Source organism: Sordaria macrospora, chromosome 3, assembly GCF_033870435.1.
Source record: "Sordaria macrospora chromosome 3, complete sequence".
NCBI classification, from domain to species: domain Eukaryota; kingdom Fungi; phylum Ascomycota; class Sordariomycetes; order Sordariales; family Sordariaceae; genus Sordaria; species Sordaria macrospora.
The window spans coordinates 3,606,525-4,131,511 of NC_089373.1; the positions used below are offsets into that span (position 1 = coordinate 3,606,525).

The 524,987-nt window shown below is 51.8% G+C and overlaps 135 protein-coding genes and 5 non-coding genes across 140 annotated transcripts; 71 read left to right on the plus strand and 69 right to left on the minus strand.

Annotated features, from left to right (window-relative positions):
- Window positions 1-475: 475 nt before the first annotated feature.
- SMAC4_00909 (uncharacterized protein) lies at window positions 476-1,407 on the plus strand (the record flags this gene model as incomplete). Its single annotated transcript, XM_003349971.1, has 2 exons — window positions 476-786; window positions 1,203-1,407. The coding sequence occupies 2 exons, from the start codon at window positions 476-478 to the stop codon at window positions 1,405-1,407; spliced, it is 516 nt and encodes a 171-aa protein (XP_003350019.1).
- A 459-nt stretch (window positions 1,408-1,866) lies between these two features.
- Window positions 1,867-5,193, minus strand: SMAC4_00910 (uncharacterized protein). Its single transcript, XM_003349972.2, has 2 exons — window positions 4,706-5,193; window positions 1,867-4,642 (listed from the first exon to the last, which is right to left on the minus strand). The coding sequence occupies exons 1-2, from the start codon at window positions 4,814-4,816 to the stop codon at window positions 2,492-2,494; spliced, it is 2,262 nt and encodes a 753-aa protein (XP_003350020.2). The 5' UTR covers window positions 4,817-5,193; the 3' UTR covers window positions 1,867-2,491.
- A 7,097-nt stretch (window positions 5,194-12,290) lies between these two features.
- SMAC4_12857 (uncharacterized protein) lies at window positions 12,291-13,784 on the plus strand. The gene is made up of 2 exons (XM_066091112.1): window positions 12,291-12,734; window positions 12,791-13,784. Exons 1-2 carry the CDS (start codon window positions 12,628-12,630, stop codon window positions 13,383-13,385), a joined length of 702 nt encoding a protein of 233 aa, XP_065946553.1. The 5' UTR covers window positions 12,291-12,627; the 3' UTR covers window positions 13,386-13,784.
- Window positions 13,785-13,821: 37 nt separating this feature from the next.
- Window positions 13,822-15,186, plus strand: SMAC4_00911 (uncharacterized protein; the record flags this gene model as incomplete). Its single annotated transcript, XM_003349973.1, has 1 exon — window positions 13,822-15,186. The coding sequence occupies one exon, from the start codon at window positions 13,822-13,824 to the stop codon at window positions 15,184-15,186; it is 1,365 nt and encodes a 454-aa protein (XP_003350021.1).
- Window positions 15,187-17,869: 2,683 nt separating this feature from the next.
- On the minus strand, window positions 17,870-20,150 carry SMAC4_12093 (uncharacterized protein; the record flags this gene model as incomplete). Its single annotated transcript, XM_066091052.1, has 3 exons — window positions 17,870-19,077; window positions 19,475-19,482; window positions 19,549-20,150. 3 exons carry the CDS (start codon window positions 20,148-20,150, stop codon window positions 17,870-17,872), a joined length of 1,818 nt encoding a protein of 605 aa, XP_065946554.1.
- Window positions 20,151-32,282: 12,132 nt separating this feature from the next.
- SMAC4_00912 (uncharacterized protein) lies at window positions 32,283-36,646 on the minus strand. Its single transcript, XM_066089514.1, has 3 exons — window positions 33,442-36,646; window positions 33,043-33,212; window positions 32,283-32,935 (listed from the first exon to the last, which is right to left on the minus strand). The coding sequence occupies exons 1-3, from the start codon at window positions 35,995-35,997 to the stop codon at window positions 32,848-32,850; spliced, it is 2,814 nt and encodes a 937-aa protein (XP_065946555.1). The 5' UTR covers window positions 35,998-36,646; the 3' UTR covers window positions 32,283-32,847.
- Window positions 36,647-37,371: 725 nt separating this feature from the next.
- SMAC4_00913 (uncharacterized protein) lies at window positions 37,372-37,940 on the minus strand (the record flags this gene model as incomplete). The annotated part of the gene is made up of 2 exons (XM_003349976.1): window positions 37,372-37,400; window positions 37,481-37,940. The coding sequence occupies 2 exons, from the start codon at window positions 37,938-37,940 to the stop codon at window positions 37,372-37,374; spliced, it is 489 nt and encodes a 162-aa protein (XP_003350024.1).
- Window positions 37,941-39,911: 1,971 nt separating this feature from the next.
- On the minus strand, window positions 39,912-40,283 carry SMAC4_00914 (uncharacterized protein; the record flags this gene model as incomplete). Its single annotated transcript, XM_003349977.2, has 1 exon — window positions 39,912-40,283. The coding sequence occupies one exon, from the start codon at window positions 40,281-40,283 to the stop codon at window positions 39,912-39,914; it is 372 nt and encodes a 123-aa protein (XP_003350025.2).
- A 6,759-nt stretch (window positions 40,284-47,042) lies between these two features.
- SMAC4_00915 (uncharacterized protein) lies at window positions 47,043-48,887 on the plus strand (the record flags this gene model as incomplete). The annotated part of the gene is made up of 4 exons (XM_066089515.1): window positions 47,043-47,419; window positions 47,503-47,626; window positions 47,689-47,779; window positions 47,857-48,887. The coding sequence occupies exons 1-4, from the start codon at window positions 47,403-47,405 to the stop codon at window positions 48,885-48,887; spliced, it is 1,263 nt and encodes a 420-aa protein (XP_065946556.1). The 5' UTR covers window positions 47,043-47,402.
- Window positions 48,888-49,572: 685 nt separating this feature from the next.
- Window positions 49,573-50,831, minus strand: SMAC4_00916 (uncharacterized protein). The gene is made up of 4 exons (XM_003349979.2): window positions 50,763-50,831; window positions 50,443-50,462; window positions 50,148-50,330; window positions 49,573-50,032 (listed from the first exon to the last, which is right to left on the minus strand). The coding sequence occupies exons 1-4, from the start codon at window positions 50,777-50,779 to the stop codon at window positions 49,842-49,844; spliced, it is 411 nt and encodes a 136-aa protein (XP_003350027.2). The 5' UTR covers window positions 50,780-50,831; the 3' UTR covers window positions 49,573-49,841.
- Window positions 50,832-51,059: 228 nt separating this feature from the next.
- Window positions 51,060-52,613, plus strand: SMAC4_00917 (mitochondrial 54S ribosomal protein mL44; the record flags this gene model as incomplete). Its single annotated transcript, XM_003349980.2, has 1 exon — window positions 51,060-52,613. The coding sequence occupies exon 1, from the start codon at window positions 51,288-51,290 to the stop codon at window positions 52,611-52,613; it is 1,326 nt and encodes a 441-aa protein (XP_003350028.1). The 5' UTR covers window positions 51,060-51,287.
- Window positions 52,614-54,701: 2,088 nt separating this feature from the next.
- Window positions 54,702-57,239, minus strand: SMAC4_00918 (uncharacterized protein; the record flags this gene model as incomplete). The annotated part of the gene is made up of 1 exon (XM_003349981.1): window positions 54,702-57,239. The coding sequence occupies one exon, from the start codon at window positions 57,237-57,239 to the stop codon at window positions 54,702-54,704; it is 2,538 nt and encodes an 845-aa protein (XP_003350029.1).
- A 2,674-nt stretch (window positions 57,240-59,913) lies between these two features.
- Window positions 59,914-64,098, plus strand: SMAC4_00919 (uncharacterized protein). The gene is made up of 5 exons (XM_024655154.2): window positions 59,914-60,253; window positions 60,663-60,770; window positions 61,511-61,774; window positions 61,830-62,296; window positions 62,358-64,098. Exons 2-5 carry the CDS (start codon window positions 60,767-60,769, stop codon window positions 62,994-62,996), a joined length of 1,374 nt encoding a protein of 457 aa, XP_024511073.1. The 5' UTR covers window positions 59,914-60,253; window positions 60,663-60,766; the 3' UTR covers window positions 62,997-64,098.
- A 111-nt stretch (window positions 64,099-64,209) lies between these two features.
- Window positions 64,210-66,590, minus strand: SMAC4_00920 (mitochondrial 37S ribosomal protein uS4m). Its single transcript, XM_003349983.2, has 3 exons — window positions 66,386-66,590; window positions 65,699-66,205; window positions 64,210-65,612 (listed from the first exon to the last, which is right to left on the minus strand). Exons 1-3 carry the CDS (start codon window positions 66,428-66,430, stop codon window positions 64,782-64,784), a joined length of 1,383 nt encoding a protein of 460 aa, XP_003350031.1. The 5' UTR covers window positions 66,431-66,590; the 3' UTR covers window positions 64,210-64,781.
- A 473-nt stretch (window positions 66,591-67,063) lies between these two features.
- On the plus strand, window positions 67,064-69,064 carry SMAC4_00921 (uncharacterized protein). Its single transcript, XM_003349984.2, has 3 exons — window positions 67,064-67,775; window positions 67,837-68,591; window positions 68,648-69,064. Exons 1-3 carry the CDS (start codon window positions 67,500-67,502, stop codon window positions 68,748-68,750), a joined length of 1,134 nt encoding a protein of 377 aa, XP_003350032.1. The 5' UTR covers window positions 67,064-67,499; the 3' UTR covers window positions 68,751-69,064.
- A 1,608-nt stretch (window positions 69,065-70,672) lies between these two features.
- On the plus strand, window positions 70,673-73,912 carry SMAC4_00922 (uncharacterized protein; the record flags this gene model as incomplete). The annotated part of the gene is made up of 2 exons (XM_003349985.2): window positions 70,673-72,252; window positions 72,313-73,912. The coding sequence occupies 2 exons, from the start codon at window positions 70,673-70,675 to the stop codon at window positions 73,910-73,912; spliced, it is 3,180 nt and encodes a 1,059-aa protein (XP_003350033.2).
- Window positions 73,913-74,674: 762 nt separating this feature from the next.
- On the minus strand, window positions 74,675-75,574 carry SMAC4_00924 (uncharacterized protein; the record flags this gene model as incomplete). The annotated part of the gene is made up of 1 exon (XM_003349987.1): window positions 74,675-75,574. The coding sequence occupies one exon, from the start codon at window positions 75,572-75,574 to the stop codon at window positions 74,675-74,677; it is 900 nt and encodes a 299-aa protein (XP_003350035.1).
- A 1,066-nt stretch (window positions 75,575-76,640) lies between these two features.
- Window positions 76,641-79,601, minus strand: SMAC4_00925 (uncharacterized protein; the record flags this gene model as incomplete). The annotated part of the gene is made up of 4 exons (XM_003349988.2): window positions 78,462-79,601; window positions 78,330-78,403; window positions 76,825-78,239; window positions 76,641-76,753 (listed from the first exon to the last, which is right to left on the minus strand). Exons 1-4 carry the CDS (start codon window positions 78,705-78,707, stop codon window positions 76,641-76,643), a joined length of 1,848 nt encoding a protein of 615 aa, XP_003350036.1. The 5' UTR covers window positions 78,708-79,601.
- A 589-nt stretch (window positions 79,602-80,190) lies between these two features.
- On the minus strand, window positions 80,191-82,119 carry SMAC4_00926 (uncharacterized protein). The gene is made up of 3 exons (XM_003349989.2): window positions 81,695-82,119; window positions 81,008-81,590; window positions 80,191-80,948 (listed from the first exon to the last, which is right to left on the minus strand). Exons 1-3 carry the CDS (start codon window positions 81,917-81,919, stop codon window positions 80,491-80,493), a joined length of 1,266 nt encoding a protein of 421 aa, XP_003350037.1. The 5' UTR covers window positions 81,920-82,119; the 3' UTR covers window positions 80,191-80,490.
- Window positions 82,120-82,287: 168 nt separating this feature from the next.
- SMAC4_00927 (uncharacterized protein) lies at window positions 82,288-84,819 on the plus strand. The gene is made up of 3 exons (XM_003349990.2): window positions 82,288-82,600; window positions 82,658-83,260; window positions 83,312-84,819. Exons 1-3 carry the CDS (start codon window positions 82,532-82,534, stop codon window positions 84,578-84,580), a joined length of 1,941 nt encoding a protein of 646 aa, XP_003350038.1. The 5' UTR covers window positions 82,288-82,531; the 3' UTR covers window positions 84,581-84,819.
- A 285-nt stretch (window positions 84,820-85,104) lies between these two features.
- SMAC4_00928 (uncharacterized protein) lies at window positions 85,105-89,698 on the plus strand. The gene is made up of 3 exons (XM_003349991.2): window positions 85,105-85,983; window positions 86,053-87,029; window positions 87,083-89,698. The coding sequence occupies exons 1-3, from the start codon at window positions 85,404-85,406 to the stop codon at window positions 89,147-89,149; spliced, it is 3,624 nt and encodes a 1,207-aa protein (XP_003350039.1). The 5' UTR covers window positions 85,105-85,403; the 3' UTR covers window positions 89,150-89,698.
- Window positions 89,699-94,456: 4,758 nt separating this feature from the next.
- On the plus strand, window positions 94,457-96,564 carry SMAC4_00929 (uncharacterized protein). The gene is made up of 2 exons (XM_003349992.2): window positions 94,457-95,189; window positions 95,260-96,564. Exons 1-2 carry the CDS (start codon window positions 94,961-94,963, stop codon window positions 95,970-95,972), a joined length of 942 nt encoding a protein of 313 aa, XP_003350040.1. The 5' UTR covers window positions 94,457-94,960; the 3' UTR covers window positions 95,973-96,564.
- A 1,600-nt stretch (window positions 96,565-98,164) lies between these two features.
- SMAC4_00930 (uncharacterized protein) lies at window positions 98,165-104,540 on the minus strand. Its single transcript, XM_024655155.2, has 3 exons — window positions 103,643-104,540; window positions 98,744-103,578; window positions 98,165-98,675 (listed from the first exon to the last, which is right to left on the minus strand). Exons 1-3 carry the CDS (start codon window positions 104,247-104,249, stop codon window positions 98,619-98,621), a joined length of 5,499 nt encoding a protein of 1,832 aa, XP_024511074.1. The 5' UTR covers window positions 104,250-104,540; the 3' UTR covers window positions 98,165-98,618.
- Window positions 104,541-108,545: 4,005 nt separating this feature from the next.
- SMAC4_00931 (uncharacterized protein) lies at window positions 108,546-113,557 on the plus strand. Its single transcript, XM_003349994.2, has 4 exons — window positions 108,546-109,692; window positions 109,764-111,120; window positions 111,178-111,246; window positions 111,303-113,557. Exons 1-4 carry the CDS (start codon window positions 109,410-109,412, stop codon window positions 113,365-113,367), a joined length of 3,774 nt encoding a protein of 1,257 aa, XP_003350042.1. The 5' UTR covers window positions 108,546-109,409; the 3' UTR covers window positions 113,368-113,557.
- Window positions 113,558-113,851: 294 nt separating this feature from the next.
- On the minus strand, window positions 113,852-114,851 carry SMAC4_00932 (uncharacterized protein). The gene is made up of 2 exons (XM_003349995.2): window positions 114,453-114,851; window positions 113,852-114,251 (listed from the first exon to the last, which is right to left on the minus strand). Exons 1-2 carry the CDS (start codon window positions 114,524-114,526, stop codon window positions 114,092-114,094), a joined length of 234 nt encoding a protein of 77 aa, XP_003350043.1. The 5' UTR covers window positions 114,527-114,851; the 3' UTR covers window positions 113,852-114,091.
- A 1,124-nt stretch (window positions 114,852-115,975) lies between these two features.
- On the plus strand, window positions 115,976-119,707 carry SMAC4_00933 (uncharacterized protein). The gene is made up of 4 exons (XM_066089516.1): window positions 115,976-116,183; window positions 116,312-117,450; window positions 117,510-117,763; window positions 117,835-119,707. The coding sequence occupies exons 2-4, from the start codon at window positions 116,868-116,870 to the stop codon at window positions 119,575-119,577; spliced, it is 2,580 nt and encodes an 859-aa protein (XP_065946557.1). The 5' UTR covers window positions 115,976-116,183; window positions 116,312-116,867; the 3' UTR covers window positions 119,578-119,707.
- Window positions 119,708-119,841: 134 nt separating this feature from the next.
- On the minus strand, window positions 119,842-121,769 carry SMAC4_00934 (uncharacterized protein). Its single transcript, XM_003349997.2, has one exon. It carries the CDS (start codon window positions 121,697-121,699, stop codon window positions 120,125-120,127), a length of 1,575 nt encoding a protein of 524 aa, XP_003350045.2. The 5' UTR covers window positions 121,700-121,769; the 3' UTR covers window positions 119,842-120,124.
- A 1,026-nt stretch (window positions 121,770-122,795) lies between these two features.
- SMAC4_00935 (uncharacterized protein) lies at window positions 122,796-125,950 on the minus strand (the record flags this gene model as incomplete). The annotated part of the gene is made up of 1 exon (XM_003349998.2): window positions 122,796-125,950. Exon 1 carries the CDS (start codon window positions 125,919-125,921, stop codon window positions 122,796-122,798), a length of 3,126 nt encoding a protein of 1,041 aa, XP_003350046.1. The 5' UTR covers window positions 125,922-125,950.
- A 440-nt stretch (window positions 125,951-126,390) lies between these two features.
- On the minus strand, window positions 126,391-128,307 carry SMAC4_00936 (uncharacterized protein). The gene is made up of 3 exons (XM_003349999.2): window positions 127,929-128,307; window positions 127,553-127,850; window positions 126,391-127,488 (listed from the first exon to the last, which is right to left on the minus strand). Exons 1-3 carry the CDS (start codon window positions 128,136-128,138, stop codon window positions 126,722-126,724), a joined length of 1,275 nt encoding a protein of 424 aa, XP_003350047.1. The 5' UTR covers window positions 128,139-128,307; the 3' UTR covers window positions 126,391-126,721.
- Window positions 128,308-128,356: 49 nt separating this feature from the next.
- Window positions 128,357-129,518, minus strand: SMAC4_00937 (uncharacterized protein). Its single transcript, XM_003350000.2, has 2 exons — window positions 129,112-129,518; window positions 128,357-129,023 (listed from the first exon to the last, which is right to left on the minus strand). The coding sequence occupies exons 1-2, from the start codon at window positions 129,366-129,368 to the stop codon at window positions 128,726-128,728; spliced, it is 555 nt and encodes a 184-aa protein (XP_003350048.1). The 5' UTR covers window positions 129,369-129,518; the 3' UTR covers window positions 128,357-128,725.
- A 184-nt stretch (window positions 129,519-129,702) lies between these two features.
- SMAC4_00938 (uncharacterized protein) lies at window positions 129,703-131,316 on the minus strand. Its single transcript, XM_003350001.2, has 4 exons — window positions 130,977-131,316; window positions 130,537-130,907; window positions 130,221-130,457; window positions 129,703-130,154 (listed from the first exon to the last, which is right to left on the minus strand). Exons 1-4 carry the CDS (start codon window positions 131,052-131,054, stop codon window positions 129,908-129,910), a joined length of 933 nt encoding a protein of 310 aa, XP_003350049.1. The 5' UTR covers window positions 131,055-131,316; the 3' UTR covers window positions 129,703-129,907.
- A 480-nt stretch (window positions 131,317-131,796) lies between these two features.
- Window positions 131,797-136,911, plus strand: SMAC4_00939 (uncharacterized protein; the record flags this gene model as incomplete). Its single annotated transcript, XM_066089517.1, has 3 exons — window positions 131,797-132,542; window positions 132,611-135,483; window positions 135,548-136,911. Exons 1-3 carry the CDS (start codon window positions 132,223-132,225, stop codon window positions 136,909-136,911), a joined length of 4,557 nt encoding a protein of 1,518 aa, XP_065946558.1. The 5' UTR covers window positions 131,797-132,222.
- Window positions 136,912-137,156: 245 nt separating this feature from the next.
- Window positions 137,157-139,057, minus strand: SMAC4_00940 (uncharacterized protein). Its single transcript, XM_003350003.2, has 3 exons — window positions 138,840-139,057; window positions 138,600-138,762; window positions 137,157-138,538 (listed from the first exon to the last, which is right to left on the minus strand). Exons 1-3 carry the CDS (start codon window positions 138,886-138,888, stop codon window positions 137,224-137,226), a joined length of 1,527 nt encoding a protein of 508 aa, XP_003350051.1. The 5' UTR covers window positions 138,889-139,057; the 3' UTR covers window positions 137,157-137,223.
- Window positions 139,058-139,206: 149 nt separating this feature from the next.
- SMAC4_12730 (uncharacterized protein) lies at window positions 139,207-139,933 on the minus strand. The gene is made up of 3 exons (XM_024655156.2): window positions 139,667-139,933; window positions 139,506-139,600; window positions 139,207-139,388 (listed from the first exon to the last, which is right to left on the minus strand). The coding sequence occupies exons 1-3, from the start codon at window positions 139,869-139,871 to the stop codon at window positions 139,302-139,304; spliced, it is 387 nt and encodes a 128-aa protein (XP_024511075.1). The 5' UTR covers window positions 139,872-139,933; the 3' UTR covers window positions 139,207-139,301.
- A 340-nt stretch (window positions 139,934-140,273) lies between these two features.
- SMAC4_00941 (uncharacterized protein) lies at window positions 140,274-141,981 on the minus strand (the record flags this gene model as incomplete). Its single annotated transcript, XM_003350004.1, has 2 exons — window positions 140,274-141,624; window positions 141,698-141,981. The coding sequence occupies 2 exons, from the start codon at window positions 141,979-141,981 to the stop codon at window positions 140,274-140,276; spliced, it is 1,635 nt and encodes a 544-aa protein (XP_003350052.1).
- A 2,006-nt stretch (window positions 141,982-143,987) lies between these two features.
- On the plus strand, window positions 143,988-146,248 carry SMAC4_00942 (uncharacterized protein; the record flags this gene model as incomplete). Its single annotated transcript, XM_003350005.2, has 3 exons — window positions 143,988-144,167; window positions 144,228-145,128; window positions 145,263-146,248. The coding sequence occupies 3 exons, from the start codon at window positions 143,988-143,990 to the stop codon at window positions 146,186-146,188; spliced, it is 2,007 nt and encodes a 668-aa protein (XP_003350053.1). The 3' UTR covers window positions 146,189-146,248.
- A 242-nt stretch (window positions 146,249-146,490) lies between these two features.
- SMAC4_13509 lies at window positions 146,491-146,561 on the plus strand. The gene has a single exon. It is a non-coding gene; the product is annotated as a tRNA-Gly (tRNA).
- A 438-nt stretch (window positions 146,562-146,999) lies between these two features.
- Window positions 147,000-150,170, plus strand: SMAC4_00943 (uncharacterized protein). The gene is made up of 4 exons (XM_003350006.2): window positions 147,000-147,386; window positions 147,458-147,498; window positions 147,558-149,635; window positions 149,721-150,170. The coding sequence occupies exons 1-4, from the start codon at window positions 147,319-147,321 to the stop codon at window positions 149,748-149,750; spliced, it is 2,217 nt and encodes a 738-aa protein (XP_003350054.1). The 5' UTR covers window positions 147,000-147,318; the 3' UTR covers window positions 149,751-150,170.
- Window positions 150,171-150,377: 207 nt separating this feature from the next.
- Window positions 150,378-152,662, plus strand: SMAC4_00944 (uncharacterized protein). Its single transcript, XM_003350007.2, has 2 exons — window positions 150,378-151,399; window positions 151,477-152,662. The coding sequence occupies exons 1-2, from the start codon at window positions 150,974-150,976 to the stop codon at window positions 152,554-152,556; spliced, it is 1,506 nt and encodes a 501-aa protein (XP_003350055.1). The 5' UTR covers window positions 150,378-150,973; the 3' UTR covers window positions 152,557-152,662.
- Window positions 152,663-155,046: 2,384 nt separating this feature from the next.
- On the plus strand, window positions 155,047-156,619 carry SMAC4_00945 (uncharacterized protein; the record flags this gene model as incomplete). Its single annotated transcript, XM_003350008.2, has 2 exons — window positions 155,047-155,242; window positions 155,424-156,619. 2 exons carry the CDS (start codon window positions 155,047-155,049, stop codon window positions 156,617-156,619), a joined length of 1,392 nt encoding a protein of 463 aa, XP_003350056.2.
- Window positions 156,620-157,637: 1,018 nt separating this feature from the next.
- Window positions 157,638-163,264, minus strand: SMAC4_00946 (uncharacterized protein). Its single transcript, XM_003350009.2, has 3 exons — window positions 162,330-163,264; window positions 159,617-162,267; window positions 157,638-159,563 (listed from the first exon to the last, which is right to left on the minus strand). The coding sequence occupies exons 1-3, from the start codon at window positions 162,760-162,762 to the stop codon at window positions 157,887-157,889; spliced, it is 4,761 nt and encodes a 1,586-aa protein (XP_003350057.1). The 5' UTR covers window positions 162,763-163,264; the 3' UTR covers window positions 157,638-157,886.
- Window positions 163,265-163,424: 160 nt separating this feature from the next.
- Window positions 163,425-164,524, minus strand: SMAC4_00947 (uncharacterized protein). The gene is made up of 2 exons (XM_003350010.3): window positions 164,323-164,524; window positions 163,425-164,255 (listed from the first exon to the last, which is right to left on the minus strand). Exons 1-2 carry the CDS (start codon window positions 164,456-164,458, stop codon window positions 163,498-163,500), a joined length of 894 nt encoding a protein of 297 aa, XP_003350058.2. The 5' UTR covers window positions 164,459-164,524; the 3' UTR covers window positions 163,425-163,497.
- A 359-nt stretch (window positions 164,525-164,883) lies between these two features.
- On the plus strand, window positions 164,884-166,404 carry SMAC4_00948 (uncharacterized protein; the record flags this gene model as incomplete). The annotated part of the gene is made up of 1 exon (XM_003350011.2): window positions 164,884-166,404. The coding sequence occupies one exon, from the start codon at window positions 164,884-164,886 to the stop codon at window positions 166,327-166,329; it is 1,446 nt and encodes a 481-aa protein (XP_003350059.2). The 3' UTR covers window positions 166,330-166,404.
- An 80-nt stretch (window positions 166,405-166,484) lies between these two features.
- On the minus strand, window positions 166,485-172,766 carry SMAC4_00949 (uncharacterized protein; the record flags this gene model as incomplete). The annotated part of the gene is made up of 2 exons (XM_066089518.1): window positions 166,485-171,662; window positions 171,735-172,766. The coding sequence occupies 2 exons, from the start codon at window positions 172,764-172,766 to the stop codon at window positions 166,485-166,487; spliced, it is 6,210 nt and encodes a 2,069-aa protein (XP_065946559.1).
- Window positions 172,767-173,218: 452 nt separating this feature from the next.
- SMAC4_00950 (uncharacterized protein) lies at window positions 173,219-175,646 on the minus strand. The gene is made up of 3 exons (XM_003350013.2): window positions 175,059-175,646; window positions 174,672-174,939; window positions 173,219-174,436 (listed from the first exon to the last, which is right to left on the minus strand). The coding sequence occupies exons 1-3, from the start codon at window positions 175,086-175,088 to the stop codon at window positions 174,117-174,119; spliced, it is 618 nt and encodes a 205-aa protein (XP_003350061.1). The 5' UTR covers window positions 175,089-175,646; the 3' UTR covers window positions 173,219-174,116.
- An 872-nt stretch (window positions 175,647-176,518) lies between these two features.
- Window positions 176,519-179,841, minus strand: SMAC4_00951 (uncharacterized protein). Its single transcript, XM_003350014.2, has 3 exons — window positions 179,180-179,841; window positions 177,424-179,084; window positions 176,519-177,352 (listed from the first exon to the last, which is right to left on the minus strand). Exons 1-3 carry the CDS (start codon window positions 179,194-179,196, stop codon window positions 177,006-177,008), a joined length of 2,025 nt encoding a protein of 674 aa, XP_003350062.1. The 5' UTR covers window positions 179,197-179,841; the 3' UTR covers window positions 176,519-177,005.
- A 1,208-nt stretch (window positions 179,842-181,049) lies between these two features.
- Window positions 181,050-182,719, plus strand: SMAC4_00952 (uncharacterized protein). The gene is made up of 4 exons (XM_003350015.2): window positions 181,050-181,283; window positions 181,361-181,466; window positions 181,543-181,686; window positions 181,752-182,719. The coding sequence occupies exons 1-4, from the start codon at window positions 181,267-181,269 to the stop codon at window positions 182,403-182,405; spliced, it is 921 nt and encodes a 306-aa protein (XP_003350063.1). The 5' UTR covers window positions 181,050-181,266; the 3' UTR covers window positions 182,406-182,719.
- Window positions 182,720-182,856: 137 nt separating this feature from the next.
- On the minus strand, window positions 182,857-184,588 carry SMAC4_00953 (uncharacterized protein). Its single transcript, XM_003350016.2, has 3 exons — window positions 183,822-184,588; window positions 183,270-183,332; window positions 182,857-183,201 (listed from the first exon to the last, which is right to left on the minus strand). The coding sequence occupies exons 1-3, from the start codon at window positions 184,218-184,220 to the stop codon at window positions 182,995-182,997; spliced, it is 669 nt and encodes a 222-aa protein (XP_003350064.1). The 5' UTR covers window positions 184,221-184,588; the 3' UTR covers window positions 182,857-182,994.
- A 28-nt stretch (window positions 184,589-184,616) lies between these two features.
- SMAC4_00954 (uncharacterized protein) lies at window positions 184,617-186,121 on the plus strand (the record flags this gene model as incomplete). Its single annotated transcript, XM_003350017.2, has 4 exons — window positions 184,617-185,220; window positions 185,303-185,506; window positions 185,572-185,929; window positions 185,995-186,121. The coding sequence occupies exons 1-4, from the start codon at window positions 185,022-185,024 to the stop codon at window positions 186,119-186,121; spliced, it is 888 nt and encodes a 295-aa protein (XP_003350065.1). The 5' UTR covers window positions 184,617-185,021.
- A 2,492-nt stretch (window positions 186,122-188,613) lies between these two features.
- SMAC4_00955 (uncharacterized protein) lies at window positions 188,614-190,464 on the plus strand. Its single transcript, XM_003350018.2, has 3 exons — window positions 188,614-188,750; window positions 188,991-189,445; window positions 189,651-190,464. Exons 1-3 carry the CDS (start codon window positions 188,726-188,728, stop codon window positions 190,227-190,229), a joined length of 1,059 nt encoding a protein of 352 aa, XP_003350066.2. The 5' UTR covers window positions 188,614-188,725; the 3' UTR covers window positions 190,230-190,464.
- Window positions 190,465-192,031: 1,567 nt separating this feature from the next.
- On the minus strand, window positions 192,032-192,562 carry SMAC4_00956 (uncharacterized protein; the record flags this gene model as incomplete). The annotated part of the gene is made up of 1 exon (XM_003350019.1): window positions 192,032-192,562. One exon carries the CDS (start codon window positions 192,560-192,562, stop codon window positions 192,032-192,034), a length of 531 nt encoding a protein of 176 aa, XP_003350067.1.
- A 1,993-nt stretch (window positions 192,563-194,555) lies between these two features.
- SMAC4_00957 (uncharacterized protein) lies at window positions 194,556-197,474 on the minus strand (the record flags this gene model as incomplete). The annotated part of the gene is made up of 1 exon (XM_003350020.1): window positions 194,556-197,474. One exon carries the CDS (start codon window positions 197,472-197,474, stop codon window positions 194,556-194,558), a length of 2,919 nt encoding a protein of 972 aa, XP_003350068.1.
- Window positions 197,475-200,311: 2,837 nt separating this feature from the next.
- On the plus strand, window positions 200,312-202,065 carry SMAC4_00958 (uncharacterized protein). Its single transcript, XM_003350021.2, has 6 exons — window positions 200,312-200,333; window positions 200,529-200,644; window positions 200,774-200,789; window positions 200,989-201,073; window positions 201,368-201,520; window positions 201,613-202,065. The coding sequence occupies exons 2-6, from the start codon at window positions 200,632-200,634 to the stop codon at window positions 201,745-201,747; spliced, it is 402 nt and encodes a 133-aa protein (XP_003350069.1). The 5' UTR covers window positions 200,312-200,333; window positions 200,529-200,631; the 3' UTR covers window positions 201,748-202,065.
- A 388-nt stretch (window positions 202,066-202,453) lies between these two features.
- SMAC4_00959 (uncharacterized protein) lies at window positions 202,454-203,831 on the minus strand. The gene is made up of 4 exons (XM_066089519.1): window positions 203,530-203,831; window positions 203,415-203,441; window positions 203,061-203,125; window positions 202,454-202,955 (listed from the first exon to the last, which is right to left on the minus strand). The coding sequence occupies exons 1-4, from the start codon at window positions 203,558-203,560 to the stop codon at window positions 202,656-202,658; spliced, it is 423 nt and encodes a 140-aa protein (XP_065946560.1). The 5' UTR covers window positions 203,561-203,831; the 3' UTR covers window positions 202,454-202,655.
- An 896-nt stretch (window positions 203,832-204,727) lies between these two features.
- SMAC4_00960 (uncharacterized protein) lies at window positions 204,728-205,474 on the minus strand (the record flags this gene model as incomplete). The annotated part of the gene is made up of 1 exon (XM_003350023.2): window positions 204,728-205,474. Exon 1 carries the CDS (start codon window positions 205,361-205,363, stop codon window positions 204,728-204,730), a length of 636 nt encoding a protein of 211 aa, XP_003350071.1. The 5' UTR covers window positions 205,364-205,474.
- Window positions 205,475-205,629: 155 nt separating this feature from the next.
- On the plus strand, window positions 205,630-206,465 carry SMAC4_12731 (uncharacterized protein). Its single transcript, XM_024655157.2, has 5 exons — window positions 205,630-205,769; window positions 205,828-205,884; window positions 205,983-206,027; window positions 206,082-206,166; window positions 206,237-206,465. Exons 1-5 carry the CDS (start codon window positions 205,767-205,769, stop codon window positions 206,263-206,265), a joined length of 219 nt encoding a protein of 72 aa, XP_024511076.1. The 5' UTR covers window positions 205,630-205,766; the 3' UTR covers window positions 206,266-206,465.
- Window positions 206,466-206,650: 185 nt separating this feature from the next.
- Window positions 206,651-209,609, plus strand: SMAC4_00961 (uncharacterized protein). Its single transcript, XM_003350024.3, has 3 exons — window positions 206,651-207,168; window positions 207,271-207,591; window positions 207,650-209,609. The coding sequence occupies exons 1-3, from the start codon at window positions 206,988-206,990 to the stop codon at window positions 209,476-209,478; spliced, it is 2,331 nt and encodes a 776-aa protein (XP_003350072.2). The 5' UTR covers window positions 206,651-206,987; the 3' UTR covers window positions 209,479-209,609.
- Window positions 209,610-209,848: 239 nt separating this feature from the next.
- On the minus strand, window positions 209,849-212,311 carry SMAC4_00962 (uncharacterized protein; the record flags this gene model as incomplete). Its single annotated transcript, XM_003350025.1, has 1 exon — window positions 209,849-212,311. The coding sequence occupies one exon, from the start codon at window positions 212,309-212,311 to the stop codon at window positions 209,849-209,851; it is 2,463 nt and encodes an 820-aa protein (XP_003350073.1).
- Window positions 212,312-212,899: 588 nt separating this feature from the next.
- SMAC4_00963 (uncharacterized protein) lies at window positions 212,900-215,565 on the plus strand (the record flags this gene model as incomplete). The annotated part of the gene is made up of 2 exons (XM_066089520.1): window positions 212,900-214,385; window positions 214,481-215,565. The coding sequence occupies 2 exons, from the start codon at window positions 212,900-212,902 to the stop codon at window positions 215,449-215,451; spliced, it is 2,457 nt and encodes an 818-aa protein (XP_065946561.1). The 3' UTR covers window positions 215,452-215,565.
- Window positions 215,566-217,233: 1,668 nt separating this feature from the next.
- SMAC4_00965 (uncharacterized protein) lies at window positions 217,234-221,567 on the plus strand. The gene is made up of 3 exons (XM_003350027.2): window positions 217,234-218,977; window positions 219,120-219,416; window positions 219,474-221,567. Exons 1-3 carry the CDS (start codon window positions 218,944-218,946, stop codon window positions 221,162-221,164), a joined length of 2,022 nt encoding a protein of 673 aa, XP_003350075.1. The 5' UTR covers window positions 217,234-218,943; the 3' UTR covers window positions 221,165-221,567.
- A 1,123-nt stretch (window positions 221,568-222,690) lies between these two features.
- Window positions 222,691-226,167, minus strand: SMAC4_00966 (uncharacterized protein; the record flags this gene model as incomplete). Its single annotated transcript, XM_066089521.1, has 4 exons — window positions 222,691-224,294; window positions 224,374-225,737; window positions 225,794-225,872; window positions 225,933-226,167. The coding sequence occupies 4 exons, from the start codon at window positions 226,165-226,167 to the stop codon at window positions 223,072-223,074; spliced, it is 2,901 nt and encodes a 966-aa protein (XP_065946562.1). The 3' UTR covers window positions 222,691-223,071.
- Window positions 226,168-233,368: 7,201 nt separating this feature from the next.
- SMAC4_00967 (uncharacterized protein) lies at window positions 233,369-235,119 on the plus strand (the record flags this gene model as incomplete). The annotated part of the gene is made up of 1 exon (XM_003350029.2): window positions 233,369-235,119. The coding sequence occupies exon 1, from the start codon at window positions 233,632-233,634 to the stop codon at window positions 235,117-235,119; it is 1,488 nt and encodes a 495-aa protein (XP_003350077.1). The 5' UTR covers window positions 233,369-233,631.
- Window positions 235,120-238,534: 3,415 nt separating this feature from the next.
- SMAC4_00968 (uncharacterized protein) lies at window positions 238,535-240,361 on the plus strand. The gene is made up of 2 exons (XM_003350030.2): window positions 238,535-238,964; window positions 239,056-240,361. The coding sequence occupies exons 1-2, from the start codon at window positions 238,824-238,826 to the stop codon at window positions 240,235-240,237; spliced, it is 1,323 nt and encodes a 440-aa protein (XP_003350078.1). The 5' UTR covers window positions 238,535-238,823; the 3' UTR covers window positions 240,238-240,361.
- A 3,574-nt stretch (window positions 240,362-243,935) lies between these two features.
- On the minus strand, window positions 243,936-245,392 carry SMAC4_00969 (uncharacterized protein). Its single transcript, XM_003350031.2, has 2 exons — window positions 244,521-245,392; window positions 243,936-244,459 (listed from the first exon to the last, which is right to left on the minus strand). The coding sequence occupies exons 1-2, from the start codon at window positions 244,899-244,901 to the stop codon at window positions 243,974-243,976; spliced, it is 867 nt and encodes a 288-aa protein (XP_003350079.1). The 5' UTR covers window positions 244,902-245,392; the 3' UTR covers window positions 243,936-243,973.
- A 635-nt stretch (window positions 245,393-246,027) lies between these two features.
- Window positions 246,028-251,007, minus strand: SMAC4_00970 (uncharacterized protein; the record flags this gene model as incomplete). The annotated part of the gene is made up of 6 exons (XM_003350032.1): window positions 246,028-246,813; window positions 246,888-247,154; window positions 247,224-247,758; window positions 247,860-248,220; window positions 248,297-250,857; window positions 250,910-251,007. The coding sequence occupies 6 exons, from the start codon at window positions 251,005-251,007 to the stop codon at window positions 246,028-246,030; spliced, it is 4,608 nt and encodes a 1,535-aa protein (XP_003350080.1).
- Window positions 251,008-252,406: 1,399 nt separating this feature from the next.
- SMAC4_00971 (uncharacterized protein) lies at window positions 252,407-254,839 on the plus strand. Its single transcript, XM_003350033.2, has 3 exons — window positions 252,407-253,137; window positions 253,218-253,975; window positions 254,033-254,839. The coding sequence occupies exons 1-3, from the start codon at window positions 252,934-252,936 to the stop codon at window positions 254,292-254,294; spliced, it is 1,224 nt and encodes a 407-aa protein (XP_003350081.1). The 5' UTR covers window positions 252,407-252,933; the 3' UTR covers window positions 254,295-254,839.
- A 209-nt stretch (window positions 254,840-255,048) lies between these two features.
- On the plus strand, window positions 255,049-257,126 carry SMAC4_00972 (uncharacterized protein). Its single transcript, XM_003350034.2, has 3 exons — window positions 255,049-255,601; window positions 255,698-256,314; window positions 256,386-257,126. The coding sequence occupies exons 1-3, from the start codon at window positions 255,437-255,439 to the stop codon at window positions 256,876-256,878; spliced, it is 1,275 nt and encodes a 424-aa protein (XP_003350082.1). The 5' UTR covers window positions 255,049-255,436; the 3' UTR covers window positions 256,879-257,126.
- Window positions 257,127-260,532: 3,406 nt separating this feature from the next.
- SMAC4_00973 (uncharacterized protein) lies at window positions 260,533-263,059 on the plus strand. Its single transcript, XM_003350035.2, has one exon. It carries the CDS (start codon window positions 260,884-260,886, stop codon window positions 262,753-262,755), a length of 1,872 nt encoding a protein of 623 aa, XP_003350083.1. The 5' UTR covers window positions 260,533-260,883; the 3' UTR covers window positions 262,756-263,059.
- Window positions 263,060-263,148: 89 nt separating this feature from the next.
- On the minus strand, window positions 263,149-264,641 carry SMAC4_00974 (uncharacterized protein; the record flags this gene model as incomplete). The annotated part of the gene is made up of 3 exons (XM_066089522.1): window positions 263,149-263,857; window positions 263,938-264,005; window positions 264,036-264,641. 3 exons carry the CDS (start codon window positions 264,639-264,641, stop codon window positions 263,230-263,232), a joined length of 1,302 nt encoding a protein of 433 aa, XP_065946563.1. The 3' UTR covers window positions 263,149-263,229.
- A 644-nt stretch (window positions 264,642-265,285) lies between these two features.
- On the minus strand, window positions 265,286-268,639 carry SMAC4_00975 (uncharacterized protein). The gene is made up of 2 exons (XM_003350037.2): window positions 265,739-268,639; window positions 265,286-265,667 (listed from the first exon to the last, which is right to left on the minus strand). Exons 1-2 carry the CDS (start codon window positions 267,850-267,852, stop codon window positions 265,649-265,651), a joined length of 2,133 nt encoding a protein of 710 aa, XP_003350085.1. The 5' UTR covers window positions 267,853-268,639; the 3' UTR covers window positions 265,286-265,648.
- Window positions 268,640-268,908: 269 nt separating this feature from the next.
- On the minus strand, window positions 268,909-272,444 carry SMAC4_00976 (uncharacterized protein). The gene is made up of 3 exons (XM_066089523.1): window positions 272,042-272,444; window positions 270,924-271,979; window positions 268,909-270,840 (listed from the first exon to the last, which is right to left on the minus strand). Exons 1-3 carry the CDS (start codon window positions 272,151-272,153, stop codon window positions 269,564-269,566), a joined length of 2,445 nt encoding a protein of 814 aa, XP_065946564.1. The 5' UTR covers window positions 272,154-272,444; the 3' UTR covers window positions 268,909-269,563.
- A 2,572-nt stretch (window positions 272,445-275,016) lies between these two features.
- SMAC4_00977 (uncharacterized protein) lies at window positions 275,017-275,778 on the minus strand (the record flags this gene model as incomplete). The annotated part of the gene is made up of 1 exon (XM_003350039.1): window positions 275,017-275,778. One exon carries the CDS (start codon window positions 275,776-275,778, stop codon window positions 275,017-275,019), a length of 762 nt encoding a protein of 253 aa, XP_003350087.1.
- A 612-nt stretch (window positions 275,779-276,390) lies between these two features.
- SMAC4_00978 (uncharacterized protein) lies at window positions 276,391-279,149 on the minus strand. The gene is made up of 2 exons (XM_003350040.2): window positions 278,960-279,149; window positions 276,391-278,886 (listed from the first exon to the last, which is right to left on the minus strand). The coding sequence occupies exons 1-2, from the start codon at window positions 279,095-279,097 to the stop codon at window positions 276,646-276,648; spliced, it is 2,379 nt and encodes a 792-aa protein (XP_003350088.1). The 5' UTR covers window positions 279,098-279,149; the 3' UTR covers window positions 276,391-276,645.
- A 280-nt stretch (window positions 279,150-279,429) lies between these two features.
- SMAC4_00979 (uncharacterized protein) lies at window positions 279,430-280,819 on the plus strand. Its single transcript, XM_003350041.2, has 2 exons — window positions 279,430-279,735; window positions 279,827-280,819. The coding sequence occupies exons 1-2, from the start codon at window positions 279,698-279,700 to the stop codon at window positions 280,515-280,517; spliced, it is 729 nt and encodes a 242-aa protein (XP_003350089.1). The 5' UTR covers window positions 279,430-279,697; the 3' UTR covers window positions 280,518-280,819.
- Window positions 280,820-281,139: 320 nt separating this feature from the next.
- Window positions 281,140-281,243, minus strand: SMAC4_13510. The gene is made up of 2 exons: window positions 281,208-281,243; window positions 281,140-281,175 (listed from the first exon to the last, which is right to left on the minus strand). It is a non-coding gene; the product is annotated as a tRNA-Ala (tRNA).
- A 1,877-nt stretch (window positions 281,244-283,120) lies between these two features.
- On the minus strand, window positions 283,121-284,597 carry SMAC4_00980 (uncharacterized protein). Its single transcript, XM_003350042.2, has one exon. It carries the CDS (start codon window positions 284,395-284,397, stop codon window positions 283,135-283,137), a length of 1,263 nt encoding a protein of 420 aa, XP_003350090.1. The 5' UTR covers window positions 284,398-284,597; the 3' UTR covers window positions 283,121-283,134.
- Window positions 284,598-284,956: 359 nt separating this feature from the next.
- SMAC4_00981 (uncharacterized protein) lies at window positions 284,957-285,799 on the plus strand (the record flags this gene model as incomplete). The annotated part of the gene is made up of 1 exon (XM_003350043.1): window positions 284,957-285,799. One exon carries the CDS (start codon window positions 284,957-284,959, stop codon window positions 285,797-285,799), a length of 843 nt encoding a protein of 280 aa, XP_003350091.1.
- A 190-nt stretch (window positions 285,800-285,989) lies between these two features.
- Window positions 285,990-287,661, minus strand: SMAC4_00982 (uncharacterized protein). Its single transcript, XM_003350044.2, has 3 exons — window positions 287,317-287,661; window positions 286,542-287,133; window positions 285,990-286,475 (listed from the first exon to the last, which is right to left on the minus strand). Exons 1-3 carry the CDS (start codon window positions 287,393-287,395, stop codon window positions 286,226-286,228), a joined length of 921 nt encoding a protein of 306 aa, XP_003350092.1. The 5' UTR covers window positions 287,396-287,661; the 3' UTR covers window positions 285,990-286,225.
- A 197-nt stretch (window positions 287,662-287,858) lies between these two features.
- SMAC4_00983 (uncharacterized protein) lies at window positions 287,859-290,548 on the minus strand. The gene is made up of 3 exons (XM_003350045.2): window positions 289,348-290,548; window positions 289,051-289,278; window positions 287,859-288,977 (listed from the first exon to the last, which is right to left on the minus strand). The coding sequence occupies exons 1-3, from the start codon at window positions 289,785-289,787 to the stop codon at window positions 288,206-288,208; spliced, it is 1,440 nt and encodes a 479-aa protein (XP_003350093.1). The 5' UTR covers window positions 289,788-290,548; the 3' UTR covers window positions 287,859-288,205.
- An 867-nt stretch (window positions 290,549-291,415) lies between these two features.
- SMAC4_00984 (uncharacterized protein) lies at window positions 291,416-295,699 on the minus strand. Its single transcript, XM_003350046.2, has 2 exons — window positions 293,729-295,699; window positions 291,416-293,648 (listed from the first exon to the last, which is right to left on the minus strand). Exons 1-2 carry the CDS (start codon window positions 295,290-295,292, stop codon window positions 291,676-291,678), a joined length of 3,537 nt encoding a protein of 1,178 aa, XP_003350094.1. The 5' UTR covers window positions 295,293-295,699; the 3' UTR covers window positions 291,416-291,675.
- A 1,404-nt stretch (window positions 295,700-297,103) lies between these two features.
- Window positions 297,104-298,329, plus strand: SMAC4_00985 (uncharacterized protein; the record flags this gene model as incomplete). The annotated part of the gene is made up of 2 exons (XM_003350047.2): window positions 297,104-298,085; window positions 298,201-298,329. The coding sequence occupies 2 exons, from the start codon at window positions 297,104-297,106 to the stop codon at window positions 298,272-298,274; spliced, it is 1,056 nt and encodes a 351-aa protein (XP_003350095.1). The 3' UTR covers window positions 298,275-298,329.
- A 2,147-nt stretch (window positions 298,330-300,476) lies between these two features.
- SMAC4_00986 (uncharacterized protein) lies at window positions 300,477-303,404 on the plus strand (the record flags this gene model as incomplete). The annotated part of the gene is made up of 3 exons (XM_066089524.1): window positions 300,477-300,963; window positions 301,407-302,052; window positions 302,117-303,404. The coding sequence occupies 3 exons, from the start codon at window positions 300,477-300,479 to the stop codon at window positions 302,931-302,933; spliced, it is 1,950 nt and encodes a 649-aa protein (XP_065946565.1). The 3' UTR covers window positions 302,934-303,404.
- An 8,928-nt stretch (window positions 303,405-312,332) lies between these two features.
- SMAC4_00989 (uncharacterized protein) lies at window positions 312,333-314,867 on the plus strand. Its single transcript, XM_003350050.2, has 5 exons — window positions 312,333-312,636; window positions 312,801-313,029; window positions 313,215-313,247; window positions 313,332-313,493; window positions 313,556-314,867. The coding sequence occupies exons 2-5, from the start codon at window positions 312,921-312,923 to the stop codon at window positions 314,335-314,337; spliced, it is 1,086 nt and encodes a 361-aa protein (XP_003350098.1). The 5' UTR covers window positions 312,333-312,636; window positions 312,801-312,920; the 3' UTR covers window positions 314,338-314,867.
- A 92-nt stretch (window positions 314,868-314,959) lies between these two features.
- Window positions 314,960-315,044, plus strand: SMAC4_13511. Its single transcript is given in 2 exon segments — window positions 314,960-314,996; window positions 315,010-315,044. It is a non-coding gene; the product is annotated as a tRNA-Gln (tRNA).
- Window positions 315,045-318,137: 3,093 nt separating this feature from the next.
- SMAC4_00990 (uncharacterized protein) lies at window positions 318,138-320,040 on the minus strand. The gene is made up of 3 exons (XM_003350051.2): window positions 319,675-320,040; window positions 319,514-319,601; window positions 318,138-319,448 (listed from the first exon to the last, which is right to left on the minus strand). Exons 2-3 carry the CDS (start codon window positions 319,585-319,587, stop codon window positions 318,311-318,313), a joined length of 1,212 nt encoding a protein of 403 aa, XP_003350099.1. The 5' UTR covers window positions 319,588-319,601; window positions 319,675-320,040; the 3' UTR covers window positions 318,138-318,310.
- Window positions 320,041-320,470: 430 nt separating this feature from the next.
- Window positions 320,471-321,418, plus strand: SMAC4_00991 (uncharacterized protein). The gene has a single exon (XM_003350052.3). The coding sequence runs from the start codon at window positions 320,637-320,639 to the stop codon at window positions 321,249-321,251; it is 615 nt and encodes a 204-aa protein (XP_003350100.2). The 5' UTR covers window positions 320,471-320,636; the 3' UTR covers window positions 321,252-321,418.
- Window positions 321,419-321,543: 125 nt separating this feature from the next.
- On the minus strand, window positions 321,544-324,592 carry SMAC4_00992 (uncharacterized protein). Its single transcript, XM_003350053.2, has 4 exons — window positions 323,811-324,592; window positions 323,183-323,752; window positions 322,828-323,100; window positions 321,544-322,724 (listed from the first exon to the last, which is right to left on the minus strand). Exons 1-4 carry the CDS (start codon window positions 323,920-323,922, stop codon window positions 321,862-321,864), a joined length of 1,818 nt encoding a protein of 605 aa, XP_003350101.1. The 5' UTR covers window positions 323,923-324,592; the 3' UTR covers window positions 321,544-321,861.
- An 11,027-nt stretch (window positions 324,593-335,619) lies between these two features.
- SMAC4_00993 (uncharacterized protein) lies at window positions 335,620-339,994 on the minus strand. Its single transcript, XM_003350054.2, has 6 exons — window positions 339,598-339,994; window positions 339,427-339,516; window positions 339,069-339,350; window positions 338,878-338,968; window positions 337,538-338,824; window positions 335,620-337,481 (listed from the first exon to the last, which is right to left on the minus strand). The coding sequence occupies exons 1-6, from the start codon at window positions 339,724-339,726 to the stop codon at window positions 336,442-336,444; spliced, it is 2,919 nt and encodes a 972-aa protein (XP_003350102.1). The 5' UTR covers window positions 339,727-339,994; the 3' UTR covers window positions 335,620-336,441.
- A 93-nt stretch (window positions 339,995-340,087) lies between these two features.
- On the plus strand, window positions 340,088-341,219 carry SMAC4_00994 (uncharacterized protein). The gene is made up of 4 exons (XM_003350055.2): window positions 340,088-340,744; window positions 340,809-340,835; window positions 340,893-340,961; window positions 341,027-341,219. Exons 1-4 carry the CDS (start codon window positions 340,604-340,606, stop codon window positions 341,078-341,080), a joined length of 291 nt encoding a protein of 96 aa, XP_003350103.1. The 5' UTR covers window positions 340,088-340,603; the 3' UTR covers window positions 341,081-341,219.
- A 132-nt stretch (window positions 341,220-341,351) lies between these two features.
- On the minus strand, window positions 341,352-342,229 carry SMAC4_00995 (uncharacterized protein; the record flags this gene model as incomplete). Its single annotated transcript, XM_066089525.1, has 2 exons — window positions 342,053-342,229; window positions 341,352-341,992 (listed from the first exon to the last, which is right to left on the minus strand). Exons 1-2 carry the CDS (start codon window positions 342,171-342,173, stop codon window positions 341,352-341,354), a joined length of 762 nt encoding a protein of 253 aa, XP_065946566.1. The 5' UTR covers window positions 342,174-342,229.
- An 839-nt stretch (window positions 342,230-343,068) lies between these two features.
- Window positions 343,069-346,556, plus strand: SMAC4_00996 (uncharacterized protein; the record flags this gene model as incomplete). Its single annotated transcript, XM_066089526.1, has 2 exons — window positions 343,069-345,374; window positions 345,429-346,556. The coding sequence occupies 2 exons, from the start codon at window positions 343,069-343,071 to the stop codon at window positions 346,330-346,332; spliced, it is 3,210 nt and encodes a 1,069-aa protein (XP_065946567.1). The 3' UTR covers window positions 346,333-346,556.
- Window positions 346,557-347,234: 678 nt separating this feature from the next.
- Window positions 347,235-349,770, plus strand: SMAC4_00997 (uncharacterized protein). The gene is made up of 2 exons (XM_003350058.2): window positions 347,235-348,060; window positions 348,119-349,770. Exons 1-2 carry the CDS (start codon window positions 347,717-347,719, stop codon window positions 349,572-349,574), a joined length of 1,800 nt encoding a protein of 599 aa, XP_003350106.1. The 5' UTR covers window positions 347,235-347,716; the 3' UTR covers window positions 349,575-349,770.
- A 2,155-nt stretch (window positions 349,771-351,925) lies between these two features.
- SMAC4_00998 (uncharacterized protein) lies at window positions 351,926-353,491 on the plus strand (the record flags this gene model as incomplete). The annotated part of the gene is made up of 2 exons (XM_003350059.2): window positions 351,926-352,716; window positions 352,835-353,491. Exons 1-2 carry the CDS (start codon window positions 352,615-352,617, stop codon window positions 353,489-353,491), a joined length of 759 nt encoding a protein of 252 aa, XP_003350107.1. The 5' UTR covers window positions 351,926-352,614.
- Window positions 353,492-354,486: 995 nt separating this feature from the next.
- On the plus strand, window positions 354,487-355,768 carry SMAC4_00999 (uncharacterized protein; the record flags this gene model as incomplete). Its single annotated transcript, XM_003350060.2, has 2 exons — window positions 354,487-354,604; window positions 354,715-355,768. The coding sequence occupies 2 exons, from the start codon at window positions 354,487-354,489 to the stop codon at window positions 355,512-355,514; spliced, it is 918 nt and encodes a 305-aa protein (XP_003350108.1). The 3' UTR covers window positions 355,515-355,768.
- Window positions 355,769-355,820: 52 nt separating this feature from the next.
- Window positions 355,821-355,894, minus strand: SMAC4_13512. Its single transcript has one exon. It is a non-coding gene; the product is annotated as a tRNA-Val (tRNA).
- Window positions 355,895-356,277: 383 nt separating this feature from the next.
- SMAC4_01000 (uncharacterized protein) lies at window positions 356,278-358,239 on the plus strand. The gene is made up of 3 exons (XM_003350061.2): window positions 356,278-356,981; window positions 357,085-357,319; window positions 357,389-358,239. Exons 1-3 carry the CDS (start codon window positions 356,745-356,747, stop codon window positions 358,105-358,107), a joined length of 1,191 nt encoding a protein of 396 aa, XP_003350109.1. The 5' UTR covers window positions 356,278-356,744; the 3' UTR covers window positions 358,108-358,239.
- A 669-nt stretch (window positions 358,240-358,908) lies between these two features.
- Window positions 358,909-360,030, plus strand: SMAC4_01001 (uncharacterized protein). The gene is made up of 4 exons (XM_003350062.2): window positions 358,909-359,057; window positions 359,152-359,277; window positions 359,475-359,542; window positions 359,811-360,030. The coding sequence occupies exons 2-4, from the start codon at window positions 359,193-359,195 to the stop codon at window positions 359,961-359,963; spliced, it is 306 nt and encodes a 101-aa protein (XP_003350110.1). The 5' UTR covers window positions 358,909-359,057; window positions 359,152-359,192; the 3' UTR covers window positions 359,964-360,030.
- Window positions 360,031-360,341: 311 nt separating this feature from the next.
- Window positions 360,342-362,721, minus strand: SMAC4_01002 (uncharacterized protein). Its single transcript, XM_003350063.3, has 2 exons — window positions 362,050-362,721; window positions 360,342-361,991 (listed from the first exon to the last, which is right to left on the minus strand). The coding sequence occupies exons 1-2, from the start codon at window positions 362,677-362,679 to the stop codon at window positions 360,621-360,623; spliced, it is 2,001 nt and encodes a 666-aa protein (XP_003350111.2). The 5' UTR covers window positions 362,680-362,721; the 3' UTR covers window positions 360,342-360,620.
- A 1,070-nt stretch (window positions 362,722-363,791) lies between these two features.
- SMAC4_01003 (uncharacterized protein) lies at window positions 363,792-366,746 on the plus strand (the record flags this gene model as incomplete). The annotated part of the gene is made up of 3 exons (XM_003350064.2): window positions 363,792-363,991; window positions 364,078-365,875; window positions 365,962-366,746. The coding sequence occupies 3 exons, from the start codon at window positions 363,792-363,794 to the stop codon at window positions 366,343-366,345; spliced, it is 2,382 nt and encodes a 793-aa protein (XP_003350112.1). The 3' UTR covers window positions 366,346-366,746.
- Window positions 366,747-367,713: 967 nt separating this feature from the next.
- Window positions 367,714-368,431, minus strand: SMAC4_01004 (uncharacterized protein; the record flags this gene model as incomplete). The annotated part of the gene is made up of 2 exons (XM_003350065.1): window positions 367,714-367,914; window positions 368,000-368,431. The coding sequence occupies 2 exons, from the start codon at window positions 368,429-368,431 to the stop codon at window positions 367,714-367,716; spliced, it is 633 nt and encodes a 210-aa protein (XP_003350113.1).
- Window positions 368,432-371,325: 2,894 nt separating this feature from the next.
- SMAC4_01005 (uncharacterized protein) lies at window positions 371,326-374,874 on the plus strand (the record flags this gene model as incomplete). The annotated part of the gene is made up of 7 exons (XM_066089527.1): window positions 371,326-371,590; window positions 371,647-371,686; window positions 371,741-371,874; window positions 372,016-372,261; window positions 372,314-372,851; window positions 372,905-373,007; window positions 373,061-374,874. The coding sequence occupies 7 exons, from the start codon at window positions 371,326-371,328 to the stop codon at window positions 374,702-374,704; spliced, it is 2,970 nt and encodes a 989-aa protein (XP_065946568.1). The 3' UTR covers window positions 374,705-374,874.
- Window positions 374,875-375,247: 373 nt separating this feature from the next.
- Window positions 375,248-377,035, minus strand: SMAC4_01006 (uncharacterized protein). Its single transcript, XM_003350067.3, has one exon. It carries the CDS (start codon window positions 376,862-376,864, stop codon window positions 375,425-375,427), a length of 1,440 nt encoding a protein of 479 aa, XP_003350115.3. The 5' UTR covers window positions 376,865-377,035; the 3' UTR covers window positions 375,248-375,424.
- A 451-nt stretch (window positions 377,036-377,486) lies between these two features.
- SMAC4_13513 lies at window positions 377,487-377,560 on the minus strand. Its single transcript has one exon. It is a non-coding gene; the product is annotated as a tRNA-Val (tRNA).
- A 5,238-nt stretch (window positions 377,561-382,798) lies between these two features.
- On the plus strand, window positions 382,799-385,132 carry SMAC4_01007 (uncharacterized protein). The gene is made up of 3 exons (XM_003350068.2): window positions 382,799-383,079; window positions 383,148-383,513; window positions 383,657-385,132. The coding sequence occupies exons 1-3, from the start codon at window positions 383,010-383,012 to the stop codon at window positions 384,784-384,786; spliced, it is 1,566 nt and encodes a 521-aa protein (XP_003350116.1). The 5' UTR covers window positions 382,799-383,009; the 3' UTR covers window positions 384,787-385,132.
- A 1,670-nt stretch (window positions 385,133-386,802) lies between these two features.
- SMAC4_01009 (uncharacterized protein) lies at window positions 386,803-390,112 on the minus strand. Its single transcript, XM_066089528.1, has 2 exons — window positions 389,533-390,112; window positions 386,803-389,460 (listed from the first exon to the last, which is right to left on the minus strand). The coding sequence occupies exon 2, from the start codon at window positions 389,139-389,141 to the stop codon at window positions 387,255-387,257; it is 1,887 nt and encodes a 628-aa protein (XP_065946569.1). The 5' UTR covers window positions 389,142-389,460; window positions 389,533-390,112; the 3' UTR covers window positions 386,803-387,254.
- Window positions 390,113-394,719: 4,607 nt separating this feature from the next.
- Window positions 394,720-401,262, plus strand: SMAC4_01010 (uncharacterized protein). Its single transcript, XM_003350071.2, has 3 exons — window positions 394,720-395,072; window positions 395,256-398,891; window positions 398,948-401,262. The coding sequence occupies exons 1-3, from the start codon at window positions 395,016-395,018 to the stop codon at window positions 401,000-401,002; spliced, it is 5,748 nt and encodes a 1,915-aa protein (XP_003350119.1). The 5' UTR covers window positions 394,720-395,015; the 3' UTR covers window positions 401,003-401,262.
- Window positions 401,263-401,353: 91 nt separating this feature from the next.
- On the minus strand, window positions 401,354-403,570 carry SMAC4_01011 (uncharacterized protein; the record flags this gene model as incomplete). Its single annotated transcript, XM_003350072.1, has 1 exon — window positions 401,354-403,570. The coding sequence occupies one exon, from the start codon at window positions 403,568-403,570 to the stop codon at window positions 401,354-401,356; it is 2,217 nt and encodes a 738-aa protein (XP_003350120.1).
- A 537-nt stretch (window positions 403,571-404,107) lies between these two features.
- SMAC4_01012 (uncharacterized protein) lies at window positions 404,108-406,499 on the minus strand. Its single transcript, XM_003350073.3, has one exon. The coding sequence runs from the start codon at window positions 406,397-406,399 to the stop codon at window positions 404,258-404,260; it is 2,142 nt and encodes a 713-aa protein (XP_003350121.3). The 5' UTR covers window positions 406,400-406,499; the 3' UTR covers window positions 404,108-404,257.
- A 174-nt stretch (window positions 406,500-406,673) lies between these two features.
- SMAC4_01013 (uncharacterized protein) lies at window positions 406,674-408,996 on the plus strand. The gene is made up of 2 exons (XM_066089529.1): window positions 406,674-407,917; window positions 408,001-408,996. Exons 1-2 carry the CDS (start codon window positions 407,150-407,152, stop codon window positions 408,223-408,225), a joined length of 993 nt encoding a protein of 330 aa, XP_065946570.1. The 5' UTR covers window positions 406,674-407,149; the 3' UTR covers window positions 408,226-408,996.
- Window positions 408,997-409,210: 214 nt separating this feature from the next.
- Window positions 409,211-412,508, minus strand: SMAC4_01014 (uncharacterized protein). The gene is made up of 2 exons (XM_066089530.1): window positions 412,004-412,508; window positions 409,211-411,951 (listed from the first exon to the last, which is right to left on the minus strand). Exons 1-2 carry the CDS (start codon window positions 412,095-412,097, stop codon window positions 409,982-409,984), a joined length of 2,064 nt encoding a protein of 687 aa, XP_065946571.1. The 5' UTR covers window positions 412,098-412,508; the 3' UTR covers window positions 409,211-409,981.
- Window positions 412,509-414,820: 2,312 nt separating this feature from the next.
- Window positions 414,821-416,666, plus strand: SMAC4_01015 (uncharacterized protein). Its single transcript, XM_003350076.2, has 3 exons — window positions 414,821-415,400; window positions 415,470-416,041; window positions 416,103-416,666. The coding sequence occupies exons 1-3, from the start codon at window positions 414,938-414,940 to the stop codon at window positions 416,316-416,318; spliced, it is 1,251 nt and encodes a 416-aa protein (XP_003350124.1). The 5' UTR covers window positions 414,821-414,937; the 3' UTR covers window positions 416,319-416,666.
- Window positions 416,667-416,685: 19 nt separating this feature from the next.
- SMAC4_01016 (uncharacterized protein) lies at window positions 416,686-419,029 on the minus strand. Its single transcript, XM_024655160.2, has 2 exons — window positions 418,662-419,029; window positions 416,686-418,580 (listed from the first exon to the last, which is right to left on the minus strand). The coding sequence occupies exons 1-2, from the start codon at window positions 418,989-418,991 to the stop codon at window positions 417,096-417,098; spliced, it is 1,815 nt and encodes a 604-aa protein (XP_024511078.1). The 5' UTR covers window positions 418,992-419,029; the 3' UTR covers window positions 416,686-417,095.
- Window positions 419,030-420,618: 1,589 nt separating this feature from the next.
- Window positions 420,619-422,401, plus strand: SMAC4_01017 (uncharacterized protein). Its single transcript, XM_003350078.2, has one exon. It carries the CDS (start codon window positions 420,923-420,925, stop codon window positions 422,273-422,275), a length of 1,353 nt encoding a protein of 450 aa, XP_003350126.1. The 5' UTR covers window positions 420,619-420,922; the 3' UTR covers window positions 422,276-422,401.
- Window positions 422,402-423,161: 760 nt separating this feature from the next.
- SMAC4_01018 (uncharacterized protein) lies at window positions 423,162-425,117 on the plus strand. The gene has a single exon (XM_003350079.2). It carries the CDS (start codon window positions 423,502-423,504, stop codon window positions 424,717-424,719), a length of 1,218 nt encoding a protein of 405 aa, XP_003350127.1. The 5' UTR covers window positions 423,162-423,501; the 3' UTR covers window positions 424,720-425,117.
- Window positions 425,118-426,254: 1,137 nt separating this feature from the next.
- Window positions 426,255-427,481, plus strand: SMAC4_01019 (uncharacterized protein; the record flags this gene model as incomplete). Its single annotated transcript, XM_003350080.2, has 1 exon — window positions 426,255-427,481. The coding sequence occupies one exon, from the start codon at window positions 426,255-426,257 to the stop codon at window positions 427,479-427,481; it is 1,227 nt and encodes a 408-aa protein (XP_003350128.2).
- A 185-nt stretch (window positions 427,482-427,666) lies between these two features.
- Window positions 427,667-430,154, plus strand: SMAC4_01020 (uncharacterized protein; the record flags this gene model as incomplete). Its single annotated transcript, XM_003350081.2, has 1 exon — window positions 427,667-430,154. One exon carries the CDS (start codon window positions 427,667-427,669, stop codon window positions 429,992-429,994), a length of 2,328 nt encoding a protein of 775 aa, XP_003350129.1. The 3' UTR covers window positions 429,995-430,154.
- A 91-nt stretch (window positions 430,155-430,245) lies between these two features.
- SMAC4_01021 (uncharacterized protein) lies at window positions 430,246-432,211 on the minus strand. The gene is made up of 2 exons (XM_066089531.1): window positions 431,318-432,211; window positions 430,246-431,156 (listed from the first exon to the last, which is right to left on the minus strand). The coding sequence occupies exons 1-2, from the start codon at window positions 431,733-431,735 to the stop codon at window positions 430,615-430,617; spliced, it is 960 nt and encodes a 319-aa protein (XP_065946572.1). The 5' UTR covers window positions 431,736-432,211; the 3' UTR covers window positions 430,246-430,614.
- A 937-nt stretch (window positions 432,212-433,148) lies between these two features.
- Window positions 433,149-435,658, minus strand: SMAC4_01022 (uncharacterized protein). The gene is made up of 4 exons (XM_003350083.2): window positions 434,908-435,658; window positions 434,460-434,826; window positions 434,226-434,343; window positions 433,149-434,084 (listed from the first exon to the last, which is right to left on the minus strand). Exons 1-4 carry the CDS (start codon window positions 435,055-435,057, stop codon window positions 433,367-433,369), a joined length of 1,353 nt encoding a protein of 450 aa, XP_003350131.2. The 5' UTR covers window positions 435,058-435,658; the 3' UTR covers window positions 433,149-433,366.
- A 3,316-nt stretch (window positions 435,659-438,974) lies between these two features.
- On the plus strand, window positions 438,975-440,777 carry SMAC4_13514 (uncharacterized protein; the record flags this gene model as incomplete). The annotated part of the gene is made up of 4 exons (XM_003350084.2): window positions 438,975-439,155; window positions 439,237-439,409; window positions 439,469-439,721; window positions 439,795-440,777. 4 exons carry the CDS (start codon window positions 438,975-438,977, stop codon window positions 440,775-440,777), a joined length of 1,590 nt encoding a protein of 529 aa, XP_003350132.2.
- Window positions 440,778-441,618: 841 nt separating this feature from the next.
- Window positions 441,619-442,838, plus strand: SMAC4_01023 (uncharacterized protein; the record flags this gene model as incomplete). Its single annotated transcript, XM_066089532.1, has 4 exons — window positions 441,619-441,767; window positions 441,829-442,230; window positions 442,296-442,472; window positions 442,571-442,838. The coding sequence occupies 4 exons, from the start codon at window positions 441,619-441,621 to the stop codon at window positions 442,836-442,838; spliced, it is 996 nt and encodes a 331-aa protein (XP_065946573.1).
- Window positions 442,839-443,991: 1,153 nt separating this feature from the next.
- On the plus strand, window positions 443,992-445,132 carry SMAC4_01024 (uncharacterized protein; the record flags this gene model as incomplete). The annotated part of the gene is made up of 3 exons (XM_003350085.1): window positions 443,992-444,393; window positions 444,465-445,032; window positions 445,101-445,132. The coding sequence occupies 3 exons, from the start codon at window positions 443,992-443,994 to the stop codon at window positions 445,130-445,132; spliced, it is 1,002 nt and encodes a 333-aa protein (XP_003350133.1).
- An 872-nt stretch (window positions 445,133-446,004) lies between these two features.
- On the plus strand, window positions 446,005-451,354 carry SMAC4_01025 (uncharacterized protein). Its single transcript, XM_066089533.1, has 5 exons — window positions 446,005-447,330; window positions 447,415-447,642; window positions 447,738-448,024; window positions 448,082-450,655; window positions 450,727-451,354. Exons 1-4 carry the CDS (start codon window positions 446,462-446,464, stop codon window positions 448,747-448,749), a joined length of 2,052 nt encoding a protein of 683 aa, XP_065946574.1. The 5' UTR covers window positions 446,005-446,461; the 3' UTR covers window positions 448,750-450,655; window positions 450,727-451,354.
- Window positions 451,355-453,953: 2,599 nt separating this feature from the next.
- Window positions 453,954-455,463, plus strand: SMAC4_12733 (uncharacterized protein). The gene is made up of 2 exons (XM_024655162.2): window positions 453,954-454,896; window positions 454,969-455,463. Exons 1-2 carry the CDS (start codon window positions 454,211-454,213, stop codon window positions 455,216-455,218), a joined length of 936 nt encoding a protein of 311 aa, XP_024511079.1. The 5' UTR covers window positions 453,954-454,210; the 3' UTR covers window positions 455,219-455,463.
- A 267-nt stretch (window positions 455,464-455,730) lies between these two features.
- On the plus strand, window positions 455,731-457,487 carry SMAC4_01027 (uncharacterized protein). The gene is made up of 2 exons (XM_003350088.2): window positions 455,731-456,384; window positions 456,460-457,487. Exons 1-2 carry the CDS (start codon window positions 456,271-456,273, stop codon window positions 457,204-457,206), a joined length of 861 nt encoding a protein of 286 aa, XP_003350136.1. The 5' UTR covers window positions 455,731-456,270; the 3' UTR covers window positions 457,207-457,487.
- A 485-nt stretch (window positions 457,488-457,972) lies between these two features.
- Window positions 457,973-461,788, minus strand: SMAC4_01028 (uncharacterized protein; the record flags this gene model as incomplete). Its single annotated transcript, XM_003350089.1, has 1 exon — window positions 457,973-461,788. The coding sequence occupies one exon, from the start codon at window positions 461,786-461,788 to the stop codon at window positions 457,973-457,975; it is 3,816 nt and encodes a 1,271-aa protein (XP_003350137.1).
- A 2,198-nt stretch (window positions 461,789-463,986) lies between these two features.
- SMAC4_01029 (uncharacterized protein) lies at window positions 463,987-464,835 on the plus strand (the record flags this gene model as incomplete). Its single annotated transcript, XM_003350090.1, has 1 exon — window positions 463,987-464,835. The coding sequence occupies one exon, from the start codon at window positions 463,987-463,989 to the stop codon at window positions 464,833-464,835; it is 849 nt and encodes a 282-aa protein (XP_003350138.1).
- Window positions 464,836-466,398: 1,563 nt separating this feature from the next.
- SMAC4_01030 (uncharacterized protein) lies at window positions 466,399-468,740 on the minus strand (the record flags this gene model as incomplete). The annotated part of the gene is made up of 4 exons (XM_003350091.1): window positions 466,399-467,235; window positions 467,383-468,321; window positions 468,454-468,575; window positions 468,635-468,740. The coding sequence occupies 4 exons, from the start codon at window positions 468,738-468,740 to the stop codon at window positions 466,399-466,401; spliced, it is 2,004 nt and encodes a 667-aa protein (XP_003350139.1).
- A 3,599-nt stretch (window positions 468,741-472,339) lies between these two features.
- On the minus strand, window positions 472,340-474,490 carry SMAC4_01031 (uncharacterized protein). Its single transcript, XM_003350092.2, has 4 exons — window positions 474,147-474,490; window positions 473,562-474,056; window positions 473,251-473,480; window positions 472,340-473,137 (listed from the first exon to the last, which is right to left on the minus strand). Exons 1-4 carry the CDS (start codon window positions 474,223-474,225, stop codon window positions 472,391-472,393), a joined length of 1,551 nt encoding a protein of 516 aa, XP_003350140.1. The 5' UTR covers window positions 474,226-474,490; the 3' UTR covers window positions 472,340-472,390.
- A 916-nt stretch (window positions 474,491-475,406) lies between these two features.
- SMAC4_01032 (uncharacterized protein) lies at window positions 475,407-479,086 on the minus strand (the record flags this gene model as incomplete). Its single annotated transcript, XM_003350093.2, has 1 exon — window positions 475,407-479,086. One exon carries the CDS (start codon window positions 479,084-479,086, stop codon window positions 475,538-475,540), a length of 3,549 nt encoding a protein of 1,182 aa, XP_003350141.1. The 3' UTR covers window positions 475,407-475,537.
- A 784-nt stretch (window positions 479,087-479,870) lies between these two features.
- Window positions 479,871-481,217, plus strand: SMAC4_01033 (uncharacterized protein). Its single transcript, XM_003350094.2, has 2 exons — window positions 479,871-480,093; window positions 480,178-481,217. The coding sequence occupies exons 1-2, from the start codon at window positions 480,036-480,038 to the stop codon at window positions 480,627-480,629; spliced, it is 510 nt and encodes a 169-aa protein (XP_003350142.1). The 5' UTR covers window positions 479,871-480,035; the 3' UTR covers window positions 480,630-481,217.
- A 169-nt stretch (window positions 481,218-481,386) lies between these two features.
- SMAC4_01034 (uncharacterized protein) lies at window positions 481,387-485,057 on the minus strand (the record flags this gene model as incomplete). The annotated part of the gene is made up of 3 exons (XM_003350095.2): window positions 482,904-485,057; window positions 482,440-482,821; window positions 481,387-482,389 (listed from the first exon to the last, which is right to left on the minus strand). The coding sequence occupies exons 1-3, from the start codon at window positions 483,277-483,279 to the stop codon at window positions 481,387-481,389; spliced, it is 1,761 nt and encodes a 586-aa protein (XP_003350143.1). The 5' UTR covers window positions 483,280-485,057.
- Window positions 485,058-485,492: 435 nt separating this feature from the next.
- Window positions 485,493-488,028, plus strand: SMAC4_01035 (uncharacterized protein). Its single transcript, XM_003350096.2, has 2 exons — window positions 485,493-486,230; window positions 486,302-488,028. The coding sequence occupies exons 1-2, from the start codon at window positions 486,160-486,162 to the stop codon at window positions 487,479-487,481; spliced, it is 1,251 nt and encodes a 416-aa protein (XP_003350144.1). The 5' UTR covers window positions 485,493-486,159; the 3' UTR covers window positions 487,482-488,028.
- Window positions 488,029-488,145: 117 nt separating this feature from the next.
- On the plus strand, window positions 488,146-490,490 carry SMAC4_01036 (uncharacterized protein). The gene is made up of 4 exons (XM_003350097.2): window positions 488,146-488,352; window positions 488,523-489,420; window positions 489,493-489,759; window positions 489,845-490,490. Exons 1-4 carry the CDS (start codon window positions 488,317-488,319, stop codon window positions 490,105-490,107), a joined length of 1,464 nt encoding a protein of 487 aa, XP_003350145.1. The 5' UTR covers window positions 488,146-488,316; the 3' UTR covers window positions 490,108-490,490.
- Window positions 490,491-496,409: 5,919 nt separating this feature from the next.
- Window positions 496,410-499,743, plus strand: SMAC4_01037 (uncharacterized protein). Its single transcript, XM_003350098.2, has 2 exons — window positions 496,410-497,821; window positions 497,879-499,743. Exons 1-2 carry the CDS (start codon window positions 497,592-497,594, stop codon window positions 499,614-499,616), a joined length of 1,968 nt encoding a protein of 655 aa, XP_003350146.1. The 5' UTR covers window positions 496,410-497,591; the 3' UTR covers window positions 499,617-499,743.
- A 361-nt stretch (window positions 499,744-500,104) lies between these two features.
- Window positions 500,105-501,647, minus strand: SMAC4_01038 (uncharacterized protein). The gene is made up of 2 exons (XM_003350099.2): window positions 500,616-501,647; window positions 500,105-500,528 (listed from the first exon to the last, which is right to left on the minus strand). The coding sequence occupies exons 1-2, from the start codon at window positions 501,144-501,146 to the stop codon at window positions 500,241-500,243; spliced, it is 819 nt and encodes a 272-aa protein (XP_003350147.1). The 5' UTR covers window positions 501,147-501,647; the 3' UTR covers window positions 500,105-500,240.
- Window positions 501,648-501,847: 200 nt separating this feature from the next.
- On the plus strand, window positions 501,848-503,608 carry SMAC4_01039 (uncharacterized protein). The gene is made up of 2 exons (XM_003350100.2): window positions 501,848-502,187; window positions 502,279-503,608. Exons 1-2 carry the CDS (start codon window positions 502,064-502,066, stop codon window positions 503,499-503,501), a joined length of 1,347 nt encoding a protein of 448 aa, XP_003350148.1. The 5' UTR covers window positions 501,848-502,063; the 3' UTR covers window positions 503,502-503,608.
- A 42-nt stretch (window positions 503,609-503,650) lies between these two features.
- On the minus strand, window positions 503,651-505,972 carry SMAC4_01040 (uncharacterized protein). Its single transcript, XM_003350101.2, has one exon. The coding sequence runs from the start codon at window positions 505,824-505,826 to the stop codon at window positions 503,709-503,711; it is 2,118 nt and encodes a 705-aa protein (XP_003350149.1). The 5' UTR covers window positions 505,827-505,972; the 3' UTR covers window positions 503,651-503,708.
- Window positions 505,973-507,060: 1,088 nt separating this feature from the next.
- SMAC4_01041 (uncharacterized protein) lies at window positions 507,061-511,284 on the plus strand (the record flags this gene model as incomplete). The annotated part of the gene is made up of 1 exon (XM_003350102.1): window positions 507,061-511,284. The coding sequence occupies one exon, from the start codon at window positions 507,061-507,063 to the stop codon at window positions 511,282-511,284; it is 4,224 nt and encodes a 1,407-aa protein (XP_003350150.1).
- A 1,645-nt stretch (window positions 511,285-512,929) lies between these two features.
- On the minus strand, window positions 512,930-514,336 carry SMAC4_01042 (uncharacterized protein; the record flags this gene model as incomplete). Its single annotated transcript, XM_003350103.2, has 1 exon — window positions 512,930-514,336. Exon 1 carries the CDS (start codon window positions 514,178-514,180, stop codon window positions 512,930-512,932), a length of 1,251 nt encoding a protein of 416 aa, XP_003350151.1. The 5' UTR covers window positions 514,181-514,336.
- Window positions 514,337-515,166: 830 nt separating this feature from the next.
- SMAC4_01043 (uncharacterized protein) lies at window positions 515,167-518,118 on the plus strand. The gene is made up of 2 exons (XM_003350104.2): window positions 515,167-515,790; window positions 515,862-518,118. The coding sequence occupies exons 1-2, from the start codon at window positions 515,250-515,252 to the stop codon at window positions 518,048-518,050; spliced, it is 2,730 nt and encodes a 909-aa protein (XP_003350152.2). The 5' UTR covers window positions 515,167-515,249; the 3' UTR covers window positions 518,051-518,118.
- Window positions 518,119-524,987: the final 6,869 nt, after the last annotated feature.

A 524,987-nucleotide genomic window follows, 5' to 3' on the forward strand; every position in this document is an offset into this window, starting at 1 on the left:
TGATCCCGTTAGTCCAGCATCACGGGAATTGGCGAAGATGGTCACCCAGGCGTATCACTCCCACATCAACCGGTCTGCAATAGCCCCGTGTGGACAGTATGTTCAATACGTGGTATAAGAGACGCCCTCTACTGAATACACAACTGGACAGTCAAGTTGCCTCTGGCTATCTACCTCGATTTGACTCTTGAGGATTACCGGGGCAACGGTTCCCGCGAACCTTCGAAGTGACTAAGGATTTTTACCTGCTATCAGGTTGTGAAATACTCGGCAGAATGGATGAAACCCATATTCACCCAGAACTCCATTCACTCAAGAATCTGAACAGTCCTTGGGTCATATTTAAAGTTGCAGTCAACTTCCTTGCCCTTTCCTCCTCTTCAACCAACCCGAGAGGTCGAACCGACAACTTCGTCACCTCTCTATACTCCGATACATCCCTGATCCAACCCTCGTCTCGATCTTTGACTACAAGATGTCCACCAACCTTTCGACTGGCGCCGTTCTGCACGATGTCGAGCGCACAGCTGGCAAAAAGGAACATGGACAGCACGCCGACCACCGAGCACAGACAACAACAACAACAACAACAACGACAACCACAGGGACTCGAGTATTCAGTTCCTCGTCCTGGCGGAGGTTCCTACAACAGAGCCAAGAGGCCAAAGTCAACAACATGAACATCTCTCTCAAGGAGAATCCAAAGTGGTACCAGAAGCTCCTCGACGCCGGAGTCGAGGAAAACGGGATCCAGCCGGTTCCGATTGAGGGGAGGACTTCGACGCAGTACAACCAGTTGTTTACTGTTTTCTTTACTTGTTTGTTGTGTTTACTTCCGTGAGTCATTCATCATCCTATCCTTCAGTCGGTGCCAGGCGAAACCTACGTAGCATACCTGATTGACTGATTGCTAACTCGACATGTTTCGGTTTTTTAAAGGGTCCCAACCGGCATGGTAGCCACTCTCGAGTTTGGCCTGAGTCTCAAGAGACGCATCGCTAGTCATCATCTTCTTTGCGCTGCTTACCTGCCTCCCACCTGCCTTCATGGGGATTGGAGGAATGGAGACGGGCATGAGGCAGTTTGTTCAAGCTCGGTATTCGTTCGGGTGAGTTTAGTTTCCGCATTCGCATCTACCAGACATCCGCCTCTCTTTTATGTGCAAGGGCCACCTCCTAATTGAAACCCCCTCTGTGTCACAGTCTCTACCTAGTAATCATCCCCCTCCTCCTCAACGCCGCCACCGTGACCGGCTTCTCCCTCATGTCCGCCATCGCCGGCGGGCAGACCCTCGCAGCCCTCAACCCCTCCCACGTGAGCGTCAACGTAGGCATCATCATCACCTGCCTCGTCGCCTTCGGCGTCTCCCTCCTCGGCTTCAACTTCGTCCACTTCTGGCAACGATAGACCTGGATTCCCAACCTCGTAGCTCTTGTCGTCACCGTCGGTTGTGGCGGCCGCTACCTCCATCTACAGACCCAGCCTGCATCACCGGCCACTCCCACGCAGATCCTCAACCTCAGCAGTCTCGTAGCGGGCTATTTTCTCACTTTCGGCGGGACGGTGAGTGATTACTCTGTTTACCATAACCCGAACCAAACCCGTTTCGAACTGGCCCGTTCAGCGCCCGAGCTCGCATCTTCACCTATATCTACCTCGGCCTGCTCCTCTCCTCGGTCCCACTTTTGATCCTGGGAGCTGCCATCGGCGGCGCCGTACCCCAGGTCCCTGAGTGGCAAGCCGCTTACGCCTCGACGGGCATCGGGGGCGTGATGATGGAGATGTTGCAGCCGGCGGGAGGGTTTGGAAAAGTGGTGTTGGTGGTGCTTGTGCTCAGCGTGATTGGGAACATCGCCATCTCCATGTACAGTATCTCACTGAATTTGGAGATGTTGGTTCCGGGGTGTTTTATGCGCGCTCGGCGCGTGCGCGGACTTCGGTTTGTCTTCATCCTGGTGACCATGGCGGTCATGATCCCGTTGGCGGTGCAGGCCGCGAAGCAGTGGGGACGAAGTTGCCACCTGGATTGGCGGCCATAGGTGCCTCGATGCTGAGTTGGGCGCTGGTGGTCCCGGGAATGGCGCAGTCGTGGTATGTTGGCCCGATTGCGAAGATAACAGGAGATATCGGGTTTGAGATGGCTTTTGTGCTGACCGGATTGTTGTACCTGCCTTTAAGATGGGTGGAGATCAAGGCCCGGGGGGGGGGCTTTGACGGATGAGATGTGTGTGACTTGAGTCCCGCCGAACATGGACAGGAGACACAGGTTACTCAAAAAGAGCAGTAAAGGTGTATCCACCATAGCCATTAGACATATCAGGGGAAAAAAGGGAAAAAAGAGAAGAAAAAAAAAGACATATCGGGGACTCGTATAGTTGTCATCCGAAAGTCCGCTATTGTTCGAGCTTGCTAATACAGAGGAGTTCCGTCCTTCAGACCCAAATCACTCGAGCGACTTGGAGACTGACAATTGTCCTGGTATCGAATGGTATCAACATCTTTCAAATACCCTGTACAGGCCCTTCAGGTTTGCCACTTCAAGAATGCCGGTCTGCATCAGCGACTTAGTAGCCACAAGCCTTGACTTGAAAGCCGGAAAAAGGACATGTTCCAACGCCCAACGAACATGATCTCTTCGAGCAACCGTTTCGGCATCGACATGCTTGTCGCCACCTTGGACAGCTGCCGGATCATCATTACCGATAGTAGCTGGCAATCGCTCAGGGACATAGAACATGGCCAATTCTTTGAGGAAGCCCTCGAAACAGGCCTTCTCTTCTGACCAGTCTACACGTGGCCCAAGTTCTAGGAGAAAACGCGGCAACTTGGCCATAGACGGCGTGTAGCCTTTGATGAGCAGTGGGATGCTTAGCAGCTCGCCGGCCGGAGAAATTTCGAAAGAGAAGTACTCGAGAAGCATCTCTCGCCGCTCGATCAACTGATCTGCCACCAACTCGACGATTTCAGACACGTCCATTTCATCATCTCTGCCTCCTCCGGATGCATCAGCCGTGGATGATCTCTCAAACTCGGCGGCCATGTTGAGCAGCTCTCGAAGATCAAGGGGCGGGTCAAAACGTATGGTACCAAAGTTTCCGAAATCCGTCAAGCCCAGTTGGTAAAAGTATTCATAGCATACCCGCCCATAGTCGACAAGATACAGCTTGACACCACCCTGGATGGCGGCGAGACGACGGCGCTCATCTACAATACCGACAAACGTATGATTGGCCAAGATCTCGGTCAGTTCGTGGTGCATCTCTTCGCGGACTTCGGCGCGCAGTTCGCGTACACTGATCAACCGACAGGCAGTAGCCTCACGCTCCACTGTCTCGTAATTGATCACCTCGGCTTCCTTGTTTGTTCCAATCATGGTTGCTTTGACGCCAGAGGTGGACGAGATTCCATCACCTCCTGCCACTGGTCCCATATTTGACGCTGGCGGTAACATACTGGTTATCTTACGCATGTTGGTGTCAGTCCGTACAAGACTCGATTCATTGCGTGCTGGGGTCTTGCGGGCTCCTGAAGCTGCACCGCTGGTCTTGGATGGGGTGCTTGAAGAAGCTTGTTGATCTGAGGCCGACCATGTACCGCCAGGGAGAAGGGTCTGGGTAAGAAAGGTTCGGCTAGTGTCGACAGCAGCCAACTTTGATCGGATATGCTCGCAGATGGCCTGGATGATCTCATGTTCGTTTAGGAAGTTCACTTCGCGTTTCGTAGGGTGAACATTAACGTCAACCCGCTCAGGGGCAATTTCTAGGCTGAGGTAAACAAAAGGGTGGCCGTTTTTGGGAAGAAAGGATGCATATGTTTGTTCAACCGCCTTTCGAATGTTGGAAGACTCGACGCATCTGTGATTGATGAAGAGCAGCAGAGTTGTCTTTTTGAGATTGTAGTTCGCATTAGTAGCCAGGCCCATTGCCTTGAAACCCCACCGGTCATCGGATGTCGAGTACTCGATGAGTTCATTGGCAACGCTCCCTCCGTATATCTGCCGGATTCTGTCGGTGCTCGAAGCAGTGGCTTGAATGGTAATGCTTGTTGATGACTCGCCATGCTTTTTACACGAGAAAGCGACGTGCGAACAATGTACGGCATAGCGACCAACCATGTCGATGATTTTGTTGTACTCGTCGGAGGTAGATCGAAAGGCGCGCCGTCGGGTTGGAATGTTATAGAACAGGTCCTCAACGGTAATTTGCGTACCTTGTCGACCAGCGACAGGCTTTGGATCAGGGGACTGGCCGGGTTTCGCTGGGACCAGTTTTCCACTCCCATAGTGAGCACGCCAGGCACAGTTGGATTCCTGAGTCTTGGTGGTAACAGTCAGGTGTGCAACGTGGCTTATGCTGGCGAGAGCCTCACCGCGGAAGCCATAGGTCGAGATGGACTGAAGATCTTCAAACTTTTGCAACTTCGACGTGGTAAAGCGCTCGCATAGAATGGGCAAGTCTTGCTTGTCAATACCGTAGCCATTGTCTGTGATCTGGAGGAGTTTGAGGCCACCATCCTTGACCACGATTTCCAACGAAGTAGACCCGGCATCCACGGCATTCTCCATCAATTCCTTGAGAGCATGCACCGGAGCAATGATGATCTCGCCAGCGGCAATCTTGTTGACAACATCTGGGTCGAGAGCCTACGAGAGCCTGTCAGCCATGTCATTATCTTGATATAGGTATGGGGAACGGGTTTCCTTTACCCTGATTCGACGTGGAGCATGGCCGCTGTCATCGCCGAGAACGCTGGCCTTGCGTTTTTCACCTCTCGGGCCGTCAATGGCCATCGCATCAGCCATTGAATCGGCCATCATGCAGAAATTTGCCCTCGCGAGATGACCAGATTATCGACAGTAGGCACAATGGAGACCTAGCAAGCTCGTCTAGGTATAGCAGTTGGCTGTCTCACGAGAGGTATCTAACGACGGCGTGAAGAAAGTCGCCAAGTTTCCTCTGCTAGACGCGCTGGGCGGTTTGGTTTGCGACTAACAAATATGGTCCATCTGTTCCAAGGAGCAAACGCGATAACGTCAGGTTGCCGTTCCACTGCAAGAATCAATGGTCTTTGGTCAAGCTTTGACAGGTTGGAGGAAAAAAGCCAGTCCTACTTTCCGTGACGGACGAACCTGGTCACTCCTACTTTCGTGGTTGAAGTTGAGGTTGTTAGTTACCCGTGCAGGGTAAAGGTGTGAACAAGATGTCTACAGCGGAGGGCAACAGCGGCCTCCGGTCCCTGAGTGACCAACGCAGCGGCCCAGTCATGACTGCGTTACAGCTATAGTGGGTCTTAGGCACGTGCAATACGGTCGATACAGGTCCCGTCATGGGGGTCGTTATCCAGGTCCCAGCTTTTTCTCCCAATTACCTATTTTGGCAGGTGCAGCGCCTGACACGAGCCACCGCACGGACGCAAAACTAATATTACATGTAACTTCCGTAGCCCGTATATAATATACTTAAGTAAAAACTGCAGCGGTATATAAATGCTTATATAGCAGTTGTGTACGCTTCCGGTCCTGTATATTAGCTAGTATTTTAATAATAATACTAGTATTATTGTACAAATAGTAAATTTGATATTAAATATTTGAAATTTTATTACCTAATAGAGATAATAAAATACACTTTACTTTCAAGTATTGAATATTCAAATTAAGAATTGAAAGACTTTATTTTAAGTATTACAAAATAGAATATTGAAGTTTAAGTTTATATGTAAAGAACGGTATTTAACGATTGGAATAACTATAAAAAAGATTTGTTTGTAAAAAATTTATTGCTAAATACCGTTTCTTTTTTCTCATTTTTTAGTACCGCTTTTAAGACTTCTAAAGAGGTATTAGTAATGTTCTAATGTAATTTAAATAATGATGTTAAAATAAAAAAAGTAGAAAAAGTAAGTTAAATGAATAATATCTTAATAATTACTAATTAATATTTAAAAAGAGTAAAATTACTTGAGTTTTGTAAACAGTTATTTAAATGTTAGAAAAAATATTAGTATTACTCTTTTGAATAATCTCTTCCTTAATTTACTTCTTATTAATTTTTTTATCCTTACTGTTACCCTTATCTTTACTTTTATTTTTAGCTTTATTTTCATCATTATTTTTATCTTTACCTGTGACGAACGGCAGTCTGACTTGCCTAAATGAGATAGTTGAAGGTAAAGACTATCAGTGCTGTTCGGTGAAGCCAAAAAGTTCACAACAAGTATGCTCGTATACTGGTCTCGGCGATAATGATCTATTGACTACTGTTGAACTATCTGGCAATGTGAGTTCTCCCGTAGTCCCTTTATACCTGCTCGCGCTCTGCGAGATATCTGTTTCCGGATGTCCACGTAGACGTGAACCCCATAGCGTGTGGTTTACAAGCTGGCTCGATTCGTGAGTCTGGCTCGACTGGTGAGCCTGGCTTGACTCCCCAGACCCCTTGCCTGTCCAAAGCTCTTTTCCTGTCTCTGGTTATACTGCCTAGCTTACGTGTGGCTGTTGTGTACTAGTGGCTTGGTTAGCCCGTGCTCGTCATTATCAGCTCGTAACATTACTCTTATCTTTACTAATATATTTATTAATATTCTTCTTACTAATTTACTTGCTATTTTATTTATTTTTTAAAATCATCGACGTTACTAACATTGTACTATTTTGATACAAATTAATGAAAAATTTTATTTAGCGACTTTAAACTTAAAATTTTACAATATTATTATTTGTAGTGTTAAGGCTAATTTAAATGATTATGGTAGTTTTAGCAAAGGTAAGTAAATAAATACTAAGGTTATAACAGGCTAGGGTGCATATGCCCAGACTGCCAAAACTTACAAAAGATAGGACAATGTTCTGCTTGTAACGCAGAACTCGGAATTCACACTATATAGCCAATGTCAACCTGTGACAGGTAATTAGTAATTTTTCTCACGATTTTAATTTGGCAAATATATAAAGCAAGCCCATTTTTTTTAAATTTCTTCTTTTTTTTCATAATTTCGACTTTAGTATTTTTTTAATTATGAATTGCATTTAAAGAATAGAGAAATGGTTATTACTAAGTATTGGAAATATAAAAGAGTTTATATTCAAGTAGTTAGGGGCGGTAGTAGCAGTTTTTTCCGTTTTTCTAGCGGCTGATATAATTTTCGTAATATTCAAGTACTCCTTTATAAATACGACAGAGTATTTGGCATTCTGTCACAAGATAACCTGTGACTACCAATAATACTGCTATTGTAGTAGAGCGCACCCGCCGTCGCGGTCATGCGCTCCTGCTGGTACAGTTATATTGTTACGAACTGATAATGACAGGCACGAGCCAACCAAGCCACCGGTACACAACAGCCACGCGTAAGCTAGGCAGTGTAACCAGAGGCAGAGAAAGAGCTCTGGGCAGGCAAGGGCTCTGGGGAGTCAAGCCAGGCTCACGAATCGAGCCAGCTTGTAAACCACACGCTATGGGGTTCACGTCTACGTGGACATCCGGAAACAGATATCTCGCAGAGCGCGAGCAGGTATAAAGGGACTACGGGAGAACTCACATTGCCAGATAGTTCAACAGTAGTTAATAGATCACTATCACTGAGACCAGTATTACGTGTCACGGCGCTGGCGGACCACTACATCACTAGGCTATGTTCCAAAAGGATACAAGTAACCGAAGCTGGCAATTCGGTCGCTCAAGTGGTCTTATATAGTTGTGATGGCAGTCGAGAGGCACAAATGCAAGGCTGCCATCACAAATAGTTTAATCAGCTTTCTATACTATAGGATAGTACAAGACAGTTACAAGCCACAGTACTAGCCACACGTTAATAATACTGAAAAGTAATAATATTACAAACTAGATTAGTAACTTTTATTTTAAAATAGTAAATTTTTATAATAGTATCTAATTCACACTTACTATTAAAAGTAATAAATTCATTGTTAAAATTAAATTACTTTATATTCGGAGTTATTCTATAGTTTCTAATGTTCCAATATACGTTTATAGTAAAATTGGTAAGCGAATTAATAATAACCTACTATTTTTACTTCGTAGTATTTTTCTTATAGATAATGAGTGTTATTTGAAGAAATAAGGCCCGAAAATATAACTTCTTAAATAGTCGAAGATTTAAGTAAATTTAAAAAGTTCGTTTTAATTAAAATACTAAGTATTGTAGAACTAGTATATTTTGATTTTATTGTGCTGAATTTAGAAACCTTCAGTATATGTAATAGTTCAATACATTCTTACTAATATAGACGGCGGGGTCCTTACTAGTACGGACCTTAAGAGTAAATATATTTTCATCATTAGAATTGAAAAAGGGATATTTAAAAGGAAAAAGAATTAATTACGGATAGCCTGTTTAAAGTTGCATATTTAACCAATAGTGTTCTTATAAATCTTATCAAAATTATCATTAATAATAGCTAAAATATCATTAGCTTCAATAAAAGTATTGTTAATTCTACTAGTAATAGTATTCTTATCAATAATCAAATTGAAAAGATTTGTAATTTATTAGAAAGTAGCGTTTAAATTTTTTTTATTACAATTACGAAACGGTTAATGATAATTATCTTTTTATAAATTAGTCGCGTGATAGTATAGATAATATAAATAAAATCTACGTATTAAGTTAATTAGGACGTAATATTCAAAATGGACTCGTCTAGCGGGATAGCTAATATTTAATTACTTACTATAGCTTCTATAAAATTCTCGTAAAATTACTTGCTTATAAAGTCAATAATGAAACTAATAGCAAAAATTGCAATATAGTTATCATTAATAATAACTATTAATTAATCTACCTAAATGATAGTGAGTTTTACTTTATAGATATTTGTTAATAATAGGGATTGTGATGTAATAAAAGTTTCTTTTCGTAGTACAATTAAAGCTTATGTGAAAGTTCGTTAGAAATATTTATAATAGCTTTAAGAGTTTTACGAGGTATACACGCAGGTAGGCCTTGGTAAAAGTGATAATATTCGACAAAGAGGAAAAGAGAAGTCTGTGCCAGTATAGCATAGAGCTTACAGCTAAATACACAAGAGAGGTGCGGATATCGAAGGTGCTAGAACGCCAAGGTCGAATATGTGGTTCGTGCGGCGCACCTCAGGAGTGCACCCAGTCGGAGGGCAGGCCTAGCTTACATAGAGTTCAAGCTAGGCAAACACCCCTAGGCGCCAGCCCCATGACAATAGCGGCAAATAAAGTTATAAATATACGTTCGCAGCTGTGACAGGCTAGGGTGCATATGCCCAGACGGCCAAACCTACAAAAGATAGGACGATGTTCTGCTTGTAAGGCAGAACTCGGAATGCACACTATATAGCCAATGTCAACCTGTGACAGCAGCTTAGTAGTTAGGTAATATTAACTATTGCAGAGCAAACGAACTTTAGAAGAGTATGTTAGATAAATATATTTATATAAAGAAATAAACAAAGTTAGGAAAGTTAGTAGACTAGCGTTATATAAATTAGGACAAAGCTATACCTTAAGACAGACCTACTAAACTTACTAATACAGCTGTGTACGAGACTATATAATGTAGTTAGCTAATAACTAGTAGCTAATATATATGTGACGAACGGCAGTCTAATCTGCTTAAATGGGATATTTGAAGGTAAAGACTATCAGTGCTGTTCGGTGAAGCTAAAGAGTTCACAACAAGTATGCTCGTAATGTGATAGCAGCCTTGCAGTTGTGCCTCTCGACTGCTATCACAACTATATACGACCACTTGAGCGACCGAATTGTGTTACGAACTTATGAGGACACACGGGCCAACCACAGCACTGGTAGCACAACAGACCCAAACGGGCAAGGCCGTGTTACCCTATAGGACCAACGGATCAGGAAGGCGCACGCACGGGCTCACCAGTACGAAGGGCTCACCCGTGAGCCAGGAGGGCATCGTGAGCCACCTCACACTAGATAGACCTATGGGGCTCGACAAGAGCATCCGGAGACAGATATCTTGCAGAGGGCGAGCAGGTATAAAGGGACTACGGGAGAACTCAGATTGTCAGATAGTTCGACAGTAGTCAACAGATCACAGTTACCACAATTGTTCATTGAGACCAGTACCACGCACATACTTGTTGTGAACCTTTTGGCTTCACCGAACGACTCTGATAGTTATTACCTTCAGCTATCTCATTTAGGCAGATCAGACTGCCGTTCGTCACAAATTGCCAGCTTCGGTTACTTATATCCTTTTGGAACATAACTTAGTGATGTAGTGGTCCGCCAGCGCTGTGAACTATTCCTTTTACGGAATTAGTCCACTCAGCCTCCACAGAACGTGCTAGAATACAAAGGTTTTGCTACTGTATTCTGGGATTTTCTAACTTGTTTAGCATTCCTTCTAGACTAATTTGTCATCATGGAATGCACTAGAAGCTCATAGATTCAGTTCATTCCTTTTATGATATAGTGCTTCTACAAGCACTCCTATTAACTTACAGAAGCTCATACGCCCTGGAAGCTTCTAGATACTTAACGTTCGTGTATATAAAGACTTCTTCTTTCCTTTAGTTAGTCACTCCTTAAGCAAGCTGTCATGCGGCTGGCGCCTAGGGGTGTTTGCCTAGCTTGAACTCTATGTAAGCCAGGCCTGCCCTCCGACTGGGTGCACTCCTGGGGTGCGCCGCACGAACCACATATTCGACCTTGGCGTTCTAGCACCTTCGATATCCGCACCTCTCTTGTGTATTTAGCTGTAAGCTCCATGCCATACTGGCACAGACCTCCCTTTTCCTCTTTGTCAAATATTATCACTTTCACCAAGGCCTACCTACGTGTATACCTCGTAGAACCCTTACACAAGCAAGCAAGCACAATCCAAACAATACAATACAGTCTACTCTTATAGTGCAGAGTTCACTATAATAGTTGTTTCTCACAGTGCAGAGTCCACTGTAATTATGTCAGACTAGGGTGCATATGCCTAGACGGCTAAACCTATAAGAGATAGAATGATATCCTGCTTGCAAAGCAGAACTCAGAATGCATACTATATAGCCAATGCCAACCTGTGACAGTACTCTTCTGTCTTGAGAGTAGAATTCTTTCTAAGACCTCTTTTGCAACATTCTTCTATTGTCTTTGCTATTACGCTACTTCCTTCAGCACTGCTGTCACTCTTTCTACCGCTTCCGCTCCGCTCCACTATAAGTGCATAGTTTACTGTAGCATCTTTATACTGGTACTATTATTATAAGCCAGTTAGAGCATTGCAGCGAACTAATTTATAATCTTCTAACTTATTGAAGAGTAATTAATAAAGGTCTTAATTCTTTTTAAAAAAATAGTAAGTATATTTATTACATTTAGATATTTTAAACAAATAACTTAATAATTATAAATAAACATCGATTTTATGATCGTAATTAGGATTTATGTAATAATATGAATATAGATTGCGGAATATTATATAAACGATACGCAAGAAATAATAGGATAAATGCAATATTGATATAATGAGTACAAGTTGTATAAGAATTGAAGATGATACGCAGCGAAAGAGATATAAAGTTATTAAAATTGTTAGTATACGCTTGCGAGCGACTTCTAGCGCTTAAAAAATAGGTATTTTTATACTTGATACTCTGTTACGTATGTTTCCCAAATAGGTAATTGGGAGTTTAGGCTGGGACTTGGATACCGCTCCTCCCTGTTATTTCGGCCGTCATAGTATTTTGACCAACGGAATTGTCACTACCAACAATTTTCTCGTCATCCTTAACTAACTAGACGGACGAGGCAACCTACTGTCGCCCTCACTTAGACTACTGCTGATGACTAGGGCATTACAGATTTGACGACCGCCTCAGCGATCGAGAGCAATTCCGTTCCTTCCACCTCGCGCAACCATGTCTGTATCTATGGGTCCACGATTGATACCTTTGGCTTCTGCGATACAGTTCACGACCACGGATACTCGCCTGGATTTGCAAAGCGCGACACCACGCGAATCAACGGACCATACCATCTTCTTCTACTCTCTGTTGCCTGTCTGACCTCAGTTCAGCTCGACTGAGCCACATGATCTTTGGAAGGCCATCACCTTCTCCTGTCACGGAACCTCTCATTCTCTGCCGGATCTGCCTCTGCGGCCGGGGTTCGGAGGTCTCCAAAGCCAGGCTTCCACTGAGACTGATGTCACTGATTTGTCGAGTGACAAACATATCCTTACATTGCGCCTCAGCATCACAGCAAGATATTGTGGCTAGTAGATGATTGTGTCTGTCCTCGTCTTTCTCGTTACAGACTTCCTCATATTCCTTTGCCTGGGGTGAATAAAATCCCGTCACTAATTCCAGATTCCTGGATGGTATCAACTACGGTAGGTACAGTGTGTTGCATGCCACCCTTCTCCCGCTCTTGCTTTAATTGTACCCCTGCTCAAAGGGCTGGAAGCCACGCTACCGCCCCATCCTTTTCGAGGCTTCCCGGAGGGCTCTCTTCAACCTAGAGGTAGAAGTAATGCCAAATTCGGTAAAGAGAAATATAAGGGCTTCATTCTTCCTTTATTGTGTCTAAGCCATCCGCTTCCGCGTTACCATTCGTCTCATCTTTGACGGATCAAATCACAATCGAACAAAACTCAACTCCATACCTGGACATGGTTGAAACACAACCACCAGAATCTTCTCGATCACTGTCTCCGGGTCCCACTCCGAGTGATGCAGGCTCTTCTGTTCAAGTTCATGCGGAAATTGGAAGCAGCAGGTGCGTCTGCTTACCACATTATCCTCTAACCAGTTTCCTCACTGACATTTTGGCAGAACCCAGAGTGTCACAGGAACAGAACGATCGTTGACCCCATCTGTACGAGATCCAACGCGGATAACTGTCGATCATGTCAGAGAGAGGCTATTCCGGACGAGACTATCATCGCCATTTGTTTCATCGCATGGCACCGAGGCTCCTTTCCGTGACGACTTACTGATAGATCTTATTCATCCTCACGATAGCCCCCTCTTCAGCACTGCTTCAGCACCCATCAGTCAGAGCCTTAAACGTCCACATGATGGGGAGCCAACAGATACCGAGCCCCTCGCAAAACGAGACAGACTTATCGAAGAACTAGACCAGATGGTCTCTGCTGGGAGAAAAGCTGCAATAAAGTCCTTACAGGCAAGACAAAGGGAGACCGATGAGAACGGCGATCCGGTCACTTCTACTGGCACTGAGAACACAATACCAAAGCTAGAAGGACATGCCAGAGTCGTTTTACCGATAAGGTCCTCCACGAAAAGACAGGCCAATTGGCAACAAAGCGGATATATAACCGCACTGCCTGAACAAAATAAGGATGGGGAGATAAACTCGGAGCAAGGCACATCCGGAACTCCGCGGCTTGACGACTCTCTGTTGTGACCAGATGATCGGTATGACTGTTGGTTAAGGGTGCTGTTTCGCTTTTTTCTTTGCCCATGAAGTTCAACTAGACATACAGCTTGCGAACCAACCAGAACTGCTAAACAAGCCCCCCTGGCAAGTCACTTCTCATTGTATGCACCTGAGATCATGCTCGGATGGTTCTGATGCATCGTCAGTCTTTGACGGTTTACGTTGATGTTTTTGTAACATATTACTACGCAAATCGCCAAGCTCTTTCTTCCGTTGATTGATCTTTGTGCGTACAGAAAGGGAACCGGCATGCAACTCCCTTCAAATTGGAATCTGCTAGGTCCATAGGAGACTTTTCGGCTTGCGGTCTCAGACCAAAAGTCGGGATACATAAAACAGGTACTTCCCCACGGACACTCGCCTGCTCATGTCACACATCAGTTCAAGCACTTTTTCTAGCACCATGGACGACCAAGTTTACTCTTCCATCCAGAATCTAGTGCCCATGGAGAGAGGCATCCCCCCTCGCCAGCCCCCATGCTTCCAATGCACATACGACACTGCCAGACAAATCCACAGCGCCAGTGCGCTAACACATTACAAAGACACCATCGAGCTTGTCAGGAAGACCCTTTGCTTTGTAGGCCAGTCTGCGCTTAAACGCTGTAGCAAGTGTGATCTAGCCAACGAGCAAAGATGCTACGATTGCCCCCGAGAGCTGGCCTCACTCCGCGACAAGCTTTGGGAGCGGCTGTCGAGAGTGGACACGAACTCTACTTCTAATGGCGCCGACCGGACAGATGTGAATTACTATACCATGTCCCTCCTACGCATAACCGCCGCAGATTTTCTTGAGCGTACTTGCGTGTTTCTAAAGAAGAACAATCTTGAAGATTTCGATCAACTTCAAAGTAACCTCATGGCACCGGTGCCCAGGTTAGTCGACTGGGGGTGCATCGATGTCTCGGTCACGCAGCAGGCGGAGCAACAGCATCAACAATGGCAGCAGGAGGTTGAGTGGGATCTCTCGCCACTCGTCACTTTGGCCACGCAGCAGAAGGAGCAACAACAACAACAACAACAACAACAACAACAACAACAACAACAACAACAACAACAACAACAACAACAACAACAGGTTCCATTGCAGAACCCATCGGCCTCGCGCTCGCCCTCTCCCGAGCCATGCTACTCCCCCTTGACTTCCGACAGAAGATCTAACCCAAGTTCGGGTCCCAACCCCAAGCCAGCAAGTTCATCAAAACAACCACCACAATCGCAGTCGCAGCCCCAACAAGACGAGATTAAGAAGATCCACTCTGTCCTCGAGGACATTCAGGCTCAACTTCACACGATACTCGTTACGCTCAGTAGTATGTCTCGATATCACCAACAAGAAGCTATTGCACGCCATGGGGAGATCAAGAAGCTGTTAATCCGCAACAGCAACGGCAATCGCAATAACAATGGGGACGACAACGACGACGATAACGTCAACGGCAACGACGACAATGATGACTACGACAACGACAAAGGCAAGGGCATTAGCAAGGGTATCAACAAGGGCAAAGAGATTGAGACCGGAAATGACAGCCGCCGCGACAGAGAAGATTCCAGCAGCAGTTTGTCGTCCTCAGCCCGGCTCGGTCCAAGCTTTCTGCACCCAAGTTCTCCCATCTCCAACAACGGGGAGGGTAGCAGCAATAGACAGGGTTCTTTCGACCCAGCACCCGGCGGTCCGACTTCCTTACACCCGGGTCTGAGTCCCCCGGTCCCCAATAGAGCTCACGCAAGGAACATCTGTATGTGGCCGGAGATCTCACCATAGTAGTTATGGAGCTACATATCTGGGCGATATCTTTCGCTGGTCTGTAACATCCGGAAAGGCGCGAGTGGGAGTAAAGGCAGACATTGAAAGACATAATATGGCGCTTGTAAGTAAGGTAGAGAAGAGCTTAAGCCGGAATCTTAGAGGGGTGATGGGATAATGTAGAAATCTGGAAGAGAAGGGAAGCATGACGAAGGAGAAGGAAGAAGAACGAGAAAAAAAAACCAACAAAAACCCCCCCTAAACAAAATAAAAACCCCCCAAAAAAAAACCTGAAATGCATATCAAACCGTACCTTCCCACCACTATATTCTCACCTAATTAAACCATGACTTTGAACGTGGACAGGCAGAAAAGCGGCCTGTAGAAGTATTTGCCATACTGTTTGTTCCGTTAAGGTGTGGAGGGTGCAACTGCGTAGAATTTCCCTCTGCAGACCACCCAGATGTAATCAAGCAGCTGAGTTCGACACGCCTTTCTTTTCCTCTTCATCAAACAAACGAAACTGATGGAAAGTAAGCAACTATGAGCCGTTTTCCCTGCCAGAAAAGTCATCTTGCTTACAATATCCAATACATAGGTAGCTCTTTGGCGAGCTGTTGCTATAGGTAGAGCAGCACTAGATTCAAGCAGATCAACTCTCATACATCTCGACCTACCAGATCGGTACTTGAGACCAGTGGAATTACAGACTCCATCCGGCCCACAGTCAGACAAGCAATCACTGCCTGGACTTTCATTTTCATGTCAATGTTCTTTTCAGTTGTTGACGGTGACGATGATTGAAGGGAATAGGTAAGCCTGATGTTGGTAATCTAAGTTTGGTACAGTAATGTACGCCAGCCACCCCGCCTTACCCGCCCTTTCTTATTTTCCGAATTTACCTTACCCTACCTACCCTATGAAAGTGTGGAAGAAAGAGAGAAATCCCCGAAAGGTGGGATTTTCTCCGAAGTTTATTAACTTGCCGTGCTTGCGTTGGACAAACCAACGAATGAGTGATGCTCGCGTGCAGCAGTACCCGTGCAGCAGGTGTGCAGACTGCCTCACTGCGGCATGGTACGTACGACGGCGAATGGAAGTAATGTTAGGTGTAAGAAAATACAGGCCAAAGTTACTATTGTTGGAAAGGATGATTTGTTAACAGTTCATGGTTGGAGCTACGATGATATGGGATAAAGCACTAACTTTAACACTACCTAGTCGATTTGTTTGTAACAGCCGAGGAATTCCGCGCCGTCAGGGTGCGTGTGTCTTCCTGACCAGGGGCACCGATCCTTCCAGCGTTTTAGGGGCTCTGAATATGGAACTACCGCCACCTATTGAATTCCTGGCATGTGTAACATTCACTTGTCGGCGGCTATTTTTTGTAGGTCGCTTTGGACTTTACCGATGAACAAGTGTACCAAATGATGACCTCCTTTCTTGTGGTTTGGAAGGATATCAAGTACGTCAAATTCCAACCAAGACCAAAGATCCATGTCCGTCTCCTTACATTTATTGGTATACCTGCAAATGTTCAGAGCTTGGTGGCTTTTGTTTCGGAAGAAGGGACGGGGTGTGCCATGGTCAATGTCCGTGAAACTGAAACTCGATGTCTTCGGGCGGTAATGTAGGAGCCGCCGCCTAGGTAACATGACCGCATGCGTGGCATGCGTCTGTGTACTTTTTTGTGTTGCTGCGGCTCCCGAAGCTCGCTTCGTGGCTCGAACATAGGAAGGACATTTGGTGGTGTTTCTTTGTTGGGCTGTTCCTGTTGTTTGCTCTCTGGCCAGTTTGCCCGAATCACGTTTGCCGCGGCCCTTGTTCCTTCGACCCCGAAACTTTATTCTAACGTCGTTCGACTATCACCTACCTGTTTCAGTTCCTTCTTTTTCCTCCCATCATGATACCATTACGCGGATATCACGCAATGGTCAGTCCAGGCTGAACAATGATATGTCCACGTTGATTCAACGCACCGCTGACCTCAAACCGTCGATCGACGCAACCAGGCCTCTAGTTTGATCATCGGCCCCCACTGCCTTTGCCCTTCTAACATTCTCGAATGGCGGAACAAGGCGAGCGGGTTCCCGTTTCCTCCAACCCACGCGCATGGTATACTAATGGAACTGCTCCCCACGAATCGACATAAGATTAAACTGGCTCGACTGGTTCGAAGGGATCAATTCGGGACTCGCCGTTATCGATGGAAATCTCCGTACGGGGCCAACAACGTCCGCCAAGCCACCACTTGAAATACAAGAACCACATCAGTTTCGAAACATAACGCACAAAAGCTTTGGGTATAACCGAAGTCAAAAACGAACGCCAGGAACTCGCCGAGCCCGAAACCAAAAAAAAAACAATGCAAAGAAAACAGAGACGAAATGCGTATCAAGAATAACGTCAACGGGCAGGAGACAACATGCTTGGACGGCCCAACAAAAAGCAGCCTACACTTTCAGGGGACGTTCCAAACAGCCCGTCCAAGGAGACATGTGCAAGCTTTACATTGGTACCGTCTTGATGCATCCTGCACAATTTGACGCGGAAAACAAACGAAAATATTCCGAAAATAAAAACACAACTGAATCGCGACCGATCCAGGGCCTTCCCCATTTAGAAGGTCGGAATCGTCAAACCCTTCAACTGTTGCGGCCTAACTCTGTTCTCTTTGATGAGGGCATGGCTGACAAACCGTCTATTGGCGGGCGTGCTCAGTTGGATTGGGATGATCAAGCAAACCACCAATATCGACTCGCGAACGATCCTCCCGGCTCCGGTATTGCGCCTCCTGCTGTTGATTATCACTCGGTTGGTGGTTGCGAATCGGCGGTAGTTGAAACGCTGGCAACGGGTCTGGACGACTTGGCGATATCAGCTCGCTCCTGGGGATTTGAAACGGCGGCATCACACTGGAGTATTCTGTTCTGCTCGGCGACGATATGTATGCCGACGGCATGTTCGCGCCAAATCCCTCCATACTTCGTGGCGGTGGTGGTGCGGCTGGTACATGTGCTTCTTCTCCATATCCGCTGTCGGCAGGTCGCAAATGCCGGGGGCCAAAATCTGTTGTGACGGGCGGCCCTTGCGTGTATGGCTGGTATGACTGAGTCGTCTCTCTGACAATGGATGAGGGCCCGGAATAATGAGATGGTCGTGCCGGGTTCATCACCACGAGCACGACGTAATATATCGAGTCTCGCTTGGACAATGCAGTTCGAAGTGATAGCTGCCGTGGTAGTCCATCTTGTCCTAGGAAGGCGAGGACATCGTGTCTATCCGATGGGTATTTTGAGACTTCCTCGAAGGAGAAGCTCAACGTCTCCATGACCCTTTCTTCCTCTGCCTTTCCAAAAATAGGTGGCAGATAATTTGGCTCATTGCTTCTTTGTTGGTCCACCATCTGCCGCTGGATAGACGCTACTTTCTCTCGATCATTACCCACGACCAAATCAGCGAGTCTCACACCTCGAACAGACACCCTTCCGATCGCATCCAGGAATGTCCTCGATGCCTTCCCGACATGAAGATCGACTGTTAAATAGGCCACTGGCTCTGGAGGTCTTGTTGACATGGTCAAAGGCGCGAGGAAAACATTCGAGTCATGAGTCGAGCCTCTTTCGCCAAATCTGGACATTGCGGAATCGGGCGGCTGTGATTTGAGAACGCGGTATGACTGTGTTCGGCGAAGGGTGTCGTCGAACGTGAGAATTGACGAAGAACCAGAATGATACTGAGACGACAACGGCCTTCTCATCCCATCCAGTGGAACGCCAAACCGTGTACCGTCATATTTTATATCCGCCCTATCATCCCGCAACCGTGGGCGGCCACGTTTCTTGTGTTGAACGTCGATGCATGCGTCGTCTTTGCCGCTACTGGAACACCTCGAGCATGGACGTCGTGCTGCAACCGGTTAGTAACGTCCTGATCCGTGTAAATCACAAGCCGACAATCATGTTGATCCTCCAAAGCGCACGACAGCCCTGGCCAAATATCGGACCCAGAAAACGCAAGACACGCTCGCATGAGTCTATCTCCGGCTCCTTAGAAATAGGGATACGCCAGTTCCCCGCTGCTGGATCTCGCTCGAAAGGTCCCATATGCCGACACTGGCAAATCTTTGATCCGTCACACACTCATGGATTGTCGCGCCGGTGAGCCATGCAACTTTTCGCAGCTAGCCGTCTCACTCATTATAACATCGGGGTTTGAATGCTCACGCAGCTCCATCGGGATTACCGACTTGGAAAGTTGGGGTATCTGGTTGGGGTATATCGGGAAGAAGAGAAATTTCACGTACCATCGCATCTATCAAATCATTAGCACTGAACCTCCGAACCCTTAACGTCTCCGGCAGCACCGGGGCAAACTAACCTTAAGTGGGCTCTTTTACAAGGCACGCACGCAGATGCCACATGGCCTTTGGTCTTTCTTTGGGGCTTGGGCGATGTCTGCGGATGAGGATCATGACCCGAATGATACAAAACTGTGGAATGGGGCGGTGGACCAGGCAAGGGACCTCCTACACTGCCTGACCCAGCAATCGGCGAGAAAGAAGGCTGAAGAGTTGTTTGACCATGCGGAGCATCGTAGGTATGCGGCCTCGTCATCGGCTCCGGGCGCTGATACTCGTACGACATGCGTTCTGACGGATTTGGGAGATATGGGCGTGTATGAGCCAAGGTTCCCGACTGAAGCCCTTCACCTCCGTGGGTGACCGCAACTCCTCGATAGCCATCTCGAGTAGTCGCCTGGTATACGCCCTGACGTCTTTCGGCGGCCTCTTGGCTTGCTTTCAGGGGGAGCGGCGGGGACCCTGACATGGGCGGAGAAGGATAGCTCTCCGAGCGAGCAGTGCTCTTGGAGTCTGCTCTGACCCAGTTGAGATCGAGAGCAAATTGGGCCAGGTCGGTAATGCCCCGGCGTTTGCCGAGAGTGTTCTGGAGGACGTCGGACCTCTGACTCAAGGGCTGCATGGAGAATCTGTTCAAAGATGACAGAAGGGATCAGGTATCCCAACCGTCTCTATGTCAAAGACGGCACCAGGATTCGATCAGCGAAGACCCTCACGAACGAGACAAGCAAGCGAAAAGATCCGAGTTCCAGGTTGACACGGACATTCCCAGATGTGGCATGCGCAGTTTTGTGTTGAGCGCAACAGGTCGTTTCTGGAATTCCGATTGCTTCCTTTCCGCGCCGGGTCCCTTTCGAAGTTGCACGCCAAGCTTTGGTGACTGGCCTAAACGAACCGGAAAAAAAGATATCTGGTTGTGGGATAAGGTTGCTGATGGAGTGATAACGAAGGTCCTGGGTCCGTGGAGCTTGCACGCCAAGGCTATTGTCTTTTTTGAAGTCAACAAGGACAAGCCAGGGCTATCAGCGTTAACGGGGCCAGCTATACGGCCAGTGAAGACGACAACACAGACGGTCAGGCCGTTGGGTTGGACAAAGATGATGCAGATGATTCTGGTTCAGTGAATCTTCGGGGCGCCAGTGGCACTGTATGCAGTGTTTCGTGCGAGTTGGGTTGTTGGATGGGAGGAGGTCGTTGACTCGTCGTTGTCGGGGGGCTGCAGACCGAAACAGGGCGTTCTAGAGGCCTCAGGCGTGGACGACAAGAGGAATAGAGGTCGGATCAGTTGGGACTAACAGCAGGTGAAAGGCGTGCTTTTGTCTCCTGGGTCTTGTTTAAGGTCGGCCTTTTTGTTGCCGGGATATCGCGCCCGTAAGTAGTCGGCGGCCAGGGCAGTTGATAAAGATTTGGTGTCAGTGGCACCAGGTGGTTTTTGTGCGACTTATTAGCAACGGCGCAATTGAGATGGGGCCAAGATGGAGCATGGATAGGCGTAGGTCAAGGTACCCTGGCCAGTAACCGTGAATGGGTCGTTGCAAATCGAAGGGTAGGCAGGGTAGGCTGCAATGCCAGCAAGCCCCCCTTGACTCTCCCCATGCCATACCCAACTTCGTTTTTGGAGTTGCAGGGCAGCCGAACGGCGGCCAAGGTGCACGCGAATTTGCTGGACGGATGATGGATTGGGCCCAGGATGTCAAGAACAGTGGCCGCCAGTCCCAGGTCTAGTCCCGGCAGCAGGGAAGAGGGAAAGGGTTGTGGTACTTGTTTTGATCCGACCCATCTGGGTGGTGCTCCCTGATGGTGCTCCGTGGTGGTGCTGTTTGGGTACTGGCTCGCGGGCTCCTACCTCTACACTAAAGGCTTGTTGCCATGCGCTTAGTACTTGGTGGACGGCTCCAGTCAGGTTTTGTCCTCTCGCTCGCACGGCTAATATCGACGTCCGCCCACCCCACCCACTCAACCTGAGGCTGTCATGGCCGGGAGCCGCTGTGAGCAGTGAAATCCCCCTAGCGCAAGACGACAGCACCAGGCGTTTCGTCACCCCTCGGGAGAAGGAGGAAGAGCAGGACGGCGAGGAGGAGGAGGAGCAAACCCTTGGGAGAACAAGAGGCGAGACAAGTTCCAAGACCAGAACACGGAATGATGTGCGAAGCAGCATGTCTCGCGTCGCCGCTTTTTCAGGTATCAACGTGTCTGTCGGCGGCCGATCCCATCAGGACCAGCACCGGGAAGTCAGTATGGCAGTCAGTACCCGGGAAGTATATCCGCCCCCATGCAAGATGGCGGTTGTCCAGTGCATGCGGCCCTGGCTGTGTACGGTTGCAATGGCCTAGCAAGCACCCACGAGCCACCCCGGTTGGCTCCTAGGGATACCTCCCCGTCGTGAATGTACCTGGGCGCTATTTGGTGGAGGTATATACCGCAGCCATGTTGGGTCCCCATGTTGCAGTAGTCGACCGACTCGACCCAGTTACGCAATTTGCGCACGCACTGCACTTACTGCATAGCGGATCGCTGAGAACGGCGAGCAAGGATTCGACGAGGGTTGTGAAATGATGTCGAGGATGGCCGATCCCTCCGCTGTCGACGGCGAGATATGTGAGATGGGTGTTTGATCTTGATCTTCAACACATTCCGTGTCCGGTAAGGTAAGGCTCGAGATGTCGAGGGTCTGCAAACGGGCCGAGAAGAGCATCGGACCCTGAGCTTGCAATGTGGAATCTCATGGCTGATTATGAGAAGACGAAGAACTGAGGCGTCCAGGCTTGGGAATAAAATTCGTCAGACATTGTGGCCAGCCCAGTGTGCTTCTTTCCACTTCCACAACCACTACCGCGCGTCTCCTTCCGTAACCTCCGTCGTTTTGTTTGCTCTTTCCGGCTCCAGGCTAAACCATATTCTCTGTGCCTTCCCAGTTTGTGCGTCACAACCCGCGTCAAGGTGCTGTCATTAATCAAGCCTGTCCCAGAACGGAAGGAACCCGGCTGTCAGGAACAGGCGTGCCGGAGAAGGTGCAGCAGCAGCAGCAGCAAGCCACAACTTTCGACAATCCAACCTCAGCTCACGACTTCCACCTGGGGGGAGGTGCAGTTGAGATTGTCTGCCTGCCTCCATCGTCCGACAATTCCCAACGTTGGATCTGGAGCTGTGTAGTACTTTTACTTTATCCTCCGAACCCAACAAGTTCAGTTGCTTCCACTTCAGCTGAAATTTGCCAATGGTCTCGAACAGGCAGAAGATTCGCAAATTAAAAGTGCTGATACCGGTATCAAGAACTACATGGCTCCAGTCTGTGCCCCATGGTTGCTTCCATAGCGGGACGGAACACTAACCAGGGGCAGGGGAGCAGGAACCTGTGTGGGAGCCCAGGATTGCCAAGAAGGCAAGGAACTCGCACATCCATCATCTCTTTCCCTCCAACACTCCATTGTTCCCAGTGGCCGTTGTCGAGTAAGATCCGAGTTTTCTCTTGCCCTTCCAAATTACAGCCAGTCATCTGCCCCAAGATGGCATGCGAGCTTCCAGCCAGGTGTAATTCTCCATATCCTCCACAGCAATGAACCTTGTGCTGCTCATTTAAAATGGCGGATCGCAGATGGCTGGCAGCCGCTCAGCAGTGTACCACTTACCGGAATCTTGGTCTATCATCGATCCCTGTCTAAAGGTGAGATAGCTTCCGAGTCACAGAAATTTTCCCCGTCTCTCCATCACAGTTCCCTACATGAAAGGTTATTTACCCATTCTGACGCAACCTTCCAGCCTTCGATAGCGGCAAGGCGTCGGGAGGATGGGAGGCCGATGAAGACGGGGGCTTGGCCCTTCCGCCGCCCTTCTGGGATCCGTGAGGAAAGTAAAACGGTCTGTTCAAGACAAGGTACGGACCTTATCCTCACGACCAGGTTACAGCTACCAGTCAGGTCAAGCATCGTTTTGTTTGTGGTGCCAAAATCTCCCTTGTCCCACCCGCTGGCACAACTCGGGGCTACCTCTGCGACCTGAAGCTGTGAGATACCTACCCCGGGAGTGGAACCCTTGGTTAAGTGTGACCATACTTCATAGGCCCTTGTTGCATCTTTCACTTGGGTTTTTCTATCCGTGTTTCCTACGGAACCCCATCAGCCTGCATACAGCCATCGTTGGCCGTTTCTCTTGGTATCCCGACACTCAGCGACTTCTCGATATTTCACACATACCTATGCTTTGCTGGTTTACCACTAACAGAAACGAATCAGATCCTCCCAGGGCTGTCCTCTCTGCCTTTTACTGTACCCAGGAGGAGGCCTGGTCGCGCACCAAGATGTGATACTGTGGATTGATTGGGCAAACCGTGCTAATGAATGCAATTCCTGCCTAGTGGGATTACATCACCTACGGCCTGTCCACGGTTGGTAGTCACAACGACAGGCGAGCCAAGGACCCAAGAGGCAGCGCATCAATAGCACAACGCTCGGCCGTTGCAGATCCACCTCGTCTTGTCTTACAATGTTGTACAGGTAACAGCATGTACGGTAGCGACTGCTTCATGGTGGTACTGGAACGGTGGAATGAAAAGATAAAGGGCCCAGGCAAGTTCCTCACTATCTTCATGATGCTAACACCCAGGCACAGTTCTGTTAACAACTCCTTTCTCATCATCAATGGATTAATGCTGCTGTGTTCAAAGGCATGGTATCTGCCATAGAAAGACAATGATTGGCTCGGCTATGCCTTATACATACTAATCAAGACAACCCATCAACCAGGAGTGAACTACCAGCAAGCCTTCCTTCTTCCGGTCACATATAGAGATGCACCAAGGTCTACGCTTATTGCACACTTGCTGCGGCCCGCTACAGGCGAAACGAACGGTTACAAAATGGCCGCAGGCATGGGCCGCAGACCAAGTGATGCTCTTCATCTAACTCGATCGGCTCTTTTGATTGCACCCGCCAGTGTCATCCATGGACCATCATTCTGTCCCGGTCCCGCCTTGAAGGTTCCCATGTAATCTCTTCGGTCTTGTCAACGGCGCCTATTTGTTTGTCTCCTGTATTCTTTTCCAACACCACGGCTGTCTTCTTTATCACCCATAAACTAACCCGACGATCCCACACTGATCACTTCCCATGCTGACTTGGGGAAATTGCTTGGACGTATTCACCGTCACGGTATGTCACGCTGCCCTACTTGAACCATTCACCCATGTCCAATACCGCCACTCTTCTTTTCGATAACATGCCTCGTGTGGAGAAAGTGAGCGTGGATGGATTACAATTATCCGTTCAACTTCCAACAATCCGAACTCAACGCCATTACGTAGCCATAGCAGTAAGCATACGTCTTTGCTGAAATCAGGGGTGACATTGAGCAAAAGATCGGCGGCTGGGCTGCCCTACTGATCTACTTCCAGACCACAACTCGAGACGAACACCTTGCTTATGTTACGTATAAGTGTGATGCCGGGAGGATCAAGTAGTCCGCACGCCTTGCTCTCTGAGTCTCGTGATGAATTTGGTTGCTTGATCACCGCCCTACGCAAGCAGGTACGTGAAAAGGGTTTTGAGCGCTTGGGTCTCTGGAAAGGTAACATCGCGTAGCAACTCATGGCGATCTGATAATTTGCATTCCGGACGGGGGTCGTAATTGGATCATCGTCGGAAGGTATTCAAAACGAAACATTTCGACTCTACACTATAGCATGGCTAAACCACTATCAACATGGATAATCAGTTATTGACACGCCATTAGGTTGGAATGCCAGGACTCCCCAAGGAACAGTGATGAGGAAGTGTGGTTATCAAGATTGTCATCCAGGTATGAGAAGCAACTAGTGTTCGGGGTGGCCCTACGGGCCTCGGCCCTTCCGTGGTGGATGAAAGGCTGGACGTTGGGAAGGAAAAACGGGACGAAAATGCTGCACTAACAGAAATGAACAGTTAGCTATGTTAGGCCTAACAATTTTTCCAGGGCAAAACACAGTTCGTGCGGTAACAAATACATAAGACCTGCAGAGTTTTGTATGGGTTCCGCCCGCAAAATGCACTAACATACTATCCGCAACTTTTAGCGCCTGTTAAGCTGTAGATATATAGAGATGACCGTTGTAGCATGTCGTGCTTGTCAGATATGTAATACAATGCCTTTGTAAGATACGGTAAGAAAGGCCCCAAGCAATACAGCCCCCTGACCCAGCTCCACTATCAAGTCCAGACCACGAGAAGCATGGTAATATCCCATTGGTTGGTGTGTACATGGCAGCATCGTGGGGATCGTGCTGGGATGATTTACCATCACAATTGATTTGAACCTTGGCGCAAGATCTCTTCCAACCCGTTTCTCCCCTTCCCGGCTTGGTTCCATGAGATGAAGCCATTTCGACTTGCACCCTACTAAGACATTTGGCCGTTGTTTGACCCACCAACGTCTCGACATATGGTAGATAATACCGGAGCTGACGAGGTGCAGGGTCCGGTACTGGCATGTTAGTGTGGTGGGCGGTGGGCAAGAGAATCAACAATGTGAAATTTCTCACTTGTCAATATATGCGTAATGATTTGGCTTGGCACCCGCTGTCAGTCATGTCATGTCTTGAGTTGCCGCTCTGACAAAAAGCAAAACCTAACAGAGAGCTGTGAACTTAGCCACAACGCCATAACCCAGCCCAGTGTCTCTGGGCTAGTGTAGGTGACCTGATGACGCCCAGGATGTGAACGCCAGGGCACCGACGAGAAATGATATGCACTGGTCTCTGTCAGTTTACGCGAAGAGGAAGAAAAAGAAGCAAAGAGTCAAGCAGACAGACCAAAAGACATCTTCGCGATGACAACCTAACTGAGAAAGACAAGCCTGTCTCATGCTTGTCGTCGCCCGAACCGCTTGTCATGGTGGAGTTCATCCACTTCATTCCAGAGATTGTCGTGGCGTTCCACAAAAAAGAACCAAACCACAAGGTCTGTGCTTTCCTACCAGCACGCCGCCGCGGCGCCATCACTACACTAACACTACCTCCGGCTCAAGGCCGGGCCACTCCCGCAACTGCACAGAACATCTCCACTTGCCCGGAAGAGAATGGGAAATTGCTTTTTGGTGGACTTTTGAGCCACTCAGAAGGCCTTCTAGTTCTTACCAAGCTCTATGTAAGCTCTCCAAGTCACCGAAAAGACAAACACAACATCATCAGAGACATCCGCCAACTACACCTCAAATGGTAGACAGAGGCGAGAGAGGGTAGGGGTGGAGGAGAAAGGCGACATTACAATGTCACATATACTAGAGGTAAGGACAAGGTCGAACTCGCCTCGGGCTCATTCTTGAGAAATGGCGGGACCTTTTTTGGAGGATCCAATCTCATTATTCCCCCACAAAATGGACCACATGTTGGATGGAGGCTATGCTGTCCCTGGTCGTCGAGCCTGGCTCACATGAGATGTCGAGGCTTTTCTTGGTTCAAAGATCGGCAAGATTGGGCTTGGACCTACCACCCCCAGTTACGACTTCAGGCTGGCTCGCGCGCGCTGCCCTGCAACATGCAGTGGACTGCACTGCGCATCGGTAGTTGGAGGTTGATCTCGTAGATTACAGATTGCGGTAATGAACCCCAACCATGGATATGCAGCCTAGAGACCCAGGTACCTCGAAGATCATCTTCTTAATGAGGCGCTGGGCACAGACCTCAATTCTCAACCTGGCAAGCCTGCACTAACGCCTGCCCCCCCCCCCCCCCCCCCCCCCCCCCCCCGGCCGACCAACCTACACCATGCAGACATTGGATTCGGAAAAAGAGGAAGATAGTCTGAGATTGAGCCAGGTACACCATTCACACCGCAGGACCACACCCTACGGAGACATTCGGAGATTTTGCACATCATGTTTTCATGACGGATCTTTATTACATGATGGCCCCACCATGAAGCCCCCCTCCCGCTCTGGTCATCACGAGAAACTCCGAGTCCTCCCATGTCTTTTTCCCTATCAACTTACCACTGATGTCAATATACATGGGAACTAGTGGTTAAGTTGGAGTTGCGGCGGCGCTTCCCAACCCTAAAGCCTCACGGTGAGGAAACCACAACGACGATCACGATGCTACCTACCTCTCTGAGGCGTTCGTCGAAGTGTAATTACCTTTCTGGTTGCCACCCTTAATAGGCGAGCACGAGATGCACTAGAATGATTCAATCACAGTGGAGTGACCCGCATCTGGCATTGGCAGTAAATTACACGGAAACGCCAAGTAACGTTCGATATCATCCCATGGAGGCCATTAACAGATGTGTACTTTAAACTTGGCCAAACGCGTGGTAAAAAGAGAAAATGGCTTGTGTTAACATTATGAGGTGATTCGGAACTAGAACGGTGTAAGTGAGAGAATGCTGCTTTTTCTCGGACGATGTGTTGGGGTCCAAATCACACAGCCAGTGGTATTGACGCCCAGGACACCCTCTTCTTCCGAATGACCCAGAACCATTGATGGACCTTTAGACTTTAGGGCATGCACTCCTTCATGCACAGTTGATCATACAAAGTAGAAGTGAGACACACGACGACGACGACGACGAACCATAAAAACGGCGCAACGCAGAGAGAAAGACGACATGCCGCCTATCCCTCACATACGCATTCTCTTCATGACAGGAAACCTCAAGGGCAATTCTACTTGGACGGGTGGAAGAACCGGGTTATTCTCGACATCGATCGATGTCTAAAGGCCCCATAAGCACCGAGTACATAAGCCGTTCTCCGGCCTGTAAGGTAATGTAACATATACTACTGGTATGCATCGCCGTCTGTACACAAGCAGTCCACCCGACCATCATCAACCAGACAACGGGCAGCAGGGCGAATAATTCCCGTGCAAAACCTCCACGAACTTGATGACGCCCTGGTGTTGCCGCCCTTGGACTCTTTCTTCCACTTTCTTTCGTCCCTTCGGGGAACAACTAGAATGAACCTCCAGGGATCTAGGGCCAACAGCTGCCCTGTCTGTATCCACCACCACCTCATGGCTTATGGAGACTTTGATGAGATCCGCTCGCTCTCTCTTCCTTCCCCAACTGGGGAACCCTTTCGGATTCGGGCAGCTATTTCCCAAATTGCCATACGACTTTGCGAGTGATGTTTCGTAAGAAACATACCTAGTACAGAGTGAATGGTAAATACAACTTACATAACGCAATGTATAAATTACGACCCAGGTTAGGTTCGGTCGGAGCTCCCGTTGACCCAACTTCCACTAGACTAGACTCGTGTCGTGAGAGATCAGATCAATCAGTCTGTTGTTCGACAGATTGTTCTTTCTTGATTTCAAGACATTAAGCTTTGCTAGCCCCCATGAGACTGAGACAATTTGCGTCATTCTCTAGGGCTACCTATCCATGAGGATCGTGTTCTTTGCGGTGTGAGTCCAGTCGGGATATGTTATCACATACCCTTCACTCAGATCTCGTAAGCAGCGAGCGACAGAGAAGAAGAAGAAGCAAAAATGGGAGTTCAGGTGAACCGCACCTTTGCCCATTCTTCGTTTTCTTCCAGTCTTCTTACACTATAGACACCACTTGTCGGTAGAGGCTGGGCTCACCCAAAATCCGATGTTTTTGGTCAAAAGACTAATGTCACCTCGTGAGTTCCAATTATGAACAGATCCTTACAAATGTGGCTAGATTCGTATTTCAGACTTTTTTTCTACAGACTATACTACTGCTCCATATGTCGTCTCCTGAACATAAATACTACCTACATTTGAAGTTGAACGTACAGTGAAGACTGAAGCTTATGAATCTGAAAGAGTTGTGAAATCTTTGGATTGCCGAGCCCCGTAGACGGATGGACGACGGGGGCTTGAGAACCTTAACCCCTTGGTGTCTTTCACATACACGTCACTCCGAACACAAAGTGATCTCCTGTAGGGTTACAGAGGTCCAGTTCATGATAATGGCATTTGTGAGCGATGTTCGGAACTTCTTTCACGTGAATCAGCCCGGCCTTTGGGTTTAAGTAGTCCAGAAAGCAAGTAATGGCATGTCACATCTCTTCGGTTGGCATGGCACCCACGCCCATGGTTATGGCAGCTACCACCAAGTTAAGGCATCTTCCGTCGTCGGGAGGACTCTTGATGCAAGTGAATTTTCCACTATCATACCTATCGCCACTTCCATCATGAGTGATTGCGGGTGCTTAAAGCTCGAGGGAGACTCATGGATTAAAGTTGTCCATGAGCTTTGGGCATTATCAGTTGCGAGAATTCACTACAATAATGCCTGGAAGTCATTCGACTGGGAAGCAGTGGTGAATTGAGTAATGGTGAAGCGAGAAATCACTGCGTTGAAATACATATAGGTGGCAATTCCAAATGATGAAATGATATGATATTCACCTAATTACGAGGAAAAGGCATGTATACTGAAAGTCAACAGTGTGCAAGCCTGCGTGGTTTCTTTGATATACGAAGACAACTCGTTCTTTATGGTATGCCCCTGGAAACTATCTTCTTGCAAATTTCTTAACAGCATGCAGCTTCTGGACACTTTCAGATCATGAAGCATACTGGGCACTTGATGATGATATGATCAGCTTTGAGCGTCTACACTCCATGCATTCAACATTTCATCCCAATTCAAGTCTTTTACCGTGACTGTAACACCCCCTGTTGAGAAGTAAGCGCTTGATTTGTTCCTTCCTAAAAGTAGCACCAGCTTCCACTTGTTGACCATCATCAACAAGGGCAAGAGCGTTCTTAACTTTATCTAGGTAGAGCTCGCAGAAGCACTTTGTATCCAAGAGGGAAAGAGCAGACGAGTTTCCCAAATGCGGTAGCGAGATCTTACCGCACCTTTCTGTACCAAACGCCTCTCTACGCCATAACAGACGCACACCTCTCGCTGGATCATTGCCGAAACAGCAACCTGTACCCGACCTCTGTGAAGCTTCCATCCAGGAATACAATCAGCATCAGCTTAGGTCTGAGCAATAGGACTCTGTTTATTCACGCGTTGTTATCTCAACCGTAATGCCATCTATACGCATGTGATGCTGCCCATCACTGAACAGAACTGAGCAATTGACTGCCTTGGGGGCAACAAAGGGGCCCAAAGGAAAAGAACGACATTCAACACATGCAATGATTTCCTCAACCCAAGCAATGAAGAAAATAATCTCTCGCTTGTGATTTGAGAACACCCATCAGACATTCCCTGCATAGTTCTTACGTACGATGGGGGGGGGGTAGCACAGTAGACCCAAGCGAGGATCCAAACTTGTTCCCGTTTTCTCCCTCAACTAAGGCTCCGTGAAGATATTTACCTACGACCCAAGCTACACCTGAGAACCTAAGGTTAGGCGAGTCAGGCCTACAACAGTATCTTGTCGGTAGGAAGTAAATCCTGGGGAGTTAGCCTTTCTCTTCGAACCCAGCCTGCTCTCGTGAAAATGCATCGAAAGCAGTAAACAACAATTTTGAGCGAGGTATGTATCACACATGCCACCAAACACCAGACTGACCACCGACCGAGTTTCACGCAACACCAAATTCAGGGTCAAGTGTGATTTGACGATCCCAATGGAAAGGACACAAAAAGCGTTTCCATGCATGTAACTATCCGCGGACGTAACAGTTGTGAGCAGGCAGACGCCAGCTGAAGTGGAATACAGAAGTAAGGCCCCTCAGTCAGTCACTACTGGCTGGGCTTCGTGCCTTCACGGTAGTTATAGGTACATCCTTCTTCTTTCGGGAATCCAAATGGCCATTCGCTACCATGCCATACCATAATTACCTCGCGTGACTGCTGGAGACCCTCCTATTCTTAATTCTTTTATGCCCTCTCCCAAACTCTCTGAGCCGGGAAGTGGTAAGGCAATTTCCAGAGACAGTTGCCAAGAAACATCATGTGGTCGGAATAGTAAGCTATGCAGTAGTATCAGTTCATACTCATGCAATGTCTAGACTTATATCACAGGTCAAGTAAGTATGTTGGAGGAAGTCTGTACCTACGTCGGAAGAACGTTGATACCTTAGGTAACTTACGAACCCCAACCCATCATCATGACGATTTGATCAAGAACAGGGTGAGAACAAGCTCATCTGATGCAACATGAAGCCATTCCTCTATTATCCTCACAGTTCAGATGAACAGGGGAACAAAGGCTCCCTTGCCTTCACTCACTGCTACTCCTCCTCTTCTTCTTCCTCCAAATAAGTGTAGCCAGTCGAGTCTGCAAGATATGATGTTTCCACGCAATTCCGCGCAGGATACTCCACTAACTCTGAACCTCAATGTTGTGGAACAGTCGTACAATTCTGTCATGTGGCATTACACAGCATTCGTTCCATCTCCTTAGTACGGTACCTAACCTGGTCTGGTTCGTCTGGCTACCTACCTTACCTACCTACCTACCTGCGCCTCTTCCCCTCCCTCCCCTTGACCCTCACTCAACCAAGCATCGCTTCTACCGCTGTCGCTGTCGTAACCTCCGCAAAGCTGTGCCTACCCGCCCCTGCCCCTGCTGCTACATTTCATGCAACATGCATAACATATTTGCATTGCATAAGCAAGGTAAGTATCCTCCTACGTAGTGGACAAAATACTTCCCGTCTACCTTACTTACCTACGGTACCTTACCTGGTATTTACCCATCTGCCGGTTCGGAACCGGTCAATAGGATATATACCTACACATTCCAAACGGACATCTACCTACACACATCTTTCTTTATTGGTCCCGATCGAAGGAACCACCGCAGCCAGCTTGTCTCGGATAGTTACCGAGAAACGGTTGTAAATAATAGGACGTCGCGCTTCAGGAGCAGCACTGCAGGCAGCACTATACCTGCGACGAAAGTGATACCGGAGAATTGGGCGAGGTGAGGACGGGGACAGGATTGAAGATGCACACATATATAATCATTTAACGGATAGTAGCAACAACTCCCTGATATTTTGACTGCGGTGACAAGATGACGAGGAGAGGAAGATCAAGTTGCTATTTAGCCTTGATAAATATCAAATGCATTGATATAACTAAAACTCGCTACATAATGCTTTGCTGTTGTCCACAAGAAGTATGTGGACATAGGAATACCGGCCGGCTGAACCAATGACAGTATGAGAAACCCAACCAAAGTGCATAACACCATTATTCGTTTCAGAGTGGAAAGGGAGGGAATAACAGAAGGAGTGGAGTGGTAATACTGATTATCGTCGGTGACATTCGTGCACCAACACGCATCAATGGCAAGCCGCTGATACCAACCACAGCACCTGCTATGCAACGAAACTAAACACTCATAACTCCGTGAATACAACGCATGCAGATGGTGAGGTAGTAGACTACCTTGAGGTAGCCAATTCAGAGACGACTTTCGACGCTCGGGTAATCGTGTTCGCTGGGCCACTGGCCGTCTGGCCAAACGTAACGAATGGCTTCCCAGATATGACTAATAATAGTAGGAGGCCTCGTTAGTAAATCAGGGTCCCGACGCCAGCATTTGAGAATGGTCATGTGGAGGGAGAGGTCTCAGATATCAGACACCAAAGAACTTACCTGACATGGATGATTTCCAGTCCATCCTTGACTTCCTGGGGCAAGTCCTTTACGTCCTTGCGGTTCTGGGCCGGGAGTAGGACCGTCTTGACACCTGCCCGGAGCGCTCCGATGAGTTTCTCCTTGATGCCTCCGACGGCCGTGATCCGTCCTCGGAGGGAAATCTCACCCTGTGACACAGAAACAAACGTCGTGTTAGCCTTGCACAGATAACATGGAAGCACAGTATTTCGTCCTTCTATCCATATCGGGAAACCCAAACGGACGTAAGATCCGCTTTGCCTTGCCCTTCCTCGTCGTGTTGTGCTTCGAGTCCCAGGGAAGAGGAACCCAAAACAAAGGGGATTGGACTACAAAGGGGGTGAGGGAGCCGAAGAGATGGGCTTGGGAAATGCTTACCGTCATCGCCATGGTTGATGGGACAGCCTTGCCAGAAAACAAGGAAATGAGCGCAATTGCCTGCGAGATGCCGCTACTGGGCCCATCTTTGGGAACGGCACCGGAGGGACAATGCACATGAATGCTCCTGTCCTTCATGATATTCTCGTTCGGGCTTTGAGTGAGTCCAAGCTCATATGCGTGTGCCTTGACCCAAGTCAGGGCCACCTCCACGGATTCTTTCAGCACATCACCCAGTTTGCCCGTCAGCTGGACGCTGCCGTTGCCCGGCATGTCGGCCACCTCGATGAAGAGGATACTACCATTTCCACCCGAGCTGTACGCAACCAGACCAGTCACTATTCCTGGCCGGCTAGTCTTCTCCGCGATCTCCTCTTCGAATTTCTCAATGCCCAAAAACTTCTCCAGGTCGTCTACGGTCAGTTGGGGGTTGTAGTTTTCTGGATGTCCTGAGTCCTTGGCGTCGGCGAACTCAACGGCTTTGCCACGCGCAACGGACGAGATCTCCCGTTCCAGGTTGCGCACACCGGCCTCCCGAGTGTACGACTCGATGATCTTGGATACGACTTCTGGGGTGAAGGAAACTTGTGATTCGTCAAGGCCGTTGACCCGGAGTTGTTTGGGGACCAAGTGCTGCATCGCAATGTGGCGCTTTTCGAGAGTCGTGTAGCCTGGAATGTAAATTGTCTCCATACGATCCAATAACGGTGCCGGGATGGTGTCGAGACTGTTCGCCGTGGCAATGAACAACACCTTGCTGAGATCAATAGGAATGTTAACGTAGTGATCGGTGAAGTTATGGTTCTGCTCAGGGTCGAGGACTTCGAGCATAGCCGCTGAAGGGTCGCCGTGGATACTGGAGCCGCCGACCTTGTCAATCTCATCAAGGAGGAAGACAGGATTTGCTACGCCTACTTTCTTCAAGCCCTGGACAACGAGGCCAGGCATGGCGGCGACATAGGTACGTCTATGTCCGCGAATTTCTGCTTCGTCTCTCACACCACCGAGAGAAATTCTGTGGAATTTCCTTCCTAGGGCAGTGGCGACAGATCGAGCAAGACTCGTCTTTCCAACACCTGGAGGTCCGACCAAGAGGAGAATGGGAGACTTGTCCACCATGCGCCTGTTCTTCAAAGCCTCGAGCTTCGCACCACCGGCCTTGACCTTTTCATCCACAGTGAGGTCGACAGCAGCAGGTTGAGCGGCGTCTTCTTTACCGTTTTCGGATCCCACGCCGAGCTCCTGTTCAATCTGTTTGATCTGGATATCCACGTCATCATTGATGGCTTGCTTGAGGCGAAGGACTGCTAGATACTCAAGCAGGCGCTTCTTGACCTTGTCTAATCCATAGTGATCATCGTCAAGTTGCTTCCTTGCCCGGTTAAGGGTATCGGGACCTAAGCGATCATCCGTAGTAGCCGTCCAAGGGATCTCTGCCAAAGTTTCAAGATATGTCCGAGTCACGGCATACTCGGCCTGTGCTGGATGAATCTTCTTCAGTCTCTTGATCTCCCGATCAGCAATCTTGGCCGCTTCAGGGCTTAGTCGTGCGGCATCGAGGCGTTTCTGCAGCTCTTCGATCTCGTTAGGCTCCTGCTCGTCGTCCGGATTTCCACCTCGTCCCATGAAACCGCCCTGCGGTGGAAACGGCATGCCTACGCCTTGTCCTGGGGCCTTTACAGGCGGCTTGACTTTTCCCGGCTTTGTCGAATCAGGGTCCATGGGGAATGGCAGACTCGTGGCTGTGATGGTGGTGATCTTCATGCTGTTCTTAATGTTTGTTACCTGGCGGTCAAGGAGCTCAATCACCTTGGCCACACGTTCCTTAACGTCGATCAAAGTCAGAATCTGGAGCTTTTCCTCATACGTGGATTCGACAATGTTGGCCATGAAGTCTGCGAGAGCACCGGGATACTTCTGCTTCGCAATGTAGAAGTCGAGACGCCGGGCAAGCAGAGGGGACAGGCCAGGAGTGCCGGAAGACTGTGGTAGAAGTGATGACAGCCGGAGGATTGTGACAAACTGCCTGGACAGGAGCTTGAGGGACATGAAGAGCTCCTCAAGAGCGGAGTCTGTGATCAGAGCGGGATCGGCGTAACTGGAGACCTTGCCTTCCAGGTAAGCCTTGTCCGCGATAACCTTTTCGACATGAATTCGTGTCACGCCCTCGACCAGCAAAGTGAATTCGCCGGTACCACGCCCTTCCACGCCAGTGATCTTGGCAGCAACGCCATATGGGAAGAGGTCGGCCTTGGTAGCCTTTGCCGGATCAACATCGCCCGAGGTTTCGTTCTTGTTGTCGCCATTCTCAATCAGAAGATTGCCCTCCGGTCCGAGCAAGGGGGATGCCAGGGGTACGCAGGCAATGGGAATTGTATCGATGCGCCCATTGGGGGTTTTGGAAGCCGCCTTCGCGTAAACGGCGGCGAGCAACGAGGCGATGTCGGGCCTGGTGGACGAAACTGCAATGCGCTGGACAACGCCTGGTAGGAGGATGGTCCCTTTGGGCAGGGGCAGAAGCGGTATCGTGACCGTCGGAGCTCGCACGGGAGCCATGGGGACGTCGGTCTATAGTGGAGTTTGGTCTTGATGTCGAGAAATCCGGGGAATCTGGGGAAACCAGGATCGGTCTTGTGTAACGGAGGTAGAGTCGGTATGTATGATTATTGATTTGCTTGTTCGAGATACGGGATCCCGATACTCTTAGAAGTTTATGTTATCGTTGTCGTGGATTTGTGAGAGAAAAAACCGAAGAACTCCAACGTATGTATGTGTTGCAAGACAAAATGCGACAAACGGGTTGATGGGTAGTACAAGTGGAATGGAGGGAGTTGTTGGTTAACAAAGGTGCCGTTCTCGGCTCAGCGGAAGGGGATATTACATAAAGGTAGAAAGGTAGGTAATGTGATGCGCGTTGGTTGACGTAGACTTCAACTGCAATCTGCGTGTATGATTTGATACGATGTTGGAAAGTTCGATTCACGATTGCGCCACGGGATGAAATCGATGATGCCTGGGATGAAACGGCGGAGGGGGTTGACGGGTTGTTTAAAGTGCAAGCAGCTGAATGGAAGTCACCTCCGCATTATATGGGGCGAATTGTGCAGATGCGGGCGGCTGGCGGTCAATAGTGGAGCTGCTGGTCAAGGTCACCCGTGGAACGGTATCGGCGAACCTTGCTCAACCGAGGCAGAAGACGCGCTGGAAGGCTTGCCTCTGTCAAGTCACTCTTTCTCGCGTTGAAAATCCAAGTTCCAGGCTTCTAGTTCCAGCGCATCTCGGGCTGAGAATCCACTGGAAACTGTTCGGCCCCGCCAGTCCAGCGAAGTCAGGTACAACCCGACGTCACGCAATGCCGATGACACCGCCGTGGTCCCGTCCAAATATCTTGCTTGACCTAGCATTCACATGAATATCGGTTACATGGCTTCTCTGGTACAACGTTCTAGAATCTCACTGGCTCTCTTTATCGGTTCGAAGCCATCAAAGTCCGAGTGCGATGTGCTCACACAACACACGACGCCTACTACATAGCCCACTGAAACTCAGTCTTTATGGGATATCCTTACTCATGCAGTGCTTTAAGATCATAATGAGGCTAATGATGACTGAGAATGCTTAAAAGTGGGAGGGTGCGTCAGTGTTTTCTGTTTTTCTTGCATATTTTACACCAAATCGTTTTGACGCATTTATACCTCTTTTATGTGGTATCGGGTTAGGGTTATACGAGTAGTGACATTTATTAACAACTCTTTCGAGTAAAAGAGACTACCAAGACCACTCAGTTCAACATGGTCGAAGTTCAGAAATGTCTTGATCTATTCCTCTACCAGTCACTCGGGAAACTCAACATCTAGACCCGCTAGCTTGATTGTTCCCGCCATCTCGACCCTCCACGCCCCCAAATCATCGTGAGGTATGATAATGTGCTCATTCCTTGGGCACCTTGATAACAACAACTATTTCAACAAGGTTAGCACATACCCAAACCCACCCACTTCAAGAAAATCCAATAAAGCTACTTGTAATCAGTACTCACCTCTCTCAGCCACGGGCTCCACCTGTCCCACAACACTTCTCGGTATAAACTGCGCAAGATCCAGCACGCCAACCCTGTTAATCAAACCAAGCTGGAGCAGATCCAGCTTGAGCCCGGCCAGGTCAAAGCCGTTGAACAGACCGAGCCGCTGAAATTGGAGAAGGGTCTGCAACTGCTGCAACTGGAGCAGGCGCTGGACATCGAACGATGGGGCTTGAAAGAGATCTCTGAACCCGAGGATGTTGAAGTTGTGGATGGAGCCGAGAACAGAGAGGAGTTGGAGATCCAGGGCGTTGATGTTGAGGAGGTAGTTGAGGTTGACTTGGTTGAAGTTGGTGAGGTTGTTTAGAGGGGCGAGGTCGAAGATGGCACGCTCCGTGATGGTGGACTGCGTATCTCGGACAGGAACGGCGGCGACGAAGGGGATGAACAAGGTAATGAATAAGTTGATGGGCTTCATTTTGGCCGATGCAGATCGCTTATAATACGAGGATGCGATATCTCATCAATGAAGGATGGTGGAGGAAGCAAAGCTGGATGGAGATGTGTCAGTGTCCTTCGGTTCCCATGCTCTTTATACGATCATGGGTCCTTTGAACATACTCGAACCTCTCGAGGCTAAAAAGGATTGAAATATCAGACTGAGCACAGCTATACACGCTGTTAGTATGGGGATCGAAAAACATCAACTTGACAACTGGAAATACTACCTCTGAAATGAATGACTGAAGATGTGAACCTGAGTGTACACCACAGGAACTTAGAGAACAATGAACAGAAATATATACCACTGAGACATCATCACCGCTACTTTCTATCACCAGGCAAACTGCGGAACAAATAGATGTTCGAGAACTAGCATGATCAGCAGCTAGTTCCGTGCTTTGGCTTTCGAGAACTAATGCCGATTTCGGAAAACGGAACAGACTGTGATCCGGAGCCTGATACGTAGGAAACAGAAGGCACTTTCGCGATTCCTGAGCTAACGCCCGGAGACAGGGAAAACATGGGACGGAAAGACACATCAGATCTGTCGAAGTGTCCAATGCCTTATGCACTGGACTCATACCAGCTGCAAAGTGCCGTACCTTGAAGAACCAACGACCGAAGAGCCCAGCTTGTCAGGGGTTTCGTTGAAGGTCAGACGTAGCTTGAGTTCGTGAAAAACGCACACCTTCATTGGATACAACGTGAATCGTTCATTTCAGACACTGGGCTTGAATTGTAGGATGGAGATGTGGGTCATCACGATACCTTAACTCCAAACACTAATATTTGGAACAGTTGAGGTGTTTTGCAAGTCCATTGAGCAATGGGCTGTGAAGGCCAACCCGTGGATTTTCCATTTCTTGTGGATTGGATTATGCTAGAGAAAGGATGAAGTCAATGTCTGGGGAGGATCGTGACGGGAGCCGCATATCCACCGTCTGAGATCCACCCCCGCGTTAACGTGGGATCTGGGGCGCATGAACGGGCCCCATCCGCTCCGAACCCCTGATCGTGCCGCCAAACTGTTACAGGGCCCGGGTCGAGTTGTTCCTTGATGGGGACATACTCTGTGGCCCAAAGTGTCTCTTTGTAATCCCATTCCACACTATGGCTCTCTTGGCCAATCTAGTAGTGCCCTGAGCCTACAAGAATATGCACGGGGGTGTGCGGCTCGGGAGCCCTCTCGCATCTGAGCTGCTATGATGCGTATCCCCAGACGAGAGGAAGCCATTCCACGGCTGCGTGTCACCATCTGGACTTTTGGCCGGTGCGAACTTCCAGTTTTAATCCGTTGAGGGGAGCCTGGGCGAAGTAACTGCAACCACCAAGGCGCAGAGGACTAAGGCACCGTTTCCTGGGCAAAGCTGACAGAAGCCAATGGTGGAACAGACGTCGTTGACAGCATCTCAAGAAGCAGGTATGTAGCCAAGCAAGGGCAGGTTACCTTTGCAGTTCTATAAGTCCTTTTTGTCAACACCCGGTCAGGACGCCATGGCTGAACACCAATACCTGCCGCTCATATTCTTCGGAGCTCGGGCATGCTGTAAACGGCAATGATAGCAAGCATGTTAACGAGTCCCGTATGGGTAGAGGATTATTCGAACCAAACAGGGTGCCGATCGGTCGGACTATGCTTTCCTCGCAAAGGCGTACCCGAGCCGTTGGTCGCTGAAGATGAAGGTTTGCGTGTGATCGACCAACAAGACATCCGCCTCTTTGATCACTCACTGTGAGCAATGTGGTCAGGGATATTTGATAGCCCATAGATCGAGGAAAGGCAAACACCACCATGACCCAGTTCGAGATGTGGCCCACATCCGTGGATTGAGCAGCTCGTATGTACAATAATGATGACGTACGTCGTCTAGTTACAGAGCGTATAGTATGGGGTCATTGCGATGCCCATTTCCTCGGAGATCCAATAGAGTGTTCGGAGCTATCATCACCTGTCGGACGGGGACGAAGGGTTGTTGTTATTATCGTCTTTGTGGAAGCCGAGCATGCTGCCGAGCACACCCCCGGGCTTGGGCACTGGGCACTCTCTCTTCAGAGCTTGTGCCCGGTCTGCATTGACAGATCCAGGCTCTGTCTCAAACTGCAGGATTTCGTCTTTGCCTTCGGTGTTTTCCACGCGTCTGCGTCTGCGTCTCTTGGGCTGTCCGTCGGCAGACATATCTCCATCGGCGAAGGCAACCCGGGGGGCTGGACACGGCAGGATGTGAGGAACGCCGACGACAAGGAAGCTGGCCACGACAGTTGCTGCGAAGAGGGAGGAAGTCATACGCGACCTCGGGTGGAGGTGAGGCGGCGGCATAATGGGTGGTTTTCGGATTGGTAGGGCGAGCGGGAGAGCTAACGAGAGAGGTCCAAAGGTAGGGGGGTACAAGTTTAGGGCAGCTTGCGCCAATTTTTATCAGCCATTGAGGTTCGCATCTTGGGCTCTGGGCCAACGGGACTCACTCGTAGCTTTTGCAGCACTTATAGGACCATCATGCGTTGGGAACGAACGAACTGGGCCCTTTGATATTACGAGATTGGGTGTTGAGGTCAACCTCAACGCGTAATGCAGATGTCAGGGTAAGGTACCACGCAGGTGGGCGGGTTCCTTGTCAAGGTCGTTGTTGGGCGGGCTGGACCGTGGACCGTGGACCGTGGACCGTGAACAGGACCTGTCGTCGAGCTTCGGGAAGATGGAGCTTCGATTGCAGTTCGGCCTCGAAATTATTTCGTCAGTGGACCCCTCGCCAGCTCCAGCTCTCAGCCTTCAGTATGGCAGCTTCCCGAGCTGTTCCGCGCTGGAATTGAAAGTGCATCTTGTCAGAGTTGTGGGTGAATTTATGGCTAAGTCATTTCTAGGTTAGCCTCCAACCACCTGATTTCTGGCACTGGTGACCCCCTTCTGGGCATCTCCAGCACTCCCCAACCTTCTGGTACGGCAATACATATATCACTCAATCAATCAATTCTGCACAGTTAATCTAACCATTAACAGTCTGATTTACGTATTTACAATAGCGCAATAATGTAAATTCAATTAATAGTTAAATAACTACCACTAGTACTCTTTTACAATATTATTTTTGAAAGAAAGTATTGATAAGACAATCTCCGTTGTTTTAAAGTCCTCCAAAGATTGGCTCAACTAGTTGTTACGAGCTGATAATGACAGGCACGGGCCAACTAAGCCACCGGTATACAACAGCCACGCGTAAGCTAGGCAGTGTAATCAGAGGTAGAAAAAGAGCTCTGGGCAGGCAAGGGCTTTGGGAAGTCGAGCCAGACTCACAAATCGAGCCAGCTTGTAAACTACACGCTATGGGGTTCACGTCTATGTGGACATCCGGAAACAGATATCTCGCAGAGGGCGAGCAGGTATAAAAGGACTACGGGAGAACTCAGATTGTCAGATAGTTCGACAGTAGTTAATAGATCATTATCACTGAGACCAGTATTACGAGCATACTTGTTGTGAACCTTTTGGCTTCACCGAACAGCACTGATAGTTACTATCTTTAGCTATCTCATTTAGGCAGATTAGACTGCCGTTCGTCACACTAGTGTAGAACCTTTAAATATTAAATTAATAACAATACTTAATTGGGTAATTGGCTTTGAAGAGAGGCTTTATAATTTACTAAGTCTTACCGCCTAAGTAAAAGAATTATTTTATAATGAAGTAGATAAAAGATTATATATTTGTCATTGAAAAGAACTTCATTTGCTTTAATTAGGATATTGAAATTTTTAAACTATTTAATGATAATTTTATAAACTTAATTAATTTAATAAATACAAATAATATTAACAGCACTAATATTAGCAATTAATTTAAAAACGTTGTAATTAATAACGAGGAGAAAGAACCTTTTGAAAAAGAGTTGGAGGGGGATAATACTTACCTGATTAAATAAAATATTAAAAGAGAAATAGTCGCTAAAATCGATACCAATTTTATTATTGCTGGAAAAGTAGCGTTTAATTAAATTAACACAACTTACCTAATGCGCTACAAATATAGAAAAAATTTCCATAATATTAATATAGTACTAAGTAAATAAATAAGTATTTATGCTATCATTTACTATATTAGTATTAATTTCAAATAGCATGAAATTGTCATGAGGCTGGCGCCTAGGGGTGTTTGCCTAGCTTGAACTCTATATAAGCCAGGCCTGCCCTCCGACTGGGTGCACTCCTGGGGTACGCCGCACGAACCACATATTCGACCTTGGCGTTCTAGCACCTTCAATATCCGCACCTCTTTTGTGTATTTAGCTGTAAGCTCCATGCCATACTGGCACAGACTTCCTTTTTCCTCTTTGTCGAATATTATCACTTTCACCAAGGCCTACCTGCGTGTATACCTCGTAGAGCCTTTACAGAAATTATAAGAAACTAAATACAAGAGTTGAAAAATCAGATTAATTACAACCTTATTAATTATATAATAAAGATTTAGCGGAACTACTAGACTTTCATTGTTGAAATTTATAAAAAGGCCTTTAAGGATTTCAAAAAGTAGTTGTCCGATGTCACATGGACATTAACATCCTGGTCCAGTTTCAGGGTAAGCGAGCCAACTCCAGAACTGCTGACGGCGCTAAACATCATCACAAAGCCATCACAGTTACCACAGGAGTAATCACGCCTAACCAAGCAGAAGCAGGGCGCCCGGGCAAATGCCAGCGCCAGGAGGAAGAAGGAGAATGGATGAAGGCATTCAGAAAAGACCCACATGTATACAAATCGCTAGATAGAGGCCTTGAAGCCTCAAGCGACAAGGACCGGTACGTACCCAGTACGTACTATTTCCCTTTGGCATAAGAAGGCCTTGAAGTCCAGCCTTCTCCTGGAGGTTGAGAGAATCAACAAGGCCTTCGAGACCAAAGTAGTTTATCAGCGGAATTGAACTACTGTTCCAAGCTTAGAACACTGCTCTTATCACATCCGATTAAGAAATTATTATAGCAATTGGAATATACTTCGGCATTAAGAATTACGTAATTCCCATATTGTAACTTACCTGTTTCGTTAATATAGCTCACTTATATAAGCTTATTTAAGTAGTAAATTCTATTAAATTCAATTATGAATTTGAAGATGGGTTTTTGGGATATAAAAATTCATCCGCGGACTTCAAAAAAGTTAGTATATTTAAATATATTATTATACAAGCTTTTAAAAACGTAGTTGTATAAGGTACTTAGGCTGTTAATACTTCTGGTTTGAAAGAATTTATATTTAATTACGAGAATACTTTTAACTTTAATTATAAAAGAAAGAGAAAAGTGTGACGGCTGGCACCATCTGAGCTGTCACATGCCTGCCATCAAAGCTCTCATTTATATAGGTGCTGTTTAATTGGGTCATTCCTATTCACGGGTTTAGCTGTCACCAGTTGTCGCTTGTAGTCTAGGTATAAAATCCAGCTCTGGCATTGAGCCTTCTCTTTTGAGATATCTTCCCTCTTCAGCTTGTAAGGGTTCTACGAGGTATACACACAGGTAGGCCTTGGTGAAAGTGATAATATTCGACAAAGAGGAAAAGGGAAGTCTGTGCCAGTATGGCATGGAGCTTACAGCTAAATACACAAGAGAGGTGCGTATATCGAAGGTGCTAGAAACGCCAAGGTCGAAAATGTGGTTCGTGCGGCATACCCCAGGAGTGCACCCAGTCAGAGGGCAGGCCTGGCTTTCATAGAGTTCAAGCCAGGCAAACACCCCTAGGCGCCAGCCCCATGACAAGCTTCTTATTCTTAGTTCAAGTTAATCAAATTGTACACAACGTGCTCTCTGGCTACGCCGTAACATGCGGGATTAATATTAAAAAGACTTTATAGTTATAAAAGAAATTCGAGTTTTCTTTATATAAAGTATATAAATAAAGCTTATACTTAATAACGCGCTATCAATATTTAATGTCCGAAATACGAAACGACCTTAAATACCATTTATCAATTACAACTTAAAAATTAGTAGAAGAGAATTTTGAAAAACGTTAGAAACTAGTAAAGAAGTTGAAGAGATTAGGAATAAAATAAGGAACTGGTTTATTACTCTTATATACGAAAGTAAAAAAAAAATTTTTAAAAAAATAAAGGCGATAAGAAATTGGTAGTTGCAATATAATTTTTTTTTGTTAATTATAATACCATAAACACGGAAGAAAAAAAGAACACTTATCCTTTAAAGAATTTGACACTTTTCAATTTTGGCGCGTTCTTTTATATTTCAATAGAATTATTCCTTTTTCATTATTGTAAACGGCTCTATTAAAAGACAATATTTAGATAAGCAATATTTAAATAATTATTGAGGATTTTGGAATCATTGATATTTAGGTATAATGAGTATATAGTATTATAGAACTACGGTTAAAGAAAGTAGCGTTCTGCTTTAATTTCATTATAAATTTGGTATTATTTCGACTACTTTGAAAATAAGGCTCTTTTTTAGGATTATGAGCTATTCAATAATTCCTTTTAACAATTATATAGGTTAGCGTTTTTATTTAATTTAAAATATCTACTATTAAATGGTCTTTAAGTGTTTACTGCTTTTCTTCAACCGCGCTACTTCTTCCAGTTAACAAGACTATTTTTAGTTCCGCTTGCTACAGTCGTGGGTGTAATTATAATTACTACTATAGTTACTATAGGGATTAATTAATAAGAGCCTAAGTATTATAAATTTATCTTATACTTTGATTCTAGAATTAGGCTTATATTAGGCTATCTTTTTAAATTATATTTATACTCTCTATCTTATTTATTAGTATAATTACGTACAATTATATTTACTATTTTTCCTTTACTTAAAATAGTTAATGATGGTTCTTAATTATCCTATTTATAATATAAACTTTCCTTTTTATTAAATAATTAATTTTATGAATTGCGTACGTGTATAAAGATTGCCCTATTCAACGAATAGTTAAACTTAATACTTGAATATTGATAGTTAATATTAGAATTGTTTAAAATTGCTTTCTTTTATTTAATAAGTAAAATTATGCCCCTTTTATTTAATGAATAAAGTTTATTTTATGTAATATCTTTTTTTATTTTTTTCATTCTTTGCTGCAATACCTTAATATGACAAGCTAGGATGCATATGCTCAGACGGCCAAACCTACAAAAGATAGAACGATGTTTTGCTTGCAAGGCAGAACTCGGAATGCACACTATATAGTCAATGCCAACCTGTGACACCTAACTTAGCTATAATAATAGCACCAGTATAAAAATGCTACAGTGAACTATGCACTTGTAGTAGAGCGGAGCGGAAGCGGTAGGAAGTACAACAGCAGTGCTAAAGAAAGCAGTGTAGTTGCAAATACAATAGAGGAATGTTGTAAAAGAGGTCTTGGAGAGAACTCTGCTCTCAAGACAGAAGAGTACAGTGACTCTGCACTATGAGAAACAACTATTATAGTGAACTCTGCATTATAAGGGTAGACTGTATTGTATTGCTTGGATTGTATTGCTTGGATTGTATTGCTTGGATTGTATTGCTTGGATTGTATTGCTTGGATTGTATTGCTTGGATTGTATTGCTTGGATTGTATTGCTTGGATTGTATTGCTTGGATTGTATTGCTTGGATTGTATTGCTTGGATTGTATTGCTTGGATTGTATTGCTTAGATTGTATTGCTTAGATTGTATTGCTTGGATTGTGCTTGCTTGGTTGCTTAAGGAGTGACTAACTAAAGGAGAGCAGAGGTCTTTATATACACAAACGTTAAATATCTAGAAGCTTCCAGAGCGTAGAAGCTTCTGTAAGTTGATAAGAGTGCTTGTAGAAGCACTATATCATGAAAGGAATGAACTGAATCTATAAGCTTCTGGTGCATTCCATGACGACGAATTAGTCTAGAAGAAATGCTAAACAAGTTAGAGAATCCCAGAATACAGTAGCAAAATCTTTGTATTCTAGCACGTTCTGTGGAAGCTGAGTAGACTGATTCTGTAAAAAGAATAGTTTAATCAGTCTTCTATACTACAAGATAGTACAAGGTGTGAAGATACGTAACGGGCAAGACAGGGCTGCAGCGTTGTTGACGTTCAACATAGAATTTACAACTAAAGAATAAAACAAAAGGTAAGAGTTACGTGCGCGGCTGACAATAGGAAATATGCTCCTAAGGTCAGCCGCGCCACGGACTCACTCTTCCTTATCTAAACTACAACTAATTATTTCTCTCGTATCTATGCAACTTATCTGGTAAAGCATAACCCGTCTGGCTGGGCCATGACACAAGGCAGTTACAAGACACAGTACTAGCCACACGTTAACATACTTAAACAATTATGGTAGTTACTATTGAAGTGGTTAAATTTATAATTACATTGAAATATTTAAATATTTATAATTACTAGTCAGAGTAAGAGATTTAGGAAGAAAGGATTAACGTTGCGTATTTTGAGACAAAGAAAATGTCCATTAACGGATTGATGAAAGTATTGGGTTAGTAAGAATATGAGACTTTTTAAAAATTAATAGAAATAGCAAATGCGCTACTTAAAAGTGGTGATAGAATTATAGAAATTGGAAATAATTTGTTAGAGAGCGTTTATAATTTTGTTAGGAGAATTAAACCTCTGAAGAAAATGGCAATAAACTAATAAATTTATAAATAACTTTATTTTTATTCCATTTAAAAAGCTTATAAGTGAGAGAGTGTATTAAAATTGTGAGTGGATTTATAGCGAAGCTATCTCCAAGTTAGCCTCCCAACTACCTGATTTCTGGCATTGGAGACCCCCTTCTGGGTATTTCCAGCACTCCCCAACCTTCTGGCACGGCAATACACACACATCACTCAATCATCAATTCTGCACGGTCAATCTGACACATCTTCGCTTCCTGCCCCAAGCTTCCCCACGGCAGGTACGTACCTCTTCATCTAGCGCCAGAATCCAGCCAATGGCGGCTAACATGTCGATAAGAACGCATGACCCATTTGACATTCGCTCTCCCCACCAGACAGGGATTTCTGCGGTTCACTTGGCAGTTCCAGGTCCCTGGGCCTGTCGCTAAAACTCCTTGCTTCCCTGCTTCTTGCCGGATTGGCAACCGCTGCCATACCATTCCCGCCATTCTCGAAGTTGTGGTTTCGCACCATCCCCAGGCTTCCGTCGCAGAAAAGACAGTCGCCAGCCTAGCGCACCTCGGCCCAGACAAGATCAACCGCCCCATCCCCACGACATCATCGCGACCGATCCCAAGAGCGTTGCGATCTATGCTTATTGCATCTGCGTAACGGAAAGCAAACATCTCGGCAGAGCATGACGCGAAGCTGACGCGACCCTACGAGACATCGCATCGATTTCCATTTACATAGACAAGCTCCGGCCCAGCTTGGTCTTCCGTTCTGCGCGGCATCCACTCGCATCAAAGCAGCATTACCTATTACCGATAAACTTCAACAGTCATGAGTGATCTGGACAGGTTAGTGCCCCTGCGCTCTGACGACCGGGCATACGAACTCCCGCTGGCGACCTTCCTTCGTGATGCCTGACCTCTTTGGATAGGGCGATCGCTCAGCTGCGAGCATGCCGGCCAATACCAGAATCAGACGTCCGCGAACTCTGTCATAAGGCACGAGAAATCTTGATTGAAGAAGGGAATGTCGTCACAGTTAATGCGCCGGTAACGGTACGTCTCAAGCTTATATAACCGAAATGAAGACGCCCCGAATCTGACCAGGCGGCAACAAGATATGCGGAGATATTCATGGCCAGTTTCACGATTTGATGGAACTATTCCGCGTCGGCGGCGATCCTCCCGATACCAATTATCTGTTTATGGGTAGGGTTGTCCTTGGCTTGTCCTTCCTACCACTCAGATGTCATCGAGCTGACTCTTTCGTTTTCGGATACCAACAGGCGATTTCGTTGACCGCGGCTTCTACTCGCTCGAAACTTTTTTACTTCTTCTCTGCCTCAAAGTTCGATACCCCGACCGCATGACGCTCATTAGAGGCAACCACGAATCACGACAGATTACGACGGTGTACGGGTTCTACGACGAGTGCTATAGGAAATACGGCAGTGCAAACGTGTGGCGCTACTGCTGCGATGTCTTCGACTATCTTGCCTTGGGCGCTATCGTTCTCGGGGCCTCCAACACCATCTCACCAAGTGCCGGGGAATCCAGTATACCAACAACACCTGAAGGGGACGAGGTGGAAATCGAGGTGTGCAACGCACAAGGCGAAGTGATGAGCAGGTTTCCTCGACCCAACAACGGAACAAACAACGATTTACAGAGCAGGACCAACGGAATACCACCACCGAGTAATACGGGCCCCCCTGGTTCAGGGGCATCGGGATCAAGCAGAGGAACAGTGGGCAACCCAGCCGGCGCCGTCCTATGTGTGCACGGCGGTCTCAGTCCACTGATAGACAAGGTTGATAAGATCAGGCTTCTCGATCGAAAGCAAGAGGTTCCTCATGAGGGTGCTATGTGCGACCTTTTGTGGTCTGATCCGGACGAGATTGACGGTTGGGGGTTGTCGCCTCGTGGTGCCGGCTTCCTGTTTGGAGCCGATATCGTCAAGGTGTTCAACCATCGCAATGACCTCAGTCTGATTGCCCGTGCCCATCAGCTGGTCATGGAAGGGTTTAAGGAGATGTTCGATGCCAGCATCGTTACCGTTTGGTCGGCGCCAAATTACTGCTACCGATGCGGAAACGTTGCTGCACTTCTTGAGTTATCGGAAGACGACTCGGGTTTGGGCGTGCTCGCCCGCAGTAACGGGGATGTCAATCGCAGTGATGGCGGTGGAGGAGGGCTCGGGGACAGTGAGCCGCAACCGATGAAGGGTCCAGCAAGGCGCTACCGCGTCTTCCAGGCGGCCCCTCAGGACTCAAGGGGCATGCCGGCTAAGAAGCCGGTTGCCGACTACTTTCTGTAAACTGGCTTCTGAGGATTATTGGAATACGTTGTGGACTCTATGCTCGGTCCCTCAAAGGACGAATGGGACGGCGTGGGATAAGACGTGTCAAATTTGCGTATCATTTTGGGATATTATACCCCAGCGTCCTGGGTTTTGCGCTTAAAGATTTTGGTTGTTCGGAAAACGCAGGAAATAGATGTGGAATGTCATGGTCCGGTGAACACTGGCATAAAGTGCGCGGGTCAAAAATGACTGGGTTTAAACCAAGAATAATTGCCCAATAGATATGGCACCTCAATATGCCCTGTCCATGAAAGGCGTGATTCAAAGATGAGTTCTTACCTGTACCTGTTTTGTTGTCGGCAACCATATGTAGTCCGATACTGATATGTCACCATTGCATGTTGGGGAACTTTTATGGGGAGATTCGGAGCATGAAGAGAAGAGGTTGGACTCATCGACGGCAGCTCCGAGCCTCCGACCCGGTATGATCGGGTTCGGATAGGGCTCCCCGTCCGGTGCGGGTCCTGATTTTAGGTGGCTCCCGGACGAGGTCACCGTACCCGCCGTCCCGGAAGCTTGAGCCCGAGTCATAAACTGACCGAAAAGCTCCGCAGAACCAGGAACTGAGGTCCGTGGAGGCCCACCTCGACTAAATAGACAGTCGAGGTTTCCACTCAGCTTACAAGCTGTTGTTGTTTACACCAAAACATTGCGAAAGGCATGATTGAGGAATGTTCACGATTCAAAAGTCACAAAAAGGGGCTGCCCTTCGCGACTTCACACGCCGCCCGAAAAGTTGAAACGGTGAGAATGATATATCACCCCTCTATGATCCTGAACCAAACTGAACCGCATCAAAGTCAGCTTAATCCACGATGTAGCCAGGCTTTAGTTCTAGAGCACCAGCGCAAAACAGACAACGGACGGATGGTAACCGACGTTCGGTGTGTTCCAAATATTGTTGTATTACTACCGCCACCGGCCGGCCTCGCCCAAGCCAAGATGTCCCGTTATTCCATCAAAGCCTTTTGGAAGCCATATGTACTGTTTCACCGACGGCCGGCGCGGCAAGAACGTATGCTTGCCAAATCTACTTCTTCTCCTGCGCCGTCCCATTTTCCTTTTGCGCCCGCTCGTGCTCGATAATCTGTCTGCTCCAGCTGGTGTAGGGGTGAAAATCGGCGCGTCAGCTCATGATGATCTCCGCGGTTTTGGGCGCACGCGACAACATGACGTTGCGCATGTATAAACCTGCAAGGGGATTCTGAAACATACTATCTGCTGGGATAGAAGCGACCAGGCTCGGGCATCTTGTGACGGTACTCCTTCTCAGCGCTAAGCTTCCAGACTGCGGCAGTGATGAGGAAGACGACGCCACCGAGGGCAGCCGTGTTCTTCTTCCAGTTGGCGGGCTGAGCATACCAACCACCCGAAGGCGACCAGACGTGCTTGGGGTAGCTGGAGGTGAAGGCGAAAGGCAATGATTAGGACGGATCAATGACACGACACGGCGCTCGGTTGGACGGGATGCGCGGAGGGTTTGCGCATGTCGAGGGACGATGAAACTCACGGAACTCTAGGACCGCCGCCCTATAGATGGGAAAGACAGTTAGCAAGCGCAAAACATGGTAGTGGTATGATGACTATTTCCAGCAACTGGATGGGTACGCACCATTGTGATGGAATTTTGGGGGGATTTGGTGAGGTGAGTTGACTTGGACGTTGGACAAGGATTCCTCCTCGCAGTCAAACAAGGCCGGTTTGTATCGTCGATGAACAGCGGCAGCAATGATGGTGATGATACAGCAGGGACCTATTTACATAGAAAGGACGAATGGTTAATCCGCCTAGGCTAACGAGGGGGCCTGAAAGTCACTTTGTCGTCCTAACCAGGGCCGAGGGCGCATACGGCAGGCGAGCGGCGGGCAGCTCCCGCTTGTCCACAACGGTGCACCGCATGCTAAACAGACAGTGCAGATTTGTGGATCGAAGTTGAAGATGGAGCTTGTGGAGACCCCTCACTCGGGCAACAACGAATTATGTCAGCCGGTTTTTATGGCTCGGTTTTGGGGGAGTGACCCCTGCGCTTGAGCACTGATTCACGGCTGTGGGTGGTGGGCTTGGGTGGGCTCTACCGTGTGGTGAGCGTTCAGATTGGAGAACTTTTTTTTACCCGTGTTGACGGCCGGCCGAGTCTGAACGAGAACCCATCCGATCAACGCGCGACTCCGACCGGGACCCCGAGCAGCTTCCCACCCCGCGACCACCGGCTCACCACCTGCCCGTCCGATTTCCCTCACTCCATCCTATCCTTGGCAGGGCCTCCAGACGGCGCACACATACGGAACCTGGGCCCCCAGCACTTGTCAACAAGCCGGTTGTCGAGCCGACCATCACCCATAAAATATATCGCCCATGAAGAGGATAGCAACGCCCAGCTTGACGAGCCGGCTGCTCGTCGCCGCTCGCTCCGGAGTGTCGCCCGCCACTGCCGCCCTCCGATCCCGATCCGCAATCTCGGTACGGTCGCAATCGACTGCCGCCCTCGCCCAGCACGATGCATCCCACAACCTCAACAATGACCGGTTCCCCCCTCTTGAGCCCCTCCCCCCCGCGGCCGAGTCCCTACCGTCGCCCCTCCCCGAACGGGCCTTGACCTCGGCCAAACTGGCCGCCCTCCACGCCCGTTTGAACCTCTCTCCCAAGATCCCCCTACAGACATTGGCAAGGACACTGGTCGACGCCTCGGCCGACGAGAACCCGCAGTTCAACAACGCCAACCTCGCCTTCGTTGGCCAGACCCTCATCAACTACCACATTGCCGAATGGCTTCTCTGCAAATACCCCCGCCTACCCCAGGGAATTCTGTTCAGTGCCATGAAGGCTTATGCCGGACCCAAGCCCTTGCTCCAGATTGCGCGGTCATGGGGTGTTGATACCGCCGCGGTGCCCGGCGGCGAGGTGGATCCCGGTCTTCTGCAGTTCGATGCCCTCAAGCCGGGCGTCTCCATCACAAATTTCGGCTACAAGCGTACGGAGCTCGCCTACCTTGAGAAGTTCAAGTGGCGCCGTGGTATGGCCTCGCGTGTCGTTCTCGATGACGACTTTGGTGATGTCGTGCGCAACGATCCCAAGGTTGCCGCCGACCTGGAGAAGGCGATGGAAGAGCAGGACCAGGACAAGGACAAGACTCCCGACGAGGAGGAGGCCGAGATCATGGCCAACGAGCAGGACCAGGACGTGAGCTACGACCGCTATGGCAACCCCGACACCCGGGCCTCTGCCGAGCGCGCCCACGCTCACTTTGTGCGCGCCGTCGTCGGCGCTATCTACGCCCACTGCGGCCGCGAGGCCGCCAAGGCCTTCGTCAAGGGGCACATCATGTCGCGCACCCTCGACATCGCCAAGCTCTTCGAATTCAAGTATCCCACCCGCGAGCTCGCCGCGCTCTGCGCCCGTGAGGACTTCGAGCCCCCTGTGGCTCGCCTCGTTTCTGAGACGGGTCGCCAGTCGCGTACCCCCGTCTTCGTTGTCGGTATCTACAGCGGCAGCGACAAGCTCGGCGAGGGCGCCGGCGCCTCTCTCGACCACGCCCGTTTCAAGGCCGCCATGAACGCCCTGAAGGCCTGGTATCTCTACAGCCCCGGCGAGAACCCTCGGGTACCCAGCGACATGCTGGAGGAGGGTGCTAAGCCCTGGACACCAGCATACATCGATATGGGTGAGGTTATCTCCCGCTAAGCGAGGACCGATGCGGCGCAGCGCAAGGCGGGCGCGGACGGGGAGAATTAGGAGAGACTATGGGAAGTGTCTGAACTCAACGGGGATAAGAGACAAGCAGCGCGCACTTGAACTCATCATGTTGTGCAGCTCATCAATTCGGTTAGATTATACCCGATATGAGAACAGCGCAAAAAGAGGGTTTATTGGGAAAAGTCAACGAGTGGATGCTGGTGGTGTGGTCTAGAAAAGCCCGCCTACTTGTCCTGTTTTGTCTTGACCTGACATTGGGCAATTGTCGTACGGAGGAGGTGGTGTGAAACGGATGAAATCAATTTCATCCTGTTTTTCCCCCCCCCTCCTCCGTCTAACCGTTTCCTACTCTTCTTCACCGGGACGAGATGTTGTATACAGATTTGCGCGCCCAACGGACATACATGCATTTTAAACACACACAGACGCGCATACACGCACGCCCCCGTCACATATACCAATACAAGGGGGTTGTTGGGAGGGGAACGGGATTGGAGAGGAAGATTCCAAAGAATCATTTGGCTGGTTTTTGGTTGGCTGCCTGGCTTTGCTTTCGAGTTGGAGACAGAACCATGCGATGAAGTGTGGCTCTGTTTTGTTGCTCAGTGTATAATATCAAAAAAGTAGCCGGGGCCAGGGAGATAGAGGGAAGAAAGGGAGGAGAATCATTTGTATGTGTAGCATTAAGAAGTCAAATTTTTACGAGGCATCAACGAAGTACATGACATGACTAATCTATCCGTCCTCTACGTACTCAGGCATGATAAGACTTCGTACACACACCAGCTCCGTAAGTAGAAGAGAAAACTCAAACACACCAAGGTTCATAATTTATACTTTTCCTACCTACCAACCCGTCGAAAAGTAAGGCAAAGGAACGCAAAATCGGCAAGAGCAAGATAGGAGACCACTTCCATTCACCTGATCCAGGCCAGAGCTGGTAGAGGTAGCCACTACTTAGAGGTAGGAACCTCCTTCCTTTCTGCCATCTTTCCTTCCACCTTTCCTTCCATTTTTCCTTCCATCTTTCCTTCCATCTTTCCTTCCATCTTTCCTTCCATCTTTCCTTCCATCTTTCCTTCCATCTTTCCTTCCATCTTTCCTTCCCACCTGCCCCGCTTCTACCAGCGAGCTGCCGCCCCTTCCAAGTCCCCGTCACTTGCCTCGGGGTAGGTATCTCTATGGTACATCAACCTACAGATAAGGAACTCTTGAGCTCTTTGCAACACTGCGCTCGAATGAAGAAAATGAAACCAGCACACAAAAGAGATAATGAAAACAGAGAAAAAGCGCGGTTGCTGCAGTACAGTGTCCCAAGCACATCGCATCGCACGGTCTGCAGTGGTTCAAGGGTTGAAATCCCCGACGAGTCGGGCACCTTTGTCAAAGACCGACGGGAGTCTATGGTCAATGTTTAGAAAGAAGATGAGTATCTACCTACTGGGTGAAGAAGACCTGGGCTCGGTTCGAATCATGGACCACGTTAGATGTCACGGTATCTCTTCAGTTGTTTTTTTTGTTTTCATTTTCCGCCTGCTTCTTGCACCTTTTCATTATTTCGTGTTTGCGTAAGGGAGGATAGGATAATGAGCTTGATCAGAGTGAAGACAAGAAGAGCAAAATGTTACCCTTACCATATACAATAGCATGCTTACTGTTTCATCCCTTAGTACGCTTTTTGGAGGCTTAACCTAAAGACATCCACAGATTTGTTTACAAATCCACAACTTATCAATCACGAGCTCGGTGTGTCTTGCAAAACCAGAAGTGACATGGTTTCAGAGTTGCATGAACAGGAAAGTGAAAGCATAAACGATCAAGGTAATCAGTCGCTTAGGCTTAGTGTCCATGTAGGAAAACTTAAAAGTGCGGGTTAGGTTTTGTGTACAAAGGGAAGCTTGAGTTGAAAACTGTGCTCTACTCATTTCAGCACAACGAACATTAGGTATCTCTTAAGGCCTCACTCATCCTCCATGGCATAACTTCTCTGCCATGGCAATCCTACTTTTGGGGTATAAACCATCCGTCTCAATCACATTCGTCGTCGTCATCCATCCCGTGTTTTGTTTAGCTCGCTCAACTGAAGTGATCCCCCTCTGCCAGCGCACGCTGAATCCCCAATTTAGCCCTTCTCTTCTCCCTCTCCTCTTGCATCCTCTTCTCCATCTCCTCTCTCCTCCTCTTCTTGCGCTCATACACAGCCCTCACCGTCGCCCGAATCTTCTCCTTGCCCTCATCATAGTTCGCCCTCGCGAGCGCCACAACTTGGTCGACCTGCTCCGGCGTGTACACAAAGTTCCAGGTGCTCATGTAATCGCTAGAGGCCGGGTCAACGGAACCGGGAACCTTCTCGTTGGCGAGGAACGGCATGTACACAACCGCAATGCCGGCGTCCGGCTCCATGAGCTTCCACGACGAGCTATCGTCCAGCGGAGGCGGTGGAGGGTCGTTGGTACGTCGCTCCTGGGTCGTGCCGACCCAGACGGTGCAGTAGCCGAGTTCGTTGGCGGTGTGGTCGTATTTCTCCTGCTGGCTCATCAGGCTCGTGTCGGTGCCTCCTCCAGGCTTGACGTTGGGGTCATCAGCATGCTGGCGGGCTTGTTTGGCTTTGGCTTCGGCAATCTTGCTATCGGCTTCGGCCTCTGTGGATTCTTCGGCTTCCTTTAACTCCTTGGCCGTAGTAGAGGGCGATGCAGATGGCTTGGGCCAACCGGCACCTATTGGCCACCCCTTGATACCCCGTTGCTTGGCATAACCCTCGACAACGGAGAGCCAGTTGTCCGTCTTAATATCGGCTGAAGCATCGAATGCGACAATGATATCAACGTTGCGACCAGGTCGCAGTAGGGGATAGATGGGGAGGTTATTGGACATGCCGGAGTCCATGAGTTGGATATAATCGGAGTCGTAAGCGAGACGAGGAACGGTTCTGGGAAGTTTGCCGTTCATCCCGTGGATGAAGTTAGGGATAGTTGCCGGGTCGATTGGATGAACCTTGCTGAGATCATCATTGTGACCCCAGATCAAGTTGTCTACAGCCTGGAAACCACCAAGACTCTGGACCAAAGGACGAATTTCCCGGTAGTAATGGCTCAATGTTGCGCAGAAAGCACTGCCCCATATCCCCAAGAGTACGGGCAACCGAATTTCGGGAAGATAGAAGCCCTCTGTCGTAGGCAGGTTGACGCCATTTTGGAATCTCCTGCCCATAGCCCACGTAGGAATACCAGCCGCAAACTCTTCGCAGAAAAGCTCAAACGGGGTCATCTCAAACCATTGGAACCATGCTTCTTTCTTTGCCTGAGCCTTCGCCTCCTCCGAAGCATGAGACTGTTCGTTGCCGCCGGCATCGTCAAGTTCCGGAATCTCGTGGCGCACGGCTGTATAGATGGGCATGGGATTTTGTCCGTAGCGAATGTACTCTTGCTGGTTGGAAAGCTTAAAGTCTTTTGCGTTAACGCCAAGTTCACCCTTGGGAATGAACAGCCGAGCTGCTAGCAGCATCCCGTAAGCGTCCACAAGCCCAAAGTCGGCTTCTGGATCGCCCTTCAGCTTTTCCACCATGGCAGTCAGTAGTAGCTTGTTCGTAGGGGCAGACAGGATAGATGAGAAGGCAGTGGGTGGGTAGGCAATATGGACGCCGAGACGTTCTTTTAGGTGGTTTATAGTCCGCTGAAAGTCACCACCCGAAAGCGAGGAAAAATACAGAGACTGAAGCCAACAGGAACCACTGACGCCAGATGTATACGTGACAATGTCAAAGAGTCCGTCCTCGGAGGCCGCCATGTATGATCCGGTTCCAGCGACGAGCGCCCTGAGACCACCACCAGAGCCACATATGGCGATATTGGGAACGTCTTCCGGATTGATATCTTCTTCTTTGATGTCAAGGTAGTGGGCCAAGGCAACGGCTGTGATCTTTTTCCTGCGTGCCAGGAAGGCTTTCTCTTCGTCGCAGAGGTCTTCCGAAACGCGGACCTTGGCAGAGTACTGGACTTCGGGATTGACGGCGGGATCGCGTGCCTCCTCCCAGATCTCAGCGGCGAGAGAACCTGGGGCCATGTTGAGCTCACGCTGGAGCTTTCTGATATAACCAGGAATGAGTTTGGACCACTCGGGTAGGACCAGATCGACCAGCTTGTTGGACAATTTTCCTGCCTCAGCCGTGGTCACGGCCGAGATGCCCTCAAAGCCATCGACGAGTTTGGACCAGGTACCATGGTCATCGATCTTGTGAGACTCGAGCTCCCGAGGGGGGGGCTCTGTATTGCTCGGTCGGTCTGTATTGCTCGGTCGGTCTGTCTTCGCAGTCTTGTCGGATGAGTCGAAAGTCTGAAGAACATCAGCCGTCGGGTTGAGCGAGAAAAAAAGCAGGGAGCCGAGGAGTACCGCCGAGAGGGATCTAGGGACCCGGGTCTTTGACTTGGGCTTGTTGTCGCCTGAAGCGAAGAAGCTAGTTCGGGTCTGTTGGATGGGTAACAGGGAGGGTTTGGTTCTCGTGGACGCTCTCGAGGTGGCGCTATGTCGTGCGCTATGTCGTGTAAGAGATCTTGCCAGGAGAGATCGGCGACCCGTTGAAGAGATGGCGAAGGTCAATTGGCCCAGCCGCGCCATCTTCGCGGTTGCTGGGTAGGTTGCAGACCCTCCGCTGACGAGGCTAAGGGAAATGTCGAATATGCGATGCGGCGCAATGCAGGTTGAAATTGGAGTCGCCCAAGTTGAGTTGGTGTTGCGCGCAGCCTGGAATTGTGAATGGACGGGAGGGAGATAGGTAAGAACCCGAAGTCCTTATCAAAGGCAGGCCACGACACGATACTTGCTTGGTTATTGCTCCCGATCGACGAGCATCATGTTGGCCGAAAAGCGCCGGGTCCGCTTGACGACACAGGTTGGTTCTCTAACGACCTTCCTAGTCTTTCCGTCCAAGTTCCATTGTGGGCAGTTTGTATGCTGTATCGACCGGTTACGGCAGCTGATTCTACGAGCTGGAGTTTGGAGTTGATTTGTGTTGCGATTCTGACATCATAACTATGGGGCTTGGAAAGTTGGAGGGGCCGGCCGTCTGTTAGAAGGGACGGGAACAGAAGGATACAGGGAACCCAGCGATTCTACCTTCCGTCCAAGTCCGATAAACGACCGGCGGAATAGTCTAGGCACAGACGGGACGGGAGCCTTGAAGTATCAATGTTCACTTCCGTTATTTCATCGTTCTTTCGGCAAGAATGAAAGAGCTGGCAATTCACATGTCTACACCCCTTTGCCTCTATCACCCCCCCCCCTATTAGCTCAGTTGTGTCGGGAAACACTCCGGACGTTCCAACTTGCCAGGTTTTGTGTTCGATCCAACGTTCGAATTTGGAGCCGGCTGATGTGAATGTCTCAAATTTATAGCTAAACGGACGTTCTCGTCAGGGCTGTCGTCGATTCTAAAAACTTTGTATTCATCCCCTACGGTAGTCAGCAATTCCATACCTACTCTACATACCCAGCCGTCCTGATTTCAATGATCAGACGGCAGCTTATTGCCAGCAGCGCACTGCTCCACCAATAGCCGTGCGATGTGACTTCTCGGGAGCACCCGCAGTACTTATCATCCGAACCTTTGAGGATGGCTTCTTTCATCCTTTGCATACGAACCAAACTGACACCAGTGAGGAGGCTGGTGGTATATATAAGCGAACGGTGCTTGTCTCCGTCGTAGGAACTTGAAACCGAAGAAACGACAAAAGAACGAAGCGTCCAGTCCAGCCCTTCTGGATGTGGGGAAGTTGGCTCGGGCGGCTCCATCCCCGTTCGGTTGTTTTGGAGAACGGGAACTGGAGGAGCTTCCATGATGGAACTGGGGTTTCTACGCCCACGCAGGGTGTCAGACCATCAGGGGCATCTCGCGACCACCTCCACATGGGAGCCATGAGCTGGAACAGGTATGAATGAAGCTTTGAAACTTGGGAAACAGTTCAGGGCGGTAAATCCCAAGAAGCAACAAGAATTTGACAGATAGGTATGCGTCCAACTGTCCAAGCCACGCCATCCCCAGGTTTTTCAATCATGGGGTATCAAGAAGGTCCCGTCTTGTGCTTCTCTGATCCCGTCCAGGGTGTACGATGATCGACCACCGTGACGGCCTTGAAGAAGAAAAGTGGTCAATGTCGACCGCACCGATCAAAATGTCCAGCCCAACTCAAGGGACGCACACCAAAGCACGACGACAATATTTGAATGCAAGCGCCCGAGGACCAACCATACCGTAGATAGTAGCTTGACTGTAGCCACCATGTCTGTTTCATAATTAAGCGGAAGCAGACGTACAAAATAAACACACGCAGCCCATGGTAGCTGGCCTAAGTCGAGTGTAGATTCTGTAGACGCGCTCAAACATGGCCCTCCGCCCAGCCAGGCTCAGTAGGTTATGTCCGAATATCACAAGCAGCCAGCCAGACAAGCCAAGCATCAAATAGAGTTGCAGAAGCGCGAGACAAAATTCAAAATGTGAAAGTGCACCGGGATTTGGTCTCCAACAAATGCACGTAATTTAATTTTAAGGAGCTCCCTGGCTCGAAGCTCATTGTCACATCCGTGTTAGTACAGTGCGGACATGGTAAATTGAGCCGAGGCGGGCATTTAACTTGTAAGTGTTTGAGGAAAGATGGCACCTTTGTGGTTACTCCTTTCTGTTTGCTTGTCAAATGTTTGCTCTTGTTGGTATTGCGCTTTTTCATGAGCGCTTAGCGCATATCCCAAGCGCAACACGATAGTGCAGATGGCTCACAGACAAAAGGTAAAGTCCCCTTTGAGACCAGGCAGTGTTGAGTGTTGTGTTGAGGAGAACTTTTTGAGATTGGATTTCTCGAGTCCCAGAATTCGCACTCTCGTCTTTTCTCCAAATGCTGGGCTATAACCATGTCCTGGCCAATTATGTGGCTGATTGGGGTGCGACCCCTGTTTATTAGTTCCCCCTTAGCGTGTCCTTGCCAACCCGTCAGGCCAGTGGGCACTTCCCAATCCAAAGTCCAATGTGCCAGCCGGGCCACCAGCATGGGAGCGCATTACGTTGAGCCCACCCGTATTGCTTGCGTGTTTCTGGCACGCTGTGTCGGGCCTGCCGTAGGTGGCCAGCCCGGCGCCCATCCGGGTTCCAGCACCACCACCTGGCACGTCGAACTTGAACCCCTTTTGAGCTGCTCCAAACGGGACGTCGATGCAGCCAGACACGGGCAATCTAACACCTACCTACCTACCCAATCTCCATACCCACCCTGCCACCCCCATCCCGTCCATCCATCCAACCCATCCATCCATCTTCTTCGACTGAAGCCGCTCTGCCTGCTGCTGCTGCTGCTGCTTGCTGTGCTGCTGCCACACTGACTGCCGTCGCACCTCACCCAAAATTTCCCATTCTTTTCTACCGGCAACAACTCAGCATTCTCCCCATCATCACATTCTTCATTTCGTACCTTACCTTTGGCACTCTTTTCGTATTCATACGCGATCCAGCGTTACCTTTCAGATTCACCGGCCAATTGCCTTAGGATTCCGTACCAGGCGCCGCCCCATTGACAACTACCCAACCTTTGACAATACTTACGCGAACCATAGAGGTATCTACCTACCGGCTCGCCTTCCTTCCGGTAAGTTGATGCTGCTTGGTCGTGATCGATGCTCTCCAGACAGACCCTCGCTCCTGGTCCGACCCACGTATCTACACTGCTCGACAGATACCGACTGCCTCTGGCTCTGTTGCTACTGCCCAGCCTGGCGGTATCTCGTGCCCTTCGTCGTCACGAGTTCCCCTCATGGTTGCCGCTGGGCTGCGCCGATACGAGACAGTCTAGCCAGCCCGTTTGTTTGCCTCCACCGCGATCCACGTTGGAGTGTTGGTGTTGGCCGCTGGCAACATCGGGCTCGCAGGGCAAGCTTAATGGGTGGGCAGTAGCCGTTCGTCTGTCCGCACGGAGAAGGAGGAAGATTCATCATGCGCTCGACATGCAACTACTAAGCTTCCGGCTCAATGACTAACTCTATCTGTTTACCCTCCAGACTTCGCGCCTTCCTTACGATCCCGAACTTTTATTTACCATTTCCATCAACCGTTCACCTCTTGACTTGACCGAAACATCAAGATCACGGTGCCTTCTGCTGCAATGGGTAAGCGCTTGCTTTCTGTCCTATACTTAACGTGCCCGTTGGAGCAAGCCGCAGGAAGCATCACCGGATCACCGACCTCTTCGTACCTTACTCCGTGTCCCATGGTCTCAACAAAACCCGACTCAGCGCCGCCCTTCGCCCACTTTCTTCTCCCTTCTCCCACCAACATCACAGCTCGTTCTTCTGATACGATCATCACATTCGTTGTCCGCTTGCCATCTACCGTTTCTTGGGAACCGCCTTTTTTGGAAGAGAACCATCTTACCACCCAAATACTTTTGTCCAAACGACTCCGCTACAATGCATTTCTCCACCATGATGCACAATGCCACTCGGGGCCGCGCCAAGAGTGTTCAGTTTGAGAAGAGCTTCGCCAGCCTCGCTGAAACCATCGATGGAAGCTCCTCGCGGGATGGTGCCGTGTCGCCCGTTCCCGTTCCCGGAACACGGACCAGCAGTTTGCCCCTTGGGGAGAACAACGAGATGATCAACAAGGCTCTACGCCGATACAAGAGCTTGTTGGAAATCGAGGACCCGGCCCCAAAGTTGCCAATGACCCAACGACTCTCGTACGACGAGCTGTATCCCAAGGCCACGGATCCGACTGTGTCTCGAGCGCTACCATCAAGGCGGCCTTGGTCCTCTAATAGTTGAGAGCTCCGCGCGCTTGACTAGATATACATTGCATACTTTTGGGCACAAGATGATGGATTATCAGGCTAACATTTGCTTCATGACAGCTTCGAACGGTATTCCCACCTCTCCTCCTGTTAGGGCGGCTCCCGTACCTCAGTCACCGACTGCCCAGCCATTGCCATCTCAGACGAAACATCAAGATGCTTCTGGTTCTGACACCGTGGGCGCAGCTCTCCCTTCTACCCTAAGCGACAACCGAAACATTGTCCGAAGGAAGCTTACGGGATACGTTGGTTTCGCCAACCTTCCCAACCAATGGCACCGCAAGAGTGTCCGCAAGGGCTTCAACTTCAATGTCATGGTTGTTGGTATGTAACTGCCTTTCTGTGCGTCGAAGGCGATTTACTAATTATAGAATTGCAGGTGAATCGGGACTTGGAAAGTCGACCCTCGTTAACACTCTTTTTAACACTTCGCTGTACCCTCCCAAGGAGCGCAAGGGACCTAGCCTCGACATTGTTCCCAAGACTGTCACCATTCAGTCTATCAGCGCCGATATTGAAGAGGCTGGTGTTCGCCTCCGTTTGACCGTGGTTGATACTCCCGGCTTCGGCGACTTTGTCAACAACGACGAGTCTTGGCGCCCTATTGTGGACAACATCGAGCAGCGCTTCGATGCTTACCTGGATGCCGAAAACAAGGTGAACCGCATGAACATTGTGGACAACAGGATCCATGCCTGCGTCTTTTTCATCCAGCCCACCGGCCACTCTCTCAAGCCCCTTGATATCGAGGTCATGAAGCGTCTTCATACCAAGGTCAACTTGATTCCCGTCATTGCCAAGTCGGATACTCTTACCGACGACGAGATTGCTGCCTTCAAGGCTAGAGTAAGTCTTCCTAGCCAGACTTGTTCTGTGACCAATGCTGACTGTTTTCTCTCTCGCATAGATTCTTGCGGATATCAAGTACCACAAAGTGCAGATCTTTGAGGGCCCTCGCTACGAGCTTGACGACGAGGAGACCATTGCGGAGAACAACGAGATCATGTCCAAGGTCCCCTTTGCTGTTGTCGGTGCGACCAACGAGATCACAAACGCCGATGGCCGTAAGGTTCGCGGTCGCCGTTACCCTTGGGGTGTGATCGAGGTGGACAACGAGGAGCACTGCGACTTCGTGAAGCTCCGCCAGATGCTCATCCGTACTCACATGGAAGAGCTCAAGGAGCATACCAACAACGTCCTTTACGAGAACTATCGCACGGACAAGTTGATCGCTATGGGCGTCTCTCAAGATCCAAGCGTCTTCAAGGAGGTGAACCCAGCTGTCAAGCAGGAGGAAGAGCGCGCCCTCCACGAACAGAAGCTTGCGAAGATGGAAGCCGAAATGAAGATGGTCTTCCAGCAAAAGGTTGCTGAAAAGGAATCCAAGCTGAAGCAGAGCGAAGAGGAGCTGTATGCTCGTCATAGGGAGATGAAGGAGCAGCTGGAGCGCCAACGACAGGAGCTCGAGGAGAAGAAGTCCCGAATCGAAAGTGGGCGGCCGATTGAGAAAGAGCCGACGAAGAGAAAGGGATTCTCTCTCCGATAATTTTGCGGCCACGACTTCGCCCGCCTCACGACTGTTTCACTGTCATGATATCCCGCATACACTTCGGCCTGCCACTTCATTCCTTCTTCTCTGTTTCCATTTGTTCATCTTCTAATCATAACCTCCTAATCCTGCGGGAGGATCCCCTCGCAAGCCAACAGACTCTTTACAGGCCCATTCATAGACGGACGGGTTCTGCTAGAAATTGTGGGCAGCCTAAAACGGCCGTGTTCCCGAAAAGCCGGTGTGTTCCGTGATTGACACGGGATTCGGTCGACTTTGTTCTTGAAAAGCTAATGCAGATGTAATTGGACCGGAGGAGTTTTTTCGAGAATCTCTTAATCTTCTTCACAATGGCAGCATGGTTCGAACAGATATATCATCTCATCTGCTTTGGAGAGTGGAGTTCCGAAAATATGAGGGAGAAAAACAAAGATAATTCGTTAGCTGTCCCCCATCCAGGTGTTCGCGGCGCAAAAACAGTCTGGCCCTCGACTCCCCTTTACGGCTGCGATTGCCCTCGCCTTCTCGACCGAGAGTCAGCGATGTTATGTCTCCGGTACCATCGCATCAAGTCGGTTAGGATGCTATGGCTGACGGGCACAAGGCGCAATTCACAGCTGAGAAACTCATAGAGGGATTGGATGGAGTCGGGTTTGAACTGTGCTCGCGACGCTAGGCGACGGGCAGGATATGCACGTTGCGAAGGGGCGTAAGGGAACAGGCGGGAAATCTCACTTGGACGAAAATCAACGAACGACCAGATATCCCACACAACACATGTATTTTATTAACTGCTTTCGTCGGCGATCAGATGTCTTGACTTCATGGGGAATTCTTGTAGGAGGTTTTTCTTTTCACGGTTTACGGTCATACCCAACCCAACATTCCCGGCCGACATTCTCACTACTGGGCTCGCTTTCCAGCCACGGGGGTTCTTTCTCACCACATAAAACATACACACACACTCAACGTGCACTTAGCCTCTCCTAGATAGTTATTTCTTAGCCTGTTTCTCTCTACCGCTTTGCAATGTGACTTGACCGTCTTGCTCGGTGTTGTGTCTGTCACTGCTAAGCCGTTTTTGAACGTGACTTGGTCGCATTTATCAAGTGCATCCTTTCTCTCTGTAGCCACGACATTCCGCTTCCGCGATGGCATTCCGTTCGGGGTCTCTGAGCACGGGGTGTGATTCATCTTCACGCCTTCGAATAGAGAAAGAAATATGTCTATGCCCCTTTTTTATATCCATCAGTTAATAGTAGTAATGATACATGTAGCGTACATCGATGCCGAAAAGGGGCAAGCAAAAAAACACAGATTGGTTCGGGTATTGGGGAACGAACAACTGTGAGTGCCCAAAATATGTACGCAGATCAACTCAGCTCGTACATGTTCCAACTTCTCGTTCTAGCACGGAGGTCGCAAGAACAACCAACCGCCCGTCCACCCCCACCCGCCACGTTCTTATCGAATCCAGGCCGGACTCTCAACCACAAGACCCAAGTCGCAGCCAGTGTGCACAAAGCACGCCATTATCCGTAGCCCAGCTTGATGAGACACCGAGTCAGCAAATTCTATGGAACGTGCCCGTGGTTCCTTTCGGAAATTTTACACATCCCTATGCGCACGCAGACACCAGAACGCGCGGGTTCCATTTGTCTTTCCCCGGATTCTGCGGCCCTGAAAACGATATAGAACGGCTTCCATTCCTCCCATGCTCTCCTCCTCCTCCTCCTCCGCCACCTCCCAAACACCTTCTTCGATCCTAGCCGGACCTACCCTTTAACCTCTGCGCAAGTACCAGTTGAAGGCGAGCTGGTTGACAGTGGGGGAGAAAGGCGACGGTACTTCGGACTCGCCGGGGCGCGCGACGGGGTGGCGGAGGTAGACGGCCGCGCAAATGTTCTGGTTGACCTCGAGGTAGCGGGGGATGAAGGCGAAGGCGGACATGTAGTTGCGCGGCCTCCAGGGGGTCATGTACGGCTTGCTCGGGTCGATCTCGGTGTCCTCGTGCTCGTCGTTGTACTCGATCACCTTCTTGAGCACCTGGCGCGACTGCTTGCTGAGCTTCTCGCTCAGCTCCTTGGCCGCCTCCTTCTGCCGGATCGCCTCGGAAGGGGAGATGGCGAGGCGGTCGAGAAGCATCGTCAAGTCGTCCACCACGTTACCGGTCGGCGCAACGGACCCGTCGCGTCGCTGCGCTTGCTTGATGGCCGACTTGATGTCGCGCTTCAGAGCGCGCAAGGCTTGCTTGCGCGTCGCGGAGAGCTGGTGGGATGGCGAGTCGGCGATGTGCTTGGCGTACTGCAGGAGACGCTGGAGCTGCAGGAGTTCGTACTTGCGGTTCCAGGCCTCGTCGAACTTGGAGGTGTCGGCTTGCTTTTCCTTCTTGCCGCCGGACTTGGAGGTTGCTTCTTGTGCGTCTCCTTCCTCGGCCTCCTCGGCCTCCGCACCCTCCTCTTCGGCGGCTTCCTCCGCAACCTCCTTCTTGGCGTCCTTCATGGCCTGGGCGAGGAGCTTCTTATCCTTGGGCGCACCGGTCGCATAGAGAACGCGCTCGACATCGACCTGGAAGAGATCGCCGGGGTTGAGAAGGTAACCGGGGTGTTTCATCTGCAAAGGGATCGCGTGGGGTTAGCGCCGGATAAGCAACCTTGGTTGTGTAGGCAACGATGATTGTATAAACTGGTGGCAGAAACGTCATGATGGTAGTGTGTATGTGTACATGCCTTCTTGCCGTTGACGGTGACAGCACCGTGCACGACCATCTGGCGGGCCTGTCTCGCACTGCTAGCAAAGAGGGCTCGGAAGATGGCAATATCGAGGCGCCTCTCGAGAGGTGCAAAGGTCATTTGCTCGTACGGTGTGGCGACCTTCCTGCCCGGGTTGGCGATGACTCGCTTGGGACGTTTTCCATCGTCTGTCTTCTCGTAGGCTGGGGGCTCTGAGAGGCCGGAACCGCGGCCGGCGGCTTGTTCGCTGCCATCGTATTTGGCCATGTACGCCGGGTCCATGTTGACGACGGCCTGTAGGCGACGGCTAAACATGCGCGCCCATTTGCGTTCCTTGATGTGCTCTCCGTGGTATGCTCGTGTCAACGACTTGGCCTGCCATTTCTGCTGGAAAAATGTCCTGCGGGTATTGATAGCTGTTCGGGCCGTGGCCAAGTTGTACAGGTTATATTTGTTCCATGTTGGCCTGATGGGCTATTTAGATGCAGAAGCAGAAGCAAGATATGTCAGCAAAATCAGGAGCAGTGGGTGTTGAGTGTCGTGGCAGTGGGACTGTTAGGTAGGCAATGGGGCGGATGGGTGATGGGGCGGCGACAGCGACGACGGCGACGGCAAACCCGGCGATGGCGGCATATAACATGGCATAGGACATACCTGTTTCTTCAAACTGTGGTACTTGAACAACCTCCGGATCTTCATGTTGGGTGTGTGTCGGGGGGTGGCTTCGGGGATTCGGATCGGACTGCAGGCCCCGTGATTTTGGCGAAGTGGACGGACCGGTTCGGCGCAGGTTGTTTGGAGATTGTCGAGTCCGGGAGCGGTCCGGGGCACCTAGCAGCACTGCCAACGAGGGGAGCTTCCCGGGACCCTTCCACCTCTTATCGGGCGCCGTCCTCCGAAAATTATTTCAGAGCCGAATTGGCACGCGCTCGTCCATTGGTCGCGTTCACGTGAGGAGCTCGGGCCACTGTGCGCGTGAACGCCAGGCCGGATGGTGGGGAACTGGCAGGCACAAGACACGGGAGCTAGAGCGCATACGGTATAGCTCCGTTTTTGGGGATGCAAGTGGAGTGGGGCTAGAAGCAAGAATGAGCGGTAAATGCTGGCAAAAAATGTCCAAAACCAGAGGCGGTTGGAGGTTGTGGTTGCTTGTTCGGGATTTTGGCACTGGGAGACGGATTGGAAGGTTAACGAACAGCAGCCTCGTTGGTATAGGTATGACTCCAATGCCGACGGAACCCTGAAGAGTCAGATAAGGTAGGTTACACTGCTGTACATTGATACCTAACCGAACTCTCTTTTATTAAAGGTTGACAAGACTCACTGAGATTCATATCCCCCATGTGTGACAGTTTGAGAGTTCATTACCTTTCCATTCACACATTGTATAAAGTGGAAGGTCGATATCGTCTGACTTACACGTCCTAGAGCTTATTGGTGAATGGCTGTCTTTCCTGTCGCGTCGATCAACAATCAACCCCCGCCTGCACCAGGAACTCCCCCACCCTGTAATTCACTTTTTGCGCCTACCGCCCCAAAAACTGGAGTTGCACCTGAAGGACCCACTAAATAATTTCGTCGTTTTGCCTGCTTGGTCCCAGTCTCCAGTGCCCTTTCTACATTTTAACCATCCATCCACCATCATATTTTCTCCATTTACATCCATCCTTTTCTTCAGTGCACGCGTGTCACGTTAGACGGTCAATTGCCTTTCTAGCCGCTTGTACTCGACCTTTTCAAATACCGACAGCCCAAACCGACCTTCATCATGAGCGACACCACCGCCAACACTGAGGCTGCGCCTGCCGTTGCGCCTGCCGTCGAGAATGTTCAGACCGATGTCCAAACCGAGGCCGTAGAGGCCCCCGTCGCTGAGACTGCCCCCGCCGCCGAGGAGGCGCCCAAGACCGAGGATGTCAGCAAGGAGGAGGAGAAGAAGCCCGAAGCTACCAAGTCTATCGACCGCGCCGATTTCAAGAACAACCGCAAATACGATCCCTCGACCCAGCCCGTCACTGACGATCCCAACAAGATCCGCAACCAGGTACGCCCAGAGAATAAAGTTGTCATGTCGCATGTTACCCATGTCTAACAGATAGTCGTAGGTCGAGTTCTACTTTAGCGATAGCAATCTCCCCACCGACAAGTTTATGTGGGAGACGACCGGAGGCGTCGAGAACAAGCCCGTTTCGCTCAAGACCATTTGCAGCTTCAAGCGCATGCAGATGTTCCAGCCCTACTCGGCCGTCGTCGCCGCGTTGAAGGAGAGCGACCTCTTGGAGGTGTCTGGCGAGGAGGGCCAGGAGATGGTCAAGCGCAAGAAGGCGTACACTTCGTCCACTGAGGCGCAAAAGGCCCGTCTGGCTGCCAGTGTTTACGTCAAGGGTTTTGGCGAAGAGACCCCGTCCACTCAGTTCGATATCGAGGCTTTCTTCACCAAGTTCGGTCAGGTCAACCTCGTGAAGCTGAGGCGCAATGAGGAGAATATGTTCAAGGGCTCCGTCTTCGTTGAGTTCAAGACCGAGGAGCAAGCCAACAACTTTGTTGCCCTGAGCCCCGCCCCCAAGTGGCAGGATCAAGAGCTCGTCATCAAGAAGAAGAAGGACTACCTGGACGAGAAGACCCAGCTCATCAAGGAGGGCAAGATGGAGCCCGGTACCAGCAAGAAGAAGATCTTCTTCGAGGGCAACATTAAGGGCGCTGACCGTGGTCGTGGACGTGGCGGCCGCGGCGGCGGCGACTGGAAGTCGCGTCGTGACAACGACCAGAAGAACGGTTTCAAGGGTGGTCGTGGCCGTGGAAGGGGTGGCCGCGGTGGCCGTGGCGGCCGTGGTGGTCGTGACAACCGTGATCGCAACGAGTAAGTAACAACCATCCGATAACTGGATTTCGACCATTGACTAACGTGTGGTACAGCAACAACAACAACAAGCGTGCCCGTGAAGATGACGGAGACAAGACTGCCGAGCCCGCGGCGAAGAAGGTCGACACTAAGACTGAGGCTGCTGCGCAGCAATAGGGGGTCGGCGTTGGTGTGCTCCAAGGTTCTGGGCCGGACAGACTTATGACTTGTTCCTGATGAATAATTACTGAGGCTGTAAAATACTCGGACGGCGTTATATGGGTGGTGTTTGCTTTTAGAGTCAAAAGGGCAGGGATTTCGTACTACAACCTCCAATCTTGACCTCGATAGCGTGGTGTGGTTATTGCATGCAAATATATACGAAGACAAAGGCTGCGGTGTTGGAAGGTGCATTGTATTAGCTATGCTAGACGAGTTGTGTAAGGTATATCATGAAATACTAGATACCTCATCATGTTAGAGCCTCCTATTTTATTGAACCCTGAACGAATCGGTAGTTGTGGTCTCTGATAGCTCAAAGATCCCCCATTGGATTCTGTGCAGATACCAAGACGCGGTCATAGTTGATGGTCTGGGTAGACAATTGGGAGAGTCTCGGGCTGTTTGGGGAACCAGCCATCATTTATTGAATAGAAGTTGGTCGTTTGCTTTCGTTCTAGACATTTCACGATAAGTACGCCTATATTGTCTGTCCTTATCACTAGTCGCCATTAATTAACGTCAGTTCAATGGTGTAAGGTCAGACTGTGTACGTCTCAGTTGGGAATCGGAACGGGATGACCACATGATCTGAAAGATGGAGTCCTCCTGGCAAGTGTATAGTGTACACTGTAGTTTGAGGGGTGGGCGGAACCATGGAATGAGTTGCAGTTTGTCTGAACTCTGGCGAGTCACAAAACCGACAGTGCTCGAGACCCTCTTCTGATACTTGAAAGCACTACTGTTCGACCAATGATGTTGCTGTGAAAACCTCAGTGCGGGTAATGATCTGGATTGCTAAGTTACTAACACCCTCATTACAACGTAAAGACAACCGAAAACATTTACAACTTGCAACTACATACATGGGTTGTAGACGTATCAAACTGCCCACGCACCACAAATTGCGATTTATTGTCGCCCATTACGATAGGGGTTCAAGTCATCTGGTCCCTCATACCCGAACGGCCAATTCCACAGAGTCCTAGCAGCCCTGTCTCTCTTTTTCGAATACCGCAACGAAGCGTAAGCCGATTACTACACTTGCCTGCGTACACACAAGGATATCAACTGGGTAGGGTTTCTACGGAAACAGCACGTACCAGCCGACGTCCAAAGTCTAGACTTCTTGGGGTTTGGGGGTTCACAGTTCAAACTTCGCTTCCTTTATATTGATCAGCAACCACTTCACCTGAGGTCCAACCCGGAAACAGGAGAACGGGAGATCCGGAACATCTCAGGGGCTTATCCGTCAGCCTTTTACCTTTTCAGAACCGCTCGTCTGCTTGTCTGACTTTCCCGCTTTGCACAGGCATTCACTGATCGCTTGTCTCGGTCTCTTATCCTCTTCTCACCCAGCTTTAGTCACTAGACCAAGAGCCATCTTCACCAACTCGGCCGCCCTCATCGCCATCACTGTTGTTGCTTTGCCCTTCCCCAAATTCCTACCCCGGACCACCCCGGATCTCCCTTGCCTCTGTTGGGCTATCTTGACCCACGTCCACGCTGCAGATCTCGGGTGAAGACCGCGGAGCTCTGTTGCCGACCCCGACGGAGCTTCGCAGAGGTTGTCACCGTTGGAATACAAAGTCCGTGGCTTGCGACCCGATAACCGTTCAAGAGATTACCCATTACTTCAGTCGTACACGGTCTTCAGTCTAACACCGGACCCTGAGGCCTGAGACCCCGGGGACTCCCCGCCAAATTCCCCGCAATCCCACACTGGACCCTGGTACAGCCCAGCAGAACTCATCAGTCAGACGGTATCACTCAGGTGTCACGAGTTCGTGCCGAGTCTTGCTTGTTATCACAGTTGCAGCCCTTGCGAGAGCCACTATTACGGCTCGTACTTGGTGGTTTACTAAAGTACTCACCGGCAAATGAACAGCCCGGATGTTCGAATGATGTCCGCTCAGGATGCGCCAGGCTCAGCCGGACTCGCCCCCGACAACATCGCCGCTTCGTTGCCGTCCAAGAAGAAGTCCAGGCGAGGCGCTGACCCTGCCAACCAAAAGCGAAGATGTGTGAGCACGGCCTGCATCGCCTGTCGGAGGAGGAAGTCCAAGTGTGACGGCGCCATTCCGAGCTGCGCGGCCTGTGCCAGCGTCTACGGTACCGAGTGCATCTATGACCCTAACTCGGATCACCGCCGCAAAGGCGTCTACCGGGAGAAGAACGATAGCATGAAAGCCCAAAGCGCCACGCTGCAGATTCTAATAGAGGCCATTTTGAACGCTTCCGAGGAAGATGTCCCCGACATTGTGAGGAGGATTCGTACCTGTGACGACCTTGACGCAGTAGCCGAGTCCATTCGCAGGGACAAGAACATGACAGCAACCAGCGACAACGATTACAGCGACGAGCCTGCTCAACTTGGAGACGACGCTGCCAACCAAGCCGTTGAAGGTGAGAGGGACTTGGCCCGCAAGATGGGAGAGCTGCGTATCGAAAATGGTTCTATCCGGTTTATCGGCGGCACCTCGCACCTCATATATCTCGATGAACCGACAGATGCCCCTGAAGAACCAGAGCTAGAAACTCACCTGTCGACCTGCGATGAAGATCCAGTCACCACCTGGACAGAGGTTACCAAGGATCCTCAGCTAATAACTCATCTCATCAACATGTACTTCAACTGGCACTACCCCTACTTCACCACTCTGTCTAAGAGCCTTTTTTATCGGGATTTCATCAAGGGAAAGCCGGTTGGTCAACCACGCTCCACAGTTTACTGTTCGTCGCTGTTGGTTAACGCCATGCTCGCGCTCGGCTGCCACTTGACGAGCGTCGATGGTGCCTTTGCGATACCTGGGGACAGCAGGACAAAGGGTGATCACTTCTTCGCCGAGGCTAAGAGACTGATCGTTCAAAACGACGAGTATGAAAAACCAAGGCTTACTACCGTGCAAGCTTTGGCACTTATGTCAGTACGAGAAGCAGGCTGCGGGCGGGAAGCAAAAGGGTGGGTATACAGCGGCATGAGCTTCAGAATGGCCCAAGACATTGGCCTAAACCTAGACATCGGGTCGCTGGATGAAAAGGAGGTGGATGCGCGGAGGATCACATTTTGGGGTTGCTTTCTGTTTGACAAGTGCTGGTCAAACTATCTGGGACGGCTACCACAGCTTCCCAAAAACACCTACAACGTTCCGAAGTATGATGTGTTTCCGGACGAAGATGCTGAGCTGTGGTCCCCATATACCGACGCAGGCTTCGACCAGTCATGCAAGCAGCCATCGCGGACACGGGCTATAGGCTTACAGTTGTCCAAACTCTGCGAGATCAGTAGTGATCTCTTACTATTCTTCTACCATCCAAGTCACATAGGAAGGTCGAGCGGCAAGTCAGCTGAGCTCAAAAAGCTTAGCGAACTTCATCGGCGTCTGGAAGATTGGAGGACGGAGCTGCCAAAGGAGTTCGAACCCAAAGATGGGCAGTTACCCAATGTCATTCTGATGCAGTAGGTTTCTCTCTCTCTCTACTTGCCTAAAACTTGGCGGACTTGCTAACCCTTTCACAGCATGTTTTATCATCTCCAGTATATCCATCTATTCCGACCTTTTCTGAAGTACACAAAGGATGCTTCGCCTTTGGACAAGGTCCAGCCCCGAAGAATATGCACAACTAACGCCAATAGCATATCCAAACTTATGCGGCTTTACAAAAAGCTATATAACCTCCGACAGATATGTAACATTGCCGTCTACATGCTACACTCCGCCTGTACGATACACATGCTTAACCTGCCAGAAAAGGCTGCAAAGCGGGATATAACCCACGGAGTTAAGCAATTAGAAGAAATGGCTGAAGACTGGCCATGTGCGCGGAGAACACTGGGTATCATCAGCGTCCTAGGTCGAAAGTGGAATGTCGAACTACCCGAGGAAGCCGCAATCGTTCTGAAAAGGACAGACGAAAAGTACGGAATGTTCAGCACTTCCGAGGTCCCCTCGCCCAACCGGACGGCCCCTTCTCTCGCTCCATCCTCACCGGCACCTCCTTACTCCCCACAAGCGTCTCTCCTTCTTTCTACATCCGCCGCCGCAGTAATGGAACAACAACCGTACAGTCCAATGACTCTATATAGCCACCCAACACCTCCACATCTTGCCCCCGAGAGTATATCCGACCCCGGAATGTCGCCCGATCTCGTCGCCTTCTCTGACCTGCCTGGGACATCAGCTACGCTTATCCCACAACAACAGCAGAGCATGCAGGCCATGCCTGGGTTGAGCCCAAACCACATGCTTCATCAACACCAAGATCAGCAACACCATCAACACCACCACCTACAAAGCCACCATCAATCCCAGCAGCCACATCACAACCACATGAACTACCAGCAGCAGCAGCAGCAGCAGCAGCACAACCTGCTCACCCACCCGGTAAGCGCCTCATCCATGTCCATGAGCGACACCCTCGCCACCATCACAGCATGGGGTATGCCGACCTCTTCACCCGGCAGCAGTAACGGCGGCATGTCCCATCCTCATCAGAGTCAGCAACAACACTATCCAACCATAAATACTGTGAAGCCGACAGCGGCAACAGCACAAACTTTTAGCCCAGTCCAGTTACACGCCAACAATTTGACCAATACAACAACAAGGTCCGCAATGGCCAACCATAACAGCAACAAGAGCATTGGCAGACACGTAAGCCCCAGCTCTATATACGCCATCGACGGACAGGACTGGTACCTGAAAGACGGCGTAACCTGGCAACAAGGCTTTCAAGGGTGGGATTTGGAGGGCGGCGGTGGAGCGGGAACGGCTACAAACACTGGTAGTGGGCCGCCTTCGATTGCTGTTAGTGGTGGTGGTGGTGGTGGTAGTGGTAGTAGTGACATGGCGAGGCTAGCTGCTCAGGGGAATGTTGGTGGAGCTGGACAACAACAACAGCAGCAGCAGCAGCAGCAGCAGGCAAATATGTTCACTTTCCATCATGGGACAGAAAGAGGAGGGGATGGTGTTGAGTCAACGGGAATGGGAATGACTACGGTAGGAGGTGGAGGAGGAGGGTTCGATCCGATGGCGGGGTCAGGGCTGATGGATGACCTGGTCGGTCTGGGGGATTTGGGCAGTTTGGAAGGGTTGGGACATTTGCCTGGATTGGATTGAGTTTGTTTGATCTCACAGTTTTGGAATCAAGGGAATCAAGAAAAATGGGTGAACGGGTGGAGAATGAATGGATATATACATATTTATACCCATTGGAAAGAGTAAATGCGACAGATGTAATCTGTTAAGGTCTCTTCGGTACAACACAATGAGTTGTTTATGTCGCTTTAGTGATTCCACATCGTATAAATCCATTCAAAAATCGCAAAACTTTGGAAACAGAGCTCAGTTGCTAATTTAACTAAGGACGTCCAACTTCCTACACACTCATTCACCCGTCAGAATGGCTCCAATTGGTTCAAGGACGACGACGCACAGTATAAACAGCGAGCAGAAGAAAAAAAGTAGAAGAAAAAAAAAGAACGTGGACTTACAGCTGGGTCGAACGCACAGCGTGCACGAGAGTCGGGGGCAGGAGGGAAGGGAAGGGGAAGGGACCGACAACCAGCCATTCAACCTAACCAGCTTGCCACGGAAGGAACGACGCGGGAAGTAATACATATACCCTACAAGGACTGGATTGCGTCCTGCCTGTAGGTATGTACAGTCTTCTCAGTTGGGACAGAATACTAGGGATGGCATGACAACCAAACCAAACATGATTTACACAGTACGTTGGGTCCTTCTAGTTGAGGTAAGTATCTCGTATTGGAATCAACATCCATTTCAACCTGGAAATTACTTTACTGTACTGTACTCTCAACTCTGCCAGCTCAACAACCCTCACTCGCCCCACGCCATCTTTCTCGCCTCACACACTCCCTATACACTCAATATCCCCATCTCCTCCAAAACCCTCCTATACTCGGCCGCCTCCCTCTCCATCTCCTCCATCCCCCTCGCCGTCCTCGCCGCATCCTCAATGCTAGGGAAACTTCCTCCCGGCTTTGGTCTTGCCTGGAGTCCCGCCATGCCCTTCTCCTCCTTTTCCAAAAGTGCCTCCACCTCTTTCTTTTGGACATCGCTCCCGTTTGTTTGTTGTTGCTGTCCAGGCGCGGCAACATCCTCAGATTGCTGCTGCTGCCCGAAAGTACTGCTGTGCTGAAGATGACCATGCCCACCATCACCATCACCGTTACCATGCCCATTATCCCTATCCCACAACGCCCCTCCCACGTTCCCCTTCTCCTCCGCCATCCACTCGTACAGCTCGTCCGACGGCGTCTCCGCATCCTTGGCGCTCACGTTGCGAATCCGCGGGATGACGTGCACGTGCACATGCCCGACCGTCTGGCCGGCTTCCGGGCCGTCTTGCACGGCGATGTTGAAGGAGCCGCCTGTTTGCAACAACTTCCTATCGTCGTTCCAGTTACCCCTCTCTAAACTCTGCCTCCTCTGGGTCCTCTCGTTGCCGTCGTCAAAGTAATACCGCCCCAACATCCGCTGCACCACCTGCACCGTGGAGAACAGGTCGGTAATCTCGCTGGACGAGAGGTCCGTCAACCGCTTGTGAGGCACCAGGGGGCAGACGAGGACGTGCCCTGGCAGCAAAGGTTTGAGGTTCACCAGGGCGAAAGAGTGAGGGGTTCGCAGAAAGACTTGGTTGGTTACTTTGAAGGGGCCGAAGTGGATGTCTGTGTCGTCGTGGGCGCTGCTGCCCTTGCTGCCCTTGCTGCCGCTTCCGCCGCCGGTGCCCGCATCGGTTGAGGTGCTCATGGTCATCTTTCCGGCTGCTGCTGCGATGTTGCGGGTCGGTGGTGGTGGTGGAGAAAAGCTTAAGCAAAGCGATGAGATGGAAGAAGGTCTTGGTGAGTAGCCGGTGAGTGCAATCCGTGGAGACTGTAATAGAGTCGCAGCGGGGATGGTTATAAGCTGTTTACGTTCTCTGCTGAGGACGCTGGTCGTCTTTCCACTTCTTCTTCTGGTCAAACTGAGGAGCAAACCCTCCGTGTTTCTTGGAACGTGCCTCATGCGCAACCCGCCTCGGTCGGCGTGGATATAGAAAAATGAGGAGGGAAGGTGGGGGAGAAGTGACGCTCTAAGACGATGTATTACTGCGACTTTAAAAGGGGATTTTCGTTTATTATGTTGGTGTAGGACGTTCCGGTAGGTGGGGATGTTGTCTGTCAAGTCCTTGGTTTCACGACAGTCGGGTGTTGGACGATGAGGTACAGGAAGAGTTGGTGTTGCGGTGAGGTAAGAGACAAGAATACAGCTACGGCCCGCTATAAAGTTGTCGCTGACAGCGGTGCCTTGACAGTCCGTGATCGGTGGAGACTGCGGCGCATGGATGATATGCAGCAGTGACGTTACGACGTCAGGGCAGTTCGAGCGACCACAATTCAAAGCAATAGCAGGGGCCGGTCGCGGCTTCCACCAACAACGTTCTCTCACCATTTTCGAGCTACATCTACCTACTGTTGATTTTTTTCATAATACATTCAGATATTACCCCGTCCGGTATTCTCACCAGCTAAGGGTTAAGTTATCAGACAGAAAATATGATCTTTGAGAGGAGGTTATCCATATTGTCCCGGTCCACCCAAATTCCCGACGGCTTCGACTATTACCACCAACTTATACACACATGTACCAAATCAATAACAACGAGAACGGTTCACAACCCATCAGATTGCGTCGAAACAAAAACGAAAAAAAAAAACCACCCCGATATGCACAGCATCTGAGCACTGTAAACAGAAATGAGAGATATCTATCCATGCGTAAATACAACAAAAATAACAAAGGGAAATAGCCCGGAAGAGGCTAAGCATAATATACTTCCTTCTTACTGACCGGGTATAATCTCCTCATCCTCCAACAAATCCTGTCTCTCCCTATTTCGTGTCGAACCCGAGCCAGATGACGAAGGTCTCGGCTCATCATCCTCAGCCATAAATACTATTAAGATTGTCAGCAGGTGCTTATAAAGGTACAAGTCAAGTAGGCGCCAGTTAAGCCGTTGAACATACCATGAGGTCTAACAGTAAAAGACGCCACCAGCGCAGCCGCAAAGATAGAACACAACAACACAAAGAAGGCCTGCGGAAATGTCGACACTGTAGCCGCATACAGCCCATTGAAGATGATAGGAAAGAAGACACGAGCCAGAGCATGAAGCAGCCCAACAGCTCCCAGCAACTGTCCCACCCGCTCAGTAGGAACATGCTTGCTCATAGAAGCTTGAATGGACGCCGATCCGAGACCGCCAAAGGCCGCAACGACGGCCGACAGGATGAACAACTCCTGGGTACGAGCAAAGATGTACCCACCAATGCCAATAACATCGGAAATGAGGGCACTCCGCAAGACCCAGACGTCTAGTTCGTCGGCGCCGACGTTCTTCTCGTCAACCGGCAGGTTACCAGATTCCCTGCTTCGCCGAGCTGCAGGGCGAGTGCGGAAAACGTAGTTGATGACGGGGAAAATACCAACGAGAACGCAGATACGGACCATCGAGACCAGGGACATGAACCGCGAGGCCTCGAGGTTGCCCCAGCCGAACACAAACTCGGTGTACAAGATCAGGATCGTACCGGAGCTCATGGCAGCTCCCATAATGGACATGTCGATGAGTGCCAGCGTGAGAAGGTTGCGACGCAGCCGTTTGTGTTGAGAACCAGATGGAAACAGAATCTTCAGAGGAGCAAAAGGATTCGCCCTGCGGACGGATACGAAGTGCTTGCCGAACGGGACGAACTTGGACACCACAGCTGCCCAACGGGGAATTTCCCCGGCCTCCTCTTGCTCCCTGGCGTACTTCTCGCGCGCTAGTAGCTGGCGCCTCCGGGAAAGTGACTCGGGCGTGACGAAGTAGATGAACAGGATGAAGACGATGTGGCAACCGAGAGTGACGTAAAAGATGGACAGTAAGGATCCCGTCCACTTGACGAAGTAGCCGGCAAGGAGAGGCCCAAAGGCCAGACCGGTGAACAGGCATGCGTGGAGGTAACCGATGGCAACGCCTCGCTTGGATGGGGGCGTACAGTCGCTGGCGTACGAATGGATGAGGACACTGCCGGCAGTAAAGGAACCGGCCAGGCCATCGAAGAAGGTGCCGAGCAAAATCCAGCTGTAGTGGATAGTATCGGGGTACTTTCCGGCCAGGATGACCGTGATCTCGGAAATGACACCGCCGATGGAACAGATGGCCACCATGCGCGTGCGACCATATCGATCCGAGAGGGCTCCGAGCTTGGGTGCGCTGAAAGCACTGATGATGCCCACCAAGACGCTCATGCACAAGGTGAAGCTTGCGACTAAGCGCTGTACGTCGGGGATGTTGCATTGAGGGTTGTTGCCGCCGTGGATAACAGGCGTGAAGACGAAGCTGGGATCTGCTGCTGATCTATCGGCAAAGTACCGGTCACAGATGAGAGTGATGATTCTGGACTTTTGTCAGCTTCAGCATCAAGAATCGGCTCATGCCGATCACTTGCAAGACGGGCGACACAGCTTCGCATCGAGGGGACCCTACAGATTGATCTTGGGGACCAAGGAGCCCCCAAAAGCCAACGTGAACATGGCGTAAGGTGCCACCAGCCACCAGACCTAGGTATGCCGTTAATTAGCAACTAATTATAACTTGGGCCAAAGGGCTGGAACATACAGCTGGTTTCCTCCACCATGGAAGCCCTTCAAAATCCTTCATGACAGCCCAGCTGTCCTTGCGAGGAGCATCGTGGCCATCATCGGAATCCAGGAGGCCCGTCGCTTCGGTGACATTGTCCGTGGCTCCATTCGTCCTGAGGGTATCGCGAAGGCGCTCTGTGGCCAAGCTCGTGCCCTGGGAGTCCGCCATGGTGCCCAGAGTCGATACGGCTCCCGAATCCGGAAACCCATTGTGTGTAGCCATGTTGGGCAACTTCAGCCCAATCCTGGTGTTGATTTGTTGCCGCCTTGGGTTCCACCAGTGTTGCCTTCCGACTCCCGGTTTCCTTGCGTATTTGAGTGTTCTATTCCAAGGGTGATAGCCGTGATGAGCTTACAAGCAGAAGCTATATGTAAAAGAGTGAGGAAAGTATGTGAAGGGAGAATGATATGAACAAGGCAGAGCTGAGCGCGAAGGATCCGGCGTGTAACAAAACAAACGCTATTGCGACATGGGTGGAGCTAACTTTTAATCGTTGGCAATGCTCGCACTAACAGCAAAAAGGCATATGCGCGTTGGGTTTCTTATCTCGTCGCAAGCTACTGCCGGAGTAGGGAGGACGTGCGAGGTGATGGTTTGTTGGCGCGGCCCGGTAAATGTCCCGTAGCCGATGCTGTCGCGGCCGGTCTTTTGATTGATTGATTCCAGCTGGCAGGTGAGATGTTGAATAAGTAAACTATTGACTTTAACGTATATACAATGCCGGATCTGACAGAAAAGCTGGATGAAATGTCATGGATCTTGAATAAAGCCAGGACAACGCCTCGTCTGAGATCCGTGGTTTCGTCAGTGTGCAGCAACCGCCTCAATCGGGAAGGACGATAACGGGAGGGAGGGTGTGGTAGTGTTGGGGGAAGGGGGAGCGGGATCATATGGGAATGATGGGAAATGGAGAGAAATGCCAGGGAAGCAAAGGTAACTTACATAACCAAACTCTTTAACCCCCAATCATAGCATGAAGAAGAAACCTCGCTTCCAGGTTCCAGTCCCATGTGGCTCGAAACAAGACACATCGATACGCTAAAAACGTCCCAGAAGCACGTAAAACCTGGGGACAATAAACGCTTCCGTTCTCGATTTCCACCAGTTCTGATATGACATGTTAGACGATACGTGAAGGTACTTTGATGTGCAGAGGTATCGTGCAGATAAGCGCTGTATCATGTCCTGTGGTCCGATGTCTTGGACGCATCTGTCACAGCAGCAGGTACCTAGAGGTACCTACCTGACAGGACCACGTACCTATATTGCCCCGATCCCGTCTGACAATGGGTTCAGTCGGGACATGTGGGGTTCCGAACCCCGAACCCTCCACGCGGAGATAACGTTCCCTTCGATTGCTGCTGTCTCACCTTGGGACCTGCGTCCACTTCTCATCATGTTTGTTTCCCCATCGTTTTAATATCCGCCATGTTAAGCCACGGTTCTCAGAATCAGTCTCAAACATTTGCTGTAATTACTTACAACGCGCGGTCTTACCTCAGAAACCGAGAGAGTGCGAGCCTGACCCGGCCCAATGGGCCACGCTTCAACTTGCCTATGGAGTGATGGATTGTCTGCTAAAGTTCCGCGGGCGGCCGGTGTATAATGGAATCGATGACGCAGCCATTCAGGCGTTGCCAGGGATCCCAATTCATGTTTCGCGTTCTTCCCCCACGACGGAAAGCTTGTCTCAGATCTGATTGATAAGCCACCACACCACCATCACACAGCATCATGGCAAGGCACATAGGTATCATGGCTAGATGTATAGCACCCAGGAACGGGGTTCTCTGTCGCCTCGCCAACCTGCCTTGTTGACTACCGTTCCAACCTAAGAGTGAAAATTTTCATTTTGTGAATCTCTCCGGACCATTAAAAAGGTCAGTTCGCAGAAAACCAAACGCATGCATACAGGCAGTCTACATCCCTTTTTAAAATCCGCCCGTATTCCCCAATTTTATTTGAGATGTTGTACACGATATTATAGCTTCCATCATTCACCATTCTAGTGACCAGGAAGAATCTCTTGGCCAGCAAAGAACTTCTTCGACGCCGCACACCTTTCGCTCTTGCAGCCGGGGCATCTCAGGCTGTTCTGGTGCGAGCAAACAAGACCGCTATCAAGATGCTCCTTGGCGAGATCCGCCAGGGCCTTGATGAAGACAGGGTTGCCGTTCAGACTCTCCACGCGCTTGACCGTGTCGGGATGTCCAGACTCGCCGATAACCTCCTGGTCAAGCTCGTAAAGGGTTTCGATGTGATCAGACGTAAAGGCGATGGGGATCAAAACGAGGTCCTTCTGGCCCTTGTGGATGTACGACTCGACCGAGGTTTGCGTCTGGGGACCGAGCCACGGTTGGGGGCCGACCTGCGACTGGTAGCATAGCCTGTAAGGGTTGGAAAAGTTGAGACGCTGCATGACCGCCTGAACAGTTGCGCCAATCTCTTGGGGGTAAGGGTCACCTAGGTGGGCAAGGTTAGTATATCCCTTTGCAACTTCAGTGGAGAGGAGATTGGCATACCTCTGTTGATGACAGACATGGGCAAACTATGTGCCGAGAAAAGCAAAACAACATCCTTCCTGCGCTCCTCGGGGTACTCGGCTAGCTTCTCCTCGATGTTCCTCGCAAAGGCCTCGACGAGGCCAGGGTGAGTAGGCCATCTGTCAATCACACTCCATTGAATGGTCCCTTCCTTGCCATCCTCTGATGGCCCAGCCTTGCCCTCAAGCCTCTGCCTCCACTTCCAAAGCTCGTTCAAACTGCTGCCCGTGGTCGAGCAAGAGTACTGGGGATACTGGGTGAAGGCGACAGCGCGGCCACCCCTGCCATTTCCGAAGCCGTCGGCCAGAAGCTTCTTATACATCTCCTCGGTGAGAGGATTGGCGTAGCGGAAAGCGACATAGGGCTTGTGCGGCGCCGTCTCGGGCGAGATCTGGTCCAGAATCTTGCACATCTCCTCGCACTGGTACTCGGACCACTTGCGAATCGGAGAACCGCCGCCGATGGCAGCATACTGCTTCTGAATCTTGGGAGTCCGGCGCTTCGAGATCAACGGCCCCAAGTAGTTTTGTAGCCGACCAAGGGGAATGAGATCGGCATCGGCCTGCACGGGTTGGTCAACAAAAGCAGTCCCGATATAGAAAAGCGGCTCCGGCGAGCTGCGGGCACAAGCATCATCGTCATCACCATCATGATTCATGAACATACAAAGAGTCTGCTCAAAAAGTCTCCAACTTCATCCAAAGTGGACGGGCCGCCCATGTTGAGGAAAACCATTGCTGTGCCGACATTCTTTTGCGTGACGGGGTGAGTTGTTGGCGTGGCGAGCCACCTCATCTGCTGCTGAGCGCATCTCAATGACGGCCGGAAGCTCGAAGACCTCGTGGTCTTGCACAGCTGGGCCGTGGGCAGTCTAAGTGCCATGGAGGCCATGATGTGAGGATACTGAAGAAAGGGAGGTTGGACACAGCTCAGGTCAAGCTCGGCTTTCCAGGACAAAGATGTGAAGACTTGGTGGTCAAAAAGTGAAGATGATGTTTTATATTGGTAGGGACAGAGTGAGTGACGCTGCGTGAGCGGGACGGGACGGTGGCTCCTTTCGGACGTGTTAAACTCGGCCGAACAGCTTGCGAAAGCTGCGATCTTGTGGGGTGATGCCGGGACTGCTGCAGGGGTAGCTGTATCGAACCCCCATATCTCTGTTTGCTGACCATTTCTCAACTGCCGTCTGGCGGTTCTCAGGGGCGTGGAAGTCTAGAAGCACGGACCACACATGTGCCTGAAAGTGCAACTGGCATTGATGGCCGAGTCGAGTTTCTTGGAGCCAATCAAGTTTCACCTTTGACAGCTCTAAAGCTCCAGGTCACATGCCCTGGCGTTTAGGCAGTCGCGCCCCCATCGCGTTTGCATATGAGATCATCGCCTTGACAACCGCAAATTCCCATTCTTACTGTCTACTCGTCTCATATCTTCCCAAGGCCATTTTTCACTTTCACTTACGTGTAAACAAGATTAACTCGAACCAGAGCTCATATTTCCGTCACGATGTCTTGGCGGAAAGATGATGAAGAAAGACCAGACAGCGACGAGGGCGACGAGGAGTTGGACGAGAACGTTAGCAAACACCAACATTATCACCATCATTTACTGACTTGCTGACAATGAGGCCAGGACTACAAAACACAAAAAGACGCCGTACTATTTGCCATCGAGGTGAGCAAGTCAATGTTGAAACCACCAGCGGCTACAGGGGACAAGAAAGCCGACAAGGACTCTGCCCTGACAGCAGCCCTAAAATGCGCCTACCAAATCATGCAGCAACGAATCATCGCTCAGCCTAGAGATATGATGGGCGTTCTGCTCTTCGGAACAGAAAAGTCCAAATTCCGCGATGATTCCGGCAATGGCACAGGATATCCCCATTGTTATCTGCTGTCCGATCTCGACGTGCCCGGCGCCGAAGATGTCAAGAAGCTTAGGGCTTTGGTAGAAGATGACGAGGATGAAGACGAGATAATGGTTCCATCAAAGGAGCCGGTGATTATGTCAAACATGCTCTTCTGCGCCAACCAGGTCTTCACCACAAACGCCGCCAACTTCGGTTCCCGACGCCTGTTCATTGTCACCGATAATGATGATCCTCATGCTGGTGATAAGCAGGCAAAATCATCCGCGGCCGTTCGTGCCAAGGACCTTTACGACCTTGGCATTGTTATCGAACTTTTCCCCATCAGTCGGGAGGGCAAGAAGTTCGACTTGTCCAAGTTCTACGACGTAAGAAAGCTTGCTCGCCCAGTTACCGAACAATGTGTTAATGCGGAATAGGATATTATCTACCGTGACCCGGCGGCTGAGGTAGGAGAGTTAGGAGGTCCGAAGACTTCCAAGGCTGGTGACGGTTTGACTCTGCTCAACTCCTTGATCTCCAACATCAACTCGAAGCAGACCCCCAAGCGGTCATATTTCTCGAACCTGCCCTTTGAACTCGCCCCAGGTCTGACCATCTCTGTCAAAGGGTACATCCCTCTCAACAGACAAACACCTTCGCGCTCATGTTATGTCTATGAAGGAGAGGAGCAGGCCCAGGTCGTCCAATCTGAGACTGCACAGGTTGACTTTGCTGCTCGAACTGTCGAAAAGACCGAACTGAGAAAAGGCTACAAATTTGGCGGTGAGCACATATGCTTCAAGCCCGAAGAGCTGGCAGAACTCAAGCAAATGGGCAAGAAAACACTGCGGATCATTGGCTTCAAGAAGCGGTCCAAGATCCCGTCGTGGGCCTCGGTCAAGAAATCCTTATTCATTTTCCCCAGCGAGGAGCAATATGTTGGCTCCACTCGCGTGTTCTCTGCTTTGTGGCAGAAGCTCCTCAAAGATGACAAGGTGGGTATCGCCTGGTTCGTCGCAAGGGAAAATGCCCATCCCGTCATGGTAGCCATATTCCCTTCCGGAAACCCGGATGACGAGGAGTCAAACACTCCATACCTACCGGCAGGACTTTGGCTCTATCCCCTTCCGTTCGCAGATGATGTCCGAAGCGTGGACCACGTAACGGCGCCTGCCAGACCCGCGGACGAACTTACAGACCAGATGAGACAAGTCATCCAGAATTTGCAACTTCCAAAGGCCATGTATGACCCGCGCAAGTATCCAAACCCCTCGCTGCAATGGCACTACAGGATTGTACAGGCTATAGCACTGGACGAAGAAATGCCCGAATCTATGGAGGATCTCACGTTACCCAAGTACAGGCAGATTGACAAGAGGGTTGGCGGTTACCTTGCTGAATGGAAGGAAATGCTGGCAAAGAAGGCTAGTGATCTTCAGAACAACAGAGCGTTCAAGCGGGAGTTCGAAGATGACGATGATGAAAGGCCAGCAAAGCGCGCGAAACCAACCAAAAAGGCGACCAGCGGTGGTGGCGGACCGGCCAACAGCAACGCAGACCTGAAGAAGGCATTCGAACAGGGTATGCTCGGCAAGATGACGGTCGCTGAGCTAAAGGACATCATGGCAAGCAAAGGTATCAGCACTGCTGGTAGGAAGGCTGAGCTAGTTGAGAGGCTTGAACAATGGATTGAGGGGAACTTGTAATTGTGAGATTTTTTTTGATTTTTTGATTTGTTTTTGTTAGCAGGCGAACGGGAGTGTAGGAGTCTTGTTGTTGTATTTCGTGATGTTGATTGAGGATTTAGGCCAGACGTTGTCACGGGACAGTAACAATGTTGCTGGTCAAAAAAAGAAAGGCCATAGCGCTCGAGCTGGACATAAATAGGTCTCATCCATTCGGTTGTTAAATGAATTCTCATTCTCAGTCCTCTGCTTGGTCCCATCGTGACGCCGTTAAGGAAGATGGAAGAGTTCCCTCTACCAAAGTTGTCCTCCTGTTCCTTGAAAGGTAAGGTAGGTATAGAAGGGCCGGGAGTTAGAGGTAAACCCTGACCCTGCCCACTGATGTTTCTCGATACCTTAGGTAGGTACTGAGGAGACCACTAACATTGAAGAACAATGCGGCTGAATACAGTAAGGTAAGGCCCCAAAGCACGGTCCATAGCGGGCCACTGCTTGTGTTACATTCCCAGTCGGAATTCTTACAGCGATACCCGGCCCGCGCGTGCACCCAAAGCGAACCTCAATTGTCTCCACCATTTTCGAGCTGCCCGCGTTCCTCCAAAGCAGAACGACGCGCATGGCGGGCGGGAATCATTGCGACAACCACTTCAATTTCTCATCCCGACCACCAACATTTCCTGCGACGGCTGTTCGACTGCCGCGACGGCTGTTCGACTGCCGCGCCTTTTGTCGTCGGTCATCGCAGCGGTCACTTAGCGAAACTCGGCGTCATTTCAACCTGGTCTGACTCGACCCGTCAAAACACCAAACAAAATATCACCACCGTGGTCAGAAATCAATCACAATGGAGGCGTTGCTAGGCGCCTCCAACTCCAACCCTTCGTGCGGTTCCATCCTCGAGCTTAAGGAGCAACTGCACAGCGTGTTCAGCACAAAGGTCACGGAAAAGAGAGCCGAACATGTTTCAGTCACGCTGGAGTTGCGCTCAACCAGCGTGTTCCACATCCCAGTCACCGAGCCCGAGAACGAACAACTCGAGCAGGCCGTGTCGATCAATCCGTCGTCGGGAGGAGCGCGATCCAGCGTAGAGCCGGGTGCACCTGGGGGAGTAGACGCCAGCGGCAATGTCAACGGAAACCAACCAACGCGGCAGATCAACGCGATCGATGCGTTGATCAACCAGCCCTCGGACGACCACGTCTTGCAGAAATCGGTCGCGAAGCATATCATCACAACACTGGGTGAAATCGATGGAAGTAGCTGGACGGTGCGACAGGTCTCGCGGGGCGAACAGGGGTGGACATTTGGATACATCTGCAAGGATTCATGGCAAGCTTGGAGTCGCCAGAATTCTAAGAACCCTGCCCGAGCCGTCATCGGCGAATGGAGTCAGAAACCAGATACACAGGATGCTGTTAACCTGAGTAAGTCCTCGGCTAGTGTTTGCTACTCAGCACCAACATGGGGGAACTTTGAGCTAACTGGACATACAGGTCGTCCGGCTTTTGACTGCAGAGGATCGGTAACGATTGCGTTCCTGAAGGGCCGCAAAGTCATTGAAGTCAAATACGACCACACACCTCTTCACAAATCAGTAGGACAACTTATAACACTCCTAGTGCCTCCCCCGACTCCTCGTGAACCCAAGCATGTGCAGCAACGAAAAGAAAAGAAGTCCAAGGAGCCGAAGCCACCCAGGCCCCCTAAACAGCCAAAGGCTCCCAAAGCACCCAGACCCCCTAGGGATCCCAATGCACCGAAACCACCCCGGAGGAAGCGGCCCGCAGGCGAAGGTGGTGCCGAAGGAGATGGTACTCAGCTCAAGAAGCGCTGCAAAAAGAAGGACGCGGCTGCTGTTGGTCCCGATGGGAGTGTTCTTCCCCCAGAGATGCCAGGTGCACTACCAGTCGGACAAGGGTCTGAACGACCTCTTTACAACAGCCATGCAGGCGGCGATACTCAAAATGGCTACGGCACCTATCCGGAAGGGCTCGTCGGTCAACCCCCGGCTGCGGCCGATGAGGGCGTTCATGTTCATTCGATTCTCAATATTCCTCCTGCCGAGGCAGCTAGGCGTCGCACGGTGGCCATTGATCTACTCGAGTCGGGCGGCATTGACCCGAAGACCCTTTCCCCCGAACAGTTCAACATCTTCGCCAACCAATCCCCTGAACTCCAACAGGAGTCTTTGACTATGCTCCAGAAGTACGGTGCCGAGCGACTCCGCATCGTACACCCCGAAAAGGACCAGGGAGGTAATGCTCAAGCTGCTCCTGCTGCCCAGGCAGCCGCAGCACCTTCGACACCGCCGCTTAGCGCCCCGAAGAAGAAGTCTAAGAAGAAGAAGTCGGAAGCGGCGGACACTCAGGAGGCCGCTGCCCACTCGGGTGGTAAGAAGAAGAAGAAGAAGAAGAAGAAGGAGAAGATCACCAGAGGCAAATGCGATCCTTGCCGCGATCGTAAAATACCGGTTCGTTTCACCCACATCCCCTTATGTTTGGTTTGTCTCTGACCAGTCTACAGTGCAACAAGGAGAAGCCATCTTGCTCCCAATGTACGACATTGGGGTTGCAATGCCATTATGCTCTCGAGAGGAAAGTGAAAGACGTCCTTGCAGAGTCAGAGGCAGAGGGAGAGGCCCAGCCCGAGCCTGTAGTCGTCGAGGCCGAGGATGAGCCGGAAGGCTTAGGGTCGCCTGGTTTTCACAGTGAGCCAGTTCACCATGAACCGGCTAGCCATGAACCCTTTAACCAGGAACAAGACAATCATGACTCGATTGATAATGGGCCGCATGGACTGCCGACATCAGGGCTAGTCTCGCCTCAACCGGAATCATCCACAGCATATCATCAACCTTCCGATCTCTATTCACATTTCAACTCGACGGTCGACACTTCAGCTACTCCCGAAGTAGCTCACACCAGCGTCACACCTGCAACGATGGACTATTTGCATTCCTCGGTTAATGACAACTCTTTACACAACTTCTCATACAACCAACCTCAGCCTGAGCCCGGGCCGGCACCGGCACACGTATCCGAGCCAGAGCCGATTCCTGAGCCTGTACCAGTTGTTGAGCAACCTCCCCCCGTTCAGCGCACATCCCATTACGCTCAGCAGTCCAGCTCAAAACAGTCCGGCGGTAGAACAAGACGCAGTTTGCCTTCAGGGCCATCATTGCAGAGCGGCGCCGCGAACGGGCACACAACGCATGCTCCGACAGAAAGCTGGACTCCTGTGCCGGTACCTGTTATCCCGCCCCCCTACCAGAGCAAGCCCTCTCCTAGGGCTTCGAGGGCAAGGAAACCAGTACCAGCTGCGCCTCAGGCGTCGGTGCAAAACACGACGCAACATAGAGCCCAGAATACTGTACAACAACCGGTGTCGCAAGCGTTTGACGATATGCGGCAAACCACAAGCTGGACACCGGTCCCTCCGCCTACTATCCCTGTCCAAAAGACAACTCAACAACAGGCGCGCACCTCGCCCTATCAAGCAGCAGCCCAAACCGTTCGTACATCGTCTCGGCAGGGCAACCGAAGCCAGAACCATACACCGGTACAACAGCAGACCAGTGCGTCAGGACGGCATAGCCAGCTGCAAACTTCCCAATCCCATACGGACAACTCTGGTTACCAGTCCAACACAGGCGCAACAGCCTCAGGTTCGGTTGGTAATTACGATAGCTACTCGCAATATCCTACGTCTACTAGCAGGACCGAAGCCACGAATACTCGTATGAACTATGAACCCTATACTAATCCGCCATCTACTACGTCCAACTCTTATTCGTCCTACGACACTTACAATACGCGGTCAAGCACCAAAACGCCAGTAGCAAGCTTGTCAGCAGCGCAGCCGACAGCTTCCTCATACAACACCAACACTGCAACGGCGGCTCCAAGTACGTCACAGTGGGGTTCAACTACATCTGTTCCGCAAACGCGAAGCACTACTCGCTCGACTTACGATACGAACCCCTCTACATCACCTTCAAACTCGTATAACATGCCCTCTTCGAACACCCAACAATCCAGCTCCCTCCAGGGCTTCAACGTCAGGTCGCAATCCATGACCCAGACCAGGTCCTCCACCGCCGCCTACGCTCAGCAACAGCAACAACATCACGTGCAACAATCACAAGCCCAGCAGCAGCAGCGACAGCAGGTTCAACAGCAGCAGCCAAGCTACAACAGCTACACAAGCCAATCACACACCACGAGCACGCAGCAGCAGCCACAACAGCCACAACACCAACAGCAGCAGCAGCAGCAGCAGCAGCAGCAGCAGCAACAGCAGCAGACGCAAAACTGGGGTTACGGCGGCTTCGGCTCGACCACCAACCCTTCATCGGCCGGCTACGGCTCCACCGGAGCCAGCAGCAGCGCAAACAACGGATACTCGACGGGAGTCTCGACGAGCTCGCACGCCCACAACGCGGCGGCCGCCGCCGCGACCAATGCTGCGGCGTACGGTAGCCACCAGCAGCCTCATCATAGGTCGATGAACCTGTCGAGTAATACGTACAGCAGCCACATTGGAAACGAGGACCAGGTGCTTTATGATTTGCTCAGGCACCCTGGTGCTTAGTTGGATGACTAGGGCCGAGCGGGCGACATATAACAAGGTCGGTTGTCTGAAGTGGACGTGTACGGGATGGTTGGATCCTGGCCGGAGGTGTAAGAAGCTGGACTGAGGAAGTCATGGAGAATTGGAGAATGGAGCTATTGGCGATCCTGGTGTAATCACTTTTGCTTTCGGGAAAGTTGAGAATGGGTTGTAGTAACTGTGTACGCAATGAAGTCACGTATTTTTTAGGATGGAATATATTGGTTAGAAGGGTAGCTGGCGGCGGGGCGGATGAAGCAAAAAGTTTTTTTTTTGCTCTTCTGACAGCAACTTCGACTGGTCTGCGTGCTCGGCCCCAGATTCTTGCGCGGTGGTGGATATAAGGCTTTCTTGTAGGGATAGGGTGGGTTTGGGTGAAAACAGAGCTCACAGGTAGCGCTTTTCTTGTTTTTGCTCTTTTGGTTTTTTCTTAGCATACTCAGGTCAACGTGAGGACCGAAAGAGGACGGGAATCCTCCCCTTGCCTTGTCTTGGTGTTGAACGATGGAATCACCATTGAATAAATGTTTGTCTTTGCCCATGGAACCCACCTAGGTGCCTAGCAGTGAACACCCTCTCTCTCTCTCGTCTATCACCATCACTCCTGTCTGACTGTGAGTCTGTCCATGTCCCCCGATCAAGAGGGGTACAGGCAGGTCGACAGATGAAGAGATCTTGCAAGAAGCAAGATTTTTTTTTTTTTTCCAAGACTTGACGCCGGCAGTCAGCTCAGCTCAGCTCAGCTCAACTTGAGTCAGCTCGCTTCATCGCCGCTACAAACTCCAGGTTCCCTAGTCAGAAAACCCAATTCACTACGTGGTGCCACCAGTTAGTAAAAGCAAGTAAGCAGCAACTACGTTAGTTCATATGAACTATTAGTTTTGCTAGTAACGGACCTGGCTCGTCCGCCCGTTCACGGTCATACCTTGTCAGCCCTAGGAGGTTATGATGTGGAGGATTGTCGAGTGGATTGAGTACCTGTAGGTAGGCTATTCCAGTTCTAGAATAAGTCGGGATGGGATATTGATGGGCCTGGGTAAGGCTGGGTTGGTTTCAATGCGTTGCGATGGTTCGCAAGTTACGAAACGGGGTATGTACCCCGGAGGATGTAACGGCGGTTCGGTAAGCAGAAAATACGAATTACACATGTGTGATGAGAAAAGTCGGTAGTGAGTCAGATCGATGGGGTAGTAATATAGGATAGGTATTGTAAGCAGAGATTTTCCCGAACCGAACCTATGGTCTAGGCTTTTTCGCTGCTGATGATTGAGAGCAACCTTTTTTTCCCCGTGTGTGTCCCCATACATACTTCCGGTGGGTGTATGACTGTATTGTATGTAGTGTGCGATTCTTGCTCACAAGCTTCAGGCAAAATTCGGTTCGGTTCATATGTAACCCAGGCGTGCCAGGTTTGGTAAACCGATTCGACCGAGCACGTATGTGTATGTAACAATATGGTTGCGAGTGATACTAGGTCCCCAGACCCCAACTCCCGGTGCGCCGGCAGATGAGATCTTTCAGGTTGATGAACTTTTGATCAATCTTCTCCAGGTTTTTCAAATACTCCTGGGTTTTCGGTTTCGGGAGTTGAAAAGGGGAAGAAAAAAAAAGTCAAGGAGCAAACCTCCGTTGTCGGGACCAATATCGTGCGTTCTGCATGTAGGTAAGCAAGCTATGTGGGTAAGAGCTTTCCGAACGTTTGTGTGACCAACAAGCCAACAAGTCAGCTAGCTACTTAGGTGGTGAGATTTTGGGAGGGGAAATATTGAGAATAGGTAACAGTGGACGAACGAATCAATAATAAACGCCGAATGGTTCAAGACGGACACACGATGACATGCTGTGAAATGTCGTCTCGATGAATTGTGAGCCAACAAGTGTTCGCCCACTCGAGAAAGTGGTTCCCTTTCAAGTGGGAGTTCTCTTGTTCATTCACTCATCAACAACTCCGCCGTCAGAGTGAATCAAAACCAGTCGACGTCGGAACTGGAGAAGAAAACAAAAACGAGCAACACAAACCCATCAGAGCCAGGCCACCCAAACAAGACGGCGGTACGGGGCCCTGTATGTCGGCCTTGTCCACCAGATCGAGCCTGGTCCCGCCGGAAGAGGCTGAAATTAGCGCCGCCGCAAATCGTCGGGAATGGTTACAATGGCGCCGCCGTACCCGTGTACGAGCCGTACCGGGGCACCTCAGAGAGAAGAGAAATAAACGCCAAGGCAAGGGCAAGGGCCACCGCGAGCGACGACCACCGTGACTCGCTGTGGTGCGAACTGCGAACAGAACCTCTTCCGGGAACCGAAAGAGCCGCCGAGATGGTATCCACTGTCGTCGTAGTCCGTGGGCCTTCCTCGCTTGTTTGGTGAGGTGGCCGTCCGCTGTCCGTCCTGTCCTCATCTCGCGACAGCAAGGGACATGGGGGCAGTGAGGCTTTGCGCCGAGCGCGCTTGCTCTGTTGGGAGATCGCCAAATACGAGCGGTAGCTTCCGAATACGTGTAAGGAGAAGACTCCGCTACATACCTAGGAAAGAGGGACCCTGAATCGGGATTGCCTGAAGCTGAAGATTGAAAAGCCTCTCATTTTTTCATATTTCCATATTCCCGGGACGTTGGGTCGCTCTTTCTGTGCAACCTCTTTCTTGGCTTTTTTGTCTCACTTTTTTTTTCTTCCTTTCCTTTCACCCTTGTTCTCTTTTTAGGGCGGTCTCATGGTCTCACCATTGCTGTGGTTCGGCCGCTTGGCGCGAGTTGGCGGTAGGCTCAGCACCAACTGAAAAAAAAAAAAAAAAAAAAAAGCAAAAAAAAAAAAGCGTGAAGATATCCTCTTGGGAATACTTATGCACTGCGAGCCAATGCCTGACTAGTCCAGGGAAGAAAGGCGTGGGTATGAATGCCCTGGCTGCAGGTTGTGGCGCTCTGTTCAGCAGCTGAGGTTGTGTGTGGTTACAAGACGCTTGACTTTTGAGTACTGAAGGTGGAAAAGGGAAATCCGAGGGATGGTTTTCGGTAACAGTTGCCTGGAAAACGTTAGTTGTAACTGGTGAAGGCGGGGTTATCCGTCATGTCTTGCTCTGACCGCTCTATATTCAACTTTGGAGTTGAATAATCCCTAAAGTGCCAAACGACGTGATAGGTTTGCCTTGAGCCATCCCTTCCCGTTTGATGTTTGATCGTCGGCAGACTCGGGCGATGTAGACATGCGAACCGTCGGAAGAAAGATGTTAATGGTGGCCATGGCTGAAAGTGACGTGATGTTTTCTCGTGAAAGTTGAACAGGCAAGAGCCGATCAACCCGACCACACCTTTCTGCGCCTACCCAAAAGAGACGCACATGTGTCAAAACGTGAAATAATGTAAACAGGAAGGAACAGTGGGTGTTGTGGGGGGCTGAGGTTATTGACAAACGGCAGCCACACATCCGCACAGATCCTACCTCTAGTGGAAAGAGCAACTGAGGAGTATAGAACGGAAAGACCAATGCTCGTTGCGACGGAATGATCAATCTTGGTTGATGATGTTTTGTTAAATGAGCCATCTTGATGAACCGGCCTCAACCCTTGGTCATGGTTGTCCCGTCTTTGTGACGTATCTGTCGGTATGAGCCGCCACAGCAGCATATCTGGACATACCGCTGTATACAACTGAAGTTATGCATGCGGGCGGAAGGGTAAGCGACCGCTGTATAGGGCTTGCAGCTCTCGGTAGCTACCCCTTTCATCCAAATTGGGGAGTCGTCAGCCTCCATCCACCTTTTCACTCTAACAAGTAATGAATCACCTGGAACGGGGCAGAGAACAAGTCCATGATCTTCCCGCCCCTGGCATCCATATCGATTTCACTCTGCAATTTTCAATCTTTGCCGTCAGCCGTTGTGATCGAGCCGCCCCGAACTTTGTTTCTTTTCGGGATGCCAGTGGCGTTGAACATGGCAGGCCCCACCGAGCGACACCTGCAGGTCCACTGACTGAACATTCCGACATTCAATTTTCAAGCGATCCCAAAGAGTTCTGGCCAAGGCGGTCCGGCTCTCTGCCAATATGTGCCACGGATGTGCCAATGGCTCCGAGCTCCCTCTCTTTCCGACAGCCAGATACCGTATACCTACCAGGTGAGCCCAGGGAAGGAAGTCTTGTGAGACACAAACGGACGGGAAACCGATAATGCTGGCATGTCTGAGCCTCGGAGTTATCCCAGAAATGCCTACCTCATGCTGTGTCATCTGCCGACCAGGCCGCCTCGTGTGCCTGGTTGCCCTCTTTGGATATGAAAGGTGAAAGGGTGTGGAGGTGATCATGGTGGAATCCGCACCGTATCCAAGACTGGAGAAAGTGCGAGCAATCGTCAATTCTTGTGCTCATTGTGTACGGGATATTCGCCATACCCGCCGTTCGCTGAGCAGTTTCTAGGCGGCCAGGAACACAAACTCAGAACTCGTATCCCTGATGGACTTGGGATGCTTGGCCCTGGAGTGCCTGACAATCTGACAATCCTGACCTGAGATGGCATCTCACAGGTTCGACAGGACATCGGATGCTGCAGCGCACGGTGGGATCTGATGTCGTTAGTGGAAACAGGTTCCATCGATAGTGACCCTCAGTTCTCAAGTTAGAAACTGCCACCTGGGCAGACTGGGCCACCATTGCCCTTTCGCAGACCGAAGAAGCAAAGTGGAAAGAGCAACGGCCGCCTCTGGAGATCGATACTGGAGTCATTGGAGTCTTTCTTTCCACTCAGACGGGAGTCGGGTCTTTTGCTCGTCCGGGTCGCGCTTCCACTTTTCTCTGCTTGTCGGCTGCTCCTGCTGGGCCTGCTGGAGCCCCATGCATCTGACAGGGGCTGCAGGGCAGGGCAGGCAGGGGGCAACGGGCGAGTGAGAGCGAGCGAGATGCCGTGGTCGTGGATGCCACTGGATGCGACGGCGAGGGACCAGGACACCACCACTGGACACTGGACCACCACCACCACTACAAACAAGGGTGAGGGTTGGTTCCATTGCGGACAAAAGGCGGGCCAGGCACAAGCACCATTCTTATTACCACCCTGCAGACACGACTCTAACGACGTGCGCTAGGAAACATCTGACGAAACGACCGCCAAGCCAGCCTCCACCAATATCCCGGCCTCCATCCCGGCCTCTGGAATCCTGGCCGCTGTCTCCAGTGTTAGACTCCTCTCTGCATCCCGGAGAAGAGCTGATGTTGACCCTAAAGTTGAACCATTGCTGAAGCTGCGTCGCTTGGCCTCCATCTCGGTCGAGGTACATGTACATATATGCCCACCACATCCCCCCCCCCCCCCCTCTCACATCCTCTTCCACAACGTCTTCTATCTCAGACAAGCTTGTCATCTTTTTTATTTACAAAATTCAAACGCTCTTGCGGTCTGCCTTGTGACAGGTGTACGACCTGAGACCTCGTGTTGGAGAGAACCTTGGCCTCTGCTACTTCTTTCAGTCATTCAAAAGTGTATAATAGCACTCCCGCAACACCGCTTTCGCCGCCTTCTCCCGTGAGACGACGCATCTGATCCGCAGCCCGTCGCGTGATTCAAGTCACTGTTCCATAAAGTCCCTTTTCCGGGTGAATATGAGCAGCCCTTGGACCTGCTACCCTCAGTTGTGCCCTCCTGGAAGCACCGCACCCCGGCGACCCTGAGTGAGCCCTGGATATATCCATCATATCAAAAAAAAAACAAGACCCACCAAAAAGAGAACGATCAAGAGAAGGAAAGAAAGAAGGAAAGAAGGAAACAGGACATCTACGCTACATAACGACACTCGTTAATCAGGCAAGATGCCATCCCTAACAACCCCTGTGGAAGACCGTGTTATTCACGACGAGCACAACGACTGCATGACGGACGACGACTCTGATTTCGACTTTGACGAGGAATATTTTGCCCGTACCTATCAACCCCTGTCGAACCTCCCCACACCGCCCCCCTCCTCCCGCGATTCGTCAGTCCCACAGAGCCCCCGATCACTCGTGGAAAATGGAGGGCTTCTGGACTCAGAACTATTAGGTAAGTGATCATGGTGGCTGTCATTAACATAGTGTTGTGCGACATTGTACTAACATGTCTCACTTTATAGGCCCTGCGATTCACCTCGTGAACCTCATCCCACCTGCTGCGTCCCTGGCGCTGCCTTCTGTGTCCCTAGTCCACGAGTTGCTCACCCGCACAGGCTTGAAGCAGGACGAGATCGCTCTCGCAGTCTGTATTCTAGACTCCCTCAGCTCCAAATTCGCGCTGAACTGGCGCCTGCGCTGCCCACCCTCTCGTCACGAAGGCTCGGGTTCCACCATCGAGCACCAACAGTCAAAGCGATACACCCTTCCGGCAAACCCGACGGCGGCGGCCGCCGCCAGTCAACTCCACATCGACTGTGTCAAGCCCGAGGTCATCGTGCTCGCCGCGCTCATTATCGCTACCAAGTTCCTGGAGGACTCCCACGCGCCGACACAATACTACCGCTCTGCATGGGGTAACAACCTGTGGACCTGCGAACAGATCAACATCACGGAACGCATAATCATGGAGGACCTGAACTACCGCATCCTGCCTCTGTGGGATGAGCGGTTGATCGGGGATGCGCTGAACGATATGGAGCGTGCCGGAAGGCAGGCTCTGCTCCTTCCTCCTCCTGCGACGCCAGCACAATCCCAATCCCAATTCCAGAAAGAACAACACAAGCGATGTGTGAGCTCGGGCGCGGCTCTATATGGCCTCGGCATGCAGCTGACACCGGCGGGAACGCCCATGTCTGAATGCAACTCACCGACGTTCGACATGGACTTGCAGTGATTTGGTAGGCCAGCGACCTGGGTGGCACACTCCGCCTCTAAGCCGAAAGGCACGAGGCGGAGTTTCATACTGGCTATCTTCATCTGTTTTTTTTCCTTTTACCAGCATTATACCCTCATGGTTTTTCACGGACTCTCGGCCAAAACCATTCTTCGGCATCATACGTGTGGGTCATAGGTCGGTGCCCTCTTTTGCGATTTCGAAGGCATGATGAAAAAGGGAGGGGACATGATCAGTTTTGTTTGGGCGTTTTGGGGGTGGGAGCAGATCATCTGTTTGGTTCTGGGCCGTTATACCTGGCGGGACCGAGGAGCTTTGTTTTTTGCGCATTCTGTTTATCACACAAAGCACGGCGTTGATTAAGCAGGGATCAGCTATTGAGGTTTCATGGATCGGCCATGGTCAAAAGAAGGAGAACAAGCAACAGTGCTTGGGCTCAGGCGGGAATACGTTTGGTGTGCACGCACGAACGGCCTAAGGATGACGAGTTTCGATCGAGGTTCACCCAGCCTAAAGCAAAATTATCACCGCGCAATAGTACATATCCATATCAGATAGTCTTTGTCGTAGTAATAGTATAATCATAACTACCTCACAAAGTATCCCATGGCCTATGCATCCAAGTATTGTAGCTACAAGGGCAGTTTGCATTCCAAGGCCGCGCCGTTTGTTCATCCTGCTTGTCCCTGGACTGCTGTGACATCATCGAAATCATTGATACGAACCGATCCGTTACGAAAGCGAGGAGACGGGAAAACACGCGGTCAATGTCATCCATCCCTATGTAATTATGAAGACGAACTGGCGATCACCATTCCAAGGGTTCGTTGATACTTGATACAGAGAACACAAGCAGCACGAACGCCCGCCTCCAGGGTCCACCCATTGTCTCTCCGTAGTCCATTCCGCTGGCTGTCAACTCCGCCCGCTCCTGCGCCGCCTGTGCGTTCGGCCCCCCGAAACGAACGAACGGGGATAGCGTCACCGGCCGGGGTTGTGGGTTCGGTCGACGTCCGTTCGTTCGGTCGTTCGTCCCAAGCGGATCCTGCTGAGCCTGCTAAAGGCAAGCGAACATTAGATAACGACGAATGGGAGCTGAATGAGAAACCGCCCGCTGAATTGGACGAGCTGGACTTCCACTTTTTTGCTGGATATTGGGGAACTTTAAAGCAGCGAGATCGGGAGACATGGACATGGATTTAAAGACGGCTTCCGTCGGCTGTAAGGCGTTAGGGGTGTCTTGAGCCGACGACCGAAGTCGACTGTTCGTGGGGGTCTTAATAACTCTGAAGACACCTACATATCGAAGTGTATTAGGTTCCTGGAGGGCTGGAGGTCATTTCTGGGAATGTTCACAGATGTATATGAAGAAGTCCACATAGGGTATCCGTGGTTCTCGATTGTTGATATATGTAGATGACGGAAACGGGAACGATTGCGGAGGGCACTTTTTTGCTTTAAGCCATGCGTACGCGGACAACACAGACAGGTATTCCTATTCCAGTCCCTCTCCAAATTCCAGAACCTCATCTACCATCATTTCTCATTTAGCTAGATTATAATGGAACTGACTGTCAGTCAGTCAGTCAGCAAAGAAGCAAGAGGTCGTAAACTTAACCCATCTACTGTATGTATATATCTGTTACCACCCACGCCCTCGAATATCACATCACAATTTTTTCGAGACCCAGACTCCCCGTGGAATAAAGTATAAAAGCGGGTAAGACAACATAAGAAGAAAAAAAAAGAAGAAAAAAAAGAGAACAAAGACCCGAATAGACGGAGGATAGGTAGGCACTGTAGGCTACCCAGCCGCCATCTCGCATTGCGCGAGACTTGGCATTAAGTAACGACAAGATCTTAGCTCTTTCTTCAATTCTTGGGGCCCAAAATGCCTCCATCACCAAGACGGCGCTAAAGCTTAGATTCACTTTAGGTTCAGCCTCAAGTCCCACTTGGTGTTTTCTTGAGGTGGACAAACAGAGGACGAGATAGGCAGCTTCTAAAGAGGATGCATATAGAAGCCGTCATACGTTTCCGCCGTCTCCTGATTTTCATCCGATTGTCAAGACGTTGAGATGGAAGACATTTGATATTTGCCATGTGCTCATCAGGTACCGATCTGTTCCTTGCAGATGAAACAAGTTGCAATGATGGGACGAAACAAAGGCAAAATGAAGTGAACAGACAGTGGATGAGTCATTTAATTAGATTAGGTATTAGATGTAAGCTATATACAGAAAATACGTATCAAACGTATGTATGTAAAACAAATAACAGAAAAAAGAAACGAAATAAACGTATATACATAACGTATACAAAACGAATGAACGTAACGAACGAACGTAACGTACGCAACGTACGCACACCGATCAACAGTGTACATACATAACGAACATACGCACCATTCACACATTCATACAAATCATTACACTCATTTGAATCATTAGATGATAGCCGCTTCAAGCGGACTTTGAAGAAAAAGAAAAAGAAAAAGCGAAAACGAAAATGTCTACCGAAATCGTTTACGCGTTCTATCTCTTACTCTTTTTGCGTTAGATAGACACGACAAAGGAAATGAAACCCTTTTTGTCTATACACCGGAACACCGAGAAAACCCTAAATGAAAAGAGAAACGACCATCTTCTAACCAGACATGACCAACGCCAGGAGGGCCATACGGCAGTAGAGACCATATCTCATCTACAATCTGTCAGCAAACGAACTTGATCACCGCACCATGGCGGAAACAATGTCAAAGGGGATCTTACCTGTCTGAAGTATGCGGCCCGCTGGTCGAAGTCAACCTCCTCAGCAACCTCCTCGTTCCTGGGGAGCGGGTGCATGATAGCCATCTTGCTCTTGGTGTGCTTGAGGGTCTGGTTGTCAATGCGGTAAGATCCCTTCACCTTCTCATACTCCGCCTCACTCGTGAACCTCTCCTTCTGCACACGAGTGCAGTACAGGACATCAGTCTTGCCAAGGATCTCAGGGGTCAACGTCTCAGACTCGCAGAGCAGCTGACCGGCCTTCACAAGCTGCTGGCGAACATCAGCAGGCAGCTCAAGTCCTTTGGGAGAGACGAGCTGCACCTTGACTCCCGAGTAGTGACGAAGCAAGTAGACCAGGGAGTGCACAGGTCTGCCATAACGAAGGTCACCGACGAACGTGAAGGTCAAGCCCTGGACAGTGCCCAGCTCCTCACGGACGGTGAAGAGATCCAGGAAAGCCTGGGTGGGGTGCTCCCTGCTTCCGTTACCAGCGTTGACAACAGGCACCGGGCTGTACTTCTTGGCAACGTCAACGCAGTTCTCATCGGGATGACGAAGAACAATGGCGTCAGCATAGCAGGCAAGGGTACGGAGCGTATCCTGGAGCGTCTCGCCCTTCTGAACAGAGGAGTGCTGAGTCGCAATGGAAATAACTTCACCGCCAAGACGCTTCATCGCAGCCTCGAAAGAAGCAGAGGTACGAGTGGAAGGCTCGTAGAAGAGAGTGGCAAGCATGCGTCCCTTGAGAATGTCCATGACGTTTCCGCGCTGGACACTGAGGCGCATCTCCTCGGCGACAGTGAAGAGAAGATGCAGGTCAGCACGACTGTACTGCTCAACAGAGAGGACATGAGCCTTCTTAAAAGAGTGAGGCCTGGACAGCGAGTCTTGGAGAGTGAAGTTGAGCTGGCCAGTGAGCTGGAGGGGGGTATGGCTGGTCGTGAAGTCACGCTCGCTGATCTCCATGTCGCGATACCTGGCGATGGCCTCAACGAGGATCTTGGCATTCTTCACATTGGTAACCAAGGGAATCTGGTAGTCAACAGCCATACGACGGGTCTGGTAACCCTTGCTCATGTAGCTGGCAGGGCGTCTGTACCGGTTGTTGGAAGGCAGGTTGATGTAGAGGTCGATCATGTTGTTAGCCAAATGCTGGGTGAGGGAGTACTCGGACTTCTGGTCATTCTCGTTGGTGAGAACCTCCAAGAACTGGACGGGAATGTCATGCTCTTGGAGGAAATCAGCTGTACCAGCGGTAGCGAAGAGCTTGTAGCCCATCTGGGAAAGCTTGGCGACAGAAGGCAGCATCTCCTTCTTGTCCTTGTACGAACCGATGGAGAGCAGGATGTTCTTCTTGGGAACCTTGAAACCGGTGGACATCAAAGCCTTGAGGTAGGCCTCATACTTGTCAACGCCAAAAGAAGCAACTTCACCAGTGGAAGCCATCTCAACACCCAAGACAGGGTCAGCGCCAGACAGACGAGAGAAACTGAACTGGGGGACCTTGACACCAACACCGCCAGCAGGACGATCGATGGCAGGATACTCTTCGAAAGGCAGGCCCATGATAGCCTTGGTGGCCATCTCGATGAGATCAACTCCCATGACCTTGGAGACGAAGGGGAAAGAACGCGAGGCGCGAACGTTGCACTCAATCACCTTGATGTCGTTGTCCTTGGCAATGAACTGGATGTTGAAAGGACCGGTAACGTTGAGAGCAGCACCGATCTTGCGAGTGGCCTCCTCAATGCGCTCGATAGTGGCCTTCTCCAGATCCTGAGGCGGCAGGATGAGAGTGGCATCACCAGAGTGAACACCGGCGTTCTCAACGTGCTCAGAAATGAAATGTCCAACCATCTTTCCGTCCTTAGCCACAGCGTCCATCTCGATCTCCTTGGCATTCTCGATGTACTTGGTAATGACAACAGGATGCTCAGGAGAGACATCGGCAGCCTGCTGAAGGTAGGACTCAAGATCGGCCTCGGAGTAGACCGTGTTCATGGCGGCGCCAGAAAGCACATAGGAAGGTCTGACGAGCACCGGGTACGAGACCTTTTGGCAGAAAGCCTTGGCCTCCTCGAAGCTGGTAAGCTCCTTCCAAGTGGGCTGATCAACGCCAATACGGTCAAGCATGCGGGAGAACTTGTAGCGGTTCTCGGCAGTGTCAATCATCTCAGGGGAAGTACCCAGGACTCTGACACCGGCACGGAGAAGGGGCAAAGCAATGTTGTTAGGCGTCTGACCACCCATAGCTCCCAACACTCCGCTGGCATCCTCCAACTGGTAGACGTCCAGAACAGTTTCCAGGTTGATGTTCTCGAAGTACAACTTGTCGGCTTCGTCGTAGTCGGTACTGACGGTCTCAGGGTTATAGTTGACCATGATAGTCTTGAAGCCAGACTCGCGCAGCGTGCGAATAGCCCGAACGGAACACCAGTCGAACTCGACGGAAGAACCGATGCGGTAAACGCCCGAACCAAGAACCATGACACCACGGTCTTCAAACGAAATATCGTGCTCGCTGGCGTTGTAGGTCAGATACAGGTAGTTGGTGAAGGCAGGGAATTCAGCGGCGACGGTGTCGATCTGCTTGACGAAAGGAGTGATACCAGCCTCAAGACGCATGCGACGAACAGCCAACTCGTTGGAATCCCAGAAGTTGGCAAGCTGACGGTCGCAGAAGCCAAGCTGCTTCGCGCGAAGGATAAGATCGGGACGGCCGACAATATCGTTGGCCTTGAACTTGGTCATGTCCTTGGCGAAGTTGCTCAGGCCCTTCAGTTTGGTCAAGAACCACTTGTCGATCTTGGTCAACTCCCAGATTCTGTCCACAGTATAGCCGGCGTGCATGGCGTTGGCAATGGCAAACAAACGCTGGTCAGAGGGGGTCTGAAGCTCGTCATCGACGGACATGAGCGCACCCTTGGACTCGCTGAAGCCAAGGTTGTGGAAGTCGATGGCACGAATGGCCTTCTGAATGGCCTCTTCGAATGTCCTGCCGATGCTCATAACCTCACCGACACTCTTCATGGAAGAGCCGAGCTGGGTAGAAACACGGGTGAACTTCTTCAAATCCCAACGAGGCATCTTAACAACAACGTAATCCAGGGAGGGCTCGAAGCAAGCGCAGGTCACCTTGGTGACAGTGTTCTTGATCTCCTTCAGAGGAATACCGAGACCCAACTTGGCAGCAATGAAAGCCAAGGGGTATCCAGTAGCCTTGGAAGCCAAAGCGGAGGAACGCGACAGTCTGGCGTTGACTTCGATAATGCAGTACTCCCTGGAGAAGGGGTTCAGCGCATACTGAATGTTGCACTCGCCGACAACTCCGAGATGGCGGATGACGTTGACAGCAGTAGTGCGAAGCATGTTGTAGTCTTCATCGGAAAGAGTCTGGGAAGGCGCGACGACAATGGAATCGCCGGTATGAATGCCAAGAGGATCAAAGTTTTCCATGTTGCACACGGTGATACAGTTGTCCTGGGCGTCACGAACGACTTCGTACTCGATCTCCTTCCAGCCCTTCATACTGCGCTCAACAAGAACCTGGGGACTGGCAGCCAACGCCTTGTTGCACAGGTCAACAAGCTCAGCTTCGTTGTTAGCGAAGCCACTGCCGAGACCACCAAGAGCGTAGGCCGCACGGACGATAACCGGGTAACCGATGTCCTTAACCGCGTTGAGAGCCTCCTCAACACTGCTGGCCGAAGCGGACTTGGCGCACTTCTCGCCAATGGACTCCATGCTGCGAGCAAAGAGCTCACGGTCTTCGGTAGTGATGATGGTATCGATGGGGGTACCGAGAACCTTGACACCAAGAGCCTCAAACTCATCCTTGAGCTGGATACCGACCGAGAGGGCGGTCTGGCCACCGAAGGTGCAGTAGATGGCGTCGGGCTGCTCGTACTTGATAACTTTGCGAACAAACTCGGCATTCACGGGCAAGAAGTAGACCTTATCGGCCAAGCCCTTGGAGGTCTGAATGGTGGCGATGTTGGGGTTGATGAGAACAGTGTAGATGCCTTCTTCCTTCAAAGCCTTGATGGCCTGAGATCCCGAGTAGTCGAACTCACCAGCTTGGCCGATGCTGAGACCACCAGAGCCCAAGACGAGGACCTTCTTGACGTCGACACGGGGATGGAGCCTCTCGTTTTCCTCGGTGGTACCACCGGGGAACTCGACACCCTTCTGGAGGAGGGTGTTGTCGGCAGTGCACTTAGCAACGGTCTGAATGAAGACATCGAACAGGAACTCGGTGTCACGGGGGCCGGGGGTGCTCTCAGGATGGAACTGGACACTGAAGTGGGGACGGTCGACGTGCATGATACCCTCGTTGGAGCCGTCGTTGGCGTTGATGAAAAGCTCCTGCCATCCGGTAGGGAGAGTGGTAGCGTCAACAGCATAACCGTGGTTCTGCGAGGTGATATGGCACTTTCCGGTAACCATGCTCGTGCAGGGAATGTTGTGACCGCGGTTACCGAACTTGAGCTTGATGGTCTTGGCGCCGGCAGCACGGGCGAGTAGCTGATGACCCAAGCAAATACCGAAGATGGGTGTGTTGTTCTTGTGCAGAGCGGCAGAGATGTGTTCGACAGTCTTGTCCATGACCTGGGGGTCACCAGGACCGTTGGAGATGAACAGACCATCATATTCTTCGTTCGTGAAATCGTAGTCCCATGGGCAGACGAGGACTTCGACACCGCGCTTGATGAAGCACCTGAGCTGGTTGTACTTCATGCCAACATCGAGGCAGAGAACGCGAAGGTTGCGACCCGAGGGGTGCTTGAGGGCAACGGAGTCATCGGGCTTGTAGAGCTTGGGCTCCTTGATCGAGACTGGAAGTGGTTTGTTAGCATTGACCTGTCTCTCCAGTCCAGTCAAGAGGCGCATGTTGCTTACCTTCGGCGACGAGGTTCTTCTCGTTGGGGTTAACCCACTCGATAGCCTCGAAGTGAGGCTTCCAGTCGCCGGGAACTCCGAGAGAGACAGCGCTGACGGCCAGGTCTTCCTTCTGGCGAAGCATGCGACCAAGCATGCTACCCTTCTCGCGAATACGCTTGGTGAGGGCGCGGGTATCGACACCATACATGGCAGGGATGCCCTGCTCCTTGAGCCATGTTCCGAGGGAGGAGGTGGCGAGGAAGTGCGAGAAGTCTTCACCAGCATAAGAAGCGGTAACGAGACCAGCGATGTGAATCTGGTTGGACTCGAAGTGGGCGGGGAGATCTTTGAGGAGATCATCGACGGTCTCCCTCGAGGGGACGCCATAGTTTCCAACAAGAGGGAAGGTAATGACGAGAATCTGACCGCGGTAGGAAGGATCGGTCACGGACTCGGGGTAACCGACCATGCCGGTCTGGAAGACAAGCTCACCGGCAATGCTCTTGGGAGCACCAAAGCTGTAGCCCTGGTAGGCGGAGCCATCCTCAAGCTCAAGGCAAACGAGGCCTTCGCTGGGCGCATCGGCAATGGGGGCCGTGGCAGGGCGGTAGACGATAGCGGCCATGGTGAAATAGGTGGTAAACTTTTAGAGAATAAACAAAAAAGAAAGATGAACGACTATTTTGAGGGGGGTATATCGAAAGAGAAAAGAGTAGTGAAAAAGCGGCGCAAATCGAGAATGGAAGACGGATGTTGAGAGGACGTCAAAGATGGTGAGAGCTTCGTCAAGAAGTGCTCAGGGAAGCTGATTCGTTTTCGTTGGGGGGAGAGCGAGAAACGAAGGCAAAAGTGATGGTGTAATCTGTGTATGTTTCAGCTGGATATCCTCACTATCCAAGCTCGATATGGCCTCTGCTTGATAGCAAGAGGAAGAAAGAGAGGAGAGGAGAGGAAAGGGAGGAAGAGAAAGGATCCCAGGACTCGACGTCGGGGTAAATATTTTTTTTTTGTTTCGGCAGCCTCGAGGAGCCCCGCCAGAAACCGTCAGCCCGCCACGCTGTATCCGTAATTGGGTTGGGGACAGCCTGGGCGGGTGGGATTCAGAAAACTTTTCTGCAGATTCACGCCATTGTCCAATGCCGTGTTCGGTGACTCGTGAGAACCTGGAGGGGCAGGTCCAGCGCGGGAGTTGGCAGGACCGGCAGGGCCGCAGCGCCGCTGGACCGCGACACATCCGGCAGGCAAGCTTTTAGCGCGGGGCAACGGGGGTCCCTGGGCACTGGCCGACCGCCGTGGAGGGGTCCCCGGATGATTTAAGCTTGCACCGCCTGCCAAGTTCGTCTAGAGTCACAGTCAATAACCAATCATATTACGGATGAAAAAAGTGGGTGGGGGTCTGCTTAAGGTCCTGGACCGTGGCCTTGCATCAACACAAAAATTGGCCCCTGACCATGTCAACAAGTCTTTCACCTGTCACCAATTCAGACCCCGTCCGTCTTGTGTCGGCATTTTCAGGTGGTGCGTAAAGCGTCGACACTTTGGTACCTACTCCCTCCCCAAATAACCCTATCTCTCAAGTACCCCCTCCTCAATTAACCCTATCTTTCAAGTACCGCTTTTTTGAGAGTTTAAGTTTATCTCGAGTAATATCCACGCTATAAAAAAGGTAACGCATCCACACAATTCAGCTGGCCCAAAAGGGGGCTTTTTGCTATATTTTGCTTTATATCGGGTTGCGGAGGGTGGAATGCCAGGGTCACAAGCTTCAAAATCGACTTCGGACCTTCGTCACTTGAAAAGTGGTGATAATTGCGGGTGGCAAGGGTAGTACGTACCAAAGTGTCGACGCTTTACGCAAACCCCATTTGCACATTTTCACCGTCCCTACTTTGTCACTGCCGATCGGCCGGTCAATGAGTTCAATATGCTTGATGCTTTTGCCTCGTAAGACACCTTGCTGCCATCCTTCTTAGGGCCGATCCGATGCCGTGAGACCCGTGACGGAATGAGAGCACCGCCGGGATTTGCAGCATGTCGTCACAGTTACCATCCGATGTTCGACGTCGACGTGCTCTCTGATATGTCGGTATTGAACCATACCATCCGTCGTTGGCCGGGTTTGTTTGGTCGTCCTCGTAGGAATCGCGATTGGGCCGGAGGTGGGCTTTTGTTGATCAAAGTGAGTCTTTCCTCTTACGTATGTCAACCAGCCATCTGTGGGGTTCATGGAACAGCGGTATCGCTTGTTCCTCTCGGGCCTCGTTAGTCATCATCCACTTCGGATCCGGTGATCGGGATCTTAACACCGATCTCAGCAGTCCAAGTCCGTTCTATTCACCTGCTGCAGTTTTTTTTAGCGCTCCTCATAGCACACGCAGCATATGTTGGAGGAAAATGTTTACTGGTTGTTCAATCTATGAGCGTCACATACCTCTATATGTGGCATACAGTTAATTCACTGAGAAACAGATGGGCAACTAGGTTGATGGAGTTGGTTTTCGAGCCATGTCGATTGCGGAGTGTGCCCGTACTGCCAGAGGATGCAAGAGCGGATCGGCGTAAGAGGGTGCGGAATTTCATTGACCAAGTTCCGCTCCAATTCAGTTTATACGGGGTTTCGCCGATGCTACCATCTCGCGACATGAACTACTACCGGAGTGTCCGCCGGGGAAAGTGGGTCTTCGGCACGGAATGGGTCCTACTTCTCGCCGGGCAAAGAAGACCTGGTATGCTTACGTTGGACAATGTTAGCTCCTATGACGGCCCGGGCTAATATATCAGACGGCTGGGTTAGGGTCCTATAATTGCAGCGATACAAAACTGTAACGTCCGGCCGGTGTTTTGCCGATAAGAGCAATTGTCCACCAGGCTGTCAATTGCTGTGGTGCACTGGTGATTCCGGAACGTAACTTGAGCTGACTGTTGTACAGAACCAAACAAACACTGGTCAATGTGTTAAGTAGAACAACCGCACCGAGAAAGGTGTAATAGCCGTGACGGGAGATGACGCCGCTTCAAGGCGTTCCGCACCACCACCGTCAGCGATGTTTGCAGCCTCGAGATCGTCAGCTGGCCGCAGAGATCCGTAGAGGGTGTCACGGGTAATACACCTGTTGTGTGTTCTGTATCAAAGTACCCAGGACCGTTGATGACGGTGGTAGCCATAGCTGCCCATGTCCAACGTAAACCTTTGTCCGAATTTGCTTCGAGATGCGTAGCTGAGACGCTTGTGGACAGCTGAGGTCTGAGGAGGTGGGATACCTCTTATAAGTCTTCACAATGGCCCGATGTCCTGAAAAGCCATATCCGACTCGATAGCATGACAGGATGCCTCATTGAATGCCAACAGTGTTTTATGATTTCTGATGAGAGCAAATGGTGAAGCAAGAAGTGTTTTGGGCTTGCCGTGTCGCCTCGTCCAATGTGCATGAGTCGTTTAAAGGATGCAAGTGCCCGTCGAGGTGGATGCGGCTTGTGACCGAATCGAACGACTTGTTGCAACCCTCCATCACATCTCAACCCATCCACCATCGACGGCGGACCCACCCGGACTGGCGAGACGACCATCGACCGGTCTCCTATCGCCGTCGCATCGGGATCAATCTTTGGTCATGTGTCACCACCAGGACCCTGCGTGATGGCGACATACGTATCGACGATATACATATGTTATTGAACGTCCTCACATGCAGTCGGTCGCTAGTGTCAACCGTCAAATATCAAGAGGTCCGCGGACACGGCTTCCTGGTAATAATAGCTCAGTCTCAGTAGGCGTAGGCATGCGAACATTCCATGAGAAGAAGAGTGAGACAAAACTCGTACAGAAGGCAAGAGAGAGGGTCTGTCTGTCTCATGGCATCTGAATCATCTTGACCGCCCTCGCGGCCTTGACAGGCACTTTCTCAGCCTCCATTGAACGCAGTACGTCGGCAGGCTGTGCTTGGCAGCGACCATGTTCTGAATACGATTCGTGGAAGATGGAATGGGGGCTTGTACCAGGTGCACACGAAGGAAAGACAAAAGAGGCAAATGCAGCAATTGCTGCTGGGTGGCCTCATTCGGCCGCTTGCCCATGTGAAGTCGGCCGCGTTCCGTCGAGGTCTTTTGATGGGAAAGGGGGGCCTGGTGCCATGGTGAGGAAAGGAGAGCGAGAGCGAGAGCAAGAGGGGGACTGAAGGATGGAGATGATGGAGATGATAACCTCAAGGTTTATGAGGTATCGTTCCGCCTGGAAGGCAAAAGCAAGGCATGAGCCTCCTCTCTTTGTCGAATTTGAGGAGGGAAAGTGCAAAGTGGATGAAATGATGGGGGATTTGAAACCCAGCAACTTTGAGGTTCCATTCGTCAACCTTGGTCTGGGCGGCTTGGGGGGACCACTAAATGGTACTGTAAGATGGCCGCCAGGCGGACATGATTGGTCAGATGGGCGTGGGAAGGTGCTGATGGAGCAAGGGCCCCCGGTCCGCCCCAATGTTTCTCAGACTCTCTGTGTGCGCTCCTTGCCATCGCTGCCATGTCCGCTGTTTACCGCATTCCCAGGATTTCCTCAGTCCCAAAACTCCGCACACCTTTCTTATCATCCATTCATGGTTAGACAGAGCCCATGTTTGACACTAGGGAGTTTGGGTTCCATCATCTTCCGACACATCTCACGGTTGTTCCCCTCTTTCGAGCTCGCTGCGATGGTTACTTGTCAGTGTCAGGTGCTGTTGCGCTTCACGCGCGTCATTTGTCTTGCAGCAGCCCATGTCCCCCATGCCTCCCATGTCGAGACTCCCGTAACCCGCCGGGGCGTCGATGGTGTTGGTTTTGGGTCTCGGAGCAAAACCTAAAAGCTGGCTAAGAAAGAGGGACCACTTACATCGCGTATAATACCGTACAGTGGTCACGGCTCACGGTAATCAACCCAGCGGCACTCGAGGCGCAGCGTGGAAGTGGAAACTAAGCTCAAGACAAGACGAAAGACTGAAAGTTACAGCCGCTCCAAATACACGCTCGGTACCTGCCACTTTGCTGGATTGGGGAAACCGGACGGGCTTGGCCTCCAAGAGTTGTCTTGTCACTTGAGACGAAACGACGGGACGGCCTGAGCTAACTTGCAACTAGATTGTCAACGTGCCACTAGATGACAATTGGAAAGCCATCGAGTCGACGCCAGTGGCAGTCGCTTCAAGTTCTCCTTCTCTTTCTTCCTTCGTTTCTTTCTTCCCGTCCTCTTGTTCTTGTTCGTGGTCTTGGTGGCTTCTGGACTGTTGCCGCCGCCGTGTAACCGGCGTACAGCCATTTCTTTTCTGTGCACCACCACCTCATCTCATCTCATCATCGACCCCAAGGGCCAGCGACGTGCCTGCCCTCGAGGCCCCGACTGTCCGACTGTCTTCCCGGAGCCCCGACTTACTTATCTCGAGGTGGCCTCTACCTCCAGTCCGGCTCCCCGGATTTCCCAACTTCGCATCCTCTCCCGCTGTTATTCCACCGCGGTAGCAAGGGTGTCGACTGTCGCCTCGGCCGGCCTCAGACGTTATACCAGGAACCACGTTCGGTCCCCTGCCAGCCCTGCCTCACTGATGACCAACCCCTTGTCTCTATTCCTTGACCTTGTCTTGTTCGCCCCTCTCGCAAGTCGCAAACATTCAACCTACTGCAACCTTCTCGCCTCCGTCCCCTTACTATACCTCACCAGTGGCCCGCGGTCTTGCGAATCTGACCGCGTCCATGGCGCTTTAAAAGTCCACCAAGAACTTGAGTCGGGGGCCATAGAGACCCGTTGCGGCCAGGAGAAAGCATGCTGTCCACCTTGATGCGACCCTTCAAGGGTGCTGCGCGCAACCCAGACCACGGCGATCTACTTGAGAGAAACTCGGAACCGACACGACGTCCTGCTTCTGTCCGGAGTTATACCCAACATCGACACGCGACCGCCGACTTTACCGAGGCCGATGATGACGATGACGAGTCTGACGATGCGAGGCAACCACGCGGGAACGCTACCATCCGCGGCAATGAGGACGAAGATGGGTTGAATCAGGCAATTGGTGTCCTGCCGCTGTTCTCTGCTGGGCATCTTGGTATGATACCTTCTGTTGCTCCATATACACCAAAGACTATGTGCCAAGACTAACCTCGTGCAACCCTTTAGATTCTCTCCCCATATATAGCATGACGCATGCTATCCGCATCATTGTTCAGGCAAGAACCGATACGACCTTGACCTGGGAGCAGTTGAGGTCTCCCCAGGTATTCCAGTTCCTGGTGAAGCCAATGCAGCAACAGATTCGAACCCAGCATTTCTCAAGGGGAACTTTATATGCCCTCATGGCAAACTGTCTTCAGTTCGAAAAGGAGTCTCAGATATACCCGGCAAATACTGGCACAAGCAGCACACGAGCCAAGGTGTGCGAGTTGCTTGCCATTAAGCTACTCAAGGAATATTCGACCCGTGAACTTATCGATGCCCTCTCATACGACTTCTATCCTCTGCAAGGCGTCTCGGGAATGCATACGCCGGCCAATTCGAATAACAGAGAGAAGCCGGCCGCCATGAGAACGTCAACTCTTGAAGTGGCCATACGAGCCTCAGCAAAACATTTTCTGGCCCATCCTCTGGTCGTGCAACAACTCGAGGCCATCTGGAATGGTGCCATTAGCTTTTACTCGGCTGCAGATCAGCTCCATCGTCGCACCTCGATAGCTACCGATCTATCTTCCACCCAGTCTCGCCGCCAAAGCACGGTACGAACACCTCTATTGGGTAGTCAGCAAGGCAAGGAGGATCGTCTCAGGGGCCAATCAGGGCCGCTTGGACGGAGAACTGTCGCGCTGTACGACCCTCGTCAAGCCTCCGTTTTCAAGCTCTCGCGCTTGAGGGTCCCACGATATCGCCAGTTCCTCTCTACCTGCTCACTGGGTATTCTTCTTTGCCTGTTCTTGCTCGTTCTTAATGAGAGATCCAGCACCATCACCACCCTGGAGCTGATCTTCTGGTTTTGGAGTGCCGGGTTTATGCTCGACGAGATTGTCGGCTTCAACGAGCACGGGTTCTCCCTCTACATCATGAGCTTCTGGAATATTTTCGACTTGGGCATTTTGTTGCTTTTGATCATCTACTACTGCATGCGCATCTACGGCGTATTTCTTCTTGACCCGCACAAGTTGAACGACAATGCCTATGATGTTCTCGCTGCGATCGCCATCCTTTTGCTCCCCAGGATCTTCAGTATACTGGATCACTACCAGTATTTCTCACAGTTGCTAATAGCATTGAGACTCATGGCCGTTGACCTGGTCGCAGTTTTTGTTTTGGTCATTGTCGTCTGCTGCGGCTTCTCGGTGTTCTTCATTTCCAAGAGCACGAACGATCCGAGCGTGGTAGCATACAGCATGTTCCAGATACTCGTGGGCTATAGTCCGGCTGCTTGGGAAGTATGGCCGGATCATAACTGGGTGGGGAAGACGTTACTTGGCTTGTTTCTCATCATTTGCCACTTCGTTATTGTGTAAGTTAAGAGATGATAAAATCCTCGGAGTGCGCACCGACTGACATTTTTTCTTAGAACACTGCTTGTGACTGTGCTAACAAACTCATTCATGGCTATTGCATCAAATGCGAAGCAGGAGCATCAGTAAGCCACCTTCAGTGTTGTTGTGTTCTCACTATATCTCATGCTAATTGTTCAAGGTTCCTCTTTGCTATCAATACGATCTCGATGGTGAAAAACGATTCACTCTTTTCATACGTCGCACCAGTCAACATTCTCGCATGGGCACTGACCCCGCTGAGGTTTTTCATGCCCATGAGGCAGTTCGTCTGGCTCAATCGCACCGTCATCAAAGCGACTCACTTTCCCTTGTTGCTCATCATCTTCATTTACGAAAGGTTTATCTTGGCACCATCCATATACGAGCCAACGGACCTGGTGGAAAATCCAGGCCGAGGCCGTCACAGAGCGGTTTCCATTGTAGACCCTGCAAGCAGGACAGCACTCTTTAGCCCGAGCCTTCGTATTCGTGAAGAATCATTGGTGGGTTATCAGAAGGATCGTGCCTTGGAAGAGGTGTTCCGACGTGCTCCTGATTTTGCAACCATACGTACTCAAAGACGAAGCGAGCGGAGGAAGACCCAAAATGCCATCCGATCGTGGATGGACCAACAAGATGGGACTTTTGCGTCTCCTCACAACTACGGTACCGTTGAAAACAGACCGGCACAGGATTGGCAGAGGAGACTGAGTATGGTGAGGGAGCGACCAAAGAGGTTTTCAGGACTTTATCAGGACACGAGATCAGCAGCTAGCGATCCGGCCGATATGGTGTCTAACGCGACTTTTCCGGCGGTGCCTGACTATTTCAACAACGGCACTGTTCGACGGGATTTTGCGAACGAGGTGAAAGAGAACACCGATGCGGAAAACGGCGACGACGAGCTGGTTACAAATGATGAGTATGAGGAGGACAATGCAACTCACGACACTGAGCAGGTGCGAAACTACATGGATCGAGACCAGACGACCGAGACGGAAGAGGACTATTTCACGACTTCGGTTCCGTCACGCTTCAATTCCGGACTTACTTCGGTCCAGAGAACGCCGATCTCCCCACGTCCCGGAACCTGGCGACGGGTGCCCATGCACAACCGGACCATGTCGAACAACACAATGATCTTTGCTCCTGCGCAGGATCGGCCCCTCGAGAGTTCTTCTCCCGCAGCATCTGGGGCCATGGATCCCTCGCTGCCGTCCCGGTCTCGCCCCCATAGCACTCGGCATACCATACCCGAAGGGTCGGTAGTTAGTCCAGGCGCAGGCCTTCGCTCACCGCGTCGCTCCGTGTACTTGGCATTCTCCCGACCAACGAGCATGGTGATGTCGCCGAGAGCGTTGGCCCGAACTGCCCCGAGCCGCTCGATCCTGGCATTGGAGATCCCAGATGGCGGCAGTAGTGGAACCCGTGACAGCCCGTCGTCCCGACGACAGTTATCAGCTGAGCTGCCCACCCCCGCCGAACTTGATCCATCTGCCCTGGCAGCTAGTTCTGAAGCGGGTAGCAATGGCGTGATATCTAATTTCACCACGTTGGCCACGGTTATGCTCGAGAAGAGCTCCCAGCAAGAGCAGGACAGCAACCGGATGAACAAACTGATGCTGGCAAAGATGAAGAACCTGCAGGATAGTCTCGGCGACGTGGTGCGCGAGATGCGAATCCTGAAAAGCAACGCACCCAGCACGGCTGGGAATTCCGCAGACGAAGGGGCGAGTAGCGGTAGCTACTTAGCTAAGAAGGCGATACAACAACAGTACCAGCAGCAACAGTACGGCCTTCCAGCAAGGCGAGGCTCAGGAGAAGAAAGAAGGTCGTCCAGATTGTCTAGTTCGGCTGGCTCGGCTGGCTCAGCAAACAGGGACATGGCAAATCGGGGATTGCGAAGATCGATCAGGAGGTTGGAGACAGCCACTCGACTGCCGACTTTGAGTGGGCAAGACACAGTCAGGAGAAGAAATTCGAGAGAAGAGAACAACGAGGAGGGTACCAGCAACTTAGCAAGAAGAGAGGGGTTGAACAGTGACATGATATTCGAGCCGAGGCAGAATCAAAGTAGGTGGAGTAAAGGGAAGGGAAAAGCAGCAGCAGCTTCCATATCAGATGAGGACGAAGATCGTCGCGGTCATCAGGTTGGTGGTGGCAGTTCGCTGGATGAGCGCCACCATCGCCAAGAAGAGTTCATCAGGAGTGGAAATTTCCTCTGAAAATGCTTCGCAAAGTTCCCAAGTTGGAAGAAAGGAAGGGGGCATGACGGGTTAATGAAGAGTAGGTAGGGAGGAGCGTGATTGATATCCTTTGCATAACTTGCATATGCATGTCAGTATTGGTAGTTATTTGTTTGTGGCTCTTCACTCTCATATGGTTTTTTTTTCTATCTTTCTGTCTTCGATGGGTTGGCATTTTGAGTCATACTACCTACCTATGAGCTGGTTTAAGGTAGTCGTTGCATTGGGAAGGCGTTGAAATTGAGCTTTCTATGGCATATTTGTTCTGGTTCATGATTTGCTCGTGCTTAGCATCTTGATGAGCTTCTTGAAACCATGTCTCGTTGCTTTTATACCAGACTATACTACCTGGCTATCTTCGTGCCACGCCGTCGTGATCATTCTTGCCGTCCCATCTTTTGACAAAATCGCCGCTGATCCAAAATCAAGTCAACTTTTGTCCGTCTCATAGTACATATCATCTCTCACAAATCAGAACCCGAATTACCAGCTACGTATTGTCATCACCATCCGTCCATGCATACAAAAAGCCTACCATCACCCATATAACCAATTCATCCCTGCGATATCATTATTCATAGCTCATTAAAATATAAAACCCAACATCACACAAAATTGTCCTCGCAATCCCTTCCCCCATTTGCATTCTTCTTCACTTCCAATCAGATCGCTTTTATTCCCGACCTGGACCGGACCGGACAACTCAAATCCCTCCACCACTCCTATCGACGCTCACATAAAACTGCGAGCCAGGCGAGCTTTTCTGCGCCAGCTCGTTGTTGCGGATCGTCGTCGACACGTACTTGAAGGTGGCGCCGACGCCGGCGAGGGCGAGGGTGAAGATTGCTAGGCGGGGGTGGCGACTAGAAGAGAAAGAGTGGAATGTAAGTGGAAGTTATGTATAAATGTGTAGAGTTTATGTGGGGTTGGTGAGTGGGTATGCTGGGGTTCTTGATTTGGTAGTGTAGTCGTGATGTTTCGTGGGGTTCACGATGGGAGGAAAAGGAAAAGGGAAAGGAAACGGAGGGTTGGTTAGAAGATGGAAGATGGAAGGTTGGACTTACAAAGAAGAGGCGCCGCCGGAAGGGACGCCGCCGCCGCTGCTGAGGGCGATGCGGGAAGCGGGAGTGGGAAACATGTTTGTGTCTGGCTTTTGTGAAGGTTGTACTTGTTTCGGTGGTTTGGGGTTATAATTCAAAAAAAGGTCAAAAAGAAAAATGGTGAGAATGTATAGAACTAGAGATCCGGAGCAAAGGACGGGGACCAAAGTCTGCTTTTATAGTTCGGCTGAAAACGGTAGCTCGGTATGAAGAAACCAAGGGAGGAAAAGCAGAGAGGATTAGATCTAGGTAGCAGATAGCTAGGCCTGCTGGGTCTAGGCGGGCGGTGAGATATTCAATAGTTTGAAAATGTAAACAAATGGTTATTATCTAGACCAGAACCAGACCAGGGGTGGTCTAGTATGTCTTAGGTCTTGGGGTTTGGGGAGTAGGGTCTTGTGTCTCTGTTCGAATAGGTGGGTGTGATAGGATGGTTCGGCTAGCAAATATCAAGATTGGATATCTATCTGTCCGAGTTAAATGTTGAAACTTGTGGTTTCGTGTGTCCGCTATGGTGGTATTATACTTTACAGGTCGAACGATCATTGTTGCCTCCCCATATCAGAGTTCAGTTGCGAGAGAAACCCAAGCATCTCGGAGATATGCGATCTCATACGATGAACCGAAAATGGATTGACGTTGCGCAGCCATGTGTGCTTTGACCGGGTCGGCAGCGGGCCGGGGTCTGTGTAATGGACCACCGCACGCGCGGGGAGGAGGCGATGGGCACGCGACACATCCATCCCATCCCGTCCGATGGCAGACATCATGCATGGGTATCGGACGGACACTTGGACCGACGTGAACCATCATCGAACTTACCTAGCTCATCGTGGTGTGTGAAAGCGGCGGCCGTGAACGGTTGACGCTGTGCCACCTCAACGTTATATCAAAATGGCAAAAAACGTTGCCGCGGAAAGACTCGATGGCCTAGATTTTAGGCCATCTCTGCAAGATCGGCTGATCACCAAGGCCCCTGGTCATTGTCGGTTTAAAGGGTCTGAAACCCAAAAGCATTTGGAGCTAGGGGAAGAGCTAAGGCCGCCGCAAAAGTGCGGGGTGTTTCTCCGGGACCTGCTTGGCCCAAATATTCGGAGGTTCGTCCTGACAGTTCGTAAGGCGGGCGGGAGAATGGCATTACCGTGGGAGCTGATGCCGATGCCGATGTGCTCTCAGGTTGAAAGCTTGGGATTATGTACAGCTGCATTCGTATATGCTTGTAGGCAGGCTCAACGTTCGGAATGGAGCTCATCAATATCGATGTTAGGGGTGGTTTGTGGGTCCTTTCCTTTCTTCACACCATGGGGTGCTTGTACTTAATGATAAAATATGCGATTAAGCACTAAGCGCTACTGTTTATCGAGCAAGAGCAGCAGCGAGACGCGACTTCCTCGAAAGACAACTTCGACATGAACCTCTGGTTACTTCTGCGCTCCAATCAGCGTCTTTGGCTTTGCACTAACCACCTCATGCACTCCGACGTGTTGGCCTGGGGTACCTCTACGACTGCCAATATCGAGTCGCTGGGAAAGTGACGGAAGGAGTCATGATGATTCGGTAGGGCGGTCGGCAGGGGTTATAAAGGATGCCTATGCCTCTGACGTGGGCAGTTCGCGATGGCCATTGTTTTGGCTTGTTTCCAGACTGCAATCCAGTACAAATGGGAACCCAGAATTTGTCTATTGGGAGGTTATGGTAGGTATCCCAACCGCATCTTCCGTTGTTTGCTGGCTCGCTGTCTGCCTTTATGCAGGCAACATCAGGCAACCAGTGAGGTTCTTCCATTCTTTGACTGAATCTGACAGGAATCATTCCCGCGACAGGCAACGGGGCCTTTTTGCGGACAACTCAGGACCGCACTCATCAATGCCAGCCAGCTTCTACGCGTCAATTGGAGGGGAGAGTTTGGCTCTCCGTGGTTTCACCAACTCACTATCCCGTCCCTCTTCTTTGATACGTACGCTCTTCGCTTGAGGCTGACATCCAGTTCATCTGTTCAAGCTGCCACTCGCTGCTGTGCCGGTCAACCCCGCAGGCAGCTGCCTACATCTTACCATTCTCATTCATCGACCTCAACTCTTGTTCAACTGACTTCTGACCAAAGCCTTGAGGTCAAAACCATGCACTCCTCTTGAATCTATTTGAAGCGATCGCGTTATCAACTCGGCCACCGGCACTTTTCCATAAACAAGTTCACCCAGCGATAAGATTTGGATCATCCATCTTGCGCATACATTTACTTGCCCTCTCTCGTTCTTTCTCGGTCGTATTTTGTTTTAACAGGTCACTCCCGATTTCGCCGTCGTTAGTCTTTCGTCAGCTTGGGATATCTTGCTCAATTCATCCTACATCCAGCTTGTTCACTGTCAATTCGCCGTCATGGAGTGGCCTTCAGAGCCCGCTGCCGCTGAACGGCCTCCATCATCCTCGCCCCTCGACCTGTCCGTCGAGAATGCTGTTAACCATCACTTTAACGAGTTGAACTTTCTTATGAGCAGAACTCCAGAGGATGGAGAGGGCAATGTTCTTGCCTACGTTACATTTCCAAAGAACTCAAACGCCATTGCTTGCAATGGGAGTGCATGGCAGACATTGTGGCTCAGAATGAGCTTCTCAACACTTGTCGGTCTCAAGTCCAGTAAGATCAACGCCATGCTCGACCCCAAACGCCAGGAACGTATGCGCCGCCGACTACCAATGGAGACAATACCTCCTGGGATTGACTACGTGCTCGACTTCACACCCCCAACTGAAGGTTCAGAGCTGGCCGACCTCACTGCTGCCCTTTGGCTTCCAAAGATGGTCAAGCTATGGTTTTTAGCCGGTCATTATTGCCCAGAGGATATTTTGGAGAGTGGACACACGATGAGCGTCTGGGATAAAAGACCCCTTGCCGACAGGTCGGTAAGTGCCATGCTTGCCCTCGGCCATGATGATGCGTGCAAGAATCTCTTGCAATTCTGTAAGTCCATGCCCCCTCAATTTTATATCTAGATCAGATACTTACAGACTATTTGGCAGGCTCCATGGACCGGTCTGAATGGAAACCAAAGAATGTCCCTGGTATCGTCGACGAATGCCCGGAGATCCTCGAGGAATATCAAAACTATTTTCCCTCGTTCCGGAAGATCCCAGACTACTGCCCAATACGACATCGGGTTGCTATCATGAGGGTGCTTCATGCTATCAACGGGAACGGTCTTCTTCTCAACTCAGCTGCACGCATGTGGACAGTCGCCCAAGTGGCAATACACCTGGAGGTCACCAATATAGTTGTGAGTAATTCTCTCATACCCAATTGCTCCGTTCTCATGGCAGTAGACCATACTGACGTATCGCCGTCTAGATTGATCCAGTAACACAGTGGCTCATCGCCCCGCCTAACACGAAATTCATTGAAATATGCCCCGAAAGATCCTTCCAGCTTGCGCTCGCCCTCAAAATCCCCAGTGTTCTCGCTACCGCCTTCAGGATCCTCGTGAGCGAACTAGCCGTCGATTATGCGGTGCCAGAACCCTCGCCGAGACGTCCACCCCTTACCTGGACCCAACGAAGAAGAGATGACTATGGCGACTTGCCGTCGGACCCCGTTGAATATGCGGCTCGTGCCTTCTTTGAACGCATAACCGGCAAGATCGACATTCTTCGCTCCAACACCGTTTTCGACCGTATCCGCACCGGTCTCAATGAATGGGATCTTCTAAAAGCGCAGGCCTCGATTGTCCACGAACATGGAAGCGAAGAGCTCAAAACTGCCCATGGAAAGCTCCTCCAAGCCCTTGTTGGCGCCTTCCACAATATGGTTCAAAGCTGTCTCCGGAAAAACGCCCCACTCGGCCGTCTCGCTACTCTCATCGCAGCCCAGCGCGACCATTACGTACACAAGCATGAGCGCGACTCACTTGGGCACCTGTACGAGAATCTTGATTACTCCCAGCGCGTCCTTACCCCTTTCTTCTGGGAAAGCCTTTCCAACCTGGCCTCAGAAGGCCACTCCGGCAGCGGCACCCTCCCCCTCTCTACCTACAACGGCTATGCAATCAAAACTTATGCCGAAAAATATGCCTCTCTCTGGAAAGCCGCAGACCTTCCCCAACTTGAGTTCCAACAAAAGCCCGCCAAGGGAGAGTTCAGGTCCAACCACTTTTCCAAGCATCTGAATGAGTTCAACGTCCACCGATTTGAGGGCGAACTCTTCGTAGCCCTCACCACCTTCTGCGATGGAGTCCTGGGCAAGATGTCCAGCGAGGAATCCTTCCAGTTTTTCCTCTCGGACCACTTGCTTCTCCCCGACCCAACCTCTCCAGAAATGGATTTCCTACCTCTCTGGGCCAACGGCTGCGATGACGGGTCGGGCGGTGTGTTCCAGAACGCTGTTCCCCCGGCGGAAATGGGACCGAGTGAGCCCGGACCGGCGTATCATACTGGGTATACGATCCCGACTACGGGGACGAGGACTGCAGGGACGGGAACCCGCGTTGGTGACGGGGATGACACGACCATGATGGACGACGATGACAGGATTGGTGGTTCCATCTATGGTGTTTCAGAGCTGGGCGACAATCTCGATAGGTTCGAAATCATCAGCGCCCGCATTGCAACTACAACGCAAACGGCAACGGTGCAAAGCATGGATGCTCAACAAAGCGTAACAACAAGTACTACCGGACTTAGTGGAGTTGGACGACTGAATCTAGACTCCGGAGGACCGAATCGCCATCGGGTTGTAGCGGTACCTTCAGAGATATCATCGGAGGACTTCTCCCTTAACTCTAGGGAAGACGGTGAGTATGCGGACGCCATGTATACGCAGCCGGCGAGGCATCAGACGGCTGGGAGGGTGTTGGGTAGATACGTGAATGGTACTGATACTACTGCGACTGGGACGAGTGAGAATGGTAATGCTTCGTCGTCACGGCAAGGGCAAGACGGTGCAGCAGCAGCGGCACTAGCGAGGCAAAATGGGTACCCAGATACGGATAACTTCATGCTCGAGGATGATGATGCAGATGGAGGGTTGAAAGATCTGGACGATTCAGATGATGGGAGCTCGACGGTGGGGGCGGATTCGGATTATGATATGCTCTAGGACAGCGTGTCGGATGGCGAGGAAGTGATCGTAATTTCTCTGAGCCATCTCTTTAGGAGTTGGATGCATTTCGAGGATTACATATGAGAGATGTGGGGATATGACTGAGAGATGATTGGGAATCTGCATGACAGGGAGCAATAAATAGCTATGAAATCGATTGTAATATGAATGGTGAAGAAGTTTGAAGCTTCTTGACAGATCACTAGTAGAGGTTCGGAACCATCGATTATTTTGTTTCAGTCATTAGCATTATTGTACCTGATAATTCCTACTCTATCTTGAGAAAAGAAAGCTAAAATATATACAGCAACAGGACACCTGTGCCCGTAAAAGGGGTGTTGTCCAAACACTTCGCAGGCCATCCATCCTTCTTTTCTTCCAAGTCTTATCATATCCTTCGTTTTCCCTTATAATCTGTAACTTTCCGTCACTTCATAGCGCTTTAATAAGTGCTTCATCGGTTCATCCGCCCCCACCATCAGTTTGTTGAACGTATCCCCATTCTCCTCCTCATCCTCGTCCTCATCCCCCAAAACCCAAAAACTCAAACAGCCTCCTTCCAAATCGTCGGCAAAAACACCACACACGCCCTCCAAAGAATTAGCACCGCATCAACCAACAGCAACGGCGCCTTCCACAAGCCCCAAAAACTGCCCACCCTTTCACACCAATGCAACCAAATCGCTACAAACGCCACCGTGAAGAAGTGTCTCGCCAGCACGGTAGGTTCGTGCAAAAGCCCGCCCATCAGCGCAACCGGTTCGTCCGTCTTCGCGCCACCCATCTGGAAGTACGCGAAACAGCCCTTGCGCAGGGCATCCAGCTGCCAGTCATCCGCCGCAAAGAGGCTGTACAGCGCTTGCGCCAGCGTGTTGATGATGCTCGTCCAGGCCTTGCGGCGCCAGTGGAATTCCTTCATCGCTTGCTCTACCGCGTTTGCGTCGGCCAGGTTGGGCACGCGGTCTGGGTGTAGCAGCGAAGCCAAAAGGACGACGTCGGAGAAAGCGACCGTCATGCCGCCGCCTGTTAAGGGGTGGCGCATGTTGTAGGCGTCGCCTAGCAATAGCACCCCCGGAGTGCGGGATGTGTTGGCTTTCCCTGAGGCAGGGAGGTACGAGTTGGGCATGGAGCGGGGGATCTTGCCATCTTTGAGAGAGGCGAGGACGGAGGGCCGGACGGATTCGGGTAGGGTGGGCACGACGATGTTTTCGATGTAGCCGCGCACGCCGCCGTTGGCCGCAGACGCGGCGGTGAGGTTATGTGGGATGTCGATTAGAGCACGGGTTTCGTGCGTGCCGATTTGGTAGAGCAGGACCGGGGAGGTCTTGCCGATGACGACGTGGCCGTAGTTGGAGGGCGGGAAGGGGCAGTCGATCAGTTCGAGGGCGTAGAACTTGGAGCGCACGACGGGTGTGGTTCCGCTGGGAAGGAGCTGTTTGCGGAACTTGGAGTCGTAGCCGTCGGCGATGAGGGTGAGCTGGCCGAAGAAGAAGTCGGGCTGCTTTTCGCCGGTTTCGCGGTCCGTCGTGAGGGTTTCAACCCCCAAGACTTGTTCGGAGTGCGAGCCGCGGATAACCGAGGTCACGGTCGTTTCGAACATGGTGATGTTGGGGTGCGCCGCGCAGGCTTTGCGGAGCTGGCTGATGAAGCGGCCGTGGTGGAAAGATCGGCCTTCTGGTCGTCGTAGCTTGGGTCCATTATGTGTCTTGCCGTTCGGTGTGCTTGTTGTTGTTGTTGTTGTTGACTCTACCCGCGCCGCCGCTTCGCCAGAGTACACTTTTCCTTGATCGTCCACTACCGGGTAAGGAATGGCCACCTCTTCGCCGTGGAAGACGACGTGATATCCGTAGCAGGTAATGGCATCGATCCCCTCGACGCAGTGACCCAGACCGAGCTTCTGTAAAGCTTGTAAACCCCCGGGCTGTAGCAACTCGCCTACTATCCGGTCGGGCTCGTGCATCCATCTCTCGAGCAGGATCACGCTGCGGCCCTGGTTGGCGAGCGCATACGCGGCCGCGCAACCAAAGACGCCGGCGCCTACTATTACCACATCCGCCTCGTGGTGCTGCTCTCGCCGCTGCGCATTGCGGACCTCGGCGGAATCGGTTTCGATCGTCATCGGTAAAAACTGGGGAAGGTTGTTGTGTATTCTTCGTTTATGTGGTTGTCAAGTGTGCTTGACGTCTCGGTATAGATCGGGTCGTTAAGGTTCCCGGTGTTGTAGACGATCCGCGCTCCGTGTGGGGTCTCGAAAGTGGGAGTGTGGTGTATTCTAGTAGCTTGCGATAAGGAAGCACAGCGGGCAGCAACCAGGAAACGAAACACGTCGAGGTTGTCTTTAGAAATAAGTGTTTGTCGCGATAGGGTTCCCTGGAGCGTGGAAGGGATGAAAAGCTTGGATGGAGTGGGCAAGGGTTTCGTGTAGCTTCGTAAATTATTTGGGTAGCGAATGGGTCGAGGACGATGATCGAACGATTGTATGGGCAGATATGGGGTTGTTGGGATCGTTAACAAAGAAGCCCGAGAACCCCTATTTTTTGCTAGGTCTTGTTTGGTTGCTATGGGCACCTCGCTGGCTTCTACCCGCTACACTGGTATCTGGAACTTTTTGACCCGGCAAGTCGTGAGACCAACTGACGCGTAAGACAGATGATCTTCAGAAAAATAAACACGCGGGGCAACAAAAGTTCAGATTTTGTCATCCCCCAGAAATAAAAAAGGGGAATTCTTCGCGGTACACATCAACAAACCTCGTCAATTTCAAGAACAACAAATCGTCCCATGGCGGGAAACACCGTAAACATCTAGCCAATCAGATTAAGCCAATGCTTAGCGCACGAACCAGCATGGTGCGGATACCCCTTTCTGCCCCTGACCGCCAAATTGACATGTGAGTCGATTCATGGTTGAACGCGGCGTGATGATAACAACCTCAACAGCCAGATCCAATTGTCCAACCGGATTACGTCTTGCGAGTTGTTACACGAGAATGTAAGGACAAGAGACGTGCCTTGTCGATTGACGTTCCGCGGTGCCATCACAACTTGTCGAGAGCAGCAGTATCTGAAGGTATGCAGAGACATCCAAATGTAAACATCAACCAGGACTGTTTCATTGTCCAACTATTCCATCATGCTATATGTACGTAGGTAGTGTATGCAAAGTATGTATGTATGTGCCTCACCAAGTCTTTCCCAAGTGATCCATCCATTCCTTCACGCCGCCGGCACAGGTTGTGGCAATCCCGCGCCATTCCCAGCCATTTTACCACCCGCCGTAGAAAACGCACTATCCAAAACCAAAAGATCATCAAAGGCACCAGTCATACCCCCCTCCTCCTGCTCCTGCTGCTGCCTCCGGAACTCCTCCTCAAAATCCAGCTCCGCCCCATCATCATCTTGCCTGATCCTAGGCTTGCTTCTGTTCAGCCACGGGATCTCGGCAAAGTCCACGGGAGCAACACCAGCATCCAGCGCCGCTTGTCGCATGATCCTAACCGACTCCGCCCCCAGCTTCACGCGCTGACTCTGCAACCTTTGGCGGGACTGGACGATCTTTTCTATCCCTTCGCTCAAGATATCGTACGCGTCGTGTCTCTGCTGCGTCTTCGCATCATTGAGGCGCGCCTCCATGACCATCTCACGCGCCCGCTTGAGCGCCTTGAGGCAGCCCGTGTGCTCCTTGTAGTTGCTAGACAGGGCCCTTGCCAAAACCTGACGGATGCCGTCGATGTTGAGCAGGCCGGCAAACGAGTAGAGCATGATGCGGAAGTTGTCGAGGTTGTAGCAGGGCTCTGAGTGGTTGTTGGACTCGGCGGCCATGAGAGCGTAGTGGTGCGCGCCTTCAAAGTGGCCCGATGTCAGGCAGATCAAAGCGGCCCGGTGCAGGAAGGTGTCGGCTATTTTGAGGCCCACTTCCTTGATTCGGTCGATGGCTGTTTGGACGATGTTTCTGATTTCGCCGCCTTTTGCGGCGAGGTCGGCGAGTTGTAGGCCTAGGAGGTAGTTGAGGATGGGGTCGACGTTGTTGCCTTGGTCCTGGGCTTTCAGGACAAGATCGTAGGTCTTTTTGTAGGGCTTGTTTTCGAGCTTGAGTTGTGCATTGACTGCCAACTTGAGAGCGCACTCGGAGAAAGGCATGCCGAGGTGAAGAGCTCGCTTGTAGATGCTGAGTGCTTTGGCTGGATGCCTGTAGCTCAGTGCCTCCTTCATTGCCAGAGTGACCTCATGTTCGGTGTCAGATTTACCCTTGACAGGGCCCAAGTTGGGAGCTATGCGTAACGACAGGACTCGTCCACGGGCAAATCCTCCTTCGAGCTTGTTGTCTGATGATAACGCTGCATCCATCATGACGCGTTCCGTGTGTCTATCGACAAAGTTGGGGTTCAATGCCCTGAGCTTGCGGAACAAGGTTCGAAGGTCTCGGAATGGGACATTCCAGTTTCTTCGGCAGCTCACAAGCACAGCGTTTGTGAAGGCGGCGTCAACCTGGAATCCTGCGATACTGCAGTATTCAAGCCACTCAACGAAGGATTCAAGATCCCGAATGGAGGCATACTGCTTTGCCATGAGGGTAACAAGGAACCGGCTGAGAGGCACCTTTAGGTCAGTGATATAGGATCTCATAAAGGCATCAGTCTCGTGGACCGTATGATCTTTTGCGTAAGTTTTGACCACGGGGACGAATGCGGTGCCGCATGCGTCAAGCGCTGGCTTGGAATCCAGCTTCATCGCCGCGAATGATTCCCTGACTCCCTCCCAGTCTTGCTGCTTGGCTTTGAAACGTGCAAAGATACCAAGCAGCCGTACGTCGTGAGCTAGCTGTGGTAATTCTATTGAAGCCTGAGCGAACATCGACTCCGCCTTGAAGTCTTCTCCCGCTTCCAATGTCAACTCGATCATGACACGGTATACGCCGTCCAGATGGTAAACCACATCCTTCAAGCCTAACTCTATGAGTTGCTGGAAGAATTCCTCCAATTCTTCAAAGCTGCCATGTCGTCTCCAGTGAGCAGTCAGGAGCCTCATGATCCATTCCGTTTTGAGATGACAGTTCTTCGCGGAGGCAATGCTCAACAGGGTCTTGAGGACCTGGTTTGGTTTGTAGTTATGGGCCTTCTCAACACATTGCACTACCGGTCCTGCAATGCGAATGATGGATGGCGCGCTTGGGCTCATCTTGCAGTAGTTGGCGAGGAACAGTCGAATGGCGGCCTTGTAATCGCCAGTGTCGTGAAGCTTGGTGATAACCCATGATGTGAAGTCATACTGACTCTCCGAGACCGAGATACACCTCCAGTAGACGTCAATGGCCCTCGTGGATTTCCCCACAGCAAAGGCATGGTCGAGCAACGCCCTTCCGACCGCAAGCAATTCGGCACTTTGGACTACCGGCTTTTCGGTGAACCTTGGTAGGAAGAGACTGATGGCTGTTTCGAGTTTGGCCGGACAAATGTTTTTCCCCGTCTTGGCCTGCGTTGCCTTGGCGAGAAGTGATTCTATTAGCTGCACTGGCTGGAAGTCGAAGTATCGCGCCTCTGTGAGCGGTGCACGGGCTAACACGGTAGACAGGATCTTTGCGGCATCCTCAGCTCTTTCCATGTCCAGGTAGGTCCGGCAGAGTAATGCAGATGCCTCCATCCAGGCTTCGTCCAGGTTGTTCGGAGCTTGATTTTGATTGGTCGCTTTCACGATTAATGATGCGGCCTTTTCCATTTGTCCCAGCTCTTTGGTCCTGCAAGCTTCCTGAATCATGACGACAATATTATCGTTGCTGGGAAAGGCGAGCGAACTTCGTCCTCCTTGGCTGTCGGCCTTCCTTGAGAATTTGTGATAATGCCGAACTTGTGTGATAGGTGTTCCTTCTACCGGTGGCATAAAGTGGTGCTGCCCTGTAAGGGTTCGCTTCTTGGGTGTAAACGACCTTGGTGTTTCTCTGCTGTTATGCCCGCAAGGGTGCGGTCCCGAATCGTGCTCTTTCCGCGTTGTTTCTGACTCGCTGACACCCTCGCCCCTTCGCATTCGTTCCAATTCCGCGACCCTCGCATTGTCATATTGTCGAATGATCTCGGCGGGCAGCGCACCGTATGGCTCGGGAGCTAAGGGCAAGATGCCCGCATCCAGCAATGACTCTTCTTCCAGGGCCACAGCCAGAGCAGCGCCGCCCGTGTTGTAGTTCCTGGCTTGCCTGATGCGCTCGCCATTTTCAATTGCGGTCAGGGCGTTTCTGATTCGTCGTCGGCGGTCTTCGGCAATGAGCGCGAGGGTGCAAGAGGTTCCCACGACAAGTCCTCGGAGGGCCGTCAAGGCAGCTTTGGAGGGGACAGGAAGTGGTGATGACATGGCCGCATGTGGTTTCCGTGTTCCATCTCGCTCGTCAAATCATGGTCGGAAATAACCCTGTTCGAGTCGCGTAGGCGGTGGCCGTCGGGGAAGGGCCCTGGTGAAGAGGTAGAGAGGTAGGCGGTCGACGGCCGAAGCTTGTCGTGAGCTCCGAAGCTTGTGTGGGATGAGCTCAAAAATGTTTCCAAAAATCGATCCGCGCCGCGCCGCGGGAAACAAGCACTGAAGGTCAAGTGGAAGCGAGACCCGAACGCCTGAGCCCGGGCCGCTAGAAGTGGGCACTGTTGCACTGCAGCACCCCGCTATGTAGCCAGGTGGGTCCAGCATCTTGGTACGTCTTTTGATGCCGTAGGTGTTCCCTTGGACTTGGCGGAATTGCATCTCAATTTCAACGGTGCCCGCAGAGCCTCCATCCGAACCCCGGGAGTACGGATGAAAAGAATAAGGTACCTTAGGCATCTCATGCGACATCACTCTGTTTCAGATTGGGCAATCTGTTGATATTTCAACATGATCGGTCTTTCATATATACAGGGTAACCTTCGCAAACACCGCGCAACCTGAGTAGAGTACTTAGGTTTCCAATGTTCCCAACGTAAAAAGGCTCGGGTCTATGTCTATGTCGCTTATACTCATACAAATGCTTTGTGCTTCTCTATCCATCAATCCGTCCGTCCCATAAACGCCTCTTTGACACTTTTTCCCTTGCCGCCATCTTCATGCGCGGATAGAATACAACCAACATGTCTAGACATCGGTATACAATAACGCTTCATCTTGCACTAAAAGAGACGCAGCATTTAAGCCACCTCTGAGCGTTCCTGTTCTCCGGGCAGATGAGTCTCCAACTGACGCAGAATCGCCTGGTACAAAAACAGCATGCAGCCGCTCTGGATGCTGGTCCAGACTGCACGGGGTCCGACGCCTCTAAACCACCCGGCAATGCCTTCTGTCTGGTAAATCAACCTCAACCCCGTGAATACCGAAGACGTGTCCAAGGTAACGGCTCCCGGTCGCGGCGTGTGGGTTGATGGTGACGATGTCGATATTAATCTTTTCTGGAGCTTTTGTGTGGAGCTCTCCGTGGTGCCGGACGACTTGACGGTTCCGTCCTTCGTGGACACTTGTGTTGTCGCTGAGCCGGAGCCGATCGACGATGTTGTTGTGGGGTCCGGAACAACCTGGGTCTGAAGTCTGGTTTTGACGACATCGAGTGGGCACGTCATAGAACCAGCAAGACCTCCTGCCGCAGCACCCGTCAACAGTTCCAGCTGCCACCCAATGTCGCGGCTTCCCATATAGTTGTGCGCCCAGCTTTGAGCCTGCTCGTAGAACATGAACTGCAGGGCGGAAAAGGGCATATCGCGGTAAAGAGTCGCTTTGTATCCGTGGAAGAGGGCCGAAAATCCCTCTCTGCGAACAATGGTCCTCGCAGCGTCGGTCATGCCCTTGTAGTTGTATCCAGAGGCGAAGTAGGGGTTGTTATAGCGGCCCTGAAGTTGGAGGCGAGTCTTGAGAACTTCCGATGGTACGTAGACGATAGAGGCGGCAAAGTCGCCGAGGAACCCTAACCGCAACTCATGTCAATAGGCGTAATCCTCCCGTCTGCCAACTTTTCCCCTTCGACTTACCACTGAGCAGGTAGGCGAGATTGGACTGGACGCCATAGTCCAGCATGTGCCGCTTGCTGTATTCGTAAGTGCCGAAGAACAAGACGGTTCCGGGAAAGGATCCCAAGAGGGCCGGGAGCCAGCCGCCGTAGAGGCCCCGTCGGATGCCTTCTTGTCGGAAGATTGTGTAGTATGATGAGCCCAGCGAGGTATATCTCGGCGGAATGTGCGGATCGCCTTGTTGTCGAGTTTTTACCGTGTCGAGCGAGTGCATGAGCATGTCACCACTCGTCCCTCCTAAGCCGCCTGCAAGCATGCACTACCGTGGTGTATGGTGGTCAGCAACAGTTTAGGGTTTGGCGATCATGATGATGGCGCGCAAGAGAGTACGACATACTTGCAGAATAGGCGGGCGCCTTTCCAGATCCCCATCGTCAGGAGTCATGTTACGCGGCGAATCCTTTTCGGTGATAGTCCCAAAGCCCTGTTGATGTGTAAGTCCATGGTCGGCGACGGCCGTGGGCGACAGCGAAGACGGTGACGACGACGGCGCAATTGTGGATGTACTTGTAGGGTGCGTACTGGCTGCATCGTAGCCAAGCACCATCGCCCTTTTGGGAGGAGAAAGGGAGGGCGTGGGAGTTCCGCCGCCTTAGGTGCGGGCAGCGATGTTCAATGGCGAACCCCCAAGTCGTTTGTAGAACCGCGGCGGGCAATGGCGCGCAAGCTTCATGGGGTAGCTGAGATATGGATGCGAGAAGATCCAAGTTTCTTGATAAATTTCGAGGTCGCCTTTGCGCCTTTGGGAATGCCAAGACTGGCTTATCCGGCGAAAGCACCGCAACCTTTTTTTCGGGCGCACCGTTGCAGGGTTCTTGCAGCCGTTGATGTGGCTCGTGCGTCTCCTTAACCCGCACGTACAGTAACATTCCCGTCGGACCCCTCGCATATCTTGTACAGCAGTCAACCGGCACCCCCTGAGATAGTAAACAAACACAGGCCCTGCGATCTAGCAGTCAAACTGATCCTGTTTCCTCCGTTGCTCCTTTGCCGCCGTTGTGTTTCCCACTTTTTTTTGGTAACGACAAGCACCTTACCCCATCGTCAAATCCAGGGAAACTGCGTGTGCGGCCAAGAAAGGGGCATGTGTAAGACGGCATTCACACAAACACGGCAGACCTTCTCAAGAATGGCTCACTCTAGCACATAGCGCGCCTTCTTGATACCCGGTCGCAGGTTATGCTCCCACCACTTCACCCGTCCAAACCGATCCCACGGCGACAGGATATGTGTGACACGGCCGGTGACCAGGCACGCTGATATGGGGCCGTAGTAGTTACTGTCCTTGGTCTTGTCGCCGTCTCCCTCCACCCAGATGTGCCCTTCTGGAACCTGGACGTATTCATGCGGATAAGGTGCCTTTGTCCGGACCACGTCGCCTGCTATTCCGACTACTCTTTTTACGACCTTTCCCTTTGGGTTCAGTGGGTTTCTGGGTTACTCTAGTTAGTCTTCAGCTTCCTGCCTACTGGTGCCCGAATGCAGCGCCAGATGCTGTAGGATGAGATTTTGGGTCTCACCTAAAGGTCACAATCATGCCGCGCTTGAGGTGCCGGTCCGGGTACCATTTGGAGACCAGCACAATGTCCCGGCGTGTTGACTCATTGTAGCGAGGGTTGAAGTAAGGATACATGGACGGCCCGTTGATTTGTGTGATCTCAGCAACCCAACCGTTGAAGACCACCAATGGAGGGATCCATGTTGCGTAGCGGATGAGGTAGTGTGAGAACTGGCCAAGGAACCCATTTCGAATTCCTGCTCCCCATCGCGCCGCCATCGCTATCCGATTATGACGGTTGTCGAGCTACCGAAACTTTTCAAAATATTGCAGCTCGTCGCTGCGAATTGCAATGCTGCTGTGATATTGAGGGAGTGTGTGCGCCTCAACGGACTCAGTGAGTAGTACGGAGCCTGTGACGTTAACATGGAGACGATAATAATTGCAGCAAAAAGAGTCCCGTCCGGGCAGGCGGCGATAAGAAATGATAAGATCGCTTATCGGCCCCGGTAGCTGCATATTCTCGAGCGATTTCATCTAATACATCAAGTGCATCCAAAACATGGACAATCATTATTAAAGTCTTTGTTCATTAAACCTCATCCCTCGCTCACATTCATTAGCATGCGGTCGATGCAATCTTTCGGTTGATTCCTCTACCGCCTGAAGGACTTTTGTATCCCCTAGACGCCAGCCCTGTGTCGCAAAAACTGTATACATGCATCCCTAAACCTTTCCTCAAATAGTGTCGAGTATTCCCAATGAGCTTACAAAAATAGCTCCGTTCAGAAATGGTAACAGCAAAACAAAGAAGCGCCTTAGACGGTCTCGGGGATATTATCGTCGGACTCGCTGACGCTCTCGTCACCGCTGACCTCGGCGTTCTCACGCTCACGCTTCTCCATGAGAGCCTGGAGCTCAGCATCATCGGACTCGGTGACGGCCTTGGGCTCCATCTTGACCACAAGGTGCCCACCAGCAGCCTCGATGCTGGTCTTCATGTCTTGGATGGCCTCCTGAAGGCGGGCAATACCGGCGTTCTTGTCCAAGCAGGTGTTGGTGAGACTGTGTAGCGTTATTAGCTGCCACTCTTTCTTTAGGGTTGCAAGACCCTTTCTTGCAAAGACTTACACATAAAGAGGGGGGGACACAAGTCTGCACTTGACCTGGGTCTCCTCGGTGTTGCGAGCCTCCGCGGTGCGGAGAGCGGTCTTGATAGCATCGATACCCTCATAACCGAAGCAAGTAACCTCAACATCGGCACGGACCTTGGTGGGCTGGGGAGTCAAACGCTTGCTGATGTAGGTCTTGAGCTCCTCGGCGACAGCCTCGGTGGGGAACTGGATCTCGTTCCAGACGTCGGGGTTGCTTCACATCCAATGTCAGCATCCTGTCCAATACCACTATTTATTCCACCACTGTGTGCCTGTTCCTCGGGGCGACATACGTGATCGAAAGCTTGAAAGCATCAAGCGAGTGGCCGTATTTCTTGTTGAGGGGCCATCCTATCGTCTCGTAAAGCTGCTCGATGGGGATCAAAGTCTTCTCGGCGACGTGGCGCATAATCGAGTGGACGATCTTGCTCTTGTTGTAACGCTCCTCGCAGCGAACGATATCCTCGGGGGAGACACGGCGCTTGGACAAATCGATATAACCCTTCTCCTTGTCGACACGGAGAACGACGACGACCTCGTTGCGACCAACACGGATCAACTTCTGGATGGAACGAATACGTCTTCTGGAAAGCTCAGAGAGCAAGATCATGCCGTCGATGTTGTCGTACTCGAGAAGCTTGACGTAGGCGCCCATATCGGCGATCTAATATGGGGGTCAGCTCTGACGCATTCACATGCGCATGCGCACCACCGGGACCCCAGTGTATCGTACTTGCTTAACGTTGACCATGACGAAGGAGTCGATTTCAGGATACTTCTCCTCGTAGAAACGGCAGTTGGAGAGCGACATCTTGGCGGTTGGTGCCTTTTCCCGGGCGGGGCAAGCGGGGGAAATAAGTAGTGATATTGGTGGTGTTGAAAGGGGCAGGGTGATGTCGACGACGAGGTTCGCGACAATGGGCGAGATAGTCGAGAGGGTGGTGGTGGTCTGGAGGGGTTGATGACCAAGAAAGAAAATTGACCGAGTTCGCTGCAAGTGGCCACAGCTGGGAAAGGTCCTCTGGAAGTTCACTTCTGGTTGCGGCGGCGGGTTCTCGAAAGAGGGTCCAGAAAGGCTCAAAGGACTCAAGAAGTCAGCCAAATGCGCCGCAGTATTTTTCGGGTACCAACCAAAAATTACGTGCAGGCAGACTGCGAAAGTGGCGGGGCACCGGGGTGAACGAAAGTGGGCTGTGGCTGGTGCGTGGGATTGTGAGGGGTGACTTTCACGTTCTGACAGTGACGGCAAGACGCGGCTCCATCTTTCTTTGCCGTTCGTTCAGTTGGGAAGTTGGGATGAGGAAGCGCACAGTGGGAACAGTGGCACGGCAGGTACCTCTCAGTCACCCCACCCGCCCTTCCGAACCCCACTGTGCCGAGCGGCCAGCTCAAAAGGCAGGAGCAACGACGTCAATCGTCAACCGACAGTGGGGTCAATCACTGACAAGCCTGGAATCTTCCTTGGACATCGTCGAGCTAGGGAGCTTCGACCACTGAACCATGCTTGTTAACCAACAACGGGACTTGGAGATTTGAACTTTCACATAAGAAGTCCCGAGGGCCGATCAGCTGCCGGCATCCTACGCCCGATGTCTTTTCTGGAGAATCTCACCCATTTCCCTTTTCTCGACGGTCTCCGTCCCGGGTGACAACACTTAAAACGATATGACAAAGAACCGAGCGACGATACCGCAGACAAGGTAGTAAGAGTTGGGTATCGACAACAGGCATCGGGGACGGGACAACACACCTTGTTCAGCTTGCGAAACGTGTACCTCGGGGTTCACCTTGATCGACAACACCATCCTCCACTATTTCCACGACGACGACGCGACAACATTGCGATACCTACCACGCTTCGCGCGACGAAGACGACACAGCCGAATTCGATTCCGACCCGCCCGTTCTTCTTTCCCAAATATAACCGACACCACCGGCCCGGTAACTCTTGGCTTGCTCGATGCTTCGGGCTTCTGAAAATGGAGTCTCTTAGCAACTTGAGCATTGCCGTGAGCTCGGTGCTTTCCGACACGACCTCTATGAATGCGACCGCAATCCTCGCCGATCCTACAGAAGCCCTCTCGTCTGTTGTCGCTCTCGCCAGCGATGCGGTCATCAAGGCTAACGATGTGGTTCCCGAGCACACCTCAGCATCATGGTTCACCATCATCCTCTGGCTCTTGCACCTCATCTCGAGTGTGCTATACTTTGTCCTCAAGCTGGCCACCATCTCTACACCCACCTTCTTGTTCAACATCTTTTCGACTAGTCTGACCGTAACCATGAACGCTACTACGCTGTAAGTCATCCGCCAGCCGGATATTGTAGACACGTACTTGAGGCTGGTGGATCTAACCGAATGTTTAGTGTGTTTATAATGCTGTTCATGATGGGAGGAGTCACTTGGCTGGTCAGGTATCGCTACTTGAACATGTACTCGCGGCTTCCTCCTGAGCCCCAGCGCAAGGAGCCAGCCGTTGACCTGTTCCCCGAAACACAGGAGGAAGGGGTAAAGTCCGGGCTAGCCAGCTACTTTGACGAGTTCCTCAGCGCCATCAAGATATTCGGTTATCTGGAAAGGCCGGTTTTTCACGAACTGACCCGCAGCATGCAGACGAGGAAGCTGATCGCTGGCGAAACCCTCAACCTCGAAGAAGAGCAAGGATTCTGTCTTGTGGTCGATGGTATGGTGGAGATCTTTGTCAAATCCGCCAGAGATGGTCGATACTCAGCCAGTGGCCCTTCGTTCGAGACAAGTAGCGACGATGAGGAGGGCTTTGCTCAGAGTCGCCAGCGTTACCAGCTTCTGACCGAAGTGCGAAATGGGGCCCCCATGTCATCACTGTTCTCTATCATGTCACTCTTTACCGAAGACATCCAAATGAACGACACGGACGACGACGATGACGACGGCCCCGGCCCAACGCCTTCCGCTGCTGGAACTGCTATGCCTGGCTACCCTAGGAACGCCAACTTCCAGCAGTCGAACGATACGCTCCCGTCCATCCCAGGTACCCCATTTTCCGACAACCACGAACTGCAATTTGGTTTGGCCTCGGCTGAGTCTCTAACATCGTCTCCCCTAGCTCAGAACACTTCGAGGATACCACCACTTTCTCTCGCGAACACTCGTCCTGCTATACCCCGTCGGCCAGTACCGAAAAGACTCAATACCACCTCAGCCCACCCGGATATTATTGCGAGAGCGACAGTGGACACCACCATAGCCATCATCCCCGCCAGTGCCTTCAGACGTCTGATCAAGATATATCCCAAGGCGACTGCCCACATCGTTCATGTCATCCTTTCGAGGTTCCAGAGAGTTACACTTGCGACTGCTTACAACTATCTCGGTTTGAGCGGCGAAGTCTTGCAGATGGAGCGCAGCATGTTGAAATATACAGTTCGGCAGCTCCCCAATCATCTCCGAGGAGACGCTTTGGACAGACTCAAGGAAAAGTTCAAGCGGGAAAGAGAAAGAATTGGGGAGAAAGAGGTTGAAAAGGGCATTGCTCTTCACAATGCACATGCTACCCGCCGACGCCGTTCGGCTGCTTCGCTTAGGAAAGAAGTAGCTCTGCAGGCATATTCAAAAAGGCGGCAGAGCGTCGTCACCGGGACCCCTGCATTCGGGGCACGACGAGAACGGCTTTCACCCGACATGTCTAGCGCCGGCGATTTGCTTTTAAATACGCAACAAATGAAGTCTGGAACGGCGTCGCAGCTTGATATGGCGCGAGACGCCACATCTCCCCGGCCACAGCGAAATCTCAGTCCCTTCTCTACTCCCCGCAACGCACATGTCTCGCTTGACACAAGAGAGGCCCTTGATGAAGACGATCTGTTCAGAGAGTCGGTGCTTGAATGCATGTTCAGGGCCATTGGCCTGACCGGTAACGGCAGTGTCAATCCAGATTCCACGCAAGCTTCCCCCAGATTCGCTCCTATGGATCAGCGACATTCGAGGGCTGGCCGGGGCCATACTGCATTTGGCTTCATGGATGCTTTCGACCCATTTGACAACGACACGGAGTCAGTCACCTCAGGTGGATTTAACTCATCGTCGCCAGTTCCCAATCCCCAACTATTAGCACACGACATGAAGGACGAGGTTGAGATCGTCTTCTTTCCCAAGGGCTCTGTCTTGGTGGAGCAAGGCGAGAGGAATCCCGGTCTCTATTATGTTATTGATGGTTTCCTCGACATTTGCGTCCCGGGCGACGATTCATCACACGACCTCCTCCAATCATCAGCCAAGGTAGACCATGGCCACGGTTCAACAACTGGTGCTGACGCGTTTGGAGCCAACTCGTCGCCCTTTCCAGAGCCGAACATGAACAACAACTTTGGTGCTGAGCAGAAAAAGGGCAAACAGGGTCGAAGAAGCGTGGCTCTGATCAAGCCGGGTGGACTTGCTGGTTATGTCGGCACCATTTCCTCCTACAGATCGTTTATCGATGTTGTTGCGAGAACGGATGTCTGTGTCGGTTTTCTCCCACTCGCGTCCATAGAGAGGATTGTTGACCGCTATCCCATCGTTCTTCTTACCATGGCCAAGCGGCTTACCGAGTTGCTGCCGCGCCTGCTTCTGCACATTGACTTTGCTCTTGAGTGGGTGCAGGTAAACTCCGGTCAGGTTTTGTTCCGTGAAGGTGATGAGAGCGAAGCTATCTATCTTGTTCTGAATGGCCGATTGAGACTGGTCGAAGATCAGAAAGAGGGTGGAATGAACGTCAAAGCTGAATTCGGTCAGGGAGAGAGTATCGGAGAACTGGAAGTGCTGACCGAATCCTCACGTACCGGAACTCTACATGCGATCCGCGAAACTGAACTGGTGAAGTTCCCTCGGACACTGTTTAACAGCTTGGCCCAAGAGCATCCCAACATCACTATCAAGATCTCCAAGATTATCGCAGCTCGAATGAGGGCCTTTATCGACGATCCTTCGCGTATGGGACTCAAAGACAATGCGGTTCGAAGCTACAAGAGCTCATCAACCTTAAATTTGAGGACTGTGGCAATCTTACCTGTCACCGCGGGTGTTCCTGTGGTCGAGTTTGGCAATAGGTTAATGAGCGCCTTATCACAAGTTGGACTTCCTAATGGGGCGACTTGTTTGAACCAAGCAGCGATTCTAAACCACCTCGGAAAACACGCATTCAACAAGATGGGAAAGCTCAAGCTGTCGCAGTACCTCGCCGATCTCGAAGAGAAATATGGACTGGTTGTCTACGTAGCTGGTAAGTACAACTTGGTCGTTTCGGCTTGCCATAACCATCTCTAAACAAAGCTAACCCATAACAGACACGAACGTCAACACGCCATGGACCCAAACATGCATCACGCAAGCTGATTGCTTGTTATTTGTCGGCCTTGCGGACAGCTCCCCTGAGATCGGAGAGTATGAGCGCTTCATGCTTGGAATGAAATCGACGGCCCGCAAGATTCTTGTCCTGGTTCACCAAGAGCGTTACTCCAACCCTGGTTTGACGAGGCAATGGCTGAAGAACCGGATGTGGATTAACGGAGGCCACTTCCATGTTCAGATGGCATATACCCCCAACACGGTGCCTATCCATCAGCCCACGAAACGATTCGGGCCAAGCCTCAAGCAGCGGGTTCAGATCCTGCAGGCAGAGATCCAAAAGTACACCTCCCGAAAAGTTCGCCACGTTCCCTTCTACTCCCCCGATGCTCCGTTCAAGGGAGACTTCCATCGGTTGGCGAGGCGGTTGTGCGGCAAGTCTGTGGGTCTCGTCCTGGGTGGTGGTGGCGCCAGGGGCATTGCGCACATCGGCATCATCAGAGCGATGGAAGAGGCCGGAATCCCCATTGATATGGTCGGAGGAACATCAATCGGAGCCTTCGTCGGCGGATTATACGCCAGATATGCGGATGTGGTTCCCATTTTCGGTCTGGCCAAGAAGTTCGCTGGGCGTATGGCAAGCATGTGGAGGTTCGCCTTTGACCTAACCTATCCGTCCGCCTCCTACACAACCGGCCACGAGTTCAACCGTGGCATTTTCAAGACCTTTGGAAAGACGCAGATTGAAGATTTCTGGCTGGAATACTACTGCAACACCACGAACATCAGCAAGAGCCGAGTCGAGTTCCACACCAGTGGTTACGCATGGCGCTACATCAGAGCGTCCATGTCCCTGGCGGGCTTACTCCCACCTCTGTGCGACGAAGGCAGCATGCTTTTGGACGGTGGCTACATCGACAATCTGACGGTATCTCGCATGAAATCTCTCGGCTCAGATGTCATCTTCGCTGTTGACGTCGGCTCGCTCGATGACAACACACCGCAGGCCTTTGGCGACTCACTGTCTGGTGTATGGGCATTCTTCAACCGCTGGAATCCATTTTCGTCGGTACCCAATCCGCCCACGCTGGCAGAAATCCAAGCCCGTCTTGCGTACGTGTCGAGTGTCGGTGAGCTGGAAAGGGCAAAGACAATGCCTGGATGCATTTACATGCGCCCTCCGATTGATGACTATGGAACGCTGGACTTTGGCAAATTTGACGAGATCTATGGGGTCGGGTACAGATATGGCCAGGAGTTCCTCCAGAAGTTGAGGGAGCAGGGTGTGTTGCCACTGGCAGAGGAGACGGAGGCAAAGAAAGCGTTGAGGAGAACCATGGCGCCCAGGCGTGCGAGTATATAGTGCTGGCATCTTCTGGTTGCGTTGCGATGGCTGGCTTACAGGAGTGAAAAGCAGGTGAAGAGGAGTAGAAGATGGCAACTGCATTGAGCTTTTATCATTATGCATCATGTTTCACGAGTAACAAAGAGTTACACTGATTCTAGCGCTTTATGTAAATTTCGATTCGTTGATGCTACTAGCAAAATGGTTCGGAATAGGTCTCGCTAGGTTGATTAGAAGGAAACTTTTGTGTTGATGCTCTGCATCATTCTAGCTATCTCTTGCTTTTGTCTACCCGGCGCTATGCACCTATCATGCTTTTCTACCCACGCTCTAAGCCTTGACGACCTCCTCCGCGGCGTCGACCAGAATCTTCCATGCCCGGTCAACATGCACCTTCTCAGTCGTCCTCACACTAGTCACCATGCGAATGGCGAACCTGCCATCCAACACCGTGCTGGTCACCCACATCCTGCCAGAAGCGTTGATCTTCTCGCACACAGCCTTGGTAAGCGTGTTCAGCTCCTCCTCGCTCTTACCCTGCTCCTTGCCAGCGACCCTGAACACAGTGAGGGCAAAGCTCGGGCCGGTCAAGATCTCAAACAGATCCGGCCTCGACTTGAGCTGATCGGCAAACTCCTCGCCCAGCTTGATGGTGCGGCTGATGTACTCCTGCAGGCCCTTGACACCATACGACCGGAGCACGAACCAGACCTTGAGCGACCGGAAGCGGCGGCCGAGCGGGATCTGCCACTCGCGGTAGTCCGTTACCAGCCCGCCCTCGGACGCCTTGTTGCCGTACACGGCCTGGTTTATGGTCAAGGCCTGGATGAACCAGTTCCTGTCGCGCACGTAAAGGCACGAGGCGTCGAAGTTGGTCAGGAGCCACTTGTGCATGTTCATGTCGAACGAGTGGAAGTTCTCGATGAGCGAGATGGAGACATCTTGCTGGACCGAGGGGAGAACGAGGGCGGAGCCGGCGTACGCCGCGTCGATGTGCACCCACAGCTCGCCGGGAGTGCCGGCAGGGTACACGGGGTCGGACTTGAGCGTCGACACGATGCCGGCGAAGTCGTCGACCGCGCAGGTGTCGGTCGTTCCCAAGGTGGCGGTCATGAAGAAGGGCTCGAGGCCGCGGGCGCGCAGGTCAGCGAGCGTCTTGGCCAGCACGGGACCCGTAAGCGAGTATCCCGTATCGGCGTGGACGGCGGTGGTGTGAAACCGCACTCCCAAAATGATGGCAGCCTTCTTGGTAGAGCTATGGGTGGCCGTCGTGGCGAGCGCCACCATCTTGCTTCGCTTGTGGGCGATGGCGTCCTCGCGCGCCTCGGAGCCATCGGGGAACTGCTCAAGGGGAACCGTCTCGCGCAGGTACTTGTCGCGGGCGGCGACCATGGCCGTCAGAACGGCCTCGGAGGCGGAGCCCTGGATGACGCCGCCGCCCCGCGTGGGACCGGTGGAGAGGTAGCATTCGGGAAGGCCAAGGACCTTGGCTAGCCAGTCGAGCACGATGGTCTCGAGCTCGGTCACGGCTGGAGAGCAGATCCAGTTGAAGCAGGCGCCGGAGAGGGCGGCGCTGTAGAGCTCACCGAGGATGGAGGGGAAGGAGGTGGCGCAGGGGAAGAAGGCGTGGAAGCCGGGGTGTTGCCTAATCTGATGATCAGTTTTTTGTTTGAGAGGAAACATCATGGTGAGGTGGTCTTATTTACCAGTGAGTGATACCGGGGAGGATCTTGCCCTCGATATCTTTCTGAATATCAGTCCAGGCCTCGCCTTCTACTGGGGCCTCGGAGGGCAAGAGTTTTCGCAGGTAACCAGGCTCTACGGTGGACACGACATCCCGCTCGTCAAGGTTGTCATAGTAGCCGGCAACTGTATAAGTGTTAGTGAGATGTCCGCTGGGCGTGATAATAACCAGAAAAAGAGTTCCAGAAAGTCACGGAACTCACTCTCGTCAATGGCCGTGGCAGCGGCCTCACGGAAACCCCGAGAATCCATCTTGAAATATGATATATCTTAAAGGTAATGATCGGGCAAAGTGAAGTACGAACAAGAAGAGATTCAAGTGTTTTGAAACTCGCCTGGCGATGTCCCCGATATATACCACAAAGCTGGCGCCCGAACAAGTCCTAGAACCCCTCACATAGAGCCGGGTCCACTTATCCCGTTTCGGAGGTCCCGCAGCTGCCGGCCGAAAATCGGAATCCGGAAAGTGGAGGTCCAAAACCACGCCCTTTCGGGGACATTAATATCCACTGCTAACGGCAACATCCGATCCGGCACATGACAATGACAATGACTTCCTTCAACCGAAATCGAACCAGGACCAGAATGAGAAAACAAGCTTGACTGTATTTACACATGTTTGGCGAAAACGACATGCGCGGCCAGACTGGCTCCACACTCACACATCACAAGTCCCCAATGACCTTGTCCTTGACCTCCTCCGGCCCCTTCAGCGCATTGCAATCCTTATCGCAGGTGATCTCTCTCGGGACCTGATTTCGAGGATTCGAGTTATTATCGTCCACATCGTCAATGAACATCTCTTGCAAGTATGGCCATTCCACGGATGAGATGACCATCAAGACGAGCGGCGAGTGATCATCACTTACATGTGGCATGTCGGGTTTCGTCGGATACATGCAACAACACATCGGCCGAGATTCATACTCTAAGCATTTCTCGAGATAATCGACCTTTCCGGGCCCTGGACGTTCATTTATCATTAGTTCAAAGATCTGTGCTCGGGACTGAAGGATGAGCTCATTCCTACCAACGCATTCGACTTGGAAGCCGGAGTAATCCAGGGAATCGCAGCACATCGACAGCAACCTAGGTGGGCAGGTCGTTTTGCCATCTGCTGTGACAGCGTTGCTTTGGTGCTTCTCTGCAATTAGTACCTTTTCCTCGTGGGTCGGTGGAAGGAGCAAGCTCATGGCAGGAGCCGCCAGCGCGAGGTGAAGGAAGGAGATGCGCATTCTGATGGAGGAATTCACAAGTGAGGGTGTGATGCAGTATATCAACAAGAACGACAGCCTCGATCCTGACAGGAGGAGAACAGCACCAGATATATAGACATCTCGGACTTTGACACCAGTACAACATCAACATCACCACGACGCGCACCCCTGGCTGACTAACTGCAGCCGTTGGTGGCAAAACGCAACCTTCCCAAAAAAGAAAGGACCAACGAGGGACGCCTAGGTACCATGTACGTTATGTATACGCGCATCCTTGTTGAGCAGGAACTTGATTATTGGGATGTTGATTGCGTGTACAGAGGAAGCAGAAAACTACTACAAATTAAACAAGAAATAGCACCACCTCGTCGACATCGTCCATCGATAAACAAAAAGAAACAGCCGAGTACTGCCACAAAGTCATTTGATCCGGTCAGAAGACCAGGATCGATTGAAGTTGACGTCCACGACTCTCTCATCCACCGTGTATAGAGAAATACGGTAGCCCCCGTTGGGAAGAGCTGTGAGCGTCGCGCCCGCAGCCTTTATAATGTCGTCTGGCTTGAAGGTCTGGTAGGTTGTCCACTGCATGGCCTGCTGCGGGTTTTGATCGTCCGCCTTGGGCGCAACAGTGAGGTGGTGAACCGAGCCGTTGAGAACCGCAGATTCGCTGGGCGGGAGCGTCAGGAGCATCTTTCCTACCGCAGATGTGTGGAACACTATGGTATCGCTTGTCTCGTTCTTGACCAAGTTGAATTTGAAGGCGACGCGCGTCACAAGTCCAGTGCCATCACGCGACGGGTGGGCATACTGGAGTGCGGTGTCGGCAATGAAGTCGTCGGCAAGATATCTGGACTGGGTAAGAGACGGCACGACCGTGTCATTGCAGTACTTGATGACAGTGTCAAAGATTTCGGCGTCTCCGTTTGCTGCGCATTTGAACGTCACGGCAGATCCGGACCGTCCGCCCTCGATGCCGACGTACTTGAACGCATGGGCTTGGCCGAAGCCTGAGAGAGCAGCGCCAAAGCGATCAAGCCAGTCTTGGTCTGGTTGAGTCAGGACCTTGACCCAGATGAGAATGTCTATCCACTCGATTTTGTCATTCGAGGCGTTGTCGTCGGACTCCAACCCCATTGTTCCGATTCTCTGTGTCACAGAACTGGAATCATCGCTGCCGACGCCCTTCTTGGTGATGATTTCAAGGAGCTCCTTGCGGCCTGTCCGCTTTGGCTTAGGGAGGCCAGCCTCCGACCCAGGGGGAACCCTCGGTAGGCCGTTGACAAGGAGACCACGATTCGTCATTCGTTCCTCATACACACTTGGCTTGAAGAGAGCCTGGACGCGCTGTCTTCCTTCTGGCGAGAGCCCACCATCAATAATAGCATCATGGCCGCTGAGGGCCATGGTGCTGGCGCCAGGTCTCCCGCCGTTAGAGCTGCTCTCGGCCCATGCTGCCAAAATGACGTCGTAAATGGCCTTTTGTCGTTCGAGAGGGGAACTGCCAAACGACATGGACACAATGGAGCGAAGGTCGTTGACGGTCATCTTGCTGTTATCAATGGAAGAAACGATGGAAGTGATGGCCGTCATGTTTTTGGCTTTATTTTGGAGACCCTGGGACCGAAGTTCGAACGAGTAGATGTCAATGTCGATACGGAGAAGAGCTCCCAACTCTGTGGCAACTAGAGCATATGTGTAGTTCTGCGAGACCTGGCCTGACGAAGCCCCCAAAACGACGTTGAGTGCGCTGCCGATGATGTCTGTCACTCTTTGGCATGATTCATATCAGTATCCATGCTGCCTCATTAAGGTAGGATAATGCAGAGGGAAACGGTACTTACCCATCCAAGATCTGACCAGAAATGAGTTTACCCACGGAGGTTTTGATACCTGTGACGATTCCATCCTGTCCGGTAGTGGCGCTGGCGACGATAGATTGGCGTCGAAGAAGAACCTGGTTGATAGGAGCATATACCTTGATGGCACTGGAGGTCGCCTGGGCCCATGCGGCCTCGTTGCGGCTTTTGCCAAGCTCGAAGAGCGCATCCATGGACTCCTTGACCTGATTAGCCGCATCGTCACCCCCATCGATGCTCTTGATCATTGATGCTAGTTGTTGACCCATTTTGTTCGTCTTCACAATGAAGTCTGGCGTGCCGGCTGAAGATATTGCAGCGAAACAGGGACAAATATTGAGTGTCTTGGTGCTTTGAGAAGTGAAGAACTGATTCTTTCGACTGTAAAGGACGAGGAGAGACGACGCATTTATGTGCGTAAACTCAGACGAAGGTTGCTCGTGGCATTTCCCATCTCATCAACACTTTTCCTTCATCTTCACCTTTTGCTTCACCTTCGGCCTCACCGTGCCATGTGAAAAGCGGGGTGAGCTTTGTTTCCCTTACGTCAATAGCCACATAGCCGACACTCGATGCGAATCGGCGCAATAATTGTTCAAAAGACGGTTCCAAGTGGAATGTGACAATGAGATGCTGTGGGAGGGTTCAGCCAGCCAGGTTACAAGATATTGAGGGCTTAACGACGGTCTTCATATCAGTTTGGACTTGGTTACATCGTCGTTGTTGCTCTTGAGTAATTATAATCACACCGGTGGCTCGCTACGAAGATCATCACCCGATAGTCCAAGACTATTGCGGACTATTCTCCCTGGTAAGGCTATGGTGAGTAGATCTCTCAGCCAGCCTTCAAGAAGGTTCCAAAAAGACAATGGTACGTGATATTCGGTATGTTGATGTTTGTGCGCCACGCCGTGTCCTCAGTGTGGCATATCACGCCGGTGAACACAACGTTAGATATTGCGGCTGAGGTCTCAGCTAGCCTTATGTGGCTCTGGATCTTCAATGTCGAGCTCGGCCTGAAGAGGGGCTGCTACTTTTTCGGATATATCGAAATTTTCCTCCCCGACCGAGGGTATGAAGGTCTACATGCCCAAGTAAAGGATATTTGTATTGCCACCGAGATAATTGGATGACTTTCAGCAACGGTCTACTATCGTCGGTGACCACAACGCTGTCCGCATCGTGGCCTTTCAAGCTTAGACCTAAATCAGTATGCCATAAACAACCCCTAACAGTATAACAATCGCAATATTATTGCTTCAACTTGCTCGGCAGGTCAGCAGGTGTTCACGTGCCATGGCACCGCTGAAGGTGTGCAGGCCGTTCCAAGATTGGAGACAGTTCTTATATTCTCAGTATTTGGTACCTGGGACACACTTATTGTTTTCTGCTTATCATTGATCCAGGGAAGCATTGTACATGAACGGTGTTCGGCCCAAACATTGACCTACTGTGATTATGTCTACTTAATCCTTTGGTCCTCTGGGGTGGAATCCTTCCACCGGATGAGGACGGATCCGTGGATTGTTTTCACTATCACGCTTGTTCACCGCGCCAAAACCGGCCCCATCTGTTGTGATGAATTGTACTTGGTGTGGCATCCATCTTCGCAGATTTTCAGCAACACAAGGATGCGGAGAAGCATTGCCTTTGCCGAAGGCTTACATAGGATATCTGGAGTCAAGAATAGGTGGGAGCACTCACTATGATCGCCAACTCCGGATATGGCTTCTCTGAGCTCTTTGTGGAAGGAGTAGCCGGCGTGTGGCTGGCGTGTGTCCTCTGATCGGCCTGGCGAAGCATATCCAAAGTCGTATCTGCCAGAGAGAAGGATTGGGAGGAGGAAAGGGCGGGGAGTATTGTCCGATGGGCACATGTCGAGAGGCGCGGCATTCCCTCATGACAGGCCAAAGGGCCAAGTCAGATTGGAGTGTATCAAGCGGCTATCAGTATTCTCAGTGCGTTCCTATCCTTGTGGTTGCGATCAAATCAGCAAGATAGTTCTGTTGGGACCAACGGGCATTGGCCCAAGGCTCCGGTGTGACAGGAAGGAAGTCATCACGACCAGGGAGAGATATTCCCAAGATGGCTGATTAGAAGCCGAGCTGGTCACGGTTTCTTATACATATAAACCGCGCTTCGCCCCGCCTTTGAATGTCGTCTCTTTTCTTCAGAATCATCACACCTTTGACACAATCTATTGATCGCTTCCCTTCTTCGCTTGATCACCTTGTTTTCCTCGAGATAACCACAGGAACAGACGTCAGAGCTCAAGATGGCCGGTTTGCAGGCTTCGGTTTCAATCAACGGCAACTTATTGTCGCTGTCTAAACCTTCATCCGCTGATGCTCGCTTCACCAAGTACCTCTATATTCGTGGTACTGGTCCGCTCTCACCTACTCAGAAGCAACAGCTTGCCGATATTGGAGTGACTCTCTTTGAGTACCTGGGAAAGGTAACAGCTTTGCTCTCCTTGGATGTTTGATGTTGACTTGGCACTTACAAGTTGACCTAGGACACGTACCTATGCCGCTATGACCCTGCCGACCTCGCACCGGTCCTCAACCTCGACTTCATCGCAACCGCAAATGTATATCCTCGGCGGGTCAAATTGACTCAGTTCCTGAGCGATGCCATCCGAGCCGACCAAGCTGACACCTCTACCCCGGCGAAGAAGTTCGACGTTGCTATTATCTTGCACAAAGGTGAAGCGCAAGATGTTGACACAGTCATTTCGGAGCTGTCTGCGAAGGCTGGCCTCGGCCGGGATGCCATCACGGTCGACCATAACCATATCCACGTTTGCGCCGATGGTGAGACATTGGCTAAGATTGCCGACATGGACGCGGTCCGCTCAGTCCAGGAGATCGTTCCTCGGACTTTTTTTAACAACGTCGCCCGCCAGGATATGTTCGTGCCGGATTATTCGGCTGTCTCGTCTGAGGTCGCCGCTGACGGCTTCACTGGTGCTGGACAGGCAGTCACCGTAGCTGACACCGGCTTCGACCTTGGATCCATGACCAACGTACACCCTGCATTTGTTGGACCTAACAAGGAGAGTCGGGTGATCGACCTAATCGCAGTCGGGCGTCCGAAATTGACGAATGACCCAAGGAGCCATGGTACGCATGTATGCGGCTCTGTTCTCGGAGACGGGTATTCTGAGAAATGGGGCAAGATCCAGGGCACTGCTCCGAAGGCTGAGCTTGTGATGCAGTCTCTGTTAACCCAGCAGGGTGGTCTCAACACGGGAGCAAATCTCTGGGATACTCTCTTTGATCCGCCTTATAAGAAGCACACGAATGCTCGTGTCCACACCAACTCGTGGGGTGCAGACTGGAAGTATGCGAAGCGGCAGCTTGCTTACAACTCCTCTTCTGAGGACATTGACCGATTCGTTTGGCATCGCCCTGATCGTACGTATTTACTTTGTTCACTTTCTTCCTTCATGGATCCTTTCCAGGCCTCCATCTTCGTCTTTGGGTCGCCAGCTGTATCCATCTTTCATGGTCCCTCTTATAAGATTGCTAACCGAGGTTCCTTGTCGCAGAGATCATTTGCTTCGCCGCAGGAAACGATGGCAAGCAATATACTGCCACTGGGGCACACATTGGCGCCGAGGGAGCCGCCAAAAACTGCATCACCGTTGGAGCTACGCAGTCTTCGCGAGGCGCGGAAGGCTACAGCTTCAACCCATCTGCAGCTGCGTCCGGAGACCGCGGTGCCATCGCCGCCTTCAGTTCCCGGGGACCGAGCTTAGAGGGCCGCATAAAGCCCGATGTTGTTGCGCCGGGCTTTCCTGTGTTCAGCGCCGCAACTCGTGACCCAAGCGTCACACCAGCTGAAAAGTCCAAGTTTGGCCCGTACGATCAAACCGATCCGTTATGGATGTTCAGCTCTGGCACCAGTATGGCAACACCGCTCGTTGCCGGAACATGCGCTGTCTTGCGGGGTGCGCTGGCGTCCAAGGCGAATTTGAACAAGCCATCAGCTGCGCTCGTCAAAGCTCTCCTAATCAATGGCGCGATAGACCTGGGACGTCCCCAGGCAGAGCAAGGATTTGGCAGAGTAAACTTGGCCCAGACCCTTCTGCCTATTACGCATGAACTCGGCGCCTCAAGAATGGTGTGCGGGTTTGCGGACGTTGGCATGGCGACTGGGGAGAAGCTGGAGGAATGGGGGGAGTGGAAACAGGTCGTAAATACTTGTTCGCTTCAGCGGGTGTCGAAGGTCAAGGTCACTCTCGCATACTCGGATCGCCACGGCATGGAGATACAAAACAAGTTGTCGTTGAAGGTCAAGATAGGGAACGAGGAGAGGCGATTCGTGAGCGCCGTGGAGAACAACGTGGAACAAATCGAGTGGGACCTGGACAACAAAGTTTTCGATACGGTGACCATCATTGTACGCGCCGACAGAATCGCGCGACTTGGTGACTCGCAGGCCTTTGCCGTTGTCTGGAGGGTCGTCTATTAAATGCAAGGCCGAGGTTTCATGTCCTCGTATGTCGTGCGGAGGCACGTCTTTTGATCGAGCTGGTTGGCTATGACGACATGTGGGCTATGTAGCTGCAGAAATTATTCTCGATTCAATGGCAATGCAAGGTTCTTTGAGTGTCGTGAATGATGTGGAAGGAAGTGAAAATTGGTGGATGATGAAAGGACGAAGATTCCGTGAACTGATAGGACGCGCATATCCTATCCTATGCACTGCCACGGAAATGGGATAGTAACACTTAATGCTAGGATTGACCTTGAAATCACATGAAATCCTATTAAGCGCCAGTGGTTTAGTGGTAAAATCCATCGTTGCCATCGATGGGCCCCGCGTTCGATTCGCGGCTGGCGCATGGCGATTTATCTGTTTTTTTGTCTCTTTTCCGTTTCGTCCGTCCCCCGTGGGAAAGACCCAAAAAAACCCCTTTTGATATCGAAAATCAGGATGTCATTTTCTTTCATTCTGATCGGTTGTACACAAGACTGAAGCGAACTATCGCCAAGCTCTTGGTAAACATTGATCTTCCATAATGTTTTCGTTTCGTCGGATAACTGGAATTTTGTTATGCAATTGTTCGAAGATGATTTTCAGTTTTGTCTAGACTGAAAGAAGTTTGAGTGTCCAAGGCCCAAACATTGTGAAGCAAATCGTCCTCAAATACGACTTTCTTGACCCCCAAACTCAGAGCTCTTAGGTGTCAAATAGCTTGCAGATACCCGTCAATGCCAAAAGGACTGGACATGTTTCACTCTTTGACGTTGGCGGCGTTCGTTCAGTCTACGCACAGACCAGGTAATCTTCGTCTGTGAAAGAGCCAAGAGCCCAGGATCTTGGTGCCGCGACGTGGAACGGCAGGAGGTGGACGCCCAGTGACGTCGATCACCCTTTCTCGAATTCCAGGGTTCAAGCTTCACCAACTAAGCTCCAGACCTGCCCGGTGCTTTCCATCTCATCATCGTCCCTGATATATCGGGACGGCTCGCTTTCCTCTCAATCGCGTGCATAGACCGGCATATATCAAACCTCCAAACTCTCTACGACGACTGTTCCTGAATTGACGCCAACCCTATTCGAAGCAACGGGCCTGAGCGCCAATTACCACCGACAGCATGGCCGACCCATTGTCGTTTTACTTGCAGGACGACAAAGCCCAGCCCGGAACCGGGTCCAACTTTGAGTGAGTGAGATGGGGGCCTTACATGGTCTGTTTTGGTTTGATATGTGACTGTGACTAACATAGGCGCGCAGCGTCGACTATGTGATCCATTACAAGCTACCCACCACTTCCGGTTCGTCCGCCCCTGCCTAACCTCTCTAGCGGGATCAGACGATACTAACATCCACCCAGTGAAGGAAAAGGAGGAAGCCGAGGCTGCCTTCATTCAGCTCATCAACGCCCTCTCTGCTGTGGGATTTGCGACAGAAGTTCGACCGGGCGGTAAATCCTCCCTGTTGGTCTTCACCAAGATCGCTTCCGAGAAGCTACTCACTTCCCAGGTCTACCGCTACCGTATCCAGGACTGGCTCTTCGGCGTCCGCACCTCTGCACCCAACCAGGATCTTTCCAAATACCTTGAGGAGGAGCCCGTGAGCGAGGCCGAACGTCTCCGACTGACCTACCTTCTCATCACCAAATCCAAGAACGAGGGCGGCGCCGGCATTACCGCCAAGGTGGGCAAGTGGAAATACGTCGAATCCGTCTTCCCCCTTCACGACCATGCGTTCAACCGCCGATGGATCAAGGCTTGGTCCGGCAAGTACTTTCTCGATGAAGAGGACCTGAACCGTATCCGGGACAAGTTTGGCGAGCGCGTCGCCTTCTACTTCGCCTTCCTCCAGTCTTACTTTGCCTTCTTGCTGTTCCCGGCTGCCTTTGGCTTTGCCGCTTGGCTCATTCTCGGAAAGTTCTCGTGGTTCTATGCCGTCGTCAACTCCCTCTGGTCGGTGGTCTTCTTTGAGCACTGGAAAACCAAGGAAGTCGATCTTGCCGTCCGCTGGGGAGTTCGCGGTGTTTCGAGAATTCAGCACCCGAGGCCGCAGTTCCAATACGAAAGGGAAACTCAGGATCCGATCACCGGTGAGATCGTACGGGTGTACTCACCATTCAAGCGTCTCTCCCGCCAGTTGCTTCAGATTCCGTTCGCCCTGGCTTGTGTTGTCGTTCTCGGTGGCCTGATTGCGAGCTGCTTCTCGATCGAGGTTTTCATCACCGAGATCTATGCCGGGCCGTTCAAGCAGTATTTGACCTTTTTGCCTACGGTCCTTCTCACCATCTTCATGCCGACCTTCTCGGGATTGCTCACCAACCTCGCCGAGCAGCTTACCAAGGCCGAGAACTACGAGACACACGATGCTCACCAAGCTTCCTTCATCGAAAAGATCTTTGTGCTCAACTTCATCACTTCCTACCTCCCTATCCTCTTGACAGCCTTTGTCTACGTCCCGTTCGGAAAGCTTCTTGTCCCCTACCTGGATGTGTTCAAGGTCACCGCCCAGAGCTTCACGACCATGGAGAAGCCGGTCACCAAGAGCTGGGAGATCAACCCCGACAGGCTGACACAGCAAGTCATCTACTTCACTGTCACCGCACAGATTGTCAACTTCTTGACCGAGGTGATTGTGCCGTATGCCAAGCGCAAGGTCTTCAAGAAGGTTCAGGAGGTGCAATCCGAGTTTTCCGGCAACGGCCACGAGCTACAGATCAAGGACCACCCCGATGAGGCCGACTTCCTCAAGCGTGTCAGAAACGAAGCCGAGCTCGACGAGTACGATGTCACGGTTGACTACCGCGAGATGGTGGTTCAGTTCGGGTATCTCTCGCTCTTCTCCGTCATCTGGCCGCTTGCCGCCTGCTCCTTCCTCGCCAACAACTGGGTTGAGGCCCGCTCCGATGCCCTGAAGATTGCCATCGGCAGCCAGCGGCCCGTTCCCTGGCGCGCCGACTCTATCGGACCCTGGCTCAACTCGCTCGGCTTCCTCTCGTGGATGGGCAGCATCACCAGCGCCGCTCTGGTCTACCTGTTCAACAAGCACGACATCAACCCCGATGGCACCCCCTGGGACATTTCCGGCTGGGCGCTGCTCCTGTCCATCCTCTTCGCCGAGCACATCTACTTTGCCGTGCAGCTGGTTGTCCGCAGCCTGGTCCAGAAGCTGGACAACCCTGGTCTGCAGAAGGAGCGTGCCGAGCGGTACGCCATGCGCAAGAAGCTGCTCGAGCAGACTTTTGGTTCTCACGGACACGATGCCGACCTCACCGAGGAGGCTCAGGGTCCCGGACATGTGAGCAGCGGTGAGAGAATCACGAGGGAGGCGCTCGAGGAGGAGGCCAGAGTCAACGCAACCAAGACGCCGGAGCAGTTGTTCTGGCTGCGCCAAAGAGGCGCGGCGGAGACCATTGAAATCGGACGAGGTTTGATCGCCGAGGTTAGTACAAACATGACCCCCAACACATGAAGTTCCAGCTGAGCGCGCACAAAACTGAAACTTCGAGGCTGACAAGAAAACACAGGTGGCGGCGGCAAACCAGACCAAGTCGTAGTGTAGATGTGCCCGGCACAGCGGCTACACAAAAACACTTTCATGTGTTGAATTTCAAGGATGGCGACCGGTCACCAAGACACTACCATGTGTGGGGTGGTCTTGGTATGCGGAGTGGTGGTGGAACCAGTTCCGTTTCAACGTGGGAACATTTCCATGGTGGAGAGGAAACCTGGATAAATCGGATGACGGCGATCATGGGCGAGACTGTAATACGAGGAGTTAACTCGGGTGTGCAGCAGAGGAGGAAGGATAAAACACTACCTAGTAGTGCAGTGGAGAATGGCATTAGAACGGGAATAGTTGTTAAGTGGAACATTGAGTAGTGTATTGTTCGGATCTCAATCATCACATCTGTTGCCAGGTGAATCTTCCATGACACTTCATCGGGGGTTTGTTTTGTTCACGCGTCAAGGAGGAGATCAAACTCCAAAGGGGGGTCTGGCAGAGCCGCCCAGACGCCAAAGTTTTTATCCGGTGCTCCAAGGGCCAGGGGCAACCCCAACTTTTGTTATCGGACGGCGGATTGGATGACAGTTGCAGTGTGGGGTTGTTATCGCGGCCCCGCCTCCCACGCTTAGAAAGTTGCTGGAGGACGACTCCGCATCATGCACCTCCACGTTTGAAGCCGATGCCGAGCTTTTCTCCACACGAGTTGGGGTCATTTGGAATTGGAGGGTCGCCGATTGGTGCGCTACGGTAAATCGGAGTCGGTTGGCCCAGGTAATCGCCAGGATGTCCGAACTTCGCAGCCTTCTGGTGGTGTCTGTGTTCCGCTGGGTGCCGCTGAAGTGTTGGGCCCAAAGCGCCGCTTTCTCGCGTATTCCCATTCCGATCAGCAACGCCGGCGTCGTCTTGATTTTCTCCTTCAGGAACTTGTGTCCAGTCTAGCGTGCTTCTCTATAGCCGGCGTTGCCATCTTTTATATCGTCTTCTCCCCTTTCTTCGTTTTGCGTCCTTTCGTCTTCTCTCATTCCCATTATTACTGTCTGTCTCTCTTTGGCTTCACTGCCAAGCTTTTTCTATCGTCTGACGTAGTTGGTTGTCGCCGCCCCGGATACCGTTTAGCGGAAATAACAGTCAGACCACCACCATCACCACCACCCCCATCTTTCCGCTCTCCTCCGGTTTATACGCCGAGAACCGAGCATTATATACAGAAAACCCGGAACCACAGGACGAAAACCACCAGTCGACAGAAACTACCACACAACACAAGTCAAAATGGCCCCCCAAACACCACTGACCGGCGTCGAGGTCGCCAAGCACAACACCAAGGATGACTGCTGGGTCATTGTCCACGGCAAGGCCTACGATATCACAGAGTTCCTCCCCGAGCACCCCGGCGGCATGAAGATTATCCTCAAGTATGCCGGCAAGGACGCTACTGAGGAGTTCGATCCCATCCACCCCCCAGACACTCTTGAGAAGTACCTGGCCAAGGACAAGCACCTGGGCCCCGTCGACATGTCCACCGTCGTGACCGAGAAGGCCGAGGTCGACCCCGAGGAGCAGGAGCGCTTGAAGCGCATTGAGGAGATGCCCTTGCTCGAGCAGTGCTACAACCTGCTTGACTTTGAGGCTGTGGCCAAGAGGGTTATGAAGAAGACCGCTTGGGCCTACTACTCCAGTGCGGCGGATGATGAGATTGTAAGCCTCTCCTTCTTCTTTCATCCCTTCTTCGGATTGCCTATGTTAGATCGCTTTGCTAACCTAATGCTCCTCAGACTCTTCGCGAAAACCACGCCGCATTCCACCGTATTTGGTTCCGTCCCAAGGTCCTGGTCGATGTCGAGAACGTCGACTTCAGCACTACCATGCTCGGAACCAAGGTTGATATTCCTTTCTACGTTACTGCCACTGCCCTCGGCAAGCTTGGTCACGTCGAAGGCGAGGTCCTCCTCACTCGCGCCGCCAAGAAGCACAACGTGGTCCAAATGATCCCCACTCTTGCCTCTTGCGCCTTTGACGAGATCGTGGACGCCGCTGAGGGCGACCAGGTCCAGTGGCTGCAGCTCTACGTCAACAAGGACCGCGCAATCACCGAGCGCATCGTCAAGCACGCCGAGAAGCGCGGCTGCAAGGCTCTCTTCATCACTGTCGATGCGCCCCAGCTTGGCCGTCGCGAGAAGGACATGCGCGTCAAGTTCACCGACGACGGCAGTAACGTCCAGAAGGGCCAGGAGACCGACCGCAACCAGGGTGCGGCCCGCGCCATCAGCAGCTTCATCGATCCCGCCCTCAGCTGGAAAGACATCCCCTGGTTCCAGAGCATCACCAAGATGCCCATCATCCTCAAGGGCGTCCAGCGCGTCGAGGATGTGATCAAGGCCATCGAGGTCGGCGTGCAGGGTGTCGTGCTGTCCAACCACGGCGGCCGCCAGCTCGAGTTTGCCCGTTCGGCCATCGAGGTCCTCGCTGAGACCATGCCGGTCCTGCGCGAGCTCGGCCTCGAGAACAAGATCGAGATCTACATCGACGGCGGCATCCGTCGCGGCACCGACATCCTCAAAGCGCTCTGCCTGGGTGCCAAGGGCGTCGGCATCGGCCGTCCCTTCCTGTACGCCATGTCGGCGTACGGCTTCGACGGTGTCGACCGTGCCATGCAGCTGCTCAAGGACGAGATGGAGATGAACATGCGTCTGATTGGCGCGACCAAGATCGAGGACCTCAGCCCCGCCCTGCTCGACCTTAGGAGTCTTTCCAACCACGGCGCGCCGCCGACGGATACGCTTTCCAACCTCTCGTATGATGCTTTGATTACGCCGGCGCAGAGGATCAAGTTTGCGGAGAAGTCCAAGATTTAAAAGAGGTTCTGTTTATACATATATGATGGGTTAGATTTGATGAAGTGATGGATATATCCTGGTTTTTTTTTTCTTCCGGTTTTCTTAGAGAATAAAAGGGGGTTAGCAGCGGTACATATCTGCTAGAATTTTCTGGATATGATGATAGCGACACATTACGACGACGAAGAAGAAGAAGAAGAAGAAGAAGAAGAAGAAGAAGCCTATTTCGAACTTCGTCATTTTAAGCTATTTTCTCCATTGTTACTTGCTTTTATTCTTGTGCAAACCCACCACCTATCCAATGACTTCAGTTTGGTCATGAGTCTTCCAAGTTGAGCCTGCCAGACTCACTAGACGTGTCAGAGGCAAAACCCGAGGTTTCAAGAATATCCCGAATCGACGAGCTACCGCCTCCCCCCACCTCGGCTACGACGACCTCGTGTAGTATGGTGTGTGTGTGTGTGGTTATCCTGGTTATGTGCGTGCTGCTCACATGAACGCCTCTTTGTGTGTGTGTGTGTGTCGGAGGTCGGAGGTCGACCCGATGGAATGGTGCAATCAGGGAAAACCGGGAAAGTGATCGCCGCCCATGATCGGTCATGAATCCTGCATTTTTATTTGGCCGTACTGGGAAGGGAAGTGGATTAAGAAACCGGTTGTCTGGTCTGTACCATGGTACACGTACACTACTACAGATTACCAACTATCAAAGCCTTGGTCCTGATAGGTAAGGGGCGTAAATACCTCAAGAGAGGATTAGGATGGTTTGAGGAGGATGCTCGAAAGAAGGGGCAATGCCAATCTCGATTGTGATTTGAATCTTGCATTGCAAGCGCGTGGTTTTGCCGTTACGCTGTGTATCTTGACCTGGCTCGCCTGGCCAGTCTCGGAATAAGAACGAACATGTAAGCTGACACAAGACCAAGACCGGGGAGTTATCTCCTGATTGTAGGGGTCGTTTGTATTTGGCCATTGAGAGGTAATATCTGGCATGAATTTAGGATCAATGCAAAGGGATTGAATGATTCTTGGGACGGAGTCATTGAGATCGTCCAAGCGAACCAACCTACCTCAAACTCTCAAACTCCCTTTTTGGCGATATCCTCGTGTAAGTCAGACCCCAACACAACAAGCAGCTGAGGTCGCCAACGCCCTAGCGGCCAAGTTTCTTTCAGGCCTAGCACGCACTAACCCGCTCGGCTATACCCGCTAATAACTGGGACTCGGTGTTTCTGGTGTAAGCCGCAGGCAGAGCTCCAGTCATCCAAGACATTTGCTAACATGCCGCTGATGACGTATAGCGGCTTTGGAGGTGTCGAAAACATGACTATTTCGAGTCACCAGACTAACCAGACGACTTCCAAAGAAGCAAAAGAACATGTCACTGCATGATACACTAGATATAGTAAGTAAAACTGATGGGCGGCACTACCGTGAGGCACAATGTAAATCCCTGCCTACATCCTGTCTGTAATATCCCGTCATTACATCCTCAATCTGCACATATGCACAATCCATCCCGTGGCCTCGGGGACAGCTTGGCTGCCTGCCGCTGCGCCACTGTACCACGTACTGAGACGAAGCATGTGCATTGCCCTGCAGAGTCCCCTACTGTGGACGGGCAGCGCCGCTGGTCATGGTAGGTACTGGTACTGGTACCGATATCGTAAATGCATGATGGGAATGGTGAATGATCCCCTTGAGCCAAACTTTCATCATGTTCCCGATTGCCTCTTCCGGGTTTTGTTATTTTCTGCATTTCCGTTTTGTTCTACCGTTGTCGTTGTCGCGTTGCACGTGTTCACTGAAACAAAAACGCACCGTATCATTGAGAACCGGAAGAACAAGACAAGGCTGGCGCGAGCTGGTAAGGTGTGAGTGGTTTGGCCCTACGGCTAGAAATTAAAAGCGAAGGAGCAATGAAGACGAAGACGAAGAGAAGAAGCTGAGACTTGTTGAGGAAGGCTCTGCCCGGTTTCATCTTTCAACAAGCAACACAAAGTTGCCCGGTCGCCACAACCCGTACATCATCCAGTGTCTTACATCTACCTGTGGTCCATGTAAATTACACATGAAGGCCGAATGAAACATTCTCCACAAACCTTAACGGCCATCCTTGCCCGCCCTTGTCATTGCTCTTATCCTTCATTGCCTACCCTGTCCGTCACCCAATGCCTTTCTTGGTTTCAACTAAACAACTTTCCCCACCTTCCCCGTCATCCAGACTTTCTCCAACCGTCCTCCAACTACCCATCATTACTTACTTTGCGGCATCGAGGGGAGAAAACGAAGGGGAAGAGGAGAAGAAAAACATCTATCTATAATACCTAGCACACAGACGAGACAAGACAAGGACGAAGAAGCACACAGGCCAGCTACAGAAAAACCGACTAAACCGACAACTAGACGAGACAACAACGTTCCATATTACCTACCCACGGAGACAAACAGAAACAAAAAAAAAAAAAAAAAAAAAGAAAAACAACGACAACCTCGCCTGTGACGACAATGTCGTCCTCTCTCGAGGCAAAGATAGTCGTCCTCGGCTCCCAGGGCGTCGGCAAAACATCCCTGGTGACGCGCTTCTGCAAGGGTGCCTTCAACCCGGCCCAGATCACCTCGACTGTTGGCGCCAGTATGATGACCAAGCGCGTTATCGACACCGATACCGATACCGTGGTGCGATTACAGATATGGGATACCGGTAAGTTGTGATGTTCATATACTTCTTTATCCCCATACTTCCTTCTTTCTACATACCCATGTCCTCCTCCTCCTCCTACTTGCCCCACCCACCTACCATGTAACAATCCCCAGCACTCCCCAAATAGGAAATCAACAAAAGACAGACATATGTAGTATTCTAACGAACATCCAAATAACAGCCGGCCAAGAACGTTTCCGCTCCATCTCCCGCCTCTACTACCGCGGCGCCAACGCCTGCATCCTCTGCTACTCCATCACCGACGCCGCCTCCTTTGCGGAAATGGGCATGTGGCTGACCGAACTACGGCGCAACCTGCCTCAGGATATCGTCCTTCACGTCGTCGGCACCAAAGCCGACATCGTCGCCCGCGACCCTTCCAAGCGCGAAGTGCCCTTTGAGCGCTGCATCGCCTACGTAGCCGAGAACCTGAACCCAGGCGTGGGATCGACGCCGCCGCCTACTGCCACACCCTTGGGGATGCCGCTGGCGATACCGGGGATGCCAGGGGTGTTGAATTTGAGTAGTGGTGGCTTGGGAGGAGGTTGGCAAGGGACAGGGACTGGTGCGATGACGCGGGAGACGATGGCTGCTGTGACTACAGCTGGGACAACAACGGAAAGACCAGAAAGATCCGGGATAGCCGGCCTAGGCGGAATCCGGCTACGAGGGGCCGGTGGTGATGCATCACGACAAGAAAACCAAAACGCCGAAGGAAGCAACACCACAACAACCGGCACAGGACTCGGAGGACCAAGACCGCGACTACGCAACCACCCCCTTAACCCGCACCAAAGCACCGAACCCCGCTCTCCCTCGAGCAAACGCTCCTCGGGCTTCTGGGGCCAGGAAGTCGGCTGGGACGCGTGCCACGAGGTCAGCGCCGAATCAGGCGAAGGAGTAGAGGAAGTGTTTCGCGTGGTTACCCGCAAGCTGGTGGAACAAAACCGCAAGATGCAGCAAGCTTTGTTAGCGGCGGCTGCTACACCGGGTGTTTTTACACCTGGCATGTTCGGACCCGCCAGTGGGTATTATCCTGATGGTGTAACAGGAGGGCCAGGCGGCGCAGGCGGAGGGGCCGGTGGTAATGGTGCTGGTGGAGGAGCAGGAGGAGCAGGAGGCTCAGGTGTTGCTGGTGGTGGGAACGGAGCCCCGGGCTACTTTGATTTAAACCCCAGAGCGACTTTCCGCGTGGGCAGGGATAGGAAGAGTTGGTTGTTCTCGCCGGCCATTTTGACTCCGGGGATATTGTTGCCTGGTGGAGGGGGAGGGGATGGGGGTGGCAGTAGTAGTGGTGGTGGGGGAGTGAATGTGGGCGGGGAGCAGCAAGGCGGTGAGGTTGGGAGGAGAAATGGTGGGAAGGGGAAGTGTTGTTGACGCTTTTGATCATCTCTTCACAGGTCTGGAAGTCGGTGCTTGGCAGGTCTCTCTCCGTGCTGCGCTGACCAAAAAGAAAGAGGATGGCAAGAAGGAAAACATGATGGATGGATGGACGCATGCATGCATGTCTATCATGATGATACCCATGATTTTACGGAACGGAACGAAACAGAACTGTCTTTTCTTTCTCTCTCTTGCGTTGCTCTTGGCTTGGCTTCGCTTCGTTTTGCATGGATGGTTTTTACGGCTTGGTTGGAACCTGGATCACATGGGTTATGGGTTTGGTTTGCTTGGCTTGGGAGAGCATTGCGATAAACGGAAGGGAAAGAGAAAGGGAAAGGGGCTTTTTTTACCTTGAGTTTTCCGTCTGTTTTCCCTCTCTGCTCGTTTTCCACTGGGCTTGTTTGGACCATGGATAGTTTGGCGGCTTTTTTTTGTCTGCGTCCTGCCTGCATTGTGTTTTGTTTTCCTCACAAGGTATCCTTCATCTGCTCAAGGTTGCTTGCTGTGTGTTTGTGTTTACTTTGCTTTCCTTGTTTTGCTATTATCATTATTCATCTTATCGCTCCTGCTGGAACAGGCATGTATGTCTCTTCATTGAACTTTCCTAATTTTCTTACTTCGTTGTCTACTCTTCTGTTCCAGTTTTCTTCTTGGTTTTTATTTACTAGTACTAAGCATCGGTGGCATTGGGTTCCTCATTGGTAACGGCATGGACACAAGCATGGAAATACGCATGAATAGGTACAAAGTTTACGCATGGGCTTGGTAAAAGGGAGGTTTACAGTCTGTTAATTCTATCATTATGGACCGATAAAGGGGTTCTCGAGTCTAATAGTCGTAACCTTACTGGCTTCATTATTGCTGGGGACGCTGTTCAGTCGCTCACCTCATCCAATTGCACTTGTCTCTGTTAAGGTGTGAAGAGCTGTTATGGGGGAACTTTATGACGTTCGTAAGTAGCTTCCCCAAGAGATAAGTCCCGTGACCGAGGCCCTCAAAGTTATCGAACTAATCCTTGATTTGTCTATCGTTGCTCTCTAAAACCATCGTCTATGAGCTTGGGTATCCGTCAACGAAGATATCATGTTCCAATCTGGAAGAGAAATCTCTAAAAGAGCCATGAAATGTGAGGCCAAGCAAGCACCTCACTAGATCCCTCAGCCAGCTTCCTATCAATGCCCGCTGTATCTGGACTGCCCGTAAGAGGGTGTCCCATCGCTGAGCACCTTTTCTGTGCCGAAATATGTAATGAACTGGCGTGTTAAACAGCCGTCCCATGCACCTCCCCATCCTCATCCACCACATCCGCTTCCGCTGCCACTCCACCATCAACCTCCATCGGCACCCCCTTACAATCACACCCCAACTTCTCCCTGAACTCCTCCACAGTCATACCCTCCAGCATCTTAATAGCCTTCTTCGCCATAGCACTCTTCGCATACCTTCCACTGGCCGCCACCGCATGCGCCACCGTCTTGCCGTGGACCAGTAGCGCCGACACCACCTTGGGCGGGTTGATCTCAGTAATTTCACCCGCCACCGCACCACCCCTTCCTCCTCTTCCTTCGGATACGTCTGTGTCCAGCTCCTTGGCCAGACTCCTCCATTCTTGACAGCAGAACTTGTGCGCCATCATGTTCGCCACAAAAGTAACCGGGTGTTTGTTGGCGAAGGAGTCGTAGAGATGCATATCCTCGAAGAAGGGTAGGACGTGGGTGGTGAAGAATTGCTGGACTACCGAGTAATCGTACTCGCTATCCACAAAAATGGCGCCAATGTAGGCTTCGACCACGTCCGACAGACATTTTGGCAGGCGGGAAACGTGCGTGATGTGCACCCAGTAATCGCGGCTGTATTCTTCGGGTGCCTTGCCCTGGTTGACGGCCTCCTGCTTGGCCGCCTCGAGTGCTTCTTCTATCTCGGTGACGTACTCGGCGATGTCCTTGAGGATGGATGGGCTCATGGTGGCGACGCACTTGTAGAATCCCAGGTGGTAGGACAAACAGCATAGGAACTGGTTGGATACCATGGCCATCTTGTGCTCCGTCAACCATTGCGGGTCGGCAGCGGGGAACTTGCGGAAGAGGTAGTCGACGGCGACCATGTCGAAGAGCGCGTCGCCGAGGAACTCGAGACGCTGGTACGACGGGAGGCGTTCGTAGAGGGACGGGTAGGTTGGGTGCTGGAAAGCGGCGCGCAAGAGACGTGGATGCTTGAATTTGTAGCCCATGCGCTCCGAGAACTTATCGGCCATGTCGCGCTGGGCGCTGTTGGCCGGTGCCGTCTGCCAACTAGGCTTTTGATATACAGCGTAGTAGTCACCATAGTTCATCATGCGGTGTTTCTTGTCTCTGACCATGGCGGTTACGGCCTTGATGGCCATGTCGAAGCTGCCCTTCTCTTGTCCCGTGAGGTAGGCGGCGCCGATGAGGGCCTCGCACACGTCGGCAATGGACTTGTCGGCCAGGACATGCCGCGTACGCGCGTCCTTGTTCTTGCCTTTTTTCAGAACTAGGCCCTCCGGATACCACTGTCTCCGGTTAAATGACATGGACCGGATGTATTCTTCGAGGCCTACCTCTAGGGCGTTGTTGAGCAGGTTCTTGTTGCAAATAAGAAGCATACGCTCGACGTGATACTCGAACTCACCCTTGTCGGGGATTAGAGTGTAGATGGACATAGTGGTTGCCATCTTCAAGAAAGAGTCACCGAGGAACTCGAGCCTCTCGTAATTGTCACCCATTCCAGTCTGGAAGTTTACCTGCTCGACATCATGCTCATTCGAGTTATCACTGTCCTTGGTGAAGGCTTCAAGGGCGAGGTCTGGGCGCAAGTCTAGACCCAGAAGCTTGCATGCGTCCAACGCAACTAGGTTGGACTCTACCCGGTGTATGATTGATGGGAAGCAGAGAAGCATCGCCGCCACATCTGCTGGTATCTGTATAGTACATGTCAGGATCGCTGTCCTGGTTTGAAGGTGGGTACACTTACAGGTGAAATCCTCAACGGTTCAAGAGCTAGGAAGCACGGTTGTGGTTCCAAATCCTCATCTAGGATGGCATCGTCAAGAAAGTCTCGACGAGTGGAAATAAGCCTAGCCTCCACGACAGGCTGATCCGCCTGGAATACCATAAAACCACGCGACTTTGCCCACAAGCTATTGCTGTAGTTCAGAATGTCATGTGTGGTGCCTAAGCCTTTCCAAGCCCTGTGATTCGGCTGGACGATGCCATCTGGCACGGGATCCGTGGGTTTCATGTCATGGCGGCGGTGACGAGTAAAGAACTTCCGTGCTCCGTCGTATGGGTCCACGATAAACTTGTCTTGGAAAAATTCATCTGGCTCAAGAAAGGTGTACGGCACCTTCTCGTTTCCACTGACGTATGCTAGCGTCTTTCGGTCAATGAGATCGGCTGGGCTCTTGGCCAAGCGGAAGTCGAACCCGTGACCTCCATCCATCGGCGAGAGGAAGTACGGAAGGTCGGCTGCTGTAGCCTCGTATTCCTTGCTGAAAACATCCATAAAAGCCTTCATAGTGAAACGAGTAAGTTGCTCCACCAACGTATCTTCAGCCTCGACTGAACCTTGAATTGGCACGCAACGGACTTTGGAAAAGCGCTTGGTTCCGAAAAAGAGCGGAAAGGACGCTACCTCTGGGAGACCGCTTCTACTCAGCAGGAGAAGTGGACGAGAGCTACGCCCACGGGCGTCCGGGTTTTCCAGAAAAAACGCAGTGGCATAAAGCTGGGTGACCTCGCCTCGGACCGACCATAACTCAGGCTTCAGCCGCATAGCGTACTCCGTCTTTTTCTTTGAGCTGACAGCAAGGCGTGCATTTCGCATTTCCGGCAGCTGCTTAGTGAACACGGACTGGAGGTGGTTATCCAAGTGCCCAGCCTTGAGTAAAGCAAGACAGAGCTCAAAGGCAGCTGCACATTTGGCAGCCCCCTTGCTCACATGTATCTTGCCAACCGCACTCTTGATAGGCGATGCGTCAGGCATGACAACCTCGCACTGGAAGCCACCGGGAACAGTGGTGATGTAGTATTCGGGACTCAAGCTCGTCTCCGGTGGGTGTGGTAGGGTGGCTGTAAAATTGGCGAGACAAATGAGGCTTTGCATATAGCTGAGTTTCGCACCAGTTTCTGGGACGGTGTACTGCCTCTTGCCCTTTTCCTTCCGGAGGAGATAGTCCAGGTTCATGTGATTGTCAGTTAGCTTCCTGTCTTCTGGTAGAGCCTTGCAGAAGTTGCGCAATGTATCTTCAGCCTTTTTAGCTTGCACTATCTTGGTGTAGTGCTCGGGATTTCCTTTCTCTATCATTTGGATGTAGCGAGAATCTGGACGACGAGCTCGACCACGCGACTGGATATACTGGATCAGAGTATCATAGAGGTCAAATCTGATGACGATATTGCAATCAGGAATATCGAGGCCTTCCTCGGCAACGGAAGTTGCAAATAGGCAGTTGATCTCACCGAGCTTGAACTTTCGAATAATTCTGTTTTGTTGCTGGAAGTTGACCTTGGCGTTGACATAGCCTGAGCCAGTTGTCCCACCCCCAACCAGGACTTCTGCCACAATGCTGGGTATGTGAGACTTTATCCCGGGCTGCTGAAGCAAGTCCGCCAACAGCATGGCCGTGTTACGTTGTCGAACAAAAACAATGCACCTTTGCGTACCCACGCCCGTCTCGAACTGGTCACGCAAGATTCTAACAAGCATGATAACCTTGTCCGAGAACATCGCCGGGTCGAGAGCAGCGGGTAAAAATGTGTGCGCGTTGACCAACTCATGCGCATCACGGACTTGCTTGACGTTCTTCTCAGTGATCTCACCAAGGGCCGAGGCTTTCATGAGATCTCTCTCAGTGCGTGCTTCCAGCTTGACGATATCCTCTTGTTTGAAGTAGAGCTGCCAATACCGGTCAACACACCATGGGCCCAACGTGGATGCTGCCGATGTAGTAAAGTTGACCGGCTTCTTGAACAGCTCTTGCCCCCCAACAAGTTTGCGTAGTTGCTTATTGAGAGCTGTCTCCGAGTCAGGTCGACCACGGGCGTATTCAACGAGCAACTCGGCCTTGGGTCTGCAAATTTTAGGCTGAAGGGAGGCCGGATCGGCCGCTGTGGCTATTTGGCTGTGAAGCAATGCCTCTAGTTCTGCCGCAGCCCGTCCTGGATCGACATTGGCATCGACCGGAGAGGCCGTCAAGCCAAGGATTCTCGGCCTCCTCTCGAGCTTCTCATCGACATAAAAGTTCTTGATGATGCGAGCATAAGGATGATCCTTTTTGGTGTGATGGGCTTCGTCAAAGATCAAGAGGTTTATCTGGTCCATTCTAATCCATGAATGATGGAGCGCTGTGTTGAGAATCTCAGCTGTACAGACGACCACTTCGTTGTGCTCTAATGCTTCCTTCCAGAAGGCTTTTGACTCGACACCCTCCATCATTTCACCGCATAATTTCTCCATTGGGAAGTCGAGGTTCTTGGTAAGGAAGCTGTGTTGTTGGAACACCAAGGCAACCTTGTCGACCAGGAAGAAGGCAATCCGTCTAGGGAATCCCTTTTCTCGGTCCTCCAGCTCACCATTAATGACCCAGCGTAACAACATGGCGGCAATCAGAGTCTTTCCAGATCCTGTCCCAAGGTTTGACAAGTCAGGATAAAGGTTCCAACTGGGCGGGGGATGAGCAACTTACCTGTATCCAGAACGGCAATCGTGTTTTGTTGCTTTGCGCGTTCAAAGAGCTCCACCTGGTATTCTCGTGGTGAAGTGATGATCCTTTGGCTATCAAAGCCAATAGCGGGCACCACATCCGCGCCGGCTAATCTTGCGGCTTCTATCGCCGCCTTCCTCTGATCCCTGGCCAGAGTTTCATGGTGCTCCTCGATCCACGAGTTGAAAGCCGCACTGTCGGCCTGCTTCTTGGCTGAAATCTTCTTGGGCTTGGGTTCCGGATTTACTGTCCATCTCTTAACGCCGCCGTCGCTCTCGACATCAGAGGCATCTCCTCTGTCATCGTGTTCAGAAGCCACGTCTTCTTGGGAAAGATCTATCAAGTCTTGATTGTCAACGATGATCTGGCTAGCCGTCTCCGGTAGGTTGAAGGGTAACATGGTATCCATCTCCATAGTGACGGCCTGTTGTTCTTTTCCTTCTTGTTGCCTGATGAAAACCTGGTGACAGCTTCGTAAACGAGAGCGTGGCGCAAGCCAAAGCCGGAAGTAATAATGTGTGTGGTCTGGGTTGAGATGTCGAAGTTATTGACTGAAAACGAAAAATAAATAAATAGCTGGACGCGGTCCAAGACGTGGGGGAGATGCAGCGAGTATTGAAGTCGGGGCCTACCACTAGTACTTGTAGACACTCAACTTAGTTGGGTTCGACAAGCCTCGATCCAAGGGAGGAATGATTGAGTGGGAGAAGAAATATGATTTTGGAAGCAAAATCCGCGAGAAAACAGGAAGTTATAGGAAACGGAAGGGAATCATGCGATGACAGTTTGGAGTGTTTGTGAATGTCGTGGGGAAGAACGAAGCCCAGCTGTGAGGTTCAGGCAGGCGCAAAAGCTCGGGCCCCGCTTTTGTACAAACACTCGAAAAACCAGATGAAGAGAGGAAGGTTACACCACTGCCATGAATTCGAATGAAAAATGACTCCATTCGCACCAATTGGGCTTATTATAGCTGGCCGAGCATAACGCTGGCTGGCATCTTGCTGTTGGTGGTGGGTTTGTTCGGCCATCATTTTGTGTCAAAGTTGCCAAGCAAACATACCAAGACCAAAATGTGCCGGGTGGGCAGAGAAACAAAGGCTCCGATCCATGATCATTAATAGAAGTATGTCAACCTGGCGAAATGGAAAACTTATGGACTCAGCCTCTCCAAAGTCCACTTGTCTTCACTTCCATCTTGATGAACACGGTCGTACACAAACCGATCGTGTAGCCGGTTTTGCCTTCCTTGCCAGAACTCGACCCGTTCAGGAACAATCCTTAAGCCTCCCCAGAATCCCGGGACGGGGATCTTGTCCTCGCCTTCAAAGCGCTGCTCCGACTCCTTGACCCACTTGTCCAGCTGTGTTCGTCCGTCATCGTCGGGGTTCGCAGGGTCGGAATGAAGAACAGCACTTTGTTTGCTTGACCAGGCGCCAAGACGACTGCCGCGAACTCTCGTGTCAAAGTAGGCCTGGCTCTCCTCTGTCGTCAAGCGTTCCGCTCTTCCCTCCACCCGGACCTGCCTCTCCAGCGGCTCCCACCAGAAAACGAGAGAAGCCCATGGGTTGCCAGTGCTGGATCCATCCTCGCTTCCAAACAAATCCCGAGCCTTCCCACTGGTACCAAAGTTGCTGTAGATAACGAAGCCCTTTGGGTCCAGCTCCTTCATGTACACCATGCGCGCCGAGACGCGACCAGAGGGCAACTGAGCAGTCGAGAGCGTGCAGGTTTCAGGATGAGAAACTCCGGTTTCGGGCTGGGAAGCGTCGGTGAACCATGTGTGGAATTGGGCGATGGGACTATCGGGGTCAAGATCGGAGCGTCGCAAACCTCCACGGGTCTCGGCCTTGAGGAACTGAGCAGCTTGACCGGGGACGGACGGGTCGGCTAGCGTACCGGCGGGGGCAACTGGAGGCCACCGAGTTAGCTCTTGTGCCATTGGTGTCTTTGTGTGAATAATCCCATTGCGACTTACAGATGAGCTTTGCGCCATCTTGAGCTGGATGGAGCGCCATTGCCTTGGTTGTAAAGGTAGCGACACGAAGGTCCAAACGCTTGGGACGAAGTGTGATTGCAGAGACGGAAAAGAGGCGACGACAACTTGCTCGCATCGGCAAGACAAAAGTAAACGGATATGAGTTATAGTGGTACCGCTTCACAGTCTGGTCTGTTAGACGGGAGAGAAAGGATGGAATCGGGAACGGAATCAAGCGGCAGAAGAGATGGAGACGGGAACATGCCATCAGTCACTGGAAGTGGAAGCCGAGACTCATTGTGCCGTCCAGGTGCCGTCATTCGACTCCACATTAATGCTAGCCGTTTTGGGCAACCATGGAAGGCTCGAGACGAGGGCGAGTCCATTGGCGTCAACATAACTACAATTCGATTATTATAGGTGAGGTACAAGGTTGCACGATTGGACTTACTTCTGAGGAGCATTATACCATGCAACATGAAATGAAGGAAGCCGGAATGAAAGAATAAACATTGCTTGGCCAAGAAGATCGGAGCGAGGATCAGAGCGGGGCAATTCGACATGGTCACCTTGCAATTGACATGCCCCGCATTTCTGTCAATTTGTTCCCCAACTCCAACCAAACCTCCACTGAAGCTCAGTTGTCATCTCTATCCACTTTACAGAAGCCCCAGTTCCCGCCTCTTTCGACAAACGAAACAGCAACCAGATATCACCATCTTGAATCACTTATCTTCGCCGAAATCATCAATTATATCCGACCAAAGTGACCAAGAACCTCGCACAATGAGCGACCAAGAACCTCGGTCCCTCAAGGCCACCTTCGCCGCCGCCGAGGAGAAGCGCCTCTCGCTCGAGAACTCACCACCTAATCCCTCCGACTACGCCGACACACTCTCCGCTGCCATCAAGCTCTACCAGTCCTGTCTCAGTCAAATCAGCATTCTCTCCCTCTTTAGCTCCAATGAAGGCCTCGAAGACCTTAACACCAACGACCTCCCCTATCTCCTCGTCAACTACCACCTCGCCGAGCTCATCCAAAAGATCCCCTCGCCCACTCCCTCACCCGCCGAACGAAAACGCCTTCTCGACCAGGCCCGCGAAGCCTACGAGCGCTACCTCCACCTCCTCGACAGCTACGAAGGTCTTTTGAACCCTACCTACAAGAAGCGTCTCGAGCGGTACACCGACAGCCCAACCGAGTTCACCGTCGCCGGCGCGTCCGCCTCGGATCCGAACGCCCGTCGCAATGCCAAAATCGCCAACTTCAAAGCCGAGAAGGAACTGCGCCAGAAACTTGCCTACCTCCGACAACGACCCGAGTACGCCGCCGCCGACCTTGAGCTAGACGATGACGAGTCAACAACAGACCAGACAGGAGGAGGAGGCAACACAGGCGACGAGGAAGTCGTCCGCTCCGTCCACCTCGCCCACCTCGACCTGTGCACACACCTGACCTTCCAAGCGCTCGAGAGCCTCAACCGCGAGATGGAGGTGCTCAACATGGCTCCGCGCGAGCCTGCCTCGCTACCGTCCGCGCAACTACGAGGGAACAACCAAGCAGGAGCAGGCAACGACATGGGCGCGCAGGACGATCTACGGCGGCGACAAGGAGGCGCGGATCCGCGTGACTACAGCGACAGGCTCGATATGCCGCTCAGTCGGCTGCAGGGGATACTAGGTGGTAGTGGACCGATTCTGTCCAAGGAAGGCAGGCCATTGCGGCCATTCACGCTGACGGGGACGAGGCAGGAGATTGCCAAGGGGGTGTTCAGGCCAAGCCATAATCTGCCGACCATGTCGATTGATGAGTACTTGGAGGAGGAGAGGAGGCGGGGCGGGATCATTGAGGGGGGCGGAGAGGCCAGTTGGAAGGCGGGAGAGAAGAATCCTGATGATGAGGATGATCATGAGAAGCTGGATGCGGAGACGATGAAGGCCAGAGCGTGGGATGAGTTTGTGGAGGCGAATCCCAAGGGTGCTGGGAACACGTTGAATAGGGGGTGATCATGAACATATTGTAAACGAGGTATATGGATTATATATGATACCAACATTATGAACGAAGAATACAAACTCTAAACATCATAAATGATTATACCCCACTATGTGTATCAACCAGTGATATCCGACTATGGCCCATCAACACCCGGTCCTGTCATCTACTTAGAACTCTCCCCCCACTTCCCACCACCCTCCTGCTCTCTCTTAGCACCGCCCTTCCCGGGCTTCTTCTCCAAATCCTCATCAACCCCCTCCGGCGCCGGCGGTCCCGGCACCTCCACCCCCTCAACCCTATACTCCATCCCAATATACCCATCACTAACCACCAACACATCCAGCTTCCTGCTGCCCTTCATTTGCCCACCCCCTTCCATAGGCGGCAGTCTCATAACAGCCCTAGCACTAGGTCTCATGCCCACTTCTATCCCATTCGTCTTCTTCTTATTCCCCTCATTTTGGGCTTGATCCTGTCGATTTCTTCGTTGTTGCCCAGAAGACCATCCGACCCTCTTCACAGCCACCACCTCGTCTTTAGCCAAATCGGCAACGACGACGAACCACCCTTCTGTTTGCGGCTTGGGGAACTTGGGCGCGTAAATCCTCCCTTCGCGCTCGGTGATGGGGTTAAGTCTCTTCAAGATGACGGTTAGTTCGCCGTGCTTGACGTTTTCGACTGAGACGTGAATATCCGGCACTGCCTGCGCGGCTTTGGCGAAGCGGCTAGCCTGCGCGGGAGGCAAGTGAAGTTCGGAGCGCGCGAGGGTTTGGAGAGCTTGGTACTGGTTGTTGTTGGCGCCGCGGGAGTTGGTGGATTTGCTCAGTTGGGCGAGTGTCATCTTGCTCTTGCACTTGTCTGCTTCGGCGTTATCGAATCCAGGGAATATGGACAAGGCCGGGCCTTCGGGCCAACGGGCTTGTTTGACGCATTGCAGGAGCTTGACGAACTGGAGCATGCTTGAAAGGTGGCCTAGCTCCGTCATCACGTCCACGGAGGCTTGGATGATACGCACTGCTTGGTCGAGCACACTGGTCTGGTCGCCGACGTAATCGGTGATAGGCAGCGGTTCGACGCGGGCCATATGCGCTTGCAGCAAGAGGAATGCCTTCACGTGGGGATCCCACATCGGCAAGCCGTCGAAGGCAGAGGTGGGGAAGGGTAAGGCCTTGGCTAGTTCCGCGTTTATCAGGTCTTCGTTGTGACGGACGGGGAGCTCGTCGTACTCGGAGGCGCGAGACATCCATGATAGAGCTTCCAGGAAAGTGGCGGAGGCGCGGGCTTTGCGGACCAAGTGTCGGATGGTCTTATGGGAAAGGTAGTAGTAGGACATGATTTTGCCTAGCGGGGTCGGGTCGACGTCGCCGTTGGGGAAGACTTCGACGCAAGAAGAATCGGCGAGCTCGGAGAGCGAGTGGTCGACCATCTGGATCATGTAGTCGTTGGCGAGCTGCTGGGCCATGGTGGACGAGTGTTCTTCCGCACTAATCTCGAGACCGTAGTAGGACGGGTTCTTGTGCAGACGCCGGAAGAAGAAGGTCCAGGTCAGGTAGTCGAGCGCGTCTTGCTTGGTGACGATAGTCTCGGCCGAGACTTCGGCGCACAGATGGTTGTCGAGGACCGTGTGCAGAGAGGACTCGACGGGGAAGCCGGTGTGCAAAAAGTGCTTGTAGAAATCCTTCTTGGAATCTTGGGTGAAGATGCGGGCTACGCCAGAGTTGTCGAATTGAGGGCGTCCTGCTCTACCGAGCATTTGGAGCACGTCTGTCAAGTCCATGTCCTTGTAGGCTTCGATCTTCGCGTCGTAGAATTGCGTGCCCTTGACGACGACAAGATGGGCGGGGAGGTTGACACCCCAAGCTAGGGTACTCGTTGCAACGAGAATCTGGATCTTGTTGTTCAAAAAGAGCTCTTCGGCGATCTGCCTGTCAGACTCTACCAAACCAGCATGATGGAGACCGATGCCGAAGCTGATGGCTTCCTTCAGTGCATCGTCCTTGACGCGCGAGAGGTTAAGTTGGAGATCGTCCTCATCCATGTGGAGGAACCGTCGAGGGTTATCCTCCAGACCACAGAAGTTGATGAGATCCTTGGCTGTCAAGCGGGTCTGCCGACGAGACGGCACGAACACAATGACTGGTTTCTCAGGGCTGTGGTTCAAAATCGCCAAGAACGTAGGACGATTCATCGACTGCATCAGGGGACAGAACCCTCTGACCTCGGGGAACCCATCGATATACAACTCCAGTGGCACAGGACGCACCGAGTGGCGGAAGTTGAACAGACCCTCCTTCACACCAAGCCAGTTCGCCAGATCCGTCGCATTAGCACAAGCCGTCGACATACCAAGTAAGCGAACCGAGTTTTTGGTCGACGACGCAATGTAATTCATACGAGACACAATGATCTCGAGAATAGGACCACGGTCGCCAGCAAGCAAGTGGATCTCATCAATGATGACCAAGCTGACCTTGCGAACGTATCCTCTCGTCTGCCAACTACGTGAGATACCGTCCCACTTCTCAGGCGTGGTGATAATGATATCTGCATCCTGGATTGTGCGCGTGTCAGGCGTGTTGTCGCCCGTCAATTCGACCAGCTTCAGACCGAGTGGCTTGGCGAGACGGGCGCCCCAATCCTTGACACGCTCGCGGACGAGCGCCTTCATGGGCGCAATGTAGACCACCTTGGAACCCGGTCGCTCACGGAATGCCCACCACATGGCCAGCTCGCAAGCAACCGTCTTGCCACTGCCCGTCGGCGAGCCCAAAAGAACATTGGCGGGAGTATGGTACAGAGTGTGGAAGACCTGGGTCTGCATCGGGTTGAAGTACTGGAAGCGCTGGGCGTAGATCTCTTCCAGGGCGGGGTTCTTCAACGCCGAGACGGGCAGAGGTTGCAGGTTCAGCAGATCGGTGTAGACACTTTCCGTGTCAGGGCGGATGAGGTGCTGGAAGGACACAGCCGTTACAGTCTCAGCGCCCAGCCACCGGTCCGAGACCGCCCTCACGTAGATCTGGTTCGGCATCGGATCGGACAGGGGAATGGTGAAGTTGAGTTCATGGTCATCGTGAAGCTTCCTCCTGTTCAGAATGAAGTATTCGTGGTGGTAGATCTCTGACGTCTCCGAGTTCTCGACCCAGATGTAGTACGACTCGGAAGTTCCATGCAGATGGTCGTTCCAGCGGAAGTCGGGAGTAACGTAGAGCTTGATCCTTAACACATCTCTATTCAATGGCGCAATCTCCGCCTCGACGCTGAGAGTAGGGAAGTTGTCAAGCAGCTTAGTGATCTTCCCGCCCATACGATGGTTGTTAACCAAGCTACCAATCTCAGCCGGTTCCATTTCCCTCATTGACTCTATGTTGAGGGCCTCCAGCTCGTCGAGCTTGTTGAGCACCGGCTTGGGGAGATCGCGGTCAAACTGGTGGAAAGGATGTTGAAAAGCCCAGATGCGCTTCTCGATGGACTTTGCCATGGTCAACAGCACCAGACACTGGTGACCCCAGCGGCGGTTCAGAGCAATCATGAACAGGGCTCTGCAGATACGACCAGCTTGCTGAGCAACATAGTTGAGGTCGTTTGTCAGGGCAAAATCTTGCGGTTGCGCCCTGGAGATATAGGCCTGAAGCAAGATATTGGTCTTTGTATGCGGCTGATCAATACCCGTGCTGACTTTGTAGGGCACGAATCTCTCGTCGTGCTTCATCGCCATAAGCTCATTCGCTTCCTCGTTCCTGGACTGGATGTTGTCGAATTCGCCGCTCATGGCAATCATCTTCAGGATATCTTCCTCAGTGGAGAAAGGCCGCATCATGGAGTTGAAGATCTGGACACTGGAGTGCTGGATGTAAAACTGACTGGCGATGCGACCGATATCCTTGCTACGGAGTTCTTCGGTCGCCTCGTTGAAGATGATCATTTGGCTCTGCTGTAGTGTCCTGGCAGCCTGGATCGCCAGTTGGCGTCTTCTCTGGACCAGCGAGCGGTCATTGTCATATTCGGACCAATCGATACCGTAGGCCATTGGGTTCCGCTTCATGCGTACGAAGAGGTACGAATAACTGATCCACTTGACTGCCTCCGGAATCGAAGTGACAGTGCCCAGAGCAATCTCAGCATTCAAGTTATCGACCAGCTTGGCCGAGAACCTGGACTCAATAGGGAGCTGATCCGTGATCGCAGTGAGGTAGTGTGCAAGCTTGTCATGCGTCGTGCAAATCATGCCAATACCAGTGTCCTCAAACTGAGGACGACCGGCACGACCGAAGATCTGCAGAACGTCGAGAATACCCAAGTCCACAAACTTACCATCCTGGGCACTGTACACCTGAGTACCCTTGATAACGACGGCGGCAGCGGGCAAGTTGACACCCCAAGCCAGGGTGGCCGTACAGCAGAGGACCTTGATGACACCCTCGGCAAACAGTCGCTCCATGAGGTTCCTGTCTGAGCGAGCCATGCCAGCATGGTGAATGCCCAGGCCCTTAGGGATGAGTTCGCGAATCTCCCGAGCCTTGGTCCCTCTAGCATCCCTCATGGCAGCCTCGTACTTCTCATGGTAGCTAGGATCGAAAAGGTCGGTGCAAGCCTCGTCCGTAGCCTTTTCGAAGAGCATCTTGGCCGTGGCTTGCGTGTCCTTTCTCGAGTGAACGAAGACCATGACTTGGTGGTCGCACTCGAGCATCTCCCTGACCTTCTCGAAGGCCACCTGGTCCAGGTTCTCCCTGGATTGCTTGGAATTCGGCTTGCCCTTGACTCCAATGAAGTGCTGCTCAAGCGGAACTGGTCTGAAGGAGGCGTCAAAGTAGAAGAGGCCGGCGTACTTGTTGACGTTCAAGAAGTCCGCAACATCGACGTAGTTGGGGAGCGTGGCACTCAACCCAACGATGCGAATGAGAGACTGTGTACTTTCGACCTGACGCGCCGTTCTCGCCACCAAGGACTCCAGAACGGCACCTCTCTCGTCGTGAAGCATGTGCACCTCATCGATGATGAGCAAGCGAACCTTTTGCACGAGCTCCGTGTCTCCGGTGCCCTTTCTCGTCACGACATCCCATTTTTCAGGGGTGGTGACGATTATTTGGGTTTGAACAATTTCCGACTTTGTGAGATGCATGTCACCCGTAAACTCACGGCAGCGAATGCCCAACCAAGCCAACCGTTTACCGAGCTTCTCCGTGATTTCGGCCGCCAGGGCCTTCATGGGAGCGACGTAGACGATCTTGAAATCCTCTGCGGCAACAGCGAAGTCGGTAGTGACATGGTCCTCGAAGGGACTTGGTGTCAAGTACTGGCCAACCGTGTGGAGGATGGTCAACATGGCAGCATCAGTTTTACCCTAAACCCCAGAGGTTAGTTAGTATGCGAGCCAGCCAAAATGCTCATGAAATAACAGAAACGGAGAACGTACAGCACCAGTAGGAGCGCAGATAAGCATATTCTCACTCGTCTTATACGCCACCGGATACACCAGACTCTGCATCCTGTTGAGCGTCTTGTACCCCCTAAACGTGTTTCTGCACAAGCCATCCATATCCGCAATGTTGACCAGCTTTCTTCCAGCACCCAGGGTCCCTGTCTTTCCGGCGGGAATCGTGTACTCCTCATACTTCTCATGCTCCTTCCTCTCGCTTCCAGGGGGCAAAGCATACCGCTTGCCCGAATGGCTCAGCGTGTTGCCCGCGCTGTACGCCCGGTACACATGCGGATATTCCTCCTCCTTTGATCTCGCGGCGGCCAAGGGGGTGGATTTGTGCTCGTAGTCTCGCTGCTGTAGAGCCGCCTGTCGTTGCGCCTTGCTGAGTAGGCGCAGCCCGTCGGGCCCGTTACCTTGTTCCTGTTGTTGATGTTGCTGTTGTTGCTGTTGTTGCTGCTGTTGCTGCTGCTTCAACGCCCGTCCAACCGACGACACCAGTTCCTCCCGGTGCGAAATGAGGTCAATGACGAAGTCAAGATCATCAAACCCAATGAGATCCGTCAGCGAAGACTGCAGCTCATCCTCCGATTTCCCCGACCCCAGAATCTCCATGATCTGGTCCTGCAGCGCCCCGGCACCCAGACCAGACGCAGATCTGACGTCTGCGCATCGTGAGGCGAGCCAGCCGAAGCCGTAGCCGGAACCACTACCACTACCACCGGCAAACCCATCTTCAGCTCCGTCAGTCTCATGATCATGGTAATAATCGCCACCATCAGCGAACTCGATAGAGTCCAGCTCGTCATCCGAGATGAAATCCCAAATGTCTCTGGGACCGTCTCCGTTTCTGGTTGGGGAGTAGGTTGATGAGTCGATCTCGTCGTCGTCCCAGTCGCTGTTGGTAGAGCTGCCGCCGGCTTCACTGGCGGATGGAGGTAAGCCCGCTACGGCTGCCTTCATGGTTTCGATTTGGGCACGCCATGCTGCAATGTCTAAACCGCCGTTGATGGAGGGACCGGCGGCCATCGTGTGATTTGGTATTGCGATTCAAATTCTCTCCTTGTATCGATGAATGTTGTCGGAGGGCAGATATGTTAGTTCCCAGTGGACACCCCGTAGCCAGGTTTGCTGTTGATGTTGGTGAAAGGTTTCTTGTCTCGGGTATGGCAAAGCACCGGGAATGCTTTTTTTGAGCTTTCTCCGTAAAGCAACTCCTCTCCTATAAGTTACGCCGGATGAGCCTGTCGCCTTGAGGAAACAGAGGCAATAATGGTGAACCAAGATGATGAATAAGCACTATTGTGCTGGTCTGGTTCGTTGCAGTACAGTGGTGGTGGCTTCCTCGGCACTGTGTGAACAGTCAGACCGAAAGACCCAAGTTGAGCAGCGCACGGATCACATCTAACCGTTTGTGCTCGTTTCCTGAAAGAGTAAAAGAGCACCTCTGTGGATTCGTGGCGCTTGTCAAACAACCTTATCGCTCACGTCATACTTGTATGTCGTCTTGATACTTCTGATGCTCTAGCCATCGGTTGACAGGCCGGGTTGTCAGCTCTGTCAGTCCGTGTCTACATAGATATTATTCTGTATCTTCGTGCTTTAGAAATACAGCTGAAGCAGGCGCGCGCGAAGCTCACAAGACGAAATCTACAACGAACCGGGAAAAACGGACAATGAAGGGAAACAGTCAAGAGAGAAGAAAATGAAATATATTAGGAAGAGCCAAAGATCGCACCCAAACTCCGTGACCAGAATGTTTCGTTTCGCTCTCTGCCCCTTCTTCATGCTGCCAACCCAGCTTAACCCACCCATCTTTATCGATTAAGCCGGTCATAATACCCACATGTCTCCGTATCGTCGTTCACACGTCCTCAACTCCCTCGCCTATCCATCCTACCATCCACCGGTTCTACAGTGCAGTAATAATAGTCCCAACAGCGATAAGCGAAAAATGAGCAAGCGTCGCATCTTCCGCGCCGCTCTTCCCCTCCTGCTACCGAGAGACAAAGAGAAGGGTCGCAATGAGCCCTCCAGAATAACTAAAGCCGTCATTTCGTCTTGGACTTTAGCTTCATTACAACCATAGTAAAGTCTTATGACCGAAGAAATCCTCTTTCTCCCCTACACCGCCTCTGTGTTTCCATGCGGTAGACCCGGCCGTGCATGGTGGTGGCCCGCCTGGGAAGACAGGTGCACAAGTTCGATGGATGCAGGCTGTAAACAAGGTAGAGTTGAATGAGGCCAGACTGCTGTCAATCGTACTTCGGGGAAGGTGACCCGTAATCTCGTATCGTCATCGGAACTGTCAGAGGGATTCCCCGCGAGCTCCGGATCTTGGTTCCGCCGCCACGCAACTGCTACCCCTAAGCATAGGGTTTAGCAGCACTTGCCGCCGGATCCTGACCCGCTGTTATCGGCAACGTTGACGCCCGACGAGCCGCCGGACGCCTCTTTGCTGGATGTGTCGATGATGCGCTTCTTGATGTCGTTGGCAAGGCTGAAAAAGGCCTCTTCGATGTTGATGTTCGCCTTGGCTGAAACCTCGAGGAAAGGAATGCCGAGCTCGTCGGCCAGCGCTTGGCCCTGCTCCTTGGAAACCGCCCTCTTTTCCTCCCAGTCGCACTTGTTTCCGATGAGAATCTTGTTGACTCCTTCCGTCGCGTGTTGCTCCACGTTGGCGAACCAGGTGCGGATGTCTGCGAAAAGCATGTCATGTCAGCAAAGGAACGAGAGAGTGCATAGCATGATGCCCCGTGCGATGCTGCGGATGTCGTAAATTGGAGCAATGGAGAGGCACAGCGCCTAGCGGGCACCGATCCATCGCATTCCGAGTGTAGCATCAGGGACCATCAGGGACCATCAGGGACCACCTCTTGACCGCAACTGCCATGCTGTTTCCGTCAGGACGCAAGTATGTATGTATTGACGTACTGTTGAATGACCTTTCATCCGTCACGTCGTAAACGAGAAGGATACCCATGGCGCCTCTGTAGTATGCCGTTGTGATGGTACGGAAACGCTCCTGACCGGCGGTATCCCATATCTGTAGCTTCACCCGCTTGCCGTCGAGTTCGATTGTGCGGATCTTGAAGTCGATGCCGATAGTGGTGATAAATGACGGTGTGAATGAGTCTTCGCTAAAGCGCAACAGACAGCAGGACTTGCCAACGCCCGAGTCTCCGATCAAGAGCAGCTTGATCTATATCCAGCAGCGGTATCTTCGGTCAGCGTCTAGAACAGTGAAGCCTCGCCAAATCCACGATACGAAGATAAAAGGAATGTCGAGAATGCGAGCGGTGAGGTGGAGGAAGTACTCACCAGAAAGTCGTAATTCCTGTTACTCGACATGATGTGCTGGTTATGGGGGTTACGCCGCCGCCCGTCTTTCGATCTCGTGGAATATTTCTCTGGTACTTCGAAATCCGAAATTCGGCAAAGGGGATATCAATCGAAATCGGCGTGTTGAACACTAGTTGCGGGAGTGGGAATGAAGACTGGAGACCGGAGACTGGAGAGGGTGTTGATGATGCGCAGTTCAGGAAACCGGCGAAGGAGCAGCAGGAATGATGTTCAGTTGTAGTGTAGGTGAGTGGTGGTAGTTGAAAGCGTGTCCGCAGTGCGACGTCGACGGGCCTGTCAAAACTGCAGGGCGGTTGCACGGGTTAGTCCAGCGGAGGAGTCGCAGAACGAACGGGCGAGAGCGTGATGGGGTCGGTCTCTCCTTGGCCGGCCTACTGCTGTGCCGTACCTCTACGGGGCGATGGATGCGGAGATTTCTGGGCAACAAAAAGGCAAGCAATGACGAGGACGTGGAAGGCAGAAAGGGGTGTTGTAGCTTGTTCGTTATTTAGAATGGAAAGGATCGAGAAAGATGAGTTTTGAATGATAAGTAAACGTCAAGAGGGCAAGAGCGCCGTCATCATATCATGTGAGAGCTGACGCACTTGCCTGCTGCAGAGTCGCGGACCATGGTGGATGGATGTCGGGTGGCTGTTAAGGTATTCGTACCTTGCTGTTAGTGACTTGCACACCTGTACATACTTTCACTAACAGTGGGAGGGCTCCTATAGTAGTGCGTGGTGGTAGTGGTGTAGGGGGCGCGACGGTTCAAGTTTGTAGAACCTACAAGCGCCCGCAACATCCCCACCAGACGTTTCTTTGTGAGAAACGATGAGACTTGGATGAAATAAATCAACTTTGGCCTCGGGTAGATTCATCAATTTTCTCAGTGATTGTTCTTGGGCTTTGCGGTAGATTAAGGAAACGCCGTCGTGCATGGCGGAAACTTTTCAGGAAACCGGAGTGAGATGGAAGGGACAACTGCATCCTCAATGCAAGATTCAGGAACCAGGGGCTAATGGAACTCTGCTAGTCAATAGTATCTGGGGTCACAGAACCTGAAGGAGGTGAGCCTCAACGAAGACCGAGACAAACCATCCAGGAACCTGAACATGTGCGTTTGCTCGGTACACTCAGGCAATTTCCAAATCAAAAGAAGGGTCCATCTTGAAGTCTGAATTATCAGCTTTTCTCAACGAAATGGATGGTTTGAAAGCCAGTCAGTCGAAACCAGAACGGGCGATTGGGCGGTTTCATAATGTTTTGGTGATGATAAAGGCGGGCAGGGCGGTGAACGTCTATAGGTACGCATGAGACGCAGTGTCCGTGGATGGATCTATAACCCAATATTGGCCCAATGACCTCTTCCACCAAAGAGGACTTTCCCGCCACACGAGAGGCCCCTGATGAACCCTTGTTTTCCCCTGCGTGAAGCGTGAAAAAAGTCAACAATATGTTCCCCTGGTGTTTCTGCGTGTACGTGGACAAATGGACCAAGTTCGCCAGATGACAGAAAAACCGAGACCCGCTGGTTCACCCACATGCCCTAAAATGATCTCGGCCTTTTTTTCATAACGGTTGGTGGCCAATGCCGCGGTCCTACCGCCATCCGCCGTTGCGACAGGATCGGGTAGAGCCCGGGAGAAAGTTGAGATCTTGTGAATGGGCTTTGAAAACAAATGCCCTCCCGTCTCCACCGCGTTTAAGGGGTAAGTGGGCAACTGTTTACCTCCACCAACCCCTTGCCCACCCACACCATGGTCTCCTCCTTAAGAACCCCAAGCCCCTACCGCTATGCCTCACTCAGGAATCCCAAGCGTGATGAATACATGCAATACAATCATGAAGTCTAGTCATCGCCATTCACTAAAGTACACTGATCATATCACATAACAGCCCAACTAACAGTACAACGCTTGCCGCCATCTACTTCTTACCCAACCACTCAGCATACGCCCACCGAATTCTCTGCAGCGCCTTCTCCTGAAGAACGACATTCTTCACACTCGTCAAATCCTCCAGATCCTCCAGGAACTCGCGCTTGACGTCCCCAGGGAGCACTTCGGTAGCGAGCTCGCGAAGCACATGCGCCTCGCAAAGCAACAGACCGCGATCCTTGTAGTTGAGCTCACCCTTGGGATTGGTAGCGCCCGCAGCCAGGATCCTGTCCATCTTCCTCAGCACCCTGACGACGCGGCGGACCTTTTCTCCTCGGCGGAGACCCTTGCGGCTGCCGAAGACGGTGCGGAGGTATTGAACGATGCCGATGGAGACTGTGGTTGGGTAAGGCGAGTTAGCAGCTGCTTCAACATTTTGCAGGATAGGTATTGACTAAAGGACTTACCAACAACGCCGGGCGCGAGACCGACAAAACCAAAGAGCAATTCCTGGCTCTTAAGAAGGGAGTCGATACCACTGATAGCCACCTCCAGATCGACCTTGGTCTTTTGCACCTGGATCAGCAGCGACCGGACCAAGTCGCCACTGACAGCGCCGACAAAGGGACGGCGGAGTCCCTTTTCGTAGGCCTTCAAGATGGGGGTAACATCTCCCTCTCTGACCTTTGCGCGGATGTCCGCAATCTGGAGGTCAGTGACGTTGGGCGAACCAACGGCCACGGAAGGGTTGTCCAGCGTAAACTCGACCACCATCCGTTCCAAACTCTCCCGGTCGGCCTTGAGACTGTCGCGGCTCATGATGGCAATCTCGCTGTTGGCGTCGTGACGGATGGTGCCGATAACCTTGCGGATGGGGTCGATGACCCAGTTGAACCAGAAGTCGCGGACGGTAACGCCTAGGTTCTGGATCCAGTCGATGATGCTGTCACGCCTCTTGACGAGCACGTACAGGATGGTGGGAGAGGACACGAGCAAAGCCAGAGCGGGAAGCCAATACCGGACCACGCGGGACGGCCTTCCGTTTTCGGAAGCGTGTTTGGCAACGGCTGTGTTATGCTGTAACAAGCTATGGTCCAGAATTTGGATCAGGCGCTCGGCGACAGACGAGGCGTTTGGCTTAGAGCTATCGGTGGTGGTGAAAGCGCCCCGAACGTCTCTGGCATCCGTAAAGACACAGTCCTCGAACACGGAGAGCGGTTCGTTGGTTTCCGCCGAGTTGGTGAGAATGGCGTGCATCAGAGCAATACTATCAGCCAGCGTGCTGTCTGCCACCATGAGTCTCGAATCGAGGCCCTTGTCCTCCTCGGCGCTTTGATCAAAGGCAAGCCCTTCATCCACTAGGATTCCTAGCCCGGCCGCGATCGTTTCCCTGAGTTTTTGGAGCTCCGCTCGCTTCCGGCGAGCTTCAGCGCGGCAAAGATCGACCGGAGAGAGAATCTTGCGTCGAAGGTTGGAGACTGAAGTTTCAGCCATGCTCTGCCGCACGATACAGTAAAACTGTGACCACTTCTGTGACACTCCCTTACTGAGCGATTCGCTTGATTCCGCCGCTTCAACCCCCTCTGCCTGCTGCTGCAAGTGAATGCTCTTGATCCGTTCACCAGCCACATCGTAGACCTCTTTGGCGCGAGACCACGCCCTAGCCGGCGCGATTTGCGTCGCGTACAAACAGCTCTTGGGGTATGAGCTGAGCACATCATCCCAGTACCATATGTCATCGCTGAGAGGCATGATTTGGTCAAAGAAGGTGTTCATCAGGATGCCGTAAGTCTGAACCGTAGCCTTGGCCACCAGCAGCCACTCGATATCATTCTCATATTGGCTCTCAACGCCAACTTCTCCTTGCTGCTCGGCAAGTCCCGTCTCCGTAGTCAGGCCAGAGTCCTCCAGCATTTGCTTGATACGAGAAGGGGCCAGAAAGGTGCCGGACCGAGAGGCAGTAGACAAGGTCCTAGCTATGCGCAAGAGCTCATCGGCACGGGGTGAAGGCGGCTCGCTCACGGCCGTGAGCAATCCCGTCTCTTGTTGATCATGCTCGGCATCTGCGATCGAGCCGGGTTCCAATCCCACGATCCTGTCAATGTGTACGTCTAAGCGACGCACCTTGCTGTCAAGAGAGAAGTCATGTTAACACTACAGCCCATTCATCAAGGACAAACTGACAAGGAAGTCCTTATATTAAGACTCCGGAAGAGTACTAACTCGGCCACGATCGCCATGGTTCGACTTGTTTATTCACCCAACCCTGCAAACGAACGGGTCTGGGCTCTCGGGACAATAACAGCAGCAGTATGAAGGGTGAGTGATGGCAAGTTCCGGCTGTCTGTTCGGGATTTCGTCTCGCCGATGCTGGCTAGGTACCAAGACCCTTGGCCGGAAATACGAAGAGAAGGTACTGCGTAAGCTTCGCCCCGAATGGCCTTTCAGTCTCTCTCTCAAGGGACGCGTAAACGTGGCGATATGGAATATCGGTAACAACACCGGAATAACTGTGTTGATGATCAGTGCGATCAGGCCATATGACCGGGGTCGGATGTAGAGATTGCCGAGATGGTCGGTTCCTGTTCAAGGCTTGGGGCTGTCACTGTCGAACCCGGAAATGTGGGATGTGGTGGGGATGTTTCTTTGGGCTTGACTTGACAAGCGGGGCGGCCTCTGAAACCCACTGATGATTGATGACAGGTTGAATTGGCAAGGCAGGGGAGCTGACTTTCAATGTTGGCTCGGCTGCGATCCGGTCAAAGGAAAATTCCGTTAGTTGGTAAGATGATGATAGCTTGAGTCTCATTAAAAATGACATGATGAGTTACCAGTTGGCGGCAAGCTGTAGTTACCGAGAGCCTCGAGAGGTGGTAGATATCAGGCAGACAGGCACAGCCAAATGAGTGTCGAACCGAAGCTCACGACGTCGGGCAGCCTATGATGTTCGAGGATGGTTTGTAAATGCCAAGACCAACATTCAAAGGCGGTGACAAATTGACAAATGTCGAAATTCCCATAACGTCGCCTCATACACTAGGATCCGTCGCCTCATACACTAGGATCTGCCATAGGATGTCTCCTTAACAGCCTCAGGAACACTGCATACTTGAAGGTTGATAATGTTCTCTGACCCCTTCCAGAATATGAGATGTTTGCAAACATACCAGTTCTGGAAGGATACAGAAACACGCTGAGGCGAAACAAAACGATGGTCCAATTTAATGCAACCGCTCTGGCCGTCAGGTACGTACCGTATGGAAATTACCGATGTCAACTGTGCCATTCGGCCGTCAGTGGCTCAAAGTCCCTACCCGACCACGCCAACCCCCTGGCGACCTGGGATGGTGGATGGCAACGAACCAGCCGAAGAAGAAGTGGCATCACGGTGTGGATGCAATCGTTCCATATCACTGAAAACCCCGGGCGGATTCGAGGTTCGCGATGTGAGATTCGAGGTCAAGATATGGAGATGCGGCATGCAGCCACCACTTGTACATGAGTGTCTGTCTGTGTGTTACACATCTCTACATACCAACCGCAGTGGTGAGGCACAGTCAGCTATGTTATGCAGGTGCCGGTTTGGATGTCGAATAGCAATCTAGAATTGGAATGATGATGATGATTATGAAAAAGTCATGGACGGGATGCCGCACATCCGTTGATTTTCGTAGATCACTTCAACTTGCTTTCCTTATCTGATGGAATTTCGCCCTCTGCTTGTGACGTGGTCAGTGCCTCTTTGTCAAAGATAGGAGCCCCAAGAGGGAACAATGGCACATCTCAATGCACGGCAATGAACTGTTGTTGGGATTCCATCGCTTGGCGGGCTCCCTGTTTCATTGAGCACTGGAAAGAGTCGCCATCCGGTCGTTCGAGTTGGTTGAAACGGCCCAGGTCGACCAGGCCAAAGTGGAAAGAGTGGGTCCCGGAAGGCGGAAACACCAGCTTCGCAGTGGGCCGATTCTGGGGTCATTTCCGCCATTGGTCGACCCAACACGTCTCTCAGGGGCTCCTGCCAAAGGACACCAAAGGGACAATAAAAAATCCAGCAGCCCCTAAACTTATCGGTTGCCTTTCCCTACTCCCTAGATCGCGACTGGCATTGCCCTTGGACGCTGTCGACTGTTTCTTTTCTCTCCCGGTTTCCCCTCTTTCCTCCGGTTCATCCACTCCAAGAAGGCGGTTTCCTCCTGCACCTGTTTTCTTCCACCGACTGCAGGTCCCTTATCGCGTTCCAACACCTCCCGAGTCGCATCTCCCAACCCAACGACACCTAATCGGAGCCGCCTATTCTCTATCCGCCCACCATGGCTACGGCAGTCCTGTACGTTACTCTCCACCATCGCGCGCCTGGCAACCGTGCCTGAACCGACCGCTGACTCGTGTCTTCGTCCCATCTAGTAATGCGACCGTCGCTGGCCTGAGCTCGACGGACACATACTTCACCGTCTTGGAGGAGGTTTCCAAGTACAATGTTCAGCTGAGCTACGTCGAGAAGCTCTGGGCGGTACGCGGCCTCTGCAACCCATCCCGAAACACCGGGACGAACCATGAACAAGGATAGCTAACGTTGGACGATATAGGCGTGGTATCTGTGGATGCAAAATGACACTCTCGCGACCGGCCTCATGAGCTTCTTCATGCACGAGATCGTCTACTTCGGCAGGTCGATCCCATGGATGATCATCGATGCCCTCCCCATGTTCAACAAGTACAAGCTGCAAAAAGTCAGTACCCAACGAAGCATAACCTCGAACATCGAGAGAAAACAGAATCACTAACAACCACATAGGGAAAGCGCCCCACCTGGAAGGAACAGTTCGAGTGCGCCGGTCTCGTTCTCCTCAGCCACTGCACCGTCGAGCTCCCCCAGATCTGGCTCTTCCATCCCATCGCCACCTACTTCGGCCTCGACTATGGCGTACCCTTCCCCCCTCTCTGGAAGATGGCCTTGCACATCTGCATCTTCTTCGTCATGGAGGATGCCTGGCACTACTGGTTCCACCGCGCGCTTCACTACGGCCCTCTCTACAAGGCCATCCACAAGATTCACCACACCTACAGCGCGCCCTTTGGTCTCGCCGCCGAGTACGCCTCCCCTATTGAGGTCATGCTCCTCGGTATCGGTACCGTAGGATCCCCCATCCTCTGGGTTTCTTTCACCAAGGACCTCCATCTCGCCACCATGTATGTCTGGATCGTCCTCCGTCTCTTCCAGGCCATCGATGCCCACTCCGGCTACGATTTCCCCTTCAGCTTGCGCCACATCCTGCCCTTCTGGGCTGGTGCCGACCACCATGATATGCACCACGAGCGCTTCATTGGTAACTATGCCTCCAGCTTCCGCTGGTGGGATTACTGCCTCGACACCGAGGCCGGTGATGTCGCCGCCAAGGCTCGCCGTGAGAAGAAGCTCGCGGCCATCAAGGCTAAGAAGGCCCAGTAAACACTTTCAGTTGACGGATCTGCTGCCATGATACCGAAAATGGCATTCGCATTGTCTTCCAAGGTCTTCCATTCGACCTCACTAATTTTGGACAACGCATCACCAAACAACGGGGAAAAGAGAAGGGAAGAACTACCTAATGATGGGAAAGGGTCCATGAGACAAACCAGGGAAATAAGGAGTCAATAAAGGGTAGAAATGGGTTGGTTCATTTTGGCTGAAAGACAAGAAGGGAGGGAAGGTGTGGTCCAACGCGGACTGACCAAATCACACCTCCAAACAAAAAGGCGTTTGAAAGGGGAAGGGGGCTGCGTTGCAATTTTGCCGCACGCGCGCGTTGGTGCAGTTGGGGAGGGGAGTCTTTTCCTTCTCGCTTCTATTAATTCTTGTACATAGATGATTCCTTCTTTCGGTGTCCTCCTCGGCAAAGCACCACCGCCGTGCCCAGCCTCTCCCTCCTCCATACAAACGAACACCTTTTAATAATATAGTAATGAGACGATCATGAAAGTAACATACATACCTATATCATACATACACTTTGCTTGCTGCACATTCTTTCCCGGTGAGGCTCCAGTTCCGGTTTACTTCACTTCTTCAGGTGCTTAGGCGTGCAGCAATCCCCAGAAAAAGCCACGGCCCGGTCAGCCAGGTTGGGCATGGCGCAGCTTTCCGTCGGCTCAGTCTCGCCAAAGTCTTTGGCCAACGAGTCGCAGATGGTGGCTAGCTCAATGTCCTTGGATGAAAGACCCTTGGGGACGTGGGTCGTCCAGCGAATGAAGGTTGTGTTAAAGACCTAGAAGGTCAGAAGGAGAGGAAATGACGAGGAAATTGAGAAGGGTGAGAGAGGAGATATAATCTTACATTGGACCATTCGGGATGGTGGTTCTTGAGCTTGCATTGGAGGGAGACGGCGGTCATGAAGTCCTGGGTTTGATGATGGATTAGTATGTTGATAATAACGGTACTGGGGAGTTGTGATAGCTTTTGAATTCGTAACAGTTTGGGAAGATACGGGAGGTCCGGAAGGGAACTTTGAAGGATGATGTAATTGATGGAACGGTGTAAGAACATGGGTAAGATAAAGAAGGCCAGCAAGTGAAAAAGGGAAAGGTGCATAACACCAAGCCATATGTGAGGTCCGCTTGGTTACCCTCTGTCTCTCTGTGTCTCTCTCATTATACGTTCGGGTTTCCCTTCGTCATCAACTCTGTTGTGTGTATATGTGATGTACCCCCCACCACACCTCGCATCTATGCTGTCCATCTTGTCCCAATCTGACTCAACCCGACCAGACAAATTATACGGGATGTAAGTCTCTTACTTCCTCTTCGGCAGTTTGGTGGTCGTGGCAGTGTAGGGAGTCTACTAAGCACGAGAAGGGAGTCACTCGAATAAAAGTAAACAAAAACATACCCAAGTCTTGGCAAAAGTCTTGAACTTGAACGTCCTCTCAATGGCGACTCCCTCTTGTGTAAGCGTCCATCTACCACCAGCACCTCCCGTGGACAAAAGCTTGTCGAGCGCCGGACCGAGGACGACTGGGTCGGAGCCCTCTGAGAATTGAGGCTTTATTTCGGACGGAGGAGAGGAAGACATGTTGCGATATTGTTGTTGTTTCAGTGACCAGTGCTGGTATTTTTGGTGTTGGGTTGGCTGGCGATGATAGTGGCTGGCGGCGGAGGAGGTGGCTTTTGGTGTTGATCGGTTTGAGCTTTGGATGAAAACGGAGAAGTTTCTAGTAGGACGGTTGAGATTGTTGAATTTGGTGAGAAGAGTGTTCGGTTTCGGCGTTCGGGTGAGGGTGAAAGACATCGTGATTATTTGGCAAAAAGAAAGAGCTTTGATCAATTATGGACTTTCGTGGAGGAGGGTTGGGATGATGAGGTATGGATGCGTGTGTTGTGTGTACGTACCACGGAGGTGAGGTGTGAGGTGGTTGGAAGGTGAAGAAAAAGGTGAGAATGAGGTACCTTTGCATCGAACAAGGTGAGGTCAAGGTGAAGAGAGACGAAGCTGTTGCTCACCGTGGGGTCCGTGCACTTGTCTATACAGCTGGTGACTATGTGCCACGCAATGGCTCTCCAATGACGATGATAGTGCACGTTTCGTTGGTTCTCAACCTTTTCATGGCAGAGTATCTCTTAAAGCTTCAGACTTGAGTCCCTCTTCATGTCAATCGTGATGTCAAGATTGTACACAATACTTCAATGCGCGTTCTTCAAGTTCGATCAGCCCTTCAGAGCTTGATATACATAGTAAACTATGGGTTGTTGGCGCTCGCGTACCAACCAGGAAGTGGTCGCATCGTTACCATTACTGGCAGTGTAGCTCTACCAATACCAATGCTGCAGACTATTGTTGTAAGCAACCACCTGGATACGCGTAATGAGTTTTCCAGGGAGTTAATGAAGCCGCCATGACGACGACAGCGTCTACGACCATCTTACTTGTCAGGTCCTTCATTGTTGATTTCCAACGAGAGTCGACATGATATAAGAGAGACATTTCTCTCACGGCACTACAACAACAGAAAACCACGGAGATCAAGCCGAGTTCCGGTGACTTCTCAACAACCAATACCCCTTACAAAGGCCTTGTGATCCACGGCTCAATATGCAGATCAAAGTAGCTCTACCCAGCGACGCCGTCAACAGACACACTATCGATGATGAGGTTTCTTACCATAGTGTCCTTGCCGGCGTCCTAATTCCCGGCCGTGTTGAACCTCTGAAGGGGGCACAGGTAGTCAAAGGCTCGATTATCGAACGGGTAGGACCAAAGGACGAGATACCCTCGAAATACTCATCGATCCGTTTCTCGCGCGTGCCGGTATTGATGCCGTAAGTGGACTTCATGTACCCCTTAACCTAGCGGCCGCTAACCACAAGACAAAGGCATGTGGGATGCTCACGTCCACTTCGAAGGTGCTCATGTCGCAGTAGGCATCTACGATAGCTTGAAGTACTTCATGCCTGGGACAAGCACGCTCATCGGAGCCGTGATTGTCGACAACTTGCGCCAAACGCTCATGGCAGGGTTCACCTCGGTCCGCGAGCTCTGCGGCTATGCGGGGGACATTGCACCCGCTATCGACTCGGGTGCTGTTGTCGGTTTTCGTGTTTACCCAGAAAACCCGGCATCATGGCGGCTCTGGATGCGGGAGTGAAGAGCATCGAACATGGCGTGTACCTGGACGAGGAGGTTGCTGCCAAGATGAAGGAGAAGGATGCCATTCTCGTCCCTACGCGCCACATCGTCGAGGCCATGTATGCTGGTGATGACGACCTCGATCCCCGTCAGAGAGTTAAGCCGGAGCGGACCATTCAGCTGTCGATAGACAGCATCAAGCTGGCTGTCAAGATGGGGGTCAAGGTCGCCCTGGGAACGGATAGTTTTAGCGGCGACAGGTACCATGCGGTATCTCATGAGGATAACGCCATGGAACTTCGCTACGCCGTCGAAACTGGAATGACTCCCCTGCAGGCCATAGAGATGTCAACTGTCACTCCTCCTGAGACCTTGTAAGTTTTAGAGATGACCGAGGTGCTGTTTTGTTGTAATTTGGCTGACAATGGACGCCGTAAAGGGGTCCTCAGGCTCGAAAGTCGGGCCAGCTCAAGGTTGGTTATGACGCCGATTTGATCGCCATCTGCTCCAACCCGTTCGAGGACATTGAAGTTTTGATAGATACGGATAACATCACCCGCGTGTGAAAGAGAGACGTGCTGTTCAAGTCCCTTCGATGATGGCCCGAATTAAGCGGTCACTAGACTTTAGTTAGAATCCAGCCGGAATTGGCCCCATAATCCAAGAAGGTATCGGAGCTCGTGATCTCCTTCAGAAAGGTATGGGAGCGTAGCGCTGATGGAAAGCTGAAAAGTCGAGAGAGAGTGAATTGGAAGTTGAATTGTCAGCTGAATTGAGATGGAAGTCCACGAGGTGACATAGTGCAGGTGCGCTACCATCAATCAACGCATGTGCTTATCTGCAGTGTTTGGGTGCTTGCAGTGGAGAAATAAAGGCGGAGCCGATACTCCTCACGTGATCTTGAACTTTCACGTACCTGAATATTTCAATGTCCAAACTGTCTACAAACAAATGTTATACCGAAGAACATGCCCCCGAATGGGTTGACAGTTCTGACAGTCTAATCTCCAAATCCGACAAGAGAAGCAACGAAAACCAGCGCTGGCACGAATCGGATTGCGGGACAATAACTACCGGTTCGGATTCCGCACTCGTCCAAAATCCGAAGCCGTCACTTTGGGCTGCCGCATTTGTCACCATTGAATTGCTGACAAAGCATTCGGCCGACAACCCGCGACAAAGGGAGAGATCATTGTTCGCTGCAAGGTCCCAGTCGCCGTTCAAGTTGCCTTCCTTCTGACTGGAAGCGTCTGCCAGAGCGAAGAACTGCGAGCTTGAACAGGTGAACGTCAAGATCAGCCCTGGTTTTCTGTGAATGGGATTCTGCAGTACACTTACATTCAGGATTTGAGCAAAGCCATAAGATTTTGCTGTATCGAGAAACACACTTTATCACCCAGTCCCAGTGCCGCCATCTTTCATCTGACTGGTCTGCAACCTGCAACCCCCTTGTCGACCACCCATATCAGCCCGCTTTTCCCATTTCCTCTGGATCCGATTACATACTCCGTACTACTACATCTCTCTTGTCGACCGCTTTGCTGAGTCAACTTATACATCCCAAGTTGCTCCCCCAAAGCCACACCGCACCACACAGCAGCTCCACGCCTCCAGCTTTGAGCCTCGCTGCCCATCCACCCTCCTTCGCGACGCTATTCAGAAGACGCCGTTGAGTGTTACCGCACCATCATCCAGCACACAAGCTGGTCGAGATCTCTGGAAGCCCTCACAGCACTCAACTCGGCATCCTCTTTCCAACCAACGAGGCAGACCTAGGACGTGTTCAACCCACTGAGCCCTCTCATCACTGCCGAACCGGGCTTTGATAATTGTTTCAACAATTCGCCCAACTATATCAGACTCGGCGCCACTTGTGATCCCACCACCGGCCCTGATCCCGTCATTTTGGGGGCGTTTTCCCGCATCAATCCCCATAAGGCCATCACCACCATCTGCACAAATCGTAGAGGTAAAGAAAAACCCGCACCAAGGTTGGTTTGATAGATTGCTGACATCCAACCTTGACTTTTCAGAAAGTGTCTTTCGGTTACACCAAGAGGAAGTACTCCGGACACAAAGACACAAGATATCTGCCCACTTGTACCGCACGCAGTCTATAGTCCCCGGTCTGCGGAGCGGGCCTGCTGTACCACTTGCGGACTCGAGAGCTATTAGCCCGCTATAACTATTGGGTATCTCTACGCCGCGGTGCATACCACCTGTCCTGCGAGCTGAGTCAGGACACCCTACCGTTTACGCGGCCGCTGGCAATACCTCCAAATCCCACCATACCAGCCTTGTAGTTCTGGTGAGCGTTACAGTCACAGTAGAGAAGCATGTCAACAAATCTCGAAATGGGTGAGTTCTTTTCCCCTCATCTCTCTCTTTTTCCAGCCCCCGCCGTTTTGCCCAGACTGTTGTCCTATATCATTCTCCGTGCCGACACAGGCCATGAGCCGAGTCCTGGACACCCGACCACCTACCTGCAAGTGCTTACAACACTTCTCACTTCTGGGTGGGGTACAATGTCGTGTTCATGGACTCGAATCAGGCTGGCCTCTCTGTTTCTTGAGGTGCCATCCACTCACGGTATTTGGAAGCACCTCAGCTGCACGGCAGACAACCGTGGTTTTGGCTTAATTATGTTGAGGCCAAATCGGGGTTTGTCGTCAGCACATCGTTGTAAACAAGGGTCGCTCTGAGCACCGTCTTTGTCATCCTCGTCCAACCTCATGGCCCTGTTTGAGGGTTGGGAGTGTTCTAGGCGTTATACGCCCCTTGACATGAATCCTTCCCTCACCCTCGGCTCTCTTCCTTTCATTGCCTACGATTTCTCTTACACCGCTTTCACGGATATACCAGGAGCTTTGCTCTCAGTAGGAGCCTGAGAACACGAGGCCAGAATAGTCTTGTATCCCACCTGATCCCCGTACCTCACCTTGACGAGGTTCGTGATCTTGTGACTACCCACCCTATCACTTACATATTCCTTCCGTTCACACTCACGACCATCTACACGAGCCCTTGCCTACTCATCCCGCGTCTCAATCAAAAACATTCCTTCATCAACAAGACTGGCCAGTCGGGTTATGTTCGGCTGAAGGTTGAGGATACATCTATCATCTCTGCCTGCATGCCGTCGTGACCGCCATGCTCCTTCTCTTCCCCTTATGCTCGATTCGCAACCGCGCTGCCGTCTGTCACCGGCCAATGTCATGACTTATTCCTGCACCTACACGTCCTTCTCCTTGTCCGCACCAGGAGCCAACGAGGCACTCTCTGGCTACCTTGACTTACTCCGAAGCTTCCAGCGGAAGATCATCGTACCCCCTGCATCTCTTGCTCTTCTTTCCACTGTCTCTTATATCCTTGAAACCATCCTGAGTCAACCCTAGATCACCAGGTTGAAAATACTGACACTATCTTTCCATCCAGAGCCGAGGGCTCGCGAATCACCGGTTGAGCCTCTTCTGGCGAATAATCACGCCGACCAAGCCGCCTACCAAATCGCCGCAGCTTACCAAACTCACCCGCCTTCACCTTCTGGCGGGCAAGGGGATAGTCGGACCTCGCCCATAGCAGCAGCACCACCAGCTCTGCCCCATGGATACAACAACCATCCCGCAGCCGGCCCACACGAAGCACATTTGCACCCTGAACTACGAACTCACGAGACAGGCCCCACAAACGGATACCAACCAGTGCCCGGAATGATGCCTGTTGGCGTCCCTCCCCAACAGGAGCAGCAGGGAGCTATGCCAGGTCCTACTACGCCTGTTGGTGTTCCCCAAATGGGAATGACGAGCCCGGGCGACAGCGCTGGTGATGGTAGGAAGTCTAAACGGGAACTATCACAGTCGAAGCGCGCTGCCCAAAACCGCGCCGCACAGGTCAGTATTCCCCGACCCCTTGCATTGTCTGGAGGATTTGTAAGCTTTGCTGTATGACCGATGCCGCGACCGTCTTGTTGGTCTATATATGGACTAGTCACGATGATGTGATGGAGGTCAAACTGCAATACTGCAACAGTGCTAGCAGCCGTTCAGGTCCGACCGTTTTCCAAAGCATCCAGCTAACCATAGGCTACCACTACAGAGAGCATTCCGTCAACGGAAAGAAGGTTACATCAAGAAGTTGGAGCAGCAAGTCAGAGAGTATAGCGAGATGGAGATGGGCTTCAAGGCCCTACAGAACGAAAACTACGCGTTGAGGGACTACATTCTTCACCTGCAAAATCGACTTATCGACGTCCAAGGCGATTACCCACAACCTCCTCCAAACATCAACCTAGCGACCCCCCATACGCAGCAACTTCAGCAACAACAACCCCCACCACCGCCCCCCGTGCCTCAGGGCATTCCTCCTGATCAGGTACAAGCTGCGCAGCAGGTTCCCCCCGTTACCAGCGCTCCGCCGGATTCCCTGGAGGAGGCCGCTCAAGCCGTAGCCGGCCTAAGCCGAAGCGACCATCACATGGGCGGAACTCCCCGGGATCCCTATGGTACGGCCGCCTCGGCAGCAGCGGCGGCGGCGGCGGCGGCGGCTGCTGCTGCGGCGGCGTCCCGCACAGATGAGGATGCGAGGACGGCGGAGGTGATTCAGAGGCAATTGCAGGCAGATAGTAACAACACAGGCATGCCGGATGGTCTACCGCTTCAGCAAGCAGCTTTGTAGGAACATGCTGCCACGGACGGTTATCCGGTGTAATCTCAAGGAGGAGGGGGAATCTGAAACGAGAAACAATGGTCGCCAGCCCATACATCTATCTATATATTGTTGGTGGGCTTGCCATTGGCAGTTGCGTTGTTATACCGTTTATTTATTTCGTACTTTGATCTTTGCTTTTTCTTGCTTTGCTTTGCTCCGTCATGGCGTCGCGGATTCATCTTTGCAAATCAAAATTTGCTTTCACACCTTTAGATTTTCCGTGGCTGTTCCCCTTTGTGCAGATGATGTGCGTTTTTGCGTGCCTTATCGTTAAAATACACGACAGAGCAGGAAGACTTCAAGTATAAATAAGCTGGGGCTGGACTGACGTAGGCGTCTGTGAGTATGCTTACTTCCGAACTATGAGTGAGGGAAGAGCATGCCGAGTAACACTTCTTTTTCAGTAGTAGAAGGAGTATTTCAGGTTAACGAACGGAGCTGGGTTGGCACATGTTAAAACCTAGGTATTCGTCAATGGAAGGAGGGTTGGGATGAAGGTCTTATATGGCAGGAGTCACTGGCTGGGTAGCTGGTGGAAAGTTGGGACGAGATGGAAGGTGCGGTTACCGGGGTGTAGAGGTATATTAGCTTTCACCTTTTCCGTTCTTCGCCTCATTCCCACTCCCATCTTCTCATCCTTTTTACAGACGATCGTGGCGAGTTACTGCATTCTTTCCCAGGCATATCCGGTCTCTGCCAATCTGCAAATGTTCTTATCGTCTGCACAAAAGGAAGGAACGCGTTCAGTTGCGACTGACGGAGCAGAATGCGCGCATGACCGCCTCCACATACCTAATGGCCCTGCCGTGCAGGAAGGAAGGTCCCTCCACGACGGGAAGAAAGAACCCAGTAATAGAGAAGCTGGGGTACCATGAACTGTGCGGTGAGGGAAGGAGGTCAGTGACAATCAGAACATAACGATTTGAAGTAGGGCGGGGGACGAGATGTGTGTATATATGCAGGGGCTTCACAAATCCTTGGCTGAAGTCTTTCTCCCTCCTCACCCCCATCGCCTCTTACGAACTTATTTTCTCTTTTGTATTTTTACCTCACACAAGAAGTGTCACAGCCGGCATGCAGCCTGTCTTCTGCACTTTGGTCTGTACTGGGTATCCTGCAATACCTGCTAGTGCGCCTGCCTCTTTTGTTGCTCTTGCTCCGTAGATCGTTGATCCACTTTCACTTCGCTCGTTAACGAAATCCCACACCCCCATCGAGACACTCCGATAAACTGGGGCTTTTCACCGTGATTTACAGGTCAGTTGCTGCCCTTCATCCTTCTTCAGTGAGAATTTAATTGTCCCTTTGCAATTGGCTTTTTACACTACTCATGTGGAATGTTTGTTCAAGCATGGTTGGGAACCAGGATTTTGACTGCCACAGATATGTTGAATTCGTGTGGCTATCGCCTAGTTATGATATGAAAGAAGATGAATAAAGGGCGAACAGCAACCAAGGAGTCCATACCAGTTAGACTCGATCAAATACACTCTGCTTAAGAACGACTTGTCCTGGAAAGGTAATCTACCTCCCCGCCCCTCCTAACTCTCTGCTTGTTTCTCCTCTCTCTCTCTCTGTCTGTCTGAGTTCAGATCAGGATTCCAGAGGAGATCTAGCAGATAGTGACGTCTTGGGTGGCATATCCGTATATCTGTACTCAACATTAACTAACCCTCATCTTTCAAAAACAACAGACATGTATCGTGGGGTATAGTATGAACTCACCTTCTTCCACCCCGGAATGTGAAGATGAGCTGTGAAAAAGGACGTTATCCCGGGCCGTACTCCCACTTATTCCCATGCACTCTCCCAAGGTTCCTGTATGTTCTAGGCGACTGACCTGGTTCCATATATCCACCGTCGCGGCGGTTGCAGGAGCCCGCAATCCAGTCCACGGCGCCGGCCCATTCATCCACGGCGCACGGGTTATTTCCGTAAGAGCACATGTACGCCTTTGATGTACCACAATTAACGAACAAACTTCTGCCGTTGGAGATCGTGCCGCTCCCCTTGCATGAATTGTAGAATAAGTTGTAAGCGTGATCGTAAAACTCGTCCTGCCTGAACCAGTTGCCCCCGGGGCAGGAGGCAAATGTTCCGGAGGGCCAGCCAATAGCGCGCTTGCCAACTTCGTTGTTGGCGGGCGAGTCAGTGCTGGTAGTGTTGATGTTGCCCAGCTCGGTCATGATCTGCTTGCCGTCGGCGTCTATGCTGATGATGTAGGCACCATCCGCCAGCTCTGCCGGGATGGTGAGACTCTCGGCCAAGGCGAAGAAGGAAAGAAGGATAGTGAACTTCATTGTGCACTAGGTAGCAAGGAAGGTTTTGCTCTTGGTTTCTAGGTAGGTTGGTAATGGGAGTAGGTTGGATTGGGATCTGTGATGATTTTGTGCCCTTAATCTGGATGAACAGGGCGGACAGGTTAGGGATATATACCTCTATACATGAATTCCACATTGACAGGAACAGAACCTGGGTATGTATCAAACTTCACGTTCAAGATAATCCGCCATATCTTCATCCACGCAGCTGAAAAGCCGAAGTCATCATGACGGCGTACCTGTGGGCGCTGACGAAGACCATTGACCGTGAGCGAGTTGAGGTGAGTAAGAGCACCAATCAATTGCAATAATGATGCCCTGAGCCTCACAGGCAGTATGAATATAGTCTGTACAACCGTGCTTGGTTCTGCTGAACATAGACCTATCTCCTAGGTCTGGTTGACTTTGAAAATTGTGGCCCCCAGTCTTTGTCAGATTAATTAGCTGCCTCGCTCTGCAATGCAAGTTGCGATGAGTAAGTACATGTAACGGGAGATTGGTAAGGAAAGTACAGCAAAAACTAAAAATGTCCCAAGCTCACACATTATATGCTGGTTCATGTTGCATCACCTTTGGAAGATGCAGTTTCCAAGTCATCACGGACAGCATGCTACGGTTACCATAAAGACGGAAAGTACACAAAACGCGTATTATGTCCCCTTTATCGTTGATCACATCCATAATGCTTGAAACATAAGGTACCTATTTCTTCAAGAGGCAGCTAGGATATACTCAAAATTAAAGTGACATAACGGAAGTAATAATGCCAATTCTTCAACAAAACCTCAATACCAATACCTAGAGGTAGATGGTTTCAAGGAAATTTAGCCTCCCCAAAAGGAAACCATTAGGATACCATAGGCACTCAAGAAACATGAAAGAGTTGATTGACTGAAAAACTGTGGGGGAAGGCGCCGTGTTGTAGGAGTGTCCGTACTAGAAGTCTGAGAAGGAATGATGTCCCGAGTAGGTCTACCTATCAATGATTTACCCCCACATAGTTAAGGTACTTCTCCATATGTAGGTATAGACGGAACAGAATGAAGCAGTAAGATGATGCAATACAAACAACTCATAAATTTGAATTGGGTCATTCCGCTGTGTCATTCGTTGTAGGTCAGTAATTACGCACAATTTAGCAACAAAATCGTTGTACGTAAAGGACTGGAGATAAGTTAGATATAAGAAATCAGAGACCGAGCGAGGGGTCGGTAAGACTGTTTAGGCATAAGTGTAACGCTGTTTACAACAAGCAGGCACCCTTCTTTTTGATAAGAGAGGGGAAAAAAACACAATGGATAATGGCATTACGTAGCTGCTTCGCCGCTCGTTAGGTATCGATTCGAGTACCAGCCTGGAGGCCACCGGCTTTTATAGGGGAGCGTGTAACAAAGCTGAAGTCGTGCTTTCTTTGCTCGAAAGTAAGGTGCTCATGGTTGTATATATGCGGTTGCTTCAGTGAGAAGGTCGTGTGGTCTCTGACAGGACAATTCTGAGTTGTATGTTCTTTGGCGTTGTTGATCATGCTGTCAGAGAGGGAAATGGAAACGGTAGATTACTTCAGTAATGATACCAAGACATGCGGATGGCAAGATTCAAGACCCAAGTAATGGAAGGAAAAACATTATCAATACAGTCTATGGGATATATCATATAGCCACGTAAAAGAAGGCAAAAAGTTGTACCGGACAACTTCAGTTCCTGGCCGTCTGTAGGCACTATCTTATCTCCTCGCAAAATGCAGCGCTCCTTCCACCCTTCCCGCCGACCGCTAGTATTCCGCCCCATGCATCAATGAAGACCATACATAGTACATAAGAAAAGTTTTATGGTGTAATGCGACTGACGCCTGCAGGAAAACCGGATATCGTTTGGAAACAACATCAAAGATCATGAAACAGGAAAACAGAAGAGAAGACAGAGATAGACATACCCATTCGCGACGAGGCGCCACTGCTCTCACGCCATGGTACTAGGCTCTCACATACCGAGCTTCGGCAAAACCCGGTGGCCTCTTGAACTGATCCCGACCACGGTTCTGGTCTTCCGCTTCTCCTTTCCCCTCCCTACCGCTCTCCGACCCATCAGACCCATCCGAGCCAGAGTCACTCAACTCCGTCGTATCACCAATCACCACCCTCTCGCTCTTCCTATACCTAGCCAACACCTCCTTGGGCAGCTCACTTCCCGCGGTACCCGGTGTAGTCAACCCCGGAGTAGACAGCGCAGAGCAAGGACTGTTGATCAGAAACTCCGCTGGCGGTGGCACCACCAACGTCGGCGTAGCCTGCTTCGTCTCTGCCACCCTGCCTAGGTCGTTCGTCGTCATCAATGTGGGTTCCCCAGCCTCCGCTCCCGGCCTTCGTACTTTGAGCGTACCGGCGCGCGTGATGGTGATTTGGCTGGCTTTCACGGAGCGCGAGCGCTGCAGGGAGCCGGCGCTGACGGAGGCGCTGCGGGCGAGCGGGACTGGAGGTGGCCTTTCTGAGCGTGAGTGGGTGGGGGGTTGAGAAGGGGAGCGTTGTTGCTGTGGGGAAGCAGCTCTGGACGACGCAGAGGATTCAACCCGTTTCTGCTGGGCGCCGGCGCGGCGGGAGATGCTGATGGTGCGAGCGACGGAGATCTCGACGGCGGCTTTGATGATGGGATCTGCTTCTTCGGTTTCCTCCTCGGCGGCGGCGGCGAGGTCAACGGATGGGGAGAGGGTGTGGCCTTTGTGGGTGAGGAAGGCGGGAGAACAGGTGGAGGGCAAAGTCGGGCTCTTAGGGCTGAGAATAGGAGGTGACGTTATTTCAGGCAAAGACGGCTGAGGTGGTGACGGGGGTGAGCGTGATGGCGGGCTGGGAACTACTAATCGCGGTTCGGGCGGTTGGTAGACGGTTGGCTTGAGGAGGAACGGGCCAACGATTTCTGGGTCTTCCGCCTGCCGACTGCTCGAGACGTTTAGGAGTTGTTCTGGTGGGCTCAGAGGGGTATCAAGGACGAGAAACGACTTTTCGGGAGCGAAATGAGAGTCTTTCCGCGGGGGGAAAGCTTGTTCCGGTTTAGGCTGAGGTTGTTGCTGTTCTTCCCAGGCCTCCGGCCTTCTGGGGCTGACAGAGAGGACTTCCTCACCAGGAAGATACTCTGGTTCGTCTTCCTGCTGTGGTTGGGCCTCGTGGAAATTTTGGGTATGTTGCTGCTCCTGCTCCTCCAACATCCCCTGAATCTGATTGGCACGGTTTTGCTCTTCCATCGTCCGTAGCGAGATTATCGTCACTCGCTTTTTCTCCCTTCGAGTAGGAGGCGCTTCCAATGGTTGCATGTATTCAGAAAACATTTCCACCGTTGGTGACGGGATGACGGCCGGTGAGGAGTTCGAGCGTGATCGAGGAGTTGGGGGAACATCGAGTTGTTGACGGCTCGGGGTTGGTGGTAAAATCGAAAAGCCTGGTGACTGTGTCGGCTGGGGTGAGCTTGCTCTACGGAGCTGTTTTACCTCTTCTTCGCATTCAGCCACGACCCTATCATTGATCGACTTCAGCTTTTCGAGCGTAGCCTGACGCCTCTCCAGGAGTGTCATGTTGCTCTTTCTTCTTTGTTGCTTTTGTTGCTGCGGGTTCAGGACTCCACTAAACATAACGCTGTATCGTTCCATTTTGATGCTTGGAATCTCCACGTCGAGTAGTGAGGGGGCACTAGAGTTGGCCAACGAACTGGGCGTTACACTGCGGGAAAGATCATTCCAGGAACTTGCTGGTGGCATCAGCGGTGGTGGTGGAGGTGGCTGCTCCCACTGCCTTGGCTCGACAGGCGCAGTAGTAGTTATTGGGAGATCCGTATTTGACCTGACAAGTATTGGGACATGCCTGGGTCCTTTCCTCCCACTAATCGTGTTGCTCCTCGATGGGACGGCATTGCCAGCAGGTTCCCGGCCACCACCTGTTGTAGACAGGGAAACCGCAGAACTGTTTGCAGAGATAAGGTCGGCGGCCTTTGCCGAATCTGACTGCTTTCCCCTCCCAAACAAGGCCCCGAATATCCTTTGCCTTGTTGTCTTTCGTCTCTGAAGAGGGGGTGGTGCTGGAGGCGCTGCCTGAGGTACCATCTGCGGAGCTGCTGCTGGCGGTGGCGGCGGTGGTGAAGGAGTCCTCCAAGGTGGTGTGCCGCTTTGTGGTTGCCATGAGCTGGGTTGATTCTGAATTTCTGAGAATTGCGAAGGGCTTCCCAGAGCCATTCCAATCGGAACCTCCATCGAGGTAATGAAGGACTCGTGGCCCGTCATAGGCTGAGTGGCCGGAGCCAAAAACGAACTCATGCTGGATGCTGCTGCTTGATCGGGACTCGCCTCTGGCGTCGGCAGATTTCCACCTCTCATACCCATCATGTATGGGTGCATGCCTTGAGTTGGCCTTCCAGTACCTATCCGTCCATCCACAGGGAGCAACATGTCGTCCTTTGACTGGCGTTTATCGTGTAGTGACCTCGAACTTGCGGACCGGAAAGATCCAGGCCCAGCAGAAGTACTTGGTCGATGAGGCATGATGGCTATGGCAGCGGCGACAGCTTCGGGGGTGAGAACCTGGCGAGGCAGCGGACGGGACAGACGATGGACGAGATAGGGTTTCGGTTTCCATCTACCAGGGAAGGAGAAGTGGCAGACATGTCGGTTTTGAGTAGGACGGCCACGTCCAATTGCGTTGCGTAGGGCAGAACCTGACACAAGACCTTGTCCTGGGATGAGGGAGACCAATGGGTCACGGCCGTGCACAATGCCCTCGTTGCCGACTCCTGGATGGAGCCCACGATGTCGGCCGATACTCCCAGGACCCCGGGGGAGGTCGATTGGTCTGGAACGCTTAGCCTCTTTGATCATGGCGTCGGTTGTCGTGCCTTTGGCAGTGGGCTCCATGCCTTGTATCCGCCGCTAATATCTCTGGGTGCCCTGGCTCAACCACGGATATCCACCGATGGTACCTGAATAGGCCGGGAAGGACCCTGAAATGGTTTGTTTCGAAATATCGTCTTGGAATTGTAGCAATCACCGAAGGGGAAATAGCGGAGCGAATCGAGAATGAGGAAATACCGTTTCGGCATTTGAGCAAATGAAGGGGGCACTCGACCCAAAGGGAGAAGAATTGAGAGGAGCCATCTTGGCCAACATATCAAGGAAGGGGTCATGACAAAGGCTGAGGCGCGCTTAACAAAGCCATATGGGTTAGGATGATGAAGTTATAAGGGAGACAATGACTTACACTACAGCCTCAAATGGCTTCATTTTGTTGGCAATCCAAACACCAACCCAACAGCCATCTCAAGGAAGGATAGTGTGAAAGCTTGTTGGCAGGCTTTGATCAAGCACAAGCGTTCCAGTGTTTAGGCCGGTCATTGTCCAGCCAAGATAGTCGAGGCTCTTGACGCCTTTCATGGTGAAGTCGATCACCGCCAGGGATCTTGCTCAACATTGTTCAAAAATCATCAAGAACCCTCGAAGAAATCCGGGGTTGATGATAGAGAAGAGAAAACTGACGAGCGTGTGGAGAGATGTCGAGCTTCCCTTGTTCGCCCTTGTTCGACACTGGAAAATCTGGAACAACAGAACTGGATGACGAGGGGGCTGCAAGGGGTGCAACAGGCCCACTTCTGGGGAGATCCTAGCATGGTCTCGTTCGGCTGATTCCTTGGGCGTGTCTCATGTTGATGGCTCCTGCTGTACATATACTCCAACGACGGTTTGGATTCAGGAACAGGGAGATGGACCGAAATCGTGATTATGGTCCCCAAAAGACGAGAGGCCTTCCCAAACAGGAATTGGGGCACGCCCAAACTCATCCCAGTAGCTGCCTCGACCTGACCATGCTGGATCATATCGAAGTCGATATTGCAAAGGATATGTACGGGGTAGTTCCATTATTAGCCTGTTCTGCGTCTGGATTCAGCGGACAAAAAGGGACGGCATGTCGTCGGTTTGGCCGCATCTTGGTATATGTGTGGTGGCTTGACGCCGCCGTGGGTGTCGAGGTCGTGAACCGTATTAAATGTGACTGGTATATCGTGCAGATTGTGGAGATTGACGATGAGATCCCGTCCGTAGGTAGTAACAAACTCGCAAACCTACCAGGGGTCCATTGTGCTGAAAAGGTCGCACTTGTTCCATGGCGGCCCTGTCTTCAGTAATGACTGTTGATGATATTGTGCGCCTAATACTTTCTCCGGGAACCAAACGTGCCAGATTGCTAGGGCAACAATTCATTGTTCACGGCCGTGCCAAGACGTCGGTTTCATAGTGTCAAAAGGGGTCGGTTACGGATCCGAAAAAGTCGACGCTACGTCTCGGATATGCGCAACTTCAGTCGGCAACGGCCTGACTAGGCGCCTGGACATCAGACGCCCTTGAGTCAAGCTTCGTACGATATGAGGGCCACTGGCTTGAACAGGGCACCCTCTGTTTGGATTATACCTCTATGTAACTCGGGTATACCCCAAGGATCCTGTAGCTGTTCAAGCCCTGCCTGGTTGGGAACCATATTCGCCCTGCTGCCAGCTCGAGAATGGTTCCACAACAGAGAACATTTCTATGAAAGGATGCCCAGAACTCGCTCTCACTTTGAGTGTTTGACAGACTTGGCGCCTAATACATACTGTTTGTCTTGCCCGCAACCTCCGAGGTCCGGCAATTGGGTAATCCGAGTCAGATGGCAACACCGCCGGTTCACCACAAGCCGACCTGGTTGGATTCGACATTGGCGTTGGTAATAGTTGCGTAAGGGGATGCTCCTTACCAGGCACCAAATTTAGCAGTTTGTGCCTGTTGTTGGCACCTTGGTCCCGTCGTCTCTTTGTTATACTGTCGTTGTCAATCTGGATGCTGAATGGAGCTTTGATTTGCCATGCACTAGTACCTAACTGACAACCACGAGGCAAGCCGAACGCTAGAGCATGCGTCTGCAGCCAAAGAGCCCCGCTTGTTGTTGGGACGACAGCTGGATGGATCAATGCTTGACCGTTTTGGCACCAGATGCAAACTCTCTTGTTCTGTCCAACCCCATCGTTCTTCACTGATGCGTGCGCCATGCAGACAACGGCGTGCTTTGCGGCTGCCTTGTCGAGGGAGGTGCGTGAGATGAAGGAGGGGCACTGGGCACTGGAGCAACCACCTTGAGATGGTGTTGTAGTACGACATGAGGGAGGAATGGTGGGTAGGTATCGTCATGTTGTTTGGTGTCATCTCGGTGGTCTCGAGACTGTGACAACGGACTCTTGGTTTGTCGGTCTCGGCGGTCAATGAGGCGGGATAGAATTGATGGGTCGTGGAATCCCATGGCTTTGCAAAAGAACGGTGAAGAATCCCAAGTTTGATGAAGAAGAAGCTGCCACCTGTTGAAGAGGGGTCCACTGCTGACCACTTCGGTTGCTCCCGCCGATCCAGCTTGGGAAATGCCGCTGGACGTCGGATGCTTGGTTTACAGGTTGCCGGATAACTGTTAAAGCACACACTACATATATAAAGTGTTAGAGAGGTACCTCATCCTCACCTGCCGAGCCCCTCCGCGACTCCGTCGCAAGAGGTCATCGCCCAACTTCTGCGGGGCACCTCACTTAAAGTGACGAGGAGGGGCCTGGCTGGTGAGGGGGTTCCTCTTAAAGAGCTTCCCATCAACAACAGGAATCCACAACCACCAGGCACCGTCACCGGGGAGCGGGCCCCGTTTACCAGCTGGCCTTCGCTGGCTCGCCAGTTTTCTAGCCCACTATAATCCCAGGACCAGCAGTGAGTCGTCCCCCCTCCACTGTCATGTCACCGCTTCCCCTTTTCGCATCCAATCCATATCCAGTCGCCGCTCCGCTATCTTCCGCCGCCGCCTAGAGGTAGCCCCCCAAGACCACCGACCCCCCCCCCCCTTCCCCCCTTTGCCAACCGAACCGCGTTTGTTTAGGTTTCCCTTTTTTTAACCTTGCCCGAAAGCCAGCTTCTTCCTCGTCGTCGTCGTTCCGTCGAAACACTCCTCCCTCGAACCAACTTACGAAATCCCTACCACCACATCAACACCACCACACATCCCGACAAAATGTCCTGGCAAGGTCAGTGCCTGTTTCCGCCTCCTTGCTCCCTCTCCCCGTGCTCGTTGGGAGCTGTTTCACACCCAACCCCACCACCTTCACAGACGCTGGGAGAATAGGCAAGCTAACCTCTTTAATGTCGTTGAACAGCCTATGTTGACACGAGGTACGATATATCATTGCAAACCACCCATACTCTGGAACAGACGAATCGCGCCATCATAGAAATGCCAGCCATGCGCTTGATTGCTTGCGCCTGATAATGGCTGGTTGTTCGGCCCTGAGAATGCGGAGAACTACCTACTATCAAACTTGTACATGGAAACGGGACCGTGATGAGCTAAGACATGATTTCCTACATATAGCCTTGTTGGCACCGGCCACCTCGACAAGGGCGCCATCATCAGCGCCGCTGGTGACAGCACCTGGGCTGCGACTTCCGGCTTCACGGTACGCCTTACATTACCAACTCCCTTCCCCGATATCTCTATCCGCACCCTTTGCCTGCCTATCTCTCTGCTTCTGTCTTTGCCTTTCGCGCAACCGGTTGGACGGATGCGACCCGCGAGGAGCATCACATGCGCCGAGGGAGCAGAAAGCAAAAGCGGGCAGGGAGACAGGTGGAAACAGAGAGACAGCTAGCCAGCTAGGATGGGAAAAGCCCCGTTCCGTGGTGTATATTGGGCGCCAATGCTGTTCCAAGACAGAAGATATGCTAACGTGATATTTGTCTTTTCTCTATAGCTGAGCCCCGAGGAGATGAAGTTCATCGCCGCCGTCGTCGCCGAGAACGGCTCGGGCCCCAACGTCAACAAGGTTTTCGCCGAGGGTATCCACGTTGGCGGTCAGCGCTACGTTGCCTTCAACATTGAGGGCCGTCACATCTACGGTCGTCAGGTGCGTCTTTCACTTCATCCTCCCCCCGCGCCTCCTCAAGTCTCTGCATGCTCATGTTTTGCTAATGCTTTTCTTTTTTCCACCAAAAACAGGGCAAGACTGGTGTCATCATCGTCAAGACGACACAGGCCATCCTCGTCGCCCACTACGGCGAGAACAACACTGCCGGCAACTCGACACAGACCGTTGAGGCGCTCGCCGACTACCTCATCAAGTCCGGATACTAAGAGTCTTGTCGGAGTTGGTAGTGGGAGTGGGGGAAAGAGATTATTGGATGTTTTGAGAATAACGGACGAGAAGGGGAGGTGAACATGGGAGGGAGGGAATAAAGAGATAGGGAAAGGTACCAAAAGATGAGACTTTCCTGTGAAGGAGTATCGGGGCTGGTGTAACTGGATGGATGATATCCTTTAAATAGGTATAGGCCCTTGGGAATGGTTTTTTTTTTTTTTGATCTGACAACACATTTTGGCGTGTTTTGCTTTTTGTCTTCAAAGCCGAAGCCTTTCCGCTTGTTAGAACTTTGACGCAATGCTTCCTCATTCAGACTAGACGGACTATCTTGTGGCAGGGGTTTGTGTTAGAACTTCATGGCGAGGTTCCTCGTCCACTTCAGTGTTTGTTGGTGTTTAAAAACAATATGTAATGATTTTGTAGACCATTTAAAGCCCTCCGACCGTCTATATAGCAGTACTGACTATATCCCCATAATTATACATGAACAGAAAGCCTATTACTTCTCCCTTTCGTATCACAACTTGGGTATTCCAAAGTTCGTTCCAACGCCCCCTTTTGTGTGTCTCTGCATAACTGCCGTGTCCATTATATCCTTCGTACGCCGCCAAGCGCGTTTTTCGCCTTTAGTTTTTCCAACCGTCGTCTCTTCGTTCATGTTGTCCGTTTCGTCTTAGTTTCGCACCTTTCCATCATCCCCCCCCCCCCCCCCCTCTTTCAACCAGTGAGCGCTGAACCGGTCTGCGCCCAACCATCTCATACTGTTTCAGGTAAAATGGCGAAAGTGTTCGTCATAACCGCCAGAGCTTCACCCGGAGATGTCCTCGTTCGTTCGGCTCGTTTTTCGATGATCTCCCACAGTCTCCTCAGTCCTTAACCCTCAGCCCTTCCGCCTTAAATCTTAAACAGGCAAATCCGCATTCTGCCTCGCCACAAAACCACTCCTATCCACCGCAGCACCGATATATGGTCCTGCAACCGGAATGTTGCGCGCGAAACCCGCTATCGTTCCCAGGAAGTCCCCGAAAAGGATCATGATGCCGTAAAGCTCCACGCAGAAGCCGATCAGAGGCCAGCGCATCAGGATTAGCAGGAGTCCGAGGAAAAAGGCGGCCGTGCCTTTGGCCTTTTGCTTGCGCGCGAAGAAGGTGATGGTTTTGGCGGGACCGATTATTATGGTTAGGCCGATTAGGAAGAGGATCTGTTTGTGGATGAGGCGGGTTAGTACACCGAACGGGAATTGGGACAGGGAAGAAGAAAAGACAAATGGGAATGGGGAGGGAGAAATGGATCAAACTAAACGTACATTGCCCATGGCAAGCATCGCCCGGTCAAAGAAGAGGAGGACACCGCCGATGAGGAAGAAGCCGCCTATTTTCGAGAAGTCCCGTCAGTCACTTTGGTCTCTTTTCATCTCCTCTTGTTTTTTTCCCCCAAGAACGTGTGTATGTTCGATTTGATCCCGTGAAAGTTGCGCACGAAGCTCGCGCGCAAAGAAATTCATATCGTGTCCATGCAATACGCAGGGAGACAGCCGCTCATAGATAGTCGGTCGGTCGTAAGTAGGTGTGGCAGGGCAGCTATGTGGAGAGGTTCGGAAAGGGGAGGAGTTTGAAGAGGGAGGTTCGCGGGGAGTACGAATGGTAAAGTGAATGCATACCGCCAGAGCAAAAGGCGACTCCGATTTCTGAGAAAGAGAGAAGCAAAAGGTTAGTATCTTGTACTTCGCAGTCCGCACTAGTAGCCCACAGTCAGCTTTGGAAATCGTAACTTACTTTGGGAGTCGGACAACCACATTGTAGGCATCTTCAAGGTGGTGACTGTGTGGGAGCTACACTAGAGCTTTCGAGGCGGACGGAAGCCAAGACAGCTAGCTAACTTGGATAGCTAACTCGTGAAAGAGGCGTAGATAGAACTGAAGAAGCACGAATGTATGTGCGCTAATTGATTGATTAAAGTAACGTATGTTGTAAAGAGCGTAAAGACGCTGGCTCGTGAAAGTTGCTGACCAGATGATGTTGTAAGTGCAAAGGTGATCGAAAACGGTCTCGTTGCTTGTGCTAGGATGCGATCAAGGGGCTTGCAGCGCCGCGCCAGGGACGCGGCCGGCATTCGGGGGCCTGCCGAACGTCAGGCACGATCCACTTTTGGCCTAGCTTTCTGCAACTGTGATTGGTTCTGATGACAGAATTGGAGGGGCCAAGAGAAAGAGCAAAAGCACCTTTTCTCGGAGTCGGGAAATTTTCCCTTCGTTCTCTTTCTCAACGTTTCTCAGTTGTCGCGCAGAGATGAAGCCTGCGTTTCAGAACAGCAAACATGGTGGTTTTGGAACCAAACCACGCCTGGATCACGGATTATGTGCTTTTGAGCATGGAGAGTTTTCATTGACCAAGACGCTCAACCACATTGAATATGTTACTAGAGGTACTCTTGTTGTCTCGGTCACCCACGGTAGGTACCATCTTTTATCTCCTTCCCTTTCATATTGCCACGACGGCTCTAGCTTCTTGCTAGAGCAATCCGAGTTCGATTTCTCTCCCGTTCGTTCTCGGTGGTCTGTCGGTTAGCCTTCGCGGCTTTTGGGCAAAGAGCAACAGATCCCGATTAAGCCGGAGTGTCGATTGTATCTTGCTGTTGAAAGACAGCGAGTACGTAGTTGAGACTTGACTTTGTGGGTCGTACATGTTTTTGCGATTAGATAGATTCTTTTTCAACTCTTTGAATAGTAATAAGAAACACATAAACAATGCTGCCTCCCTTGGTCAACGCCGTGTAATTCCGTCCTTGCTGTCCCTCAACGCCTTGGAAACAAATGCTCTCCTGAGTCCTGCCCAACGCCTCCTTGTTCTATCCCATCCAACATCGTATTGTCGCCCAAGCCCAAGTAGCGCGTGCGATATCTAGACGCAATTGTACACGGGCGTCAAATGAAAAGGCAGGCAGCCCGGGTCCAAATATCCGCCTGCCCCCTCATCATTTGAGAACCGTATGAGCACCTCTGGCCTCCAAGAACTGCTCTCCCACGCCCTGTGGTAGACTCCGAATCATAGCAAACACCTCGGCGTTATGATATCGCAGCCTGGTCTTGGGATCAATATACGGTGCCGACAGCCCAGTAATGTCACAGTAGCGCTTCTGGGGCGCCATGCTCGGTGCGCTTTCGATGTTGGTATACGTCGCGACTGGTGCCGAGGACAGACTCGCGGCCAGCAGCCCGTTTGATCCCTTCCCTGGTACGTTGAGGCTTTTCTCCAGCACCAGCTTCGACAAGCTCCTAGATGCCTGGGCAAGATTGGCCGTTGTGCCATTCGCGTTCGCGCCGTTGGCCGATGGTACGGCCGGTGTTGAGGTTCCGCTGGTGGAAAGACCGTCGTCGCCAACTGGGGCGGGCGTAGCGGCGCCACTGGCATCTGCCGGAGTGGCGAGAAGAGAACTGGCTTCTTTTCGTTGCGCGTCGCCTAGGATGGTCTTGATGTTTTTGTTGCGGCGCGGGTTTGGTCGCCAATGGGGGTTACGGTATGACTTGGGAATGGAATGGATGTCGAGCTGCTCGATGAGCTTGAGATGCGCGGCCGCCGCAGCTTGGGCTTCTGGGGTTTGGTTCGACATGGTGAATGGTTTTATAAGCTGCTTGGATATCGAAAAGGTAATTTCGCTCGATCAACAGTCAAGTTGGAATAGTGAGAAAAGCGAGAACTCCAAGTTGAAGTGTCGAGGTCACAGTTCCCATCACCCTGTTGGTACCGATGAGGTATGCCTGCCGCGCGGAGGCTGCTGTGACAGGTAAATGCCGGGGTTCGGAGTTCTGCCGCGTCATACCGCCCCACTTTTCAGACGGGACGCTCCTTCCATCGCGTTTACGGCAGCACATGCCCCGCCAGTTGGTCGCGTTTAGTGGACGCATGGCACATGTCAGTGCCTGTAACACCAAGAACCCTTTTGGGCACCCTTTGGTCTCTTGACACCATCACCACATCAACCATCAATCTTGATACGAAGTGAAAACTCTGAAATGGTTCGTGAAATCTCACTCCTAGGTGCTTGGCTATGGAATCTCACACATACTAAATTAGGAGAGCCCTCATGAGCATCAGCAGAACTTGCTGCTGTCACGCATCATTACCAATGTGGTAAGCTCTCCAGTTGCCAACATTATTGTGATGTACAAGTACCACCCAACACAAGGGCCACCGGAACTGTTACTGATGCTCATGTCAAATTTGGTTAGGAGAAACTCAATGAGGCTATTGTCGTGATGAACAAGGCCTTGCAGGTAACTCGGTTGCAAATAAAGTTGGCCTTGGTGTAGTTACTGACTGCTGTTAAGGAAATCAACATTCAAAACATGAACATTGAGCTGGTTGCGCAGATGTTCAAGAACTACCAATCTAACGTGCTATTTCACCTTGAGGGTAAGGTTAACGCAACGCTTTCTTCAGATACCTGTATCGGGATTATTCTACTAACTCTTGTGGACTTTAGCTACTGACAACTTGAAAGAGCCCTCTTGATACGCCTTGCGTTGTGGTGATGGTGGAAGTATGGAAGCCCTTCCAAAAGATGTCACAGTTCAACAGATACGAAAGAGACATCGGTGTGAATGTCAAGCATCGAACCAAAGAAACATCGTTGGAATCGTTCTCTGTTGAAAGTCATACAAACACATTACTGAATACCAATAACATTATATCTCAGACCTCTTCATTTTGGCCCCACCCATCATAGTTTCTGTACTTACGATTGAACTGACAGTTTCCAGCAACCTCAATGACATGAACTTGAGGTAGGTCCACCCCTTGCATGAGTGCTCGCTGTAGCTTAAAAGGTGGGACGCGCCAAGCCGCGCCACTATAAGAACGTCAATGGGACACCAACCGCGACGGGACTTTGTGGCAGGCAAGCAACTCAGGCCGGACGGATCATTGCCAACGAACAATCTCGTCAAAGGTTCCTGCTTCCACTCTTCCTTTCCACTTTCCACTGAAAGTTGTAGACTTTGAAACCAGCAGTCTAGTGTCGAATCTTCATCGGCCTCTAACGCCGTCTTGCCGGCTATCATCGCCAGATCCTGCGAGGATCAGAATGCGCTGAACCCAAACAATTCCACTACTTCAGCGCTGAGCTCTCAGCAGCACCGCGACGGAACCTTCAACAACCGGACACACTTACAGAATATCAGAACTCGATTATACCTGCTATTTTTACGTCTCTCCAAGGCACATGCTATTTCATCATGGCGCTCTCCGCAGTTGATAATCCCGTCAGCAGGCGGGAAGCTTGGAAGACCCTCCCTGATCCCGTCCTCTACCCAGTCAAGGAAGCCAAATTCGAAAAGTTCATCGAGCCGCAGCCGGAAGGATACGAGCGCGCGAAGGCTCAGTCCGGAGGAAATCCAACTATCGTCATAGATAATGGTAAGCTTGTATCACAGGATTGGGGCCGTTCCCATGCGCCTTGTCCCCAGTCCAGAGTTTGGTCGATTTCGGTTGCTAACCTGTGTTATCCGTCGACTTTAGGCTCCTGGGCTGTCCGAGCAGGATGGTCCTTCGAAAACGCCCCCCGGCTAGCGGTTCCCCCGATCATGGCCAAATATCGCGACCGGAAGTTGGGCAAGACCTTCTCTTTTGCTGGCGAAGACTGCTACGCCGATACATCTGCGCGAGGACACATACGGAACGCTTTCGAGGCTGGAGCCGGTATTGTGAGCAATTGGGATGTCATGGAGCATGTGCTGGACTACGTCTTCTTGAAGCTTGGAATGAATGGTGTCGATGGGGCCATTGATGTGCCAGTCGTTATGACCGAAGCTGTCGCAAACTTGCCCTACTCGAGGAAATGTAGGTCAACCCCCTACTCCGTGCCGTTATTGCTGTTGACCCATTGTCTCCTCTTTAGCCATGACCGAAGTAATCTTCGAATGCTACGGCGCTCCCTCCCTCACCTACGGAATCGACTCTTTGTTCGCATACCGACACAACCAAGGCAAGACCGGTATAGTCGTGTCTTCATCACATAGCGCCACCCATCTTATACCGGTTTACAATCAGAAGCCATTGTTGGCTCAGGCTACGAGGCTGAACTGGGGTGGCTGGCATGCCGCGGAATATTTGCTGAAGCTCATTAAGCTTAAATACTACTACGGATTCCCCGGCAAACTCAGCTCGTCCCAAGCTGAGAACATGGTTCGCGATTTCTGCTATGTCTCCCAAGACTATGACAGCGAATTAGCAAGCTATCTGGAATGGACTGGACTCGAGGACAGGGAACGGATTGTCCAATATCCTTACACGGAGGAAGTGATCATCCAAAAGTCACAGGAAGAGCTGGACCGGATAGCGGAGAGAAAGAAGGAAAGCGGTCGCAGGTTACAAGAACAGGCCGCCAAGATGCGCCTGGAAAGATTGATGAAAAAGGAGCAAGAGATCGAGTATTACAAGGACGTCCAGCGCAGAATTTCGGAACAGACGACCAAGAAGGAGATCAAACGGATTCTTGATGATGCCGAGGTTAAGGACGAGGCTGCTTTGGACCGGATGGTCAAGGAACTGGAAAAGTCTATCAAGAAGGCGCGGACCAAGGATCTTGGCGGCGAACAGGAGGAAGAGCAAGAGGCCCCCGACTTCAGCCTGCTTGGTGTGCCTGATGACCAGTTGGATGAGGCTGGACTCAAGCAGAAGAGACAACAACGTCTTATGAAGTCGAACCACGATGCTCGGGCACGTGCCAAGGCTGAGAAGGAGGCAGAGAAGGCCAGGATAGCGGAGGAAGCCAGGTTGGATGAGGAGAGGCGGACCAACGATCTAGAGGGATGGCTTGAGGAGAAGCGCCAGCTTCGTAATGCCAAACTCGCTCAAATCAAAGAGCGCGATCGCCTCAAGGCTGATCTGGGTAACCGCAAGTCACTGGCTAACCAAATACGCATGAAGAACCTGGCAAATCTTGCCTCAGACACTCCCGCTGCCACCGGTCGCAAGCGGCGTCGCGGTGGTGACGACGACGACTTCGGTGCCGATGACGCCGACTGGGGCGTCTACCGCAGTGTGGCCATTGGTGCGAACAAGGGCGACAGTGATGACGAGGAGGAAGCCGAAGAGGACCTCGAGGCGTCGGTCCGCGCCCTGGAGCAAGACCTGCTGGAGTACGACGAGGAATTCACTTACGAGCACACACTCGAAGCCCAGAATGACTGGACCAAGTCTCTCCTGCATGCCTTCCGGTACGGACCAAGGCCATTTGATGCGGCAGCCCCAGCAGAAACGCATCGTCTGCATCTGAATGTCGAGCGCATCCGTGTACCCGAGGTGATCTTCCAGCCCAGTGCTATTGCTGGTGTTGACCAGGCCGGTATCATCGAGATAGCCGGTGATATCCTAAACCAGCGACTCGTGGGTATCCCAGGACTTGATCGGGATTCGTTCCTCAAGGATATCTTCTTGACTGGTGGAAACACCATGTTCCAAGGATTTGACGAGAGGATGCGCGCTAGTCTCGTGCCATTACTCCCGGCCGGTACGCCACTTACTGTCCGAAGGGCGAAGGATCCTATCCTGGACGCCTGGAAGGGCGCTGCTGGATGGGCGGGCAGCGACGATTGGCAGAGGGCCAAGGTTACGAGGGAAGAGTATCAGGAGAAAGGAGCTGAATATCTGAAGGCAAGTTCTCTTTCATTATATGGTCATTTTGTGCGTGTAACGTTCAGAAAGCTAACAAGAATTCTACAATAGGAGCATGACTTGGGTAACGCTTTTAGCTAGAGTAAAAAATAGTCTACCACAGAGTCTACCATAAAGCCACTTTGTGAATCCATACGGAAGAGATCACTACGCATGGTGTAGTGGTTAGAAAGGAACCAGGTTTTATAAGAGAATATCCAATCCAATTATTGACGATGTTTAGACCACAGAGGCTCAGCTGGTTCACTATTGTGGGTTACTTAAACGTGCTACTCTGTGACAGATGAGTCTATGAGACTCAACTGGACAACATTAAGAGCCGTATAGGCTTCAGTTTGACACCCAACTCCATCGCTTAAATTTTATTTTCTCTATCTATGTCTATATAACACCTATATCTTCTCCTCAGAACACCACAAATCTAATACCTCCTAAACTGCTTCTCCCACTGCTCAAAACCCCTAATCATCTCCGACGTAATCTGCCTCATCATTCCCTTGGCCGCCATCTCCAGATCCTCCATCGTGATGCCCACCGGTGGCGTATCCTTATCCTTATCCTCCTCCTCTCCTTCATCATCAACCCAATCATCCAGCTTAAGATAGCGATCATATGCCCTTGTACCCGCCACCGCGCAAATACCCTTAATCTCCGCGCCCGAGAACCCATCCGTGATAGTCGCCAACCGCGCAATCTCCTCCTCGCCAATCAACATCTGTCTCTTCTCCGCCTCCTTCCTGAAAATGGCCGCCCTCGCCTCCTCATCCGGCGGACTAACGTAGATCAGCTCGTCAAAGCGTCCCGGGCGCAACAAAGCCGGATCCAGCGCCTGCGGCCTGTTGGTCGCGGCAAGGACTACCACGCCGGTTAATGCCTCGAAACCGTCCATTTCGTTCAGCAGGGTCGTCAGAACATTCAGACCACTTGAACTACCGCCAGAAGTCGAAGACCCTCCACCATGTCCAAACCCAGCCCTCTGTCCCGCAATACTATCAATCTCATCAAAGAAAATCATACTAGGCGCCACCTCCCTCGCCCGCTGAAACAGTCTTCGCACCGCCCTTTCGCTCTCGCCGACATACATATTTAGCAGCTCCGCGCCCTTTACCGCAAAAAAGTTCAGGCCAGACTCGGTGGCCATCGCTTGCGCAGCCATGGTCTTGGAGCAACCCGGTGGACCGTACAGCAGGAATCCCTTGGGTGGGCGGGCGAAGAAGCGGGATAACACGTGCGAGGGTTCCGTCGACATGCGCACGGCGCGGCGCAGGGAGGTCTTGACGGAGGCTTGCCCGCCGATGTCGGACCAGTGGATTGGAGGGGGCTTGAGGTTGACGTCGTGCATTGCCGAGGGGCGGACGAGGCGGAGGGCTTCTTCGTAGTCTGCTGGAAGGAAGTATTCTGTGGTTGGGGTGGGAATGGGGGTGGTGATGGAGGTGGAGGCGTCGGAGAGTTGTAGGGAGTTCATGAGAGATGCCACATCATCTGTTGCCGCTGATTGATCATCATGGTTAACCGAGTCGTCGGTTGGTGGTGGTGTTATGGTTGTTTCCCTCTTGGTCCTGTTGATCCGTGTCCTTGCTATGAACTCGGCTTCGTCTACGAGACGACGGAGGTCCTTGCCGTTGTAGGCATGTGTGCGTTCGCTGAGACTGCGGAGAAGAGATTCTTCCTCCTCGGGCGCTACCCGCAGGTTGAAAGAGGCGAGAATCTCCTTGCGGCCGTCGACGTCGGGCAGCGGTAGGTAGATCTCACCCGTGAGTCTACCGGGATCTTTGAGATCCTCGGGCACGTCGGTTGTGTAATCCAAGCAAGTGACGATGACGGCTACCTTGGGAATTTCGCCGGTTTCCTGGGCATCGGCGCCCAAGGTATCCAGTGCCTCACAGAGAGCTTGGATCACGGATGTGCGGTTGTTCCTCTCCTTGTCGATGAGCCTCTCCAGTTGGTCGATCAAGACGATACTGGGCTGTTCAAGCCTGGCTTTCTGGAACATGTCCTGGATATCGGCCAGCTTGTCCTTGGGCTGGATGCGGTAGACTGTGCCCCAAATCGTGGCCGCAATGGTGTTTAGGAGCATGCTCTTTCCCGTGCCGTGACCACCGTGGATGACGATACCGCGGTATCTAGGCTTGCCCTTGAAAACCCAAGGCTCGGTGAACTGAGACAGCAGGTCGTTGAGTTTCTCAATCTGAGTGTCCAGTCCACGAACACTCGTCACCTCCAGCTTTCCCTGGGGCACGCCGTCCACCTGGCCAGCGGGCGAAGGCGCCCCTATCCTGACTTTCGTCTTGCCATCCAAATAGCGCGCGTTGCCGGTTGGTCGCCCGTTCACCGAAGCCACCGCAAACGACCTCTGCGGACCCCTAGCGTAGAGGTTCTTGAACGTCAAACCGGCGTGGACGTGCTCGATCATAGAAAGCCTTCCGGCAAGGAAGAACTCCCAGCCGGGTATTTCGGACAGGTCAATAGGTCCGGCACTCTCTGCTGCATCCTTTCCAGCCTTCTCGGGAGGTATCTGTTCAAGGACGACCTCTTCGGCTTCGGGAAGCTTCCCTTCCTGGACCGTGACCTTGACCTGCACTCCGGTCTGGTAGCCGCAGACTTCTCTGAAGGCATCATACAGCTGGATGCTGGCCTTGTCTATCCTCTCTGGTGATTTCCATAGCGTCGCCTCTCGTCGCAGGGCTTGGTCGTCAGAAGAAGAGTTCTGCTTGTCGATCTTCTCAATGGTGATGGCCCGTCCTCCGTCTTTGGAACCCGTCAGCTCGAGCAGAGCTTCCTCGTTGACGTAGACTCGTGATGGTTGTTTCTTGGCAAGGTCCTTTTCGGTGGTGCTGTTGGCCTGCAACTTGCGCACCTTGAACTCGAGAGATTTCGTCCCCATGGTGTGTGTGTCTATGTGGTGAGTTGTGAGTGAGAGTTCACTGTGGACCTTGATGTCCAGACTTTATTGTAGGGTTTGCCGGGTGGGGTTTTCCGGAAGGGGCCGTCGACATGGACTGCCCGGCTTGGTTCTTGACGGTTAAAACGGCCTGGGACCGGCCTTTGAATACAGTGACTGAACCCCGGGCACTTAGAGACGGACTTCATCACGGCTTCTCGTCTCCGAAATTGACGGCTTCCGACTTGAAGACCGGCATTAAGTGGGGCCGAAGGTCGCTTGAAGGTATGCCCGTTTGTACTTCTACCTATGCTACCATATTACACAGCCTCTTGCTTACCGTATCAGGTACTTCTATGCGATGTACCTGCACCCGGTCGGATAAGGATGAACGCCAAGCTTTTGTGTCAGGGTTAGGGCTCTGTATGGCTATTGCGTTGGGATAGGTACTTGTACTAGCGCTCGATTTGCCGGCGGCAGAGCTAAGGTAGGTAGTCGCGGGGACTCATTCCCCAACCGAGGGGAAGCTAGAAATTCCATCTTTACCACTTTTACATCTTCTTCGACTTGCGCTCGGCGTCCACGATCTTAATGTTCCCAAGAGGACTGCAGTTGTCGCAGCCCTTCAGCCGGTCACGCGTGAGACTGCCGACTGCCCGATCCTTGACCACCCCCTCCATTGCCTTCTCCACTTCTGCCATCAGATGCGGAGGCAGAAGGCTCAAGGATAAGACTTCTACGGCCATCACGAATAAAAACACCGACCTCGCGTATAAACATGCTCGGGACGCCATCCGTGGCCCTAGAAGCACCCACAGAAAGACCTCCGATAAGGGGAGCCAGAAGCCAGAATCCCGTCCGACAGCACGGTTTGTTGAATCCGAACGTCCACTAGTACGAAGGGTTACCTCCGGACCGAAACCGAATCATGAGGTGGTAGACCAGGAAAGAAACACGGAAGGGCAAAAAAAGAAATCCGAGGAGTATCGACTCGGGCCGGTTGTGATCTCTCCTCCCCCAGGAAGACTAGAGTTCGAGCAACAACTCGGGCCGGTTGTGATCTATCCTCCTTCAGGAAGACAAGAGTTCGAGCAAGAACTCGGGCCGGTTGTGATCTATCCTCCTTCAGGAAGACAAGAGTTCGAGCAAGAACTTGGGCCGGTTGTGATCTCTCCTCCCCCAGGAAGAGAAGAGTTCGAGCAGCAACTCGGGCCAGTTGTGCTCTCTCCTCCCTCAGGAAGAGAAGAGTTCGAGCAACAGGAACCCCGTCCAATCGACCGAACCGCTCGCTCCTCACCAGAAAATACCACCGCGTTGCCAGAAATACCTGAGCTGCAGGCCCACCCGGGAACCGTACGAATTATTCGCCATCTAGCCCAAGACCCCCTCGAAAAACCACGAGTACGACGAGTCCCTTTCGGCGTGGGAGAGAAAGAAAAGCACCAGCTACAAGCCCGTCCAGCAGCACGACCTGTTAATGGGCGAAAAGAAGACTTCCTTGGAAAGAGGGCTGTGGATTCTCGGTCAGGCTCTGCGTCAGCTATAAAGCCAGCATGGGCTACTTCTCCGTCGGAAAATCTCCAGCGGAAAAGGAGGAGCGCCGAAGCCCGCGCAGCCAACAAGGATACAGAGACCGGTTTGGAAGAGGCGTTTCCTTCGGCAGACGAGCTTCAAGCATGGTTTAAGGAATTCACGTCCGAGCGATCCAATCCCGAAGCCACCACCGCCCAGTCAGCGCCGCTAGAGCCCCCCAAAATGCGCGTCAAGAAAACCTATGAACATGACAAGGTTGATAGCGAGGAGGAGTTGAGGCGACTCGAGGAAACGGGGTTTTCGGGACCTACAAAAATGGATCCCCGCCGTGGGACTGTTTTTCGTCAGCCCAAAGAAGAGTTGGACACTCTGGTATCTTCAGTCAACGTGGCGGAGAAGAAAGCAGTTGAGCAGAGCAAGGAAGACGGTGGTCCAGCAATCGTTGTGCTCAACAGTGTCTCCCGGTCCCTTCTGGAGTCCGACTTCCGTCACATTGCCGGTCATGGCCAGCATGTGGACGGGTGGACTTATGGCCTTGTCAAAGGTACGTTCACGAGACTTTCGTTATATACTGCAGCATTTTGGGTTCCTTGGGGCCACGTGCGATTTCCCAACACTGACTTTAAATCATCTAACCAGTTGTCCAATCCAGATCCCGAACCACGCACGAACCACAAGGGTGCTACTTCCTCTTCTTCGATAACGAGTTGAACGCCCGAGCATACGTAGATGTTCTGGAACGCTTGCATAACAAGTCACGTCAGGCTTTGCCAAAGGAATGGCGACAGAAGGCCACGGGCACGCCAACACCTGCTCAACCTGCTAAGAAGCCAGAAGGCTCAGAAGGCGTGGAGGAAAGCGTCGACGAGCTTCCGGACGTGGATGAACAGCAGGAAGATGGGCCCGGCAGTCTGGGTCGGAAGTGGCGGGAGGACGACGGCCTGGACGCTGCTCGCTACACGTTACTGCCTCCTACGGCGCCCCTCCATTGCCAAATCTTTACCAGGGACAACATCGTCGAATTCGAGAACATTCGGGAGGCAAGCAAGGGCCTGCGGCCTCAGCAGCTTCTTTCGAAACCAAAATTCGCGCGTAGCGGAAAAGCCTCCTTTGTAGCCCCGCCTCCCAAGGGCCTCGTCGATTACGCCGAAGACCCAGAGATAGAGCACAGCAGAAGCAGCGTGCTAGTATATCTAGTTGGCACCAAAATGACGGTCCGTGGCTTGCGCACCGCCATCGAAATCGATGCCGAGGCGCGCAACTACCCGTGGCAGTTGCTTCAGGAGGAGGAAGTCCCAGCGGCGATGACGACAAGAGCGACGAAGACAGAGACAGAGAAGGACGAAAGGGACCCAGCAATCAAGCCCATCTTGTCCACACTCTCGACCATCAAGTTCAGCAAGTTCAACGAGCACAGGATTGAACACGAGCTCGACGAGTTCTCGGGCGGGCAGATGAAGGAAGGGGAGATGCACGGGTTTTCACGGTTCGTGGTCTCGTTCGCGGACGTGAGCGAGGCGAGGAGGTTTGTCAGGACGTGGCATAAGAGGGAGATGCTGGACCCGAGGACGGAGAGGACTGTGATTGTCAATGTCACTTCCCTGTGGTAGAATGCATTTTCTGGTGTCAGATATGTGTACGATTTGTATCAAAACTCTGATCCTAAAAGTGAGGAAGGATATTGTACTATGTGTAGAGTTTATTAGATGTACAAAGCTGCAGCTCGAGATTGGATAGACAAACAAAACAATCATGGCGCGTCTAGAACTCTGGATAGGCGGCCACCACACTCTCTCTTCACTTTGGAAACGGACACCCTCGAGGAGATAGGTATGTGTCACAACATCCACGGTACGAAAGGGGTCGTTTACAAACCCGTTGTCTGCCCCACACGCACCTCCAAGATTGGGTAGGTTGGGTATTGCCTTACCTTGGGTTCCAACTAACTTGTGAGATTGTCCGGTTCACGTCGTACAAGTGATACCATGTGAGGGCATTTCGGTTTCCTCATCCATGTCGTCGTTGCCATCGTCGTCGTTGTGTCCTGCCCTTGCCTGCCTTTGACATTTTTGTTGCCTGCCCCGAACAGGACCAGACCCCCGTCGTTTAGTGTCATGGCCGCCCGGTGAATCGTCCAGCGGATTGTACTACAGTCTCTTCAGGCTTCAGGTCACCTCACCTCATCCTCTTTTGTCTCTCTTTCTCCCTCTTTCTCTTTCTTTCTCTCTCTCTTTTCGATCTTCTGCCTCACTGCTCTATCTGCCTTGCCTGCGTTGCCTGCCATGCCAGCCCTTCCACCGTTCAACACGCTATCCTCTTGCATGCCCAGAGCGTGACCAGACCCCAGTCAGGAAGTTGTTGGTCTCAAAGTCACCTCATCCATCCTCTCTTTTTTTTTTTTTCATCCTCTGGTCGGTTCGGTCTTACCATCCGTCGCTCACGACTCACACAACTCATGTGCGTTGTTGTTGTTGTCGTTGTTATTGTTGTTGTTGTATACACTCACATCACATGTGGTGCTCCATTTCCATCCATGTCAGTTCAGTCCACTTCACTTCAGCATCGAACATTCGGTCGAGGCAGGCAACTCAACTACCGTCCTGCCTTTGGTGATCTGGGTCAGGGGCAGGCAAACTTTTTGCCAAATGCCTGCCTGCCTTTGAAGGGTTACATTTCGATGGAACTCTTTTCTAAAAGCCGGGCCGGTGCTAAAAACATGCCCAGCCTTTTAGTGAGACTCTGGAGACTCTGCTGACGAAGGACTGACAGACCCTGATGGGCTCCGTCTCGAGTTACTTAGTATGGCTCTGTGATAGGAAGAGAGAGCAACCGGAGAAGACACCGAAATGCTGGATTCTGGATTGGAGTACCCATACAGTATCGCTCGGTAGTGCAAATACCGAAACTAGAAGGGAAGGTAGTGTACTACCGCTAATTGACCTCCCTCTGCGCTCTTCGGCGAAGCCCAACGTCTCTGTCCCATTTAGTGTACATAAACCATATCTTTTTCTTTCCATCTTCGTGAACCGTTACGGAAAGCTGGTCGGTGGTGGCAGGTGGAATTCGGTATGTAACTGTTGATTGAACAGCGAGCCCGGTACCGAAGCATCCGACGGTACGCAGAAAGAGAGGTAGGTACCTCAATAGCTTCAAATCATTTCAACAGCCAAATTGAGCAACCACTTTTTCTCTCTCATTTCACATGGTGAACATCATCGAACAATTCACATCCGCAACGATAAACATAGAAACTACCGGCGCCGGGGGGTTTGACGAGCCATAGCTAGAAGGGGCTAGCCACCCATGCGGGCTCTTCACTTTCGGGCTGATCAGCCGTCTGGAGGTGGAACAAACACTTCTAACTCTTTGGAGTATATAGCTATGACAAACTCTGTTAGTGCAGGTGTAGTCAGGAGGTACCGTGGTACCTACCTACCTCTAGGGAAGGTGGAAAGTTCCACCCATGGAGTGGGTGTTAGTGCCCGCCTGCCCGCTCCGCTGCCCGCCCGTCATTGCATTTGCACCTTGACTTTTACTTCTGGCCCATCAATCATCTTTGCCTTCCATACATCTGCTCTCGTCGGAAGCAGGACATCTACCAGTGCCAGTGCCAGTGCCAGTGCCAGTGTCTTCCTCCATTCCTTGCATTTACCGCTGCCTATCATTCCCACCACCAGTTTCTTAATTCAACAACACTTGAGAAAAACACAAGCCTCCAAGGACGGCACAAACGCTGGATCCTCAGATACAACACGATACAACCAACTCCTTGCCGTGGGCAACACAGCAAACACCACCTTGGGTGCTTTGGGTTTCGACAGGTTTGACCTTGGGTAACGGTCACCGAAAAGAATCGACAAAGGGGCCCCTTGACGCGCCCTTCCCCCCTCCCCTCTACCTCCTAACCGAACCGTCGGCCGTTGTCGCCCTGGAGAGACTGAGACCGTCGTCAAGCTCCTACCCGCCAGCCTACCATTGCCCACTCACGAGAGAGCCAGCCACGGAGCCAGTTTGAACCGGGCTCTTCCCTGGACCGGAGCAGTCACCACCTCCTCACCCAGAGCTCACCACCAGTCAAGACTCGCTCTGCCTCTGCACCGAACCGACGACATTCCCGTGCAGTGGAACATTACTTCCAAAAAGCTCAGAGCGCGGCTGCTGCATTGTGCCGGTCCTGGTAACCGTTGTATACAACACAACACAATCCGTACCAAAAAGCACGGATAAGGACCACTCACCACCCTACACTACGAGACGACGTGACGGCGCCATCTGTGTCCTACTCTAGTCCCTCTCTGTCACTCTGTCACAATACGGATCCCTTCCCGGCTAACTAGCAACAACAGGCCAGACGCGTTGAGGTCCTGTCCTGCTTGTCGACTCATATCCTTTTACTTACATACTAAAGGCACTGGTCGATAGTGGTCTGTGTTCTGCGGTCTCATTGTCCTCCCGTCCAGTCAGTCGTGACTACCTTACCTACCTCTACTGCTACACACATTATCCTAAAGGAGCTGGACCACCTGCCAAATCAGACTTCAACCACCCGAACCATCCTATCGCCGTTAGCTTGACGTTACTCAAAATCAGAAAACATTTGCCGTCCTCCAGCCAGCTCGTGCGCCGTCGCTCTCGCCCTACTCTTGTCTCTCACTCACCCACCCTCTCTCTCGCTCTCTCTTCCTCGCCCACCTTCTAGGTCCCAGGTTCCCCGGTCCAGTTCGCAAAAGTCCAGAGCGTCCCAATATCTGTCATCGGGCATCCCTGGGCCTTCTCTCCTCTGCAACTACGTTGCTTTTGGTTCGTCCTTGGATTTTTCTTGTCCTTCACGCGGTACACACACCGCACTAGCAACATAGGACAAGCACCCTACTATCTTGCTGGTATCTTAGTACAGATTCTCCGTGCCCCTCTCCTATCTAGCTCGTTGGGCATAACTCTCTGAAACTAGCTACCATCCCCCACACCCAAGCGTTGGAGCTACCTATCATACCGAACTGCCCCCGTTCACGCATGGCGATATCGTTGTAGTCATCCTACTTTCCGAAGCTCAAGCAAGGCCAGCTCGTTGGAGCGGCCGGCGTCAAGCACCCGCCTACAACATGGATCTCGAACAGACGTTTATGACTATTCACAGTGGGTTGGACCTCAATTGACATTCCCCGTTGCTCTGTCTCAATGCTCTGATCGAAGCATGCGGCGGGCACACTCTTGATGACGAGCATCTCGGGACCACTCTGTACAATGGTTTGACTGACTCCCAATCCTTTCATTGCAGACCTGACAGCAGAGGCGAATATCCTTTTCGCGTCCGACTCTATCCTCGACATTCTTGGCTATCATCCAGACGAGGTCAAGGGGAAATCATGCTTTGACTACTTCCATCCGGATGACGTGGCACTAGCCCGCCGTGTCCATCAGGAGGGCGTGCTGCTCGACAAAGCAGCTGTTCTGCACTATACCAGAATCGCCTCGAGAGATGGAAAGTGGATTAACTGCGAATGTTGCTTTACCGTTGTTCATGATGTGCTGGTTGCGAGCACGAGCATTTACCGGGGTGGTCTGAAAAGCGAGAGTATGTGTTTCCCCCCCACAGCCATTGAAGCCACCCCCGTGTTAACCTTGCGTGTAGGGAGAAAGCTGGATGCGCCGCAGATTGAACGGATATTCTCATCAGCACCTCGAGACCCCAGATATCATATGCTCGAGCACATGTCACCCAAGTTCACCATGCCTCCAGCGGGCCGCGAACCCCGTGCAGCGCTCATTCTCAACCGTTTCACTCGGAACCTCAGTATCATGTTCGCCACTAACGCGGTCGAGTCTATCCTTGGCATAAGTCCAGAGGAGATCAAGGATAAGCCTTTCTACGAGTGTATTCAGGAGAACTGTCTACAGGAAGCTATTCAGGTGTTGGAGAGTGCCAAGGCCAACGAGTCGATTGCTTATCTTCGCTTCTGGTTTCGGGATCCACGTATAGGCACGGATGGCCAGGACGAGGACGAGGAAGATGACGAGGACCAAGATGAGGAAGATTCTGATGATGAGGAAAATGACGAGGACGATGATGAGCTGGAATACTTGGGAAGCAGGGCTAAAGGTTCAAAAGGCAAGGTCGTCAGAAGGGACGATGACCAGATGGATATTGATGACAAGCCGTCAGGGTCGGGGTCAAGGGAAAGAAGGGGCGAACCGGAGGAAAGAGAAAGAGACCGTCGACCCTCCAGTTTTGAGCTGGAGGCAGTTGTGTCTTGTACTTCGGACGGGCTTGTCGTAGTGCTCCGAAGAGCACGGCCACAGGTCCCCGAGCACGTACCTCAACCAGTACCAGTTTTCACTTACGAGAACGGCCTCTTCGCTGCGCCATGGGGTCTCCGTCCAATTGAGCCTTCTGTGCCGCCAGAACTCATTCATATATTCAGGCCCCCCCTATTACCCCAGCACATGCCGCTTAAAGAAAACGTGAGGGCAGCAGGTGGTCCACCGATGGACCAGCTGATGAGGTCCATTCGCGACGTCGCAGTCTTTGCCTGGGCCCTGGTGGGCATCAATGGCAACATTGCAAACTTCGCACACGGTTTCCCGCCGAGAGATGACGCGCAGCCGGCGGCGGGGGATGGTCGGTATCCAGGACGAGGGGACAGTCGAGCTTTGAATCAGCATCTCGAAAACTGCAGGCTATACTACAACCCCAACAACAACGGAGGGTCTCTTGCGGCGACAGTAAGGGGATCATCCCCGCTAGAGTATCCCCCAGGACAACAAGCGCTCCCGGGTGGAGGTGGAAGTGGAAGTGGAAGCGGGTGTACATGTCGCGGTGCAAGTGCTGGTGCTGGCCCTTCTCAGCGTCAACATACCCCGGGAGTGTACCCTTACGCACCGCAAGCACAACGACACGGCTTTGAGTCACGGCCGGAATATCGATCCCAATCAGGCGGAGTATTCTGCCGTGGCGCTCTCCAGCAGTCAAGCGAGGAACCTGGTTCGCCTGTACCATCAGCATCATCCGCTTCTTCGATCATGCAGCAACACCAACACTACCACCGCACCTCTCCCCTTCAACAACAATATCATCATCACTCTCCGTCTCCGATGCTGTCTCCCCGTCAAGTAGCTACACCTGAATCGGAATATGCTCCCGCTCTCACTCCCGCAAGACACGACCTACCGCCAGAGCCTTGGACAGCAGAGGCAGCGGCGAGAGCAGCTTCGAGAGCTTCGTCGGCGGTGGCCGGGGCGGCGACGGCTGCTAGCACGTTGACGCAGGCGGGTGAGCCGGATGGGAATGAGATGAGGAGGAATTCGAGGTTTTTGTGGCAATAATAAAATCTGGAGCACGTATTGTGCATCGTGAAGCAGAAAAGCACGGAGTCGTTTTCTATCCACTCTCCCGTTTTCTCCCTTCCTTCCTTATTCTCTTGTCGTTTCACGTTTCTTTTTTCCCCCATATCTCAAAGAAGTGTCTTTTCTTGCTTTGTTCAACGCTATCCGTTGGCACACACTCTGGGGTTCTCTGTCTCTCTACCTACGTATGTATGGTTATGGTTACACTGTCCGGCGAGGCGGCGGTTAGGGTCACGGTCAATCAATTTTGTGATCTCGATATTCAAGAATACAAAAGATAACTCAAAACTGTGACATTGTCATCTTGTCCTGGTGTTATATTATGCATGACTTTGTTTTGCTGTTCTTCAAAGGCGACTTACCATACTTAGTGGATGGTGTTGGCCATGAAAAGCGTTACCTATCTACTGTGACTGACCGCTCTTGTTGATAAGAGAATCGATGGATGGGGTAGGGATGGATTGAACGGATCAAAGTAGGGTTTGAATATTCTAATATTAATTTCAGTCTTTTTTTCTTTCCTTTTCTCATCGCTCCAGACTGGAGTTTTCTCACGAAAAATGGGGTTGGTGGGTTGGTTAGTTTGTTGGTGGGTTTGGGCCTGGCCGGGTGGCCAATGGCTAATGGCTTTATCCATATCTATATCCAGGGAATCATCTGAAGGGAAAAATAAGAAGGGGGTTCGGTTAGAATGTTATACATACATAGCATATCCATCCAAATCAGAAATGGTTCTGAAAATGATGTCGTCGTACTGGGTGGGTGGCAGTCGGCTCTAACTTTATCATATCCACCTACCTTATGTGTCGGCTGGTATTCATGTGGACAATACTTATCGTGTGTTTTCAAGAAAGTAAAATGTAAAAAGTATAACTAAAAAAGGAAAAGGACAATCCGTCCATCCATAAGTCTCCTCTCATCTCATCTGATGGAATTAAGTGTGGGAGGATTGAGACTACGCTGACTGATGGTCGTTCCTTCCTTCTTTCCTTCCTTCCTTCCTTCCTTCCTTCCTTCCTTCCTTCCTTCCTTCCTTCCTTCCTTCCTTCCTTCCTTCCTTCCTTCCTTCCTTCCTTTTTTCCACTTCTCCATTTTTCCTTCTATGTCGGTCCCACCTACATACCTATCTACTAGACCAGAGGTGCGAACGCTCACGCCTGTACACGTAGTAAATTATTTGAATCGACTTGTACTGGTGTTTTTCATGGCTCAGTTGGAAGAAGATTACCTTAGTACTAGGAACGAAGGAGGGAGGCAGGTGCTCTCGTCTCTACTTGTACACTTTGCTGCAATTTTTCCTAGAGGTAAATACAGAGAGCCAGTCATATTGCCCTTGTTTTCTCTATAATCTTGCCTGACGAATTGAATTTGGGTTGGTTCAAAAGGTAATGTGTTGAATTGCCGTGCAGAGGAGGAAAAGCGGCGGGCAGAATAGGTCAACAATGTCAGGGCCAAAGAACATGGCAGCAGATTTTTATGCTTCGTCTTTCATGTGTCACGACGGCATTTTTGGGCATTATCATTGCTCTTGACTGATCTGTTTGTTGTATGTAGGACTGCGCTAGGTATTGATTGACCTCCAAAGCCTACGGTACGAAAGGCAGGTAGATACATACATACACGTATCTTGGCTGTCGCATGTTATCCTCCTTATTCACCGTCTACCATCCGCCAACGCCAAGAAGGTAAAGATATTGAGTAGTAAATATACAAGACGATATTTATCTGCTGTGCTTGGGTGAATCAAGTAGGTACCAATGATATCGTAAAATATATTTCGCCTATTTTCCCTCCGCATTTTCCTTTCGCTTTCCACTTTCCCCTGGTCCACCACCTTTCCGTTTTCCCTTAAGCTTTGCCGTCCTTGACCCAATCCAAAGCAACCTCTAGTCTTTCATTGCGTCTGGATCGTCATCACCTTCTTCAACTACTGCTGCTGACTTTGTCGTCGTTTCCTCTCCTCGGTCTCCTATCCTTACATTTTCTTTTCCTATTGCAGTAGTAACATCTGTTGTTGTGGTTTCCTTGTCCTTCTCTGCGCTGGTTGTCGTCTCGGGCTCAGGCTCCAAAGGTTTCCCACCGCCAAGCATGCTCTTTACTTTGGCAGAGATGTTGAAGGCGATCTTCTTCGGCGTGCTTAAACTCGAGGTAGTAGCAGCAGGCGCAGCGTCGGGGGCGGCTGTTGGTGAGGTATCGTCCTCCTCGGCGGAGTTAGCGGAACCGACCACAGCAGCAGGAGTAACAACACCATCCGCAGCAGAATCACCATCTCCAGAGATTCCCATCTTCTTGCGAATGTCTGCGCTGGCGCTAGCCGCACTGGCGTTGCTACCTCGGCGCTTTGAGTGTAACAGCTTATCGAAGGCATCGTCGTCCTCGTCTTCTTCACGGCGCCGTTTCTCGGATATCCTCTCTGGAGGGGTCACGACAACCGCGGCAGCGGCAGCGGCGGCCGGCCCACCTTTTGTTGGCGTTACTGGCCGTTTACCGTTCTCCTTTGTGCTGCTGGGTTCGCCGTCCTTCTTCTCCTCAGCCGCCGCTTCATCGCCGGCCACCCCATCCTCCTCGTCCGAGCCGTATTCAACCAATGGCTTCAACAAAGGAAGAGTAGCAGTAGTTCCGTTGGTACAATGAGGGCCATTCTGAGGCCCTTCATCCTCTTCGTCCGACACGCTGTTCCAATACTCCTCTTGAGCCTGGTCAACGGTGAGCTGCTCCTCCATCAGCCCGGCGGCCGGCCTCGTCGGCCTCCTCTCGCTCTGGGCCGCGGTTGGCCCCGTTTCTTCGTCTTCATCCATGAAGTACTCTGGGTTGGTCGTATAGCCTTCCGTTTGGTCATACCTGCTAACCATTTCGCGGAAAGTATCCATGTGTGACAGCGCCATGATCTTCTCTCGGTAGTTTTCCACGAGGTGCTTGATCAGCTCCTTCACATTTTCCTTATTAATGAGGACGAAAAGATCCAGGCAGGCCGAACAGAGCAGATTGTCGCGGGTGATTGCCCGTAATAGGACGTCGAGAATAGGGCCGAGAATCTGCTTCTCGGCAATATGCTTCATGTAGAACTCGTCACTCATCAATACAAGTTGCTTGATAAATCGGATGGCCACTAGAAGAAGGGAAAAAACCATGCATGTTAGCCTCATGTCCTTATAACTTGAAGGGTATCCACAAGTTGCTATGCCTACCGAGCTGCAGATGCTTTTGCTTGCATGAAAGCAACTGAATAAAGCGTTGTGCCAGGTTATGGGTGATGAGGAAGTACTTGGCCCTGTATTGGTGTTGTCGAATGAAGGAGCAAAGAATATCGTTCAGATAGCCGAAAATGTATTCCTGCATGGGTTGGAACTTTAACTCTGTCTGTCCTTCGAGTTCGAGCAGCGGCTTGAATAGCCTAGCGGCTGAGGTCTCGTAGAAGTGCTGGATCAAAAGTTCCTGCTGCGGGTCGGTGGTCTGAAGCTGTCTCGGTCGCTGCTGGTTGGGAGGATACTCTCTTGCATCTGGGGGCATGATCGGCGGCACATCAAGCAGAATTCGAAGGGCATCCTGCATTTGTGACTTGACGCCAAGATCAACCTCAACTAGAAGAAGGTCGATAATCGCATCGGTGAGAGGCCTCTGACGTTCTTGCAGCTGTCGGTAAATCGTATGCCTGACCATCTGGGGATCGTGATCAATCATGGCAACGAGGATGTCAGTAGCATGTACTCGTACAGTGACGTCGTGGTCACACAAGCCGAAATTAATGACACGAATAAGACCATGACCCAGGAAGTTGCTATACAGGTTTTGTCTTGCTGGTGGTTGAAGGTTCTTGGCGATGGCACAGCAATCGTGGAGGAAAGTAACGGCCTGCTTTTTGCGCAGATGGTGCGCGGAAGGGTCGGCGAATATCGAGAAGAGGTCGTTTAGGAACCCGCCGTTGGTTTGGATATGGTTGATGATATCAACCTGGTTGAAGAAGATGAGGGAGTTAAGGACGGAGAAGGTCGGGTCATCTAGAATCCGGGCCAGAACCACGTCCTTGAGATACAGCAAGCGGAAGGTCTGTTGAATCTTCCGCCGGATGTTATCGTCCTCAATCTTGACCACCTCCTTGAAACGGGTCTGGTTGCTCAACCACTGCCGATGATTCGCCTTGTGCTTCGGGAAGTCGGGGTCGTATTCGAGGGCGCCCACCACACCGAGGACACACTCATCCGACACAGCCTGATCAATGATTGCGGTGTCGTTCAGGAGGAGCATCGTCTTGGTCATGTTGCAAAGGCGGAATAGGTCGTCGAGGCTCTCGAGGTCCTCCGCCATCTCGACTAGGTTGCCCAATGTCGGAAGAATTTCGTGGTCCATGATGGACTTGACCAACACCTCGCGCCCATTCGCCGTATTGGACATTTGGCGCATAGCATTTTCGAGGTCGGGTAGGTTCGCCAGATCAGCTGGGGGCAACGTGAACGTCGAAGTTGACATATCCATAGGAAGATCATCCGAGAGACTATCGTCGGCGCCGCCCAGGACGTTATGGAAGGTTTGTTGAACGCCATCAATAAATTTCCTTGACATGGTGGTTAGCGGGCGCATACGATATGAATTTTCGGAGATGAGACCAACCATATCATGGCGCAACCCTCGGCTTCCTGGAAGCTCAAGGCCATATCCACATTGTTCTCGGTCCATACAATCAGGGTATCTGCAAAGACAGTTAGCAATGCAATTATGGGGTCAACGGCCACGGTTTAGAAGGACGCGCCTTGTTGTTTCTGGAAGCCATCATCTTTGACAATCTTGGTCTCGAGTAGGAGGCGGTCGGGTTGGTCTTCGGATTCGACGATAACGCGGGGCTCCTTTGGCTGGTTCTCCTGGACGGGGACGAACTGGGCAGTGCAGAAGCCGGTGCCGCGATCGAACCAGTCATTGTTACGGAGTTCGTAGACCTTAACGCGCTTCTTGTCCGTCGTGTGATGAGGCACCGGGTGTGCCATCATCAAGGGTTCGGCGTCCCCCTCTGGGACGGTCTGATCGTGGTCGAGCAGGTCGTCGGATAGATCGAGATGTTGGTGCTCCAGAGGTAATTCGGCCCCGGCGTGACTGATAACCGCAAGTGCCGCCACTTTTTACAGGAGCGATGCGCGCCCGAGTCTGCGCGCGCGATGGGGGGAAGCGTTAAGGGTCGCACGGGAGCAATCGCGCTAGATAAGGCCGAGGTTTGATGGGATGGGGTGACAGTGTGGAGAAGTCGAAGTTCTGGGCTTTCGGGGGAGATTGGAGACGGGCGTCTGGCGCAAGCGGCGTTGAGGGTGTGACGTCGCAAGAAAGTTGGGATAAAATGGACCAATATTAATCTAGAAAATAAACGGTCCCGTCATTGGGTTCTGCTCTAACGCCAGGCTGATATGGGTACGTGGAGGCAGGACTTTCTGATAACCCGACAGGCAGCAAAGTGGTCGGGCTTTGGGGCCAGGTCGGCTGAAGAAAAGGTTCGAGATGTCTTGTATCTATGTCCGTCGGAGACCACAGGTAATACGGTAGAGGGATGTAGCAGGAGTAGTAGCAAAGTCGATTGGAGCGAGCAATGGCGCGATGCCTAGGAGACGACAGAAGAGAAAAACTCTTGATGGCGACTTGGCGATGGAATCTTGTCGGCCGACGTGGGAAGGCGTGAACGAGCGATAACGAAGAAACGCGCCTGTAAAGTCGAGGCTGAATTGAAGGTCCAGGCTACACTAAGCGCGCCGCCGCAGGGTCAGATGGAAGAAGGTGGCTTGGACGTTATCGCAGGTTGGGAAAGTGATATGATGAAATCGGGGTCAATCGCGCTGGAAATCCCGTTCCTGGTGCAGCCCAAGGTTGCGATGGCCGATGGGTTTCCAGGTTCAGGATGTCTCGTGAACCCTCTTGCGGACGGGTGGTGGGCAGGTGCAAGAACAGGGCACGGAGCAACTGGGCAAGTGGAATGGGGGGGCGGCGACGGGGTCCTCTCCAGCTCTGTTGACGAAAACCAGTGGAAGGTTGACCCGCGGGGGAAGACGGGGGCCGAACGGGTGAGAGCCGCGAGCAGATTCGCTGGTCCAAGTGGAAACTTTGAGGACCTGTCGAGTGCAGTGCTGCGAATGACTCTGCGAGACTTCCACTTTGTCCCCGACAGTGCCAGCGCCGGGTGAGTGTGACATCCGAGGCTTGGCGTGGATCTCTGCACTCCAAAAGACCAGATTAAGCTTAGCGCCTCTAACCCCCAGGCAGGACGCCAGGTGCCAACAGACAAGGACCAGATGGAAGGTCGGGAAGGTGTGGTGAAATTGGATGGAAGTTTGGAAGTCGAAGTCGGACGGAAGCCGATAAGAAACTCTTGTCTCCAATTCGTTGTAGTTTGACGATGAAGGTTTTCCGTTTGAATTGTCTCTCCATACACGTTGCGGGTGGAATTGAACATGAAACCAACGCTGGCGCCAATGCAGCTCAGGGATGAAAAGCTTAGACCGAAAGATCACAAAGGAAAAGCGCGCCTCCAAGGTCTTTTTCACGCGCCGCCGAACGTCGTCTTGATAGTGTAGGTAAGCATACCGGTACACACTTGGGTTTAACGCGCCCAGTGCACGCACCATGGCGCGCACCTCGGCTGCTCTTCCGGAAGCTTCGCGATGTTGGGGATCTGTTGGGGTTCAAGCTTCACACCTCCCCAAAGTTCAAACCCAGGCCATGTCACTTTTACAGATCCACCCAGGGTACCTACCTTACTTTCTGCCCTATCTCTGGAGCTGTCAAAAACAAGTCCCGTCTCCAGCTGCCAGAAACACCTATGGGGCGCATTTCAAGCTCCACTTCTCCCGTTCCCCATGGATGCAGTACTGCATTTAAAGCTGGGCATGCCCTGTCTTTGAATGCCTTTGTCTCGCTGGACGCCTTCTCGCCGACCACAAGAGGCGTTCCCGTCGCATATCCCCGCTCCCACGCCTGCCCGCTTTCCCCGATGGTCCCAGACCCACTTGGGAATAGCTTCATACCCATATAACCTTTCGGCACCGGCGACTTCACTCCGTCACACATCACCCAAAATTGAAAATTCCATCGTTCGGATAATCGAGATTTGAGCACTCTACTGGGGCCTGATCATCGAATGCCCTCAATTTCTAGCTGCTTGCTTCTCTATCATTGCCTGTATCGCGCTGGTTCCGATCAGCGCTAGAAGGCGCCATCTTTATCTTGGTCGGTCCGAACGACATCTCGCGGACATGATTCAATGTCACCTATTCTGAAGTAACGGTACACCTCCCAGGAGGCATGGTACACCCAGGGATGATGCTACGAGCGAAACCTCCTTGTGCGCTTCGTTCTGCGTTGTCTTTGTGGCTCGGGCTTGCCGCACGTAATGGCACCAACACCTGGAACTTTGGGCAAGAAACATAGCGAACCACCTGCAACAAGAGCTATCAGGAGACCTTCAACCCCCACGCCAGTTTTCTGCTCCTCCGAGTTAGGATCACATGTGATAAAAGCCCCATCGTCGACGATCCCGAGCGGATACAGCATCCGTCGGATGAGGGTAGCGGCTGGGCTTTTGATATTCGTGAGACAGGCCTTTGTCTGGTGTCTAAAGTTTTCGTCTGCTTTCTTTTCTTTTCTTCTTTTTCTTTTCCTCGCGTTGTGTCCTTTATGCTAACGATTTTTCACGAAGCAGGTTCGGGAGCCCGTATCCGCGCCATGGAAAACACTTTGAGACAGCATCGGGACATGTCGTGTCGTGGCGAGATTGAATATCGTGATGGACCTCAGTCTTGGTCACGCCGCATCCAATTTCCAAGCTCCGACGCCAGAATCACTCAGTGTCACAAGCCGTGCTAAAGCTGATTGGTTTCGCGATTCGAACATGATACTCCTGCCACGGTGGCCCTAGCTCCGTGCAAAGGCATTATCAGGATCATCAACACATCCACGGAGATCACAGCATCGGCACAGCACAGGCAAGCTGCCTCTCCCGGACTCGAGATTTGAGAATGGCCGCCGGCTCCAGGTGACAGCAAGTTATGCGCCGCAAGGTGATCCGAGAAACAGGCTGCAGGAGGCTGAACATGTGTGCGTGTACCGGCACTGCGGTTACGCCAGGAACCCGTCAGGCTCGTGTACGCCCTGGACGGACAAATGTGTTTCGGCCAATCGCTTCCTGTCCGAATAGGGAGCCACGGCCAACCAACCTTATCTTGCATCAGCCTGTTCGAGGCTATAAGCAGCAAGGAACAGTGTTGGATTGGGCATTGATGTATCGTCGAGATGGGTATCTCTTCCTTGCTGACTGAAGTTTTGTACACACACACATATCGCCCATTCGGCCAAGCCATCCAACAATCGGTGCGCGGTGTTGGTCTGGACTTGCTACAACTGACCCACCAGCAAGATCCGGGTAGAAGTGTAAGTCGGACTTGAGTTATCTCTTTTGCCGAGAAAGCGTGTTGCCGTGGCGGACAACTGGAAGAGTATCGTGGTTTTATGAAAAGGTCGGGCTATGCCCCTGGGTGGCGACTACCCGACCTGCAACAGACGATAAGACCTCCAACACTACGCTGCTCTGGGACACCATGAGAAGTAATCCAAACAGGCAAGCTGCCATTCACCCGGGTAAGGTAAGTAAGTCTAGTAGAGGAAGTCTTTCCCTCTTTGATCTAGAAGGATGCCTCGTGGTATCAAAGTTATGGAGAGTATCGCCATTAAAGCGCCCAAGGCATGCTTTATCTACGCCTGTGATGACTTGTTTAGGGGGTAGTCGGTAACATCCGAGAGACAGGTATTGCGGGTTCTATTTTAATTCATGTCATCGTATTGAGGTTGGGCTGCTAGGGGTGTCCGGCGGACAACGACGTCAGCTATAAGCCGCTCCGATATCATACCTACCTTAAACGAGTATGGAAACTCGTATGGTATGCCTATCAGGTCCCATAAAACGTGCAACAAAGGGAGAAATAAAGGTCAAGTTCGGTTGGGGGGGATTCCGGCACTCGATGACCCGTCAACTACGCATTGCATGCGTACCGTCTGCCTCGGAACGGACTTCCTTGCGCCTGACATCCCAACATGACGGTTCGACGGCAACATCAATGCGGCACCAGCAGAGGAGCTAACCGAAAAAATAAACCCACGTTTTTGGGGAAATACACTACCTTCGAACAGAATGGCCGGGTTTACACCATCATCGATCGGGTCCCCACGCAAGCCACGCTCATGCATGTCCATTTCCAAAAGAGCGACGATGTTGAAAGCCCGGGGATGAAGGCGGCTGCCACTATTGACTTATGCTGCCAGAATAGGAATGGGGCGCGCGAAACAAGCCACGCGAAGCCAACCACAGAGCGTGCTAAAGGCAAGGAAAGGATGCCTTCTGCAGTCATTCACTCGGCACTGACCGAGAAAGCAGCATTTACCCCATCAATAGTCGCAGTCCAACGTCCTGGTGATGGCGTATGTCTGCTGCGTTGTTGGCAGACCGGTAGTTCGCTATCGATGCTGAATACCTCGATCTGGAATCTCAACACCGTCGTCGCATCGGGGCCGCATCGCACGCGCGAAGTGGGTGGTGCTGAAGACTTGGTGATAGGTTTGATGATACATGGGCTGCTACGGTAGCACGATTACTAGTTGGGGGTTTCCTTTGAGAAGGAGGGGTCCCTGATTACATTCGTCACTGATAGGAACATTCGGTGAGGGAGGAAATTACACGCATCACGGCCAACGATAAAGGAAGCAACACTTTGGACGCCGTGGCGGCTTGATCATATGGCGAATGCTGCTTTCCTTCGGCGCGCCGCCTATGAAGTGCGGCTGGAATGGGGAAAAAGAAGAAGAAGAAGAAGAAGAAGAACACGAAAAGGCTCCCTCGTAAGCTCTCACAGGTACGCTCAGGCACACTCGCACACACTCCAGGCACAAGGCACAAACGCCGGAGCAATGAGCTTATGTTCTTCATGCCCTGCCAAGAGGGGACACTTGTGTCTCGGGAACGCTTCAAAGGGGAACCAATGTCTTCTCGGGGCTCCTCCCGTCTTTTTGTGCCTGTGTGTGTCGTTCAAGAAAATTCCTGAGGGTGTGGTCTGAGTTGTCCATCCACTGCGGTCCGTGTGGTAGAAAGGGGACCCTGTCAGTTCTCTTGTCCCACGATTCTATGCCTAACCACTACCTATACGCAGTTGAGCAGCAACACATCCTTTCTCGCTTCTCTGCGGCTGACATGGCGTCAGGGTTCGTATGAATCTCTACACGCTGACTGGCACCGTGAAACCCCAAGAACCCATGGGCCTATAGCTGGGAGATGGTTATGACCAAGGTTACTTCCTTGCTTGAATGTGCAGTACTGTGTACGTGCATCTGGTCCATCACCGCTCTCTCAACCTTACAGTCGTTCATGTTGCGCCGCGCCGTCCTAAGCGGTGGTGTATGTACACATACAGCAAAATCACGAGGCTGTAGGTATCGGTACGGCAGTGCGTTACTTGACCAACCCGTTGAATACGAGAAGGTATGAGGGACGGACAAGAAGAGATTTTCCCTCACTACCCCCCGCCGCCGCCTAGCACTTTCTCGGCATCCACTCAATTATGCGGCGCTCTGCTTCTTTGCTTTTTCTAGCTCTGCGTTGGACTCGCAGAGTGTACGTACCGCAACACTCTCGCAGCTTACCCTCTTTCTCGATGATGCCGGGGGTTGTTGATAAGCCGTTCATCACCGAACTCGTGTAACGACAAGGAAAAGAAGGAACGGGCTCTGTCGATTGCAATTTGAGGTTTAATCTGCTCGACATTGACTGCAAAGGATGTTACGAGGCTCTTGAGAACCTGGAGGTTTGATGCTCGGGTGGAAACGAACAACAGCCCCTCGGATTCGCAGCGGAAGAAAGTTGCCGACACAAACTGTGTGTTCTTGTTGCTGACGAGATCCATTCTCTTTTAGAACGCCGAAATCTTACCTCACGCCAAGAAGCCTATTTAGGCCAACAAGTTTTCAACTAACACGCCTATAAAACGCCGGCTGTTCTACACTAGACTACTTCGTGGAACAGAAGACAAATATGTAAGCCCTTATGTCAATGCAAAGGTATTCTCTCGGTGTCATGTCATGGTGGACTGAAGTGTGGTGGATAAGGTATTCAGGTTTTGGTGAGGTTTGGTAGGCCTCTCTCACCAACGCTAGAGACAAGCCAAGCCCTAAAGCCATCCCTAGGGCCCCGAAGAGTCTCAGACTTTCTCGGCAAGGTTACCTTCTGAATGGATCCAGCGAGCTGGAAATAGTGTCAGGCAAGGGGGGCACACGGTACGTACACAGCTGAGCGGACAGGGGAAGTTCACCAAGGACCGCCAGAGTACCGGTACCTCTAGCCTATCATCCTTTTCGCTGAGGTTACCTCAACTCTTGGGTACAGCTTCGCTTCTCACCAACCATCTTTGTCCGCTGCTTTGGTCCGATAGCAACCCACCCCGTCAGGCGTGCAGCGAGGGAGATGCCGCTTTCTCTTCCACTGATTCGATTCCCGGGGAACTCGTTCAATGCGTTGGCGTACCCATCTTTTCAAGGCAAATGGATGATGCTAACCCGGCCCCGCCCAGACAAGGCCAGGCAGGCTTTCTCGGCACGCAGGGCGAACCCAGCAAAGGAAAAAAAAAAAAAGGTTGTTGATGGCGCACTTTTTAGCGTCCACAGTCTCAATTCCCTTTCCGGCAGCGGGAGATGGGAACTGACTGAAAGTTGTGAGTGGTAGTGAACCCCCGCGTGGCTGATGGCGTCGTTGTTGTTGTGTTGTTGCTCTTTGCTGCAGCTTCTCGCTTGGTGCTTCTCCTTCTGCTTCTTTCGTTCGCTCCATTCCCAATGCCCAGTCATCGTAAGTCGTACCATGTAGGTACTCATCGGTGCCATGGTGCTTCCAATGGGGGAAGCCAGCCAAAATGTCTGGCTGCTCGGGTATGTGGAATATGAGCCCTTGTAAGCTGCAGCGGTGCTATCTGTTTCCGGGTTCGTGACCGGTCAGAGCTGTAGCTGATGGGGATTGGGGAGACTCGATGGTGGATGAGGCCATGGACCTTTAGATGTCAGCTAATGTACTTCGCCAGCTTGGATGTGGGTTTACCCCTGGCTTCTCTACTTCCCGATGTCACCTCACTTTTCTTCTCTACCTCCACTTCTTTGTACAGCCGAGAACCAGCAGACGGGATATATAACCTCCCACCCAACCCGCCTATTTCTATCCCTGTTTAATCAATAATCATTTCCCAGTCCCGTGTCTATATATCTCTCCGCCCGTCCTCAACCTGGCATTTAGTTATTTTCGGCCTATTCGTCTGACCAACTAGATAAGCGAAGACATCTCCTACCCATCTATTACGCTACCAGTCCTACCAGCATCTCGGGGAAACCGAACGGCAACAAGTTATATACATCATCTCAGGTGCCGCTTCGACACCTGACGGCCCACCATGTCGGTCTTCTCTCTCATCAAGCGGAGCCGGCAAGCAGCAAAGGAAGAAACCGCCAAGAAGGCCGAAAAGGACAAGGCAGAAGCCAAGGTCCCATACAAGCACGTACCCAAGCATGCCGCTGTCGATGCTCTCATGGGCGGGCCCACGGGCTGGAAGGAGGCCGATCGACTCAGAATCATGGAGGAGAACCGAAGGAGGAGTGCCATGACAGCGAACGGCATGGGCATGCCGAGCGGGCTTTCAACTCCAGTCCACGCCGGCGTCTTTACCCGCGCCAACAGCAGTCTCACACACGTCTCATACAGCACTCCCAGCGGCTACGCCACACCCGTCCCTCACCTTCCCCGAGCATACAGCTACCACGGCCCGACCCCCGGGTGGAGCCATCATGGCGGTGAGATTAGCTATCTCTCGATCGACATGGCTGGGGCTGCTAGTAGGGGTACATCGATAAAGGGCAAAGAGAAGGAAGTTCGGCGCCCCAGGCTCGACTCAGGCCGCACCAGCAGATCGTCAAGCAGATTTTCAGCTGCTGGTGGGCGATTTCCCTTTGAGGGAGGGTCCGGCTCTGCCCCTCGAACCAGAGATGGCTCAAGCTCCCCCGTCCAAAGCTCCAGCATCTCCAGCAGCTCGGAAGACGATTTGGAGATCAAGCCCGTGAAGCAATGCACCAGCGCAGTGATAACCTCAAGTCCGCTCGCGGGGGTATCGAGTCGGCCGGGAAGCGACACCGACTCAGTCCACCGTCTTCACCCCGGCCATGCCCGAAACATGTCAAACTCAACATACAAACAAGCAGCAGGACGATCCTCGTCGCCCAGACAATCACCCTCGAGGAATAACCCGACCAGGGCAGGAGGAGGTTCAAGCAGCAGCAGCGCTTCGCTGAGCGCCGCAGGCATCCCGCCCGTCCCGACAATCCCTCCTATGCAATTCGGCGGCAACCTCACTCTTCCCGCCTCCTTGTCTTCCAGCTCCAACAACAGCTCCTCCTCACACAGGAGTTCGCACCCCATCCCACCACCGGTGGTGGTAGAAGAGGACGCCTCCGAACTCTCAGAAGACTCGGCCGGCACCGGCGCCTCCACTCCTCCCATTGGCACCGCCGTCTCGGCTCCCACAGCACGCAAGACGAGCCCCAGGAGCTCAATCAAGACCACTCAGTTCGCCGAGCTAGAGCCGATCCAGTCAAATGTAGTATCCAGCAGCAGCAGCAGCAGCAGCACCGACAACCCCCGCACCAACTCACCATACAAGACGTATTCCAGCCAAAAGGAACGATCGTTTGTCGCTACCACCACTCTACCAACCTCGTTCGACGAAGCGAGCTTGGCGGTTCCCGCGCAACGATTGGTGACGACGCTGCCTCCGCAACAGGGAAAGTTGGGGAAACGGCCCAAGAATAATAAGGAGACGGAAAACAAGGTGCCGAAGAAGAGTCGATGGAGCTTTATGAGCTCGAGGAGGACGGCTGTCGCTGTATAACAGCGTCCCTCAGACTGCTGCTTCTTTTTTTCTTTTTCACACAGTCATGATCGTCGTGGCTTATACGCAAAATAGCGAAGCGCTCCTTTACATCACAGTTTTTTTCTTTCTCTCCTTTGTGTTTTATGGGACCTACTTAGCAAGAAAACAGGCGTCAGGAGTTATCTACTTTTGTTTTTTAATTCCGGTACTGCTAAGGATCTCTGGCTTATGAGATTGGAGGCATTTTGAAAATGGTTTACTACGCGCATTTGTCTGATGGATGATGGAATGATGGATCGGTTATGGTAGTGCTGGAACTTTGAAGTTGGCACCAGACGATGGACATCAATGACGACCCTCTTTTTCTTCCGTTTCTCTTTTCTTTTGGGACTATAACATCAGCATGCAATGCGACTGGACCACACTAGAACCTGATTGAACATTTAACGACTTCGAAGAAGAAGGAAATATCACACAGTTTTGGGTTACTTGCATCCATGGCTGGCAACCGATCTTCTACCAATTCATTCACATGTGAACAATTGAATATTGGTATTGGCGGTGGCTTTTCTACACCTGAACCAAAACATTGAGGTCTAGATGACAGTCTCAGCCACAACAACCCAATTGATGAACCAGCAGGTATCATCGGTACCACCTTCATCTACACAAAAACCCAACTTCCACCCCCGCCCCCACCAATCTCCCCAGAAGAGAGAGAGAGAGAGACAGAACCCGAGACAAAACCCCGTATTCCCCGAGTCTGCTTGGGTACTTTAGAGATACGGGTTGGCTTATCTTCAGCTTCAAAAATTCCGGTCGGTGCTTTGGTATAATACAGTCCTTTGTCGCTCGATTACTGATTCTTCTGACGAACCTATACCGACACACATTGAAAGGCACAAATAGCTTCCCTACCTAGGTATGATCCAAAACGATCACCTGTCGGGTTTCGCAATGAATTTTCGCACATACCTGTACTGTCAGTGTCGCGATGCCCAGCAATAATAGCATTTCATGGTCCCCTGTATGGTAACCTATAGGTTTCATCCGTTACCGTACCTGTACCATGCCATTTCCACAGGAGCCTCGCGGGCCCCCTAGCCTAGAGAGAGTGTAATTAGTACGCCCCCCTTGTGTTGATCATATCGTATCGGATTTATTCCCAATGAGTATACTGGAGTTTGAGAAAATCATCCATATCCAATTGATGGGATTGTGGGATGGACGGCAAGATTTTACAAGTATACGGGAGCGGGAGCGGGAAGACGCCAGCTTTCAAGCCAGTGTGTAGTGTACGGGTCGGCTCGCTCATTTTTGTCCTGTCTTTTTTGAGAGCTGGAGTAATGGAATGAAAGGTGGTGGCGATTTCTCTACTTCAATGGAGTGAGTGCCTGAGTGTGCGTTATGAGTGGTGTGATTTCTTTTTTTTTTGTCAGCTTTCAAATGACAAGCGGGATGATTTGACGCCAAGATCAACCAGCATGAAAAGGATGACTGGCCATGGTCGTCATTACCACTTCGCTCGATTGCATGATTTTAGTAGAGGTCCTAGGTCTTGTATCGATCTCTTAACGCAAGAATACGGGGCATGAATGAGATTGCATTTTCTCTCTGATGGCCCTGCAATGGACACCGCCAAGGATGCTGTTTGATGTTGGTGGACTAGAGTAGTATGTATAGGTACCTGTACCTACCTAGAGCTCAACTCCCCCCATCAAAGGATTTCCCCGTCTTCCTTTCTCGTCCTGAAACCTTTGTCTGTGTGTTTTTGTTTCGCCTAGTTGAAGCAAATCATCGGCAGAACCGAATACGTATCGTATGTAGGGCCAGTCCCTTCGTTCATCTTTTATCTATTCAGCTTTCTGTGAAGTTTGACTTGGGTCAATGCCAATTCGCATTGATCCAGACCCTTGGGGACCTTGTCATCGTGGAAGCTTACGTTGATCTTCAAGTTTCGAGAGCTGCCTAGGCCCTAGGCGGGTGTAGTCATGCTTTAATGCTACGCCCTTCGTTCCGAATTGCCTAAGGGTAAAAGGCGTGATCTGACAAGCTTTAGTGTTTTTTCATGCGGCGGCCGACGCCTGAAGTTCTCGATTTTAGTGTACAATGATACAATGGTGGTCTGGACTCTGCTACTTTGAGCTTGGTGGCCGTTGCTGCAGCTCAGCTGAAACCAACCCCCAGGCGGCCCTAGCTGGCTTATTTGGGCTGGGCATTGGCGATGAGGGGGGATAAATTTAATCGCATTGGTGACTGGAGGGTTTCTCTCGCTTTTTGACCTGTTAAGATTCAGTCTTTTTTTGGAAAGGGTGTCTGGAACTCTCAATCCAAGGTGTCGCGGACGAAACGTGGGGTGGTGGGATCATATGGAGTGTAAATGATCTTGTCGATTGACTGCTTTGTGGTCAAAAAGTGTATGCCGAGTGGATGCTTCAGTGGCTGTTCCATGCCACATCACTGATCACGGGAAGCTGAAGGACAGCAGCGTTGTCACCGGTGTGAATCCTGTTGCATTTCCCGTCTTGGGGAGTCTTGGGAAGCGAGGCTCATGGGTAGTGGGAATCCTACGACGGAAGACGGGGAGATCACAAACCGAAAAGCGTGGTCGAATGGTTCGACAGCGGGACAAACCAGAACATGGTCGGTCGGTCAGTCTCTTTGATGAGGTTGCATTCAGGGTCCAAGACCATGTGTAGCTTGGGATGCCTGGCCCGGTTTCGCCGGAAAATCGATAGAAGCTGTGCCTATCCGCAAAGGGAAGCGTGGAAGACGCCCAGATTAGACCACGACACCGCTGGACGAGGTACAGCAGGAGCACATGGCTCGTGGGCCAATTTATTGGCGATAACAGCTCGCTTTTCGTGCAAGCGGGCTGTGATAAATGTTCTCGGTGGTACGGGGTATATGATGCCTGGCCGCAGCGAGGGACCCAATGCACCGTCGTTATATAGGCCGAAAAAGCCCGGTGAACAGAAATTGCTTCCTGCTGGTTTCCTACGGGCATTCACACGCACCAGAACGGTGAGATAAGGCGGATTGGGTTAGACTTCACCCGATCCCAGTGTCAACCAGCCGGCGTTGTGCGTTCCTTTGAGAGACCTCACGGGCGGGCGCTTGACAATGGAATGTAATGACGTTGGTGATTCCGGGCGATCGTTTCATGTAAAGAGCAAACCGAACCGATCCCGCCGTCCCAATGCTTCCATGGGATGAAAGGTGAAAAAGAAGTTTGGAAGAATGGAAGGTCAACAGATCGACAGGGGCGTTGCGGGAGGGGAGGAGTAGCAAAAATACCATTGGACAGCCTTGTCAGCCACGGACCCACTTCCGCAATTGGGGACAAGTGGAGAATAATCTCCACCGACACCGTGGCATCTTTGGACTTAATCGTTATCGTGCCGCATCGGGAGCTTCCCCTAGCTCCATCTCCCGGAACCTTGACGGATCGCATGCCATCATCATCATCATCATCATCGCCAACCGGCGCAAATGCAATCGCTTAGTTGCTTTGCTCACCTTTCTCCCTTCCATTTCGATAGCAATTGAATCGTATTGCACTGCTTTTACTCCTATCGCCCGATGCTTTTTTGAGGCCTTTGTATTTTGCGGTCTAGCTGCCGCCTTCCTCTCCTTTCGTTTGTCCTCTCCTGGCGCATCTCCATTTCCCTATTCCCGTCGTCGCTATTACATAGGGGGTGCTCTTGTTTCGCGCCTGAGAGATGGCGCCCTCGTCCACCATCTCCAAAATCGTCGGCGCGCCATTTCAGCTGGTCTGGTTTCTCTATGACGTCGCAGCCGAGACCCCAACTCCTATTCTGTTCCTAATCTTCGTGTCGCTCATTGGACTTGCTTTCGGACTTGTATGATCCCCCCTCTTTTCTTGGTTGCCCCTTTCGCGCTGCTCATGCAAGACATTGACTGACATTCGTGTCCTGCTTCCGCCATACATAGATATACATTGTCCTGCACATAGTCGCGCCCAAGCCTCGCCTACCGTATCCATCCGAAAAGACCTACATCACCACCAACCCCGATGGCACCATCAGCAAACCCCGACTGCTGCCCTGCTGGTATGACCGCTGGCATGCCGAGAGCCGTCTGAAGGAACAATCCCCGTCCTCTTCGCCGAACACCTCCTACCCTACCATCCCCGCCGGCTTCCCCGTCCCTGACTTTGGCACCGTCGAGCTCGCCGAAGTCGAGATCAGCGTAGTCATCCCCGCCTACAACGAAGCCGACCGTCTCATCCCGACCCTCGAAGAAATGGTCGCCTACCTCGACGAAAACTTCGGCCGTCCCGTTACCTCTGGTCCCGGCTCCCGCCCCACCTCTAAGGGAACTGGCACCCCCAAGCCGCACCGGAACGTTTTCAAGGACGCCTCCGCCCATAAGCGTCAAAACCCTCCTTCGGGCTACGAGATCCTCCTAATTAACGACGGCAGCACTGACCGCACGGTTGACATCGCCCTCGAGTTTTCCCGCCAACACAACCTGCACGATATTCTCCGCATCGTTACGCTCGAAAAGAACCGGGGCAAAGGCGGCGGCGTCACGCACGGCCTCCGCCATGTACGCGGCGAGTATGCGGTGTTCGCCGACGCAGATGGCGCCTCGTGCTTCGGCGACCTGGGCAAGCTGATTGAGGGGTGCGAGGACGTGGTGGATGGATCGAACCGTGGCGTGGCCATCGGCAGCCGCGCCCACCTGGTCGGCAGCGAAGCAGTCGTGAAACGCTCGGCCGTGCGCAACTTCCTGATGCGCTCATTCCACTTTGTGCTGATGATCCTCACGCCGCCGGCGACGAGCCGGATCAGGGATACGCAGTGTGGGTTTAAGTTGTTCTCCAGGGCGGCACTGCCGCATATCGTGCCCTATATGCACACGGAAGGATGGATCTTCGATATTGAGATGCTGATGTTGGCTGAGTCGGCGCCGGCTACCCCTGTCCTGGCGAGCGATGGAAGTGTCATTGGCACGAGCTATGGGATCAAGGTGGCCGAGGTGCCGATTGGGTGGCATGAGGTGGACGGGAGCAAGATGAACCTGGTCAAGGATAGTGTCAAAATGGCGATTGGGCTGGCGGTGTTGAGGGCTAGTTGGATGTTGGGGGTTTATAGGAGACGGCTGGCTTGATTTAGCAAGTTTGAGATAGTTGTTTAGCCCATTTGAGCGGCGTTCTCTCTTTCGATCTTCTCTTGAGTTCTATATAGACAATTTACACCCTTTTTCTGTTTGTCAGGTTTCTTGGTTGTTTATTATTCACTCCGATCTGTTGCATTCCATGAGCCATTGACCTGACTGGGTATGCAGCCACTCGATAGGAATCACTGCACCAAGGCATTGGGAAGTTTGCGCGGATTCCCTTTCCTAATCCACTTGAACTTCCAATGGCTTTGTTTTGCTCCCTGGTGCACACTTCGTGTTACATTAATTGAGGGCGAGGGATGGTGGCGCCTTCCGCATCATATACCAGTGCCATCACCAAGTCGGTGGCTAAGCGGGTCGGCATTGCTCCCGCTGTATCTCTAGGGATCTGGAGGAGTGAAATAGAGAGAGGACGTTGAACAAGCTTACTTGTCTTGTGCTGGACAACAACACACCACAAGATACAAAAAGGTCTCGGAAGAGGGTTTTATCTCTGGTAACGTCCTCTTTTCTCCTAACAAACCCGACTTCGCCTCTTCTTCCAAAACGTTAGTTACTGGCTATCCACACCTATCCAGACCTGCAACCCTGCTTGTAAAGTTTTCGCTCACAATTCCCATCATGCGAAGTCGGGGCGACAAGCCCACTTTTCAACCTCGCCAGCCCCCAGCCGACTGGAGGTGACCCATACCAGCCGTGTGCCAGTAATCTTTCAGAATCTTGCCCGGCCTCCTCACCCTCCCCCCACTCTCTTCCTCCTTCTTCATCAATTTCCAAGTGACAAAGTTCAGAGGTCGCCGTTGAAACATCAAGATCCGCAACCCGATATCAAGCAAAACAGAGCAAAAAGCCTTTCTTCTAGGCCAGCTGAGTTGCGTGTTTTCTAATAGCGTAGAATGAAGGTACACTACTTGGTCTGGCGGATCTTAGTGAGAAATGCGGGCTAAGGTTGGCCAGGCAACGATAAATATTTATATATTAATTTAATTAAGGGATAGTAGAGTAAGAAAATTAAAGTAAAATTATATAAATTATTGTTATAAGAATAAAAAGTACTTAAGATATATTTAGTAAATTCGAATACATGTTAAATTATTATTTATAAAGTACTGTACCTCTTTTGGATATATAATTTTTATAGTTTAGAAAATTGTTGACAGAATAAGAAAAATGTGACGAACGGCAGTCTGATCTGCCTAAGTGGGATAGTTTGAAGGTAAAGACTATCAGTGCTGTTCGGTGAAGCCAAAGGGTTCACAACAAGTATGCTCGTAATACTGGTCTCGGGTGATAATGATCTATTGACTACTGTCGAACTATCTGACAATCTGAGTTCTCCCGTAGTCCCTTTATACCTGCTCGCCCTCTGCGAGATATCTGTCTCCGGATGCTCTTGTCGAGCCCCATAGGTCTATCTAGTGTGTGGTGGCTCACGATGCCCTCCTGGCTCACTGTGAGCAGTGGCTCACCGTGAGCCCGTTACACGAGTGAGCCCCATGCGTGTGCCTCTTTGTCCTTGTTGGCCTGGGAGGGTGACACGACCTAACCCGTTTAGGCCGGTTGTGCTACCGGCGCTGTGGTTGGTCCGTGTGTCCTCATAAGTTCGTAACAAAAAAGCAAACTTATGACAAGGGCAGGTTTCTAAGCTTGGAACAAATAGTTCAATTCCACTAATAAACTACTTTAGTCTTAAAGGCCTTGTTGATCCTTTCAACCTTTAGGGGAAGATTAGGCTTTAAGGCCTTCTTATGCTAAAGGGAAACGGTACCTATCTAGTACGTACGGGTGCTTGTCACCTGAGGCTCCAAGGCACCTAGCGATCTGCATATATGTAGGTCTTTCTCGTATGACACCAGAAGTGTGGCATATGTCCGTGTTGTGATGGCAGCCTGTTACGAGCTGATAATGACGGGCACGGGCCAACCAAGCCACCGGTACACAACAGCCACGCGTAAGCTAGGCAGTGTAACCAGAGGCAGGAAAAGAGCTCTGGGCAGGCAAGGGCTCTGGGGAGTCGAGCCAGGCTCACCAGTCGAGCCAGACTCACGAATCGAGCCAGCTTGTAAACCACACGCTATGGGGTTCACGTCTACGTGGACATCCGGAAACAGATATCTCGCAGAGGGCGAGGAGGTATAAAGGGACGACTGGAGAACTCAGATTGTCAGATAGTTCGACAGTAGTCAATAGACCATTATCACCGAGACCAGTATTACGAGCATACTTGTTGTGAACCCTTTGGCTTCACCGAACGACTCTGATAGTTACTACCTTCAGCTATCTCATTTAGGCAGATCAGACTGCCGTTCGTCACATGAAGGTAGTAACTATCAGAGTCGTTCGGTGAAGCCAAAGGGTTCACAACAAGTATGCTCGTAATACTGGTCTCGGTGATAATGGTCTATTGACTACTGTCGAACTATCTGACAATCTGAGTTCTCCAGTCGTCCCTTTATACCTCCTCGCCCTCTGCGAGATATCTGTTTCCTGATGCTCTTCTGAGCCCATAAGTCTATCTGATGGTGGTGGCTCACTGATGGTGTTGGCTCACCTTGTGGCCCTGGCTCACGCGTGAGCCTGGCTCAAGGTGTGAGCCCTCATGGGGTGTGAGCCCTTTTGGTTCTGCGCCCTACTGGCTCCTATGGTTGCACCGTTCTGCGGCTGTTGTATCTCAGTGGCTTGGTTGGCCCGTGTAACTCGCTTAAGTTCGTAACACTTCAGCTATCTCATTTAGGCAGATCAGACTGCCGTTCGTCACACAGCCTTGCAGTTGTATCTCTCGACTGCCATCACAACTATATAAGACCACTTGAGCGACCGAATTGCCAGCTTCGGTTACTTGTATCCTTTTGGAACATAGCCTAGTGATGTAGTGGTCCGCTAGTGCCATGACACGTGTGACAAAAATAGTAATTAATTTTAGGATTTTAAACCGTATAATTACTTTAAATATTTATTCGTTGCTTAATTAAAATGAAAATGTTAACATGCTTATTGGTTATATATTATTAATATATGGCTAGTACTGTGCCTTGTAACTGTCTTGTACTATGACAGGCTAGGGTGCATATGCCCAGACAGCCAAACCTACAAAAGATAGGATGATGTTCTGCTTGCAAGGCAGAACTCGGAATGCACACTATATAGCTAATGTCAACCTGTGACATGTACTACCTTGTAGTATAGAAGACTGATTGAACTATTCCTTCTACGAAATCAGTCCACTCAGCTCTTACGGAACGTGCTAGAATACAGAGGTTTTGCCATTGTATTCTGGGATTCTCTAACTTGTTCAGCATTCCTTCTAGACTGATTTGTGTGACGAACGGCAGTCTGATCTGCTGTTACGAACTTATGAGGATACACGGACCAACCATGGCTTTGGTAACACAACCGGCCTAAACGGGTTAGGCCGTGCCAGGCCGTGTCACACACCAAGCCAGGACGGACCAGAGAACGCATGCAGAACGCTCACGGTGAACGAAGTGCTCACGGCGAGCAGACGCTCACGGGGTGAGCAGGTGCTCACGAAGTGAGCAAGTGAGCAAGTGAGCGAAGCATCACCAGTGAGCAGGCACGCATTAGACAGACCTATGGGGCTCGACAAGAGCATCCGGAGACAGATATCTCGCAGAGGGCGAGCAGGTATAAAGGGACTACGGGAGAACTTAGATTGTCAAATAGTTCGACAGTAGTCAATATATCATTATCACCGAGACCAGTATTACGAACATACTTGTAGGGAGCACTTTCTTTCCGCATCATGATCAGTCTCGAGAGAAAGGGCGACCATCTTCAGGAGAGCCATGGACGCTTGGATATTGGCGGCTTGAAATCCGTAGATATCTTTAGCTGGATCGCCCGTACACGGTCGGAGTTGCTTGAAAATGCGCGGCAAGGCCATGTACAGCTCGTTAACTCGATCCTGGCTGGACATGTTGAGGGCTGGAGTCGATACAGACTCGCCTGCCATCAAGTAAAACCTCGAAGACCGAGTTCGCAACCTGCTCAAGTTATGCTCCAGTATACGATACAGATCCGTGAAGTAGTCCCACTCGACTACCCAATGGGTGCTGTCCAAGGGCGCGCTTTCAGTTTCGTTGCAGTTTCTTCCAGTAGGATACTCGACTTCCGCATGGCTCTCTTGAAAATGGATACAGTCATCCCAGACAATCGACGAGTAGACATCGAGCGTATAGAATGACCAATACTACACAGCATCAGTTAGTATGGTACAGACTAACACCGAGTGGGCGTTCAAGTGGACATACCAATCTCCGACGCTCTTCCCTCTCCGTAGAATCTAGCCCACCCAGCCAGTTAGCCTCATGCCACTGATTGACAGCAAGCATGGTGAAATAATGGCCGATGTACATCTGCGTCACACCGATCCTGGCATCCTGAAGACTTGCGAGCGCCAACAAAGCAAACCCTCTCAGGTAGTCAAAGTCCCGACATTGAAGAAGGTCTCTGGGACTAGGAAGGGCTTCTTCTACGGCGGCAAAGAACATCTGTGCTGGCGGCATCATTCCCGCGCCCACCAACACATTTTCCTGTCCATACCCATACCCATGGCCACTACCACCACCACCATCACCATTTGTTGGCGCGCCATCCCTCATCCGAGCTGAAGCAAGCGCACAAGCCGCCATGACAGAACAGAAGAATGCCCGGCTGCGACCATGTTCCAGCGTTTCAAGCCTTTGATCAAGCCTGACGGGGTCAAAGTAGGGAAAGCTAGACACCCACCCGCGTGTGTATGTCAGGATATGTATTCTCGCGTTTTGCAACACGCGCGACGTCAAATCGGGGGACCGGACTCACTCACATGGGGTAAACGGTCTTATGGTAGATAGCTAGCAGCTTCTTGATGACCGAGGTGGAAGTTCGGGCGAAAGCTTGCCATGCTTGGCTCAGAAGCTCACTCCGGCGCTCGTTCGTTGCGGAGCTGCTTCCTGCGTCGGCCAAGTCTACACGGTCATCGCCGGCGACCTGGGGTGGCTGAGAAATAGATGGAATTGCAGCAAGCTCTTCAGGATGAATTCGTCGATTCTGGCCAGCGATACCTTGGCCATCATCAGGACGATCACCTGCTCCTGCCGTCTTTGGGGAGCTTCGGCCACGCCTCAAGGGCCGAAGATAAGGTGCATTGAATGTCAAATTCGGCACAGTTTTGACAGCGACTTGGGTCTAGCCGATTCTCCTGGCACTTGATCCGGCGTTTATGGCAAAATCACCTGAGAATATGTTAGCTGGATTATGAAGGTAATTTTCGAAATCGAAGAAGTCAGCCAAGCCAGTTGCCTTACATGCCCTCGATTTTCGCAGCAGCCGGCGGGGTCTCTGAGATTCGGGCATCTAGTTAAGGTGGGAGGTTCAGAGTCCTACCAAGTAAATATAGGAGGTATTGCAATAGATGACGAGGAAGAAACTCTCACCGATGCCGGGTAGGCTGGATTGGTAAGGTACGTAAGAATAGACGAAATTGTCATGACTAGTAGGGCCATGACCGGGAGCAAAGGCTGACTCAGCCATTTAGATTAGATATGTGCGACTGCCTAGCGACTGCCTATGTTGCCCTTTCTTCCACCTCCTGTGCCTTCCTTCCTTCCTTCCTTCCCTTGTCTCATCCTTCCTTACCACTCTATTCCTTCAGTTTGTTTCACCGCGTTTTCTATTCATTGCCACAAAAAATATAAAATAAAATAAAATAAAATAAAAATCCGGAAATCGTCTTCCCTTCCCCTTTTTTCCTGTCACCTACAGACGACCACCCCTTCACACCCCCATTCGCTCCAACACCCCCTCCAAATCCTCACGCTCCCCACTAAACCTAGCCATCTCCCATAACATCCCCTTTGCCTTATACAACTCACCCGGCGAACCAACCTCCACCACCCTCCCACCTCCCATGACCACAACCAAATCATAATCAATAATAGTTCTCAACCGATGCGCAATCGTCACCAGCGTCCTTGTTTTCTCATCCCCGGCATCGAGTTCCTGTCTCAACGCCACTTGAATACCTCTGTCCGTCTCGTAATCCATGCTCGCCGTCGCCTCGTCCAAGAGCATCAGCTTGGACTTGCGGACTAGAGCCCGGCATAGGGAAAGCACTTGGCGTTGACCGTGGGAAAAGTTCTCGCCCTTGGCTTGGACGCGGGTGTCGAGGGAAAGGGAACCGGGGGTGGGGTTCGAGCCGGGGCCGTTGGCTATGGATGAGGAGGAAGAGGAGAGAAGAGGAGTTCGTTCGGTGGGTACCATGTCGTTGCCGCCGTCAATCGTCTCAGCCTCATCGTTGGTGCTGTTATCACTACTGCTGCTGCGGAAATCAAAGGATGCAATGCCGGTGCAGGACCTAAGGGCATTCTCCAGTGTCTGAACCGGCACGGTGCCAGATGGGTCAAGGTTTGTTCCAACGGTGCCATTGAAAAGCGTAGCTTCTTGGGGAATGATGGTTAGCGCCTGCCGTAGTCTCTTGCGTGAGATTGTTGTAATGTCGACGCCGTCATAGAGGATTTGCCCGGAGACGATGTGGGTAAAGCGGAGGAGGGAAAGAACGAGCTAGAGGATGAGATGAAGCAGGTTAGCCAAGTATATCAACAGAAAAGCATAGTCGGCATGACGGAGGTACTTACTGTGCTCTTGCCTGAGCCTGTACGTCCAACAACGGCAACACGTTGACCAGCGTTGAATTTGAGATTGATATTCTTGAGGATGTCCGGACCGTCAGGGTCGTATCTGACTGTTACGTTGCGGATCTCGATCGTGCCTGTCCCTGGCCAATCCTCAGGAACTTCAACCAATGAAGAGTCTTCATGTCTTTCGTTATCGGTGTCGGGTCGACGCAAGCCGTTCTTTTCGTCTTCGGTAGGAAGCTTGACGTACTCCTCGACGCGATGGAACTGTCATGGAATTAGCCCAGGTCCATCAAGACGGCTGTGACCAAGGTAAGAAGAAGCAACCAAACTTACACTCTGCAGTTCCACCTCCACGTCATTCATATACCTCACAAAATACAGAATCTGCGAACTCAAGACCGTCGCATTGCTCAGCGAAAAGCCCACCAGCCCAGCCTCCACAACACCAACCTTCCACACGGCAATCGCACCAGCAGAGACAGTGATCAGCGCAGCGACAAAGTCGATCCGAACACCGACCCACCGGTTCAGGTTGAACGATGTTTCCTGGGACCGCGAAAAAGACCTTAGACGTTCCGCCAACTGATCACGGAATGTGCCAGGCATGTTTTGTCTGGCACGGATAACCGCTAATCCAGCCATACTGCCACTGAACTGGGAGAACACGGGGCTCTGGCTGGACGAGACCAGCCTCTTCAGAACGACGGCAGTTCGGATATACATCTCGCCACAGCCGATACCTATCCCGACCATGAGAAGAGCAGGCAGCATGAAGATAGGCATGATGGAACTGACAGCGCCGACCTTGAAGAAGATGCCAATGCCCTCTTCAATGAAATATTCAACGACGGAGCTTAATTGACTATCCCTATTTTGGGAATCCGATTGGTTAGCATTTAGCTTCGTACTTTTGAAGTGCTAACAAGCATCGTGAGTTTAGAGAAATCGAGCAAAAGATCAGATACTCACAATGACCCGACATCTCGGCTGAACCGATTGACAACCCGTCCCACTGGTATGTTCTTCCACCAACCCAATGAGACATTCAGCACTCCTTCTATGAGCCCCCTGTGTAACTTGCGTGCGGCCAGCCATGCACCTCGGTTGAATATCAAAGGGCCCACCCCCCTCAGAAGGATCTGGCCAAAGTTGAAGGCGGCGTAGATGGTGATATAAAACGCAACATTAACAGCCTCTTTCTTGTTGTATGCATTGACCCAAACTGAGAGCCACCAGGTTGTTGCAAGAAGGGCAACAGCGGAAATAACCATACTGGCAAGAGCTAGAATAACGTACCCAGGCCCACCAAAGCGAAGCATGTACCTGAGGACTAGACGCATGAAAGATTGTCAGCTAAAACCACGGCGCAGAAGGAAAAACGTGTAGAAAGTGGCCATAGGTCTTACAAGTAAAGCGTCCTGATGTTCCGCTGGCACTCATCTCATTGGATATTTCGTCTTTGATCTTGGGAGAGCCCGCCCGGTTTTCGCCTGCAGCAAGTGGGACCTTTAAGGTGGCCGTACTCTCTTGGGACTCCTCGTCGTTGATAGTTCCGTATTCCAGTTCCACTGGTGTGCGCACAGCACCAATGTTCCTATCAATATTCTTGACCATTCCGGCTTCCATTGTGATTGCGAGATCGGCTTGGGAAGCTACCCAAGGCATTTGAGTTACCAGAATGACGGTCCTTCCCTTGAGCATATCACTGCAGAAGGAATGCTTCCATAGAGACGCAGACGTCTTGGCGTCGAGGGCAGAGAAGATGTCGTCCAGCAGCAGTAAAGGGGCCTTGGAATAGAGAGCTCGGGCAACTGCCACTCTTGACTTTTGGCCACCAGAAAGCGAGGTCCCGTTCTCTCCTACCTCTGTCAAGTCTCCTTTGGGAAGCTCTTCAAAGTCCAAGCCCAAGCAGCATGCCTCTATAACCCTGTCATACCTGACCTGTTCAAAAGGAGAGTGGAATAGGATGTTGTCGCGTACTGTCTCGCTCTGAAGCCACGGTGTCTGGGAGGCAAAAGCGATGTCACTGGGCCTGGTCACCGTCCCCTCTTCAAGGGTGGTCTCTCCCAGGATAGACAGGAGAAGACTGGTTTTTCCACTCCCGCTCTGACCACTGATTATGTTAAAGCCTCCCTCTACGAAGTCGATCGAAATGGCTTTGAGGAAAAAGGGTGCCCTCTTGCTCCGCCGGAAAGTGGCTTTCTGTATGCGCAGCGGACCTTCTGGATATTGGGTCAGTGGTGCTGTATTTGAATAAAACTTGTCCAGACGCTCAACGGAGACATGTGCGTTAGTAAGGTTCCGTGACATCATGGAAACATAACCCATGTTCTGCCTCAGGGTCATCACCACGGACAAAGTGGTGAAGGCAATAGGGGCAGTGAGGGGCTGCTTGATCACCCCGATGTAAAGGCTGAAGATAAGCAGTAGGGCAATAACGGGGATAAGTTCGCCCAACTGTGCGACAAGAGCGTACCAGAGGCAAATGTGCCAAAGTTCTTTTTGCTCGTTCTCTCGCGCTTCTTGAATGCGCTCAATGATAGCATATTCCCAAGCGAAGTACTTGATGGCTTTGATGGCTTCGAGGTACTCGGAAATCAGTGATATACGTGAGTCTTGCGCCAACTTAGCCTTGCGTTGCGTCTTGGTCATCAAGCGAGAGACCCAGGCTGGGAGCGGCAAGGAGAGCACCAAGAAGGCAAGACCGACCAAACTTGTCCATCCGACAATCCTGTAAAGACCGATGATGCTGATAACAATGCCTACGGGGACGCCGACAAGGCCAATAATGGCATCTCGAGCCCTGAACACGGCATCGATGTCACTTGCCATCAGATTGGCCAATCTTCCTTGCGACGTGGTTTGCGCTCTTTGCTCTTTGGCACCCCTTGTGGCGATATCATTCATAACGTCATCTTCGAGTTCCATACTCGACAAGGCCCTGTGGTAGAGCTCTTGGGTCATGGCGGACTTGAGGCGGACGACGAATCTGGTTCCCGTAAAAATGTACTGCTGCATGGCAATTGACCTTGCCATAGGACCAATGAAGAGCAGTGCAAGCCAAATAACGGGATGTAGCACAGCATCCTCGGGGGCCGATATATAGTTTAGAATCTGGTACATGGCATAAGGGGCGACAAGTTCGAGGGCGAAGGCGACACCGATCCATAAACACATGGCAACAATTTCGCTGCGCTGGAAGTAGAAGACAGTCCACATGGTCGTTTTGTATCGCTCGCGGACCTTGAGGATCCTGTCAAGTAGAAGCGAGGGCTCATCATACCAAGGAAGTCCTGGAAGGTCGTCTATATCGATTTGGGTGTGCCAGCCTTTCCAGATCAGTGGGGTCAGCCAGCCAAAGCTGAAGTAGAGGCCAAACCAACTGTTTGTTTCTTCACCAGTAGGCTCTGCCTCGGAGATGTGTTTGTATACGGCCATGTTTTCGATGGCAGGCGGAGGTCCCCATTCTCTCGGAGTGACGAGAGCAATGAGCGATGCGACTGCTAGACTTTCGACAGCACCGGCCGCCGTCCTTTCAACGGCCTCGTCCGAGTTCATCTTGAGAGAGGGGAGGAAATAGGCTGTGGCCAAGGTAACAAGGCAAGTGAAGAGGAGGAAGTTGATCTGATGCAAGATCACGCGTTGCCACTTTGGCGGAGCTAGCAAGCGAGCAAGGCCTAAAAGAAAAGCGAGGCCGACAGGAAGAGAGTCGTACCGATATTGATGGTAGTGGTAGCCGTTGACGAGGGTGAAGGCAAAGGCAGCCCCACGAGAGGCTTGGGAGAGAATCTCATGAGGCAGACTGAATCGGACAGCCTTTGTGGTTTCTGGGATGTTGACGAAGGAACTGTAGCGGCGGGTGGTTTCTAATGCTGTCCATACAAGGACAACGGCAACAAGACAAATCTGAACGACGCCCGACTTGGCGATGCGCGAACCCTCGAGAACCCAGTCAGCGCCTAGACTCCTAACCATGTCATTAGCAGATGCCTCGGAGATAGAAGATTATATGGTCTTACCTCTGGATAGATATGTCGAGTGGCGTGTGAGACTGGCCATCGTTTATACCGTGGCCTGGGATGCCGAGTGAGGCCCAGTAACGGATACCCCAATCCATGGTGTTGAGGGCAAATGTTGCTCACGGTATAGAGGTAGGCAGGCCCAAACAGTCGCCGGACATGGTGGTGTTGATATCCTCTTTATACAAGCAAGAGTCGGAACATGAAGAGAGAGAAAGGATTGTAGCCAAAGTAGCCATTTGTGGACTGTTTCCATGCTGTTGGTTGCTTGGGGCCATTCAGGTGGTGTTGGCTGTGACTTGGCTGTCTGGTGCCTGGACGGTGAGCCGCATTCAGTCTGCAATCCCACCATCCGGCAGGAGAACCCTACATGTCGCAATCAGCGCTTCTTGGATATTGGCGGATATAACATGGCCGTATGGACGGAACGGATCTTTGCGGGTGTAGTGATGACGGGAATTCGAGCGTTGAGAACAAGGTTGAGGATATGATGATGGAAAGGCCCGAGAGGGGAACCTGCCTGGAAGGTGTCGTGCTTATTGTGGGTTGTCAATTGGCCAGTCATAGCGCTTGTCACCCCCAAATGCCCTGAAAAGGCAGGTACTACTGGGTCGCGCTTACAGTCCAATACTGGGTTACTTATTTGTTAGCTCGAGACCTCTGGTCAACCATCTTAGGTGTTTTGATATCTGATTGTTCCGTTCCGTTCCATTACCGAACAGTGATCTGACCTTATATATGCCACATTGAATTAATAATGCCTTTGCAATTCGAACCTAGCCATATCATTTTGTCCTTGTGAGGCTTGAGACTGTGTAGGATGTATCTCGTCCAGTGTTAAAGGAAGTAGGCAGCGCAGTACCGAGCTAACAGCCAAACCAGCATTAGATTCTACCACACCCAACCTCAAGATGCCCGCCCTTCAGGTTGCCCCCTTCTCCCCTTCAAGGTAGCTACTTCCTCCGTGACAGTCCCGATACCGGTATATGCATACATCCTTCGAGGGTGCATCAAAACACAAAAGCTTTGGTCGGTACGGTCAATCATCAGGAAAGCGGACGCAAACTGCTACTGTCCATTTGGCTGGCATAATCCCAAAAATTCCGACGGGAATAATCTCAATGCAACTCTCCATCCAAAATGCACTACGGACGTGGGATAAGAATTATCATGAGCATAGTTGTTAAAGACCGACATAGCACTCTGAACTCAAGACATGGTCAAGCATGGGTAGTGAATTCATGGCGAGCGAGTGATGATAATCAAAAAGATTCGGACATAGAGAGGTAGCATGTCTTTGTCTTGACCGTGTCCCATCGTTGCACAACATACCAAGAAGCTGGAATCGACTTCGTTTCTTGCATAAAGGGCACTCTTAGGCACTTGCAACAATGAAACCGGCAAGTGCATGAGGTTTTCTTTTGCTCTTGCTTTCCAGTCAAAGAGGCCCGGAATGGTATACAGTTGGAAGGTGCCCACCATTGGGCGATGATCCATCATGGTGGAAACCTACAAGGTCTGGGTAGTTCTGTCAATACATATCCAGTGGAAGATCTTTGTCCCTTGCAAACATCTTTGTGTTGGGTTTGTTATCCTTACTTCTTTTCCTGCTCATCCTTGAAGTCAGCACCTATCAATATCCTAGAATTACGCTACAAGACTATACCTCTACCTCCGAGTGCCGCAGTGTACTAAACACAATACGTTGTGTTCCCTTGAGCAGCATTCCTCAACCGTCATTGATCATCGTTCCTGCCAAACATTGTCCTTCTTTCTGCTTCTTTTTCTTCGGTAACACGCCGCAATCTAGTGCATAAAGCCAGTCCATCCTCATCTCAGACCATCTTTTCTCGTCTTTTCCAACCCCTGGTCCACCACACCTCGGCTCTTTTTTGGTGATTCTTGGACTTGTCACTTTGGTCGCTCAACTTTGGTCCCACGCTTTTGTCCCTACCGACTCAGCCTCAGCATCGATACCTCTTTCTTGAAAATTGGACAGCAAAGTTACAACCATACCTGCCGCAATGTACCGCCTCTCGCAACTCGCAGCGTTGGCTGCCACTCTGTCAACAGCCATGGGCGCTTACCAGGGCTTCAACTATGGCTCTTCATTCACCAACGGCGCTGCCAAGCAGCAGTCTGACTTTGAAACCGAATTTCGAACAGCCCAGGGTCTTATCGGTGCTCCTGCTGGGGGCTTCACCAGTGCCCGACTGTACACCATGATTGTTAGTTACTCGAAAGCCCTCCTTACCCCCTTCCTTTTGTGCCTAGCCTCAGTTCTCTGACCGTGAGCCTCGTTGAATAGCAAGGGGGTACGGCAAATGCTCCCATCTCCGCCATCCCGGCTGCGATTGCTACCAAGACATCGCTTCTTCTTGGTCTGTGGGCTTCTGCTGGCGATGTTGCGTTTGCCAACGAGCTACAAGCTCTCAGCTCTGCCATCCAGCAGTACGGAACGGCCCTTGGTGGATTAGTAGCCGGTATCTCTGTGGGCAGCGAGGATCTGTATCGCATCTCACCTACCGGCCTTGAAAATAAGGAGAATCCAGGAGCTGCTCCTCTGACGATCGCCCACTATATCAAGCAGGTCCGTGATATCATCCACAACACGGCTCTTTCTGGTGCCCCGGTGGGTCACGTTGATACCTGGACGGCCTGGGTCAACAGCTCCAACCAAGTAGTCGTGGATGCTTCCGATTTTCTTGGCTTCGACGGCTACCCCTATTTCCAGAAAACGCAGCAAAACGACATCGTCCATAGTAAGTCCCTTTTCGACGACGCTCTGGGTGCCACCAAGGCTGCATCCCAAGGCAAGCCCGTTTGGATTACAGAGACCGGCTTCCCTCTTAGCGGCAAAACCATGGGCCAAGCCGTCCCTAGCATCCAGAATGCCAAATACTACTGGGACCACGTGGGCTGCCCTCTGTTCGGCAGCACCAATGTCTGGTGGTACACGATGCAGGATTCTGCCCCGACAACCCCAAACCCTAGCTTTGGTCTCATCGGCAGCACGTTGACTACAACTCCCCTCTTTGACATCTCTTGTAGCAGCAAGCAGGGCCAGTAAGTGACACGAGTGATGAAAAACTAATGTTCTGCAAGTGTACTAACACTTGGCAGAACTAGTTCTTCATTGATCAGTCCCTCTTCTGGAATCAGCTCTGCTCTGTCGCAAACGGCGCAGTCAACATTTTTCAAGCCATCGGAGACCTCGACGATAACTTTAGCCACGACATTTCTCGCTTCAAACGGCACGATGACTGTGGCTAGCTTTCCTTCGGGTACTGTGAGTACTGGAAAGGCAAGCTCCATCAAGGGGTCGATGGGAGAAGCGATTGCGGTCGTCATGATGGTGACGGTGATGGCTCTTTTCGGTCTCTGATCTGCGATGTGATTTGTTGAGTTTCTCTTCTGTTCTCAAGTCTGGTGGGCAGTATATCGGCCACCGTGTTATCGTATGACAAGGTTAGTGGTTTTTGTGTTGCTCAAACTTCTTGAAGGGTCCGTAAACACAGGGAAGGGAGCAGCAACTCTATCGAGCTGTTGTTTCGGGGTCTAATGAGGGTGTCATGTTGCCATATTGGAACAGATGGGGGATGTGTTAGTGGACACAAGATACAAGCTTTCTGGGACATTTAGGTTAGATAGCAACGCATCCTACACAGGTTATACTTACAAGCACATTATCAAGACTTTCCCCGTGGGTTACCGTACCCTCTCGATCATGGGCATCTCGGCCATGGTGTTGTGCTTCATTGCTGTGTTAGGTCTTGTGGTGGCCCACCCTTGAGAACCTTGCTGGCCGGGAGTTTCCATCCGAGTTAAAGCAACAATAAAGTCCGGATGAAGAAGTGTGTCAACTGAGGAGCAGCCCACCACGCTGTTGATAAGTTGAATGTCGGATCGATGAGCAGTTGACGATGCAAAAGTGAAACCCCCAACCCCGAATTTGGCTCCCGGATGGAGATTCCCGATTTGACCCGGGCGGCATAACGGCAGTGCGGCACGCGACAGGGCACTGAGCAGTGAGCGCTAGTAACCACAGTGGACCTAATCCTATGGGCATTGACATCAGCCCTAAAAACGGGGTTGCGTCGTATTCAAAACACAGGTGATTTTGCGGGGTCGTGTCCCTGTTTTATCGATCCCCGGGCCCTTCTTTACCGCACTGTTTTTGACTGTGCCGTCCCGTCCTCGCTGTTGGCGCCGCCGTCGGCCGGAACGAGGACACAATAAGAGATGAACAGCTCAGCTTGATCCCCACTCACGCCTCCCTGGGCCCAGCTCCAGCTAAGATACCTCTAGGTGTCCATGTCTCTCTGAATCCCGTCCAGTCTCCGCTTTCCTTTCTCATTTCCCCTTTTTCTTTTCCTCTTCCCTCTCTTCATCACCTTCCTCGTTGTCTTGTTCTCGTCTTGCCTTGCGACTATTGTCTTGTTCCTCTTTCTCCAGTTCCAATTGACGGGGTTTCTGAGCTATTCAATTCTCAATTGCAAGCTCCATCTACCTACCCATCCATTCATCATGGCGGTGGGCATATCGCGGGCCAAGTGCCTGATGACGCTCTTCGCGTTGGCGTCCATTGCCGTTCTCCAGGTTTATGCGCGTAGCACGCACGAGACGTACGGCACGGAAAGGAAGTTGAGTCCTTCGGACTTGAGTTTGGAGGAGCTGGATGGGTTGTTGCAGGTTTGTTTACTTTCCCAGCTTCCCCCCCCTCTCCGCTGCGTCAAGATGTCGTTAACGAAACCCGAACCGCTAACTCGTGACTCGCTCGAATAATAGGATTGCCCAATAGTCCAAGCCCTCTCCGCCGAAAAGGTCGCTGCCCACGCGCACCAAACCTCCTCTGCCACCGAGCGTCTCTTCGCCATCCTCTTTCCCGGCTCCCCCGCCGTCAACGCTATTCTCGCGACCCTCTACATCTCCGGCCCGCCCAACTTCCTGCTGGCCCTGTGCCCGACCAACATCGACCCGTCTTCGCTCTCCGTTATGGTCGCCTTTGCCGTGGGCGGCCTGCTGGGCGATACCCTGTTCCACCTGCTTCCCGAGATCTTCATTGGCGAGGATAGCCACGAGAGCGCAAAGTTTGTGCTGGTCGAGCCGAACAGGAACCTGCTGCTGGGTGTTGCGATTCTGGTTGGATTCATGACTTTTGTGGCTATGGATAAGGGCTTGAGGATTGCGACAGGTGGTGAAGGCGGGCATGATCATTCTCATGGACATTCGCATGGTGGTCATTCGCATGTGGCGGAGGCGACTGGTGTCGAGGCTGTGAAGAAGGGAGATGTAAAGAACAGAAAGGGTGACCTGAAGAAGAAGGATGTTGGGGACGCACAAGATGAGGATGACAAAAAGGAGATCAACCCTTCTGCTAAGCTGGGCGGCTACCTGAACTTGATGTATGTGCATTTCATCCCTCTCCTGACTACCGTACCGGGAAATCCGATGAAGCTAACGAAATATCGGACAGTGCCGACTTCACCCACAACATCACCGACGGCCTCGCCATGTCCGCCTCCTTCTACGCCTCCCCCACCATCGGTGCAACCACCACCGTGGCCGTCTTCTTCCACGAGATTCCTCACGAGGTCGGCGACTTTGCCCTGCTCGTCCAGTCCGGCTTCTCCAAGCGCCAGGCTATGGGCGCCCAGTTCATCACCGCCATCGGCGCCATGCTCGGCACCCTCATTGGTATCGCGGTGCAGGAATTCGGCGGCTCTGGTGATGCCAATGGAGCGGCGATGGGCATGAAGGAGGGCCTTTGGGGAACCAGCTTGACCTGGGGAGACATGTTGTTGCCGTTCACGGCGGGTACCTTTTTGTATGTGGGCACGGTTGCTGTCATTCCGGAGTTGTTGGAGACGGGCAAGGATAAGGCCAAGGAGTTGAAGAAGACGCTTGTGCAATTTGCGGCTATTGCGGTCGGAGCGGGGATTATGCTGTATATTTCCTGGCACGATTAAAGTGAAGGATTGAGGAATTGAGTTCCAGAAGTTTGTTTACTTCGGTCGGGTTTAGTCAGGGGCAGGTGGGTTACCGGTTTGGATGCTTTGAGAACTACCAGGGTTCATGAAGATGTAGATATGGTATGTTTGTTGAGCGGTACAGGTACCAACGGGTCTGGAAAAGTTTACTTGGTCAAGATGGAGCCTTGGACTTGAATGGCTTCATGCTTAATGGTAATGGTAATAGACATTATCACAACTTTCCATCTCGGCGCTGCCGAATTTACAAAGTGATGAGTCAGTTACTGGAAAACAGTCACAGTCACAGTCACCTAACATCCTTTCGCGTACTAGATTCATTCATCATCGTCTGGTAAAATCAACACTAGGTATCATGTCCCAAACAGACGCATAAGCACGGAATAATAACCATCGAAGACTCTCCACTAGGTGACAACACATGGTGCCTGAGCACTATGGTAAGGTATGACTCCTCCGGTCAGGTCAGGGGTTAGGTAGCTCTAGCGGCCTGTCACCTCTTTGGAGAGAGCTACACTACGTAACCCAAGTGGAAACATCCATTCATTCTCTAGGGTCTACTGTAAGGTTTCACAGCCGAGATCAACACCCGAACGGAACCCAGGAAAGCCGTCGGCCGGAATTCCGATCCTCGGAGCAAACTACCTCTAGCATTAATAATCGGCGAAGAAGACCCCTTGACAGGATTCCGTTGATGTTAACTTTAGGTAATAGCATTGTCTTACTCCCATGTTTAGCGTAGCGACCCATCTGCCTGGGTCGCAGTTGGTGGTAGTCTCTAACGGGGTCTGTGACTCGTGGCCAGTGAGTATCCTAGACTTACACTACATGCAAGGAGGGCGTAGGTAGGTAGTGGTTGATGGTGGGTGCCAGCCGCTGCCGGTGTCGAATTGGACGACTACCTATTGCCCTGCCCTGGTTGATCACGCTCGTATCGTTTTACCTAGCGCCACTCGTCAATGATTGAACAATGGTTTATGTGTCCCTGTGGTTTAAGCCAGCTGAGGGCTTGTCGCGTCGTAGGAAAGGTGTAGGGAGTCGGTCGCTTGTAGCTAGGTGCATAGGGGATGAATGACTGGACGGTTGTCTACTAGTGGTGTAGATTAGTTTTGGTTTCTTAAACTTGGAGAAACACTACATTGTTTGAGCCTCTCTTAGTGTCAAATAGGCAATGGATGACACAACTTCGAACTTCACGATGTTGAAACTTGGGATGAGTCTTTCGTCTGATGGCTAGTCTATGGTAGTCTCTTCTCAAAACGGCTCGGGAAGACGAGAGAAGGAGAAAAAAAAAACCAAAAAAAAAAACCAGTCCATAGGTAGTTTAGAAGTCTGCGAGCGAGACTAACGTCACCCATCTCCATCCAAGTGGAAATCATCGATTGTTAGTTTTTCTTAGTCTCTTTCCGAGTCACTCAGTCCTTGATTTCGAAGTTTTCTTGTTGCACACCGCTGGAATTGTTCACAGGGTAACTGGCTGATGGCTCCTCTCTAAGCTTGCATGTTTGTAAGGTATGCACCATGCAATCTGTCCTGTCCTGTCCCTCGTACCGGTACTCGTGCCTGTGTAACGGGCCGCCCCCTTGCAGCTATAAGTACATTTCAACACCGGTAGATGGAACACACTCGCACACGCAAGTTCGGACGTGTCTCCCGAGGTCTGCTACCTACGTAGCTTCTGACACGACTGTTGGTAACTTGTTGTTGACAACGGGAAGAAGAAAATGATTGCTGAGTGCATACGACACTCCTAAAGCTCCGTCCAGTTTTAGATTTCCTTTGTTAGTTCAAGAGTCTGAGCTCCGAAGTACTTGTAGAGGCATTCAATACCGTCAGGACCGAACGACAGCTTTCAACCGACGGAGCCGATGACAATCCAACAACACTTCTTGGAGAAGTCCGTGTGACACCCTGGATGAACTTGAAGCATTGCCACGGCTCACACGCGGCTATGTCAACTCTCTATCATAATGCTTCAAGGGGGGCCGGCCAGCCAACCGAAGCAAGGGTCACGACACGGTCCGGTTGCGGGAGAGAGACCTTTGCTTTGGCGGGTACGCAGGGCACAGGGCGGGGATGGAGGCAGGGGTAGGGGGTGGTTATGGTGAGTGCTGGTGCATGTGGTGAGTGGCGAATGGTGCGACGATCGAGTTAACGACAGCTCTTGTTTCCCATGGGGTACTTGGTGAATGGCTGTTAAGGGTCCCTCAAGTCTGTCTGCCGGAGATGATGACCAATTGGCAAACCACATCTATCTGCAAACGTTATCTCGAGGAACTCGACATGCCAAGTATACCAAGCTTTTGACCCCAGCCCAAAATCGCAATGAAGAAAGCAAGAACTGATTCGAACTCACAGTGGAAAGGAAAGCCTGGATGACTAAAGAGTTCCGGGACAGCCAGTCTTTGTCGTGCAATTGGTGACTGTTTTGCTACGATATAGGCAAGGACGGCCCACACCACGCCTTGTCGTCGACAAGTGGAGAAGACGACCTCCGTTAACGGCGGCTTTGGTGTCATCCGTCGATCAAACCAAGACTGCGCTAATGAGAATAAAGTTAGCGTTGCACGAGCTGCCTGTAATTCGGGAAGCGCATCGCATCATCTCGACAAGGAAGGGACGGGACTCCGCTTTCCTCGTTGACGTTCTTGCTTTTGAGGGTTCTTTCCATTTGCTGGATGACGCTTGCCCATTTTTGAGGTGCTTGGAAATTATCAACCGAGGGTACCTACCTAGAGATGGGACTGAGGTTGAAGTCGACCATGGCTTGTACCAATGACTACCGGAACCCCATTCCAGCATCAACAACCGAAAATGATGCAGAAACAGAGGGAACCACGAGGACAACGAAGTGGTCATCCACTTGAACACTTTGACAACTTGGCGCATCTTCTATCACAGCTTGGCCTCCAAGCCACCTTTTTGCCTTCTTTCTCCTTTTGTCTGACAGATGACTGTCGTCGTGGGCTAGAATACCAGAGCTGTACCAGAGGTAAAAGTACCCGACCAGGCTGTGTCCGCGGGTCCCCAACATTGTGGGAGGTTACATTTGACTGGCCGGTGAGTACCTATTCGATACAATATTCCCAGGCCAAGAAGCGTCCAAGAACACCCCCGCCTCTGCCACGACAATTGGGGTCAATGGGGTCAATGGCGGATGGATGCTCCATGTGTGACGCTGTCTCCATGGAACCACCCTCCGCTAGTTCCCCTACACCCACATAACCACCACAAGAACACACTTCCATTTCCATCACCGTTCAAGTTAATGCATAGCAAATGGCATGGCCCACACCGGACAGGCTCGTCCGGCCACGCCAGCCGATGAGGCGTCAGTCAGCCAGCTTTCGAGAAGCGAGTGCAAGAGGAGGGGAAGCTCCAAAGAGAAAGCTGCCGTAAGCGAGTTCCCATTCAAATAACGGTTAGGCTCAGAAGAAGAAAGTCCTACACAATACCATTTGGCTTTGTAAGTGACTCAGAAGTCTGTTTTCTTTGTTAGGAATAGCTCCAGCCAGCCGCACCACATCCCTTTCCACCTCCTCCGATGGAGCTATTCCCAAGATAGCTCAGCGGCTACACCTACACCCCCATGGTCCATCATGGTATTCTTGGCGGTGGGCATGCAGCCGTTTAGAATAGTGTGTACCAAACAGAGGAAAGATTCCCTACCTTTTCTGTGGGAGGTATAAGGGAACGGCATGATCCACGCCCTTTGTGCCACATTCTAGTTGGGCATTCGACTTGCTATTTGGTATTTTAACTTATTAGTCTACTCCTCAACCCCCTCCATACCTCCCAGAAGTCTCAACATACACACTACGTCTCCATCACTTCCAAGTTTCGACTGGTCATCGACCCATAGGAGATCCATTCTTCAGAACCTCTCTCCAGACTATTTTCGGTCCTGCCGGTTTTCCATTATCCAGTGTCAGACTCTTGCTCTCATCAACCATCGTACCAGCTTGTCTGGCCACGACCACCGCAATGGTTTACAGGCAGGCCTTTGTGGCCGGAATCATCTCCTCTAACGCCTCCTGTCCTAGTGAACTCGGCAGCGAGCTAGGATCCGGACCGAATGCCGGTAACAAACTAGCTCCTTACCAAAGGTCCAACATCGACATCAACGTTACAAACCATTACAGCTCCAAGGTCTATACATCTTCCTCACCTATCGTTGGCGATGTCACCATCACAACCAAGCGAGATGTTCGTTTCGACTCCATCGAAATCATCCTGATCGGAAACACAAGGACAAGGACAGAGGGTGTGAACTCACCCGCCGAGATTGCACATACCTTCCTCAAGCTGGTCATGCCCATTCCATCATCAACATATCCGGTGCCGAGGGTGTTGGAGAACGGCAGGACATTGACAATCCCCTTCAACTTCGTCATCCCAAACCAACTGACCATCGGTGCCTGCAACCACAACGTGCAAACCGACCAAGTGCGAGATCAGCATGTTCTGCTACCACCAAGCATGGGGAAGGAGTGGGAGAAGGACGACATGTCACCTACCATGGCCTCAGTTGAATACATTATCAAAGCCAGGGTATTTCGCCAGCCGAACGTGGGAGGAAAGCGGGTCAGGATCATGGAAGCTAGAAAGTCCATCCAGGTGCTGCCCGCTTCGCCCGAGGAACCGCCTCTCAACATCACCGAAAACGACAAGCTCTACTGCATGTACAAGAAGAAGTCCCTACGGAAATTACTCTCCACCAAAATCGGAACCCTGACCGCCGAAGCCATCCAGCCACGGGCCGCCATCCTCCAACCCAACGGTCGAACACTGACCTCCATCCCCATGGCCCAGATCCGACTCAAGTACGAGCCCACCTCAGCATCGCAACAACTCCTCACTCCACCCACGATCACCAACATCTCCGGCAAGGTCACCGCCCACACCTTCTATAATTCCGGCACGGTGCCTACGTTCCCTAACATGGGTGACTGGACTGCAGATTTCTCGACAGAAAAGCGCGGAGTTTATTCGACTTCCGTGCCGCTGCGCAAGATCTCCGTGGCCCAGCAGCCGACCTGGCACCAGCACCATTACTCGCTCGAGAGGCGAGATTCTGGTTACGCCAGCGATTTCAGCACCCCTCGGTATCACAACAACAGTTCCTCCGAAGGCGAAACCACCCCCGGTACCGACACCGAAAACCGCCAACTTACAACCCAACTACCACCATCACCAACCCCGAAACCAACCAAGTCCTCCTCCTCCTCCTCCTCCTCCTCAAAGAAATCCAAATCCTCCTCCGGATCACCAATCTTCTTCACCACAACCCTCCCTGTCCCCATCCCCCTCGACTTGCCGCTCGACAAACGGACCTTCATCCCGACCTTCCACTCCTGCATCGCCTCGCGCGTCTACACCCTGACGCTCTCCATCACGGCTTCCGTTTCAGCTTCAGGCAGCGCCAGCACCACGTTCTCCTTGACCATGCCGCTGCAAGTAGCGGTGGAATGGGATCCTACCCAACAGGAAGAGCAGAGGGTGGATGGTCAGGGCTTACCGCATTTTGAGTCGTTGTATGGTGGTACTTATGGTACTTATGGGACTGGTATGGGGATGGGGATGGGGATGGTGACGAGCCAGGAAGAAGAAGAGGCGGAGGGGGCGGATGCGGATGCGCATTTGCGGCCGAGGGTCATTGGGCTGCCGCCCGATGAGTGGTATCGGGAGAGGAGCGAGATGCAGATGCCAATGCAAATGCAGAGGACGGGGCAGATGGAGGGAATAAGGGGAATGGGAAGGCAAAGGGAGACAGGTAGTGGTAGTCAGGGACGGGAGGTGAGAGTGGATGAAGGAGGGGGGTTGCCAGGGTATGGGGAGGCCATTCTTACGAGGTGAATCCCTTTTTTCCGTTTTATTGTTTTATTTTCGTTTTCTTTCTTCTTCTTTTTTTTTTTCTCATCTCCGCGGGCGTGTTAATGTTGGTTATCGGCATATACGGACTGGAAAATAAGTGCGAATACCGGATGGAAGATGATACCATGGCGTGGATATGGACAGCAAATTCCCTTGACTGGACAAGGATGCAGGTTGTACTATGATTTGTTTACTTTCCCCCTTTTTTCTATCTGGGTGACGATAAGGGGTATAATGGATAATACACGATTTTGAACAGCCGATAGTTCGTTAACATGCATGAGAACACCAAACTCATCCCCATTATACATGCTTCTCTATGTTGTTTCTCAATAACCACCTCGCATGCATTCCTGTTTTCAATATGTATGGTGCCATCCTCGTTAACGGTATAACCCAAATCCACATCACCACTTTTTACCCCATTGTACAAACAACACCAACAAAACCAACCCATCACAACTCAACAACCTGAACAGGATTAACCACCCTTCCCGTATTCCCATAAGTAACACTGGAATTCACCAACAGACCCCCATTATTCGTCCCCGGCCCTTGCATAACCCACTTCCAAACAACAGCAGTGGCCCCATACCAAATCACCCTTGCGGCATCCATCAGGTCCATCCCGACTCTCTCAATAATTTCCACCAGATACAAACTCAACGCCACCCCAAAATAAACCGGCAACAGCAAGATATTCACCAAATTCGTCGGCCTCTGCTTCACCAGCATCTTGGAAGGTTCCTGATTCGGCGAGGCAGACTGAACAGAGGCTGAAGAAGCCGGCGGGAAAGAAAACAACGAGGGAAAAGCCGGCGGAAACGGAACGTCAGCGCCGCGCGCCATGAGCGACTCGTACGCCCGCTGGCACTCGTCGTAGTAGACGGCTTCGCTGCCGGCGCCCCAGTGGATGTGGCCGAAGACGTGTAGCTTAGGCTTGACGCGCCAGAGCTCAGCGAGAAGGCCGGCGCAGCCGAGGTCGAGGTCGAGGTGGTGGCGGGGAGGGGTGTGCGTGATTAGGATGTCGGTTTCGAGGGGGATGCGGTTCGTCCAGGGGTGATCGGGGCGGTCGTATTGGAATCTGCGGAGGTGGTAAGCGGTGTAAGTCAGATGGAAAGACAAGTAAGGGAAAAGAGACGGGAACGAGGACAAAAAACTCACGCATGCTCCGGCCCACCACACCTCGGCACCCCTCCCCATCCCCAAACATTCAACTTCCTCCCCTTCGCCTTCCCCTCAAAGAACGCAATCGTCATCACCCCTTCCCCTTCACCTTCACCTTCACCTCCGTTTCCACCCATCCCCATCCCCATTCCATCCAGATAATGTACCCCCTCAGGCCACCTTAACTTCCCATCACCACCATCCATGTCCCCAAAAACACTCCCAGTCAACACCCTCCTCGCGCCCTCCTCCGGGCGATCATCAAACCACCCATCATGATTCCCCCCGATCACCAACACCTTTTCAAACCCCTTCTGCCTCTTAACTTCACCTAACCAATCCAATTGCCGCTGAATCCCCTCTTTGGACCCATCATCAGTTAAATCCCCCGCGTGGATTAACAGTCCTCCTTCTCCCCCCTCTGGGATTTTTTCGAGCGATAGTTCCGTGTCGTGCGTGTCGGAGATGCAGACCACGCGGATTGGAGATAAGTTGGAAGGAGGGTGGAAGACGTGGCCTCTGAGAAAGAGAAAGAGACGGTAGAGGTGAGAGATAACAAGGCGGAGGAGGGGGAGGGGGATGGGAATTATGTAAAGGGGGAAGGATTGGAGGTTGGTGAGGAGGTGGTTTAGGGGCGTTGGGGGGTCCCATTCATCTGGGCGGAGGAGGCGGAGGCGTTGGAGGGTTTTTGTGATGCCCATGGCCTCTTTCGGATTTGTTTGGTGAGTTGGAAATTTGGTTCGGTGAGGTTGAAGATAAGGTATGATTGATTCCCCGGAGAAGAGAGCGGTAGGTGGCGTGGAGATTGCAGTGACGTGTTCGGGTAGTACAACCCTCGAGAGCTGTCTTCCTACGGGCAGTTTGTCCACTTCAGCGGATGGGTATGCTATGCTTCGTCTCTTGGGCCCTTGAGTTAATGGCGGGTGTCGATGTATTTATCAACACCGGAGTTCTGATATGGTAAAAGACGGTATAAGTTGTCCGGGTACGGTGCCCCTCAGTGATGTGGTTGGGCAGAAGTTGGCGATGAAATGATTAAAGACCGGGGCGAAGAGGATGGGAGAGATGAAAACAGCCCAAGACGACGGGAACTGCCCGGAGCCGGGCCTACCTGCCCCGCTGCGCGTAATGCATTAGGGTACCTGAAAGCCCCTGTACTTTTGCAGATCCCAACATGGTGTTAGCGCTTTCCCTCATGACGGCCGTTACAATACGATAACAGACTGTAAAGGTTGACCAGATTCACCAGAATAACCTGAACTTGGAGTAGGACACTGCCTTCTCGTTGCCTTATGTAGAACGTATTGCCTCTAGCAGCTCCTCATTGAAGGTATCACGAGAGGATGTTCCCATGACGCTGGTAAGAGGATTATGTCATTTTGCTACCTTACATCTATCGACGATATTTGATGTCTTTCAATGTCTCATACGGTGGTACGCTAACTAAACTCGCGGGTATAATGATCGCTCTTGTGTTCTGTTGTTTATTTTCCCTTCCTTTATCGGCTTGCTCATTCCAAGACACCCACCCACCAGGCATTACAACATATACATAACGACCTCCCTCCTGTTTGTGCGCCGTAATACTTCAAGAAACGAAAAAAAGAGTAATAACCAATATTCAAAACCCGCCGCGTGAAAGGACGCTCGCTGCCGTCTGTCGTGCATCCATCGGTCCCACGCTGAAATGTATAGTGCTGAAAAAGATTTAATCGACCTTGATGGCTCTGTATTTTAGCAAGTTAGCAAACCATTCTCTTTTCACACAGCACAGGACATGAAAATCATAAAGACTCACCCGTATATCCTCCTCACAAAAGCATAAGCAGTCAAGAACCCCACCGTGCCCGTCAACAGGCCATACACACAACACGCCATAAAGCTGTAACTGAAAAACAGCATCGAGCTGAGCAGTCCCGTGATGTGCAGCTTGGCAAAGTAATACCACACGCAGTACAGAAACACCCAGACGGCGCTCCCGCCACCGATGAAGAAGCTCTGCCACCACCAGTGGTAGTTCTCGGCACAGAGCTGGATGTAGATGCTCACCACCGTCACCTCGGCGACCGTCACGACCAGGATAGCCAGGACGACCGCCAGGAATCCAAACACGTAATAGTAGCCGCTCTTGTCCTGCCACATGCTCTGAAACACAAACAGCAATTCGATAAAAATGACGGCAAACGGTATCAAGCCCGCCAGCAGCACCGTTCGCAGACCGCGGAGATACCACGCCTGGACGGGTATCTGGCGCGGAATGGCACTAGTCTTGGTCGGGTGCTCCCAGGCGCCTTGCTTACGGACGAAGCCGTACCAAGATCCCACGTAAACCAGGGGCACCTGGACGCAGAGCCACAAGAAGATGATGGCAACCAGCGTGCCGAACGGGATGGCGGTGCTGGAGGCCTGGGCCCAAACGAACAGGTTGAGGATGAAGACGATGGTGAACAAAAGTCCCGGGAAGAGGACGGCGGTGACGACCATGTTCTGGCGCCAGCGTTGGCCGCCAAAGGTCTTGTATACGCGTGCCGAGAAGTAGCCGGAAAACAAACCGGCAAACACAAAGAGGCCGACGCCGAAGCTAACGAAACCGCCGCGGTAGCTGGGATTGAGAATGCCGAGCGCGCTCAGAAGGACGAGGCCGATGGCCATGAAGAGCAGCTGCATTCCGGAACCGACCAGCGGGGCGAGCAGGTGGCCGTAGGCGGGCGTGCGGAAGACGTCGGCGTGGAGGAGTTTCCAGCCCGTGATGTCCTCGAGGGCTTCGTCGTCGCCATCAACGTCGGAAAGACCGTCGGGGCCAACCTCTTGTTCCAAAAGCCCCGGTACTTTCTCGGTAGCCGAGGTGACCTTGGTCCTGCGCTTGGCTTCCACGTCGGCTGATCTGGCCTTGTATCCCCTGATTTCGGACCGGATGGTCTTGGCGACCACCATAAACACGACACCGGTCAAGACGCCGCAGATGATGACTGAGTTGACGATGGCCAGCCAGTGGATCTTGTGTCCATCCTCCTGGTTGACAAAGTAGAGATCCCACCGTCTATGCCATTCGATCGAGGTATCCTCGCGAAAGTAAACTGAGTAACTGTATGGGATGGTGAGCTTCGCATCGTCGTCATAAGTTTCATCGTCCTCGACATAGTACGCTGACCCGGGGCTCAACTCCATCGTCTTGTTGGGCGCCAGGTAGAGCTCGAAGTTCTGCTCCACGTCTTGCAGGTTCGCCGGGCATCCGTCAGCATTCTTCTTCACATCCGGACCCACGCTCTTGGTATACACCTCAAATCCAACCACGACCTTGCTTCCCCTCTCTCCGTCTTTGCCGGGGGCCTTACGATACCGGATCACGATGGTATGGTGGTTGTTGAGGTAGTAGCGGGGACGACCCGATGAAAGATCCGTGTAACCGAGCTTAAACCCAGCAGCGTAATACTTGCGTGTCTTGTCGACAGTCACGAAGCTAGTAGCGCCGGGGAGGTTGTCGACGATCCACTCGACCACATAGCCATCGCGGACGAGTTGGCGGGCCCGCTTCAGCTCCTTCCGGGTGATCTCGCGGTTGCAGAGGAGGTTGCACCCAGAATCGTGCTTCATCCTGAGCTCCATGTCGGAAACCTTGATGCGATCGCCGCGCAACACCTCGCCGAGATTGAGCGGGATGCTCTGTCCGCTCAGCAGCCCGCCGAACTTGTGCTCGCCCGTGGGTGGACAGACGAAGGGTAGATCGTAGTAGGCATACTGAAGCTGAGTGTTGTCCGAGTAGACCTTGTTGACGAGAAGGGGGATGGCCTCGTCTTCCTTGTAGCTCTTGACGGACCAGCCTGGGATGTAGAAGGCATGGACCTGGTGACAGAGAAGAAGGGCGAAGAAGGCTACCCACCGTAGCCTGAAGGCCCCAATGGTCCGCTCCATTGTTGTGTAGTTCCCGTTCGATGGTGTAGTTTCCCCCTGTTGATATTGTTGTTGCAATTCAAGTCATACAATGGGTTAGAGTTGTGTCGATAATTAGGGGTGATGCTGTTACGTGGATCCCGAGGGACGGCAAGCTTATCGTCGGGTAGAGAGAGGTAGGTACCGATCGATGTACAAAGTGTAAATAAACGGGCCGGATACCCGCGGGAAAGCTCGTATTCCCTTGTTAACGGGTGAACCCCGCTCGTCTTCAGTCAAAGGGAATCGACAAGCCGTTTGGGATAATGTCTCGCAGAATAGTGAAGTTATCAACGTGTCTGGTATGAAGTTCGGGTGTCGGGGACGAGGATGGATGGGGAGCGTGATCGTGATCGTGATCTCTCGTGGGTCTAGCGGAGTCTCGGCGGACAGCTTGTTGATTCTCTGGGGTTCCAGAAAAAAGGGGTCCTCTTGTTTAGTGCCGGTGATCCCTACAGCAACACGAACATGTGCCTGTGTAAAGTGAGGGTTGAGGGTCCAGTTCGGGGAAAAGGGGAGGCGCGTCCCTTGAGAAGGGGGAAAGGTGTCACGGTCACAGAAGAGGAAGAACGAATGGAACTGGTACAGAGTACCACAAGTCGAGCGTCGAGTTGGACAAACGAGTGCAGGCGTAGTAAGGAATTGGGTGAGAGATAGTAAGAGGTACCTAAACAACTCCACTGGGCCACGAAGCCAGGCAAAGTCTTGAGTCGCGGATTCCTTCAGAGTTGGAGTTTTGTGTTTGACGGTTAAAAGAAGGTGTTCAGGCCAAAGATCATCCAATGCATTTGACAGTGACCGTCCGTGGGGGAAGACCACCCTGGAGGGAAGTCCCGTCGGGGGAAATGAGCGGGCGAATGAGAAAGGATTGTGGGGCACGAGCTTGCGTGGTCTCTCCAGCTCGCTTATCCCCTTTAGGAATAGCGTTTGCAACAGCCGCTTTGGTGCTTGGACCAAGCAATCCATAACTTAATTAAGCTCATTAAGACGCCTTGGCATTTCTCCTCTTATTCCTCCTCCACTGCATATACACGAAACATAACATTGACGCTCGATGGCTTTGATGAAGCCGATATGCTTGACACTTTTTAGTTCTAGTTGATCTTGTTTTCCATCATGATGGAGTATCAGCTTCTTCAAGGGCGTTTCTGTCCCGGCTATGTCTTTGAAAATTCACGACCAATGTCTCGACTATTCTCGCAGAGCCCGATGCTAGTGCTAGGGGGAGGACGGTCAGGTAACGTCCAAGCAATGTGAACTGATTGTATATATCCGATAACTCTTCATGACGGATTGACAAAAGAAATCAATGAACAATGCAAATAGGCAAGAAAACATTGCCATGGTGTATTTTGTGACGACCAAGCAGATGATAAAGATTGTCTGGTTACCCTGGATGTAACTTGCTACTCAAACCTCCAGGGTAAGGTAAACAAGGCAGTGATGCCCACATCCTCCAGCTGTCTACCGATATCATGAGACCCAAGTTGATCCAACCCACCTCCTGCCAGCCCCAAGATATAGGAAAAGAAAAAAAATCAAATCGCTAACCAAACCCCAGCTTTTAACCAAAACAAACCACCCTCCTCACCACAACTCATAAACTGCAACTGAAACCATCACATCATTGACAAAGGAAAACTCCCAAAAGCTAGAACGTAGCTGACTTCCACTCAACCCTACCCTATCTACCCTATCCCTCAGTATCAGCATGATGCTCTTCATCCGAGTATTCCCCACCTCTGCTGACTGCCACTTTCTGTATCGACGTCTTATTTCTTATCCTTGGACTCTTAAGGCTTTTTGGACTCCTTGGACTAGTAACCACCCCTTGTGATGTTTGAGGTCTTCGTTTCTTGACTGCATCTGTGGCCCGCTTGCCTGCTTTGATTTGCTTCCTTCGCTTGACCGCGGATGATGTGGCTGCTGCTGCTGCTTCTGTAGCAGTGGCGCTAGTTGGTGTTGATGGAGGCAGTTGTTGTTTGTCTCTGATCTCGCTGTGATTTTCCGTTTCATCCTTTCCCTCTTGCAGCATCTTTTGCTTCCCTTTTTCTCTCTTTGTGTTCTCGGGCGTGTTGATTTCGACGTCCTTGCTCTGGCTATTAGAGACCGGGGTAAATAGACGGGTGCTACAACTAGTAGTAGGACGAGCCAACTCCGAGCTTTGTATTCCTCGACAGCTCAAAACAGCTGGTGTCCTCTTCGTCCCCCGCCCACTCTGCAACGACGAAGTCCTGTCACTCCCAAACGTCCGAGTTCGTGGGACATGGCCCACCACACCGCTGTAAATCTCTCCGCTGAGAGCGTGATGATGTTGAGGTTTGGGCGAATGTAGAAGAACAGGAGACATCAAGCCCGAGGAATGTTGTTCGTAGTCTGTCTCATCCGAGTCATCCTCGACACCTGTATCAAGGATATACGACCGCTGTTGTCCGCCGACCGCCCTCCCAAACGACCCGGCATTGATCGGCGTGGTGGCCCATGAGGAGCAACGACAATGCTGCTGGTTCTGAATTGGAATCGGGCTGGCTACCTGCTCGAAAAGTGTATTCGAGTCCAACAGCCCGGGTAGCTGAGTGCCGTGTGCACCATAGCCAAAATCATTGAACAGTAACTCTTCCTCGCTTTCGCCGGTATGGCGCTGGTGACCCTTGATGGAGGATGCATCTGTGGATATGTAGTCGTCAATGTTGAAGTTATCCGGAGCTTCTGGTATCGGGAGGAACGTCAAGCTTGGTAATTGCGGGGCACTTTTGAACGATGTTTGGCTCAGGTTGACCGAGGTATCAGCTGTGTGTTGGGATCTTGAGGGTGAAGACGGGTTTGATCTCAAGTCCGAAATTGAGAGAGTCGAGGATGAGCTCGACCACGGTCGCTCGTGATGATATTCTGGGTTCACCGCAAAGCACTTTACTGACGAGGCGTTTGATGTTGGACTATGGTCTCCAGGGGCAGATTGCTCCTCGTTTGCTGAACCAAAAGAATTTTACACGTTAGAACAAAACCATCTCCCGAGTAAACAATCAAAAGCCGGAATAAGTTAGGGTACTTACGGGATAATGATGCAGGTTTGATAATCTCTGGCGGTGCCAAAGACAGAGAGGCACCAAGAGCGGACGGTTTCAATGTAATGGGAGAAAAGGATCTGAGGGGCCATTCGATGACAGGAGGGAGGTCCGATACTTCGGTTTCCTGCTCGGTGGTGGCGGCTATTGTCTGAACGCTGGTGCCACTGTTCGATTCGACGGGCAAATAGGTATTGACAGACTTGGATCGTTGCAAGTTGCAGTTCGCTGGTAGCCGTGGACCTAGGGAGAGGGCGCCATCTGGATGTTCGTAAGCAGAAACTTGTCTGCCATGGGAGGTTGTTGCCCGTGATGGGATCGGGGAGTGGGCCGGGTTGGTCGACAAGTCAACAGAAAGTTTTGACGCCAGTGTTCGTGTCCTGGCTCTGTGAATGCTTGGTTCCGCTTCAAGTTGCTTTGTGATCTCATCCGCCTTCGACTTCTCAAAGATCATGGAGGAGCGGGCATAGAATGCCTTGACAGAGGGTGAGTCCAGGTTGTGACCGTTTTCTCCCAAATTCCTCTCTGCAACATCTTCGCCGTAATCTCTGGTGCCTGTAGCTTTTATCCGTATCTTGAAGTTGATAGGCTTAATCTCCGAGTGGGCTTCTATGATATCCCTGTAACGGCTTCCGGTATTGCTGACGATCGAGTTACTCCTTGAATGAACAGAAGGAGCTACTTGTGGCTGGGAAAGAACTTTGGCATCAATCCCATTCTGTGAAACTGATCGGGCAAGTGGCGAAGTCTCGGGCCTGGCCATACGGAATGAAAGTGGAGGTGGTCTTCTATGCGGGCTTTTGGTATCCGGTGCAGCTCGTAAACTGCCACCGGCCCCTAGCGAGCGAGAAGGTGTCCGAAACCCATTCGGTGCCGAGCTCGGTCTCTCGATATCCTCCGCTCGAAAACCAGGGATAATGGGACTTGGCATCAGGAGTCCATCGGTCACTGATCCATCGTTTCTGACAGCAATCTGGGCCTGGTTGACATCTCGTGGGAGGATCTTGATGACGAGTGGTCCATTTCCTCGTGTCGGTTTCGTTCCTATCTTGGTTAGCAAATAATTTACATGACATTGCGATGGATGAGTGCGAATGACAGCTTACCTAGAACAGGGGGTGTTCCAGCAACCATAGACTCATAATCTAATGATTTGGGGGAGACATCCTCTTTGCTCTTGTTACCCGACCTCTTGCTGAATAGTCTAAGGAAGCCCATTGTATCGACCAGAAGCTGACATTAGCAGCCAGAAAGGACTGGAGTCAGTTCAAAGGTTTGATTGAGGTAAACACTCTGACGAAGTGAAGGTGATGTTTGGTATGTGGATAAGCGCAGATACCAAACTCGACTGAGTCTGGTATCCTGCTTCCAGAAGAGTACCTTGGTTTTGAGTCTTGCTCGTGTCGCACTCGCTGTAGGATATCAGAAGTGATAACCAGGGAAACCTTTACAAAATTTATGTTGTAGAAGATGAAATGTGAGAAGCGGAAAAGCAAGGGACAAAAGTTGGTAAGAAAAAACCGACAGGGTGGCAGAAGCGGATCGAGAAAAGGAGCAGAAGAAAAGAAAATGAAGAAGAGGAGGAAAAGGAAAAGCAGCAAAAAACGGCCGTGATTTCTTTCGAGGAGGACGGGTTTGCAAGCCACCGTTCCAGATCAAAGTTGATATGCCCCCATTACCTCAGTTTACCACGCAACACAGTGGCTGTTGAGGACGGAGGAAGGATATGTTCACTCAGCATCCCGCTGGCACGGCATGCCCAGCTGAGGCGCTAGGTTACGCCGTGGGGCTTCCGGGATGTTGCCATGATCAGAGGAGGCTCAGTGTCCGTGGAGTCTGCTTGTGCATAGTAGACAGTTAGACGAATTGACACTGGCTTTGTTCAAAGTGGTGAAAAGTTGGGATTGGTTGAAATTGGTTTGTCAAGGTTCCTATCTTGGGAGTTCCCGGTGCGAGGTAACACATTCGGGAGGATGAGTACATGTTGAGCGAGCGTGTCTGTTTCTGATTACCGTTCTCTCACACCGTATCTGGCATTTCTTGCCAGTCTTCACTTGTACTGACTGGGTGACGCTCATGACTGTGAAACGTCAAGCAACAGCCATTTGACATGGTAACTTTCCAGCTTTGGATGGGCGGGGAGGATGAGGCCACACGCAAGTTTGGTGTCTCGATTATTTCGAGCAGTGAGGCTGCCGTTTAGCGTTTGTTTGAAGTTGTCTATGGCTGATGATCTTCGATATTAGACCAACGGATGTGAACGTGGGTTGTCAATGAAAGATCTGTGAGGTACCCACCTGAGTAGTTTCCTTCCTGCGTTTGCTTTGCTTCTGCCACTTTCGCCTCCTGCCTCGTCCGCCTCGATGCAGTGGTGCGTTTGTTACAGAACTCGGGAAGGCGCTGTTTGTGGTCGGTGACTAGTCCAGCGTCATCATCTCAGCTGCACTTGCTGCTTTGGGTCAGTGGTAAATTACCATGGATGATTCATGTTACCATGGCCGAAGCACAAGCAAGACAAGCATCACTGATGATCCCATTTGGCTTTGTTGATCGAAGTAAACAAAAACGCAATCGAATCAAGGTTTCGAGAGGAAACTTGATTGTAAGTATGCGGGTGAGTTGTCTGGAACTCTGAAGAGTTGGGTGGGTAGTTAGGTACCACTCATGTCATCCCGAGAAGTAAGGGAGCTAGATGACCCCCTGGTCTTGTGGTATTTTCAGCAATCTTCACGGATGTCTGGCGCAAAGGATCGCTATTCTGTTTCCATCGTTCTAGCGGTTCAGGTAAAGCCAGGGGTTTTCGGCGCCCCTGTCATCATTAGAGGTACCCATGAGCCCATTAGCCATACATAGGGCCAGAGATATCTTGGCTTTTTCTCAGAAGCACGCCAAACGTTCGTATTCTTTCGGTTTACAAACGTTTGCAAAAGTCACACGTCCGGCACAGTATGATGTATGATGAGGCTAAACTTGGAATTAGATAAGGGGGCTCTCAAGGCCTGTCAGTAGTGTAATCATGATCTATTAAATCTAAGGAGTGAGCGATCAACGACAAGGAGGTTTCACGTACTTATCAGAGCCGGCTAGACCTGACTTCATCTCTTGCTGGGGATTGTTTTGCAAAAGAAATCAGGCGTGATCGCCCCAGTATCAGATCTCTTACCAGAAAGTCCAGCAGGTGCTTCAAGGGTTCGTACTATCCGCGGAGCCACCCGACCTCCTCCTCCACAAGAGCAATCAGAGAGACTGGCAAACTAGGTGACCCAAATAGCTCGCATTCCAAAGCAAAGGGCCCCTGCTAATTTCTTCCCGTTTGGCCCATGCCAGTCCCCGTCGGCAAAAGGGTTCTGCCTTGTTTCTACCTGCTTGCTCCAGCCGTTACCCATAGGGACGACCACTCAATCCTTGACTTGTGTTTTTGATCTTCGAGTTGCCCATTAAGCCCTCTTCCCGCTGGTAAGACGTTCTTTTTTGCAAAATCCCTCCGAATTCTTGAAACAAGTTGCACGGGTGGGTGTGCTAGTAACCAGGCCTCTTCTCGTATCACGTATCCGTTGCACCTGTGTGTCGATGTCATGTTGCTCGAATCTGGTCTTCGTCCTTGTCAACTATGCATGCCTGGGCCTTCCCCAGGAACCCATCTGTGGGGGCAAGTGTCACATATATAGTGGTCAGCGGGATAACAAAATTCCACCGGGGGCCGGTCAGGATCTTCCACAGTCCCGGTCCCGAGGAACTGGGCAATTCTATAATCAGACATTCCAGATACCCTACCAAACTGACGCATTCAGAGACTTCGATGGTTAATACGGGTTCCGAGCGTTTGGCTGTGACAAGTAATTGTTCTGTAATCCCTGTAAAATCTAAGTAAAACGACTTGATCTATGTCTAGCGCCGCCATAAGAAAAGTTCAAGCATGGTATATTCGTGGGTCTCACACATACGCTTGCTGATATTCGACCGTTTGCATCCCTTGAGCTGGACCTAGAACAAAAGACAAGGCAGAACCCCGGTGTAAGGCCTTATTCCAAATCTCCCAAAACCCGAGGCCAGGAGAGGACGCATCTCATCCACCCACTCTCTAATCGAAGCTGCCGGCAAGTGCCACACAGCTAAACCTCAAGTCACCGCCTCCTCTCTCCAAGAACTTGAGCGGACCCAGCGTCAAGGCCGTTTGGCTGAGAATATCCTCATCCTTTTCCAGCTGGCCCCTCTTGAGCGGCCCCTTCCTGCCTCCGTCCAGCTCCCACAAGCCCCCGTCCTCCGTCTTGACGAAGCAGACATAGTGCAAATCGACATCGTCCGTAGCAGCCGGTGCCATGGTATCGCCCTGGGTCGCGGCGCTCTTGTGGGCATTGGCCAAATCAGCGTTCATCTCCAGCAACTTAGCTCTCCCGATAGGGTCCAGTGGCGTCGCGTCCTTGATGATCTTGTCCAGGGTCGAACCCTCCTCCACAAGCTGGCGGGCCGGCCCGTTGACGGCCGCGTGGAGCAGGCCCATCAGGCCGCAGGCGTTGCGGATCGTCTGGCGGAACCAGAGGACTGGCTCTTGGGGGCCCTTGCCTGAGTAGTCTTCGAGGAGAGAGTCCTCAGCTAGGCGAGCCGATTCATAGGCGGCGGAGACGGGGAAGACCATCAGCAAAGCCAGGGCGGGGCGCGGGATGAAGGCGAGCATATCTGGGTCGGTGAGGGAGTAGACGTCGTGGACCTGAAGGGTATTCGAGAGGCCGAGCTTGTGGAGGAGGCTGGTCATGAGTTCGGGATTGGCTTCGAGGGGGATGAAAGCCGGACGGTCGGCAGCGGCGGGGACGCCGCCATGGGGATCGGCTTCGTTCGAGGCCATGGTGATGGTATTCGTTAGGTTTTTGAGCTCGCTGGCTTGGTATTTCTGCTGAATATGGGTTCAAAGGAGACTTGGTCAGCTTTGGAAGCAAATGTTGCTTGCTGTGAGTGCTTTGAGAATGCCTAAAAAGATGTAACTTGACGAAGTGTGACCCCGCGGTCGGCGCGCACGGCAACCCCGCGCTGGTCGACCCAGGCAGGGTCTGATCATCGTAAGGAGAAGTGTAAAACTTACATTTATTTTTCAAAGCTTCTGGGCTTGATGTGAAACTCGTGATTGTGACGTTGATGGCTCGTTTGGTCAAGGACAGTTGTGATCAGAAGAATGGTCGCAAGTTGATGGTTCCTGGAGAGAGAAACGAAGGCATCCCTGTGACGATGAGATCATATGCACATTGTGGAGACCTTGACAGTTCAGTTTCTGGTGGAAGCTCAGCCCAGGGGCAGCTGAGTCCGCTGGGTCACAGGGGCTCCTCACTGTATGCGGTCCAAGAACAATACCGTACTGTGTCCCATCTCTTTCGTTTGTATCCCGTCACCACTCCGAGCTACCTACCTTAGTATTGAACCCGTGATGATTCCCCTCCTCACTTGTTACTTGGGTGTCCTAATAGGTCAGCGACACCGAGAGCAAAGACGACTCGAGGTAGAACTTGTAGCCATGGAGAGGACTATATATCTTCAGATAAACATTCCTAGATTGAACGATCATTCCCCAACGGCCAGACTAACCAACATGCCCCAGAGTACCAACGCCGGCCATCTATATAGTTCTACTGACATTTTATCCCGTTTTGGTAGACCTACAGATAACATAGTACACATCCATTTACAGCGCTTCCCATATCGTACAGACCGTCGAATACCCTTATTCTTGGGAGACAGCACCCGTGGGGCTCGCTGCTATCCTGCGAACGCGAACCGGCAGAGCAGCGTTAACCTCTTTCTTCTCCCGGTACAACGGGTCCTCGTGTCCCTCGGCCTCCCACAGACCTGGGCCACTCTCAGCGACAGGTGCATCCTCGACCACTTCGCCAAGAAGTTTCTCTTCCTTCTTGGTATGCGACTGGGCCTGGCGTCTGAGAATCTCACGACGTTTTTGTTGCCTCTCCGCGTCGAAATCGGCTGCTTCAAGACAGTTTGTAATCTTCTCCTCAACCAGGGATTTGACGTGGAACGCCAGCTGTTGGCTGATGAACACGCCACGGTACCGGTAGCTGAGCCACAGATACAAAGTGACGGCCTTGTGAAGACCTTCGAGTCGCACCAAATGGTCTTTTCGTGCTAGGGCAGTGAGCGCTGAAGGATCAACCTCGAGCACCTCCAGATCAATTTCGGGGATCTCGAGCAAGTGGCCGCCGGACAGATTGGCAATACTCCAAGCAAAGGCCCTGAGAACGTCTTTTTGAGCCTGTTCACGGAGCGAAACCGGGGCTGTCAGCAAGACGGAGCGGTCGTATATGCTGAGGTTGAACTCCTTCAGAACATTGGAGATCTCGAGGACATCGCCAAAGCTGCAGATGTTGAAGGAGCTCGAGAGTCGTGCCATCTCTCTGAGTCGGGAGAGAACGAAGGCAAGGGGAATGTCGGGAGGGAACAAGGAGGCAAACCGCTCGATGATATGCGAAGGCGGCATGATACCCGCTGCAGTAATGGGCTTGGCGTCTTTGAGAAGATGCTTCTTGATATGCTCGAGATCCTGCTCATCCATGGCTGTGACGAAGCCCGGCGCTCCCCACTTGCTTTGGGCAGACGTAACTGAAGCCTCCCCTTCGTTGCCCGAGCACACAGCATCGTTGGCTGTCCTATAACGACCAGCCCTACCGCCGATTTGCTTAACTTCCGGGATCGTCAGGGGGCGCTGGGTCGAGCCATCGAATTTGAATGCCGATTCGAAGACGACGCGCTTGATCTCGAGGTTCAGACCCATGCCAATGGCGTCACTGGCAACCAGAAAATCGTACTCGTTATTCGGATCATTGAACAAGGCAGCCTGGGCCGCTCTGGTTTCAGGCGGTAACGAGCCGTAAACGATAGCACATTTACGCCCAGTTGCACCTTCGATACCAGCTTTCAAAGCGTGCAAGTTGACTCGAGAAAATGAAATGACAGCGTCACCTTTCTGAAGATTCTTGAAGTCGGTGCCAACAGCTTCTTCCATGGGAAGCAAGGGGTTCAGCCTCTGATAACGGTGCACGATGCACTTGTCGCCCAGACGAGCACAAAGCTCCTGTATCAGATCAACCACTCTTTCCTCGCCGCATAGATGAAGCTCCTTTGCCTGACAGCCCAGGACCGCCTGGGTCCAAGCCCAACCACGGTGTTCGTCGGCGATCATTTGAATCTCATCAATGACGGCGACATCAACCTTCCAGTTCAAAGGTGTCATCTCCACCGTGCAACTTCGGAAGAACATGTCGGCATTTTCCGGTATCCTCTGTTCCTCGCCTGTGATGAGGGCACACGGCTTCCCCTTGGCGATGAACCGGGTGAAGATCTCGTGAGCCAACAAGCGAAGGGGCCCGGCGTAGATGCCCGATTTTGCGTTTTCCAGAGCTTTCAGGGCGTTGTATGTCTTTCCAGAGTTTGTTGGCCCAACGTGCAAGTGGATAGTGCGCTGCAGTTGGCGAGTGGCAGGGAACCATTCGTAAGGGAAGCGCAAATCGGCAACTGTGAGGTGCAACTCGGCGGTGGACTTGGAGAACTTCTTGCGCATTAAGAAGGTTTGGAGCGCGTACCGAAGCTCCTTGGTCAATTCTTGCATATCGCCCCTGATGAAAGCAGCGCGCAAGTTCCAGAACAAAGGGTTATCGTTACGCGCAGTCATGTTGAGTGCGCTGGCCAGGTTGAACGACTTCTTCAGAGCATCTTTGAAGAGGGAGATCTCCTGGATGTAGTCCTCTTGAGTGTGTAGCCCGAATGCTCGGTATTCCCGGTGCTCCGGGTCCCATCTCCCCATTTCCCGTAGCAGATGATTTAATCGGTGCTTGGCGAGGTCGTAGAACTCGCCGTATCTCTGTCGCAGCGCCGGTTCGGATGGTGTCGTCCTGCGTTGTACCCTTTCGCGGTCATTGAGGCGTCGTCGTAGCTGTTCGTCAGCTGGCAATTCCTACAAGTAAAACGAAAAAGGTCAGCAATCCGGGAAGTGAGAGTTCGAGAAGAAGGCTGTTGGGGAATCGAACATTGAAGGATTGAAGTGCATTCGAGCCGCCGCGCGCCGCAGCCTTCTTGGGCGGTTTAGTCGACTTCACCCGGAAGCGGCGAGTAACGAGGACTGCGCTCCGCGGACATCTCCAGGCCTGCCCTAACAACGCGTTCATAACGGTGGACGAGATGTGCCAGCGATCATCGCTCGTCCTTCGAGTCGGCACCAAAGGTGTTGGAGTTGGGAGGGGAGGCGTGGACTTGGAGCTCGGAACGACGGCGTGGGATGGAGGCGCTACAATAATTCTTATCGTCAACCTTGAGGATCCAATTCTTTTCCCTTATCGCTTGGCTCCCCTCTCTTCACACTCTTGGCACTGTGCCGTCTTTGACCCCTGGGGCTCCGCTGTTCACCCCGGCTGAACTCCAACTGGCCCACACGCCAAGCCCACAAGGCCGTCAAAAGGTGGAGGTGTCCTGCATCGTCATCATGCAGCCCGTGAGTGGACTGTGACACTCCGCTGAGTCCGCTCTGTAACCTCAGTGGTAACCTACCGTGACCGACAGCTGAGTATTTCGAGAATCTCGGGCTCAATTTGAGCATCCATCATACCATCGAGCACCACGCTACTATCTCGACCTTCAGACGCATAACCCGATCAATCATAATATCTGCCAACGATCTTCGACAAGTGGAAACTCCCATCTCCCTCCGCACTGCGACTTGACTTACACGACTTGGTGATCCCATCAAAGGATCTCTACGCGCATCCAAGATGGCCTCATCTTCGACTCCAGGAACTCCTCTCCTCTAGTACGTTGCTTCACTATCTTCCTTGTCCCACAATCTCTAGCCTAGAATAGTTATTCAAAAAGTTCAACACTAACAACCGTCTCCCACACAGCTCCTGCATCGCCCACAACACCACCATCCTAGCCGAGTGCACCACCTCGGCCTCGTCCCAGACCTCCTCCCTCGCCTCGCTCATCCTCCCCAAAATCGACCACTCGACCCCTCAAAAGCTCACCTACACCCATGGCTCCTACCACATCCACTACATGTCCGAGTCGCCCTCGGACTGGACGTCGCAGCCCTCCGCCTCCTCGGCAGGCGGCCTCACCTTCCTTGTCGTAGCCGACTCCTCCCTAGGCCGTCGCATCCCCTTCGGCTTCCTCGTCGAAGTCCGCAAGCGCTTCCTGGCGCAGTACCCTCCTGGTCCGACCAACGACTTCGCCGACATGCCCAACTACGGCGCGGCCTCGTTCAACGGAGAGCTCAAGACGCTGATGGTCGACTATGGCACCACGGGCCAGGGACAGAACGATGCGATCACCAATGCCAAACGGGAGATTGAGGATGTGAAGGGGATCATGACGAGGAACATTGAGGGTCTGCTGGAGAGAGGCGAGCGGATTGATCTGTTGGTGGACAAGACGGACAGGCTGGGCGGTAGCGCGCGCGAGTTCCGGGTTAGAAGCAGGGGTCTCAAGCGCAAGATGTGGTGGAAGAATGTGAAGCTGATGGCGCTGCTGGCGTTGGTGGTGGTGTTGATTGTGCTGTCGATTGTGATGGCGGTCAAGAACAGCTTGCCATGAATGATCGGGGTTGGTCGGAGCAAGTTTTGGGTTTCCGGTTTGCCTGGGGTTGGACTTGGGTTTCATGAGTGATGGGTTACGAAAATACGGTGTCTTATGTTGTCATGCCTTCTGCTTTTCTGTTACTGCTCTTTTGGCGCTTTTTCGACATTGTACGGTTGCGTTTCCTCTCCTGTTTCTTTGCGTCTGCTTCGTTCTGTATAATTCGTTAGAGCCTGTGTCATTGCTGTGGTTTCAATCAAACGCTCTTCTCTCCTATCTCACCTTTGGACATGACAAGAGCCCTTGGCCGAACCTAAGTGTAAGCGCTTGGTAAGTTGGTCGTCGACAAATGGGAAGACGGGAAGGAGCAGAGAGATTGTCGGAGAAAAGAAGCCAAGGGAAAAGAAAGATGGCTAGGATCCAAACGATCCTCCCAGCAACAACATCAAGGCAGACCATTCCTGCAGAGTCCGCAACGCCGAGTCCGCAACACCGAACTTTGCTTCGAATTACACGCTTAGTCCCGTCACTTATGATATGCTCTCCCCTCAGCAACTCTAGGCCTGGGGAAAAAGATGAGACAAAAAGGTCGCAAAAAGATAAAGGAAACAGCTGAAAAAAAAAAAAAAGGAACAGGTTATGGACGAACCGTGGTTTGAACACGGGACCTTCTGTAAGAGCTGCTGCACTTGGACAAACAAGGCAAATTGCGAAACAGACATTCTACCACTGAACTATCCGCCCATGGGAAGTTGTTGGAAGTTTGTGTTGGGAGACAAACTTTAAGGGGCAAGCGAGACCTAAAGAGGGGTCCACTTTGGGTTTGGGATTTGGAGTTGCTTGTGGCAGTGACTGCCTGATGGAAGGAAGGTACCTGGGAAGGAAGGGTGGAAGGCAGGTATCGTGGGCTGGTGACATAGACGAGAAAGGACGGATAAGCGCATTGAATTGGAAGAATCAGAAGAGCTGTTTATTTGTTTGTTCATGTTCGTTGTACGTCAAGGAGCACCCCTAGAAGTCACCACGCTGCCTCCTCAATAGTATTTGGCCCAAGTTACCGAAACGAAGCTTATCGTGATTGCCGTCCGGTCGAACCATCAAGAGGTGCTGTCGATTGGCAAGACGAATGGGCGTAGGTCGGGTACGCCCTGGGGCTAGAGCGGAGGGGGCTCTGGAGCAAGACAGAGTTGTTAGGTGAAAGACCAAATATATATACCTGGGGCTTGGTGTTGGTCCCCTGTACCTTGTGGTATAGGTTGCCTAGTTTGGTAGCCAGCCTAGAAATCTGGCATGTTGCGATAGCTAGTCGGAAGATACGTCTCCATCATGAGTTCGGCTCGAAGAAGAATCATGATTGCTCGAACATCGCCACGGAGGCCGTTCCATAACGTCCTATGGCCCTAAGATACTACACCGACGGTGCTACTGCCAGGATCCCATTCCGTAAGTACCGGCCTTGCATTCGTCGTGCTCTTCACATATCCCATCTTCTCTCCCATCCCTCGTTTCAGGATAACGGTGTGTCAGAGGTCCTCGAATCTGCCGCTCCTTAAATCTCCTCGGCCACGCATTACCCACATCCCCCCCCCCCCCCCCCCCCCCCCCCCCCCAATTCAGCATCCTCATAACCTCGAACTTCCTCCCGCGACCTTCACCGACCCGATCGCCATATTCCCCAGTCCCGCAACCCCTTGCCCTTGAAATCTTTGCGCGTCTTGGAACATATACCCATGGACCACAGGGCTTACCGCATGCGATGACGATGTAGCGTGAGGTCCTGGTTGGATTGTGAAAGATGGACTTCTGCGTAATTTCGATGTGAAGAAGGCCGGGTGGCAGTAGGATGGATTCGGGGTCATGATAGGCGGTGGTGGTGGTGGCATTGTCGGTTTTTGAATGGGAGTGATAGGTTTTGTTCGTGACTGTATATTTGAAAGTGAAGGTGGTGATGATGTTGGGAACGGTGCATGAGCCTCTGTGGAGTTCAATGGGAGGGTCGTCATGGATGACCTCTTGACTGTTGATGGGTTTGGTTTGTGCGTATGGTCTTGATGTCGGTATTGGGCATGTAGATGTCTCTCGGCCTATGGTTTGGTAGTGTCGGGCTTGAACTTCGAGGTGGAATATATGTTAAGCGAGGGTATAAGTCGTATGCGCGGGCAGAAGTGAGTGTCTTTGGGAATGCTGGGAATGGCAGTTGTCTGAGGCTTTCGAAGGTTGAAGATAGATAGTTTCGCTGAGACTGAAAATTCGGCCTTCCGATGAATGAGTACGCAGCAAATGTAGGTTCCAATATCAAAGCGAGTTGACGGAGATCAGATGGGCAGTGTCTTATGCACCCCACGAATTCATGGTTCCGGGACGTTGGATCGGCCAAGATGAAGTTCGTCATTGTTGATCATCTTCACGTGAAGTGCCGAAGTGGCCCCACTATAATCACCGGCCCGGCGTGCTATCCCCGCTCGACATGGTGCCGAGCGAACGAGGGCTCCGCCCATGGATCGGCCCGTCCCCGAGCACCTCATTGGGAAAGTATCCCACTACATCTGGCTTCTATCTTTAAAAATTATGGTCATTTTGTCTATAAGAGCGTGAATCTAAGGCATATGGTTTTGCCCGTCTTCTTGGCCTCCCTCTAGGCAGTCTTTTCTCCGTTCTTCGCCTTCTTCTCACTCTTGGGCTTTTCTTTCTCTTTTTGCTTCCCCTTCTTGATGGTGTTGACCAAAGCTTCAATCTCCTCAACGCGCTCCCGTTCCTTTTTCTCCTCCTCCTTCTCCATTTCCCGTTTCTTCGCCCTTGCCCTTTTTGCAGCCGCTTCCTTCTCCCTCTCTTCAATGAGCTTATCGCTTGATTCCCACAGCTTTTTCGCAACCGCTTCGTCGTCCACATCCTTCCGTGCGCAGTCTACCACCATGCACTCCTTGACCACCTTTCCACCCTTGTCGCGAACTAGACTGCCTTCCATAACGGCCCACAAGATGGACTGCGCGCCCATCCTTGCGCTCTTGAGGAAAAGCCAGGAGAACACATAAAGGAAGAGGTATACGATGAGACCCCAAATCGTGCCTCTGGTAAGCCACCTGCGCATTCCAGGTGTTCTCGAGTATCCAGGGTCTACCAGGAATACGCGCGCGTTCATCGGAAGCTGATCGGGCCTCTTGTACGCGTCCAAATGCTTCTGGTATGCCTTGCCAAACACCATTAAAGCCAGCTTGCTTCGCGCATATGCGTTACCGGGCGACCAGTCCTTCTTATCCAACGCTCTATCCAACGACGGCGAACGGATGTAGGCGGGGCATGTCGGGATGATGATGCGCACGTCGCGGTCAAACGGTTGCGCGCGGATCGCGGGACTGAGGATGCCAAGTAGATGGAAGTTGGAGAGGAAGTTAACCTGCCAGGTACTCTCCACTCCATCTAGTGTCTCTGTATAGCCCTTCCCTGGCGGTGTAAGGGTCGCACCGCAGAGGATGATGGTATCGAGGCGGCGGGGAGGGGCGTTGTCGACCCATTTTGTCGCAAACTTTCGGACGCTATGCAGGGAGCGCAGATCGACTTGTTCGGCGTAGATAAGTTGGTTGTCGGTTTTGTCGCGCATGTCATCAATGAAATCGACGAGAAAGGGATCGTTATGCTCGTGGTGGGTAAGGATGATGACTTGGGCGCCTCGTTTGGCGAGCTCGTATACCGTAGCGGCGCCGATTCCTGATGTGCCGCCGGTAACCATGACAACTCGACCGTGCATATTCCGTTCGGCCGTACATGTCGCGCCACTGGCATAGATCTTGGTGAAAACGATGGCTCCGAGAGCACTGCCGGCCTTGGTGAGAGTCCACGGTCCGGGCAGCCATGATGGCCACCCGTCGAAGACGATGCTGGTGAGGAACGGGATCGGCATTATGGGAGATGCTGTTTGGAGGGTTCGTAGGTTATTCCGGTCTCTTTACAAGATCATTCTGCGGTTTGTCTAAGTTGTTTTGGAGGCAGAAGCACGGAGAAAACGTATGGGAAAAAAGAGGCCAACAAGCTCTAGAAAGGAGAAGCTGTCGCAATTGGTCGCGACTGGCCTCCAACTAAATGTCCACAGCAGGCCCGAAACACGAGTTACGTCAGGGGCTCAGGGGCTATATTTAGCGACCCACTCTACCAAAGTCACCGAAGTCCGATGGGATGGAACGCATCCATCGATCCAAATGGGCCGGGGCCGGGAACCGAGCCGCATCGACGGCAGGCATCAAGCCCACCCACACACACATCTAGCGGGCATCAAGGTTCTCGCGCGCTTCTATCAATTACTTCACGACTTGACGATCCACCGAACCTCACGTCGCCCCGAAGCTACCTAGTTTACAACTCACGTATCTGTTCTCACAACTAGCCTATCTCACTTCCACCGTCAATCAACAGATTACAACAAAGACCCAGCCAACAAACCGTGTGCGCATGCACTTCTCACCATGAGTTCCCCAAAAAGGCGAGCCTTCAAGGCTACAGACAACGATGATGCAGAAGACACCCCCCTTCACCACCTCCGCCCCTTTGGCACCGGGTTATACAAGCAACAGATAAAATTCGTCCCCGCCTCCGATGGCGATCTAGACTCGACCAGCTCGACAGCGGCCAAGTCCAACAACAAGCCAAAACTTGACGTAGCTGATCTCTACCTGAACATGGTTCTCGCCAACAAGGACAAACAAAAACAAAAAGAAGAGCCATCGACAACAACAACAACAAGAACAACAACAACGACAGCGACAGATATCACCACTACTACCAACCCCTCAAACACAGACACAGACACAGCCCAAACCACAAGCACAGCACCAACAAAGCAGCCACCACCAATAGCACAACCACAACCACAACAGCTTGAAACCTGCCAAATCTGCTCCCTCCCCTACGACCCCACCCCCTCCGGCCTCGCCGCGCACGAATCCTCCTTCGCGCACCAATCCCGCCTTCCACACTCGCACCCACCCTCAGCCTTCAACCGTTCACGGATGGGCCTCAAACACCTAACCAGCCACGGGTGGGACCCCGATTCCCGGCAGGGTCTCGGATCCGCGGCGCAGGGGATCCAGTTCCCTATCAAGGGCAAGAAGAAAGATGATCATTTGGGTCTTGGGATAGAGGTGCCCAAGAATGGGATTCCGTTGCCGAAGAAGAAGGAGAAGTTGTTGGATGCGAAGAAGGTGCGGAAGATGCAGGAGCAGGAGAAGAAAAGGGGACAGAGGATACAGAGGGAACTGTGGGGGAGGGGACCGGATTTGGAGAGGTATTTGGGGAAGGGGCCTGGGTAGTTGGTTGGAAGTCTGTATCAAGACGAATGTGACTCTGGGTGAGGACGGTATAAGTGAGGTGGTTACCTTGAGTATGGTAGCCGGGTTAAGTTGCTAGTAGATGCAGAACCCTGTGTAAGAAGCTTGCCCTTTCGGACACTTGAGGTGAAGATGTTGAGTGGTTTCAAAAATGAACAACTATTAATAAGGTTCAGCGCCTTTTGATTCGCGGTTCCATCCTCTAATACCAAGGCAACGCCATACGAGGAACATGAGGCGAGAGCAGATTTCCCATCTTCGTCAAATTCATCTTGCCACTTTGAGCTGGCATACAGCCGAGGAACTCCCTGTATTATATCTTCTTGTTCTTCTTTGTCCCTTTTATCCTCGACACCCACTGAAACGAACACCCTTTCTTATACCCGACCAACCTCCCAAGCAAACCCATTAACTGATGAAGCACAAGCACCCCAAAGCAACATAGAAAATCAGAAGGGGAAAGACCGCCAACCCAACCCGATTCTTTAGAACGCCGCTTCCACTGAGGATGCTCACGCCCGCCGCAAAGGACCAGCCTACAAGCACCAGGTAGACCGGGATCCTGGCGATCCAGTACAGCGAGAGAGCGGAGAGCATGGCAGCCAGGACGAGAGGGAAGAGGGTATATCCGATGATACAGACGCTTTGGGCAAAAGAGCTGTGGTAAGGTCAACTGTCAGCATGACTCCTTCTCGCAAATCAACCCGTCAATGAGGGCACTCACATATTCCCGCCCAACAACTTAATCTGCGCTGTCACCACCGCCTCCCCAATCCACACCATCGCAAACACACCACTGAATACAATCTCCCTCTGCTGCTCCCTGCTCCTAAAGCTCAGAAGGGTGCTCAGCAGCAAGCAAAAGATCAACGGGCCCCAAAGATCCCAATCCCTCAGCCCAGGACTCATATTCCCCTGCTGCAGCAAAGATTCGGGGTCCATCACCCTGCTCGCCAAACCCGTCAACTCGTCTCGCGCCCCCGACAGACCGGCGTTTCGGATGTTGGCATAAGCGCCCCGCAGCCCGTCTTCGGACTCGAGCATGGTGCCGCCGAAAAGGTAGCGCGGATACAGCACCTCGCGCATCTTGGACCACACGGCCAGCAGGTCGCGGCGGAGTGTCTCCCAGACGGTCTCGTCGATGGTGTTGGTGGGCGCGCGGCGGTCTTCGCCGGGGATGCGGTTGGTCCAGGCCGATTGGGTGTTGGAGGAGGAGGAACCGCCGGCGGCGGCGGACGAGGAGGAGCCGATGGTGCCGGTTAGGGGTGCGCGGGAGGAGGAGGGTCCGAGGGGGTCGTCAAAGTCGTTGAGGTCGGCTGCGATTGAGAAGCCTGCGTGTTAGCATTTGTCTTCCATTGTGTGCGTCGGATTGAGGGTATGTGTATAGGTAGGCTGGCGCGGTGCCCCTCCTGCTTTTGGTGAAAGCCTCTCGATTGTGCGGACCATCGGGGACCGAAGAGATGTAATGGCAAGAAACTTGGGGGCCTGGTACAGCTTACCATCGTCGGGATCTATCAGATCATCGTCGTCCAACATGGGTTGTTGACGGTGATAGTCTTTACCACCTGGCGAGGCCATCTTGTGTGTGTCGTTGTGTGTGTGTGAATACGGCCGAGCGAGTCGTTCGTTTGTAGCAGTAAGCTCCCTGTTTGGGTAGGCAGGTTCTTGGACGCAACCAAGGTTGGCCCCTTTCAGTCGGTCAGAGTTTGGTCAATTAGAGTATCAGGAATCGGTTCCCAGTTGCGATGGAGGGATACTAAGATGCCAGTGGTGTTCGTGATTCGTGGTGGTGATCCGTCCGGAAGCTGTCGTGTGTGTGGAAAGCTCGCAGAAGTGGAAGCTTCCATGGTCCTTGGGGACGAATGGATTGGACGGGCCACGTCCCCATGTTCAACAACGGCGGACGGCCCCTTCCCCCACGGTCAGGGCGCTGACGTTTGATGTCCGCTGCTACAGGGCAGTACTCCGAGTGGCCCAAGCTCCAATTACTCCAGGGTTAGGGTTCACCAAGCTAAAACGAATACAATGCTTCCATCTTCAATCATATTCCCAGACAGAAGATCTCTTGTTCTTTATTCATCATTATTCATTAGCCTCTAACCTCTAAGTCTCCTGCAGAGTGGTATGTTAAGATGACTCTTATAGCTAACATCATTTCCAGCGTCGATCCGCCACGATGGACTGATCCATCTTAGGCAGTCCTCGTTCATATCCCACAGCGTCTAATGTATCTGAAACAAGACAGCAACAGCAGGAATCGTCCTGATTCTTTCCAGTAGCCCCTATTAGACTTTCAATAAGTCAACAGGGCTCAAAACATAAATCATCAAGATAGACCTCCTTCGTTTTTTACTTCCCAGACTACCTCACAGAAATGCAACCGTCCGCTTAATGGTGAGCGCCCTCCGATCCAGTCGATGTGGCAGGAGTCGTGGTCGGAAACGCCTCATGGAGAGCGTGTGGGTTCGGGTAGTGGGCTGCCGCTACACCAATGGCGACATAAACGATGACGCACAACACACCCTCCAGATAATTACTCTTCTGGTCCCTCAGGAAGTTTCCAACAGTCAAAATGGCGAGGATCAGCATAATCAGGTCGAAACTCTCAAAGTTGAAGCCCATGGGCTTGTCAAGTCCCCAGCCGACGATAACCACAAGGGGGCCGTTGAGCAGAGCGGTCTGCAACGTCGAACCCAGTACTGCTGATAGGGCGATGTTCATCTGGTTGTCGTATGCTTCGTCTACTGCCGTCAAGTGCTCTGCCGCTTTTTCGACAAGCGGGATCATGATCAAACCAACGAAGGCATCGGAGATGCCGCGCTCCTCCACCACGAAGTGAATCTTTTCAACGAGGGTGATGGCAATGATCGTGACAAGGGCGATGCCCACAGCCAATGCGATAATAGACTCGATCATAGTGAGGCGATGACTACGAAGCTCCTTATGCTTGTCGTCATCACGCTCGGCGTCGGCCTCAAAGATCGCGTCGTAGATACCGTGGTGGGTGCGCATCTGGAAGAAGACGTACACGAGATAGGCGATGATGAGCAAGACGGCGGTGCTACGCGAAATTTCGAGGGTTTTGCGCCTGAGTTCTTCCGTGTCGTAGCGGCCATAAAGGGCGTTGAAGAAGGCTGTAGGAACGGCTAGTCCGAATCCACTGTAGAAGAAGAACCGGTGAGCACTTCATCCTTTCTTCACGCGGGGATAATGGGATAGATGTGAGAACTTACGCAGTCAACAACAACCCGCTACCGGCTTCACTAACGATCTCGCTGAAGTGCGTCTCCTCGCGCTTGAAACCAGCGGCAATGAAGCAGAAGCCTAGACAGAGCAGCATCGTAGCAAGGATGGAACCTAGGATCGCAGCTCTGATGACCTGGGTATTATCCACCGAAGATTCAGGGTCGTACTGTTTTACCAGGACTATAAACATGATAATCTCGACGAGTGAACCAAAACTAGTGACCATAGTCTGTTAGAAACATGACCCATCTTTTTCCCAGCGGAAGGGCAAAGGAGATACTCACGTTGTCTCTGCCAACACACCAAGCACGTGCGGAACCTTCTTCGCCAAATTCTGTCCCGCAAATCCGACCAAGTTCGCACAAGGTACCATGGCGATGTATGCTAGAATGAAAATTGCCAGGTCCTGGTGAGGAGCGGCATACCGTACGGCAATGGCGGCGGGTACCACGGGCCATAGCACGTTAACGAGGCGAGATGCCAGCGAGGACGAGCGGAACACGATGCGCAAGAAGTGCCACGGGTGGATGCCGGACCGGCCACTCTCGCCTTCTTCGCGGATCGGGAACCATGATTTTGGGGCCGGTGGGTGGTGGTGATGGTGGTGATGGGCCTGAACTTCTGTTGCGATGGGAAGGACGTTTCCAGCGCTGGCGTTTCTCTCATCTGAATCACGTTCAGCAGCGCGCTTTTCTCGCGCCGCTGTGTGGTAGGGAGTCACCATGGTGTGTTTTTGTGGGTGTATATGCGTCGTACACAGCTGAAATGTGTCGTGGGTGCTTTATGGGCGGAAGTTTGTAGATAGGTAGGTGGCTTCCCGGCAGCGCGCCTCCTGTGTCAGAGTTATCTGTTTGCGGTTGCTCGTTCCAAAGAGCGGTATCCCACCCCGAAATACTGTGTCGTTTGCTCAAGATCGACGAGATGATGTATTCCAGCAGGAACGACTTATAAGAAAGGACCAGGTGGGGAAGAGAAAAAAGAGCTCAGTCCGCAAGCCACTAGGTGAAGGCGGTCAGGACTGGATTAGGTAGGCGTCACGACCTGACCAATGTTCAGGTGGAGCAGTATGTAAGACAGAAAAAACAACGAGTATGTACGAGGATAGAAAGGGCCTCTATAATAGGAAGATGTCCGAGGAAAATAAACACAGCAGAAGGTTTGTAATAAAAGAAGAAGGAGAAGAGGATTAGCAAAACGTGATATTTCTGAGCATCCGCATCGGTCTCACTCATCAATCGCAGGGCTCATCAAGGATGGCTGACAACCGACTGGACAAGGGTACGCTCACAACCTGACGGGATGGAGAGGAAGGGAAAGATGAGGGAGAGCTGAACTCAACCACTCATTCTTCACCAATTGCCCATGGTCGCTGTCAGAAAGAAGGATTTATCGTGGGTCTAGACTCGAGGTGTCGATGCAGGAAGGGGCCACCCTCACTTTCTCACAAACCCGGGGACCCCTAGCCAAGCGCCAAGAAGCCATTTGTGCAGAAACAACTGGCTTGGCCTTGGCGATCTTGGCTCCTCCAACGTCGAGTTTCAGGCCTGACGGGGGTTCAACTGGGGTTTTTGGTGGTGAACGGAGTTCGGACTGGAGGGTCCTGAGGGCTGGGAAATCCAGTGGTAACTGAGGATCCGAACGAGTGCATTCCCATTCGCCCAGCCTTCCATCGCTAGCTTCGATGTGGCTTCGACTTTCGAGCCGGGCGGCCGCCAACAATGGAGTCTAACGAGTGTGACATCTTTTGGTATCTGCAGATTGTTTCTTCTTGATGTCATTCGGCACATCGAGAGACAGATCCGAGTGCCGAAAAAGCTTGAAGATGCTTCTGTGTGACCGTAACCGGTAGTCTGTACAAGACATGGCAGGAGATAGGCATTATCGCAGGATCGGAGGCAAGCTGGTACGTGTTGTACTTTGTTTTGTTGCTGTTGTTGCCTACGAAGTAAGGTGGCACAGATCGAAACTCCAGAAAAGTAAATAATCTCCGCTAAATGAACATCCTGGCGGATCTCTCTCCGAAAGCGCCCCAGCCCCGGCTTTTGTTACTGTAAGACGAAGTTAACCGCTGCACAGCCCGCCGCGTGGGACCTGGGGGTAAGATGCGAGATTATGGTGTAGTTTAAAGGTCTCCAAAATAAACCCGGGCCGTGGCAGTCGCTGAGTAAACGCCATCCAGAAAAAGAAGCCACGGCAGCAAAGATGGAACAAAGATAAGATTTTGGCAAGAAACGTTGAAGCAGTCATCATGTGCCAAGGCGGATCTTATCACTTTGCCCAATGCCAATGGCGGGTGGCTTTTTCTTGCTGCACAAAACTTGTCAGCCCAAGGTTCTTTGGAAAAGCTTGTTCTCTTGTTTTGGTGGAACGTCACGTTTGGCGTAGATTTGTTCTACATATGAAGGCATGCCCTTGCTTCATGGCGATAGCCTCATTTCGGGACCGAACACCACGTGCATGAGCTTGGAGAAATGATTTGCTTGAGGAAAAATAAGCATAAGAATAGTGAGTATGGGGAAAATGAACAAAATTATGGGGTAAGCCGGGATCCGTAAACTCGAAGCAGGAAACCCTAACAAGACGACCCCTACAAATTCGCATCACATCGTCAGTCATGAACCATAATACTCCTCCTCCTCACCATCACCCTGCTCATCGTTAACCTGAATCTCAATCTCCTCGCCCGCAAGCCCAATAATTTTTACCGTCTTCCTATTTCGCGGCGGCACCGGTTTCGCCAAAACCACCGTTTCCACACCAGCCGGGCTCGCCTCCTCCGGTCCCATCGGCAAGCTCTCAACATCAATCTCCTCATCCAAGAGACTCTTAAGAATCACTTCCGCGCCTGCCTTGCTGATGACCGAATTAGCCTCCTTGCAGAGTTCCGAGCACACGCACTCAATGCAGCCATCGCGGCATTGACACGCCAACACCCGACCGAGCGCCTTCCTCAGCAACACGTCGATGAACTCAAACGCCTTGGTGTTGATGCCCGACCCACTCGCGCCCCCCTTTGCGTCGTAGAAAGTCAACCGAGCCGGCCGCTTCCGCTGCGTCTCCCGCCTGGCAAATTCCTTGAGATGGTTCTTGCACTCGGTGCGCACGTCGCCCGGTATGCTCATGACGAAGTTGGGCATGAGGCTCATGATGGCGTGCTGGGCGGCGTGGATGGCGCCGCCGACGTGGAGGCGCCGTGACACGAGGATCTCGAGCGCGAGGCGGGGCACGTCGAGCCAGGTGCCCTTGCTGTAGCGGATGACGGGCGGGTTGTCGACCTGGATGGCGTCGAGAATCCGGTTCTTCTTGTCGACTTTAAAGTAGCCGAAGACGACTTGGGTGATTTTGATGGCGCCGTGGTAGGCGAGCGATTTCGACCCGCTGATGCGCCGAATAGCTTCGGTCTCTACCGGGTCGATGTCCGTGTAGTCCCGCTGCTCGGTGGTCCAGTCCACCTTGACTTTCTCGACTCGCGCCATCTTTTTGTCGGGGTTGAAGTCCCGAACGAGGTAGGTGTTGCCCTGGTGTAGGAATATGGCTCCGTCGTAAATGGTGAAGGTCGCTCGGGATGCCTCCAATTCCTCTAACACAATGTTCCGGTTGTTTGTAGTGTCGATGATAGCAAAATGGTCTTCCTCGGTGTCGCGTATTGATACAAACTGCGAAGGCCGGGGTCGAAACCTGTCATGGCAATGGTAAAAGTCCCGGTCACCCTTGAGGAGCCGCTTCTCGCAGACCGTTGCCAGATCTTCGCCAAAGTATTTGGAGTCCTTAGCCGGGAGAATTGGCATTTCGTATGCCGCACATTGGATGTGTCCTTCCTTGACCAACATATTCTCCAAGTCCACTTGAAGCTCGCAATTTGGCTTTGTGAAGAGTTCGTCCGGATTCTGCATGTAATACTGGTCCGTTGCAAAACTGTCCCCAACCAAAATTGACAGAGAGTCTCTGTTCCGCCGGCCAGCTCTCCCACTCTGCTGTCTGAGGTTCGCTATTGTGTACGGGAACCCCCAAGTCATAACGCAGTCCAAAGTGCCGATGTCAACACCAAGCTCGAGAGCAGTGGTTGCCACGATGCCCATGAGCTTGCCCTCGAACATTTCAGTTTCGATTTGCCGTCTGTCTTGGGCAGTGTAACCGCCGCGGTAGCCCATTACACGATTGATGCATTCAGAGCGACCTCTTTGTTCCAGTTCCTGTTTGATGGCATTGACCAGTTTCTCACAGTGTTCGCGAACGCGACAGAAGGCGATGACACGGACGCCGCGGAGGATGAGTTCGCAGAACAGACGAGAACACTCAAACTTGGCATTGCCGCGGCCGCTGGACGGATCTCCTGGGTCTTTATACGGAGTGTTCCAGCAGAGGAACTCCTTGCGACCAGATGGAGAGCCGTCAAAGTCGATGAGCTTGACATCTTCAACGCCGAATATGGTAGTAAAGTGCTCCTTCGGGTTGGCTACCGTTGCTGAACACGAGATGAACTGAACATGCGTATTTCCGACTGCTGCGCATATTCTACGCAGTCGTCTCATGATGAAAGCGACATGCGATCCCATTAAGCCGTTGTAATAGTGCAGTTCGTCCACTATCAACGGGAAGAAGAGTTAATTAGAGATCGCACTCCGCAGCCGTCCGAGAAGTTAACTTGATGGAGGTCTAACTCACCGACAACAAACTTAAGGTTTTGCAAAAACGTCCTCCATCTTTCCTCTTGAGGTAAAATCGTGATGTGGAGCATATCGGGATTTGTGAATATGATGCGTGCATCATCGCGGATTACATTCCTGTCATGCATTGGCGTATCGCCATCAAAGGTTTCAACGAGCAGCTCTTCCAGTCCAGGCATGAATTTCATCACTTCCTTCAGGCTTCGCTTCTGGTCTTGCGCCAGCGCCTTGGTCGGAAAGATGTACATGGCTCGCGTATTCCGGTCCTGCTCAAGGGCATGTATAACAGGCAATTGGTAGATGAGAGACTTTCCGGAGCTGGTGGAGGTGGACACCACCACATGGTGTCCATCGTGTAAAGCGTTGATAGCATCAGCTTGATGAGCATAAAACTGCGTAATCCCCTTGGTATTGTAGAGCGCGTTAACCAAATCTTGGCTGAGGAGAAAGTTCAGATAGCCGTAAACAGGCTCCTGTTCCTCGAACACTCGATGGCCATCGGGAACTATTTGACCAGTGTACCATGGGCTATCCTTCAGCTCTTGCACGATTTGCGGTATGCTTTTCCTCTCCTTCGGGATACTCGCGGGCAAGGTGCTAGATTTCGGCTGAGGAGTGGGCTCTCTTGGTGCTGAAGGCCGCGGAACGAATGATTCGGACTCGCTTCTGAGTGCCATTTCCGGATCTAGACTTTCTGCAGCACAGCGGTTCAAGAAGATGTTGACTGCATTGGCGAACTTGGTGTTCCTCTTTTCTATTAGTGCCGTCATTTGCTTCTGACTATACACGGGCATTTTGACATCCTCATGTCGAAGCCTGCGAGTTGGCTTAGTCGGGTCTCGTGTTTTCTTGTCCTGGACCTGTCTCTTGAGATCTTCGTCGATGAACTCAAAGTAAAGAACCTCCCGTCCAGATCTCAGCTCCTCGTCATCTTCTTTAGTTCGGTTTGTGTCAGTATCACCTAGCCCTTCCAGACCAGTCATACCGCCAACGGACGCATCGGGCGCAAAGGACCGAGACGACTTCCCAGTATAGCTTCCCGTCTTGAAGGTATCGTCCTTTTCGGCACCCCTTGCATCAAGCTGTAGCATCAGCTCGTCGACGTAGGCAAAGTGAATGCCTTCCGGGCGTAAAGCCACGATTGCAGCTACATCCTCAATCGTCAACGACCGGTTTGTATGAGACTCAACCGTCGATCGTATCGTCTCGAACGTGGTCGCCAAATGCTTCCGCGTAGAGCAGAACGTGTAGACGAGGTTCAAAGCCCTTTGTGTCTTCTCGAGTTCCTTGAACCAGAAAGGCCATTCAATGTCGCTTTCGACAACGGTAGTCTCGGCGACAAGCTTGGGAGGACGACCTCTTCGCTTCTTTGGCCCTGTTGCTGCTTGACCAGTACCACAACTGCCGGAACTCTCCTGGGAATCGTTGCTGGGGTTTCCAACAAAAGAGACATCGTCCCCTGGCTCTATCGACGCTTCTGGTTCGGTGGACGCGCGTTTACGCTTGAGCCTTCTCAGTGGATCTGTAGTTGTAGCGTCGGCGCTATGGTGGCTGGATGTCATGATTTTTGTAGTTGAGTGGCAGGGGGGCTTTTAATGCGTTCCACCTCTGTTCAGACCATTCGGTGCCGTAGCCTGTTCGGGTACATCAAGCGGATGTGCCGATTATTATCGGGCCTTGGGGGTTGGAGGTATGTTCCTGTGGAAAGAGCATGCGAAGACGAGGAAAGAGCAGTCATGTTTGTGAGGGAAGTCGCGTTGTGGCAACTCTGCTTGCCATTGAAGATCATTGTTTGTCCTCGATTGACGGCGCGAAAGAAGCGGGACAGTACGTGCCCCTGCCTCTCTGGGTCACAAAACCGCCCGAAAGCTACCTTTACGTAGAAAGTTCATTCTAGGGTTAGGGTTCAGGCCTGGTATGTTGCTCCTTTCATCCCCTCGCAGGCCAAGCGTTGTGTTCCACACTCAACCCACTTCTTCAAAGCGACCAAGGGTGCGTTCGTGTGTTCCGGAAATGGCCTTCTGAAGTTTTTAGAAGATGAATTTCAGAAACCTGTTCGAATATTCAGAAAACTATTTTGCTGGGAAATCTTCAGAAGATCAATTTCAGAATCGCGTTCGAGTGTTCTGAATAGGTTCATTTCTGAAATTCAGTTTCATGAATTGGTCTACTCCACAAATACCTCAACCCTCCAATCACGAAGCACCATTCCACTCAAGAATTTCATGAACCATTTCAGCATCCAAGAGCTGCTGAAATCCGATTCTGAAATCATTTCCTAGCCCAGATTCCAGGACAGCCTGTGCAGCACTACTGAAAGTTTCATTTCAGAAAAGCCATTTCCGGAACACACGAACACATCCCAAGATGAAATCATGAAAGAGATGATTGTGAATCCGCCATGCCCTCCATAATGTTCATCAGGGCGAGCATGCCTCTTTGCACTCGTTGTTCCTCCTAAACTGGAACATCTCATTGGTCGATCCGGGCAAACCCGCAGAGCAACATCTTCCCGAACAACCGTCTCTCGCGTCTGTGCGGCCTGTGCCGACCTCGACTTTACACCGACTCCGGCTTGTCGGATCGAAAGCTAGAAACGGAAGTCGTGAGCCGGCAGCGAGCCATGCAGGAGCGGGCAAGCCGCACCTAACACCAATGGTCGATTGCAACATTGACCGGGATGGGGCCCGGAGAGAGTTCTTCTCGTCCCGCCCCGTCTTCGAGAACTTTTCTCTTTTCGGACCTCCCCCGCCACTGGACGTTACTCTGGTAGACAGCAACTTCGTGGTCAACGCTGTTTTGTGATAAACGCAGCCGAGCAGCTCCGGGGGCACAACTCCATCATGCAATGTTCGCGGCATCTTTGCTGCTGTGCCTGCTTCGCCTGCTCACCTATTAGCCTAGCGACCCTATTTGGGTATACTATGCTACACAGACCCGAGGGAAATGGAGCTCTGTCTGTAAAATGGCGTCGAACCGACCCGGATTCTCGCCTCAAGACCTCAAGAGAGAAAGGGCCCTGTGGAAATGGTCCGGTCTGTCCCTCACACCCATGTTTTTTCTTGGTCTGCTACCACCTAAACCCCCTGATCTCGCAGCTGTAGATGGAGACGGCAAATAGCCTACTGCAAGCTATCCCTTACTGGACTAACCTTTTCTTCGGGTGAATTAATCATGCGCATCATGTTGTTACACACGAGACGTACACGCCATCACAAGCCTGCTGAGTCTTGAGTGTATATAACCTCTCGGTGTCCCGCCGTCACTTGAGGTTCGACCATGCTGATAAGTGGCAAGTGAAATTTCAACTTCAGTTCTTCCATATCCAACTCGCCAAGAGCTTCAAAGTCCTCCCCAGTCTCTTCTCTTCACCATGTTGTTCTCCATGCTCCTGGCCGGCGCCTCCTTGGCTGCCTCTGCTGCTGCTGCTGCTAAGCCCACCAAGAAGCCCTTTGACTTTCTTGTGACCTTTGGCGACAGCTATACGGACAACGGCCGTTTGGGATACTATATGGGCAACGGCGGCAACCCTCCCCCGCCCGGCCAGCTTCACGGCGAGAGCGACGTGACCGCCAGCGGTGGTCTGACCTGGAACCAGTATGCCAGCCGTCAAGTCGGGGCCAAGCTTGTCGACTACGCCGTCAGCGGCGCAACCTGCTCCAACCAGGTCATCTCGCGGTACTTCAGCGCCATCAACAAGGACTTCCCAGCTGTCTTGGATGACGAGATCCCTTCCTTCGTCGCCGATACTGCGTACAGGTCCATCTTCCCCAACAGGACCGCCGACAACACCGTCTACGCCCTTTGGATCGGAACCAACGATCTCGGTGGCGATGCCTTCTTGACCGAGAACCAACACCCCGGCAAGACCCTTACTGACTTCTCCGAGTGCATCTGGACTGTTTTCGACACCATCTACAAGTCCGGTGGCCGTCGTTTCGTCCTGCTGAACTTGGCGCCTTTGCACCTGGCGCCTCTCTATGCCACCCTTGAGAACGGTGGCTTCTCGGGAGCCAGCCAGTTCTGGGCCGGCAAGTCGCAGTACAACGTCACGGAGAGGAGCGAGAAGATCAAGGAGTACAGCACCACCCTCAACACCGTCTTCAGCTATGGCGCTGCCGTCAACACCAGGCTCAAGTCGCGTTGGCCCAAGGCTACCTTTGATCTCTTTGACGTCCACAGCCTCTTGACTGACGTCCACGAGAACCCTGCCGCGTACCTGGACGCTCCTCACAACAGCACCGGATACTTCCACCACTGCTCGGCTTCCGGTGGCGACTGCGTTGACCAGACCAGCCTTGGCCCGTTGAGCGGTTTCATGTGGTATGACGAGTTGCACCCTTCCACCAAGACCGGTATGTTTGTCCCTTTTTTCATGAGTTTCTCTTCTTAGCTTGCCATCACCATGTTATGTACTGTACTGTGGTGTTGGGTCCAAACATGTGAATGTCGCTGACAAGGCTATGCCAGATTCCGTCATTGCTAAGCACTTCCTCGATGTTGTTGCTGGGCAGTCCAAGTATGGCACTCGTTACTACGACTAAGCCGGCAAAGACGAAGGCTGGAAGATGGGGGTTAAAGAGAGAGGAATAGAATATAACATAAATAATTGTGAATTTCCCTTTTTAGTCCAATGATTGAGCTTCAAACTTTGTGGTGCCTGCAAATTGCAAGGTGGTGTCGTGCAAGTGGAATGTGATTGATGATCGCTGCCTGCATCCTATCATCACCATGAAAATACTGGCAGAGCGGGCTTTTGTCCGCACATCTGTGCATCCACAGACGAGCGAATGGCATGGCTTCGCGCATGTTTGGCTTGCATTTTGCTTGACCTCCACAGAAGTTTGGATCCCGGTCGCTTCCGGTCAATCCACCCCGCTTCGAAATGGCGCTTCTCCCTATTGGGCTAGCGTCTCGGTGGTCACAGTCACGCAGAGCCAGCAGGAACCCACTCACACCCGCTTTTCGTCGTTGCAATTTGCATTCGGCCACATTGGCCCTCGTGGCATTTTTGCACGACGTCCCGTGCCTCCGCGCAGAGTCGCAGAAGTCGCTTCTCTGCCAAATCCTCGCTCGCTTTTTCGCTCTTCCCAACGCTGCCCTACCGGTGCCTGTTGAGCCTGTCTACCGCACCTGCGCACGCCAAACTCCCCTCGTTCAACTTGCCAGCAGTTACATGTAGCAACAATCGCCGTCCGTCAATACATCATTACATCCGCATTACATACGGAAACCTTGCTTCTACGCACAATTTCTGTTCCTCGGCCCGGTCCCGTCCTGTATATCCATCACGTCAGCCAGGCAGGGCATCTCGTCTCATCTCGTCTCGTCTCAATCTCTTCATTGGCATCCTGTCAGGTACCTACTTCGGTTTCTTTCTGTCTGCACCCCTCCCTTCAGCTACAGACATTCCAGGCTGTGGCCCTCACTTCGGTTCGGGGTTTCGGCTGGTCCCCCCTTCAGACCCAGCTTTCCAGGGCTGCCCTTCATCTCATCCCATCACTCTTCACGGGAACCCCCTCATCTGCTCCTAGGTAGGGCTGGGCTGGGGGGGTTGAGAGACAGACCCTGCGTCAACCTTGCCTTATCTACTTTACACTTTCGGTCCCATTATCGGCATCCCCCCTGCTGCTGTTGGGGAGGTTGTACCCATCTCCATTCGATCGTGACCAACTGACTGGACACTCACGCACAGTCTCGTCACTTGTCTGTCTGCACTCCCAGTCCCCGGTAATTTTACCCCGTACTGCATCCCGTCGTGGTGTGCCTCGTTGCCGGGTGCCACCTGGCTGGACCCCAGATCCATCAAAGACGACTGTCCAGACGCTGGATAGTCTGAATCTCTACCTACACCCCCCTTCGTCGTACCTTACAGAACCCGTACGTACAGGTACCCTACTTGTACATCCTAGCCTCGTCCCTAACCTTCTATCAAAGGACAGCGTACCTTGGGCGTCAAGTCAGGTACATCCGTATATCTGCAGCAAGACATAATATCCGAGGTGGCCCTCCCTCACTCTTACACGTCCATCATACCGTATCAAGTACGCCCCGTACATCGTTCCGTCTCGTACAGGAATAACAGGGAAAGAAGTGACGTACGGTGGTAGAGAAGAGAGTTTTGTGTGGTGTGTGGTGGTTAGTCCTGCTATAAGGCGAACCGGAAACAGGAACCACCAACATCGGCCACCATCGGGTCTCATCCCATGTTGAGATTGGCTTGAAGCAACCCGACACATCCCTGGTGGCTTCAAACATACGCCCGGTTCCATCCCATCCTCAAACGTGCCTGGGCAAGTAGGTGCCTCCCATCTAAAGCGCTGCCCCTGTGGCTAGAGATACCTACACTCCTACAGTATCTGGCTTTACAGGTTTGACGGCAAAAAAGACTAGGACAAGACGACCTGGAAACTTTCATCGGTATCAGTGTGACCCCAGTCACAGAAGAACCGACTGCCGAACGCCTGGAACAGCGCCGTCGAACAGAGTCTGTGGGCGCTAACAAACCACGAACAGGGAACAAACAGGCTCCTCGTTGGTTGGCTGCTGCGTTAGGCTGGATTCAATTTGTCAATTGATGGCCTTGCCCCTTCCCCACATCTACATTGGCAGCCGCAAGACCTCCCTGATCGAGGTGATCCACGCCCACCTCACCACGCACGACGTTTCTGTTCCGTCCATCGCGTCGTCCCCCCATCCGCTCCCTTGGCGCTCCAGTTGATCCGTCAACGATAAACCATTAAGCCATGTACCAACCCCAATACGGCTACAACCCCAATCCCGCCGCTGGTGCGGGAGCTGGTAATTCAGCCTTCAACGGCGCCCCACCTCCACAGAACCCTCAGAACTCTCAGGTCCCCCAGGTCCCTCAAGTTCCTCAGCAGGCGTCTCACTTGCAGCCGAGTCCCAGCCGTGGGCCGTCCCCGAGCCAGCAGCAGCAACGGCAGCAGCAGCAACGGCAGCAGCAGCAACAGCATCATCAGCAGATGATGTATAAGAGCCAGCAGCAGCAGCAGCAGCCCGGGCAGCAACATCATCCAGGCCAGCAGCAAACGCAGCAACAGCAACAGCAACAGCAACAGCAGCAGTTCCACATGGGCTCCCAAGCCGGCGGCAGTCACTTCCCAGCTGCTGCTGCTCCAAGCCCAGGAATGATGGGAACAGGTGCTGGTCCTGCAGGAATGATGCAGAATGCCGCCATGCCGCACACCACGGCTGCCACCAATGGTCAGAGTAAGCTTTAACCTTTCCCTCGCGCGCCTTGTTTATCTTTCCACCCACCCCCTTGGGCCCGGCTTCCTGGACCTCATGTCTATGTATCATTGTCCCACTCCCCTCCTCCTTTGGGCTTTCCGCAGCTACTGTTAGACTTTGTTTCCCCGGTCTTGTTTCTCACTGTATTTAATTGTACCTCTTCTTTGTTTCACGTCCCCGCGAGTTTTTGCGTCTTACCGCCCACCCGGTGTCTTACGGGTCCTGCCGCGCTTCATCCCGTCTGTCAAGTTCGTCCTGCGTCTTCCATGCCATTCTCCGATTCGTCCCCCTTTGGACCCCTTCCCCATCGACCTGATGATCAATCGAGTACCTGCCTCGAGTACCTACCTCTACCTACCTAGCCACATAGCTGCTTGTATACCTTGGGCGTGAAAAGGCTGACCGAGTCTCCGGATCAACAGTGTCATTCCAGGCGCCTTACACAAGCGCGCCCTATGTGGCAGCCGTGCCATCACCCGCGGCACCTCAGCCGCAACTGCCAGCTAACTATATGATGTCTGCTTCTATGCCCCATTATCCAATGAATGCTGCCATGTCCCAGCAGCAGCCAATGATGCAGCGTATACACCCTTCCCAGCAGAATGCTGCCAACATGTCCGCATCAACACCTCAGCGCTCCTTCAACCCTGCCTCTCAGGGCACCCCAAACAATGCGATGCCGTCCCAGCAACCAGGTACTTATTCTACTGCCCAGGGTCAAGGAGGCTCTGCGAATCAGACACCAACCACCACCCAGCCTCAAAGTGGCTCGGCCGTAGTCACACCCCAAACACCTACGTTCCCTTCCACTGGAGGACAAGGTCAGGCTAACGGGACGCCGATGCACTCGGCCCCCCAAAGTCCAACTACAAGGTCGCGAGAACAGGAAAGGTTCGCCGTACTATTGGAAATCAACCATGAGCTCCTGTACGAACTAGCGTGTCTCCACATTAGTCGGCAAGAGATAAAGAGAGAAAAGGAGGCGGCTGGTGAGTCGGGTGAACAACAGCAAAATGGTGGTATGAGCCTTCACGAAGAAGAGAAATTGACGGAGCAGGATTATCAACAGTGAGTGGCAATCACAACGGGAGGATCGGGTATCTCGAACTGAACGACTAATCTCGAGTTATAGATGCATGGTCAGAGTCAGAACCAACATGGGTTTCATGGCCCCGCTATCGCAGCCGGGCAAACAACCCAATATGCACCCGTATCCAGCATATCTGACACCCCCACCCCTACACCTGAACCTCAGGGTAAGAGTAGCACAGAACACGTCCGCTGAGGACAGCGCGAGCGACGCGCCACCTGACCCTAACACTGATCGCGCGGAAAGGCATAAGATCATGACGGATCTTTACAAGAAGCTCCAGTCACTTTACCCAGCCCTTGATTATAAAAATGAGCCTATCTGGAGGTCGGCCCCGAACGCTTCAGCAGGATCATCGGGTCTTCCTGGATCTGGACCAATGCCAGGAGGTACTCCTGATCAGATGTCACAGCAAGCAGGACAGCAGCAGCAAAGCCAGCAAAGCCAGCAACAGCAAGGGCAGCAGCAAAATCCACAGCAGCAACATGGTCAACAGCAACAACAGCCCGGGCAGCAACTAAGTCATCAACAGATGATGATGCTGAAGCAGCAACAATACCGCGAACAAATGCATCAAAAGCAGCTACAAATTCAGCAGCAAATCCAGCAGCAGCAGAATGGCCAGCTCGGTGGTGGTGGTGTAAGGTCAAACCACGGAAGTCCGGCTCCAAGCGGACAGATGCTACAACAGGGCATGAAGACGCCGCAGATGACGCCGCAGATGTCCAACGCAGTCCCTCCTGGCATGGTGACACAGCATCAGCAGCAACAGCAGCAGCCTCAAAGTCAGCAGCAGCCTCAACAGCAGCAAAACCAACGATATGCGCAGTCGCAGTCCAATGCATCGGGACCTCCATGAACTTCCCTAGAAGTCATGAAAAGCTGAAGGGGAAGAAGATGAGACACGTCATATCGAGCTTGTATAACAACGGGCTTCAAGGAGTTATGGGTGGTTGCAAGGCTGAAAGTTTGGGTATGTACTAGAAGAAAGAAGAGAACAAAAAGGAAAAGATGGGATGTTTGGATTTTTACGTCTCGGGATAGCCGGAATAGAATAAGGCGTGGAGTTTGACACACGTTCTTGGGGTTTGGGCATCATCTTGGTTCATACTATATACGTGCTTTGTCTCTGACGGGCGGAAAACAGGCCGCCTTTCGTTCTTCCTGAGGTGCTTCGAGGAAAAACAAGAGAGTGCGCTGTTGTCATTCTCTTTTGTTTTCTTCTTACTTTCGCTGTTCGTTTCTGTTGTTCACCACGGCGAGGATTTTTGGTTTCTCGGCACCTCATTACACCATAGCGGAATAGACGGTGGGCTTTTGCATTGTTTCATGAAAGAAAACAGTAGACCATAGGATCTACGGGTAAGACACGATTCATCAACAACTTATCCGCATAACCATGGCCACAGATCCACCCACATATTGGTTCACATCACGATCAACTTCGGTGATTCCATATCAGTATATAGCCAAGGATATACACACACGAACGAACTGGTTGCTCCCGACGCACCCGGCCTCGATACTCACCAATCTCCGCTGGGCTGATGGACATTGGTATTTCATCTCAATTCCCACCAACCATTGAAGGTGAGACCTCGACCCTCCGTTTATATTGCGGAGTGACGCACATGGCTTGACGTATCTCGATCACGTTATAGGATATCTGAACTTCACAAAGCTTCCGTGAGTTTCCGCTCGACACTCATCCACTATCTACTGACAGACCCGATGAGAGGAGTAGGTCGCTTGTGTTCTTACGGACCGTGACCCACGAGCCCGGGATGCTTCACCCCGAGGCTCTTCCCTCCGTCTGCTAAGTCGTGAAACATGCGGTCTACATAGTGTCGTGGTGTGGAATACGTATGCTTTAATCCTTCTCATCAACCAAAGGGTTACGTCGCAGCAATCTTGGTTTATGCGTTGGGGAAACGCCAAGAAAAAAAAAGGTTTTGCAGATTGCAACCATCACCACCGATTGAGGCAGGAGGTCACAACTGTCAAAACGAAGTGGAATGAAGTTCCTGCAGCAGTGCTGGCGCAGTTGCAGTTCGCAATTGCAGCGCTTGTTCTGCGGGCTGCGGGCTGGCAGGCACAGGATGCAATTTGAACCTGCAGTGGTGTTGTAGGCTGTGGGGATTTATTGGCCGAAGCTTCAATTTCTCGTCCAATCAATCAGCCCTACTTTCACGATTGCACAGACTTGCATAGTAAACTGGATTATGATTGGTTGGAAATTTGCGGGTTTTGGACCGGTGTTTTCATGCCGGTCGGTGGTAATGCGTGTGAAAAGGGGGTTGGTGACAGCTTCGACTGCCTACCATAGGAGGAGGTGACAACAGTGAAAACTATGAAGATTGACGAGAAGACAAAAGTAGCAAAGTCAAAGAAAGAGACAAGTTGGATTGTTTGATAAACTCAATGGCGACGGCACCGGCACAAAGAACACTATAGGCGATTTGGGACGATGATAGCATTGTCGTGGGATAATTAACAAAGTGATTTGTGGAGGTATGCGGTGAAGGAAGCAGCCATCCAGAGTGAAGCCAGGCACGCCAGGGGCCGGGGACGATGGCACGGGACGGTGGGTGGGTGGGACCAGGGGTGAGACCCCGCCGGCCCGTCGCCCAGGCATTGACAACCCGTGAGCCCGTCCTCCATGATCGGACAAGACCGGCCGATCTTTCTTCTCTAGTCGGCCGCTTCCAAAAATGTAAACAACACCACACGGGTCAACGGGCTACGTAGGTGGGATCAGTGACAATTAGGACAATCGGCGGTCTTCTTTCCGTGGATATCCGTGGGGTTGGTTGGTTGGTGGTGGTGGTTGTCCCGGTGCCGTGATGAGACGAATCTGCGATTAATCATTCATTCCGTCAGGTTCAGCCTGTGTCTCGGTGGATGCCCTGTAATTCTGCGAGAATTGGATGGAATCAGGGGTGGTTCCAACTTTGGCCCATTCACATTGCACACTGTCTGGTGGTTGAACCCCTGAATCTGACATTGTGTGTTTCTCCTTGGTGACTCTTGCCGCCAATTGTCCTCCTCCTTCAAGTTCTTGGGAAACTGCAAGTGCGCGTTTCTCGACAACAAAGTGGAAGTCGCCATTACCTCTTTCATTAGGTTCTGCAAGATCCGGCGCTTTGAGAAAGGAATCAGCTACGCTTGGAGGCGGGTCGAGTCGCGCGGTTTCAGCATTCATAGTTCTTGGCCGCTCGATGAAACAATAACAGCGAAGCACCAGCCAGTCGCGCGCCAAGAGCTAGCCCATTTGCACCCATTCGCCCCGGGGCGGTTCTGGCTTTCTGAGAAGGCAGGCTAACGAGACAAGGACATCCACACCAAAACAAAGTCCACTTTCCTTCCTGTCGTTGGCGAGACGCCCATCCCTGTCTGCCTCTTTCCCTTGTTGAGCCGTCGATTCGGAATCATCTGGGCAGAAGCTTCCACTTTCTCTTTTTGCCTTCTTGTCAGTTGGGAAGTGGAAAGCGGCTGCGAAAGAAAAATTTGAACACTTGTTGTTGTCCTACAGTTTGAAAGGAGAGTGAAAGAAACCTGAACAAGAAGACCAAGCAACAGCAAGTAGGTACCGTCTACATACAATACCTTGACTTGAAAGCTGGGAACCCCCCTTCACCGACTTGATAACCCGAACGGACGAACTGAACCGAACCATCACGGTACACAGCCAGGATTTTGATTTTACTCTTTTGGAGTGGCAGCGGGACTCGGAACCCGCTTGCAGAGACGAAGACAGACGAAAGAACACGCCAATTTTGTTCCACAACAATAAACGAGCAACCCGGAATTTTCACAACAGGAGTTAATCCAAACCAAAAAGACCTACCGATTTACATACCACACCTTATCTTGTTGTCGAGGCCTATTTTAGCACCTTTTTTTTTTTTTTTAACTTGCTGTGGTCGACGCTGCGCGCTTGCACGACCTGCCTGTCGACCGCGTTGTGCCACCCTCCGGCCTTCTCGAGTTTCACCGCCCCTCGATCTCGAACCCAAATTTACACCAAAAACGGCCACCACAAAACCACATCCAACCCGATTTAGGCCTCGGGATGGAGCTCGATCGCAAAGCACGGGACAGCAGGCACGACAGCAAATATGATGATCAAGAAGAAACGTCAACAAAGTCGCCGCTCCCGTCGCCAAGTCCCACAAGTCCCACCGGGACGACCAATTCCTCTCCGATCGAGCTAGAATTTGACCACAAGGGGACCATGGAACACGACTCCCTCGTGTCCGTCTGCCTCTCCGAACCTTCGAGGTCTTCACTCCAAATCGACACGACCGTTTCCCCACCACGGAAGAACGTCTGGGGTCTCGAAGACTCCCCCTGCGCTTCGCCAACCGACGATGCGGATACAGAAACAATCAAGGAAGAAAGGAACGATGAGGATCGCAGTGACGAATTAAAGACGCCGGCGTCGACGCACAGCCCAAGCTTGCTGGAAGAGCTTGAGAGTGTGCAAGACGAGGACGACGAGGAAGCGGAGGATGACAACAATGATGCACGCAGTGAGGGCTCAAGCGCTGAATCCGAGGATGTGAATTGGGACGATCTGCAAAAGAAAGAGGACGAACAGGTCAAAGAGCAAGATGCAGAGAATGTAAGTTGCATTGCATGCAGCTATGGCTGACGTCCCAATCCCGTTCCTGAAATAGTGCGACATCAGCCTATTTTTGGTGGCTTACCCGCGCTGACACTCCCACTTTCACAGACACAGTCGACTGCGATGCTGCTAGCGAAACTCGAGCAGGAAAATAATAAGATCGCGACAAATCCCAAGAGTGTCAAGGTTGCGGCCGTAGAAAAGGTAGCTTCGCCAGGCCGCAAACCGAGACCACCATCCATGGCCCAGCTACGACAGATGGTCAATGGACCGACCCCTCCTACTCTCAGATACTCGGTCCTGCCACCGCCACCTATGACCGAGCTCGAGTTCTACATGGCCCTGGTCAAAGATCCTAAGCAGACGGCAGCCAGGCTTCCCACTCTGCTCTCCAACAAGATCAGAAAGGGTATCCCCCCGCCGCTGCGCGGTGTCGTGTGGCAGAGCATGTGCGGTGCTCGTGACAAGGACCTCGAGGACGTGTTCGAACGGTTATCTGGCGAGTCAAGCCCATATGAGGGCATCATTGGCAAAGATCTCGGACGAAGCTTCCCCGGCGTGGAGATGTTTAGGGATCCCGAGGGTGACGGACAGCGCATGCTTGGTCGTGTTCTCAAGACGTTCAGTCTATACGACACGAAAATCGGGTACTGTCAGGGACTTGCGTTTCTGGTCGGACCCTTATTGATGCATATGCCGGACAAGCATGCATTTTGCGTTTTGGTCAGGTAAGTCGGAGTTACGGCGCCGTTGGGATTGTGATGGACATTGGATCGTCTTTGGCGGTAGCGAAAAGTCGATCGATTCCGGAAATCAAGTGGCCGATCAGCTAACACGTGCATTTCCACCCACAGGTTGATGGAGAACTACGATCTGCGCCACTGCTTTGTCCCCGACCTGTCAGGACTGCATGTCCGAATTTACCAGTTCACAGAACTGCTGAAGCAGCATCTGCCCGTGGTGGCGGACCATCTCGAAGACTTGGGCGTCGAACCGGCCTATGTTTCACAATGGTTCCTGTCCTTCTTCGCAGTAACCTGTCCCCTGCCCATGCTGTTTCGCATCTACGATGTGATCTTTGCGGAGGGGGCGTCGGAAACGATCATGCGAGTAGCGCTGAGTCTTATGCGCAAGAACGAAGGCCGCATCCTGGCGTGCACGGAGATGGAGGACGTCATGCAGCTGCTTTTGTCACGCGGCTTGTGGGATTGTTACCACTACAATGCGGACGAGTTCGTCCAGGACTTTGTCGCTTTGTCGGACGTGGTCACCCGGGAACGAATGGCATTGCTCGAACAGGGGTACCGTGAAGCCAAGATCCCCCCAAGCGCCAATCCCAAAAGCGAGGATGCGCCGGGGTCTGATGTTGCAACAGCAGCCTCCCGCTTTCTGGGTCGCTTGTGGGCTTCCTCATCAACCCCGAAATTGGCCTCTTTCGCGTCGGCAGTTCAGGGGTCCTCCACCGCGTCCTCGTCTTCACCCACCACCATTTCGTCTGGCAGTACCCTTAGCCCCGGTCTGTCACGTCCCCTCAGCATGCTCCGCCGCAGCACTTCGAAACAGAGCATAGCCTCTACATTGAATTCCATGGAGGCTGCATCACAATCATCAACAGCGTCGTCGTCGGCCAGTGTCTTGAGCTCTGCTTCGACCGAAGCGACGTCGCTCCAGTCGCGCGACAGCTCCACCACCGTCGACCACGATTCATCAAGGGACTCGGTCGCTCTTGGCAGCAGCGCGGCTAGCACCAAGGCCAAACAGGCGCACTTCTCGGTTACACCCAGCCTCTACCAAGACGACCGAAAGCATTTGCACACACAGATCGAGGACCTCCTCACCGCCCTTAGCGAACTACAACGGAATCACGCCTTGTTGGCCAGCCAATTGCAGAAGGAAAGGGAAGAACGCGAAGAAGATCGCCAGGCCGTACGCTCGTTGCTCGATGGTCTGCGAAAGAAGGCCAACCCAACACTATCATACGCCGCGGCAGCACGAGAGGCTGAAGAAGACGACGAAACACGAGGCAAGGATGTCGAAATCGATCTTAGCCCCGAGGAGCTGTCCGACCTGCTCGACTTCGTCGCCGACCGATTCAGCGAAGAAGATCCCAACAAGGTATCAATACCGCAAACCAAGGAGCAGCTGCACGAAGATCTTGTACGAGTAAGAGAACAACTATCGAACGAACAAGCGAAGACACAAGAATGCAACCGCAGGATACATGATATGGAGCAAGAGGTGGCCACCGTGAAAGAACAACTAAGGGAAACTCACGCCCATGTGCGCAACATGCATGCGGAAAAGCAGCGCCTTGAGCGCCAAATCCACGGCATGCGGGTTAGAGCCTCAGATGCCACGCCTTCCACGGAGGGAGGCGACTGGTTTGGGCGATCATCAACGGGCGGTAGCAGCGTATCCGGCGGCGGTCTGCGCGAGTTGAAGCTTGTGCGTAGCAAGTCCTCACCTGCGCCGCCCCCCGTATTCCCTACCAAGCGATCCTCCAGCATGATGACCACCTCTACACTGGCATCCACCTCCACCCACAGACGCGACGCTAGCAACGCTACCGCCATCTCGGTGATCAGCTCAAACTCGCCTCCGGCCCCGCCGCCTGTCTCTCTGGCAGCGGCAAGCCCCGCCAACACAGGTCAAGAGCCGACCAGCGAGAACGATGCGCTGTTGCTCGAGCTCGTCCAGGCCAAGACGGCTGAGGCTATGGCCAAGCAAGAGGCGGAAGAGGCGAAGCAGGCGCTCGAAAGAATGCGCAAGGCATTCGGGCTGGCGCCTGGCGAGACGCCGCCAGTGAACTCGCAGTCAGCGCATAATAGCATGGCTGGCATGTTCGGGCGGCTGACCGGCCCCTCGACCCCCGATGGCGGCCCCGGGCTGCAGAAGGTTGTCACCTCGCCCCCGGGGACGTCGGCTGGGAATACTGCCAGCGGCGCTAGCTTCTGGGGTTGGGGGAGGAAGTGAAGTGAAGTGGAGTTATAGAGGTTTACAAGAGCTAAACTATCTGGATAAGGGTGTACATGGGATAGTGACAGGATCATTTTTTGGTGTGGTTTGAAGAAGAGGGAATATTGTAAAGATGCATGCATTGTCCATGTGGGATGTGCTTATCACCGGCGGATTGAAGGTCACACAGGCCCAAAGTGAATTATATATATATATTCAAACAGGACTCGATGTAGAGCCTGATGGAAGGGGACGTTGAAGAGAAAGAAAGAAAGGGCGGCGTCCAGGTCTTTTTCATCATCATGGCATGTCATTCACATCATCACTTAGCATAGTGTGAGTATCGTTCGAACATAAAACGTACATAGACATAATGTCTTTTTTATGTTTGTCTGTTCTCAGCTGGCTTTCAAGAAAAGCCTTCTTATCATATATCATATCACGAACGACGGAGTCCCAAGAGCAACTCGGGTTTATCATTTTATATACTCATAGTATACCTTTTTCTCCCCTGCATCTTGACCTGAGTGTCCTTGATGTGAAAATTGACCTGACATGTAGGTGTTTTGAGCTCTGTACGACGCCCCACACACCAATAACTTGTTCCTCTCGTCCCTCCAGTCTTCCTCGGGGTCCTCTCGCTTACTCGGGAAGTGGGTGACAAGGTAGAGGTGGTGGGGATGGATGAGGGATGTGATGTGCACTGAATAAAATAATGTACATATCTCGCTTGACGTCGCTTATCGATCAGTTGTTCTTCTTCAGTTATTTGGCAAAATATATCATACCAGATAACGAAAGCTATCGATGTTGGTAAATGAGGTAACAGATAACCTTCACCGACTCGATTAGGCATTTCAGCGAGTTGAATTGAAGTGGTGAGGAGATACTGAAGAGGTCCACAAGCTGTGAGTATTGCAGATGGAAGAACGGATTGGAGTGATATGATAGATCAGGGAGAGATGTACAAACCGCTCTGGGGTAGGTATTGGGACAAACGACAACAACAACAACATATTTGTGTCTGGTTCGTGGGCAATGATTCTTGACCGGTTGTGGATGTGTGTATACATATCCGCTTTGAGTGTCTGCCTACCTTACCGGTGTTCGTTTTGTGTAACAGCGGGACGGGATAACTTCTTTGGTAAAGCGGGACAGCGGCTACCTTACTCGTCAGGTCTCGAAACGACCGTCTGCCATTAACCTGGCGGTAAGAAGGGGAACTATTCTAGTCCTGACGAGTATTGGTGGAGTGCCTCAGTCTTGGTGGTGAAAGGTCTATATCGCAGGTGAAGGACGAAGGTCTTTTACGTCTTCCTCTTCGAAGGTTGGAATACATGAGAAGAAGTGTCTGCCTAAGAGCTGGTCCAAAGTGGTTACCTGCTGAGTTGTGTAGTATCTCGGCTGTTGACAGATGAGATGAGTCGACTGGTAGTCGTAAATATTGCAAGTCGAAAGAGTGTCTACAGTATGGTGTGAGCTTGTTGATAAAGTGTGCATCTTTGAGGCCTTTTTTCTTTCAGGATTGAACAGCACATGTACCGTGGACTAGGCGCTTGTCCTTGTCCCGTCCTTTGAAGTCTCCGGATATCCCCTCAGTATCTTGGAAACCTCTCCTTCCGTTGACGTGGCCCTCGATCGCCTGCTTTTATCAAAGGGAAGAAGTCCAGAAGACAGACAGTCCGGTCTAGCCGCCCTCATAGAAGAAAACGAAACTGAATGCGTCAATGTACAGAGAGAGGTAAGAAAACCTGTCGGCCACCGGTGTCTGAAGATGTGACGTTATTGGCGTGGTCCTCTTTTTCTTGGCAGGATTTACAGGGTTCTCTCAAAACAATTTTAATTTTCCGTTAGTGTTAGTGCTAAATTTCACATGCCAAACGTTTAATGACGACTATTCTTGGAGTCGCCCATGTTCTAGGCTGTTGCTAGCTGTGCGGTATCTACACCACACCAATGAAGATAGGACTGTCGCGTGCTTCTCGGTGTGGTTGTGGACTGAAGTGTCAGTAAGGGCAAAGAGTCATAAAAGAACGTGTTGCACCCTTCATGGTTAGTCCGTTTGAAACCTTGAACAATACTGTTACCTGTCCTGTATGGACGGGTTGTCGTTATCTTGTGCCTTTTCGAATTGACATTGAACTTGAATGTTTTCCTCTTGAGTAGTTTTGCAATACTTTGAATCTCACTCGGTAGCGAAGGTCGTATTAGGGGCTCTGTCTCGAGGTTTAAAGGGGTGTAACATGTAGCAACTAGCAATTGTTGCACCATATGATGTTTGAGACGACAGCAGACGTCATCCACAAGGGGTGGTTGAGTTGTTGTTTACTAACAGAACAGAGATAGGCTTCAACACCAACGACGCACTGTTTTCCAAAGAATTCCTTGAATACTTTTTCCTTGGGATAAGGGTACTTCGGAACGATGTGCAGCTCCTCGCAGCATCCAAGAAGCACGACATTGGCGAGACAAGTGGGCAGGAAAACGGGAGAGGTCTGATAGGGTGACGACAAACAGTGACACACTTGGCCTGCTGTTTTTGTGCCATGATGAGATCATTCATGGAATCTGGTCTGGAGGAGGTGCTGCGCCCTTGGTCCGTGCACTTTCATCTTTCTCATGCTTCTCTCGCTGACGGTGGGGTTCGACTGCGCTTTCCTGCGCGTTGCCCTATCGATTTTGGTGGGGCGACCCTGCAGCTTTGGGTGGTTTGGGGGGTCAGCGGCCCCACTAACAGTGTCGCTGCTGGGTCTTGCAGGTCTGCGCTTGCAGAGTTCCCGCCCGCCGTCGTCACCAAGTTTTGGACAGCCCGTAGGTCATTGATATACGATCCGTCAGTGACTGCACCGCTCTTCTCGTTCTTGTCAATTTCATCTTCCCATTCATCTTTCCCTCCTCGATAATTCAATTCTGTTGCGATATCCTCCATCTCGCCTTCTCCAGCTAAACATCACCAATCTCGAAAGCAAACTATTGAACAGTGAGTTCCACCCCATCCATCATCCTACCGCAAACACACCCATCAACAAACACAACCAAACGAGTACGGACTTCGCGCGCTCGTTTGAATCCACCCGACCGCTTCCTGTTCTTTCAAACTTGTGTCTTTGGTTTCTGACCGTCTTCCCCATTCGTTCGTCATAGAATCTCTCGAGCTGCCAGCTTCATCGTCGAACATTCTCCCTTCTTATCAGTAGTCACGAAGAAACGATCAACAAAACTTTCTACAACAAATAATAGCGGAAACGCCCAAATACCTTCACAATGGCCGACAACTACGCTCCCGCCGACAACTACACTCTGTCCGGCCACCACTCTAACGGCTCGGCTAACCTCAACCCTGGCTCGACTAACCTCGATGCCCTCAAGAACAGTAAGGTGTGTGCGCTGCTCCAGCTTGTGCGAGCTTCTCCCCTCCCTTTGAACCAGCGATAAGGACCACCCGCTAACGATTGCGTCAGTGTTCCACAACAGCTCCCAACACCACCACACACCAACACCTAGGACTTTCATCACCATGACACTCCAAAATTGCACAAACTGACTGGATTTCCATAGATGCTGCTTCTGCCTACGATGCCGTAACAAAGGGTATGTTTGATTTCTATCCTGGCAGTCTTCTGTTATCAAACTCTTGGCTGGTGGAGATAAGCTAACGATGACGTTGTGTTTCAGGCCCTGTCGCCCAGAACGTCGCCGACCAAGGCGCCAAGACTGTTGACGAGCTCTCCAACCTTTCTGCGTCTCGCCGCACTCCCTCGACCCCCGCGGCTACTGGCCAGCCCTTGACACATTACCACTCCTTCTTCTCCGAGCTGTTGTCATGGAACAACCCTCGTACGTTCATCTCAAAGATCCCGGGAAACAGTCCGAGCCGTTTTGCTAACAAACCACCTTAGGTGCCTCCGCCATTGCTTACCTGAGCGTCGTTGCTGGCATCTTCTTTGTTAGGTACTTTGATGTGCTCCGCTTGGGTTTCAAGCTCACCTGGATGGTCCTTGGTGCCACCGTTGCCGCCGAAGTTGCCGGCAGGACCGTTCTCAACCAGGGCCTCACCACTCAGCTGCGCCCGCGCAAGTATTATACTGTTTCCAAGCAGACTCTTGACAGCGCTATTGGCGATGTTCACGAGCTCGTCAACTTCTTCGTCATCGAGGCTCAGCGCGTCCTCTTCGCTGAGAACGTCTACGTTTCCGGCCTCGTTGCCCTCTCCGCTTTCTTCGCCTATTACCTCGTCAAGATCGTTCCCTACTGGGGTCTTGCCCTGGTCAGCACCACTCTCGCCTTCCTCGGCCCTCTCGTCTACAAGACCAACAAGGAGGTTATCGATGCCCAGCTTCACCGTGCTAGCGACGTCATTGGCGCCCAGACTGCTCAGCTGAAGACCGTCGCTCAGCAGAACACCGAGAAGGCTACCCAGTTGACCAAGCAGTACGTTGGCGAGTATACTGCCAAGGCCCAGACCCTCGTTGGCAAGGCTACTCCTGCTTCTCTCTCCGGTGAGGATCACACCAACGGTCATGCCAACGGTCATGCCGACAACCTGTCCACCCTCCGTGAGGCCGACTTCCCTCCCGCCCCCCGTGCCGACATCAAGACCGAGCTTGCGGCTCCTATCGAGCCTGTTGTTGCCGTCCCCGTTACTGTCAAGAGCGGTGAGCAGCAGCCTCTGCTGATTTAAGCGAGCTACCTTGCGTATGCCTTCTGCGGCGATAATCAAGCCGTGATCGGCTGTACTCTTTCCCTGACTGAATAATCCATGGCCGGCAATGTCCGGGATTCCATGGTCATGATACCCCGTTGGTATGGAGCGGTGGCTGATCTTCAACCAGAAGTTGTTATCTAGTCACCAGCTTGTGACCAGCAAACAGCCAAGTCGAAGGTGGTGGATGAGACAAATAGTCGTTAGTAACGAATGAGTGGATGGATGAATTAAGTGGTTTCTTTCCAATCTTCAGTTTGTCATGCCCTCGTGGTAAGAAAGAAAGCATGTGAAAAAAGGAGAACAGATGGGTGAAGATGGGATCGCGTGCCACCTGATGATGGATGATGACTTTACGTTAACTTAAGGAGCACACATGAGGGTGGAGTCGCGGCATTTCATTTTCTCGGGTCTCCGGAGTATTGGGTTACCGTCTTTCTATTTACCTAGGCTAATTCCGTACTTGTCAAAATGTTTGTAACCATTATCTGTGCAACCTGCTATAAACGACAATGAGTGCTTGACAGTGCTTTGTGTGGGATGTCCGAAACTGTCGTGGGGTGGTCATAAAAGCTATGCCTATTAGCTATCAAACATCAAAGGTTGTATAGTGTAGCGGTTATCACTCCGGATTCTGATTTCTTTAGAACATTCCGGCAACCCCGGTTCGATTCCGGGTACGACCTCATCTCTTGCACTTTTTGTAACTAACTTCCGCATGCTGAAATTGATCGTCAATGCTCATATTCAGTGTGTATGCTTTTTTCACTGAAAGTTGAGGATGGTCATGTGTATGTGGTTGCATGTCAAGCTTGAAGATGAACGCAACCATAGCCCCATCGCACAGGGGCCTCCCTCGCCCTACTTTTAGACCTCCAGACTTCAACACACAGTCTGATCACACTACACAATACATCACCATCATCATTGATTTCGTTCGTTGTCGTCCAGCCTGTTCACAGTTACGCACTGTTGCTCTGTCCAGCAACCAGCTGCTCGCTCTTCTGTTCTCTGTCATTATCACTTATGAAGCACCCTCTTCGCGTAACACTTGAAACCCAAACCATACTGTTCATGTCTTGACTTGACCCTTCCTCCTCTTTGCTGCCTCCGGTCTTGTAAATGAGGTGTCTTGAGTGGCCGCCGTAGGCTGCTCTGACTGCATCAGATTCCCCAAGTGATAACTGGTCAATGGCGGAGCAGATCTTCTTGAAATGATCGGGCACCCATATATCGTAGATATTCTTATTGAATCGGTATGCTGTCCACTTCTCCTTGCCGTCTAATTCAGTAAAGACAAAATTTCGGATCGGGTGCCAGTAATATTTGGTGTCTTTCCCGGTTATTACTGGGTAGTGGCCATAAATCCGTATTAATTGGTGGTCGTGCGAGATGGAGAAAGCGAGAATTTACCGGTTAACTTCATTTTCGCGCTTTACAGTACGGAAAAGCTCGACAATAGCCCGCACTGCAAGTGTCATGCTATGGGCGTTCTGTCGGTCTGCGATAGCGAGTGCTGCAGCGCCGCACTTCACCTCACAGGTTAGGAACGGGAAGTACATTTAGTGCGTGGCCATAAAAGAGGACTGGTCTCCGGGGATAGAGTCACCAATGAATGACCATAGTTTATCAATCTGCTCCTTATTGAATGCCTCTTATCCGAAACCAACAGAGTAATTGGGTTGAGAACGAGCAATGTCAGTTAGGGGGAAAGAATGATTTCAGCCCTCATTCACACTTTCGGTAAGGTCGAGGTATTCGAGGTGTTTAGCATGAAGGGCGTATTGCTCCACTGAAGGAACGATCAGCCGAGAAATATCTTGAATAACCCTAGCTTTGTTCTTATTCAGAAGCTTCTCGCAGATCTTCTCAAAGATATTGTTGTCGAAGAGTGAATTCTTAGGAGCCGGTTGTTCAGTATTAAGGAGGGTCTTGTAAAGGTTCCTACTCTTATCCGTAATATCTAATGGTGACTTGTGCATGTATGAATCTATAGCCTGGAGTACGGACGAGTATCAAGTACCCTGATATGGGGCGCTCTTCTCTTCTCTCTGTCTCAACAAACTTTACGGTACTGTGTGACGAACGGCAGTCTGATCTGCCTAAATGAGATAGCTGAAGGTAATAACTATCAGAGTCGTTCGGTGAAGCCAAAAGGTTCACAACAAGTATGTGCGTGGTACTGGTCTCAATGAACAATTGTGGTAACTGTGATCTGTTGACTACTGTCGAACTATCTGACAATCTGAGTTCTCCCGTAGTCCCTTTATACCTGCTCGCCCTCTGCGAGATATCTGTCTCCGGATGCTCTTGTCGAGCCCCTAACCTATCTAAGGTGTGCCTGCGCGCAGTGGTTGAGGTGATCAGTTCTGATCACCTTGAACAGCTGCGCGCCCTGTCTTGACTAGTTGCTTGATCAGTGAGCCATCCTGGTAGGACTGATCAGCCTTCCCTGTCTGTGCATCCTGGGTCACGGTTACACTGCCCAGCCTTCTGTGGCTGGTTCCGCCCTGGCGGCCTGGTTGGCCCGTGTTCCTCATAAGTTCGTGACAATACTGAGTAATGGATTTTTCAGAAAGAACGAGAAGGCACCTAAGGAGAGTTTTCTTCAGCAATGGAAGGTCGGAAGTTTTAGTTAGATTGCTTTGAATAAAGAAGGCGATACGTCCGGTAGGTTTAAATATATTTTAAAGGCGTTTCCAGAGTCGTTTGACATTGTTAAACCGCTTTGTCGAAGGATTAAGAAGATCCTTTTTCCTTTAGGCGATGTTACGAACTTATGAGGATACACGGACCAACCACAGCGCCGGTAGCACAACCGGCCTAAACGGGTTAGGTCGTGTCACCCTCCCAGGCCAACAAGGACAAAGAGGCACACGCACGGGCTCACTCGTGTAACGGGCTCACAGTGAGCCAGGAGGGCATCGTGAGCCACCACACACTAGATAGACCTATGGGGCTCGACAAGAGCATCCGGAGACAGATATCTCGCAGAGGGCGAGCAGGTATAAAGGGACTACGGGAGAACTCAGATTGTCAGATAGTTCGACAGTAGTCAATAGATCATTGCATTGAGACCAGTACGCAAGCATACTTGTTGTGAACCCTTTGGCTTCACCGAACGACTCTGATAGTTACTACCTTTAGCTATCTCATTTAGGCAGATCAGACTGCCGTTCGTCACACTGAGCCAGAACGATCCTAAGCTAGAACGATCCTGAACAATCTTGAGCTAGAATGATCCTGAGCTAGAACGATTCTAAGCTAGAACGATCCTGAGCTAGAATAATCTTAGATACAATTCTATACTAAAACGACCCCAAACAATAGAACGATGGTAGGACAAAACAATCCTGAGCTAGATTGACCATTCCGATATACTTTCCTTAAGTTAATCTCTTCACCTTGGAAAGATGGTGAAATACGCTAAGGCTTGAGGATATTAACGTATATCCCCTATAATTTCAAAAGTAAGATACCCAAACTCTTTTCTTTGAGCCCAGTAGAAACGAACACTCTGGGGTACGAGTAATCAGTTGCCAAGGGTGAGATTCGCCGAAAAGCTTTTCGCCAATCAGAGTATAGGAACAAGTGGGTTTTATTAGTTAGCGTTCTCAGTCCGTTTCAAACGGAAGGGGACCTTTAGCAACTCGGGAGCTGGGGGTTCTGTTTTCTGCCTCTCACACGTGATCAAATGTGCACTTCTCTGCCCTTGCCACTCTTTCGCGTAAGAAGACATATCGCCTGACTAGTAGTTGAGTCGGTAACGACCAGCGAATCCCAGGTGCTGTATGTTTTTTGGAATTTTTAATGCTCCATTGTCGTCGTCCATTGCCTTATTCTTTTGCCATTGTACCAACACTCTGGATTGGAATAGTATAATGTTAAAGATTTAACATGTGTTGTCTAAGGTCGCTCTATTCTAGATATCCCTTCTTACCAACACCACATGTTACTTCCCCCTAACCTCCCTCAGCGCCTCCTTCAACGCCGCCAAAAACCTCGTAACCTCCTCCTCCGTCCCCACGGTAATTCTCAAGCACCCCAAGCACCCGTGCTCCTTGCCTCTAAACCGAACCACCACCCCCTTCGTCTCCGCCAACTTCCCATACACCTTCAGCGCAACCTCATTGCTCGGCTTTCCTTCCTTATCCAGCATCTCGTACAACAAGAAGTTGCTGCTCTCACCACCCGCCAGCTTACCCACCCCCTCGACCGTAGGTAGCTCCTTCACCAGCCTCTCCCTCTGGGCGATTAGCTTCACCTTGTGCTTCCTCATCGTCTTCAGCCCTTCCTCCGACAACGCATAGCTAGCAATAGCACTGGTCGGGCTCGAGATGTTGTAAGGAGCCTTGAGGTTGTTCAGCAACCGCGCAATCGGCTCGCTGGTAAACGCCACGCCCAGCCTGATGCCGGCCAAACCGAAGGCTTTAGAAAGCGTCTGCATGACGACCAAGTTGGGCCACTCGTTGACCCACTCGGCCAGGGAAGCCGAGTCGGGCGCGAAATCAATGTACGCCTCGTCGACGACCACGACGCCGTTCCAGGTCGGGTGCTCCAGCATCTTCCGGATGTCCTCCTTGGCCAGCAGGGAGCCGGTCGGGTTTCCGGGCGAGCAGAGGTAGATGATCTTGATGTTGGGTTCGTTGGTAAGCGCGTCCAGCACGCGCGGCACGTCGACGGCGAAGGAGGGCGCCGGGAGCAGCGGGATCTTGACCAGCCCCACGTCGTTCACTTGAGCAGAAACGGAGTACATGCCGTAGGTGGGCGGGCAGACGAGGATGCGGTCGCGGCCGGGCACGCAGAAGCAGCGCAAAAGCGCGTCGATGGCCTCGTCGGAGCCGACGCCCACGCAGAGGTTGTCGGGCGAGAGAAGCTTGGAGGTGTGCGCGTGCGTCGTGCGCAGGTTGCACAGAAGCTGCTTGAGGTCGCGCTGGTGAGGGTCGGGGTAGCGGTGCAGGCCGAGGAGGTCGAGCTCAGGACCACTGGAGCCGGAACCGGAACCGGAGGCCAGGCTTTGGGGAACGGGAGGCCCGTAGGCGTTCTCGTTGGCGTCTAGGAGGATGTTGGTGCCATCGTCCTTGTAGTCACTTGAGATAAAGCGTTAGTCGGTGCAAATCACTCAATGAGACAGTGATATGGGTCGAGAACTCACTCGCGAGCGCAGCGATAAGGTTCCAAGGCGAGGATGTTTGGCCTTGCGCAGGTTTGAAGATTGAAGGGCGACATCTTTTTGTAAACGACTGGGATGTGATTAATGAATGAAATGAAAACAATCGGAAAGTCTGGAACGAGTGTTCACCCTCAAATACTCACGTAGGTTACGAGAAAGCCTGAGTGAAAGTGAGGTGTGTGTGTTGGCGTAAAGAGTCACTTGAAAGAGTCATCTTGAAAATCGTCTCAAAACGGCTCGGGGTGAGTTGATGATTTGCGACCGGCCGGTCCCCACTCCGGAAGGCCTGGCCCTTGCCCTTTATTCACGGTTCCAGTCTTCAGGCGGTAGGCGAGTGAACAACTTTATGCCACCAGCAATCCTGTTTTCAATTCCAAAGCCTTCGAAAAAAAATATGTGAACCATAACGTTATCAATTTTGCCTGAAAGTTTATGCTTCTAACCTCTCTCCTTCGACTGCCTTGCCAACAATGGATGTTATCCAACCGGCATCTGTATCTCTCTAATGGCTACTACAAAGGGACCATGGACCATGGGGTTAGGGTTACAACGTGTTATAAACTTATGAGGATACACGGGCCAACCATGGCCTTGGTAACACAACTAGCCCAAAAGGGCTAGGCCGTGTCACCCACCAAGCCAGGGCTGGCCAAAGAGCGCATGCAGAGCGCTCACGGTGAGCAAGTGAGCAGAGCATCACCAGTGAGCAGGTACATACTAGATAGACCTATGGGGCTTAGCAGAGCATCCGGAAACAGGCATCCAATCAAGACTATCTTCCCAATGCATTGCCTTCTCTACCCATCCACTCAGAGCAGCTCTCCATTACAGTAAAGGCTGAGGAGAGGCCTCCCATATATGTCCCAACGCCTTTTCTTTCCGGGCTTGGCGCCCTCAGCCTCTCAATCACCTATGGCCAACAGTGTACCCAACGCGATATTGACGAGTCTTCTGCTTGCAAGACAGCTGTGCCGAAGAGGCTGTGCCCGATACCTCTACTCAATTCCCGTCGGTTGTGGTGGGAGTCAGAGTCCAGCCAGACATCTCGTCCATCGCGCGACACCGAAAAGATCACCATTTTGAACGCGAGGGTTGATACGGACGTATGGAAACCGACAAGCGTTGGTATTGTCGTTATCAGATCGGACAAGGCACCCGCTCCACGACAATGGGGGACGATCTCAAGTACGCCGCTCCTACAAGCAAGAACGTCTTTGAGATTGCGATACTCTGCGCACTACCCAAGGAACGAGCAGCTGTTTTGTTACTCCTCGACGATCTCTGGGATGTAAAGGGCAGTAACCGGTACCGGTATGCTAGGGCCGAAGGGGACTACAACACCTACACGCATGGGCGGATCGGGAGGTTCAATGTGGTTATCGTCCTTCTTGACACCATGGGTAAAGTCCCGGCTGCCGGTGCAGCTACCGCCGTCCGAATCGGTTACCCCAATATTTCCCTAGCCCTGATCGTCGGCATTTGCGCCGGGGTGCCGTTCCCCAAGAAGAGTCAGGAAGTCATCCTCGGCGACATCGTTATCAGCAACATCCTGATTCACCGCGACTTTGGAAGACAATACTCCGATCGCTTTAAGGCCAAGGTTGAAGCCGAGCATGTGTACGGCCGACCGAACAAGATTATCTATGGGAGAGCGGACGGGATCCCGAGTTTTCTACCATCTATGGTCGTATGTGATAGAGGTAAGTATAAGAGGCCTTGATATAGAAGATTTCGGGACATTGGTGTTGAGAATCCCATTTTTATGGTGCTGAACACCATGGTTACCCTTAATTTTCATGATAGGAGGCGCGTACTGGATGTCAGTTGGAACGAGAAGACCGACCCCATATTAAACCTAAAGATACGAACATGAATTGCGAATCCACCGGAAAAAAAAATCTTGCAAACCTCTGAATGGTAAATTTTATTTGAGATAGTGCCAGTTAGGTATGAATATTGAAACTTTGACCATGGACCTGTACTTCCGACCTTCCCATCCTACGTGCGCGCTGTGCGCGCAAACATCGTGAAAGAATTGACATGGCAACCTCTCCTGCATAGGTAATTATCGATAAAACGGGCGGAATCCTAATCATTGGTATCACTCAAAACCAACACATCTTCATTAAACGTAAACGCCATCAACCTCATCAAAGGACGTCATCCCCTTATGATCATCATCATCATCTTCTTCTTCCTCCCTCCTGTCCTTAAACTTGTATTGATTCCCATCAACAAAAGAGAGTGGATATCCCATAAAAACCAGCAAAATCCGCAGCTGTGAACAAAAGGAAAGCCAAGACAAAAGAAAAACAGGAAGAAAGTCCCCATCAATACCTCACAGTATTCGGACTTGCATAGGGATCCCTCCCCATACTCAGATTTCCATACCCCCCGTGACCACCGTGTTGTGTATCATACGGATCAGACATGGCTCCCAATTCGTTTGCCTCTTGATACCCGCCTCCCATACCACCTTCAAGTCCCGCGGTATTCGTTGCGGCGTTAACATCCCTCCACTGCTGTCTGCTCTTCTCCACATCCCGTCTCGCCAGCTCCGCGACAAACGTGGTCTTGGGCATCCAGTTCCTGCTCTTTCTCGGACTGACCTCCTCCATCATCTTGTCGATCTGCTCTAGCGTGAGCCCCTTCATCTCGGGGACCAAGAAATACGCAAACAGCATCGAAAAGATACACAAGGTTGCCCAAATGAAGAAGACCTTAGGGCCTAGGTTGGCGCTACCCTTGGAGTTCCCGACCATGTAAGGGGCCACGACGGCAATGATGCAGTTCCAGAACCAGTTGCAAGCTGTGGAGATGCCGACGCCGCGCGAGCGGATGGGAAGGGGAAAACACTCGCCGATGACGACCCAGCCCGTGGGGCCCCAGGTCGTGGCGAAGAAAAAGATGTTGAGGCAGATGAAGGCGATCATGGCGCGGACGGCGGCAGGATTGTCAGCCTCGACGCGGCCCGCTGTGGTGCCGATGATGGCGACGATGTATTGCATTATGATCATGCCTATGGCGCCGTAGATGAGCAGAAAGCGGCGGCCCAGATATTCGATGGCGACGAAGGAGATGGGCGTGGAGAGTACGTTGACGAGGGTGGTGATGAGGGAGATGAAGAACGGGTTGGAGATGGTGCCGAGCTGTTGAAAGAAGGTGGTGCCGAAGTAGAAGATGAAGTTGATGCCTGGAGGGGGTTAGTATTGTGCCAACATATAGAAAGCTGTGTTTCCTATGACTGCTTGAGTCCAAAGGAAGGGCTTTTGAAGGGAAACGAAAAGAAAACTTACCAGTAAGTTGCTGCCACATTTGCAATCCACAGCCCAAAATGATACGACGAATATTGCTGTTACCCTTGCGCAACGAGCCGTGGAAACAAGCGACCCACGATCCGATATACGACGTCTGAGGAACGACTTGCATCTCATACTCATGGTTCGCCACGATTTCCGCCAGTTCGTCCTTGATGTACTCCGACTCAATCGGCTGTCCACGGACATACGCCAGAGACTTGGCGGCTGAATGAAGTTGGCCCTTCATGACATGATAACGGGGCGATTCGGCTATAGAAAGAGAAAAAGGGAGTCAGCACATCAATGAATCATCATGGTGAAGAAGATTCGAAAGCACCTTGAGCGAACTTACGCAAGATAAACAAGCCAGTTCCCAAAATCAACGCCCACAAAAATTGCACACCAATCGGAATCCGATACGAGCCCGTGTCGTTCCTATCCTGCGTGGCATACACGACGCAGTTGGCGAGCATAATTCCGACGGTAATGCAGAACTGGTAGGCCGACACCAACGCACCACGGACCTTCCTTGGGGCGATCTCGGACATGTACAAGATAATGACGGTCGAGATAAAGCCCACACCCAACCCGGCAATGAGTCGACCAAACACGAACAGAACCGTCTGGTTGGTCGAAGCAATCTGAAGGACGCAGCCGACGCAGAAGATGAGGCAGCCGATGATGATGGTGAGCCGACGGCCGATGAAGTCGGCGATGTCACCGGCGATGAGGGCGCCGAAGAAAGTGCCGCAGGAGAGAATCGAGGTCATGAGCGACTTGGTTGACGAGGGCAGGCCAAAGTTGGTGGGATCGACGCCAATGGGCTGTTTCTTGTCGTAGTCGTATGAGTAGCCCGTGTAGAGGGTGATGAAGTAGGGCATGCCTAGCACCCCGTTAATCCAACCCGTATCATAGCCGAAGACTGTAACAGAAAAGTTAGCATTGGCCTTGAGCATTAAGCACACGAAGTTTAGACTTACAAAGTCCACCACATGCTGCAAAAGCGCAGATAAGGTAGGCCTTCAAGGTGACCGGGGCCTCTATCCTCGAGAGATCCGCCGGTCCCTCAAATGGGAGCAAGGCGCTGACCATCCTCCTTCGTTTCTTTCGTTTCTTTCGTTTCTTTTCCCAGGTAAGGCCGTAATCCAGTTGGTGATCCTCCTAATCGAAGATGGCTTTGCAAGACTCAAACCCAAAGAAGTCGTATATGTTGCTTTCGAGGGATCGACGTTATCGTTATCTGTTGAACTGAGAAGAGATTCTAAACACACGTAAGGTTCGGTATATCACACACGCAAGAGAGACAGCAACAAGACAGAAGGTAAAAGTTCCCAGAAGGGAACTCGAGGGTATGTGTGTGTGGTGCGCGGGATGTGTTATAGGAAATTTTGTCGAGTCCCACGGCAAGAGGGAAGCGGGAACGGATGCATGGGGGATCGACTGTACTGTGTAAGACAAAACCGAACCGGGGTCCTGGAGTCTGCCGTACACTAAACCGCAAAGGGACTACAAAAGGCGAAAGCGAATAGGCAAAGGGAAGGGTAAGAATACTAGTCGGGGCTGTGGGAGAGTGGTAGGGGGTACTAGATCATAGGATGCCGGAGCATGGGATGAAATCAAAAATCCCGTCCCTCGGTCCAAAAGAAGTAAAATGTTGACTGAGAAGTGAACAAACCACTTGGAACCTTTCCAAGAGCGTGTGTAACAAAGAAAGGAGAATGGAAGAGAAGCAGTCAGCTTACAAAAGAGTACGAAAGGCGGCGAAAAAGACAATGGAGAAGCAGCCAGAGGGCCCGGAAACTGCGGTCATGCTCAGGACCATCTGAAAAGACCAAGACATTAAGACATCCCAAAACCCCGGAAACAGACGACCAAGCGTCCCTCGAATGCCGGGAGAAGCCTGGGCTTCATTTTGTTTGACGCAGTAGTAGCGTGCTACTATTTGGCTTATTTGGGTAAGGGCGAGCTACGCCACCATAGGATCGGGGCCATCTTTTGTTTTCTTTTTCTTTTTTCGCCAAGACAAGTTGAAATAATCCTAGGCTACCCCTGACAGGTCGGCAGCACGTAGCACAACGCCATGTTCCTCGCCTGCATACATACGTACACCACACAGGCACTTAAATACGCAGCGGGTCATTTCTTGCTGCGTCGGCCTTTGCCCACTTGGGGCTCCTGGGCATGTCTCGGAGCCAGTAGTTTAAGTGGGATAAACCGTTAGCACTACCCGGAGACAGGTTCCAGCGGATGATTTGCGGGTAGCGCTTGTGCAATTCGGATATCGGTTCGGGGAGGCTGACTGCTTAAGAAGGGTCTCACTCCTGAGTGGCATGTTTCTTCTTGAAATACCACCGAGGTAAATACATTGGCTGCCCCAAGCGCAACTCGCGCAGAGAAAGAGAGGCAACAGGTAGGCCAGATACGTAGGCCGTCCCAGTCACTGCAGCTTGCATGATAAAAGAAGGGGATGAAATCCGACTTTGCTTGTGCTGGAAGGCAAAGCCGATATCTGGACGAAAGCGTGATGTCTCGACTCTTGTGGCTGGTTGCCAAAACGACCCGCATCTCTTTGAACCATGCTCGCCATGGTCACTGGAGAAGTTTGAGAATGACTGGCATTCGTGAATCAGAACGTGGATAGTGGGGCATCTGGGGTTCAGTTTTCAACTGGTCTCTCTTGGCTGCGGAGGCGAGACTGGGAGATTCCGGGAGATGATGGAGCTGAATAAGGGAAATTACAAGGCGAGAACGTGGACGATGGAGTTTTTTTTTTTTGATAAAAAGTCCAAAAGCCACAGAGCAGATCAACCGACAAAGAAGCCGGGTGCAACGGTGATCATCGGGGAGAAAGGCCATGACGGGTGATCAGTGATCTGTGAATCTCCCTGCAAGTCCCTGTTCCCGCATCTGGATGATCTGGTCGAGGTCCAAGGTCGCCAAGGTCGTATCCTCAGCCTGGTGATCGACACGACGCCATATGTACGGTATGCTTTGGGGGTGTACGTCAACAGCAGGGGATTGGGCCATCCGCGTTTTGCTTGCCGCTAAATGTTTCTTAAAAAGGGACGTTGATATGATATCGCGATAAAAACTGCATATGTGATGCTAGTTTTGGAACTCGTCATCTACTGGGCGACTATATCGAATTGTCACCCACTGACCAATATAGTTTGTGCAGGAGATCAGAATAGGTACTCATGGACAGATCCAGAAGCCAAATGTCGGAGGCGGCTAGAAACTTACAGTGCGGTGAGTTGCCTTATCCCATCCACTTGAAAGGGATTCGGCCGATGAATAAAGTGAAGTGTATACGACAACTCTACCGTACCGCCGCGGGTCGAGGACACAAAAGTGCGACCTCAGCGGCGCAAATACCGGCACCGTTCCGCAGCTAGGGCAACGGCTGAACCGGCGAAACACTGTACACTATTTCCAAAGGGGGGACTTGCCAATGGGAAAGCCAGTCCAATGGATCATGGAAGACATGATGGTGTCACCGCCCGACGGTGTGCTCCTAACACAGTCAGTGTCGCCGCACGTCACACGGCAATCAAACATGAGTTCGAAACGGAACATTTCTTGCCTCGCCGGATTGGCCGTGATGGCAGACCGGTAGAACAGACAGAGGCGGGTGGAATCACCTACTGTACTTCACCTGTTACCGGCCTTGGGCAGACATACGCCACCAGCCAACTCTTGCCCTGTTCTGCTGCCGACGAGCATACCGTAAACGGCGATCGTGGGAAAGACGAGAAGGCTGTGGTGATCCGTCGCAAACTCCAGTCAGTCCCGGCGTCCGTCATGGTCGTCTTATGAGATCCTTCGGTTCCGAGAAATAAAAGAGACGTGGCCGTCAAGAAAGAAGGGAGAAAGAAGAGGATGGACAAAGAGAGCGCCACCAAACATGAATGGGTGAACGCCCGCGTCCATGTCGTCGTTGCGCTTTGTTGTTATCGTCGCCGTTCCTGTTCTCGTCGGCCTCCGATTTCTCTGCTGGTCTCTCATTCACTGTCAAACATGCAGTCGCCTCTTTCGAGATGACGTTTTGACGACGGTAAATGGTGCTTAATTGATGGAAATCGTGAGCTTGTGATGCCGTTCCGGCAAGAAGCGAATCACACGGTAACAGCTGCGGTGCCGTTGGGCCGGTTCACTTCGCTTGCAACCAAAAATGTTGAGCCAGCCGAGAGTCGGGAATCTGGGAGACAAAGAGTCCAGAGCCGAATGTCCCTGTCCCACTTTCCCCCGCAGCGTAGCAGCGGTCCTCGCTGGGCCCGAGTCGATCCGGGGTTACCCCACTCCCCCCTACTAAACCCTAACCCGACAAAGCTTAGTGTTTCCCCGGACAAATGAACCGAGCTCCACCGCCTCTAACGACATCTCCCGCGAAGTTCGTGATGTGCCTGGCTCACCCTAGAAACAACACCAAAGGTGTTGAAGAGCCAAGACAATAATTCCCCTTCAGAACGAGTCGAAGGTCGAATTAATCGGTTCTAGGTCAACACACCTTAAACTTCGCCTTTCATATTCCATTTTGCGAAGCCTTGGCTCAATAGTTTGGTCTCGGGCCAGCCACCCAAACTCCACGGGCAAAACAGTCAGAATCAGCCGACACTTTCATGTTTGTGCTTTTGAGTCTTCTTCCACATCTTATCAAATTGCATGTTGTCTTGTGACGGGATTCTGTAGTTCGTTCTTTGCCTGGAGAGTTCCTCAACCGACTGAACCTCAGCTTCAAGTCCGTGCGAAAAGCCGATATCGACAACTCAGGCGCCGCCAGAACTTGGGAGTTAGCTGACCGGCACAAGCATGTGTGTTCATGACGCCACCCAAGAAAAATCTTCAACAAAAGATAAATTAAAAAAAAAGAAGAAAGAAAAAGACAAGTAGTTGCGGTTCTTCATGCCATGCACCTGCCATTACCACAGTGGTGGCCCTACATGTAGGCACAGGGGCAGTTACCCAGTCCTGCACCTGCTGGGTACTGTATCTGGCAGTGTGCAGTGTGCAGCGTGCAGTGTGTATTGTATGGCAGTTTTTCCTGACATGATTTATATAGAAACTACCAACATACCGGATGCACTTTACTAATGCAATCACTCAGGCATATAATAAACATCTGCATACGTACCTAGTAAAGTGTGTGAAATTCTAATGTCACTTCCAATATCTGTCCAGGTACACGAAGAAAGATGAGAAACTATTACATTGACAAAATTCTATTACCAGCTGAAAGCACGGCTCCCTCTCTCTTTATCTCTTTTATCTTTTATCTTTCCGTCAGCCAGCTCTGCGTATATATACCTAGATTGCATTTGTTCTCGTACAAATTTGTTATAGAGGCTTCTGTACGACATTTTCTATACGCTGTACGTAAAAAAAATTACGTATTTAGCGAAATCTTATATGGATTTTGAATTTGAGATCCTCTTCAAATAGCTTCATGTAGCCTTGTCCAGCTTAAAGTTTTGTATAAATAAAAAGTCATATATATATTGTCTTATCACGCTAAATTATTTACATAGTCTACCTAGTGGGTATGCGGTACTGTTTGCGTTCTTAGTTAGTGAGAGAAACCGTACTGTAGCTGGATGAAAACCCCCCACTTCTCTATTGCAATGACGCCGTGTCGGCGCTATGCTTTCGATGTTTATCTTCCTCTCGGTATGACCTCACCGTCATTCCCGAAGCCCGATCTTTGATTCCGCAAAGAATCTTATAGATTTTCTAATTTCGTATAGAAGGTTCAAAATATATATGTAGTCGAAATTTCAATATAGTTGTAAGTAAAATTTTGATATATTGAAGTTTTAGTATGATTAGTATATTTGATTAATGTTAGGCGGTATAGTACTTATTATTAGGACTTTATTGTAAAATTTTCATTTTGGAGGTTATTGCACTTCTATCTTTCCTTATATTACGAAATTTAATATTATGAAGTTTAATATTATGAAATAAGCTGATAATAATGATAATAATTTATTGATATTTAATAAGAAATTTGTTAAGAAGTTTGTTATGAAACATTCTGTTATTAATTTGGTTTTATTAGCTAATAAAGTCGACAATAACAATAATTATATACCAATTAAAAATAATTTCTAACAGGCGGCGATATTCGCAATTACTTCTTATATTATTTATCAAAAAAACTTCGTTCCGATTGTCTTTAGTAATTTAATATAGTATAGTGTGTTGTATATTAAGCTCTGTCGTTAAATTTGTGAAGTTTTGGACTATTTACCGGATTGGAAATTTAAATTCTATTCTCGTATAGGAATAACAACGTTTTAGGAGCTATATACATTTTTTATCTAGCAAGCGTGATTTTAAGGTAGTAAATGTCACAAAATGCGCTCGAGTGCCTCTTCCGAGACAAACTATGTAAGACTATTTGAGCGACCAAACTACCAGCTTTGGTTACTTATATTCTTTTAGAATATAGCTTAGTAATGTAGTGGTCCGGCAGTGCCGTGACAGTAAATGAATTTATATACCGGCTATACTATTAATAGCGCTCGAAATCTTCAATGAAGAGGACAGAATAAAGCTAGTTATATAAATTTATTATTAAAGTACATAAATTATTGAAAAATAAATATCCAATATTAATATCAATAATGGGGATAATGAATCAGAAACTGATCGTTTTTATATAATATTCTATAAGGTTATTTGTATTTGGAGGCGGTTGATAATTATTAATATAGTTCTTTTCTATTGTGAATCTTAGGATAAAATTCGAATATCGACTCAAGATTAGCTATATTTTAATAATTACCTTAGTATATTTGATAAGAGGTATTTCTTAGTAAAAGTATTTGAAAGTTAATAAGCGGCGTATATATATTATAAGACATTTATTTTGTAGAAAGTTCATAATACTATGAATATTACAATATATTGAAATATATTTTCTTCAATTCGGAAAGTTTTATTTACAACAGTTGAGCTTTTTATATCATAGTATTAAATAACTTTATAATCTTAAAGTATTACTATTACGTTAGCAATACAGCTTTTGCTTATATGAAGAGAGTATTAATATTATATTGAAGTATTTAATGCTATTTTTGTACTTATAAAATCATTTAAAAGGAAGAATTCTTTAATTAATTATATAGCGAACTTCGTATAAGCATTAAAGCTGTTTAGGAGAAATTTATTGAGAAATAAGCAATTTATCACACAGTATCCATTTATTCAATTAATAATGATATAGAGATTATTATTCATATTATAATACTTCATAATGGTCTATTATAGTAGAGTATTATTAATATAGAATTCGAATTCTGTATTGGGTTAGTAATAAATTACAAAGTAATTTAACCAAATTAGTAATGCAATTTTAACCTGAATAATTCTTAAAATAACGATATTATTATTAGGAAAACTAATTGATATGACAGGCTAGGTGTGACGAACGGCAGTCTGATCTGCCTAAGTGGGATAGTTTGAAGGTAAAGACTATCAGTGCTGTTCGGTGAAGCCAAAGGGTTCACAACAAGTATGCTCGTAATACTGGTCTCGGGTGATAATGATCTATTGACTACTGTCGAACTATCTGACAATCTGAGTTCTCCCGTAGTCCCTTTATACCTGCTCGCCCTCTGCGAGATATCTGTCTCCGGATACTCTTGTCGAGCCCCATAGGTCTATCTAGGGTGTGGTGGCTCACGATGGTGTTGCGGCTCACGTTCGTCATCGTGAGCCTGGCTCACTTCGTGAGCCTGGCTCACCCGTGATTGCCGTGAGCTTTTCTTGGCGCGTGAGCCTATCCTGGACCATAGTGGTACAGCCTAGCTTCTTTCGGTGTCTTGTGTTCCCAACCGCTTGGTTGGCCCGTGAGCTTCGCTTAAGTTCGTAACACTAGGGTGCATATGCCCAGACGGCCAAACCTATAAAAGATAGGACGATGTTCTGCTTACAAGGCAGAACTCGGAATGCACACTATATAGCCAATGTCAACCTGTGACAATTGAATAGTATAATTAAGAGGAAGTATAGTAAGTAAGGTTTAGATTAACTAGGATTGCTACTATATATGTATATATTAATAAATAAATTACATTGTCTTAGATTTTATCCGCTTTATACTCTTTAAATAGTTATTTTTATAAAAGTATAATACAAGGAAGAGTAGATTATTATTTTCTGCAATGCCTTTACTGGCCTATAATAATAGCACCAGTATAGAGATGCTACAATGAACTATGCACTTGTAGCAGAGCGGAGCGGAAGCGGTAGGAAGTACGACAGCAGTGCTGAAGGAAGCAGCGTAATTACAAAGACAATAGAGGGATGTTGTAAAAGAGATCTTAGAGAGAACTCTGTCCTTAGAACAGAAGAGTACAGTGGACTCTGCACTATAAGAGTAGACTGTATTATATTGCTTTGATTGTGCTTGCTTGCTCAAGGATTGACTAACTAAAGGAGAGAAGAGGTCTTTATATACACGAACGTTAAGTATCTAAAAGCTCCTAGAGTGTAGAAGCTTCTGTAAGTTAATAGGAGTGCTTGTAGGAGCATTATACCATGAAAGGAATAAACTGAATCTATGAGCTTCTGGTGCATTTTATAATAACAAGTTAGCCTAGAAGGAATGCTGAACAAGTTAGCGAATCCCAGAATACAGTGGCAAAACCTCTATATTTTAGCACGTTCTGTGGAAGCTGAGTCGACTGATTCTGTAGAAGGAATAGTTCAATCAGCCTTCTGTACTACAAGGTAGTACAAGGCAGTTACATGACATGGTACTAGCTACACGTTAACATACATATATTACTAAGCTCAACAAATAAATATTTTATTATTATAGATACGAGTTTTTGAAAATTATATTCTTTATATTTCTTGGAGATATTGTAACGGGTTTTGCAGCCTTTATCATTCTTTTTAACGTTAGTAATTAGAATTTTCTTTTTAGTAGTTGGAATTTTCTTTTTATTAGTTGGAATCTTCTTCTTAGTAGATAAAGTATTAACCTTCTTCGCTTATTTAATAGTAAATTAGGCATTCTCTTTGGTAGCCGCTGTAAGATGTAAGGGTTCTACGAGGTATACACGCAGGTAGGTCTTGGTGAAAGTGATAATATTCAGCAAAGAGGAAAAGGGAAGTCTGTGCCAGTATGGCATGGAGCTTACAGCTAAATACACAAGAGAGGTGCGGATATCGAAGGTGCTAGAAACGCCAAGGTCGAAAATGTGGTTCGTGCGGCGTACCCCAGGAGTGCACCCAGTCGGAGGGCAGGCCTGGCTTACATAAGTTCAAGCCAGACAAACACCTCTAGGCGCCAGCCCCATGACAGCCGCTTCTAGGTCATTTAAGATTTTTTATACTTTTCTACAAAATTCCTTTTTATTATTTTTGTTTTCATTCTCGTTTTCGTTATTATTTTCGTTATTATTTTTTTATTTTTTATTTTTTTTCAGTATTAAGTTGAAAAGCTTCAAGACCAACGTTAATATTAGTTTCATTTTTATTATCAGTAGCCTCGAGGTTAATAATATAATTATTAATTAAGTAATTAGGTAAGGCCTAAGAATATTTAGAGCGGTTATGACGAACGGCAGTCTGATCTGCCTAAGTGGGATAGTTGAAGGTAAAGACTATCAGTGCTGTTCGGTGAAGCCAAAGGGTTCATAACAAGTATGCTCGTAATACTGGTCTCGGTGATAATGATCTATTGACTACTGTCGAACTATCTGACAATCTGAGTTCTCCCGTAGTCCCTTTATACCTGCTCGCCCTCTGCGAGATATCTGTTTCCGGATATCCACGTAGACGTGAACCCCATAGCGTGTGGTTTACAAGCTGGCTCGATTCGTGAGTCTGGCTCGACTCCCTAAAGCCCTTGCCTGCCCAGAGCTCTTTTTCTGCCTCTGGTTACACTGCCTAGCTTACGCGTGGCTGTTGTGTACCGGTGGCCTGGTTGGCCCGTGCCCGTCATTATCAGCTCGTAACAGCGGTAGAGATTAATAGTAGAAGAAAAGGTTAAAACTACTTAAGTAATTTAAATATACTAAGACGTCAATATAACTTTATAGGTTATAATCGTCGCTTAAAATATAAGTATTGAATTAAACTCGTTTTAAGTAATTTTAATAATTTTTTAGGTAAATTAGAATCTCAATCTGAAAATAATAAGACCGGTACTAGCCTTCTTGCTTATTAGGTTACTAGACTGTCACAGGTTGGCATTGGCTATATAGTGTGCATTCCGAGTTCTGCCTTACAAGCAGAACATCATTCTATCTTTTGTAGATTTGGCCGTCTGGGCATATGCACCCCAGCCTGTCATATAGACGAAGTAAATAAAGCTTTCTTATACTGAATGAACTTAGAAAGTATAATGATAATAATGTAAAATATTAAGAACCAGTAAATATAATAAATAACCAGTTATAATAATTGGAAAGGAATAAAGAAAATGAATAAAAGATAGATTAGATTAGGGTGGCCGAGGCGATGAGCAAAAGGAAGAAGCTGTGTGCCGTAGAGGCGCGTGCGCGGTTCGATGGAACCACGCTGCAGTACCACACATGGCCCAGTACGGATGAGAAGTCATCTCCGCACTACCTCTCGAAGGCTATGAGCTCACTCCTGGTGCAAATCAGAACGGGCAAAATAGGCTTACGGGCGTTCCTCTTCGAGAGAAGAGTGCCGGATGTGATGGCAGCCTTGCAGTTGTGCCTCTCGACTGCCATCACAACTATATAAGACCACTTGAGCGACCGAATTGCCAGCTTCGGTTACTTGTATCCTTTTGGAACATAGCCTAGTAATGTAGTGGTCCGCCAGCGCCATGACACCGGAGGTGACAACACCGTACTGCCGGGGCGGGTTAGCGAAGGAGACGTTCGAACATTGTCTTGGAATGTAGAGAAACGGAAGACACATGGTTATGGGGAGACCCAACGTGGCCGACAAACATTGAACAACTCCACGACGAACTCGAGACAGTGGCGGGGACGGAACGAATCCTTCGCTGGGCTTTACGACTGGGACGACTGCAAGAGTACATGCTGGCAGTGAAGATCGAACAAGCGAAGGAAGCAGAAGAGCTACTAGGGAATTCAGATTGATCTTTGATTCTGGAGAGCGGGAGTACGGTCAGGGGACCACGCAGCAGAATCAAAGATCGGGCCTCGGGAATGACGGTGAAGTCATACCGAGAGGAAGATAAACATCGAAGGCACGGCGTCGACACGGCGTCGTTGCAACAGAGAAACGGAGGGTTTTCATCCGGCTACGGTACGGTTTTTCCCACCGACTAAGAATGGAAGCAGTACCGCATACCCACGGGGTAGACTATGTAAATAGTTTAGCGTGATAAGACAATATATATAATATAAATGATAGAAGGGAATTTTTTTTCATTATATTTACAAAAATACTGCTATTATTTATAAATAATAATAGAATTAATACTACTATTTAAATACTGATATTAAAAGATGAGATATGGATTAGAATACTATATATGATTTATACAACAATAATAAAAGTCATTTGATTTAAGTATATTACCGCTATAATAAATAGATTTTGTAGTATAGATGCAGTATGAGAGGGGTGCAGAAGACTGTACGATACGTATAAAGTTGTACGGCGGCCAACTCTGTAACAACTTCGTACGAGAAAAAATGCAGTCCTAGAGGTCACATATAACTCCCGTCAGGGGTTCAGGGTTTTTGAAAGGCAACAACGGTACGGTACGCACGCGAAGGAGGGAGGAAAAAGTTTTTCTGTGTTACCGGACTAGGGAAAGCGCAGACAAGTTGTGTGACTTGACTTGACTTGACTTGACTTGACTTGACTTGACTCGACTGAGGGCTCCCTTTTAACTCGAGTCTTTTTTTCGCACATTGTTTCCTCCTCTTCGGAGTAAGTAGCCAAAAATGTGCGTGGGTTAAAAGGTGGAGGTTTGTGCAAGTGGCTTTATGGCTTTGCAACGGGAATAATGATCTTGTGATGTTTTATATGGTTTGTTGACCATTTTTCGTCATTTGTTCATGGAAGAGCTGTGGCTCTCTCTCTGGTGGTGAAGTGAGGGCAGAGCAGAGTATTGACAAATATTGTGTTCGCTAGAAGAACCACAGGCCAGGAACTGCCGGACGGTCCCCCGGATGGTGGCCCGCGGTGAGCTTGGATCTGCAATCACGTACTGTACTGTGTCTTTATCTGAAGCTGGCCTGGTCGAGTAAGGCTTGCTTTCGAGAGAATAGAATATACGAGAAAACACTGTACCTAAAACCTAAAACCATCATTCCTGAGTCCTGACCTGGAAAATGTGATGAGAACGTACAAACCCCCCTCTCAAGTACCAAATAATCCAGGTTTAGGTCCAGGTCTGCGGATACGGAACAGTTCATGAAGATCACGGATAAATAAAATCACAGAACAATAACACCATCAAGTCAAGGATTCTGTACCCCCCGTACCCGTGCCCGGTAAAGGGAAAGGAAGGGAAGAGTCATGACACCACGTGGATCTTCTGAGAGAGTTTGTCTAGTCTGATCGGGCCGTTTATTACTTTCTTTGAAGACGGGATTGGTTCGAAACCCGGTGAGGTAGGTAGGTATGGGCGGTGAAGAGCTGTGGTCAGGAACAAAGAAATTGAAGAAATCGAACTTGAGGGTTGATAAGGTAATGAAGAACAGCAAAGGCCGATGGTTAGATACGGTGTAGCGGCTATGTGAAGTGCGATCTTGTGCTGTTAGTATAACTAGGTATTTATCTGGTGCTTCCGGGTTTTTGTTAGAATTGTATTTCTTTTTTCTCTACGAGAGTTGTTGAGGCTCACCTCAGGACTATAGACGAGAAGAATATCACCGAGCATTAGGACCTGGTCGATTCGTATTTTGTGTTTGGATATATACTTGCTACATGATACCTAAACATAACAGTCAATGACTCTATCTACTGCATTAGGAGCCAATGTACTGACATCTCACTCTTTTCAGATACCATCCACACCATCATTTCAAATGCCCTGCTCGTCATCCACCGTCCCTCATATGGACAAGCACATGCCTGCACTCGCAAATACCGCACCTTTCCTTGAAGTTTGACCCGCTTGCCGTGTAGCACGAACTCAAAGGTGCCTGTCAACTTTTCCCATACCATACATACCGTTTTCATCCTCACCCCAAATGTCTAAATTGTGGTATCTTCTGCCAAATATGCCACGGTTGAACTTGTTGCCTTGTGCTGGCGGCACGGTTGTAATATTTCATCCCACCCTTCAACAAAATCAATGTGGCGGAGGCGGAGTCTGTTATCATCCCATCCAACCCTCATCTCATCATAGCCGTCATCTCCTAGGTTGTGATTCATCGTCCATGGCGAAACCTCGCGTTTAATCCTCCAGACCCATTCATCGTGTCGAACCTTCCATTTTGATTATCTTTGTCGCCAAACATTCCTGGTCGTATAACCCTATAGCTCCTCCATACTCTAAACCGAGACCGAATCGTGTTATCTCAAAATCCGGATACTTTACCTGTTTCCCCTCCTCCGCTCCTCCGAGTAAGCCATTATTCGACGTCCTGCATCCAACCTCCAAGCCTGCGTAATCCCGGACAAACCCAACAGTCCAGCAGCTTAACCCTCAAAGTGGAATCTTGCCGCCGTCAACATGCCGAGACCATCTCTAGGCGCGATATACCTGCGACGGTACGTGTTCGTGAAATCTTGGAGCAGAGTCCTGACGTGTCTCAAGTTCGAACGATCGCCTCCCTGCAGCTTCTCGTTGATCTTGGCCATGAGCTTGTTGGCTTCCGCATCCGTAATGGTACCAGCCGGCAGCATCCTGATTGTGCGGTCAACCCAGGTGGACGTCTCGGCGGGGAGAATCTCGAACATGCCCAGCAGAACACCACTGCCGTCACCAAAGCAGTCGCGAGGAAATGTGATCATCATGCCCGCCAAAGTCTGCTTGATGAGCGCCTCACCCTGGTTGAGCAAGAGCTCCTTGACATGCTGGCGAAGATGAGGGCCGACTGCGCCAAATTGCTGGTTCGACGAGGCAGGGTTGTCGCCGCCGTAGGTGAGAAGATCACGGAGATAATGAAGGGCAGCCGACACTGGCTCCTGCTTCTCCAGCGACAAGGCCGAGATGGCAGCCTGGAAGATAGGGGTAAAGAGGGCCGAAGGGATCAGCCTCTGAGGGTAGTAAAGAAGGGCGTCAATGAGAAGACGGTAAAAGTCCTCAATCACGTCGGGTAGATCGATGGGAGCAATGTCACTCATCATACGGAGGACATTGGTCGCTTGAGCCTCGAAGAAGCCGTAAATGCTATCAACGATGCCATCCTCGACATGCTCCCGGTCTTCTGAGAACTCGCGCAGGATAGCGCTCGACGCCCACAAGAAGCAGCCCTGCTTAGACTTCGCGAAGCCCTCTGCCAGCTTGTTAGCCAATGGCCCGAGGAGGGGCGTAATGGCAGTCCTGTAGGAGATAACCATGAAGCGCCAGCATCTGCAAATCCGCTCGCAAATCGGGACGAAGTCGATAAAATTGTCCAGGATAGTCGCCAAGATAGGGAACACTTCTTGCCAGTACCGGACAGCCGGGTTATCCGAGTTGCTTGGCCAGTACGGCACGACGTTCTGGACATAGATGGTAAGGAGGTTGATGTGATCTGGAGAGCGTCAGTCAGTACATGCGTACGTACATACGTGGGACATTCGAACTTACCCGCGAGCTCCAACTTGGAGGTGTCATCGGTGGCGTTGTTGGCCTTGGTCATCAGGCGCTGGACTAGAGGATCGCAATAAAGCTTAAGAAGGCTATATATATCCTCCGTCTTTTGCACACTAATGACGGTCGCTACACCCTCAGTCAGATCTTCCTTGCTATGGTCGCTGAGTGTATCGAGGATGGAGTTATAGAAGCCTTGCAGCTCGATGGCCTGGGGACCCAACAGATGCTTGCAGTCTACGCAGAAGTACTTGAACGACTGGGCAGCAGCGCGCAGAATCTCCTGCGAGGATGTCTGGAAAGACGCCAAAACGTAGGAGAGCTGGGGTTGGAGGTAGTCGGGGTGGGCCGATGTCCATTCGGTATAACGACCAAACACCATGATGGCCGCGAAGCGCAACTTTTCGTTGTTGATAGGAATCTGGACCAACAACGGCATAATCTCCGGCAGGACGATATTTTCTTCCTTGTCCACCAGGCGACCCAGAGCTCGCAGGGCAAAGAGCGGCGCCTCAAGTGACTGCCAATGCGGTACTGCTGACTCTGTTGCCTGGCCGCCAAACTTCTCCCTCCAAATCTTGATCGCCTCATGCACCTTTGTAAGACATTCCGTAGTACCCATCACCTGGCAGGCATCCTTCATGGTGTCGCCCATATGATGACGGAACTCACGGAACTTTTCTTCCTGTTCGCGATCTCCATCGAATAGGTCGAACTCGTTGGGGTCGTCGGATTCGGGGTACTCAAGCTGCTTGAGAAGGATGTCGACGAGCTTAGAGTAGACGTCCAAGAGCTGTACCCTAGCGTGAATGTAATGGTCCAGGGTGACGTATTGCTTCAACTCATACCAGAAGCTAAATGTGTAGTGAATGGCGTCTCTTTCCTTGTCCCTCGCACAGCACTCCAGCAGAGCATCGACCAACGGGCGGAAGTGTTGTGGCTCACGCGCACAAAGCAAGACCCAGGAGTCACCGGCATCAGCGAAAACTCGGGTAATGGCCTTGAATCCTTCGACATCCTCCTCATCGGAAAGGGCTTGGATGCGCGGCCTTAGCTGGAGGACCTTGGGAAGGAGCGCCTGGATCGTCTCGAGGTTGTCGTCCACATCTCTGGTCTCTCTGCAAATAATACCGAAGCATTCGGCAGCGGCCTGCAAGGAGTTGTCGTTGGAAAGCCCGTTGATAACAGCGTCGAGAAGAGGTGAGTTGACCACCACGTTAACCGGGACTTCGCGAAGCCACGAGGAAATGCACTCGAATAGTTGCGGGTTTGTAGCAGCAGCAGCTGGGATATTTGTTAATCAACCATATCCTAGCCGGATTCTGAGCGCTACTTACGGGAAGACTGTGCATAGTTTATGAGAAGTCCGACAACCTCATTCGCGTTGTCGGCAAGCAGTTCTGATGTTCTTTGGATGAGCTCTTCTTCCTGTTATGATCCCAAATTAGACACTAATCCAGGCTGGTGCCACCAAAGCGGCTGGTCGGGCTGGAGGCAAAGGCGAGCCGCGACATATCGATCCACATACAGACAAGGTGATTTTGCGGCCTTCCGTGACCTCTTCGGGGAGTACTCGTAGGAAGTCCAAGATGCAGGCGTGGCTGGATACATCATCTCCGAGGGCGGCAACGACGGTTTGCAGTACATCCTTCCATGACTGCATCTGGATGGCTAGGATGGCCAGACACACGCATAGTTGAACTCGGACGGGCTTGGGGCCGCTGGCGAACTTCTTGAGGAGGACTAGGATCTGGTTGCGCAAAGCAACATGTTCGCTTTCGGGTATCTGGGTTGCGAGGTCGTAGGTAATCTGGCGATGGCGAATGTCAGCGATGCGCTACTAGCAAGCGCGGCGGTATCGTCATGTTCCAATGGGTATTTAGTACCTTGCCCTTCAGTGTCGTTGCTGCGAAGAGTTGCGCCTCGGCTTCGGGAGAGCCCTGCAAGATCGATATTGTGGTAGTCCAAGCTTCGTTCTGCAGTCGGTTGAACAATACGGGTTAGTAACATGCGAATCATAAGTAGACTGTGGTCGAAAGAGCTAGAGCACAACTCACCGACTTCTGAAACTTTTGAAGGTAGTCCATGGCGGCCTTCTTGTTGGTGGAGTCACCACTCCGCATCGTCAGCATGGCCTGCAGGATATTTGGGGTGGTGAAGCCATCGACGGCGCCATTGGAAGCCATATTGGGCAGCTCGAAAATGTGTATGATGTCTTTTATCGATTCCGAATGTGGTGGTGGAGAGTGTTGCGACGCGGCGGTGTTGCAAGTGGAAGCTATTGCTACTTAGGTGGTTCGCGGGTCGCAAAGTGGATGATCAGCCCCTCCTATTCGATGCGAGCGTTGTCCGACTTATCGGTCTTGCGACGCGATGAAAGGTTTCAAGGCGAGGAGCTGAGGTTGCGCAAGGGGTATATGAAGCTCGAGAGAGGTCGCAACAATGAGGGACTGAGCGGTAATGTAAGGTGTCGCCGTGGTGTCAGGATTTCTGAAAGCTGAATGTTGCCGGCGACGATTTGCTCTTTCTGTCCAGAAAGAAAAACATCCCGCCAACAATCGAAGAACGTCAGGCTGCCTGACACCGACTGTGGGTGGAGTAAACGGCGGCGGACAGGCGGGTCAATGAAAGCATGGAGATGCACCGCCATAAGTGGGACAAGCGGGAGGGGCTCATGCTGTTGCAGATGGAAGAATCAGAGAGAATTTCTGTGGCTTGAAAGCCGCTAGAGACAAAATGCCAAGGCATTGTGACATGAAAGTGTGGACCCAGAAGCATATAAACGCACGGACCAACTGAGCAGCTCCCGTCCCCGGTGCTTGTGAAAACATGGGCTCCACCGCCGGAGACAGGCAGGTAATTCGACTTGGGGGAAATTCATTGAAGTCACGTCCCGCCGTGAGAGAACGCGCCTGGGAACAACTAAACAAGCCAAGCCCATCCAACCAACAACGAAGAATATCCACGACTTGATTGCGATTTACTAGCCTCCGCATTTCCCATCAAACTTCTATCCCAAACAAGAACCTAACCACCAAACCACAACAAACCCCGACTTTCAACATGACCGGCAGAGGTGGTGGCGGCAACCGCCGTGTTCTTCTTCCTCCCATCAACTTCCTTTTCCGTCTTTTGCAACAACACTCGACCGTCCAGATCTGGCTTTACGAGCAGCTTCACATTCGCATCATTGGCACCATTCGTGTAATTCTTCCCAATGTGGCTTCCCCGGAATGCAAACATGATCGCTGACATCTTTGTCTTTTAGGGCTTTGACGAGTTCATGAACCTGGTTGTGAGTAGCGGCGCAGGTCCGAAGCGATAGGAATACCGATCCTAACCCGATTTACAGATCGATAATGCGATTGAGGTCAAGCTTGTCTCCAAGACCAACGAGAAGGAGGAGAGGAGGGAGCTTGGGGTACGAACATCCTTGGTGCTGGACGAAGTCGCTGTGGAACAAATAGGTGGCTAACTGGGTTGCAGCAAATCCTCCTCAAGGGCGACAATGTCTCGCTCATCCAGAGCTACTCCGGGTGAAGAGCTCAACACCTGAACGAGAACCGGTAATCGACGATGCATTTTACGCTGGGACCTACATCGAGCGACGAAAATCAGCAGATCTAGAGCTGTACATAGACGGCCCACAAAGACGTGGTGCGCGGCCTTCTTCACACACCAAACGACACCGAATCTACGGAACGAGATACCAGGGGAAAAGCGATTGGCCTAGGCGCACAGGAATGTCGACTATATGTATTTGACCAAGGGGGCTGCAGTACGGGACAAGGACGAATATCATGTCATGGAACTATTTTTCTGCAGCAGGAGGGCTCTTAATCTCGCCATTCCCGAGTATCAGGCCGTCCAGAGGTTGATCGAGAGGACCAACAGGTACCGACCCCTCGGACGGAGAGGATAGAAACTGCTCAGACAGGGCTAAGCCATAAAGCAATACAGGGGTTTCCTGCTTCCCCAGCTCGACGGACTTTTGGTTGTGCCGGTTGATGAAGTAGTCGTAGAAGCCTTTGCCGTGCCCGAGCCGTCTGATGGCACCCGTCTCCGGGTCAAAGTCGAAGGCCACACCGGGCATGAGGATCAAGTCAAGCAGAGTCTGGTCAGAGTGGTGGGCGTCGGGACCTCCAAACACCCTCTGCCGCTCATGGACGGTGGCCGGGTCGATGCTGGGAATGCCCCATCTGTCCGGCTTGAGGGACTCGTAGTCGTGGAGGTCTCTTAGGCGAACCATGTCCATGACGCGGGGTGGGAGGTTGGGTGAGGCCAAGGGGTTCTTGTGCAGATACGGGACGAAGACCTCCTTGCCGGACTCTAGGGCGTGTCTGACAATGCCGTCGGTCTGGATCTCACCCGTGGGCATCGACAGAAACACGCTGACCCGCTTGGCCTCTGCATATGGCTTGAAGTTCCTTAGGGTGTTGAAGACCACAGAGCCTGCAATCTTGAATTTAGTTTGCGCTGGTAATACCTTTGCGGTCCATGGAGCTGTCTTACTCTGTGACTCGACGGCTTCGTGGGAGAGGGCGCCGAGCTTGTTCTTCATGGCAGAGCGAATCTGCTGTTTGGCGGCGTTAAGTGAAGCCATTGCGAAGGTGTCCTCAACCATACCACTCATCGTCCAGTGATTACTGAATTAGAATAGGTAGGTAGTTGGAGGGAGCAAGCTCGGAGTTCAAGTGTGACGCTTTCGGCCAAGAGCTACCCGAATGCGAGTCTCCGCGGAGGTACCCAAGTTCATCTTATCTTATCGATCAACCTCCGACATGCGGGCGATGACGGCAGGCCGGCAGGGTGCCTGGAATTGGATCTTTCAGCCTCCCGCCGGCGTGCAGATGCGCTGTACTTTTAGGTAGCGCGTCATCCCCATCCCGTTCGTGTCCCCGCCGCTTTCATCCTGCATCTTCCCCCGCGACGAATTGGGGAATAACATTTTCATCCAAGCGTCCATGGAAAGACTGGACATCTCTTCAACGTTTGGAGAAATGGAAAACGCAACCTTGACGCCAACCTTTATCTCCTTTCATCGAGCCCGTCCATCCATTGCAATTCCGCAATGACAATGACTCGCCCTTCCAGGCTATAGCACTTTTCTGATCATGTTCTAGACCTCATACATACTTGGGTACTTGGGTACTCGCTCTCGTCTTTGTTATTTTATGTTCTCGGCAGAAAAAGAGGACGCTGGTCTTCGTCTCTTCTCCCGTTGCCGCCATCCCTCAGCTCCGCCTCGTCGTCCATTGTTGTTGACTTTCGTTCGACTCGAAACATCACCGGTTCGGAACACATTCCGGTTGCAACTCGAGGATAGACTGCTACGAGTCTACACTACATGTGATACCGGAACGAAACGTCGAAACCAAGCTCTGTGGCAGGCTCCATCAGGGCAACCCGGCACAACAAGGATTGGACTTGTGCGGACCCCCACCCGGGTATCGGATCTGTGAAAGGCTCGTCGTTCGTTGACTCGTTACCTGCATCTTGCCCCAGGCGGGCAGGAACACAGATTCCGTATGACGCCGGACAAAGATAGAAGTTCCTCCCCAGACATACCTTTTCTGGATGATTCTGATCATCATCCAAGCTTCCCGCTTCGTCCACTGCTACATCAGGCTGTAGGACCGGCCGACACCAATTCGTCAACCACCACTCGAGGGCAGCCGACGCCGACTTCCTCACACTCCTCGCAAGACTTTGAAGTCTTACCCATTGGTTCGACACGAAATCAGCAGCGTGTGAATACGTCGCCTGGGCGGGACGAGCCCGTCCAGACTTTACCAGGCAATGCCCATGGAATACACGATCAACTTGACCTACAAGAGGGAACAGGCGGCGACAGCGAAGAAGGCGACGACGATAGCATACCCAGCGAGCCCGTATCTGAAGAATCCATGACTAGAAGACAACCTTCTCTTCTCTCCGTAGTGCAAGGGCGAAACAGTCCCTCCTACGGAGCCATATCCTCTGCGCCAGCCCTTACGACCGGCGCTCTCCAATCCGAAGGGGGCGAACCATCCGTACGCACCGAAACCCGCTCCGAGAGAGGTGCTTCGTTTCAGACAGGATATGACTCGACACGAAGTCGTTCAACGGCGGGTAGTCGCGATGCTTCTGTGGGACGATCTTCCGGGCGCTTTTCCCTGTCGCTGCGGAAATCCGGGGAATGGGGCGGCTCGATGACAATGCGAGGAATCGAAGGTCGTTTTGGGACAGAGGTGCCGCTTGTCAATGACATTGACCCCGATGACCTGGAGCAAACCTTGGAGGAAGAGTCTCTGCTAGCTTATTCCGATGAGTTCGATGAGAACGATGAGAACGCGCAGGACCCGGCAGACAACTCTCCCTACGCCCAGGTGCGGGCTTCAGTCGCGGCCACCGACAACACGACGCTTTCCATCAACACTCCACGGATGTGGACGTTGGCCGTACTATTTTCCTTTCTCGGATCTTCCACCAACTTGTTCTTTTCATTGAGATACCCCAGTGTTGCGATAACGCCTGTTATCGCACTGTTATTAACACACCCACTTGGCCTCCTGTGGGACTTTGTCCTCAAAAGGCCCGACGACCCCCCGGAAGAGTATGTGGATGGATGTCGGACAAACAGTGCCAACACTCCGATTCACAGCCCGACCAATGAGCAACCCCATGTCTTTGTTCCTTGGGAAAAGAGAAGCAAGCTGGACCGGCTGCGACTATGGCTCGCCCAGGGTCACTGGAACGAGAAGGAACATAGTTGCGTCTATGTCAGCAGCAATGTTTCGTTCGGCTTTGCCTTTGCGACAGACGTTATCGTTGAGCAGACCAAGTTCTACAAGCAGGATGCTCCACTACTCTACCAGATTCTCCTCACCATCTCTACCCAAATCATGGGCTACACCTTCGCCGGCCTCACGCGGGGATTCCTTGTCCGGCCAAGCGGCATGATATGGCCCGGTACTCTCATGTCAGCCGCCATGTTCACTACCATCCACAAACAGGAGAACCATGTGGCGAATGGGTGGAAGATGACCAGGTGGAAGTTCTTCCTGATCGTGTTCCTTGCCGGTTTCCTCTTCTACTTTGGGCCCGGCCTCCTGTTTCCCGCCTTGAGCTATTTCAACGTCATCACCTGGTTTGCTCCCAAGAATGTTGTTGTTGCCAATCTCTTTGGCGTCGTATCTGGCTTGGGATTGTTTCCCATGACATTTGACTGGGCCCAGGTCGCCTACATCGGATCGCCTCTTCTGACCCCATTCTGGGCGGCCATGAACGTGGTTGGTGGTCTTGTCGTTGTCATGTGGATCGTTGCACCTATCGCGTACTACAGCAACTGGTTTTACTCCGCTTATATGCCGATATTATCAGCAGCCGTTTTCGACAACACGGGCAACGTATATGATGTCAGCAAGGTCCTTACGAAGGATTTCGTTTTTGATCGTGAAGCCTATTCAAGGTATAGCAGAGTCTTCCTTCCGATCACATATGTCCTCGGCTATGCCGTTCAGTTTGCCGGCCTTGCCTCGCTGCTTACACACACCATATGCTGGCACGGCAGAGACATCTGGGCTCAGTGGAAGCAAACTCTGGGTGAAGTAAAAGGCGCAGAGCCCAAGGGCTCGTATGAGCCGGTTGTAGAGTCAACCGAGGGGCTAAATGGGACTTCGAGCCGGCGGAGCGCGAGATCAAGCTTTACTGGATCTCACTCGAGCACGGAGAATATCATGAACAGGGAAGACGTACACAACCGGCTGATGAGGAGGTACAAGGATGCGCCGATGTCGTGGTACCTCATCACTTGCGTATCAATGCTGGCCATTGGCATGTTTGTCGTTGAATAGTAAGTCATGAAGGCCTGAGATATTCAAACATCTCGATCTAACCCACTCCTTAGTTATCCGGTCCATTTGCCCTGGTATGGCCTACTTCTCGCGCTCGGAATCTGCAGCATCCTGTTCATCCCCATCGGCATCATCATGGCGGTCACCAATCAGCACAGCAGCATTTACCTGATCTGCCAGCTCGTGGCCGGCGCCATCTTCCCCGGCCGACCCGTTGCAAACATGGTCTTCGTGACCTACGGCTACATCTCCTCGGCGCAGGGCATCAAGTTCGCCGCTGACCTCAAGCTCGGCCACTACATGAAGATTCCGCCTCGGATCCTTTTCTCAGTCCAAATGGTAGCCACCATTGTCTCGTCCCTCACGCAGATTGGCGTCCTCAACTGGATGTTCAAGAACGTCCCCGGCCTTTGCACGCCGGAGGCCCTGAACGGTTTCACCTGCCCGATTGCCCGCGTGCACTTCAACGGATCGATCCTATGGGGCGTCGTCGGACCTAGCGAGTTCTTCGGCCCCGGCGCAACCTACCGGCCGCTCGTATGGGCATTCGCCATCGGAGCCGTCCTTCCGATTCCCCTGTGGCTGTACGCACGCAAGAGGAAGGATAGTATCGTGCGGAAAATCAACCTCCCCGTTCTCTTTGGCTCGCTGGGCTGGATCCCGCCGGCGACGGGCCTGAACTTCTCGGTGTGGGCGCTCGTTTGCTATGTTTTCAACTACGTGATCAAGAACCGGGCGCAGGCGTGGTGGGCTAAGTACACGATGACGCTTAGCGCGGCGCTGGATTCGGGCCTGGCGTTTGGTATCGTGGTTGTTTTCTTCGGGTTTATCTATCCCGGGGTGACTAAGGGGTTTAGTTGGTGGGGGACGGAGGTGTATAAACAGGGGTGCGACTGGCAAGCTTGTGCGTACCAGGCGGTGCCGGAGGGTGGAAGGTTTGGGCCTGATGTTTGGTAGAGGAGGAGGGTATTCGGGCTAGATTTCTGGGGATAGGAATGTGTGGCTTGGATATGTTGATGAGGTTATGATTTGGATATAGGGAAAATATCAGGGATGTCGATTGAATAGATGATATAGCAAGAGCATTTTTGGTGTATGTATTTACAACGGATGGACATACAAGGGAACATAAGCTTGCGATGGTATTTATGGTTGGTATAGGACATGGGGAAGCTCTTGGGTGAATCCGTAGGGACAGGTCCGTATTGAAGTTACTGGATAAGTTTTAGAGTGATAGATATGTAGAACTGTCTTAGCTCCGACTTGTCACTGTTTGGCATTCCATCTCACCAATGCCCCAACGGTCCAGACACCCGCCCTCACCGATGACAAACAAGGCGGCACCTTTTCAAGCACTTTATGCGCGATCAGCGCAGCAAAAGGTGCCACCTTTTTTGTTATGACCGAGCCGCCCAAGGTCCGCAGACACTGAATGCTTGGCAAACGGATATCAAATTCGGGACCTGCAGTTGGACTGCGGGGCTCCGCGCGGGAACGTCGCAAGCCAAATCGATCAGCGGTTTAGCTTCTTGGCGCCGCCGGTTCTGACTCCGACTTCTTGGCATAAACTCGGCACCGCAGCGATTCCTCACCTTGCTCACCTCATACCTCACCTCAGACCTCACCTCCTCTCTGTTCCCCTCTCTAATGTCTCAGCCCTCACCGACGACCCCTGACCCATTGGCTCGTGCGTATCCATGTTGTGAGACGACACGAGATCGGCAGTTTGACAACACCCAACCATCCGACGAACCAACCACGACATGAAGCACACTGCACGTGGTGATTGCAGAGTCAACTCTACATATGTAATGGGACCTGACTCTTCCTCTTCAGGTCGCATCTCTCGCTTGTTCTTTGTTACTTGAGTTCTCCTACCTTTTGAGACGACTGTTTGTTCAACTGGGTCAACCAAGATAGTCGTTCAAGACCTCGACTCATGGCGACCGGGACGTGACACAGCAGGGTCTATTCGATTGACTTCACGGCGGGACATCGGGGGGCCGATAGACGGGAATCATCAACAGTGAAATTATATCGCATTGATATATGACGAACCGCTTCAACAACAATCACCCTTGCGCATAACTCGTACATCTCGGAAGAACAACAACTTCAGCACTGACCAAACCCGCCTGGCTGGCCATCAAGGTACCCGCAAGGATATCCTATATATCCCCATTTACATCGTCACCTTCCGGTAAAATCAACAGTTAGGGAGACCGATTCCGCGCAGCGTGGTATCCGCGAATACACGTGGTGACGGGAGAGGTGGAATACGAAGTCGAGGAACCAAGGGGGAATTGGAATTGCTTCACAATTGCGCCGAGTAGAACCGACCATGAATACGGCTACCAAAGGAACAACGTCCAGAGCATCCTCTGCATTTACCTCCCTTTTCAGGAGGGTGGGAGGATGGGGCTCACAACATAAATACTCGCCACTCGATCACGATGGTGAAGCTTCAGAAGGAGGAGGAACTTCAGAGAGTCAGACTCAGGCATTGCTTCCGAACGGCGAGTCGACAGACGACGACAACTTGGACGAGGAAAGTCAACTTCAACCCCAAAAACAGAGAAGCTTGCTTTATCGGTTGGTTTGGGGAGATCCTAATAAGATCTTTGTCAAACTCGTCATGCTTCTCTTGATGGTTCCGCTGTTCAGCTACCTGGCTGCTGCTTCAATGTGAGTTCTCTTCTTCCTTGCCCTATCTTCACGTCCGAAATACTAACCATCTCATCAGACGGGTACTCTCTCCAAATCCAGTACCATGCGACACTCCTGAACTTGGATACCAATGTGACCGGAAGACCACTCACACATGGGGTCAATACTCGCCCTTCTTCTCAGTTCCCTCGGAAATCTCACCCTCCGTCCCCGATGGCTGCCGCCTGACCTTCGCCCAAGTCCTCTCCCGTCATGGCGCCCGCTTCCCGACCCCCGGCAAGGCCGCCGCCATCTCCGCCGTCCTTACCAAAATCAAGACATCTGCCACTTGGTACGCTCGCGACTCGAAGTTCATCAAGAACTACAACTACGTCCTGGGCGTAGACCACCTCACCGCCTTCGGCGAGCAAGAGATGGTCAACTCCGGCATCAAGCTCTACCAGCGTTACTCCTCGCTCATCCGGGACTACACCGACCCTGGATCGCTCCCCTTTGTCCGCGCCTCCGGTCAAGAGCGAGTGATTGCCTCAGCCGAGAACTTCACTACCGGGCTCTACTCCGCTCTCTTAGCCGACAAACAACCTCCCTCCTCTGCCCTCCCGCTTCCACAACAGGAAATGCTCATCATCTCCGAAGCCCCGACAGCAAACAACACCATGCACCACGGCCTCTGCCGCGCCTTTGAGGATTCCATCACCGGCGACGAGGCGCAGGCAAAATTCATAGCCGCTAACTTCCCGCCCATCACCGCGCGCTTGAATACCCAGTTTAGGGGTGTAACCCTCTCCGACACGGACGTCGTCTCGCTCATGGACTTGTGTCCGTTTGACACCGTGGCATACCCGCCCCCTTCCCTCACCACCGCCTCTTCCCTCTCAGAGGGACCCAACAAGCGGATCTCCCCCTTCTGCACCCTCTTCAACCCCCAAGACTTCACAATCTACGACTACCTCCAATCCCTAGGCAAGTACTACGGCTACGGCCCGGGTAATTCCCTGGCTTCCACGCAAGGCGTAGGCTACGTCAACGAACTTCTCGCCCGGCTCACCCGTTCCCCAGTGGTCGATAACACGACTACGAACTCCACTTTGACCGGAAACGAGGAAACTTTCCCTTTGAACAGGACCGTATACGCGGACTTCAGCCACGACAATGACATGATGGGTATCTTAACCGCCCTGCGCCTCTTCGAGGGTGTGTCGCCCATGAGCAACGAGACGATACCTGAAAAGTATGGCAAGACGGGTGATGACGGATTGACGGAAAAAGATCTGTTCAAGGTGGGCTGGCAGGTGCCGTTTGCGGGGAGGGTGTATTTCGAGAAGATGGTTTGTGATTCTGATGCTGATGGGGATGGGAAGATTGATGAGAATGAAGAAAAGGAAGAGATGGTGAGGATATTGGTTAATGATCGCGTGGTTAGGCTGAATGGGTGTGGGGCTGATGAGGAGGGGAGGTGTAGATTGGGGAAATTTGTGGAGAGTATGGAGTTTGCTAGGAAAGGGGGGGATTGGGGGAGGTGTTTTGGGTAGAGACAGGTAGGATTTGAAGATGGGTTAGGTAAGGTACGTAGGTTATGTATGGACTTGGGATGGATAACATACCTCTACAGTCTTTCCTTGGGCGGAGCAGGATATGGCCCGAGGAAGACAGTGAAACAAACGCCCACGAGTTCACATCTTCCAAGGTTAGAAAGACCTGAGATGGATGGCCTCATTGTTCTCAAGGCCTCGAATGCATTGTTTTCGAGGTCTCATTGCTCTCGAGGCGTCAGTACTTTCAAGACCTCGGTTCATTACTCTCCAAGCCTCATTGCTCTCAACACTTCCCTATCGTTCCCGTTGCTCCCAATGTCTCTTCATTGCTCCCATTGCCCCCATTACTCAAACAATGTAGTAAGCAAGCAAAGCGAAGCAAAGCAAAGCACACCTCTGCTATGTTAGTAGGGCAGAGGTATCCTGCCTGGCAAGCAAAAACTATGACACGAGCGAGCGAGCAAAGACCACTATCCGACCATCAAGTCAATACAGTATTGCAACCCGTTGTATATATACTTTTCCCAATTCCTCCTTCCACTCGTAAAACGTATTCCTACCTGTACACATACATGTAGACATCTTTCTCTTGGGCTTTATATATCCCACTTGATCCACTGGATGTGGAGGTGGAGGTGGAGGTGAAGACCCTGAGAGTGTTGGATAGCGGCGTCCCTCCTTGTTCACAGCAGCATGAGTGCCACTAACGGCAGACTTATTGACTACCTGATGTTGATGTTGATGTTGATGTTGCACTCTCTCCGCTAGTTAGTTTCCATTTCTCTTCCATTTGAGATCTTTCTTCTTGTCCACACTTTTGGTCATCTTGTATGGGAAGGACTTCTTGTTGCCGAGTTGTAAGTTTTCCGCAAATGCCGGCTTCTTCTCATCCGCTTTGACAAGACCCAAATCAGGGTTGTTGTCATCCACCATGTCTGTCTGGGGTGTGTTCTCCGGTGTAGTCGTTTAGGACTGGAACAGTGCAGGGCGCCAGACCATCGTTCCTCGTCCGAAAGCCTAACGCCAAGGATAAACCTTCTCAGCTAGGGAAGTTGAACAGAATAAAAGTACCAATAGATAGCCTTCGTCTGAGGCATCCTCCAAGTGTCCTTCTCTTTTCGGTAGATCTTGTTTGGAGTGTTTGTGTGTTTTTCGAACGATGCTTCAAGGCCTTCGAACACACGAGGTTAAGTGAGATTGTCATTTGACGTTCTTCTGCCAGCTTGAAGCAGTCGGTATGCCATCAGAGTAGCACATTCCCTCTGGCTCGAATTCATCTGTATGGTTGAAGAGGCCATCTTCCGGATTGTGACATTCAACTACTCACGATCCTCCGCATGCATCTCCTTCTCCAGGTTCTCAACGGTAAGCTTTCCGCTCCCCGCCGGACATAGAAACAAAAGGATAGGCTCTGCCTTCCAAGTCTCCCCGTTGCTGGAAGGCATACTCAGCAGCATCCAAGTCAATTTTGTCATCACAGCCATCACGGTAAGATAGTATTCTCAACGTCTTCGCTTCCCATTCAGCGGTACGGTCTGTGACACGATACGTAGAAAAACACTCCAGCTCGACCTGGGTTTAAGTACTAGTAGCGTTGGTCAGATATTCTTCTGTTCAGCCTTGTCTTGAGCTTCAATAGCGTCGGTCAGAGTCTCGATAGACTCGAGCAGAGTGTCGGTTTTAGTCTTCCTTTTGGGCTTCGTCACTTCGATTTCGGGGCGTTAAGGACGGGAGTCGTCCAAGCTTGCCCGTGACAATGCATCTCTCCTGCAAGAATCAGGGTAAGGTTTGTCAAGACTTGATTAAGTGGGCGGAGTACGTATCCAACTCACCGCAGGCATTTTGACAGGACCGTTACATGCCCAGTTATACGCATATAACTTGGTGCTGGGTCACCCGTTAACAGCTGAACGTCTGTCAATAACTTTGGGGTTCCGATGTACTCTTTTCATACCACTCTACGGCATAGATTCGCTTGTTCGCCTCGCGTTTTTCAATTCTTTTTATCCCGGATGTCCTACGATGAAGTCGCGGAGCTAGAACGGCTCGACGGATGATACGGAACAAGAACCCTCACGACTCCCCACTCCGAGTTCCTGGTCTGGGTATGACTTCTCTTGTACTTACATACTGACCTTGTCCCACCAGTTAGTATCTCACTGGGCTGAAAATGATATCTTTCGTCTTGTCCATCAAGAAGCAGAAGGTACAAGTTGACAAAGAGATAAGGGGAAAGTTGACACAGTGATGTTGTGAGTGGTACACATTTGAGGTGGTGACAGAAAAGAAAAACAAGAAGGTTGCAAGTTGACTTGCCAAGCACATTTTGTACCTGGACAAGGTCAAGACGGCAGGCACCCGCTAAAGCTTGTCGCTAACAGTGGGTCTTCACTCCCCCTTTGGGCTTGGACAACCAGCAGGCTTGGCTGATCTGGATGTTTGCAGCTGCATTCATCCTTGTCGTCTTGGCAGAAAGTCCCGCTCACCCACCGGTTGTAGGCAGGGAAGCCCCGCTGACGACAGTCCATTCCCTCTTCAATCCGGTGGTCGCGGAGCTATCAACTTTAACACCCTCCTCCACCATTCGCTGTTCCTTTTTCCTCCCGGTCCGGAATCCGTATCACCCGCGGAGTACCTACACACGATAAATAAAGCCTCATCCTCTTTCCGCGTGTCAAATACCGAGAAACAGTCAGCAACGGTACCTCAGATCCAGGTACCTGTACTCCACGGCCCCGGGACCCAACCGTCTGCAAACTCCACGAAACGGCTGCCTTCTTCCCGGTTTTGCGCCAGCCTCTCTTTTGCGACGCTTTTACCCACAATCACACACCAACCGTCAAACGAGCAACCGCAAAAATTATCTCCGACCACTTCACAACCAGGAACAGATGCGAGCGGAAAACCACGTACGATCAACGACTCCATTGACTTCCTCTTGATCTCGATCCGTCCGTTCCGCCCGCCTCCATTCTTCTATCCAACACGCAGCAGCCAAGCGGAAAAAGGAACCGAGCCAACGAACTCGACCTTGACCATGGGGCCGGCTAGCGTTATTATCCTCTGCGTCTTCCTCGCAGTGGTGGCTGCCGCCATCTTTTACATCCTAATCACACGCGTCCAAGCAACACGTCTGGGAGTAAGTCATCCCTCTACCTATTTCCAACGTCGCCTGGTCTTGCATATATCTTGACTCAAATTCCAACTCCTTTTGCGAACGAATAATGATAGACAACCGGACTGACATCGTGTTACAGCTCCCACCACCACCCATTACCTCGTATATCCCTTTCTGGCCCGAGCGCTCCAACTCGCTTCCCTACGCTAACAACACCTCTTCTTCTTCCGGTGGTATCAAAGGATGGTTCGGCAGGTTCAAGAAGAACAACAATCGCACTGCGGCAGGTGCCTACGAGCCTTCTGGCGGTAACCCCAACGCCGCCCAGAGCCGCGGCTTCGGACCCCTCGATCCGGATGAGGCATGGGATGCGCGCGTTGGACATGAGGCGGATGGCTATGGACCTACATACTACGAAGAGACGGAAATGCAGCCCCCTCGGCACAACAACCTCGGCGATAATACCAGTTACGGAGGTAGCAGCTACCAGATGAACATCCCGACCAACCCAGACACCGCTCAGCCTGGCATTAGCAACCCCTTCGCCGATCCCGATGAGGTTGAGAGAGGCAGGAGGAGGAGCCGTTCTCCTGGCCCGGTTGCAAACAAAGGATTGAGTGCGCCCGCCTCCCAAAACCCGTTCGATGATGCTGCCGCGGATTCCGGCAACGCTGCCATGAGAGGTGTCAGCCCCCGTCCGATTGAGGGCAGCAGAACCTCAAAGCCGATTGGTCACAACAATGGCGAGCCCGAGAGCCCAGCAGAGAGAAGATCGATCTTCAGGGAAGACGTTTGAGGTAGCGATGACCTAGGGGATGGGTGTTATTGGCGGCACAAACAAAGAATTAAGAGGAACCCTTGTGTGGCCTCCAATCCCTACGAAAAGCACGACGGAAAGCACGAGGAAATGGTGTAAAGAGGTGTTAAGGCGCGGCTACATATTTCATGAGTGGGCCATTATTTTTTGTGAGGGAAAGGTATTCGGGTAGCTGTTAACGGACACCGTTGTCTTGTTACCCGGAAAGATGGCATGGACAACATTTGGATTTGGATGCTTCATGATTTCTGGGAAGGGCGGCTGGTTGGGAGTTGGGACACGGGTCTTTTTCTATCTGTGTGTGTTCGATTACTTCCGCAAGAGTTACTTGAGAATGAAGAAGCCCTACGATAAGCAACGTACCGGTTGCCAATGCCAGTCAAGGGACGAGAATTCAAAGCCACATATGCGCCAACATGGAGGGAGTTTTACCCACGACCAACCGAGTTCTCAGACACAAAGACCGGCACGCCTTGCATTCCAACACAACAGCTCTTCCAGAACCAAGACAGAAACGCATATGACACGGCCCATGCATTATTCGATCGCATCAAATCAATCTCCTCGTGCGTTACCAAACTTGCGGCCGTCCAATGTCTCGGTCGGGACATCGGATGATGGGATGAGACCGAAAAGAAAGCATGTTTAAGACCCCACTTCGGCCGCAGCCCCACCTTCGCCGAGCTGGCCGAGCCCCTGAATGGGACGGACCAACACACGATGACATGGAAGCTTTGGTGCTCTCCACCTCCCCCGCGCTTGAAGCTTATGTACCCCGAGTTTCTTAAGAGCTTCAACCAACAAGGTTCTCCTTCTGATATATCAGTTTTCTTGAAACTTCTCTTTCCCAACTGTGCAAATAGCTTCTCGCCTATATACCACAGACCCTTCACGACGTTGTTGTCGATTAATCTTGTCTTATTACTGTACCATCATAACTCGAATTTCTAATAGCTACGGCGACTACCATCAGCATGTCCGACATCAACCTTCAAGAAATCCATGACACCCTCGTGGAGGTCGCTTTCGAGGCCGGCAGAATGATCCTCGCCGCCAACCCGAACAACATCGACAAGGGTTCAAAGATGAACTGTACGTGTGCTTCTCCTAATCTCCCGAGTCCTTCCCCAGCAGTTACCTATTCGCTCTTGACACTCACCCTCATTTAACTAACAACCCCCCCTTTTCCCTCCCCAAAACAGCCGCCGACATAGTAACCGAAACCGACCAAGCCGTCGAACGCATGGTCTCTAACACCCTCCGCACCAAATACCCTTCCTTCTCCTTCGTCGGCGAAGAGACCTACGTGGCCGGCGAAACCAAAGTCACCTCGGCGCCCACCTTCATCGTCGATCCCATCGACGGCACCACCAACTTCGTCCACGGCTACCCGCACGGCTTCTGCATCTCGCTCGGCCTCGCCCTCGACCGCCGCCCCGCCGTCGGTGTCGTCTACAACCCCGCGCTCGACACTTTGTGGACGGCCATCAAGGGCCAGGGCGCTTACTGCCAGCGCAACGCCTCGCAAGAAGCTGGAAAGGGGCAGGGGCCCAAGCAAAAGCTGCCATTGAACGGCGGTCAACCACTTGGTAATCTGTCTACGGCGCTGGTCGCCGTCGAGTGGGGCAGCCAGAGAGATGGAAACAACTTTGATATCAAGACGAGAGTGTTCAGGCAGTTGACTGCCTCCAAGGAGAATGGAGGCAGCATGGTGCATTCCCTGAGGAGTCTGGGCAGCGCGGCGCTGAATATTTGCGCGGTGGCGGCGGGTCAGGTAGATATGTACTGGGAGGGCGGGTGTTATGCGTGGGATGTGTGCGCGGGTTGGTGTATCCTGGAGGAAAGCGGCGGGATCATGGTTAGTGGGAATCCCGGGGATTGGAACCCGGAGCTGGATTCGAGACTGTATTTGGCTGTGAGGGGGGCGGAGAGCGGGCAGAAGGAGATCGTGGAGGAGTTTTGGGGGGTTATTGGGGAGGATAAGATGGATTATAAGCATTAGAGTTAATGGGGGGTAACAGTTGGAGAGGTAATGGATGGGTACGGGTTTAGGTTATAAATATTGGGAGCAGTAATGAGCACTGCATTGCGGGTTTGGAAGTATGCGGCACGCAGGTCCGGGATTATCATTAGAAGTGCTGGCTGGGTAAGGGTTCATAATTCTAGCAAAGGGCCGTTCAGGTTTCGCATATCGTGCGAGACAACTGTGCCATAAACAAAAAGGAAAAGTGATTTTGTCCTGGAAAGCTGTCGCAACGACAAGCGACATTTACATGGCAAAAAGTTCGAAAAAAAAGAAGTTAACATGTGATCCGACTGAGGCTCGATCTCAGGACCTTCAGTGTGTTAGACTGACGTGATAACCAACTACACCATCGGACCGTTGTTGTGAATAAAGATTTCGTGCGCTTTTATTGCTCATAAAGCAAAATCTGCTAATTTTCATATTCTGGAATGTCGCTCTTTCTTCCAATGCTGGAAGGAGTCGATACCAACTGCTGATAGTTGAGCTGGTTGGTTTGCCAAGTGAGCACCTGGGTTATATACTATGTGATCTGATCCATTTTGGAGGCTAACTAGGGAAGAACCATATATCTGTTGTTTTTTAAGGAGGCTATTTCGAGTTCAGCTAAAAAGTCGAACAGATGGCGAGCCTCACAATGTGCAACTCGGCCTTCGACGCCAAGTTGCCATTGTTTGGATGGGAAAAGGGGCTCAGGGGTCAACAAAAAGTGGAGCCCTATGCACCACGAAGCTACGGCAAGGCACAAAGCCATGTGCGCACATCCGTCGGCCCCCCGGTCCTGTTGCGAGGCGGGCATCATCCACCGACAGAGAGCTTGGACGGATCCGCCTGACAACTTCCCACTGTAATTACACCGCGCTACGGGGCTGTACACTTGCAACAACCCGACCTGATTTCCTCGAGATACCCTCAACCCAATCGAATTCATTCACATTGACCGAGTGTCATCTCCCGCATAGTCCAGCTTATCTCCGTGACCGTCTCGCCTAATTGAACGTCAATTGTTCCCATCATCTCGAGGACGGTCAATCAGCAGTCAGTCCCGTCGACGACCGCATCATCACTACCCGACAGGAACCCGAAGCCGTCATCCCCGGACCTAGGTTGCCATTGCGATTCACAGCCCTTCGACTCCAGAGGCGGCTACTCGCCAACTTTCCAACTCACTTACACGACGTATAAATCACTCCGAAACCAACCGCGACAATGCCGCCAAAAATCGAAGCGCAGGAAATCGAGACGTACTGGAACATCTTCTCGGCACGAACAAATGGCGGCAAGTTCCTGACGGGCGAGCAGGCGGCGCCCGTGCTAAAGAACAGTGGCCTGCGCGATGACCAGCTGGAGCGCGTGTGGGATCTGGCCGATGTGGACAATGACGGAAACCTTGATTTCGAGGAGTTCTGCGTTGCGATGAGGGTCATTTTTGATCTTTTGAACGGGGTTCGTTTTTACCTTAGCCTCCCTGCCTGAAGACGCGAGCGAGGAAGCAGCAACGGCAGTATCAGTATCAGAGAACTAACACGGGACGACGACGGAAACACAGGAATACGCAGATGTCCCGACAACCCTCCCAGACTGGCTTGTCCCCGAATCCAAAGCCCACCTGGTGCAAGCGAACCGCGCGCTAACCGGCAAGGCGCCGAAATTCGAGCAAGTCGAAGATGAAGATGATACCCCTGGCTTGAAGGATGGGTTCGACTGGTACATGAGCCCGGCGGATAAGTCCAAGTACGAGCAGATCTATCAAGAAAACCGGGATATGCGCGGCGAGGTTTCCTGTATGTTTGACTTTCCCTTCCCTTCCCTTCCCACTCCTACCCTATGCTAACCTACCCGCTTTTCCACAGTCGCCGCCCTCCAAGACCTCTACGACTCCCTCTCCGTCCCCGATACCGACATCCGCTCCGCCTGGAACCTGATCAACCCTTTGGCCTCATCGACCATCAACAAAGACGCCTGCCTCGCCTTCCTGCACATCCTCAACTACCGGCACGAAGGGTTCCGCATCCCGCGTACCGTGCCCGCCTCTCTGCGCGCCTCCTTCGAGCGCAACAAGATCACCTACAACGTCAACGACCCCTCCCAATCGCGCTGGGCCCAAAAGGCCGACGACGAGACCTCGACCGGTCGCAAGGCCAAGTTTGGCGACCAGTACCTGACGCGCCTGGGCCGGTCCTCCTTCAAGACGGCCGGCACCGATTTTTCCTCTGAACAGACGGACGACCAGTGGGAGGAGGTCCGCCTCAAAAAACAGTTGGCCGAGTTGGAGGAGAAGATGGCCAAGGTCGAGGAGGCGGCGAACCGTCGCAGGGGCGGGAAGAGGGATACGAAGCCGGCCCTTGTGAAAAGGGAGTTGGAGCAGCTGCTGGATTATAAGCGCAAGGAGCTGAGAGATTTGGAGGAGGGCAAGGGGAAGGCGGCGGCGGGTGGGAGCTTGAAGAGCGTGGCGGATGATTTGGCGACGGTCAAGGAGCAGGTGGAGGGGCTGGAGGCGCATTTGAGGAGTAGGCAAGAGGTGTTGGAGCAGTTGAGGAGGGAGATCGAGGAGGAGAAGGTTGGGAGGTAATGAGGTGGGTTGAAAAGAGAGAGAACGGGTTGGGATATCTTGTTGGGTTCCTCAAGATGAGGACCAGGGGCAGTTTGCCGGGTTCCCGGGACATGATCGATTGGGGTTTATTTACTTGCGTTCATCTTTCTAAAACAGCATAATCTCTTAATGGTATTCAGTGGAGTAGAAGGAAGCTGCCTGAAGGGCCATATCTTGAGTCCGGGCACTTATGACATGACTGCAGTGGTGTTTCATCCCATCGGTCATCACACGGCACAACCGCTCACACCGGCAAAATCCTTAATATTTGCGTCAAGTGACGAGAAACCAAATATTTCGACGTGCTATTCCAAGTCTTGGCGTACTGGTGCTTGTAATATGTCAAGATATTCCCTACCGACGGGAGCATGTAGGCTCAAGCCAGTAGTATATCGGTGCGGGTTGCTGGAAATGGATCATACACGCATATAAACAGCAATAGTCGTTAATTAATTAACACGGATCATGCAGTTCCTGGACTATCACCTGAGCCCATAATCATATGCATAGAGTAAGGCTGCCAGGTCAGAAAGATGGGAGTTGAAGAGGGTGTTGTAGATGTTATCATAGGATCGATAACTACAAGTGGGGCTAATGACGCTCATGGTCACATGGAAGAGCTTCCAGGGGAAAGGACCCCTCCCCACACACACTCACTGCTGGAAAGTCCACAACAGCGCAGTATTAACTCCGCAGTTTGGAGCCTGGAAGGTACCTACCCCGCCAATCCGGTTCGAGAGTTGCATTTCATCCCATCCTTGGATCCTCAACAAGTTGTCGTGCAGTGTTGTACTGTGAGGGTACAATGTGCACTAAGGAACTTGTTTGGCGTACTTAAAAGAACCGTCCTGCTATAACCCTCAATCTCCCGAACTCTTCTCTCTCCTTTCCACTCTCTCCATCCGTTCCATCTCCAAGTTCCATATACCGTAAGTACACAACTGCCTCTACCCAAAACACCATCGCGACACGCAACTACGTCCGAGTCTCTAGCTAACCCAAAGCTATTACCTATACCAACAGCAAACCAACCAAACCCACCAACCCCCCCAACAACAATCAAAATGTCTGCCGCTTTCGAGAAGGCCGTTGCCGATTCCAAGAAGCTTACTTCCAAGCCTTCTAACGATGATCTCCTCGAGATTTATGGTGCGTCGCGCCCACGTCCCGTCCCGGCCCACTCCCATACTCTCTTGCCCTCGCTGGACGAACCATGAAGTAGCCGAGGTCCTACCAGGCTCATGTGATCGATCGAACAGAGCTGGGGCGTCGGAGCTCCAACAAGACTCGACAACCACGGGCAAGGCAAGGCAGCTAGCTAACCATCCTTCTTCGTTCATCCACAGCTCTCTACAAGGTCGCCACCGGCGCCGACTTCTCCAAGGCTGACAAGCCTGGCGTGTTCGACCTGAAGGTTCGTTTTCTGTATTCCGTCACTCATCCCATCCCATCTCTCCCCCCATCACGCCCGCGCTCTTCCTCTTCTTTAGTCGTTCGAGTCACGAACCTCCTTCCACCTGTCCACCCGTCCATCCACCCGTACCACAACCCACCCATCGCGCAACCCGTCCCTACCCACCAAACTCCATGCCATGCCACGAAACCAAACATCCACCCACCCTCCTCTATACGCCCAACTACGGACTACGGAAGCTAACATGACATTCTCCCCCTAAAAATAGGGCAAGGCCAAGTACAACGCCTGGTCCAAGATCAACGACGAGGGTCTTTCCGCCGAGGAGGCCCAGGCCAAGTACGTTGCCAAGGTCGAGGAGATGAAGACCCAGTACGGCTACGACGAGAACAAGGCCCCCGAGGCTGTTGGCTCCAACTAAAAGCGAGCGAGCTTAGATAGATACCCGTTGTTGAAAAGAGCTTATAATATGATATAATGCCATTTATGACAGACAAAAAGATTCCCGAAAAAGTCTAAAGAGTTGATGTTCGAATGTGTTTGAGGCTATGGTATGACGGTGTGCATGGTTTGCTTGCGGAGACCGGTCCAGACCAGACCGGTGACGGGAAGATTAGGGGAGGGCAGAGCCTCGTGCTAGGTAGTAGGATGGAAGTTCGTGGCTCGGTTTCACGAGAGATGTCGTGTTGAGCTTTGTCTGGATGGGCAAGCCTGCGATTCTTTATTCCGGAGCTCAGTAGTTGGCTATTCTTGACATTTTGTTTGCATGACATGCAGACATTCATGACGAGGTAGGTACCTACGTAGCTCAGACTACCCACATACATACAGTACATCTTGTCTAAATGTCGCGATCTGCAAACAAGCAATTTCTCCGGTTTTCCTGCGGGTTCAGTTACACTACATTTGAAACGGCTGTGGTATCCCGTCTGTACATGACGTGGGGGGATGACACAGCACTTTGAGCCGCGTCTTGAAGCATATCGGTATGTGTAGGAGGAAAACAAAAAGGGGTATCATTCAACATCAGACCGAAAGTGTCACATCCAGCCACTTCTCAGCTCTGAGCCGTTCCGCATCACTCATGTCGCCAAACCTGCCCCATCCAATCCGGCTCCAAGTGGTTCGCCGTGGCAACCCAAGGTACCTCTTGCGGCCCGTACCGCTGCAATGGGAGGTTATATGGCATTCGCAAGCCCACCACCACTGTTGACTCGTCCTCCTCCTCATCACCACCTGCACCTCCATCCTCGCCGTCTCTTGTGGCTGACTTGGTGCCGCCCCTTTCCCCAGCCAAAGACGTTCCATCCTTACTACTACTTAGACCCGTAGGGGTATCCGTAAGAAAAGTAGGTACCATCACCGCTTTCCTCTTTTCACCACCACCACTATCCGCAAACAACTCGGGCCAAACCATCACCCCAATCTCATAAGAACATATACGCACCTGCGGCTCGCCGGCATTGTTCTTACTCTGCGCGTCACCCCAGGCTTGTTTAGAAAGGTTGGCTGATGTGAGCAGAGCCCAGTCAATCCGGTCTTTGGTCTTCTGGTTGGTATAGCGAATGAAGGTTTTGATATGCGGAGCCGCGCGTTGGCGGCCTGCTTCACGGATGGGTACGGTGGTAGTCGTATCATCACCTCCATCAGCAGAGTCATTCGCCCAGTGACAGAAGATTGGTCTCAAATACTGGAGCTGTTTAGCTTGTTGAGCAGACTGGATCTTGGTGTGGATGGATCCTCCGGACGAATAGCCGTCGAGGGACTTCCTGATTTCGTCGGGCGTGGGGAAGATGACTTTGAAGTCTGGCTTTTTTGATGATGATGACAGGGTCTTGGGGCCCTGCGAACCGCTGAGTGCTTCGAAAAGAGTGCTTTTGAGCCAGTTGTCTGTTGGGCCGAGGGTCGCGATGGAGGATATTTGAATTACCATTTCGGCTTTTTCGCTTTTGTTGTGATCACGGTCCGCCGTTTGACGGACGGGAACCGACTTGAGAGTTTCTTTCATGGCAGCCCAGCCCCACCGGGTCGGGAAGTTGTCGACTAGAGAGTGTCGTCCTGGAACACTAGCGATCAGTGAGCCGCGTATTGATGAGAAGTCATACTTGGAGAGTTGGTCAACGAGAGGCTTGCAGGCAGTCCGGTATGAGCGTAGATAGTTCAGAAAGTCAATCTCGAACTTCTCACCAGAGCCAGCAGCGGGTGGTGAGGACCGAGTAGAGGATGCAGGCTGCTGAGTGTCTGCTTTGAGAAGGGGAAGTCGGGGAGATATCCAGGCGCCATTTGTCATGTTACCCCAGTCTTTCGGGATCAGATTCGCTGTGTGGATGATGATTTCCGCTGTATCATCTAATCGGAAAAGAACCATCAATTTGCTGTGATGGGTGCCGAAAGGCTCAGGGAGATAGGCATGATGTGTGGTGATATTGGGGTAGCGATCGGTGTCAGACTAGTTGCTTGGTTAGTACTGAACAACATCATGAAGTGAGATTTCAACTTGGACATACCTGTATTTGCAGCCTATTGGGATCCTCCTTCTTCCAAAAGCCGTGGACAACATGGACTTTGACTAGATGGCGAATGTCTTCGTCAAACGCGTTCATGAGGAAGTCAATATTGTGAAGGTAGTTGAACTCCCAACACTCTATGATCAGCGGGTCACCGAGAAGGTGCTTGAGTGATATGGTATCCTTGTTGGAAGCCTGTCCTAGTGAGCGAATTGTGGTAAGGTGAAACGGCGACTTGACGATCCTTTGAGATGGACATTGCTGCAGTTCTGTCTGCTGTTCTGTCTGCCGTTCTGCCTGCTCTTCTGACTGATGTTCTACCTGCTGTTCGGCCGGAAGCGACTCTCTCTTTTCTGAGCTTGTCCGGGGTTTCTTGAGTGGAGGGCTGACAGCACGACTGAGAGATCGCGGTGTTACCCTGCTACTTCCGCCTTTCTGGGCCTCATCAGCTTCACCCAGGTCAATATCTTTGACTATCCTTTTTGACGGACGGTTGTTCTGCATTGTGGTCGACACAGGCGTAGCAAGTCCACGCACAATCAGGTTGAGACTTCGATGGTGGACACTTGGAAGTCGACGGATGAGAGCTAAATGGATGTATCTTGGCAGGCTTGTGTAAATTTTGAGCATGAGATCATGTCTTAACCACAGGTAGACTTTGTGGTGGTTTTCTTCATTGCTCTTTCCGAGACAGTGTCTTTGATGTGTTGTTGTTGTTGTTGTTGTTGTTGTTGTTGTTGTTGTTGTTGTTGTTGTTGTTGTTGTTGCCGTTCCTTCCCTTCTGCCCAGCTGCCCAGCTGTTGTCTGCTAAGGGTGACTCCTTCCCAATGCGTGATAGTCCAATTCGAAGTCCTCAAATTCGGCTTTTGAGGGATTGAAAAACAGAGGTACGTCCTCTGGTTCCTTTAATAACCACAGACCCTCTTTGCGTGAGGACTAACAAGTGGTGCAAAAACTCTTATAGAAGTCCAAGTTGGTGATGAAGTACCGTATAACAGCCAGCAAAAAATCCGTCGTGAACAGGCGTTTCAGGGAGTCAAACTGTCAGCCAGTTGTTAACAATGGAAGTAACCACAGAAACCTTGAGATTTCAGTCCTGGTTGAAATAATGATCTTTTCCAAAAGAAACAATGGGTTCGAATGTTGGTTACCCTCGCTCACTCGACAACATGAAATGGACTGTGTTGTCGTCGGTTGAATGGCCAACTCCAACCAGCTTGGGGAAGTGTTTATTTCAGCCTCCTGTGGCTTGGCTCGGTTCCCGCGACGTGTGCCCCACCGACAAGTCTTGGCTGAAATCGTTCTAGCCCCCTGGGCGGGCCCTGAGAGTCCAGGGGCCAGCACGGCCGGTCGCCATTGCCTCGATCGCCTCCTGAATCCCTTTGACCCCCTGGCCCCCCGTCGCCTGAAGCAAGTAGCGGGTGTGAGGTGGAATTGTCCCCATGCCGCCAGCAGACCAACACCACCTCCGATTCTACTATTTTCAAAAGCGGTTTCGTCTCGCATCTTTTGGTTGTTGACTGTGAACACCGCTCAGTGCACCGTATTCCCCCACGCCACCATCGACGACCATCCCGTCGCGATCGAGCCGATATCACGAATTGGGTTCGATTAGGTTTCCCCCCGGCGTATTTTCCACCCAGGCGGTGCTGGTTCACTCTTCGATGCAGTGTGCGACAACCAGGCCCCGACATTGTTAAACAACATCACAACTTATCGCTTTTACATACCTGGCCACGACCATGAGGTGGCTTCCCCTTTTCTTGGGCGCGGCCCGTCTGGCCGTTGCCGCATCAACCACCACAACAACAGAAGCAGAGGACGACGTGGCAGAGTACACCAAGTTCAACGATGTATCGATACCACCACTTATCGAGCTCACCCCCGACAATTGGGAGAAGGAATCGAAAGCCAGCAAGTGGCTGATGGTTAAGCACTACAGGTATTTGTGCCGCCCCCATTGCTTGGTCTTTGAGACCCAGGTCTGGTAAGCATGCGACCGCGTTAGCTGACACCTCGCACCTGCAGCCCCTACTGCCCCCACTGCATTGACTTTGCTCCTACATATCAAACATTATACGAGTTCTACTACACATCAAAGCCCGTCGGAAACGAGAACGCGAACTTTACCAACTTCTACGACTTCCGCTTCGGCACCATCAACTGCGTGGCGTACTACGATCTGTGCAGCGCGCACAAGGCATCTTCCTACCCAACGACTACTCTCTACAAGAATGGCGAACAGGCCGAGACTCTTAAGGGCGTCAAGTCCATGGTTGTTCTGAGCGAGGTTGTAGAAAAGGCTCTTGAAGAGACCAAGCCCGGAACGAGACCCGCGAAGCTCGAGCTCCCCAAGCCCGGCGATACCTCTGCTCCTGGCTTTGTCTCCAAGGTCGGCACCCTCAAGGAGACCACCGAGGAGGCTACCAAGGTTGATTCCGCCAAGGATGTGCCCAAGGTCGATCTCGTCAAGGACTCCGCCAAGGTCGAACAACCTGAGAAGGATACTTTTATCACCGGAAACGACGAGTACTTGATGCCTACTCCCAAGGCCGAGGAGAAGCCCATGGACAAGGTTGTGGAAAAGGTGGCGGACAAGGCCACGGAAACCAAGGCCGCCTCCAAGGCGGACCCTTCTGTTGAGGCCAAGGCCAAGATCGAGAAGGCCAAGGAGGAGGAGAAGAAGTCTACGCCTGCTGCTTACTATGAGGCCCCTGCTGCCGCTGCCGCTGCCGCTGCCTCCATCAAGGGCAACAAGCCCAAGTCTACTCCTAACCCCAATGGTATCTCTCAGCCCCTCACTGCCGAGAGCTTCCAGAGCCAGGTCACCATGACCCAGGAGCCTTGGTTCATCAAGTTCTACGCCCCTTGGTGCCATCACTGCCAAGCCATGGCCGCCAACTGGGCTCAGGTCGCTCGCGAGATGAAGGGCCGCCTCAACATTGGCGAGGTTAACTGTGAGCAGGAGCAGCGCCTCTGCAAGGACGTCCGCGTCACCGGTTACCCCACCATTCAGTTTTTCCGTGGAGGCGAGCGCGTCGAGTACACTGGCCTCCGTGGTCTCGGCGATTTCCTTGCCTATGCCGAGAAGGCAATTGACATCTCCAAGGGCGTACAAGACGTGGATGCTGCTTCTTTCAAGGCTCTCGAGGAGAAGGAGGAGGTCATCTTTGTTTACTTCTACGATCATGCCACCACCACCGAGGACTTCCTCGCCCTTGAGCGTCTTCCTCTCAGCCTTATCGGCCGTGCCAAGCTCGTCAAGACCCGCGACCCCGAAATGTACGATCGCTTCAAGATCACCACCTGGCCCCGTCTGCTCGTCTCTCGCGAGGGCCGCCCCACTTATTACCAGCCCCTCACACCCAACGAGATGCGCGGCACTCGCCAGGTTCTTAATTGGATGAAGTCCGTTTGGCTGCCCATCGTTCCCGAGATGACCGCCTCCAACGCCCGCGAGATCATGGATGGCAAGATCGTTGTCCTCGGACTCCTTAACAGAGATGACGAGGAGTCGTTCACTGGCGCCATTCGCGAGATGAAGTCGGCCGCCAACGAGTGGATGGATAAGCAGATCCAGCTCTTCCAGCTGGAAAGGCAGGAGCTCCGTAACGCGAAGCAGCTGCGCATCGAGGAGGCCGAGGACCGCAACGACCAGCGTGCTTTGCGCAACGCTAAGAACATCCGCATCAACATGGACAGGGCGGACAGGAAGGAGATTACCTTTGCTTGGGTTGATGGCACTTTCTGGCAGAGGTGGATCAGGACCACGTACGGTATTGATGTCAAGGATACTGGTGACCGGATCATCATCAACGATGAGGATGTAAGTTTTTTTACCCCCCACCCATTTCACAGCTTTTAAGCCAGACTCGTTGAACACTTGCTGACATACTACTTTCCCCAATGCAGAACCGCCGCTACTGGGACCAGACCACCACCGGCAACCCCATCGTCCCCAGCCGCACCTCCATCCTCGAGACCATCACCAAGATCTCCCAGAACCCGCTCAACATCAAGCCCAAGCTCACCATCTCCGCCTTTGAGAAGATCTTCTTCGACATCCGCATGACCTTCTCGGAGCACCCCTACCTTACCATGGGCTGCATCCTCGGCATCGCCTTCGGCTGCCTCTCGTGGTTCCGCAACAGCGCTCGCGCCCAGAGGAGGGGCACCCACTTCAAGCTGGAGGAGGGCGGTGTTAGTGCTCCTACCGAGAAGGGAAGCTCCGGCGGCTTCATTCAAAGCGTGTTTGGCGGCAGCGGTGGTAGCAGCAATGGACCCAAGGCCGATTAAGTTACGCTCTTATCGGTCTTGTCTAATGTTGTGTGTGTTGTGTTGGTTTATAACTTTCATCGGGGAAGAAAATGATCTGGATTTTACATATGTTGCACGCGGTGGAGGTGCAAAATTGTAGTTAGTTAATGACTGATGGTTGTGTGTGTGTGTGGAGAAAGACGAATGAGGAGAGGCAGCGGAGGAAATTTGTGTATAATTGCGATTTTGGGGGACGGGGAGGAAGGGATGGATAGAAGGGATATCTGGAAGGACAGAGCATCACTGGGGGCTTTTGGCTTATTAAAAGGAAAACTGAACTCAAAGCCTTCTTTGACTGGGCATTGGTATTGATATTATTACACTTCTTGTTTTTTTCTTCCTTGGCCATGACTTTTTATATATTCCATTACACTAGGTTACTTCAGTTCCGGTGTTACTCCTCGTATCAAGCAAGTACTTGGAGATACTCCTTTGTGTAGAATAGAGTTGGCGTGTAGGATATATTGTTGAATCCGCTCGTAATTTGAGAGGTGAAAGAGCTCTGGCCCTTGACCCGTGGTTTCGGGAGATTGACCATTCGTTGGCTGGTAGAGGTAGGTGGCCGCATATGCACCATGTTGAAGATTCGGTTATCACCCTGACGACGACGTGTGTAGTGTTCAAATAAGACAACTACATCGTGGTTTTTCTCTGCGTGTATGGCACAGGAGAACCTAAACCACGAAAAAGAACATCAATAATAAGGTACCCCCTTTTCCTTCTTTTTCGAACGACAACGCTTCGTGTGCGCGAGCGTCTTCCCAGCCCTCAACCATAGTTTTGACAAGCAGAGAGAAAAGCTAAAAGATTAAGCATACAGTCGTCTTAACCACCCAAATCCTTTCCCCATGTACGCAAATTTTGGAGCAGGTCATGATCAAAACCGATCACGAACGACGAGAAGCAAAAAAAAAAAAAAAAAAAAAAAAAAAAAAAAAAAAAAAAAAAAAAAAAGCAAAAGGAAAAGTGAAAAGTGAAAAGTGAAAAGGAGGTGGCCCTCCGGGGGGTGTGTGTAACAAAAGCGTGGGCTTCATCCTTTTCTCTTTCTCTAGAACACCGATCATCAAAGCAAACCCGAAAGCTGAACCAGAACTTAACCCAAGACCGAAACCAAGCCCCCATGCTGGATAACAGAACCATACGTAGTGAGGGAGAAAGACAAAAACAAGAATCGCCAAAGTATAAAATAGCACATGAGCAAACGAAAAAAATCATTGTAAAAAGACGAGAGAGATAAGATCAACATAGAAGAACTAAAGTCGTGTCAGGAGTTGGTGTGAGCGAGAGCCCACTCACTCGTGGGGATTTCCACCACATCCTGTAGGTCTCATTAGTTTCCCCCAGAAACTAAGAGGAGGAGGAAGAGGAGTTGGAGCCAGACGATGGTTGTGAGATTGACAGCAAATCCTTGTAAAAAAACGTCTCGCTCTTCTTGAGGCTGCCTTGAGAAACGACGGCTTTGCTGAACTGAGGCACCTGGCCGAACTCGATGTAGCCGAATTTCTTGAAGGCGGCTTCGGCGGCGGAGTTTGTTTCGGTGTTTACGCGCTATTTTTTTGATCCATGTCAGTTCTTTATCCTCTTGTTTAAGTGTTCAAATGCTAGCGAGAAGTGAGTATCGACAATAACTCACCAGCAGAGTCCTCCCCCTCCTAGCGGCCTCGTACTCCAACGCGTCCACCAACGCCTTCGCGCCCCCCTGGCGTCTAAACTTCTGATTTACGAGCAGAGTATCGATCTTCCCCCTAAACGAGCCCGTCTCCGTGTCGGACAACTTCAACATCGCCAAGCCTCTCAGGTCGTTGCCCACCGGTTTGCTGCCGGGAGGAGTCTCGGGCAAAAGCAGGACGATGACCCGGGTGCCCCGATTAGACTCGGCGATCCTCTCCCTCCACCACCCCAACAGTTTTCCGTTCTCGAGCGGCGGGAGAAAGGGCCCGATCATTCGGTCCATGGTCATGCATGAGGCATGGAGGGCGGCAATCCAGGGAACGAGGTGACCGTGTTGTTCCGGAGAGAAGACGTAGGTCATCGATGGGGAGATGGGGAGCGTTGAGTGGTCCATGGCGGGTGGTGGCTGAGAGCGAGTGCTTTGTAGACGCTGGTGTTTGACAACGCTATGTTACTGCAACGAGCTGGGGATGTACAAGCTTTTTTTCGATATCATGTCCTTGTGTTGAGGACAAGTTCACAAGGTCAGAGTTGGTCGTATGTCGGTTTCTTGAACCAAGAGGAAGTGGCAGTGACGAGCTAAAAGTACTTGAGCCGGTCAGTCTCGGTCAACTATAGCGAGATTTTCCAGGTGTAAAAGGTACAATGGCCGAACCGAGAAGGAGAAAAAGAAATGTCTCAGCGGGAAAATGTGGGAGGGGGTGAGGTGATCAAGTTGATGGGAAAAGTGTGGGTGAAAGATTGAGGGTTAAAAGGGGGCATTATGAATTCATGAGTGATAAACCACACGGGGCCTGGAGCTTGTCAGTGATGAAATGCTAACCTTGGCCTCAAACAGGAAATATTGTACGCCAATTCCAGTGCTTCCCTGCGTGGACAAGTATGTGCCCTTTCCTCCTCCTTTCAACTTTACCTCGGATCAGGGAAGGGAATATACCCGGTGTGCGCAGACGGTGACGGCGGTTGTAGCCAGCAAGGAGCCTTGACCGGACAGACGGGAGGAACCAGGAAAAAGTCACGCTTCCCCGTTCCGAATTCCAAAGAGGTGAAGGAGTGGTGTGGGTGGGTGGAAGGGTGATGGAGGTGCAGTAGACGAGTGACCGAGGTGATGATGGTTGTTTGAGAAAGATTCAGGAACAGTGATCACACACCAAGAAGGAAAATGCCAAGAACAGTAACTACTTTACCTTTTTGAGACGCGGCGTGAATGACAGAGCCTAAAGCTTTTGAAAGGTCAAAGGCCTTTGCTCACCGTTAACGAATGTTTTGTACCTGATGTTTTTCTGTCCCGATTTCAAGGCAGAAACGGGACATGGAAATTTCGAAAGCGATGATACCTCTAGTGAAACAGATTGTACTGTACCTGCGCCTATAATCAGCTGCAAAGGACTGCAGGTAATCATTTTTCCGCCACAGCGGTAGTGGCAGCAATGGCCAGGCACGCGTTCACGGGCAGGGCAGTGGAGAGTGGGAATTTGCTTACGTTACGTTACACTTGCTTCTCACGCGTTTGAAGGCTGAATTGTGCCTTTGATATTCTAGAAATTCCACCACTTTAGTGTCCTGTGGAAAGGAAGAAGGCAAAGCATGAAATTGGCTGAAGTGATCGGATGATTGTCCGCGAGATGAATTGAAGAGAGAGAATGTCCCGCCGGTTAGTATGGTCTGAAAGAAATACACCATTTGCACAGAAGTCAGGGACAGCTGCCACAATTTCCAAGTGGAAGTTTCATCACGTTGTGAACGGGAGTGGGAAGAACAAAACGGCGGGGCTTCCCCACGGATTCCAGCTAAAGACCCCCTGTAAAAGTTGAGCTTCAAGGGGCAGTCACCTACGCCACAGCACGCTTTGTTAGTGCGGGGGTCCGTTCTTCTCGTCAAATTCCAGGGGGAAATATCCCACTCACCAACGGCACTTTCCTCCATCTTCAATCGATCCTTCCACTCAGATGTTCTGTGAACTCCAAGCCATCAGCAGAAAAGATTTCCAAGCCCCATCCTCATTTTGATTGTGAAACTCATTCACGATTATACCCATCTCTTCAGCTCATACGCTTGCTTTCGTCCGAACTGTGCTATTCATTTGCTTTGCTCTCATGACCCCTTCGTCTTCAGCGCTTCCATGCAGCACAACTCATATTTCGCGATCCATATACTTTGGCTTCGCGAAAAGCATGATAATACCAGATTTGTCGATATTTATGGCCTTTACGTCTCCTCATCCGGGAGGCTCCAGGGTGGCCACGTTTTTGGCCCCGGGACAGTGCGTCGACCTCGGCAGACGGCAGAGCTTCTTTTGCAAGGCGGGGTGGATGGAAGCCCTCCACCTTGAGCAACGAATACCCTGATCGACACTGCCACCCATTGTGGACGTACAACGTTCGGAAGCCGGGACTGCCCTTGAAGAGGTCGCCCCAGAAACGAATCTAGAAATGCCTCTTATACAACACCGGATGTTGAAAAGAATTATCACCGCGATGCACCTCATCGTCATCACCACGGGCCGTCAGGGACTTTGTTCGGTGACATCGTGCCAACATCAGAACAACCAATGAGGAGACGAGGACAGCGATCGCGATGCAGTCTTCCCCTTTCAGAAAGATGGGATGATGGGCCTAAACTCCATCCCATCAGCCCTACCAATGCCTGTGGTCCACTCTGACACAGGGCAGCTGAACTCAGCAACTTTGACGGCCCTGAATCGGTTGGCCTCATGGGATCCCTCGGTTCGCTTGCCTCTTGGCTGGCTGGAAACAGTGTCACTGAGGACCTCTGTACGTAAGCCCGTCGTCGTAAACACTGCTTCGCTTCAGCTTCTAATTGGTCTCATAGAGCGGCGGCCAGCGTGCCCACCAACGAGCGGGGACTGGGCCAGGCACGCTTGTTGGGTGGCTGGCCATTAACAAACATTTAAAAGCTATTGTGTCATACCACATCGCGCCCGGATTCATCTCTTCAGTCTCCGTTTCATCTTAAGCTCCCTGACACACGCAGCTGACTGAGCACACTTTAGTGTCCACTCTGCGGCTCTGTCACTGATTCAGCTCTTTCGCCAGTGAATGTGACGGACCCCTCTTCAGTCTTCTGCCACCACTCGATAATTCGTCTTGTACGACAACGTCTCACACAAACGGCCGCCTGCTAGAAGCCAGGCGCCTCTATCTAGATAGGTACGACAGCAGCGAGATTTGCCAGAGTGCGCCCCGCACTTACCGCCATTTTTCAACCTCCGACCATCCAAATCACCCATCACCATCACTCACACACCGGCTCAACGATATCTCCACCATGGGCTTCCTGCGTGATAAGCTCAAGCAGAAGCTTGAGGAGGTTACGGCAGGTGTAGGAGGACTGCTCAATCAGGGTGATAACGACAACACTGCCGCCAACTACCAATATCCGGAAGCCGGAGACGATGAAGTCCCCGAAACCTCCTACCCTCACCAGTATGGCGCCAACCGCTTCGGATCCTTCGCACCTGAATCCTCAGGCGATGTGAAGTGGTACGTCGATGGAGCCTCCTACTTCTGGGCCGTCTCCATCGCCCTCGAGCGTAAGCCACAGCCGTCTTGCCATGTTGGTCGGTCCATCAGCTAATCACTGTCACAGAGGCCAAGGAGAGCATCTACATCCTTGATTGGTGGTTGAGGTATGTCTTTCTGGCTCCTTTGCTGGTCGGACGATTGACTAACTAATTGGACAGTCCCGAGTTGTATCTGCGCCGCCCCCCTGCAAAGAATGAGCAGTACCGGCTTGACCGGATGCTGCGCAACGCTGCAGAGCGCGGTGTAAAGGTCCACATCATCGTGTACAAGGAGGTTGAGCAGGCTTTGACTCGTAAGTCCTCAATCAGTCGGTTTATAGTGCGTTTCCACAGCTAACAAACATCACTATAGTCAATTCTCGGGTATGGATGCTGTATCCGCTGGAAACCATGACTAAAACTGACCATGCGGTTCTTTTAGCACACGAGGAAAGCTTTGGAAGGTCTGCACAAGAACATCCAGGTCTTTAGACATCCTGATCACATTCCAAGAGGCAGAGATGTCCTTGCCGATCTCCGGTCCAAGGTGCAGATGGGCACATTCAGCTTGGCTAAGCTCCCGCAGAATACCCTGACCGCATTGTACGGAACCAAGGATGACGTTACCCTGTTCTGGGCCCATCACGAGAAGCTGTGCGTTGTTGACAGGAAGCTCGCATTCATGGGAGGCTTGGATATGTGTAAGTCTTTCTAGTCACTATTTGCCAATGAAGTAGCCTAACAATCGAACAGGCTTCGGAAGATGGGACACGAACAGTCACCCAATCGCCGATGCTCATCCCAGCAACCTCAACGACATCATTTTCCCCGGTCAGGATTACAACAATGCTCGTGTTTACGACTTCGAGGATGTCAGCAACTGGGAGCAAAACAAGCTCGACCGCACCAAGAACTCTAGAATGGGCTGGTCTGATATTAGCATCAGTCTGCAAGGCCATATCGTGGACAACCTAGTTGATCACTTCATTGACCGCTGGGCCTTCATCTGGAACGAAAAGTACAAGGAGAAGGACCCCGGAAAGTACGCCCTTATCAGTGCGAACGCTCCCCAGCAAGAGCAAAGCCGCGATCGCGGATACGGAGAGAGCCGTGATCGTGGATATGGAGACCAACCTCCCTATCCTGATTTTGGTGAATTCGAAACCCCTTTCCATCTGCGCCAGCATGCTCGCCGTTTCTTGGGAGACACCGACGACGAGGACCACCATGACGATCACAGACGCTCGAGCGAGCGTCCTAGACGTAGAATGAAGGTTCAAGTTGTCCGAAGGTAAGTTGAATCGCTTCTCCCTCTTCGTGTCCTGTAGAAGCTAACAAGAATAGTTGCTCTCAATGGTCGGGTGGTCATGACACGGAAAAGTCCATTGCGAATGCCTACATTGAGATCATCAACAACGCCAAGCACTTCATCTACATTGAGAACCAGGTACGTCAGATGGTTTCCTTCTTCGCTCCCCTATGGCTACTAACTCGTTTCAGTTCTTCATCACCGCTACGTCCTCCGCTCATAAGCCGGTTGAAAACATGATCGGCAAGGCCATCGTCGACCGTATCATCCGAGCCCATCGCGCCGGCGAGAAGTTCGTCATCTTCGTCATGATGCCTGCCGTTCCTGCTTTCGCTGGCGACCTCAAGTCTGATGGCGCTCTCGGCACTCGTGCTATCATGGAATTCCAGTACTTCAGCATCAACAGAGGTGGTAACAGCATTATCGAGTGTCTGCTGAGGGAGGGTATTGAGAACCCAGCGGATTACATCCGATTCTACAACTTGCGCAACTACGACCGTATTAACACGAGTGAGGCTATGGCTCAGGCTGCTAAGGATGCTGGAGTCAGCTACGAAGGCGCCCGTAAGGATTACGACGACAAGTTCGAGCGCTCTATTGACGACGATCGGAACCAATATGAGAGCAGCCGCGATCCATATGAGAGAAACAGAGGCGGATACGAGGGCGAAAGGGGTTACGGTGGTGAGCGGGGCTACGGTGGTGAGCGGGGCTACGGTGGTGAGCGGGGCTACGGTGGTGAACGGGGCTATGGTGGTGAACGGGGCTATGAGGGCGGCAGAGGTGGATACGAACGGGGCTATGATGACCACAGACCCGAGCGTGAATACGGTGATCGGTACGACGGTGGTCGTGGTGACGACGAGTACGGACGCAGACACAGCGGCTACGGAGGTGGGCACTGCGACGAGAACTACCGTCCGGGCAGCAGACCCGACAGCCGCTACGAAGGAAGCCAGGGAGGACGCCAACACAGCCAATACGAGCGCTACCAGGAAGCCGCCAGCAAGATCACCGACAACACCTGGGACACCATCTCCTCCTGCTACATGCTGAACGGGCCCGATTTGCACAGCGTTCCGTGGAATGGCTCTCCCGAATCTGAGATCGACGCCTTCGTCTGCGAAGAGCTTTACATCCACTCCAAGGTTCTCATCGCCGACGACCGCGTCGTCATCTGCGGTTCCGCCAACCTTAACGACCGCTCGCAGATGGGTGACCACGACTCCGAGATCGCCGTCATCATCCAGGACAAGAACCGTGTCGACTCCTTCATGAACGGGTCACCTTACCGCGCTTCCGCCTTCGCCGCTTCCCTGCGTCGCTACCTCTTCCGCAAGCACCTCGGCCTCATCCCTGATCAGCGCTGGGACGCCGCCAACAACAACTGGACCCCCGTCAACCAGCACTCCGTCAACGAATACGACTGGGGCTCGCACGCCGATCAGCTCGTGGAAGACCCCCTCTCCGACGACTTCCTTGCGCTCTGGTACAAGACCGCCAAAGCCAACACCAAGATTTTCCGCAAGGTGTTCCACGCCGTCCCCGACGACACGGTGCGCACATGGGATGACTATGACAAGTTCTTTAGCGAGAAGTTCGTGCTTCCCGGAACGGAGGCTAAGCTGGCCGAGGAAGGGTACAAGAATGGTAAGGTGGACTACGGACACGTGGTCAAGGACGAGTTCCCTGGAGGCGTGGAGGAGGTTAAGGAGTGGCTGGGTAGAGTCCGTGGAACGCTCGTGGAGATGCCGTTGGACTTCTTGATTGATGTGGATGATCTGGCGAAGGAGGGGTTGTCGTTTAATAACTTGACGAATAAGCTTTATACCTAAGTGTGGGATGGGATGGGTGAATGGATGGATGGATGGCCGTTGGACAACGAGGGTTGGGAATGTGAATGGAAGAAAATACGGATGAATGATGACAGGGTAGAAGTTGAAAGTCGAACATGATGTTAATGCAGCGATTTACGAAAAAAGTGAAATGCGAATGAGTCACAAATATCTGGTTAACCGAGCTATACGAGGGAAGTGATGATGACACTACGCAGATGTTGTTCTCTACGCTATGAAGCAGTGAAGACCCGCGAATATAAGCATACTGCAGGCGCGAGGACCCGTTTCATGTGGCCTAACTTCGATAAAAGGTAGCCACTTCCCGTTCTGAACCAAGAACATCCGTCCCTGCTGCGTAGCAGAGCCACCAACAGCAACTGAATACGGCAGGATAAGAGGGAGGGGTCGACGGATTGGAAAAGAGAGCGGAGTGCTTGTTACAACTGGATGGAGGAAGTGCAAAGAAGGGCTGGCGAAGGCTCTTTCTGACTGATTTCTCGAGAGAAATTGTGGCAGATAATGAAAAGAGATCAGAATGCACAAAGTTTTATATGATGGTCAATATCATGCCGTGACTCTATCATGTGAGTGGCATTGTAACAACACCGACGACCACTTACGGATGCATCCTTCCACTCGGCCTACCCTGGGTATCATAACTCCTCTTCGTCCCTTCTGGTCTTCCCACCCTTAACTTTTTTCGTATACTAGTCCCACTCACTTCTTCTCCCCCGCCTTCTTCTCCTTCCACTCCTTGATCCAGCCCTCCGCCTTCGCACCCTTGGGCACCACAAACACTCTAACCAACTCATCCACCACCTCTGTCTTCCCACTACTCAACACCCTCAACAGGCTCGCCTTCTGCGGCACCTTGATCAACCCGCCCGTCACGCTCTCCATATAACACTCCACCTTATCCGGCCTGTTGTATTCTTCGTCCTCATCCCATGGCATATCCGGCAGGATATACTCCAAGTGCTGCCCCACGCTTTCCGTCTCCCTAAACTCCTTGATGAAATCGCTCTCCAGCTTCAGCGGGTACAGCAACATAACCGGGAAGGACAGCTCCGACTGAGGGTCGAGCGGGTCGGGAACAAGCTGGATGCAGGCATCCTCCATCGAGGGCGGGTCGTTGGTCGCGCGGGTCTTGATACCGCGGGCCTCGAGCGCGGCCTTTTTGAGCGTCTTCTTGCGCCGCTCTTTTTCCAGGCGCGCCTCCTCCGCTCGCTGCTTACGGGTGATTTCCTCGTTCTTGGCGATCAGGTCGCGGGCCAAGGTTTTGAGGGCGGCGTTGTTGGGATCGATCTCGAGACCGCGCGCACACGCGTCGTCGGCCTCGGCGATCTTGGAAACGGACAGCAGAGCGCGGCCGGAGCGGTACAGCGCCTTGAGGTTGGACGGGTTGAGGCGGAGCGCGGCGGCGCAGTCGAGCGTGCAGGAGCGGTAGTTGGCGAGCGAGAGGTGGCAGGCGGCGCGGTTGCAGTAGAGGGTTTCGAGCAGGGAAGCTTCCTGCTTGATGGTCTCTTCTTCACTTAGCTCGTCTTCCTTCTTCTCCTCCTCTTCAGCAGGCTTGTGAGGTATAGGCATCTCAGCCTGGACATTCTCCAGATCCGCCTCCATCTTCGCCTTGGCATCACCCCCGGCCGCCGCCTTGCGCTTCTCCTCTTCCTTCTTCCGCTCCTCCTCCTCGACCTTCGCCTTGAACGCCGGATCCCGCCTCTCCCTGTCGGCCTTGACCAAGACCGCGATGCCCTTACCGTAAAACTCCTTGGCGTCCTTCCACTGCTTGGCCTTGAAGCACTCGTTTCCTTGCTCCTTGAAGTTCTGCGCGTTCTCGAGCGGGGTGCCCTCGTACGCCAGCGCCTGCAGCGCCGCGAGCTCCTCGTTGTCTTCGTCGGCCGGGAGAGAGGTCATGAAGAGCGGGTGCTTGTTCATCTCCTTGAATGTCTCCTCGACCGTCATGGGCTTTCCGTCGGCCTTGGCAGCGGCGGCGGCGAGCGCGCCGGCTGGTAGGTTGCCGAAGATGGCGGAAAGGTCGGCGCCCGGTGGAGGAGGGGCGGGACCGATGATGGCCGGAGCCTCCGCCGATGGCTCGGAGGCGCCACCATTTTCGGCGGAGATGTTGAGGGACTCGGCGGATTTTGTGACGTCCTCCATGGTAGGCTGCTGGTTGTGTTTGTCGAAGATGATGTTGTTGAGTTGTTCAATTTTGTTCAAGTGAGACTCACGCTCGCTCGCTCACCCAGTTTGTCGAATTGGAGTTTGTCGTGGGTGAATGTCGAAAATGACGTAAAGCTTCAAAATAACTCAAAGTCGTGACTAGCAGTGCTCAAACAATGCACAAAGTCGTGTATATAGCTTCACGGATGCCTCAAGCTCTCGATCTAAAGAAATACCAAAAACTCTAAATGAAATTTGATTAAGTGGCACCCTCCAAGTGCTCAGTGACATTCTTCGGGCTTCTTTCTGGACTTCTGCTCCGGGAAACTTTTAAGTGGGGCCCAGTGGAAACATTTTTCCCGCATGCGGGGCCGGCTCCGGTGGTGTGGGGCAAAACGGCCCGGAGCTTGCGGGGGCAGGGCAGCAGATCGGGGCCGGTACACGTACATAAAAAGTAGCAATGATAGGATAGGTTCCATTTTGTGCTGCTGCTGTAGTTGATGAGCTCGAAAAAAAAAAAAAAAAGGAGAAGAAGAACCACGCAAGAAGGCGGAGTGAAAGAAACAAAAAGATTTCGTATGGATGGCACCGCAAAATGCGAAAAAAAATATTTTAACTTTGATCCGACTGAGGCTCGATCTCAGGACCTTCAGTGTGTTAGACTGACGTGATAACCAACTACACCATCGGACCGTGTTATTGTTAAGGAAAATATCAGCTGCATATGCTTATGAGGGTAAAGTTACATTTTCACTGTTCGAGTTCTTCTTTCCGTAATGCCTTCTCACTCCAAGCTTTTATGGTGATCAGGACAGGTGAAAAATGTCCACAGACATGTTTTGTTTCGAGATTTCCATCTTCTCTCTTGACCAGGTTTCTCGTATGTCTAAAGTTAATAGCATGTTCGTCTCAGAAAGTGCACTGTATCCCGCAGCTAAAACGTTCCAGTGTGAGTTGTTGTGAGGGACGGGTGATGGCAACCATGAGTGAATGCTAAACAATTTGTTTTTCGGGTTTTCCATAGCTGCTTGGGTGATACCTAACTGTTACCAGGCAAGTCAGATAGGCCCTAAATGCATCAAGATAATTTGAGAGCCTAGCGTTTCTCCTCCCAAATTCAACGGACCCTGAAGCCTTAAACATGCCACAAGTTGTAACGAAGAAGGAAAGGGTCAAACCAGCCACAAACGTGCTGATGGCCCTGTGTGTATCCGTGATAACGTGCTTAGCGAATCCGTCTATGTCTTCAGTTGACCCATCTGAACTGATCAGCGACTGCCAACCTACCTGTGATGGCGTCTATCCAAGGTGAAAGAAGAGCACCACAGAACATACTGAGCTCAACCTGTATCATTTTTGGGTTCATGCAACTTCACATTGCGAAGTTTGCACCCCCACGACACCCTGACGCCCAGACTATCCTCTTCCTCAAAATAAGTTCCTATTCACGAAGGGATAGTGGTATCACCATTCACCCTATCTTCCGGAGAAATGATCCATCCGTCAGGAGAGGGAGGGAGGGAGGGAGGGAGAGAGAGAGAGATCCCACCATGAGACAACAAGAACATCCACGAGTGATGACCAGTTCACCTTGTTTGCGCCGTACAGTCTTCCTTCTTCGACGCAACACCCGTTTCCGACGCATCCCGTCCTGGTGAGCTGGCGACTGGTTTCTTGGTTCTTTTCTTCTTTTGTGTCAATGTCCCCAAGCGATCAGTGTATGATCAGTGAGCTGTCGTTGTCGCCCAACAAGTCACGTCGATGAGGACAGTTGTGTTTCTGTGATGGTGACCAGGTATTCAGGAGACGATGATCGGTCCGTCCAATCTGTTTGTCTCAAGCATTGACGCCTTCGTCATGATCAGTTTCGCTGTGCGTTGTTTCAAAGAGCCTAGGGCTCTGAAGGTAAGCTGAAGGGATTGAAATCGGCCAGAGATAAGGTAGCTCTTCAAGTTGACTTTGAAAACGATGATATAGAAATGAATGGAAAAGAACATCGTTCAATGCCGGGTATGCTACCCTCATTAGGTCTCGCTTGAAGACATATATTTTCTCCTTATGTAGAGTATGGTCTCACCAGAAAGGGAAGGAGGTACTTCTTGGCTGAGCTTGCTGATGTCGTAACGACCACTGTTGTTTGCCTGCTCGGGATGGCAGGTGTGGTAGTGGTACTTGTTTCCTCCCCAGCGGGCCGAAGCCCTAGCTCGGAGAACAGTTGCTTCCGGCTTCTTGCATAGAAAACCCCCAAAACCATCTCTGATATGACGAGGTACGTCAGTATCCGTGTCTGCCACAGGGCTGCATGCATATGTGATATCTCGGTAATAGTTCGCCCGGCCGTTCCATCCTTGTGAAGAGGCGCCAGAGGGAGGGAGATAGGGGCGCAACCCGCAACGGGCATTCCGACGGTTGATACCCTGGCTCAATCTTTTCTGCTGTGAGAGGCGGCAAAATTATTGACAGCACTTGTGTCATAGAATCTGGTGGCTGACATTTTGGGCTGGTAGACGCTTCTGATAAGGTGGTTAGCCGATTCAACGAGTGTAAATATGTAAAGATATCTTGATATTGAATGTTTGGCCAGGACAGGAGGCAAAAAGGGACGAAAATGTCGAAGAGGCAAAGACAAGTAGATCCCACCATGCCATAGCCTCTACCATAGGAGGCTGTAAGGGCATGATGTTTACGAAAACGGATCGGATCTCGTAGAATCACGGGGGAAAAAACTTGATAAAATCCAGTTCAAGGCATGTTTCACCGGGACAACTTTTCCACTCGCTTGATCTGCCACGTCCCAGATGAAAGGAATAGTGTCCAGAGATGCGTACGTTAGCGGCTGTTCGGGTACGTAGCGCTTTCTCACGATGGCATCAGGTTAGTGCCCTCATCCCGAAGCTATCGAGTCTTGATGCATATGTAGTAGGGTGAGACAAAGATGTGCTTGCATGAAGGCTGGATGGGAAGACCGGGTGGGTACGGGTCAACTTGAAGAAAGGTGCCGTGAGCCGGCGTTAACCTCCGGAGAAGAACGTCGTCAAAGGCTGGCTGATAACTGATGGCCGAAACCTTTTTGAGAATGTTCCGATAGAAATGATACGAAATCCAAATAGTTATACCTCACTTCCCGGCAACACACGAACTATACCCGCCATACTTGACGTAACCACTTGATGCCTCTTTCATACGACAATGCGATTGGAGTTCGCAGGAGGATGACTTGCGTGAAAAGGGTCGAAGATAGTGAATGAGTCATTACTCAATGTCAAACTGTAAGTCGATCACCTCATCGGCGGCTGGCAAACGTATGTAGTACTCTGGAAGAAGTTCTGCCGGTAGTAGTGAAATGTAGTAGTAGTAGAAGGCGGAATGGAACGAGTTTTCATCCATCCGTGGTTGCACTTTTATTCCTAGAACAAGGGTTAGGAAGAACAGAGAACAGGATATCAACGAGCTAACTCCGTGAACAGGCCCGGGCGGGTGTCCGGATATTTACAGAGTGACATCGCCCTGGAGGGTCCGGGTACATGCAAGCCGCATCAAGGTGCATTGCAGCAGCCAAACCAGACTCTGGAGGGCGGCAGCACTATAGTACTAGCCGTACCTGGTGATTACAACGAGTGAAATGATTGAAAAGGCCGAGTGTAACCATGCCAGACAAAAGGGGACTGCAGGTATGCAACATGATAAGCTTCTCGCTCTTTATTGAAGAGATTCTGATTGACAAGTCGCAGTGTATCGGATGAGTTGTCGTTTTATTGTCGTGTGAAATGATAGCGGTAAAAGGAGATCTGGCGATCTGATAGCGAAAGCATCAGATGTCAGGCTGGACTACATGAACGGACTCGGAGAGACAAATGAAACTGGGGCGTTGAAGTGAGCTTGAGATATGGTAGAATAGGTTGCTGGGTGAATTTGCTCGAATGAGACACAGTGCTGTCCCGGATCGTCATAATAAACCCGGGTAGTATGTTTCAAGTGAAGCTAAGGTAGACGACACGGGAGGGGCGAGAGCCTCAAAAGATGGGTTTCCGGTATCGGCCCACAAAATGCGCATATGATTATCATGTGCGTGTAACGGTCAGAGTGGCAGGATCTCCAGCACTTGCCATCCGTTGTTGCGTCTGGTCTCACCGCTAGACGGCTGTGAAGGGCTGGAACAATCTTCGGCGTTAGCACTTCCGCTATCCAGAAGCCGCACAGTCCATAGGTTTGAGCACGGTTGACGTAATAGACTCGAAGAGTGGTCGAAGGATGGACGGCATCAGCGGCTTGTTGGCGTTGTTGCTCTGTTGGAGGTTGAGACCGGACGGTCTGAACGGGGCGGCAGATAAGACTTTTTGTTGGCCATGTTGCAGCCGTCACCTCTTTGGCGCCTTTTTTATGCCGAAGCCCGAGAGAAGATGATAGGATCGGGAAAGACAAAGGAAACGGGAGACTGCTGTCGCTCATTCTGTCGAGGAAAGAAGACGAGCAAGGAAAAGGAAGACTGGCATTCGGAAAGAAAGGACGACGTTGAAGGTTATCTGGCCCCACCAATGCAGAAGATCTGGACCAATCAAGTGGGCACCACAAACCCCACTTATGATTTCTTATAAGTGCTCACGGATATATGATTGGCTTGAGGTGCATTGCCACCCCTGCCCATCATGCGTGCCGGTCGCACTTGCATAATGCGTCCGAGCTCCTCCAATTCTCGAACAGCGAACGCAGAAGGAACGGAACACCCCGATGTGCCAATCCAAGCTCCCGTCATTTGCCCCAGCGCTGGCTGTGCCAGTGCCAGTGCCGGTGGCAGAATGTCAAAGTTTCGCGTGTCCTTTTCATCATCATCATCATGGGCTTCCTGGTACAGACGGACCGAGCTACCGACCACGCGAGTGATCAAGGTCTCTGAGACCCAGCGGTCAGGACTGCCAGCCTATCAAAGGATTTGAACAGTCTTGCGTTGCACTGGACTGGAGAAAAAGAAGCCAGACGGAACGGAATTTGTCGTTCGAGAGGATCTGACTCGGACAGAGTTACCCTCCCTGAGCTACCCTCCATGAGCTACCCTCCATGAGCATTGAGCGGCATAGCAATCAAAGACATTGTTGGCGCGAGCAGATGCGCCTCGATGTACCGCGATGCGCCGGGGAACCCTTCCAGCATTCTGTGGTTGTCGGTGGCTCAGCTTTAGAACCTCTTATCAGCCTGTTATCGGCCGGTTATCGAGCACGGCGTCCTCGTCACTTTGCGTCACTGCGTCTACATGACGCCGTCCTCCCGTTTTCCAGCATCGATGTGTTCTAAGGTGTCGGGTGTTGTTTCTTAGAGGAATTCGCGGCAACCGGCTCCTGTCACTTATCAAGAAACAAGGCTCGGAAGCACTAGGATGACAGGATGCCATTGGCACGGCCATGTATCGGGCAGACTCTCTCTCTGTACGGTACTGTCACGGTACGTCTCCCCTCTGTGGTGACAGGAACCATGTTGTTGGAATGCAGCCGGGGACGCGAACTCTGAGAACGGCCCCCGGCCCTGGAACCTTGCCCGGTTCTGGAAGCACTCGCAAGCGGATTGGCTAACAGAAGACTCCATCCTTTTCTATGGTTTCCGTATCTTTCCAGATTTTCCCATTCCCGCCTTCCATCTGATATCCATGCACAACGCATTGGCGTGCGCCGAAACCGTCCATTAAGTGAATGGATGCGGTTCGCGACTTCCTTGCGAGCCCGGCCGAGTCTATAATTTTTTTCTTTCCCTTCCCGTCAGTTCCTTATCACCTCGTGGTGCATTGCGGCACCCACTCATATTTCAACGTGTATGCGTTGTCTGGACGGGCCTAATATTTTCTCTACTGACCATAATCTCCTAATAAACCTGCTCTCACTCCCCTCTCGATCTCTCCCGTGTTCGGTTTCCAGTGTTTCTGCTTTCCACTTCACTCTTCCGTATCGTGCCAAACATATCACAGCACCTCGACAGCACCTTTGATAACCGGCCACTTCATTAACTTGCCCCGCCATCAATCTTCTCCCGCTTCCAACCTTTTCCAAGTTTTGTGGAAGCAAAATCATCTCCAACTTTGCTTCTTGCACCTGGCACTACTTCTTCCCTGAGGAGGTATTGGACAGTCGTAAGACCTCAGTCTTTCTGTAAAGCCATGAGCCTAACAAGTGAGACAAGCCACCGCGACCCGGACAAGTTCCCAGCCGTCCAGCTGTTCCTCCTTGGTAAGTTTTCCAAGTCCAAAGTCCGTTGACTGTACCGGTCTAGAAAGCTGACCTCAGATTTTCCTCAGCAATCGTCCGTCTCGCCGAACCGATCGCACTCACCTCCATCTTCCCCTATGCCTGGGCTTTCATCAAGAGACTACAAATTGGAAACGAAGATGACGCCTCATTCTACGCCGGCCTCCTTATCTCGTCCTTCGCCCTGGCCGAGGCCTCGATGGGCATGTACTGGGGAGGCCTGTCCGACAGAGTTGGTCGGAAACCCGTCTTACTTTTAGGATGTGTCGGCACCATGTTCAGCATGGTCATGGTTGGATTCGCGACCAACATCTGGATCGCTGTGCTTGGTCGTGCCATTGGCGGGCTTCTGAACGGCAATATCGGTGTTATTCAGACCATGGTTGGTGAGCTGGTCACAAAGCCAGAGCATGAGCGTATGTCTTGCCCCTTATATCCGAGTCTCCATGATCTTTGCTAACGGAACAATTATAGCCAAGGCCTATTCCATCAGTAAGTTGTTAATAGAAAATTATACCCGGCCTTGTTTTGTTTGTGGTGTTGCTGACATGTGAAACAGTGCCTTTTGTTTGGAGCATCGGCACCATCATTGGTCCCGCTATTGGCGGTACCTTTGCTGACCCCCACGAATCCTTCCCAAACATGTTCCCCAAGGGCTCCCTATTCGACCGATTCCCGTATCTATTGCCCAACCTTATCTGCGCCGGCATGCTTCTTATGAGCATCGTGCTTGGTTATTTTCTCCTCGAAGAGACACATCCCGATATGCAGCCCCGCGTTCTGCTTCCCGACGATACATTCCTCTCCGAGAACACACCCTTGATCGAGACCTCCGATGCGATGAAGCGCCCCGCTGTCGACCTTCGCGACGAGAACTACGGTACTATGCGGGCTCGAGATATTAAGAATACCAGCTCCGCGCCGAAGGCCATCGCGAAGCAACCGACTTACAACGTCTTTTCCAAGAAGATCATGGCAGTCATTGTCTCCCTTTCAATCTTCACCTATCACTCGATGACATTCGATCACCTTCTTCCGATTTTCTTCGAGGACGACAAGGTTCCTACCAGCCAGCCGTTCGGTATCTTCAAGGTTCTGAGTCCCTTCTACTCGCCTGGAGGCCTGGGTCTCTCCCTTCAGTCAGTCGGCATGATCATGGCTGTTCAGGGTGTCATTGCCCTTTTCATGCAAGCTGTCGTCTTCCCTGTGATGGCGGAGAAGGTCGGGGTCTACAGGCTTTTTGTCTTGATCACGATATTCCACCCTATCGTCTACTTTATCATGCCCTCGCTGCTCTTTGTTCCAGAGGGGCTCTTATACCCGGCCATTTACTTTTGTCTCGCGGTTCGCAACTTCTTTTCCATCCTCCTTTACCCTCTCCTCCTGATTCTTATCAAGGAGGCGACGCCCAGTTCTTCTGTTCTGGGCAAGGTGAACGGGCTCGCTGCCAGTGCAGGTGCAGCATGCCGCATGGTAGCCCCGCCAGTGGCCGGATATTTGTATTCGGTGGGAAGGAAGATGGACTGCACTGCCTTGGCCTGGTATGGAAGCACCTTTGTTGCCATCATCGGAGCCATCCAGTGCTTTCAGGTTAAGAGGGATAGGTCGAGGGATGCGGGGGGCGATGACGGTATGAGCCAGTACTCCGATAGTGACGGAGAGGCTACTCTTGTTGCGGAGGCCGCCTAATGGCAATGAGCTGGGGAATGGTAACGCGGTGCAGAATGGCAACAGGTGGAACATGATACCCATAACGGATGCCAGAAAGGCAAGGAAAGAGGGAAATAATGGTTAATCAACGATCACGGCTACATAAAAGGGGAGACGGCATGGCGTTTTAGGAATGGGTCATGGTGTGCTTCTAGCACCAGTCAGCGAGCGTGCACTGCTTTTTATTTCTTTTATTTTTTTAAACGGACATTACAAACCTGGAATAGGTTGAGAACTAATGGAACGTTCAACCAGGGCTGGAAATGGGTACGGATGTCGGTATACATGTTATAGATGGTTAGACAGGAACATAAAATGGATGCCTTGATTTCAGATGATACACCTTTATGAACCAGCTGCAATAACCGTGACAACTTCAAATCGGGCCTCATGATAGTGGATTCTTTGGTCGCACGTGCTGTAGATCATACAAAGTAGTGATAGCCAGCTCGTCACTGCTTTCATCGGGGTTTGATGCGTTGGGGTTTTCTTCGCCGAACTCAATCGAAGTGCACATGTCCAGCCTTATCATGATCACTTCCACCAGCAAGAAAAAAATGAAAATAAAAAAGAAACAAAAAGAAGAATAAAAATACAAGGAGGCATTTGCATCATTACAACTGAATTAAAAGCACAAAAAAATGCACCAAAAAGCTCAGTCGCCCAGTGAGACTTGGTTGGACCGAACCACCATGCTCCAGCTGCAGACCTACGAAAACTGTATCTCGGGATACCGCGTACCCGGCAATGTTTTCATCACACGGAACCGCTGGGCCATGTAGACCTAGCTAGTCAATTTAGGACCGTGCTGGTAGTCGGGGCTAGTGCCGGAACTTATATGGGGCCTAGAACTAGGGCGGTAGGATGGGATGGGATGTGATGGGATGGGCTGGGATGGGTTGGGATGAAATGGCCAGGGTGGGCTCGCGGAGGGAAGGGGGGAAGTTGAGACGGGAGTTGTAGGTTGGGTAGGTAGGTAATCAGGGCTTTCATGGTGATCGGTGCATAATGGACGGGACGGGAGAAAAACAAAGTCAGGGCCAGTAGGTAGGTGGTTGACTGAATGGATATGGCGACGGGACCGGAGTTGATCAAATTATGTAATGTGGAAGTTCAAGACCAGGGCAAGGAGGAGGTGGAAGGGAGGAAGCGAGGAAGGAAGGAACTACCCTGCTATCTACCTACCTACCTTGGTGACACCCTAGAGGTATGAAGCTGTCAAGGCAGGCGAGTGCTACCCAGGGCTCCAGTGCTGTATGAATACCGACGGGACCTCCAGCTTTACATAACGCGCTACTTACGGTAGAGGTAAGGTGGGTAGGTACCTAAGTAAACCAGATGGATCATATAGGCGGGCAGGTAAATGACTGTTATACCTTCCCTTTTCACCTTGTATTTGTGTTATGTAGACCCCCCGTGGCCGCCGCCGCCATCGCCGTCGTCATCTGAGCCGACCCTCAAGGTTCTCGTCTCCTATCACCTTGCCCCCTCACTTTTTGTCTACCTCTAGGTATGGGAGAGCCTGCTGCCTAAGGTAGAGGTGTCTCATAGGTATAAGTGGCGGTTGGATCCTGCCTCCTGCTGTGATTGTGTATTCGCGTTCGTTGTGTGATGTTGGGGGGGGGGGGGGGATTTTGGGTTAGCAGGCGTAGTTGCCTGTGGCCAAGCAAGGGAGACCAACCAAACAGAATAGATCTGATCGAAGCCGGTAAAGATGGGAGATCAAGTGACTTCCCATGTCCACTGTGGTTGTGGGCGGGGGGCGAAGTGATACACACCCGACTGTTTGATGAAGGATGAAGCTGTACCATAGAGGTAAGGTACGTGTCTACAGGAGCGGGGGAAGGGGGAAGATACTAATGAGTGGTCATCGGCGAGCACTACCTATGCTGTGTGGTCTGCTGGTTCAAGTCCTTAGTGTAGGATGATATCATTTACCTTGGATATCACAGCAAAGCAATTAAGCAACAAAGAAACAGAACCTACACCTACATACGAAGTTATTCAAAACAGGGATATCCCATACACCGGAACCACTGCCGGTGATCCCCGGTCTTTAATAGCCAAGTAGGTCAGGTACCTTACGGACACTGCACTCTCAATTGTCAATTTGCCGCACCTACACCCACTCACTACCTACATCAATCATCAAAAATAAAACAAATGAAAGCAAAGAAAAAAAAACAAGGCAGGCACGCATGCAAGCTCCGTCAAACACCTTCTTTCCACTAAGCCCTTATCCTTATCCAAGATTGTCAATTCACAGTAATACTTCCCTTCCTAGCTGTCCTTCGTAGTTGTCCCAATACCTTATCAAGCCCTATCAAGCCAAAAAATCCAGCCATCCCTCCCCTTTTACCACTCACTCACTCACTCACTCACTCACTCTAACATCCCTCCCGTTTTCATTTCTGGTTACCTGTACACATTTTCCAAACAATCTTCCCTTAGAACGACTTTGCCCTCCCAATAAGCAACAATCGTCTCCTCTTTCTTCTGTGATGTTCTTGTTCGTGCTCGTAGTCATCCTCGTCATCAGCGTCGGCATCACCATCATTGTTGTGACCAGCAGTAGCTTGGCCATTATTGCTCCTCTCATTTGGTGCAACCATGGATGATTCCCTCGTATTACAAGCTGAAGAAGAGTGGGGAGAGGCAATGGATGTGGAAGTTGGAGATCCCAGGTAATGACTACTGGGTGAGGGGGGTGGGGCTGATGGCTCCATGTTATTATCAATAGTGGTGGTGGTAGTAACAGTACCAACAGTTGTAGTGTCTCCCCTGGGAGTAGTAGTGCCCACAGCCGACAGTGTAGGCGAAGGTTGCCCCGATGTAGGTGGGGGAGAGACGAATGATGAAAGAGAGGAGGAGGAGGGCAATGCTCGCATAGCGGCAGCAGCAGCAGCAGCAGCCTCCTTCTCCTCTTCTTGCTGTCTTAGATGCAAGAGTGTCAAAGCCGCTGTTTTGCGGGCCGCGAGGCTTGTTTGGCCTTCATCACGACCATGAGCATTGGAAGCGCGATTGATGTAGCTGTTGTTTGTGTCCTTTGCGTCATTGTGGTCTGCAAGGGAAGTTGATGAGGGAGTACCAGATAGCGGTTGTAGACGTGCATCGTTATCGTCACCACAATCCATGTTTGCCTCCACTGCTATCCGCCTTGGTTGTTGGCTACCTGGTATGTGCTCATGCTCGTGTTGGTGTAGGGCAGCTGGCCTTCTTTGGCTCTGACTCCAATCCGTACCTCTAGGTGGTGTTGCGGAGGGAGGAGTAAGTGCTCTTTGGTATCCGGCAGAGAACTGATAAACGCCGCCGCGAGTGCGCTGCTCTTCACTAGTATGGGCATGGGCAGTAGTCTCCTCATTCCCTACCACTCGGAAAGGCCGCCCATCAGGAAGCCTTCGCCGACCAGAAGGTGCTGGCAATGAACAGAGTTTTGAGATTGGGGGTAGTTGAGGTCGAGGACTTGTAAAGTTGGATGATGCAAGTGAGCTCAGTGAAGAAGATGGCGAGGGAAGTAGGGAAGAAGGAGATGGCAAACGCTGTGGGTGTTGTTGACTGGCCATGCTGCTGATGCTGCCGGCTCTACTCCTGTTGGCGCTACCTGGCTGAGAGGTCAATGGGGAAGAGGCTGCTGTTCTCTGGGGAGAGCGTGGAATGGCAGTGAGCCATGGGTTGGGGGCTTGGCTTTGGGGTGACCAATCCACAGAGAGCGCCGACTCATCAGGTTCATTCGAAGAAGGATGTGGTCGCTTAAGTGAATACCGATCGAGGGAGTTGCTAGGGGGCTGGTGGTTTACTGCTGTCCATGCTGAACGGTGTGGTGCCCTTTCAGGATACGAGTAAGAAGGGGGTGTCGAAGCAGGATGAGGTCCAGCGCTTGACCGCGGCTGATGTGATGTCCACTCGTTAGCTGGTGTCATCGGGGCCGACATACCATGCAGCTGCGGCCTAGTATCGAAAGAGTTCTCGTTGTAGAATTCTCTTCTAGAGCGTCCTACCCTTTGCTGTTGTTGTTGGCGGTCCCTGGGGTCTTGGTTGGGGTAGGGTTGGTAGTGATGACGTTCTTGAGGCCTAGAGGAGACTGTCCGAGGTGGACGTCTAGCAGGTGGCGATGAAGTGTAAGCGCCACCCCAGTTGCCATATCTCTGATACAGCTCCTGTGATTTCCTCATTGTATCGGTTATCAGCTCTGGCTTGATGATCATGATGCCGTATCGTGGCTCGCCAGGCGAGATACACTCCGATGGGAAGTCGGGGCCAAACAGGGGTATTAGTGCCCCAGCGATCTGGTAGCAGAAAGTTGCGCATACGGCTTTGGCACAAGAATATGGCATCCAGTACCCTATTACGACCGGTTAGTCATTGTCAAGTAGAGCGGTAGAGGAATGACTGTAAGTACCTTGTGCTTTGATAGCGCCTCCTGTGATGCTATACGCGATGTCTTTTAATCCCGGATTTTGGTTCAACATCTTTGCAGGTGTTGTCTACACAACGGGGTTAGAGCCTTGAAAGCACAAGTATGGAAGGAAGTTCGAACCTTGGAGTATCCGCAGCACTTGAAGAAATGGGTCATCCGAACAAGGCCTACTTTGTAATCCCACATGATAGTGAACTCAGTATTGTCTCCTGGCCGTTGGAAATTGTATTGGAAGACTGCGTAGACTAATGTTAGCTTCCATTTCGGTTGTTGTTGTCGACGACATCGAGGAAGACGGGCATCTTTACCATCTAGACACTCTCGGCCAGTCTTGCTTTGAAAATCTCTTTTCCCAGTATTGTACGGGATGTTTTCAGGTCTTTGTTGAATTTCCCCAAACGGCGCGATACAGTATCGGCGAATCTCTTGGAGTGCTGTCGCATCCAGGCCCTCTTCAAAAGGGGGAAAGTTGACATCGGGTAGTTCCTCCGTCCTGGGGGTGGTTCTCGAGGCTACCGGCCGAGAGAAACAAGTGTCGGAAGATGATGGAACCGGAGCCACACGAGGCTCAACCGGTGTCGGGTTGAGCAAAGAAGTTACTGAAATCATGAGGAATGATGTTCAGGTCGATGTAGCTATTCCAGCTGATGTGTTATAGCCAGCGATAACTGGAGTAGAGAGATGAGAGAAAAAGGAAGGATGAGGCGAGAAGATGGGATGGGGCTGAGGATGTTATAGCTCGGACGGCGCTTGATATACGGAGTCAGATGCGAAAAGGTCAAATTGCCTGTCAATACGCAAACAACAAAACGCTCACCAGACTCTCGCGAGCTGGCTGTGCCTGGGTGTCTTGTTGTACACGACAAGGAACCAAAGGCCCTCTTTTTTTTTTTTTACCTTGACTTCCACCATGCAGCGGCCTGCAGCCCCGGCCGACGGCTTCCTTCTCTCCGTCTTGTTGCTCGACAGTCTCGGTGTAGTTCCTTTGTCTGGGGGTTCCCAGGAATCGACTTCAGAGGCAAGGATAGCGTTTGGTTCGTCCACCGCTCTTTTGGTGGTCGAGGTGAAGCCACAATATGATTACTGACAGGCGCAAGTTACGCTGAAACCACAGCTTGAACGACCGACAGAGGAACGCAAATCGCTGTGACGGGCCGGTAGCGGTAAAAATATCAGTGGCTCACTTGGGTAGCACTGCCAAAAGAAAGAATGATTCAACGTTACGTCTTTCGCCAGGCCTGGCTTCGGCTTTGGGACGTCCGGAGGAACCAAACGACTCCGTCATAACCACCGTGGCCGACTATGTTGCGTTGTTGTGTGTAATGCCGTTACATACAAGGCAAAGAGGAAGACCCACGATCGCAGTCCAAGCGGCTCGACAAGGAGGAGAAAGGGGAATCGGCGAGCAGACGTAGTGTCATGTTTGAACGGATATCACCGAGCAAAGGACTGGCACTGGTCCCAAAGACAGGGAACGATCATACGCAGCGAGGTGAAGCAGCATGTCCGTGACCAAAGCAAAACATCAGGCGAGTTTGGCGGGCGCAAATACCGGTCAAAGATCAAGCCGGCAGGGTAATGGTTTGTTGAGTGCTTCTGCCACAAGGTAGGGTGCCGGATGGCTGCAGGATGTACCGCTGGACGACGAGCCCGGGCAAAGTAACTGGGTGAAGGTTGAACAAAGACTGACCGTCGTTCAGGCATATTCATCACAGCCCAAAATCCATCCTTGACTCGACACACGTGGCCCCTTGACCATGGTTCACCCGCTTATCAAGTAAATGAGATGAGCGAGGCGGCGTGGAGAGTTGCAACGAGGCTTGCTTTATGATTACAGTCGAATCAACAAGCCGTTTGCGAGAGACCGGTGTGGTCATTGCTTCCATATCACTAGCAAAGGGCATGCGGAGCGAGAGACTTGCGCGTCAGCATCAAGGAAGGCCCATCAACACTCTGGGTTTACATCATCACTCAGGCTTGGGCTTGGGCCTGGACCGACTGAGCAGGTTACTTGCTGCAGTGAGAGGCAAGCAGTGTGGTTTTTTCGACGGCGATTTTAGAACATCCGGAGCAACAAATGATACCCCTTGCTTCCACGAGCTCAAGCTCGATCCTTGCAAACTTGTACAAGCGAAAAAAGCCCGATTGGAAGGCCCTAAATACGGCTAGGGGTACGGGTTGATGAATCCTGGGGTCCGTGTTCTGTCCTCCAGATGAGGGAGAATGTGCTTGATATTGCGTAGCATCACGGCTAGCAAGCCAGAGCCAAGAAGGGGAAAGCTGCAGGAGCGAGAACTTTGGAGACGATGGACCGCACCGAACACTTGATGGGCAGGCAAAGCGAGGTTTCAAGTTGACCGGGGAGCGGATGGGCGACGGTATCTGTAGATAGCGAGAAACGCAGATTTGTGAAATCGACTGTTGGGTGCATTAACCGAAAGTGGGAGTGTGGTAGACAGCAACGGCGTCTACCAAGCCTTTGGCTGGGCTTGTGAGCCCGCAGAGGTGAGCACAACAGATTGTGGGATCCAGACAGCATTACTCGAGTCAAGGCTCGCTTCTCGCCAGGGCCCAGTGGATAGACAAAGATACCTTGTCCTGAGAACCTTGGCCTGCTTGAGATGGGTAGCTTCCGAGACGGGAGGTAGTGAAAGTACCAGCCATGATTGCTGCAACGGCCCGCCGGAGCGCTCCCCTCAAAGTTGACACTGGATGCCACTGCCGGTGATTTTGTGAGGACGTGGCTGATGCGTTCCCGCAAATAGAAACCGGGCAAAGCTGAAGATTGAAAGCAGCCCCTGAAGCCAAAGAACAATATGCTTCGGGAGGGAATTGTAGCCGCGCAAAGTTTCTCAAGACCACCCGCCAACCTGGACATGGGAATCGTGAGAGCTTCTTGACGAGATGCACCTTGTCTAGCATGACAGGACTCGTGCTTCGCAGCAATGGCTACACTGATGGCACCGAGCAAGCGACTCCCAAGCCAACTATAGCGATGATCCAATAACACGCCGCAAGCACCTATAATTCCAAATACCGAGGAGCACAGTCGAGATCTGTAGTTCAGAGAGGATGAGGACTGATCAAGAACTCCATCTTTGTGACAAAAGTCTTGTCAAAGGCTTCTGTTACCTCATGGCCATGCTCCGGTTTCAGATGAGCCTTGTGGAACAGCGTGGGATTTTGACAGGACGGAAGGGAAGGCAGAACATGAGGAGGTTTAGGGGAAGGAGGTCTCTAGAACCCTTCTGTCCAGGACTCTGAACATGTCGTGCATCGTGAGAAAGCTGATGTAGCCGTGTTCCGTTGCGGATCGACGCATTTGAGCCCGGACATTTTCCTGGCCATCCCGCCGTGCCGTCCTGTCTCCCGCTCGCCCTGTGTTGGGGGTTGTGATGGGGGTTGTGATGGCTCAGCTGACTACCCCGGTATACCTTACCTCTGACTGCCATGACTGCCATGACTGCCCTGAATGCCCTGAATTACGCTGAGAGCCCTGGCCAGGTGGTTCTTTTGTCTTGGCTTTGCATTTTTCCTCTGATAATGCCCGTCTCCGGGGGCTGGCCCCACGACATGGTAACACAACATGCTTCCGTGCAGTATCTTAAGCCACATATTCGTGCAAAAGAGCCCCACGCATGGGGGCGACGACAGCGGCAAGCAACACGGCAGGACCATGAGTGCCCTATGAGGGCGCAGGAAGCAAATGGGCATTATGCCATAACACTTGTCAGGCAGAGAAGGACTGGTGTAGAATTCGACAAGTGTCTTGCTCGACGGATGATGGACAGGCCACTCTACCACTGCAAGTCCTCCTTTTTCCACCTCGTGCTGCAGGGAGCCCATTGCATGGCCCTTATGCCAGGCACGACCTTGTAAGGAGCGACTGCTTCGAGGCTTCATTAATATCGAGGGCTTTGTGCGCCCCCAAAACAGACAAGCAGAACCCACCTCAAGAGTGCATGGTTAAAAAGTTGTGGCAGGCTATAGACAGGACTGACTGGGCTTTGTTCGTTGAAAAGTGATTTCTGATCATCTTTTCCGGGAATAGAGGGCAATCACAGAAGCGACCCCTAGACCCAGGAATCCATCATGGCCACACTCGGGCTCAGGGAAATACCAAAGACAGGCCAAGTGCTTCCAAGGGCTTGTATGTCAAGAATAGTATAGTAACGGAACTCAAAGATAACTATTACCCACTGCCTTGTGCAGACTAGGACAGAGTGAAGGGTCTCTCTATTCCGGGCGCCCAGGCCGGTGTCGTGGCAGCTTTTGAGTGTCTTGAGTGTACTGTAACGGGCCGTCAGTGACGACATGGGGAAGCCGGTGGGAAGAGGGAGATGGAAGAGAGAGCGGATCCATTGGTTCTAAAAAGGCAGATGAAGGCAGATTCGTAGCCCGTTTCTCTCACTTGCGCCTCTTGTGCTCTTCTGTGACGGAGGGACACAACCACTCGCCGCGTTGTTTGTGAGACCTTGGGCGGGCCGCCATCGAATGGGAGATGAAGAGAGAGAGTGAGAGATTGGACACGGACGTGTAAGAAGTGATGGGTAGGAAGAGACATGGATGAGCATGGATGATGCACCCGGGCGAGAGAGATGAAGAGCAACGGTAACCCAACTTGGGACGAGACGAGGTAACAGAGCCACAAGAACAGGTGCCCTGGATCCAAAGACGACGACGATGATCTGAAGGGAATCGGATCGTTTCAGTTGTTTGATTCGTCTGGTGAGAAGCAGGAGGTCGAGAGAGAACGACGATGATTTGCCGTCAAAAGATTAGAATGACAGACTCGAGTCTCGCATTTTTTGGTTGGGAGCACTTTTGTTTGACCGTCATTGTCGGAACACGTTTGAGAAATGGGCAGAAATTGACTTGGCCGATGGAAGCTTGTTGAGTGAAGCAAGTGTCCGAGACATTCATGGGTGTGCAACAAGAATTAAGACGTCGGTCGAGGCGACGAACGGTAATTATGGCTGGTGTAGAACTGAAGACATGTGTGGCTGGTATGGTTGCTGAGGTGGTGGCTGATGCTGCAGATTAAGACTCACTGCCCTTGTATTCGTTGGTTGTGTCGGGGTCGCGCTACTGTCGCGCCAAGACATGGGACGGCCGGTGGAGAGTTGGAAATGCAAGTTTATGCACAGAACACCCGACACTGCTCATCAGCCGCTGTTTACTTTTCCATCCTCCATTGTAGCGACCACTGTCACTGTCTTTCTGTCCAACCACGAACTGTCGTTCCCGTCTCTGGACTCGAGGGCCCTGAACATTTTTGACGCGCCACCCCTCCATGTGTCTCGCATCGCATTCATCCCTCCTTCCTGCACATCTTCCAGCCAGGAACCACGTCTCACTGCACCACACTCTGCAACCGCATTTTAGTTGTCACCTTTCCTTCACCTTGTTTTCCCTATACCCGAAAAACAAAAACAATAATACACGAAAAAACTGAGAAGAAACACCACCACCAGGGTCCCTTCCCCTTCATACGACCGCCCCTCCTGGTCATTCTCTCTTTCTCTAGCTCTATCGCTATCTCTTATCAGCCCGCCTGGTCCGTCACGGTCGTCGCGGCAAATCGCATCGCGTTGTTAATGTGCACGCCTCTCCTGTTGTCGTCCTGGGACCAACCGTTGCTGCGTCTTGGAGGCTGCAGACTCGCACAGCCGCTGTGCACTCTCGCCCTTAGACACTTCTCTGCATCAGCAACAACCACACCACCAACAACAATAACCACAACCCAACTACTACCACTACTGCTACGGTCATCACGCCCCGTGCCGCCAAGATGGATTCCGACGCCGAGTCCGTATTCGAGGAGTCCGACGCCTATTCACCAGAGGTGGTACGTGATGATCTCTTCTGCTTATGCTGTGGGTTGGAACCGAGCCCCCCTTGCTATTTCTGTGATTTAATGCGATTCACGCGCTGTTGCTTGCTTTGTTCCGCTCTTGTTCCTGCCCTGTTGATGTCCCATAACTCTTCCCGTCCTCTCTGCTAACCTTGTCCCTCTTTTTCTTCAATATAGAAGCCCAAGCCCAAGAAGCCCGCTGCCAAAAAGGCTGCTGCCCCAAAGGCGCCCGCCGCAAAGAAGTTGACCCAGACTACTCTCACCGGCGCAAAGACCGCTGGCAAGAAGCGACCAAAACCCGACAGCGAGGATGAAGATGATTTTCTTGGTAGCGACAAGGACGACGGCATTCTCGACAACACCCCTCCCAATGCCAAAAAGCAGAAGAAGGCGCCGGTCAAGAAGGCCGCCGGCAAGCCTCTGGCCGAAATCGAGAACGATAGTATGCAGATCGATAGTGTCGTCCCCTCCAAAAAGACGGGCGCTGCAAAGACGGCCACCGAAATGTACCAGAAACTCACCCAGCTCGAACATATTCTCAAGCGTCCCGACACCTACATCGGCTCCGTCGAGCGCTCTGAGCAAAAGATGTGGGTATTCAACAAGGCCACCGGTCTCATGGAAAACCGCCAGATCTCCTTCGTTCCCGGTCTCTACAAGATCTTCGACGAGATTCTCGTCAACGCCGCCGACAACAGCCAGAGAGATAGCTCCATGACCTTCCTCAAGGTGTCGATAAACCGCGAGTCTGGCGAAATCTCGGTCGAGAATAACGGCAAGGGCATTCCCGTCGAGATTCACGGCACCGAAAAGTGCTACGTTCCCGAGCTCATCTTCGGTCATCTCTTGGCTGGTTCCAACTTCGATGACAACGAAAAGAAGACAGTCGGCGGTCGTAACGGTTACGGTGCCAAGCTCACAAACATCTTCAGTCGAGAATTCATCCTCGAGTGTCAGGATTCCGTCAACGGCAAGAGATACAAGCAGACATGGACAGATAACATGAGCAAGATGTCAACACCCAAGATCACCTCCAACAAGGCTGCTGACTTTGTGCGCATCACCTTCCGCCCCGACTTCAGCAAGTTCGGCATGGCCGACGGTATCGACGACGATCTTGAGGCTCTGCTCTACCGACGCGTCTACGACATGGCAGGTACCGTCAGTGGTATCAAGGTTTGGCTGAACGGCGAACACCTCAAGTTGAACTTCAAGACATACTGCGGACTGTACGCCAAGGCTATCGCCAAAGAACGTGATGAGGTAGCTGACGGCGAAGATGTCACTCCTGCCACAGTCATCTTCGAGCAGCAAAGGTCGGAGGGCAAGCTATGGGAAGTCGGTTTCACTGTTTCGGACGGCTCGTTCCAGCAGGTCTCGTTCGTCAACAATATTGCCACCACCTCGGGCGGTTCCCACGTCAACTACATTGCCGATCAGATCATCGAGGTTCTCATGAAGGAACTGCAGAGGAAGAAGGGCAAGGGACACGGTCTCAAGACGGCAAACGTCAAGAACCAGTTCTTCATCTTCATCAACTGCTTGATTGACAACCCGGCCTTCAGCTCACAGACAAAGGAGCAGTTGACGACCAAGCCCGCCAGGTTCGGCAGCAAGTGCCAGCTTGGTGACCAGTTCCTCAAGAAAGTCCGACAGTCGGAGGCCATTGACAACTTGTTGAGCTTTGCCGACAAGAAGAGAGACAAGGACTTGGCCAAGAACGATGGTAGCAAGCGAAAGCGTATCAGCAACGACAAGCTGATTGAAGCCAACTATGCCGGTGGAAAATATTCGCAAGAGTGTACCCTTATTCTTACCGAGGGTGATTCCGCCAGAGGTCTTGCTGTCGCTGGCCGTGCTATCTTGGATCCTAACCGTATCGGTGTCTTCCCCTTGCGTGGTAAGATGCTGAACGTCCGTGACGCCAGCGCTGATCAAATCTTGAAGAACAAGGAAGTCGAGAACATCAAGAAATTCCTTGGTCTCAAGCACGGAAAGGTTTACACCGACACAAAGGATTTGCGATACGGCCATCTGATGATCATGGCTGATCAGGATCTTGACGGCAGTCATATCAAGGGTCTTCTTATCAACTTCTTTGAATGCCAGTTCCCTTCCCTTCTGCGCATTCCCAACTTCTTCCAGGAATTCATCACGCCCGTTGTCAAGGTGTGGCAGGGTCCCAACCCGAGGAAGCCGCAAAAGCTGCAAGGCTTCTTTACCCTGCCCCAGTACGAGGAATGGAAGGAATCACACAAGAACGAGTTGCGCAGATGGAAGTACAAGTATCTCAAGGGATTGGGTAGTTCGACAACAGACGATGCCCAGATCTACTTCACCAACTTGACCAAGCATCTCAAGGAGTTCGATGTCATGACCAGAGAGGAATCCGAAATGTTCGAGCTGGCTTTCTCCAAGAAGAAGGCCGATGCTCGTAAGGAGTGGCTTGCCAAGTGCGAGCCGGGCACCTACCTCGACCATTCGACCGAGAAGATCTCATACACTGATTTCGTTAATCGCGAACTCATTCTTTTCAGTATGGCAGACAACATTCGATCGATCCCATCCATGGTGGATGGTTTGAAGCCCGGTCAACGCAAGGTTCTGTTCGGTTGTTTCAAGCAGAACCTCATTCACGATCAAAAGGTTGTTGAACTGGCCGGTTACGTGTCCAAGGAAGCAGCCTATCACCACGGTGAACAGTCTCTGCAGCAAACCATCGTTGGTTTGGCACAGAACTTCGTCGGCTCAAACAACATCAACTGTCTCGAGCCTAGCGGTAACTTCGGTTCGCGTCTTTCTGGTGGTTCCGATGCTGCCAGCGCTCGTTACATTCACACCAGACTGTCTCCTTTGGCGCGAAAGATTTTCCATCCCCTCGACGAGCCCAATCTGGAATTCCAGTTCGACGATGGCAAACTCATTGAGCCCAAAGTTTACGCTCCCATTCTCCCGATGGTTCTGGTCAATGGTGCAGATGGTATCGGTACCGGTTGGAGCACTTCCATTCCCAACTATCACCCTCTTGACATCGTCGAGAACCTGAAGCGCCGCATGGGCAGAGACTCGTCTGGCGACGGGGAGGAGAAACCCTTCGAACCCATGACTCCGTGGTTCCGTGGTTGGAAGGGCACTCCCGAGCCTGATGGACCCAACAAATTCAAGTTTAACGGTATCGTGGAGGTCAACCCTCAGAACCCCAATGAGGTTGATGTTACGGAGTTGCCCATCCGCATGTGGACCGATGATTTCAAGTCCAAGCTGGAAGAGATTATCCGTGGCGACAAGGGTCCTTCTTGGATCAAGGACTATAAAGAGTACAACGACCACCAAACTGTCCACTTCATCATCGCCCTTGAGGAGAAGCAGATGTCCTCCGCTCTTCGGGACGGTCTTATTGAAAAGTTCAAGCTTACCAAGACAGTTGCCACGACCAATCTAGTGGCCTTCGACACCCGTGGTAAAATTTACAAGTATGAGAACCCACAAGAAATCATGGAGGAATACTACCACTACCGTCTCAACCTTTACGGTGAGCGCAAGAAGCACTGGCTCAAGGTCTACCATGCGGACTACCGCAAGTTGCAGAACCAATACCGATTCATTTCGGAAATTATTGAGAACAAGCTCATCGTTGCCAAGAAGAAGAAGTCGGTCCTTGTCCAGGAACTTCGCGAACGCAAGTATGAGGCCTTCCCTCCGAAATCGGATGGACGGAATGTGAAGTCTCCTGATGAGGAGCTCGGTGCTGCGGAGAACGAGGACGAGGAGGACGCCGTTGGCGGAGCCCGCGATTATGACTATCTCCTCTCGGTATGTAATATCGTTCCCACGAGTTTATGTTACAGGAAAGACTAACATGATGACAGATGCCCATCTGGTCGTTGACCTTTGAGCGCCTTGACAAGCTCAAGCAGCAGATCGCCGCCAAGAAAGCTGAGTACGATGAGCTCGATGCGCTCAGCGAAAAGGATTTGTGGTGCAAAGATCTTGATGCTTTCACCGCTGAGTGGGAAGAACAGCTCAGGCTGGAAGATGAAGTCCGGAAAGAGATTAGGCAGAAGGGACGCCGTGTCTCGTACAAGGGCGGTGCTGTCTCCAGACTCAAGAAGCCCAGGGCTGCCAAGGATGACGAGGACTTTGAACCGGGTGCCAAGAAACCCAGAGCCAAGGCAGCTCCCAAGGCTGAGACGGTCAAGACTCAGCAGCGTTTCCTAGAGAAGTTCTCCGGCCTGGCGAAGCCCAAGCCCAAGTCGACCGCTTTCGCCGACGGAGCTTTTGACCTCTCAGATGATGACTTCGATTTGCTCAACAAGAAGGCCCCGGCTGCAGCCAAGAAGAAGGATGAAGAGTCGGAGCCCGTATCTACTATCGCCAGCGTGCGCGCTAAGCGTACCACCGTGGCGAAGACCAAGAAGTATGCGCTCAGTGACGACGAATCGGACGATGACTTCTTGGACATCGCGAAGGCTGCCACTGCTTCCGAGAAAACTTCCGCGTCGGCTTCGGCTTCGACTGCGCCTTCGGTTGCATCGGTGGAGCAATCTGAGAAACCTGCAGCTAAGCCCGCGAGGCGCGCAGCAGCAGCCAAGAAGCCTATAATCCTTGACGAGGATTCAGAGTCCGAATTGGATGACTTCATCGACGACGAGTCTGAGGAAGAGGTTGCTCCTAAGCCCACCACCAAGCGAGCTGCCGCTACCAAGAAGCCGGCCCCTCTCGATGATGAAGACTCGGATATCGAGTTTCAGGACGCTCCTGAAGACCCGATCCCGCCTACCCCCAAGCCGGAGGCCAAGAAGGCTGCTGCCAAGAAGCCGATTGTCCTTGATGACTCTGACGAGGGCATGATGGTTAGCGAAGCAGAGAAGCCTGCGCCCGCTGCTAAGCCTGCCACTAAGCGCGCTGCTGCTCCCAAGAAATCACCTGTTCTTGATGATCTCGAGAGCGATGCTGACGACATGATTATGAGCGAAGCCGAAAAGCCTGTGCCAGCGAAGTCCACCGCCAAGCGTGCGGCTGCTACCAAGAAGTCACCTGTTCTCGAGAACGATGATTTCGAAAGCGACGGCGACGACAAGGTGGTGAGCGAAGCTGAGAAGCCTGTACCGACCAACCCCAGGAAGCGCGCGGCGGCCGCCAAGGCCAAATCGCTCTTCCAAGTAGACGAGGAAGATTCCGAAAGCGAAGCTTCTGATGACGACGACATGCTTCTCGACGTCGGCTCCCTGGTCAAGGGCATAGGAGCCCCTGCCGCAACGAGCAACGGTCCGAGGGTCAGCCTCTTCTCCATGAGTCGCCCAGAAGGTGAGAGCAGCGGTATCGGCCTGCCCAAGGTGAAGAGCAGGGCCTTCCACACCAAGGCTTTCGACAACGACAGCCAGGATGATACCAACTACGAGGCTCTTGCCATGTCGTCCCCACGGAAGCAGTCCAAGACTGGTGAAGTCGAAGAGGGCTCCGATGACGATGCCATCGGCAAGAAGGTCAACCCTGCCCCCGTAGCCGCAAAGAAGCGTGGCCGTCCTGCCAAGGCCGCCGACGATGACGGTGCTGCCCCGAAGCCCAAGCCCAAGGTCACCGCCAAGAAGGGCGAGACGGCCTCTGCCGTTCCGGCCAAGCTCAAGACGCTGGTCCATCTCTCACCGGCTGCTAAGGCCTATGCCAAGAAGAACCAGAAGGCGAAGAAGCTGGCCAGTGACGACGAGGATGACCTTGATGGCGATGACGTTGTCATGAAGGATCCCGCGCCTGCTCCAGCTCGCAGCAGGCCTGGTCGCGCAGCTGCTGCCAGGAAGCCGATCGTCATTGACAGCGCGAGTGAGGATGATGATGACTCCTTTGGGGATATTGGTGTGAGCAGCAAGGCGAAGGGTGGTAAGAAGGCGGTGGATGATGCGTTTGATATGGAGGATAGTGATTAAGGTGGAAGGAGAGCAAGAAAATGGGTGATGATTATAGGAGGCTTTTGCAGAAGTTTATGCATATAGATAGCCCTGCTTATGGATAAGCAAAGCGGGTTTCCGTTTGTCTTTCTTGATGATGACTCCTTGCTGTTCGTGTATATGTATTTCCATTTTGTTGCTTTGACGGGTTGGCTTTCTTTACAGGGACAAACAAGATGGTTGACTTGCTCTGCTGTTGCTGTAGCTTATACCACAAGTTCTTTCAATTATTTGTTCGCTGAACAAAAGAAAACCTCTGTTCTATCGCTGCTTCCAGATCCCATCACCATCTATATCCAGATCCCCAATATACACGTTAGAAACACCCACTCACCCCCTCCCAACCACAACCCCTTCATCAACCAAAACCCTCAACCTCTCTTTCCCTCCTCCCCCTTCCTCCCTCCTAACAGAAACCCATCCGTCCCTCTCAACCTCCACAATTGTCCCATCAACGCAAACTTTCCTCCACCGCTCATCCGTCTCGTTAATCGTGACCTTGATCTCCTCCACCTCTTCGTAGCCTACCACACCCTTGAACTTTTGCTCTGAATCTTTGACGTGCTCACCGTCGCGATACGCAGCCATCATGATATCCATCGTGGTTTTGCCCCTCTCTTCAGAGGAAGAGGAAGAGGGAGAGGTGTCCTCGCCGAAACCAAAATGCACCAACCGCAATTGTCCATCCAACGGCTTTGAGTGAGGAGAAATACAAAATGTTTTTTCGAGGTTGGAGACTAGGGTGGTTAGGATGTATGTTGAGTGGGAATCGCGAGGTAACAATTTCCAGTTGCTTTCTGTTGTTGCTGTTCCTGATGCTGTTCCTGCTGCTGCGGAGGAGGAGGAGGAGGAGGAGGAGGAGGAGGAGGAGGAGGAGGAAGAGGTACAGCGGCGGCGGATAGACAAAGAAGCATCATACAGATGCGAAATCTTGAGCAACTCCCCAGCCGCCATGCCGAACCGCTTATCGCCGTGTACCCTGTAGGCAGGCGTGTCGGACTCGTAGACTAGCGAGGCGTGGAAGCCATACGAAAAAACGATGGCGCCTAGGAGGTGGGATATTTCTGGTCGGGGTTTTGGTTTCGCATTCTTCTCTTTTTCTTCTTGCTTTCCAATTGTATCGGTGGTGTCGGTTTTGGCGTCGGTAACCTCAAACAACAAATTATCTTTCGGTTCCTCGTCATCGGGAAGCACCTCCGGCTGACTGGAGATCAATTTAGCTCCCGGTGAGAACTCGGCTCGGAAAGTCGAGAGAGGAGCGGAGACGCCGCGCTTGATGAGGGTGCGGAGGCCGAGGACTAGTGGTGATGGGCCTTCTGGTATGTAAAGTGGCTTGTGGAGGGAGTGGAAGAGGGCGTTGCCAGTGCCTAGGGGGAGGATGGCGAGGATTGGGGTGGGTGGTGGTAATGGTGATGATGACTGTGGTGAAGACACACCGTGCTGATCTGGGTGGTCGAGACCGTTGAGCAAGTCAATAATCCCGCCGTCGCCGGATAGGAGGATGATGGTCCTGCTTGGTTGCTGTTGTTTCCCTTGCGAACCAGCTGGTGGTGACGAGGAGACCAACCCCCTCGCAAAATCCTTAACAGTATCCGCACTCTTGGTCACCGTAATGCGATATTTCCTTCCGCCTTCTCTCTTGTCTTGTCCACTCCTTCCCTCCTTCTCTTGGTCATTTGCCTTACCCTCCGGCTTAACCACATAATCACCAACCCCCACAAACCCAAATCCCTCCCCCAACAACCTCTTCAGAACCCCCTCATAAAACCCCGCCGCCAGCCCTAACCCCGACCGCGTCGAGACAATCACATGCAACTCATCAACATTCGCCAAGTGGTCTGGTATCTTCGCAACTAAAAACTCCTCCTTCAACTCCTCCGGCAGGTTTTGCGCGCATGTAACGGAGAGTTTAAACGGCGATTTTGCCTTCGCTGACTTCTCATCATGACCATCATCGCCAGTTTTGCCATTGATGACCTTCAACTTGGCCTTGGCCTTCTCCCCGTCTCCGTCCTCGTCGGCGCCGGCAGATGATGGCTCCTCTTCGAGAAGCGAGTAAATGCGATAACCACCGTGGCTGGTATCAGTATCATCACTTTTGAGGATGAAGATGATTTGGTTGGGGTTCAGGGCGTTGGCCGAGTTTTCAATGTCGCCGACTCCATCATTGTGAGCGGATGTTTGGATGAGATCTCCTGTTCGCTTGTTGAGGTGGATGTGGTCTTGTGAAGATGTGTTGTCGGGGGTTTTAGTGGGCGACACGGCGGCGGCGGCGGTCATGTTGTCGCTATCGCGGGGTTGTTGATCGCTGTTCTTGGTGTTGCGGGGTAAATCTTCCTTTGGTTGTCCTTTCTTGCTTTCACCAACTCCTTTGTCTGGGTGACTTTCGGGTTGTGATTTGTGTCCGTTTGAAGAGGACGCCTTCAGTTGAGAATCTGGCTTTGGATCGGATTGACTGTTGCTGCTGCTCTGATCTTGTTTTCGGGCAGTGGTGGAGCCCTTTCGTCGATGACCAAGTGAGACAATGTTCTTGAGCCAGGAGGGCATTTCGATCAAGAAAGAGAAAAAAGAAAAGAGGAATAAAGCAGACAGCGGCAATATTAAGTTTCCATAAGCAGTCATCGTCAAAAGTGGATTCCTTTACTCTTGGCCTCCTCAATTGCGGTGTCAATGACGATGATAGCTCCAGGTGTGGAGGTTGAGGATGAGATCAGCAGCCACCTTGACAAGCCCAGGGAAAAACACATGCAGTAAAATGTGCATTTTCATTGCTCGCTACCAAGCACGTGTGGTGTAGTTACACCAAATCTAATCTATGTGATGATATTACTCACTGCCTTGTATGTATAAACCCAGCCGCTGAATTGCGTGATTACCAACAGCCGGATTATGCCATCGGCGGGCAGCACGGCGCCGACCCAAAACGGGTGGTGACATGCGGAGTGGGTCACCCACTCGGCATCATTCCCCGAACTCATATCACGGCGCGGTGATTGGAGTTAATCGCACAGCAACAACAACAGTGTCTGGCTTTTAAGCCTAGGTTCGGACTTTGGATTACTGCCAGGATTGCATCTCGTCAATAAGTCAATTACTGCCTACCGAACCAGACTTTTTACTGGCTGTCGGATCGCTGTGCCCTTGGACTCTAGCATCCTTCTCGCACCACCTGGGAAAGCGAGCTCGCTCCGAAGGTCAAAACCGAAAAGTCTGAAAGCTCATACCTCGAGTTTATTAATCCTTACGGTGGTGAGAAGGCACCTTGCCTACTGCCCTGTTTAGAGGACCCCAGTTTTCTCTTGGGTTCGCCTGATATCTGACCAACTTGACGGTCTTGTCATCCCGACCAAGCTGCTCATCGAACACAACCTCGGGCATCTTCTCTTCCTCCGCTTGTTCACTCTGCTGCTCCTTGGGAGTCTCACCACCTTCTGTTTGCTCCTCCTGCTTCTTCTTCTCACTCAGGCGCAGCAGCCTGTATCCAGGCGTACCAGGCTTGATGTTGTCCTCCTTCACGGGTGCCTTCTGGCGGATCCACTCCCTGAACACATGCCAAATGATCGACCATGGTGCATCGGTCTTGATGCTACCCGGCTTGCAATGACTCCTCGTAACCCGGTAGCCGAGACCGCGCAGCGCGCCCTTGAGGGGTGCCTCTGGTGGGCAGGAGCACTTGAGAATGCCGGAAATGGTAGCAGGGTGGAAATAGAACGGGTAGGGATCAATAGCCGCGAGCTCGGCCTCCTTGAAGGCGGGATCCAGCTTCTTGCCGGCCTTGATTGCCTCCTCCTTGGCCTTCTCAGCTTCTTGTTCGTCGGGGGTCAACAAAATCTCCTCAAGGGCCGTCTGCAGCATACCCCTTATCCTCAGGGTCGTTCCGTAAACATCGGTAGGCGCATCATCGAGTTCGCCGAGGACGCGCTTGATGAAATTGGGTGAGTGGATGCGACCACCGTACATCGGACCGGCCATATGCATGGTGGAACCGCAGTGCTCACAGCCCTTATCAACCGAAGGTCCCTGAGCAAAGGTGTGCTTGTAAAAGACGCCGGAGCCCTTCTTGTTCGGCGAGGACTTGTTTCTCATCAGCATCTGTGTTGACCAAGCTCCGCAGCCGCTATCGCAGTTGTACACCATCATGTTCTTGCCGCCCTGGAACTTGACAGCAGCAGGAGACTTCTTGACGCGGACAAAGACTCGGATGTAGAAGTCGATGGACAGCGAGAGGAGAGGCTCAATGGTGAGACCGTACTTCGCAGCGGCCGTTTGGATAGAGTAAAGAACAAGTCTAATGCCGACTTCGTGAGAAAACCATGCCTTGACAGGGACACCGCCATACAAGGAGTAGCACTTCTCGGGGTATCCGTTGGAGGCCCATACACCGGAATCAGTGCAGGTAACGCAGAGCAAACCACCATCATCGCGCACAGACTGCACGGCAGCATCCAGGAAGGGAGCAGCGGTACCGTAGGGATCGAGATCGACAACGTCGTACTTTTCGCTCAGGGTGGGCTTGCCCTTGGGATCCTTGGCGCGAAGCTCCTTCGCAATCAGGGTGTACATATGGGCCAACGCATCGTCGTGGCAAACGTTGACCTTGTCTTCGAGGCGGTTGTGCTTGACGTTGAGTTTGATGGAATCGACAGCGGTCGCGAGGAGATCGTTCGCCGTTACTGAGGTGAGGAACGGAATTTCGTGGGCGTACCTCAGGGCACGAAGGCCACTGGCTGATAGCGCATCGAGCACGGTAAATGGTGGCTGCTTTCCCCTCTTGGCTTCTCCGTTCGTAGCTTGTTCGTCCCCCTTCTCGACGGGAACGTCGGTCTCTTGTTCTGTGACATCCTTGGTCTCTTCTCCATTTTGCTGTACTGTTTCGGCAGATGTAGCATCGGTCGCGGGTGCGGTGGTCGCCTTCTCGCCGTCGGCTCCCTTTTGCGCCTTGTTCGGTTGCTGTTCCTTCTTCTGGGCCTCTCGCTTCCTCTTCTTCTCGATGATCTTCTCAAGCTTGGAGTGGCTGGCTTGCTTCTGCTGGACTGCTTCCTTGCCGTAGGCCTTGATGGCGAGGACGGTCAAGTCTCGGTTGTACTGCTGGATGGGGTTGTAGAAGACCTGTCGGACAGCCTGGTCGGGCCTGAGGTTCTCCTTGTCTTCTTCGGACGGTTCTGGGACGAGAATGTGGGCGAGGCCTTCTTTGACTGTGACGTAGCGCTTGCCCTCGTGGACGATGACTTGCTTCTCGGCGGGCGGTGCCGTGATGTCCTTGGCTTCGGAAGCCATTGTGCGGAAGTTGGTGAGGGGAAGGACCTTTTGGTGGGTTGGTCGGATCAAGCGTGTGAATATTCGCCGGAAAGATGTGGCAGCAAAAAGGGCGCGCATATAGAAGGGTGCAGGCGCGTATTGGCGACTTGGGATCAGTCGAGGCGCAAATTGGTCATTGAGAAGCGGGAATCAGAAGACAGTCACGACTGGACCCTCGTTGATCACACTGCGAAACAACATTTTTGTGGAGAACAGTCAATGGCAGAAAACAATTGCGACCCACCCCTGCCAAGAATTGGAGTTCTGCCCTCGGGCGGTGAGAGTACAAGCACAACGTACCCTTGCTCTCCAACACCCCTCCCCCTTTTTCTCCTTCCTTTTTCTTCCAAAAGTAAACAAGCCAAGAAACATGGATGTTGTGAATAGCTTCATACTGCGTCTGTTGCGGGCGTTTGCTAAGCCAAGAGACATTCGGCCAAAAAGCAGGTCGACATCACATCATATTACCTCTGCAGTATATTGTTGCTTGGGAGGGCAAGTGCTCTCGTCTCCTTCCTTCCTTTCACTGCTATCTCTTTCGTTCCTTCCGTAAGTATCGTGATTGTAGCCTGCCCAAGATGGGCCATTCCTTCCCTCTTGAGACCTTTCTTCGAGTGAAGAATTTTCTCGTGGCCAATTCTTTCGAATCATGGGACAGCTTCTTCCATTTCTCTCTCCTCACTCGATTTTCAGTCCTCCCAGTTAAACACAAGCTGCTTCGTTATCCATCGTTCTTGTTGGTGTACCCTTTTTGGTGTCTTGGACACGGAGTGTCAGATACTCCATTTTGCCAAATCGTCCAAACAGGTTATCACCAATACTTCTACAATGGTCAGCCCCAAGCACAACAACCGGGACTCCGACATCCCACAAATTCCTCCCCAGTCCCCCGGGTCTGAAGCCTTCGGCATCGAGAGCATCATCTACAAGTCCGACCGGCCGTCCAACATCCCCATCCCAACTACCAATGCCGCTGCCAGCACCAACCATGGTAACCGTGGTCCATCCAACCCCAATCGACCTCCCAGTCGTCCATTCTCAGCCTCTACCGCTCCCCATATCAACAACACGGCAAACACCAATACCTTTGTAGCCAACACGAATGGCCAGCAGCCCTTCGCATCAGCCTATCCCCGTCCTTCTACCCCTTTCCGCACTTCAATCCACCCCAAGCTCCGTTTCTTGACACCATCGGAATGGGCCCGCATCGCTCACAGCATCGGCGGCATCGCGGACCCTTCTTCCGAGTCTCGCAACGTCGTCCACCCCACCTGCTGGTACTGGCCACCCCGTGGCATGCCCGAAGGCCTCTATCGGGATGTCATTCACCAACGGGCCCGGTACCTGTACTCGTACCACATCTTCAGCATCATACGGTGGGTGTTGATGATCCTGCAGATCGTGCTAGGGGCGGTCTTGACGGCTCTGGGAGCATGGGGAGGCAGCGAAGGTGTCGGCACAGGGACCCCAATCACGATCCTCGCAGCTGTAAACACCACAATTGCTGGGCTGTTGGCGCTCATGCATAATAGTGGTCTTCCGGATCGGTTGAGGTTGAACAAGGTCGAGTTTGAGCAGGTAGCGGATCATCTCAAGGTTTGTTTCTTCCGTCCAGTGTCGTTGGCTCGTCTGCTTCATGTTCGTGAGAACTGACCAGCTGGTGCGTCGTGACAAAACAGGAACTCCTCGACACGGGCATTGTCGAAGTGGGCCAAGGAGTGGACGATGTCCTCAACAATTGCTTCTCGCGATTTCACACAGCTAAGGCTACCGTGTGGGCCAATATGCCTGATTCGTATACCTCGTCGTCTGCCGCCAGCAGAGACAAACCGCAGATAATCTGCCCGGATCCGACCATCCACCTTATGGTGAACCACGAGCAGGAATCCATCCAGAGAGAGTGAACGCTGGAGCATCTCGACCCTGAGTGGAAGCGCTGTGAAAGCATGTCTTTTGGGAAATTAGGGCGGCGAGAATTATGGTCAGAGACACATGGTAAACGATGTTTTGAGCAGTCAAACCTTTTGACGTATTGTGCCCTCTTCTGAATTGGTCATCTGGTCCAGTGTGAACATTTATGGGACCCCATTTTCTGGTGAACAGGAGGTAATAATGCCTATATGAGGTGGACATGGAAGTTGATATGGAAACACTCGTGGTACAAACCTTGTATGACGGATAATTCTGACAACAGCGAACACTCAGCGATGTTCATGATATATCTTCCGCTTCCAAGTCAAGTCAATGATGAGATAAACTCAACCATTCGTGGGAAGGCTGAGTAAACCTGAGCGTCACTGCCTTTCCCAGCCGGCAGCCGCACCTTCCATCTCATCCCATTCTTCCCGTCCCTCCCCCAACGCCTTCCGCCCAATAACCTGTATCTTCCACTTATAAGCTCCCGTCCCGTACTTTCCTTCCAACACCCCTAGCCAAACGACCAGTTCGATCCTGGTCGAATAGCGCAGATAGTAGTACCGTCCCAGCTCTGCATCTCCCACCCCGTCCGACTTCGAGTTCGATTCTTGGACGGGGCAGATCATGAGATTTCTTTTCAACCAAGACAGAGGCCGACAGCGTGCCATCCATGTCGTACACCGCGGGATTTGAATATGGACCGAGGGCGGGCTACTGCTAACTGCGCGTTGGTATCTCTTTTTTTGTTTCTTTTTCCAATTATTTGTCCAAACCTTCGATTGAATGCGTACTTTCCAGAGTCACTCACCAGATGTATCGCACAGCACGCCGTCGATGCGGCTGTTCGTATAATAAATAATACTTGGTGGATTGGCTACAGAGGCACGCCTCTTAAGAGCAGACCATGTTCCTGGCGATGTTCAAGTACAGTGTTTTGATGCTAGCTACATTCACGATCATGTGAGGCTGAAATTGAAGTTAAAATAATGAATGGCATTATCCACACCAGAATAATGATGTGTGGTGGTTGGTTGTACATAGGTATCTTCTAAGAATCGATCGGTCAGTCGGTCGGTTGGTTGGTATCATAAAATGCAAATAGCAAAAAGGCACCGTTTGCCTCCAAATCAGTTTCCCCTCCCCGGTTTCCTCATATCCGTTTTCTTTCGCCTTTTTTTCCCTCCGACCAATATTTCCTCTCTATCTTACCAAGCAACACCACGTTAACCGAGAAACAAGGAGCCCTGCCCCTAGTTTACGTTTTTGGGTATGCTCATCCCCCCCCTTCCCGTCCCCGAACTCCCCACTTCCGTTTTGTGTATACCGGGCTCCAATGGAGAAGCCATCGCCGCCCAAAACTGCCCCCAATGCCCACCGCTCACCTCCCAAGATGCCGTTCCCGTTTTCCGATCCTCCATCTTCCTATATCGATGGCTGTCCCCGTCGCCTCCCACCCAATTGCCAGATCCAGATCAAGTAGGCCGTGCTCCCCTTCTCTGCCCTCCACGCCGGATATTGATATGATATTAAACAAAGTACCTCCCCATTAACCAAGACAATGACTGAAGAAGACCGCCCATTCGTGATCAACCAGCCAGTTGAATCCATCATCAAGATGGTAGTACAACGGCTGGCTGATTTTCTCGGTGGGTATCGCAAAACATAGGCCGAGAAAGCGGGGATGAATCAAAAAGAAGCGGTAAGAATGGTGATGGAAAATGTGATTTCGTTGATTCGTGTTGTTCAGAAAGCAACACCCACGCTCTGCGGCCGGTGTCCGTTTCTGTGCTCGGGAATCTTGAGTCCCGTGATCGTTACACATGTTCCGGTGTCTCCTCCTTCCACTCCCTCCCCGGTCTGCAAACCACTGCCATTAATCACTCCTTCCTCTGTTCCCTGAACTTTGATTTCTTCCGTGGTTCGTGGCGCAGCGGAAAAAGCAGCATTAACAGCAAAGCTAGCCTCATCAGCGCTCAACACCGGAGTCTGCTTGGGCGTTTGCCCGGGCGTCTGGCGCACGGGACTGCTGCCTAGCGACCAAGTGGTGGTGGGCACTTCTTCTTCTTCGGATCGCCAGGAGGAGAGGGAGGAAGCGGATGAGGCTGAGTCGCTCTGGTTGTTCCCCTGCTGCTGCTGTTGTTGCTGGTATTGCTGGTTGCTACCCTGCGACGGAGAAAAACACTGATAATACCCCTCGTTTTCCTTAATCGGCCTCGGAACGTTGGTGATTGAATCCTTGCTTATGCTGTGCTCGTGTCGTTTGCTGTAGCTGTTGCTGTGGTACGTGTCAGTGGGACTGCTGTTGGAGTAGTTGTCGGAGACGGAGCCATTGTTCCCGGGAAAGAGCCAGTTGGAGACGCGGGAGAAGGACTTCTTCTTGCGGAGGGGTGGGCGGAGAACGAGCGGGAGCGGAGGGGCGAGGGGACGATCGAATTCCGATGTGATGATTCTTTGCGGCGGGGCGGGCCCGGTCGAGGTTCGGCTGCGGGACTCGTTTGCCCTTGCCGTCGAGGCTGAAGAAACTGGCCGGTCTCCATTTGCTGCGTGATCGAATCCGTGTTGGCCGTACCAGTGGTGAGCGAAGTTGATCATAGGCGGGTGGGAGTTGAACGCTGCCACCGCCAAAGCAAGGGTGGTTCCGTCCGGTGTGGCACTTCCACCACTCATAGCCGAAAAGGTTCCGGGCCCCTGGGGTTGACTGCTCGAGGGTGCAGTCTTCGGCCTACGCTCGTCGTAGCTAACTCGTTCGGCGAAGGAGGGTGCAGCAGCTGGCATAGCGGGAACATCGAACACGGGCATTGACTCACTCGCTGTTTGTCGTGTGTTAGTGAGCTGGACAGATATTGGAGCACCGTAAATGATCATACCACTATAACCGACAGGACTGCCGGGCCTGCTGCCCTTGTACACACTTTGCCTCTCAACGAGCTCATCGATCTCAGCCTGCAGTTTCTCCTTCTCGAGCATCGCACTGGCTATCCTTTCCAGCATGATATCTGTGCTGGGCGCGGTGTGAGCTCGGGCTCTGGACTTTGGCGGGATTCTTGGTGGGAACTGGCTATTGGTGGACGATTGTTGGACCTGTCCAACTGCATGACGCGAAAGGTGAAACGAGGTGGGATAATCCACATCATTGGGACCCATGGTTGAACTGCTAATGTCCCACTGCGTGATGTTGTTGTTCTCGACAATGTGTGCTGGCGGTGGAGGGGTGATACGAGTTGTGGTCTCATTGTCGTCTCCGACGAAGTGAGGCAGTAATGGGGAAGCTCGGATGCTTAGCTCGATGGGGTGAAACGATGGCGGCCTTGACCTCTTCGGGAGCTGTTGTTGTTGTTCATAGATATGTTGCTGCTGCTGTTCCTGTTGCTGTGGCTGTGGCTGTGTCTGCGGTAGAAGGCATTGTTGTGAAGGGTGGTCACTAGGACTAGGATACTGAAAAGACTCGGAATGTACATGGCGAAAGTTGGTGGGGGCTGATATTTGCGGCCGTTGTCGTGGGCGAGACGATGATCTCGACAACCACCTTGCCCTAGATCTAGAGACGGAACCGCCATGCGAGGACCTAGCCCCTTTGACAGACCTTGACCTTCCCCTCTGACGCTCAAGTGTCTGTTCGAATGACCTTTCATTTGAGAATACAGGTTCGGCATACAAAGGTGGAATGAATGTAGGTTGCTGTTCCCTCTTGATGACGATGGGTTTCTCAGTATCTAAGACCCAGGTTAGTGAGGTGTGATGTATGTTTTTAAAATCTTGACATACTTGAGCTGGACTTATCCCCCCGTCCAAAACATGAGTTCATGGAACGCATCCATGAGGCGCAGGTGTCTGAAAGCATGCTGCCCAGCGTGCTCATTGCTACTAACTAGTAGTAGCGTGGGTGAAGATTATGATAATGAAGGATGGCGGTTAAAAGCGTTCATATAAAAGAGTAGGACGATGTCGAGAAGGAGGTTAAGCCATTGAAGCATCAAAAAGGGCAAGTGAAGAGACCGACGACCAGCGACCAGGTACCCGAGAACCAAGAACAAAGGAAAGAAAACAACAAGCTAGGGCAGCAGCATAACGGTGCAGAGGGGGGAGAAAGAGGGCAGTGAGAGAGCTCCGGCGCGAACGCAGGAGTATCTCATCTTTATCACAGAATTGAGTGGAAGTGAGCGAGTGGCATACAGCAACCGCATATGTATGTACAAGTACTCTTTTTGCACCACCACACGCAGTGGCCCGGGGATGGATGGCATATGGACCACGGCACCCACTCATCATCCACCCATCCATCCCGTACCACACTAATGCTCCATGATGTATTCTGCGGTGGAAGAGGTGCTGTCAAATACATTCACCTTGTCGCTACCCACACACCCAGACATCCTGGAAGGAGCTGGCTCGTGGCTAGCAGCCGGAATACTTCCACTTGGCTGAGATGAGGAAAATTACAGCGTGCCATCTTCAGTTGATGGCTTGGAAGTTGGGAGTAGGGGAGGCGCTGACGGTTCAGTTGCAGCAAGACTCGATGTGATAGGCTGTTGGGTGTTGCTCGTCCAACCAGTTGGCGCTTACAGAACTGGGGTCGTGATGATGTAGCGGATGGCGGCGCTACTTCAGGCTACACACCATGAGGGCTCGTCCACCAGTGGCGTGTCTCCAAAGCTGCCGCACCCAAAAGCAGTGTCTCAGATGTTTCTTGGATACCGAGCATCCCATTCACCATCTTGTGACGGCATTGCCACAGCATTTCCCGAGAGGTCGTTACGTAGGTATTCCACTTGGTCGTGTGCATATTTTGAGGGTTGGAGGGAGAACAAAGGGTGCAACGGCCGCCGACTTGGCGTTGGTGGGAGGGGGGCATCACCATGTTGGTGTTAGTGATGGTTTGGCGGATCCATATCCGGCCCATTGTGACAACTGACACACACATCGTCTTTGTTCTCGAAGGCCTCCAACGAGACAAACAGGACCCAAAACAAGCAACAGATCAAACCAAGACGAAGAGACTAAACCCAAATGTTGGTGAAACATAGTGCAGAAAAGGGAACCCTCGCTCGTGGCTTCAAGAGAAGACCAAGACCACTGGAAGAGGTACCAACAGGGGTATAACAAGGCGAAACAGCCCCGCCGCCGGCTAACTTGCAGTGATCTCCAAAGAGACGCGGTGGACTGGGGTCCTTCTGAGGCTCCCGCGATCTTGGTGGATTTGCCAGGATCCGATCTCTGGGTGCAGTGCAGCTCTGGCCCCTCTGCTCTGCCGTGCCGGTTGTCGTAAAATATAAACAGCAGTGAGCTCCGTCTCTCGAGTCGTGTGCGTATATGAACCCATGAATGCCGTCGGTCCTCTCGAACCGGTGACGGCGCTAGAATGGCCGTGTTTCAAAAAGGGCAGTCTCCAGACCCTTGGGCGGCCCATTGTGTGTCCATCTCGTCGACACGAAAATGATAGGAGCAGAAGTGCTCGTCCGGATGCAAGGGACTGGGTGGCACCACACGGGTAGGGCGTTTCTCCATCAGCGAATGCAAATGATGGATTGGCTTAAAACACCGGAGAGGCAACCCACGAGGTTGAGTGAATTTTCTCTTCTTTTGCTTCCTTCTCTCGGTATGTAGCCATCCAGTGTTGTTATCGTCATACTTCCCATGGCGTCAACAGGTGTGCATGTGTCTTTTCTTTCTTTCTTCGTGTTGTGCTGCTGCGGAAGCGGCGGGGCCGAGGGGCGAACAAAACCACCGTCCAAGCCTCCAAGCCTCAAGCCTCCAGGTATCCAAGCCTCCAACGTCAATTTTCACCTCGGTTTGGGGTGGGGGGCATGGAGAGTGGCCAATATTGACATGGTGATTTTGAGGGCATGAGAAGGTATGAGATCGGTTGTTGGGTTAAGCGCCGAGATGCGTGGATTGCGAAGCACAGACGGGCAATGTCGCTGCTGTGCAGAGACACAAAATATGCGGTGCGAAGATGCGATGGAAGAAACCGTGACTCCAGACTTTCAACGACTTGGAGGGGAAAAGGAAGGCAGTTCGAACCGAGCAAGACCAGCAGATTGCGATGCCCATGAGACACAAGAATGATACAGGCTTCCCGACGCCGACTTTAGCGGAATTGTTCCTCGCAGAGAGATCATTGGTCCTCGTTGAAGCGCGTCAGTTTAATGAGATGTGTGATGGGGTTGAGAGATGGGCGCGTCATGAATCCGAGTTTAATTGAACATGCAGCAGTGATGGATGACTTACCGTCCAAGCCACTTTCTCAGATTCCAAGTTGTGGCTGATACATAACCACCTCTCAGTTTCCATGAGGCTCAACCTTGCTCAGGGTTATAGCCGGAAGTCCCGTTGATTGAGTGCTGCAGGAGCAGACAAAGACCCGAGCCAGGGTTAAACGTGGGATATGCATTGTACAGTCTTGGCCTGAATGTCATTGGGCCATGGCCACGGTATTCAAAGCAAGGGCCACGGGCCTAGCGCTCACAGCTGCCGCAATAGGCCTGGCTGCCACTGGTCGGGATGTGTAAAGTACAGATCGCAGCTTTGCATGGAGGTTTAGTTCCGTCATCCTTTTAGTGCAACGGCATCTTTCTATCAACCACCAAGACACGCAAGGAATTGCTGACCCAGGACTCTCCCGGAACACCACAATTGCCAGCTCCTTTCTACCGAGACGTCGAAATCATCGCAAGAGACAACAGATAGAACTCTTCCGCCATGAATCAGGGTCCTCCTCAACCGGGCCAAGGGCAAATGCCCATGCCGCCTCCTGGCCAGATGCCCTCGCCCGAGCAAATTCAGGCGATCCAGAGACAGCTTGCCATTGATGCCGAGAAGGCTGGCATGACCGTTCCCGAGTTTGTCGAGCAGCTCAAGAGACAACATCAGCAGATGATGATGAGACAGATGCAGATGCAACAGCAGATGCAACAACAGCAACAACAACAAGGAGGAGAAGGAGGAGGAGAGGGAGCATCTCAAGGCGAAGGCGGCCACCAGCACCAGCATCAACATCAACACCCTCACCCTCACCAGCATGGCCCTCCGGCCGGTCAAGCTCGCCCTATTGTTCCCGGCCCTCCTAAGCCCGAAGCTCTCGCTCTCGCCAAGTTCCTCCGCAGCCAGGAGCTCAAGCCCCGTACCGTCATCCTTAATGACGAACGCAAGGACATGTTCAGAGGTGAGCTATATGCCACACCATTGAAACCCCCCAAGTATTCAATTTGCTAACCTGACATGACATCTCCAGTCAAACGTGCCCTCCGTGCCCTCCAGTCTCCCGCCTACGAGAAGGCTCGCAAGAAGAACCCCCTCTTGCCCGAGATCACCGACCGCGCCTCGCTCGAGAACACCTTCAAGCTTTTGCCCATGTCAATGCTTGCCCTGCGCGTCGTCAAGATCGACCCGCACGAGGGCCACGACCACCCGCCCACCAAGAAGCCGCACGGCGGGGGCAAGCGCGTCAAGGGCCTCTGGACGGTGCGGATTGAGCCTCAGCAGGACGCTCAGGACGACATGTACTACGTGTGGTTGTGGGAGGGCAGCCAGATGATGCGTAAGGTGTACGCGGCGCTCGCGCTGCTGGTCATCTTCGCCGTGGTGCTGTACCCGCTGTGGCCTCTCAAGATGCGCCAGGGCGTCTACTACCTCAGCTGGGGCTTCCTGATGTTCTTGGGCCTGTTCTTTGCCATGGCTATCTTCCGCGTTATCCTGTTCTGCATCACGTACTTTGTGCTATCACCGGGTTTCTGGCTGTTCCCGAACCTGTGGGAGGACGTCAGTGTCGTGGAAAGTTTCAAACCTGTCTGGGCTTGGCATGATGTGAGTTTTTTCGTCTTCTCTGTCGCTGAACTAAAAAGTGCTCATACTGACAATTGTGAAGCCCAACCCCAAGAAAGGAAAGAAGAAGAGCAAATCCAAGACTCCTGCCGGAAGTGCCAAGGCCAATGCTGCGTTTGCCGCTACTACCGGTCAACCTGCTCCGGCTACTGCTGTGACCACCGCTACCGACACTCAAGTTGCTACTGCTACACCTACGGCGGCAGCACAGCGAAACTACGTTGCCCCGAAGGTGGAGGAGCTTGGAGACGATGAGTAGGGAGTGTGACTTGGTTAGGAAGTTGTTGTGAGATCTTCCGGGGGGAGGGAGTTCTTTCGTCTCAAACTCATGCCATCGTAATGGCATGACATCCTTGCGGAGGTCTTTTCATCCTTGGAGGATGCGGCAGCGTAAATGGAGATGAGGGAAAACCTGGTCCGAGCGAATGCGTGGGAGAGTCTCTTTGAATGGCGTTGTTTTATTATTATCAATGGTATTTTAACTGAAGGCACGAAAAAATGACAGGAGGTTTCAAATAATGGTCTCGAGGCTGGTTCAACAGTAAATTGCCCCTACAGTGCCGCACTTCTCAACCATAGTTATATACCATGAATATTGTTCATCGCTGAGATTGTAAGCTTCTAATTCTTGGACTGATATCCATTAACTTCTATAAGCACATCCTATCCTATACGTTTCTATAAACGTCTTTACACAAGAAGCTCTATCTTCAATTGCGGGCGCCTTTGCTCCCCTTCCTCCCAAAAAACTCCTTCAATGCCTAGATTCACGCTCATTATAAACACCAAGAGTGCATCCCGTCCAGACACGGTCGTCGCCCATCGCCAACCATATCCCTCCCAATCCATCCATCCCATACAGCCAAAACCAAAACAAAAACCCACAACGCCGCTATATATACACATCCAGAGGGACAAAGTTATAGACAAAAAAAGAAACCCCAAAAAGATGCCATCTGTCTAAGCCAAACCCAACACAACCCTTTACCAAAACCCAATCCAATATGACCACTCAACTCAACCCAACCCAACGCAGCTACTTCTCAGCCGGCGTCGGCGGGAGCAACCCCTCCCTCCTCATCCTCGCCCCCCACGCCTTCGTCTCCTCCATCTCCTTCCTCACAACCTCATTAAACTCCTCCGGGTTATCAATATACAAATGATGCCCAGCTCTTCTAATAACCACCACCTTGGCACTTCCATTCTCCCTCTTCCTTTCTTCTTCCGTTCGCTTGGGATCTAACAAAGCCTGCTCCACCCTCTTCCTGATCTTCTCCTCGGCAGCGTACCCGCCCGCGACGTCCATCCAGTCGTTTTCGCCGTAGAGGAAGATGATGGGGAACCCGGCTTCGCGGAGGGGCGCAGCTGGTGCTCCTTCTGGTGTTTGGGGCTGGGATTGGGAGATGATTTGCCGACCGACTTCCTGGATGCGGTTGATCACGGGACTGCGAGCGAACGCGCCCGGGGCGAGTAAGTAAGGGAGGACGTATTCGCCTGATCCCTTTTGGCGGAAGAGCGAGTAGGAGTAGGTGTGTAAGGCCTCCTTTTCGTCGGGGGGCAGGTGGTTGAAGCGCCGAGAGGTCCAGCCTGATACGAAGCGCGGACCCAAGGGGCCGGTCATGCGCACAATGGAGAAGGGCGAGACGTTGGCGTCCCAGAGCCAGGAAACCCAGCCTGGGATGGGGCGGCGAGGGGGGGCTGTGTCCTTTTTGCCGTTACCGTTGGCGTTGGTGTTGCCGTTACCGGAGGTCTTGCCGGCTGAGTAGTTGGATTTGATCGACGAAGCAACAGCCTTCTTGTCCTTGGAATCAGCCTGGATGAAAGCAGTGTTTGCGCCGCCCTCGGGCGTCTCGCGGTTGACGATACTCTCCTGATCTTGCGTAAACTCGTTGCCATAAGCGGACTCCTCCGGCTCCGGCATCGCCGCGTTAACGGCCCACGGATCCTCGGGAATACCCGCCGGCGAAGCGAGAATCAACTTGTTCAGACGACCGGGGTACTTGAGCGCGTATGAGACGGCGAGGTAGCCACCCAATGAATGGCCCATCAGCGTAAACCGCTCAATCTTGCGAGCCCGTCGCCACTCCTCCAGCGCATCGATGAACCAGGCTTCAGCCTCGCGGATCTTGCCCTGCTGGTCCTTGGCGTGGATCTTGAACGGTGGCCGCGCAGAGTTGCCCATTCCCAACATGTCGAGCGCGTACAGCTTCCAGCCGGGCACGCGGCTGAGCGGCTCGTAGTTCTTGTAGAAGAAGCCGAGACCGGCTCCATAACCGTGGAGCATGACGAGGGTGTCATCGGCTTGTTCGCCTACTCGCTCGATCGAGAATTCGTTCAGGGCTCGGTCTTTGCCGGAGAGGGGGACCATGGTTTGGCGCCATACGCGGTGGCCGAAGGGGTCGGCATTGGCGAGGTCAGAAAGCTGAGAGGCTGTGGAGGCGTTGTCGGCCGTGGCTTCGCGGAGGTAGGGGATGAAAGAGAGGACACTGCGCTCTGCTTGGCGGGATGTTACGCTGGACCACTGCGACAAAAATGTCGTGTTAGAGAGGAACGGTTCTCATCGTAGAAGTTGTAAAACTAAGTGGAACAAAGGATAACATACCCATTGCTGTGCGGCTTCCTTGTACCCAAGAGGAAAGAATGCAGAGCCGGCACCGCGAGACTTTGAATCCTTCTCGGCCTTTGTCTGGGTTGCCCGCGACGAGGGAGGAGGAAGAGTGGTGTCGGAAGCCGACATGGTCGAGGAATTGGTGGTGGTTGTGTTGATGGCTGGTCTTGGTTGACGTCGAAATCGGCGATAGCCGGATTGTGTATAAGTCGGGTCGGGAGAGGACGTCTCGGAAGTGGTAGTAGTAGAGTTGAAGCGCCTAAGGGCGGAGGCGAGCTTCAATCTTTTAGGAAGTGAAATGGCTGTAGGATATGTCTTGAGCATCCTCAAGGCAGCAGGGAGGTTTGCGCGTTGAACGGATGCCCCCCCTTACTAATTGGAAGGATGCTGACACATTTATTATACGTTGTATGTTTCAAGCCAACGATGGCAGAAGTGGCTTTAGGTTGCGAGCGAATGCGCCCGAGCCTATCGCATTACATGGACCATCGGGGAATCGGCATGATTAAGCATGGGCCTAGTCGGTTTAGATAGTGTACATGGTAGAGATCTTATATTGGGCTCTAACATATGGATCTCGATGGCACCAATGACAAGATCTGGACGAACACGATCCGCGGGCGAAACAGACCGCTCTACTTGGCCACTCACCTGACCAGTTCATATGAGAGTTTTGTTGAAGAAGCTGTGGCCAGTTGCAAAGTTCCCGCCTCCCAACGAGGGTAAAATGGTCCGGAGGTTCCATTCACATCATGTCAGCTTTCCCCCAATTCGTTGAGATTGCGGTTGGGGACGGGAATTGGCGACCATTTGTCCGTCCAGTTTTGATTCTTCCAATGATTCAGCCATTGTCATTGTTGTTCATGTTCCCATTTCCATCTCCCAAAAGTCCAGTGCGGTCGATGCGGTTGGGTGCCCGCATTTGCCCGCATTTTGCCTCGGAATTAGCGCGTCCCCAGGGCCCGACACCCCGATCAACCTCCACAGGCCAGCCCACATTGTCTCGATTCAGTGAATCTGAGCATCCCCCTTCCCCAGATCTGAGCCGATGACGTCTCAACAACTTTTTCTGGCTCCGGAACTGGTGATTCGATAAAACCCGTTGCTGCGGCCTATCATGTCAAAGTTTGTTGACACCTGTCTAGAGAATTGTTTTCAGTTGGCCAGCTCTGGCTGATATTTTTTTCTCATTTATTCTGAGCTTCCATTGGAGAGAAGACAGGTTGCCTTTTAGACCCTTCCACTTTGAAAGGAGTGCTCTTCAGAAGCTGCATTGTTTGCATGTGAGAATGTGAAGTTGCGAGCCAAAAGCCCACCCAACAACAGGAGTTCTCCACTTCTTCTGGGTACCCAAGCGCTACTTTATAATGGTAGCAATTGTCAGCCTTGAAAAAGTAGCTTGAAAGTACTTGACCACCTGCAGCAATGACGTCCCCTTTTTTTCTGGTTTTCTGGATTCCTTCTCCTCAACATCCAGATACTCCACGGTTCGGCTTCTCATGACGGGAACCATTTTCCGTATAAACCAAATGAACAATTACAGCTTATAAAGGCCCCCTTTCAACATCACTATCAAAGTATAGCCGCCTAAGTGGTGCGTGCAGTGGTCTGAGGCGGTCAAGACAAACCCCTAGAAAACAGGTGACGCAGTGTCCGGCTCCTTCCAAAAACACGCCTAAAAGAAGGAAAGGATTCCCAAGGTAGCGGTCAACTAGCCAGAAGCCCGTTCGTTCTAGCACTTCTCAACAGATTCCAGACGGTCCATTTTATCCTTATTCTCGACAGGCATCACACATTTTCCATTCAGACCAAACAAACACCACACAAGAGTCGCACAAGGCTGACACCGGCCGAACGAGTCCACGCATTGCTACCTCGACGCATCCGTGACAGTCGACAGGGGCTTCCCGCGGACACCCGAACGCGCATTGCGCAAAACCCTTCCCGCTTTTGACTCCGATACCTACATCGAACAAGTCAAGTCCGACCACCGACAACCATACCGCTTTGGGCAGACATGCTGCCGTGACACTTTGAATTAGACGACTGCCGATAATAATACACCTAATCCTCCGATTCCGTGCGGCCGGGCTGACGACCAACCGAACCCCCTTCCCTCGGATACCGAGCCAGTACCTCTACTGCGCGCATCCCTTGCGCTGCCCCCCGACCGACGAGTTACCGTCCGGGACACATACACAAAAGCAGGGAACACACACACGACCACGGTCACGGTCACGGTCACGGTCACAACCATGGCGGACGCACTCGACTCCATCGTCAAGGGTGCGCCCATGGCCCAAGACCTGCCTCACCTCAACAACCTCAACAGGGCCATCAGCGGCACCACCCCGATTGCCTCGTCGAATGCGCCCTCGACACCCACCAAGGGCAGCCACAGTGGCATTGCCAGCAGCGACCCGCTCAGCCACACGCCCTCGTCGCCGTCCATGATCTATTTGAACCTGCTCATCCTCGAAGCCTCTTTGCGGGCCCAATACCTGGAGCTGCGCGCCCGCCGCCGGCACCACACTTTTTTTCTAGCCCTTCTGGGCCTTTGGACGGCCGGGTTCGGGTACGCTCTTTTCCTGGCTCCGCGCGAGGACGGCAGTGGCGTGGGTGGCAGTGTTTACTGGGTCGTCGAGACGAGCGAGAAGGTCTGCTTCCTGGGCGGCATCATGACGGGCGTGCTGGTCTGGGCCACGGGCATCTGGGAGCGCGGCGTGCGCTGGCCCCGCCGCTGGCTGACGGTTAGCAACCGCGGCCTGCGCGGGTTCAACTGCAAGGTGGTTCTGATGAAGAGACCGTGGTGGAAGGAGGCGCTGGGCACAATCGGCTGGTTCTTGACGTACGGCTTGTTCTCGAACGCAACGTCGAGCTATCGCTATGTGGAGCCGGCTATTTTGAAGGAGGTCGATCGGGAGTTGGGATTGAGTGGGCATGGACACCCGACGTTGCCGGTTGTGAACGTGAGCAGCCACGACATGGAGAAGGGAGGACACGAAGAGGATGTGAGCCCCGGAGGCGACTACGTCAAGCTGCTGCTGCTGGCGAAGCCGTTTAGTCCTACGTTCAGGGAGAACTGGGAGTTGTACAGGAGCGAGTATTGGGAGAAGGAGAACGAGCGGCGCGCGCTGTTGAGGGCCAAGCTCAAGGAACGCGATCGTAAGCTGCGCAAGCAGACTGGCGGCTGGTTCTGGTGGCTTCCCTGGCGACGGACCGCGGTGTCGAAGATTCACCACCATCATCATCATCATCATCACGGCAGCTCCGTGTCCGAAAAGGCACTCCATCCTCGCGCCGCGGCCGTGTCGAGTGAACACAGGCGTACTAGAAGTAGCAGCACGAGGAGGGGAAGCATGAACGGAAGTGCTTTGCGCAGCACGACACCGACGCCGTCGCCAAGGGGCGAGCTTGACGAGCCTGGACTGACGAGAAAGGGAAGCTCTTCGCTCACGCCGGAGAAGGCCAGGAGAAAGAAGACCTTGGCTCCTCCTGGTTCGGCAACGAAGACGAGGCCGAAGGTCGAATCCAGGTCCGTGACGCCGGAGAACCCCTCGCCGTTGGCCAAGGAGAGCAGCGTGGGGCCCGATGGTATGAACCTATAAGACAAGGCGCAACTTATAGATGGAGGGATATTGAGTACTTGCGGGCAAGAAAGACGCCGACGACAAAGTTCATTGAGAGTCTACGATCTACGGGACCACGAAGCAACGTGTATTATGCAGCCTGGCGATGTTATCTGTAATGGTGTGGTGTATTTTTTTGGTGCGAGTATGGTTAGATAGAAGAAAAGCCGAGTGTGAACCTGGCGGATTCTTTTACCGGGCATATTTATACGACGTCTTTCTGATCACCATTTCCGGTGTATTTATTTCTCTGTTTCTCCTTGCTACTCCTGCGATCATGACGAGATGGAGAGCGTCTCTGGATGATTTGTCAAGTCCAGGCTAAGTGAGACCTTCAAAGGTTCCCATTTCAGGGGCACCAACATCTGGGTGCCCGGACTGGTGCCCACTGGCGGGGGAGCTGCGGGCCTGGCCGTTGAATTGGCCAGGCTGCAGGGTCTACAGTGCAGCCAATTGCATGCGGTTGGGGCATTCCCCTCTTCGTCTCCGCCTGCATGTTTGGAGGGTGTTTGTTTGTTAGTTAACAAGAGGAAAGCGTGATTCGTAAGTTGAATTGTTAAGAAAGGATCTTAGCAGTCAAACCTTTACTTACCATGTTCATCTTGTCTTTTCTTCATTCACAACTCACCTCCTTCACGCTTCCTTCTCCTGACCTGTGAACAGAATGAGATGGAAAGTGCTTCATTCAGGTGAATGACATCAACTACTCGCGGGTCGGAAACCGTCTACCTGCTCGCATATTCTTCTTTCCACTCTCTGCCAAAGACCGCCTAGCGCCTGCCACGTTCTTAGTACAAATACAGTGGTACTTTTTCTAGGCATCGACCTCCACGATCCACTCGCCTTTTACACCTTCCTAACAACTCGGACAAAGTCAACACAATTTGGACGATTTCAACTTTGAACTCACTTCCGTTGAACTCTCAGTCTGGCCGCAACTACCAGAGCTCAGCACCACTTCCACTCATTCTTGAGCCTAGTCTGCAGGTTACCGAATTCTTCCCAGTCGAGCTAATTTGTCCTCACTTCGCGAGCCGAGGTCCTCCTTGTCGACGTCATCCCAACACAAGAGCTGACTTAGCCGTCACTCAATATTAATAAACAACAACAAGAAACCACGTCCAGTTCTTGTCCCAGAGCTCTTCGAATAAACAAGACATTTCTCACCACTATCTCAAGCCCAATCCCCGCCTCAAAACACCAAAATGGAAAATCCACACGCTCCTCACACGCCCTCCCCCGGCTCCCTGGAGCACACCTCCTTCACCCGCGCCTTCCCCTACGACACCTGCCCGCCCTCGCCTCCAACAGTTGACATCCCCGCCTCGCGGTGCATGGGCCGCATTTCTGTCACCATCACCCCCTCCCCGCGCAACTTGGACCCATCCCTCTTCGACTTGGACTCCGATTATACCTCGATAATCACCCACGGCGGTGCACCGCAGGAAGCCGAGGACCAGGCTTCGAGCTGGGAGTACTCGTCCCGTCGGTCGGCGCAACCGGTTATTGATCCGAGCCTGTGGTTAGGTCCGTTGAGCGTGGTGAGGGATAAGGCGTGGATGGAGAAAGAAGGGATGACGATGGTGGTGGTGGTTAGGGATTCGCTCATGGGACTTACGGGGTTGATGGGGAAAATGGGACTTGGGGGAGGACAGGGACAACAACCACAACAACAGCATCAACAGCAAAATAAGCCGGACGGGGTTCCAAAGACCATTCCTACGTTAGGACCGGCGGCCAAGAAAGTCTGCGAGGATCTGGGCGTGGAAGTCGAGGCGGTGGGAGTTAGCAACCTACAAGAGCTGATCAGGGAATTCCCTCGCCTCAACGAGAAGATGGCCCGCCACCTGATCTCGGTACACAAGCGGAGTTCCGGCACCCAGCAGGGCAAAGTGTTGGTATGTTGCGAGACAGGCAACGAGCGCTCAGCCGCAGTGGTGGTGGCCTACCTGGTCGAAGTCTGGGGCTGTGAGCTAGTCCACGCGCTCCGGTTCGTGCTTTACCGCCGCTTCTGCGTGGCCTGGGACGACGACACGCGGCGCTATCTCAAGAACTACGAGGACATTCTGATGGCCAAGAGGATGCGGTGGCAGGGCCAGGAGGCCAACAAGAAAGATGCCGGCCTCGCTACGAACGAGACGAGGACGCTCAAGCTGAAGAGACAGTTGGCAACTGTGGGCTTCTTGGATGGGGATGATGATAGTGATCTCGAGGAAGATGCTGAGATGTCTGCCGCCGCTGATAGCTACTCATCGGAAGAGGCGAGGAGGGAAATTGCACGCCAGGCAAGGGAATATCAGCAGGGAAGAGGACCAGGAAGGAGGAACCACAGGAACTTTGCGCCGTTTGTGGAGAGGCTTCCGCAAGGACGCATAAATAACAACAACGGGACCGGGGGTGGCGAGGGAGGCAGGACATGCTAAGTCGTCAGTCTATAGCATAATGGCTTCTACGACGGAGCGGGTGATCAGAGAGAGGTAAGAGTTGAAGATGGAATGGCATATCGATCGCGAGGCATGACATAAGGGGTTGAACAAATTTAGTGCTCAGCTAGGGAACAGTACGTACGTTATTTACCTACCTACCCCTTTTACCTTGTTGTTCTTGTTATTGTTCTCTGCTTTTGCCCATTGCTCATTTAAGCGGGTTGAGATAACAGTTAGTAACTATCTACATACCTACCTTATCTATCCTTCATACCCAATCAAACAATGTTCTGTCATATTTCATTCAGGACGAGAAGAAGATGATCGTTGGGGGTGACGGTGAAAACAAAAAAGGTCCAAAATTCAACTTGATAAATCAAATGTTGATACGGACAGTAATATAAAGTTCCATATCCACACAGGAATATACGAAGTGCCATTTGCGCATACTGTAATCTCATGATCGATCTTAGAGTGGGCTCCGAATATGACCCGTTCCCGTCCTCGTCAATTCCGAAAGCAAGTCTATCGAACATATCCTCCTCTTCGAAGCAGAACTGACATGCCCCCCATTACATGGCATCGTCCCAACAACACCGGTCCTATCATTGAACCATGGAAACACTTGGAATCACGGCGCAATTGCGGGAGTGCCAGACATTAGATGAAAATCTCACGATAACCGATCAAAATGAACCTTGACGGTCTGGAGATTCCGATAACGGCCCGTCATGAAATACTTCTGTCGCGTCCATTCACTTGCATACGTCGTCTCCTCTGACACCGTGTCGCGTCTGCAACGACCGACGAACTCCCGTCTTCACACGTGCTTCCTACTCCATGAACCTTCAACAAGCATCAACACTCTCCAGCATTCGCCTTTCTTGCTATCCGTCTCAACAACCTGTCGCTAGCAAAGGTCGCGTGGGGTTTACAGTCCCAGGTCTGAAACGGCGCGCTTCTTATCTACTCGATTAAGAAGGCAAACGGAACCAGAAGACACGATATACGAGCGACAACTTAACGGACTTTATTCTAGCGACTGCTTGTTCAAGAACCTTTTAACCTTGATACCCCTTCACCGAATTTCGGCGCCTTCACTGCTTTCAGCTCCCTCTTCCATACCTAGCAAAGATCTGGCTTGCTCGACAAAGGTTAGTCCGTCTTCCACCTTTCTACAGACCAGACCAGCAACCAGAACAAAACAACACAAAACAAAACAGAAATAAGCACATCCAGCTGACAGCTTTGTGGGCAGACAACAGGGACAGCTTGCTCTCGTTCGCGAATGAATAACCGTCTCCTGTTCTCCGGCAAAGGATCAACAAAAGAGTACCTGAACTGTCACCTTCAACCCGTCAACAGTCGCGTCCTGGCAACTCTCACAAGGCGAACAACTACTCTCCTTTCACCACCACCACGACAAACAAACGTGTACCACCAACTACCCTTAAAAAACGGACAACAACTTCTTCGTACCTCCCTCCAACCCAGCATCACCAACACCAACACCAACAACAGCAACAACCAAAATGGCCTCCTCCAGACCCCAGCGCACCCGCCGGCCACCCGTATACTACGGCTACAAGCAAGAGGAAGACACATACACCGAGTTCCGACCTCCCTCGCCTCCCAGAAAGCCCATCGACACCCGCCCGCCCTTCGACCCCGACCTCGTCGACAAATGCGCCTTCCCCTCTCTCGACCCCGTCACGCACGTCGGGCCGGGGCCGAGCGAGGTGTACAAAGTCCGGCGGCAACTTCGCGAACAACGAGAAATCCCGAAGATGATGGAGTACGAGGCTTGGTACCATGAGCGTATTGAAAAGTTGAAGCTGAGGAAGCGGGTGGTGGGGAGGAGGGATATTAGCCCGTTTCCCTGCGACTGCTGTCATAGACCTTCTAGAAGGGAGAGGGATAGGAATAGGGAGAGGGCGATGGCGAGGTCGCTCGGTTTGAGCGTCGACGTTTGTCGCCATGTTGACAATAAGGAGAAAAGGGAAAGGTGGGAGAAGAGTCGGGAGATGGAATTTGAGTGGGACGTTGGATCGTCTTTCTCTGAGGGAGAGGAGGAGGGGGAGGAGGAGGGACAAGAAGAGGACAGACAAGAAGGGGAGGTGGAGGAGGAGAAAATTCAGCAAAGGGACATGGGAGGCAAGAAGGTCAGACTGTTGCTAGTCGCGAGGAACGTGAATTACAGGAATCAGATCGAGGCGGTGGCTGCTGTCGAGAGGGCTAGGAGTCGCACCGCTCAGAGTTCGGCGGCCCTAAACCACCAGGGGCGGACTGTGAGTCCCGCACTGCCTCTGGCTTCAGCGGCATTGGCAATTGCAACTGCTGCGGCGGCAGGGGAGAATCAAAGAGATTCCGATGGGGATACGGTTATGGGCGGCGGCGGTGGTGGGAGTTTACCTCTCTCAACCAGACAACTTGTCGAGTCTCTCCCCAAAGCGCGGTGGACATCCACGATAGAAAGGCGGCCAAGGAGTCCGCGACGACGGCCAACAGCAGCAGAAAAAGGCAAAGGGAAAGAGGTTTTGCCTACAAGGGAGGAGGAGGTTTCCAAGACTCAGAGCACGATGGATCCTAGACTGATGCCTGAAGAGTTCGACGGGTACTTTCATGGTATCGATCCCTTTCAAGATGTCAATCCCTGGGGGGTTGGGAATTCTACAGTCCAGGTAATTCTTGAAAAAACCGAATCGTCTATGGAAATTCGTTGTCAGCTAATCCAGATCTCTCTCTTGGGCAGATACTGAATACATCTTGCGTAGCGACTGCCGACTGGACCTCTGTGCCTGCCAACATCCAATACCTCATCACTTACCTCCTAACAGTCATCCATGAACCGCCGTACTCCTTCGGGCAGATGTGCAGGCTGCTGTCCCTCTCTTCCGACGACATCATATCTCTCTTGTGTTTGATCAACCAAGAAACCCGCAAGATGATCATCCTCAATAACCTCAACAAGCAGCTGGCCGCAGTCACGTCAATCCATGCAGTCCGCAATGCTCTGGACCGCATCAAGCCGGAAGGTCTATTCACCGACTCCGTATCTCCCGAACGTATCCGCCAGGGTCAAGCATTCCTGCGCTGCCTGGGTCTGCACGAAGTGGCAGAGTGGTTGACTGAATACATGGGAGTCAGCAACACATGGTACGACGACGCAACTCTGTATTTTATCAAAATCAATGGGCGACTGCTGAGCGGGGATATACTAGCTGAAGTAGCCGGTGAGGTGTTGGGAAGCATCTGGAAAGAGGAGCAAGAAAGGACGAACAGCATCGAGAAGGCCAGAAGAGCAGAAGCAGGAAAAGTGTCGATGCGACCGCCACCGCCTGGTCTGGTGAATCCCTCAGTTTTGGAACTTCCACTTGCGCACAGAAGCGCTGGCAATGACAAGGTCCTGACTGTCCAAGAGACGAAACAGGCGACAGGACGGCTTGCTGAATTGGGTCTGCTGGTCCCGGTGTCAGGCCACTATACGGTTAGTCTGAATGGGGAATCCGTGCATTTAGAGGAGGGCCTGCAAGCGCGGCAAATATGGAATCAGGAGCTGGATGCTGTGCGACAGGCTCAAAGGCAAAGACAACAGCAACAAGCAATGGCACCTCCACCTAGGCCGGCACCGAGGAGTAGAGTTAACCAGGAAGCTACACCAGCCGAAGAGCCAAAGTCTCCTAATTCGCGAACGAACGATCACTTGCTGTCCATCGGCATCGATCTTTCCCTTCACAAACCACCACCGGTCGAGACAGGATTACCCACCCTCGAAGCAAGAACCGCTGCATTTCTGGCACTGCCAGCCAGCAAGGACCTACTTGACGCCATGGACAAGGAAGATCTTGCTAAGGATGAGGAGGAAGTAACCCCCGCCCCCGGTTCACGAGGTGTCAGTGAGGCTCGTACCTTACGAAGTAACAGTGTGTACAGTTCTCGATACCCCAGCGAGGCACCTCCCGGTGTGCCAGTCGCGACTACGAGAACAACCAGGGGGAATCGACAAGCGAGCACCGTTCCTGCTAACCCTCCTCCTCGGTCTCCTAGGGCTGCGCCAGCCGCTACTGCCACTGCTAGAACCGCTAGAGGTAATCGACAGGCGAGTATCGCTCCTGCTGATCCTCAGCATCCTAGGGCGGCGCCAGCTGCTACTTCGACTGCTAGAACAACCAGAGGTAATCGACAAGCGAGCACGGTTCCTGCCACCCCTCCTCCTCAGCCTTCTAGTGCGGCGCGTGGAGTATCTCGGAGGCGGCAGGAAGAAGCAAGTACCTCTAGAGAAGGGGCTCCAGGGCAGCCCGTAGGGGAGAGAGCTCAGAATGCCAGGGAGAGAAAGAATCCTCGACAGCAAGTGAAGAACCCAACACCTGCGACGCAAACAGCACAGGAACAACCAAGGCAGGTACAAGTTCATACAGAGGCAGGAGTGCCGAGTAGCACCCCTCACGATGCTCTTACTGGAAGTGGAAGTGGAAGCTCCAGACCAGTCCCAAAAGCAGCGACGACCGTTCAAAGAGGAGAAGAGGCAAGACCAGTAGCAGCCGCAGTTGCAACTCCGTCTCCCGCGCCCGAAACTCCGGTTTCCAGTTCGCAAAAGAAGACAAGAATTGTTCTCAAAGTCGGAGGTTGGCGAGTGGTCAGCCAATCCCACATCGCTTCTACGGATATTAATACTGCTACTCCACGAACAGAGCCGTCAGTGGTGCACCCTACCAGTCCACCTACCCTTGGGCGGAACTTCACCGAACCTACTACGAGACGTCATCGCGATGCATCACAAGAAAGAGGCGCTACTCGTGAAGCCCCGTCGCCCGGCAACTTCAATCACTCATTGCCGACACGCCGGACTCTTTTTGGAACAGCCCGGGAAGAGCAGCATTCATCGTATCCGACTTCAGGGACACTGAGTGCGTCGAATCGTAACCAAGGACGGGTTCCAACACCGCCTTTGGGGATCTTTCGGCCTCCTCCGAGGAATACTCGCCGTCAGGACCAGCGGCAAATGCCTCCACCGGCCGGCTTGCCAAATCGCGCTTTAACAGAATCTGGATCTCGTCGTCAAACAAGCTTGGTCCCTTCTGGTCCTTCACCGTCTGTCACCCCTGCGACGATACCACCTGCCCAAGTAATTTCTCCGCAAGTTCCCTCTCAGCCTGTAGCTAGCAGAGAAAGCCAACTGACCATGCGCGGGAGAGCAACCGGAGAAGAGGGTAATAGGCGCGCCAGTAGGAGCCGAACTCACGCCGAGGAACAAAGAGGAATCGGTTCTTAAATTTGGACATGATGGAATGGCTGGGTCCGCCTTCGACCTTACCTCAAGGCCAGTTTATCTCCCCATGATCCCTCACAGCTGTTGCGGAAAATTCGTCAAGCATATGGTCATCGAAGAAATGCTTCGTTCTTGCTTCAAATTCATTGAGCTTTCTCTTTCCATCAATCAGCTCAAGCTTTTGGGCAAATCAAAGGACAAGCACGACCTCAATGATCTCGATTGCAATATGGGCCTTAGTACTGAATTCAAAATCCCTCCAGCCATGATTTAACAAGGATTAAGTCTTTGGAGGCACTCAGTTGCTCCTGATCATTATTACATAGTTTTGATGAACCTCGTACTCATGATCTTTGCTTCATATCCCATCTTAATGCTAGTGCTAATAGTAGACTATTAGTCTTAGTTGCAAAACAAAAAATCAAGGAAGTTCAATCCTTTCCACTAATTTCCCGCCGCTTATCTCGTGCCTTTCTGTTCCCGATCCCATTTCCTGTGGCTTTTCCGGGCTGTAAAGCTCACCCTTGTTCGTAGCCGACTGGCTATACAACTCTTCCACCTTGACCTTTGATTTTCCCTTGTGCTCTGATACCAAAACGGGAGTGGGTTCATCAGCATCAGTATCAGCGGCTGCCCCTTTTCTTCCTTTCTTCTATCTTGCTCTCCAAAAGAAGAAGAAACAGATGACGGGCAATTGCGACTACTGCTACTCCTGCTCCAGCGCCTATCCCGGCCAAGGCGGTGGGGTTTAGACTTGTTCCTGAGTTTGACTCCTCCTTGCTTATCGGTCCAGCCGAGTTTGTTTGCGTTTGTGTGCCCGTAGTTGTGGCTGTGGCTCCTTGGCCCAAAGAAGAAGTTGATGATGATGCGGTCGGTGAAGAAACTGTCGACAATATTGTTGAAGTTGTGGAGCCCGCACCAGTGTCGGTACCTTCGGTAACCACGCCTGTAAGGCTGAATATCAGGGCAGGTCCATCTCGGTGACGATTGACATATTTGAATGGGACGTCCTCCGATGCTACAATGCTGGCGTACACTAGATCTCCCTTAGTGCGGCCACCTAACCTCATCGTACAAATCGTGACGTTGAAACCTTCCGGGATGTCAAAATACAGCTGAACAGGACGTGTTCCGTTGAAGGTTGGGATGGAATGATCGTTCAATGCTGGATTGAGTAACAGGTTGAACGTCAGTAAGTGGCATGAGCAGAAATTCATTTTAAACATGATTCGGATACTGTCCAGATCTTGACAATCATCATCCCTACTAAACAGACGAGAGGAGAGTGTTTGATCCAACTCAAGAAGATGAAGAAGCAAAACTTACGCCATGTCAAATTTTCTCCTCCGCTCTGTTTGGTGTCGTTGTAGCAAAATACGTCAAGATGTGCCTCGTGGAACGAACTGAGATAAGTTACCACCACGGTATCTCCACGGTAGAAGATTTCCGGCTCATGGTTCCCAGTCTTTAGTTTCGGGTACAGAATGCTGGCAAACCAATCCTCGACGTATTCGTCGTTGTAGTCCTTTTGTCTTGCAACGTGTTTGTAGGTATAGGGGAGGCGACTTCGTTCGATGGCCTTATCATCTTCTGGTAAAGGCTTATTCTTGTTATTATTGACCGAGAGAACGGACGCCGTGGTGTCAATGGTGGATCCAAGACTTGACACAACTTGAAGTAGAAGCAGCACCACCAGAAGTAGTAATATTGTCGCTGGGCCGAGGGACGTCGGTCGGGACTTCATCTTGAAAATTTTACTCGTGACGCAGAGAATACAACACTCTCAAGGTAAACCAAAGAGAATGGGACAAGACTCAAGAGAACAGAGCAAAAAGGACGGGAGGAAGAAAGAAGAAGAGCACGACCAGGGAGCAGAGGAGAGTAGGTAGAGTTATTTGTAAAAGAAATCCCCGAACCGAGACTGACAGAAAATATAGAACTGCCAGCAACCCAGCCAGCCCTTCTTCATTCACGCTGCAGAGTTTGGGCATGTAGTGTCCCACCAACCAAACTCACTCATCCAGTCGTCGACAAGTATCAACTCAACTGTAATCCAGCCAGCGGCACCTTATAGTCGTGGTAGGTAGGATTCCCACAGCGCGCACTCAACTCAACGGGTTTTCGCATTGTTTGAGAACCTATCAACCAGAGAAAACAAACTAGAAGTCCTCCAGTTTACGCTCTACCCACCTCACCTGGCCAGTCTTAACTCGCTCGAATCATGGTGTTCTGAATGGATCTTGCACCCAACAAAACTCAGGGGTAGAGGTGAAAAGGCTCAAACTCAAACTCAAACTCTCAAAAATTAGGTAGCCGCCTCGCCGCCCAACTTGCAGACTCGCGCGGATGGAGAGAGCATCGTGAGCCTATCATGTTGAACGCTAGCACTACTTTGGGAAGGGAGGTAGAGACGGGAGTGGTGAACGCCTCGCAGGAGCAGTGGAAGTCACAGGATCTGTAACGGTGTTGGTGGTTGATGCTTGCGTTTGGCACAGTGTGGTAATTTTTGTGGGAGGAGGACAGGTGGTGGTGGTTGGTTGGCAAGAAGGGCTGAAGATAGCCTTTATGCTGTCAGGCTGTGTAGTACCTAGAGAGATAGAAAGTGAAGAGATCAAATTTGAAACCAGAAATCTTGACGAAATGTCTGGCATTTTCTACCATGACCTGTTTTTGATGTCATTGAAGGGGGAGGGGCGTTGATGATGGTGATGTTTTGATAGTGTGTTCAGGTGCCCACTAAACGCGCTGTAAGCCCACTGTAACCTTTGCCATCTTCATGGACAGGGGAAATGCACCCTCCTTCGAACGACCACGAAATCGACCCTGTGGACAGAAATCGTCTCGGAGCGCATTCTCAGCTATTCCAGGCATTGTTGAAGCGTCTTAGAAAGTATATAGACGATTTAAGTGCGATAAAATGCTTAATTGGTGGAGTGACCAAGGTGAGTTTGGCCCTTTGTTTGCGGGGAATTCTCCTTGAATTGAACCCGTGGCTCTGCAGGTTCCATTCCCCCCATCGAGACAGGAACGAAGGTTCGATCATTCCCTGGAAAGGCTCAAGAGCCGTCGGATGATTCCACAAGACACAAAAAAGCCTATGGGATGGAATTCTAATTGTTTGAAAAGGGAGTGATAGAAAAGAAAGGAAGGAAAGAAAAGGGGATAAAACACGAAGAGACGGCCCTGAGGTAACGGGCCCAGAAACAAAGACCTCCCATGAATGCATTGCTGCAACACTTCTTTCCATCTTTTTGACATCCAATCCCCCAATTTTTCTAAGCCAAAGCCCAAAAACAAACGCCATTCCTTTTATAACCCGCGCCATACAAAACGACAACCCACGCGTACATGCCCGGGCAGTGTTAGGTCACTATTCTACTCCCTCGTAACATGCCACTCCTCAGTAATCTGTATCATCGCCGGCTTCCCTCCTGAGTTCCTATTGTTATTCCCCCTTTGCCCTACATGTCCATGTCCATATCCCGGCCCCTCCCCCCTCTCCAAATCACCACTGTTGTTCTTTTCCCTCCTATACCCCTCGCCCAAAATCGACTCCTCACTGCGATTATCCATCTCACCCACTCTACCCGCCGCGACCGACGTTGTTGACACCGCATTCGCATCATTAAAAGGACTCTGTCCCCCACCACTGGTACCAGGCCGATCACTCCCACTACTCTCCAACCCAGTCTTCCCCTCCTCTCTGCTCAACTCAAACTCATCGCTATCATCATCCCGATCCGGCCTGCTCTTATTTCCACTCCCACCAGCACCACCACCTGGTCCAGAGCGTCCAGCTATCAACCCGCCACCAATAGTCCTCAACCCGAGTCCCGCCCCGGCATCTGCACGGCTGTTCTTGCTAAACCCGGGCCCACTTTGCTTCTGATACCCGCTGGTGCCGCCGGAGCGGGACAGGATCTTGTCGAAGAAGGACTTGTATAAAGGTCGACAGACCGGGATGCCGATGCAGATCATTGTGATGGCGATTTCCGCGGAGGACCAGACGATCAGGCCGACGGTGTCGCGGGAGTAATTGTTTGTGGAGAGGTTGGGGACCTCTAGGGTACGCTTGATGCCGCACGCTCCTGCGCTGTATTTTTGAGGAGAATGGTTAGAAGGTGGTGGGTGGGATTGTGTTGGAGCAGGGTAAGGTTTTGAGGCAGAGATTATGGGTAGAAGTCATAGTCAGGGAGTACACTATGTAAGAAGTAATGTGGGGTTGTGAACTTACATGACACCTAGACTCATGCTAATGGCGATAATCATCTTCTCTCGCTGGTTCATCTTGAGTTCCCAGAGGAAGATCCAGGGCATCAGAGCGAAAAAGAAATCGGCGATAATGCAGAGGACTTTAATAAAAAGTTTGTCAGCATGTTTTTCTCTCATCAGCCCTCGGCAGCCGGGAACACTGCCCCTCTGAGAACTACAGAGAACTCTCAGAACTCCGAGTAACTAAGTAACTTACTAGTAAGCGTCAAAGAAACCGGCGTGGCATTCAAATCACAATGCCCTCCGGGGATCGACCGATCCCAGAGATATGCCGGCGGCGAGCACTGGAGCATAAAGACGAAGCAGACGGAGACCGAAGCGCACATGAGGGCTCCCATCACCAGCCAGATGCTAATCTTGTGCCAAGACTGGTTGACCAGGCGCAGCAGGAAGAGTCCCAGCGACCATTTTGCCAGCGCCATGCCGATGACAGCAAAGCACTGCCCGATGGCCTCCCACATAATGGCTCCGGGGAGGTTCTCCAGCGGGATATCCCACATGTTTTGCCCGAAGCCGTAGTGCGCCGCTATGGAGCAGCAGATTGTGTAGCCGATGAGTAATACCTGGGGGAAAGGGAAGTTGAGGTTAATGTATGATCTGAGCAAACTGTATGGGCGAGAAAGATGTGATCGGAATGTACTCACAAATGCAACAACATAAACATGATCATCATAACCCGTATTCGCCACAACAATAGTACGAACGTATAGTCGTAGACCGACGCAGAGTCCAGTAAGTGCGGCCATGATCCACATGACCGCTATGGCCCACGGGCCATCACCTCCTATTGCCATGATTGTGAGGTTATCGTGAGCTTGCTGGTGTTGGTTGGAGGTGTTGATCCTTGGTTGAGGCCGGTAAGTCAACAGAGGATGTCAACCAAAGGCTAGGTAATCGGAAGGAGCAAACGAGAGGAATCCGACGTGAGATGCACAAGCCACCGCGTTGGAATGATGTGTTTTAATAATGAAGAAAGACATCAGAAAGCCTCGGCACCGTTGAGCTGCCTCAGGTTTCGGGTATGAAATAGGAAAGGAATGTGTTCCGGCTGCTTGGGTAAAGCGGCAACTTGGGGCGGAAATCGGCTTGCCCTCGCCACGGACCGAATAATGGGGCTAGCTAGAACTAGGCGTAGGAAGTTTTGAGAAGTCAGCTAGGGTGTGTGTGCGGTCACTTGAATGTTGTGGTGAGGTGGATTGAGAGATGGACGGAAAGTTGACCAAAGGCGCTACATCTCCTTACTACACTATTGCGTAGCCAGTTAGCTTGATTAAAGGAAAGTGCACCCGAGAATGTGAGGCGGGCGACTCAAGGCAAAGGTCGTTGAGTCTTCTGGAAGCTCAGAACCTTACGGCTCTACAGTTCCCGTCTTCACGTGTACTTCTCAACCCTGCCACCTCGAAAATGAAGATGAGATATCCATGAGGGTATGTAGTGTAACTCGGACGGGGGAGGTGGAGCTACTTTCCCACCCCCAGGGCCCCGGGAACTGGATTGTGACGGGGAAAAGTGGGATGGCGTGCAACACCAGAGCCAAACTTCGGAGAGTACGTGTATGCCAATCCCTCCAGATGCGGACGAATATTGTACTCTTCCCCCAGTTTATCAAGGTGTGGATATGCTCTAACCGACGCAGGGGAAGGACTGGAAGCAACCGGGCTTTGGGGATAGAACCCTACCAGCCCCATGTGGACACTCAGCGAAAGAAGAGTAACATTGAGCCTTCAACACAGTAAAAGACAGGGGAGAGAGAGCCTTCATAACATGGTTTCGTTTGATGCACTGAAAACCGCGGTTTCTCGGCACTGTACCAAATGTCCGAACGTTAGACTTCTGACCAGATCATGCACCTAAAACGGCATTGTGTGCCGACCACACATGCAGGTGTCGGCTTTCATCACCTCTATCCGAACTTGAATATGCTTAAAAATAATTCGATGTGTACGTTTTGGCTAATGACGAAGGCAGTAAGTGGTCCTGCCCGGCTCGGTTGACGGAACAGCAGATCTCAGATAAAAGATCATAAGCCTAGTAGTATTTGCAGTACTCTTCAAAGTACTTGTGCGGACATATTCGTGAAGAGTAAAAAAACAATCGGTCAGTATGGCACAGAGTCTAGCGTCCTCTTGAGAATACCAGGCGAAGTCCAGCGAGCCAAAACGAACTGTCGTTATGCCATTCACCAGCAAGGTTTACTGAGTTCCCTGTCAAAGGCTCAGGCCCATCCATGTTCACGGGGCAATTACCTTGTGTTCCGCGGCAAGGCCAAGCTGGTAGTTTTGAGATTCATCCGGAGACGATTCGTCACCATTTTGCTGCCTCATAATAGAACCGATATGGCCCTTGAGGCATCAGCCATGGGGAGGAAAGGGATGTTGTTAGATAGAGCTCCACCTATGGTAGCGGGATTGGTGCTGGCGTTAGTTGGACGTCCTGGGGGCCTGGGGTTTGGAATTATCACCCCAGCCACTTTGACCTTGATACGCCTGGCACCCCAGCTACGTGAGAGAGGAGAGCGTGAAGAATTCATGGGGACGTATCATGATAATATGTGAAAGAAAGGAGAAAATTGATGTATTTGGCAATGATGAGAGGCATATATACTCGTTGGACGATCGTTTCCTTTGGAGTGTCCGGATGCAGGCCGTGGTGAAATGACGGCCAGCCAAGCAGAAGTAATGACAAGATGCTCCGAGTCTGCAAGCTCAGCGTGTACTGTTCTTCCGGGTCGTGTACTGTACCATATGACGCAGATAGCCAAAAATAAGTCACACGTCTGGTCACTATTTGAAGAGGCGCTTGGAACAGCCCAGAGGCGGTGGGCGACGAGGAGCTCAGGGATAGGGCGAAATCGTATCTTGGGGTGCCAACACCCGGACGCACTCCTAGGGGTACCGTTTCCCTGGGTATTCGGGAAAAAAAAGAAGGTTATTACAGCTGGCCATGCCTCTTCCATGGTAGCTCGACGAGATATAAAGTAGCGGTCTGCCGTTGTAGCCGTTCGGTTGTGTGTTCCGGGGGGCCTGTAATGAAGAAGACAAAAGAAGACCCATGCTATCAAATTCCATCTTTTGACACTACCGGAAAGTGCGACGTTAGACGGTTCTTGAAGTGCATTCAGCATAGTGCGAGAATATCTCGACTGTTGCTCCGGGGAGTGCTTCCTGTCTGTAAGGCGTTAGTTCAGTCTTGGCTCCCTACCTGGCAAGGCGAGAACCCCAACAAGATTGGTCCGAGAGCTTCAGCGAGCTGGACTAACTGGATACAGCCTAGCAATGCCATGTTAGCGTCCTGATTTTTTTCCCGGAAGGTGGGCAGAAGAGAAAAAGCATCATGCCAAATGTGACTTCGGGCAGCGATGTTGCAACCTCCTTCCTCGAGGCATCATTATCAACAACTGCTTCCAACTCCTTCACACATGCGCGAGGCGCAATGCCTTGGTCCCCAGAACGAGAACGTCCATGTAGCGACGTGTGATACGTGCGAATCTCGGTGACCCGAGGAATATCCATCCTATCAACGTCCGGGGAATTGAGCAACCGTGGGCGAGGTGAAGTGCTGTACCCGACCCACTGTCACGTCTACCTCAACGTCCAACGGTCTTTTAAGGCACGGCCTGTCCCGGGGTGTCTCAGGAGAAAGTCAACGGGTAGTGGAGAAATAGGGATGATCACCGCTCCTTTGGGCAAAGCTGGGGTGCATGCAGCTTGTCATTGGTCCGGGGATGAATTTGTAGACCGCTGTCGAGCCCCAAATTCTCGTCTTCCAAACGTCTTGCAAAGCTAACCTGCAGTAGCAATGGATGAGCATAGTGGAGGAACGGATATGAAAGTCGTCGTAGTCGTTGAAGTGACTTGCCTACATTGGCAGGATCATTGGGAGAGGCATCATCCGTACTAATAGTTGCGAACGAGATTGGATCGATTAAAAGCAAAGAGTGGTTTTGTGCCAAGTATGCAGGTCCTGGGAGCATATCGTTTTGTTGATTGACACTGCCAGACCTCGAATTTGGGAAAGCGACATGACCGAAGTGACCAGTCAACCGTGAGAAATCATAAACTCGGTGGTTGAGACAAGACTTTAGTTCTTCTTCTTGTCAACCTCAGGGTTATCCACATCTGACACCGTTGAAGAAAACAGCTCGCTTGGTGCAGGTACAACGCCGGCGCGCTAAAACGCCGTTGAATTGCATGAACTGGTGCCAGTCTTGGGCACTGGGGGAAATGCTCAAGTTCGGAGCTCATAGTGAAGATCCACTCCTTTCTCTTCCACCGCAACACTGTTGATCCTCGTTTAGAAAGGTTCACAAGACTAGTGTCTCTGCGTGCATCTTTCAAGTGGAAAGTCGTACACAGTAATAGTGTTGAAGTCCTTGGTTGAAGACCCCACTGATACCACATCATAGGCCATGAAGCCAATAGTGCACTGAGAACTCGCACCACCATGCCAGTCCATACCCAAAACTGCCTCAAAATGGAGATGGACAGGGCCTTGATCCTTTTGAAAATTCCGGTTGCGTTGGCCGGGCATGTTGGCGAGTGCTAATTTCTTCGTCTCCTGGACCGGCACCGTTCTTTCTGTCCGGGCTCCCTTGACTGCCACGCTCACTACGACGTGACGTTCCTTCATAAGGACTCCGGGGAACCTGCCTCTCTCGGAGAAGTTTAACACAGCTTGATCCTAGACTGCCAACATTCCACAGCTTTTAGCCATGGATTCACACGCTGGCTTCAATGGAGCCCTCAACCCGGAAGTCCTGACACTGAAAGTGAGGAGTCTTCCATCACCATTCTTCTCTCTTGTCGTCATTCCAATCCTGTCGGTTCTTGGGTGGTACGTTGTCTCGTGGGCTACCAACCCGTTGAAGGAGTACCCTGGCCCCTTCCTTGCAGGTATGTGAAATGATACTTCCTCAAAAGTTTCTTCAGTGTGTGAAGAAGGACGTCGCTGACCATGGTATTCTTCGACTCCAGGCTTTACCAACTGGTGGAGACTCTACCAGACCCGGACTGGCAGATATCATGAGATCATCTATGACCTTCACAAGAAGTACGGACCCATTGTCCGTATCGGCCCCAACACTCTCGACCTCGATTACCCCGAGTTGATCAAGACCATCTATAGCACTGATGGAAAGTGGCTCAAGGTACGTCCATCAAGAGTCTGCATCGTAAAGCGGTTAGCTAACGGAAAACCAACAATTAGACTGAGTTCTATGAGAACAACAGCGCCATCGTCAATGGAAAGATCACATACCATATCTTCAGTACCACAAGCCCAACTGAGCACGCCAAGATGAAGCGTCCAGTTGCCAAGTACTACTCGATGAGCTATGTTCAAGCTCTGGAGCCCCATGTTGATGTTGTTCTCAACGACTTCTGCAAGTACGTCGAGGAGCGCTTCATCAACGTTCCCGGTGGACCAAAGGAACTTGACTTTGGTGAATGGCTCGGGTATCGTAAGTTTCTTCCAACCACAAAATCACGACCGCTTTGAAAGAGGAGATGGGCTGACATCGTGCTCAAATCCAGACGCTTGGGACCTCATCAGCTCCGTGACCTTCAGCCGTCGCTTCGGCTACATGGAGCATGGCAGTGACTTCGACGGGACCATTGAAAAGGCCGAGGCCTCCCTTCGCTACTTCCAGACAGTCGGTCAGATTCCGGTCCTTGACTACCTCCTTGACAAGAATCCCGTCAAGCGTGTCGGCCCTCCCAACCTGATTAACCCTGCTCGCATTGCCGTCGAGTCCTTCGTGGCCCGCCTCCAAGGCAAGGACGAGAACTATGACCCCAAGCACCCGGATTACCTGCAGCATTTCATCGACTCCAAGGAGACCCATCCGGACATCGTCGATGATAACCAGATCATCAGCGATGTGCTTGTCAACTTGCTTGCTGGTGCCGACACCACTGCCGTCGCTCTCCGTGCCGTCTTCTACTACATGCTCAAGAACCCGTCCGTCTACAACAAGGTGTCCGAGGAGATCCAGGCCGCTGGTTTTGACCGCTCTAAGCCCGTTCCCTATTCCGGCGCTCGCCAGCTCCCCTATCTTGAAGCCTGCGTTCGCGAGTCTCTCCGTATTCACCCTGCTGCTGCTATGCTTCTTGAGCGATACGTTCCCGCTGGCGGCATCACACTTCCCGACGGCTCTTTCGTTCCTGCTGGTACCGCTATTGGTCTCAACCCTTGGGTCGTCAGCCGGAACAAGAGCATATTCGGCGAGGACTCTGATGTTTTCCGTCCTGAGCGTTGGCTGCAGCAGCCTGGTGAAGATGATGAGACATTCCGTGTTCGCATGCAGAAGTGGAACGCGGCGGATTTGACCTTCGGTAATGGTTCGCGTATTTGCACTGGCAGGAATTTTGCCATGTTTGAGCTGTACAAGGTTTGTGCAACGCTCTTGCATAGGTTCGAGATTGAGTTGGCAGACCCGACCAAGGAGTGGAAGGTCTGGGGCTCTTGGTTCACCATCCAGAAGGATGTGATTGCCAAGATGAAGGTTAGGGGTTAAAGGGTGAATGTTTTCAGGAGACGACTCGCCACGGACGAGGGGCCGAGTGGCGGGCTTTGGGCTTCTGATTCCCAATAGAATCACGGGCTTATCGTTCGCTTGTATCATAGATTATCCATTGTAGTTGCTTTAATTGCCAGACGTCAGTGACGTCCTCACAACATCTTGTTCATCTTTCAGGCACGCATCGTTTGTGACAGAGGAGTTGCGATTTAGCGGAGACGAGGGATGCGAAGCATACCGTACCTCGTCAAGTCGGCCCTGACCGCAGATAATTTCCCGCTCGTTTCAAATCCGTCCAGTGGTCTCCATGCCGCATGTAACGATGTGTTTCGGAGAAATCTTCTTGGAGGGTGTCGAATGCCAAGACCCAAAAATGAAGTCCAGGAAAATTCGGGGATTGGTGGATAATTCAGGAACAATTCGTGCCCATGCCGAAACACCAGACATTCGGTGTCCGCACCGTAAAGCCTTTCTCGCAAGATCCATGAGTTGTGGCCAGTTTGGTGGATGATGAATGCAGCCTGTTCGTAGCTCTGTTGTCATGTTGGTAGGGACTTCGAACAGACCGGGAATTATGGAGATAATTCTCCATTGGGGACGGAATGAAGTCGAGTCAGGCACTCAACGTAGTTAGCACGACTATGCCAGGTTGTTGTCGGAAATTGCCAGTCGCTGAAGCTGGGACAATATTCTGAGAAAGTTAGCGACGTCTCTTGGTCTCAGACCAAGAAGTATAAAGCCCCAGAACGAATGTATGTCTCTGATGTTCCAATGATGAAGAAGGGATCTGTAGAGCGCATCGAACACAACTAGAGCCCTCAAACACCCCGACGGAACGATGAAGCTCACCTTGGCTGTAACTGCCTTGTTCGCTTTGGCGACGGCAACACCCACGCCCACCCGTGATAGTGAGGAGAGAGTTCACCTTGCCAAAAGGGCAACTGTTTCCGATAAAGCCGACTTGGGTTACGCGACCCAGAACGGAGGGCAAGTAATCCTAACGGATCAAACTTGGGAAAGAAGCCAACAACTGACAAGCTTCGGACAGAACCACTGGCGGGTCAGGCGGCACTGTCACCACCGTCTCGACTTTGGCCCAGTTCACTGCGGCTGTCAGTGAGAAGAACACCGCTCCGGCTATTGTCGTCATCAAGGGTGTAATCAGTGGCAATGAGAAGGTCAGAGTCGCCAGCAACAAGACCATTATAGGTTTGCCTGGCTCAGGGTTCAATGGTGTTGGCCTTCATTTCCGCCGGCAGAGCAACCTAATCTTGCGGAACATCATTTCGTCCTTCGTTGAAGCAGACAACGGAGATGGGTTGAAGATCGAGGAAAGCAGCAACGTGTGGGTGGACCACTGCGAGTTCTACTCCGCTCTGGTCAGCGACAAGGACTTTTATGACGGTCTTCTTGATGTTTCCCATGGGTCCGAATGGGTAACTGTCTCTCAGTAAGCATGATCCGGTGTCACTTACCCAAAGCGCCGGTCGAAGACGAGCTAACCGATTATTGAAGCACTTACTTCCATGACCATTGGAAGAGCTCCCTTGTCGGTCACAGCGACAGTAACGGCTCCGAAGATACTGGACACCTCCATGTCACCTATGCCAACAACTACTGGAAGAACTGTGGCTCGCGCGGTCCTTTGGTCCGCTTCGGCACCGCACACATCTACAACTCCTACTATGAGAAGTAAGTGTCGATTGTGGACACTCTCTCGCAGTAGTTGCCATAAAAAACAGATATGCGTGAATGCATGAGGAGCAATGACTAACCACTGTTCAATTTAGCATGTCAACTGCAATCAACACGCGGATGGGTGCCCAGGTTTTGGTTCAAAGCAACGTCTTCAAGAACGTGACGGAGCCTCTCCTCAGCAGGGACTCGAAGCAAGTCGGCTATGCAGTCGAGATTGACAACGACTTTGGAGGCGCAAGCAACACTGCTCCCACAGGTAGCCTGACTGCTAATTCGCCGCCGTACTCATATAGCCTTCTTGGATCATCGAATGTCGCAGCTACCGTGCCGAAGCAGGCCGGTGCTATTCTTGGCTTCTAGGTGATGGACTCGGCAAGAATGTCGTGAATTTGGGCGCCACCAAGATGTCCGAAACATGAGAGGCGGGAATCGATAACCCTGCTTCTTGATGTTCGTATGAACCCTCTCGCACATAGGTTGAATCTTGATTGTAGTAGGGAGGAGGGTGATGTGATAGCCCAAATGTACATACCTGTCATTTGTTTTCCATTGCTATTGGAAGCATTTTTTCTTTACCTGAGCTATCCTGGAATGGTGATATGAAGCCATGCTGTTCATTTGTGTTTCTTCTCGGGACTTGACGAGATAGTGATGATACCCAAGACTCAAGTAAAAAGCGGTTACGGCGGATGTTGAAGGCCAAGCAGTCTTCCAGGTGACTTGTGATCCGAACACAATTTGCCACGCATGATCTTTCAGAGCCCGGCAGATCCGTAACCAAAATTGTCGGTTGAAGCCACTCCGTCACACGTCGGCATCGTGTATGGCTGATATACCGTATTGAGTTGAAGCCCTTCCTGGAGTACCGAATAAGCCAAGGCTCCAAACAAATCACTGCCGGAAATCGATGGCATGAACACAGCCTTGGGATGCTTACCTGGTGACTCTAGATTGGGAAAGTCCAAAGACTTTGCAAGAAGGCCATTGGCCGTGGGTCGCTCATGGATATATGAGTTCGGAATCCGGAATCACTCAATGTAGACGACGAGATTGCGCTCCACCACATGAAGGAAAGAGTCAAGGCGAGAGTCCGGCACATGCACTCCTACCAATAGCACAGATCAGTGGGAAAGCCCAGCACTGCATCTCATTTCCTCTTGTGGCAAGTGTAATTGATGGTGCTGGTCTTCGAATGAGATTGAAGGCGCCTTTTAGCCTGGAGAAGGAATCTTGTTTTTGGACAGGATCAAACCCCCAGGAACCCCGCATTTAACTTCAAATAGATGAATAGCAGAAATCCATAACAGCCATTATTGACGGCAAGTCTCCGCGGCAGAGTTAAGGAGGCCATTCAGGTTTGGAACGATTACCGACGATGTGGTGCTGCCAGATATAAACGATGCTCCGATGTCCCCCCAGATCCCTTGTGGTTCTTTGCTCTTTTGCTTCTTCTTTGGACCAAGCTCATCAAACACTTTTGCTCTTGTGCTGCTGAAGCATATCGCCGAACGTGATGAAGTGGCTTTCGATCACTTTGGCTCTCGCCGGGCCTTCACAAGCGGCGCTTCGTTTTGGATGCTCGACCCTTACCATCCAGCGTCTTGACCCTCTTGTCGAGCCTGGCAGGCTTCCCTCGTCACACGTCCACCAGATCGTCGGTGGAAATGCCTTCAACGTCTCCATGGCGGGTGACATTGGCGAGCAAGGCACCTGCACGACATGCACATTCAGCGAGGACTTTTCCAACTACTGGACGGCCGTCATGTTCTTCAAGCATCAGAATGGCACCTACAAGCGTGTGCCCATCATGCAGAATTCGGCTCTGCCCAACGGTATAAATGGCGGCATGACCGTCTACTATACGCAGCAGGACTTTAACTCGAACGGAAACCAGAAGATTACTTCCTTCAAGCCTGTAAGTGCAACAATTAGCTCTCAAGCTTGAGGATAGGAGCGGTGTGTAACTAACCATTCCTGGGCACACAGGGCTTCCGTATGACTGTCGGCTCCCCCACCACCAACAGTCTCAACGACGCCAAGGGACACGTTGGGCTGCGCTTTGTGTGCTTGACCGACAAGAACACGCGCTTCCCCGAGTTGCCTGACTTCCCAACTAAGCCCTGCAAGGGCGGCATCATGACGGTGCACCACTTCCCGTCATGCTGGGACGGCAAGAATCTCGACTCGCCCGACCACCAGTCACACATGTACAACACGGCCAAGGAGGCGTTCTCCCCAGCCGGCCCCTGCCCAGCGTCGCACCCGGTCCGTATGCCGCAGGTGGCGTACGAGACGCTCTGGGATACTACCCAGTTCAACAATATGTGGCCTAAAGACGGATCCAACCCCTTCGTGTTGAGCTATGGCGACAACAAGGGATACGGAACCCACGCGGATTACGTGTTTGGATGGAAGGGTGACTCGCTCCAGAAGGCCATGGATTCGAGCTGCATGTTTAACGCTTGCGAGAACGGTCGCCCGTTGAAGTCTCAGAACGTCCAGGCAATGAACAAGTGCGCCGTCAAGAACATGGTTAACGAGGATCTAAATTCTTGTAAGCCGACATCCCAAGCTGGTCCTTTTTTCCTTTGCTAGGTGATACTGACATGATGTACTTTCCAGGGCTCAAAGTGCTCCCCGGCCAGGCCATGTAAGGCGATGCTCCGGCAGCGTCTTGTCTTGCGGTGACTGAGTTCATGGATGTCGTGGACTGTGACGAGCTATTGAAGTTAACCTGTGGTAGACTGACAGAGTGTGGACGACATTGCGCGTGCGGGTTGTTGACGTGCTATTCAGAACTGCAAGGTAGCAGAGCGAGCAATGGGTGTTTGCTGGATTGATTCAGTTTGCTTTTTGGCAGTTTCCGCTGTCTTCTTTTCGCTGTGTTGAACTTGAACGATTAGGTTCAAAGAGAAGTGATGACCGAAGCTTTCCCATGAAAATTTCTCTCCCCTCGGGTGCTTATGTAGAAGGAAGGAATGCTTCAGATGATCAAGGTGCTGCCGACGGGTGCTGATTTTTACGTCCAGAAACGGAAAGTGCGTTTGTAACCGTATGTACAAGTAAGCGGGTCCGCTGGAAGCAGCCGAGCGAATGTCCACGCGATCGACCAATCACCATGTTTGAAGTTGTTGTAATATTACATGAGCTCAACGTCTGGTGTATTTTACAATACGCCCTGGGTTTCCTAACCAAATCATTAACTGGTTGGAAACGAGCCTTCAAATTGTCCAAGAGGAGTCGAAATGGTAATCTGAAGACCTGAATATTTGGAGGGAACTATCTCAATTCCTCAATCGTGATTCTCTGGGCTGTATTACCTCTAACGACATGGAACTCAGTCGGCCAGCAAAAATGAGCCGGCGGCCGATGCCTGTAACTGCAACTGCCCGCTGACTGCATACAATCTAATGCCATCTCTAGTTTGCTCGTTAGCTGGGTACACCTAGTCTACTGGACGAGATCTTCCTTAAGTTGTCCTAAACCCCTCACAACCATAGACATGAATGGTGCTATACAGCTCAAAAGGGCATTGAGGCAAGTCGGTATAGCGTATCAAAGTCCTAAAACAGTATATCTAAGGTAACATTACGCTTTACTCATGGAACAGAACGGATAAGTCAGATATCGAAATACCTAGGGAGGTTGACCAGAGGTCTCGAGCTAACAAACAAACCAGCATTGGACTTTAGGTAAGGTACGCAGCTTCCCCCGATTTACTGCCGACCCCGACCCCAACCCCGATCATCAATAACACGAAACAGTCGTCTTTCCGTCGATGCTCAGTCAGATGGTGATACTTTTCCCTTCACTCTTCACTTCTCGCCCATTGATCTTGGGCCTTGATTAGAAATCTCATCGCTTCTGAATTGCTGAAACGGTCAGGTCCAATTGCCCACTAAAGCACCGCGCCGACGCCTTGATTACCTATTGGTACGCTATAGGTTCCACACCATCAGAGTTCGGTCGACAAAATATCAGCCATGGCCGACATTTCCATGGGCAGCAACCGGAGCGGCTCAAGCACGAAGGAAAAAGCGCGAGCTTGTGCCTACTGCAACAAGTCGAAAACGAAGTGCATCTGGCCTGGCGAACCGGGCGTTGGTGCGTGTACACGATGTGTTCGTTTGCGACGCCAATGTACTGTGCCTCACCACGGTGAAAGGCGACGGCGTGGACCGTCCACTCGAGTCGGCCAACTGGAGGAAAAGATCGATGGCCTCGTTTCACTGCTGAACGCTTCGAGACAAATTCAACAACAGTCTTCGGCAGCAGAACCGTCTTCCTCGACATCTGAACTCCAACAGGCGACGTCGGCGGCGTCAGCCCAGGACCGGTCATCGGCCTCGGAATCCTATTGTATACTCCCCATGAGTTGTATCCACGTCAATGATGGACACCTTGGAGATTGTGCTGGTCAGCATGCACAGGATTGCCTGCCTCCGCACCATAACGCCCTCCAGACTCCGACTTCTACCGTCCAGACTTCGTCTCCAGCGTCTGAGCCTACAAAGAGCTACATACCGCCAACGGCATATGTCGATATCATTCCACAACCATACGGCTGCCTGCGCATAACCATGGGTGAGGCAGAACGCTTGCTCAAGCTGTACCAAACCGACTATCATCCTCGATTCCCTTTTGTGCCCATCCCACGGAATACAACAGCGCAAGACCTCTTCCAGAGGGCACCATTCTTGTTCCGGACCATCCTTCAAATCGTTGCCCCACAGACCGCCGCTTTGCAACGTGGTTTCACCGTTTGGTTTCGTGAGTATATTGCAACCCATGTCGTTGTCAAGCAGGAGAAGGGATTGGACCTGCTACAAGGCATATTGCTTTTCATTGCCTGGTTGGTTGATTTTCAGTGTTTACTCACCCCTTTGTGACCGTTCGTGATCTGTGGTTGTTGACTATCGGCGTTGTCTGTGCAAAGGAGCGAGTCCCATTACTACGCCGAATCGTGGGCGACAACCTTACACCAGCTGGCAGTTGGACTGGTAGTAGATCTGGGCCTCAACAGCCACAAACCCTCTAAACATGTCGTCAATGGTGCAAACCAATTTGTGGAAGATGCGAGACGTCTCAGCGGCTTCAAAGGACGGCCGGCTCATACACTAGAAGATATGCGGGCCTATCTCGGATGCTTCTATGTCAGTTCACTGTAAGTTTGGGCCCTGCGGGATTATGTTAACACCTTCCCTGGTGCTGTTGGTACTGGTCTTGATGAACTGGCTCTAACAAAAATACATGTCATAGCGCTGCGGCCTTATTTCGACATATTCCCGTGATTCCCTGCTCCAGCTACATATCCTTTTGCTGTGAAAAGATCGAGACAGAGGCAGAGTACATGGAGGACACGTATCTGGTAATTCTCGTTCGAATGCAACGCATTGTTTGTAGGATTCTGACGGTTTTCCCGCCTCCTGACTCGGATGGGAGCGGCACCATGACCTTCTCAGCAGCCGCACACATGGCCATGACAACTTTGCGTGCTGATCTGGAGGACCTCAAAATGCAAGCACCAAAGCACCTCTGGGACAACTGTACGTACGACCCGATTGACCACCGAATGGATTCAATTTGCTGACATGGGCTTCAAGTGTCTTTTGATATTGCGTTCAAAGGCATACTCGCCAGGCTATACGAACCCGTGATATACATGACATCATCGTCAGTTTCCTCCGTTGACGGCATCCGAAAGTCAGAAGCAATGTGGTGCTGCCTAGATGCTGTCAAAGCATCATTGGATGTGTACGCCTCATACCCCGTAGCGGACCTCAGTTATCTACCCTTCAACACCTACTGTCATATGACATTCGCCCTGATAACCGCCGCACGCTTGGTCATATTGCAAGATCCGGATTGGAATAACAAGCTCGCCGGCGAGAGCCTTGACTTTGCCGGCATAACGCAACGCCTCAGTGAGCGGTGTGATCAGGCGGACAACGTGGCCATTGCAGAAGAATGGCGTCGAAAGCGCAAATACGTCAACGATACTCTGTCAGTAATGGCCATGCACCGCGACAAGCTCCGATGGATTCGGTCGTGGTATCTCTCCAAGATTGCCGCGCCCAATCCTGCTGCTACTGGAAATAATCCGCTGGAGCCCCAGCCGGACTCACAATACCAGGGACAAGCAATGCCAGCTACCGAGATGATCGCAGACCCCGGGAACCCTGCGCTCGCTGATGCACTGACGCCGATGTCATTCCTAGGCGACGATTGGTGGCAAACAATGATGGATGATATGAGCTTTCTTCAGCCATAGGAATATCCGAATACCGATGTGACTGACGGCTCAGGTTACCATCGTTATACAAGCACTGAAGAAAAAATTGTTGAGCAACATGTGCAACATCAAGTTACAGCCTATAGGGAACCTCGAAATTGCGAACGGCAAGAAACTTTTCTGCTGCTTGACATGTCATACGCAGCCCTACGAGCGCGCGGAAGCTTGATAGCGCGCCTGCGGTAAGGCGAACAGGAGGAAGGCCGAAATGAGTCGAGTCGGTACTGGTGAAATCGTAGGGCTGAGCCGCGTGCCGGGCTCGGACTCCGGAAACCCTGGGACTTCGGACTCCGGAACAGCCTCCGCAGACACGGACGTATCGGCCCAGCCATCATCGTTCGCCTGAAAGAACTAGGCTTCAATATTACACTCGTTCTGTTTGGACAATGTGCCTTAGCCATCACAGGCTTAGATCTTCCATCCCCCAGAATATCCGTTCTTGGTGCAGTTCGACGTGGATTTCACGTTTCACGCCGCTGAGATGGGAAGACGGGACGGTAAAAGCATATGCGTCCGTGCATTTGGTCATGACTACCAACTAAAGCGGGTGCCTAAACCACTGGCCCAGTGACGACAGCCACAGGGCCAATTTGCCCCTAATGGACGCTTCTAGTAGCGTTCATCGCCTGGTAGTGTTACGGCCCAGCGAGTTGGTTACTATCACGCCCCCAACTCTTTCAAGGTTCACGATCCGAAATTTGGCGGAAACTTCCACTTCACCGTTGTTAGGTGATAAGAGGTATCGACAAACGATCAACTCAATGCACGACGATTCGATCCATACAGCAATGAACTGGGACGAAAGAGACCCAAAGAAAGAAAACAAAAAAACCGACCGGTTTTAGGGTCGAAATATGGGTTTTGCTGTGTTGCCAGTTGCATCTTATGGACGCCGCCGACTTGTCAAGCGATGGAGTCAAACCCAAGTCGTCATGTGTTTTGGATGATGATCATTCAGGGAAAAGTCTACAATTCCTGTCAGGTTGATTCTTATCTGATCTCGCAATAAGACTTCACATCTGAACAACCCAAGAACGTGAATGGAAACACTGTGGCTATGGCCGTCTTGATGTTATGACTCCTGAATCAGGCAGCGAAAGATATTGGGCATTTTTTCCCCACCATAACATCACCGCACGAGCCTCCTTACGCCTTTAGCGATCTTTTTTTACCACTGACATGGGAATTGACCAATCGCATGTAATACTGCGGTTTAGGGACTTTCTTTTCCTGAACCTTTTCGGTCACCATATTGGAACCGGCCCGGACTTACTTCCTCACTTCCGTTGTCAGTCAAGGGAGGAAAACGTATCAATGGTGTATTCAACAACAACTGACCTTGGTAGAAGCCGCTTCCTCGGACTGTAAACCGGCCCCATTCGGTTTCGACACAACACCACTCTACCATGCTGTATGCCATACCTGTACTCGGCCTTATCAAGATGGCGATGCAAAGGGCACATACTTGTCTCTGAAGGTCAAAGTCATATAAAGATGGCCGACAACACCTTGGGGCAGATTGTTTGGATCATCGCACTACTCAAACAGCTCCAACATCAACATATACTGAAGAGTCATCGATCCAACAGTCGCTCAACACCATCACACAAAAAAGACACATACACTCAGCAACACTCGACATCAGTTCAACAACACAATCTTTCCTCCCAACTTCCACCTCTAAACCAACTTCACAATGTCTGGCCACTCTTCTTCCCACGGCTCTTCCTCCGGGAAGACCAACTGGGACGCCATCGCCATGGGTTCTTCTGCCCTCGGCTTCATCAAGACGGACGTTGCCTCCAAGTCCTCCAGCTCTCGCGGTGGTTCCTCTCAGGGTTCTTCGACTGGGTCCAAGTCCGGCAGCTCCTCCCACGGTAGCTCGGTAAGTTTCTCTCCAATACAATACTCTGATAGCTAGCCATAGACCAGGCGCTAATAATAGGATAATCACAGAAGGGCTCCAGCAGCAGTTCGAGACACTAAACTGCCTCTCATACAAGCTTCCATCAGATCTCTACGAGGCAACTCATGGTTTGTTTTTCCTCTACCGGATTTCTTTGGCGCAACTGGTTTCTTTTTGCAAGAAAACGGAGTGATGGGCGTGGCATATTGATTTTCCCTGTTGTTGCATGACTCTATATAGCAGAGTCTCATCGCTCTCATGGCTGCCTTTGTCAGGCTGCCGGAGATAGGGGGTGTGGTGATGGTGGTGAATTTCTTCTTTTCATCGCCTGGGTTAGATGGGTCTGACACTCCCCTAGGACTGGGTGTTTGGTGATTTGGGTTGTGGCTTTCCTTTTGTACCGTTTCTTGTTACCATTTCTGTTTTCTTTGGTCCCTTTCCACTCTGTTTTTTCCTTAACTTCCCACGTTCCTTTTACCATCACTGTCATATTTGATAGAAACTAGTATAGTTCAATATCACAATCCGGCCGGATTACAAAACATCTTTGTTCCTACACCGCTGCTTTGATATATTGCAGATCGGTATTACGGCTTCCTCTGCCTACTTAGTGTTACCCTCCTTAACATGTGATATGGCGGTGTTTACCCCAAGTTATTTTATCAGTGCTGGATATACACTCATTGAGTCACCTATTTCACTCACCCATCACTCACCCATCTCACAGCCATTGGACAGTGGACAGTGCGACTTTAGTTCATGACAAGATGATAAACTTGAACAAACTCATTATAGCATAGAATCACTTTCATGTCGTCAAAAGTTCCCTCGAATCCGCCTCAAAAGATTTAACTCCCAGGCATCCGGAAACTAGTAACTACCAGTACTGCTGCGGTTGAAACCCTAGACTTAGACAAACAGTGTATCAGTACCATTCAGTAACATCATATCTCCATGTAAACTCTCAAACTCTGCGTCCAAATTCCAAATTCCAAATCCATGATAGCCAGCACATTGGACTTTAAAAAACGTTCTTCAACCCTTACCCAGCGGCACGGTGAAACAGGCACCTAGATTCTTTCCAATCCCATTCCCCCACTCGCTTTTGTTGCGGGCCCATAGGTGCCCATAGGTGGGCTTGGGTTAGTACCATAGCTGGTTAAAAAAACGGGTGGCAGTGCACAACTATGGTAGGTCTAGTAGTCAAAGAAGTGGAATCAAGATCATTGGAAACTGGAAACAGGGCGTCATTGGAACATGTGCTATGTGCAACGGGTTACGATCCGTGCCGCAACTCGCGTGGTGAAACCATGGACGCTAGTATTAGTGACCTGGAGGACCTGGAACTTTAGGTTGGTGAACGTGAAACTGTGCCGCATGCGGCTCCTTGCCGACCCCGCCTACCTACACCTGAGAGACCTGTCGAGCTGAAAAACATTGAATGTGGTGGTGGTGGGTTCCAGATGGCTGGGTCAAACATCACGGTAACAGGGAGAATTTGGATATTTGAGGCTATGATCAAGAGGATTGCGGGAGCTGGGGAGGAGTGTCGAAGTGGAAGGGTTGGTTGAGAAAGGGTGCCCAGGAAGAGAGGGTAATCGGGGTTAGGGTTGTCCGAGGCATCACATCCCGTTGGTCGACATGGACGCGATGCATCGGTGATTTCTGAATTGATGAAAAATACGTGTTTGAGTGATAGCGAAGAACATAGTACCATGCCACGAGAATGTTATTGTCTTGACGTCAATTTTACCAATAAAGATGGCCTTGGACTCTGGTCAACCGCAACACTCCGTCGCTTGACTCCGCTGGACTTGGAACAAAAACCCGCAGTAGGAAGGAAGGACTGAAGGAGAGGATGAGTTCTTGCCCACATTCGGACGCAGACCAGTAATTCCGTGTCTGACCATCGGATTCGAAGATTTTGACGCCAGACCTCATTGGAAACTAGTTCATCTTCTCACCTGGTCATTCTCTTTCTGTACCTTGTGTTGTTGACATTCAGCCCGGCTTCACGAAGTGCCAAGCCTTCTCATCCAGGACAAATTAACAGAGACTGCAGTCCGGCCAGACCACCAAAACGATCACATCGCCGTAAACGCCAAAGCGGTCTTCATTACTCTCCTTACTTCTATTCATTCCCTTTGTACTACTATTCATTTCATAGTCCCTTATGGCTCTTTATAGCCCGACAGACTCTCGATGGTGTCTTGTCCACTTTCCGTTGACATCGTGCTCTGGAGTCCACGTTAATTTGTCCCGGACGAGGTACGTCGACAAACCAACATCTCTCGCTTGGCTCACCAATCATCAACTGCCAGACCTACCCAAGCCAAAGTTAGCCTTAGATGCGCATAAAAGCTTGCCATTCACGCATTCGGGTGTAAGCCCCCGATCCATCCAATTAAGTCGCATTACTCCAAAGAGACCTACTTCAGCGGCCATCTCCAGCCAACGTCAATGTCTTGTCGAGGTAGCAGTGGGGGGCTGTGGTTTGTTTAAATCCTACAACTTCCCCCCTCTTTTTGCGATTGTTTTCTTTCCCTCTCTCCTCATCTCACCTACTCACTTCTCTCTCTCTCTTCTTCCCGGGGTTGCCAACGCTGCTTGCGGAAGTCACGCATCCGTCAAAACCCTACTTCTAGCGACACTACCACAACAGCGACAAGCTCTCGCTTCCCCGGGAAACGAAAAGGCTCGCACAGCAAGTCGAATTGGGAATATTTGCTGTCTGAAAGAGGCGAAGCGAGAGCGCTTTCAACGAACGACTTGTATCCAGCTTCAGGGCGACATACACGTTGTTGGTTGCCCTCTCTCAGACAGCAAATATTCCCAATTCGACCTGCTGTGCAGAACCAAAAACACCATGGGCCATCGAGCCAGGAAAATCATCTTCTTCCCGGACTGCTTTGTACGTGCAAAGATCACTTGCAAAATATAATGCCAGGAGATTAACCCGGCGTCGGATTTCGCAGATTCCCCAACTACCTCTACACATGTCTACACAACTTCGAACATCTGCTCTTCGGAGGTCATTCGGACTCCAACCATCTCGGGCGAACGCAATGAGAATGTACGACGCCTCGGTCACTCATTATGGAGATTGTCGGGCCTCCGTGCTCGCAGTCAGATGCCTTGTGAGTATGGCAGGGGTTAGTACACTACCATTAACTTCCCGGAGATTGTCGGGACGAAACGGCTTTCTGCCGGAGCGAGGTGGTCAGTTGGTATCGACACAATGGGACCAAAGGGAAGAGATGATGGAGGAAAATTAGCCCGCGTTTTTTCTTGGACCAGGTATGCTAATCTCGCAACAAAATTAGGAGGGGCTTCGAGATGAATAGCTAACAGATTGGATTCGTAAAGATTGCGTGACCTTGATATGTCGAAAAAAGGTCAACACTGCATCCGTAAAGCCTCGGACTGCGAACAATAAACAAATTAACAGCGCTACAACAAAACCACTAACAACATCGCTCGAGCAACCCCAACGCAAGTCTCCGAGTTTTGGATTCTGGCTTGGTAATTGTCACAATGCATCAACAACAACTACAGTTTACCTCATCAGAGATGTTCTCTGGGGAAGCCTTTTGGACTTGGGGTGACGAACAGTGGGGGTGGCTTGATGGCAGCTTGTGGCCATTCCCTGAGGGATTTGAAGGAGTGGACTTCTGTCTCTTCAACGAAAGCCCTTCCATATCCCAAGCCCAAGCTATCATCCTTCCCTCCGGTATATGCCAACAAACATTGCGCACTACCGAGCCAGAAATTGACCCACATTTCGAAGCTTACAACATTCCTCCAGCGAATCCTTTGACATACGAACAGCAAGCTCACTTATTTCCATCTGGTTCTCCAACATACCAACTACAAGCTCACTTCCCATCTGGTTCCACGACATACTCTCAACCTCCCTCTCTCGGATTTTCACCCATGCCATCTCAAGACTCCCCTGCATCTGTCGAGCAAACACCGCCAAGTATGCCTCTCCCATACATCCTACTCAACCACGGAGAAGCTTCCATGAGTGGATCGCAGCTTCAGGATGCGCAGCCTCCGGCTGTGTTGACTGACGCGGTGCCAGGCTTGCCAGTTGAGCTTATGGACGGCCGACTGCCCAAGGACCGTCAAGCACACCCAGAGTCGTTCCATGGACAGGCTCAGAACCAGGGGCAGCCAGCATCAACAGATCAATTAGGCCACAGTCCAAAGTTACCTGCGTAAGTAAAACCACGATTAGATTTTATGCTTTTTTTCGCTCTCAGTCCGGTCACTAACGCCATCCATCACAGCCGACGTCAACGAAGAAAGGACAAGCCGGAAGCGTGTCCCATTTGCGGTAAGGGTCATGCCTACCAGGCAGAGCTGGACAGACATATCATAGCTCAGCACAAGGACCAAGCAGAGAAACATGCCCTTTCGACCGCGCGACTCCCTTGCCCGCATTGCCCAAGGGACTTTGCTAGGAAAGATCATCTCGTCCGCCACCGTCAGCGGAAACATGGACTGGCAAAACAGCAAAAGAGGAGTAAGAAGATTTGACATCGGTGGTGGCGGTGGTGGCGGTGGTGAGGGACATCACCTGGTTGTTGCTGTTACAAGCAAAATGTTTGCTTCTTTTTTTCCTTCCTTCTCATGGCTCGTCTTTTTTTTTGGCTTTCAGCTTAGCGACGGCGTCTCTGTTCTCTTTTCCGGCGAATCGAAATTCACGACATGATGACATGGTTATGTAGTATACGAAGCATTGAGGTAGACACAGCACGAATTGAGATTTATGTTCAGAAATACTGTTAGGTCTCGATGTCGAGGCTGATACTGGTTTGTCTGTTAGTTCGAGACCTCTGGACTCTGGTCGGCCTTCCCAAGAGTTTAGGTATCTGATCTGTACGTTACGTTCGATACGTAAGCTATGATCTTGCTTTGCATAGGCCTTATTGAATTCTGCCAATACGTTTCAGAGCCGTCATAGCCATTACATTTTGCTCTTGTGAGGGTTGTGGTAGTTTGGGAGGGATCTCGGGCAGATGCAAGAGTACAGCTAACACATAACGAACCGATAATGTTTTGTAAGAATAAATGTTCTTGCTTGTAGACCATGAACTGTCAATTCGGGGACGGTTACCACTGGGCTGACCAGTATCAAAACAATCATGGCGAAAAGTCGAAGTTTCATGTCTTGGGGGGGAGCAAAGTCGTGATATCATTTCTACTCAGAACCCTAACCCAGATGAACTGACCAGAGCAAGGGATGATCGGAGGTGCAGGGAACAGTGCTGAGGGTCACCGGGAACACCCCTTGCAGCCCTGGGAGCTGCACTATAAAACACCTGTTAAAGTGGGCATATGTGCCCCGCGAATTCTGGGGGCCCGGGCGCGTCTCCCACTGAGTGGTCTTGCCCAAAACGTCACAGGAATTCGGGACGGGAGACGCGATTCTTTGATCTCGTCAACTCCAACCTTTGCGCCAGTACATCCATTTCCACACCTTCACGACTCGGCCGAACACTCAGTCGAGGCAGCGGAGGCTGAAACCGAGCGACAATGAGGTGATACCCTTTTTTTTACGACCTAGCTACATAACCACGAAAAACACAATGGCGCTCCCACTGCCCCCAGGGCTGACCCAGAACGAGGTCGCCTTCCTCGCCGAGATGGAAATGGTAACCGTCGTCCCACGTCAGCGCCTGGACAGCATCGATCTTCTTGGTGTAAGTTTGTCTTCGCTCAACCTGTCCCAGATTATGGGAACACCAATTGACTGACCATCCACTCGGCAACAACAGGGAAAAACACCACAACTCCGTCCTCCCCACCGCGCCCAACTGCCTCTCTGGCTCGCCCTCCTCCTCAAGAAACAGCGCCGCGCCAACATCGTTCCTCCAGCATGGATGCACCCGGCCTCCCTCGCTGAGATCATTCACCGCGAAACAAAAGAAGACCCCGAAGCCTTCTCCGCGCCACCACCTCCGCCCTCGCGCGCCTTATACTCCCAGCCCGGCACCGCTCGCCGGCTAAACCACCACGCCAGCTATCTCGATGACTTTACGCAATCACAACAAGACTCCCAACAACAACAACAACAACAACAACAACAACAACAACAAGATCCGAACTCCATCTTATCTCCACCCTTCCTTCCCTCGAACGTTGCCGAGTCACCCGCTGGATACCTCCCCTACCACTGGCTAGAGGTGGCTGAGGCCTTGCTCACGCACGCCGGCGATGATATGCCCGCCCCGGCAGGCGAGGTGCGCTCGTTACTAAGGGATCTGGTGGAGGTGCGTGCGGCCAAGATGCGCAGCAGTACGTCGGCGTTGGAGGGCTTCGGTGATGCCTGGTTGACACTGCGTGGTGTGGGTGCTATGGAGTTGGCTGAGAACAGAGCCTTCCTGGCGGGCTTGGTGGACGGTGTGAGGAAGATCGGGGCTAGTGCCGAGGCGACGAGGAGAGAGGAGGAAGAGGAGGCTAGGAGGGGTGGGGAGTATGGTGGCGATGGGGATGAGGATAGTGATGAGGATATGGGCCTTTGAAAAAGGTTGCATGGGAGAATTTCTGACGAGGGGCCAAAAAAGAAGGGGGACAGAGAAGAGAGGGATGATCAACGGTCGCCTGAGGGCGGTGACCGAGAATTAGGAGACTCCCTTGCAAACACCAAGGGCGAGTCCGACCACAAAGGCTTATGCCCGAGCAACGTGGTCAACAATGAGATACCCAAGGAGACATGGAAGAAAATGCGAGGCAAGCTTATGCACAGACGCAAGGCTATTGTACAACGAGGTGACAAGAATATCCAATATCAAGACTCTTATGTCCAAATATGCACAACACGGCTCAAAACAAAAAAAGCAAGGTGCATTACCCTCTTCCCGGCCAGCGGAATCACAAATTGCACCCATCAAAAACACCAAACAGAAACACCTTCTACTTGTATCCCATAATCCTTAATTCCTTCTAAAACGCTGATCTTAAACTGACGTGAAACTGCAGGACTTGCCTCGCTGCATCACGTTACCTATCTATTTGCGTTCCCTCTTCTAAAAAAACGCCTCTTATCATGATCACCTCTTTTCCCATTGTTTCGTATTGGTATTATCACGCTAGCTCTTTGTGTTGCCATCGAAGGACTCGATGCGATGGTGATTTACTAATCACTCTTAAAGGATCCCTCGGTTCAACAGCCCGATCTTCTGATCACGCCCTCCTTGGGCAGGAAATGCTTCCGGTAAGTCTTGGGTTCTCAGCTTCCTTTGCCGCCATCTTCACCACTGGCCGTGGTCTCCAACGAGGACGACAAACTCAAGAAGAAGGATGTTTGGGATCATACCCTTCCTCCTCCGGTTCAGTTACCGGGTCATACTCCTTCGATCGGCGGCGGTGGCTCTGGGCCGACCCAGCGACACTACTCGCTCTGGGCCTCGAACCCGGGCCGCCGTAGATGCGAGGTAGTCCAACGGTCCTTGGATCATATTCCTCGTCTTCGATCATCGCTGGGTCATACATCTCAGCTGCTGAGTCCTGCGCATTCTCTGCGGCATCCGCTTGCTGCTGGCCGCCGAAACCCACAAAGTTGGCACCCAAAGCATTAGCTCTAGGTGTCTCCGTACGAGGCCGCTTGCTGTAACGCTCACGCTCACCCTCCTCCGCTTTGTCTTCGTCTTCATCAGCAGGACGTGCCCGTTTCGGAGAGCCAGAGCCAGAGGCAGAAGAAGGCTCAGGAAATAAGCGAAGTCTCTTCGCCAAGCTACCGACCGACTCATCGGTATCATCATCATCGTCATCATCGTCGTCATCATCGTCATAATCCGAGATGGAAGAAAAACTTCGCTTTGCAGAAGTGGAAGCAGAGGTTTGAGCGAGCGATGAGCTAGCAGTCGACGATGACAACGCCTGACTGATCCATGAAGTCCTCGGAAGCGATGAAATATCCGACCCTCTTCCGGCGCCGGCGCCACTCATCCACGCGGGTATGGCGCTGCCTGTGAACCCGCCGGTGTAACCCAGGTCGTACCGGGGGTTGTACTGGTAATAAGTTCCTGCTCTCTCTTCGGCTTCTTGTCGACGCTCATCTTCTCGCTGACGCTGCTGCTCCTGTCTCTGTCTCTCCAGGTAACTCTCGGTCGAAAAGGCGGGGCAGTTGATCTTCGAAAGCCGAAGAGGGTTTGGCTTGCTTCTGGTCGGAATCTTCTCTTTTTCTTCCGATTCCACTTCCTCCTCCTCTTTATCGCTAGAAGACTCCTCCGAGACATACGCATCACCCGGATCACACACCTTCACCCCCTTATCTTTGTGAACCTGCGGGAACCCTTTGCCGCCAACTTGCACCCTCGCCTCGCGCGTGCCAGGTACGACGTGGCCTGTCTGGGGAACTTTGGGAGGGTTCTTGGTTTGTGGACTGATGTCCTGGTCGCCTTGGCCGATGTAGTCGGGTATGGTTCTGGAAGTACCATCATCGCCAGAGACGCTGTTGGGACCTGAGCGGCGGCCGTCGCGCGGGACGAAGGTGAAGTCTTCCCGGAAGACGGTGGTGGAGGGGTATTCGGCATGGTGGAAGGGGCCGGCGCTGTTGCGGCGGAGGGGGGGCTTGCGGATTGGGGTTGTTGGGCGTTGTTGTTGTTGCTCTTGAGGTTTTGGGACGGCATCTTTGCTTGTGTTGCCGGTCTGGGTTTGTTGTTTTTGACCTAATTTGGCGTTTCCTGCGGCAGTGGTGGCCGTCGTGATGCCAGCTGATGGCGGAGGCGCATTTGAGCGGGCTGTTCGAGCGGCCATGTCGTCGGCTAGATCGAGTTCGCGATCACGCCACCAGTCGGCCCGCCCTGTCCCATGGAGTTTGATTGCCAGATTCAGACGATATGGAACAGTCCTTCCCTTTTTTCGGTTCTTTTTGGGAGAGGAAGGACTGGGACTAGTAGGGGGGTTTTGAGGGGGCGGAGAAGATGCAGGAGTTGATCGCTGGTGAATGGGCGAGCTTCGTCCCACAGGAGGAGGAGAAGAAGAAGAACCTTCAGAGCTAACTCTCGTGCCATTCACAGGCATGGCAACCGGAGGAAGCTCGTCGTCACTATCGGACGAGCCTCCTCTAGACTTCGACACTGATGATGATGATGAGTCGGTGCAACCAGACTTGTTCGACTCCTTTTCTTCTTCGTCTTCGTCTTCAGGATAGTCATCCCACTCTTCCTCAGAGCTAAAATCCGAAGGAAACGCCGGTGGCCGGCTATGCCTCCCAAAGTCGAGAGAGGGCCTGGACCAGCGAAGGGCATTATTCTCGACGGAGTCGTGGCCCTGGAGCCGCTCGGGCAGTATCGCGAGGTCACCGATGGGCTGGCACCGCACCGTGTGACCCCTCTCGAACCAGCGAAGCGGTCTGTTCCTTTGGTTACGGCGCTGCAGTTCCTGTTCCTCTCGCTCCCATTGCTCGTCGTCGAAGTCGGGAAGCGAACTGGACCTAGGCCGTCTTGGATGCTCTTCGCCGGCTGGAGCATTTGGTTCCTGCTCCTGCTGTGGTTGCTGCTGCCCCTGATCATTCAACGGCGGCAACTCTTGCTGGTTCTCATCATCGTCATCATCTTCACGCGCCTCTTCACTATCGTTGAAGTACCATTCACCTTCGACGGGGTGGTGATCGTACTGGTTACCCCCCTCTGGCGGGTCTTCACTGTCAGATGACTCTCGTCGGTGATAACCACCAGCTATACCTTTACCCTCCTCATCCGACGACGAAGAAGAAGAAGAAGAAGAAGAAGACGACGACGACGACGAACTGTCATTTGGTTCTTCACCAAATCGTGCAGCAGCTGCACCTTCACTCTCGGCATCAGAGCGTCCCTCCTCTTCCGACCTATCATCATTACCGTCCCGTGGTTGCTCTTCCGGGCTCGCCCCATTATAACTCAGAACCGGCATTACTTGAGGCCCCGGCTGCTGCTGCCCGATACCGACAAAGCTACCACCCCAACCCCCTGGTACAAACCCAGCTGGGACAGGATAATGTCGTGGAGGACTACCATTGTTGCCCTCCTCCTGAAGCCCAGCCCAGTCCGCGCCCGCATTCAGCTCAAGAGGAGAGGGCGGCTGTGGGTTAACGTAACCAGGCAGACCCGGGCCGGGCGTTCCATGACCTAGTCCAAAAATTCCATCTTCTGAGTCATCCTCGTCTTCTAAATGGTCTTCATCGGCGTCCGCTGGGTCCCAAGCCTGGTTTAAGTTTGGACTAAAGAGATGTACATGTGGAAGAGGAGGTGTAGGACTCCGGACATCGATGGCGGAGTCAGCGGGTGATACTTGAACACTGCCGTGAGGAGGAGGAGGCGGGGTGATAATTCCGGGAGTCCAGTTATTGATATTGATTTGCGCAAAATTTTGATGGAAGGGTGGTGGTGGTGTTTGTGGAAGTTGAGGTGGTTGGGCGTGGGCGGGAGATGGCCCGTGATTGAGAGCGAGGGCGTGATAGCCTGCTGGTGGTGGTTGTTGTTGGGGAGGCGTTTGAGGATGGGGAGGATGGGGACTTGGAGTTTGGGGGTGAGATGCTGGTTCTGGTTCTGGTTCTTGCTCTAGTTCTGGCTCAGAGTCCGAACTACCATCGCTGGAATCAGCACCTTCATCTCCATCTGGAATTGAACCTCCCCCTCCTCGGCCTCGCTCTGGGTCTTCGTCCGATCCTCCTGATCCTCCGCCCTCCTGACCGCCTCCTTCCGGCTCGAGGTTTTCTTCCCCTCCTTGCTCGGGCCGAGGCTCCGGCTGAGACTCTGGGGGCGGTACTGGTTGTTGTTGCTGTTGTTGTTGTTGCCAGGCTCCGGCTTGCCCTTGCCCTGGATTTGACACTACCACCTCTCCATCATCCCCAAGCCCCAGTTGCGGGATGTTCCCATCGGCCAAGAGCTGAAGATTCCGGATGCGAAGCTGATTTCTGTTGTTTAGTCGTGCTTGGCCATCGTCTCCAATCTCATAAAGGGGGACGTTTCCATCCGCCAACTTTTGAAGACGCTGAGCGCGCGTCTGACGACGTGGGAGGTTCGGGTCGGCCCAAGCTCTGGGCCTAGGTAGTGGACCCTCGAAGGCGTCTCTTCTTGGACGACCCCGGGGCCTGGGCGGGGATGGTTGGTCGCCGTCCATGGTGTAGCTTGGACTGGCTGTTTTCGCGCTTTGGCTATGTGAAAAGGCTGTTGGAATCTCTCTTTGGAGCTAGTAAGCTAAGGTAGCTGTGCTCTCCCGGCCTGTAAGACGGGAACGGTGAGTTCTCTCTCTTCTTTCTATGTTGTTGTGGCGTTTCTTTTCGTTGCTTTGCTTGTTTGCTGTTCAAGTCTCAATAGTGTTGTTCACTTGGTCAATCTGAGCTTGCTGTAGCTATCGTGTGGGTATAATCCGCTTCTGTTCCTGTTCCTGTTTTTGTTCAAACAATGTCGGTCGGACAATCAATCGATCTGTTCAGTTCCAGGGGGGCGGGAGCCCCCTTATGCGGTCGCGGCATCTACAGGATTTATACGGACACGCTTCGGTCTTTGCTGTTGTGGGGTTCATCCTTTGTTGTCATTGTCAATCGGCTTGTCGAGAGTTTGTCGAGCTTGCTCAACAATGAAGACAATGGAAACATTATGTTGTGGTGGAAGCGAAGACAAAGAGGCTTGTGTGCCGTCGGTTATTTTTAGATGGTGTCTATTGAAAGATATCATTACTACCTACCCTCGTCGTCGAGCAATCTGAAAGTCTTCCTGCGTTAAAGACAGCTAGACGGTTGGTTTTGTGGATATATATAGGACGCGCAAGTCTACCTGGACTCGAGGTTGATGCTTACTTACTGCTGAAGCTTGAAAGGGCAATGAAGTGACCTGAGCTACGATAGTTACGAGTAAGTCACCTGCTTCGATTGGTTCAAGTTTCAAGGCTCTTTTACTGATGTATAGGACCAGTATTCACTGTCGCTCTGCGATGCCCAACAAGCTCAGTTGCCTAAACACTAGATCGCCTTGTCTGCTGTTACGATCCAACCAGAGTTATGTAAGCTAGCTAGATAGACGGACCAATCAGATTGGACCCGAAGGCCCGAAGGCTTCGGGTCCCCGGGTCCGTATCGGAGGACCCGAAAGGCTCGGGTCCACGGGTCCGGTATGTCGGGTCCAGGAAGGCCGGTATAAAAGAAGGCCTTCCCAGGCCTCTTGTTACCGGATCTCTAGCAAGCAATAGCTATCACAATCTACCAGTACCTTTCGGCTACTACTCCGTTACTTTATTGTTCTATCCCAGCGATAATACTCCTGTGCTTGTAACGGTTCGTCACATCTGCCTTGTCTTACGACTGCTATGGCAGCTTCATGCTGGTATGACTCTGTCATCCGAGGCAGGTTTTACGGGTCAGTGTCCAGTATAAGTCTCGATAACGAAACTCGACCAGAACGACCGCGCCGGACAAAGAATCCAACGAGGGTCCCACTTACTCCTCCTCATTGTCCTGAAAAAAACACCAAAAAAAGACGTAAAGTTATTTGGAGATGAGATATATCACAATGCATTGTTACTTTGGTAATCGTTAAACGAGGGAGATTCTCCTTGGAGCTCGAGGATTCAGGTACCACCCCACCCCTTCACGAGTTCTTGAACGTATTTTCTCAAACTGAGAAGAACCTATATTCCGAGCCAAAGTTCACGCCAGACACTCCCACGTGGAGAGCGATTAGAGAATCCTAGGATCGAGTTCGCATGGACCCGCGCCTGAGGAGAAAAGGACATAAACAGCCCCGGGCTGGGCTAGATAGTCCCAGAACCGGCAGCGCCCGTTACAGCGGCCGGCTCAAGGTGATGTAACAACCAACCTTAACACATCGTCCACCGGTCATAATGTTGTTGGACACACAAAGTGTTTCGGTCACGAGTCTTTGCTCGTGTAGTAGCAAACCCGAAAGGGTAACAACATATCGTTCCCTAAAGTTGGTATGCATGCCGCTTACCGTTTTCTGTTGTATGGGATGTCAGTTGGAGGCTCATCTGACCGAGACTGTTTTTCTGTTCCAGATTTCAGTTCCTTAGTCGTGTGCGAGTCATTTTCACGACACTGGGTGCAGAGCTTTTCAGTAACAGCCAACGGCTCATCAAGTACAAATGTGGTGAAGCCTACTTTGGCTTTTTGCTTTATGCTTGGTTCACTAAGGCTGTTCGAAAAGGGTAATAAAGAAAATAGGGTAGATTTAGTAGTGGTTAAGGATATTATAACAGTAAGCTATTTTTTTATTACTGACGACTTCGAAAATTTTAAACGGTTCTAAAAATGTATCCGAAAATTTAAAATCAGAACATTCGTCGCTGCCCGACGCCACACTATGGCTAGTGGCTATTCGTCGCTCGGCGTTATCCGGCGTGCTTCGGTGGCCCCCCCAATACCCAGGTGTTCGGCGCTTAGTCCGTTGAGGCACCAGCTCCCTATAACAGGTTCTAGCGACCTGGCACACATCCTCGAGCTCTCTCCGCTGGACACTTCGGCGTCGACCGTCGTTCTTCGTGGTCGCCTGATCACTATTCGCCTAGACCAAACCCCCGGCTACGCTGCTGTCTCGTACGTTTGGGGTCTTCCGGAGTACACGCACTCAATTACCCTCAACGACTCATACACGTTGCCTATCACGGAGATACTATTCGGCGCGCTTAGAGAACTTTCTTTGGACGAAGCAAACGCTGGAGGGCTGTCATTATGGATCGACCAAGTCTGCATCAATCAGACAGACGACTCTGAAAAGACTTCCCAGGTTCATATGATGTCGAGAATTTTCAGCCAGGCAAGACTCGTAATCGGATGGTTAGGCCCAGCCGACTCTGATAGTAACGAGGCCATGGATCTTTTCCGATACTTCTCTCTCAACTCGTCAGAACCAGAAAAGGCAACACTGGGCCAGGCTTTGTGTCGCAGGTTGAAGCTGGAGTGGACGACTGGTCAAGAAGACCATTCTGTGAATCCCCTTGAATATGAGAGAAACAGCGCCGGGCTCGCCTGCGTGGGGCTTCTTTACCGACCATGGTTCAAGAGGCTCTGGGTTATTCAGGAGCTAGTTCTGGCGGATAAGGTCCAACTTCGCTGCGGCTCTGCAACACTATCCGACAGCGAATTCTTCAGGGCGCTAAAATCACCTGAGTGGAAAGCCCGGAACAGCGTTGGATCTCTTCAAAGCCCTTGACCGAACGATGTAATTTATTATCAGAGAGGAAACACGAGCAAACTGTTGGGTGCATTCGTTATCATATCTCCAACTGGCACATGAGTTCCAGACCTGGGATTGTAGCAATAATCACAATCGACTCATTGCACTCCTTGGCATGGCAAACACTGGGAGATTTAGTAATGGATGGTTCTTACCAGAGTACAACATCTCGCCGATGCATCTCTACTACTGTTTTGCTGTAGGTTATCTACAGTGGAATGAGAACTTACGAGAATCTCGACAGTTGGTGGAGCCGTTCGATTACCGTCAACACGCGGGCTTGGATATCCTACATTACGCAGGCCTCGGCTCGTTTTTGGCCAGTCGACTGTCTCACTCAAGCGGTTCCAACTGGACTTGTCCTTCATAGATCCCTGATTGGAGAATACAAAACAGGGCAAAGCCTTTGTCTTTCTGGAATGAGTCTACCAAAGCACTTGTCCACAGCGGGTACAGGTAGAGAATGGATGGAACCTCCAAGAGGCTTACAGTCTGGGCTACTTCCGTAGACCGCATCTCAAATGTGCCTCAGAGATTATTCTCCAGTACCGATAGGAAGATCATCCAAGACATCTTTATGTTGTCAAAGCGCTATACTGGTGAGAATTTAAGAGAATTTGTTTCAGGGATTGTCATGGAGAAGCAAGATGGGCGGGACATAGGAGTCATCAGGCAAGAGGAACAGCATTTCACGGTGGACGAGGATGACCTGGTCAGTACATTTGACAAGTGGAAGGAAAGAGTTGAAAATGCGGAGCAGTATGAATCTGAGAGCCTTAGTGTGACGTACGACACTAATGATACGGTCGGTCGTTTTGCAACTCACGTTCTTGCCCTCTGCCATAACAAATCGCTCTTTGAAACTGAGGATGGTAGGCTTGGGGTGAGACCTGCTCATGTCAAGGAAGGAGATTCTATATGTGTCATACATGGACTCAGAACCCCATTTGTTATTCGAAATTATACGTCACATCCGATCGTACATCATTTCTGGATACTTGTGGGGAACTGTTATGTGAAGGAGCACATGGATTCTAGTTGGGAGCCGACAAGTGATAGCGAGCGTATAACACTTGTGTGAACCGTATGCTATGTTATTGGCCTGTGGATCAGGACACCATAAATGAATGATATCCGGTTTATCTATTCCACGACTATATTCTCCTGTCTGCAATGTGCTTACTCACAGTCGAAATCCTAGTGGACTGTAACTCTGAGATGTTCACGTGGTTTTTCGACTTTGGATCAGTTTCCATGTAGTGTTTTGGATTGTGGGAACTGTGACTTTGGCAAAGAAATCGCGCGATCGCCGACGGCGGCGATTTTGGGTGGGTTTCCTCCCTTTCTACTTCCTTTTTCTGTCTTATTGTCTTGTATCCCATCGGTCTCATCTCTTCCATCTTTCCCTTCACTTCTCGTGTTCCAGTTCACGGTACATGTTTCATTGGCTCAATTACCTAAGCTTCTTGTATCTACTCTCAAAAGTTTCCCCGTTGGTTTTCATATCCGTTTACACAAAACTAGGTGACCCCAACCTCCTCAGTAGGTATCAGTGCCCAGTTCCGATAACTCTCCCTCCAGGACATCTACCTGCTCGGGCTTCCGTATCTCCACCAGCATCCTTTCGCTCGCAGTAAACCACCAGTCAATCGTGCCTTCCATAGGGTAGCAAATACTTTCGTGGACTAGCGGAAAACGAGTACATTTAATCCCGAAGGGACATGGCTTGACGGGGTGTACGCCTTTCTCGATGTCGGTCTCCGTCAAGAAGTGAATCCTCTGGCTGGTGGGAGTTTGACGTTCCGGACCCTCCAAACATATCTGCTTAGGATTAATAATCGTTTCACCCGCAATACTAGCTCGGTCCGTGATAAGTCGAACCTCCCCAACCACCTTTGAGCCTCCGTCCTCGTAGTGGAAGATGATACCTGAGCAAAAAGGCTCTCCTCCACGGGGGACGAATCTCCTACTGTAAAACATCTGGACAGCGGAAACCCCCAAGAGAGGCGCAAAGGTATAGAAGAGGAGGTCTTCCTGGTTGTCCCTACTGAGATTAGTTGGGGGCCAGCGATGCGGAATCGTCGGCTCCATAAACGCCTCTTCCCCATCGACCCAGTTCTCAGATGGATCGTAGCGATAGCCTCCCAACAAGTCTAGCTTGTTTTCCTTACCGGAGAAACCATATAGCAGTGCCTGAGGCTCTTTCGCGCCCCATTGGAAAAAATAAGACCGGAAATATTGTTCGTCGTCCAGTGTGGGTCCTTGTAGAAACTCCCATCTTGTATCATCATATACCATTTCCGAGTATTCCTGAGGTGTAAGGGTATTGGGGCATGGCAAGCCAATAACAGTAAGCCCAGACAGGCGCTTCTTGACCTAGAAGACGAAGAGGGTCAGGAGGCAAGAAACAAGAAGAAGAGAGATTGGAGATGTGGCTCCTCCAAAGTAAGTGGGAGGCAGAGAAGGGAAAACGGCGATGGCCGAGATGGCGGTGGTCGGTCGGTGGGCAATGAAGATACTTACAACTACTACGAACGCTCTTGGGAAGTTTCCTATACCAATGGCCATAATATTGTCATTTTCAGTGACTGGAAGGAAGAAGCAGGCTTGTTGTTGACTGTTGCGGGACCCGACAGGAATGCCGAAGTTGTTAATCTCGTCGCCACAGTGCGAATGGATTGCCATGAGCATTTTGCCCTCGTACACGAAGGTAAGGCCGGATATAGAGTCGAGGTTGATCAAGTGCCCCGCCGCAAAGGAGCCGCCATGCCCCCCTGCAATCGGAAAAAGGAATTTGTCCGCGACGTACTCAATGCTATCTAGGTTTGGAGGTGTAGGCGTGTCCCAGATCAGGGGTAAATCCTCGTGAACATATGCACGGCCGTTGTCATCAAAGCTGAATCGAAGGAGACCGTCTTGGCAATAGGCCGTTTTGTCACGGATTTCGTTGCCGTCAATTTCCAATACAACCCAAGAAAATCTTCCATCTGTCCTTGGTTGCTTTTCGCAGGTGGGCCATCGTGGAAACCGTTCAATCTTGCGGACTCCATCTATATCGAAGGTGATGCGGAGGACATCGGTGGTGCGGCCTTCGGAACCTGAAGTTTGTATTGTGCCCCCTCTTTCCCAATGGCATAACTTGGTTAGTTCAACGCGTTGTTCATCAATGGTCGGGAAGATGGAGAGAGACAAAGCCACTGTCAAGGCCGTGACAGCCCTCCAGAAAATGGGTTCTCCTGAAGAGTATGACCGAATCCGCTCGACCAGTTCCGTCGGGAAGGTGGTCAACTGGAGAATGTTGTATATTGAAGCAACCTTTTTGACTGCTTCTGAGCAAAGGATATGATACGCGCCGGTAAGGGAGAAGGCTGGCAGGTCTTGGTAACCGAGAGGCCACGGGCGTTTAGCAATGGCCACCTTCCATAGTCGTTCGCATGCCAGGCGCGGGGGAAGCGGGCAGGACTGGAGGAACATGGAAAAGCAGTCATGATGGGAGGCAATGGCTTCGAAATGGGTTTCCAAAGCGTGGCTTGAATGTGCGGAGGGTCATTTCTCCTTTTTGGTGGTTTCGGCGCAAAGGAAGCAAAAGTGGACTTGCGCCTTGCGGTTGAGGTATGCATCTATGCCGTCTGGTGAAGGTATATAAGTGCCGTAAAGCGGAAAGGGGAACTTGATGGTACGGCCAAGGTAGGTCATATGCTCACGTTTGCCTATCACTGAATCATCTCCCGTCAGATACGTTTTTCTAGGGAAATGGTGGGGGAATGGAACATACAAGCAGTAACGACGACCTCTTTATCGATTTTCTCGTTGCATATTCCGCATTGGGGATCCAGAGGAATGAGAGGCACTTCGGCAGACGGGGCATGGTCGGTTTCCATGATGCTAGCTGTTAATAACAAGGAGAAATGGTCGAAAGCATGGGGCGAGTTGTCGTCTTGCGTGCCTGTCGAGGAGAATAATCGAGGGCGAAAAGGCACTGCGTGGTAGGGGAAAGGAAAGTAATGTGGCAGTGTGTGGGTGACGACTGCCGCAGTAAACCCAACTGCGAGTCGTTGAGAGACGATGTCTGAGATGGGTCACGAGTTGAATGCGGAAGTGGAAAAGTGAAAGTTATGATGCAGAAGATACGTGTCGGTCACAAGTCGGCTGGCTGCGTTTGCACCTGCCTTGTGCGCGTATCTGGCCGTCGAACCGACGTCAGGAAATTCAGGTGCAGAAGGAACATTATTGAGCCGTGCCTGAATTGGGATATGGGTTTGGACTTGATTTGATTTCAACTTCAAATACATTTGGCTTGGAGAACAGAAAGGGACGAACTTATCGACCTGCGCTGCTAGCACTGACCTTATCTTCCCGGCAGTCGCTCGCTCGACCCAACAGAAAAGGCCACCGCCGTGGACAAGTGTACGGACGACACCATCAATACAGCCACCGCCCTCGAACCCGCAATTGATGCAAGGCGTCCTTCTCGCCAATCAACCCAATGTCTACTCTTGGGCTTGCCATTGACCTTGAGTCGCGCTGCGGGGTCTGCACCGAGACCATCGAGCGAGAGACGCCCATAATTGCTTGTACAGCTCCCAGTCTCCTGCGCGTCCTTCTAGGTAGCCTTCTCTGAATGCAAGTTTAGTAATTGGGCGCCATTTTAGCATGGAATATCTGGGGCGAACTGCTACACTCGCTTTTCCCAAGACATCTGTCCCTGATGTGGAGGTGTACCTCGACAAGAAGACAACTGTGCATCTCTGCTACCGGTGCTCCTGATTGAAATGCTGCCAACACCCGGAGAGTCGCAAAAAACCGTTTGTGGCCGCCGCGGTCCATAAAGACTGCTTCGTCATTGCGACACAAGCATGTCCTCTTGCTCCCCGCCTGGTGTGCAAACGGATCTGGGAACTGGCTTTGGCCAGAAGTCCATGGCCAATTGAAGCCTCACCCCCAAGAGCGCTCTCCTTTGCAAGCCCGTGTCTTATAAGCCCACAAGCCGTCAATCGGATTGCTTCAGTTATCGGCCTTCCTCGGCTCGTCAACTTCCCTTCAGAATTGGTCGAACGAATCCGTTCGTGTTCAGCCGGAAATGTTCCATTCTGGAGAGCCATCGCCGCCCTGATAGTTGCATCTTCGCTGCCCGACCTTGCAACCTTTCCCAAGCAAGAGGTGGAACTGTGTCACATATTACACTGGAAGAGAGGCCAGGAAATAGAGACGGTAGGCCCTGTAGGCCAGCATGACGTTCTCCGTCTTACTTTCGACGTGGATGGAATCCGAGAGATTGAGCGGTTTTGCCAGCAACCGCAGGCTGAGGACTGGCAAAAGAACAACCGCAGATTTGCCTACGCTCTCTTGGACACAAGCGAGGGAGACTATGGATTTTCGCGCAGACTTGCCTACTGCAAAAACGGCCTTTTGCGACTCACTTTCGATGCCAGCAATGTGCACCCTGACTACCAGCCGCGTGTACCTATACCCTGCGTGCCACGTATTTGGGACACGCCCACGCCCCCGGATTTCACTTTGTCTGATGACTTGTTCGATTTCGAGGACGTGGACGTCGCGACCGGCCATTTTGTCAGTCTGGACACTATCTCGGGCCTTACATTTGTTTACCGCGGCAAAGACCTCGTGGCAATCTACCCTTATCACGGCGACGACGTTGACATGACCTATCCCAGAACCTCACCTTCCGGCTCTTCCAAAATACCGGAAGCTTGCTTCTTCCTACCTGTTACTAAGGAGGATACAATCCTGGGAATAGGTGTAGGGTCTTATCAGAACGCATTTGTAGTAATGGCATGTTTCTGCTCCCAGATTCGACTTGTTGCCGCCTTGCATTCTTCATTTTCACTTTCACGCGTAATCCTCACTGGCTCCTGGGAAACGCCTGTTGTCATGCCACGTGCTTTTACTCTTCCGGTGCTGTCGGCAAACGCTGACACGATCATCCTATTGCAGGTCAAGAAACGTCTGTCTGGGGATAGTGTCATCGGTCTGCCTTGTCCCAATCCGCCCGACGACGATGACGATTGGGAAGGAGGACGAAGATTTCTTTGACAAATCCGAGTTCATGTGGGGTCAACTGGATCCGAAGCCCCTGGTCTAAGGATTTTGCAGTAAGACGAAGGACCTGAACCTTTTGGCAGGCTTTCGAGGTAATAGACGCTCGAAGAACGAATGGGAAGGTTTTCACGGCATCATACCTCATCAGTGGCCCAGGGGCCTCTTCTGCTTCGACGATGAAGCGGATCTGCGCTACTACACCGGCGCTCCTCTCCGCGGCGTTGTCGCAGCTCAGATGTACTTCTATCCCTCGCATCCGAAACGGCCGAAAGAACGTGTCTGTTCGGGGATCATTTTCCACTACGACAACGGCGGCCTGGTGGTTCACCGCAAACAAACGGAACAGCATTGTGATACGTGATTGGGCAGATGAAGCCTCGGAGTCAGGCAAATGGGCAGATGTTTCAGAGTCAGAGGACTGACGATGGTCCGGTTTTGTCTACATATTTTTTCCCTCGTGATAATGGACGGTATTGGGAAAGGGGGCGGGTAGCAAATGCATATCTAAGTACTTGTTTGATTAGTACGGAAAAAGGGCGTGTGTTTGATGGCCTGTATATAACTCTGAGCCATATGATGATCTAATGAGACCGGAGTGGAAGAAGAGGGAGGGAAAAATGGATGAGGAATACCCAACCAACCAGCATCAGTGATGGGCCGCTGTAGCCGAATATAAGTCGCGATCTTTCTAACCAGCATTTGTAATATTTTGGACTTCAAGTTGTGACAGCTGGTTCTGATCCCAAGTAATACCTGTTGTGCTCACCTCCGCAAGAAAAGTGGCAGATGGAGTGATTATCATGGGAATCCTCCTTTTGGCTCGCCATGCACTGGGTAGAAATTCACCGCTACGTCGCTCTAGGACGGGAACTATATCACTTATCACAACCTTAAAAGAAATGATGCATGGTTAGTGTAGAAGGCACTACAGAGAACTGTCATTTGCCGTTACCCAGAGAGTCTACATAATATCAGTCGTTGAGAGCTCCGAATTGCGGAGTGTCCAACAAGTGTTTTGGTGCATGGTCGGTTATTTCCCTTTATCCAACCTCTAGATAACTTCTGTTTGTGGGTCTGTGGGGCAGATACCAAGATCTTTCTTGCTTAGGTGTTTGAACGTCTGTTGACACATAACCACAATAACCTCAAATTTTTCAGGCCTCACAAAAATAGCAAAATCCGCGGATAGGGGGAAGGCGGCTTTATCCAAGATCAACCGAGCAGTTGGTATCTGTCGCCTTTGGGCTGACTGTGGATTTAGCAAGGCCTACCATGTTTTTCTCAAGTAAATACTCCCCACCTTGGACTTGGACGGTGTATTCCTGTCATAACGCATCGAGATGAATGGAAATCATTGCTTAGGCGTACCTAGAGGCAGGTTCCAACGCCACACGGTCTTCCACTGTGATGACATTCGAGGTAGGCAGACAATTAAGCATTTCCAGCCCTCGTACTAACTCCAGAGCCTACTTCAGCCCTGATGCCTCAAAACAACCTCCCTCGCAATCTTGTACCAAATCGACAACTCCTTCTTCTTCATCTCCATTTCCATCTCCTTCTCCCGATTTTTCTTCTCCACAGCCGCAGCCATCCCCTCTCTATCCTCAAACCTTCCCGTCCCCATCAACACAAAAGCCGCAACGATCGTTCCCAGCGTAAACACCGTCAAGAACCACGCCCCTACCCTATCGCCCCTGGTCATCTCCCTCGTCAGGTGCGTCGGATCGTCCGCACCCTTCCCCGTCCCTGCGTGCGGATCGCCTTTACTCGTCCCGCCCGTCTCGCCGGTCAGAGGAGCGCCCTTCCTGGTGTTCTTATCATCATCCCCCTGAAAATCGACAAGCAAAGACGATAAAGCCGCCAAAACATTCATCTCCTGCCCTGCGCCCGTCAGACCATCATACCCGCCCATCGTCCAGCGGAAGCCGCACGCTCGACCGCTGTGTAAGGGACCCTTGCACGAGTTTATTGCGGCGGTGGTGGAGTTGCGCAACACTCGCATTATGGTGTCCCGCGTGAAAGGCGCGAGTTGCGCGGTGCTGGCCATCCATCGGTGCGTGTACCCCTTGAAAGATAACATGTCGGTTTTGCAGAGGATGGTCGCGGGGGTCTCGCAGGAGAGCTCGATGATGGGGCCAATGCGGAAGAAGAAGGCGGCAGTGCGGTCGAGGAGGGTTTGCACCCGGTGTTGCCAGAGAGCTTGTTCTTCGCCGGTTGTCTGTTTAACACCCAGTCAGTCGGTCAGTCAGTGTCTGTTCTGGTTTTCTCTCGGGGATAGAAAGGGTTGGGGAAAGGGGAAAGCAAAGGAGAATGGAGAATAGGTGGAATTACAAAGCTGTACATAAACGCTGCTCCTTGCAAGAAGATGGCCGCGTTATAGGAGAACTGCGCTTTGAAGACATCTGTGCAGTTCACACCCGTGTGCGCTCCGTCGTATACATCACCGTCCGGTGTCATCAGCCCGATGGCCATCATCCAGTCCCACGTCTTCCGCGCGTGGTGCGCGTACGTTTCGTTACCCGTGTACCGAGCCAGTCGGGCGCCGAGGTTGAAGAAGATACCTGCACAACAGCAGCACGGTTCATTGTCAGAAAGTTGGCGGCACTGAAAGACTCGATGGATCTGCTTATGTAGGTACATACCGTTGCTAATCGAATTCTTATAATCATACCCAATATTCGACATCGGAATCTGCCACCTCAGCCCACCACCACACACCGTATCATGTCTTCCAGGATCCACCTGGGTATTGAACACCGCCTGGGCAAGCTGCAACCACTGTGGTTGATCATCGGGCGGATCGGGAAAGCCGATCTCGGCCGCAAGCATGGCCGATAGGCCCCAGAACCCTTGGTCGTCGTTGCCCATCGATATGGTGTAGTTCTCGGGCATGTAGGCGTTCAGCGGGGGCCCAGTGTGGAAAAGCATGGAGGAGGTGATCAAATCGTTGTAGGTCGAGTCGCCCGTGTAGTGCCAGTAGTCCATCAGCGTGCCCCAGAGGGCGCCCGATTCCCACCAGTAGTAGTCGCCAGCCGGGGGAGGGCCGGGGAGGATACCCGGTGTTTGGCCCGGTTCGGAGCCATGGTAGTAGGTTAGGAGGTCGGAGGCGACGAGGGAGGCGGCGCCTTTGATGGAGTCTGGTGGAAGTAGGACGGGGTACTGTTAGTAGTCTGTTTTGGCAGAATATGATGTCTGTGTGAAGAAGGGATTGGCAGCTTGCGAAGTACCTGGAGAGTTTAGGTCAACTTGGAGAGCTGCCTGGGTCTGGCGGGCGACCAGAAAAGCCGTGATAGCTATGACACGCATTATACCTGGTATGGATACATGGGTAGACCTTATTGATGTTGATTCGAATCCTCAAGTTGTATGTCGAGTTTCTTCTCGATACGAGCAACGAGACGAGACGAGGTAACGGAGAAGCGGTCAGGAAGCAAGTGAAGTGCTGAAGCTTTCCATTCCAACGCGTGATCCAAGTACCAACTCGCGGGGACACCGCGGGGAAGACAAAAAGCCCGGCATGTTGCTTGAGGTCCTGTATGCTTGTAACTGCAACAAGGAATGCAACGCGGACTCATCCTGCCCGTGTGATTTCGTGAAGCACCAGCTGTCATCGGACGACGCAAGATGTCGATCTCGTTCGTCCCAGATCGGTGAAACCACGGCAAATGTCCTAGCGTCACAACGGTTGTTCTCGAGGCGCCTGTTTTTATAAGGGGAAAAACGTGCACACCTGTGCATATTGGAGATGCGGTCATAGCGATGTCCTAGTGGTGTCTCAAAACTCAGTGTACCCGAAATCTCAGGTGGGTGACACTTAACGCCGTTGACGCGTTCAGTATAACTGGACTCTCCATGTTAGACACAACAGTTGGCGTTGTAGGGAGGGGTGGTGAAAATAGGAAGTCGACAACTCGCTCGATGTTGAGGATTGATGCGCGGAGATATCGGACGAACTGGCCCAAGGTCCACCGGCCGATCTACCGCAGCACCGCATCCGGGCCCGTGTTCCTGGAATCTCTGTCGTCATGGCCGTACCGTATTATGAACTGCCCACGGGATATTAGAAGACTCCATCGCGCATCGCATGATACGGAAAATGTTTTGGTATTTTTCAGTGCCAAGCATCGAGACAGTGAGGCTAGATCACCAAGCGACTGGTCCTCAGTCTGGACTCCTTGACTCCATATGGATGGTGCCAACAATCGTGGTACATTCAACAGTCGGCATCATCTCATGTCGTACGCCGTACAACCAATTGTACGGTGCTCTCGGGTATGTGTCATCTCGGGTGTCTCCACAGCCGTCCGTCAGTGAATCCGTGATATCCCTTGCGCCAGCTCCCTTGGCGAGACATTCTGATGCCGGAGATTTGTTGTACTTGGGTCGATTCTCCATATAGAAATCGAAGAGCTTGCCTGTAACAGTGTTAAAATCCAAAAAAGTGTTTTCGGTATTTTGTGCAAATCTGTGACTGTTCACCACTGTGAGAGCAACAAAAGGGTATATTCTCTATCTTCAAATTTTGGGTGACTAACATGTTCAAAACGAGCTTGCTGCTTCTACAACCATTTTTAACCAACCGACGCAACGCTTGAACATTTTCCAGCAAGTTGACAACTTAACCCCAAGTACCACCGCCGCCGCCACCACGTCCACCTCTTCTCTGCGCGCTGAGACGCCAGTCATCCGCGCCGGCATACTTGTTGTACAGCGGCTCGATCCGTTCGGCCTTCTTCCGCTTCGATAGCTTATCGGTCGGCGCCATCTTGAAAAAGGTTGGTGCCGCCTCGACCAGCCACTTCGGCTCGATGCTAGTGGTGTAGTGCATGTACTCACGGGTGGTCAAGACCAAGGTGTGATAAACGACCCACTCAGCTTGCTTGCCGAAGAGCGCCGAGCTGGGATGGAGATACACAGGCGTACCTTCGATCAACGTCTTGTAACCTTCTTGCGGGTCCTTGCGAGCCGCGTTGCGGAAGAAACCGGCGCAAAGGGCTTGCCGGACCTTGTTGGTGTCGCGGCCGCAGCTGATCACGGGATGCCTGTGGCGATCCATGATCTTGACGATCTGATCACGCACATCTTTGGCACGCCTCATAGAACGTGCTTGGATGAAGTTCTCGAAACACCAAGGGTTCCCATAGCCGTTGTTCTTCCAGGAGTTGTACACGTTAAGGAGGGTCAAATGATCGCCATGAGGATCGTGGAATTTGGCCTTCTTTTGGTCAGCCTGAGCTTGCTTCTCCTTGGGACGATAGAAGACGTTGGGAAGGTTGAGCATGGCAACAATCGTCACCATCTCGTCGGAGCAACCCTTCTCCACAGATGCGATAAGGACCTTGGCAAGGGCAGGCTCCATGGGGAAATCAGCCATCTTTCTTCCAAGACGCGTCAGAAGACCTTCGTCATCCAGCGCAGCGAGGGCGTAAAGCTCTTCCAAGGCTGTAAGCATAGTGTTGACGGGAGGTGGATCCATGAAATCGAACCGGAGAAGGTCATTAATACCCATGGCCTTCAGCATAAGGATGGTATTGGACAGGTTCTGGCGCTGAATTTCGGGAATGGTGGTAGGCAACATTTCAGACTGGTAGGCGGCTTCCGTATACAGGCGAAAGCACTTTCCTGGTCCTGTTCTGCCGGCGCGACCGGCTCTCTGGTTGGCCTGAGCCTGGGAAATAGGGGTGACCACCAAGGAATCCATGCCTAGTTTGGGGTCATAGGCGTTCTGTTTGACAAAGCCTGGGTCAACGACGTAGTAGATATGATCGATTGTGATGGATGTCTCAGCGATGTTGGTGGCAATGACAACCTTTCGGCTGCCTGGCGGCGCTGGGTCGAAAATCCTACTCTGCATCTCACTAGGAAGGGCAGAGTAAACGGGCAGGATGAGAAGCTCAGGAACGTTGGGACCCAAGGCTTTCATCCGTTCGTATAGAATTTCGCAAGCGGTGTCAATTTCTTCTTGTCCTGTTAAGAACAGAAGAATGTCACCCATCGGTTCGCTAAGATGAATTTGCATGACTGTGGTGAGGGCGGCATCCAGGTAATCAGATTCCGGTTCGCGAGAGTAAAGAATCTCGACAGGGAATGTACGACCAGGGATGGTAAAGATAGGGCACTGGTTGAAGTACTCGCTGAACTTGTCGGCATCCAAGGTGGCACTGGTGACGATAACCTTGAGATCCTCCCTCCTCTTCATTGTCTTTTTCAACAGAGCGAAGAGCACATCGGTGGCAATGGTACGTTCGTGGGCCTCATCAAGCATGATGACCGAGTACCTCTTAAGATCAGGGTCGATCAAGATCTCTCTTTGAAGCATACCGTCGGTCATGTACTTGATCTTGGTTGCTGGACTAGTGACGTCTTCGAATCTGATGGTATAACCAACCTCTTGGCCAAGCTGGCAGCCGACTTCCTCGGAAACACGTTTTGCGACGGAGACGGCGGCGACACGACGAGGCTGGGTACATCCAATCATACCATTGTTAGTAAAGCCGGCTTCAGCCAGGTACTGAGTGAGCTGCGTAGTTTTTCCGGATCCCGTCTCGCCGACGACAATAAGGACCTGGTTCTCCCTCACGGCCTTGATCAGCTGTTCTCTGAAGGCATAGACGGGGAGGGACTCTCGTTGCTCCTTGATGCTCATGTTGGTGCGCCTGCCTAGCGACACTTCCTTGGGTGCAACGGCCCTCTTCCACTCAGGAACAGCATCGGGAGCCGCTGGTGCCGCCTGAGCGTTTTTGCGCAAATCAGTAGCGAACTTTCTGGTCTCCGGGTTCGCCATAGGATCTTGCCATTGTGAGGATAAATCAACCTTCTTTTCCTCCGCCTTCTTGGCTTCAGTCTCCTGCTGTCGCAGCTCCTTCCGTTCCTTGGCGAGGTTCGTACCTGCCATGGCGGCGCGGTTAAGCGACCCATCAGGAGCCTTGACGACGCGGATGGGTGACAACTCGAGAGACTGCTTGGTCTGTCCAGCCAGGAATGGCGGCTCCTCGTCGCGAACCTCGATATCGACATCCTCCTCAAGCTCCATTTGCCCCTCACCCTTGAGGGTTGCCTGGTAGTCTTCTTCAAGTTCGGGGTAATCAGATGCCTTCGCAATGCCTGCCGCGATCATCTGACGAATCTCCCATCTTTCAGGGGACGTCATTCTCTTTTTGTGTTGTCTGGCGTTTGCCGTCGCTTGGAATGTTCCCTTGGCTTCAAATCCATTGCTGACAACAGCCTTGGTATCGTATCCTCCTCCTCTTCCGCCGATTGCCTCCATGTTGGCGCCCGAACCTATCCTCAACTGTGGTGCCAGATCCATACCCGTCTCTTGGTCTACATCCTTCATGGATAAGCCTACCCTGCCTCCCTCGAGCTTGACGACTTTGACCTTGACTTCCTGCCCCTTGGACAGTAGATCCGAAGGGTGGTTGACACGCTGGCCGAAAGCGGAAATGTGAACCAAGCCGTCGACCTTGCCCTTGACGCCGTGCAGGTTGACAAAGGCGCCAAAGTCCTTGATTCCTGTGACATGACCTTCGTAGACCTTGTATAAAATCGGGGCCTCGTCGGTCTCCCGCACTGGTGGCCGCCGGAAATCGCCATCGTATTCATCGTCGTATCGACCCTTCCGTCGGCCTCTTGGTGGCGAGATTGACCTAGACCTTGACCTTGACCTCGATCTAGACCGGTATCGCTCCTTGCGCTTCCTCTTCCCGTAGTCGTCTGCGTAGTCGTCGCGTTCGGGGGTACGGCTTCGTTTCCTAGGTCGTTCTTTCTCCGCTCTCTTGGGTTCGAGGCTCTCAAGTAACGCCAGAGTGTCGTCGATTACATCCACCTCCTTGTCCGGGATGGACAGGCCCTTGAACACCTTTGTCTTCTCCTCGGCAGATTGGCCGTGCTTCTCGTTTTCATCGGTGCGAAATTGTCCGTGGTTTTGACCCTTGAACTTTGGGTGCAAGGTCAGGACAAGTCTATCGATACTCTCGACCAAACTAGGCGGGAAGTCGGCGCCGAGGGTGGCCAGTTTCTGCTTGAACTCGTCGAACGACCCGCATTCTACTCGTTGGGCGATGATGAATTCGGCAAGAGTCTTTTCGCTAACTCCCAGATGATTCTGCAACTCGGACGTGACCTTGGACACGAGCGACAGAAGCTCGAGGCTCTCCAAGTCGTCCATCGCGGTGGCCGCCCGGTGGCTCCGATATTATGTTGCTGTCGTGTTTTGGATACTTCGAAATGTCGATGATGGCCAGGCACAGGCGTCTTGACACAAAATTGAAGCAACTCCCGGTCGACGCGTGGGTTTGCTGAGATGATAGAGCTGTCGCAAGAGGTCCAGAAATTGAGACCTCGAAGTGATGCTGTAGATACAGTGACAGTTGTAGCACCCTGTAGCGGGCGCGAAATAGTGATGAGCGCGACCAGTCATATGCCAGCGGCCAACGTCGAGGCTCCGCCATCCGCCAAGAAATGAGAATTCCCGTGACTATTTGTTTTGTCAGGCAGCGGCGGCCGCCTAAAGTGTTATGGCTCGAAAAGTGCACGAGCCTGTATTCAATGAAAGGGAACCTTGATGGCCTTATACCCAACCCTAACCCTTCTACTACCATGAGAACGGGCAAGGAGTCTAAGACCAGTCATCATGACCCAGCTCCCCGGTCGTGGAAACTTGGTCACTTCAAAGAAAGAGACGGGAATAAGATGTCTGAAATGCTGACTCTTTCTGCCAGGCTTATCGCCGTGTGCCTGCCGCTCCCTATCAAGTGAAAGCCTCTTTGCCCCTGTCATTCAGGTGATCGAATCGGGTGGGATTCCTTGCAAAAGCTTACGCAAGCTCCCCTGGCGCAGGGCCTGGCCTTCTTTCAGCGCGTGACCCGCCCAGTGACGAAGCCCCCATCGGTTGCATCATTCCGCAGCGCCTCCATCAGCCCATCACTTTCCAATCCACCACTCGTCTTACATCGTTTTCTTTGACTTGAACATCCTCTAAAAACATCAACACCTTCGTTTTTCGAGATACCTATTTATCGTCAAAAGAGTCGCATTTCCTGCCTGAGTTTTACTTCTTTGGCATTCTTTTACCTACTCAGGTTGCACGGTACATACTTGCCACAAGTAACACAACAATGTGTTCCACCGACATCTTCCTTGGCTTCCTAGCCATTCTCTTCCCACCTCTGCCTGGTAAGTTGAACAATACTTTGCGCCTCAAATGAGGTTGCTTTCTGATACTTTCTTGCCATCAACCACTAACATATTTTCCAACAGTCTGGGTAAAATCCGGCATCTGCTCCGCCGACTCCTTCATCAACCTCCTGCTCTGCGTCCTCGGCTTCCTCCCCGGCCTCCTGCACGCCTGGTACATCATCGCGAAGAACCCGACCCCACCATTCGACTACGACGGCGCCGCCTACGATGCCAACGAATCCGGTGCTGTTCGTGGTGAGGGTGGTCAGCGCATCTACGTCTTTGTTCACGACCAAAATGGCAACCAAACCGGTGGCCGCCACCATCACCAAAGCAACAAGCAGCACCAGATTCAGCCCCAACGACAAGGAAACATGAACTACGGCACCACCACCACTTCTGGTGGACAACACGCGCCTCAAGATTCGGGTATCGCGCACGCTGGCCCTAGTGCAGGAGGCGACAACGCCGCGCCCCCGCCGAGTTACGCGCAAGTGGTAGCGGGTGATCACAAGGTTCAGACTCAGGATTAGGGTTCTGGTCCTTCATCTTCTCGGGAGCTGGTGCGCGCACCCGGCGCTGGTGTTGGCGACACGATGACGCCCATTGTCGATGTTAATGCTTCTGCTTCTGCTTCTGCTTCTGTTCCTGCCAAGACAGATGCCAAAGTTCGTCCATTCAAAGATTGGAAGGGCGGGGATTGCGATTGCCACTGTGCTTGCGAGTGTTACGAGAAGCAATGCTGCGGACCCGAAAGGCCGTGGCCGTCACATCTAGCTCTGGCGACGCAGTGGTTTCCTTTTTACGGATCTCCGTGGCATCCATGAGAGGGAATTCCGATAAGTATTTAAAGAGGTATTAGGAAGTATAATGGGTTTTAGGAATCGTTGATGGGCCATTCAGGGACATCAAAGGGAGATATGGCACAGTGACACTTACTGCCGGTTGGGTTGGGTTTCTCTGCCTTTTCTGAGTTACAAGGATGGGATTATCGCGCGTCTGGTGTTGGGTTATTGTAAGGGTATATAGGGAGCCTGGGATTGGGACGGCATTAGGTTTATCAATTTTCCATTGTTTTCAGCGACCTATGCTAGTTTTCTAGCCCTCGATAGACAGTAAAATCGTGTGATCTTCCTTCCTGTCAGCAGCTGGCCCCTATGTTTAGCGGCTGAGCTTCTATGTAACATCGCGGTCAGACCAATCCCAAGCTCTCCTACGTTATCCGTCTCACCATCAAGTGCTGCTCATGGTAACTTGGCTGGGGTTTTACGAGCGCGTAGCTTGCACAAACTAGAGTGCCCACTCAACACCATCAGCTCCATATGCAGTACCACCCGCATTAAAGAGAGCAGCACCATCCTGGGCATCGGCCTTCGGATCATCAACCTTTGGATCATCATCCTCCGGTTCATTGTTCAAGAAGTCGCCCATACCATCGCCGCCCTCAAAAGATCCGGTAGGGTTGTGGATGCTCGGGCCGGGCCTGGGATTTGCGTCCGGCTCCTTGTATCCCCACATGAGCTCCTGGGGCAGGAACTCGTAAAAGGTCGGATGGCCGTCCACGAATTTCTTGATGAAGCCGACGCCGTAGTTCAACAGGCAAATGTCCATCTCGAACTTGAAGCCGACCTTCATCAAGGTCAAGATCTCCTCCTCCATCACCAGATTGTAGGTGACATCCTCTACCGTCTTGTGCATCGTGTTCTCCCAGCCGCTGCGAATAATGGTGGGCTTCACCTGAAGGAGGCCACAGGGCTTGATGATGTTGGCGTCATCAGTGTGCTTGTTGATGTCAGCAAGATGCTTGTTGACGCTCTTGAACTTGGCGTGGCACTCGTCGTCGGGCAGAACAATGCCCACTACCTCGTACGCCTGCTGAGTGATGGTCTTGGTGACGGTCGGGAACCCAGCCAGCTTATCGAATTTGACCCCCTTTTCGTGTCCGCAATTGGAGCTCATGAGAATGGACAGCACAATGCCCATGTTCTGGCTGGCGGTTTTCTCGTCCACTTCGTCCACCTCCTTAGGCGCCCAGACGTTGTCATTGTCGTCCTCGCAGGTTGCCAGACAGGCGGCGGCACTGAAGTCACCTGGCAAGAGGAGAAGGATCCGGACGAGCACGGGCATCTCCTTGCGGGCCTTCTGACACACCTTTTGCGCATTCCTGAGGTCCTCGGCGTGCTCGGGGCAGACGTCGTGAAGATCAACGTACTTGAGGAAGTTGGATACAACATCTACGCCGGCCGTATAGGAAGCTGCTCCGGGGGTGGTCAGACGAATCATAGTCTCGGAGCTGCAAAGGTTAGCATGACAGCCGTCAAAGGGGATACAAGTTGAACCAACAAGAATCCAGCGGCCACGCCAGTGAAGTCGATATCCCAGTGCTCCGGCTCGTTGGGGTTGTAGTAGCGAGAAGCATGCATACCAGGCTTACGCTCCACGAAGTCGTTGGCCCCGATATCATGGATGTCGTCCTTGTCCAAACCATCCAAGTCGCGGCTGGTGAACGACGCGGTACCTTGAAACTGGCGAGCGCTGGTATCAATGCCGCCCAAGAACAAGTACCTGCTGAATAACAGTTCTTTCGCGCTATCGAAGCGGCGACGGGCTCGGTAACGCTGAATGCATTCCTCGATGCGGTCAACGAAGGGTCTGTTCCGGGGGTAGATGGAGTTCCTCTCCTCTTCGAACTCTGCCGGGGTTATGGGCGGGTCGCAAAAGTACTCTGACATGAAAGCGATGTCAATATACCGTTTAAATGGGAATCGTGTTTGTGGGGTCGCGATGGAGAAATGCGTCAAACTCACCTTCAAAGCCTGTGGCGCGCTTCTTCAGACTCTTGCTCTTCTTGGACGTTTTGTTCTTCTTCTTGGGCTCTGCATTTTTGGCCAAGTCCATGTTCTCCTTGCCCTCGACAGCATCAGGACTGCCATCCAACGACGGCTTGCTCTCCTCCTCGCTTTTGGTGGTGGCGCTATCGTTGTTTGAGGACACCTTCTTGGGCACTGCAGCATCGGTCAAGGGCAGGTTCTCCTTGCCATCAACGGGGCTATTGCCATCCGACGGCTTGCTGTCCACCGCAACTTGGGCGTCGGCGCTATCGTTGTCTGCGGAAGCCCTGGCTGCGGTCACTTCCGCCGAAAGGTCGCCCGAAGAGGCGGAGTCGTTGGCGTGAGTAGACATGTTCAATGGTGTAAGTGAACGTGAACCAGATGGGCAGGAAGTGATGCAGGCCTATTGGTCTGGTGGTGGCTGTGAAAATATCACGCCTCTCCGTCCTTGTTGGCCTTTCGGTGAGTGACAGATGAGTAAGATGTGACGGTGGAGGGGTTTTCAGACTGGGCCGACCCGGACACTCGCCAACCGTTTATCCGCGAATCGTCTTGCGGCGAGGAAAACTTGTGCGGACCGTACGCGTGTGATTAGGTTTGCCAAAGCTTGCTGTTTTGCGGCTGGGACTGCCTGAGGGTTTGTTGTTGCTGCCTTTTGGTCGGTACGCGAAGGGCAAGATTGTAGAGAAAGACTGCAGGGCAGTTGGCAGAGAGAGTCTGTTCACGACGTGGGAGAATATTTGTACTGGCAAATGTATGGACCGGGAGAGAAAAGGAAGCGGAAAGAAGGCAGTAGAGGTAGTCTTGCCATAGTTGATGGGACGATTTGGAAACCTGGCACTCGTCCAATATCAACCGCTTCACTGCTCTCCTACGTAGTAAACGGGAGCATCATCGTGTTTTCATCTTATCCACGCCCCTGGCAAACCAATCCCATCCCCGACAACTTGAACCTTGCCGAACGACTTTCCTAGGAAAGATTGCAAAGTGCGTGGAAGTTGTGACCGAATAATGCGAGACAAAGTTTGGACCTTCCGGTTGTGATGAGACTTGGTGTGGTGTTGAATCGGCAGGAGCAAAGGACGTTTCGCTTCACGCGTTTGCCAAACAAGCAGCTGCTGTGCGATTTATCATATTGAAGACCAGGGCAGGTTGCGCCCTACCATAGACCTTCGACGCCTCGTTTTTTCCAGATCGAAATCGCGACGAAGAGACAAAAAGCAGACGGCTGATCTCCCAACACAACGCCTGACCGACCATGTGGATTTATACGGTCGCATGTGGTGGCAGTACAGTTACCTCTACCTCGTCTTGCAGAAATCCCTTACTCGCCGCCAAGCCTCCCGCGGATGCCTCACTTGACTCCGCACTGAAGGCGCCTCCATCTGCTGCTTTGCTTGGAGCTGGACACTTGCGACAAGCGTCGATACGACAAACATATCGATAGAAATCAAGTATGAGCGCTACCTCTTTGAGATATATGGTATAGCAGACTAAAAAGTGTCTCTCCACTGGGAGTAAACATTAGCGTTGTTGAATATTGAGGGTACACCAACCTGACAGCCTGGGTCGTTCCATTCAGCTTTGGAGCAAGTACCTCGACGGAGCTAGGTAGACCAACATTCCCAACACTACCTTGTATTAGGGCCCCAAATCTCGATCTGATCTGTGCCAGGTGTCAGATACACGGTATAGAGATCGAACAATTCGGGTTACTTAGCTAAGCGCTCGCTGCAAGTGTGTACAAAGGTACACTACTCAAAGAGCCATTGACGTATACGCGAGACATTTTAGGCTGGCAGTTTGTGAAAGGTCAGCCAGCCCACGGTTGTCCATGTGAGAGGCTCATTGTCGTACTTCCACAACAGTAAGCTGGCTTTGCCCTGATCATTCTGTCCTCCGGCTGCGACGGTCTGAGACATCAAGCCCGGGTCTACCGAGTCGCATCAACCGTCGGTCTTGCTCATCCACCAACGACCGGTTGGCCCGTATTAAACAAACCCCGCGTATAAATGCTGACTATTGCTCATCGTTGATCATATGAATGAGAACCCTTTTTGTTCAAATAGCCGCTCTGATTCGCGCTCTCCGCGGTATGCGGCGCCCGATTCTGGTTCGGATACGGCGGGCAAAGGAATAAGACTAAGACTCGCATGTAATGGCAGCGCGTCTGAATGGACGAGATGACGAGGCAGACTGCATGGCGGAACCATTAACGAGGTCACAAGAAAACGTGGCTGTGTGGCCAAACTTGGAAGAGGCTCTTCCGCCACCCTTTCAATATCGTGAAATGTTGAGATTGCGAAAGGTGGTTGAAAGACCATCTTCGATTTGTGACTTGATGAAGGCGCAGCTCACCCCCTCGCGGGAAACCCCCCGGTCTGTCCTGCCGCCGTCCAGGCTGGAAAGGTCCAATAGTGGGTCTCTGGTCTCCTGGAAGGGTCCGGTGGAGAGGCTAAGAGTGCATTTGATTGGTCACAGCCCCTCGCCCCATCTACTCGGCAACGAACCTAGCGCGCTCGCTGCATTCTTTCCAGCGCTCGTGCCCTCCCGCAAATCTGGTGCCCTTGTTGCAGCGCCCGTGCCTGTCTCGAACCGCTGTGAGGGAACTCACAAAGGAACCTGGAATGGAACACTGGCGCGGGGAGTGCGCGTTGGTGAAGCTCTCCTTCCCCAGCAAGACAAGGGCTTTACGTGCATCCTTTTGACATCGATACCCACTGCAGCCACACATTGGCAGCTGAGCACTTGTACCAGACGAGTAGAGGTAACCTCGCCGACGACCGTGGGATGTGGTGATGCATGACGGGTACCACTCCGCCTCCAACACATCGTCTTCCAAATTTGTTTGTTCCCCCCCTCCCCTTTCCCCTTTCCTCTTTCCTGTTTCCCAAAATACTTAAGCCCCCAGGCCCCGAGCCCTTGACCTTGGCCCTTCCCTTCTCCTTCACCGAATGTCAACTGCTATGCGACTTTAATCGAGCGCCCGCCACCTAAAACGTGTATTACTCCGAATAGTACTCGACAATCTGACCAACTTAAGCCCATGAAACTGCGAGCGCCGGTTACGATCCGCCCGAAAGCCGCACCCGTGCCCCTCTGCTGTCAGCTAGCAACGACGCCTCTCACCTGAACTGCCACCAAACAGCCCGCTCGCTCACCAAGGCCCATCCAAACCGCGAGGACACGACGCGCGCCACCTCCGTAAAAATCCCCGAAACAAACCGCAAATATGATGGGCTCAAAACCGATACCCAAGTCCGATAAGGAGCTTCAGCCCTACAACATGGCGGTCGCCGGCCAGTATGTTGCTTTCTTGTTTTCAGACTCACCGGCATCCGCTTTCAGGACTTGGTTGTTAATATCTCGGGCAGTGACGGTACTATGGTCGACTCTCAAGGCGAACTCTTCATCAAGCCCTGCACTGATCAGGAACTCCAGTTTTACAAGACGGCCAATGAGAGCCACCAGGCTTTCGCCGATTTGATGCCCGTTTTCATGGGTGAACTAGCGCTCAACGGTTCGACAGACGTCGAGGACATCAACGAGCAGCTCCCCGCTGTGTCCAGCCTAATTCCCACAGAAACAAAAGCCAAGGTTATCAAGCACGCGAAGGAACAAGCTGCTGAGGCCGCCGCCCACCATCCCGCGTCGAGCCGTAAACCAGGGTGGGAGGAAAAGGCCCAGTCCAACAAGATCGATACTAAGCTGTCGGTGGTACTGGAAAATTCGGCGTACGGCTATACGCGTCCTAACATTATGGATGCTAAACTCGGCAAGCGGCTGTGGGCGGATGATGCGCACCCAGATAAGAAGGCCAGGTTTGATCAAGTCAGCGCCGAAACGACAAGTGGCTCCCACGGTTTTCGCATCGCCGGCATGCGTGTGTACAAGGGAGACACCGACCCTAAAAAATTGGACCCGATGGGCTACAAGGTCTACGACAAAAACTATGGCCGGAATACGGTCAAGGGACATAATCTCGTGGAGGAGATGCGGAAGTTTATCTTCAATTCCCAGGCCGGTATAGATGAGGAACTCGGCAAGATAATTGCGGGCCTTTTCCTCAATGACCTTAGGCGCATCGAGGAGGTGTTGGCCTCGGAGGAGAGCAGAATGTACTCTGCAAGCTTGCTGTTCACATTCGAAGGAGATGGCAATGCACTGAGAGCTGCGCTTGACCGTACGAGAGCCGACATGTCGGCTGAGCAATACAAGAAGGAAGATGGACCGTACACGCCGGGTCTATCTGCATCTCGCGTTGATAGTGGCATCGAGATGGATGACGAGGGGCAGATGGTGTTCCCAATCAACGCAGCCATGAACCAAAACATGCTAATGGCGAACCTGGCTCAGACACCTGGTTCCCAGCACATGCAGTTCTCTGCGGATTCCGACGGAGAGAGCTCGAACGGCGAAATATCTCGCATTTACTCCCTCAAACTCATTGACTTTGCCCATGCCGAGTGGACACCCGGGCAAGGACCAGACGAGAACTCTCTGTTTGGCGTTCGAAGTCTGATCAAGATCTTTGAACAGCTGGCAGATGACTGAAGGGCATGTTTACCAAAAGCAAGCGTGGAGTTAAAGCGGCATTTCAAGGCGTTTGGGGTTGCGACTGTAGCTACCTTGCGAGACTACTGTTAGAGCATGTCACGGGAAGGCTAGAGGCATAGAAGGAGACGAAAGGGAAGAGAGCAAGCATATACACATATATATGCATGGATAGAGGAGAGGTTTCTAATGTCCGTTATGGACATCATCGAAAGAAGGCGAGCCAGCTATACGGGTCTATTTGGGGGACGGCTTTCTTTTACTACAATATACCCCTCATTTTCATTGTACATGGTTGGTTACCTGATGATCTCGTCAGATCTCTAACTTGACTGTATAAACAACCATGTGCCATGTTTGACTGTTCTATTCTTGGTCAAAATAAGGTCAAAGTTGCCAAAGCAAATCATTCCTTTAAATTCTGCCAAACACCCTAGAAAGGGCAGGTTACCTATCTCTTACAGGAAAGAATCTTCTGTTTGTATTCGGCTCCTTTAACACGATTTCTAGGTCCCTTCAACACGTGAGATGGGATAAAAGTGTGAAGACTGCCTGAGAGAACAATGCATTTTGACATGCTACCTCCAGGGTACACAGCGTTTGCGTCCCACTGCAGCCGCTAAATTCAGCTCCAACAGCCTTGCTGCAGTGAGCATCAGCTCTTCCACCTGCATGCCACCATCATCCTTGCACGCCAAAGGTCGGACTTTACAACTTCCATTGCAACTGGCGCAAACGTAGACGAACCCTCTGCCATACAACACAAAAGGGACAAATAATACATATCCAACAGCTTGTGAATTTATACCGTTCACACGCTGAAACATAGCCCACCATGTCAATTCCTGGCCTTGGTCAAATAGCCCCACAGGTAAACCAATCAAGAAGCTCTCAGGCGTGCTTCGTAGAGGCGCGCCGCGTATCCAACGTCATCGCCATCCCCTCCAAGCCTCTATCCCTTTGTCGCAGTCGTGACCCCTGTATACAGAGATCATGCCAGCTAACCAAAGCCCGCGATTTGCTGTTCTACGAGAAATCTAGGCTCCCACATCTACTCAGCGAACCATCAACCTCCGACCGTTTGGCGAATGGCGCTTCTCCATCCCCCACCAACACAGCACCTTCTCCTCGAACTCCTCCGCCGCCGGCGTCACAGTCCGCCTAGTAGCCGGCACCGCTGAACGCGACGGCACCGAACTCACGCCTCACAAGGACTACACGTTCCTCCCGGGTACCAAATCGAAGCTCTTCACAGACCAAGGATGCACCCTCGAGATCAACAACACGGGCGGCTACCCCCTCGAAGACCGCGTGGTCGAATACCCGCACCCGGAACAATCGCCCATGGTTAGCTATATCAACCTTCATTTCGGCTTAGAAGACTACGAGCGCGCCGCGGCCGCCCATCACGCACAACACCCACTACCACACCAACAACAAGGGAGGCAAGGAGGAGGAGGACCAAGGCCGAAACCTGGACCAAGAGTGCTAGTCTGCGGTCCCCACTGCGTCGGCAAGACCTCCCTAGTCAAATATCTCGGCGCCCTCGCTACGCGCATGGGCTCCCAGCCGCTGGTGGCCAATCTGAACCCCACCGACGGCCTGCTGTCTCTGCCGGGGACGTTGAGCGCGGCCGTGTTCGGCACGCTGATGGACGTGGAGGAGCCGGCGGGCGGGTTTGGCGTGTCGAGCACGCCGATTAGCGGGCCCAGTCAGACTGTTAAGAACCCACTTGCCTTTTATTTTGGGCGTGAGAAGGCCGGGGAGGACGTGGAGACGTGGAAGCAGATGACGGAGCGGCTGGCGGTGTTGTGTAAGCGCAAGCTTGAGAGGAATCGGGATGTCAGGGTGGCCGGATTCTTGGTTGATACGGCCCCCGTTGATGCGGGAGATAAGGAGGGACAGGAGTTGTTGGCGTGGGGGGTTAGGCAGTTTGATGGTGAGTGTCTCTATCGCCCCCAGGAATGAAAACAACAAAGGTCCTGAAAGCTAACGATACGACTATATATAGTCAACTACGTCGTTGTGATCGGCTCTGAAAAGCTAAAGACAGAACTCGGGCAACGGTTTGCCAGCGAAAAGACGAGCTTTGGAGAGCCGGTCACTGTTCTCGGTTTCGACAAGTCGGACGGCGCTGTGCAAATTGACAAGGGATGGAGGCAAAAATCGACAGAGACGGCGATCAAAGAGTACTTCTTTGGTGGCATCAAGGCGCGACTGAGCCCTTTTACACAATCGGCCAGCTTCGACGAACTGGTCGTTTTCAAGGCGCCCGATGGTGAGTTGTTCTCTCTGCCCACCAACTACGACACTTCCACTTTACCTACCTGGTACCTAAGCTAACTATGCGACTTCTTAAACAGACCCCTACGAAGGCGCCCCAGTTCTCGAGCGTGTTGAAATCACCCCCGAAATGGCCCACTGGACACTAGCAGTCATGATCGCCTCTGTGACCGACTCGCCGCAGGCCATCCGCTTTTCTTCCGTGTTGGGCTTCATCGTCATCGCTGACGTGGACGTGGAGCGCCGGCGTGTCAAGTTCCTGTCGCCCGTCAGCGGTCGTCTGGGTAACCACCCGCTCATCTGGGGACGCTGGCCGGAACCGTATCTCAACTTGCTGGCGTAGGCTCGCCAAAATGTGATGTGGGTGCGACTGGGACAAGGTGAACCAGGACAAGATGATCATGATTTTGGTCAGCGGATGATGAACCTACAAGAAGAGAGAAACGAGCTTGCGGTTTGTGTAAATGCGTGGCGGGACTTGGTGGCGGATATGGTCGGCATTTGTTTGGGTTTCGTGGTGGGATATGGCGATGGTGAAAATGGAAAGGGCATTTAAAAGGTGTTTCTGTTTTGTTGCTTTTAGATGGGTATCATTACATACCGAGCATGAGAATCAGCGGGAATAGATTTGGTGCATTCTTACTTCTCTTTTCGTTGCCGGTTTCGTTTTCCCCCCGAAATGCAAAGTGTCACCCAGGAACGTAAAGGCATCAGTCAATCAGTCAGCTGTAGGCATTGGACAGCACTCATACCCAGCAATAATACATTCGGATATGTTGCGTGAAAAGACAACACGGGTTGAAGTCTGATCAGATTTCATGAAAGCCTCTCTAATTGATATGCAGCCTGTGTATGCTCTTCAGAAGATAGAATACATTGTAGCGTTCGTTTAACCAGCTGAAATACAATTTGAAATCCCGATATGCTGCTTCTGAACTGCCGTGTCTACGTTGGTTATTACTCCTGCTCTCTCTTCGTCCACTATGATACTAACGATGACGATACAAGCTGCTAAATGAACATATGACTTTCAGGCTGATGTGACTTACGATATTCCATTCGCTAGGCAACGGTTGCATATCTTCTCTATAGTTCCTACGCTTGTGTCAACTTTGTCAGATAAACATCGATGCCATTGAAAATGGTTGAAGCCGCTTAGGGCTTTCGCAGATTTGATCTGTTCATAGCATTCAACAACAATCCCCAAGAAAATCTAGAACGCCCGCATAAGTTTGTGGGAATGACTTCCTATCTTGCCACTTGGCTTATAGAAGACAACTAGATACGTATTGCCCGCTTGCGCCAACAACACGCCGAGTTTGCTACTCCGTCTGTATTTTCTCTTTGTCGTCAAGCAGCTTTGTAGGTAGGTAGGTAGGTAGGTATTCGAAATCTTTAAACAGCGGTATGTGTAATACCTCCAGATCACGACGATCACATCCGGGATATTGGACAACGCATGCAGCCCTACTACATAAATACCGGCCTGTCATGTAGTACTGGTAAAGTTCTCTAGTATGTTACTAATCATTCGGCGACCGACCACTTTCCCCCATAATGATGATCAAAACCGTTAAATGTTGAAAAATGCCTGATGTCGTTATTCTACCCTAACATCCAGGTTAACCCCCGTGATAGCCAGTCATCATCTGAAATCAAGGCTTTCCCTGCTTTCCAAAAGGATAATCAATGGCTGAATGGGTATTGTAACCGGGACGGGGAGGACGGGAAATGGGATACGGGAACCGTTAAAGGCTGAAGGGGGCTTATCTCATATCCAAGGTTTGAGTGACAGCCATATGGCTTTCCCGTCATTGTCCGTTCGTTCATCATACCCCGTCATCAGGGCGTCAGGGAAGTTCAGGGAAGTCAGGGACAAATGGCTGGCTGGCTGGCTCGCTGGTTACGGTAGCCGAAGGCCACAAGACCCCCCCCTTCCCTTCCCCCCGACCCTTTCCCCCATTTTAACGAAGAAGGGATACCCTGGACTTGGAACAAACGAACGATCTGTCTCTCGCTCATCAGCTCGCTCCACGAGAAAATCCCGTCTGTCCCCCGTTGGCTCATTGAACACTTGTGCACTTTTTGAAGAAATGGGACAATTGGGAACAATTTGGAAAATTTCTGTCCTGTAATTTGGTTGGTATGTACTGCATTGCAAGCATGGACGCATTTGCAAGAAGAAGAGGGACAAGAAAATAAGGGCGGAAAGGTCTTCCGGTTACGGGGCTTGGTACAATGAATCGTAGCCCCACCGTTCTGCAGGTATTAATTACGTTGGCGAGAAGAACCGTTGTTGGCAAGGCGTTTCCTTTCTCTCTCTCGACTCGTTTTCTTTAACTTGTGAAAGAGTGATGATGATGATGATGATGATGATGAGACGAACGGGGTCGTCGCCCTGGATTCCTTTGGCCCGTACGAGAGAGAACTCCTGGACCGGGATGTGGTCTGCCCCAATGCCCCTCCCCCCCTTGAGACTCTCGGGGAACAGACCCGGGGAGGGAAGTTTGGACCGGTTGTTGTTGGGCGGTTGACCGTCTTTGTGATGGATGATGCTTCAAGGTGAGATACCAGGTCACCTGGATCCATCACAACATACCCGGCTCGCTCTGTTGGTTCGTTATAGTTACCTTATGGAAAAACATCTGATACTCCTTGACCGCCGGGTTTTCGAACGGGAGAGGGAGTCAGTCGCTCGCGCGCGGGGAGCTTCGGGTACGGAAAACGGGCGGTTCGTTCATCTTGAAGACACATGAGAAAGGACAACGGGGACGGGATTGGACGGAATCATCCCGGTCGCTGAGGAAGGGAAAGGCGGACCCCACTTTGCAATTCCCGGCATGTGGTACCCGCTATCCCCGTCTGTCCTTAGGTTTCTCGTTTGGTGTCCGTGCCAACCCGGCCCGCCCAGCAAGATGGACGAGCTTAACCAGAGTGTCGGGAGACGGGGAGATGCGACGGACGGACCGGCTGGCGCTGCGTGACCATTCAGTTCTTCCCTAATTCAAGATGGGCAGGTCCAAATGTCACTTTCACTCGATGGCCATTTTCACCCCTTGAGGTCCCCTTGGGATCCCCATCTTGGTCGCCGAGCTCTCCTTTTCTTACTATCCAAGGTCTGTCTTTGATCGATCGGGTAGTTCCTTGCGAAAGTGTCGGAATATTTTGTGCGGGAAGAAGAGGGAAAGAGAAAAGAAAGAAGGAGAGACAGCGCTATTGTCGCGTAGGAGCCCAAAGGGTTCAGATATCTCGATACCTTGTGGGATTTTGCTTATTCTCACGCGTTGGTGGCGTTTGCCTAGCGGTTGGATATCTCAATGCCAGTCTTGGGCTTCTTGGCCCTCTTTGGCTGGCCTCGGGGCTGAGAGGGTCGGGATGGCTGGCTGACGAGCTGTCACTTCCGCAGCTGTTGTGACTGGTGAAGTGTTCACTCTTTTGGGACAACACGGCGAATTCCAAGTCGAGTGTGTTGGCTCGGCGCGGTGTGCTCCAGTCCGCTCATTTTCCAGTTGTCTGGTTCGGTTCGGCCGGGAAAGGGTTCCGTCCGCTTTTTGATTCCTATGGCCTAGCCGTATGTGTATCTCTTGTCTGTCTTTCCGCTTATTTCTGGACTTTCTCTTTGCCTCATCTTCGGGAGACGAAACTGACAGACCGCACGCCCGCAAAATGGAGCGAGCTATGAGCGAGAGAGGGCTAGTTGCTAGGTTATCAGCGGGGTTTTCCTTAAAATCTGTATCCACCGGAGACGACTCCGATTTTCTGTGGCTCTGTGAAGCATCAAGAAGCCAAGGAGCAATTTCCCGCCAAAGAGAACCTTGACGATTTCTAAAAAGAGTAACCGCCAGATAGTCCGCCTACGACCCAAGTGAGATGAGCAGAGCCTGTGATTTGCGCGCGAGATTAACGACTCAGATTCGTGCTTGCTGATCAGCAACACCAAGCCCGAAAACGGTGATTTTTGTCGTTGCGGCCCCGGACTTTTTGACTCTGACGAGATCTGCAACTGTCTCTGAATCCTGACGATGGCGAGGTGCTCACCCTTTTTACTCGTCCGCTGAAAACCCTTTTGTTTCAATGCCCAACGCCCACTGGATGCCGTACCTTGTGTGTCGAGATCCCTTCATGCCACCGTGTGGTGCATGCCCGATCTCAGCGTTGTTTACCAGGTTGCTGAAATGACCCTGACCTTGCTACAACCACAAGCCCACCATCTGGCTCGCCTCATACAATGCCTGAATGCCCGGTGTTGCGAGCGTTTTGAAGCGAGCGAAAGATATCGCGGAGCGGACTGGATGTGGATGTGGTCCCCTAATATCCAAATCTGAGACTCCCACATGGTAGCGGCTCGTACAGTACTCTGCCCTAATGGCGGCGGCGACATGTGGCAGTGAAGCATTGCGAGTCTCGCTCGCTCCTTGGTCGCCGAACTGTAGTGATAAATGGGGAGGTGAGATATTTCATATGTTTCGGACAGAGGCGAAGACTAGACTGGATCTCATCGGGTCCTCAGCCACGCGTCCTGGTTGAGGATTGCCATGTCGAGTCGAGATAATCCCCCTGTCTGTCGAGTTGATCACCCCTGGGTGAAGAGAAGAGCGCGCTGGTTAGCCAAAAGTTCTCCGGGTGAGACCACGGTTGACGGCTCTTCTACCCTTGATCAAGGCCAATCAAGAAACAGCCTCAAGCTGGTGGCTTGAAATTCTGGGTTGAAAACCGCTGGGCTGTTGCGCATATTGCGGCACTCGTCACTGAACCAATTCAACGTGTATAATAATTTCGTATGCCGGATCAGGTATCCCGCGCCAATGTCCAGAGACTGCGCAGCTGTATGTTGTACCAGATACTCACACTGATCCCTCACCTGTGGTGCCTCGTGAATAATCATCTACTCGGCACCCCAATCAGAACCAGGGCAGGAGAGGACAAAATAAATCATGCTCCGGCACTCGCACCCGGACCTTTGAGATCCAATGCTCACATCTTGCTTGCCAGTTCAGCCCAGTCAAGGCAGCATGGCTCCTTGCAGGATGATGACGAGAGAGATGCATTTCGAGGCCAGGGATTGGGGTGGGACAATGAAGTTGCAAGTGCCGGGGAATGATGTGTGAAGTTGTTGCTCGATGTGGGCGCCGTCTTCTTGTTCGGAGTCTTGGCCGTTACAAAACTGAATGTTTTTCCTACAAAGGCACAGTGCCCGTTGAAGTGGGAATCGCTTGGGATTTTGCATGGGATGGGGCCAGACTGTATGAGAATCGGATGTGCTTTCTGCTATCTGAAATGCGTACAAATTACTGCCAAATGTGTTAGCCAAGCGCAGGCCAAGAAGCACTACCTGGATTTTGCATGCAACCCGAGCCGCCTGCCAATTCATTCCACTTTCAACATCTCCTGTCCATTCAGAACAGCACTGCAACAGACGCTCCTCCCACCGCATTTCCGACACGGGTGTCAGCTGTACCTACAGAGGTATCCGACATTGGGAACTGAATTCCAAATGGAAATCACCAGCAATCAAGCACTTCGAAACTCCCTTCTCGTATACGCAGTTTTGTGGGCGTTCCGTTCGCCGAAAACGAGTCGAGGGAGCTGGCGGCGGGAGGGCGGCCCCCAGAAGCAAAGCCAAAAGCCAAAATCCAGATTCAGCGCATCGGATGCCGTCGAGTCGTTTCTCTCTCTGTCGATTCCAGCTTGTCATCACTGCAGTGTCATCATACCGCCCCAACACGCGCCCCTCTTCGGCCCCTCATCGCTTAATTTTCTTTTTCGTGGGCGCCTCACTGGCCAGTCAACGACAACCACATTTTGTGACTTGTTCGGCGGATGGTGGAGTGCCCGAGTGGTTGCCCATCACCGTCGTCGGCCTTGGATAGTGTTGGATGTCGGGTGTCTTGTTCTCTGGCATTTGGATGGACGCCGGTGTGTGCGTGATCTGAGGGAAATCGACCGACTGACCATGATGCAAGTGTGTCGGGTGCCCTGACGTCCTCTTCGGTCTTCTCATTCCTTCCTGTGTTGTTTGCCCTCGGAAGGGCCCGTTACAGGCCGTATTCACTCAAGCCGTTTCAGCCACTGCCCGGATAAGGTATCAACAATTGCGGTTTGCACACAATAATAGAACAATGTCGACTCTCTGCCACTGCACTTCTTCCACAATGAGCAACGCTGCACTGCAAAGAAGGAAACTGCAAGTGATATTGTGATGCTCCTGCTGGTGTAGTATCTTGGCACCGCATCAACACCTTCTCGCCAATCTCTTTCTTAATAAAGGTACCGCTTCTGAGAGATGCAGCGGGCCCTCCGGGAAACAGCAGCCCTTCACACAATTGAGGTTTCGCAGTTGGGCCACTGCACCATCAGTGTAGCTGGCAGCCAGGCAGCCCAACTTTCCTTTCTCCCTCTGGACAAAAACATTGCTTTCCCGAGTCCCCACTGTCTTTCATTCGCTTGCAAATCCAGCCAGTCAAACAGACGGCTCGGCCAGTGCTGGACATTAATGGACAAGGCCTGGCCGTCAGAGCTGTGTCACATTGTCAGGATTTGTCTCGAGTGGTGATGTTGATCACTTTTCGTCCGATGTGGACCGGGACGACCCAAGCGAGCGGGAGTTACTACCTCACACCCAATTTACTCCTGGCGCCTTAACAAGCCAAGCAAGCCGCAAGCCGGGCCTCGAGCAAGCATTTTGCAGACTTGACAGGGCCCGCCGCCAAGAAAGTTCCCACGATGCTCCCACGGCTCACCGTTCCGGGGTTGGATTCTCCGTTTTCCCTGGGAGTCTCAAGCCAAGCTAGCCGTCGAGATTCCACAAGTAGTTTGCCTCCCCATTTCCATCTCATCATCCTTCCCGAGTCCCTGTGTCCGTCTCGGGTCTGTGCCCTCGCTCAAACCTCAAACCGAACCAGGAAGGGGCTTTCTCTGCCTTGATCATTGATTAATCGCCCGCTAATATTACCTTCTTCAATTCCCTCTCCCACCGGCCTTGCATATCATCTCCTTCCGAATCTGCTCAAACATATTCATTCATGGGGTAACAAGGGTGACAACAACGTTAGCTCGCCCCATCGTACCCCTTTGGTACTCCGTTTACATCATTGAATCTGTTCTATTTTCACTCGTCTCTCTTCCGCCTTCCTATACTCTACTCCTCATCTATCCCTTCATCCCTCTTCATCTCAAGAGGCCGGGCCATACTCATCTTCAGTTGGGTTACAAGTCACCAACATACGGACCACTTATACAAACGCCTCCGCCGACTACATCATCGACTACATCGACTCCTAACGACGGCAAACGATCGATTCAGCGACTCTAATACGACAAAGGGAAGAATTGGGCACCAGATTGGTCACTACGCGTGTGCGTGTGTGGAAAAGGACGGTCAGACACGGTTCATTCCGGCGGGTGTTGTTTGCTCTTTCTTGCCAACAGAGACCAAAGAGCGGTGCGCTTGCTTGCATCTCATTCACTTTTTCTCGGTGCCTCCCTCGTCACTGTGACCACCGCTTTCTGAGACTCACCTCTCCGGCTCCCTCCTTCCGGACCTTCTTCCATTGTCTATCCAGCTTCAACCTCCCGCCGGCTTCTCACCTTCCACAGCCGACTGATACACATCGTTGTACCGACGTTGTTCTTTGAGTCGGTTCCGACTCTACCGACTTTCACCAACCCAGGCCCCTACATGATGCACCGGAGGACCGATGGACTGCCTTGGTGAACGTAGGCTAGACTCAAAGTCGGCCAGACAACAACAGACACGACGTCGTCCTTGCTGGCCGCCGCCGATATCTCATTATCGACCTATACCAATAGAGTTCCAAGTCATACGGTATGGCTATCATCAGTACAATCCTGGAGTCGGCCTTCGGTAGCCCGACGGCGCAAACCCACCATGGAGATTTTAGGGCTGGAATCCGGGATGAATTTGGGGAATCAGAACAGGACCGCGGGTTGAAAAACGACCTCGCCATTGTATCACTTACCTTCGCTTCCATCAGCCTCGTCCTCACTCTTTCGACCCTTTACTGGTTCGTGAAAATGAGGAAGACGTTTCGGCATGAGTAAGCAACCTGCTTCTGTTTCAAGAACTGACCAAGTACTAACCGTATTGCGAACAGACTGATAGTGTTACTTATTCAAAGTGACTTGATCAAGTCAGTGTGGTTCGTCATCCCCTCGATTGCGCACCTACTTCGAGGACCAATTCGCTCCGACTCTGCCTTTTGCCAAATCGCCGGATTCGGTCTCGCGCTAGGCATCGAAGCATCCGACATCGCAGTTCTGCTCATCGCCATCCATCTTCTGATGACCATTTTACGCCTTCGGACCGGCCTCTATCGCTATCGACACTGGGCATACGGGGCCTACTACTTCTTCCCCGTGTTATTTGCAAGCTTGGCTTTTGTGGACGGCACGGGATATCAGGAGGCTGGCCATTATTGCTACCTCCGGACAGACAAGAGTTGGGCACGGTTGGCCCTCAGTTGGGTCCCTCGCTACGTCATCTGCTGCAGCATCCTAGCCATTTACTTCTTTGTTTACTTTTACGTTCGCAACAGATTGGAGGATTATGGACGGAGAAGCTCGGGAAATATGAACCACCCGCGCTCCCGGGACACGCATGACGTCCCTCCTACTCCCCAACTTATCTCCCACGGATTACTTGCATCGCTACCAAACTCGCGAAGAGGATCTGCAGCCGAGCAGAATGTTACCGTCAAGGACCGTAACAGGTCTGTGTCGTCGATCAGCACGGTCCAGTTCGAATTGCATGTGGACGAAGCTGGGGAGCCGCCAGCTAGCAGGTCAGGACGGTCATCAAAGCACAGGCCGGCAAACATGAACTGGAGTTGGCCTGGATTCGTGCAGGCCCGATCCTCCGGAGAAAACGGACGCTTGATGGTGGAGGATCCCGATGACCCTTTGTCACAACCACTTCCTTCGCCACCGCTCCCGGTTCACTCTCCCGAGAGGCCACTTAGGGCCAGTCGGTCGGATAAGTCATCGGCCAGTCCTCGCTCCTATTGGCATAGGCCAGTCCCTTCCGATTGCTCAACTGTGCACGGAAACCACGCAACCCATGACTTGCCGCCAAGCTCCACCACCACGGTTAACCAAAGCACATATCACATCGATCTCACACTAACTCACATCCTCACGATGCTTCGCAAGGGACCTCCGCGAACATCTGACAACCCTCCCACCACTCGGCCTTCCTCGATTACCGTATCGCCTGGTTCAATTGGTGGCGACTCGGGCGTCACTCGCAACCGCGAGAGGGCCCGGCGTCAGCTCCGCGCGCTGTTTGCTTACCCACTAGTTTACATGATTGTCTGGATATTTCCCTTCCTCTCCCACGTGGTGGGCTACGACGACAAGGTCTCCTCTGGGGATCCGCCGTGGCTCCTGTTCGTGAGCATGGTCAGCCTCGGAATCCAGGGCGCGGTCGACTGCACGCTTTTCACTATGAGAGAGCAACCGTGGAAGTACGCGCAGGGGAACTTTTGCACTGCGCTGCGGGCACGGATGCGGTTTAGTGGCAGCTGGAGAGACGTCGGGTTTGCGGGCAGGACACGGGAGGAGATGTACCATGACAGCCAGCTTGCGAGGAGAAGACGGGAGCAGGAAATCGCGGACGAGAGAGCCCGACGCGCTGCTCACGAGTTCACTCAAGAGGGCGCCGATGTTGAAGCTGCAGCTGGCGGTGCTAGAGCTGCTGTGACGAAGAAGACTGGAGCCGTTGAGTGGTGGGACACGGCCGATTTGCTTGATGGGATGATCGATGACGATGAAGAACTACGTGACGATGCAGTTGATGATTTTTGGGCTCAGCTTTACCGGTTGAATGGAGGCTGATTTTGACGCGAGTCTCGGTTGAGCTTACTACCCTGCTAATCTTCTCGCCTCTTTTCTTTTTGGACACACACGCAGGTGGCTTACTATTAGTTTAGTGTTTTTCTTTTTGTTCATCTCTTTTGTTATCCTCACTGAAGTCATGGCGTTTTTGTTTTTTTTTTGGTTTTTCCTTTTTGTTGATTGTTGAGACCAAGCAGATTATACCCCTGGGTCGGTGGTCGTCTTTACTTGGTTGTTTTTGCCCCTGTCTGTCATGACATACGCCATTACATTGAACATGGGATCGAAAGCATTTGCGATTGGTGTTGTGGCGTTGTCAAGTTTTAGCTGCTTTCTGAAAGTTATTTTTCCTTTGTATCACATAGCACACAGAGACGGAGGGAGGGGTGAGAAAGGTGACGGTAGGTGGGCTGATTGTGGTCTTTAACTTGATAGATTTCAGCATTGTTACTTCTTATGTAGCGCCTAGCATATTGTATATACACACCAAACCCAAAACATACTCCAAACAAAGTCATTCACATACAATCAGTATATTTCTTATAATTTGGTCGATATGAGCCCGTAGGTTTCCATCATCCATCCACGTATCCAAACCCGATACTTATCCATTACCCCCAACCCTCAATCCTGCAAAAGAAACCTGTAAAAGGCCTGGGCTATGAACAAACCATCATCCACCTTATTCCTCTCCACACCACTTCCAAACAGCTCATCGTTGAAAAGGCCAATCGCCCTGCGCGACTCCAATAGCTCCTCCATGATATCCACCGTAAACTCCGGGTGGCCCTGCACTGTCAACACTTTCCCGGGGATAATGAACCCCTGATTCTCGCAGACGTCCGTAGAAGCAAGGAGTTGCGCACCCTCTGGCACGCCCACGACGTGATCACGATGCATTTGTTGAATTTTCTGTTCACCACGTCAGTCAGGATTGGCACCCCTTTCCGCTTATGCAAAATAAAAGAAAAATTAAAAGAGAAAGAAAAAAAGACTTACCAAATCCTCCCTCCCCTTGAAAATCCCCCTTCCAGCCTCCGTCAACCCAACCCGCGTCACACTAATTTCCCAACCCCTTTCGTTGCGTTCCACCGTTTGGCCCAACGCTCGTCCGACGATTTGATGTCCGAAACAGACGCCGATTACTTTGATCGTCCTCCCTCCGTTTTCGGCGTCACCTTTTGTGATGGCCTTTTTGACAAATTCCGTCAGAGTCAAAATCCATGGGTCATTCTCAAACGCGCTGTGTTTGGATCCCGTGATGAGGATTGCGTCGATTTCGGATAAAAAGGGGTAGTTGGCGTAGGGATCCGAGGGGGAGATGTTGACGACGTCGTGGGCGGTTATGGTTAGATAGGAGGAGAGTGGTTCCTGTGAAGGAGATGCGAGGGCCCGCGTGAAGAGGTGCGTAAAGACGCCGCGGTAGCCGTTGTAGCGGGCGTGTGTGCCGGCGGGGGGGGTGTCGGCTTCGAGGATGGCGAGGCGGATGAGGGAAGATGGTGGGGGGATGGTTGTGGTTGTGGAAGACATGATGGGTGGTTGGCTGATTGCTGGAGGTGATGAAAGTCGTTCGGTGGGAACGGAAAAGGGATGATGATGTAGTTTAAAAATAAGGGAGTAAAATGTCTAGTTGATGTGTAAGTGCAAAGAGGAGGCCGTTGGGACGATGTGGCTTTTAGTTTAGTGTATACTGCACTGCTGATACGTTGTTAAGCGGCGAGCCAGAAGCAGTAAAGTCCAAGAGATAAGGTCACAAGAGTTATAGGTTGTAAGTGATACGGAAGAAGAGATCAGAAAGTTGGTCAATTCTGATGTATACTCGAAAGGTTGGAGTTGATCACTGACGGGCAGCAATCGTGATAACAATCACGCCTTTGCACGCTCTCCCTCGGATTACCTAAACTTGACCAACAACCACCAAATTTTGACTCACAGTAACTCTAAGAAACCAACCGGCCGGTACTCGCGGAATCAAGGTGGCGGTTGATGCCATGGCCAGGCCGCCATGATCCGAGGCGTGGAAGGGTCCAGGGTTCAACTCCTCACCGTTGGTCCCTGGCCGCTGGCGGGGTTCTTATCGATACGAGCGACACTCACTCCGCTTTCGGAGTGACGATCAATGGGGTCCTACCTCGGTGAGCACTTGCCCGGATAGTGGGGTTGGGACCGAAGGCGGACGGGCAGCGATGGGCCGAGGCACCGCCAAGGCTGCGCCGTCCCTCAACCCGTCAACCGGCACCTGCCGCCCCTCGTCCCGTCGTGGAGTTACTGTATGACGCGCGCATGTGCACTGCAGGGACTCGGATTGTTTCTATTGTCGTACAGAGCGTAACTTACTGTTGACTGTGTCTCACAGAGAAACTTTGTTGTACTTACAGTACGGGACATCACTTGTCATAAGTATTTGAGAGGCCTATTCTACGCGAAATACCCAAGATAACAACACAATGGCGCCCGCAGCCCGGCGTGTCTCCCTCAAGAATTTCCTCTTGACAGCTCGCAAGGCGTTGCTCACGCCGCCAGCGCAACGGCCGAACCCTTTGATATTTGTCGTAGGAAACGAATCAGCAGGTAACTTTCCACGTCATCCAGGAACCGGACTCAGTCCATACCATAGTTATGTAGATCAATCACTAACAATCCTCATGGAACCAAACCACAGACCTCGACTCCCTCTGCTCCTCCATCCTCCTCGCCTACTTCCGCACTTACGACCACTGCACCAGCAGCACCACCCCCGGGGTATTTCCAACCCTACACATCCCGCTCTCCAACCTGCCCTCAGCCGACCTCGCCCTTCGCCCGGAACTTGCCGCCGTCCTCAAGCCCGCCGGTCTACACAATGACGACCTGATCACCCTCGACGGCCTCCCCACCTCCAGCTCCAATTCCAACAATGATACCTCCAGCTCCATAACGCCTGAAAACACGCAATGGCTGCTAGTAGACCACAACGCGCTCACCGGCCCTCTCGCCGCTCGCGGGTTTGGTGCTCCCGATAAAATAATAGGGTGTATCGACCACCACGATGACGAGGGCGTCGTTTCTTCTAATGTCGAGCCGCGGATCATCGAAAAGAGCGGGAGTTGCATGTCGCTGGTGGTGGAGTATTGCAAGCCGGGGTGGGAAGAGCTCAGCAAACTAGAAAGGTCGGAAGAAGGGAATGCAGATACGAGTCCGGAAGAGTGGGAAGCGCAGTTGGCGCATCTGGCGCTGGCGCCGATATTGGTTGATACGACGAATCTGACGTCAAAGGATAAGACGACGGAGTGGGATAGGGAGGCTGTGAAGTTTTTGGAGGGGAGATTGAGTGCCTCTTCAGCTGCTACTGCGGCTGCGGCTGCTGCGGCTGCTGGTAGCAGTGAAGGGAAGGGATACGAAAGAACAGCCTACTTCAACCACATCACCTCTCTCAAAGAAGAAATTGCCGGGTTAAGCTACCGCGACATTCTGCGAAAGGACTACAAGCGGTGGATGGACGGCGGGCTAGCGGTGGGTATCTCAACGGTCGTCAGGGGGTTTGACTACCTCATGACCGAGATTGGAGACCAGAAACAGTTCACCGAGGCGCTGAAGGCTTGGGCAAAGGAGCAGGAACTCGACATCGCGGCGGTTATGACGGTGTCTAATCCTGATGGGAAGTTTACGAGGGAGTTGCTCGTGTGGGCGTTCAACGAGGGGGCGGTCAAGGTTGCGAAGCGGTTTGTGGATAAGAATGGTGGTGAAGAAGGGCTGCGGCTTCAGACGTGGGGAGGTGGGAAGTTGGATTCGGAACAAGGAGAAGCGGAGTGGGTGAGGTGTTGGACGCAAGGACGGGTGGATAAGAGTAGGAAGCAGGTGGCACCCATGTTGAGGGATGTAATGAAGGAGGCGGCTAGGCTCTGATGGGGGCTAGGAGGTGGGATATCATTGACATATTAAACTGATCAATGCCCTTTTGTGGTCGATATGCCGAGTTGGTAAAATGGCCAAAAAGATACCATGACGACCAGACAAAATGTTGATAATGATGTGAATGCAAAGGTACGCCAAACTAATGATACATGTAAAAGCTTACATCCACATGCTATCGTACAATCGTCTCCCCCTTATCTAAGCACCCCAGGCAGCGGACCCGTGCAAAGTTAGCCAGAGTCGGACAAACTCGCGATCCATATACTGTGCGTCTGAGATCCTGTCATCAATGTCCTTTGCCAAAGACTCTGCCTCCGGGTCAGCAATGCGAATGCATGCCTCAAGCGCCTTGAGCATAGCCGGCGTCACCCGCACAGGCGGCTGTTCATGCCACATTTCCTCCACACACCATCTCAGAGCGTCCGTGGCCATTGCCTGGTGATCTACCGCTGCAATGCGCTCGTATACCTTGGTGTACATGCGTTCGGTCCTGCGCTCGCAATACCTGGGGAAAATGCGCCAGACGTTCCAGAACTTCTCCCAGGCGCGGTAGTGGGCGTACACGTCGAGCAACCGGATGATCTCGTCTTCGGTCGGACAGTCCATCTGGGCCTCGCCAAGTAGGTCCTCAAACTGAGTGAGGAGTCGTCGAGCTTCGGGGGTGCGGACGCCGGTCCGTAAGAGGGATTCGATCACGGCCACGACCACGTCGAACTCAATCACCTTTTCGCCGCGGGAAAACAGCATGTCGATTACATCCATGGAGAGGGAAGCCTGTTGGCGAACGCCTGCGTCAGTCGTCTCTGGTATGGCAAATATCATCCGGAGGAAGTCCACAAACTTTTCGCGCGAAAGATCGGCTGCTCCCGAGAGCTTCATTTCCTGGATAAGGTCGCCGAGTCGGGCCAGGCCGTGGTCGGGATGCTGAAGGGCACGTGCTGCCTTTTCGAGCCAGAGGCGGGCCTCCCACGCCTGGGCGGAGGGCAGATTCTCGATGGCACGGTTGAACAGGCGCATAAAGGTGCTGGGGGAACCGTCTTCGCAAAGGGATACCGCTGAGAGGGCCTGGTCCTTGGGAAGGCTGTAGAGGTAGTCCTGCATCTGGAATAAGAGCTGAACCTTGGAATCGGTATCCTGGGCCAGAAGGTTGTCAATCGTAGACGGGCTAGCGTTGCTGTATTCCCATCCAGCCATTGCTGTAGCCAAGTCAGTTTGGGAAACGTCGACGGCCTTTGCGTGCTGTCGCGCCGAGGTAGAGAAGTACAAGCGATCAGGTCTCTTCCGGTTCCGTCCACTTGAACGAATGGGTGTCGGGCGCAAGAAGGTAGAGCGCGATACAGTGTCGGGCGCAGTGGTGAAGGTGGCATCAGGAAGCTTCCCGTCGATCTTGTCCTGCCTCTCCAGACTGCGCCGCAGGATGCCGCTCCAAAGCTTTTCCAGAGCCAACTCCTCCCTCCGTGTCTCCGTCATCAGCTGCACAACAATTGTGGTCCCGCTTTGGGGCACACCGAAACCGCTTGTCATGCCATTCTCGTCCTTGAACTCCATTTCCATGTCCGACCATCCAATAGTGCCGAGATTAACGCAAATCCAACCGGTGGTGATGCCGTCGTCAGCTCCACTCGGAAGGCCCGTAGTACCGAGAAGCTTCGCCTTGCGGGCCTTCCTCCTCAGTTTTGTCTTCAACTCATTCCTTCCCAGCAAGCCGTCAGCCTTGGCCGAGATTCCACGGTTGCGCAGCCAGCGTACCAGACGGTCGGCAGAGACGTGCAAGTGACGCTCACTGCGGGCAGTGCCAAAGAGCATCAGCACCTCGGGCCCCAGAGCAGGTGGCGGATCGATCGCGCGAAGATCGAGAAGGTCGAGGTTGTCCATGCCCAGCTCATCGGATACGAACTTCACCAAGGGCTCCATCAGCTTGGGAGAACCCTCGGGAATGTCTGGCAGCGGCGGCGGCTCGTGTACGAGGGTGGGATGTGTGGGGGCGTCGACTTGAAGATACCACGGCACATCAGCGCCGCCTTCATTGCTCGTCTCTGTGCTGGCCTCTGCTTTGTTCGCCTCTGCCTGAGCATCCTCGATCTTGTTCGGTTGCTCTTGAGCGGCAGGCTCAGCGTGTTCTTCGATGGCCGGGCTAGCCAGTAGTCGAGGGGAAGGTCGGAAAGTCGAGTAGGTGACGGCCGGGGAGAGAATCCGGGTACGGGCTGCTGGAAGAGGAGCTCTGGGAGTCGCGAAGCTGCTGACGAAGAGTCGCAGAGCCGAGAACCTGCAGGCTGAGCAGGCTGAAGCTCTGAGGACAGCGGGAGTCGCGCTCATGGTTAGTTGTAATCGCGTGGGGTGGCCGCCGAGTGTTAGACACGCAGATTACGGGTCGGGAATCTCTCTCGGGTCAATCTTATTCGGAGCTGTGGTGATAGTTTGGTCGAGAGAGAAATATGGGTTGGTCTGGACAGACTGGGCCCGAAGTGTTGGAGCTCGGACAAGGCGAAGGTATATGTACAGGCTGATAAATGAAAGTACTGTATTTGTAGAGTAGTGGATAGGTACTACTCTAGAGCCACTGCAGAGTTGAATGGATCGAGCATGTTCTGGTCGCCCAGGCGGGGTGGGGACCGTGCTTTCTTCTTCTGTGAATCCGTAGAGCTTCGGGTTGCTCTTGTCTGATGTCCAATTGGTGCAGCAGTCAGGGTCGTGGCGGAACAGGTGGGTCTAATAGCGGGGTGGACCGTCGGCCGTGTAAGTGAAAAGTCAGATTGGCCAATCAGGACGCCACATGATTGAGATGGAATTTTCGTCCAAGGCCACTGTTAAGCAGATGCACAGACCAAGACCCAGGATGGGTGGGGCACGATGGGACGACCTTAACGACTGCCGCCCAGTGGGCCAGGACGCCAAGGTGGCCATCGGCTTCGGTGGCTCGGGCAGTATCAAAAAATTTGGGGAGGGTCCCATCGCAAATCCTATCGCCCTCCGTCGAGCATCTTATCTTTTACCACCAAACCATCCGACCTCCCGTCACTGCCATCCGTCCCGTCTGCTACTGCGCACACCTCACCTGCACTTTTCTTTCAAGACGCAGACAGAGAAGGAAGCGGAAGCAACCTAGGAAGACGATCAGTCCAGTCGGCACACAGAACACACGGCCGGTTGTTCCCTCTTCAGCTTCATCTCCCAACATCCGTCTTTTCTTTTTATTTACACGGCACACATCGACTTATTGCCGCCACCAAATCGAGGAATTCGAGCCGGAGAGACACCAACACCAGCACCACCATCACCACCCACCGCAATCGCATTCACTTGTCGCATTGCACAGTTGGGCCGCCTCGTTTTCTCCCATCTTGTACAATACTCGATAGTCTTTGCTCAACAGACTTCTTGCACATACATCATCCTTCCTTTTCCCCCCATCTTTCTTGTCCAATGTGTTATTAATCCCGATACGACCACCTGCCTACTTCGCCTCCAACATACCCTCCCGGCTCTGTTGAGCTCTGTCTCACTACCTCGACACCCTCGACACCCTCGACACCCCCGACATCTTGACAAGATGCTTCCTCGAACGGCTGCGGCCACCCGAACTCCCCAACTCAACCGCCTCGTCTCGGCCGGCTCCCGCAGAGCTCTTCCCAGATGCCCGCCTTCTCTCGGTGCCCGGGGCTCGCTGGCTTCGACCCATAGGCTGTTGTCCACCATCACCACCCAGCAACCGAGCCCGCTTAAGAGACAGCCTGCACCCCGAGCCACCGTTGGCTTCGAGCGCCATCTCGCCACTGTACTAGACGAACCCGCCCAGACTGCCACAGCGCCCTTGTACGAACTGCGATCCTTCTCTCCCCAGAACCCCTTGACGGTCCGCGACCAGACCAAGTTCTTCCCAAAGCAGCGCGTGAACTACCACGGTGTTCCTGGAGACGTCAATGAGATGTACTTGGTTTTCGAGGCCTGTCTTCAAGTTGGACGTCTTGAGCGAGCGGCTCAGGTTCTTAAGCGTTTTGCCACCTTGGAGGTTCTACCGCCAGCCGACTTTGTGGATCTCTTCAACCAGTATCTCGACGCCAAGGTTGGTCAGCTCTTGGAAGAGCCTGCCGTGGATAAGGCCGATGACATCCACAAGGCCTTCGAGACCACCATCAGCAGCGGCAGGGACTTTCCTGTTGGTGGTGAGACTGTCGCCTTGCTTCTCAAGGCATCTCTCACCTCCTCGGATCCAGCAACAATGCAGCGTTACGTCGACAGATATTTGAGCCTGCTTCCCACACAGACCGCCCTCGAGACCGTCTTCAACACCCAAATCCTAACATACGAGGAATTGACAAAGGTTGCTGAGCTGTGCCCCAAGTACAACATGCCCGACAATGTGGATCCCGAAGCCTTTGCACAGCAACAGCAAGAGCAACAGCAACAGCAACAAGAGCCAGCTGTTGGCCAGTCTGAAAATACGACCGCGCACTTGCTTACTTCGGGTGAAGCCTCTGCAGTCCCCGAAGTTCTTGGCACTCCGCAAAAGGGATACGGTCTCCAGTTCGTCAAGCGGACAATCAGCATGTTTGCGGGCATCCCGGACGGTTTCGACATCTCGACATTGCCTCTTTCTCAGCAGAGGGAGATCCAGTCCAAGTTGGAAAAGGACTGCATTGATGCGTCGCTAGCACGCTGGCGAGAGGAGAACGAGTCGCTTCAAAAGATGGGCCTGAATACCTCCCTCGACACTCCATCACTCAATTCGAGGCTCTACCAGTGGCAGAAAGACCTTGAGGCTCGTTTGCTCACCATGCTTGAGGAGGTGGAGGAATCCGAGAAGGCGACCAGAAAAACAAAGGAGGATTTGGATCGCTGCATCTACGGCCCCTTCCTAAGGCAATCCAACCCCGAGCGCCTGGCCGCGGTCACCATCATCAGTACACTCAGCTCGCTCGCCATGGGCGGCGCCCACAAGGGGGCCACGATCGCATCTCTCATCACTCACATCGCCAAATTTGCCGAAGAGGATATCAGGGTACAAAAGGCTGAAGCCATGCTCAGCAAGAACACCCTCCGAAAGAGCAAGGTTAAACAGTACAACCCCCGCTCATTTCTGCGATTCACAAACACGACTGCTTCTGCTGGCTCTGGTGATATGGCCGACTCCAACACCGTCGACGTGGTCATGGAGGAGGAGGCCTGGACGACTTTGATCCGAACAAAGGTCGGCGCGGCCCTCCTGTCCGCCCTTCTTGATACGGCAAAAATCAAGCTTGTCCGCGAGGATCCCGCGACCAAGACCCTTGTTACGCAAAACCAGCCCGCATTCTCCCACGTCATGCAACTAAGGAGAGGCAAGAAGGTTGGAACCATCATTCCCAACAAGGCCGTCGTCGACCTCTTGGTTCGGGAACCCGTACCGGACTTTCTCGCTCGCCATCTTCCCATGGTTACCGCACCAGATCCCTGGGTATCGTTTGAGAGGGGTGCCTATCTCGAAACCAAGACCCCTGTACTTCGCTTGAAGAACGGTGAGAGGGAGCAGAAACTCTACACTGAGGCGGCCATCGCTCGCGGTGACATGGATCAGATCTTCAAAGGTCTCGATGTCCTGGGCAAGACAGGTTGGAAGATCAATCACCCAGTATTCAAGGTCATGCTGGAGGTCTGGAACTCTGGCGAGCAAGTCGCAAACATTCCTCCTCTTAACCCTGTTTTCGAACAACCTGCCGAGCCGGCATCCACCGAAGACCCGACCATTAAGCGTTCGTGGCTCAAAGCGCTCAAGGCTATCGAAAACGAGAGATCCGGGTTGCATTCGCAGCGGTGCTTCATGAACTTCCAACTCGAAATTGCCAGGGCGTACCGCGATCAAACTTTCTACTTCCCACACAATGTTGATTTCCGTGGACGCGCCTATCCAATCCCCCCTTATCTCAATCATATGGGTGCTGACCATCTCCGTGGCCTGATGCTTTTTTCCAAGGGCAAACCATTGGGAGAGAGCGGCTTGCGCTGGCTCAAGGTTCACCTTGCCAACCTTTACGGCTTCGACAAGGCTAGTCTGCAGGAGCGTCAAGAATTTGCCGAAGAAAACATTGAGAACGTCCGGGAGTCGGCCAGAAACCCGCTGAACGGAAACCGATGGTGGCTCAAGGCTGAGGACCCATGGCAATGCCTTGCTACGTGCTTTGAGCTCGCGGAAGCACTTGAGCTGGAGGATCCTACAAAATACGTATCCCATCTTCCGGTACACCAAGACGGAACCTGCAACGGACTGCAGCATTACGCTGCTCTCGGTGGTGATACATGGGGTGCAAAGCAAGTCAATCTGGTTCCTGGAGAACGTCCTGCCGATGTCTACTCGGCTGTTGCCAAGTTGGTGATTAAGGGCATCGACGAAGATCTCGCCAAGGACAATGAGTTTGCCAAGGCCATGCATGGTAAAATTACACGCAAGGTGGTGAAGCAAACCGTCATGACCAATGTTTACGGCGTGACGTATGTCGGCGCGAAGAAACAGGTCCTGAAGCAGATCGACGCGGCGTACCCGAACCTCATGACCGAGACGGGCATCGAACCCCCTCTCGCAGCCGCATACGTGACGCAGCATATCTTCAGGGCAATGTCCACCATGTTCAAGGGCGCTCACGACATTCAGAACTGGCTTGGAGAAATTGGCGGACGTGTTTGCCGCGCCTTGACGCCCGAGCAACTTGATGAGTTTGAGAGATCGGAACGGTTTCCTCAAGGAGACGGGACAGCAACCGACGGGAATCAGACGCTTGCCGCAGCCCCCAAGAAGTCAGCTTCTCACAAAAACGACGAGATTCTCAACAACTTCCAGTCAACCATCATCTGGACAACACCCTTGCGTATGCCGGTCGTTCAGCCTTACAGGAGGCATGGGACCAAGACTGTCTCCACGTGCATGCAGGATCTTGTCATGACGATCCCGGAGAGATCGGATCCCGTCAACAGGAGGAAACAGCTACAGGCTTTCCCGCCCAACTTCATTCACTCGCTTGACGCTAGTCACATGATTCTGTCGGCGCTACACTGCGACGAACTGGGACTTACCTTTGCCGCTGTCCATGACTCGTTCTGGACTCACGCTTCTGATGTAGACACCATGAACACCGTCATTCGCGATGCTTTCATCCGTATCCATAGTGAGGATGTCATTGGCCGCTTAGCCGCCGAGTTTCAGGCGCGCTACAAGAATTCCATTTACCTCGCCAAGATCCAACAGGGCACACAAGTTGCCCAGGAGATCCAGCGGTGGCGCCAGAAGCACAAGCTCGGGCCCAGGAAGGAGCTGCTTTTGGAGAAGGAACGGCAAGAACTTCTTCGCTCATCAAATCCAGAAGACGTGGAGAGGGGCAGGAAGATGGAATCGCCGGCCAGCATTTACGAACTGTATTCGAGAGATGAGGATCTCACTGTCCCCGAGGATCTGAAGGAGGTTACTATTGGCAACGTCGGCGGTGCAGAAGAGAAGAAGGTTCGCAGGGAACGGGAAATGGATGACGAGGGAGAAGAGGCAGATGGCAGCGAGGAGGCCGTCGAGCAGGAGGATGACGTGCAGGAGGATGACGGGCCGGCTGTCGAATCCGACTCGCTTGACGCGCTGAGGAACACGAATCACTTTGCCATTTCGAAGAAGAAGGCCAACGAGTCGATCGGAGCTGGTGGCAACAAGTACAGGGCCTTTATTGACGTCTGGCTTCCCTTGACCTTCCCACCCATCCCGAAGAAGGGTGACTTCGATGTCCGGTCTTTGAAAGAAAGCACGTACTTCTTCTCCTAAACATGGGGGGACGCCGATGTTTTGTCTGTCTCTCTGTCAATCCCGGTGTATAGATATGGAACCGGAGATGGAAGTCTCCGCAGCGAAGGAGGAGGATGTTCGATAGCAAAAAGCGATTCCATGGGCCGGCGTTCTGGAGTACATTCTGTATATAGATGTCGACACATGTATGAGTTGGTGAGCATTTTGGGCGTTCGCGAAGAGAAAATAAAATGGGCTGGATATGGAACGGAGGATGGATGTTGTGGTTGACGGGAAGAAGTTTGGCTTTTTTGTGTACATTACTATCGTTAACCTCGATTGTTATTTTTGAGCATACCATGACAAATCTCCCCACGGTACTGAGCTGCCTTGCGATCTGCATGGACTTTGTATATAGATTGATGCGCTTGTTTATACTTGGTTTGCTTTCCTTTTCACCACTCGTTTCTCTTGACCTAGTCCTTGTTTGATATGACGAGAGTGACTATCCTTCTGTGATCTCCATGGGCCGTTCCCAAGAGTCAGGTCTCAGCGACTGGGCCAAGTGGGCGGTCAGCATTCCAGGACATAAGTGTCGTGATGTTCAGAGACATGTAAACAGCAACGCCGACACGGTATAAACCAGACAAACTCGTTTCTCAGGATTGCGTGGCCACGAAATTTATCAACAAACAAAACATCACATCACGAAATACCCGTAGCATTAAACGTCCTACCATAGCATACCACAACTCATCTTGCTTCCAAAGGCACCTTGGTCCATCTACCTCTACAGAAACTCCAAGTTAACAAACTACAACATCCACTTACTCAACCACGCAATCATGTTTCTCTCCCTCAGCTCCAGCAGCAGCACAACCATCGCCACCGCCGCCGCTGCCCTCCTAATGAGCAACGAACCAGGGGCAGCCTCAGCCCCGACCTCATCAACCAGGAGCTTCTCGACTTCAACTTCGACAAACCTATTACTCCCACTTTCACTCTCACTCCCAGTCACTTGCTCCCCCAAAACGCTCGCAACACCCTGCTTCACACACACAGCCACCACTAACCCGCGCTATTGTCCCCATATGGTCTGTCTCCGCCTACGCCTACTGCCGCTGAGTCTACTGCTGAGTCCGCCGGGGGCATGAGCACGGGCATGGGCATGGCTTGTCCGTTGTTTGTGAGGGTTACTAGTACTGCTGCGGTTCCTTGCAGGTTAGTTTCTGGTTTTGTTTTTGCATATGACGTCGTGCTCTGCATGATCTTGACTATACACTGCGGCTGAGGAGTGGCTGATCCGGCTGACCGGCTGGCTGACTGTGAATTGTTACGACACTAAATAGTGATGAGTGTTGTCCGACTACGTCGACGGAGTGGGTGACGAGGCCATGTCCGACTTGTGTTAGGGGGTGTGTGGTGCCGACGGAGACGGTTACTGTTACGACGGGGTGTGAGGGCAGTGGGAGTGGGAGTGGGAGTGGAAGTGTGACGGGGGTTGTTGCGTAGGTGGGAAAAGATGTTGATGGGGGATATCATGAGATTGAGAAGCGCGAAAAGGGTAGGGGAGACCTAGACTTCTCACATAGAAGTTGAAGAACTATAAAGCCCCCAATATGCCTTTGACATCATTTCATTCATTCTATATCCCCAAAACTTTTTATACGCCTTATAGCAACTTTTACCTAACCTGGGCACCGGCCAAGGTGGAAACAGTGCAGACACCGCCGCTTTCAGTCACCAGCTTAGCAATGCCGCTCTTGCCCTCCAAGTCCTTGACATCCTTGCACGCATCAACATCAAAGGCAACCTCAAGGGAACCAGTGGTGGTGAAGCCGGGCTGGAAGGTCTCCCAGACCTTCTTCTTGGGGTTAAGGACCTTCTCGGGGGTGGTGTTGAAGCCCTCGAAGTAGACCTTCTCGCCGGCCTTGGCATCGGCGGGAGGGTTGACGAGCTCGACGGGACCCTTGTGGTCGTCCTCGACGCCCTCCTGGGGCTTGGGCGAGGCGGCGAGCACCATGGCGCACGACTTGATGCCGCGCATCTTGACAGGCTTGAGGTTGCAGACGACAACGACCTTGCGGCCCTGCATCTCCTCGAGAGGGATGAGGCCGTTGAGGCCGGAGCAGACGGTGCGGCACACCTGGCCCTCGTACTCGGCGGTGTCCTCGGTGCCGGGCGCGTCGCCAACGGCGATGGTGGAGACGTAGAGCGAATCGGCTTCGGGGTGCTTGATGGCCTTGAGGATGTGGCCGACGCGGAGGTCGATGAGACCCGGAGAGAGGGGCGCGGGAGGAGGAGGAGTGGCCTTAGGGCGGCGGTTCTCGTTGACCTCCTTCTTCTTCTTCTCCTTCTTGGGCTGGGCAGCGGCGGGGGCAGCGTCGGTGGCGGCCTGGACAACCTGGTCCTTGACTTCGACGGCCTTCTCGGCAACGGCGGCAGCAGCCTCCTTGGTGCGGTCGACAACGGTGGCGGCAGCGCCCTGGACGGCGGCAGCGGCGGACTGAGCGGCGGCGAGGGCAGCGGCCTTCTCCTTCTTCAGGCGCTCCTTCTCGGCCTTGGCATCAACGGGAGGCTTGACGTAGAGGATCTCATCGGCATCGATGGCGATCTTGTCGGTAACGTTGAGGCCGAAGAGGGGGCTGTTCTGGACAAAGTCGACGAGACGGACAATGTTGGGGCGGCCCTGCTGACCGGTACGCTCCTCGGGGGACCAGGCCTTGACGAGGGGGGCGACGGCCTCGTAGATGGCGATGTCGGCCTTGGAGGGCTTGGTGCCGAGGACGGTGGTGCGGGTAGCGAGGTCTTGGTTGAGCTGGTTGAGGACGGACTGCTTATCGTCCGAGGCCTTGATGGTGTCGGCCTTCTGGATCCATTGCTGGACCTCCTTCTCCTCGGCGGGAGTGTACTTGTACGTGTCGAGAGCGGCCATGATGCGCGAGTTGAGCAGCGAGATGGAAGTTGGCGAGACGAACTGTCGCGAAAAGACGCTGCGGAGAGCGGGACGGGCGAAACGGAGGGGGAACAGCTTGAATGACGTTGACTCCCGGTATGGAGTGTGTTTGTTACAACAGTCGTACAATCACTGTGTTATGTTTGGACAATATTTTTGAATCTCAAATTCCCAATTGCGGGGCATGCCACTTTCCATATGGGGAGTTGAGTCAAATCGGACGGGACGAGGGGCAGCTCTGAGGCATGGAGGCCCGTGCTGTGGCAAGCTTCAGGCGAGATTCCTGTGCATGTCCTAGGTAAACGCTTATGCCAGAACTGCATAGCGTCACGTCTGTTCAAGCATGGCAGGTTTATGACAACCTTTTCTGCTCCAACAGTAATCTTAACTTGATGTCTGTCTATTAACATCGTACATTGGACTTTGAATTCCAAATGTCCATTTTATCCTTCTCCCAGTTATTTCATCATGCTTGACACCACATCTTGGAATCCCTTCATCACATTCGTATCGCTATACGACTGTGCATGGCCCGTGCGCCCATGACTGCCTAGACCTCGTGACGTCGTGGCAGCCTGTGCTACCAATGTCGCGTCGTCGCGTTTTCTTTAATTGACAAATCAATGCGCCTCGGCCCCAATTCCCATCGTCAATTGCCTCCCAAACTCGCACTTCCCGATACGATCTTACTCATATGGCGATGGTAGTTCTTCTCTGAGTCCGTCGTATCTGTTTTTGTTTTGCCTTGTGCCAATTGGAAGTCCCATCTTCCTCAATCCCTTGCTTTAATCCCCGACGCTCTTGATCTCCCTTCCGTTTGTTCCTTTGTGGGTGGCGAAGAACCAACCACATCAAAGACTGGGAAGCTTTTTTTTTTTTTTTTTTTTGCTTCTCCAAGTGTCACATAAAAGTTTTTGGTTTTTTTTGTCCTTTCCGATTTTGCTGGATTTGAAGCCTTTTTTTCCCATCCACGGATCTTAACCATTGCCAAGTCAGCAGAAAACCCACACGGCCATCAAGGTACACGCCCGGCAAACACCCTTGAACCATGCCGTCGACATCTTCATCAACGTCGTCCGAACGCGACTCCGGTAGCTCAGGCGCCCCGTCCCGACTGCCCACTAGCGCTCCTTCGTCTCCTCCATCTGAAGAGCCACTAGCCGAACAACAAGAGAAGGGGGACGACTCAAAGATGAGCTACACAAAGTTGCGCGCCGAGCAAAGGCTTGCTGAGGAAGAGGACAAAGCTCGTATAGAAAATGAAAAGGCAGAGGAAAAGCGCAAAAAGAAGTGGAAGAAAAGGGACCTGAGCAAAGAAGAGCGTGATGCAAAGGCAAAGGATCTCGACCAGCTTCTTGCTCAGAGTGCAGCTTTTAGCAGCATCCTGACTAACAAGACAAAGGTCCTCGGTCGAGTGGGCACTGGACTGGATGGAAAGACTCTTGGCGAACATGACTTGACCATGGCAAAGCAGCCCAAATGCGTTGTTGGCGGTACCATGAGAGACTACCAACTGGAGGGATTAACATGGATGTATGAGATTTGCGTTCAGGGGATGTCAGGAATTCTTGCTGACGAAATGGGCCTGGGTATGTTGAGTGTCCGATGTTTTCCAACTTGGCTTTGGTCTGGGCTAACGGCTGCATCTACACCAACACAGGCAAAACCATCCAAACCATTTCCCTAATAGCGCTCCTCCGTGAGCAAGAGAACTACTTGGGTCCTCATATTATCGTTGCTCCTCTCAGCACCTTGTCCAATTGGCTGGACGAATTTCACCACTGGGTGCCCTCCATCCCGGTTATCATGTATCACGGCACCCCTCAACAGCGTCAGGACATCTTCAAGACCAAGATCATGCGCCATCTCCACGGCGGCAGACCGACAGAAAAGTTCCCCGTTGTCTGCACAACTTATGAGATGGTCCTCAAGGACCGCGCCAACCTATCCAGGATCAACTGGGAATTCATCATCATCGACGAAGGTCATCGCATGAAGAATTTCGATTCGAAGCTGTTCAGAGAACTCAAGACGTTCACGTCAGCCACTCGTCTCCTCATCACCGGCACGCCACTGCAGAATAACCTAAAGGAGCTCTGGTCCCTTCTAAACTTCCTCTTGCCAAAGATCTTTAGAGATTGGGAGGCCTTCGAAAGCTGGTTCGACTTTAGCGACCTTGAAGATGAGGAAGGAACCGAGGAGTTCATTGCCGACAAGACCAAGCAGGAGCTTGTCAAGAAGATGCACGTTGTCCTCCAGCCGTTACTTTTGCGGCGAGTAAAGTCTGACGTCGCCAAATACTTACCCAAGAAGCGCGAGTACGTCCTATACGCACCGATGACAAAGGAGCAGACCGATCTGTACAATGTCATTAACGACAAAAATATCGATACCCGGTCATATCTGGAGGGTAAGGTGGTCGAGCGCCTCAATGGAGCCACATCTAGCATCTCATCATCACGAAGGAGTACTCCTCGCTCTTCCAAGGCGAACAGCGTGAAGGCGGAGCCCGATACCGTCAGCGTATCTGGCAGCTTTACGACAAAGACTAGTGCACTCACTCTCAAGGAAGGGGAATCAAGCCCGCTGGCCAAGAATGCTTTTGCAATGATGATGGGCAAACGGACACGAGGTCGTCCGCGCAAGAACGCTCTTCCTGAGCCGGAACCGGAACCTCTTGCGGAAGAGACAACACCAGTCAAACCCACTAGGGCAGGTACAAAGAGAAAGGCTGCACTGGTTCTGGAGACTCCAGCCCCAAAAAGCGCAAAGTCAAGCGGAAAGTCCACACCCGTCAGCACCCGTGGCCGCCCTCGACGAGGTAGGAAGTCATACAAAGAAGCAGACTCCGACGAGGAGAAGCTCGATGATGACGAGTTCGAAGAGAAGCTGGCCAAGGAGCTTGTGGAGGATGAGGTGCAAGACATCGAAGCTATTCTCGACGCCGAGGAAATCGAGCGCGCCCAGACCCTCGACCTAGCCAAGAAGGAGATCTCCAACAAGAAGCTTGGAAACCCGCTCCTCCAGCTCCGGCTCGTCTGCAACAGTCCGCACAACTTCTACAACCCCTGGTCCAACTCGAACCAGCCCATTGACGAGAGCATCGTCACCGCCTCTGGAAAGATGCTCCTGCTGGACCGGCTCCTCCCCGCCCTCTTCGAGCGAGGGCACAAGGTCCTCATCTTCTCGCAGTTCAAGACCCAGCTCGACATTCTTGAGGACTACTGCCGCGAGCTGCGCTCCTGGGACATCTGCCGCATCGACGGCGGCGTCGCCCAGGACGACCGACGCGCGCAGATCGAGCAGTTCAACACGGACCCGGCCGTCAAGATCTTCCTGCTGTCCACCCGCGCCGGCGGGCAGGGCATCAACCTCGCGAGCGCCGACACGGTGATCCTCTTCGACAGCGACTGGAACCCGCAGCAGGATCTGCAGGCGCAAGACCGGTGCCATCGCATAGGCCAGACGCGGCCCGTGGTGGTGTACCGCTTGGCCACCAAGGGTACCGTAGAGGAAGAACTGCTCATGAGCGCGGACGCCAAGCGCCGCCTCGAGAAGCTGGTCATCAAGAAGGGCGGGTTCAGGACCATGGGCCAGAAGCTCGACATGCGCGAGGAGGACCTGGATCGCGAGACGCTGCGGGCCTTGTTACTGAAGGACGGGCAGGTGTATAAGTTCAGTGGGGACAAGGAGATCTTGAGTGAGGAGGATCTGAGGGTGTTGTGTGATCGCAGCGATGAGGCGTATGTGAGCGCGGCGAAGGGCGAGGGCAATGCGGATGGCTGGAAGGTTATTGAGACGCAGGCGGAGGGGATCAGGACGGCGGGGGAGAAGCAGAAGAACAAGTGATGCGGCACTATCTAGTACTTTGTTTTGCTGTGGGTAAAAGTTAGAGTTGGGTAAATATACCCATGAACATCATATGGATCTCAGTCCGCGGCCACGGTACAGTGTTGATGTCCCTTTATGACGTGAAAAGTGTTTAGTTTCAGCTTAGGTGGTTCGACGAGACCTGTTGCCAGATATGCGGTCAGCCCCTTTCGGTTTGTTTCTCTTTGTTTTTCTTTCTGGGTCACTGTCAGACACCAAATGGTACTCTCATACGTCTAGGTCGCGAAAAGAAAACATTCAGTTCTAGTGAGTGGTCTTAGAGCGCATTTTACAAACATTGGGTAGATGTGCAGCAGCCGCTCTCCGGAAATGGAGTTTTTGTGACGCTTGAGATCTCGCGCCCCCTTTTGAAGTTTGAATGCATCTTTCTGAGGAAACCTTTTGACACATATATGGTCCATTCGGAGATATTCATCACCGATTGGACTGAAGAGAGCGGTTGCTTCAAAGTCAAACACCACGTAGATTTTAACGGGTAGTTCGTTGATGTGCAGAAGCACTTGTGAACCCGAAACGACGGGAGTAGAATTCAATGATGCTAAGGTTTGCGGGTGAGGTTGACATTTAATTTATTTTCTTCCTTGATGGTAGAGAAATAATAGCAGTTAGAAGAGACAGGAGTCGAGAACATAGATGCCGAGTACTGTGGAGCGAAGTAGAGAAGATGTAGTGAAGCTTTCTCATGGCTGTACGCGTTTGGATGTGTGTCAGGTAGTAATGACCGATACTGAAGACAAGAATAGAAAGATATGACGAAGGGAGGACAAAAGAATAAATAAAAAAATAGAAGGAATCGTGAAGGGATGCTGCTCAGGGCTGACAATGGGTAAAGTAGAATATGAAAAGCTCAGAGTGTGAGACGTTGCTCCGAAGCGGCGGTGAGATGTGGGATATGATACCAAGGGGTCAGACGTAGCCCCCTTTCTGGAGGAAAGCCAGCGCCTGGCACTCAGGCAGCGCCAGTGTCGGACACGAAAGGAGCACCACAGTCAGACACATATGCGCAACGTGTAATTAGCCGGAGGTGGAAGGCTCGTTCATTTGCCGGGCATGATGAACTCATCAACGTTCTAATCATGAAGGCTATTGAGTTGTTATATCTGACAGTCTCTTCATGTAGCTGAAGACAATAGGGGACCGCACTCACCAGTCTCCTCAAAGAGAATGAGTGATTGGGGTGGCACGGTTGACTTCGGCTACTCGGGTGAAGTCACTCGACGGGAGTTCTCACTGCTTTCCATGCCCATCTCTACCAACAGGAGATATGATTTAAGAGAAGTTCCGAAAAGAGGTCCCGAGGGGTTGTTTTACCTCAAAGCAAAAATCATCGTGGCACAACATACCTCAAATTGAGAAGGTGTCGATTGCTTCAGTGCTATAGGTGTTTAATGTCGTTGAGAATTTGATGTCGAACCATAAGGAGAGGTAGGAAAAGTGAGAAGTAAGGAAACATAATTCATCGAGGACAAAAGGGGGAGGATCCATATTTGACAGCCTGTGGAGCTGGAGTTGACCAGCTCAAGAGTGTAAACGTCGCTTCAAACGGCGGTGAAGTATTAGGGTGCGAAGTTGAAGAGAATGGGGGGGCCACGCTGATGGACTTGAAACGAGTGACTCGGGACATAGACATGGCTGAGTTCATCTGTTATCCCGGGAGTGATGATACTCCCAATTGTTTTTAACTGATTTTCTCTGCGTTTACCGAGAAGCAGTCAACGAGACAATAGGAAATAAACTTTTAGCTCTTTGAGCCTTTATTCTCTCTCTTTTTCCTTGCTTCTCCAACAGCTCTGGACAAAGAATGCCGAGTGTAGGGGAGGAGTGTAGTCAGCCAAACTTGCCCAAGGCAAACCAAACCCCCAACCCCCCAGATCTTGTCCGCTCCACTAGCCCCTGAACTAAGGGAAAACTTGATATAAACAAAGCGGAAGGGGGGGGGGGCAAAAGAAGAAGCAAGTGGAGGCAGTTTGCTCAAGTGAAGAAGTGTCCATCTGCGTGTGCCACGTTATGTTTCATCACCTCCACCAAGAACCTGCCGGCTCGTCAATGACAACAGGAATCTGAGCACTTTCAGGCAACAAGTGACGGGGGAGCACAGTCAACTTCATGTTTTTTTTCACCATTTTCGAACTTGAGAAGGCATCACCAGCTTTGTACAACTACGTGCAATCAAGAGTTGGTTTGTCAATTAGTTCGGTACTCCTAGCATACTGGACAAGATCTATCCCAGACTGTCCCAAACCTCATCAGGACAAATTGCAATAGCCAAGAATGGAGTCAAAAGGCATCTATGATATTTATCAACGCATGTTTAAACACCAAAATGGCATATTCAGGGTAAAACTATTACCTTGATTATGGGACGAAACGAACCAGTTAGATATGATAACGCCTAGGGAAATTGGCACAAAGTCTCGAGCTAACCAACAAACCAGTATTGGACTGGACAGATGCGTACTTTACCTCTGTGAAGAGCCATCTCGCGGTCGGCGATAACGGGTGACATCGGCTTTCGAAAGCGAACAGCGAACCTGCGAGCTTTCCCGTGATGGAGAGAGCCCACTCGGACCCGGACCCGACCCGGAACCCAACCCGACAACAAGATGGGCTCCATCGGGCCATCAAGTCACTTGACGTTACAGAATTTCTTCGGGCGGCCCTGACTTGTCACAGTGTGGACGGTTCCAATCATGTTCCAGGCTTTTTGCTTTGTCTGGGGGTCGTTTCCGGGGATGTTAGCTGGTGAGTGGGGTGTTGACTGTGTGATGAAAGCGTGGTGGTGGTGGTTAGTGGTGGAGTGAGTCGTGGAAGGTGGATATGAAATTGTCATCCGCAACCCCCACGGACTCCACGGACTCCACGGCAGGCCCGGATCCCCAGCCGGTCTGCGGCTCTCTCCATGGGGAACTGGGGGTAAGAACTGGGGATTGGGGGTGGACAGGGATGAGTTCTCCATACAGGACTCCATAAGACCCCCACGTAACGTAAAAGGAAGCGCTGGAATTCCGGGGGTGGTCGTCGACGACGACGACGTGCCAACCTGCGTCCCACTGTGGAGCGGTTTGAGAAAAAAAAAAAAAAAAAAGTTGCCGGTTTGGGTCGAATTTTGCCAGCACTTGCGGTCTTGGTCGTCTCTTGAGACAACGACGTTCACCTCGAGAGGCGTGGACTGACGGGACCAGGTCTAGGTCTTGCGTGCCGGCCCGAGGTTTTGGCGAGTTCCGAGACCAGTAGGTACGTATCTCGTAGAGCGGTGGACGGCGTAAGTGATACCTATAATGGTGAGCTTTTTTTGTTTCGGGATGTGGGCGTTTCGAATGGCCAAGCTCAAGTTGTCGGCTTCGTGGTGGTGATGTCTACAGGCGGTGAGTGGTGAGTCCCGGACCGAGGGAGTTTGTCCAATGTGTCCGACCAAGTCGGGGACAAGAGCCCTTAAAGTAGATTTACCTAACGTGGCCGAGGGTGCGGCTAGAAACGGATTTTGTGATGTTTCTGAGTATGAAGTTGCAAGTGATTACCTTATACAGTAGCAGTCCAAGGGGATCATCAGGGACCGGCTCCTCCGACGTTGAGGTGTGATCCAGGTCATGTATGCAACTGTATCTGTGCGCTAGGCCATGCGGCTGTGATTTGAGTTTTGGGGAAAACGCGGAGATTATTGAGCGAAACGCTCCTCGTGGGTAGCAGAAGGGGTTTTGGGGGTATCCAAAGTTCGTGATATGCTGATATTGGTGTTTGTTTGACGGGATGGATGCCGAGACAGACAGGACCCGGCCAAGCTTGAGGCTCCGGGGATGTGGGATGTCACCCGGCACCGCCCGTCCTGCCCCCCAGGATATCGGCTTGCCGAGCATGTGCAGGGTGTTGCCCGTGGTGCATACAGCAAAGCCTGCATCGTAAACTGCTGACATCGAAGTGGGGAGTGTTGGGAATTATAAAGCAGACTGAAAAAAAGATACACCCGATTTTGCTTGTGCGCATATCTGTACAAGCGGAAGAAGGGTCACACGGGGATGGACTGCAACGGGAACTGCCATGTTATCGAGCAAGGCTTCATCTGATCGTCCAGACGCGACGCGATGAGGAGAGCTTCTCCGGACAGAAAATAGAATAGAAGCAGGTGTTGAGGAACAGAAGATGGAAAAGAGTGGCAGGTAAATGCCGCGCTACCCGTCGGACACGCCTGCGTCGGCCGAAGAGTCGAGGCCTGGTCAAGGTTTTCTGGAACAGGGAAGAGGAAAAATTCTGAGCCGGTAGGAGGTTGTCAGGTCGTCGGGGCGCCTGCTGGAATTGTCCAAGTCAAGAAAATTTAGTGGTTGCCGTTGAAGGAAAGTGATGGCCAGACGTAGTCGTCGGGCAAGCGGCACCGGCACCGGCAAGTCGTGCCTGCCGTCCAAGTTTTCTCAAAAGTTCGCGTTGATCGCTCCAAATTCCCAAAGCAGAATGTCGTGTGGGGCCATCCCGCCACGTCCGCACATGCAGGTCGCTGCCAAGCCGCCGAAGAGAAAGCGGGCTACTGCAGAGTCGGGCGCTAGAAGGGTTTTTGTTAATTATGAGTGCAGCTTGTAGCTTGTCAACTGGTCGTCGCCGTCAGGGGCGCTCTCGGCGCTGTCAAAGAGGCGTTCCCGTCTTGACTTTTTCTTGGACTCGCCTAAAATATTTCTCCAATGAGTGACTGGACGAATCCCAATTACATCATACCTTGAGGCTATTCACGAGTAAAAAACCTTCATCTTGACTCGGACACTCGACAGTTATGTCGTGTTCTGGCCACGACTGGATGGCCACCTTGTGTTTCCTATACCACATGTGGACGCTTGAACAGGAAAAAGACTCTGAAAAATCTCTGCTCGCCTCTCGGAAAGGTTGGGGAATGGAACTTTTGTGACTTGCAGGGCATCGAAGGTCGCCATGCTGCCAGGTTCCACCGGCCATCCCAGACTTTAACGTTGCAGTTCCTTGCCATGCGGGGAGCAATCCACAACACCCACGAACCGGCGGTCTGTGGATTAACTTGTGGACTCGTATGGGGGTGGTTTTGAGGGGAAGATATGGGGGGAACATTGGGGGAGAAATGATGGGGTAGAAAAGTGGAACGTCATCAAGGCCTTCGTGTAAGATGGCTGGGTTGCCCGACAGATATACTGTCTGTTTGGATCGGGTTACATAAAATGCGCCTCGACCGCCATCCCATCCCTACAATCCTTCCTCCCCATCCTGTTCCTGTTTTTTTTGGTCTGGGTCCGTGGTGTTTCTGTTTCATCCTGCCTGTCCACACCAAACCAAGACATCTACAGCATGGCCAGCCTAAGGCACGAGGGCCGTGATTCCCTCTCGGGGGTTGAGAAGCCGGCGATCGAATCCTCTGAAGAATACACACACAATGAACAGTCAAACATTGCCAACCTCAATGTCCGGGCTATGGCTCCCGAGGAGCGCAGTCGCATCGAAAAGTCTCTCCTTCGCAAGCTTGATGCTCGGTGCTCCTACTTCGTTATCATCTATATCTTGTAAGTAGCTCAGTTCTGTCCGGTGCTCGACAAATCCAGTGACTTTGATACTTACAACTATGTAGGAACTACCTGGACCGAAACAACATTGGTGCTGCCCGTCTCAAGGGTCTTCAGGATGATCTCAAACTGGACGACACCCAATACGCGACATGTCTCTCCATCCTTTACGTGGGATACATTCTCATGCAGGTCCCTTCGAACATGTTCATCAACCGAATTCCTCGGCCATCGCTATACATCTCGGTAATCATGTTGATCTGGGGTCTCATCTCGACCTTGACCGGTATGGTCAAGGGCTTTGGCGGCATGGTTGCCATCCGTTTCCTGCTGGGTTTCGTCGAAGCCGCCTTCCTGCCCGGAGCGCTCCTGATTCTCAGCAAGTGGTATACCCGTCGTGAGCTCACCAAGCGCAACGCCATCCTCTTCTGCGGCAACCTCATCTCGAACGCTTTCTCTTCTCTCGTCGGTGCTGGCGTCTTGTCCAACATGGACGGCGTGCTGGGTCACAGGGCCTGGAGGTGGCTATTCTATATCGAAGGTGCCGCCACCATGTTCGTCGCCGTCTGTGCGGCTTTCATCCTTCCCGACTTGCCGACCAACAGCCGCGGATTCACTGAAGAGGAACTCTTGGTCGCCCAGTTGCGCATGACTGAAGATGTTGGTGAGGCCGATAGCGACTCGGCTAATATGGGCATCTTTGACGGCTTGATCATGGTCGTCAAGGACTGGAAGGTTTACCTCATGATGTTGACCTTCACCGCATACACCCTTGGCTTGAGTTTCAACGCCTTCTTTGTAAGTTTCCATCATGATATTCTACGTCTATGGATCAGCTCATCGCTAACAAAAACAACAGCCTACACTCACTGGTACTCTTGGCTTTGGATATGTCCCCACTCTCCTTATGAGCGCCCCTCCCTGGGTCTTCGCCTGTATCTTCTCGCTCATCAACGCCTGGCACTCTGATCGCACGCAAGAGAAGTTTGGTCACATTGTCGGCCCCATTTGCATGGGTCTTGTCGGGTTCGTCATCAGCATGGCCACCCTCAACACGGCCGCGAGATACGTCGCCCTCTTCCTGCAAGCGGGCTCGTACGCTGGCTTCATCGTCTTCTACTCGTGGATCAGCTCTTCGTTCCCCCGCCCGCCTGCTAAGCGTGCTGTCGCTCTTGCCATGATCAACGCTTTCAGTCAGCTTGGCAACGTCGCGGGATCGTACGTGTGGGATCTCAAAGAGAACGGCTACCGCAAGAGTTACGGCATCGTGACTGCCATGTTCGGTATTACAATTGTCGGCTGCTGGGTGATCCGCATGGTGCTTGTCAACCAGAACAAGAAGCTTGCGCTTGGAGAGGAAAGTGCGTGGGAGGTGCACGACGATG

Excerpts from the sequence above, each read along its gene's own strand:
- SMAC4_00910 (XM_003349972.2), bottom strand. The coding sequence starts at position 4,816 with ATGATGGCCGATTCAATGGCTGATGCGATGGCCATTGACGGCCCGAGA. Across the intron at positions 4,643-4,705 it reads ATGCTCCACGTCGAATCAGG|GCTCTCGACCCAGATGTTGT; the intron begins GTAAAGGAAACC and ends AGGCTCTCGTAG.
- SMAC4_12857 (XM_066091112.1), top strand. The coding sequence starts at position 12,628 with ATGGTTGAAACACAACCACCAGAATCTTCTCGATCACTGTCTCCGGGT. Across the intron at positions 12,735-12,790 it reads GCGGAAATTGGAAGCAGCAG|AACCCAGAGTGTCACAGGAA; the intron begins GTGCGTCTGCTT and ends ACATTTTGGCAG.
- SMAC4_00912 (XM_066089514.1), bottom strand. The coding sequence starts at position 35,997 with ATGGCTCCCGTGCGAGCTCCGACGGTCACGATACCGCTTCTGCCCCTG. Across the intron at positions 33,213-33,441 it reads CATCAACCATGGCGATGACG|GGTGAGATTTCCCTCCGAGG; the intron begins GTAAGCATTTCC and ends TCTGTGTCACAG. Across the intron at positions 32,936-33,042 it reads CTGGAAATCATCCATGTCAG|TCATATCTGGGAAGCCATTC; the intron begins GTAAGTTCTTTG and ends TACTATTATTAG.
- SMAC4_00916 (XM_003349979.2), bottom strand. Across the intron at positions 50,331-50,442 it reads GGCGGCGGTCCTAGAGTTCC|CTACCCCAAGCACGTCTGGT; the intron begins GTGAGTTTCATC and ends CTTCACCTCCAG. Across the intron at positions 50,033-50,147 it reads CGCTTCTATCCCAGCAGATA|CTGGAGCAGACAGATTATCG; the intron begins GTATGTTTCAGA and ends CCCCTACACCAG.
- SMAC4_00919 (XM_024655154.2), top strand. Across the intron at positions 61,775-61,829 it reads CTTCAATGTCATGGTTGTTG|GTGAATCGGGACTTGGAAAG; the intron begins GTATGTAACTGC and ends ATAGAATTGCAG. Across the intron at positions 62,297-62,357 it reads TTGCTGCCTTCAAGGCTAGA|ATTCTTGCGGATATCAAGTA; the intron begins GTAAGTCTTCCT and ends TCTCTCGCATAG.
- SMAC4_00920 (XM_003349983.2), bottom strand. The coding sequence starts at position 66,430 with ATGAAGATCCGGAGGTTGTTCAAGTACCACAGTTTGAAGAAACAG. Across the intron at positions 66,206-66,385 it reads ACCACAGTTTGAAGAAACAG|CCCATCAGGCCAACATGGAA; the intron begins GTATGTCCTATG and ends GCATCTAAATAG. Across the intron at positions 65,613-65,698 it reads ATACACACTACCATCATGAC|ATGAAACACCCCGGTTACCT; the intron begins GTTTCTGCCACC and ends ATCCCTTTGCAG.
- SMAC4_00921 (XM_003349984.2), top strand. The coding sequence starts at position 67,500 with ATGAGCGACACCACCGCCAACACTGAGGCTGCGCCTGCCGTTGCGCCT. Across the intron at positions 67,776-67,836 it reads CCAACAAGATCCGCAACCAG|GTCGAGTTCTACTTTAGCGA; the intron begins GTACGCCCAGAG and ends AGATAGTCGTAG. Across the intron at positions 68,592-68,647 it reads GACAACCGTGATCGCAACGA|CAACAACAACAACAAGCGTG; the intron begins GTAAGTAACAAC and ends CGTGTGGTACAG.
- SMAC4_00926 (XM_003349989.2), bottom strand. The coding sequence starts at position 81,919 with ATGGCCTCCATGGCACTTAGACTGCCCACGGCCCAGCTGTGCAAGACC. Across the intron at positions 81,591-81,694 it reads ACTTTTTGAGCAGACTCTTT|GCCGATGCCGATCTCATTCC; the intron begins GTATGTTCATGA and ends CAACCCGTGCAG. Across the intron at positions 80,949-81,007 it reads CATGTCTGTCATCAACAGAG|GTGACCCTTACCCCCAAGAG; the intron begins GTATGCCAATCT and ends TTGCCCACCTAG.
- SMAC4_00927 (XM_003349990.2), top strand. The coding sequence starts at position 82,532 with ATGTCTTGGCGGAAAGATGATGAAGAAAGACCAGACAGCGACGAGGGC. Across the intron at positions 82,601-82,657 it reads ACGAGGAGTTGGACGAGAAC|GACTACAAAACACAAAAAGA; the intron begins GTTAGCAAACAC and ends CAATGAGGCCAG. Across the intron at positions 83,261-83,311 it reads ACTTGTCCAAGTTCTACGAC|GATATTATCTACCGTGACCC; the intron begins GTAAGAAAGCTT and ends AATGCGGAATAG.
- SMAC4_00928 (XM_003349991.2), top strand. The coding sequence starts at position 85,404 with ATGGAGGCGTTGCTAGGCGCCTCCAACTCCAACCCTTCGTGCGGTTCC. Across the intron at positions 85,984-86,052 it reads ACAGGATGCTGTTAACCTGA|GTCGTCCGGCTTTTGACTGC; the intron begins GTAAGTCCTCGG and ends CTGGACATACAG. Across the intron at positions 87,030-87,082 it reads GCCGCGATCGTAAAATACCG|TGCAACAAGGAGAAGCCATC; the intron begins GTTCGTTTCACC and ends ACCAGTCTACAG.
- SMAC4_00929 (XM_003349992.2), top strand. The coding sequence starts at position 94,961 with ATGCCATCCCTAACAACCCCTGTGGAAGACCGTGTTATTCACGACGAG. Across the intron at positions 95,190-95,259 it reads TCTGGACTCAGAACTATTAG|GCCCTGCGATTCACCTCGTG; the intron begins GTAAGTGATCAT and ends CTCACTTTATAG.
- SMAC4_00930 (XM_024655155.2), bottom strand. The coding sequence starts at position 104,249 with ATGGCCGCTATCGTCTACCGCCCTGCCACGGCCCCCATTGCCGATGCG. Across the intron at positions 103,579-103,642 it reads GAAGAACCTCGTCGCCGAAG|TCTCGATCAAGGAGCCCAAG; the intron begins GTAAGCAACATG and ends AACCACTTCCAG. Across the intron at positions 98,676-98,743 it reads GGGCCGCATACTTCAGACAG|ATGAGATATGGTCTCTACTG; the intron begins GTAAGATCCCCT and ends GACAGATTGTAG.
- SMAC4_00931 (XM_003349994.2), top strand. The coding sequence starts at position 109,410 with ATGCTGTCCACCTTGATGCGACCCTTCAAGGGTGCTGCGCGCAACCCA. Across the intron at positions 109,693-109,763 it reads GTTCTCTGCTGGGCATCTTG|ATTCTCTCCCCATATATAGC; the intron begins GTATGATACCTT and ends GCAACCCTTTAG. Across the intron at positions 111,121-111,177 it reads ATTTGCCACTTCGTTATTGT|AACACTGCTTGTGACTGTGC; the intron begins GTAAGTTAAGAG and ends ATTTTTTCTTAG.
- SMAC4_00932 (XM_003349995.2), bottom strand. The coding sequence starts at position 114,526 with ATGTTTCCCACTCCCGCTTCCCGCATCGCCCTCAGCAGCGGCGGCGGC. Across the intron at positions 114,252-114,452 it reads TCCGGCGGCGCCTCTTCTTT|TCGCCACCCCCGCCTAGCAA; the intron begins GTAAGTCCAACC and ends TTTCTCTTCTAG.
- SMAC4_00933 (XM_066089516.1), top strand. The coding sequence starts at position 116,868 with ATGGAGTGGCCTTCAGAGCCCGCTGCCGCTGAACGGCCTCCATCATCC. Across the intron at positions 117,451-117,509 it reads CAAGAATCTCTTGCAATTCT|GCTCCATGGACCGGTCTGAA; the intron begins GTAAGTCCATGC and ends ACTATTTGGCAG. Across the intron at positions 117,764-117,834 it reads TGGAGGTCACCAATATAGTT|ATTGATCCAGTAACACAGTG; the intron begins GTGAGTAATTCT and ends ATCGCCGTCTAG.
- SMAC4_00934 (XM_003349997.2), bottom strand. The coding sequence starts at position 121,699 with ATGACGATCGAAACCGATTCCGCCGAGGTCCGCAATGCGCAGCGGCGA.
- SMAC4_00936 (XM_003349999.2), bottom strand. The coding sequence starts at position 128,138 with ATGGTGCTTGGCTACGATGCAGCCAGTACGCACCCTACAAGTACATCC. Across the intron at positions 127,851-127,928 it reads GGCGCCCGCCTATTCTGCAA|TGCATGCTTGCAGGCGGCTT; the intron begins GTATGTCGTACT and ends ACACCACGGTAG. Across the intron at positions 127,489-127,552 it reads TCTCGCCTACCTGCTCAGTG|GGTTCCTCGGCGACTTTGCC; the intron begins GTAAGTCGAAGG and ends AGTTGCGGTTAG.
- SMAC4_00937 (XM_003350000.2), bottom strand. The coding sequence starts at position 129,368 with ATGGCGGCGCGATGGGGAGCAGGAATTCGAAATGGGTTCCTTGGCCAG. Across the intron at positions 129,024-129,111 it reads GGCATGATTGTGACCTTTAG|AAACCCACTGAACCCAAAGG; the intron begins GTGAGACCCAAA and ends AGAGTAACCCAG.
- SMAC4_00938 (XM_003350001.2), bottom strand. The coding sequence starts at position 131,054 with ATGTCGCTCTCCAACTGCCGTTTCTACGAGGAGAAGTATCCTGAAATC. Across the intron at positions 130,908-130,976 it reads TCATGGTCAACGTTAAGCAA|ATCGCCGATATGGGCGCCTA; the intron begins GTACGATACACT and ends CCCCCATATTAG. Across the intron at positions 130,458-130,536 it reads GCTTTCAAGCTTTCGATCAC|CAACCCCGACGTCTGGAACG; the intron begins GTATGTCGCCCC and ends TTGGATGTGAAG.
- SMAC4_00940 (XM_003350003.2), bottom strand. The coding sequence starts at position 138,888 with ATGGATTCTCGGGGTTTCCGTGAGGCCGCTGCCACGGCCATTGACGAG. Across the intron at positions 138,763-138,839 it reads TGCCACGGCCATTGACGAGA|TTGCCGGCTACTATGACAAC; the intron begins GTGAGTTCCGTG and ends ACACTTATACAG. Across the intron at positions 138,539-138,599 it reads CTCCCCGGTATCACTCACTG|GCAACACCCCGGCTTCCACG; the intron begins GTAAATAAGACC and ends TCATCAGATTAG.
- SMAC4_12730 (XM_024655156.2), bottom strand. The coding sequence starts at position 139,871 with ATGCGCATCTCCTTCCTTCACCTCGCGCTGGCGGCTCCTGCCATGAGC. Across the intron at positions 139,601-139,666 it reads CTTCCAAGTCGAATGCGTTG|GGCCCGGAAAGGTCGATTAT; the intron begins GTAGGAATGAGC and ends ATGAACGTCCAG. Across the intron at positions 139,389-139,505 it reads CGAAACCCGACATGCCACAT|GTCCCGAGAGAGATCACCTG; the intron begins GTAAGTGATGAT and ends CCTCGAAATCAG.
- SMAC4_00943 (XM_003350006.2), top strand. The coding sequence starts at position 147,319 with ATGGCCGACCCATTGTCGTTTTACTTGCAGGACGACAAAGCCCAGCCC. Across the intron at positions 147,387-147,457 it reads GGAACCGGGTCCAACTTTGA|CGTCGACTATGTGATCCATT; the intron begins GTGAGTGAGATG and ends ATAGGCGCGCAG. Across the intron at positions 147,499-147,557 it reads CAAGCTACCCACCACTTCCG|TGAAGGAAAAGGAGGAAGCC; the intron begins GTTCGTCCGCCC and ends ACATCCACCCAG.
- SMAC4_00944 (XM_003350007.2), top strand. The coding sequence starts at position 150,974 with ATGGCCCCCCAAACACCACTGACCGGCGTCGAGGTCGCCAAGCACAAC. Across the intron at positions 151,400-151,476 it reads GTGCGGCGGATGATGAGATT|ACTCTTCGCGAAAACCACGC; the intron begins GTAAGCCTCTCC and ends AATGCTCCTCAG.
- SMAC4_00946 (XM_003350009.2), bottom strand. The coding sequence starts at position 162,762 with ATGGAGATGGATACCATGTTACCCTTCAACCTACCGGAGACGGCTAGC. Across the intron at positions 162,268-162,329 it reads GATTGCCGTTCTGGATACAG|GATCTGGAAAGACTCTGATT; the intron begins GTAAGTTGCTCA and ends ACCTTGGGACAG. Across the intron at positions 159,564-159,616 it reads AACCGTTGAGGATTTCACCT|ATACCAGCAGATGTGGCGGC; the intron begins GTAAGTGTACCC and ends TGTACTATACAG.
- SMAC4_00947 (XM_003350010.3), bottom strand. The coding sequence starts at position 164,458 with ATGCGAGCAAGTTGTCGTCGCCTCTTTTCCGTCTCTGCAATCACACTT. Across the intron at positions 164,256-164,322 it reads AGATGGCGCAAAGCTCATCT|TTGCCCCCGCCGGTACGCTA; the intron begins GTAAGTCGCAAT and ends GGTGGCCTCCAG.
- SMAC4_00950 (XM_003350013.2), bottom strand. The coding sequence starts at position 175,088 with ATGTCGAGTAACAGGAATTACGACTTTCTG. Across the intron at positions 174,940-175,058 it reads ACAGGAATTACGACTTTCTG|ATCAAGCTGCTCTTGATCGG; the intron begins GTGAGTACTTCC and ends TGCTGGATATAG. Across the intron at positions 174,437-174,671 it reads GGATGAAAGGTCATTCAACA|ACATCCGCACCTGGTTCGCC; the intron begins GTACGTCAATAC and ends TGCTTTTCGCAG.
- SMAC4_00951 (XM_003350014.2), bottom strand. Across the intron at positions 177,353-177,423 it reads TCTCGCGCCCGGCGTTGTTG|TCTCCATCGGCATCGTTCAA; the intron begins GTAAGTCCTTTA and ends ACCCAACCACAG.
- SMAC4_00952 (XM_003350015.2), top strand. Across the intron at positions 181,467-181,542 it reads ACGTCGAGAAGCTCTGGGCG|GCGTGGTATCTGTGGATGCA; the intron begins GTACGCGGCCTC and ends TGGACGATATAG. Across the intron at positions 181,687-181,751 it reads ACAAGTACAAGCTGCAAAAA|GGAAAGCGCCCCACCTGGAA; the intron begins GTCAGTACCCAA and ends ACAACCACATAG.
- SMAC4_00953 (XM_003350016.2), bottom strand. The coding sequence starts at position 184,220 with ATGTCTTTCACCCTCACCCGAACGCCGAAACCGAACACTCTTCTCACC. Across the intron at positions 183,333-183,821 it reads AGACTTTTGCCAAGACTTGG|GACTTCATGACCGCCGTCTC; the intron begins GTATGTTTTTGT and ends CATCAAACCCAG. Across the intron at positions 183,202-183,269 it reads ACCATCCCGAATGGTCCAAT|GTCTTTAACACAACCTTCAT; the intron begins GTAAGATTATAT and ends CTGACCTTCTAG.
- SMAC4_00955 (XM_003350018.2), top strand. The coding sequence starts at position 188,726 with ATGCTCGATTCGCAACCGCGCTGCC. Across the intron at positions 188,751-188,990 it reads CGATTCGCAACCGCGCTGCC|AGCCGAGGGCTCGCGAATCA; the intron begins GTCTGTCACCGG and ends CTTTCCATCCAG. Across the intron at positions 189,446-189,650 it reads CCCAAAACCGCGCCGCACAG|AGAGCATTCCGTCAACGGAA; the intron begins GTCAGTATTCCC and ends CTACCACTACAG.
- SMAC4_00958 (XM_003350021.2), top strand. Across the intron at positions 201,074-201,367 it reads CTGCGACTTCCGGCTTCACG|CTGAGCCCCGAGGAGATGAA; the intron begins GTACGCCTTACA and ends TTTTCTCTATAG. Across the intron at positions 201,521-201,612 it reads GTCACATCTACGGTCGTCAG|GGCAAGACTGGTGTCATCAT; the intron begins GTGCGTCTTTCA and ends CACCAAAAACAG.
- SMAC4_00959 (XM_066089519.1), bottom strand. The coding sequence starts at position 203,560 with ATGCCTACAATGTGGTTGTCCGACTCCCAAA. Across the intron at positions 203,442-203,529 it reads GTGGTTGTCCGACTCCCAAA|AAATCGGAGTCGCCTTTTGC; the intron begins GTAAGTTACGAT and ends TCTCTTTCTCAG. Across the intron at positions 203,126-203,414 it reads AGTCGCCTTTTGCTCTGGCG|GCGGCTTCTTCCTCATCGGC; the intron begins GTATGCATTCAC and ends TCTCGAAAATAG.
- SMAC4_12731 (XM_024655157.2), top strand. Across the intron at positions 205,885-205,982 it reads CACGCATCATTACCAATGTG|GAGAAACTCAATGAGGCTAT; the intron begins GTAAGCTCTCCA and ends AAATTTGGTTAG. Across the intron at positions 206,167-206,236 it reads CGTGCTATTTCACCTTGAGG|CTACTGACAACTTGAAAGAG; the intron begins GTAAGGTTAACG and ends TGTGGACTTTAG.
- SMAC4_00961 (XM_003350024.3), top strand. The coding sequence starts at position 206,988 with ATGGCGCTCTCCGCAGTTGATAATCCCGTCAGCAGGCGGGAAGCTTGG. Across the intron at positions 207,169-207,270 it reads AACTATCGTCATAGATAATG|GCTCCTGGGCTGTCCGAGCA; the intron begins GTAAGCTTGTAT and ends CGTCGACTTTAG. Across the intron at positions 207,592-207,649 it reads CTTGCCCTACTCGAGGAAAT|CCATGACCGAAGTAATCTTC; the intron begins GTAGGTCAACCC and ends TCTCCTCTTTAG.
- SMAC4_00965 (XM_003350027.2), top strand. The coding sequence starts at position 218,944 with ATGGATCTCGAACAGACGTTTATGACTATTCACA. Across the intron at positions 218,978-219,119 it reads GACGTTTATGACTATTCACA|ACCTGACAGCAGAGGCGAAT; the intron begins GTGGGTTGGACC and ends CTTTCATTGCAG. Across the intron at positions 219,417-219,473 it reads GGGTGGTCTGAAAAGCGAGA|GGAGAAAGCTGGATGCGCCG; the intron begins GTATGTGTTTCC and ends CCTTGCGTGTAG.
- SMAC4_00968 (XM_003350030.2), top strand. The coding sequence starts at position 238,824 with ATGGCGCCCTCGTCCACCATCTCCAAAATCGTCGGCGCGCCATTTCAG. Across the intron at positions 238,965-239,055 it reads TTGGACTTGCTTTCGGACTT|ATATACATTGTCCTGCACAT; the intron begins GTATGATCCCCC and ends CGCCATACATAG.
- SMAC4_00969 (XM_003350031.2), bottom strand. The coding sequence starts at position 244,901 with ATGGCGGCTTGTGCGCTTGCTTCAGCTCGGATGAGGGATGGCGCGCCA. Across the intron at positions 244,460-244,520 it reads GGGAAGAGCGTCGGAGATTG|TATTGGTCATTCTATACGCT; the intron begins GTATGTCCACTT and ends GATGCTGTGTAG.
- SMAC4_00971 (XM_003350033.2), top strand. The coding sequence starts at position 252,934 with ATGTACCGCCTCTCGCAACTCGCAGCGTTGGCTGCCACTCTGTCAACA. Across the intron at positions 253,138-253,217 it reads CCCGACTGTACACCATGATT|CAAGGGGGTACGGCAAATGC; the intron begins GTTAGTTACTCG and ends CTCGTTGAATAG. Across the intron at positions 253,976-254,032 it reads TGTAGCAGCAAGCAGGGCCA|AACTAGTTCTTCATTGATCA; the intron begins GTAAGTGACACG and ends AACACTTGGCAG.
- SMAC4_00972 (XM_003350034.2), top strand. The coding sequence starts at position 255,437 with ATGGCGGTGGGCATATCGCGGGCCAAGTGCCTGATGACGCTCTTCGCG. Across the intron at positions 255,602-255,697 it reads AGCTGGATGGGTTGTTGCAG|GATTGCCCAATAGTCCAAGC; the intron begins GTTTGTTTACTT and ends CTCGAATAATAG. Across the intron at positions 256,315-256,385 it reads GGCGGCTACCTGAACTTGAT|TGCCGACTTCACCCACAACA; the intron begins GTATGTGCATTT and ends AATATCGGACAG.
- SMAC4_00973 (XM_003350035.2), top strand. The coding sequence starts at position 260,884 with ATGGTTTACAGGCAGGCCTTTGTGGCCGGAATCATCTCCTCTAACGCC.
- SMAC4_00975 (XM_003350037.2), bottom strand. The coding sequence starts at position 267,852 with ATGGAGCGGACCATTGGGGCCTTCAGGCTACGGTGGGTAGCCTTCTTC.
- SMAC4_00976 (XM_066089523.1), bottom strand. The coding sequence starts at position 272,153 with ATGGGCTTCCTTAGACTATTCAGCAAGAGGTCGGGTAACAAGAGCAAA. Across the intron at positions 271,980-272,041 it reads TGGAACACCCCCTGTTCTAG|GAACGAAACCGACACGAGGA; the intron begins GTAAGCTGTCAT and ends TAACCAAGATAG. Across the intron at positions 270,841-270,923 it reads CAAACCTGCATCATTATCCC|CAAACGAGGAGCAATCTGCC; the intron begins GTAAGTACCCTA and ends CTTTTGGTTCAG.
- SMAC4_00978 (XM_003350040.2), bottom strand. The coding sequence starts at position 279,097 with ATGAACGCGTTGTTAGGGCAGGCCTGGAGATGTCCGCGGAGCGCAGTC. Across the intron at positions 278,887-278,959 it reads ATGCACTTCAATCCTTCAAT|GAATTGCCAGCTGACGAACA; the intron begins GTTCGATTCCCC and ends TTTTACTTGTAG.
- SMAC4_00979 (XM_003350041.2), top strand. The coding sequence starts at position 279,698 with ATGGCCTCATCTTCGACTCCAGGAACTCCTCTCCTCTA. Across the intron at positions 279,736-279,826 it reads CCAGGAACTCCTCTCCTCTA|CTCCTGCATCGCCCACAACA; the intron begins GTACGTTGCTTC and ends TCTCCCACACAG.
- SMAC4_00980 (XM_003350042.2), bottom strand. The coding sequence starts at position 284,397 with ATGCCGATCCCGTTCCTCACCAGCATCGTCTTCGACGGGTGGCCATCA.
- SMAC4_00982 (XM_003350044.2), bottom strand. The coding sequence starts at position 287,395 with ATGGCCTCGCCAGGTGGTAAAGACTATCACCGTCAACAACCCATGTTG. Across the intron at positions 287,134-287,316 it reads TCTGATAGATCCCGACGATG|CCGACCTCAACGACTTTGAC; the intron begins GTAAGCTGTACC and ends TCTCAATCGCAG. Across the intron at positions 286,476-286,541 it reads AAGTTGTTGGGCGGGAATAT|CTCTTTTGCCCAAAGCGTCT; the intron begins GTGAGTGCCCTC and ends ACCTTACCACAG.
- SMAC4_00983 (XM_003350045.2), bottom strand. The coding sequence starts at position 289,787 with ATGGTGACTCCCTACCACACAGCGGCGCGAGAAAAGCGCGCTGCTGAA. Across the intron at positions 289,279-289,347 it reads GGTGTGTTGGCAGAGACAAC|TTTTGGTTCACTCGTCGAGA; the intron begins GTGAGTATCTCC and ends TATGGTCACTAG. Across the intron at positions 288,978-289,050 it reads AGCGGGTTGTTGTTGACTGC|TGGATTCGGACTAGCCGTTC; the intron begins GTAAGTTCTCAC and ends CTTCTTCTACAG.
- SMAC4_00984 (XM_003350046.2), bottom strand. The coding sequence starts at position 295,292 with ATGACATCCAGCCACCATAGCGCCGACGCTACAACTACAGATCCACTG. Across the intron at positions 293,649-293,728 it reads AAACCTTAAGTTTGTTGTCG|TGGACGAACTGCACTATTAC; the intron begins GTGAGTTAGACC and ends TCCCGTTGATAG.
- SMAC4_00989 (XM_003350050.2), top strand. The coding sequence starts at position 312,921 with ATGGCCGACAACTACGCTCCCGCCGACAACTACACTCTGTCCGGCCAC. Across the intron at positions 313,030-313,214 it reads CCTCGATGCCCTCAAGAACA|ATGCTGCTTCTGCCTACGAT; the intron begins GTAAGGTGTGTG and ends GGATTTCCATAG. Across the intron at positions 313,248-313,331 it reads CTACGATGCCGTAACAAAGG|GCCCTGTCGCCCAGAACGTC; the intron begins GTATGTTTGATT and ends GTTGTGTTTCAG.
- SMAC4_00990 (XM_003350051.2), bottom strand. The coding sequence starts at position 319,587 with ATGTCGCCCTTCAATCTTCAAACCTGCGCAAGGCCAAACATCCTCGCC. Across the intron at positions 319,449-319,513 it reads CCTTATCGCTGCGCTCGCGA|TGACTACAAGGACGATGGCA; the intron begins GTGAGTTCTCGA and ends CTTTATCTCAAG.
- SMAC4_00991 (XM_003350052.3), top strand. The coding sequence starts at position 320,637 with ATGGAAACCGACAAGCGTTGGTATTGTCGTTATCAGATCGGACAAGGC.
- SMAC4_00992 (XM_003350053.2), bottom strand. The coding sequence starts at position 323,922 with ATGGTCAGCGCCTTGCTCCCATTTGAGGGACCGGCGGATCTCTCGAGG. Across the intron at positions 323,753-323,810 it reads TGCAGCATGTGGTGGACTTT|TCTTCGGCTATGATACGGGT; the intron begins GTAAGTCTAAAC and ends TTTCTGTTACAG. Across the intron at positions 323,101-323,182 it reads AACTGGCTTGTTTATCTTGC|CCGAATCGCCCCGTTATCAT; the intron begins GTAAGTTCGCTC and ends CTCTTTCTATAG.
- SMAC4_00993 (XM_003350054.2), bottom strand. The coding sequence starts at position 339,726 with ATGGCTTCCAATGGCGCCGTCGATGGCTTCACCACCCCAAATATCCTG. Across the intron at positions 339,351-339,426 it reads CAACGACACTGAAGGGCAAG|ATTACCTACGACCTCGCAAC; the intron begins GTACTAAATACC and ends CGCCATCGCCAG. Across the intron at positions 338,969-339,068 it reads GCCGCAAAATCACCTTGTCT|GAAGAAGAGCTCATCCAAAG; the intron begins GTATGTGGATCG and ends GGATCATAACAG.
- SMAC4_00994 (XM_003350055.2), top strand. The coding sequence starts at position 340,604 with ATGACCGGCAGAGGTGGTGGCGGCAACCGCCGTGTTCTTCTTCCTCCC. Across the intron at positions 340,836-340,892 it reads ACGAGTTCATGAACCTGGTT|ATCGATAATGCGATTGAGGT; the intron begins GTGAGTAGCGGC and ends CCCGATTTACAG. Across the intron at positions 340,962-341,026 it reads AGGAGAGGAGGGAGCTTGGG|CAAATCCTCCTCAAGGGCGA; the intron begins GTACGAACATCC and ends ACTGGGTTGCAG.
- SMAC4_00997 (XM_003350058.2), top strand. The coding sequence starts at position 347,717 with ATGAATACGGCTACCAAAGGAACAACGTCCAGAGCATCCTCTGCATTT. Across the intron at positions 348,061-348,118 it reads TACCTGGCTGCTGCTTCAAT|ACGGGTACTCTCTCCAAATC; the intron begins GTGAGTTCTCTT and ends CCATCTCATCAG.
- SMAC4_01000 (XM_003350061.2), top strand. The coding sequence starts at position 356,745 with ATGCCGCCAAAAATCGAAGCGCAGGAAATCGAGACGTACTGGAACATC. Across the intron at positions 356,982-357,084 it reads TTTTTGATCTTTTGAACGGG|GAATACGCAGATGTCCCGAC; the intron begins GTTCGTTTTTAC and ends ACGGAAACACAG. Across the intron at positions 357,320-357,388 it reads TATGCGCGGCGAGGTTTCCT|TCGCCGCCCTCCAAGACCTC; the intron begins GTATGTTTGACT and ends GCTTTTCCACAG.
- SMAC4_01001 (XM_003350062.2), top strand. The coding sequence starts at position 359,193 with ATGTCTGCCGCTTTCGAGAAGGCCGTTGCCGATTCCAAGAAGCTTACT. Across the intron at positions 359,278-359,474 it reads TGATCTCCTCGAGATTTATG|CTCTCTACAAGGTCGCCACC; the intron begins GTGCGTCGCGCC and ends GTTCATCCACAG. Across the intron at positions 359,543-359,810 it reads CTGGCGTGTTCGACCTGAAG|GGCAAGGCCAAGTACAACGC; the intron begins GTTCGTTTTCTG and ends CCCTAAAAATAG.
- SMAC4_01002 (XM_003350063.3), bottom strand. The coding sequence starts at position 362,679 with ATGCTCAAAATTTACACAAGCCTGCCAAGATACATCCATTTAGCTCTC. Across the intron at positions 361,992-362,049 it reads CCAATAGGCTGCAAATACAG|TCTGACACCGATCGCTACCC; the intron begins GTATGTCCAAGT and ends CCAAGCAACTAG.
- SMAC4_01006 (XM_003350067.3), bottom strand. The coding sequence starts at position 376,864 with ATGGAGGACGTCACAAAATCCGCCGAGTCCCTCAACATCTCCGCCGAA.
- SMAC4_01007 (XM_003350068.2), top strand. The coding sequence starts at position 383,010 with ATGAGCCTAACAAGTGAGACAAGCCACCGCGACCCGGACAAGTTCCCA. Across the intron at positions 383,080-383,147 it reads CGTCCAGCTGTTCCTCCTTG|CAATCGTCCGTCTCGCCGAA; the intron begins GTAAGTTTTCCA and ends GATTTTCCTCAG. Across the intron at positions 383,514-383,656 it reads CACAAAGCCAGAGCATGAGC|TGCCTTTTGTTTGGAGCATC; the intron begins GTATGTCTTGCC and ends CATGTGAAACAG.
- SMAC4_01009 (XM_066089528.1), bottom strand. The coding sequence starts at position 389,141 with ATGCCATATTCTTGTGCCAAAGCCGTATGCGCAACTTTCTGCTACCAG.
- SMAC4_01010 (XM_003350071.2), top strand. The coding sequence starts at position 395,016 with ATGGATTCCGACGCCGAGTCCGTATTCGAGGAGTCCGACGCCTATTCA. Across the intron at positions 395,073-395,255 it reads ACGCCTATTCACCAGAGGTG|AAGCCCAAGCCCAAGAAGCC; the intron begins GTACGTGATGAT and ends TCTTCAATATAG. Across the intron at positions 398,892-398,947 it reads ATTATGACTATCTCCTCTCG|ATGCCCATCTGGTCGTTGAC; the intron begins GTATGTAATATC and ends ACATGATGACAG.
- SMAC4_01012 (XM_003350073.3), bottom strand. The coding sequence starts at position 406,399 with ATGCGCGCCCTTTTTGCTGCCACATCTTTCCGGCGAATATTCACACGC.
- SMAC4_01013 (XM_066089529.1), top strand. The coding sequence starts at position 407,150 with ATGGTCAGCCCCAAGCACAACAACCGGGACTCCGACATCCCACAAATT. Across the intron at positions 407,918-408,000 it reads AGGTAGCGGATCATCTCAAG|GAACTCCTCGACACGGGCAT; the intron begins GTTTGTTTCTTC and ends GTGACAAAACAG.
- SMAC4_01014 (XM_066089530.1), bottom strand. The coding sequence starts at position 412,097 with ATGAGCACGCTGGGCAGCATGCTTTCAGACACCTGCGCCTCATGGATG. Across the intron at positions 411,952-412,003 it reads GGGGGATAAGTCCAGCTCAA|ATACTGAGAAACCCATCGTC; the intron begins GTATGTCAAGAT and ends CCTGGGTCTTAG.
- SMAC4_01015 (XM_003350076.2), top strand. The coding sequence starts at position 414,938 with ATGAATCAGGGTCCTCCTCAACCGGGCCAAGGGCAAATGCCCATGCCG. Across the intron at positions 415,401-415,469 it reads ACGCAAGGACATGTTCAGAG|TCAAACGTGCCCTCCGTGCC; the intron begins GTGAGCTATATG and ends TGACATCTCCAG. Across the intron at positions 416,042-416,102 it reads CTGTCTGGGCTTGGCATGAT|CCCAACCCCAAGAAAGGAAA; the intron begins GTGAGTTTTTTC and ends ACAATTGTGAAG.
- SMAC4_01016 (XM_024655160.2), bottom strand. The coding sequence starts at position 418,991 with ATGCTCAAGACATATCCTACAGCCATTTCACTTCCTAAAAGATTGAAG. Across the intron at positions 418,581-418,661 it reads AGGAAGCCGCACAGCAATGG|TGGTCCAGCGTAACATCCCG; the intron begins GTATGTTATCCT and ends TTTTTGTCGCAG.
- SMAC4_01017 (XM_003350078.2), top strand. The coding sequence starts at position 420,923 with ATGGCGGACGCACTCGACTCCATCGTCAAGGGTGCGCCCATGGCCCAA.
- SMAC4_01018 (XM_003350079.2), top strand. The coding sequence starts at position 423,502 with ATGGAAAATCCACACGCTCCTCACACGCCCTCCCCCGGCTCCCTGGAG.
- SMAC4_01021 (XM_066089531.1), bottom strand. The coding sequence starts at position 431,735 with ATGAAGTCCCGACCGACGTCCCTCGGCCCAGCGACAATATTACTACTT. Across the intron at positions 431,157-431,317 it reads AGGAGAAAATTTGACATGGC|CATTGAACGATCATTCCATC; the intron begins GTAAGTTTTGCT and ends TACTCAATCCAG.
- SMAC4_01022 (XM_003350083.2), bottom strand. The coding sequence starts at position 435,057 with ATGGCAATAGGAGGTGATGGCCCGTGGGCCATAGCGGTCATGTGGATC. Across the intron at positions 434,827-434,907 it reads ATGTTTATGTTGTTGCATTT|GTATTACTCATCGGCTACAC; the intron begins GTGAGTACATTC and ends CCTTTCCCCCAG. Across the intron at positions 434,344-434,459 it reads GGTTTCTTTGACGCTTACTA|TCCTCTGCATTATCGCCGAT; the intron begins GTAAGTTACTTA and ends TTTTTATTAAAG.
- SMAC4_01025 (XM_066089533.1), top strand. The coding sequence starts at position 446,462 with ATGGCCGACATTTCCATGGGCAGCAACCGGAGCGGCTCAAGCACGAAG. Across the intron at positions 447,331-447,414 it reads ATATTGCTTTTCATTGCCTG|GAGCGAGTCCCATTACTACG; the intron begins GTTGGTTGATTT and ends GTCTGTGCAAAG. Across the intron at positions 447,643-447,737 it reads TGCTTCTATGTCAGTTCACT|CGCTGCGGCCTTATTTCGAC; the intron begins GTAAGTTTGGGC and ends TACATGTCATAG.
- SMAC4_12733 (XM_024655162.2), top strand. The coding sequence starts at position 454,211 with ATGCATCAACAACAACTACAGTTTACCTCATCAGAGATGTTCTCTGGG. Across the intron at positions 454,897-454,968 it reads CACAGTCCAAAGTTACCTGC|CCGACGTCAACGAAGAAAGG; the intron begins GTAAGTAAAACC and ends CATCCATCACAG.
- SMAC4_01027 (XM_003350088.2), top strand. The coding sequence starts at position 456,271 with ATGGCGCTCCCACTGCCCCCAGGGCTGACCCAGAACGAGGTCGCCTTC. Across the intron at positions 456,385-456,459 it reads ACAGCATCGATCTTCTTGGT|GGAAAAACACCACAACTCCG; the intron begins GTAAGTTTGTCT and ends CGGCAACAACAG.
- SMAC4_01031 (XM_003350092.2), bottom strand. The coding sequence starts at position 474,225 with ATGCGTGTCATAGCTATCACGGCTTTTCTGGTCGCCCGCCAGACCCAG. Across the intron at positions 474,057-474,146 it reads AGTTGACCTAAACTCTCCAG|ACTCCATCAAAGGCGCCGCC; the intron begins GTACTTCGCAAG and ends TACTTCCACCAG. Across the intron at positions 473,138-473,250 it reads CAGCGTTTATGTACAGCTTT|ACAACCGGCGAAGAACAAGC; the intron begins GTAATTCCACCT and ends GGTGTTAAACAG.
- SMAC4_01033 (XM_003350094.2), top strand. The coding sequence starts at position 480,036 with ATGTGTTCCACCGACATCTTCCTTGGCTTCCTAGCCATTCTCTTCCCA. Across the intron at positions 480,094-480,177 it reads TCTCTTCCCACCTCTGCCTG|TCTGGGTAAAATCCGGCATC; the intron begins GTAAGTTGAACA and ends ATTTTCCAACAG.
- SMAC4_01035 (XM_003350096.2), top strand. The coding sequence starts at position 486,160 with ATGATGGGCTCAAAACCGATACCCAAGTCCGATAAGGAGCTTCAGCCC. Across the intron at positions 486,231-486,301 it reads AACATGGCGGTCGCCGGCCA|TGACGGTACTATGGTCGACT; the intron begins GTATGTTGCTTT and ends TATCTCGGGCAG.
- SMAC4_01036 (XM_003350097.2), top strand. The coding sequence starts at position 488,317 with ATGTCAATTCCTGGCCTTGGTCAAATAGCCCCACAG. Across the intron at positions 489,421-489,492 it reads GGGGGTTAGGCAGTTTGATG|TCAACTACGTCGTTGTGATC; the intron begins GTGAGTGTCTCT and ends GACTATATATAG. Across the intron at positions 489,760-489,844 it reads CGTTTTCAAGGCGCCCGATG|ACCCCTACGAAGGCGCCCCA; the intron begins GTGAGTTGTTCT and ends CTTCTTAAACAG.
- SMAC4_01037 (XM_003350098.2), top strand. The coding sequence starts at position 497,592 with ATGGCTATCATCAGTACAATCCTGGAGTCGGCCTTCGGTAGCCCGACG. Across the intron at positions 497,822-497,878 it reads AGGAAGACGTTTCGGCATGA|ACTGATAGTGTTACTTATTC; the intron begins GTAAGCAACCTG and ends TATTGCGAACAG.
- SMAC4_01038 (XM_003350099.2), bottom strand. The coding sequence starts at position 501,146 with ATGTCTTCCACAACCACAACCATCCCCCCACCATCTTCCCTCATCCGC. Across the intron at positions 500,529-500,615 it reads TCAAGGGGAGGGAGGATTTG|AAAATTCAACAAATGCATCG; the intron begins GTAAGTCTTTTT and ends CGTGGTGAACAG.
- SMAC4_01039 (XM_003350100.2), top strand. The coding sequence starts at position 502,064 with ATGGCGCCCGCAGCCCGGCGTGTCTCCCTCAAGAATTTCCTCTTGACA. Across the intron at positions 502,188-502,278 it reads CGTAGGAAACGAATCAGCAG|ACCTCGACTCCCTCTGCTCC; the intron begins GTAACTTTCCAC and ends ACCAAACCACAG.
- SMAC4_01040 (XM_003350101.2), bottom strand. The coding sequence starts at position 505,826 with ATGAGCGCGACTCCCGCTGTCCTCAGAGCTTCAGCCTGCTCAGCCTGC.
- SMAC4_01043 (XM_003350104.2), top strand. The coding sequence starts at position 515,250 with ATGCCGTCGACATCTTCATCAACGTCGTCCGAACGCGACTCCGGTAGC. Across the intron at positions 515,791-515,861 it reads TGCTGACGAAATGGGCCTGG|GCAAAACCATCCAAACCATT; the intron begins GTATGTTGAGTG and ends ACACCAACACAG.